The 576,716-nt window shown below is 37.4% G+C and overlaps 4 protein-coding genes, 1 long non-coding RNA gene and 1 other non-coding gene across 13 annotated transcripts; 2 read left to right on the top strand and 4 right to left on the bottom strand.

Annotated features, from left to right (window-relative positions):
* The first annotated feature begins 34,990 nt into the window (after positions 1–34,990).
* On the top strand, positions 34,991–137,216 carry SEC24D (SEC24 homolog D, COPII coat complex component). Of its 3 annotated transcripts, none has more exons than XM_027600611.1 (23): positions 34,991–35,236; positions 37,412–37,570; positions 46,516–46,645; positions 52,154–52,302; positions 53,738–54,013; positions 54,298–54,425; positions 58,679–58,790; positions 64,292–64,419; positions 89,971–90,109; positions 93,381–93,496; positions 101,365–101,489; positions 106,433–106,624; positions 107,451–107,544; positions 115,369–115,485; positions 116,289–116,459; positions 117,489–117,585; positions 117,716–117,861; positions 118,860–118,998; positions 119,812–119,930; positions 124,828–125,007; positions 127,815–128,006; positions 130,538–130,627; positions 135,897–137,216. In XM_027600611.1, the coding sequence occupies exons 2-23, from the start codon at positions 37,453–37,455 to the stop codon at positions 136,035–136,037; spliced, it is 3,099 nt and encodes a 1,032-aa protein (XP_027456412.1). In that variant the 5' UTR covers positions 34,991–35,236; positions 37,412–37,452; the 3' UTR covers positions 136,038–137,216. The 3 variants fall into 3 exon arrangements, with proteins under 3 accessions (XP_027456412.1, XP_027456410.1, XP_027456411.1); XM_027600609.1 differs by having other exon boundaries at positions 54,295–54,425; positions 135,897–137,214; XM_027600610.2 differs by lacking the exon at positions 34,991–35,236 and adding an exon at positions 35,420–35,998 and having other exon boundaries at positions 54,295–54,425; positions 135,897–137,214.
* A 5,757-nt stretch (positions 137,217–142,973) lies between these two features.
* Positions 142,974–173,997, bottom strand: METTL14 (methyltransferase like 14). Of its 3 annotated transcripts, XM_027600613.2 has the most exons (12): positions 173,764–173,994; positions 170,853–170,896; positions 170,258–170,346; positions 169,323–169,410; positions 166,289–166,369; positions 165,834–165,921; positions 161,687–161,777; positions 160,330–160,471; positions 154,943–155,035; positions 152,661–152,777; positions 151,358–151,568; positions 142,974–148,614 (listed from the first exon to the last, which is right to left on the bottom strand). In XM_027600613.2, the coding sequence occupies exons 4-12, from the start codon at positions 169,335–169,337 to the stop codon at positions 148,310–148,312; spliced, it is 1,143 nt and encodes a 380-aa protein (XP_027456414.1). In that variant the 5' UTR covers positions 169,338–169,410; positions 170,258–170,346; positions 170,853–170,896; positions 173,764–173,994; the 3' UTR covers positions 142,974–148,309. The 3 variants fall into 3 exon arrangements, with proteins under 3 accessions (XP_027456414.1, XP_027456413.1, XP_035582320.1); XM_027600612.2 differs by lacking the exon at positions 170,853–170,896 and having other exon boundaries at positions 173,764–173,993; XM_035726427.1 differs by lacking the exons at positions 142,974–148,614; positions 170,853–170,896 and adding an exon at positions 151,067–151,229 and having other exon boundaries at positions 173,764–173,997.
* A 66,474-nt stretch (positions 173,998–240,471) lies between these two features.
* Positions 240,472–311,688, top strand: PRSS12 (serine protease 12). Of its 3 annotated transcripts, XM_027599335.2 has the most exons (13): positions 240,514–241,345; positions 255,564–255,702; positions 258,367–258,545; positions 263,324–263,474; positions 273,480–273,658; positions 275,442–275,583; positions 278,827–279,023; positions 284,060–284,201; positions 292,142–292,347; positions 294,973–295,051; positions 295,745–295,867; positions 309,303–309,583; positions 311,345–311,688. In XM_027599335.2, exons 1-13 carry the CDS (start codon positions 240,688–240,690, stop codon positions 311,650–311,652), a joined length of 2,784 nt encoding a protein of 927 aa, XP_027455136.1. In that variant the 5' UTR covers positions 240,514–240,687; the 3' UTR covers positions 311,653–311,688. The 3 variants fall into 3 exon arrangements, with proteins under 3 accessions (XP_027455139.1, XP_027455137.1, XP_027455136.1); XM_027599338.2 differs by lacking the exons at positions 309,303–309,583; positions 311,345–311,688 and adding an exon at positions 302,654–302,755 and having other exon boundaries at positions 240,472–241,345; XM_027599336.2 differs by lacking the exon at positions 309,303–309,583 and having other exon boundaries at positions 240,476–241,345; positions 311,345–311,554.
* A 2,122-nt stretch (positions 311,689–313,810) lies between these two features.
* On the bottom strand, positions 313,811–314,846 carry LOC113924952. The gene is made up of 3 exons (XR_003520861.1): positions 314,476–314,846; positions 314,184–314,227; positions 313,811–313,952 (listed from the first exon to the last, which is right to left on the bottom strand). It is a non-coding gene; the product is annotated as an uncharacterized LOC113924952 (long non-coding RNA).
* On the bottom strand, positions 314,295–314,425 carry LOC113926123. Its single transcript, XR_003521198.1, has one exon. It is a non-coding gene; the product is annotated as a small nucleolar RNA SNORA24 (small nucleolar RNA).
* Positions 314,847–341,065: 26,219 nt separating the features above from the next.
* Positions 341,066–518,641, bottom strand: NDST3 (N-deacetylase and N-sulfotransferase 3). Of its 2 annotated transcripts, XM_027597405.1 has the most exons (15): positions 518,398–518,641; positions 504,816–505,957; positions 464,136–464,223; positions 456,015–456,169; positions 434,073–434,258; positions 428,544–428,672; positions 372,208–372,390; positions 369,806–369,902; positions 365,433–365,556; positions 362,510–362,684; positions 359,103–359,273; positions 357,646–357,755; positions 347,771–347,873; positions 345,938–345,991; positions 341,066–343,805 (listed from the first exon to the last, which is right to left on the bottom strand). In XM_027597405.1, the coding sequence occupies exons 2-15, from the start codon at positions 505,836–505,838 to the stop codon at positions 343,686–343,688; spliced, it is 2,718 nt and encodes a 905-aa protein (XP_027453206.1). In that variant the 5' UTR covers positions 505,839–505,957; positions 518,398–518,641; the 3' UTR covers positions 341,066–343,685. The 2 variants fall into 2 exon arrangements, with proteins under 2 accessions (XP_027453206.1, XP_027453207.1); XM_027597406.1 differs by lacking the exon at positions 345,938–345,991.
* Positions 518,642–576,716: the final 58,075 nt, after the last annotated feature.

The raw sequence follows: 576,716 nt of genomic DNA, 5'->3' as shown, positions 1-576,716 counted from the left end.
TCGCATGCTTGCTATCCGTCCTGGCTTTAAAAATCCTGCCTTAATGTATTCATTCATGTAACCAATGTTCATTATTTATTTCAGTCACTGTTTTAGGCATGAGGGACATGGAAATTAACAAGTCAGACAAAGCCTATGCCCTCTAGAAGCTCATATTCCAGTAGGCAGGGCAGACAATGAAGACAACCCTATGTTTTGTCAGATGGTGGCAAGTGCTATGAAGAACAATGAAGTTTCAGGCATGGGGTAGGGGTAGGCTGGCTACCTCAGGGGACAGCTTCTTTTCAGGAGGAGGTAATATTTGAACAGAGACCTATTCCATGTAGTTGAAGCGCTGGTGGTTACCATTGTTGCTTTAAATAGTAAAATCAGGGGTGCCTGGGTGGCTCAGTCTGTTAAGTGTCTACCTTCAGCTCAGGTCACGATCCCAGGGTCCTGGGGATTGAGCCCTGCATCGGGCTCCCTGCTCAGCGGGAAGCCTGCTTCTCCCTCCCCTCTGCCCGCTGCTTCCCCTGCTTGTGTGCGTGCTCTCTCTGTGTCAGATAAATAAATAAAATCTTTAAAAAAATCATAAAATCATAAAAATATTTTGACCAAACTAGACACTGTAAGTGTATCCTTTTCAGAGGCAACACAGGTAATGGGAAGAGGCAGGGGCTTGATGTGAATTGAACCCCCCCCCATTTTGCTGCTATTTTCTGCACAGCCTTGGGTGCATCATTATTTCTTTTCTTTTCTTTTTTTTTTTCAGATTTTATTTATTTATTTGACAGAGAGATACACAGCGAGAGAGGGAACACAAGCAGGGGAGTGGGAGAGGGAGAAGCAAGCTTCCCACTGAACAGGGAGCCCAATGCGGGGCTCGATCCCAGGACCCTGGGATCATGACCTGAGCTGAAGGCAGACACTTAACAGTCTGAGCTGAACAACTGAGCCACCCAGGTGCCCCATCATTTGTCTTTTCTGAAGCTCCGTATTCTCTTTTGAAGTTGCTCTAACCAATAAGTGAAATGTTTTTAAACACCTATTTTTTAAACAAGTACCTGGCATATAATAACTGCTTCATAAATCTTCCCTTTAAACTTCTCCCTTTGCTATCTAAGAGGGATCTTCCTGGATGGGAACACAGGCATTGGTGGAAATGTTTTGGAGGGAAATATCTTTTTGTTGCAGGTCAGTGCAACAGGCTTCCCACAGAAGTGAGGAATTTCCTAGAAAACTGCTAATCACCTGCAAGGCAGCCAGCAATAATGGAGCAAAGAGAATATAAAATGGTCACTCCTAGCATCTGAGGAGCATATGTTCAGCTGATCGGAATTCATTAGTCTTCATACCTCTTTGGAATTAGACAGGCCTGGGTTTATGTCCTGGCTCTGCCCCCCACCCTCACCCCACTAGCTGGTTACTGTGGCTCCTAGGTGTCAGTTTCCTTATGTGTGGAAAAGAAAAGGCTATTGTAAAGAATTGATGAGGTAAATTGATGCCCAGCACTGTGCTGGAATGTAGGAGGCACTTGGGCTTTTTTTGTTGTTATTGTAATTAGTAGTGATTTATTAATTTTTTGACTCAGGACACTTTCCCGATTCACTGCCTTTCAGGTTTCTCAGAAGACCATGAAGTAGTGGAAATATTATTACACCCTTCAACAGAACTGTGAAATGAGCCCCTGAGAGAGCAACTGGTTTCATCCATGACTGGGATTCCGTTGCAGTTCTCCTAATTCCCTAGCATCTCAAATAGTATATATTTGCTGATGGGTTGACTATACGATCTTCCACTGTGCATCACATCCAGATTTAATGAAATTGCTAAACCAGATAGGGACTTGGGAGATTCTTTTTCTGCTCTGCAAGCAAGGGAACCCCTTGGCCTCCCAACAGGGTCAAGGAATCAATTTTTATGTGTTCAAAATTTTAAGTTTTCTGAAGGCAATAGTAGCTCCTCAGCAAATACACATGGAATGAAATTGCACAGAATCACATTGAATGCAATGGAAACACTGTAAATGTAGTCAAACTAACATATTAAATTTGGTTTGAATTTTAATTCCAGGTTTCAACTTTTGTGAACCAACAAGTAGAGTAACAAAGAATAATGTTACAGGATTTCTTCTTCTTTAGTGCCCACGGTTCTTGGTCACACTGCTTCGAAGAATGCAGAGGTAGACCGGACAGAGTGGTGGGCAGCAAAGCAAGGTTTACTGAGAGATAGCACAGTGATAGTACAAAGTTCCCAAAGAAGAAGGAGACCCGAGAGGGTTGTCACTGGAGTTTCTAAGTCTAGGGGTTTGTATGGGCTTGTTGACAGGCTGTTTTAATCTGATTAACCCGCCCTGCACCTGTCATCCAACCAGGTTTTTGTCATCCATCTATCATGTAGGGAAGGGTGAAGGGCTCCTTCCAGGATGGTGTAAAATCCTTCTAAGGGTGGTTTCCTCTTAGGGTGGGGGCCCCTTGTCCCTGCATGGCTTTCCTCCACCTGTCCTTCATCAGTAATACTTTTTCCATCATGATAGTATTCTCTTTGAAATCCTGAAGGGGATATACCCATTAAGCTCCACCTAGTCAGTGTCATTTTCTAAACTCTCTGGAGAGAGGGAAAACTGGCAGTCAGATCAAGTAAATTGCCTTAGGTCACACTGGAATCAGTAAGAGAGCAAACCAAACTCCAGAGCCCTCCTCCCACATCAGTGGTACACAGAAAAAAGTTCCATGGAAGTCACTTAGGTCATTGCCCTGACAACACATTCTGGGGATTTTCCTGAATTTTGTTTTTTAGCGCTTTGCCCCATCTGGCCTTAAATATTTCTAAAAACAGCATTTCCTTCCATTTTAATTCTTTTCAACCTGGGTAATTATTCCAGCATCCAAGAGCTCTGACTTTCAGGAGAAGTTTGTCATTTGAAATAAAACTTCCAGGTCTCTTTTTATATTTCTAGTTCTATTCTTCCTATTACTATCTTTTTCTTCCTTTTTAGTGCTGATATCAGTAATGATTAGGATTATTGGGAATAGGATCATTATATATGAAAAATTCCTTCTCTGCAAGAATTTTAAATGTCTTTAAAAAATCTTTCTTTCTATCTTTAAATCAAAAGTAGCTTTTAGGGGCACCAGGGTAGCTCAGTCAGTTAAGCGTCCAACTCTTGGTTTCAGCTCAGGTCATGATCTCATGGGTCATGAGATCAAGCCCCATGCTGGGCTCCACATTCAGTGGGGAGTCTGCTGTTGAAGATTCTCTCCCTCTGCTCCTCCCCCGATTTGCGTGTACACAGACGCACTCTCTCTCTCCCTTTCCCGCTCTCTAAAATAAATAAATAAATCTTTACAATGTGTTGAAGAACTTAAAACCTAAGCTTAATACCTTCAATTTAGGGTGTAAAAAAATTTTGTTTTTTTTAAAGATTATTTATTTATTTATTTATTTGAGAGAGAGAGAGAGAGAATTAGAGGGAAGAGGGTCAGGGAGCCCGATGCGGGACTCGATCCAGGGACTCCAGGATCATGACCTGAGCTGAAGGCAGTCGCTTAGCCAACTGAGCCACCCAGGTGCCCCGCAAAAATTTTTTAAAGGAGTTTTTAAAATCAAAACTTTAAAGCCATGTTTGAGAAAATCATCTGCCAAATATTTACAGAATTTCAAGAAAATGTAAGTTTTTTGAAAGGCACACATAAACATGCATAAACATTTGCATAGATTAAAAATTTTTTAAATTATGTTATCATTATAGGAAAATTTAATGCACACAATAAGATACGTCAAACATTCTTTCTGATGTATCTCATTTATGAATGCATTTTGAAAATCCAAGAGTCTCCCAAATTTAGATAATCAATTTGAAAAGCTGTAAAATCCAGAGCAAGTATATTGTACTTTTGGAGGAATAAAGTTTTTAAACAAGTGCAGGCAGTTAAAAAAATATATATGTGAAGTCTAACAAAACACTTGCACAGATACTCCAAGTAACATTATGTCTCTTACACCAAAATTTTTCACTAAGTAGTTTTTTTGAAGTCAGAGGGAGAACAGGAGTGGGTTAGGTCATTGCAACTTTTATTCCTATGACGTGCACATTCAAAGTTAAACATAACAGAGGCTGACTTGCAGGGAAATTTTCAGTCCAAAATTAAGATAATGATCATTAAAACTGATTTCACTTTATTCTTTCCAAATCCATCTTATCCTGCTTTAGCAATAAATGAAATCCAGATGTTGGAATGATGCAAGATACTTTGTTTTAAGCCCTGTAAAACAGAGGCATGCTTTCTAATTAGTATAACCATTCATTTCAAAAACAAACCCTTTAGTTTCTTTACAAAATTGTTTTGGCTAAGGAAACCCTGGGATATAAACCATTAAGAGTTACCAATAGCCTTCAAGAGATGAGTAAATAAATCATAGATACTACCCAGGTACAACCCAAAGTCATAAAATAACACTGTCTCAGAGTTTTAAGTCACTTTTGTTCAAAGACTGATAAGATTTATAGTATGGTAAACGTGCTTTTGTCATAGAATTAATGGAATGACAAATACACAGATGTTAATATTCAAGATGCAAAATGAATTCAGGATAACATCTGACTAACAATACTCATCATTAAAGTTTAGTAGAACAAATCATTAATAAGAATTATAAGGTTTTAAAGTGGAAGCCTACAGGGAACAACTGTCCATACAACAACACTAATATTATTTTGGTCCAAGGACAACTAAGCTAGTAAATCGTTTCTTTTCTTTGGCTTATGGGTCTACTTGTGAGCTACTTACCTCTACTTCATTTGTCTGTGAAAGATGAGAAAAACCTAACTGTTTCAAATGCTATCTGCTCTTGAGGGAAACTACGTGGAAGGCATCCTTATCAAATAATTACCAAATATATCAAATATAAATTATTATATTCTTCAGATGAATTTCAAGGAAAACATGTACCATGAATTATATAAATATGCATGTGGAACTGTTCTATTAACAGAAAGATGAAGTAAATGACCACCTTTAATAAATTTACTGTTTTTAAAGTATCTCTAGGGGTGCCTGGGTGGCTCAGTCGGTTAAGTGGCCGACTCTTGGTTTTGGCTCAGGTCAGGATCTTGGGGTCCTGGGATCAAGCCCCAGGTCATGCTCTGCGTTCAGTGGGGAGTCTGCTTGAGGATTTCTCTCTCTCCCTCTGCCCCTCCCCCGCTTACTTTCTCTCTCTAAAAAATAAATAAGCCTTTTAAAAAAATCTGTAAGGATGACTGATTTATACTGAAGCATTTACTTTGCCTATTCTCCTTGTAACACAGTTAAAGGGGCGGTCTATGACTGAAAAAAATAAAACAATAGATACAATCAGGAATCTGCTCTCTACTCTTAAACCGTTCGGCTCATTTGGTTCAGTGGCGGACTCTTGATTGATCTCAGGGTTGTGAGGTCAAGCCCCACCTCAGGCCCTGTGCTGAGCATGGAGTCCGCTTAAGACTCTCTCTCCCTCTCCCTCTGCCCCTCCCCCGCAACCAACCATGCCATTTTACCTAATAACACATAATAATGTAGACAATCTTTTGTTGCCTTTGGACATTTAAAACAAAGTGATTGAATTCAACATATATTTTTTGATAAATTGAAGAAAATTCATATATGCAGTCATTCAGCTATAATATATTAGATACTAGAGATACAAACTCTTGGTTCCTACCTTCATGGTATCCAAGATCTAGAGCAGGGTTTGGCAAACTGTGAAGTGAGGGCCTTAGTTCTCTGGGGCAACTACTCTGCAGTCTTAGTGCAGAAGCAGCCAATCTGGAAATGATAGTGTGACTATGTTGTAATAAAACTTTACTTCCAAAACAGGCAAGAGCAGATTTGGCCTGTTGAAGCTTGCTGATCAGTGGTTAGGATAAGGGAAAATAATATAATTAACAAAATAATAATATTAAAAGATAGTTCCTTGAAACTGTGTTTCTGAATATTAGGTGGTATCTTTCAACAGAACAAAATGGCCACAGAGACTAGTAGAAAAGCCAAAAACATTTTTTAAAACATCTATTTAAACACATCAAAAGTGGATGCCTGGGTGGCTCAGTTGGTGAGCTTCGACTCTTGATTTCGGCTCAGGTCATGATCTCAGGATCCTGAGACTGAGTCCACATCAGACTCAGTGTTGAGGGCAGAGTTTGCTGGAGATGATCTCCTTCTCCCTCTGCCCCTCCCGCAACATGTGTGCATGTGCACGCACGCACGCACGTTCTTTCTCTTTGTATCTCTCTCAAAATTAATTAATTAATTAAAAAAACACACACACATATCAGAAGTGCCGACCCAACCAGGATTAGGAGGTACCAAGATTCCAGAAAAGGACAAGAAGCTGAAAATATAGATTTTGCCAAGGGGGCCCTGCAACTAGAAACCAACGAATCAGCAGATGTTGATCTTTTGGAGCAGTGCAGTGGTTCTCAGGGGGTAATCTGCCTCCCAGGGACATCTGACAATGGCGGAAGACATTTTTTTGATTATCATGATGTTGGGGAGGGGATGGTTTGCTTTGGGCATTTAGTGTGTAGCAGCCATGGATGCAGCTAAAAACCTTACAAAGCACAGGACAACCCCCACTCCCAATGAAACTTACCTGACTCCAAATGTCAATAATACCTAATTTGAAAAACCCTGGGTTATAGAAACAGAACTGGAGGCTTAGAATCTTACATACACACTCGACCCAAGGGTATATAATTCTTAATCCTGATTTGGGTTAGAGATTTTCTAGAAATCACTGTGTTAGATTCTTACTGTCTCAGATCTGGAATATTCCCGCCCCTGTTAAATCCCACACATGAAGTGTTCTGAACCATCTTCATTCTCCCAGGTCTCAATCCCACTACAGCTACATTCATTCTCAGCAAAACACCTTATCACTTACCTTAATAATTCAGTTAAAATCATCCTTCTTTTCCACATAATATTTTTTCTATAACTGCAGTCATTTTTTTCCATCTTTAATAAAGTACTCTTTTTTTAGGTTATTCTACCTCCTTCATTTTGTAGCTATTGGAAAAGGAGTCAATATACACTGTGTCCACTTTATTATAATCTAGTGCGTGTTTCAGTGACTCCACACAAGACTTTTTAGCCAAATTTCAATTGTGAAACCAATGGTCTTCCTTCCGCCACAATACTGAACACTGCTAAAAACCTCTTATCTCCTTCTCTGACATTTACCAACCTGATTCTCCTTTTATAATCCTTTTTCCTCCTTTCACCACCCCACCCACTAAATACGCCCCTCAAGATTCCGTGTTCAGTACTTCGGTTATCATACTGTGCCTCTGGGCTTCAAACTCACCCTTCCACATTCTGTGGTGTGTCCTTTGAGCTTGAGCTAGGACTCTCAAACTGCATGTCGGCTTTGCCTGCGGCTACTTTTTAAGTCTGCCAATAGGGGGCGGTGGAGGGAGCGTGAAACGCCAGAGAAGGGAGAAGCTGCTTGTTCCTACCTGATTGTTTCCTGTTCCGAGCAGTTAGTTCCAATAGCAGCCTTTGATTCCATTTTGTAGCTATTCCAACACTTGCAAAACTAGTCTTATGACTCCCCATAGAGACACCAGCACCACACAAGCAGCAAGCCCCCCTCAGAAGTCTGGGCTGGACCCTCGAAGTCCCACCTTCAAACTTTCATGTTTTAATAATTCCAGTTTCTTCCCTTTGTTCCCTTAGACCTATCTGGCAGGCAGGGCAGAGTTGCTTCTTGCAGTTGCTACCTCCATAAAGCCCTGGTGTTCCTACTTGTCTTTTCAATTAATCATAGAGCCAGTAATCCACAGAATAGACATTATTATAGCCATCATCATCTTGTTTATTCATCAGGATAGTAATGTAACTTGCTTTTATTTTAGAACACTTTGAGTTTACTTTTCCCCTAACTGACCTGAAGGATATATGAAATTTTGATGTTCGTTGAAATTGATACTTTGGCCTCTAAGTCTTAACTCACAGCCAAGTTCACCCTTTCATTGAGCCTCCAGACCAGGCCTCTGTGACTTGTAATGGGATGAGGGTGGTGATAGTGTAGGCAGAGGATGGACCTAAAACTGGAAATTTGAAACACTGAATTGGGCGGAAGGGATGTTTTCTTGGTGACTTATATATAAACCTTGACAAGAGCACCTTTGGGCTAAACTAACACATCTGTAACACATGCCTCAGGATGTATCAGGCATTAGGCGTTAATGAAACTGAAGAGCCACTCATTCAGGCTTATTTATTGTATCATCCCCAAGACACCCAGGAATCATGACTCTTCAAGGAAAGGTGTAGATGAGGTAACATCATAGGAGAGCATACTGTAGGTTGACTTGTGAGGCCACTGAGAAGGGAGTTAAGACAGGAAGGTCCTGAAACGTTTACCCCAAAAGTAACTCGGACATATATCTATCATTTGGTGTCTGCAGGTCTATGTAGCTGGGAATACAGGCCTTTATAGAGAAAAGGACCTTTGGGCCTGGAAACAGGAAATATATGATATTTGCCACCAAAAATAACCGAGCAGAACAGGAATCCTGAGAGTTTCTAGGCCTTCCCATATCAGGAAATTGTGAGGAGACAATATGCATTAAAATATTATAAGGGTGGGGCAGGGCTTATATGGGAAACTCTCTGCACCTTCCTTGCGTGAAATGGTTCTAAAAAAAAATAAAGTTGTTTTAAAAAATGTAAGTTTTCTTAATCATTGTGATTTTTAGTCTGATCATTTTTATCACGACTCTGTCCTACAGTGAGTAACAGTAAAATTCTTAAATGAGAAGTGTCTCCTGTGCTTGTTTCTAGGGAACTAGGAGCTGAAGAGATAATATCCTCCTCATTATAGAGCCAGCTAACACTAGAGAAGATGGTAACAATATTAAAGAGAATGATTGATAAAGCTGAAGCCCTTGGACCTGTATAGCAGGGAAGAAATGAACACAAGAAAAATCAGCCTAGCATCAAGAACTGACCTTGAGAAATGAATGGTCTGGAACCCCTGTGGTTTTCAATTATACTGATGTATAAACTCAGAAGAAAGCAAGAGAAATGCAATCCAAACAAGAAATGACCACCACTTCTTGATTCCTACAGTCTAATTGCATTACTCTACTCCCAAATTTACAGTCAAGGTATAAGTCAAGGTAGCCAAAGACCCCCTCAAAAAACTGTCTTTGTAATAAATAAAAATACTCTAAGTGTATCTTAGTTATGATATAATGATTAATATTATTCAAATAAATGGTCCTAGAAAAATCTATATGACTGGTAGTGTAAAAGCATTCTACTCAACTGGAAATTAATGCAAGCTTAAACTTTACACTGAATTTTCAGAAATTTTTAAACTAATTTTCATGTTACGTTGATCTGTGAAGAAATTTAAAATTTTAGTAATTTCACAGATTACTTAAAACATTTGATTTTTCAAAAAAATATAAAGTATCCTGCTTTGATAAACCATATGCTCTGTGTAGTTTTTTATTGGCAAATCCAGAATTTTTTCCATCAAAGGCTTTCTATTGACAAATGCAATCCAATCTACTATTTATTGTATTTTGGCTGGCCTTTGGGGTTATCATTTCCTTATTTATTATACACTATGCACACCTATCATAGTTCATCCTGCACTCTGCTTAATATGGTTACCATTTGATGAAGTTTCCTGGGGAATTGGGTTGCTCTATCTGGCTGCTACTTATGCCCTCTTATGAATAATTCCTTGAAATGAAATATTTTCTCACATTCGGTGTTTCTTTTGCACTGCTTTGTTAAATTACCCCAGTGCCTTTAATGCAGAAGCTCAAAGAAGAAATGCTTATCTATATTTTGTTCCATTAATGTTTGAAAAAGAATGAAGACAAGTTCTATAAAGATTGCCACAAGTTTAATACAACATAATCATATATATAGCTTAATTATACATTTATTATTTTGAAGCCAACAAAACACTATTTTTATGTAAATATATAAATATACTATATATATATTTGAAATACTTAAATGATCTAGAGTGATTTCTATGCATCTCAGTATAAACTGTGGCTTAATATGAAGCTTTGCTAGAGAGGAGGCCTTGATTATCCTGTGGTAGGTTTTCTAAGCCTCCTTAATAAATCCATAGGCATCTCAGAATCAGATCTATACTAACTCCAAAGGACAAAAAGATACAGGTTACTAATTTTCAAAAACTACTTATGGAGAGCCATCAATGTGTTTGACCCTATTAGATGGTCCAATAAACAGAGAAATCATTTCACAGGACGTTTTTTTGAGTGCCTACTGTGTACCTTGCACAAAGTGCTAGGTGCTGGGGATAAGGGTGAGTAAAACAGGGCCCCTACCCACAAACAACTCACTAGTCAGCTGGGGAACTAGGTAGAAATGCAAATCACAATATACAATATGACATGTGCTACATTAGAGGTTTACTCTGTTATGGTATCTCACAAGAAAATAAAATAATTTTGCTGGTGATGAAAGGGTGCTTATGGGACACTGCCAAGAGAAAAACTGAGCTGGAATTTTGTAGACACAAAGAGATGGGAAGGGAGGGGGAGTGGAGAGAAAGAGAGCAAGTGGAAGAGAAGTAGACGGTAAGGAGGTAGGCGAGGAGGGAAGCAGAGAGCAAGAAAGAAAAAGAGAGGGAGGAAGGCTGAAGGATTCTGCTGGCAGAGAGAAATCCTAACAAGGATATGGAGACACAAGTGGGCATGAACGTTTAGGACTCGCCTGGGGGTGCAGACAGAGAATAAAGGCTGGAACAGTGAGCAGTGTCCCAGGTGCTAGAGGGTAGGTTGAAAGAGTTGATTGGGATCAGATTAAAAGGTCCTTGGTGCCCCGGTAGACTTTGGACTTTATCTTAAAGCAACGAAGAGCTAACAAACGTTTCTAAACAAATAAATAAGAAATTGAGGGATTTTTTTTTTGGTGGTTATTGTGTTTTGTTTCTGTTTTGTTATGTCTTGAATGGTGCTATTTAGATGCATGTTTTAGAAAGTTACTTTGGGAGTAGTATGGGAGGTAGAGTATGTTCTATAGTGACTCTGCTACTAATAGAATTGAGTCAGGGCGCCTGGGTGGCTCAGTTGGTTAAAAGACTGCCTTCGGCTCAGGTCATGATCCTGGAGTCCCTGGACCGAGTCCCGCATCGGGCTCCCTGCTTGGCGGGGAGTCTGCTTCTCCCTCTGACCCTCCCCCGTCTCATGTGCTCTCTCTCTCTCTCTCTCTCAAATAAATAAAATCTTAAAAAAAAAAAGAATTGAGTCAGATATTGAAAAGTAACTGCCCAGAGAGGAGAGGATTTAAACTACCATCAGTGACAATAGAAATGGAAATAATTATCAGCTATTGCCTCGAGAGGTGAGGTAGTGTGGTGGCAGACTTTAGAACAAGCAGCTTAAATTGGATTCCTTGATGGCATAAACTTTTGCTAGTTCCTTAAGTTCTCTATGACTCAGTTTCTTTATCTGTAAAAGAATAATAAAAATAGTATCTACCTCATAAGGTTGTTAGGAGTATTAAATGAGTTAACATATTTAAAGTACTTAGAATAAATAGTACCTGACACGTAGTGATTGTCATATGTGTTCATGATTATTAATATCATCTATTCAGAGGAGAAATAAATCTCATACTTTTGGAATGGAGGAAGAAGAGAGCATTTAATTTGAAATGTAAGGTAAGAAAAATGCCCCAAAGGCAAAGACTATAAGAATTCAGAGGGTATTCTAGGTGGAGGGAATGGCTAGAGCAGAGGCTCAGAAAGGATATATCTTCAGTTTCCAGCAAAAGATTCAGAGGGTCATGTTTCAGTGGAAAAAAAATTATTTTTTATCTGAGGGCCTAAAAGCAAGCAAGAACCAACCTTGTCCTTAACTCAACAGTTTCCCTACATATTAATAAAAGACCACTAAATGGGGCGCCTGGGTGGCTCAGTTCTTTAAGCATCTGCCTTTGGCTCAGGTCATGATCTCTAGGTCTTGGAATTGAGCTCCACATCTGGCTTCCTGCTCAGTGGGGAGTCTGCTGCTCCCTCCCCCTCTGCCCCTGACCCCCATTCATGTGCTCAGGCTCTCTCTCAAATAAAATCTTTAACAAAATATAAATAAAAATAAATAAATAAATAACCACTAAAATTTATCACCCATCTGTGACGCCTTTGAGAGATAAAAGAGTAAAAATGATAAAAATCAAGTAAATTCATATTTATCTTAATATATTTTTAATACTTGAAGTATTTATGTATTGACCAAAAAAGTGTTTATTCATAAAATTATTTTCAGGTGCGCCTGGGTGGCTCAGTTGTTGAGCATCTGCCTTCGGCTCAGGTCATGATCCCGGGGTCCTGGGAGAGAGTCCCACATCAGGCTCCCTGCTCTGAGGGAAGCCTGCTTCTCCCTCTCCCACTCCCCCTGCTTGTGTTCCCTCTCTTCACTGTCTCTCTCTCTCTCTGTCAAATAAATAAAATAAAATCTTTAAAAAATAATTATTTTCAAATATGTTTTCCTAGAAAAAAACAATATGTATCTATACATTAAAGGAAATTATAAAATTTTTATAATGGTTATCTGAACATTTAAAAATCGGTTAAGCACAATTATAACAAAAGAAAATTATAGATTAATATCTCCATGGGCATAGATGTAAATGTCCTGCATAAGATATGAGCAAATTTAATACAGGACATATACATCAAGACCAAGTGAAGTTTATTCCACAAATGCAAGACTGTTTAACATTTAAAATTCAATCAATGTGGGCGCCTGGGTGGCTCAGTCGTTAAGCGTCTGCCTTCGGCTCAGGTCATGATCCCAGGGTCCTGGGATCGAGCCCCACATCGGGCTCCCTGCTCGGCGGGGAGCCTGCTTCTCCCTCTCCCACTCCCCCTGCTTGTGCTCTCTCTCTCGCTGTCTCTGTCAAATAAATAAATAAAATCTTTAAAAAAAATTTAAAATTCAATCAATGTAACTCACTGAAAAAGAAAATATAGTTATCTCAATAGATGTAGGTATGATCAAGAAAAAAAAATCTCTCAACAAACTACAGTTGACCTTTGAACAATGCAGAGGTTAGGGGACCCAACCTCCAGTGCATTCAAAAATCCTCATATAACCTTGACTCCCCATAAACTTAACTACTAATAGCCTACTGTTAACCAGAAGCCTTACCCAAAAACATAGTTAACACGTATTTTGTATATGTATTATATACTGTATTCTTACAATAAAGCAAGGTAGAGAAAAGAAAATGTTAAGAAAATAAGAAAGAGAAAATACATTTATAGTACTGTACTGTAGTAATAAAAGAATCTGTGTATAAATGGATTCGTGCAGTTCAAACCCATGTTGTTAAAAGATCAACTGTAGGAAGAGAACTACTTTTTTTTAAGATTTTATTTATTTATTTGAGAGACCACAAGCAGGGGGGAATGGCAGATAGAGGGAGAAGCAGGCTCCTCAGGGAGCCTGAGCAGGGACCCCCATTCAGGGCTCAATCCCAGGACTCCAGGATCATGACCTTCAAGTTGAAGGCAGAAGCTTAACTGACTGAGCCACCCAGGCACCTCAAAAATCTATATCTTTTGACTCCCCCCAAAATTAACTGCTAATAGCCTACTATTGACCAGAAGCCTTACTGATAACATAAATTGTCAATTAACACATATTTTGTATGTTGTTTGCATTACATACCATATTCTTACAATAAAAGTAAGCTAGAGAAAAGAAAATGTTATTAAGAAAATCATGAGGAAGAGAAAATACATTCACAGTGCTGTACTGTATTTATTGAGAAAAATCTGTATATAAGTGGACCCATGCAGTTCAAAACCCTGTTCAAGCCCTCAACTTTGTTTTTAGTAACTACAAATTGCTAAGCACTTCAAAAGCTGAACTTCTGGGGACTCTATTTATTGATTACTTTGTTTTCATATTTCCAAGTAATTTTGAACACTTACAAGTGAGTTCAATATTATTGTATTGCACTTTGGTTTACAAAGAACTTCTTTAAGGGTTCAAACATTTCTAAACTTTGATGAGTGGCGAAGAGAGAAAGCACCTACTTCTACACTGAATCTGAATTATTTTTTATTTCAACATCAAGCTTGTAAAATATATATGTATATATAGTTCAGTTACTCTAATTGCATGTATGTATAAAATATTTATAAAATTTGGCAACTCTAGCTTCCATTTCAGTTATTAGAGCATCATAGCCCTTTTAAGATGCATTTATGAATTTTGTAGGTACGACAACCAATACAACAGGCACATTTATTCAATGTATATTTCTTAATTTAGTGGAACATGATTTTTACCATGTTTTTACAAGGTTCTCATCACAACTTGAATTCATTTTATTACTGTATAAAGCAAATAATTTTATCTCAATGTTGAACTTTCAAAATAAATTTATGATGGCTTTAACAATAGTGTCAGATGTTTTATCTTGACAAAATGAACTCCATCTAGTTTTAATTTTTTTCCCCATGATTGGTATGGGGATAAAAGGCAACCATTTTTAACTGGCTGGTGTTCTATTTGTAGCATCTGATATGTTATAAGATTCTCATCATTTAAACATCTGTGAAGTGATTCTGTTAAAGGAACCAATAAAATAATAGTTCTTGTTTCACTTTTGTAGGGTCATAAGAAAACTTGGAATCTAAAATGAAGTCCTTTGACCCAAATGGAAAGTTTTACTTTACAGAGTGACATGTAAATAGCTTTCTGCAGCTGTTAGTTAAATCATGATCTCCAGGCACAACCATCTTAAAATAACAGTAACTTCTGAAGTGGATATTTTTTGGTTTTCAGGTGGGCAGCCATTATGGTCCTCCTGTTGGATGGGGAATTTTAACATTTTTGCAAATTACCCCATCATTAGCTTTCCTGAGAAACAGAAACTCAATACTTAGTTTTTCATGAAATAGTCTGGGCTTTTAGCTCATTACTGCCAAAAGAGTTTATTGTGATTAAAAAAAAAAAAAGCATTGATAACAAAATAAAACAAAAGTTTGAAGATTTATACATAGGATACTGTGGGAGCAAGAGTATTCAATCATTACAGTACTTCTACATTATGGTAACCAGCTTCTATTTCCTGCACGTATCTCATAGACACCTAATCTGTAATTATCACATTTCCTAAAGATCCTTCTGATTAGCAGTCTGGAAGTCTGTTACATCTTGAAACCTGTAGCATGGGCCATGGCATAATTGGCTAGAACGCCAAATAGACTGCAGGGACAACTGTGTTGAATACTTCTTCCTCCACCCCCAAGACTAGAAGGATTTAACTGTTCTAAACCACCTGAGTCCAAGTGCATATCATTTTATCAATTAAGACTCTGCATACTGTCCTGAACAGCTATTCTTATTTTGCATTTTAAAAGATTCTGGAATAGAAAGATAAGATTACCTTTCATTGTTTTTATATGTGTTAAGGTGAGACTTCTTTTTCCTGCGTACTACTCTCACACTTCTACATGAAACTATAGTAAAAATTGCAAGTACAAAATAAAGGCCCATCATATTGATCCTCACTTATTATAATACAATACTTAATACTACTTGTTTAAATCAGGAAAAAAATTTAAATGGGGATTGCCTCAGGCAAACTGGGACATACAGAAACTATACAGCGGTTTAAAGTCATGGTGAAAATAAATTCAATTCAAAGCCACAGGTAATTGTTGAGGACCTACTAACCCCAAGAACCTTTGCTATGAGCTGAAAGGAAATACAAATAGGAATTAAGCCAATTCCTTCCTCTTACCTTTAGAAAGGACATATATACAAAGGATTTACATTCAGAGTAAAATGGTATGACATTTTCTGGAAAATTAAGGAAGTGAGACTCCTACATTGAAGAAAATAACTGATGGTATTTGTTTCTAATGATAAAACTTGAGCTTTTAAGTAAAAATGAGAATTGGAAGCTTGACAGTTTCCCAATTTTCCCAATATTTAAGGGTTTTCTGATGAGATTGATGGTGATTATGAAATATGTCAACATTTCAAAGACCTGCATAATTCAGTGAATCATTATTTTCTAAATGACAAACGTGTGAGTAATGTTACAAAATCATGCATGGCCATTCAAATTGCAAAACAGACCAATGGATTTTAATATAACATATTGATATGGTTTCCAATTCCACATTACAACTAACCTTAATACACAACACTTTGCTAAGTTTGGGTATAGTATACAAAAAAATGAAGTATTCAGAGTTTTCTGAAAAGACTATCACAACATGCCCTTCTTTTTCCAACCACGTATCTGTGTAAGGCTGAATTTTCTTCCTGTGCTTTAACCAAAATAGCTAATCACAATAGACTGAGCACAAAAGAGGTTATGATAATCCAGCTGTCTTCTCTTAAATCAGGCATTAAAGAGGTTTGCAAAAATGTGAGACAATGTCACTTTTCTCATAAATTGTTCTATTTTAGAAATTTGTTTTCATTACAGTGTTATTTACATTGACATGTATTATTTCCATTTTTAAGGGAGTTAATAAATAAAGATTGCCTTCAATAATACAATTGAATTCAATTTCATAACACTAGGGCTTTTGAGAAAACAAGGGAAAGATTATAGCAGTAATGATCAGGAAAGTTTTTCACAAAAGACCTGGTATTCCAGTTAGACTCTGAGAAGTGGCTTGGATTTTAATAGGAAGTACTTTTAAAAGAATGAAAAGTCACAAGTAAAGGCATAGAAACAGAAGAGCACCTGATAGTCTCAGGTAATAACGAGTGATGAGTTCAGTTTGCTAAAATACAAGGAAGACACCATTCCGTCCTGCTTTTCTTCTTACCCCTACACCCATTGCTTTTGTCTCTTTTTTGTCCTTTCTTCCTTCGCACTCCATAAATATTGATGCTTCCAATGGTCTTATCCTTGGATATCTCTTCTCATTCTATCTAATTGTCCCTCACAAATTGCACCCATCTCCAAGACTGCAACTTCACTTCTTGGCTTCAGATCCCAGATATTCGTCTCGTCTTTCCTCCCAAGCTCCAGAGCTCTACGTTCTGGACATCTGAAAGGCAACCAAACTCATGTGAAATAGATGTCTTCCTTGAAACCACTGTCTCTCCTACATCCCTTTCTTGGCATGTTCCATTGAGGAGTAGCTCAGGTCAAAACAGCAGAACCCCCCCCCACTCTGCGCTCTCAACTTCCTCCCCCATATTCATTCAGTTCCAGCCCACTGTTTCACCTTTTTCTTTTTATACTACTGCCCACTATTTTTCTTCCCCCTTTTTATATTAAGATATAATTAACACAACATTATATTAATTCAGGTGTACAACATGGTGATTTGATATTTGCATATATTGTGAAATGACCACCACAATAAATCTAGTTAACATCCGTCAGCACACATAATGACGAATCTTTTTAGTGGTAAAACTTTTAAGATCTACTCTCTTAGCAACTTTCAAATACAGTATTGTTAACTATAGTCACCATGCTGTATAGTACACTTGTGACTTACTTATTTTATAACTAGAAGTTTGCACCTTTTGACTATTTTCTTAGTTCTGTCTGTAGTCTTAACAATCTTTCATTCCATCCTCCATATTGCTGCCGAAGTCAGTAGTAAAAAAGCAACACATATAATATAATCATGTTGTTTCCCTGTTTTGAAACCCTTTTGTGGCCCCTTCCAGGAACTCTTAGCATCTTAGTGGAACATAAAATGCCAACCATTATCTGGCCCTTGATTACTTTTCCATCCTTAATGCTTGGCAAGGACCCTCCTCAACCCATAAGATATTCCTTGCTTCTGCCATATCAAAGAGCTTGCAGTTCTCCAGATGTTTCCAGGTTGTTTTACTTTGCCATGTACTTGTTCAGGTACTTTCTCTTCCAGGAATTCCTTTCCCTGCTCCATCAACAAAGATTACCAAGTCACCTTTTATGATTGTTCTCATGATTTCTTTTAAGAATCGTTCTCTTTACATTGGGTTAAATAATATAATTTATTCTCTCTTTTAATAATAACATTTTAAAAGTGATTGTTAGAATTTAAAATGTTTTTGAAACTATTCTTAATTGATTTACCCTCTCCACAGCAAAAAAATACCACTGTAGGAAGCACTTTGCACAAGCTCATGTTGTTTTAAATAAGAAGCAGAAAAAATTTCAATATTTAGTGGAAAGAAGCCAATAGGTTTTTCTTCTAACATTCCAACCTATAAACTGGCAAACAAAGAGCTAAGATTTATAAAACATATGCTCAATATCCAAATGTATATTGTGTCCCTTAAAAACTTGTTTCACAAATGATTTTATATTGCTGGAATTCCTTGAATATTCAAATTTTATTTTGGTGGATTTGACATTCTTTTATATCTCAGAAGATATTTTGTTTTGAGAGGTTTTTTTTTTCTCAAGCAGAGCTAAATTTCTAGTCTTTCATATTAACACAGCTATTCATTCACAGTTCACTTTAAAAAGGATTAAAATTCTTAAGCAGAAACATCATAGCTGTATTTGCCATCCCCTGAATTCAAGTGATATCAGAGGTACAGATAAGCCTGCCAGAGACTTGCTTTATCACTGGGCTCAAGTCCCCAAAATCAGTGAGCCCTTGTAGCTTTCTGTGAAAAACACAAAAACCTGAAAAGGTGTTTTATGAAGTCAATTTAAAAAAAATGAAACATGCTTAGTTTTATACAGTATCTTCAGTTAAACTGTTCACCTACATCTAACATTGCGTATGAACTCCTAATAATCTGAACCTTTGAACTTCATTAAGACATTTCCAATTCTACCACTAAAAAATAATCTAATAGGAAGATTTTTGTCAAAAGAAACTGATAATAAGTGATACCAGCAAGGATCTTGTTATATCCTCATTGTGCTTTGCTTTTTTGGTCTTGAAGGCAGAATGATGACACAATACTCTTAATAAGATGCCTAGGGACTATGTCAATTTAAAAATTGCCTAAACACAGAGCTGGAAATAACCTGTTTAAGATTTTAAAAAACAAAATTCAACTGAGTAAATGTTAAAGATCTTATTGGCTTTATTCAGCGATTTATGAGTCAGACAGCGTCCAATCTAGCAGATAGAAAGGAGCTCCAAAGAGCTGAACAAAATGAAAGACTTTATAGGCAGAAAAGAACAGAAACAAGAAAGTTATACTAGGCCAAAAGTGGATTGGTTATTGCAAGATTATTTTCCTTTAGGGGATGGTAGTGATGTATCAAGTAGATTACCTAACTAATGCTGATCAGTTAACTTCTGGCTGACTGGTTGAAAATTCTGTTTTTGGGAACCCTAAAACTGAATTATGTGTTTGGAGACATGGAGGTTAGCATGAGCGACTCCATTTTGAGCCTGTTGTCTTGTTTTTAATAAAACAAATTTGGATGGAAATATATATATATATATATATATATATATAAAATTTACTGAGGAGATGCAGAATGTACACAGCTTTTATACTTAATTATGTCAAGAAGACATTACCCCAGTTATAGAAATGACAGGTCTCACATTTACCTACCAATATAGACTTCAGGGTCTATCACATTCATTTTAAGAGCAGAAATAATCATCAAAAAGGCAGGGGGAAGCATCACTTATTTGCTATTCAGGTGATTCACTGACATGAGATTTTTCATAGGTTTATAATGTTGACGATGCTTTTCAGTGCCTTGTAAGCACCATCTGCATGAAAGTAGGGTGGTGGGTTTTTTTAAAAGGACGTAAAGAGGGGGGCAAGAAATAAGTAATGGAGTCAAGACAGCTAGGAACTAGAAAAGAATAAAAGAGATGTGAAAACCACCTGAGAAATCAGCCAGCATTTGTGGAAAGAATATAGGATTATAGAAGTTTGGGTCCCAAATGCTGAGAATGAGAAAAATCAAAATTTAATGAAGCAAAAGTTTTATGACAGAGTGATGAGATCTCTGGCAAATCAGATTTTTCCCCATTTATTTTTCTGTTTAAAAGATTCTGTTTCATAGAAGCCGTGTTGTCAGTTTAGTAGGGATGGGAGAGCAAATGGCAATGGTAATACTGTAGTTCCCCTTATCCACAGAGGACACGTTCCAAGACCCCCAGATGATGCCTGAAACCACAGAGAGTACTGAACCCTGTAGAAACTATGGGTTTTTTTTTCCTATACATACCTACCTACAATAAAGTTTAATTTATAAATTAAGCACAGCAAGAGATTAACAATAAATCATAATAAAATAGAACAATTATGACAATATATTGTAATATAAGTTGTGTGAATGTGGTTCCTCTCTCTCTCACAATATCTTACTGAACTATACTCACCCTTCTCCTATGATGTGAGATGATAAAATGCCTACGTGATGAGATGAAGTGAAGTGAACGACACAGACACTGTGATGTAGCGTTAGGCTGCTACTGTCTGACCATAGGTCAGCAGGAGGATCGTCTGCTTTGGGACTGCGGGTAACTGAAACCGTGGAAAGCTAAATGTAGATAAGGGGGAAACAGTGTACTTTTAAACAGGACAGAAAGCTCTTAGCTTCAGAAATAAAAGGGAGGAGGCTGTCCCATCTCTCTGAGAGAGTAGATGCAAGACCATCCTGAAGAAATTTTGGTTTTCTACCTTCTGCTCCCCATTTAGAGACACATCATGCCTGCTTTATGTACAGATGACATCTTAAAGCTGAAATTTGGAAGTAGAAGAATTGGCTTTTATAGTTAAAGCATCGTGCTACAAAAGCGGATTTACACCTTCTTTTGGATGGCTGGGAAACTGTCAATGCAAGCCATGGAAAGAAGGCATAGCGCCTAGAAAGACGGAGGCTAAGAGCCAAATTCCAGGAAATCAAGGACTGTGTACAGTGTTGGGTTAAAGTGAGCCATAAATGGAAGAATTTCCTCTCCCTTCCCTTCCCTCCCTCCACTCTCCGATTTGTGTGTGGAGGTGGGGATGGGGAGCATGTATCTGCGTGCACACATACATCTTAATGTACATATATTTTAGGAACTGATTCCTTTTTTAAAAAGTTTGTTTCAAAGTATCCTCTTGAAATGTAGTTATAATTCAGTTCGCTTTAACTCTTAAAATAGGCTTTATAATGAAAGTATAGCAAATGTGGAGAGAGTTTGCAATCATGGAAAAGGCACTGGAGGTCAAAAGGTCTGGGTTCCAGTCCCGACTTTCCCAAATCCCTGTGACTGTTACCTTGACTATCTGAATCTCAGGTTGCACATCTGGGGAAGGAAAGGATTGGACTCGAATGATCTCTAAGGCTTCCTCCAACTCTGACATTTGATTATTCTGTGAAGTCTGGGTTAAGCAGAGAGGCATCCTTTGTATAGCATGTTAACATCTGGTAGAGGCATCCCCAAAGGGTAAGAGCAGGAAGGGACAAAACGAACTTCTGAAATATTGAAATTGTCCCCTCAACAAATGAGTAGCTAGCTTGCTTTGTAACAAAGCGGGAAAAAAAGGATCACATTAATAGCCACACGTGGTTTTTTACAAGCGAACAGGGCTAAAGGTAGCAAAGCCAAAGAACACATACCTAAGGTCACCAAAAGACAAATACCAACATGTATACGACGCTGCCTTATTAAATCTTTCAGGTGAAATAGATAATGCAAATAAACTTTAGATATCAAATAATGCAATTATAACATAGTAATAAACCTAGTGAGACGCAAACAATAGAACTGTATTTTGATAGATCTGCTTGTGTATATTTACTTGGCTTGATCACTTACTGGCAATGTGCACTTGGGGAAGTTAATCATGTGTTTATTGTGGAAAACTTGGAAAATGTCAAAGAATTTTTAAAAAGCTTTAATGCATGGAATTCTGGAAAATGTAATTTTAGCTTTCCAACCTTTGTAGTAAAGGAAAATAAGCCAGAACAGGTGCATCTATATTTGCCATGTTTATCATCTTTACCTAAAACATCATCCTAAACACATATGCTAAAGATATTTCCTTTAAGAGCACAAATAGACAGAAACATTCCTCATCAGGTTTATTAATCAATATTGTTTTGGAATTTCTACTAAATGCAATAAAAAAAGTTAAATGATTATTTATAACATCACTGGAATAGAAAAAAATGTAGGGCTGATGATTCAGTTGTACATCTAAAAAAACCCCAACTTGCAGTTTTAAAGTAATAAAATAAAAAACAAATAATTTGATAATTAGATCAGTTACTCAGATAAATATATATTTAAAAATCTATAACTTTTTCTTTACTGGCAATAAACAGACCTTCAAATGGAAAAAAGCAAACACACATAAAAACAGTAAAGAATTAAGTTAAAAAGGAAAAATATAGAATCTAAATGTTAAAAAAACAAAACCCCAAAAATCTATACTAACTTACCGAAGGGCCCAAAAGCAAAGCAAATAACAGAACATGTTCTGGGTTGGGAATCTTAATATCACAAAAATATCAAGCCTCTAGAAAAAGTATAAATTCAATAAAAAAATTTAACAGCTTTATTGAGGTATAATTAAATACAGTAAACTATACATATTTAAATATGCAATTTGAGATACATACACATGATCATACACCTATAAAACTATTAGCACAATCAAAATAATTAACATATCCATCACTCTCAGAAGTATCCTCTCGCCCCTTTGTAATCCTGCCCCCTCACCGCTTTCTCCCCCCTCCCCATTTCCAGGCACTTACCGATCTACTTTGTTACTGTAGATTAGTTTGCATTTTCTCAATATTTATGTAAATGGAAACTTATGTGTTCTCCTTTTTGTTTGGCTTCTCTCACTCAATGTAATTATTTTGAGATTCATCCATGCCATCCATATGGCATGGATACACCATAATTTATTTGTCTTTTCACCTGTTCATAGCAATTTGGGTTAATTTCAGTTTTGAGTTTTTACAAACAAAGCTGTTGGGAGCATCTGTGTATAAGAGTTTGTATGGACATGTTTTTGTTCTTGGAACTTAAAAGTCACCAGAAGAAAACAAGAAAAATCTTGATGATTTTAAAGTTTTGGGGTTTTCGTTTAGGTCTATGTTCTCTCTTGAATTAATTCCTTTGTATGATATGAGGTAAGAGGTAGGAATTGAAGTTCATTTTTAAAGATTTTTTATTTATTTGTCAGAGAGAGAGAGAGAGAGCACAAGCAGGGGAGTGGCAGGCAGAGGGAGAGGCAGGCTCCCCGCTGAGCAAGAAGCCTGATGCTGGACTCCATCCCAGGACCCTGGGATCACGACTTGAACCGAAGGTAGACGTCAACCAACTGAGCCACCCAGGCACACCTAAAGTTCTTTTTTTGCTTGTGGATATCAAATTGTTCCAGCACCATTTGTTGAAAAGACAAGAAAAGTCAGTCCTCTTTTGCACATGTGTTGAAAATCAATTGACCGTATATTTTTAAATTTATTTCTGAAATCCCCAATCTGTTTCCTTAATATTTTTGTCGATTTTGATGTTAATACCATAATGATCTGATTATTGTAGCTTTGCAATGTCTTAAAATCGGTAGTATAAGGCTCTCAACTTTGTTCTTTTTCAAAGTTGTTTTGGCTAATACAGATTTTTTTGTATTTTCATGTTTATTTTTGAATAGCTAGTCCTTATCTCAAAAAAACTTGCTGGTATCTTGACTGGAGTTGCATGGAATTTATAAATCAGTTTGGAAAGAATTGAAAATACTAAGCCTTCAAATTTATCAATACAGTATATCTCATTCATTTAAATTAAGAAATTTTGAAACTTTTATAGTTTCTCTCTGCAATGTTTTGAGCTTTTCTGGGTATAGGACTTTTCCATATTTTGATTCTAATGTAAATGGCATTGCTTTATTAAAATTTATTACAATTTCAATTTCTAATTGTTGCTGCTATATAGAAATACCATTGATTTTCAAATATTGGTCATGTATTCTTTTTTTTAAGATTTTATTTATTTGACAGATAGAGACATAGTGAGAGAGGGAACACAAGCAGGGGGAGCAAGAGAGGGAGAAGCAGACTTCCAGTGGAGCAGGGAGTCCGATGCGGGGCTGGATCCCAGGACCCTTGGACCATGACCTGAGCCGAAGGCAGATGCTTAAGGACTGAGCCACCCAGGCGCCCCTTTAACCTGGTAAAATTTGTATATTATTTGTTCTAACAGCTTTTTTAATGGAATCCATTGAATTTTTTACATAAACTATTATGTTGTGTGCAAATAAAAGTTTTTATTTCTTCCTTCCAAACAAGATGAATTTTTTCCCCTTTGCCTTATTGCCCTGGCTAGAACCTCTAGTACAATGTTGAATAGAGGCAATACAAGCAAACATTCTTGTATTGTTTCTCATCTTTGGAGAAAGTAATTCAATTTTTCATCATTAAATATGTTGTTAGCTGCAGGCTTTTTGAAAATGTCTATTATTAGGGTGTAGAAGCTCATTTTTATTCCTAGTTCACTGAGAATTTTAATCAGTATGGATTTTGTCACAGGCCTTTTTCTGTGTTTGCTCAGATAATTATATATATATTTTAAATCTCTTTATATGGTGAAGTACATTGATTTTTGAATGCTAAACAAGTCTGGCATTCCTGGAATAAACCCCACTTGGTCAAGATATATTATCCTTTTTACACATTTTTTCCATTTGATTTGCTAAATTTTTGTTAATCTTTGTATCTATACTTAGAGCAATATTCATTTGTATATTTTTCCCTTTTAATGACTTTATCTGGTTTTGGTATCAGGTAATGCTAGCATTGTAGAATTTTTGGGGAATTATTCCATCTTCTTCAATTTTTTTGAATAATTTTTATAGATTTGGGTTTTTTTCTTCCTTAAATATTTGGTAGAATTTACTAATGGGGACATCTGAGCCTAGAATATATCTGTCAGAAAGTTTTAAATTACAATTTCAATTTACTAGATGTAGGACTATTCAAGTTATTCACTTGTTCTTTAGTCAACTTTGCTATTCAAGTTGTAAAATTCATTGGCATAAAGTCATTCTTAATATTCTCTCATTTTTTTTTTTTTAATATTGGTAGCATTTGTAATGATTTACCTCTCGTTCCTGGTGTGGTAATTTGTGTTCTCTCTCTCCCCCATTCCCTCTCCCCCTCCATCTCCCTCTCCTTCCTGATCTGCCTGGCTAGAGGATTATCAATTTTATTGTCTCAAAGAACTATCTTTGGATTTTCACTGGTTTTATCTATTATTTTTCTGTTATCTCTCTGACTGGTTTCCCTACTCTGATCTTTATTATTTTCTTTTTGCAGTTTACTTTGGGTCTCATTTGTCCTTTTTTTCTAGTACCTTATGATGTAAAACTGGTATCACTAATGCAACGATCTTTCTTCTTTTCTAATGCAGCATTTTAGTGCTATGGATTTTTCCCCCTAAATAACGCTTTTGTTACATCCCACAAAGTTTGACGTGCCACATTTTCATTTAGCTGGAAATAATTTTTAATTTCCCTTTTGATTTCTTACTGACCCATGGGTATGTAGATATATAATATTTAGTTTCCAAATATCTGGGATTGTCCCAGATTGTAATTGGTTTCTAATTTAATTCAATTAAGTTCAGAGAATAAAGTTTGTATGACATAAATCATTTTAAATTTATTTGGATTTGTTTCGTGGCCCAAAGAATCTATCTTCATAAATTAACTCTTAATGGATCATAGACACAAATGAAAAACCTAAAATTATAAGACTTCTAGAATAAAACATAGGAGATGTCTTGGCAATCTTGACTTAGACAAATATTTCTTAGATACAATGTTAAAAGCTTGATTTATGAAAGAAAAATTAGTAAATTGAATGTTATCAACATTAAGAACTTCTCTTCAAAAGACACAAAGAATGAAAAGTCAAGTCACGGTCTGAGCAAAAATATTTGCAAATAGCATATCTGACAAAGGACTTGTGAAGAAATATGTGAAGAAATCCCCAAAATTCAATAATAAGAAATAAAACAACCCAATAAAGATGGGCAAAATATTTGAACAGACACTTTATCAAATAGAATGTACAGATAGATGACAAATAAACACATGAAAAGATGCTTGACAACCTTAACCATTGAGGAAATGCAAATTAAAACTACCTAGAAAGACTACTATGCAACTACGAGAATTTCTAAAACCAAAAACACTCACCATACCAAGTGCTGGAGAGGATATGGAGAAACTATAATTCTCATTCACTGTTGGTGAACGTGAAATGGTACACCATTTTGGAAAAGAATCTGGCAGTGTCTTAAAAAATTAAATATACATCAACCATGTGACCCAACTATTCCACTCCTAGGTATTTGTCTGAAACAAATGAAAGGTTATGTCCATACAAAGCTGTGTACATAAATGGTTATATCAGCTTTATTTGTAAAAGCCTCAAACTGGATAATCCAAAGTCCATCAGCTGATGATGGATAAACAAATTGTGATATATCCATTCAATGGCTATACTACTCAACAATAAAGAGGAGTGAACTACCAGTGCACACACACAAAATAGATGAATCTCAAAATAATTAAGAAAGCCAACCCCCTCCCCCAAATATAGTGCATACAATATGATTCTACTTATATAAAATTCTAGAAAATGCAAACAAATCTTTGACAGAAGGCAGATCAGTGGTTTCTCGGGGGTGGAAGGGTAGGGAGAGGAAGGAAGAAGTGATTACAAAGGAGCACAAGGAAGCTTTTAGGGGTGGTAGATTTGTCATTTTAATTATGATGATTTCACGGGTGAATAGATGTCAAAAACATCAAACTGAACACTTGAAGTATGTGCAGCTTGTTGTGTGTCAATTATATGTCAATAAAGATGTTAAAAATTCTTACAGGCGCTACAACTAAAGTTCAATGCTGGCAACATGAATTTAATATTTATTATTTTATAAGTCATCCTTTAGATGTTTCAATTCCAGAGAACATATTAATTAAATTAAAACTTTATTCTCTGAAAAATGGCATTTTTATATGAAAACATTCATTAAAATTGGTTTTCTGACATGAAATAAAAGACCCAAAATATTAAAAAATTATAAATTTGTTTTCATCACTAATATTCACATAATATATCTAAAATTATAACCAGTTAAAAAATGAACCATTAAATGAATTATTTCAACTTAGAACAATTCTTTCATTTCCTGCCTACTTTACTCTGAATTGAAGCCTAAACCTTTATTTAATCTAAACTAAGATACATGCATTTTATTTCATCTTGAAATACTCTTCAAATAGTGACATTTTAATCAAATATTAATATTAATTTTTAATAAAAATACAAGTGCACTTTAAAAGCCAAGAAGTCAAAAAAATACGAAAAAATGCAAAGCAAATCTAATTTGCTGCCTTCAGAAAACAACTTTTGCTTTTGCTTTACTGAAATGATATTGTCTGAGAACACCTTTTATGCATCCACTCAGCTGGCTCTGCTTTGACATCACACTAAAATGTTGGTGTACCTAGGGCTGCATTCTTTACCGACTATTCAATTCTTTCCTGAACTCCAGATGTGTGTATCTAGTCATTTAAATGTGAAATAAAACTAGATATTCCATGAACCTAAACTAGATTTGTTAAATGTTACAGGCAGGACTTCTTATTCAAGATGATTATTCCCACATTTGGTATTTCCAGACCAGACTTCTCTGACCTCAGGTTGAAATATTCCATTTCATACCTATTATTAACAATTGATATCTCATATATACCTCAAATATAACTTGTTCCAACCTGAACCCAATTCCCCACCCTCATAGCTCCTCACATAGTAAAGTGTATTATTGCTCAAACGAGTTGCCTATAATCTCAGTAAAGTATACTATTGCTCAAACGAGTTGCCTATAAATCCTTAGCAGATAGCAAGAAGTTCCAAAGAAAGATTATAGGTAATTACTATGTTCTTTTATGATGTCTTTTAAACATAATGAACAAATTTATAATGACATCATATTAGTTCTTTGACAAAGACATTCATTCCACATCTTTAACCATTTAAAATCAATTCACTTTTCCCAATTTCTGAGGCAATTCACAACCCCCATATCGCTTTATTTTTAGTAGTTAGAACACAGATTGAACCTACAGTTGTACCAGATGAGAAAACTCTCAACGTATAAACAAGTCTTGAAAACCTTAGTCTTTTTTTTTTTAAATTTTATTTATTTATTTGACAGAGAGAGAGACAGCGAGAGAAGAAACACAAGCAGGGGGAGGGGGAGAGGGAGAATCAGGCTTCCCACCCAGCAGGGAGTCCCATGTGGGGCTCAATCCCAGGACCCCGGGATCATGACCTGAGCCGAAGGCAGCCGCTTCACAACTGAGCCACCCAGGCGCCCTTGAAAACCTTAGTCTTAAAAGAAGGTGTTTTCTTAGGAGCCAATATCACTTGTTAGTGAAATAAACATGTAAGTTGTTGGTTCATTCCTGGCGGAGTACACAGAGGACAAGGAGAAACCAAAGAAAGAGTGGCCACTCCAAATTGGGAGGTGGTGGTTTTAATAAGTAAGGGAACTTACTTACAAGGCTTGTCTTCAGCAGCCGCTAGATGGGTAATCTCTGCACTGGCGGACAGAATCTTAAAAGGTTATATAGAGGCCTTAATGGGGTTTAGTCACATATCCCAACCAGATAGCTCAACAACAGACTCTCTCAAGGCTGCATCCTTGAAAATTGATCCCATGGTGGTAATGGTGGGCAGAACATATATGCAAGGATGGGGGTGGGGATGGGGAGCTTCCCATTGCCCGGGATCCAGCCCCGAGGTTGACTGGCAGTCATGTCCTCTGGATGACCTTCTCTAACATAATTATATACATATATATACAAATCTTAGAAGCCTGTGATTACAATATGAAGTTACACTTTAAAAAATAACCCAAATTATTATGGGACAAGCCGCCGGTTAGTACTTGGATGGGAGACCCGTTCACTAAATTCAGTCCCCATTCAGGGTGATGCAGATGTTCCTGAAGTCCCTGAGGGTGGTGATATTCCATGCGCTTCTGAACTCAGTCTTCAGATTCTTCCACTCTGACTGGGTCTTGCCACCAGGCTCAGTCATTTATGACTCTTCCACTCTTCAGATCTAAGGTGAGAAAGGACCCTGCCCTCCTCACCTCTAAACAAGTGCTCTTGGCTCGTGTTTGTGGAGATGGGACTCAGAGGTGCTTGTGGGAGGCTGAAGGGGCTCCAGAGGAAACAGACTCCCACTCTCACTGTTGCCATCAACACAGAACCTTTGTGAGGTCAGGATGAGCTCTCCAGACTTAAGCCCAGATCATTCAGCATATTTGTAGGCTTCTCTGTGTCTCTAAGTTTAGAAACAACTCTTAGATCTAAGAGGAAGGAGAAAGTCCAAAAAGTCACCTTAGTTCTTGGGCAGTGAAACACTATTCATTTTGGTGAACAATAGAAACATTGGCTCCTTTCAAAAGAAAATTCCACCCTTACCCATCAGGGTATGTTTTTAATGCTGTCGGGAAATGCCTAACAGCTGAGGGATGTCACCCACTTACATTTCTTGGAGCAGATAATCATGGAGGGAGAGCTATCTGAGTGACATACTTCCAGGTCCCGCAGAGCCCTACCCTAACTACCCCAGGAAATTCTACAATCACTAATTACCCCACATAATGTAACCCACCGCCCACTTGGCAGTCCCATCCTCCTTACCCTGCTCCACTTTTACTTTGTTCCATAGCACTTTATATCATTAAGTGTTCATGATCACAATGAGAAAAATGTAATATCCCAAATTTACAAGTAAGCCAAGATTAGTAAGCTTAGAATGTGCACTCATTGCAGAATTCCCTGGGGTTTCATCCTTAGACTTTATCTCCTTAATTCCATTGTCACAGATAATGCTGTTCATAATGATAATTATGATGATGGTACCATAACAACATTATTGAGCTTTTATTATGTGCCAAACACTGTACCAAGTACTTTACCTGCATTATTTCATTTAATACCCACAAACTTTTTGTGATTAGTGTTATAATTACTGCCATTTTTATTGTAATTACTGCCATTTTTATTGTAATTACTGCCATTTTTATGGGTGAGGATAACTGAAGGTTAGAGAGGGAACACACAGCTTGTTAAGTGGCAGAAACAGAAATTGTGGCAGAAACAGAAATTGTGACTTGGTCTGACTGCAAAGCCCTATCTCTGTCTGCCAGACTGATTTTCGGGGCAAAAAAAAAATTCATTGATTCATTCCTTTGCTTAAAAGTTTTCATTGCCTCTCCAGTGCCTCTGAGGGACGCCAGGAGCTAGCTTAGCTGCTTGCCTGACCTTATTCCTGTCCTCACTCCTCTAGAACCCCACCTTTGAGCTGTACTGGACCACCTCACATCTGAATGCCCCAGGTTCCTTGTCTTTCCTCTTCCATTCCTGCCATTCCTGCTACCCCCTCGCTCCTTTTTTTGCCTAACTTATTCTTGTCCTCAGGGACTCAGTTCAGATGCCCCCTCTACCAGGGATATCTCTCTCACTTTTCAAGTCTGGGTCAAATGTCTCTTCTCAGATTTTCCCATGGCAACCTGGTCTTCTCATTAAATGCTAATCCACTGTACTGTACTTGTAGGTTACACCAGACCAAGTGTTGGGAGGCTTTTGGGAGGGCCAGGTAGTATGTGTCTGAGGTTTTTTGAGCCTTGTGGCCAATGTCACAACTACTCAACTGTGCCGCTGTAGAGCAGAAGCTACCACAGAGAGTATGATAATGAAAAGCATGGCTGTGTTCCAATAAAACTTTATTTATGGACATTGAAATTTGAATTTCATAGAATATTTGTGTCATGAAATATTATTCTTCTTTTGATTTTCAAACATCTAAAAATATAGAAACCATTCTCAGCTTGCAGGCTGTACAAAAACAAGCAGGTGGGCCAGATTTTGCAGTTTGCCCGTCCCTGTACTGTTCCATGAACTCTTAATAGCCAGAGAAGTGTCTCATCCAACTTTATGTCCACAGTGCCTAGTACAGCACCCAGCTTATAGTGAGTGCTTAATAAATACCTGTTAAATAAATAAAATTCACATAGCTAGTAGTGAGTGATAGTGTCAGGATTCAAAACTGAGTCAATTTGACCTGGTGTGTGACGTCACACTGCCCAATCTGTGGCCAAAACCATAAGTGATGTACTATAGTCAGAGCAAAATATTCAAGATATTAAAAAAAAAAAGTAATTCTAGCTAGGAGGAAATGCTGGATCATATGGTAACTCTATAACTTCTAAAAATTTCTTCTGGAATCAGCTTTGATAAGTTACATTCTCACCAGAGATTTCAATTTCAATTATTTTGTTGTTGTCTTTTTTGGGGGGTGATATTGCCTATTTTATTTTAAAAATAAAATCTCATACAGAGTGGCAATATTGCCTAATTGCTAAGAGCATAGCCTTTGGAGCCAGACTATTGTTTTTGTTGTTGTTGTTGTTGTTGTTTGATACTATATTGTTTATTTGAAGTTCCCAAGAAAAATAAAAACATCTATTTAAACAAAAATTTGTATATGAATGTTCATGGCAACAGTATTCATAACAGCCTAAAAGGGGAAGCAAACTAACTGCCCATCAACTGATGAATGGATAATGAAATCCATATCCATACAGTGGAATGTTATTTGGCAATAAGAAGTACTGATACATACTACATCATGGGTGAACCTTGAAAACATCATGCTAAGTGAAAGGATAATCACAAAGGATTACATATTGTATGATTCCATTTATATGAAGTGTCCAGAATACAAAATCTATACAGATAAAAAGTAGACCAGTGCTTGCCTAGGGCTGTGGAATGGGAGAGTATGGGAGAAAGGGGAGTGACTACTAATGGGCAGAATTTATTGGGGAGTGATGGAAATATTCTAAAATTTATTGTGATGATGGCTACACAACTCTGTATACATACTAAAAACCACTGGACCGTATACTTTAAATGGATGAATTGTTAATTATATCTCAATAAAGCTGTTATTAAAAAAAGAGAAAAAAGTAATTCCAGAAACACCTTGTTGTAGGGTCTTCTTGAACACTTGAACTGTATTGTTACTGTTACTGGTTGCTACTCAACCTAGTGTACCATGTACCCTTTTCTCCACCACCATTTAATTTGGCCTTATTTACTGTGCTTTCAGATATTTAACATAGTCCAAGTCTTGACTATTTCAACTTTTTAAATATAAACCCTCTTTGAACTGTAGCTTTTGAACCAAACTTAAGTTACATAAATGCTTAGAGGGGTTCCTTGGTGGCTTAGTTGGTTTGGTGTCCAATTCTTGGTTTTGGCTCAGGTCTTGATCTCAGGGTCATCGGATAGAGCCCAGCATCGGGCTTCATGCTCAGTGGGAGTCTCCTTGAGATTCTCTCTTTCTCCCCTTTCCTCTGCCCCCCAACCATGCTCTCTCTCTCTCAAATAAATAAATCTTAAAAAAAAATAAAAAATAAATGCTTAGAGCATCATAGTTCTCTTCTTCCAAAGCATACATATCAGAAAGAACCCTGAGTATTGTCTGGAAGTTCATTCTCATTCTATATAGTCTTGTGCAGTTGATTCTCTTCTTTCTTTTACTTTCAAAGTTAGAATAGAGGGATGTCTGGCTGGCTCAGTCAGTGGAGCATGCAACTCCTAATCTTAGGGTTGTGAGTTTGAGCTCCACATTGGGCATAGAGATTACTTAAAAAAATAAAAAATAATAAAAATAAAGTTAGAACAGAAAGACCCTGAAGAACACAGAACCCCAGCACATGGACATTCCCTGCAACCTCACCTTTCAATTAGGATATAATTACCAGGGTGACCATGTTAATTATACATGGAACATCAGAGGATGACATCAGGAGGCAGTGGGGTAGGTCGGACCAAGGAAGACTGGGAATCCAGGCTAACCTTCCTATCTGGTGAAGTTCAGCAATCCTACCACAAGAATAAGGTCAGAAATTAGTCACTAAAGAGGTGGTTACTTAAGGTCACAAGAAGGGAAGCAGGACAAACTAGAAGTCTATTTCATAAGAAAAAGAAATTTGTGATTACTAACTCCAAACATTGGTGGAGCTGTATGGTCTATTAATATTGTATTTATTTGAAAGCTTAAATATAAGGCAGATATAGGCGAGAAAGGCAAAACCATTTAATAGAGTAATATTAAGAGGAAGAAGAATGAGGTAAAAAATGCTTTGAAATTAAAATCAGAAGGCATGTCTTCCAACTAAAAGACTAGTAAGTTATTTTCATTTTTTGAAATTTGGCTTTTTAATCTATAAAATTGAATTCAGTCCTCACTGAATATTGAGTTATCCATATTTCTAATCCCTTCCAACTTCAAATATTTAGGAATTCAACACTGTCTTAGAACTAAAATCACAAATTATCCTGGTCCCCCTGAACAGAGAGGTAAGAATTTACAAACTCAAACTTAGTGGTTTTATAGAGACAACAAGCCAACTAACTCATTACATAATGTTCCTATCTTCAAGTGACTACTCTCTCCTACATTGTGACATAACTGTGATATGACAACTTTTTTTTTATTGCTCTTACAAGCTGTGCTGCTTCTACACAGACCAAAGCTTCCTAAACTCCATCAAACATTTTCATTATATTGAGAACACAAGAAACAAATTTAAAAATAAATTTTTCATTGTGGATTCTCAAATCTGACCAGGGTTGAAGCTGGATGTAGGCAGGGTGTCACACCTTAAAATTGTCAAAAAGGAGAAGGAGGAAAGGGACCATTAGTGTCTTCACCATGCTGGAATAACTTAAAATGCCTGCAAAACTAATGTAGAATTTCAGCAGTAGCATCATCCCCGTGCAAGTTTTTGCCCAGGGATTTTGTCAGTAAAGGGATTTGTCAAGTATTTTTATCTTCTTGTACCCCAGAAGAAAGTATATATATATATGTATGTATGTATTTTTAAAGATTTTATTTTTTTATTTGACAGAGAGACAGCGAGAGAGGGAACACAAGCAGGGAGGGGTGGGAGAGGGAGAAGCAGGCTTCCCGCTGAGCAGGGAGCCTGGTGGGGAACTCGATTCCAGGACCCTGGGACCATGACCTGAGCGGAAGGCAGATGCTTAACTGACTGAGCCACCCAGGAGGCTCAGAAGAAAGTATATTTTGAAAACAAAACACTGATCTGGTTTGCTTTTGTAAGTTTGAGCAAAAGTGGTAGCGATATTAAACCTAGGGTTGGTTGAAGGCCTTTCTATCCAGGCATGGGGCATTGTGAGAAACAAGCCAGATGGTCCTAGTTTTTAAGGCGAGATAGAGAAGAGAAGTCAAGTTCCAGGTGTTACATATGTTGCCTTTCTCAGCTGCTTCTCACAATACAGTGAGCTAAACATTGGGTCTCTATACATGTATCGATCCCTGTTTGGGGTAGGTTCAGTCAATCTGTAGGCATTCCTAGAAGGAATACCCAGAAGTCTAGCAATTTCAGCTTCAATGATGACATACCTCACCATACTTTTCAGTTGGGACATCTTTTCCTTCCTGTTTTACACGTTGCCAGGCTGCCTTGGGCGTTCCTTCCTCTGTAGAGCATTGCACGAATACGTCATCAAATTGTTCGTGTACACGTGCCAGATTCGCCTTTAAGTGCCAGATTCGCCTTTAAATTCTAATCTCTTAGGGGTCTTGAATCGTGTACCTTCCTGTATCCGCAAGCAATACCTGGACTATCACAGTTACTCAAGTAATATGTAATGAATGAATAGCTAAAGCCGCAACCTGTTGAATGAAAGAATGAATGAACCCTCAGTAAGCAAGCACTCCCGCCTTCCTACGGGGATCCACTGTGAAAACGTTGCTCTGATTTATCAACAGCGTTAAAATTTTGACCTGTTGTAGTGAAACATACAAACAAAACAGACAGGAAGAGGCGAATGGGGGGGGGGAAGGAAGGACCGGCGGCCAATACGCTCGCCGCACTCCGGGCCCGGCCCCGCCCCCCCCGCCCCGCCCCGCCCCGCCCGGTCGGGCCTGTGCGCGTGCGCCGGAGGGAGCGCGGCAGCTGGTCTGAGCCCCGGCGCTGGGGGCGCGCAGCCGGGAGAGTGTTTGACGTGGCAGTTCCCAGCCCCGCTGCAACTCTGTGCGCGAGACCAGCCTGTGGGGATACAGGGCCGGGGGAAAGGCGCCGCGGGAGCAGCGGCCGCAGCGGGAGCTGGGTCACCGGGGGCACCCGGCGCTAGAAGCAGAGCGCAGGCTCTCGGAAGTCCAGCGGCGTGCGGGAGCAGGACCAGGACCAGGTAATGCCTCACCCTGCCTGGCTACGCTCTGGCGGGACAGCCCCTTCCCAGGCACAGCCGGAGTGGGGTGCGGTGCCCGGCCTAGGATAGTTGGCGAGAGGCTGAATGCTCACCTGTGGCAGGGCAGCGGAGGAGACCTCATACTTTGCTCCTTTAGCCTTTTCGTGCAGTTTAATAATGGGGGTGGGGTGGGTGGGCGTGGGCAGTTTTTACCGCCCCCGCCCCCATCTTTTTGTCTTGGGATGCTGGGACTGCGTGGTTAGGGTCCTCAGTGGCCACAATATTCCAGTGGCACGGCCAGCGGTTTTCTTGTCTCGGTATCAACTTAATTTCCTCTTTGGAGGAAGGCAATATTGGAAATAGAGTAAAAATGGCAACTGTATCTTCAAGCTTCGGGACATCCTATCCGATAGCGAAACCCAATTTGTCCAGATCCGAACTTGGTCCAGGGTGGGAAGCACACCTTGGCTCTCGTTGTCCAGTGACAGTGGCCTGGGGCTTGTTCTGTGATTGAAGCTCCCCAGATTTTGATCCTAGGCCTGCTCTTGCCAAGTGGCTGTGTGCCATGTCGCCGCTTGAAGCTGAGTCAGGTTTCTGTAACTTGGTGCTGTGTGAGGAAGTTTGACGTGGCAAACTGGGCTGCGTGAGGAAGCAAATTCCTGTCAGGACCAGTTCAGAGGGACCCGACTGCTTGCTTCCTGCTGTTTGGAGTGAACATCCCTGCCTTTCCTCTCCGTCACTCAGCAACAGGCTGCTACGTAGGTGTGTGCTCCTGCTGACTTCCTAAATGTGCTTGGTTGGATGAGCTTGACCAAAGCTCAGGCTGCCACGTCTCTCTCTGCTAAAGTGGGAGGAGGGTAAAAGTGTTGTCAGGAACAAAGTGGACCAGCAGGCTTTTGCCTCTCTCTCCTCTCATTATTTCTCTCCTTCCAAGGAGAAGAAAATGATCTTATAATATTTTCTTTAATTTGGGGAACTTAAAGTTTAATAGGAAAATGAAACCAAATGAAGAATGAGATTTCCTGAATATAGATCTATTTCAAGTCTTAGCAGGTATCATCGAACTTTTACCTTAAAAAGTAGCATTATAAAACAACAAAAGGAGAAATATTCCTATGCCACATGAAAAAACTGGAGAGAAATTGTAGGATCAGTGTTTTATGTTTGCAAAGACTTTAGAAGCTTCATTTTGTAAGAGGGAACTGAGGCCCAGAGAGGTTCTTCACCTTATTCCATGTCACACAGCAGAGTAATGGTAGATTTGTAGTGAAAACCTGCTTCCTTTACCAGGATTCAGAGCTTTTTTTTTATTATAAAAATTCTTTGAGAATAGTTCTATGAAATGTGTCTTATTTTGTGAAACCTGGAAAAACGATAAATTTAAAACAAATCGATGTTTAGCTTCTGAGTAGAATCAAGATGGGTATGTTGTATTGTGAGGTGTGTGTGTGTGTGCCTGAACCTATATGAAATTGCTTTTTTCCCCTTAGTTCCTTAAATATATGTGTATATGTTCTTAGAGGTGTGATACTTAAATTAGAAAGAGAGTCTGTCATCTTTGAATGAGAAACCACTGATAACTCTCAAATCTTTGCAGGCTGCAACCTGGCTTAGTCATTTTATGACTCATAAAATAAGTCCATTACCAACTTCTTTATCTTCTGCTATATTTGTTGGACTATTGATTTCTCTTTATCCTAGCTGCCTGATTAAAATTACTAATTAGGATAGCACTGAAATGACAAAAGTCCTAAAACATCTGATTGCAGACTGCTGGCAGTTCTGCTGGTCAGTCAATTGAATGACTTGTGATTATTGCCATTGGCATGCTTTTTGCTGAAACGGGGCCATGGAAACCAAAGGCACAAAAATAGTGGATACACTATGAGAGACTGTCTGGGAAATGGTTCATTTGTCCAATGAAAAAGTGATTGGCAGTTGTTATGCAGATTTTGTGCCTGAGAATTTGCCTATAGAAGTGAGTTACTGAGTTCCATAGAGCTATGATTAGAGCCTTTTTAGAAGATAATATGATATGTTGTATGATATGAAGACGTCTCACACACCTGATATTATCCTCAAACCATTATAAATATTTATTAGCACTGTTCATATTTTGAATAACATTAAGTGACTCAAACTCTCTTGTTGACATTTTTTTTCTTTCTGTTGCAGAGTCCTTTTGTGGAGCTATCCCTTGGAATGATATTTTCATAATGAGTCAACAAGGATATGTGGCTACACCCCCCTATTCTCAGTCCCAGCCTGGAATAGGCCTTTCTCCACCCCATTATGGACACTATGGGGACCCATCTCATGCAGGTTCTCCACCAGGTAAAGTGCATTATTTTGACTTGCATGTGATTATTGATTCTCAGGCTCAGAGACATAAGATATTCTGAAAGAGCAGCTTTGGAAGTGTTGAATGGTCGTTATATGATGCTGTGGTTTGAGAGTATAGGCTTACTTGGAAAAGTCTCTTATAGAAGAAGCCTACGTCTCAGTTTGGTTGTTGCTTGGAATACAACTAGTTTGGTTTTTGGGGGTGCCTGGGTGGCCCAGTCGTTGGGCGTCTGCCTTCAGCTCAGGTCATGATCCCAGGGTCCTGGGATCGAGTCCCACATCGGGCTCCCTGCTCCGCAGGAAGCCTGCTTCTCCCTCTCCCGCTCCCCCCTGCTTGTGTTCCCTCTCTTGCTGTGTCTCTCTCTGTCAAATAAATAAAATCTTAAAAAAAAAAAAAAAAAAAAAACTAGTTTGGTTTTTAAACATGGATTAAAAAAAAGAAGCTTCCTGAGTGTGTGTTTTGTTTTTTTTTTAACTGTTAGACTTGTTCTTGCCACTACTCAGTAGTGTGAGGTTATTTAAACGTGTAATAAAAAACCAAATTAAATGTATATAAATATATATACTGTATATTATATGTATATAGTATATATTTTGGCAATCATATTAAAAAATCAGGTTTGAAATTGGAAAAATACAATTAGATTCATATACCAAAGATTACTCCATGATAATAACAAGAAAAACATGACCTTGCCTTGAAATCACTATTGAACATATTGTTTGCTCTAAAATACAGTATTTATAAGGGAATCTTGGCTTTTGGGGCAGAGATGGGAGAAAAAGGAGCAATAGAGTGTGGGACTACCATTGCTCTGATGGCTGTTGGCACTCTGAGGCCACCTTCCTTTATCAAGGGGCTGCTCTGAGGGACCAAGTTTCAGGGTTGAAGTGAGGCTAATAATAGCTTGTTTCAGGTCTAATGGTTCCAAATCTCCTAAAAATATTTGTGTAAGACAGTTCTTGGGAATTCTGAGAGAATGCTGAGAAATTCAACTCAAATCATTGGTGGAGATTGGCTGTGTATAAATCAGTATCTCTTGGGGCTATTGAGGACTGACTGAGATGTGTAGGATCTGGGCTCTGCTGGATAACACGTATGGAGTGCAAAGTCACTGAGGGGTGAGGAAAGCCCTGTAGGGAGGCCGGATTGTAGCAACCACACACAGTTTGTTGCAGAAGATGCTCGAAGACTGGGAATTTCCTGTGGAAAGTCACCCTTGTGATTTAGTGTGCCCCTAATTTTCAAAAACCTTCAGATGAAGCATCCTCCTTTTGTCCAGAACCAGTCTTCCCCACAATACGTAAAGATCTGGATCCTGGAGGAACCATCTTTTTCTAGTTTCTGTCTGGTGGTTCATTCCCCCTCTGCATTTGTACATGATGAAAATTGTACATTGTTCTTTTTGAATGCTTCCCATGGATCAAAAACTGGTCCTGAAAGCTTTATGTGCATTATCTTATTTAATCTTCACACAATGCTGTGCAGTAGATTATTAGCTCTATTTTGCAGCTAAGAAAACTGACTGGCTGGTGTATTGTGACTTATTCAAGGTCCCAGGAATCATACCCAAGTCCCTCAAGAAAACAAACAAAAAACTCTAAAATACACCAAAGTAGAACCTTCAGTATTCTTCACTCTTCCTCTCTTCACAGCCACTTTCTTAAGCAAGTACTCACTTCCCTCAGTGACTCTCCATCCTTGCCTCTCAGTCCCTCTATGGCTCAGTGTAGTCTCTGCTCCATGGCTTGGGCCCCATCCACCCTTCCCCCACCAAGGTCATCAGTGGCCCTATTACCAGATGTAGTAGACAGTGTCCTGTCATCTTTTGAATTTGACACTGTTTATGGCTCTTGTTTGTACAAAATTCTTTTCTCCTTTGGTTCCAGTGACACTGTCTTTTGTTATTTTTCTTGATGGCTTTCTGGACATCTTTTTTCTAAGGAGCCCCCTATCCCTTCTCAGTGACCCTAGGTATTGCTGTTTCTCCTTCTTTGTTCTATAGTCACCCCTCTTCTCCTCTCTGATTTTTTTCCCTAGGCTGTAACATTTCATATGACGTACTAGTCTCTCAGATCTATTTCTCTAGTCCATATGTCTCTCCTAAGCTCCAGACCCATATTTTCAATTACCCACCTGTTTACATGGGCACATTAAACTCATCATGTCCAAAATAATTCAGAATTTTTTTTATGAAACCTGTTTTTCCTGGCATTCCATATCTCACCCAGCGTCATCATCATTCACTCAGTTATCCAAATTAGAAACTTTCACTATTAAAAACAATCTCTTCCTTTTACCTTCTTCAATCCAGCTGTCCTCCCAAATTCTTTTGGGATGATTGTAAACCTCATTCCTACCTACTTCCTCCTCTCTATTCTCTTGTCACTCTTCTTGTTCAAGCCATTCATCTTTCACCTGGGTAACTAAAATGATCTCTTACCCATTCTCTCTCTCTCCAGTACTGCCTTTCTCCAACCATCCAGTTCTGTGCCGGAAGGATTTTTATAGCATGCAAATCTAATTTTTGACTCTTTTTGCTTAAAATCTTTTATGACTTCCCATAGCCACCGATTGTATTTTAAGCTCCTTAGACCTTCATTAATTTACCCATTTTCGTTTTTTCAGCTTGTCTGCCACATTACCATACCTGTTACAGCAGTGGTACTTAGCCATCAGTCGTCTGGAGGCTGGTTTGTGCTCTGATTTGCAGTCCACACTACTAGAAGGCCAATCCATGCCTTTATATTGTCCTCCTGGTAGGGTTTACCTCCACACCCCTCCTTTAGATTCACTTCAAGTGTTGTGCCTGTAGGCCTTTCTGACCACTGTTCTTTCTCAAGCCTATCTATAAATGCTTTCTTCCTTTTGTGTTCTCCTAACACCTGTGCAGGCCTCATTTACTACACTGTATTATAACAGATGTGCCTGGAGCAGAGAAGATACTCATTAAATGAGTGTGTGAATGACAAGCTGCTTCATTCATCAGCAACACTCTGGTATTTACCAATATTAAAACAACAACAAAGAAACTGTCTCTGTTGGATTAAATCCTTCACACTTTAATTTAAACCTCTTTCTCCTTATTTAATTCTCAGAGGGATACCAGGCTACCACACTCTGTAAATATACCTTTCTGTAAAATACAGTGTTTTTGTTTATTTAAGGCTGTTTCTATGTTACCCTAGCCTTCATTTTTCTGTATTGAGTGACCCTAGGTCTCCTAATCTTATGTGCCTTCTTTTCTAGTCTTTTGATGATCCTTTTGTTGGTTTTGTGATGGACCTAGGCAACCTGGTTGTGATTCCTTGAAGTATCTATTCTTACATAGATCTGGGCAGTGCTGACTCTTGTTTTGTGTTTCTCACAGACCATACCTCCATTTGTGCCCATCACGGGATGCTAGTGCTATGTAGTAACAAATTTAACAGATTTATTGAGTGAGCAAAGTACTTGTGGCAATATAACAGTGAATAAAATAAGCCTCATCTCAGCCCATGTAATACTTACCTACCTAGTGGAATATGCATTAAGTAAATTGACAGTGACAATACAGGGGGTAGTACCAAGATAAAGGAGGTGGAGGGTGCCATGGTAGCACATGGCAGGGGCACATAACCAAGACCTATGGATCAAGGGAATCTTCCTGGAAGAAATGACCTGGAAGATGAGTAAAAGTTGGCCAAGTAGGGAGGCAGTTCGCTGGGGTCGGGGGGTGGCACTTTTGAGCCACCTGCAAGAGGCTCAGCTTGGCTGACATGTATAATGTCGGCCGTGAGAGGTATGCCTGAAGGGAAAGTGGGGTCGTCCTAAGACTTTATTTAGGCTTTATTTTAACTGAAGCATTTTAAACTGGGAAGGGTAATGATCCCATGTATATTTTAGAAAGAGTTACACTCCACATTAGAAAGTGTAGAGAAAGGCATCAGCCCTGGACACACTGCTTTCTGGAACAGGGTGTCTCATCCTCAGCACTGGTGACATTTGGGGCCAGTTAATTCTTCATTGTGGGAGGCTGTGCTGTGTAGTGTAGGATGTTTAATAGTGTTCTTGGCCTCTACACAGTGGATACCAGTACAACCTATCCTATACCCACCTGGCCCCTGCCCCCTATCCCCAGGCTTTGGCAACCAAAAGTCTTAGACCTTGCCAAATGTCCCTTCAGGGGCGAGATCACCCCTGATTGAGGACCACTGGTCTGGAAGCTAAGAGGCAAGAACTGTTGATGTCCTGAACTAGGGTAGGGCTGTGGAAGTGGTGAGGCTCATAATAGCAAGCTTATATAGGTACACCACCAGGCACAGTGCCTTAGGAACAGTGGTCGTTATGATTATGTCCATATAATAGGGAACTTGTCTTTATTTTATTTTATTTTAGTATGGTAAGTGTATTATCCCCATCACCTATTTCACCCGTCTTCCCACCCACCTCCCCTCTGGTAACCATCAGTTTGTTCTCTGTAGTGATGAGTGTGTTTCTTGGTTGCCTCTCTCTCTTTTCTCCCCCTTTGCTCGTTTGTTTTCTTTCTTAAATTCCACCTATGAAAAGATCAGATGGCATTTGTCTTTCCCTGACTGAGTTATTTTGCTGGAGTTAATACCTTCTCAAACTACTCCAAAAGAATAGAAGAGGAAGGAAAACTTCCAAATTCATTCTATAAGGCCACCATTACCCCGATACCAAAGCCAGATAAAGACACCACAAAAAAGAGAACTATAGGCCAATATTTCTCATGAATATAGTTGGAAAAATCCTTAACAAAATATTAGCAAACTGAATCCAACAATACATTAAAAAAGTCATACATCCATGATCAAGTAGGATTTATTCCTGGGATGCAAGGGTGGTTCAGTATTCATGCAAGAGTGGTTCAGTATTTGCAGAACAATCAACATGATACATCACATCAACAGAAGGAAGGATAAAAACCATATGATCATTTCAGTAGATACAGAAAAAGCATTTGACAAAGTACAACATCCATTCATGATAAAAACTCTCTGCAAAGTAGGTCTAGAGGGAACATACCTCAACATAATGAAGGCCTTATATGAAAAACCCACAGCTAACATCATACTCAATGGTGAAAAACTGAGAGCTTTTCCCCTAAGGTCAGAAACAAGACAAAGATGTCCATTCTCACCACTTTTATTCTAGTACTGGAAGTTCTAGCCACAGTAATTAGACAACATAAAGCAACAAAAGACATCTTTGTTTATTTTAGATAAACTTTTTTTTTTTCACAAATGGTTTTTAATTTTGATTTTAGTTTGTCAGATCGAGGGCCAAATCCAAGGTATGCTTTTCTGTGATGTTGTTTTAGGCAGGGTTTTTTTGTTGATCATAGAAGCCACTGTAGCAGAAAGCAATTTGTTAAAGGGTATCAAGAAGCCAAGAGAGTATTAGAGAAAGCGAGAACCAAGCTTGGGATTCCGTGGTCCATAGAAATGCACACCCCACATAGGACTCTTCCTTTAGTAGCCAGTGCCTTTCTTTTTTTTTTTTTAAGATTTTATTTATTTTTCAACAGAGGGAGAGACAGCGAGAGAGGGAACACAGCAGGGGGAGTGGGAGAGGGAGAAGCAGGCTTCCCGCAGAGCAGGGAGCCCGATGTGGGACTCGATCCCAGGACCCTGGGATCATGACCTGAGCGGAAGGCAGACGCTTAACGACTGAGCCACCCAGGCGCCCAGCCAGTGCCTTTCTACCCCAGAACCATCATCTCTGCCCCCTATCCAGGGTCTCCCAGAGGGGTGTTGTTTTGCTGAATTTAGAGAACATGGCAACCCCATTTGTAAGAGAATTTATGCAATGGAGATTCCATCTTTCCAGCTCAGAACCATACAGGAAGGTAAGCCAGAAAGAAAATGGAATTGGTATTGAGTAAGCTCGCCTATAATATCTGCTGCTGTGTTAAAGACCAGTTTGTGATTTTAGAGTTTTTTCTTTTGGCATAAGCATAGTTCTTTCTCATGGTCTGGTTTTCCTTTCCTATTAAAATTCTCATACTGTTCTATAAAGAACCTGCTTTCTTTTTATCTCTGATCATTTTTGAAAATACCTATAATGTGGCCAGGACAAGACTATGACTTTGCAGATAACAGTGATACCGATTTCTCTTTGCCCTGAGGATAGAGTCCAAATGGCATACAGGACTTTGCAGCCTGACCCAACCAACTAGGACAACCTCTGTTCCAGCCCCTTTTCCTCACAATCTCTCTGTACGGCCCCTTCTACCAGTCCCTGAGCATGTCCTGCTCTCTCTTATCTTTGCACAGGTTTTCCCTTCTGCCTGAAATCCTCTATCCTGTCTCTATACTAAGAAAACTCCTGCTTGTCTTGAAAGATTCAGCTCCAGCAGTCCTTCCTCTTTGAACTTTTTCTTGATTCCTCTAGGAAGAGTCGGCTTGTCCCCTCTGCTTATTATGACACGAATGACAAGGCACTGTCATTGTTTGTTTACATGGTTGTGAGTTCCGTAAGAGCTCGCAAAGGCACATTGAATGTACCTTGAACAAGAATGAGTTTGAAACATTGCCATAGAGCTGATTTTCAAAAATAAAAGGGAAAGAACATTTTCCTGAAATTGGTGTCTAACAGTTCTGCTTGAATATATGTAAGCTGTTTTTTTTTTTTCAATTTTGTTTTTGGAAACAGAGAAATTTATGAACACGTGAATCCCATGGATACACCAGACATGAGTAATTCCGAAAACTGTTTTTTGCTTCTCTGGACATATAAATGAGGGTTGTTGATGAAATTGGTATTTACTTACTTATCTAGGAAATTAGAATATCTTTGGTTTCTTGTAGTATGTGTTAATTATTATTTTTGCACTGGTGTTGTGGATTTTCTACTTTTGTCCAAACTAATGTTTCAAAAATGAAAATACAAGTGTGCATATAATTATGGTATGTATGTTCTGTTAGAATATAAATCCTTGAAAAAAGAAGGGCAGGGGATATGGTCAGAGAAGAAGCCAAGATTTGTTGATTCATTGCCTTATATATCAGGCATTCTGGATGCTCTCATACCTATTGCCTTATTCAGTTCTCAGAACAGTTCTCAGAGATAGGGGACATTACTGCTATGACACAGTTTAAAAGTTGAGGTTTCAAAACATAGAGTATCCTTGTCAGGGTCACAGCTGTGAAATGGTAGGGAAGTAATTCAAGCCCAAGTCTGTGTGACTGCAAGTCTCATGTTTTTCTAATTTTGCTGGCTTTGGAGTTTAGAACGTCATATAAAAATGTAGTGTTATAAGAAAAATATTTGTTGTTTTTCTTCTTAGTATATGAAAAAATTCTAAATAAGACTGTGACTGTAAAGTTAATATAAAATTTTTCTTAAGTTTGAGGAATCCTGTTTTAAGAAAAGAAACCTTTAGGGGCACCTGGGAGGCTCAGCTGGTTAAGCGTCTGCCTTCGGCTCAGGTCATGATCCCAGGTCCTGGAATCGAGCCCTGCATCGGGCTCCCGAGGAGTCTGCTTCTCCTTATTCCTCTTCCTCTGCCTCTCCCCACGCTCCTGCTCTCTCTCTCTGTGTGTCTCTCTCTGTCTCAAATGAATGAATAAATAAAAAATTCTTTAAAAAAAAAAAACAAGCCTTTGTGAAAGTTTCAATATTATTCATGAATACAGCCATTTCCCTGGTTATATTACATTCTGTATTACCCAAACATCTGAAAGCATGTTCTCAAAAGTATGATGATGATGATGATGATAGTATAAGAAACTCTTATTTGACAACTGCAAGGTCATCCAGTCAATTCTCTTGTTATTTGAGAGAATAAACTCTCTAGAGGAAGATAAAAGAAGAAAGGAGGTGTTGGGTATGAAATATCGTTATGAGGTCAAGTGGAGGAGAGCACGCAAGGCATCTAGGAGGTCACTGATGATGGTGCCATAGAGGAGGGTGGGGTCAAAAGTAAGTTGAATGAACTGGAACAAAACAAGCAGATTGTAAGTAGAGAGAGCAAATAGAAGACATAGTTTGGGGTTTGTTTGTTTTTCTTTTTTTTCTTTTAAAAGACTAGAAAGGCTGTCACAGTCATCTAGTCCAAGCCCTTCCTTTTGCAGCAAGGGGAAGGAAATTGAGATACTTGAATATAACCTTCTTGCCTGCCTAGCACCATACATCTATCTGCTAGTAAATGGCCTGGTGGGGCCTTGAACTCCTCTGGCCCATGTTCAGTGATTTTTCTTCTGTACCACAATTTCTCTAGAAGAGAAAAATGTCTGCAAACAGTTCTAAAGAGAGAGCTTTAAAGATCTTTTGAGAAGGAACTTCTTGTAAATGAAAACAGTTATTTCCAGGAGCATCTACTAATCACGTGATCCCACATTTTATATGAGTGATTGTGATGACTTGAGGAGTCCTTCGATTGTTTATCACCCAACTATTTGGAATCCTGGAAGAATGATTAACTCTGAAGGCTTGCTTTGCATTTATTGGAAAAACAGATGCTACTTTCCATTTTCCTCATGCTATAACTCAAAGCATTTTCAGAGGTCTTTTTTTTTTCCATAGTTACAGTTGGGATCTTTATGATGCCTCATACTGGTTTTTTCCAGAGTTATTTTCTGATATCCAGAATGGCATTTTTCATTGTGTATTCTAGCATTCTTCGTGTGATAGTATGTTCTATCAAGGTGCTTCTACCAAATGCAAGTTTATTATTTCTTCTGTTTTGGTTTCTGTTTAGTATTGAAATGATCTTTCCTTTTCTGTTCTCCTATCATTATGGTGGTCAGATAACTATGCCAGAGCCTGGCATTGACAGGTCCGTGATGGTTAAGGCAAGTTTGAAGGAGAACTTGTCTGAACCCATTTTTTCCCTTCCTCCTCCTCCTAGTTTTCATTTTTAACCTAATGGCACGGCATCCTCTCTCTTTGCACATTCATAGTCTTCTAAATTCATGCCCTTCTGTTGCAGGTATGATGAAACCAGCAGGGCCTTTGGGGGCTCCTTCCCCTGGGGGGATGTTGCCTCAGGGCCCTTCACCTCCTGGACCCCATCAGTTTGGCCAGAATGGAGCTCATGCCCAAGGGCATCCTCCCCAAAGGTGAGCTAGGTAGATTCCAACCCACATTTGTATATTCTACTACAATTATCTCACAAGTGCCTTCTAAACTTGCATGTTATTGATTGAAAGTTTGACCTCTTGATACTGCCCATGCCCTTGAAAGGACTTGGTAGACAGACCTAGGAAACAAGACATTTAGAAAAGTTGGGAGGAATAAAGACAATACTAGTACATATTAAAAAAATATATAAAAAATTACTTGTGTCAATACCACACATTTTAATTTTAGATTATATTCATCTTGTTTTAGAGTTCTGTATTAATCTCTGATTCCTTCTGATGTCTATGCCCTGTATGCCCCAATAAATTTTCAATCATCTATCCTCTTGAATCCTTTGTAGAACTGAGCTCAGTGCCAGTAGGTGCTTAATAAATATTTTAAAAATTAAATCAGATGGTGGCCAGTGGTAAAAACTGGATTTGATGTGGAAGGTACACAGATGCCAATGAGGGATTTTTGAAAGGTAGGTCAAAAGTAAAAACAGCACAGGAAATAAATCCTGTTTGTGTTTATAATAAATTAAGGAAGGGAAAAGTTGGAGGAAGGCCTGAAGAAGCCAGGGTATGAGATATATAAGATGTGTAGAGCTCTGTACCCCACTGGGAACTATCCCATGGAAAGGGAGCCAACATCACACCTTCCCTGATGGAAGTCCCATTATTGATTGTCCAGTGAGCTGCTGCTATTGAGAATCCCAGTGCCAAAGCTGTTTGTAGTGTTTACTTTGGAATTTCTCCAAGGAGTACCTGGAGGCTTCATTTCCTAGGTTCCTTTTCCAGGTTGTTAGGCTGTAGGGTTGGGTGAGGGGAGGAGTAACCCCTCAGTGTGAATCTGGACCTGCTGCTGCTGAAGCCATTCAGTTATCCTTTCAAGGGGCCTGTGAATAGTCCTTGTTAGTGGGAAAACTCTCTGGTCTTTTAAATATCATCAAGTTAATGCTCTTACAGGACATTTGTGAAGTTGACACTTCCTGGCTCTTGTTTGTCAGGATAACATTTACCATTGACATGGTTGCTGTGAGATACAGAGTGAAAGAAACAGGATGAGTAAGTCTAAGTAATCTGGTTTACATGTGGTTGTGGTTTGAACAAAGAGCACAAAGTCAAAGGGCATGACTCGGGACCTGACCCTACGACCCCTACCTAGTCTCATTCGCATGGTGGTGGGGCACAAGGATTAGAGTAGAAAGACTGAGAACCAAGATGCCTCTTCCAGCTCAAAAATTCGTCATGTGATGAAATTCCTGGGGCCTCGAGGCCTCCTCATTTTGCTCACTTGTAAAATGAGGAAATAGAACTGTCAGTCCAGAGCACAGGGGAGAAGATCTGGAAAAGTTTATTGTGTGAACTGCCAAGCATTTTAGATTTTTTTTTTTTTTTTTTTTAAAGAAGAGATGCAAGAATTAAACAGCTAGTTTGAACTTAAGAAAGCTTTTGGTCACTGGTGTTAGCCTAGATTGTGTTGATCTTTTTGCTTCTTTACATTTGTTTCCCTTGAATTAGGTTCCTTAGAAATAAGTAAACTGTGGACTTTACCATCAGATAGACTTTGGCTGTTTGGTTGTGAGCTCAGCACAAAGTCTGGCACCGTGAGGAGTATAGACTGTAGAGTCAGGATGGGTTTACTACTCTTGGCTCAGGCAGCTATTACTTCACTTCTGTGTTCCTTAGTTCCCTTATCACAATTTAAACTATAATGATGTGGTTGTAAGGATTTTGATGGTTAATGCATGCCAAGAATCTTGCATAATGCATAATGCCCATGAAAGACTCAATATGTGTTAGCAGTTGTCAGTACCATTTTCAGGGCATGTAGAATGTCTACTCTCCGTAGCCTGTCCTTCCTACTGGTTCAGTCCAGCTACTCATAACAGCTCAACCTAGAAATCTGCTTTTATTCTGATTCCCAGGGAAACCCTGACAGATTTTTCCCCATCTCCCCCATTATTCACTTGCTTCAACTTGAACTGTGAATCAAAGGTTGGAAATGAATTTAAAAATGAAAAAGTCAGGGAAAAGTCTAGTATTCATGCTCAGCATCCACGGTTACCACGCTACTTTGCCCTCATGGCAAAGGGCACAGTGATTGTGGAGGTGAATCACACAATCTGATGACAAGGGGTTGTCAGAGAGCATAGGTGGCTCATGACATTTCTTTGATGATGATAGCACTTCATCGGTGCTGTTTATACTTAGAGAACCCATCAAAAAATCTCTTAATTTTTACAATATCTAAACTGTCGAATGAAAACAAGATATAATAGTCATTATGTTGATTAAAATTTAAAAATTTATCCTTTTTATTTTTAAATATTGCTCCTTCACAGCAATGTTTTATAAAATTTAAGAATTATACCTAGTCATTTGTCTTCTTGATCTTGGCTGAGGCAGAATAAATGTCTTAAACTTGTAAATAGTACTAAAGTTATTTACAAAGTGTTATTGCTGGGTGGGATTAATCTAGTAAATAAAATCTGTAACTGTAAGTTATATAAATTATCTATTTTGATCAAGAAATTATGAATTGGAGGGGAAGAGGGTAGGAAGAGATTCATCTTCCCAAATTGAAGCTGATGGGGTGAAATCTGACTAAGGACTTGGTTGCAAAGAAAAAGAGTGAGCAAGAAAAATAAGAGAAATAGTTGTTTTCTCTTTAATTTTTTTCTTTCTTTTTTTTTGGTGGAAAGCAGTGATAATGGGCAGAGGTTTTATTTTCTCTACTTCATGGACTGAGTATTTAAAATCCAGATTTTACTTCAGTCCTATCTTGACAAATTTGGTAGCATATCTCCACATTCTAGCAATTTTCAGCATACAGCTCACTACTTGAGCAATTTGTTAAAAACTTAAAAATAAGAAATATTTGAGATTGAGCAGACCACAGACAACTGAGTCAACTCTCCAGAGGTTTAGGACTAAACTGAAGCTAAGTTTTTATGTTTTATTAATCCCCTGGTAGTAATTCTTCATTGACTGTTGTTTATTATGGTGGATCTGCTCTTTTCTGACATTGAATGAAACAGCAAATTAAAATATAGAATTGAATATTTTCTCTGCCCAGAAACATGTTAAGTGAAGGAATCTACCTGAGAAATATTTAAATCATATGGTTCTTAATTTTAACCATTATATTTATAGCACAGAAAGGGATCGTTCCATTCTATCTGCTCATTTTCTCATTTGAAAGCTGAGCGCTATAGAGATTTAAGTGGCTTGCCCGCAGTCACACACCCGGGTCTCCAGTTGAGACCCGGATTCATACCTAAACTCTGATACCTACATGCTGTGTAACCTTGGATTAACTAATTTAGTAAAGTAATGAAATTGAAAAATATTAAATCACTTTGCATGTTTAAAATGTTCTGTTAATCTCTTTTATCTAAATGAAAGTTTTTGTTACCCCTTTACTACTACTTTATTCTTAAATTAATAAAATTGCTTTTAAAATTCAAATCTAAGATTTGCAACATTTAAGTTGGTTAGGGAAAAAAAAAATTTAATTATGAATTTCTAAAGCCTAACTCCCAGGACATATATTAAGCAATGAAGGATAAGTAGGCATTTATGGGTCAAAAAGTAATGGCCTAATGGTTGTGTATTCTCTTCTCTCATTCTATATTTTAAATAATTAACCTTTTGTTAAGTTTAAAAAAAATACTGGAGGCTGCTTGTGTCATAACTTCCATTTGAAACATACTTCATCCTATTTGTAGTTTGTAATAAATTATTCATATAATTTTATATTTTACAAGTTATTAACATTTGTGAAATATCTGTAAATATGTTTTAGAGATATTTTTTTTCTTAAACAATTGAATAATCTCTTCTTCCCCCAATTTAACTGCTGGTTCCCAGTTTCTGCTTATTAGATCCAAACCCTGTAACAATACCTCATGCTGCACCCACTAATATATTTTTATAGAGTATGTACATTCTGTCTGTGTGCGATTATTGCATGTATCTATCTCTTGTGACTTTTTTAAAAAGGCAGAAGTATCATTTCTTGAAAAAAGAAATGATGTTTTTATGAAACAGTGAATTTACAAAATATATCATTGACAATTCTTGAAATCATTTCTAGGTGACCAACAATATTTTAAATGTGTCAATTAAGACTTGTTATATTTTGCCTTGCCTTTCTTATTCCTAGTGTCATTAATAAATTAGAGATATAAACAAAACTTCAATTGTGAAAAGTTAACTTTTATATTTTCTCTCTTTATTCAGTTTTGTTCCAAAAATTATTTAAATCAAAAGATGTTTAGTGTAACTGTGTTGGTCTTGTTTCAGTTTTTTGACAGGAGAGGAAATCAACAGCTTTGCTAAGCAGTATTGTTTGGGTTAAAATGTTATTCATTCTAACTTTATAACCCTTTATAACCAAGTATCTGCTATAGGGTAGCTTTTGATAGAAAAAGCGTTTGATCATTCATCCATTTAACTCAAAGTGTGGGATATCATCATTCTGAAATATGCTTAAATACCATACAGCATAATGGTTTGAAGGTTAATTTTAAGTTTTGTTTACAGTAATCATTCAATTTAAGATACATGGAGAAAAATGACAAGAGAAAATTAGTGTGATGTTTTGGAAAGTGTACTCGCTTAAGACCTGGGAAGAGGCTAGTCCTGGTTTTATCACACATAAGTTGTGGGACTTCAAGCAAGCCACTGGCCTCTCTCAGGCTCTGCTCCTAGCCTCTCAGGTGGAGTGAAAGATGGAAGGCAGGAGCGTGTGCCACTAGGGACATAGTTTCCAGTTTGTGGAGAAATTGAATTCAGAGTATACCATTTTGGGAAATTTCATTTTTATTAGTAAGAGGTCACAGTGTAACTTGAAGGGAAAGCTTTAACTTCTTTCTGTAGATTAATTACAATAAGAACAGTTTCTATTCTATTCTACTGTGGCCACTGTTTCATTCAAAATAAGGAAAAATAAATATACAGTAAGTTCAAACTAAATTAAAGGTAAAGCATGATGAAATTTTTAGATGACAAGGAATGAACGATTTCAAAACTTTTTACTGAGTTGTTCACTTTCAAGTACTGTTTTGCAGGGCACTGAAATTATAGTGCAGGTAATTTTTTTTTTTTTAAAGCTGGGTAGGAAAAAGGAGAATGATCATAAAGATACAATGACAAAGCATTTTATTTTTCTTGGTTCTGTTCTATTAATCATTAACCCGGGTATATATAAGGCTGTGGTGGACTCAGCTTCCCAACTTGATTTCTAAAGCTGGTTCTATGTTTACATTAGGAATTTTTTGCTAAGTATCTTGACATGTTGAGCTTGTGAGCATAGTAATGAGATGATGCTACATGATTCATTTTGAACTCTCATTAAATTAAAGACTTAGGATAAAACATCAGTTATTTCCCTGGTGTCCATTAGATGGGCTTACTTAATTTAACAAGTTATTAACGTTTGTTGTATATCATTTGCATATGAAACTATGATATTGTTTAACATCTCTTTTTCTCTCTTAGATTTCCAGGTCCTCCACCTGTCAACAGTGCGGCATCCTCCTATGCACCATACTCACCATCTACACAATCATCTTATTCAAGTCCTGCATCCACTTCATCCGTCACCCAACTGGGCAATCAGCTCAATGCTATGCACATTAACAGCTATGGTAACAGTTTCATCATTAGTGTTCACTGACCACCTATTTCATGAGTATTTTTATTGAAGGTGGTTTTTTCCATTTTTAAAATAGACATAACTCAAAAAAAAAAGTAGGCATAACTCTGGCATATATTGAAGTGTTTTTTAGACATTTTGATATAAATCATCTGTATTATGTATGGCTGTAATTATTTTTTTCTGCCATTTATTTCAAGATAATTGAAAGACCCTCAGCATACCTAACATTCAATATTAGAATAAAAAAACAAAAAAATGCTGACTTCACAAATCAGCATTAGAACAGTGAAATTATTTTGAGAAATGTGAGGATAGTTTTAACTTTCTGTTGTTTATAATGGGGCCCTAAAATAAAAAAATATAGTACTTATTGTTTCACAGTGCTTTGATTCTGTATTTACATCATGAAAAGAATGGAAGCTCAGATGTTTGAGGCAGAAGAGAGAATAATAGGAGAGAGAACAGTTACAGTACTGAGATTTGTGTCAATAGAAATGCTGTATATTCTAAGGGCCAAAGGAATCTTCACCGTAACAACAGCCATTTAGCTTGAGGAAGAATGTTTCCATTACTTTAAGTAGTTTTTTGGAAGTATCCGTAAAACAAACAAACAAACAAACAAACCCTCTGACTATTTCCTGTCTTTTACTGATTTCAAGATGGGTAAGTCTCCAATGAAGCAAATTTCACATAATCAGAGATAGAAAGAATAGTCTGGTTTTACAACTATTTCCCATATGATTAGAAAACATGTTAGTGGCCTGTCTCCCTTGTTATTTCTACTTAGTTCTGAGATCTATTTGATCAAGTCAAGCACAGGCCACAAAATAATTTATTGAAAGTGTAAGTTACCTGAATAATGCTTGTTACATAACATTTTCCTCTATATGGTTTTCTAGATTTTGTATCACATGCAATTTCTTAACTAGTGACATGTATCATGTAAAGTTAATGCAACCTGAGTTGAAATTTATCCTATTAATTTTCTTTTTCTTTTTTTTAAAGATTTTTATTTATTTATTGAGAGAAAGAGAATAATAGAGAGTATGAGAGGGGGGAGAGTCAGAGGGAGAAGCAGACTCCCTGCTGAGCAGGGAGCCCCATGTGGGACTTGATCTCGGGACTCCAGGATCATGACCTGAGCCAAAGGCAGTTGCTTAACCAAATGAGCCACCCAGGCGCCCTATCCTATTAATTTTCTCACCAAATTTATAAATATTGCTTTTACCCTTTAAAAATTCTCCAGTTTTATAAAATGCCCCACATAGCATTTGTATAACTTTCTGAATGAAGGTTCATCTTGGGGTGCAAAAAAAAAAAAATGTAAGGAAGCCTTCTTGTTTTATATCAGGAAAAGAAGTGTCCCTGTGTGTACTTTGTTGAGAAATGCAATGTTTAGTGGTCTGGTCTTCTTTCTCTCACAGGTTTGGGCATGGCTCCCCCTGGCCAGGGACCTCCCGGCCCTCCATCAGCACCTTCATTCCAGGGTCTTCCTCGACCTCCGCAGCCATCCATTATGCAGCCTGGATCTCAGGTTCTCCCACCACCACCCACTGCACTAAATGGCCATGGTGCCTCGCCCTTGCCTCCATCAACACATAGGCAGGACGGGTTCCCTGGGCCTGCTCCTCTGAATGTCCAGTACCAGCCCCCGCCTCTTCCAGGACAGATGCTGGGCACTGGATATTCGCCACAGCAGGGTAAGGCAGGCAGGGCTCAGGGGAAGGTCTTGGGTTACCTAGGAAATAGCTTTGTTCTATGTTACTAGGCATCTATCACTTACTCTTAAGGAAAGCTAGTTTTAGAATAGTGTGGCAAGTGCAAAGAAAAAGGGAATCATAGATATTCACACTTAACTCTCTGCCTTATATAATAAGATGAAAAAATGCAGTATACTTGACTAAACAGCATAATATTGTCAGTGAGCCCTACATTTAGGACTTTGGGTTCTAATCATTTCTTTTTAAAATTTTTTTCCAAGCAGCCAACTATGGTCCCCAGATGGCAGGTGGGCAGCTCTCCTACCCAGGAGGCTTCCCTGGAGGTCCTGCACAGATGGCTGGTCCACCACAGCTCCAGAAGAGGCTGGATCCTGACTCGATCCCCAGCCCAGTAAGTGTTCTCTCACTCCCATCCTCTCCCTCACAAAGGACCATTCTTCATTCACTATCTCAGAACTCTTCAGTTTATTAGCATTTATCCTCTCCTTTATTGTTGAAGCACAATACCCATCACATAGAGGCTTCCTTCTTTCTGTGTATGGGGGTAGGGAGGCTAGGTTATGGCATATTAGGGGTCTCCATGACAGAAAGCCTATGTAGATTTTCTTTGGTATCACATAAACTTGGCAGTACTATTGATGTTTATATTAGCCTATACTAGCAGTATTTATTGATTATTTGAAGTACGTAGTAAGAGGATATAAACATGCTAGTTTAGATAATAAATAAAGGATGCTTTTCAATAGGGGAAGATACCCACTGAAAGTGAAAGCACAAAGTATTTTACATTTTGCCTATTAACAAAATTGTTTTATGTAAAATTAGAGGTATAACTTAATTCTTCATTCAAGTGATTTTCTTTGGAAAAATGCTCTTTAGTAATTCTATCAGTCAGCTCTTATTCGGTTATTCTGCATAACGCACAATTCCCAATTTGCTTACAACCATGAAGATTTATCTGTCACTTAGATTACATGTTTTGGCTTTAGGTGCTGCTGTATGTGCCCTTATCATTCCAGAAGCCAGTGTGAAAGGGCATCCTGTATTTGGGAATGTTGTTATCATGAGAAAGGGAGAAAAGAGAACTGGCCAAAAGGTGCAATAGCTCTTAAAGTTTTCACTCAGATGTGGTACATGTCACAACCACTCACATGCCCTCAACCAAAGCAAGTCATGACAAAGCCCTGGGTCAGTCAGGCAGGGATATAAACTTCTGCTTCAGAAGAAGCTGCAAGTCTGTAGCAATGAGCAGAGAGATGTAGTCCTTTTGGAATAATAATGAAATTGATACAGTTAACCTAGGTCTTTGAAGTGGTTCTATTACCATGAGTAGAAAAAGTTAGAGATAGCCCAAAGAGCTACTGTATTAGCTAACTTTGGCTGTGTAACAAACCACTACCAAATTTAGTAATTTATAGCGACTGTTTATTAATCCCTATGAGTCAGTGGGTCCTCTGGGCAGTTCTGCTAATCTGGGCCAGGCTCAATGGATTTGGTTTGGGCTTGCTTGTACATCTGGGGTCAGCTGGAGGTATGGCTGGAGCCTGAATGGTCTAGGATGATATATTAATTCTCTGGCTGCTGTGCCAAATTACCACAAACTGGGTGACTTAAGATAGTAGGGGTTTATTCTGCTATGTTTTGGGAGGCCAGAAGTCTGAAATCAATGTGTTGGCAGGACTATGCTCCCTTGAAAGGCTCTATAGGGGAATCCATTACTTGTCTCCTCCATCTTTGTGGGGCTAGTCCAACATTCTTAAGGTAGTTGTTTATTTCAGAGATGGTTTATAAAGGATAAAGGATATAAATTAATTCTGCAAAACTTCTTTATATATTCGAGAATACTTATCCTGATTTCCCACCTCATTTGTGTTATTTGCTTTTCCTTCACTGTTCCCACCCACCATGGGTACAGGTTGATCTGAAGCGGAGAAGGTAGAAAGACCAAAGTAGAAGGTTGGATGCACTATGAACAAAAGAATAATGAATTCTTCCCTCAGGTTCTGACTCCTCTTGGGACCAACGTGGCCTGATTGGAGGAGAGAGGCACTCCTTGGCTTGTGGCTACATGACTCTACTTTCTGCTTGGGTCATCATATTGCTTCTTCCTCTTCCCTGAGTCTTCTCCTCTGGGCATCCATCTCAAAACTCCTTCTGTCTCTCTATTATGATGTTACACATGATTCCATTCAGGCCCCACCCAGATAATCCAGGCTGAGTGCCTTCTTTCAAGACTTTTAATTTAATCAGTTCTCTTACTGTGTAAGGTAATAGTCACAGATTGCAAGGATTAGAACATGGAAATATCTTTGGTGTGTGTGTGTGGGGGGGGTACCATCAAGCCACTACAGATGGTGTCATTCATGTGTCTTGTATTTGGTATCCATAGTCTTACCATAGATCATGTCATTACCAAATATAGGACACTTCAGAATCTCAGTTGAAAGCATCTCATTTTCCAACCACAGCCTCCTATCTTTTTAGCTCATTCCTTTTAGGACTCAAACTTGAATAATGATTCACCCACCAGGACTTATAACTTAACACTTTTATCTCTTACATTGCCTTCATCTTCTCACTTCTATTACGCAGCTTAGATTATTTGATCCATGATAATAAATCTGTTCCTTACATCCTCTACTCTCAATTCCTTTGCCCCCTCCCTCCACTGAATTCACCTAGAAAAATCCCATTTGTTGTTAAACCAACTCCACCTGCTCCATGCCTGTACCCCAGATGCCACCTGTGACTTGATTTTATTTTATGATTCCATAATACTCTGTTCATAGCAGACAAGTGTAAAAGTAACTCTAGTGGCAGATCTTCTGAAGGAAAAAGAAATCTATATGTTTTGAGGTAGCTTTGGCATTATCAAGAGTCACTATCATCAAATCAAAATCCTGTATGTACCGAGTCATAGTCAAAATCTCTATTGAAATTTCTGTGTATTGTTAAATCTCCAAGCCTGTTTTTGAGAATATGTGTTTGAGGTAAATTTTAAAAACTTAAAACCTATAATATATTTTTAAAAATTACTAGAAGTGTTTTAATATTTCTTACTCCCTTTATAGTATTCCAGCCAAGATGTGAATTAGTTTAGAAATATAATTACCACATACAACATTGTTTCTTTGGAGGCTCTGCTTTGTAAGTTGCAAACAACTAATTTAAAAATAAATTTTTAGTAAATATAGTCTGTTTGAAGACAAGAAACTTGTTCAATATGCAGCTTATTATGGCTTTTAATGTGGTTTCGTATTTGACACTTCATTGGTTGAAATGATTACTCTAAATGTTGATTATATAAAAAGTTCTCCAAATTTGAAGGAACCAGATTAACCTTAGGGTAAAAATATAGGATATAATAGTAATGTTTCAATTTTTCTGTTTGCTTCTTGTCTCTGTCCATGGTAGCTTTTGGCTTCATCTGCATCTTACAGTAGTTATATTTGGAACATATTCTGTATCTTTAATAAGAATTCAAATCCTATGAAATTAGAGAAACAGAAATGTGTGGATTTAAAGGCAGGTTAAATCTCTCTCTGATATGCCATAAAAGCAATGATATCAGTGCCCGCTAGGCCTGGATTTGATGAGATGGGAAGGCAAAATGGAGAAGGTAACATTTCAGAGTTTGGGGGAAGATAATTTTCATATTAATAGTTTCTTCAGGAATATAAAAAAGTACATATCCTCCAAAGCTATGTGGTGTATTCTGGGCACTTGCTCATTTCTCTCTCTTTTGTTTTGTTTTTTTGTTTTTTTGTTTTTTTTCTCTTTTTACTTTCTTCTTCTTCTTCTTCTTTTTTTTTTTTTTTTACCCCCTTGTCTCTTGTCTCTTTTATTTGATGACAAAAGAAGTGAGAGCAGGGAGGAGATAAAGAGGAAGAGGAAGATAATAGATTGCCTTCTTGTTTTCTTCTTAACTCCATACTACTAGATTTTGCTTATTTTTTTCATCCCTGGACAACTACAACAGAAAGACAAATTTTTATCTTTATATTATTCACTAATAAATATTTTAGTAGAGAAATACACGGTATTTCCAAATTAGATGACAAAACTTAGGGACTTTTTCCCTTCTGATTTCTATACCATAGGCAGCTTCCAGGTGGGAACACTGTATTGTTTGTTTTTTTTACTGTCTCATGGAGCAAGGGTGAGGTGGAAGAACTTGTAAGGCAACTTGAGGCTCAAGAGAGATTTAAAGAGAAAAGTTAAGGTGTTTTAAGTTATACTGTAAATCATTTCTTCTGAATTTAATGATTTTTAGCTTTGTATATTTTCCGTTAAGTATAAAAGGTATTTTCTTTAAAAGCTATTTTCAATTTCTTTTTCTACCAGAATCTTCTCTTTTTTTTTTTTATTTAATGCTTATCTATGTCCCAATAAACAAACTGAATAAAAATGAAGTTCTCTGAAGGGTCAGAGCTCAGAGTATTACAGAACAGAATTTAGCAACTGCTGCTCTAAAATTGTGAAAGTTTTAAAAGTAGGCCCTCAGTGAGAATTTGGTCTGAAATGAACTAAAAGGATTTAGAAAATGCCTATTTGTGTGTGTGTGAATAATGAAAGGGAGGGAGAGACAGGGATGTTTGGAAGAGTCTTAACTTACTTTAACTTGTTCTTGATATCTTATATCAGATTCAGGTGATCGAGAATGACAGAGCCACCAGAGGAGGACAAGTTTATGCCACCAATACCAGAGGCCAGGTCCCTCCCCTGGTCACTACAGATTGTGTGATACAAGACCAAGGTATTTCTTGTCAATAATATTTTTCATTGAAGTTTTAAAAGTTTTCACCATTTTTTAAAAACAAATAACACTGGCACCCTTCAGTAATGCTATCATTGACGGGGAACCTCTTGATAGGTGATAATGGGTACTAATTTTCCATCGATCACTCAAGCACTGTGAATGTATTATCAACTGAATTCTATTTTCTGCTTGTAGAAGTCTAGAGAGTGGTGAGATAGAGTTCAATATACTAGTTTAAGAAAATTATTTTAGTTTATAGGGTTAAATTAGTACATGCCCTACTTTGGTTTACTTTAGTTACTACATTAGGAACCTGGCCAAGATAGCATGAGTAGAGCAGTAGGGGATTGAACACTTGAGAAATCAGCCTACTTGGTTCTAGCCCCAATGATGTATATATATTTTTTCAGCAACATCTTTAATGTGTGGGTTCTGTTTTTCCAGTTTTGAACTGGGATGAGGAAAGGCTGAGCTCTCTTTCTACTAGCTATCCAATGTGTGCTGCCAGTTTAATATATCTGTCCTTGCACAGGTTTGCTCTTTCTGGGAATATATCATTATTCTCTTCCTTATGGCAAGTTAAATCACAGCCTGATGGAATCATTATTATTTAATTCCTGAACTTTTTGATCATCCTACACTGAAACTCTGTACCCATTAAACAGTAACTCCCTATTCCTCCACTCCCCAAAGCCTCTGTATCCTGTATTCTATTTTCTGTCTCTTGCCTATTCTAGGTACCTTGTGTGAGTGGAATCATACAAAGTTTGTCTTTTTGTGTCTGGCTTATTTCACTTGGCATAATATTTTCAAGGTTCATCTGTGGTATAGAATGTATCAGAATTTCATTCTTTTTTAAGGCTGAATAACACACACACACACACACACACACATTGTTTTTATGCATTCGTCTGTTGAAGGGCATTTTGCTATTAGTAGCCTTAGCAGCCAGGTGGTTGCTGTGAACATTGGTGTACATGTATTTGTTTGAGTCCCTGCTTTCAGTTCTTTTGGGTATATCCCTAGAAGTGGGATTACTGGATCAGAGGGCAGATGTAAGGAAAGAGTACAAGGAAGACTCAGGAAGAGAAGGAAGGACCAGTGAGGTGGCAAGGTCCAGATCATCATCATTTCTCCTGCAGTCCAGCCCTTGGCAGGGAGAGAGAGCTGCCTGCCATGGAGCCCCCCTCAAATTGGCCCAGTCACACCCCTTGGCTGTGAAGCCCCTTTGTCTGGCCTGGCTGATCAGCTGATACTTACTAGTGAATGTTTTAGGATGTAGCCCAAATCTCAGACATGTGCAGAAATTCACAGAACATAAGTAGAACATGGAGGCAGAGGGAACCTTGGCCTTCATTTGCTCAGCTCTCCCAGTTTACAGAAGTGAGGGCGCCTAAGGCCCAAGGAGCTTAAGTGACTTGCCCAAAACTACACAGCTAGTTAGGAGTGGCTCCAATAAAGAAAAACACCTACTTAAAAAAATACTGTTTTCTTTGCCTACAAAAATTACATATATTGTTTTTTTGGCTACAGGATCTAATTTAGGACCCAACTCGTCCCTTGATTCTGTACTTCTCCCTATCCTACAAGACCCTGTTCAAGCACCACGTACTTTGTGTAGTCATCTCTGACCAACGTGGCTGACTCATTGCCTCCCTGGGCTACTTCTTAATGAACTTGCTCCTCTGTGCCATGCCATTTTACAGTTACCTGTTTTTATCATCACTCTCTCCTACCAGGCTTTGAAGCCAGAGGCTTCACTTGTCTCTGTCCCAAAGCCTCTAGCAGGAGCTTAGCTTCATAAATGTTTGTCGAATGACTAATTTATTGAATGTTTTCCAGTCAGATTATCCCATAATGCTCTTTATTAAGCATCGCCAAGAGTTTTGAATCTTAATTACTGAGATTGTTAAATTATCTACTGTAGCCATATCTTTCATGCCCCACTTTTGCATACCTATTTATAAAAACAAATTCTCAGTGCCTTTTTTTTTTTTTTTAAGATTTTATTTATTTGAGAGAGAGAGCGTGAGCACGAGTTGGGGGAGGGAGAGGGACAAGCAGATTCCACACTGAGCGTGGAGCCCAACCTGGGGCTTGATCTCAGGACCTGAGCTGAAATCAAGAGTCAGACGCTTAAGCAGTTGAGCCACCAGGTGCCCCAAATGAATTCTCAATGGCTTTTTAAAAATTCTATCTTTGTGTGCATTATCTTCCTGAAACCAAAGTTTGTTTAGTCACTTTTATGAGCTCATTCATATGCATATTTCACTGTCAAGAACTAAAAACCCTTTAAAGAATAAATACTCAATTTCAATATATTGTTAGTAATTTTGGCTGGTAAAAATTGAGTACAATGAAAAATTAAAATACTTTTTAAAATATTCAAAAATTCTTATTTCACAGTCTGTGTAAAATTCTTATTTCATACTCTTGTGTGATGTAATGAGGAAGATCTTGTCTAAGTTTTTTTTGTCTAAGTTATGTGAAATGTGTAAAAATAATAGGGGTTCAAGCATATTTACATTTATTACCTAATATTTTTCTTTTATTTCTGCTGCCAAAACTCTTGTTTTACCCTATGTTAGTGTTTACCTGGACTCTAACAGTAATGACCAGTCTACCTGTGTCTAATGTTTTCCTGCTCCCAGAAGCTATCTGGGTAGTTTAGTTTTTTCAAGTATTTATGTGATTATATTGCCCTTGCTTAAAAAAAAAAAAAAAATGTCCCATCATTGCCCATGGGCAAAAGGATTGATCTTAACCACCCGTCCTTCATAACCTGGACCCAACTTACCTGGGATATAGTAAAGAATTATGATAGGTTCTAATACCACTTCTGTCATTTACTAATCCCTTAACCTTTGGCAAGTCACTTAACCTCCTGATATCTCAGTTTTCTCCTCCGTAAAATGGGGTCCTAAGGGTATCGATCTCATAAGGCAGTTGTGAGACTAAAATGAAAACACTTGTAGTGGTCTTAGAACGATACCTAATACACTGGCAATTACTGTCATAATTATGAATCCAGTTTTGGGCTTTGCTACAGAGGCTGTGAGAGACTATGGCAGAAACATGGTACCAACAACTGGATTCAGCCTGCAGTCATGTTAATTTGTCGTGCACAATATTTTGTTTTGTTTCTATTTGAAGTAGTGGCCATTATGTAAAATTGGAATATCTTATGTAAAAATCCAGATTTCTAGCTGGTCCTAAAAAGTAAAATCTGGCAATAATAGGTTAAATCTGAACAGAAGAAACTCAGCTTTCTTAGGTTCAACTTCCCACTCATTCCGGGCCCACCGGTGCAGCAGAACCTGGCCAGAGAAAGGCTCCCGGCCGCGCTGCACTGCCCGCCCTGTAAACTCAGGACTGTACTTCCCCTCGTCCTCTCACTTGTCCACTGTCCTAAGTAACTGTTTCACATTCCTTCCTGAAACCTGCAATACCTCCTCTCCCAACCTTTCTTTAAGCTGTGCATATGTCCTCCTTTCTGAGAAAATTGAGCAGTCAGAAGACAGCTTCCTCGGACTGTTGCCATCATATCAGCCCTGCCCTAATGTGCACCTTTGCTCTGCCTTTCTGCTTTTGGCCATAACTGAATGCTCTGTGCTCCAGTCGGAAGCTAGCCCCTCCTGTGCACTAGTGTAGTATGTTGCTACAGTAAGTCTCCCCTCTTTCTCGTGTGTCGGCAGTATCTCTTTTTACACTCTCCTATCTTCAACAATAAAAATGTTTTTTTGACCTGTTTTCCTCACCAGCTACCCTTCTTTTCTTTGCTCCCCTGTGCAACAAAACTTGAAAGGATTATTGCCAATTCCTGCCCTTACTCACTGTAGGCAGGCTTCCCACCCCAGGCCCTATTCTGCCAAAACTGTCTTCGGGTTTCTAGCAACCTCCGTGTTGTTAAATCCAGCGTGTTTTTTTTTTTTTTTAAGTTTTTATCTAAAGTCCAGTTAACAATACACTGTTATATTAGTTTCAGTTATACAATGTAGTGATTCAACACTTCCATACAACACCCAGTGCTCATCACAGCAAGTGCGCTCCTTAATCCCCATCACCTATTTCACCTCCCCTCTGGTAACCATCAGTTTGTTCTCTATAGTTAAAAGTCTGTTTCTTGGTTTGCCTCTCTCTCTTTTTTTCCCTTTGCTCATTTGTTTTGTTTCTTAAATCCCACATTTGACTGAAATCATATGGTATTTGTCTTTGACTGATTAACTTATTTTGCTTAGCATAATGCTCTCTCGCTCCATCCATGTCATTGCAAATGGCACATAAATCCATTGGTCTTGCTGATCTAGCAGTACCACCTGGCGCAGATGATCATGCTTTTCCTTGATGTACTTTCTTCACCTCCAGGACACCAGATGCTCCTTGTTTTTATCCTTCTTAGTCCTTTAACTGGTTTCTCCTTTTCCCCTGACTTCTTTATGTTAGAGGACCAGGGCTTAGTTCTTGGTCATCCTCTCTGGCTACAATGATTTCATTGGTAGTTTCAAGGTAGTTCATGGCTTTAGTTTGTTCTTTATAGAAAACTCCCAAATGTGTATCTTCAACCCAGTGCCCAGACTCACATATCTAGTTGTTTACTCAGTTTCACTGTTGGATTGCTTAATAGAGTTCCCAAAGTGGACATGTCCAAAGCCAGAGTCCTGATCTCTGCCCACATTCCTATTAACACACCCCTTCCCTTCCTGCAGCTTTTCTCTTATCAGTTGGTGGCAACCTCATGCTTCTGGTCCCTCAGGCCAAAAACTTTGGAGCCATTCCCAATTTCTCTTCCTTTCCCACCTCCCATCTTCACACCTCGTATATCCCTCCCATAACAATCCGTGTACTTCCAAAATATGTCCAGAATATGGCCACTTGTCAATAACTCTACTCAGGCTGGTTCCTGCCACCACCATATCTCCTCTGGTTCCTGCATAACCTTTGTAACTTCTCTGAACTCCTCACCAGCTGCTGTGCCCAGTTATGTGCTCCATTCCAGCCACACAGGCCTCCTGTGACTCCTCCAGCAGGCCAGACATGCGCTGCCCCTAGGCACCTACCTGGGTCAATGCCTTGCTTCCTGGGAGTCTGCTTAAATGTAACCTTTTAAATAAGGCCTACTCTTTAACTGTTTAAAGTTGCAGTCCGCCTCCCACTACCCCTTTACCAGATAGATTTTTCATAGCATTTACATCTTCTAATGACCCATGTAATTTACTCATTTATTGGGTTTAATAGTTATTAATAACAATAGTTATTGTCTGTATCTTCTGTCAGAATATAAGCTCTACAAGGAAGCAATTAGGACAGTGTCTTAGTAGACGTTCAGTAAATACAAATATAAACATAGATTGTTGCATTGCATAATACTCTTTTAGAAATCATGAAGAAAGTTATACAAATAAGGCAATGTATTATCTAGAATTATAAATATTTAAATATTATAGGGCAGATTTTTTTTTTCTCAGCAAATTTCAAGTGTGTTCCTTTGAACATTTCAGGCAATGCTAGTCCTCGATACATTCGTTGCACAACATACTGTTTCCCATGCACGTCAGATATGGCCAAGCAAGCTCAGATTCCATTAGCTGCTGTCATCAAACCCTTTGCCACAATTCCTTCAAATGAGGTAAGAATGATAAAAACAGCAATTCAAGGGGTGCCTGGCTGGTTCATTCGGTGGAACATGTGACTTGATCTCGGGGTTGTGAGTTCAAACCCCACGTTGGTTGTAGCGATTACTTAAAATCTTAAAAAAAAAAAATAGCAACTCAATAATTTAGCAATTCCAAAATTCTTCTTTCATCATTGTTTTCTTATACATTATTCTGTATTATAAACAGAAAACTGGAGAATATTTATATAATGCAGAAACATCCAATCATTCAATTCACTAGGAAGACCAAAATCTGACAAGCTATGTTGTTTGACAACCTGTATAACAAACACTGAAGGACAGGGTCACTTTTGGTTCTGCTGTAACAATGTGCATATTCAGGAAATAGAGAATGTCATGTAGTGACAAACTAAGACTTCTCATGTGACCTTTATGCCTAGTTATTGGCCCCAACATCTAGGTGAAGGAAGCTAACAGAGCCTAAGGTCCGTGGTCTTACTATAGCTGCTTTAATAGTCACGGGGCCAACGTGCTCATGAACTCTTAAAGTCAGTATGATTCATTTGGATAAAAGATAAGAAGTGGTATTTATTTAAAATTTCTGATATTGGGATGGTGTTAATGGATGTTGTGATTGAGACATCCCCCCCAACAAGGCTGCCATTCCTTCTTTTCATGCCCTGAATGGTGGATACACACATACTCACAGAGATACAAGGTACTATAGAGCTAGTCAAATAGGTGAGGAAAAGCTTTAATTCTGACTGGAGCTTTGACCATAATCCCATTGCAGTAGTCTAGTAAGCTATACTGAACACTGGATTCCTTTTGCTCTACCCAGATTCTCTTCCCAGTTTAAACCTCAGCTTGGCTGTAATGACTCTGAGGTTGGCTGATCTAATGAACACCTAACAGCACCCGAGCAAAAGGCAGAGCATCTGCACAAGAGAACAGATTTGTCCCATTTCGTGGGCTGGCCATGCCAGCTGATATGGGTGGTAGAGTGGCCTGGGGAAGGGGACGAGGGCTTTGCTTTACATCACCTCAGGGAAGGAGGAAACAGAAGAGACAGTGTGCATGTTGACAGTGGCTTTCATACCCTTTAAGATATCCACTCATTCTATAAGGAGAATGGTGGCAGAATGCTGCCTTCTCTTTGTGGGTAGAGTGAACTGGGGTAGAGTGGGGCATAGAAGAGGCTGTTCCTAGAAGCCAATCTTACATGCAATATGGTCTCATATTTGTAAGTCAAGAAGTACATTCAGTATTTACTTATTTTAAGTATGGTCTCTTATATGATGGTCCCAGAAATTTAATATTAATGTCCATAAAATCCTCTTTAGAATCACTATGCTTAATAAGGATAAGGTAGACCAATGTGTAATGACAGATCCATGCTGAATATAATGTGTATGTGTGTTTTAAATAATAGCTAGAAGTAATTTTTTGCTATTTTCAACACTTTATTATGAAAATTTTCAAGCGTACAGAAAATTTAAAAGAATTTTATGGTGAACACCTAGATTCTACCATTAACATTTAACTATACTTGTTTTTATCACCTATTGATTCATCTGTCCATCAATCCATCCTTTTTTATGCATTTCAGAGTAAATTGTGGACATTAATTAGTACACTGCCCACTAAATACTCCAGCATGCATATCATTAATGAGAGTTCAGAATTTTCTTACAGATTATTTTTCCTTTTGAGGCAAAATTGATTTACAGTAAAAGGCACGTATCTTAAGTAACCACTCACTGAATTTTGACAAATGGATACACCTGAGCAACCCTAACCTCTCTCAAGATGAAAAACATTACTGTCATCCTTAGAAGTATTTCATCCTCCCACCCCTTCTAACAACCTTCTTTCCCTGGCAACCATTGTTCTGATTTTTTTTTTCCCCACCATAGATTTGTTTTGCTTATTGTAGGTCCTCATATAAATAGACTTCCAGAGTATGCACTCTTCTGTGTAAGGTTTCTGTCATCAGCATAATGTTTTAGAGTGCCATCAACATGCTATTGCATGTATTAGTAGTTTGCTCCTTTTTTATTGCTGAATGGTATTTGATTGTATGGACATACTAGTTTGTTTATGTAGTCTTTTACTGATGGATATCTGGGCTCTTTCCAGTTTTTGGCTCTTGTGAATAAAGCTTCCATAAATATGCTTGTACAAGTCTTTCTGTGGACATATATTCGTTTCTCTTGGATTAATACCTGTGAGTAGTTTGCTGGCTCACGAAGTACATGTTTCTTTTTAGTTTTGTAAGAAATTGCCAGACCATTTTCTTAAGTGGTTGTATCACTTTATAGTCCTTCTAACATTGTATTAGAGTGCCATTGCTCATTATCTTCTCTGTTTGGTGTCTTTTTTTTTTTTTAAGATTTTATTTATTTGAGAGAGCGTGCATGAGCAGTGGGAAGTGCAGAGGGAGAAGCTGAGCGGGCGGCCTGGGACTCCTGAGACTCTGGGATCATGACCTGAGCCAAAGGCAGATGCTTAACCAACTGAGCCATCCAGGCGCCCCTAATTTTAGATGTACTGATGGCTCTGGAGTAGTATCCATGAGCTGTGTTTTTATTTCAATTTTCATACTTCGAACAAAATTTAAACAAGTACCAGTGAATAACATCACACTTACATACATACCACCCATCATTAATAAATGATAACATATTGTCATATTTGCTTAAAAAATTTTTATGAGAGTTAAAACTTCATAGCTACATATGATATTTCCTTTATCAGGCCATTCCTTCCCCACCCCCCTTTTAGGGGCAGACACTGTAATGAATTTGGTATGCATCCTCCCTATATGCGACTTTATATATTGACTTCATGCTCGTGAATCCATAGTAATATGTAGTAATGTTCTGCTTTTTAATGACTCAATTAATTTTAAATAAGTAAAATATAAACTTAGATGCAAGGGGTATAAAATGAAAAAAGACCCTTCCTACCCTTCTACCGTCCCCCTTACAGACAATCTTTTTTTTTTTTTTTTAACGATTTATTTATTTATTTGTTAGTGCGAGAGAGCACAAGCAGGGGGAGCGGCAGGCAGAGGGACAAGCCGGCTCTTTGCCTAGCAAGGAGCCCGATGTGGGACTCGATCCCAGGACCCTGGGATCATGACCTGAGTTAAAGGCAGACACTTAACCGACTGACCCACTCAGGCGTCTCCCGCTTACAGACAATTTTTACCTATTCTTTGTGGTTCCTTCTAGAAATGAAAAATGCATATACCAGCATATAAGTATACATCCTTAAAAAAAATAAATATATAAATGATAGTATAGTATACACACTATTCTGCACCTTTCTTTTTCCAGTTAACATGTCTGGCACTCCTACCATGTCACTACCTACAGAACTGCCTTATTCTTTCCAACAGCTGTGTGGCATGATATATGAGTAAGACAAGCACTGTTGTTACTGTATGTATCAATTTTAAGATGTGTAAGATTCCAGAGATGTGAAAATTTAAAATATGAATCCTAAAATTGAGGGAAATATAGTAAGATGAGTGTGCCTGAGAGAATGGTATAGCAAACCCTTGACACATCTCCGAGGGGGTGGGATTGCTGCAGATGTGCACTCTCTACTCTCCGGCACTCATTCCTATGCTATCTGAATCATTTTATAGTAACTTGTTACTTTCATAATGAGAAGGTAACACTTTTACCTTGAAAGAAAGCCAGGCAACAACTTTACTCTCTATCAATATGAGGATACATGGGATTTCTGCCTCCAGGCAGTGTTAGCTTGAGTGCACCTTGTTCACAACAATGAATTTGCATAGTTTTCAGTTGCACACTAGCAGAAACCTCTCCTCCCTGCTCCAACGCATGAGACAACTGCCCGGGGTCAACCACCCATGGAACAGAACAAAACTCAGCAGTTATTCATACCCAAAATCAGAATCTGTAACCACCTTTTTGTTTATCACCATTTAGTATTAACAATGAAATTATTCAATAACGTGTTCCTGAAAATAAAACTTAGTATTGAGAAGTGTCTTTCAAATGTTAGTTCAAGCCAACCACCCCCTCCCTCCATGCATGTACACATTTCATACACAGATTAAATGTGTATGCTTTCTATTTAACAAAGTTGTTTGATCTAACCAAATACTAACTCCCTACCACCATGAAGTTTTTTTTTTTCCTTTGGTGAAAACTTATGCTGCATTTTAGTTTTTGTGCTTCCCAAAGTACTAAATGGATGAGTTTAGAGTGGTGGTTTATTTTTGGAATCTGACTTAGGGAGAAGCTCTACTTGAGAAAATAACATTCTCTATTCTTTTCATGTTGCTAGAGACTCTGCACACTGACCAGGTAAATGTATTTTGACAGTGCTATTTTTTTTTTCTATTGCAGCTCTCTCTATAGAAGAAGCTCTTCCTTTTGCCTTAGACCAAGAACAGAATTACCCTGAATATAATATACTTATATATTTTATTCTTTCTCTATGTATATATATGTTTTCATTTGTCATATATATATATATATATATATATATGAAGAGAGAGAGGTATAATTGACAAATGAAATTGTATGATATTTAATGAATATATTATATTTAGGAAGGATTACTGTCTCTTACATAGCAGTGTCTCCTGAGTTGAATGAAGACATTCTGTTTAAAGAAGAACATTTACTTTTATTTGTTGAAATAGGCTTACAAGTAAAAAATAAGAAATATGAAAGGGATGCTAAAACATCAGGAAGAAGTTCCTAAAGTTCATGCTTTCAAAAACCTCGTCTTCCTCTTTGGGGATTAACTAGGCCTAAATGAGGTGAGCCACAACCACTGGAGAACCATCACTGCTATGCTGTGCTGATGAGCTGGGATGAGGCAGGATTTGGGCCTCCTTGGCAGACTCTCATCTTGTGGCTTCCATGACACCTCCCTGGTGTATTTGTTTCTACTCCTATGTTTTTTTCCTGGTTTATAATGTTGGGGTTCACCAAGGCATGGACTTGGGATCTTTTCTTCTCTCTTTAGGCTCCCTTTCCTTCCAAAGACTAAATATCATCTGTAACACCTGCTTCTGTTACTGATGAGAATAATAGTAGGCAGGGAGCACTTAATGAGCACAGTTATGAGGGTTTTTTAAATGTATATTCATTTATTTAATCTTCACATCAATCTGTTATCCCACTTTAGATATAAGGAAACTGAAGCACAGACTTAGGTAACTCATTAAGGCCAATGGCTGCTAAGTAACAGAGCTAGGATTCTAGCCCAGGCAGTGTGACACGCGGGTCCTTAACTCGAAATCACTGTACTGTTACTCTCTCCCTCAATCATCCCTACATATCCACATACCCAAATGCCTTCCTGAAATCTCTCCTTGGGTACCTCATAGAAACCTCAGACTTACTATGTTTAGTGGTAAATTTCTGATCTCTACACCCTAAACCAGTTTGCTGTTCCAAATATCCATAAGTGGTGCTATCATATAAATTGCTCGAGCCAGAAATAAAAAATAAACAATTATAGTTAATAATAGAAAATGAAAGATTTCACATGCTGATTTTTGATATTTAGAACATCTAATTAAGGAAATAAATTTTAAAGAATCTTTCTTAAAGGTAAATGGGTTTTATGAATATTGTTATTCTCCATATGAATAGCATTTGAATTTATTTTCTTCTATAATAAATGACTTGCTTATTTTTAAGTATAGTAAAATTTTAAGATTTTATTCCTTATCTGACTAATATTGCCATCATTGCTGCAATTTAAAAAGATATCCCTAAAGATATCTTGATTTGGAATCTATCAAAAAGATTTAAAAAAGGATTTAATACAGTTGGTTTTTTTTAGTTGGTTCTGTTTGACAGAACCTTTTAAAGCATGCCATTGTGTTAGCAACGGCCTATGAAAATAAACCCAATCCAAGCAGTTATGATTAGAGAATGTTCCTGTGAGCATTTGCTTTGGAGATGTATGCTATTTCCAAGGGCATATATATATCATCATTGTTTAAGATTTGATGTTCCTTACTATAAATTTTAATTTTTTGTATGTGTTTCAAGTGAAACCCATTGCCACATTCAATGAAATTAACTATAAGGTATTTATTCAGGAAAAGTAATTGGTTATCTTGTAAGCTCTTCTCTTTAGTAACTTGTGATTTTATTTTTGATGCTGTATTTTAAGAATGAAGGTAGAGTATAAATTTCCAGTGCAAAAGGATTAAAGATTATACTTAATTTTTTATTTTCTTCAAAATAGAAAATCTTTACATTTTGGACAAGTGCATACATCTAGTTATATTTGACATTAAGTTATTTCACCTATAAACCAGATGGCAGAAGCTTTCACTGCCTCTGTGCCTAGATTCAGAAATACCTTTTTATATTTTTTTAGATTATAAATAGATATAATAGTCAAAGTAATTTCCTTTCTTGTTGAATTAATGTAGTGCAGATAAATTTTTATCCAAGCCTTTAAATTTCACTTGATTTGTAATCCCCTAATTACTCTGTGCTAGGAACTGAGGTGAACTTTATGGGTATGGGGGAAAAATAAGATCAGTTACTTATGTCCATGACTTCCAGAAAATTTGCCAGTGCCCAGCTAATTTTTTGGGCAGTATGGAAAAAATTCTGATGGGTTTGTTCTGTGGAGTTTAGGTTCACGGAAGTTTTACCTTACTTATGACTTATAGAAGAAGTTTGTCCTATTATTAAACACTGCTTAAATTCTTTTTTCTTAATGATTATTTATATTCTGATAGATTCAGTAGATGTGAAGAAGCCATTGGAAAGAAAAAGGAATGGATGTCAAAGAACTGACAAAGGGGATTAAGAAAAAAAGAAAAGACTGTCAGAGGTTAAACCCAACATGAACACATTACACCAGGGGTGGACCTCGTATATATCACCTGTGGTTTAATGCATCAGAGGAAAAAAATGGTCTCACTCTAGTATTATGTCTGTATGTTATTTTTTAGGAAGATAGCAGCTTGTGAAGTAGGTGTTATCCGGGTTTTATAGATGTAGAAGCTATACAGGTTCTGAGGCTATTAAGTCACAGAGCTAAGAGCAATGCTGTTGGAACTTGAGATTTCAAATTCCAAGTTCTTTGGCTACATCTGCCTATAAATGATCTTGTTGAGGTTTTATTTAATTAAACACATAAAATAGCTTTTTCTTGCTGACACTGGTTTTAGCAATGGGCTTCTTGCTCCTGTAAGCTCGTGAATTATCTTGAAATGTCTGTCTTAACCTCTTTTCTCGAAGTCTTGTGACTTTAAGCTACTGCTTAGTACTCCTTGAAGGCAAAGACCATCCAAATCCGGCAGTAAGCTGGGCATGCAGTAAAGGTCCTAGATGAAGAAATGCACTCTCCGGGTTGGAGAGAGGTTTAAAAGACAAAGATAAACCAAACTACAGAATGGTGGTTGATTTCTAAATATTTAGGCCTCTAAATTAATATTTTTAGTGCAGTAAATCTTTTCTTTAAAGATTGTATTTATTTGAGAGAGCGAGTGAGCATGAGCAGCGAGAGAGGGGGTGGTCAGAGGGAGAGAGACCCTGGGATCATGACCTGAGCCTAAGGCAGATGCTTAACCACCTGAGCCACCCAGGTGCCTCTAGCACAGTAGGTCTTAATTATTAAGTTTCTTGTTGATAAATATGTCACTTAATGAAGTAAGGTTTTATCTTACTTTGGCTATTCTATTTTATTTTGTACTTTTGAATGACTACAGATTTCCCTTATAACCTCATTCACCTCTCTAACAAAACTCCGTGCGTAAAGAAAAAAATCATTTGAGAGATTGTAGATGTATTCTAGCACATAGTAATGAATAAACATATTAATGAGGGGTTATATTTCATCATAAAGAGCAGAACAGTGAAACAAGTAGGAAGAAATTTTGATCATAATAACAATATTTCAGGAACCAATAAAAATTGACTATTTTCTCCAAAGTACAGTAGATAGTAACCAAATGGTGGAACACTGGGTTGGGAGCCAGGAAATGACTTTAGGTTTCTGCTGTGCCTTGTATTGTGACCTTGGGCCTTTATTCCCAAGAGGGAGAAGTCTGGCTCTGATGTCCTATAGATCTAGAAGGCTGCTAGTGTCTACCCTTCTTTTCCACTCTATTGTGCGTTCAGCGTGGATTACCATGAATATATCACACATCCTATATGTTATTAGAAATTCCTGTGAACAGATTGCACAACCCAACCCAAAGTAGTTTTGTCTATATTACATTTTTAATAAAAGAAATCTGGAGTGTATTATTCACTTAAAAAGCCCATGAAGATTGTGAGACTATGCATTTTTTACATAGAGCCCAAATTTAGCTAGCTTTAGTGAAAAACATGCCCTGAAATGAAATTGATTATGACATAATATTGTGTCCTTTAAAAAACTTTTAAGAAAACTTAAATTATTCTGAAATGAAAGCTTCAAGAGCCTGAATCTATTTTTAATATGTGCATTATAATCTGAGGTTGTCTGCTGTAATGCATTATTTTAGAAGGTATTAACATAAAAACTTGGAAAAATAAAATACATGTACTTAAATAGAAATGGAATTATGAATATAACATTTAAAATACTTTAATATATAAAGTTACTCTAGAAACTGAATCTTATCCCTTAATGATTTTGGTCACTGTTTATATAGTGCTATGAAAAAGTTTGGCAGCTGAAGAACAGAATGTTGTCCCTTTTTAGAATGGTGTTATAGCAGACATAGAGAGAGAGTTACATTTGTCAGGGCAAAGGTTATTAGAATTCTATTTTAAGTTACAGTGTAGAAGATAAATGCACCAAGCTTATTTTCTCAATCACCAAATTACTCATGGAAATCTTTTTTACTAACTGGAGAATACCTTTTGGAGAAATAAGAATAAAGAAGAAAACATTCTGCCTTGACTTAATTTTCAGTGACTGTGAGTTTTATGACTTTCCATGCCTGCTGATTGAGTGTGTGGCATCCATAACATAGGAGCCAAGACCAGTCTCACTGGACGTGGAACACTGGGCATTCGTGAGGGGCCACCCTGGAGAGGAAATATTTTAGAGCCTCTTGCTATCATTTTCATCAATTCTAAGGCCCACATTTTCTCACATTTTAATATGTCTAAAACAGGCATATCTCTTATTAACAATGACTTCTTAGCATTGTGTCCTGTTCAGTTGAAAGCTTTTGTATCTCTTACAATTGAGGAGATTTTAGAATCAGTGAAATACACTATTTATGCCTTGCTTCATGGTTCTAACTCTACTCAAATTTTATGGATATTTAGATAATACAAGGGCTTAAAATTTATGCAATTGATAGTGAGCAAATATGAGAGAATAAAATATTTTAAAGTTTTATATTTGAAAGCTCACTACGCATTCCACTGATTAAAAGCAAAAAAAACCAAAAAACAAAATCCTCTTTTGAGAAGAAAGGAGGGAAGGAGAGTAGGAAAGAAGGGAGAGGGAAAAAACATTATGCAAACCTTTCGTGTCTGAAAATGACACCCAAGTTTCTCTGAAGCACAAGTGATTTTTTTTTTTTAAGATTTTATTTATTTATTTATTCATGAGAGACGGGGGGCGGGGAGAGAGAGAGAGAGAGAGAGAGAGAGAGAGAGAGAGAGAGAAGCAGAGGGAGAAGCAGGCTCCCAAGGAGCGGGGAGCCTGATGCGGGACTCGATCCCAGGACCCTGGGATCATGACCTGAGCTGAAGGCAGACGCTTAACCATCTGAGCCGCCCAGGCGCCCAAGCACAAGTGATTTTTGAAGTGATTCTTTGTCAGGAGTTTGAAGTGATTCTTTGTCAGGAGTTGAGCATAATTATGAGTAAAGTAAGCAAGAATTTTGGAGTCACATGAAATTAGGTGTACAGATTAACTCTAGCACTTCTGGTAGTGTGACTTTGAAAGTACTTAACTTTTAGGGCCTCATTTCTCTCATAAATAAAATTATGATAACTCTACTTACCTGATAGTTGCCTAAAAATAATAAGCTGGTGTAAGGAATGATAGTTACTCTTGTTATCATCTTTATCATTATTATTATGATTATTTGCTATACAGTATTAAATTCATCCATGGAAAATTTTAACTCAGCAATCATGATTTGGGGAGTGTACTGTATACAAAGAGGAGAAATATGAACTACAGTAATTTAAGTTTACTTGAAATGTATACATTTAAGAGGGATGTTATCATATACCTTCAGTGATTCTAGCTACACATCTTAAGAAGGAGGAAATTGATATAGACTCCACATTTATATTCATATGTAAGTGGAAAGAATTAGTTGCTCATTTACATTTTTTTAAATTTTTTTGAAGATTTTATTTATTCATGAGAGACAGAGAGGCAGAGGCAGAGGGAGAAGCAAGCTCCCTGTGGAGCAGGGAGCCCGATGCAGGACTCGATCCCAGGACCCTGGGATCATGACTTGAGCCATAGGCAGACGCTTAACCAACTGAGCCACCCAGGCGTCCTCATTTACATTTTTAAAAAGAAATGTTGCACGGTATCTGTTTTTTGATAGTATATCATAATTTTCTATATTTATTATTAGTGATAAGAACTCACCATTGCATAAACATTTATATAGCTTTTGATTTTTCATAAGCTTCTTCATGGACATTTGCTGGAATAATTTCCCCTTAATCTCTCCCACACTATCCTGTCTTTTTAGGCTAATTAATTTCTATTCAACTTTTAGATTTCAGTTCAAAGTCACCTCCTCAGGAGAGCCTTCCTGGATATCCCACATTTATATTCCTTGTAGCTCCCCTCCATACCATGTGTCACAGTTTGCAGTTTTGTATTTGTGTATTTGATGGATGTCTTTCTCCCACTAGGTTCCGTGAGGGTAGGGACCGCATCTGATTTTTCCTCACTGTTGCACTTCCAAGACCTAAAACAGTCCCTGGAACATTTTTGCACTAAATAAATAAATAAATAAATAAATAAATTTATTTTAAAGATTTATTTATTTGACAGAAGGACACAGTGAGAGAGGGAACACAAGCAGGGAGAGTGGGAGAGGGAGAAGGAGGCTCTCTGCGGAGCAGGGAGCCTGATGTGGGGCTTGATCCCAGGACCCTGGGATCATGACCTGAACCGAAGGCAGACGCCCAACAACTGAGCCACCTAGGCGCCCCCTAAATAAATATTTAATACGGTATTTTCATTACTCAGTATCATTTATATATGGAAGTAAATTAGAATTTTGGAGCCAAGGAATTTGATTGAGGTTTCAGAATAGAGATCGATATGCTTAAACATTTATTGAGCATCTGCTTTGTATGTATATGTTGTATTTGTAACTGAATGAGTTACAAAGTGAATAAAAGTGGAACTGACTCTCCAGGAACCAAGCTAAAGCTAGGATTTGCATTTTGGAGTCATCTCTATCTAGCCATCTGACATTTGCTTGCATCTCCATGTTCTATATCAAAGAAAGTATTTTCTTTCCTACACATGTGTTCTTATGAAAAATCACCATTTGGATACTCACTGGAAATTATTCTTGCTTTTAGTATTGCTGGCAGACAAAAACACCTGTGCTGACTAGGATAACAGTTGCCTAAAGAATTTCCTGGACGGTGAAATTCTTCCTAAGTTTAGCTTAGGTTTCAGTTTTATCCCCTCCCCCCAAATGTTTGTTTCTTTCAATATTATCTCACTGTAAATGTGAAGATATGTACTCTGTGTGTGTGTATATATTTATGAGAGAGTGGGAAAGAGGGGGGATATATGAGACCTGTAAAGAAAAGATTAAAATCTTTGAAATGTTATTCATTGTTTGGGAAAATAAGAGCTCATTGACTTTCAGGAAAAATATTTCTGCAAAATACAGGTAAAACAGAAGAGCCAAAATTGTAAAATCTGGTGTGTATAGCTATCATGGAACTCATCCACCAGAAATCACTTTTCTTAATCCGAAACTGAACTACTGAGGTAAATTGAAGTATTTTAACATGGGGATGAGATCTTAGTTTCTTTTGGTTTACTATGTTCCATACTCCCTTTCTGCTACAGTTTTAAAAGTTTTGAAAAACTCTTATCTAAATACTCCAAACATATAATTTTGTCTACATTTCTCCTCTTTTTTTTTACACTTCTCCTTTCTTAAAGAAAAATTATAGAAAATGTGTATTAGCTCATATTCATCAATTTTTATTATTTGATAAATTAAGCAGTCATGTTTCCTCTCCTTGCAGCTTATTAATGGTATATAATACGTATATAGATGTATTTATTTCTCCAGATGCTTTTGAATTGGTCACACTCATTTTTAAGTGAAAAATCTTTTCTCAACTTTTTTTTTAACCCTATTTTCAAGTCTTTCCTCCAAATGGCTTTTGGCTATTTGCCCAAATCAAGTTAACTCACAAAGGATGATTTGCCGTATACGTGGAAGTGGTCTAGCCAGTATATGTGGCTGTCCACCAGGGATGGTAACTAAGCAATATTTACATTGACAGCAGATTGGACTGCATAAATGACAATTTATTTATTCTAACTTATTCCAACAAGGATTTAATTCAACAGATATTTTTTGTTCACCCAATATGTGCCACTTAGTGTTCTTGGTGCTTGATCTATGTCAGTGAACAAAACAGATAAAGATCTCTGTCTACCCTCATGGAGCTTACATTTTAATGGAGAGAGACAAGACAATGGACCTCATACTGAGCAAATGATGTAATATGTGGAGGAAGGAAAAAACAGAGCAGGGTTAGGGAGTTGAAGACTGTTTGGGGTGGGGGGGTAAGTGGCAGGTTTCAGATTAAGTAGGGTAGTCCAGTAAACCTGATTGAGAAGGTGTCATTTAAATGAAAGCTTGACTCTTTTTTTTTTTTTTTTAACTTTTTGAGGAACCTCCATACTGTTTTCCAGAGTGGCTCCACCAGTTTGCATTCCCACCAACAGTGCAAAAGGGTTCCCCTTTTTCCACATCCTCACCAACATCTGTTGTTTTCATGTTGTTGATTTTAGCCATTCTGACTGGTGTGAGGTGGTATCTCATTGTAGTTTTGATTTGTATTTCCCTGATGATGAGTGATGTTGAACATCTTTTCATGTGTCTGTTGGCCATCTGGATGTCTTCTTTAGAAATGAAAAACTTTTGAGGAACCGCCATACTTTTTTCCAGAATGGCTTCACCAGTTTGCGTTCCCACCAGTGGCAGCCTTTCTCCGCAGCCTTGCCAACATCTGTTTTTCCTGTGTTGTTAATTTTAGCCATTCTGATAGGTATGAGGTGGTATCTCCTTGTAGCTTTGATTTGTATTTCCCTGATGATGAGTGATGTTGAGCATCTTTTCATGTGTCTGTTATCCATCTGGATGTCTTTGAAAAAGTGTCTATTCATATCTTCTGCCCATTTCTTAACTGGATTACTTGTTTTTTTGGGTGTTGAGTTCGATAAAGTTATTTATAGATTTTGGATATAAACCCTTTATCTGATATATCATTTGCAAATACCCTCTCCCATTCCATCAGCTGCCTTTTTGTTTTGTTGATTGTTTCCTTCTCTGTGCAGAAGCTTTTACCTTGGTGAGGTCCCAATAGTTCATTTTTGCTTTTGTTTCCCATGCCTTGGGAGACGTGTCTAGTAAGTTGCTGTGGTCGAGGTCAAAGGGGTTGCTGCCTGTGTTCTCCTCTAGGATTTTGATGGTTTTTTCCTGTCTTACATTTAGGTCTTTTATCCATTTTGAATTTATTTTTGTGTATGGTGTAAGAAAGTGGTCCAGTTTCATTCTTCTGCATGTCACCATCTAGTTTTCCCAACACCATTTGTTGAAACTTTTTTCCCATTGGATAGTCTTTCCTGCTGTGTCAAAGAAAAGTTAAAAATAAAACTACCCTACGACCCAGCAATTGCACTACTAGGTATTTATCCAAAGGATACAAAAATGCTGATTCGAAGGGGCACATGTGCTATCAATAATAGCCAAATTATGGAAGGAGCCCAAATGTCCATTGACTGATGAATGGGTAAAGAAGATGAGGTATATATGTACAATGGAATATTACATGGGCAATCAAAAAGAATTAAATCTTGCCATTTGCAACAACGTGGATGGAACCAGAGTGTATTATGCTAAGTGAAATATGTCAGTCAGAGAAAGACGAATATATGATTTCACTCATATGTGGAATTTAAGAAACAAAACAGATGAATATAGGGGAAAGGAAAGAAAGATAAAATGAGATAAAAACAGAGAAGGAGGCAAACCATAAGAGGCTCCTAACTACAAAAACAGACACATAGATCAATGGAACAGAATAGAGAGCCCAGAAATGGACCCTCAACTCTATGGTCAACTCATCTTCAACAAAGCAGGAAAGAATGTCCAATGGAAAAAAGACAGTCTCTTCAACGAATGGTGTTGTGAAAATTGGACAGCCATATGCAAAAGAATGAAACTGGACCATTTCCTTACACCACACACAAAAATAGACTCAAAATGGTTGAAAGACCTCAGTGTGAGACAGAAGTTCATCAGAATCCGAAAGGAGAACACAGGCAGCAACTTCTTCGACCTCATCCGCAGCAACTTCTTCCTAGAAACATTGCCAAAGGCAAGGGAAGCAAGGGCAAAAATGAACTATTGGGACTTCATCAAGATAAAAAACTAATCGCTATGCAAAAGAAACAGTCAACAAAATCAAAAGACAACCGACAGAATGGGAGAAGATATTTCCAAATAACATATCAGATAAAGGGCTAGTATCCAAAATCTATAAAGAACTTCTTAAACTCAACGCCCAAAGAACAAATGATCCAATCAAGAAATGGGCAGAAGACATGAACAGACATTTTTCCAAAGAAGACATCCAAATGGCCAACAGACACATGAAAAAGTGCTCCACATCGCTTGGCATCAGGGAAATCCAAATCAAAACGTCAATGAGATACCACCTCACACCAGTCAGAATGGCTAAAATTAACAAGTCAGGAAATGACAGATGTTGGCGGGGATACGGAGAAAGGGGAACCCTCCTACACTGTTGGTGGGAATGCAAGCTGGTGCAGCCACTCTGGAAAACAGTATGGAGGTTCCTCAAACAGTTGAAAATAGAGCTACCATATGATGCAGCAATTGCACTACTGGGTATTTACCCCAAAGATACAAATGTAGGGATCCGAAGGGGTACGTGCACCCCGATGTTTATAGCAGCAATGTCCACAATAGCCAAACTGGAAAGAGCCAAGATGTCCATCGACAGATGAATGGATAAAGAAGAATGGTGTATATATACACAATGGAATATTATGCAGCCATCCAAAGGAATGAAATCTTGCCATTTGCTACGATGTGGTTGGAACTGGAGGGTATTATGCTGAGCGAAATAAGTCAATCAGAGAAAGACATGTATCATATGACCTCACTTATATGAGGAATTCTTAATCTCAGGAAACAAACTGAGGGTTGCTGGAGTGGTGGGGGGTGGGAGGGATGGGGTGGCTGCATGATAGACATTGGGGAGGGTATGTGCTATGGTGAGTGCTGTGAATTATGTAACACTGTTGAATCACAGACCTGTACCTCTGAAACAAATAATACATTATATGTTAAAAAAAAAAAAGAAGAAGAAGAAGATAGCAGGAAGGGAAGAATGAAGGGGGGGAAATCGGAGGGGGAGATGAACCATGAGAGACTATGGACTCTGAGAAACAAACTGAGGGTTCTAGAGGGGAGTGGGATGGGGGGATGGGTTAGCCTGGTGATGGAAAAAAAAAAGGTAAGAAAGAAAAAATAAGAGGCTCTTAACTATAGAGAACAAACTGAGGGTTACTGGAGGGAAGTGGGTGGGTAGATGGGTTAAATGGGTGATGGGCATTAAGGAGGGCACTTGTTAGGATGAGCACTGGGTGTTATATGTATGTGATGAATCACTAAATTCTACTCCTGAAACCAATACCACACTATAAGTTAACTAACTTGAATTTAAAGAAAAATAAATAAATAAAGACTTGACTCATGCATAGAGGAAAATGTTTTGAAGGTGTTTTCATGGCCATATAAAGAAGTGAGATAAATGGAGAGAAGACTCTGGTTAATTTATAATTCTGCCAGAGAGACAAAGGGAGTGTGCCCCTAGGCTTATTATTTTTAACAAGTGTAGTATTTTACAACTTTCCTTTGAGGAACAGAAAACTGCCAATTATTTTGGTATAAAAGAAACAATTCATAGGGTTTTTAAGTCTAAAATGTATTTTCACCCTCTGTGCATTCTTTTTTTTTTTTTTTAAGATTTTATTTATTTATTTGACAGAGAGAGACACAGTGAGAGAGGGAACACAAGCAGGCGGAGTGGGAGAGGGAGAAGCAGGCTTCCTGTAGAGCAGGGAGCCCAGTGCGGGGCTCGGTTCCAGGACCCTGGGATCATGACCCGAGCTGAAGGCAGACACTTAACGACTGAGCCACCCAGGCGCTCCATCCTCTGTGCATTCTTATAGCAAATATGTCTTCTGCAAGTGGCCTATAATTAGACAAAAAAATATAATTCTCCCTTAGGGGTAAAAGATAAACTATAATAGGTCAAGGTTTAAAAGAAATGTGGGAAAATATCTCTCAACTATAGAATTTCTAAATATCATAGCCTCTTGAGAAGGAGTGTCTTACTCAAAAGTTTCCAATATCTGTTCCAGCCAAAAAAGTGATGCTAATCTTTGCAAATATACCTGTAACTTGAAAGACTGCATCAGCATACCTAATCTAAACTGACCTATTTTTGCTTTAGAACCATTACCTACCATTTATAATCTAGTCATGAACTAGGACTGCCATTTAGGAAAACTGATATTATGATGGGCTCTTCTCCGATAATTATTTTCTCTTTCGAAACTCTGGATGCCCTCTTAACAGAAGCAGCCCTTCCTTAGACTTTAGCATATGGTCCGACTTGACCTTTCCACTAAAAAGCCCTCCTGGCATTGGAGGCCCTGGGTAGAAGGGTTACAACTGTGTTTGCTTTAAGATACTTTTGGCTATTGCAGGAAAAGAGTCTCCTATTTGTGCATATTTTGGGATGAACTTAGCATATTAGGGTTTATCATATCCAGATGTAATCTGTTGTGATAGAAGAACTGGCACATATCCTCAAGTTTAAACATGACTTCCTTCATTTTTATTTTGATGTTTTTCAGACTTATTTCAAACCAGTTTTTCTCTTCTTCTGTCTCTCCCTCCTTATCAGTCATTAAACAAATATTTTTTGAGAATTTACTCTATAATTAAGGCCCTGGGATCCGTGGTGAATCCAAAGCTTACATATAGTAATAAGGAGTGATTTTTTTTTTTTTTTTAAGTTAGAAATTTACTTTGGGATGTCTGGGTGGCTCAGTTGGTTAAGTGTCCAACTCTTGATTTTGGTTCAAGTCAAGATCTCAGGATCTTAAGATTGGGCCCCTCATTGGGCCCTGTGCCGGGCGTGGAGCCTGCTTGGAATTCTGTCTCCCCCTCCCACTTTCCCCCCCCCCTTAAAAAATATACTTTAAAAATTAGAACTAAAATATTCAAACATCTTTTGAGTTTATTTTTTAGAGTTTTATGAATTTAATAAAATATAGGAGATGATGAAATAAACTCTAGAAATCTCTCATGTTAATTGTAAAACATGTAGAATTCACTAATTTATAAGCAGGCTTCAAAACCTATGCCAAATGTACTGTTTTTCTAAAGACATCATTTATTTAGTGAATGGTGAAATCTCTTAACTATCTTCTGTCAGAATTGTTACCATGTAGTATAACAACTGACTTGAGGTGTGTGTGTTGTGCGTGTATGTGTGTGTGTATGCACGCACATGCATGCACATGTATGTCTTAAACACGGCCATTTGGGACGTACCTGGCTTTGAAGGCTCTCCACAGAATCAGTCCAGCTTTCCTCTTTATCTCCCTTCATCTCAGCTGATTTAGGCTACTTGCCTACTAGCTACCAACATACCCCAGCTTTTCCTCCTGTGTTACACTATTCTTATTGATTAGAATTGTCTTTCTTTGTCGGTCAGTGAAAATATAACTCCTTATAATTGCTCATCTCTTCCTTGAAAGAAGCTTTTATTGACCACCCCACCCCCGCTAACCATAAGGGATTTCTTCTTTTATTAGTGCCTTTTGCTTAAGCACCTATCATGAGCTGCCGAGAAATTATGGTAGTGTATTTGTGAGTACCTGATAGATATTTTGTTTGTTCATTCAAAAACTGTTAACTGCTCTCTCTCAGACGTTGTGCTCTAGGAAATACAACAATAAACACGTTAGACTTGTGAGTCATGGATTTGAGAATTTACTAGTAATACCGAAAAGTAGAGCAGTATGATGAGTGCTGTCAGGCACAAGATGATACAGGAACATATAGCTGAAATGTCTAAGCCAGTCCTCAGGGGCCAGTTTGAGACTTGGTTCCAGTTTAGACAAGGTCTCTGCCAAGTCAGGAGGAAAAAGGGATACCCTTTCCCTTGTAATAGGAAAGGGAGAGAAAGGAAAATATTAAGTAGATACTGGCAAATTAGTGGAGGAAAGTCAAGGGAATTCCTCTCTGCTTCTGTTTTCTTTTTGAAGAAGAAGGCAAAATGAGCTGCTAAGGGAGGTGGAAAGAGAGCTTATTTGGAGGTTGAGAAGGTAGAAAGTAGCTCCTATAGAGAGAGAGGAAGAGAAATGACAGGAGACATTTAATAGTTACCAGGGAGCACTGAGGGCTTGGTTCAAATCATAGACCACGAGTAATGATGCCTTTCTTTGAAACTGTAGGCTTTTCTTAATCTTTTTTTTTTTTAAGATTTATTTATTTATTTTGAGAGAGTGAGAATGAGAGAGAGAGAAGGAGTACATGAGAGCGGGGAGGGTTAGAGGGAGAAGCAGGCTCCTTGCCGAGCAGGGAGCCTGATGCGGGACTCGATCCTGGGACTCCAGGATCATGACCTGAGCCGAAGGCAGTCGCTTAACCAACTGAGCCACCCAGGCGCCCCGAAACTGTAGGCTTTTCTATAGGAGCAATCTGCAAAGCCGTTTCTGTATCTGTAACACAGAGAAGGCAAATAGGTGGAGTAAATGAATGAGAATTCAAGCTGCATCTCTGCAATTTATTGGACAAGTCACTTTTCATCACTGACCTTCCATTCTTTCTGAACCCACCGATGGTAATGCCCACTCTCAAAGATGTTAGTATCTCAACATCAAATTGATATTTTTTATACATTTGAAAGCATTTTAAACTACAGATAATACTAGATAATAGTTATGATCTTACCTATAGGTTTGAATCAGTAAAATTTTTCAGAATTTTCCATACTGGATGCACAAAACAATACAAACCTCTGCCCCCCCCTTGGAAAGGACCCATATCCAATGATCTTCAAATCCGATGTAAGCTCTAAGATAGCTGTAAGAATAAATAGGCTAACAGTGATGTTGAAGAGAAAAAAGCTGAAAATAATCTTTGAGGTGCACTCTAACAAGAGGATACTTTTCTGAAAATATGAAAACACAAAGTTTTAGATTTACAAAGGCCAACTAAAAACATCCTTAGGAAGTATAAGTATATGCTTAGAATTATTACAGTGCATTGGATGTTTTTATTATCAGGCTCTGTTTCTTTTCAGAAAATGCATAACATTTTTAAAAGGCATTCAGAATATATTCTTTCATGCTGTGTTTGTTATTTTAAAAAGTCAAACACAGCACTACTACTGTTTAGAAAATGTGTGTACAGTAAGTAGCCTATTGCCCTGTTCCTTTCTTTCCATGTAGGCTGACCGAATGTCATATATGGCAAGACTAAAGATAGAAAACACATACAAGCTGCTGCTTATTCCTCTTTCCTATGGAAATGTCTTTAATGAGTGCACTTGATACAGACTCCCTTTTCATTCTAGCTTCTGGGCATAATCCTCTGGAATCTAACCCTGCTTGCCTTCCATCGTGCCTAATAGTCTGAATGTTTAACATTTTTAAAGGGTAGTTGTTCATCACAGGTTCTGGATTATCTTTTCACATACCATTTCCATGCTTCTACTTACATCCCCCCAATTAATCCAAGTTATCAACTGACCTCTTCTTGATAATAGAACCAAAAAATGGGCAGTACTTCAATCCCAAGAAGTAGCTGCATGCCAAAATACATTTAACAGTATGAAACTGTTGTTGCTAAAGATACCTATTTATTAGTGATTTACTGAGGACTATAATTGATGTTGAATGTGGCCCTTTATTAAAAGCTGGAAGACTGTTTTACATTTCCACAGGTCATCTTACTTTAAAACTTTTGACCTGATTTAGGACCCACATAAGCAAAAATTTCTCTCCCTTATCAGTAACTATGTAGCTGAGGTATTTCCTTCAGGCACTAAGTGAAGTAGACTGTTGGTCATGTTGGGACAACCGTATAGTCCAGGAGACTGATTACTTTCTTTGACCCTTCTATTGAAGGACATAAAGGGAGAAAACAGGGAAGAGAAGTCTATTTTAAAAAGGAAAATATGTACTTTTTCAAAATTAGTGAAAAAGTATTAAAAGACGGGAAAAGTAGGTAGTTACAGAATTTGTGTGCATGTATTAGAACTTCTAGAACTCTTACTTAGAACTTTGGTGCTGAAAAATAAGGAGGCAGGTAGTGGGGCAATGTGAGACAGTTTTCGTCCAGCAATATCTTGGATATGGGCAAGTGTAACCTTCCTAAGTTAAGGTGTGCCCGAACTCTCGGATTTAGCCCCTCTCTCCTGTTCCTCCCTGCATCCACACTCCTGACTGTTCCAACAGGAAGGTAGATGTTTGCTTTAGAAAATACGTTCTTGGGGAGCCTGGGTAGCACATTTGGTTAAGTGTCCGACTCTTGGTTTCGGCTCAGGTCGTAATCTCATGGTCATGAGATCGAGCCTCACACGTTGGCCGAGTTGGCTGTGCTCAGGAGGAATCTGCCTGGGATTCTCTCTCTCCCTCCCCCCGCCCCCGCACTCAGGTGTGTGCACTCTCCCTCTCTCTCTCTCTCTCTCTCTCTAAAATAAATAAATAAAAATCTAAAAAAAAAACAAAAAAGAATTTCTCCATCCCAGTGTACTGCTGCTGAGCACCATGTTGCAAACTTCACTAACTTTGCTTTGTTATTTTGGCCTTTAATGCGCATGTGACAAGTAGGAAGTGGACACTGGCCATGGGGGCATTTGCTTCCTCGGGCCACTCTCTTTCCAGGTCATCTTTAGGTTGCCCGCTGTACTTTGGGGCTACTTATTTTCCCACATATAGTCAAGGAAAAGTCGGTAAGGGGGTTAGAAACTCATTAGAATAAGTTTTTCTTAGCTATTATCTTCAGTAATTTTGACAAATTCTGTAATTTCCATATAATTTATGCTTAAGGTAGCCTGTATTTCATGTTTAATTTTGTTTCATCCAGGATATTTTAAACCATTATTTAATTTTTTTTCAAGTGAAGTATAGGTTTCTTAATTTTGTGACAGTAATAGCTGATATAAGTTTAGTTAAATGTTATTAGAGTTACATAAATGAATGTGTCATAATTATCTTGAGTATTACCTACTGGGTAGATTATATAGTTTTAATTTTTAGTTGCACAGTGCCATCTACTGGATCTGTGCTACAGAAAACCCTCATATTTTCTTTAGTTGTCCTGGTTTGGTTATAATCAGCTTTTAATATTGAGGTGCTTTCTGGTATTCATCTTTCATCTAAAAGAGAGACTAGCAAGACCTGTGTATTTAGACTTTTCTTAGCTATATAGATCCAAAACGAAGCATATAGGCTACAAATCTTAACAGTTTTTCACTTGGGATCTTTCTACATTGTACTTCATTTTCTTTGAGTATCTGTTTTTGCTTTCAGGATACAATCTGAATCGTTTAACATTGCCTTTTCAGCTAAAGAGAACTTTTATTAATGATTATTTCATAACTATTCTTTCTATTCCTACCTTACTCTTTTAATTGCATATTTGCATGCCTGTTTATTTAATGTCTTTTCTATCCTGACAGATTGAATGCCCCACCAAGGCACATACTATACTCAGCACCTACTGTACAAATAAATGTTAAAGTTCCCTGGGAGAATGGCAAGAATAGTTGGGAAACTGATAATATATTAATATAAGAAAATTTTAAAAATTGTAGTCATAGTACCAAGGAGTTATCGATTGATACATCTTGTTGTCTACTCCTTTTACTTGGAAAAATAACCCAAAAGTTGTGTTTTTTTTTTCTAAATCACTTACATCATTTTAACACTGAACCTCATTTCTCAGTGAGTTATATTCTTTCTTGTGGCCCAGTGTGGAGCATGGTATCATACATGCACAAAAAAGAGAGACATTTTATTCAATTAAAGCGTCTTAATTAAAATTAGTACAGTAAAGGACAAGCATAGCCCTGGTAATCCAAAACTGCAAGCAAAAGATTCAACTATTCCTCTTCCTTCCTCAGTTTCCGCATCACTTCCATGTTGTATAAACTCATGCCACACAGGACCAGTGCTAAGAATAGCCAGATGAGGTTTTTAGAGCCAGTCTCTCCATCCTTTCACTTTTTCCATATACGAGAAGAACAGAAAAGAAAGAGCAGACAGGAATATACTAAAAGCCAAAAGATTAAAGCACGTTTATAAACAAAATTATAGAATCTGAAAATGTTAGTGATATAATGTCCTTGGTGAAGAAAAAAAAACCTTAGAGATTTTTTGGGAGAAGTAATTTGATTTTTTTTTTTAAAAGCTGTATACACTAAAGTTGAACTCAGAAGAAGAGTAAGATTAGCTATTTATGAGCTCATGCACACTACTGTAGATCAGATAAGCAGACATCTGGAGAGAGCAAAGAAAATCTCTGATAGTTTGATAGTTTTCAACATGACCTGAGAGAGATGAAATAAGGCAGTGTAATTTAGGAACCCTTGTCCTGTTGCCCCAAAAGAAAATGTAAACAGTTAAAAAGCTTTTAACATTCTTTACTGTCACCTCAATTGTCTGAAGACCTTGCTTACCTATCCATCATCCAGTTTCCAAAAGACTGAAAATAGAAAAAATGTAAGTGTATTTAACAGCCTAGATTCAGTCACTACTCGACTCCAGTTTATTACTAGACATTCATTTTTGGTTCTGCAAGTTTGAATCTGCCAGGACTTGAATGCTCAGGTGTTAGTTGCTGACAGTTTCACAGTAATTTTAGGTTGGGCCTGCCTTTGGGTAAATCATATCAGTAAAAATAAGGCTAATTTTCCTCGTATTACCTCTGCTTTGTTTGGCAAATAATGGCATCATATTTCTAAAGTCTCTCAGGGAATTGATTATAGTCTTTGAACTCTCAAAATAAAAGGATGAGACAAGTAAAGTTGGCTGGAGTGTAGGCAAATTGCAGACTTTCTTCCTGGTTTATTTCTTCAAAGTATCTTCTGATCTCAGAGGTAAAGCTGAACAGCAACAAAGGCATGACTGATAATTGGTTTTGATCCAGAAAAAGCCATCTTATTATTACAGTTTTGTTACCTTTCACTTCTTACTCTAATTCTCCATTCACTATCCTGAGAATTTCTGGTTGGGACCTGCATCTTTTTGTTTACTTCCCTTTTGTCCCTTCAGATTAGTTATTATTATGACCAGCTAAAGAGGACAGACACTTGTCATTTTTTGCCTCTCAAACACAGAGTTTGTATTAAAAAGTATTGTATGTGTCCATATTTGAATATGTATACATTTAAGTCAGATTCCTGGGGAGGGTTTTTAAAATCTTCTGTGGCTCTCGGCTTTGACCGTTAGATTATATCCTTTAGATTATATAAATTTCCTGGAAGGTAGATATCCTCCCTTCTAGATCATTTTAACAGTGGCAGTTTACAGTAACAAGTTAGCTAATCAAAATGTTTATATAAACAAATGCCTGTAGAAACTCAAGCCTATCTTAAACTTATCAAACTGTAACCCTGCCGTTAGGTACACTCTCTCCTGAGCTCAGTGATTTTGAGAGAAGAAAGGTGGTTCTGTATCATTAACGATAGCAACAGTTACCTTTTACCCAATAATTTTGTGCCAGGCACAGTGCTCAGTACCACACATGGATCCCTCATTTAATCCCTGTCCCAGTCCTACCAATGGGGCACCAGAGCTATGCCCATGTTAGGGATCAGAAGAGATCCTGTATGAGAAGTCCAATCTGTTTTCTGCCTTCCTTGAGGCAAGAGGAGGGGGAGAGGGCAGTGCAGAGGCCGTGGGGACTAGTCCTGAATTTTTTTTCTTTTTAAGACCCTCTCCCGATTCTTTTATGTATTATACTAAACCTGTTTTTTGTTTTTAAGATCTTATTTATTTATTTGACAGAGAGAGCACAAGCAGGAGGAGCGGCAGGCTGAGGGAGGGGGAGAAGCAGGCTCCCCACTGAGCAGGGAGCCCAAGATAGGACTCAGTCCCAGCGTCCAGGGATCATGACCTGATTCAAAGGCAGATGCTTAACTGACTGAGCCACCCAGGCTCCCCTATACCAAACCTGCTGTTGTTGTTGTTTTTTCTGTTACGAGATCTCACAGCTCATTTCTGAAGCCTCAGCAGTGGATTGGTTTTCGCATTGAACATCTGGACAGGGACAAACAGTAAATCTCAGTTTTCTAAGTTGAGTAGAAAATGGCCTTCTGACCCTGTCTCATCCTCCACCTTCCTCCTCTTCAGGTCTCCATTAAAAAGCAGTCTGCTTTATTTACATCCTTTTTTTTTTTTAAGTAAAACTTTGTTACCATGCCAAACCCTGTAATTCTCAAGCTTTTCTAGAAATGTTATCTTTAAGGGAGATTTATAAAAGCAAGAAGAATCTTTGTGGTTTTATTCTGAAAGCCAAAAGAGTTGAGAAACAAGGCAGACTCTAATGCTGAGCTTTTTCACTTTCAAGCTGTAAAATGGTTTCTATTCATGCTTATGAGGAAGAAGCAATTGAAATATTTATTTTTTAAGTCCTGGCAAAACATGACCAGCGACTTTGAGAGTACATTTTGTCATGGGATAAAGAAACAGAAAAGGCAGAATCAGGGTCCTTGCCTTAAAGTGAACATTATTGTATATTTCTTCAGAGAGTTTCATTTTTGAAGAAACATTTTGTATTCTTTGATGGAACTATCTAAACTAACTAGAGCTCTATCCAAACTAGAGCTTTTGAAATCAGACCCAATTCACGTTCTTTATTTATAATCAATGAACAAACTTAGCAAAATCTGTGATTTAAGGTATCCAGGACATTTTTAACATATGCTTTATTAAATATTATTGCCATCATTATATTTTCTCTCTGCCTTCACACACATACAGATAAATACATATACATATATATGCATATATACATATGTCCTTATTAATGAGATAAACATTCAAATTAATTTTTGTTTGGGTATTTCTTTGAATTCAGAAGGTATCAAGAGAGACATCTTTACTCTCCTGGTGAACACCAAGAGTTAAGAGTTCCTTAATGAATGCCACTGGAAGACTTTTCAAATTAAAATTATTCCATAGTATTTCTGAAGTACCTTGAAATCCTATACCCATCTACCTCTTCATTTTACTTGCTTCTTATAGATTCCCCTTTATTTGGTAAATCATGGAGAGAATGGACCAGTCAGATGCAACAGGTGCAAAGCCTACATGTGCCCATTTATGCAGTTCATTGAAGGAGGAAGGAGGTATCAGTGTGGATTTTGCAACTGTGTGAACGATGGTAAGTGGTGCCAATACATGCTCGTAGTAAAAGCTCTTTATTAGTTGAAATATGTTTTACTTCTTAGCTTAGGGGAAAAAATATATGTTAAAGCTCTTAGTTATACCTGAGCTTTCCCTAAATACTGATGAGCTCACATTCAAGAATAACTCAGAGCAATAGCAAAAGCAAAACAAAACAAAACCTCAGTTTTGTCATCTGTAAACATGAGAGGTAAAATTTTGTTTTGCCTCCAACGGAGCCTTTGTGGAAGGGGATTGAGAAATAAAACTACTTACCTACTTTGGAGTTTTATAAGAAACACAGCAGCTTCGATGTGGGAAGTTGTAGGAGCAACTTCATGCATTTATATGAGGCTGAGAGGGGCGTGGAGGTCCCAAACGGAGAAAGTTCTGGTTGGTTTCCTTCCACAGATATTATAAAGAAGAACTTTTATTTTATCTGTGTTTATAGATGGTAGGTTGGAGACTTAATCTTTCCTTATTCCTCCAAGTTATTCCTGAATGTGAGCTGATCAGTATTTAGGAAAAGCTCTGATTTAACTGAGGGCTTTAACACATGTATAGATTGTTTTCCCCCTCAGGGATGAATGTTGGATTGCTTAAGAAGGAAAAAAACATTATTCTGAAGGGCTTTTGTAGATTCTTTATATTTTCACTGTCATTCCAGTATGAATTGACTGATGTTGAAGAAAACTGCAAACTTGCTAAAAGCAACTTACATTCATTATATTCATAACAAGTCTGTGTTTTTAAGTTTTTGGTGCTCAATAAAGTGCATAGTCAGCCTGAAACATTCCCACATTCATTTACATTTCTAGACCCTTTGTAGAACCATGTGATGATTATGAGAGCATGAACTTTCTACGTGTTTTCCTCTTTCCTTATCTTCATAGACATGCTTCTCTGCAGGTCATTAAATCTGAAGAATGTCACGGCTTTCTGCCTCTGTCATTGCATTCATGGCGGCTCAACTCTGTGAGTGTTCTCTGGTGGGAGAGCGCCTTGTTGCCCCAGCTCCTTATTACAGTCCCTGGTTTTGTTCAACTCAGAGTGCCAGAGACTGAGTCTTTCTCACAAAAACTTTGGTCAGTTCTTAAAAATGCCTTGCTATGGAGTGGAATCATTGGTTTCTATCCTCCTCTCAAAAAACTGTGGTCCTCTTGCAATGTCTCTCTCCTTGCTCCAACTGCGGCATCCACTCATTGCAAATTGGATATCCCTGTGAGACCAGATTTCTGTTGGTTCTCCACCCTTACTTCTCTTTCTAAGGAAGATTTTATTCCTTGTTTCATCCTGGATGAAATCTGCAACCAAATCATTGGCTACTTCAGGAGCCCTGTGACAATTCATTTCCCTGTACTTTAGTTTTGTGGGGAAGAGTCATGAGAAGGCAGAGACCTCTCCTGCAGCATTTGGATAAATGTCTCCACCGAGGTCACCAGCTCCTCAGTGTCTTTAGCCAGACCCTCACCTTTCTTAGGAAGGTAATCAGAAATTTATGTAGCTTTTAGATCCAGGATTTTCAGTTTGGTGTGACACCCTGGCGTCACACCCAGAGTATCAGCTCAGAGCCCAGCCACTTCCTGGTAGAAAAAAAAAAAAAAAAAAGAATTCTTGTATCTCTACATAATAAATTCCCTTCCCTTGGGTATTCACTCCTAGGAGGCTGCCGTGTTCATTTTCCAATAGCGTTATTCATACTAGGCTCAAATATTTGTTGCTAAAAGGAGCCAGACTCCTATAGATTTACACTGACACCTGCATTCTTCATTTAGGTTTAAAGAAGACAGAGGTTTATTGAAGTTAGAAAGAACCCAGCAAGCTTGGTCACATGGTTTCACTCTATTTCCCTTCAGAGTGTCCAGAGATTGCACAGTGGGAAGCATGTGAGGCCAAAAGGCATGCAGGAAGACAAGTGTCATTTGGCAGTGCATAATTTACAATGTGACTTGAATTTTTTTTATAAACATGACAGATAATATTAAATGCTAATGAATATGAAATTAAAGGAAAAAATTTCGCATGTTACATGTAGATATGTGAATGAAAATGAATTATAGTTTATACTATGTAGAAATTACCATACCTAATCCTAAATAGCCAATGTAACATCATCTCCCTCAACTAAAAGTAACAAAATTGCAGGTTTAGACGTTTAGACCCTCATAGTCTACTTATCTCTGCTGAGACTGTCAGTTTCCCACTTCCATAATCTTTACAGGACTTTGAATTTTCCAAATTCAGAGATCCATATGTACGTATGAGTGTTATAAAACTTGTTTTAAAAGAAATGGCCATGTTATGGTAAGAAAATAGAAAAATCAGTTCTTGGTGATTATTTTTAAGTTCCAACCTACGAAAACAGTCTTGTTGTAATTCACGTTGGTTCACAACTAAAAATAAAGAATACTGAGTTGTTGGTTTTAAAAGAGAATGCATTACTTCTGTAGTCTTATAAATGAAAATGTTGCTCTTTATGAAATGCTGAAAACCAGAGCATTGCTGGTTATTCTAAATACTTCTTCCTTTGTCAGTGGTTTAATAGCCAGCCCTATTAATCTCAAGGCAACAGGAGTTTGTTTTCACAGAGATACCAGGCCATATTTGTCCAAGTGTTCAGTGTGTGACTCATAAGTGTTCCTGTGCTGTTGGATGACTTCCAGGTCGTTGCCAGAACTAACCTCCTTAGACATTTGAATCAAATTAAGAGTTCTCAGCTGAGATCTTAGTGGTATAGTCTTTCCCTAATGCAGCAATCCTCTCTGCTCTGAAGTCCAGACATTAAAAGATTACCATGCAGACTTTCCATGGCTGAAGACATCTCTTAATTAAAGGATAACAAATACTGTAGTTAATAGTATGAGTCCAAATAACCAAGGTATATTTCCGTTAGGTATATTGAAAATTTAAATAGTTAGAAAAGTCAGAATTCCTTTTAAAGGAGGTAACTAAATAGGGAGAATTAAATTTTCTCTGTGACAATTTAAAAACACCAGTATTTTTATCCCTTTTCTTCACAGTGGTCTAAATGATAAATGTTATGTGTCATCGGTAACTTGCAGAAGAGTCGAGAGGATTTTTTAGAAAACCTTTGTACTTTCCACACATGCTTTTTACATAGTGGATATTTAGAATATACTGCATTCTAGCTTTAAAACACTTTTTCCCCCTCAAGTACTTCTTTTCCTCCCGTAATAAATTTTAAGAACTTATTAAGTTGTCTGTGTTATGAAAACAAAAGGTTTCCTTTCTTATTTTGATTTTATTAGTTCCACCATTCTATTTCCAACATCTGGACCACATCGGGAGAAGGCTGGACCACTATGAGAAGCCAGAGTTATCTCTAGGATCTTATGAATATGTTGCTACTTTGGATTACTGCAGAGTAAGTGTTCCCAGGACTTCAAGTGTTTATACATTGATGTCAAACTCAAGTGAATAACTTTCATATGTAAAGAACTGAATCTTGGTTCACAAACGAAGCATTTTGGTGGTGCTATGGGGATGTAGAAATGCCTCAGACACAGATCAGGTTTCTAGGCTGTTAACATAATTAAATTGCCAAACTACTCAGAGCAGTGATTATTTTTAAAAACTAAAAAGTGGTGCCAGAAATAGAAAACAATAATTTCATTTTTATGTCCCTATCAGATAAAATATTCTGAGTTCTTAAAGCAACAGTACCATAGAGTGCCTCAACCTTATTTGTTTTGTCAGAGGTCTCAGTCTCAGAAGGTTTTCCCTTCCAAGGCAGATGCTCAGCCGATATGGTCAATAGGACTGGAACAGGTTTCTCTACCTCCTTTCTGCACACCCGTCGTCACCACAATGATTTAAGACTCTTAGGATCTCCCTTGGACTATGTGAGAGCCTGGGATTCTGGCCTCCGGTTTCCTTGCTTTTAAATGTAAGCGTGAGACTCCTCCCCGTTTCCTTAATCTAAAAAATTAAATTAAAAAACGTAGCCTTCCTTATGAGATCATTAACTGTTGGCCTCCATACTGTCACCTTGGCCATCTCTTCAGCTGTACAAAACACTCACCACAGACTCTGAACTCATCACCCCTTCTTACAACTCTATGCTTTTAGGTAAGATTGTTTTGACCAGACTATCTTTGCATCCTCCTGTTACATTTATATACCCCACCTAGCAAACTCCTACTCATTCTGTAATACCTGCCTGAAATTTTATCGTATGTGAGTGTACGCATGTGTACACATGAACCACTTTCTTTGACTTGATCGTAGTGGTTATTTACTAAATCTCCTGGGTTTCCCCCCACCCCATAGAATTTGGTCTGTATATTGGTTTTAGCAGGTATCCCCATGAAATTTAAATCTTCTTAAATACTTTCCCTCTTCATAGATTTCAGTATTCTTGGTGACAGGAATCTTGGCCTGGCTGTCTTTTGGGCCTCCACTGCAGTGTCTAGTACAAGGAAGACAGTTAATCAGTGTATGTGGGGTGGGTGAATGAATGAATGAATGAATGAATGAATTGGCAGGTCTGTTACTATTCCCAGGACTGGCTATTTCCCTTTTCCAATGTCATAGTGAGAGTGACCATCATTTTGGGTAACTCGCAGGGCTTTAAAATTCTTCGGTGATTTGGAAACATTTTCTTGGGTATCAGTTCAGATTTCAGCTTCTCTCTGAAGTACCATATGTAGACCTGAAGAAACAGAGCCATTCTGACTAATTTTCTTACTTCCCCTTCCAAATGTGAATGCCTACTGATGCCCAGTGCTCCGTAAACAGCCTCCACGCACAGAATTCTATCACCGATGTTTGCAAGGGGACCAGTCCACATTATTGAGTATAAATTACAAAGAACGTTTTTCCTGAATAGAAGTTTTTTCACTTGATTGGATTTAATTTTTTTTCAGTTAATATAACTTTTGTGTTTATCTTAGTGTTTTGTATGATTTCTTTTACCACATTACATAGAACTAGTTATTAAAAGTTAATGCTTTATTAATTCAAAATGTAACATCTGAACATATTTTGAGAAACATAACATTTTTTGGTATTAATGCTTTATATCAGACAAAAAAAAATCCTAAAGTACCAACTACTTTTAGGCAGTTTATTTGTTCTTTATAGTTCTTGGCTGAAGGTGAATGATTAAGTAGACCATAAATAAAGCCATTATAAAAACTAGTGATGGAAAATTTATTGATTGATCTTTGCAACCATAGTATAAATATAACTATGCTCTCAGTTTCTAGTTCTCTTGCCAGAAAGGCTATATTATCTTGATTTTATGCTTTTTTAATAGAAACTCAGGCAGAGAGTCAAATCTATTTCTGGGAACAAAAGTTTCAGTATCTTCAAACTCTGTTATCTGGAAATGTTCCAGATGTCTAATTGATGGGAAATTTCGCCCAGCAGGCAAGGAACTAAACTAAAAAAAATGTACATTTTAAAGAATTTTTTGTAAGCTTAATCTACCTTTTATTATTCCAAGTAAAATTTAAAATTTAAAGAGTTTAAGTATCTTCAAATTTAATTATAATTCAAAATGTAAATAAAGTATAATAATGAGTCACCTTAGGGATTTGGACAATGAAAAAGAGCTTATTTAATTTGTACCTGTATTTTTTAACACCACACAAATTTAGAAATACAAAATTATATTTTCTCCTATTCATTTTAGTTTATCTTGATACCAATTTTATATAATAAGTTAACATTGATATTTACTATATGTGATGCTCTATGCTAAGTACTTTTTATGTGTTGTATCATTTAGTTCTCAAGTGAACCCATGTGGTGAGTACCACCATTACATGGGGAAACTGAGGCCTAGAGAGCCTAAGTGCCACCCTCAAATCACACACACGTAGAAAGTGCTAGAGCTAGACTGAAAACTGTGTTGGCATGACCATAGAACCCCTATTCTTTATCAATATACTGTGGATTTGTAGGCATTTAGAAAATCACCATGGGATTCCCCTGGGAAAAAAAATATCCAACTCTGTCATATAACTGAGTTTTTCACTTAAGAGTTTACAGAATAGGGCGCCTGGGTGGCTCAGTTGGTTAAGCGACTGCCTTCGGCTCAGGTCATGATCCTGGAGTCCCGGGATCGAGTCCTGCATCAGGCTCCCTGCTCAGCGGGGAGTCTGCTTCTCCCTCTGACCCTCCCCCGTCTCATGTGCTCTCTCTCTCTCTCATTCTCTCTCTCAAATAAATAAATAAAATCTTAAAAAAAAAGAGTTTACAGAATATATCTACACACAAAGTATACCTAAAATGTAAAACCCCATTCCGAGCCAGCCTTTCTTTTTTCTTTTTTTTTTTTTTTTTCATCTCTCCACTTAATTTTAATTCACTGTGACATTTAATGGATACCTAACATGCCCAAGACACTTGGTTATGTGCTGTGAGGGATACCAAAGCTAACAAGATAATGAACTGGTTTCTAGGTACTTCCTATGTCTAGACCTGATAAGTATATTGTTATGATATAAACCCAAGTATGATAAATGCCATATGAGTCCAATAATCCTAGTGCCATAAGAAAACGGACAAGCGATGACGTATGATTTGGAGGATCAGGGAAGGCTTCAAAGAGTAAGTGACTTTTGAGCTGGTTACACCATGAGCAGAGTTTGGACATGTGGGAAGGGAAGGGAAAAAACCGTGAGCAGAAGCAGAGGATTTGCAGCTTCGCTTTCTTCAGGGACTAGGCAGGTGTTGTAGATGAGTGAAGTGGAGTTAGTATGGGAACTAGGATAATTGGAGAGGATGTTCCCTTTCCCCCAAAACACATTCATATTCAAATATTTTTTTAAAAAAACACTATGCCAAACAAAATACTATTCTGGCCAAATTCTTGGCCCAGGCCTACTAAACTGACTTCTGGATAGGAAATGTTTTGAAAATGGCAAACACTTAAATTAGTTGAAGGAATGTGTATTGGGGAATAATGGGAAGTAAAGCTGGAAAATTGTTTTGAGATACAGACTAACCACTGGGTTTGGTGTCATACCTTTGATCTCCTGTTTTCTTTTTATACCTGTTTGTTAATGAGTATTATGGGGAGTTGAAAATGCCAGGCCATTGAGGAATTTATGTTAATTCAGTAGGTGATGAGGACCATTAAAGGTAGAGAGGGAGTTGTTGCCTTAGTCCATTTACCCATCCATTTACTCATTTATTCACTCAGCAGTATGGAGCATTCTTTTGTGCCAAACTCTGTGCTTGACTTTGAGGACTCTCAATAAACATTCTGTCTTCAGAGGCATTATTAGCGTTGTGATCTGTATTGTGTCTTTGGACAGTTTATTCTGACAGCAGTCTGTGTAATGAGAGGAAAGAGATTGGAGGCAGGGGGATATTAGAAGTTAATGCAGTAGTCCAAGCAAGAGAAACTCAAGGGAATATAGCAGTTCTTCAAAAATTTAGAAATAGAATGACTGGGTATATACCCAAAATAATTGAAAGCAGAGTCTCAAAGAGGTATTTGCATACTCATGTTCATAGCAGCATTATTCACAATAGCCAAAAGGTGGATGGAACCCAAGAGTCCATTCATGGATGAATGGATGAACAAAATATGGTATGTACATACGTGGAATATTATTCAGCCTTAAAAGGAAGGAAATTTAGACACATGTTAAACATGGATGAACTTATGCTAAGTGAAATAAGCCAGTCACATAAAAGACAAATACTATGATTTTACTTTTCTGAGGTACCTAGAATTGTCACATTCATGGAGGTAAGAATGTAGAAATGTTGAATGGTGGTTGCCAGGGTCTGGAGAGAGGGGAATGGTTAAGTCATTGTTTAATGGTCACAGAGTTTCAGTCTTACAAGATAAAGAGTTCTGGAGGTGGATGGTGGTGATGGTTTCAGAACAGTGTGAATGTACTTAATACCACTGAACTATGCACTTAAAAATGGTTAAGGTGTTAAATTTTATGTATATTTTACCACAGTTAGAAATAATTTTGGAGGGCGCCTGGGTGGCTCAGTTGTTAAACGTCTGCCTTCGGCTCAGGTCATGATCCCAGGATCCTGGGATCGAGTCCCGCATCGGGCTCCCTGCTCTGCGGGAGACCTGCTTCTCTCTCTCCCACTCCCCCTGCTTGTGTTCCCTCTCTCTGGCTGTGTCTCTCTCTGTCAGATAAATAAATAAAATCTTAAAAAAAAATAATAATAATTTTGGAAATTAGGGTCTAAATTTGGGTACTGGAACCAGAAGGGCTTCACAATTAACTGGTCGTGGATGGTTTAGAAAGGTGGACAATTCCATGGAAAAAATGAGATTTGAAATTCAGATTGTTTTTGAGGATCATGCTTTCTCTAAGTTCCTTACGGAGAAGCCAGTACAGTGGGATAAATCTTGTCTTACCTGCTAAAATTTTGAGTGAAGATCTTGGCAGGCCCTTTATATGGAAGTGTGCTATAGTTAAATAGAATGCTGGTCTGGAGCTCAGAAAAGAGACCATGCTGAGAAAGAATTTGTGGAGTCACCTATAAAGAGGTGCTGGTTAAAATTGCGTAACTAAGATCTCTGTGATGGAGCATGTGGTAAGAGAAGAGAAGAGGGTGTCCTTTGGAGAAAGAAGAAAATGAAAAACAGAAGCAGCAGTCAGAAAAGTGGGAGAGGAGGGACACCTGGGTGGCGCAGTCGTTAAGCGTCTGCCTTCGGCTCAGGTCATGATCCCAGGGTCCTGGGATCAAGCCCCGCATCGGGCTCCCTGCTCAGCGGGAAGCCTGACTCTCCCCCTGCTTGTGTTCCCTCTCTCTGGCTGTGTCTCTCTCTGTCAAATAAATAAATAAAATCTTAAAAAAAAAAAAAGTGGGAGAGGAAATGACACCACAGTGCCTTGACAGCTAAAAAAGTGAAGGTGGTCTGCCATGCCTAAAATTGGAGAAACAAAAGAGATTTAGGATGAGAGCTGGATTTTACTTAATCCAGCTTAAAGTCCCTCATTTGCAGTCAGGAGGTCTGTGACCCTTAACAGAGTGGTTTTGGTAAGTTGTCATGGAAAACCAGGTTTTTCATACCTGTTAGGCGTGGCTAGACAAAGCAAGCTGGGTTGAAAAAGTGGAGTGATTAATTCAGGCAGCCAGGGATGAAGTCATTAGAATTTTCTAGGTATGAGATGGCAAACTTCTGGATGGTTAAGAGTAGGGACCAGATAAAACATGTGAAGGGATCATTTTGAAAGGATAATCAATGGGACTCAGTGATGGAAAGAAAAGGAATAGTCAGATCTAATTTCATATTTTTAAGCCTTTGAGTTGGTGTGTAGTGATGTTTTTGATAGAGATGTTGGAAGAGAATGTCATTTAGAGGAATGAGAAATTAGTTTCCGATGCATAGAAAACTAGTTACAGTGAAGCATTCCATGGAGATGTGCGTGTTGGATTTATGGAAACTATTCACTGGGGGAACTGGTAATGAACTTGAGAGAGGACACAAGAATTGGTAAGGCACATTTGGGTCGGTTACAAAGAGGCTTTGGCTTAATTAATGGAAATGATTGTTGTTTTTATTTGATATAAATCAATGTAAGTCTATATTATAAATTAGATTAGGTGGGAATCAGGAATGATTTGCAAAAAAAAAAATGCTCAGATAGACAGCAGTGGAGTTCTTTCTTTTCTTTGTTGGTCTGATTTTGAATGTGACAAAGCAATGAAGCATTTATGTTGATGATTTTTAAGTCCTGCAGTTTTCTTATTTCAAATGACAGACTTTATTAGAAGAGTGTTATACCTAGCCTTCTAGTGGATATAGAGTTAATTAGTAAGGTAATTTGGAGATATTATCATGTAATTTTATAATTATAATAAAATACAATTTTATTTTACTTTTTAAAGATTTTATTTATTTATTCATGAGAGACAGAGAGAGAGAGAGAGAGAGAGAGGCAGAGGGAGAAGCAGGCTCCCAAGGAGCAGGGAGCCCGATGCAGGACTCAATCCCAGGACTCTGGGATCATGACCTGAGCCGAAGGCAGACGCTTAACCATCTGAGCCACCCAGGTGCCCTAAAATACAATTTTATTTTAGAACATTTTGTCATTTATCATAAAGTTAAAAATTGAATTAACTTGAACTCTTGTTTTAGTTTGAGTCACTAAGTTTGCCTGTGGTTCTGTTTTCTAAATATTTTGTAAGACCCAACTGAAGAATCACTTCCTAAGAGCTCTTTGAACCCCAGCCAGTAAAGGGACCAACAGATACAAAACATTTATATAACAGCTGCTTTATGTTATAGTGATTGTTTTAAACAGATAGAGAAAAGGCCCAATATTCCATTTTTAACCATAAATATGTAAGGTATAGGTAAGTATTTGACAATATAGTACAATTTTAAGATACACAATTATATTTTATTATTTTTTAAAGATTTATTTATTTAAGAGAGATCACGAATGGGGGAGGGGCAGAGGGACAAGCAGACTCCCTGCTGAGCGGGGAGCCTGACCTGGGGCTTGATCCTAGGACCCTGAGAACATGACCTGAGCCCAAGTCAGTTGCTTAACCAACTGAGCCACCCGGGCACCACTACAATTATACATATATATTTTTAAAGATTTTATTTATTTATTAATGAGAGACAGAGAGAGAGAGGCAGAGGGAGAAGCAGGCTCCCAAGGAGCAGGGAGCCCGATGCGGGACTCGATCCCAGGACCCTGGGATCATGACCTGAGCTGAAGGCAGACGCTTAACCATCTGAGCCACCCAGGCGCCCCTTACAATTATATTTTAATATATAATTTCATATCTTTAAAACTGAAAGAGCTTATAAAGGAAAAGATTTGAAAATAGTATTATCTATAAGTTAATGATGTTTTACTAGTTTCAAGACAAATGCTAATTATTGTATGTACTCTTTGGGGGCTCAATTTGTCAAGGTACCAGACACATTTCTTCTCATAAGGCAGAGGGTTATAAGCAAGGCTGGCCACCAGACTGTACTCACCCTTGGGTAATTGTAGTGATAAGGTCTTTGGAATGCTATAAAAGTGAAGCTTTTCTGCTAGATATCATAATCCTGTCTAACTCAATAGTGTGCCGCAGGTCATACCCTGGAAAACAAACAGCTTTTATCTTTTTTATAGCATCAGAGACTGTGTTCTAGAAAATGATTTAATTCCACAGATGTTATATCCTAAAATATTAAATGAAAAGTTTGATGATCTTCAGGAGTTTCTGAGTGTTTTAATTTGATTATGCAGTATATATACTTTATAATTACATTTGTGTGATCTGTTTGCTTTCCTGTAGAAGAATAAGCCTCCCAATCCACCAGCCTTTATCTTCATGATTGATGTTTCATATAGTAACATCAAGAACGGACTTGTGAAGCTCATATGTGAAGAACTGAAGACTGTGCTGGAAAAACTTCCAAAGTAAGGGAACTCCCATTATTTTTAGAATTTGCACAATATTATGGAATTAGCTTATTGGCCAGAAAACAAGTGCTGAATGACCCATGGATATCTTTTGCTGATGAGGACATTGGGCAAATATTTATAAATCAAACAGCACTATTTTTTTGAGTCCTTAAAAAGTCCAGAGTTATCTTTTGTACAAAGCAAAAGAAACAAACTGATAAAAATTAATGCTATGGTAAACAATATTCAAAAGACATTATAAATTATAAGGAGATTCCCAACAGTGTGATGGGAAAGACTTTGGAAGTCTGTTATTCATTTTCAAAGTGGTTGATTTTCCAGTGGAAACCAGTAGCTGTGGGTTGTAGTAGAGTTCTAAGGGATGCCAGGAAAAACGGAATTGTTGTCTTACCGCAGAGATGGTAGCTTTTTAGCCAAATTTCCTTTGCCCTTTTACACCGTCAAACCCCTTTGCCACTTTACTGCTGCCTCCAGGTCCTAGCACAAGGTAGATCACTTTCCTTGGCACTGCAGGGGACAATGCACAAAAGGAAAGGTGGAAAGGTATTTCAGCAAACATGGCTGTTTTTTATAGTGTGCAAACTAGTTGGTTAGGGTGGGAGGTACCATCTAGTAAGAAGATCCTTTATGAGAGGAAACATGGTTAAGAAAAAGGCTAAGGAATATTGTCTGAAACCTAGTGTCTGCGCCAGGTTCAGCATCTTCCACCCCTCCCTATATCCTGAACATAAGCAGTCTCTGTTCTGGAAAGGGATGCGTTGAGGGATGGGTTGTCTATGGTCCTTAGGGCTTCCTGAGTCCTTGGTGCCCATTCCTCTATATTCGTTCTGTATGTGGCTGCTGTGTTGGTGCATGTGAGCCTCAAAGAGTGAACTCTGGACCTCCCAGGAGTAGCTTTGTTTGTATCTATGAAGCTCAAGTCATAATATTCCCAAGGATGGTTTGGAAAAGCCTTGGGGATGTTTAAAAAATACTGAGGTGATTTCAAACTGAATTCTAAAATGAAGAATGAACTGGGAGCAAATTGAAGATGGGGCGTAGGAAAGGCATGTGATGCCTGCTGACTGTGATTATAGCTTCTGTTACCTCATTCTTAGCGATACTTGAGAAGTGTGGACTACCTGCTGAATATCATATATCTTTTTTTTCAGTATTTTATTTATTTGTCAGAAAGAGAGTGCGTGAGCATGAGCAGGGGGAGGGGCAGAGGGAGAAGCCGACTCCACGCTGAGCAAAGAGCCCAATGTGGGACTCGATCCCAGGACCCTGGGATCACGACCTGAGCCGAAGACAGACACTTAACCGACTGAGCCACCCAGGCATCCCTGAATATCATATATCTTATAGACTTCTCTCACAGGGCTGTTTTAATTCTAAATCTGAACTCAGACTGTGAATAATATGAAAGAAAACTACTCTAATTTCTGGAAATGATGTCTGTCTCTTTACCTTCACTCAAACTGGTTAGATTAGGCTATCCTCTTCTCTTAGTTACCTCACTAACCCCTTGCTCCTTTCCAACACAGTGTGATATGAAGTGTATGGCCTGTTAATATAAGTCATGAAACTACCCTCCTTCCTTAGATGTTATCATGACTTTAATATCTCATTGAAGCAGATTGTGACTTTAGCAAAAGATAGGAGAAAAAAAATAAAAGGATACTGCTAGTTATTCCCTGCTACTATTTAAATATCTCTCTTCAAAATTTTAATTGAAGCCAAAATGCCTTTTCTTCCTTTATCTTTTAAAACAAATCCGGTTGCTTTTTTTTCTTCCCCGAAGTTTGTTTTGGGCTCTGTATGTGTATAACTTTATATATATATATATATATATATACATATATATATATATATATATTTAAGATTTTATTTATTTATCTGACAGAGAGACAGTGAGAGAGGGAACACAAGCAGGGGGAGTGGGAGAGGGAGAAGCAGGCCTCCCAACTGAGCAAGGAGCCCGATGGGGGGCTCGATCCCAGGACCCTGGGATCATGACCTGAGCCGAAGGCAGACGCTTAATGACTGAGCCACCCAGGCGCCCCTATAACTTTATATTTTTTATGGTAAGATTGCCATCAGTCTGATTTACTTTCCTTGAACCAGGTAATATGCCAAATAGCCTTTTTAAAGCACAGTATATGTCTTGATTAATGTCTAAGGTATGTTCATCTCTTAGCAAATCTTTTGAAAAGTAAAGGCCCCATTCTTTACTATTTAACTTTGAATTTACATCTTTGATTTTGCCAGATGCCATTTCTGTCTGATTTCTCTGGAATAGGAAAGAAAAGATTTGAAATATTTCCTCTGTTGTTCAGATCAAGCAGTTGGGTTTTTTTGGTTGTTTTTGTTTTTGTTTTTTTTCTGGTTGTTTTTAATGCTGCTGTAGTTAACATGTTCAAAATGCTTGATTTTTGAATATTCTGATTCATCTAGTTACTAACATCTTCAGTATTGCTCTGTCAGATTCATTCCATTAAAATAACAGGGACACGTGTTGAAGGAAGTGGTAATTGAAAAGCAAAAGAAGAAACACGTATTGTTCCGTGTGATATCCCTTATGTAACTTTATTAAATTTATATAGAATTAATATGGAGAGGCTGAGATTTCATTTTCTTCTGGATATGATTTAACAAGGCAGTTTTACTGTTGAACAAGAAAATTTTAAGATAGTTCTTTGTTTCTCAAATTTTAAAAAAGTATATATTTCCATGAAAACATATACTAATATTTTGCAATAATGTGAGATGTTCTGCTAGAAGTTTTTTAAAATGTTAATTTAGATTTTAAGTGAACCCTGTGAAGCTCAGGATATGCCTTTCCCATCACTTGAAAATGTCCAAATCCAATGGGAAATAGCAATCTATATTCTTCTCTGTAATTTTTCTTCTGTGTCTTTTGCCTTAATTGACTCTAAATTGACTATTAAAAGAGAATAAATGCCCTCAGGATTTGCCGGACATTTATCACCTTATGTAATAAAAGGCTTACTCGGAAATGGGAGCTTAGCCAGTGGTATGCTGGTAAACTGGATCTCAAATAAATAAAGCCTTAATTGTAGTGTTTGCTCATTCCTGTGGTGTAAAATACTTCCAGCCAGGCCGATTTTAAACTAGCAAGGTGACATCACTAAACAGGAGTTCAGAAGAGATGCATATGATCAGTTTATCATTTGGGCTCTAACTTGCCCTCCTAAATACAGCATTTCACCATCACGATAATCATCCTGAACATACCTCTAACTCCCCATGTTATACTAGACCCTGTCAGGAGCAGAGAGCATAAACTTTGGGTTTATTGGTTTATAGTCAAGGATTCATGATACATTAACTAAAAGGCATTATATACTAAGAGCCCAGTGTGAATGATTTGTAGAAATTTAGAAGAGGAAGTAACTTCTGGTTGGTAGCATCAGGGGAGCTTTGACAGAGGAAGAGTATCTGTGCTTGGTCTTAAAGAGTAAAATTCTAATAAATGGCAGGGGGAGGAAGAACATGGGTACAGTCTAGTATAATGGTTAGTTGCATGAAATCATATAGTTTAGGATATTGAGGGGGGTGAGTGGATATATAAGTCAGTGTATGTGCAGTTACAAAGGGTAAGGATACCATTTCTGAAAATTTTGCAGGAGTCCAGAATATAAACATTTACCAAGTGCGTTTGGAAGGGATTATGAGGACCTATTTAAACTGCCCACCCATTTATGAAGGCCACGGTGAAGAATAAATACCCTCAATTAGCAAAGGAAGTAAAGAAGAGATAGAGTTTAAAGTCAGTAGTTTGTCAGCCTGTACCCTGCTGAAACATCAAAGAAATTGGGAAGTCTGCAATGGCATCAACAATTTGAACTTAAGATCCTTTCATCTATATATTTTATTTTCCTTTCTCTCTTACTCAAGTAACTCATTATGCTATGTGCAAAGTTTAGACACTGAGCATACTAGGTACTTTTTTAAAAAAGTGGTCCTCTAGCAAAATAAGTTTTATTGATATCTAAGGATCAAAGAAAATAGCATATATCTTTTGTGGCTGTCATGTAACCATTGAGCAAGGTTATATCCACCAATGAAAATTAATAAGAGCTTCAGTAGTATTTTAGGAGGGAGGAGGGAGAGGAAGGGAGACAGAGAGAAACTTGGGTAAATATTAACTGGAGCTTAGACCATTCAACTCTGAGTATACTTCATAGAGACTTGAATAAGAATATTTATGCCTTACACTCCTTTCAGAAGATTAAGGCCTTATTTTGAGATTTTTCAAAAAAATTTGCTTTTGTTATGGTTTTAGAACTTTTATTACTTTTATTGTCTTGCCATGACATCACAAATGGCTACCTAATAAGGATTACATCATCAATTTATATATGTGATTTATTTTATATATTTATATAGTATATGGCTCTCAAAATCTCTCAGTTTCTGTTGAGATTCTCTAGAATCTGTAAGAAAAGAATCACACAGAAGGAGCAAGTCCTTTCTTGATAAAAATAGCTATCCTATTTGTAATCTGAGTGTGCCTTTCTCTTACTTCAGATGTTCCATTTGTTCTTCTGACCTTCTGGTGACTTCTGAGAGATCTCTGTTTATGAAGAATGTAATATGCATAGCATGTTTATGAAAGAAAAAGTACACCTTGTAATTGCTGTGGATTGAGAATACATATATTAAAGAAAGGAATATATTAAAGAAATATATTTTCATATGTTTGACTTTTCTTTACCTAGAATTTTGACAATTTTTTTCTTTATCAACTTATTTTTTGTAATATCCCCATCCCCTACTGTGACTCAGTATTGTTTACACTGGTAAACAATAATTAAGAGCAAAACTTTAAACATCTCTTCCATATATTTTATAGAAGGTGTACTTAGTAAATTTCTGATAGAAACCTTTCATAAATATATGAAAGAAATTTAAACACTATGTTTTTCTCACAGGGAAGAACAAGAAGAAACTTCTGCAATCCGAGTTGGTTTTATTACATATAACAAAGTGCTGCATTTCTTTAATGTAAAGAGTAACTTGGCCCAGCCTCAGATGATGGTGGTGACCGATGTGGGAGAAGTCTTTGTTCCTTTATTGGACGGTTTCCTTGTCAACTATCAAGAATCTCAATCAGTGATTCACAAGTAAATATTAAGTGTTTTATAATTTAGATACAAATCAGGTATCTGTTTTTAATTGTTTTGATTCAAATACACATTATTTTGTCATTAGCAAGGGGGTTTTAACACATGGATTATAAAACTCCATCATTTATGTTCTATTTTAAATGTACACCAATATCTAAAAATAGGAGTTTTGTTTTGTTTTGTTTTTTAGAGAGAGAGAAACAGCAGTGGGGAAGGGGCAGAGGGAGAGAGAGATAATCTTAAACAGGCTCCATGCCCAGGCTGGAGCCCGATGTGGGGCTTGATCTCATGACCCTGAGATCGTAACCTGAGCCGAAATCAAGAGTCAAGACACAACCAACTAAGCCACCCAGGCGCCCCAAGGAGGAGTTTTTTTTTTAATACTCACACTCAACCAGATCAGTCCCCTCTCTTTGCTGGAGAGAGAAATTTCCTGTGTATGAATGAGTGTATTCAGTGATGATGGTAATAACTGAAGATACAGCCACTGTTCCAAGAATTTGTGGTTTAAGAAGTCAAAAATGTAAATGGTATGCTTTTGTAAATGTTCCAAACAAATTATAAATTTTGGTTCCAAGACATGTCAGGATATCATTCCCTAAGGAATGACCTATGAAAGTCACCCATAGGTGTTTAGTGTGAAATAAATACCATATGTGTGGATATTATTCCCTAAGGAATGACCTATGAAAGTCACCCATAGGTGTTTAGTGTGAAATAAATACCATATGTGTTTAGGCTTGAAATGCTAGTGATTTATTTCTTGAAGTTTATTACAAATAAGTTAAACATTTAAAACCTTTTACTCATTCATTTCTTATAGTTTATTGGACCAGATTCCAGAGATGTTTGCAGACTCTAATGAAAATGAGACTGTCTTTGCTCCTGTCATCCAGGCTGGCATGGAAGCACTAAAGGTGAGAAGTCTTTTTGAATTGCAAGTAAATAAGTTTTTAAAACACACACACACACACACACACACACACACACACACACTGGAAGTTTTATCTACGAAAGAAAATACGGCCTTCTTTAAAACGTAGTTTGCTGGAGGCCGTTCCTAACTTCCCTACAAATCTTAGGAGGAAGTGGCCCAAACCATGGATTGCTCCCAGCGTTTACATTCCAGAACTATTAGCATCTGAGCAACTGATTTTGTCAGGATTTCCAGTTTAGCTCCTCCCTTTGGCTTTTATATGAACCTTAAATGATCTATTTTAAAATTACTTCAACAATATCAGAACCAGACACGAAGGGAAAAATCCCCATATCACCCTCTCCTTCCTTGGGGTTTTCAAACATGCAAGGGCAAGGCCCCTGTGACAGTTGGTGACAGATGTGAATGCCACGCAGGGCCTTGCTGAATGCCCACAGCAAATGCAAGGTTGGCCGTGGCTTCAGTTGGAAAGCTGAGCCCTAATGACTCTGGTCATTTTCATAGTAATAAAGACAGTAATCTGAAGAAGGCAAAATGATTGAAAAGTACTGACTGTTGGGGGACCTGGGTGGCTCAGTCGTTAAGCGTCTGCCTTCGGCTTAGGTCACGATCCCAGGGTCCTGGGATCGAGCCCCACATCAGGCTCCCTGCTGAGCGGGAAGCCTGCTTCTCCCTCTCCCTCTCCTGCTCCCCCTGCTTGTGTTCCCTCTCTCACTGTCTCTCTCTCTCTCTGTCAAATAAATAAATAAAATCTTTAAAAAAAAAGAAAAAGAAAAGTACTGACGGTTGATCATTATTTACCTTAGCACAAGCGTCAAACCACTTTGATCTGCACAGCTAGTGCCTAAAAAGTTGATTTTCAAATTTTATTATTAAAGTTAAATTGAAAATAACTTTTAAAATAAAATGGCTAATAACAACAATAACAGTAGCAATAATAACAAACAGCAAGAATAATGCTAAAGAACTGAGTTTATGAAATATTCCCAGAAATTCTGTGTCTAAACATTGTAGTTTTGTTTTGTTTTAAGATTTTATTTATTTATTTTACAGAGAGCATGAGCAGGGGCAGAGGGAGAAGTAGACTCCCCTGCTGAGGAGGGAGCCCAGTGTGGGGCCTGATCCCAGAACCCTGAGACCATGACCTGAGCCGAAGGCAAATGCTGAACTGACTGAGCCACCCAGGCGCCTCTGTAGTTTTTGGTTTTAGTACAATGATTCTTGCTTGGGTTTTCTGATCTTCAGAGTATTTACTCATTGAATAAAAAATTGCTGATGTCCCTTAAAAATCTTCAGGATACATGTCAATTTAACATAAAATTAAAAATAAATTTTACATCATAAAGTGACTTGGCCAAGTTAGGGTCCGTCTAGTGGAAACCAGTACTAATCATTTTGGGCTATAGAAAGACACGGGAATTCCCATTTTATTCCACATTACGGAAAATGAGTATTTTCCATTTCAATTTGAAAGAGTTTTGTTGTTGTTCTCTCTTCCAGTAAAGTGTCTAGAAATGCTGTGTAAATTTCCTGATATATGATCATCATACATGAACCTATGAGTCTTTCTACTCTGAGAAATTAGTACTGGGAATAGAATTGTATTCATGTGCTCTTGCCTGGGAGGAAAGATGAGTGGATATTCATAAGGCAGCACATCATCAGTTAAGACAGTAGAGTGGAGGGCATGGCTTTTAGATCACTCAAGTCAGCATCCCAGCCCAACCCCATACTTCATTTCTGAAAGGGAGCAATGCTGTCTTGTAATGATGGGCTCACACTGGCAGTCCATGAGAGGTCTAGAGGCTATGTAGCAGCTTTGAAAGACAAAAGAGATAAAGCAGATTTGACCACATGCATTCCATGTGTCCAAAATGTGGTGTTACCTAGGATACATTACTGGGAAACCACTGTGTTGGTAATAACTGTAATGTTCTTTGACGTTACTCATGCACTAACAACTGGAGCACTCAGCATTCTCAGTGCTCACTTACCAGAGGCCAGTTCATTTCATCCAGTGTATTTTTGCATCTTTTATGTGTTATTTTTTGTTACATTTACAATTTTATTGTTAGAGTAATTAATGCACTCTTTTACACTGAAGTTTAAAAATGAGAGCCAGGGTGCCTGGGTGGCTCAGATGGTCAAGTGTCTGCCTTCGGCTCAGGTCATGATCCCAGGGTCCTGGGATCGAGTCCCACATCAGGCTCCCCACTCAGCGGGGAGACTGCCCCTCTCTCTCTCTCTCTCTCTCTCTCTCTCTCTTTCTCTCTCGTTCTCTTATGAATAAATAAATAAAATCTTTAAAAAAATAATAATAATAGAACCAATATCTAAATAGAACAACTCAGAATAACTTCACAAATATCAATGTTAATACGTAGTAGTAGTATTCTTACAAAGTAAAAGAACTGTTGAGGTACCTGGCTGGCTTGGTTGGTGGAATGTGTGACCCTTGATCTCAGGGTTTTGAGTTTGAGCCCCAAGTAGAGTGTGGAGATTCCTTAAAAATAAAACCTTTAAAAAAAAAAAGCAAAAGAACTACCTTTTTAAAAGGTAAAGAACTGTCTTTTTAAAAAGATAGGGAACTGCGTTTGTCAAGTGACACTGCTGGACTTAGGTTGGTGGCAGTTGCTGTCATGTACCTGCCGGCACCTGCCCTCACGCAGAGGTAGGATAGCACTCCACGTTGTGGGAGGAGAAGCAGGGCAGGCCCTCCTCAATTAATGAGTCACGGGGTCACGTGTGAAACGGTGCCTGCTTTTTAAAAATGCAGATTTCTGGGCCCTCTCCCAGAGATGCTGATTCATCAGCTCCCCAATTTATGCTACTGATCACCCATATTTGGGAACCACCAGCAAAAGGAATTATTACTGTGCCTTACGTTATGTTAACTCACCAGAAAATGGTGTACCTGACCCATACGACTTTGTATGTTACTTTTGTACTAGGAATGCTTTCACTTACCCATGATTTAACATCTTGCCCTAAGCTTTTCATTAGTGGTTAAATTAAGAGAAAACACTATGAAGAAAGTTTCTTTCTTGTGTGCAACATTAAATGAAGACATTATTGCATACTAATCAATTTCTTACCTGTGGAAAGATTCACTAGCTAGTTCCCTAGAGTCAGTTTTTACAAGCATTATAACTCCTAATGTTCCTTCTAGCCTTAACTACCAAGAAAGACACCAATAATACTTAGGGTAGATTTTCTAATTTAATTATTTCCTTTCCATGACCTTCTTGCTGATTTCTAGTTCTTTACATTTACCTTGGTGATTCTTTTGTATGTGTATCTTTAACTGTCTATTTCTTCAAAACTTTTTTATAAGTAGGTAGTTGATATTAAAAAAAAACAAAACAAAATAATGAGACATTTCTCCTTCATCTGCCAGGAAGATTCTGGGTGGTTATAATTTATTGTATAAGAGCAGACACTGCTCTAGTACAGTTGGAGCTTGTCTGCAGTTTATGCTTTCTGCCTTAGAGCAACTTGGTTAGGTTTGGATGAAGAAAACAATTTTTCCAAAGAGGATAAAAGTGTGTGTGTGTGTGTGTGTGTGTGTATGATTGTTCTCTGCCTCTGACAGTGAGAGTATCTCCTCATCTCTTCAGGCCCTCTGTGGCTAAAAAGCAGTCAGGCTTAAATGCGGGTAACTTACATACAAGGGCCCTACAATGCTTGTCTGAAGTCATTATTAGGCGAAGAGCTAACATTTTTGAGCATTTATAGGGCATATCTAAATATTAAGGAGACCACACCATTCATTCACTTGTTCTTTCAATCAAGAAAGATTTACTGAATGTTTGTTAGGCAGTGTGAGGATTACGGTTTCTAGTTCTAAATTGCTTATAGTATGGTGGAAAAAATGTAACTCTGTAGGACAAGACATGATATTTATTGCTTGTATTCCCCAAAAGAGGGGGAGGGAAGGAGAGCAAAGAGTAACTTGGGAAGCCCAGGACTGTGGCTGGTCAGCTGAAGTGCTCAGGGGATTATGCACAAGAGGCCAGAGATGAGAGTCTCATCCTCTGTTGACAGGGAGTAGAAACTGAAAGAACATCGAAGTGCAGTGTTTTTTGTGTGTCCAAGTGAAGACATTTTAGAATTGGACTCCCCCATTTGAATTATAGCCTTATTCTCTATCAGCTAGATGCCAAGTAAAATCTATATATAATTAGTGGTAATAAACTTCTTGAAGCATAGAGAGTTGACAAAAACTAACAAACAACACGTGCTAATTTGTCACAAAGATAAGGAGGGAAGGTTTAGAAAGTTCTTATACATACTTTCTCAAAAGTCCCTGAACTATTCAACTGCAGGCTTCGATACACTTTTTTTTTTTCGGTTGTACATGCATCTGTGACCACGGCATCTTGTTCTCTTAGTGCCTTTTTTTCCACATAGTCTTTCAAAATCTGCATCTCTTCTGAAAATCTGACACTCATAATTCAACTACATGTGAACTTCTGGTATTGTCTTTGAACTTGGCCAAACAGTAGTTTTCTGAGTTAGCTATTACTTCCACCAGAAAACTAAATAAATAGAATTAGGCAACAAATTGGAAGAAGTGGCCTTTACTGGTTATGCTTCAAATATATCACGGGTTGGGGAAATTTATCTTTGAGTTATCTTAATGTATTTCTACATTTGATTTCAAGGTGATGCATCACAACATTCCTTCCATTCTTTCTAAAATTTAAGGAGCACCTATAGAGTGAAAGCACTAGCTAGACCCAGTAGGGCTTGGAGAAACACACTAAAGAAAAATCAAGGTCCTTCCTTTTTCATGAGCCTGTGACCTGTAGAAGACAGTAGTATACATAAAGTTGTGATTTGGTGTCATTAAGTCTTATCTGCAAAGTAGAATGGGGACAGGGAGGTAGAGGCAACCAACTCCGTCGAGAGTGATATTAACATGTCTCTCAGAGGAATGGACATTGGAGTTAAATTTTAAACAGTGGGTTCTCCAGGCCAGCCTATCTCAACCTGTTTTCCATCATAATAAGAATGACATATGTCATTGTCATTTATCAATTCTATATGGTACATTAATGTGGGCACAATCAGATCTTGGTAAAAACATAACAGATTTATAGGGATTTAAAGCATAGAATGCCCTAGGAGCTTTTTATTTTATTGGTTCTTACAGAAGATTTTATAAGTATATGATTAATGAAATTATAAATCTAAAATTAAGCCATTTTAATTGGCTGATGAATTAGAAACAAATATGGCTATTTTATTTTTCTCAATAGTGAACTTTATTTTTCTAATGGGTCTTGATTTTTTCCTTTCAAGTTTTGCTCCATGGGTAATATTAACAAGGCAATTGTGTATGTTTGATTATGATTAACACCATGTACTGGTTCATTGAATTCTCTCAACAATATTTTAATGTAGCTACTATTTTTCCTGTGTCACATATTAGGTAACTAAGGCTTAGAGAAGTTAAGTAATTTGCCCAGTATCACTCAGCTAATAAATGGTTGGGACTCTTGTCCATGCTGATAGGAACTAGGACCCATGCTCTTAAGTACTGTGGTATACAATTACAGTACTTGTATGAGCAGAGAATATCTAGATGGATGGAAGTGAATGACTATCTAGATGGATTGATAGTGAATTCCTTAGGGGAACTGGGTGGGCCAGGCAAGGAAAGCTGGGGAGAAGATGGGCTTTTAAAAAAGGTTTCATACCTTTTCTGCTACTTGAATTAAAAAAACAAAGTACTTTTATAACAATGAAAGTGATAGAAATAAAATTAGTCCTAGAATTTAAAATTTTTTAACATGTCCTTATCAGTATTACTATAAATTTTACTCAGATTTAGTCATAGGAATGAATGTGTCTTAATTGGCCAAAGTGTTGATAGTGTCTTCATGTACACGTAGGGTCACTGCCTATGCTTCTTCACTCATCCTTGCCTTCTTTCTTACTTATGCTGTATCAATAATTTTCAGTAGAAGGCCAGTGCAGCAATAAAATCCCTGCCCACTGCTGACCATAGCAAAGACAAGACGGCACACCGGTTATGCACCCCCTCCCCATGTGTCAGCTGTGACCTACTCCACAAAACAGGTTGAATGCCACTTAGTGAGACACATTCGGACAAGGCTGAACTTAAATTCTCTCCATTTGTTTTTTAGGGAAGTTCTTCACAAACCCATGTACCTTAGTAGTAGCAGCAAATAACTTACAACACCTCTTAACAGCTGACCCAGGAACACTAGAGTGTGCCACTAACCCCAGGTCTTTGCGGACAACAGCTCCAGGCCAAGAAAAGGGAGAAATGGATTCCAGGTTAAAGGAACAAAATGTGCAAAGATACGGAGTTGTGTAAAGCACGTGGTGTATTCCAGGAAAGCAAAGCTTGTATGGTGGAGACTTCTAATGCACAGGATGGCAGGGGTTAGGAAATGTGGATCTCCAGCTGAACTGCGGGGGGCCTCGAAGGGCCAGAGGTTCACTGGCTGTGTGACCTGGGGCAAATTGGATGAGCCTCAGTTTTCCTAGCCTTAAAATGCAGACAACGTTATCTTCTGCACATGGTTGTATTAAATGAGAGATGTGTCCAAAGGGCCTGGCACAGAGCTGCACACAGTGGTTGTTGGCAGCAACTCATCTCGCTGTTTTTTACCCTCCCTGCTCCCACACAGATAAAAGAATATGGACTTTATCATGTAGTAGAAAGTCTCCAGGATTCTTTTTTTTCCCCCCGTTATAATAGCCATCTTTATTTGTAAAAATCCAGATATAAAATGTATTCTTTCGGTCTTTCCAAGTTTTCCTTTTTACAAAAACAAAAAGGCACATAAAAACCCTCCCCGCGGTCATTCCCATAGACGGTGTTTGTCAGGCAGCCCTCCCCTCTCCCCCCGCCAAGGAGAAACGCCCCATACATGATCAGAACAGTTACCTTTATTGTAGAGGGTGCCCTGGCAGCAATATGCCAGGATCGTTTGGAGAAAGGCAAGATTGGAGGGGTCATTATATTGAATCATTTAATTTCAGTAAATTTTGCTTAGTAGATCACTTCTTAGGTCCTTAAATAAGATTTTAAATATTTTTAATGCTGAATCGACTTTTGTGGAGCCTAAATCATCTTTTTATTGCTTCCCAGGGACGACAGTTATATAATCTTGATCACGTATTTTTCCTTTTGTCATCCTGCCTGATAGCTGGTTTCTTGTGTCTGTTGTTGCCACAACACTGCTACATTCTTGTGCATTCTTCCTTGAAATACCACTTTAGGTATAATCTATGCTCACTAACGGTTTCAAAGAGGAGCTTCTGTTGCACCCTGATCCTGGGACTTTTGTTTACTTTTGCATCATGGGATTCACTTGGTCCTGAAAGAGTGTTCTGTAGGCTAAACAAGAATGTATTTTCCCTCTAATACATCCTCTTACTAGTTTTTCAAAGCATCATGGTATAGGGAACTACATTCAAATATTGGCTGTTTCATTCACAACTTGTGTGACTTTGGGCAAATCACTATCCTATCTAAGCCTCAGTTTCCCAGTCTATAAAATGGAGAGAATAGTACTTGCCCAAGGACACAAAAGTTATTAAGAGGATTAAATTATATATAGTATATATATTTATAAATTATATATAATATAAATTATATATATGTATATAGATATTACATGTAAATATATATATAATTTAATCCTCTCAATAACATATATATAGTGTTTGGCTCATATAAAATACCTATATTTTAATTTATTTTCTGATTCCCTTAAAGTAGAATTTCCCCACCCAAGACATTTTCTATATATTTTTTTTCTTTTAGGCAGCAGACTGTCCTGGGAAGCTGTTCATCTTCCATTCCTCCTTGCCTACTGCAGAAGCACCAGGGAAGCTTAAAAACAGAGATGACAAAAAGCTGATTAATACAGACAAAGAGAAGGTATTTGTAAACAATGGCCCTTTGAAGTGTCCCTTTGTCAGTTTTTAAAGGGGAGTAAAGAAAGAGTGAAGGTGTCCTTTGTGTAAGAAAGGGAGAGAAGCTAAATGTAATGCATAAATCCAGGACGTTGTATATTATAGTAATATTTTGAATTGCAAATAATTTAAGAAATTTTATATTCCTAGAAAAGCTGATTTCTGAAATATTCCTAAATCAAAATGAGGCCTCAAACTTTTTTCATTGTATAATCTGTGTAAGAGACTAGGTGATAAGACTGTTACAGAAATGGGGGAAATGGGAGGAGATGCAGGAAGAAGATATAGTAGAGGGAGAATGTAGACGGCACCATATAACAACACTCCTGAGACAGGAAGTAGAGGTACCTGATGCTCAAAATGTGCTTTGCTCAAACCCTCTGACAGTATAGCCGTTGCTGGGGTGACAAGTCAGTGGGAAGGTTAAGACTATGGGGTAGGCACCAGCTACTGGCCACATGACACCAGACAGGTTGCCCCACGTAGCTCTGTAAAGGTAAAGAGAGCAACATCAGTTTCATTAGCGTTGTTGGAGGATCAGGTAACATTGCTGGCATACGGACATTTCACACAGCACGAGCCTGGCACACCCTGCGTGCTCAGGAAACGGCTGCCGCACTGATCATGACCATAATTCATTCCTTCAGCCCAGTTCACTTAACTGGAAACAATTTTTCCCTTATTTTAAAAGAAGTCAACAGAAATTAAAAATTGAAACCAAAAACATTTTGTGGTTTTCTTTTTCCCGTTGTGCCTCTTTTTCTTCAGATACTTTTCCAGCCCCAGACAAATGTCTACGACTCACTGGCCAAGGAGTGTGTGGCTCACGGCTGCTGTGTGACCCTCTTCCTCTTTCCCAGCCAGTATGTGGATGTGGCCTCTTTGGGTCTCGTGCCTCAGCTCACCGGAGGAACCCTTTACAAATACAACAATTTCCAGGTAAAAGCCAGCAACTTGTTCACCTCAGGTTTTCTACTGCCATTTGACTTTAGGTGCTTAAATCATGGGTTAAGAAAGCTATGCCCCCTTGTGGGCAGCTGAAATGTAAATGCTGTAACCCATGGAGAAGATTATGTGATTAAGCAATTCCTTTCCTACTCCCTAAGTGTTTGGCAACAGATTGAGCTCATTTAGCCTCAGAGGTGAATTTCAATGTAAGTTTGCATGATGGGGAAAAATATATTCTATATAAAATTTTAGTATTTTAAATATATTTAAGATACTGGTTTTCAAAGTGACTATGTATTTGTTTTAAATTGTTATGATTTGGGGGGGTCCATTCATGATACCCCTCCCTTCCAAGCCTGAATTAAGAGACAGAGTCATGAGAGAGTAAAAATGTGAGCACCGTACAGATTTAGGTCTGTAGGCAAGTGGGCCTGCTAATGCTTTACCTTTCAGTGTAACAAACTTATATACCCAGGCACAGGGTGGGCACAGTTATAAGCTTCTCTTATGGACAACTGTACCTTCAAAACTTACCATATCGAGGGGCAAGAAATGTGTGCCTCCTACAGGCAGGCTGTCTCCCCAGAAAGAGGATCCGGAATAGACTAAGCTATGCTTACCCAGTTCCTTTACTCAGACTCACTACTCAGATAAGTCACCTGCTCTCACCTGAGAAGAAGGGGTCAGGGGAGTGCCTCTGACTTATGTACCTACACATGAAAACATGGAGTGGGAATGAGTGTTCCCCCAACATAAATGACAAATGTTAATCATCATCTGTTTTTATTTAGCATCAGTAAAATTATTTTTAATCACCTAGCTACATATTTATATTGTAAAATAGTTAAGGGATTTGGTAAGACCAAAGATTGCAAGTGAAGTAAAATTGAAAAAGCTTTAAGAGTCCTTTCTAAGATACCTGGATAAAGTGGGTTTTAATCAAGATTTTTTAAACTGAGAATTGTTATTTTAAGTATTTTACTGCCATCTGGTGGGCATTGATCCTACTTTATTTTTCAGATGCACATGGATAGCCAACAATTTTTGAATGATCTCAGAAATGATATTGAAAAGAAAATAGGATTCGATGCTATTATGAGGGTTCGTACCAGCACAGGTAATTTTCAATTATACTATTTTCAAGTCTCTGTTGTGTAATTGTTTCCTCTTCAAATTAATAACAGGCCAGCAGAGAAAATAGTAATAAATTAAATAGGAACAAAATTTCCCTTCTTCCTCATCATTAGGTTTCAGAGCCACTGATTTCTTTGGTGGAATTTTTATGAACAACACCACTGATGTAGAAATGGCAGCCATTGATTGTGACAAGGCAGTGACTGTGGAGTTCAAGCATGATGACAAACTTGGCGAAGACAGTGGAGCCTTAATCCAGGTGATTTAAAATGTATTCCCATCTTTGGTATTTTAGTTTGTTACTGACTGGTCAGTGGGGAGACTAAAATACCATCAACTGAGTTAGTCTCTCTGTAAAGAAATTCAACTCTATTTCTCCCCAAGGCAAAAGTCTTTAGGCACTCTGTAGTGTATTCTCTGCACCCTGATTTACGTATGCTATTTGTAAGAAGTCACAATTGTATGTCATTGCCCAAGAGCCCAGCAAACTGTGGTCAGTGTTGTAGGCATTAGCAAACTGCCAACAACGTTCACTTCTTTTAGGCTTTAGCACCCATTCATTCATTTGTTGCATTCCTACCAAATGTCAGACACCATGTTAAGTGCATTATTATGTTACATGCAAATATAAATAGAATTTGGTTTTTGTAGTAAATAAATTTAAGCAGAAGCCATGGAGATCTTGAATTAAAACAAGAACAATTATATCTAATGGTCATAGTTTTCAGATACTAGCATCACCTTTAAAGAATGGAGAGGGGTCGGCATTAAGTTGAGGAAGAACTCTAACTAATATTTATTTTTTGATCACAGATATTTGAAGAAGTATATACTTGTTTGCATTCTTGAAATGCATATATCAGCAGCATACGACTTAAGTACATCATCAAAGTTAGTTGCATGTTTTCAAGGGAAGTGAGGCTTGAATAGGGCTATGGTCATGAACATGAAAGTCTTATTTCTGCACCTGAATCCCTGGTAATGAAATCTGAGATATCTGAAAGTAGACTAGTGGTAGATGCAAACAGATACTCAAGTGTGGAAGCCCGGTTAAAATTTAAGTTTAAACCAGTGAAGTGCTACATAGAGACCCAGTGTATGAATTGTCATTATACCTCCCTTAATTGTTATTGTTCAATGTGGAAGAATTTAGAGGTCTCTTGAGCTGTACACACTGTTCTAAGTGTAAATAAGATCAGGCTAGCCTGGGTGGACATGTTGACCAGAAAACACACATCCTTGATCTTGCCTCTGCAGTGTGCTGTGCTTTACACAACCATTGGAGGTCAGAGAAGACTTCGGATTCACAATCTTAGCTTGAACTGCAGCTCCCAATTGGCTGATCTCTATAAGAGCTGTGAGACAGATGCCCTTATCAACTTCTTCGCCAAGTCAGGTAACACTCTGCTAATCCTGTGGTGCAGTGTATCTTGCCTAATAATTCAGTCAAGACTTGTTGGTTAATTGAATTAGTAACTGACAACTACTGTGGTAGCGCATTTTGGTGGGCACATTCAGAACTTATAAAAGCAGAGTGCCAGGGAGAATACTCAGCATTTCTAATTCCAGATTAATAATGAGATAACTCAGTTCAGGCCCACACTATACAGTTTTATTCAGCGTTTCCTTCGGGGGCTGGGGGTGGGTTCTGAGTTGAAATTTAGGAAGGTAATACTTAGACTGTTATTATGGTATGCAAGTATGCCCTCCAGCACCTGGGGATAATGGACTGTCCCTAATGTTGGGCTGAACTTGCCTATCCATACCATGATTATTACGAAATGGGAGGGGCCTGAGTTGAAATTTTCTTTGGTTCCTTCTCCCCTCCACAACCCCTATTTGAGATTCTACACTAATGTTTCGAGGAAACAGCAATTCAGCCCATAGGCATTCAGGACATCAGAAGATGGCAAATTGGTCTTTCTTTTCTCTGTGTGTAGAGTTCTGTTTATAATATTCTGTGGAAAAATCTGGACCAATTACCTACCTTTTATTAGAGGTAGGCCATTGTTCTCCATTGGGTATATCCTTATTCTTGGAGAACGTTAACAACTGACTTAACATTTTAACACTGTTACTCCTTGCGTTGTGGTCTGAAGATAATAGCAATTTGTTTATTATTATTATTATTATTATTATTATTATCATTTGAAGGGATTGATTTCTGAGCCAAGGCTTTAATGCCCTTTTCATTGTTTTGTGCAATTAGCATTTAAAGCAGTTCTACACCAGCCCTTGAAGGTCATCCGGGAAATTCTGGTTAATCAGACTGCCCATATGTTGGCATGTTACCGAAAGAATTGTGCAAGTCCATCTGCAGCAAGCCAGGTGAGCCACCTATTGTACTTAGATCCTAAAGTGTTACAAGTGATACTAAATGTACGTTCTTTCAGCATTTGGCTATTGAAAGTTTATGATGTTCCAGGCACTTAGATGCTGTGCTTAATAAACTATACAACCAAGAAGATTGAGAATGCGTTTGTGGAGGCTATGGTCTTTTTACAGCCAACATTAAAAAACTTAGTGGCTTTACAAGATTCATGAACCAAAAACTGTGTGTGCATATTGGGTTGACAGTCAATACATTATGTATAAATAACAGAATGTTATATGTAAGAAATGTCATAATATAAATGGGATTCTCTTTTGCTTATAAAGATGACTATATGGTTAAGAAATGTGTGTGCTTAAATATCTTTTTAGGCATGTTAACAATTGTAGTTGATATGAGCAAATGGCAAGAATGAATTCTTTATATCTTATAAACATAAATATAATTTCTAAATATTGGAATTCTTTATATTTAAAAGTTAATAATAAGTATAAAGGGTTTTGAAGGAAATGTCTTTGGGTGTCATCTACTAACTTGAAAATTTTAGAAGATCCTTTAAATAAATCTCGTTTAGACTCTTTCGGGTAAAAGAAAAAGAACCTCATGTTCACATTTATTTTTGTATCTGTTCTCTTGTTCACATTTTTCCCTATGTCAGTGAAAGCTAAATGGTACTTTTCATAATTTTATGTTGAATATCTGAATATAGAATTTGGATTGAAAGAGAAGACAGCAACAGATGGGAAAACTTTCTGCTTAACTCACTGTCAAAAGTAGTGGGTGCTGATAGGATGTCTGAAACCCCACTCAAAAATAAGCCTTGGGCGCCTGGGTGGCCCAGTCAGTTAAGCGTCTGCCTTTCGGCTCATGTCATGATCTCAGGGTCCTGGGATTGAGCCGCATGTCGGGCTCCCTGCTAAGCAGGGAAATTGCTTCTCCCTCTCCCCTAACCCTATCCCCTGCTTGTGCACTTGCTCACGCATGCTCGCTTGCTCTCTCTCTCAAATAAATAAATCTTAAAAAAAAAAAAAAAGCCTTTAGCAGCAGAGATAATGTAGATAAAATCCGGGGTGGGGGGCAAATTTCATAATCTGGGTAAAGAAGGAAAATGAAATGCAGTTATTAGCTTGGACTTTTCACAAAAATTCCTTTCTGTGCTGTTCTAAGTGATTAGCCACCCATTCTTCTATCTCCGGTGTTGACAATCACATAAGCAGCTCTTGAATCTCTATGTTAAGTGTCAGTTCTCTTTATTAGCTAGAAGATGTGACATTTCAGTAACTAAATTCCAATATCAGTACAATTTCCACAGTGTACTTGTTTAATTTATACAAAGCCCACCAGGTGCACCTGGAACGAGTCTAATAACGAGCATTTTACACCCCAGTTTTACTGTTTGTTTTACAGCTCTGGAAACATTATTCTGTCTCTGGAGTATTTCATACTGCAGAAGGATTAGTTGAAGGAGAACAGGTACACTTAGTGTCCTCTCAGAAAGTTTATTCTCTAACGTTAAAGCAATTGGATTCAAAGACCTTAAGTTAAAAACAAATCTGTTGCCTATTTAAGGAAAGAAATCAAATCTGTCTGTTCCTTCTGGTTTAAAAGTTACAAGCTTTGTCTCTACTACTAGATCATCTGGTTATGCAGTTTAATTACTTCTGGAGGAAAAACATGATGATACCATATTTTCTCTGAAAAAGTTGATAGAGATTATTCCTGTTCTTATGATGAGATGTTACTTTCTGTGAACACATTTTCAAATTACATTTCAACCAATGATGCACTTTAAGAAATGAGATAATTTAGATATTTTAGGATTATCCAGCATGGAGTGGGGAAAATGTAGGGATTATTAGACTTAGTGACAGTAGTATATTAAAATATGCCATTACTTAGAAACATGAAATGGCTGGACTTGGGGTTCTCTTCAGAGAAAGTAACTTTAGATGTGTTGCCCTCCCATATTTCACTTGTGAGAAACAATATCTAAAATTCCTAAAGGAATTCCACTCTTTTACTGTAGAGCCCAAAGTTTCCTTGATCTAAGCAGGACTATGAAGCAGCTGTATACTTGGATTATTTGACACTGGACCTCAGAAGATCTGCTTTTACTGAACTTCCAGAGCCAGGAGTAGCTTGAGGCAAGAGAAGCACTTAGGGTATAAAATTTAAGGAGGCACTTTCTCTGGAGGTCATATTTTGATGCTGGGTTAAGACCTAAAACTACAAACAAGAGTAAAGCAATGTTTTCAGTTTACATATGCAAGATAGATTCTTTTTATTAAATCTAATAACTCAATCTTCCGAACTTAAATATATTACATCGTATGGGAGTACAGTGACTTCAAAAGGCAAGTCAAATGCACTTAACTGCAAATAGTTTTTTTTTTTTTAATTCATTACCATTCTGTCATTTCAAAACTCAGAGAAGAATTCTCTAAATTCAATCAAACTGAACTCGTGAATTTCTACACCTTCCACACTTGTACCTTTTTTTCCCCAAGAATGATTGTTATTCATGGAGGAGATCCAGGGAGGTGGGGAAAGGGTTTATAGGGTCCATCTGTTCCCACATTTTCTTCCCCACCTCAGAAACGTTGGCAAAGAATGTCTCCTTCGTTTCTTTCACCCTAACTCCATTTTTCTTCTTCTTCATCAGTTTTCCTCCTTATTTACCTCCTCTGTTTTCTTCTGTCTGCCCCCTTTCATTCAGTCTCTTCTGATCAGACTTTTAGTTCTATGGGGTCACTGTAGGTCAGGAGTCTCACCCCTTGGTGGCATTTAGGACAACAGATTTCTAAATTGTCTTAATGTAACCTGATTAATGAGAAGCAGCCAGTGAAATTACAAGATAATATTTGAAAAACTGTGTGTACATGCTTCTATATGAGAATCTAAGAATATTCTTAATCCATAATACATAAATCGCCTAACTGGTAACTGGCCCAGAAACAGCATTAAGGCCACATGGCTCTGGAATTGGATTATAATCTGGTTCCTACATCTTTTTTCTTTTTTTTTTTTTAAGATTTTATTTATTTGACAGAGACACAGCTAGAGAGGGAACACAAGCAGGGGGAGTGGGAGAGGGAGAAGCATGCTTCCCGCCGAGCAGGGAGCCTGATGCGGGGCTAGATCCCAGGACCCTGGGATCATGACCTGACCTGAAGGCAGACGCTTAACGACTGAGCCACCCAGGAGCCCAAGTTCCTACATCTTTTGATCATATTTTTCCTTGGTTGAAAAAATGATACAGTAGCATATGTTGTCAAATAAAAACCCTTTTTTTTTCTTTTTTCTTTTTTAAAGGTTTTATTTATTAGAGAGAGAGAGACAGCGAGAGAGGTAACACAAGCAGGGGGAGTGGGAGAGGGAGAAGCGGGCCTCCCGCGGAGCAGGGAGCCCGATGCAGGGCTCGATCCCAGGACCCTGGGATCATGACCTGAGACGAAGGCAGTCGCTTAACCAACTGAGCCACCCAGGTGCCCCCAAATAAAAACCTTTTATGCTAGAGAAAAAAAGAAGAATATTCTGCTCTGATGAGGAAACATGCATTTAACTGTCTTTGATTCTCTGAAAAGAGATTAGAAGGAGAGGGGAAACAGACCACAAAGTAGAATTGTCCTGAAATATGTTTGCCTGAACCAGTTAGAAAACTGTCTTACACATTCTTTACTTAGTAGATCATGAGAAGAAACTTACAATGTGAAAAGATTTAAATGGAGGAATAAATCCTAATGGAGCCTTGGGGGAAATTTCCTTTTCAGGGTGGATTCTGATAAGGATCTATTCATTTCATCATTAAGAGAGAACGCTAAGAAAGCAGTCATGAATGTATAGACCAGATATCTAGAGGTGCTGCCTTGTGTTGTTATTGGGCAGCATCATATTACAGTATGTAGAGTAGTTAGAGTGAGGTCACTTAAGCCGAAGTAGGGATGGAGAGGAAAGTACAGGTGGATCAGAAAGACAGAATTTAAATAATTAATTTATTAATAGAAGGTAAAGAAAAAATGAAATTGGGTTCATCTGGTAGTTCTAATATCTCAAATAGGAAATATAAGAGGAAGAACATGTTTATGGAATTGTAGGAGTTTAATTTTGCCTGTTACCATTCGGTAGTGACACACCTAAATCCATGAAGCATTTCCTATTTTAGTTTATATCTATAGTGTTGCAACCTCCTTGTTATGTTTTATGTATTTATATATCTGCCATCTCTGATGGACTTTGGCATCTTGTGACATCGACTGTCCCTTATTCCTCTATCGTTGACAATTTGCATAAAACCCATGACACGGTGGCATTCAGTGTGTTTGATGAGCTTATGACTAATCGTGTGAGTTTAAGATGCATGAAGTGCATAAAGGAAGAGATGTCTAATGGGCACCTGAAAAAAACACTGTTCTTGAACTCAAGAGGTAGAGGTTCATAACACAGATTAAGAAATAATTTATTTAATTGTATTTAATAAACGTGTGTGATACTTACCATGTGCTAGATACCATTATAAGTGCTTCACCAATTAATAATCATTTAATCCTCCTAACAATCCCATGGTCATGCAGGAGATGGGCTGTTCCAGTTTTAGATGAGAAAACCTAGGAAAAGAGAGAATGATTTGCCCAGGGTCACACACCTGTTAAGAGGCAGAGCCAGGATTGCATTCTGTCAAAGCACCTAGAGAAAACTAACTGCTGTTGTTTAGATACCTCGTGTGTTTAAGCACATTTCTGTGCTCTATGTGCTTATATGTGTTATCATTTAATCCTCACAATTACCTCAAAAACAAATGTTTTTGTCTTACAAAATTCTTTTGTCTGAGGTAAAGCTCAGGGGTTCTTTCTCATAAACGCCAAGCATATGAAACAAATGCCTTTCTTTTTTCAGCTTATTTTACCAGATTCCATGAAAGTATTACCAGTGTACATGAATTGTTTGTTAAAAAACTGTGTACTGCTTAGCAGACCAGAGATCTCAACAGATGAGCGGGCGTACCAGAGACAGCTGGTCATGACTATGGGTGTGGCCGACTCTCAGCTTTTCTTCTACCCACAGCTTCTGCCAATAGTAAGTACAAGGCAGTGGTGCATTTCCTAGAGGAGTCTGGAAGGGAATCATATTTTGTCCTTTTCCATATGTTCTATCTGGAACATTTTGTTCTTAGGAAATTTAAAGTCACAAATGCCTTCAGAATATGTCATGTGGGACTGAGAGCAGAGGCTTTTTAAGCAAGTATTATGCATCAGCATCTGTTCAGTGTGGAGATGGTGATGGTGGGGATTTGAGGTGTTCCTATTCCAGTGAATTGCTCAGATAATTGCTTTTCTTTCCTCATGCCCAAATTGGCAGATTGAAAAGTTAGTAAACAAGTTGGAGCAAGCCAACCTTCAGTTGTTCAAGAAATCTACCTTGTAGCATTAAAGGCAACTGATATATGTGTATATGGGATCTTATGTGCGCACATGTATTTGTTTCTGTACAATGTATGAATGTCTAAAAGTCACCACATTTAATTAGTATGGCTATGATTAGCCTTGACCAAATACAATTAAGGATTTATAAATCAGATATATTTGAGGCCACCTACACTGTACAAGGGACCAAATTCATTTGCCCTTGGAGAATTTACTTTGCATGTATTCCATTTATTTGAAGTCAATCCTTGATGTTTTGTATGCCTCTGTGCTCTGCAACTAAGCTCTTTTTCCCTGAGACCTAGCAAGTTCAAATTACAATTGAGGGATAAAAGAGGGGAAGGCTGGTGGCTAATTTCTAATTCCTGTAATGAGGGTCATACTTGGGCTCTCAGTAACAGTACAACCAGTATTAGAAAGAGTTAAATTAGGTTGGAAATTAAAAGATATTAATTCTTTCAATCAATATGAACACTAGAATTCTTACAAAATGGTTCGTTTTCAGATAAAAATGGATTAGCAACAATCAACATGCCAGACAAACTAGAACTCTAAGGGATAAGAGCATCTCCACTCCACTAAAATCCTCTTGCCAAGGTCACCAGTGGCCGGCATGACTCGAAATCCAAAGCGCAGTTCTTAGTCCTTCTCTTACTGTTAACAGCATCTGACAGTTTATTGTTCCCTCTAGGAACACCTTCTTCACTTGACTTCTTCTCGTTTCTCTGCTTCTCTGGCCACTTCTCCTGCCACCTCTGCCTGCTGTCAAGAGTACTCTGAGGGGGCTCAGTCCTTGGGAAGCTTCTCTTGTCTATCTGCACTCAACCCTGTGGGGGGCTCATCTGTCCTTTCAGTGCCATTTGTATACTGATTCCCATGTTTGTATCTCCAGCCAGACCTCTGTCCTGAACTCTAGTGTGTCTATCCTGTAGCCTACTGAGCATATCTTGGTGGGTGTGTAATGGGCACCTTAAACCAAGCCCTGAGCTCCTCTCTATACCTGCTCTCCTGCAATCTTCTCCATCCCCATTTACCTCTACTCTCTCTTGCCAGTTCTTCAGGTCCAAGCTTGCAGTCACCCTTGACTGCTTTAGTTCCCTTATCCATCACTTCTCATCCACCAGCGAACATGCCGGTTCTTCTTTCCGAGAATATCTAGGTTCTGACCACTTTCTCTCCTCCTCATCTATCACCACTCAGGTTCGAGCATAATCATCTCTCCCGTGGACTGCAGCAGTACCCTTCTAACAAGCCTTGAGGCTTGCACCTTTGCCTCTCCGGTCTGTGTTCGGCATAGAAGTTAGAGTGATCCTGTTAAAATAATTATGAGCTCATGTCCCTCCAATACTCAGAACACTCTAGGATTTCCCATTTCAGGAAACACCAAATTTCCTACTGCCTTGGCCCAGTGCCATCTGTACTAACCTCCTCTCCTTCCTGTCTGACCTCGTCTTCGTTACTGTCCACTTCCTCACTCTACTCCAGCCAACGTAGCCTCCTTGCTGATCCTGAAGCATCTGAGACAGACTCTTTTACCTTAGGATCTTTGAACCGACTATTCCTTCCATCCTGAATGCTCTTCCCCAGATATCCCCAGGGCCCCGTCGCTCATCCTTCAGGCCTACCTAAGGTTACCTTCCCAGCAAGCCTTCTTGGACTACCCTAGTTAAAACTGTACCACCAGCACTGACATGCCCTATCCCACTTTCCTGCTTTTCTTCATAGCACTTAACACCATTTAAAATTCAGTGTTTTTTTTTATTATGTTAATCACCATACATTACATCATTAGTTTTTGATGTAGTGTTCCATGATTCATTGTTTGCGTATAACACCCAGTGCTCCATGCAGAACGTGCCCTCTTTAATACCCATCACCAGGCTAACCCATCCCCCTCCCTCCTCCCCTCTAGAACCCTCAGTTTGTTTCTCAGAGTCCACAGTCTCTCATGGTTCATCTCTCCCTCTGATTTCCCCCCCTTCATTTTCCCCTTCCTACTATCTTCTTCTTCTCTTTTTTAAACAAATAATGTATTATTTGTTTCAGAGGTACAGATCTGTGATTCAACAGTCTTACACAATTCACAGCGCTCACCATAGCACATACCCTCCCCAATGTCTATCACCCAGCCACCCCATCCCTCCCACCCCCCACCACTCCAGCAACCCTCAGTTTGTTTCCTGAGATTAAGAATTCCTCCTATCAGTGAGGTTATATGATAAAATTCAATGTATTTTACTTCTTTTATTTGTTGCCTCTTATTCCTTCCAAAAAATGATTAGTGTTCAAGGTAGCTTGAACAGTTACTGTCTAATGACTAGAATAATGCCTGGCACATAGTAGGCATTCATTAAATATGCACTGGGAGGAAAGGAGGGAGGTGAAAGGAAAAGGGGGAGAGAGGAAGAAAGGAAGGGAAGGATGGCAGACTTACTAACTCTCCTGCCTTTGCCTGCACAGCACACATTAGATGTCAAAAGTACAACCCTACCTGCTGCTATTCGTTGCTCTGAGTCCCGTCTTTCAGAAGAAGGAATATTCTTATTGGCTAACGGTCTCAACATGTTCTTATGGTTAGGAGTTAGTAGCCCACCAGAACTGATCCAAGGAATATTTAATGTGCCATCTTTTGCACATGTCAACACAGATATGGTGAGTATTTTTTTGTTGCTGTTTTTGTGGTAATGTACAAATTCTTAAATGTTTTGTGTTCATGTGCAACCACATATTACAAAGTAGAAAAAACAGTAAGACATATAGTTCTTTTATAAGAAAGAGAATTTAATGCTTTAATGAATAACAATTAGCTGGTGTAAAGTTATTTGTATAAAGTATTCTCAAACAACCCAAATATATGACTTTAAATAGAGATTGCCCAACACTTCCAGATCATTTACTATGTGTTCATCACTGTGCTCTAAATACTTTAAATACATAATCCCATTTAATTTTCATAACAAATGGGTGAGATGGATATTGCTATCAACACTTCCTAGACGAACTGATTGAGGTTTGGAGACAAGTTCTTTCAGGTAGTCAGTAGCAGAGATGGAAAGTGAATTCAGTTCTTGTACTCTGTACTCTTCCTGGTGCTGAATTACATATTCAGAAGAATGCAGAAATCTTTCCTACGTGTTCAGCTACAGTCTAAGACTATGTCAGACTAATGAGTTGCAAAATAATGATCTTATGAAAACAGGTTATATACCTCTTTGTTATAAATAAGTTATATACTCTCATTACAAAAGAGGTTGTGGATTTGATGTAAAATGAATACAAATGACTTTATTTTTAAAGTTCCTTAGGAAAAACCAGCAATTGTCATTTGTTTGAGAATCAACATTTATTGCAGATCTTATTTATAGATCATCTTTGCATGAGCATCATTGCTAATGATGGTTATTGTCTTACTCTGCTTGGTGGTGGATTTCTTCTGAATTCACATGTAGAACTCAGCAGATAGTTGGTTCACTGAGGCCTCACTGGTTTGATGGTAAGATGAATTAAGTCTAGTTAAGTCCCCAATTTCTGTTATGGAGGTAGATACATAATTTCTTAGAAGAAGGGACAGGATCAAAGTTGCAGGCTAGGGCTAGGTAGGTGGTCAGTTTAGAGAGCTGAATACCCATTACGAATGTCAAAAAAATAGTTTTAAAGGAATTAAAGGTATCCACACCCCATTAAGAAACTAGTTTTAGGGTGAAGATTTAGAAAGAGTAAGATGTTTGCATGTGGTTAAAATTAAGGAATGATTAGAAATGCAATTTTTAAAAAATAAAAAAACTAAGATTCAATAGGCAAAGAGCTATGAATCTGAAGAATGTTTATATAAAATCTAAGGGAGCTTCCTCATCTGTCACAATGTCTTATTGGAGTAAATGTTAAATGCATACTTGCTGAATCGAATGTTACATAGGAGATCGCTGAAGCCCGTCTACCACAAAGCTGCAGATTGGTAGGTTTGTGCTTTTATCGTGCGCCTCCTCTCAACCTTCTTCAAAAAATAAAACAGAAAAAAAACAAATGTCACTTTCATTAGAGATGGCACTTTGAATCATATATGTGAAGTGTACTTACATTATTTGTTACAGAAAAAGATCTACCTTAATGTCAAAAAAAAATACACATAGGGGATGGAATGTGAATATCTTATAAATGAATTTTCTGCCTTTTTTTTTCAAGACTCCTGTGAAAAATATTGGCCATGATATTTTCCTGAGACTTGTAACTTTGTGGTAAAATGTTCTACCTCGCCTTTGCAATGGCTAAGTCACAGATGATGTATTAACCCGCTTTTTTTTTTTTTTTTTTTTTTGAGAAATAAGCATTAGCATTTTACTCTGTCTTATTGGAAGAAATGAAGTCTAGGTCCTTCATGTCCCCTGGAGGCCACGTGCAGCTGGATGGTTATCTTTTTTAAACCATTAGCCAGATTTCAGGGACATCTCAGGGGCCACATCCCCTTGAGAAATCAGCATTTGATGGTTTGTCTTAATTTTGGAACAAGGGTATTTGGATGGCACTTTCTAAACATGGTAATGATTCACGGTCCTGCAACACATCCACCGAAGGAATGAAGTACATCCTTTTCTCCTGTGACAAAGCCTTGCAACAGCCATCTTACAAAGGGATTAAACATCATGGCGAATGATCCAAAGATACTCTTTGCATAAAACATATACCTGTTGTGTCATTTCAGTGGTGTATCTGTATCAAATTCTAGAGAAGGATGTTTATTTTCAATAGAGAGTTGATTGGTGGAAACGTATGCCAATAAGAATGAATAATTTTTAGTGCATTTTTTTCACATTTTTGGTTTTTACATAAACAAACTAAGCCAATAATCAAATATATGGCGTAGAAGGATTTTTTTTTTTAACTTTAACATTCTAATAATCTCATTGCTGCTTCTATCTAAATGTTATTGATTACACTGAAACTTAAACTTTGGTTTTCTTTTTTTTTTTTTTAAAGATTTTTATTTATTTATTTGTCAGAGAGAGAGAGAGAGGGCACAAGCAGGGGGAGCAGTAGAGGGAGAGGGAGAAGCAGGCTCCTCACTGAGCAAGGAGCCCGAGGCGGGACTCGATCCCAGGACCCCAGGATCATGACCTGAGCCGAAGGCAGACGCTTAACGACTGAGCCACCCAGGTGTCCCTAAACTTTGGTTTTCTTAAATTTAGACATTACTGCCTGAGGTTGGAAACCCATACTCTCAAACGCTCAGAATGATAACGAGCATCATCCAGCAAAAGAGGCCATATTCAATGAAGGTAAGAATGAGATTTTATTTTTTCCTTTCTTCAAATATTTATTTAAATTTCATTACAGACTTTTTAAATGCATGGCCTATATTTTTATAACATGGTCTTTGGTAGAAAATTCACACTAACCTCTAATATATCTACCTACTCAACAGATGCAAACGTAAAAAAAAAAATAAGTAAATAGGTATCACCACAGGTTGACCATGGTTATTTTAGTAATTATTAACTTAGTAATCAAAGAGAACTTCTTCATGGCTTAGTAGCAATTGATATCATTGACAGACTATGAAATGACTGCCGTCAGTGCTTAAAATTACTTAGTTATAGAACTATGATTCAGAAATTCGGAACATTTTTAAAATTTTATTTTTACAACTTTAGATTTGTGATCTCTGAGAAGTTTGCTATTCTAGCCCTTCTAAGCCTTTCAAGCGTTCAAGTTTCAGTAAAAGAATATAAAATGTCTATAACTCAGGAAAATGATGCCTTGTTACTAAGTCCCCACTACTCCCCTGTCTTCCTTCTGAAGCTCAATATTAGAGTCTCCTGGAGTTTGAAATGTACAGATGATGATGACGGTTTCTTACGGTGCTGCTCCCTGCAGAGGTGTAGGACACTCACCTGGAGACAGGCCTCTACAACAGTCAGGCTATCACAGGCCATTTTTCCCTGAAACATAAATGTGATATTAATCTAAGTCAACATCCTTAACTGTGAGAGATAGTCATGCATGCACACATCCACTTGAGGCAGAGCTGAGATAAACTGCACTAATGAAAAGCTTTATAATCTCTAGGATGATGGGGTGAACACAGAACATTTCTACAACTGTTCTCATACCACACAGCATCTACTTGGGTTCAGTTTTAGGGCAAGACCTAGAGAGGGCAGAGAAGGCTCACACTAAATACATTCTTTGTAGGACACTCTCTGAATGCCTTGGAGGCATGTAATGAAATCTAAGGTCTCGTGAAACAAAAATTGGAAACCACCGGTATTGAGTGCCCAGCAAGGATGATCCATCTACCTTCATCCCAGCTGCAGCAGCGGCATCCCCACCACTGCCCCATATGCAGAGAAGAGGCTAAACATGGAGATCATCCTTGTGCTCAGGAGCCTCTCCTTCTAGGAAAAATAAAACCTGTTTCTCCTCTGCTTTCTCCCACCTGCTCTAATAGTGCATGTTAGCTTTAATAAGTCATGTTAGCTTTAATTATAAAAATATCTGGGATAAGCTCCGAATATATGTGAATAAGAGATAAGCAGTTGCATGCTAAATAATTTTGGCTTGAATATTTAAATCAAAGTTTCTTATGTGCCACTTACAAATGTATCTGTTGTTTCTAAGACTTCTTTGGCCTTTTCAAGGTACTATCTGTATAACAAATTTGAAAACCTAAAATCTACAGATGTTAGAGCTGAAAGGCCTATAGAAGACACCTGGTCCAGCCGCTGCCTTTCGGCTCCCTCCAGCACCATCTAACAGATATGAAATGAGGCTCAGAGGACCTCACCCCCTCGGCTTCTGTCTCACAGCTAGATCAGCGCAGATACAGGCCTAGCCCCGGCTGCTTCGTCCAGGGCACGTAGCGTTATACTTTTGGCTCTCACATTTGAAAATGGACCACACAAAGGAGATAAAAACACATTATAGAATCTTTAAATCTCTTTTAAAGAGTCAAGATTGAAGAGGAGAACAAAAACTGGAATGGAAGGGTCAAGAACAGCAAAATCAAATCCAGAAGGCACTGCTGCTTTCTAGGTTATGCTAATTAGCTTTCCAGGCAATCGACCCTTTTAGACCTCGTCATTGTCTGCATGGTCTTACATTTGTGGGGGAACAAAAAAAAAAAAAAAAAAAAGATTTCTATCACGGGATATCTGGGAAGATTACCGAAATCAGATGTCTCACTGATAAATTCTAGTCCTGCCCTGCTCCAAGTTCTCTGTGTTCCAAGTGTTTGCCATTCCCTTCTTCCTCATGTGTTTTGTAGATTACTCCCCGTCCCATTGGCTCCTTCCCAGTTTATAAGCCATTCAAATCTACCTTCACTGAAGCTCCTGATTCTCCAAGATTCTGCTTCCCTTTTATTTCATTGTACAAATTTGTATTAAATACTAGCAATGTAGCAGGTATTTTATCACCATACTTCTTGAAAAAGCCATCTGTTAAACTGCTTATATTCCCTTATTCCCATGTCTCCAGCTATCTGAAAGTGGCCAAACAGCTAAAGAAATTGATTCTCAATCCATTTACCACAATTATAAAATTGAATATTACCTCTTTCCTCAAATTTTTTCTTCTGTCAGCTTTCAAAACGTCATAGTCTCATGATGCTTCTTTCTCAACTGACCTTCTTCTTTGGATTCTTTTCGTTTATCTGCCCCTTAAGAAGAGTTGGTGTTCCCCTAAGTTGTGTCTGCGGCTGTCTTCTCATTCAGCTCATTCTTTGGGGCGATCCTACTCACTCTCATTATTTCTATTTCTTATGAGGCAGGCAATGAGAAATGAGAATGGCTTTTGAAGTGATTGAGTCTTTAAAGCACCTCGTACTGTGGCCTAGAGAACAGAAACTGGGACTACTCGAGATAGTGCGTTCTTCCATGAAGAGGGTACATAGGAGGCTGGGAGGGATACCAGCGATGATCATTTCAGTATTCTCTTCCCACTCTACAAGGCTATGTCCCTCCTACAGAAATGGAAAGGGAGGGGGCTGATGAAATATGGGTTCCCCAGTCCATCCCAGTATTGTTTCCTCTTAGCTGTGTGGTCTGCTCCTTGAGAAGACTTACCAGCGTGTCAAGACAGCTAAGACGGCTTGCCACCCCTTCATGAATCTGCTTCCTGAGACTTTCCACCATACTTTCTGTGTCACTCTGGGACTAGTAGTGGGTGGTTCAACGTTGTCTGTAGAGACTCAAATGGTAGAGCCAAGATCTTTTATTTATTTATTTATTTATTTATTTATTTATTTATTTATTTGAGAGACAGAAACAGCCTGAGCAGGGGAGGGGCACAAGAGGGAGAAGCAGACTTCTTGCTGAGCAGGGAGCCTGACGTGGGGCTCAATCCCAGAACCCCAAGATCATGACCTGAGTCGAAGTCAGATATTTAAGCGACTGAGCCACCTAGGTGCCCTGGGTCAGGATATTTGTTATTTTACCTTAAAGCTAAGTTTCTGCCTAGGCTGAAATTCATTTCCTATTCTACTTCCCACCTCAGATCATAGCCAGACACCCTTCATCAAAGGAAGTTTTACAGTGAACACCATAGGAAAATAAATAACCCAGGTGAATGGCAGCAACAGCATATGCCCCTCACATGTATAGTATGAACTTCCGCCCATTAATTTCCATAGAGAATTTAAATTCTAAAGAAATCGGAGCCTCAAATCCTTCCCTTCACAATGTCTCATTCTGCCCAGTCTCAGCCTGGGCTGTTTCACTGAGGCCACACCCACATTGCTCTTGCCCATCACGGACAATAGCAGAGTCCTAGTGGCAGGTGGGAGAAGGTAGATACAACACCAGTAAAAAGAAAATGGCCTTGGCTTCAGGCTTAAGGAGTCTTAATCTCCTTTGGAGCAGTTTCCATTGAAGGTTAGTTGTGCTTCTCCATGTTGGGGTGGAGGCGTGCCTGTCCACATGGCTGTTCCAGTGCTGCGTCCCTGTGCCTGGCAGTGACACCTGAAAGCCAAGACATCACACCTGTCCGTATCCACATAGATTCACTGAGCTGTAGCGGTGGTGGCAGCAGCTGTTGTATTTTTATCAGGTCAGGGGTGGTTTAAAACTTATCAGTGTAGGGACACAGACCAAGTCAAAATAACATAAAGGAAAGAAAGCAAGTTGTGTTGACAGAATTATTCTACTTGATAACTAAAGCGAAAGTAGGGAGGGCCAGGCCCTCCTAGCCAAAATAGAATGTACCTTCCTCACCGCAGCTGGTAACTGCAGACCTTTCTGGTGGTTTCACCAGGTGAGGAGATGCCATGAAGCAGGCAGAGAGACATTGTTTTGTATGTGTGCATCTAATTAACTCCACTCATAGCTCAATAGACAACAGATTCTGAACATTCAGATCATCATCTCTGACTTCCTGAAAACAGGAGTAAGGAAGGACCAGGAGGGGCTCCAAGTGTTCATGCCAAGACTGTCCCCTTCTGGGCTTCTTTCCCTTGCACCTCTTCCCCTAGAGCAGCATTGTCCAATAATGCAAACTACATATGTAATTCTGCATTTCCTAGTAGCCATGTCAAAAATGTAGAAAACTCATCTTAGTAATAAATTATTAACCCAGTATATCCAAAATATCATTTCCACATGGATAAGCAGTTAGGGAGTTTTGTACTTTCTTTTTAAGTCTTAGAAATTCATTGTGTTTTTTACACTTACAGTACAACCCAATTCAGACTAGCCATGTTTCAAGTATTCGATAATCACATGTCGATGGTGGCTACAGTACTGGACAGCATGACCCTAGATCATTGTTATGAGCAGGGAACAAGAATCCCCTGTGCAATCCACCTCTGTAGCACCTCCCAATTGTGTTTCTTTCTTTTCTTTTTAGTAGATTCCATGCCCAACATGGGGCTTGAACTCACGACACTTGAGACCAAGGGTCACATGCTCTACCCATGTAGCACCTCTCAGATCTCTTCCCTTTCCACCTTCACTGCCCTGGAATTCAGATCCCGATCGTCTCTCCACCTAGATGCCTCCAGCTGCTTCCTATCGAGTTTCTTTCATCTCATAGTGCCTTCTATATGCTACCAGTTAACTCATTTTGTTCTGCGGCACTTTCACTGGATCCCAATTCCTACAAAAGCTCAGACTCATTTAGGTAGTTTGTCCCTAACCGTCCGCTGATTTTAAGACTGTTAATTCACATGCCAGCCATGTCCATTTTTTGTACATGGTACGTGGCACCCCATTATGGAATGTTCTCTAACCCCACCCCCATCCTTAAGGAAATCCTACCTTATCCTTTAAGGCTCAAGTGATCGTTATTACCATTGTGAAGCCTTTGCCAAAGTGCTTTGCTTATATTTCATTGTTGTCAGTTATAGTGGTATGTCTTGGGTTTCTATTGTCTTGGGTTTCTGTGGTTTTGGGGTCAGTGCCTCCCTCCACTCTGGATAATAGGCACTTTCCCATCATCGTCCAAGGCCTCACACACAGTGGACATTATATAATTTTGATGAAATATAAGCATACAAAATTGAGCCACATTCAGAGAACGTTTATAACCACCTGCCTTGTTATTTTTTCCTAGCTGACCATAGTAAAGCAGCGGGAGCAGCCAGAAATGGTTTTCCGACAGTTCCTGGTAGAAGACAAGGGACTTTATGGAGGATCATCTTATGTGGATTTCCTTTGTTGCGTTCACAAAGAGATCTGCCAGCTGCTTAATTAATTGAATCTTCTCTATTGTTGATGTTGCATTTCTAAGGAGATAATCTCCTTCTTGGTGCCTAATTCTCCAGATGATACCAGGCTAGTTTTGATTTCTTGCTCATTTTCAAAATAGCTTTCCAGGACGACATTTAGGACTTCAGCTTTGGTGCTCAGGTATAAAGTCAATGAAGGTACAACTGTACTTTTTAAAGGGAACAGTCTATTTCTGATTGCACAATTTTTAACTGTTAAAAGTGAGACAGTTTGCATTTCATGAAAGGCATAGTTTACAGAACTGTAAACATTCTCAATTTTCTTTCTTTGTGCTAGACATATAAATTATTTTTCAAAATGTATAGATTTGGGGTAAAAAGTTGTCTTGGCTCTCCCATTTGCAGTGAGGAAAAAAAAACAATTTTTACATTATACCTAATTTTTTTAAACCATGTAACAGCCATTGAACATGTTTTTCAACTTAAGGTCTGCATAGCAGACTTCTAATAACCTTGGAATCTATTTGGTAGAACAATTTGTGTTCTACGTTGGTTTTTTTTTTTTTATGATTATATGTTGTGTATGTTAAAACTGTTTTCCAGTTGTTGTTTTGTCTATAAAACTGTCTTTATCTATATTCTTAATGGTTCTCTGTACAATTTTGAGGGTTTCTACCTGTATATAATGGATATTAACCAGTATCAATAAATCACTTCATATGCTCTTACTCAACAGTTAGAAATTTTTTAGGTATTTTGAGATTTTAAAAAGAAGTAAGGGTGTAGTACTCAGTGTCTTGGAAAAAAGTTGTTTAAATGGTTCACTAAGAACAAATTGGGAAAACTGAAATTTTTTTTTTGAGGATTGGGAAGTATTAGGTGAATAAATCAATCTAGGAAATATCAGAGACAATATACTTGAGAAATGCATTTTTTAAACATTCTCTAATATGCCCTTGTGGGTAGAATAATAGAAATGGGCTATATGAGACCATTATTATTAATGAGTATACATAAACCTAGAAGGGTGGTTTTCAGTGGTCTGACACAGGCATCTGTCCTGTATCTGCCCTGTTCAACTTTGATATCAGTGATATGAATAAATAATGAGTTAAGTATATTGAGTACATATAGTGTCCCAAGAACTGCAGTATGTATTTTGCAAACATTTACTCCTCATGATAACCCCAATTTTATTATCAGCCCCATTCACAGATGAAGAGATAGACTTGAAGTGATTAAATCAGGACCTGTCTATGATTACATGGCTAGTAAGGTTTATTTATAAATTAGTAGATGTCATGAAATTGAGTAGAATAACAAATACACTAACAAGATTAAAATCTCTTCCCATGTTAGCCAACTGGCATGATGTTTCGGATCGACTTGGATGAGTTTAACAAGAAGAAATGTATGATCCTGAACTTGTGTCCAAAAAAATGCACATGCAAATGTTCCTTGGAAACAATGGTACTTAAAAAAGAACTGAGGGAGTTTGTCAGCGTGAATCTACAGTGTCAATGTAATCAAGTTACTCTCTTGCAAGGGTAGCCTGTCGGCTGAGTGTAGCGATGGCCCTACTCTACTCTGAGGTGAGACCCACCTAGATGAGTGTTCAGTTCTAGGCACCATGCTCTGTGTGAACTAGAAGCCCAGAGCACATTGCTTTACTCACTTGGAGATAGTCTAAGGATTGTTTTATATGTTCCCTAGAGTATAAAACCAGAACCAATACACAGAAGTAACAAGGTGCTGCTCAATTGAAAGAACAACCTTCTAAGTAATTAAGCGCTCAAAGAATGTGCTGTTCTATGAGGCAGTATGTTCTAACTTAAATATTGCACATCTTCTATGTGCCAGGTGCCGTGCCCTTTACTGGAGAGACAGACAACAGTGAACAATACAAACAAAACCCCTGCCATCTTTACAATTACAGTAGTTTTCATAAATGCTGTGCCATGCTATAGCATTTTATTTTTCATATATGTATATATTTATATATATATTTATGCATTATATATATATTTATATGTAATATATAAATAAAATCAGGGATATGTGACCTAGTCTAGCTAGGGGAGAAGGTCTAGTCCATAAAGATTTCCCATTAGTTATATTGAAGCTGGGACCTGAAAGAATTAGTAGACATTAGCCAGGTAATTGAGAGGATTGGTAAATGTTCCAGCAGAGGGAAATATATGCTTGAAGGCTCAGAGTGCAACAGAGCATGTACCACCCTTTCAGTAAACTTGAAGAACTTAAACTTAGCTGGAACTTCCTAGGGAGAGACAAAGTGGCAAAAGATAAAGCTGGAGGAATAGGAAGAGTGAGTCCTGGTCAAGGGAGAGTTTGGATTTAATCCTAAAGGTAAAGTCAAGACATTCAAACTGATTTCAGTAAGAGTGACAGGATATTCTTTACGGAGATTACTTGGCAGTTGTAAGGTGGTAGAACTAGAAGCAGAGAGACCATTTAGGAGGTTCAACAGTCCACTTGAGTATATGGTGGCCTGCACTTGAAATAACGGGTTTTGACAGAAGGGGATAAGGAGGAGTTAAAAAGTTAGTGAAGGAGAAAAAGTGTCTGAAAATGATTTCTGCTTTGGGCAGCTGGGTAGACAGTGAGACCGTTCCCTCGAAAAGGAAATGCCAGAGTAGAGGCTGATTGTGTGTACGTGTCATCTCCGTGTGGTGTGTACAAGAGGTAGTAGTTTACATTTATTTGTGCTGAGGAGGCTTGAGAACTATGCAAGTGAGATAAAAATATGGGCTCAGGAGAGGCCTCTAGGCTGGAAATTTACAAGTCCTCTACATACAGAGAAAAAGAAATAGCAAAGAAATAGCACAAATAGATGAAAAAAAACAAAACAAAAACCCAGGGCAATTCTGTAGTGAGAGGGCGGCAAATCCCTGAGACAGACAATGAAGTGGAAACCTGAGGAGACTGGGGAGAAGGGCCAGAGAGGTTAAGAAGGAAAACCCGGTAAGAGGACATCACAAAACCAACGTAAGAGGGACGCACGGAGAGTGGGCAGCCAAGTTACAGTCTTCCCAAAGGGAAGTTAAAGACTAAAAGGTATGTTGGAATTAGTAAAAACGTCATGGGTGAGTTTGGTGAGAACAGTTTTACAGGGTCAGTGAACTTGAATGCTAGATTGGAGTATGTTGAGCAATGGGAGTCAGAGGGGAGGCAACTCAAGAAGGGGATGAGAGAGTCGCAGAAAGACAGGATTTCTTATTTTAAGACAGGAATTTAACATTTGAATGCCGGTGGAAGGAAGCCAGTGTTATGTTGGAAAAATAATTAGTAGTGGTACCGTTTCGTCAACCCCCCAAAAATGTTGAAGACTGAAGACCGAGAAAAAATATTTGTAAGACTCTTGGAAGACCGAAGGTAATATAATGCAGAGTACAAACGGAGATTAGCTTTTAATGGGAAGAGAAACCCAGTATATAATGGAAATGCTCCAATGAATCCTGCCTGAAAGGACTACTTGCCAAAAATGGTGAGTGCTATTCCATGGTGTTCGGGTACATCCCCTCCCCCAAACCTTGAGAAGCAGTAGAGCATAATGGGCTCAGGAACCATTGACATGGGTTTCTACACCAGCTCCACCTGAAATGGAACTTCAGGGCAAGTTAGAAACCTTTCTGTGCCTTGGTTTCTTACTCATTTGTCTCAAGATTAGGTTAATAAGTGTAAAGGGCTTAGAACAGTCCCTGACAGTGCTATTTACCTGTTCATTGCTGTTGTTAGTATCTTTTTATTAAACCTGCTAAAGATCATGAAAACTAGGAGTCAGACGAATCTGACTCCTAACTGTATTTGCTCTTATGCCATGAGTATCTTAACTGATAGCCTCAAAATCAAGCTATCTTTAAATGCTATAGAAATGTCCAATTAAAAGATGGTTTCAGAGATTAAAATTTAGCAATATGAGAAAACTGTAGCCTAAGCTGCTTTAAAATATTAAAAACCAAAACTTCAGTAAAATATAAGCCAAAGACAAGAATTTATATTTTGTATTTGGAGGAATCATTATGAAAAAATAAGAGTTTACTCACTCAAAAGAAGGCACATCTTTGAGGAAGTTACTAAATGGCATTACCTTCATTACTGCAAGTCTAACCTAATGACAGGAGACGGAGGACAATTAGGAGCGGTATGTTAATATTTTTTTAATGTTCAGTCAGATGGGAACACGTTTATTAAGAAAATAAGAGTTTGGATCAAATTTTTAGCTCGTGTTTTGGAATATGCAAAGGTATATGAAATTGAACTTCAGCTCCACTAGGAGGCATTATACACTAAAGTGTCTGAAACCTTTCAGAAAGGTTGGTCAACAATCTTTCAGAAAAGGCAATTTTTTGGGGAGAATTGACTTTGTAAAAATTTTAATTGCTGGAAACACAGGTGTAATCCTGACTAAATTGGATAAAGAAAAAAATCTCAGTGGAAAAAGGCAATAAAAATCCCTTAGTCATCATCTCTTATGGGTATTTCTTGGCTTTTTCTTGAGACACGGATAAGAAGCTTATTCGTGCCCTAAGCAGCCACTATGAACAGTTCTGTTTGTGAGAAAATTTTATGTAGCACATTGTTTTCCTGAATTTTTTCCTTTTGGTGCCAGCTTGTTCTCTCTTTTGAGGCCGTGGGTGAAGTCTTCCTTCACTTGATAGCAGTTTTCAGAGTTTAAAGCTACCACATATTCCTATTGTGTCCCTTCCAGGCCAAACCCTCCCAATTCCCAAAGCATGTCCTTGTAAACAGGATTTCCAGAGCCATTGTTATCCAAAATTAATACATGAAAATCCGGGGGGTTTTGTAAGATTTTATTTATTTGAGAGCGAGAGAGAGAACACGAGCAGGGGAAGGGGCAGAGGGAGAAGCAGACTCCCCGCTGAGCAGGGAGCCCGATGTGGGGCTCCATCCCAGGACCCTGAAATCATGACCTGAGCCGAAGGCAGACACTTAATGGACTGAGCCACCTAGGTGCCCCCATGAAAATCCAGTTTGTTTGTTTTTAAGATTTTATTTATTTGAGAGAGAGAGAGAGAAAGAAGGAACAGGCAGGATGGAGGGGCAGAGGGAGAAGGAGACTCCCCTCTGAGCAGGGAGCCCAACATGGGAATTGATCCCAGGACCCTGAGATCGTGACCTGAGCCGAAGGCAGACACTTGACGACTGAGCCACCCAGGCGCCCCTGAAAATCCAGTTTTAACTCACATAAAGCAAAAGCAAAATGACTAGTTAAGGAAATAATCATCACAAAATAGTGACTACAGGTGGTATCAAGAGTACATGAGTTGTGCAAAATCAGGGTGTACTTTTTTTGATAACATTAAAAAATTGTTACCTGTCATCTAAAACTCTTTTGCAATAAGGATTTTTCAATTTTAAGATATTTTATATAAGACCAGTTTCTTAAGTCCCTATTTTTCAAACAGAGGTATTTCTCGAGTCCATGAAAAACTTTCTTTAAATATATATTATTCATGTTTGAAAAATACTGTTTTAGGATATACCATGGGGTTTAGATTAATGTTACCCAATTGTTTTAAGGGCCCAATATTGCCTCTTTGAAAAAAAGGTATTACATTATGATTTAGCAGGTATGAGTTTACAGCAATAACCTCTAGTGTGCAAAAAAAAAAGTCACGTTTTAAAAATCAACCTAATTGAATGTGAATGTCTGTTTCACAGGATGGGCAGGGAAGCTCTGCCATCTTTGGCTCACGCTGATGACTAGCATCAAGGCCCACCCACAGTCTCCTGAGTTCCAGGGCTTCTCTGCTTCCACGTGCTAGTAGGAGATGAATATCCTGGGATGGACACTTTCCTAGCCATTCAGCTATTTTCGAGTGAGGCCGTCTCCTCGGGGCAGTGTTAGTGGTCAGCAGCAGTGTCCCAAAACTCCCGAGTGCCCTGAGTGCCCCCCGAGCCAGTCCTCAACTACCCTGTCCTCTCCCAAGCAACCTATTCTTGGGTCCACTATGACTTATAGGACGGGTGTAGTCTTGTTACTTAAGCTGTCATTAACAAGACGATATAGATGTAGTTAAAATGTTTTCCTTACTTTATGGGTTACATTTGGTAGAAAGAAATTTTATAACCTGAGGAAAGAATCAGGTGTCTTTAAAGTCAGATGAGAGAAAATTCATTCTATAAATCTGCTTATCAGTGGTAAGGCAGTGGAAATTACTTTGTTGCTTCAACCTCAAAAACAATGTTCTCTTGAGAGGAAAAAAAAAAAATCCTTATAGAGAAACACAGTCCTCTTATGTAGCCAAGAAAGCACCAGCAGGAGGGAAAGGAAGTGGAAAGAGAAGGATATTAAAAATCCTCTGGTCATTACTTCCAATTACTAAGAAAGCAAAGGAGTAAGGGACTATTTATTAGGCACCTACTATGTGCCATACATTAGAAGCTGAGAAAGCACACTGCTGCCTTTTTATAAATGACAAAGACTGATTTCTGAGCGCACAAGCAGCAGGGCTGTAAGGACTAACTGAGTAGACAAAGGCAGGCACCTCTGGTGATTCTGCACTGGATTTGGGACAAGGGAAAGCAATCAGAAGTGGGAATATTCCCCAAAGAGGTTCTAATGCCATCTTGATCCAGTATCTTGTTGGCCTCATCTCACGGAGGGGATGGGATTTAAGATTCAGGAAATTAATTGGCTGATTAACTTACATTTGTCCTTATATTTGCTTAAGTTTTGCTTTGGAATTGTTTTTATAGACATTCTTAATTATGATGATCCTGTGGTCCCCCCTTATCTGTGGTTTTGCTTTCCATGGTTTCAGTTACTTGAGGTCAGTCATGGTCCCGAAGCAGATGATCCTCCTCTGACACACTGTCAGGTCAGTAGTAGCCTAACATTACATCACAATACCTATTGTCACTCACCCCACTTCATGTCATCACACAGGCATTTTAACATCTCACATCATCACGAGAAGGGTGAGTACAGTTAAGATATTTTGAGAACCACCACATTCACGTAACTTTTATTACAGTATATTGTTATAATTGTTCTATTATTGTTGTTCATTTCTTAGTATGCCTAATTTATAAACTGAACTTTATCACAGGTATGTATGTTTAGGAAAAAACTTAGTATATATAGGGTTTGGTACTATCCCTGGTTTCAGGCATCCACTAAAGTCTTGGGACGTATGCCCCATGGATAAGGGGGTACTACTATATGCTTAAAAAATTTTTTTCAATAAGACGTAAGAGCAGAAAGGTAAGCTATGATCTGGAGCTCCTATTTACCATGCATATAAGCCTACATTTTTGGACAAGGCCAAATAATCCATCCACCTGTGTAATTTTTATGAATTATGACCAATATTATTACATTAAAAGCCTCTCCTTTACTAAATATTAAAGTATGTGTCTACCCAGTTGTCTTGAGAAGCATAAACCCATAAAATGACAGCAAATTCCATAAGACATTTAGGCAATTACCTTAGAAACTTAACCAGCATAAACTACTAAACTGGCTATCTCTGAACAAAACTGATTTTTTGTCCTCTGCTTTAAGAAGACAAAACACTGAGAAACAAACTGAGGGTTCTAGAGCAAAGGGGGGTGGGGGGATGGGTTAGCCTGGTGATGGGTATTAAAGAGGGCACATTCTGCATGGAGCACTGGGTGTTATATGCAAACAATGAATCGTGGAACACTACATCAAAAACTAATGATGTAATGTATGGTGATTAACATAATAAAATAAAAAAAGACAAAACAGAATAATGCAGTTACTCTTTTATGATCTTAACAAGTGTAACTGTAAACTAAAAACTTGTACAGGTATGGGATTCTATAAAAGGTGTGTTTTGTGACAACACAGGCCTAGACCTCTACATTTTCTCCCACTGGACAAACAAATGGCTTGCAGTCACGTCACTGTATGCCACTTTAAAGTATTAGTCCACATCTGCAATCTTCTATGAATGTTCCAAAGGACACTGACTATATCACATGCTTCCAAAGCTGGTGGCTTCTTGTTCCAATTGAGTAACGTTTTTCCCCCTTCTTTTAATAGATCTAGTCACTGGTGGTTAGAGACAAGAATTTAAAATATGCATGCAGGCTTTAGCTAGCCAAACTAATTTTAACAAAAGGAAATGTAGCAAAGGACACAAATTTAATTGCCAGCATCTAAGAATCTGGGAGATTTCACACGGGTAGCTCAGACTTACCGTCTTCCCTGTGTGGTGACAACGAGGTGGAGCGGAGTAGTGATGTCCACCTTACCCCGGGGGTGAGCTCTCCTGTCCCCCTACCTTTCTCTCTAGTCTCCATGGGCCTGTGATCAAGTCAGTGGCTGTTTATTAAAGTGCTCTGTGCTGCTCTGCTTTTCTTAGGGCTTGAAAAAACCCATCAAACTGGGAAAACAGATGAGATAAATGAAAGTAAATATTCCCATGTTTAATATGCAACCGAAGAATGTCAAAAAAGATAAATACTCCACTATAAAACAGACTCATGGCTTGCTTCACCAATTTATATTATATGCTTGATTCCTGTATGCGTTTTATATTGTTGACCTCTAGATTCTCCATTATTTAGAATTGGAAAACACCTACGTTATCCAATTTCACTATTTATTAGCACCCTCCAGACATAAAGACAAGAAGTGTAACACATACACAAACTGATCATTTCAACATTTTGTCTAATACTGGAAAGCGGGTTTGCTGGAAAAGAATTATCTAGATTAAATGGGGTAGTTTTCTCTGTGCACTACAGCTTGCGTGTTTGTATCTGAGGAAATGACAGAGACCTTGCAAGCAGGAACAATGTGGCTTTTCCAGAAAGGGGAGTCTTCTCCATGGCTGGGAAGTCCTAGATTTACAACTTTAGAACTGATTGACTACATATACTTGAGACCCAAGCTAAACTATCACCAAATATCAAAGACAGAGTAATGCTAAAAAGTCCTACATGGACCCCAAGAACATAGGATCGTTCTAAGAAAGGCCCTTCTTATAAGCAAAAGTTTGTTTTTAACAGCTCACAAAAATGTAAGACACTTTTAGATCAAAAACTACTATTTAGAATGAGTCCCATGGGGTCAAGGGAATAAAGATTAAACAAATGAGAAAAAATCTGGAACTAAACTTCAAAGACCAAATCTTATGTAGTTAAATTCAGGATGAAAGCAGTACAGGTTTTAAAATAAGCTGCTGAAACTAATCAGAAAGTTGTAATTTAGCAAATTAAAACGACTAGGAAGTATTCTGGAAGACATAAAAAGGAATCATTCCTAGAAACAGCCATGACACAGGATCTCAGCTATGGATAGCACACTAACATGCAGGCCCCTTGCCATTAAAACTCCATCAACTTAAAATCAGACTATGGTATGACACTTACTCAGCTTTAGGACAGAGACAGACACGTAGTTTCAGTTTCCAGATTTACGGGCTAAGGACTCACAGGTGGCTCGTTGACTGACCTGAGCATCAGAAGAGTCTATGCTGCTGCTGCAATGCTGACCCATTCCAACTTTGGACTTGTGACCTGGCCGCCATAACCAGACTCTCCTCCACGCTTGATCTCCACTCCCAGTTTGACACCTCTCACACTGTGCCATTTCCTGGTGACCATTCTACTCTTGGACTGACATCTCCATAATCCCTTGGTCTAATCTGGTTCAGTAGTGTTTGGGTATGATATGCCCCACCACAAAATCTGTTCTAGATGACATCATCAACTCCTCCACAGAAGAACTGTAGTACTTTAGGCCTCCTAATCTCCATCCTTTGAAGGGAACTAGGTAACAGGGAGAGAACTATTACCAATGAAAATAAACATCAACTTTGGACTGGAATACTTGGGATTGTAATTATGTATACTAGATATGCTGATCTTAGAACTTTTAAACTGAAAAATGTAAGGTTATTTCACAATTATTAGCTTCTATCCCCAATAAGGAATCTGTTAAGTGAAACAACTATAAATTAACTTATTTGGGGTAATTCCTAGATAATTTTTTGAAAATGTAAGACAAGTAAATAAATATAAGGATGATCACAAGCCAGAAGAGGTCAGATTAGTGAGTTTTCACTGGAAACGTTTCCTCAATGAATAAAGATTCTGTCATAAAAATGATACCCTAACCTTTACTGAAAGTGAAGGGTAGCTGGGGCGCCTGGGTGGCTCAGTCGTTAAGCATCTGCCTTTGGCTCAGGTCATGATCCCAGGGTCCTGGGATCGAGCCCCATGTCTGGCTCCCTGCTCGGTGGGAAGCCTGCTTCTCCCTCTCCCACTCCCCCTGCTTGTGTTCCTGCTCTCGCTATCTCTCTGTCAAATAAATAAAATCTTTAAAAAAAAGAAAGTGAAGGGTAGCAAAACTAGTGAGTCAATGCCATCCTGTGCTATAAAAATTCCACATTACATTGTCAAAGAGATAATTCTAGGCCTTGCATTTTCCCCACCCCCCCCTTTCTTATTTGCTCTATTATAAATATGGTGGGCATATTTAACTTTCAACCTACAAAGAAACCATTCGTAACTCCCTGTAAGATGACATTATGATAAGCATCTCACAGGTAACTAGGTCAGGTAAGCACAAAGAATGTTGCCTTCCCTTGGCTAGGCCCAGGGTGTGGACTACACTAGACAGTCTCCTTTATAGGACGGGGTCACTTCTAACTGGTATTTCTAAAGACCCACACTGGGCAATTAGAACATCTATCTTTATTCTCATGTCAACTTTGACAAATACAGTTCTATCTCTAGATACTTTATAATTACTGAAGTTGAAAATACAGGATCATTTCAGTAAAAATTCTAACCAGCTGTGATTCGTATCTACAGATCTACATCAAGAAAGGCATTAGTCAAATGCTATTTGTACTACAAAGTACCAACAGATTGAGCAACCCTATCTCTACAATTCAGCCCTTATCTTTAAACTGAGTCTTTAGTGCGTACAATATAACCTTACTTTAGGTATAACAGAAGCCAATGAAAAGCTGAGAATGGCTACTAAAATGCATCACAGACCAAAACAAAAGTCTGATCTTAAGTCAGTCCTTTTCATTTGGTAACAAAGGCAATTCCACTTACAGAAAACAGACTCCCACATTTCAAAGGTTTAAAGTTTCATTAGAAAAATTGTACACAAAATAAAAAATATATTTTTCAAGAATAATGGTATTTCATTCATTAAATTCATTTAAAACATGAGTTATAGTAGAGAAAGAGAAATGACAGCAGAAAGTTTTATACAACCAATCTATCTGCAAAACCACGCTCTTAAAAACACACCATACGGTTTTAATAAAAGGCAACTGCAGTTCCATTTTTCTAAGCTGTCTTAGTTGAGGGTTTTCTGTAATTGGTTTTTATACTGTTTTCTCCATAACAAGTTTAAAGATGTCATTTCCTCATCACCAAATACTTTATTCTCCAAAACACCTGATAACCAGGTCTCTGTTGCATTTCTTTTACTTTCCTAAGGAATATAAAGCTGCTTTGAAAGTCAATCCAAGTTCAAGTCTATATCAAAGTTCTAGCACTTGGATATCTGTCCTCCTTTGCTTCCTAAGAAATGTGATTCAGTCATCTGCAGCTATGCAACTGAAATTATGATGAGCTTTTTCTCTTTTTAAGTCTGCCTACTAAATTCTACCTCTTCCTCTGCGCACCGCTGGGAGCGCCAACCTCCCCTATCAGATTTAGATTTGGGAGGAGGTGATTTTGTTCGAATTCTCTCAATTTCTCAGTAGTAGTCAAATTATATCTGAGTATAAGATTTTTTAAAAAGAAAAAAAAGTCTCTTTTTATTGTTTCATCAAGAAAATGTTAAAACTTTGACAGAAGTTAACCATCTGTCCCAACTCCATTCTATCAAGGCTCCCAAAGAGCCTTCCATTTGCTATGACAGCAGTGGCAGGATGCCTATTATCAACTGCTCTTGGCACTAGTATGACACTACAGATTGGGACTTTTTCACTGTTCACTTAAACTATTTCTAAAAAGCAAAAGCCTCTGTAATTAGTTGGAATCTACCAGAATAAATTAGTCTCTGAAAGGAAGGTATTTGTTTCATTGTCAAGTTACATGCACATGACCAAAGGCAGGATGATCTGTTTTTCTGGGATAAAACTACCCAATGTGTGTAACAACTATGAGGGAGATTAGCTAAGATATTCCTGCAGCTTCGAGAAATTAAAGCAAAGTGCAAGCTGGAATTGAGTAGTAAACAAAGTCCCCCAATTGGAGTTCAAACTACAGGGAAGAAGGTATAGGGGCATTAACAGGTCAGTGTCTTAAAAAGTTACCGAGGTGGAAAGCCGCCTCTGTGTGCGCCTCCACGGCCACCCCTAAAGCCACCTCTTTCGCCTCGGAAGTTAGAGCGATTCCTTTCTCGGCCCCGGCCCGCTGAAGTTCCACCTCTTCCTCCGCCCCTGGGAGCTCCGCCTCCCCGATCAGACTTGGATTTGGGAGGGGGTGATTTTGGTCGAAGTCTCTCAATTTCTTCTGTACATCCAGTCAAGTAGGAATTAGGAGCACTAAAGTAGGATGCATATGTTTCTGCGTTATAGTTGCTATTTGTAAGAGTTGGTCCAACTGTAAGCCAGCCTGAAATAGAGGGAAAGATTATCTTTTTCTTCCCCATTTCTCTTACTGATCCTTTAGGAGCTACTTCAAATCTCTAATGCATTTTTAAAGCTGCCCCTACCAAAATAAATAAATAAATAAAATTAAAAAATAAAGATGCCCCTATCACTCATCCAATATTTATCTTTTTTACAGAACACATGGCATTTAATCATGGTTATACAGATTTCATATGTATAGATCTTATTTCACCTGCATGACTGTAACTTTTGTAAAATATCTTCCTCATTGTCTCCATCCACGTTTCACATTCTGTGAGAGTAGCACTTAGAAAAAAAAAAAAAATTACAGACTACACTGAGTTTGGGCTCAGTGAAAATTTAATACATTTTATTAACCTTCCTACTTGTGGAAATGATATCACTGTTTTCTGATTAAAATCCTGGAATCAACTTTTGCCTCTGCTCTTCCCAACAACATTAACCCAGCTGACAGGTGCTAGAAATTGAACCAGTACCATGTTGCTCCTATTCATTCCCATTTTTCCATGTCTACTGTCACCCTCAAACGTGAGCCTTTATTTTCCTACTAGGCCAGCCCCCTACACATGTCACAGACACACATACATATTGTAAAGCTCTCCCAGCCTCTCCTCCCTCTGAAAGTGGAAAGCCTAAAACAAACTTTAAAATACGTCACTTCTTTGCCTAACCTTCTAGGGCTCTCCACAAAGCACAGATTCGTATATATGGTATCTAATGTCTTTTAGGATGAAACTTGAACTAACTTTCCAATCACATTTTTCATTAATGTTTTTCATGACAACTTCATTTGAGTAAAAAAATGAATCACTATAGTAACTGTTTCCATATAAATCTCCACCTCTGAAAATAAAAACAAATACATCATAATGTAAAAAAAACCCAAAAACTGACAAAACCCCACCTCTGTGCCCATTCTATCCATCCTTTCAACCTGTTGAAAATTACATCCTTCAACATACAAATCAAATATACATCTTAAATGAAATAAAAATAATTTCTCAGAATTTCCATCACATGTTGTACCTCTATAGGTACAAAGGTAATTTTGTCAGCTACATTGCTAAACAGCTTATAATGAGGATGATTTCTGATTAATTATATCTGGAATGGGAAAAACTACAAATTAACTGTAAATGCCCAATAAAGACTGAGTTTTCAATTATTCACTTTTCTGTTTTTTACATAATATCATGAAATCTGAGACCATGAGTTTCTACAAGTGAAATATTTTCAAGTTACTCTGCTCACCAAAGCATAGAGAAGTAGCTGATGGGCAGGGAGAGAGAAGAGGGGTGGATTATGTTATATACACAAGTTAAGGCAACTTTAAGAATTACTTTTTTTTGAAGGAAAATCAGTTTCTTCTAAATTCTTAGGTACTTTTATGGCTAATTATTCTATTATAAATTCTTTAACTTTTCTTATGTTTTATAAAATGTAGGTTGTTTAAAACAAGATTCTGGCTCTTTTCACCTTTAAACCGGATTTTTAACATGCTAAGGCAAAGAGACTGACTTTATATATCAAGAATAAAGCAATGCTACTTTTACATCTTCTGAGAAAGCAATAAAAGAAACAGAATATACTGACATTTCAATGACACTCTGTACATGAAAGCTGTGCCCTCTAAGAAAAAATCTTTGTCCATAAGAGTCTAATTATTTTTCAAAGTAGTAAATTCACATTATATTGTTTTTGTAAAAAGTTAAAATTCTGAAAAGACAACACCAGTATACATGTAAGTAAACAAGCTAGGTATTTTAGTTTCTAATAAAGCCAAAATCTGTATTTCACAAATGTATGGTTATTTTCTGCAGAATTATTTAATCATTCACTTACGCATTTCTTCAACACATTATTTACTGAGTGATCTGAATGCTGGGTAGGAAGAAGTGAGTAAGACAATCTTTGCCTTCCATGAGACTGCATGCTGGAGAAACTGACTAAAACATATGCCCAGGGCGCCTGGGTGGCTCAGTTGGTTAAGCGACTGCCTTCGGCTCAGGTCATGATCCTGGAGTCCCGGGATCGAGTCCCGCATCGGGCTCCCTGCTCAGCAGGGAGTCTGCTTCTCCCTCTGACCCTCTTCCCTCTCGTGCTCTCTCTCATTCTCTCTCTCAAATAAATAAATAAAATCTTTAAAAAAAAAAATAAAAAATAAAACATATGCCCAAATGAACCTGCAATTCATTTAATGATAAGTGTTATAAAGAAAAAGAAAACGGAGTAAGGGGAAAGAGAGTGTTGGAAGAAGGAAGGAGGGGAGTGGAACAGGAAGGTGGCCAGTTTATTTATTTATTTATTTTTAAAGATTTTATTTATGTATTTGACAGAGAGACACATCGAGAGCAGGAACACAAGCAGGGGGAGCGGGAGAGGGAGAAGCAGGCTTCCCACGGAGCAGGGAGCCCGATGCGGGGCTCGATCCGAGGACACTGAGATCATGACCTGAGCTGAAGGCAGATGCTTAATGACTGAGCCACCCAGGCGCCCAGGAAGGTGGCCAGTTTAGACAGAGTTGTGAGGAAAGGTCTGTCAGGTATTTGAATGAAAGTAGAGGACCATGAAGAGACAAGAATGAGCTTGGCATATCTGAAGTACAGCAAGAGGAATCAAACACATCATAAGAATTTTATTTTACACAGCAGTGTGTACTATTTCTTGACACCTATATCCCCAGGGGAGATAAACCTTTTCAATGATTTTTTTTAAGGTCCTACCTGGCCGAATTGTACTATCTCTTCCAAATAGATGAAGCCGTCTTCTACCAAGGCAAAAATGTTCAATTATATGAAAAATTTCAACAGGCTTTTCTATATTGCCAATTTCAGGTTCTTCCGTGATAATCAAGTCAATGTCAACATTAGCATGAATGAAGTCCCCATCTGTGCTACGCTTAACAGTTCCTTTGATCCCCATGAGGCAGTGTTCCTAGGTAACAGTAAGAGCAGACCAATTAATCTCTTCATCAGCAATTATATTTCCTAACATTTTACATTTCTGATGTCCCCAATTCCAAAACAAACGTCATTTCTCCAAATCTTTAGAAAATAGTTCTATGGGCAAAAACACAATAGGAAAGAAAACCTGGATCTCTGGATGTGGGAAGACTGCCAGGGAAGCTAGACAAGACAGTATTAAATTCGGGGCCATGACGTTTTAGAACTGTGACAATGACCAGAGTCTTTTCCTCTGCAACCAGTTACGGAAACTTGGAATCTTAAAATGATGTTATACTGGGCTTCGTATATGATCCAAGACCAAAACGATATACAAGATGTAAGGCTTTTTATATGGAGAGGGGACTTTAATCATGTATACAGACGTCTAATTACTCAACCTAAAAAAATGGGAAAATCAAACAATTTTTTGTTTTTTTGACCTTCTCTAATTAACCTAAATGGCAGGCGTATGAGTTAAATAAATTTAATCTCTCAGCTGACTCCATGAACCATTGTAAGGGTAACGTAGGTTCCCTTCAAAAGAATTTTCCAGTCTCGGAAAGATTTAATAAGAAAGACTCTCCCACTAATCGCTCCCTAAAGAGTGAAAGACTGGAGGACAAACTTTTAAAGCCTGATAGTAACAGAGCAGTTACATGGAGCAGAGTAGGAACCTTGTGTAGGTTCTTAGGATTCTTATGTAGGAAAAAGAAAAGGAAATAAATACGCCTCTAAGCCAACCAGCTGTGAGAGTGTTGCTGCCATCTCTTTTTTTCTGGACCCAGAGAAAAGGAAAAAATCTGGAGGGGTCAGAGGTACCAAAAGTCCATACTGACTTAGAATTACAGCAGTTTAGAACACACAAGAATACATATTACCTTCTCTAGCACAGTGAATGTTGATCTAACATAGTACATAAAATATTTTAAAATTAAACTGGATGTACTACTATAACGTTCAATGCCCTTTGTACAAATCTAAGAGAAGAACCTTTCTACCAAAATTAAACAGTATACAGTCATTTGGAAAAGCTTGAGGGAAAATAATGAAAATAAAGAAAACAAAACAATAAAGGCAATACCTTTGTTCTCTGGAAGACAGCTTTTGGATCTAAAGTCTTAGTCTTTCCAGGATTGTTTTTATTGGTTTTAATCCAACAAATATCTTCACATCTTCTGTAACCCCATTTGCGTAAACACTAGAAATGAAAGAAGTAAAAAAAGAAATCCTTAGCTAAAAGAAATAAACAATACTTAAAATAACCAACCAGCATTAAAAAACTTTACCTAGAGGTTTGAGACACTAAATTCCAAGATGTCACAGTAATTTTTAGTTCAGAAATAGAAAAAAAGAAATACCAGTCTTTAAATAGACAGCCATTATACAGAATGCACAGATACATTCTGGATATTAACATAATCTATAAAGTTAAATATCAAAACAAAGAATTACATTAATACTCCAATTCTTCAATACTACCTTCCACTGTCATCAATAGAAAGTGGGTTTTAAATCATAAAACACTCAACCCCTCTTTAATCATAAAATTCAACAGATAATTTGATTCTTAGCACCTTGATTTTCTATCCTCTGACAAAGCTAAAAACTATTGAAAGTGTTCTAATTGATAGCTTCTTTTCAAATGAGAGTCTTATGTTATTTTTATATATTTACTACTGACAACTTCAAAAAATTCAAAGCCTTAAATGTTATGTAGATCTCATTACTGGATGAAACTGTACTTTCCATCTCTATACAATCTAGAAAATAGAGATCTGACCCATAGTGTCCTAGAACCTGTTATAGAAGAACATGTAACAAACGCTTGCTAATACATTGCTTAGAGTGGCATATTGAGGGCCTACTACCCAATGTAGGTGCTGACTAGCTGGTGGGAATAAAAACATAAGATATGTCCTCCCCCCACCCGCAATGATCCAAGAGGAAAGCAGGGGGAAAATAACTAAATTGTGCAGTACCATATTGTTGGTACTGTTCATTTCAGGAATGCTCTTACTGTGTAAAGTGAGAAACACCTCAAAATGAAACTTGGATTTTTATTTTAAAATCTCAAAAATCAAGATCAGTATCTGTTCCTGTTGGCAATTATTTGTTTTGCACTGGATATTCATTATACATCACGAGGGTCTAAATCCCCATGCCTTAATCAATTTAACAAAAAGCTCATGAGTATTTCTCATGCTGAATTATTTTCGCAATCACTTTTGGCCCAAATCTGCTTTCACCAATATGACAGACTGCTACATAAACAAATACAATAAAACCTCCTAATCATTTTCAACCTAATTTGGGAGGTGGAGGGCAAGTCCAAAGCCAGATATTAGAGCTATAAAAGGTAAATACCAACATACCTATAAAAACATATAGTATGTTTCTATTTTCTTAGCTTTTCCAGAGCATCTTGGAGAGGTGCCAGCAAAAAATAGATACCCAATTGGAATACAGTTATAGTCTTACCTTGGAGTTCATAAATGACACAAGCAAGGATGTATCCAACAGTCTCAAACTTGTTATTTATATAAAGAATACAAAGTAATTGCAGAATTTCAGGATTTTAGCACAAATTTATCTCAATATAATCCTACTTAAATTCTTTACCTGTCAAATGGACACTTCCTAAAATTACCAGGATTAAATGAGATCATCTGCTGTATAACAATATGTCCTAAAAATGGAAGGTGTCATCTAATAACAAGTGAAGAAACTGAAACCCACCAGAGTAAAAATCTCTACCCAAAGTTCACTGCTAGACAGCAGAACTGAGACCAAAAGTGAATGAAGCTTTCTATTACTTAGCCACATGCTCCCATGATTCTTGGATAAAAAAGCATACGCTATTTTGTTTCCATTTAGAAATCCAAAATATTGCAATAAAAAATAAAGTTCTGAAATACAGGAAATATAAGATGCTTAAAATAAATACAGGTGTTACGTAACTTCTTTCTCACTCTCATTCTATCATTCAAACCATGTGTTCCAAATGCTGTGTTATTTTTCCAATTTGTTTTGGTTTCTATTTGGAATTCAGCAGTTAATATTATTCAGAGGAGTACTTTTTAGCTACTCATAATGAGCAGTAAATGACACTAAGCAGCCTGTTTTTGAGCTGTGGTTTCAAATATCTAAACTGTTATCCTGAAGTTGTAACAAATCATATTTGGACTTACTGAACCTCAGTGCTAGTTAACTAAGGAGTACTGCCTTTCATGCATTCTTTTCTGAACGTGTTTTTTCCTTCTATTTTAGCAACTCAAGAAACAAAGGACGGAATAACATCTATCTTCACACTTTTTATATTTTTTCTTATGAATTTAAAAATCCAATTAAAAAAAACCATCTTACCACTCTTCCAAGGTCCAATCCCTCCCCGGAACCACACCAGAGAAAGATAAATGATCGAGGTGCTGCAATCTCATCAATTTCTAACTTCATAATCTGTAGGAAACCAAAACAATACTGCATAAAAGTATTTTGTTTCCCAGTCAACCTAAATCCAAAAGAACAACCATTGAGATTTATCAGGACTTTCAGTAGATGTGTTCTTTAAATGTACTAATTTTCATTAGAAAATACATTTTATCCTTACAACTTATTCTGTTTTCTTATTCTATATTACGAAAATAAACACACATGCACACACATATACATACACTTGATTTTATACAGAAAAAGGTTATAGGGACCAGAGTCATAGAATAATGGAATTTTATAAGATGTAGCCTGAGAACAGCCCTTTATGATTTACAGAAAAAGAAACTCAAATAGAAGAGGTTGAATTACCCCAAAATTAGGGGCAAAATTAAAATGAAATATAACAAATGTTTGGGGAAGATCTGGTTTCCAGTAACTACAAAAGTTCTATATAAAATAAATCAATATGCACATCTCATTATAATGACCACTTTAAGTCTGAAATGCCAAAAAAAATAGTCTAATTTTTCCAAGGAAGACACACAGATGGCCAACAGCCACATGAAAAGATGCTCAACATCACTCATCATCAGGGAAATACAAATCAAAACTACTCAGTTTGTTTCTCAGAGTCCATAGTCTCTCATGTTCATCTCCCCCTCTGATTTCCCCCCCTTCATTTTTCCCTTCCTACTTTTTTTTTTTAACATATAATGTATTATTTGTTTCAGAGGTACAGATCTGTGATTCAACAGTCTTACACAATTCACAGCGCTCACCATAGCACATACCCTCCGCAATGTCTATCACCCAGCCACCCCATCCCTCCCACCCTCCTCCACTCCAGCAACCCTCAGTTTGTTTCCTGAGATTAAGAATTCCTCGTATCAGTGAGGTCATATGATACATGTCTTTCTCTGATTGACTTATTTTGCTTAGCATAATACCCTCTAGTTCCATCCACGTCGTTGCAAATGGCAAGATTTTGGGTGTTCTGATGGCTGCATAATATTCCATTGAGGGGAGAGGGGTGGGAGGATGGCTTAGCCTGGTGATGGGTATTAAAGAAGGCATGTATTGAATGGAGCACTGGGTGTTATATGCAAACAATGAATCATGGAATACTACATCAAAAACTAATGATGTAATGTATGGTGATTAACATAATAAAATAAAATAAAAAAAAACTATGAGATATCACCTCATACCTGTCAGAATGGCTAAAACTAACAACACAAGAAACAACAGGTGTTGGCAAGGATGCGGAGAAAGGGGAACCCTTATTCACTGTTGGTGGGAGTGCAAACAGCTACTCTGGGAAACAGTCTGGAGGTTCCTCAAAAAGTTAAAAATAGAACTACCCTATGATCCAGCAATTGCACTACCGGGTATTTACCCAAAGGACACAAAAAAACTTATTTGAAGGGGCACATGCACCCCGATGTTTATAGCAGCACTGTCAGCAATAGCCGAACTATGGAAAGAGCCCAGATGTCCATCAACTGATGAATAAAGAAGATGTGATATATATTTACAATGGAATACCACACAGCCATAAAAAAAGAATGAAATCTTGCCATTTGCAATGGCATGGATGGACCGAGAGAATATTATGATAACAAAATAAGTCAGTCCAAGAAAGACAAATACGATTTTACTCATATGTGGAAGTTAGAAAACAAAACAAATGAACATGGGGGGGAAAAAAAGAGAGAGGCAAACCATAAAATAGACTTTAAGTATAGAGAACTGAGGGTTGATGAAGGAGGTGGGTGGGGGATGAGCTAAATGGGTGATGGGCATTAAGGAGGGCACTGGTTGTGATGAGCACTGGGTGTTGTATTAAGTGATGAATCACTAAATTCTACCCCTGAAACTAATACTACATTTTATGTTCACTAACTGGAATTTCAATAAAAACTTGAAACAAACAAAAAATTAATCTATAATTTGTTTCCCTTGTATGTGTTGTTCCCTTATATGTGTGTGTTTCCCTTGTGTTGTCACATTAAAAAAAAAAAAGTTGTTCAATAATTAAATCTGTAAATTTCCACAGAGCCACATAAAAAACTGTAAAACTAACCATTTTATATATTCTTTTTATTCTAGTTTTCTGCAACAGTTAAGTTTCAGAGACCATGGTTTAAGCAAATATTTGTGTTTCATTTATTTAAAAAATCTTTAATAACAGATCCATTTAAGTTATAACCATATCATCTCTAACTTAATCTAAATAGAAAAACATTTGACAGTAATAATGGAAATAAGCTATAATATGTCTAAGCCTAGTGAGTTTTATATTCTGACTTTTCTAAATCTTGAAATCTCATCTAATATTCTCCTAGGAATATAAATAAGTAAATATGTAACACACACACATACTCCTACATGTTTATACATGAAACAGAAAAAAGTTAAGTGATGACACACATTGGTGAAGAACATTAAGCAAATTATTCTCTTGACATTGCGGTTCTAAATGCTAAGTGTTGGTATTTTAAATAATATCCTTTACCAAAATGTGTTGACCACCACTGACTCTCTAATGTGAAAGAGAATACTTGTGAAATCCACTTTTCTTATTTACATTTTCTATATTAGTTTAACTACTGGCACTTTCTTTAGGATATTACCACATAAAGGTTAAGAACTTAGGGCTTTGGGCCAGACAAAACATTTCAATATGCCAGCCAGAGTTCAGTGAAATTCAAGTGAAATCAAGAATATGCATATAAAATGGGAGTTCCTTTATTTCACAAACTCTATTAGTCTGTCACATATAATTGAAGCTCTTGTGCCTTCACTGACCAAACCTTAGAGACTGGCCAGAGAAAATAAAGTTCAGCCTAGTTATAGCTGACCCATGAACAATGCAGGGGTTAGTGGTACCAACCCATATCCCGCAAAGAAAATGCGAGTGTAACTTCTGACTCCCTAAAACTTAACTACTTATAACCTACTATTGACTGGAAGCCCTACTGATAGCATAAACAGTCAATTAACACATATTTTGTATGTTATATGTATTTTATAGTCTATGCTTAAAGTAAGTTAGAGAAAAGAAAATGTTACTGAGAAAATCATAAAGAGAAAATACATTTAAGCTACTGTTCTGTAAAAAATCCATGTAGAAGTGAAATCGTGCAGTTCAAATCCACATTGTTCACGGATCAACTACACTAATCAAAGACATAATGAGATTTTTTTCAATTTTCTTTTTTTTTTTACTAAAGTCACAAAGACTGTTTTTATAATATTAATCAATTTTGATGAAGATATGGCTAAATAGATATTTCTCAAACACTACTGGAAGGAACATAAATTTGTGCAACCTCTCCGGAAAATTTCCCAGCAATAAATACCAAGAGTATTAAGTCATTTATGTCTTTAGAATACTATACACTGTTACCTTTCTGAATTTCAATAAGCACAAATTACATTTATCATCAGAGGATGGGAAAAACTTTTTCAAAGTGGTAAGATCCATAAAAATGTAAATAAAAAATGTCAGAGGGATTGAAGATGAAAGGAAAAGCTTCAAGGAGGAAAAACTAAAGGTATATCTTGAAGATTAAATAATATTAATAAGAGTAACTATCATTAACACAGAAGAGGACATGCAAGGATTCAGCACCATCTCCTATGAAACAACCATCTTACAATGTCAGTCCTTTCCTTTCCCAACCTCCCCTTCTGTGCTCAACACTCCTGCCTACTCTCTCTTTGAAATTCCCTATTCCCTTGGCCCCTATGTCGTTCATACTCTTGGTTTTCCTTACTCATCTTTGACCCATTCCTTTGACCTCTTTTATATATGCCTCTTAAATGTAAAAGTTTCCTGAGGCTTTACTGTCAACCCACATGTTATCTTAAGACCCTATCTCAGGACAAATTCATCTATTCTCATAGGTTTGATGTGCTAATCTTCTGAAACTGTATTTTGAGACACAGATCTGTCTGTCCTTCAAATGACATATTCCTATTACAACCTCCACACAGCTGTCTTACATACACCTCAAAATCAATATGTTCATATGATCTAATCCCTCCAATCCAGCTCTTCTTAAACTCACTCTTTCTCAACTGGTGAAAACTCAACCCACTTATCCCAAGACTCAAACCTTTGAGTCATCCTTAACTCTCCCCCCTCATCCCAATCACTAGAGCTCACCACAGTATCTACTACACATTACTGAATTTATCACCTTTCTATTCTTACTACCATCACCCTATTCAAGGTCCCTTCATCCCCTAACTAGGCTACTACAACAGTCTTCTAACTGCTCTCCCCTTTCCAGACTCTTCCTCTAGTCCATACTCCACACACTAATCTGACCATTTAACTAAACTGGTTAAAGCCCTTCAAAGACTCCTTAATGTCTTCAGGATGAGAGCTTAAGCTTCTAAGAAGACATCATCTCAAGAAAGGCCCAATCTATGTTCTAACATCAACCTACAAACCAGATATTCTTTGCCTCCATCCCTTCTGCTCTTACTGTTCTTTCCATTTGGAATCACCATCCCATCCTTTTCTTTATTTGGCCAATTCCAACTAGTCTATTTATCCTGTTAAAATGTCACCTCCTTTTTGTTCATCTACCCCATCCTCCAAGGCTTGGTCAGTTTTTCTCAGATCATCTTACACAGTCCTGTATCATGGAACTAACAAAATAATAATGCAATTATCTGTTTAGGTCAATATTTATCCCATTAAACTAGGTGCTCCTTAAGCCAGAGTACCAGGTCTTATTCATCTGTGAATCTCCAGTACCTACCACATTGCTTTAGCCCAGAGTGGTACTCAATAAGTATTTGTTATTTTTGTTATTGATCGGTAAAAACAGATAACTTTATGTAACTGACTGAAGTTATCAGCTTGCCTAATTTTATTTAGGAAAATGTAATTTTATCACAATTATACTGAAATTATGTATCTTTTTTATCCATTATACTGTAAGTTCCTTGAAAAGAAATCATGTTTTTTTATATCTATATCTATTATACTCTAATGTTTACTAAAACTAAGCAAATGCAGAGTTATCAATCATTCTGGCTTTAGACTTTTCTAGCTATACATTCAAGAACTCTAAAACTGGAACCGTGAGTCTTCTACAGAGTACTTACTACTTGCTCAACTTCCGCCCCAAAAAGAAGAATCAGACCAAAGATAGTGTAATATTTGTCAGTGTACCCTGGATCTTCCATCACATTATATACTATATATTTACGATTCCTAAAAAGGTAGGAATATTTATAATCTTCTCATCAAATAAATATTCATTTGAAAAATAATTACAATGTAGAAAGTTTCATCATACATCATCCCAAGTCCAGCATTTCTCATTAGCAGTGATGCCAGTTTCTCTGTAATATTCTTCTAAAGGGGGTTCCAGAAGAATCACATCAAATTTAGGTGTCAGTTCTCTGATGTCAAAGGCTTCTATATCTGCTTGTAAGTACCTATTTGATTAAGGCATAAAAAGTGACTAAGAGATTTTCAAATACCTTACAGATGATAATGAAAGGAATTTCTTAAATATTACTAAACGCTATTTACAAAGTAATCATAAACTAATTAGTAAATACTTTTTTATGCAGGAGTATCTTTCTTCAGTATAGACACTAAACCATCTACCAATACTCTTCTCTAGAAGATGGATATAATCACACTACAAACTAAAATCATATTCCCCTATGTACATCGAGAATGTACTTCTCTCATTTTGACACTGAAAATCCATACTAGTATGTAAGTCTCTGAGCCCCATTTCATCCTAATCTGAACATTAGTTTTTTCTTAATTGTTAAGTTAGAAAAACTATTTGTTAGCTTTAAAATCCTCCCTCTAAAAAATTGTTTCTAAAGATGGGTGTAATTTTCTTTTATCAATTTGTTTGTTAGTAAAACTTTATATTAATAGCCTTTCCTGGCTACCTAGTATAAATTATGACTAGCCTTTATTGAAAGGTTTTTTTACACATAGTATGAAAGTAATTTAAATATAAAATACTTTAACAGTTTTTTAAATTGGATGAATATTAGAATCTGCTAATATTTTTCTCCACACACTCGGACTTCTTTGTGATTCTTCTAATCACTAACAGTATACATTTTAGCAAATTGTTAAATGTATAAAATGTTCAAAGTAAGCTAATGTGAATTAAGTAGATTCTCCAATTTCAAAGACTTTTTACACATTTTTGAAGAAAACATTATTGTGTTTAGCAAAGGTTAAAATGAATTTTCATAATCCAGTATGTTAAGAATAGTATCCCTGAATGCTGAGTTATAATTAATTTTTATTTTCTTCTTTTCCTTCACCTAAGTTTTCTAAATTTCCTTCAATAAATACACTGCTTTTTGAGAGGAAAAGTCATTTAAAAACACTTTAAGAAACTCAAGAATACAACAAACATGAATGATTTTCTAAGAAAAAAAATTAAAGACACTTTAAGGAAATTGTTTAGAAAACTGAAAAAATAAAATGAAATGAGAGCCTACTAGTGTACTCAGCACTGGAATGTCAAACGAATCTATTTTACAATACAAAAGAAAACAGTCTATTAACATTAAATAGGTGCTGAATTTTTTTTCAAACAGAAAGGCTATCGGATAAAAAGACTGCTATTTTAAGCTTGAGTTGGGAATAAAAAGTAACTGAAAAAACACACTTACATAGGAGGAGTGTTAGATTTAGCTATTAACTCATCTTTCAGCCTGATGAGTTCCCTCAGTTTAGGGTATTCTTCAAATCTGTCAGCCAAACCTGAGGACAAAAAATAGTAAATAATAAATTTCAATACAACTGAAGTTGATATCAGTGAATTCAAAGGTGATGAGCCCCCTCAGGAAAACAAAACAATACACAATTAACACTTTATTCTCGTGTCCTTTTAAAAAGTTAATTTTGAATATTTTAAGGTATTTTATATATACATTTCATATCTAATGACCCTAAATCCCACATGCAGGCAAAAACCCAGATGTTCCAGTCCAAATCAATAAACCATTTAATCTCTCATATTTAAGTTAAATTTGCTCACAGCATTAAGTTAAGCCATTCTGTTCTGAGGGAAAGAAAAGAACAACTGCCTTCTTCTACCATGTTATCCCCCCTTTCTATTAGCTAAAAGAATTCTTTCTCCTTAAGAAGCTAGTGATTATTGAGGTTTGTACTTAGCTTCTTAAATAGTTATCAAAAGCAGAGAAAATGAGTATTTCTATTCTTTCTTATGATTACATATAGAAAGAAACAAAGAATAGTTAGAGATGAGAGAAACACTGCTGATGATCTTAAATTAACTGGCTATGGCTCATGGACACAATCCTGTAACAAATCTAGTAAAGAAGATAATGAGTCCCTAATAGTAGACTACCTCTCATTTCCAAGACAAGTTGTCTTCTCTATGAGTATTTCTTGTATCAATACTTATAATTTTAAAGATTTCATATCTCCACATTATTATAAACCAAATCTCCATATATATTTTCAGGCTTAAGAACTTAAAAAACATATATAAGTCCTACAAAGGGTACTTAAAAACAGGAGACTCACTGTTCCCATGTTCTCAAAAATGTTTTAGATCTTTGAGCTCAGAAGAGATTTTAGGCAATGAATTATGGCACACTACAACAAGAACTAATGATGTTATGTATGGTGATTAACATAACAATAAAAATTTTAAAAAACTGGGTAAAAAAAAAAGAAGAGATTTTAGGTAAAGCAGCATAATGCCTGTTAAACAACTGTAGGGATAAGTAAGGATTTGAATGTCAAAGATTCCTAAAAGCTTTTATTTGGTTCCCCCCCACCCCAAGAAACATATTCCTAACAATATAAATCATATAAGCATCTTAATTTAAAAGCCAAAAGTACAGAGTAATAACTTTAATATCAAAGAGTAAAAGTGAAAGATTTTGTAAAGCCTCTTCAATCAGTGCTTATAAAACCAATTGCAAATAAAACAAGTTTAAAGACTTTACTATATAGTCAGGTTTTAATCACAGTAGAATTGGCTCTCACTCTTCTATAAAACAGAAAGTGCAAGTTTTTCTCAATCCGTAAGTTTCCTAAGTACTTTATCTTGGCTGTGGGGAAATAAGTATCTTAAGGGCAGAAAGGTGGATAATGAAATTCAGTTATACAACTATCATAAAAAACAGCTTTACTAAAGTATAACTGATATATAAAAAACACGTATTTAATGTACACAATTTGATGAATTTAGACATAGGCATGCACCTGTGAAATCCTCACAGCCAAGGCAACAGACATATCCATCACCTCTAAAAGTTTTCTTGTGTTCCTCTGGGTGTGCGTGTGTATGTGAGTGTGTGTGTGTGTGTGTGTGTGTGTGTGCACACACGCATGTACATGTGTGATAACGCTTAAGATGAGCTCTACCCTTAACAAATTTTTAAAGTTTTATTGACTATAGTCAACAGCATTGCTGTATAGCACTATGCTATACGGTAAATCTCTAGAACTAATTCATCTTGCATAACTGAAACTTTATATCAATTCAATAACACTCCCTATTTTCCCCTTCCTCCAACCCCTGATAACCACTGTTCTCTGATTCCGTGAGTTTGACTATGTTAGGTACTTCATAAAAGTGTAAGTATTAATCATATTACATATACTCTTTTAGGTACCTAAGTATTTGCATATTTGTTCCATGGCTGGCTTATTTCACTTAGCATTATCTTAACATTTATGCTACAGCTAAATTTTGCTCATGAAAACACTAAAATCAGTTTCTACTTCAAGAGTAACACTGCTTGCAAGCAACACAGAAAAAATAAATCAGATGACAACAAAATTAAAATTTTTTCTGTGTTGTAAATTATACCATCAAAAGGTAAAAAGACAACCCACAGAATGGGAGAAAATACTTCCAAATCATATGTCTGATAAGAGACTTGGACTGAGAATATAAGTCTTACAATGTAATAATAAAAAGGCAAATAACCACTTAAAAAATACACAAAGAGTTTGGATATTTCTCCAAAGTAAGTACTTAAATAGCCAACAAACATATGTAAAGATGCCTAATATCATTAATCACTAGGAAAATCCAAGTCAAAGACACAGCGAAATTATCACTTCATACCAACCAGGATGGCTATAATTAATAAGACAGATAATATTAAGTGTCAAGCATGGGAAGAAACTGGAACCCTCATACACTGTTGGGAAGAATGTCAAATGGTACAGCTGCTTTGAAAAACAATTGTGCAGTTCCTCCAAAAGTTAAACAGAGAATTAACACATGACCCAACAATTCCACTCTTAGATATATGCCTAGGAGAAATGAAAGCATATGTTCACACAAGAATTTTACATGAATATTGATGCAGCACTGTTTATAACAGCCAAAAAGTAGAAACAACCCAAATGGATGGATCAACAAAATATGGTACAGACATACAATGGAATATTATTTGGCAGTCAAAATAGATGAAGTACTGGCTCATGCCACAACAGCAACGACCCTTGAAAACATTGTGCCAAGTGAAAAGAAGCCAGTCACAAAATACCACATATTGTACAATTCCATTTATATGAAATGTCTAGAATACGCAAATTGTTAAGAGATAGAAAGTCAATTAATGGTTACTTAAGGTTGGGGGCAGATGAGGAGGAGGCAATGGGAACTGACTAGTAATGGGTACTGAGTTTCTTTAGGGGAGATGAAAATTACATTGTGGTGATGAATGCACAAACTGGATTGACTAAAAACAAAACAAAACAGAATTATACCCTTTAAATGGGTGAATTATATGGTAGATGAATTACCTCAATAAAGCTGTTTTTAAAAATGCAGGGGTAATGCCTTTGAGGGACTTATTAGTAGCCTGGACAGGGGCTGAGGGAAGAACCTCTGAGCTCAAGGATATCTTAATAGCAACCTCAAAAACTGAAAAGCAAAGAGAACAAAATCTGAAAAAACAATAAAAAGTTAGGAAATCCAAGAACAATGGGACAACTACAAAAGATGTAACATGTGTAACAGAAATGCCAGAAGAACAAGAGAGAGGAAGAGAAGAAATATTTGAAATAATAATGACTGAGAACTTCTCCAAATTAATGTCAGACAACAAACCAGATCCAGGAAGCTCAGAGAATATCAAACAGTATAATACCAAAAAACCCCTAAACTTACGGCATATCATTTTCAAACTACAGAACGTTAAAGATAAAGAAAAAAATCCTAAAGAAATCAGAGGGAAAAAACCACCATGCCTACAGAAGAACAAAGATAGGAATTATATCCAATTTCTCAGAAATATGCAAGCAATAAAAGACTGGAGTTAAATATTTAAAATGTGTTGAAAAAACAAAACACCAGCCAAGAATTCTATACTCTGTGAAATTATTCTTCAAAACTAAAAGAGAAATAAAGACTTTCTTAGAAAAATAAAAATTGAGGAAATTTGTTGCCAACAGACCCACCTTGCAAGAAATGTTAAATTCTTTAAAGATAAGTAAAAAAATAATACAGGTGAGGAAATCAAGCCTACAAATGAAAGGAAAAGCATCAAAGAGGAAATAAATGAAGGTAAAATAAAAATGCAGGGATAGTCACAGAACCAAACTGAAGGAGGAAGGAAGGAAGGGAGTGAGTAACCCTGCTGGAAGGAAAAGGAGGGTACACTGGAAGTATGCAGAATGAAAACAGGAAGCCAGGAGAAATAATTTTGGAATTAGAAAAGCCAAGCCAGGAAAAATAATTTTGTTAGAAATAATCCACAAAATGGATAAATTACATGCATGTAATCAAGAGTTAGCAATAGCATATTCCCAACAAATCTAACATACCTACGTCCCTGATGAAATTTTGAGGTCTATGTCCAGTGTCTACAAAATGTTGGCAGTAATCATTATGGGGATTTAAACTCTGCGTTCCCTAAAGAAAAAGTCAAAATTAAATTAAGAGCATTTACTCTAATGGCAGATACACTAACTCTGTACTTTACTTTTTGTTATGAGGCCATACAAAATAGAAGTTGATACGTAGATTAAAAAAAATTAGGAATATTTAAAAACACAACTAAAATGACAGTATTACTCTTTAGTAGCTACAGACATTGATACAGCATTATCTCATCCTAAATAGCCAAGTATCAAAAGACTATTTCAAGAATAATTTTAAATGATTTTTATTTTATAATAATTATTCCTCAATAACTGAAAAAATGTTGAAAATAAGTATTTAAAATTTTTTCATGCATAGAGCTGAAATGTGAAGGGTTATGATATGAAAATTTATTTACCTTAAGAAAAGTACTAGAATCTTTATAAATCTCTTCTTCATAAGGCAAATTCTCTTCTTCCTGTTGCATTTCTAATTCATCCTTGGAAAAGGAAGATTAAGTAGACATTTTATGTATAGACGGAATATTTTATGTACTTATGATATCTTGAGTATTAAGACTCAATATAAATATTTTGTTTTTTAAAAATTTTATTTATTTATTTATTTATTTATTTATTTATTTGATAGAGAGAGAGAGAGAGAGCACAAGCAGGGGGAGCGGCAGACAGGGGGAGAGGGAGAAGCAGGCTCCCTGATGAGCAGGGAGCCTGATGTGGGGCTCAATCCTAGGACCCCGGGATCATGACCTGAGCCAAAGGCAGACACTTAACCGACTGAGCCACCCAGGTGCCCCAAGACTCAATATAAATATTTCATTTCCTTAAGACATAATTTTTCAAATTATCATTAAAGTCAAACACTGAAGTCTTTGCATTCTTATCATTATCTAGTTATTTTTACAATAAATAAAAATTTCCTTTTCATTCTCATCAATACCTGTCTCTAACTACTGATTTTGTTGACTGAATTGTCTAATACTATTTATCTCATACTATAGATATTAGAATTTAGCTCAAATCATGAAAGACATGGCCACCAATGGGGCAATTTTATTTCTATTAAAAACCATATGAAACTACTATTTTTACAGATCAAAAATGTTAAAATATCAGGAACTGTATATGGTTAAATATACATATTTATATGATAATAAGTAAATAAAGTAAAATGATAATAAAATAATCACTTATATTTAAGTTGCATACTAGCATATACCAAAATGCAATGCACAAAACAGTATTTATGAGATTAGGAAACCATCACTGAACTTCCTAGAAACTTACTGAAACTATGCATTCTCTTCTCTATTAAATATAATTGTACAACAATTAACTTGAAAGAAATGGAGATAGGTTTTTCGTCTATAATACTTCCTTTTCAACTAAATATTGCAATTGTAAGTTTAGAAGTTGTGTTTTTTCCTTCGGCCTCTTTCAGAAACGGTTCTACATTATTGTCTAGCCCATGGGTTCTCAAAATATCTTAACTGTACTACCCTACCAATAAACATGGAATAACGCAACTCAAAAAAGACTCAAAATTTGATCCCATTATCCAAAGTTTCTGATACATCTACCTCCTTAGTCTTACTTAAGAATATTATTGTCCAGTGCTTACTAGGCATTATGCTTTATATCCATCACCTCTTACATTAAAATGAGGAAACTGAAAGATCTTAATTGAACTGATTAAGGACTACTTCATTTTATTGTGCTTCAATTTATGCATGCGGCAGATATTGCATGTTTTACAAACTGAAGGTTTGTGGCAACCTTGCATCGAGCAAGTCTATTGGGACCATTTTTCTGACAGCATTTGCTCACTTTTTGTCTCTGTGTCATATTCTGGTAATTCTTAACAAAATTTCTAATTTCTTCATTACCATATTTGTTACGATGATCAGCAATCTGTGATCAGTGATCTCTGATGTTACTATTATAATCGTTTTGGGGCACACTGAACCGTGTCCATACAAGATGGCGAACTTTATCAATTAATGTTGTGTTTTGATTGTTCCACCAACTGGTGGTTCCCCTGTCTCTCTCTCTCTCCTTGGACCTCTCTATTTCCTGAGACACAATATTGAAATTAGGTCAATTAGTAACCCCACAAGTCCTCTAAGTATTCAAGTAAAAGGAAGAATTGCACATTTCTCACTTCAAATCAAAAGCTAAAAATTATTAAGCTTAATTAGGAAAGCATGTGGAATCTGAGACAGGCCAAAACCTAGGCCCTTTGTGCCAAACAGCTTAATTGTGAATGCAAAGGAAAAGTTCTTGAAGGAAATTAAAATTGTTACTTCAGTAAACACACAGATGATAAGAAAGTAAAACAGCCTTATTTCTGATATGGAAAAAGCTTACTGGTCTGGACAGAAGATCAAACCAGCCACAACATTCCCTTCAGCCAAAGCCTAATCTAGAGCAAGGCCCTCACTCTCTTCAATTCTATGAGGCCTGAGAGAGGTGAGGAAGCTGCAGAAGAAACGTCTGAGGCTAATAAGGATCAGTTCATGAGGTTTAAATAGCAGAAGAAACGTCTGAAGCTAATAAGGATCAGTTCATGAGGTTTATTCACTAAGAACATAAAAGTGTAAGGTGACGCAGCAAGCGCTGATGTGGAAGCTGCAGCAACACAGAGGAAAGACCCTCCACCAGCAAAGATTAAAACTTGCTAAAAAGCTCAAATGAAGGCTAGCATTTTTTAGCAAAAGTTTTTTTTTAAAGATTTTATTTACTTATTTGTGAGAGAGAGAGAAAGCGAGCACAAGCAGGGGGAGCGACACGCAGAGGGAAAAGAGGGCTCCCCACCGAGCAAGGAGCCTGATATGGGACTTGATCCTGGGATCATGACTTGAGGTGAAGGCAGATGCTTAACCAACTGAGCCACGCAGGCATCCCAGCAATAAAGTATTTTTAAATTAAGGTATATAACTTGTTTTATTAGACATTAATGCTACTGCATTTAATAAATATAAGATAGTATAGACATAACTTTTATGTGCCCTGGGAGACCAAAAATTTCATCTGACTTGCATTATTGCAATATTCACTTCATTGTGGTGGTCTGGAACCAAACCTGCAATATCTTCAAGGTGTGCCTGTATACATATGCTACTGACAATTATTGTAGAAGGTTTAAAATTGAGCTTTTCATCAAATTTATTTTCCTGGATAAGAATCTATTATTGTAGGGTGCCTGGATGGCTCAGTGTCTGCCTTCAGCTTGGGTCATGATCCCAGGGTCCTGGGATTGAGCTCTACGTTGGGCTCCCTGCTCAGCAGGGAGTCTGCACTCTCCCTCTATGTGCTTTTCTCTCTCTCAATAAATAAATAAAATCTTAAAAATAAAAATAAATTTTAAAAAAAGAATCTATTATTGTAAGGATTTATATTTTTCTTGACCAGAAAATTGCCCTGTCCTCTACTTGCCTTATATTCTTCCATTTTGTCTTCATCTGTCTCTCCTTCGTCCTGATACTTACGTTTTGCATTTGGAGCAGATGTATCGTAGGAAGCCCTGAAAATTAAAACTGAAGTGTTACACACAGATATAGAAAGATGTATAAATGGCAGCTATTAATAATATTAAATAACAGTTTACAGAAACAGAACAAGGCACATTTTTTCTGATTAAGTAGTATCTATTCATCCAGTTTATAAAATAAAAAAAAATCACAAAACCTGATTGGTAATTGTGTATTTTACTTTTATGAGAAAGCAACCAAATCAGAAACTAAGCTTTTATAATGGATGTATGGCAAAAAGAAACTTCTACATTATATATCATTCTAATCTGTCTTAAGCAAAATTGATATTCAAATTAATAACCAGAATACTGAAAAATTCTAAGTGCTTTATGAACTAAAAAATGAATACCACTTTCAGGGCAAAGTATGTTTTCTCTCATAAGGATTTGTAAATAAAATTATTTATGGTATATAAGCTAATTCTTAGTCTAACATTCCATTTTCTAACTACTTCATGAATGAGAACTTACTATATTCAGAAAGTATTTCATAATTCATCAATACTAAAAACCAGTATTTCTGAAATCTTTATTTTGATGCTTGTCGTAACAACACACTTCATACCTAGGATTGTTTGTTTATCAAAACAATAACCAGGGGCGCCTGGGTGGCTCAGTCGGTTAAGCATCTGCCTTCGGCCCATGTCGGGTTCCCTTCTCAGCAGGGAGTCTGCTTGTCCCTTTCCCTCTGCCCCCCCCCACTTGTGTTTACCCTCTCTTTCTCTCTCTCTCTCCCCCTTTCTCTCAAATAAATTAAATTTTTAAAAAAACAAACAATAACCCTTTCACAATATTAACATGTCACTAAAAAAAAAAAAAAAACAATTATTCAACTGACCTGCAAGTTTCTCTTGTTTCAGCAATTTCTCTCTGCTCATCTTTGCTATTTAACACGGCACCAATGCTGTCAGCACTTTCTGCTCCCAACTGAGAAAAGACAAAAACCAAAAATTAGATCATAATGTACTGGATAGCCTTTCCAGCCAGTGTAGCAACATTTAACATATCAGGTATTAAAAGAAAGAAAACAAAAAAATCCCCAGAGAAACCAAAAAGCCCTAACTACCTCAGCAGGCAAATGGATTAATTACCTTGCAGGAAAAACTAGAAATACCTTGTAACAAAACCATGTTAATTAGGAACAAATCTGAGAGCTAGCGAGCATTTTATACTTCGTTATATTTTGAAATTAAGGCAATTTCAGCCAATCCTCTACTTTTTAAGTAAATAATAAAACACAATTTAGTAACAGTAGCAGTAACAAAAAAAGCAGCTAACATATAGTGTATATAGGGTGGTAGGCATTAACACTTTGCGTCCATCAGCTCATATATTATATCTTATGTATCCCGTGCTGTAGTATCTATCCAGTTTTATTCAAGCCAAGTCTTTATACAATGATTTATAGACACAATACTGAATTTTAACAATACCTAAAAAATGGTAATGCAAATTCCGTTTGGCAGTTGGGGAAATTCTGCAAAATACAACAAAAAACTAGTTGAGATAAGCTGGCTACACAGAGTGGGATCAGTTCATGGAAATCTTAAAAGCCAAATGAACAATTGCAGAATGTAATTTATAGGCTATGAGGAACAATTTAATATTTTTAAGTACAAGAAGCGCACGAGGAAATCTGCCTTAAATAGTCCCTTTAGCTCAGGAAAGGGAATATACTAAAATATCAGAGCAAGTCCCTAGCCTTGATCTTAAACAATTACCACTGCCTTGGAGTGCCTGGGTGACTCAGTCGTTAAGAGTCTGCCTTCGGCTCGGGTCATGGTCCCAGGGTCCTGGGATCAAGCCCCGCATCGGGCTCCCTGCTCAGCGGGAGGCCTGCCTCTCCCTCTCCCACTCCCCCTGCTTGTGTTCCCTCTCTGTCAAATAAATAAATAAAATCTTTAAAAAAAATAAACAATTACCACTGCCTTTTTTGTTTGCCTACTTCATGACTCCCCAAAGGTTTCTCCAATGATAAATCTCTTACACTATATCAAATGTTCCTGATATTTTAACTCTTCCAAATATTTTCTTGGAACTTCCAATTATTTTATTTTACACTTCAATTCTTTTACCTTTACTTTTGTTTTCTTCTCCCCAAGTTACATGTAAGCTCCCTAAGGAGATGAACTCTGTCTTCTTGGTATCTGTATGTTCAGCAGCTTGCATAATGCCTGACACAAGAGTAGATGCTCAATATTTGAATGAACCAATTAGATATCCTACATTAGAATACAATGTATTACAATAGAAGTGCTTTAAGTCAAAATTCTCACAAAACTGTGGAATGACTGGAATAAGTAAATCATAGATTTTCCATTACAGAAGCACTAAATATATTATTTTAATAATTAGGACAATTTGGTATCATTCAAAAGCATATACGATTTTTTTTTGGAATAAAGCTACAGCTAAGTAAAAAGCAGGTGTAAGTTGCTGATGTTTATATTCTGTATAACAATAAGTAATATAAGTAGTGTACTCAACAGTAAGGACAACAAAAGCCAGGTGGAAGAAGATCCTTAGCCAGAGAGATCAAGATCTCTCTGATAGCTTTCATTACAATGTTCTGACCTGAGCTGTGCTACAGTGGATGGACAGAAATCAGAAAGGAAGGAGGACAATTTTTTAAAAATCGTAAAGTATAAATTGCACAAATCACATTCGGGGAAGTAATCTGTGTTGTTCATATGGAGAAAAGCAATTGAAAGAAAGGCTGAAATTAGTTGGTAAAGTGGAGGTCTGTCATTGATTATATCAGACATCCTTACCTAAGAGGTATAGTTCCTAACCAACTAGAAGACTAGGGAGCAGCTAGTCTACTGGAAAGAGCATGCAAAGCCTAAAACTGAACCTTGCAAACTTACAAACTTTGTGGACTTCAGCATGTAGCTTAAATTCTTTTGAGCCCTACTTTCTGCATCTGTAAGATGCAAATAGCATCTGACTTGTATGACTGAAGATAATGTATATAAAAAGCTTAGCAGTCTTGATTCATTGAAGGTACTTAATAAACAGGACCCATTATTAAGTTTTATGCATTATGCAAGCTTTTTTAGGGTAAAGACTATGTATACTTTTTATACATAGTTGAATTGCCAGTGGCTACTAGGCCCCCTGGTATATAGTAAGACACAAAAATAACTATTTATGAATGCATTTTAAGTCAAAGAATTCAAAACTCAAAAATAAGAACCTTACTTGGTGGTAACAAAGCTACTGAGTATTTTGAAGACAACTTGATAAAAGGTGGGAAGAAGAAGGCTTGGAAAAGATACCTGATTTGTCCCAGATCCTAATGCCAGAGGGACAGAACAGATCTGATTCCAAAGTCCCACATTTTTAACACTATACCACAAACCTTTCCATCAGATCATAAGAGTGTAGGTTTCAAATTTTCATTTACTAAAACCAAGATTCATTACTGAAAAAATAACAGTAAGATGCCTCATTAAAACCTCTTAGTATTTTCTCCATCACTTTTACTGATATGAATGGTAGGATGTGAAACACAAACTCTCAGTAGAGGTTTACACCTGCATTTTCTGTATGTGTACTCTCCTGATCAAGTGTTAACTTACACACGAGAAGCAGTGAAGATAAGCTTTGGAGACACAAACTGGGTTCAATTTTCTGGCCTAGCGGTGAGTGACACGGGCCAAAAACTACTTAACCTCTCCAGACTGTTTCATTATTCAGTAAGTGAAGTTAATGATACCTATTTGAAGGGTTTGCTGTGACTGATACAGAGTAAGAATTCACATGTTAGCGGTGGGTGATGACGAAGATACTGTACTCTGCACAGCGGACTGCAAACACACAAGATGCACAAACTAAAATTTACACTCAGGCTACTTCTAATGCAGTCTTTAGACATGATCCCAAAGAAAACACTATAAACCTATTTCACAAGGAAGCCACAATATCAAGAATTACGTGTTAAGAGAGGCAAGACAAAGAAGACCATTTAAATAGTTTAGAGAAACAAGGGATAACAAGTCACTCTTCCTTGTGTGAACTACGGTAATTTATTTACAAAGACCAAAGCTTTGTATCCCCATAATTGAGCCCTGCGCCAGACACTTGGCGCGCATTCCATAATGGTTGCTGAAGACCAGTCGTGGCGTTCGGTTTAGCAACACAACGACCGCGGCACAGTATGGAGAATATGAGGCTTACTGCGGGAGTTAAGAACAAGAAAGGCAGGCAGGCCTAGGGAACAGGGTCGCGGAACCAGGAAAGTACGCACCGCAGTGGGTAGGCAAAGACAAAGAAGAAAGGGGGGGTGGGGGGGGAGAAGGGAACCGCGCACGCGCATTCTCGATTCCTCCCTGGGCCGCGGACCTGCTGCGCAAGGAGCTGTCGCCGTAACTTCTGGCGCTCCCGGATCTCCTGCAAGCGGCTGTCCATGTCCCAACTCCTGCTTCCCACTGCCCCCAAAACCTGACAATTAGCGGATGAAAAACCACCCGATTTTTCTTCTGAGTCTGTGGAATACAAGATTCACCGGAATCTTCAAGCACCGGGTATCCCTCAGCCTTTCCTCAATAGGTTTCCGGCGTGGCCAGTATCGGCCCCACCGAGCCCGGAAGTCCCACCTCCTTCTGGACGCCCGCGATTTGACGCTACCTGGAAGGGACCCAATGAGGGATGTTGTGGCGGCGGCGCGGTCTTTGAAGCCCTTTTGCCGCCAGGAACGGCGTCTGTCAAAACCGCTCCAGGGCGGACTCACTTCCTGTCCTCTCGCTTGCCCTCCCTGGGGTCATCAGCCTTCTTTGGTGTATCAGCGTTGTATACGAGGTGTGGACCGTTTCGTAGATTCCCTTTTCCATTAGTTCCCCAGTTGCCAGTACTGACGGTTTAAAAATTGCCAGAATAGCAGTTAGCAGTTTTTTACTGAAAGCACAAACTCGGACCCGAGTGTCACGTTTGAACCCTGGACTGCCCTTTACGAGATGAGTAGTCTTGGCTAATCACCTCCGTGAGCCCCGGGTTTCTCATTTGTAAAATGGGTTATAAAAGTGCCTACGTCACAGAACTGTGAAGATTGAAAGAATAAACAGAGCCTGGCCCATAGTGTCATGGAGGTGTTGATTAAGATTTTTATTACTTGAGTTTCCCTTCAGACAGGGAACAAACCATTGCATTTGCCTGTGCTCCACACTCACAAGCCCTTGAGAAGTTTCCTATTTTACCAAAATGCCACATGGATATGGCAAATGGAAAAGTATATGGATTCTTCCCTTTAGGGAAGTGGGTGGGTGATAGTAAAATGTGGTCTTGGTTCACGTCCTAGACGACAGAGACTAGGGCCACTTTTTGTGTTTATACATTTGTGCCTATACATTTGCCTTAGCTGGAAATAACCCTGGGATATAGAAACAGCCTACTGAAATGAGGGAGGGTGCGGGTGAGCCGGGCACAGCCGTGATTCTCCTCTCTTCATAGAAAGGCAGTAAAGACCGGTCTTAAGTTACTGCTATTATTATCCACCACATTTGTTGTCTTATTCCAAATTCAAAGTAGCAGAAGTAGACGAAGACATCATGTTGCCTCAAGTTTAATTGGAAATTGTGGCAAGTACTTACCAACATTAGTAACAAGTCTTTATTCTTGAAACTTAATAAATCCTCCAGATCAAAACCAGGTGACTCAGACTAGGCCAAAAGTGGGCAGGGATAGATTCTACTAATTATCATGTATTTCTCAAGAACTAGCTCTGAAAGGCAATTTCAAAGGAGTTCTAAATATCCCTTGAGTAATGACAGCACTATTTCAAAGTATGTTAACTTTCAAGGGGCCAATACGTTAAAAGACAATACTAACTTGTACAAATGAATTACAGTGTTTCTTTAAAAATCAGTTGCATCTCCTGCCAATCATGGAAGTTGAGTACTGATTTGAACTATTTATCAGGATAGGAATAGGCATTTGTTCATTCAAATATTTAGTCAACTGTTTAAATGACAGTTACTGTGATAGACCCTAGAGTTTATCAAGTCTGTCAAAGAATAGAAACCAAATAAGTCAGGGGTTTTTTTGTTTTTGTTTTTTTGTAGTTTACTTTTTTTTCCCCCTGGTAAAGCATGGTGTAGTTTATTTGCCTGTAGTCTTTGAGCCACACACTCGCCTAAACTCTGCTCTGATGATAGTTGGCCTGAGAGTCTACAGACTACATTTCTCAGCCTTCCTTGTCAAATGGCTTTCTGTATGATTCTCCCAAGAAGAAACACAGGCAGAAAATCATAAGGTGGAACATTGGAAGGCTGTTGTTCTTTTCTCTCACTTTCTGCATCTGGTATCCAGGAAGACATCTGTGCCCTTTAAAAGTCCCAGAGCCAATTGCAGCAGCCCCTGCAGTGGTCCCCTGTCTTCCCTTTTCCCATCCTCCTGTAGCATCCTCAGCAGTGAGTTTGCACTCAGACTTTAATACCACCCCCACCCTCTGTTCTACCAGCTCTAGGCCTGGTAGCCACTTCCAGCAATTAGGAATTTCTAATTTAATCTCACCTTCCCCTTTTGCTCTTCTAGCCTTCAACACTTATGTCAACATTTCCCCATAGCAAATGCTGTTTAGAATTTTTTTTTAATGATTTCTCTTTTCTTGCTGGGCACCCAAACTAATAAAGATGCAAATGTGTTCTACTTTATGGTATTTGCAAAACCATTGGGTTCCAGTAGAAGGTTGTAGTTTTTACAAAGGAAGTGTTATAACTCTGAAATCTGTCTCCCAACCAATGAATTATAAAACACCAGACCCCATCAACTCACCTGTAGAGTATTGCACATGCCTGTCAGTAACATCTGTTCATCATGGCAATTGTAAGGGTCACCAGGGAGTGTGTGTTGTGGGGAAAGGAGGAAGAAGAAATTTGGAAAGTCTCCACATATAATTCATACTCTTTGAAAAAAATTTCACTTCTAGGTACTGATTTTAAGGAAGTAATGATAAATCCATGTAACATTTATATATCTCCTCCTAAGCTCCTTGAGAATGACTTCAAAATCTATATATCCAACTGCCTATTGTATATCTTACTAGAATGTCCCTCACAATCTCAAACTTAACAAGGATATAACCTAAATTCATCATCCACCCCTGTCCTCTCAAATATATATATATCCCACTCCCCTGGAGTTTCCTATTTCAGAGAATAAGATCAATATCCACCCGTTTTCCTAAATAAGAAGCACTTTGTCCCTCCTTCACCCTCCATATCTACTCGGACTGTAGCTCTGTCCCTGACCCCAACCCTAACACAAACACACATACTAGTCTTCATTTCTGCAACCAAGGTCTAAGTATGATGTGCATCCTGGTTCATAAACTAATTGCCCTACCATTTTCCAGTTTATCAAATTCTTCCTGGAGATTTTTGGAAAATTATAATTTTATCATTTCCAACTCTCCTCAATGTCTATAGGGCAGGACTGTCCAGTAGAACTTTCTATAATAATGGAAATGTGCTCCTTCACTAACCAATATAGTTGCCACTAGCCATATGTATTCACTGCGTATTTGAAACCTGACTGGTGTACCCGAGAAACTGAATTTTTATTTGATTTTAGTTAATTAAATTTAATTAATCATATTTGGCTAGTGGCTACTCTATTGGACGGCACAGGTTTATGTTCAAGGGGATAAAAATCTACACCACTTAGCATTATATGCTGAGCAATACTCTGCCACCCTGCCCAGCTTCATTCTGTTCTCCTTTATAAACCCACTCATCCAGGCATATTAATGTTTTTGTCTTTTTTCTCCAAACATGCCTTCTTTCTTGTACGTTTTATGAATTTATAATTGAGTAAAAAAAAGTCTCAGATAAAGAGTCTCCAAAATGACTTTTTAAAAAATACAACATTTGGTTAGTAGAACTTTTTAGGAAACCACTAAAGGTAAAATGAATGTCAGAATCCGCTGATAACTTCTGCTTTCTTCCAGTGCCTTGTAAAGAACACACTCAATAGATGTTTATTGGTGAACCTGTTGATGAGAGCTAACTCTCTCTAACTTATCTGAGCTTTGTTGGAAAGATTGGTTGTGAGTAGCTGTGTTGGGGAGAAATAGGAGACTGCCAGTTAGTATTCTGCATCTACATCATTGTTAGGAATTCATTTATGGTTATTAGGTGCAGAAAGTTTCTAAGTCTATTTTTTTGTGTGTGTGTGTGTGCTCAGTTGCTAAGATCTGGTGTAGCTGTGGCACAAGAGAATATTTAATAAGCCTTGTGTGTCAAATACGTGGACTACATAAGAAACAAGGATGAAGATTGTTTATATCACTTGTCAATAGATTTTTTAAAGGGTATTGTGATTACATTAAAATATCTTAAAGCATTGGTTTCCTAGAATATAAAGTAAGAAGAGATATATTTCAGAGACTATATGTCATTATCAAATGGAAATGCATAGAAAATTGAGTACATTTGATTTATTTGGGGAATTTGCACAAAATCCCTTTTGTCTTTTCAAAATGACCAAAACTGAGAGGAAAGTGAGAAAAGGCAAGGTGAAAATAGTGAAATAATAGAGACTACATAATGTCAATACATTTCACTGAATAGATTAAGAAAACTATTTAAATGTTGGTTAATATAATGCTAATTTGCTGTATTCTTACAGAAAATCAGTCCTGCTAGAGAGCACAGAATGGGATGGATGAATCCCATAGGATGTGGTAAGTATAGATAATGAGAAAGCAAGTAGATTGTGAGACATAGGCAGAGTTCATAAGATTTGCTAAAAATAGATACTAAGTAACCTGAAAGATGTAAAGCTAGATAGACTAGGTGAAATATATGATAGAACAAGCAAGAGTGTTGTTTATAGATGGAAAGGGATGGAAAGACCAAACCATGATCATGCCACCTCTAGGCTGACAACCATGTTGTTGTCGGATCATTGAACACAATGGTCCAGAAAGATGTCTTGAGACATCTTCAGTCTCTCATTTAAGTAGCAATGGGACAGGACCTGTGGGCAGAAGGAGTTACACTTTTGCTCTATAAAGCTGGTGGTTATATGCTTAGTGTTCAAGGGGGAGGGGATGTGCAGGGCATATTAGATCATATGTGTCTTCTTCGAATTTCTACTTATAAAATTACTTTCCCAAGATTTCCCTAGGGCTTATCATTCAGTTCAATATTAAATATTGTCAAGATGTACAGGCAGTCATGAGACCCTTTAAGAAGGTAGCAACCAGCATGTATTTGATCCTTATTGAAACTGTGCAGGCTGTAGGGCAGCCTTCTGGGCCAAAGGTGGAATTTTTCTGCTTCTATCCCTCATCAGTGTCACCCTTACGTGGGCCACCCATGGCCATATTCTGGACCCAAATGTACTCTACCTAAGAATTGCTGATAATATCTATAGCTGTTGGCTGTTGTCTAATTGGCAAACTAAACCTATGGCCAAGAATATTTGCCACTGCTTCTCTTTAACAGAGTAAGTACCTATCATTGGCCCCAGGTACCTTCTCTCTGTTGACCTCCCTGCCTAAATGTCAGTCTGTCCCCAGGTCATCAGTGAGGAAGACTAATGCAGCAGACACACACAGAGTGAGAAAGGGAGTGCACACATATGAACATTGCATAACTTGGGATTCATGGAGTGTGTTCCTTCCCATTTGTCCCATATCCTAAGTGTGGTAATTTACCCCATCTCTTTCTTTTTGCTATAAAGGGATGTGTGATTTGAGAATCTCTGGTCTGTGAGCCTTCTATTCCATGACCCCTGGGATAGCTTGGCTTGTAGTGTACTTGGAGGCTACCATTGCATCAAAGTAATTTCCCATGACATCTAGAGGAAACTTAGAAAGATAACAACATGGAGTTGTAGAGCATAAGCTAAAGTGGTGGAAGAAGGGGAAAGGAAGGCAGTCACAAATTGTATCCATCATATACTAAAAGACAAAAATAGGCAAGTAAAGGGCAAACCAAAAGATAATATGTGGGAAAGATTTCTTTTTCCTGAATTGATTAATGGAAAAGAGAAGACAAGAAAAAGGAAAGACTCAAGATTTTGACAGCATTGTATATAGACCATTGATAACCAGTTATACTTTATTTATCAATGTGACTAAAATAACTGTGTCAGAAGTAAATACAACAAAGTTCAAATGAAGGGAAATAAACTTTCAACAGGTGGACTAATTCCATAAATTATTATTGTTATTTTTTTTAAGTAGGCTCTGAGCCCAATGTGGGACTTGAACTCTTGACCCTGAGATCAAGACCTGGGCTGAGATCAAGAGTCAGATGCTTAACTGACTGAGCCACTTGGCTACCCCAGAAACTCTTTTTAATTCACTCTACATAGTATTGCAGTAGTTTTTTTTTAATGCTTGTTACATTTGAAAGCATTTAAGCTATCGAAAAGAAGAGTCTTTAAAAATACTTATAATTAGGAGGAAATGCATATATTGCACTACTTTCTATAAAAGATTTTATTATGTCTGCATAATTTCTGAAATAGTTCCTGTAAATCAATTCCTATTTAAAAACACTAAAATTACAACTATTTTAAAGATCTGTGAGATAGAGGACTTGCTAAGTAAAACATCGCTTTGAAATGAAAGTAATTTATTCCTAATTTATCTCTTTTATAATTCATTTTCTTTAACAAGTCACTGTGTCTGTATGTATTACAGAAAATGTTGAGTTAAAAACTTGTCTAAGTGAAATATATATAAGAGCGTGTAGGATTTTCTCTAAGAAAATTACCATAAAATTACTTACATAGATGAAATTGTTTCTGAAGCAAACACTTCATGGAGCTTATTCTGTGGTTTTTAAAAGAATATGAAATTTTGGGATGTAGCTTATTCAAACTAATAGCCTCAATGCCTTATGCTGTTTTTTAATATTTTACAACTTAATTCTTACTTTGAAGTTGAATATTCTCTCCCTCCAAAATTGAAATGTTAAAAACAATTAGAAAAAGAAAGTGCATTCTGTGATGAATCAAAAATAAAACCCACATTTATTTTTTTTTAAGATTTTATTTATTTATTTGACAGAGAGAGACACAGCAAAAGAGGGAACACAAGCAGGGGGAGTGGGAGAGAGAGAAGCAAGCTTCCCACAGAGCAGGGAGCCTGATGCTGGGCTCGATGCGGGGCTCGATGCAGGGCTTGATCCCAGGACCCCGGGATCATGACCCAAGCCGAAGGCAGACACTTACGTGAGCCACCCAGGCGCCCCTAAAACCCACATTTAAAGAGAAGCTGATGGTATAATATCATCAAGTCCTGATTATTTTTTAATGATCTACTTGGGATTTTAAGTATATCATTTTATAACCAAAAAAATAAAAGGTAGAAGATCTGTTCTCAGAATTTACAAAGTACTACTGAACATTATACAATTTTTAAAAAGTTATTATTATAAAGAAAGGCACTATTGTAGAAATTTGAATAAGAAAAATACTAAAAATTATTTTTGTAACTTTATGCCAAACTACCATAAAGACAGATTTAGTTGTATACATTCTTTAAAGCATGTGACATATTTTGGTTGCCAATTCAAATATTGTAATTTTACAATATTTGGAATTAAATTTCTGAATTCCATTTTTTTTTTTTGAGAGAGAGAGAGAGAGAGAGCACACAAGCAGGAGGGAGGGGCAGAGAAGGGAGGGAGAAGCAGACTCCCCACCAAGCTTGGAGCCTGATACAGGGCTCGATCCCAGGACCCTGAGATCATGACCTGAGCCGAAGGCAGATGCTTAACTGACTGAGCCACTCAGGTGCCCCTAAATTTCTGAATTCCAAAGAATTAAGTTTCAAATGAATATGAAAAGGCAATCCTAATAAAGATATTAAAAGCAAATTATGGCTAACATGCTAAATCTGTTTCATATTATAAATGAGTGCATCCAAAAGAAATCACTGGAGTTGCACTTTATTCTCCATTCCCAGCATTCTCCTCTGGGCATTTGTGTCAGATGACTTAGGAATGTGCAGAATTCATAGTTCCTGGCCAGTCATTGGTTATTCAGAATTCTCTCTGATTTGAATTAGCTCTGTTGTTTCTTTTCTCCCATCATTTATGGGTCATATGTACAATAAATCGAAGTATGTTGATCCTAATGAAATTTAGCAGAGAAAAACAGCTTTGGCCATTGGCCACACAAATTTGAAAATCTTTACTCAGGGGAAAAAAATGGACACTTTCTCATCCTGGATAGGAGCTAAATTCTAACTTAAATTTCCAACTGTAATAATTTTGCTATTCTAAAGGCTCGATCTTGCATATGATAAAACATTTCTCTCAAGCCAAAATGTGCAGTTTCACATTTGCAGTACTATATTCCTGCTCAGTAAGTAAAATAATTCAGAAAAACTGGAAATCATATTATGAAGAAGCAACTGTGCCACATCTATAGCTAAGTCTAGATTGGTTTTTGCTGAAAACAGATATTCATAGTAGAGGGAAAATTACATAATTCTGCACACATGTGTATATACATATATGCACATATGTATATATGCAATAGTATAATTTGGAAAAATTTGCTTAAAATATATAGGAAGATTACTTTATATTTAGAATACTGAATAAACAGGACTTGTAGTGTACATTCATCAGACAAATTAATTATTTTTTCCATTACCCTTTCTGTGAGGCTGCTTCTTCCTCAGCCCTGGATGAAAATTTAAGCAGTCTTCATGTTTTTTCTGGTCATTCTTAGATATCAGCAAGAGTTATGTGTTTAAACTTCAGTCTCAGTTTAACCATCACAATATAAGGTCAAAATTTAAATCTAGCTTTTGAGTTTAAGGCTTGTCTCCTTGCCCATCTCCAGGTGAGTTGCAGGCCCGAAGCTTCCAGTCCAGGAGGTAGAGAAAGGAGAGTACAGTCTGATGCTTCTTTCTTTCTCCACAAGGATGCTCCAGCTCCATCTTGTTTAGGCCTGCAGTCTGTCCCAAGGTTGGAGTGTGGGGACAGAGGGGATTTAATAGAAGTGTCTTACAAGAAAATTTATGACTAAACTAGTACTGTCTTCATGATCTAGCTTTGGCACTTTCTGGACTTGGTAGATGTTTAAAATGGACTCTTTCTCATGAGCATTTTCATGGGTTTTTCCACTCTCCATGTGGGTTCCAATACAAGATGCCTCTCATCCTGCTGGTCCTTGGCTTTATTTACTTACTTAGCTTCTTTCTGCAGAGGACTGTTCACCTGTCTTGGTCATGCTTTTGGGAATAACCTAAAAAGACCCCGTGCTGGCTTTCTTAAGTGAGTGGTCCACATTTGGTTCATGGGAAAACCATGTTGTTTGCCCCCAAGAGACTCTGGGAGCAGTATTTTACTGCCGGAATTCAGGAAAAGCAGAAATCCTGTTACACAACCACATTACCCCTCCTTATCTCTGCCCCCTAAGCAATTAGCCAGCCGTTCTCTAATGTTTTGGATTTCAATTGAAAGAAACACTTCCATGTCCCCCAGACCTTAAGTTCTCCCAGTGGTCTTCTTAAAGTCTCTTCTTTTTTAGGGTGAAGAGGGACTACTGTCTATTTTTCTTCCTTGAGGGGAAGGCTGCTATCACAATATAACAACAATGATTACTGAAAACTTTCTCCTCCAGTCTCTACTTCTCAATCATTTGAGACTATTAAAGTTGTTCAGAGCCTTACAGCCAATTACCCTCAACTTTTTTGTACAAGTCCTTACAGGGTGGTTATGATCTTCACTTTGTAATGTTGAATTTACTCTTTTGGGGTCTTAGCCAAAACTTCACAAGTCCTGTTTTACATTAACTGAAAGATGTCCTTTTATATATGTAAATTAAATTTTTTATATATAGTAAACATTTTATTTTGAGATAATTATAGATTCTTATGCAGTTGTAGGAAATAATGCAGAGAGATCCAGTGATCCTTTATCCATTTCCCCCCAGTGGTAACATTTTGCAAAACTACAATACAACATCACAACCAGGGTATTGACATTGATAGAGCATTTCCATCACCACGGGGTCCCTCTTTATATTTTTATATATTTATATTAATTTATATTATCATAATTATTAAATTAATTAATTTGCCCCCACTTAAAGGTAATCTACCAGAGCAGGGCCCTTGCCTATCTGTCACATCTCAAACACCTAGCACATGGGGTCACTCAAGTAATACTGATTAAATGTTGAACACTTCCATTTCTTTTTCAAAAACCGTATTTCCTTTTGAGTTTTCAACTGCTGGTAAATTCAAAATGTCCTCAAAGGGGACTATTTACAATATTGCTAATTACTTAGGGGAACAAAGAAGAGTGAGTTCTGATTTCTGATCAATCCAACTCATAGTATGTCCTTTATTCAAGTTGCATGAAGTGCACAGACATAATGTAGAACCAAACGAATCTCAAATATATCTTGATTCTAACTACAAGAGAGGATACCAGTATTGTGTTGTCACAAGCTCCAAAAACTGGAAATTCCTATCCTTTGGCTTTACCAGTAATTCTGTGATTTACCCTAGGCAAGTCTGAACAGGTCTTTACAGCTTAGTTTCTTGTTCTGTTAAAATAGTATAACACAGGCTGACCTCATCAAGATGCTATGTTAAACAGTTTCTATTTATTACAAGTACTGTGTGATTTTTGTGTCTATATTAGTGTGGAGCACACATTTATTATATGATGGTATCAAAAGACTTAATGCCATGAAGGATGCCATATTCTTGAAGATACTAGAAGGATTATACTGCATATGACAAATTAATTTTGGGAATTGTGTCAAAGACAAATTTGGAATTTAGCTAGACTGAAAAAATTGTCTCAAAAAGTTTTTATTGTGTTTTTAGAATAAGACTCTTAGAAATCTCAGAATAGCCTCAAAACCTTAGTAGAAAATCAATGAACTATACCTTATAAACTTTAAACTTATAAAGTTTATGTGTGTATATGAATATATAAATAGAACTTTGCAGACACATTCCTTATTTGAAATGAAAAAACTTTCTGATATTATTAGTACTCATTTACTTGAGATCCTGTGGAACTCAACAAAATAGTAGAACTGGGAGAAGAATTGTCAACTTATATATGATGTAACTCTGATTCTGAAAGGATGATACTATTAATCTTTCTCAAAGAAATTGGAACTTGAAATGTATAGTTTCATAAGGTGCATTGTATGGAATTTTTGAAAGGACTTTAAAATATCAAAAGATCCTTATACTTACCTTAAATAAATGTAATTTATTTTATGAAATAGTTATAAAAATATAAAAATAAAAATATAAAATTTAAAAAGATATTTAAAATTCCCAAACTGTGAAAATGACTAGCTCTGTGACTTGGATCAAGTCATCTAACCATTTTGTATCACAGATTCCTCAATTACAATTCAAAGGCAATGAAATAATTAAGTAGTTCTCAAACATTTTGGTGGAGGACCCCTTTACACTCTTAAAACTGGGGACCTCAAAGAGCTCAATTTATGTTTGTGAGGATTATACCAATCATTATTTTAACAAGATCAGAAAAATTTAAGACATCTATTCATCAAAAATAACCCATTTTATTGTTAGCATAAATAATATATTTTATGAAAAATAACTATATTTTCCAAAACAAAAACATTTTTTTGGAAAGAGTGGCATTGTTTACATTTTTTTAATCTGCTTAATGTCTGGCTTAAAGGTTGGCTGGATTCTCATATTTTTTCTGTATTCATTTTGCTGTGACAATGTTTGTTTTGGTTGAATTATATGAAGAAAATCTGGCCTCATGCAGATACTTGGAAAGGGATTTGAGCCTATAAAACTTTAATGTTCTTTTCAGATAATTATAGATGTTCTTCTTTATATTACATAGAAACTTGACATGTTGTAGTTTCTTAAATCTTAGCTGCTATGTGAAATCCAAAACCATAGTAATGAATTTTTCACATTAAAGAAAATGGGGAGTGGCTTAAAACAACTAAGATAGATTGTGTCACCTTCAGTATTCCCCTGCAGTGTGATGTGATAAGGATTTTTTCCTTTATCTTTATTTAGCTACTTTTTATCAATGAATATTCTTTTATTTTTTAAAAAATATTGTATGGTCACTAACATAACATAGTAAAATAAAATTTTAAAAAATATATTTATATTTGGGGCACCTGGGTGGCTCAGTTGGTTAAGTGTCCAACTCTTGATTTTTGGCTCAGGTCATGATCTCAGCATCATGAGATCAAGCCCCAAGTCAAGCTCCATGCTCAGAAGGGAGTCCGCTTGAGATTCTCTCTCTCCTTCTCCCTCTGTCCCTCCCCAGCATACACGCGCGCATGTGGTCTCTCTCTCTCTCTCTCCCTCTCTCTTTCTCTCAAATGAATAAATCTTTAAAAACAGTTTTTGCAAGACTAGAAAAATAATAAGATAATCTCTGTGTAGGGGCACCTGGGTGGCTCAGTCGGTTAAGCATCTGCCTTCGGCTTGGGTCATGCTCCCAGGGTCCCGGGATCGAGCCCCACATCGGGCTCCCTGCTCAGCGGGGAGCCTGCTTCTCCCTCTCCCTCTGCCTGCCGCTCTGCCTACTTGTGCTCTCTCTCTATCTCTGTTAAATAAATAAATAAACATCTTAAAAAAAAAAAAGATCTCTGTAGATAGTTGGATAGATAGATATCACAGTAAAATGATGAATACCTAATATAATTAATTTAGTCTGAAATTCTGTAAGTATCTCCAAACTGAAAGACATAAGTAGATTGGTGGAGGAGGGGAGAAGGGAGAGCGATGATAGTGGTTAGATGCAGTCACGGTAATAGTAATAATAGAATAATGCTCTGATTCAATTCTACCAGCAAAATTATGGGAACCTAGCTTCTAAATCTTTCTTTCAAGATCAAGAAGTACCCGAGATGTCTTGTAGATCTGTTAACCATCTAAGTCTTCTTAGCCTCCTTTTAGTAGCCTCCCTCCTCTGCTGACAATAATGGACTCCTAGGTCCTATATCACCAGACCTCTGATCATCTGTTCTTCCCTGAATTAAAGACACACCTTGCTCCTCATCTGTCTGTGCCATTAGGACAGACATACTCCTCAAAATGGCTTGTATTCCATTCTCCATTTTATTTTGAGAGTTTCTTTTCAATCTGACACTCTGACACTCAGAATGTCAATCTGACATTCAATCTAACTTAAAAGGTTAAAGATTGGATCTTGTTCTCCGATGATTTAGGGACCTTACATTTGAGCTGGGGAACAGCTATCAAAAGTAGCTAGATCTTCCAATTAATTTTACAGTTCTTCATGGAAATAGACCCAGCAAGTAAGTTCACCTACTTCTATAATAAAGGTAAATGGTGAATGCATAACAGGTACATGCTTTGGACCTCATTCTGGGAAACTTCCTACTCAGATTTTTGGTTTGCCTTGCTCTCTCTCTTGATTTTATTCTTTTTTCAGCATCAGATACTCCTGTACCCGCTTTCTGTCATTTTCTCTTATCCAATTATTGCCTGCTCAATCATGAGCAAATACATTTGATCTATGCTCCAAAGATTTAAATACTTCCCAATGTCTCAGAATCATCTGAGGATATTTACAAAAGTTTTATTCTAAGGCTGTATATACCTGTTTTGAAATACAAAAGCTATGTGTATGTCTATCAGAGAGGAGAAGGGAGTGAAAGGAAGGAATGACAGGGAAGGAAGGAAGGCAGAGAACGATAGCCTACAGATGAAGAGGGCTAAGCATCAGGAATAGAGGTTTGGTTGGAGGAAGAGTTGCCCTTTTCTCTCTCCCACATTGTTCTGGCCCATCATTTCCCATCCCATTGCCTCTGCAGGGCAGAAAAACAATGGCATCAGCTCAGTGCCTTCCGGGTAATGCCATGGTAGCATATAACAACAAATGCAGGCAAGAAGGCTATGCTCTGAGCATTCATTCTTCCCCTCCATTCCCTTCACCCCAGTTCTTTGGCCAGATAATTAAAGCTGAAGGAAACAGCTGGCAGGCAAGAGTAGTGCCCAGGACCTTGATGCAAGGAGGTAATGGAGTACTATTTTCAAAGGATTTCAGCAAAAAAAAACTGTAACATAGATTTTTACATCTAGATAAACTACATTCACGTGTGAGAGCTTGGCAGTACCAAGGTACAAAAAGTTCATTACTCTAAAACCTTTTTTGAAAGTACTCTTGGGAGAAGTATTTAATCAAGAGAGAAACCCTAGAAAAAAACAACAAAATATTTTTTTTTAAAAAGGTGAGCAATTAATTAAGCATTGACTCAAGGAAAAGAACAGGAAAGAAAAATATATGTATATCAATTCTGAAGAAAAATGCTAGATGACACCAATGTGGCCAGGTGAAGGGCTGAGGCAGAACAGAAAGAAATAGGCAGATGCTAATTAAGGTCCTTATCTTACTTGGGACAAGACATATTTATTGGTAAGCTTAATTAATTGGTGGAGAAAATTGAGTCTAACCATATGGGTTTTAGGAAGAGATAAAAGACAAAAATAACACGTAACTTTCAAATCAGCAGAAGATAATTTGTATTATCCTATGGGAAGTAGAAAAGGAAGAAAAGAGTATGGCAATTACAAAACTCTAAATAAGGTGTGTCAGAAAAGATTCCAAATACTACAATAATTTCAATTAATAATAGTGGATAAATTCACAGCTTATAAGACAGGAATTTTCAGATTGGATTAAAAAAGACAACAATTTCTGAAATATATTTCCTAAAAAGAGATTTTTTTTTTTTTTTCCTCAGAGAGATACATGGGTAAGCTTTGTATCCCCACTGGAGTATGTAGCACTACTCTGTACCTTTACTGAGCATCCAGAACCTACACCCTGATTTCACCATATCTGTTGTCAAGACTGTTGCTAAAGCTTTCTAGAAACCTCAGTATGGAGGCTGAGCTCTATATCAGAAAAAATCTCTTCAGATCTCCCACTCCTAGTAGCATCTCAATTGGTATATATAAGGCCCTCAAACTCTGGGAAATAATGATTTACGTGGGGTAAAATGCCTCAAGGTCTGTTGAACATATCAGTAAAACTACTGGGACTGCCTGATAAACAAGAGACAATGTTATGAATAGGAGATTAACAAACTGATGACAAATTGGCACTGAGAAGGAATTTAAATAGAATAATTGTCACACTAGGTTTGCCTGTGGCTGTCAAAGCCAAAACTGCTAAAAGGGGAGCTAAAAACCTCTCCCATCTCATTACTGACTAATCTGGCCATTCAGATGTTATCTAGCCAGTTCCAGTTTTCAGTATGATCAAGGATCCATCTCACCAGCAACAAGCTCACTATGCAGCATTTCATAATTCTTCCCTATCAGTGCTGCAAACTTCAAGGAAGCCACATGCACTGGAGCCAAGGTATAACAGAATCGAAAGAATGTCATCAAGAGGAATAAGGAAAGATGCTACCAATATGGGGCATGAAGTGTTTTCCTCTGAACATCCTAGGGAATAATGAAGCCCCGGAGCTGCTGAAGAATATCATTAGAAAGACTGTGTACACGGATAGCATTGCTGACATAGATGAAAGTACCTCTAATTTTTCCCATGTTGGACATATGACTTGGATTTCAAATCTCCTATTAACTCTAGTTGATATACGACATCTCACTAGCTATCTGACCTGCTTAAGTTTTTCATTAAGAATGGCTCAGTGGTGTAGTGGTGCTGTCCGTTTAACATCCTTTTGATGAAGGTGACTGGGAAACTTGAAAGAAGTTCCCCAGGGTATCGTTTCCCAGGTGGTGGGAGTTGATCTCCCAGTGACCAACCCTAAACAAGTTTCCAAAACTGTGATTGCCATCACCTTCTGCTCACAGTGAATCAGACCAGTAACTGAGTCATTTAGGTGTGTTATTTGGTTCAGTCCAAAAGGTGGATTCTATTGGTTTCCCATTATTCTGTGGATACTGAGTTATCATTGTCAGTACGGACAAAATGAGATGCTTTCTGTTCCAATCTTAGTGGTTGGCCAAGTACAGCTAGACAACAAAGAAACCAAAAATTCCCTAGACAAAGCTTTATGAGCTGAGTAAGACCTATGCTCCTGTTCTAAAAGCAGACAGCCCAAGGCACTATTAACTACCTCTTTTGCCCCTTTACCTTTTCATATTCTCAATGATTCATTAGAACTGGTAAATAAGAATCTGAGCTTGTATCTGGAACATGCTGGAAGAGCATAGATTGTGTGACTAGCTCAAAATCATTATGTAATCTCACCTTTCTCTATGAAGCTATACACTTACTATGTAGACCTTAAGGTGTTTGTAAGTAACACCCGCTGTGGCTTTATGTGTGTGGGGGGGGATTCAGTAACCTACCTCAAATATGTTTATAAAAGCCATATGTTAAAGGACAGAAAAAGGTGTATCAGGCATATATGAACCAGTCCCCTTTAAAAAAATCCATGATAGCAAAGTAGAATTTAAAGTTAAAAATAATTTTTAAATAATAACATACCAATAAACTATAATGATATGAACATATTAGCCACAAACAATATACCTTTGAAATATATATGGAAGCAGAAAGAACTATGGGAGAAATCAATGATAAGTCAATTGAAACTGGAGGTTTTGAGTCATCCTTCTAAAAACTAATAGAACAAGCCAACAAAAAATCAGAATTATATAAAATTATAACATGTTTAATAAATTGAAATGAAGATACAGAATCTTACACTCAACAGAGAATTCATATTACCGTTGACCCATGAACAACACAGGTTTGAACTGTGCAGGTCCACTTATAAGTGGATTTTTTTCAAAAAACTTTTACAGTGCTATAAATATATTTTCTTTTCCTTATGATTTTCTTAGTAACATTTTCTTGTCTGTAGCTTACTTTTACTGTAAGAATACAATATATACATGTTTATCAACTGTTTCAGTAAGGCTTCTGGTCAACAGTAGGCTATAGTTAAGTTTTCAGGAGTCAGAATTTATATACTTTTTTTTTAAGTTTACTTATTTTTTTTTTTAGTAATCTCTCTATACCCAATGTGGGACTTGAACTCATGACCCCAAGGTCAAGAGTCACATGCTCTTCTAACTGGCGCCCCTACATACAGATTTTTGACTGTATGTATTAGTATTTCTAACCCCTGCATTCTTCAAGAGTCAACTGTATTTTCAAACACATATGGAATATCCACAAAAATTAACGAAGAATTAAGTCATAAAGAAAGCTCCATATATTTCAAAGAATCCATGTAATGTAAATTATGTTCTTTCATCATTTAACAATTTAATTAAGAATAAGCACTTAAAAAAAAGTGGCCGGAAAAAAAATCCCGAAACTCTAGAAACTAAAAATAACTAACAACCCTAAGAAGAGGAAAAATTTTAAGGGAAATTAAGAAATTCTTTAAGATGAATGACTGACTTTAAATACATATATCAGAAAACAAGAGGGGCACCTGGGTGGCTCAGTCAGTTAAGCGGCTATCTTAGGCTCAGGTCATGATCTCGGGTCCTGGGATCGGATGGAACCCCGTGTTGGGCTCCTTGCTCAGCAGGGAGCCTGCTTCTTCCTCTCCCTCTACCCCTCCCCCCCCCACTCATGTTCTCTCTCTCTTAAATAAGGAAAATCTTTAAAAAAAAAAGAAAACAAGAAAGATTGAGAAAAATAAAGCATCATTAAACCCAGAGAGCTAGAAAATGAAACAGTAGAATAAGCATATACAAGACAGAAGGGAAAAGATAATACAAATAAGGAAAAATCAATAGGAAAGAAAGAAATTAATAGGGATGATTAACAATCAAAACCTTACTTCTTTAAAGAGATGAAAGAAGTAAATAATGGGGTGCCTGGCTGGCTCAGTCAGCAGAGCATGTGACTCTTGATCCTGGGGTTATGAATTCAAGTCCCATGTTGGGGGTAGAGTTTACTCAAAAAAAAAATTTACAAAAGAAAAAAAAAAGAGTAAAATATCTGACAAAGCTGATCAACCAAATAAAAAAGACTATAAATTAAAATTTAACCCTCAAAAAGAGACTCAACTACAGAAATAATAGAGATTTTAGGAATAAAAACTATGAACTGTATAGTAATAATATTCAAAATCTAAATGAGGGGTGTGTGGCTGGCTCAGTTGTTGGAGCATGTGATCTCAAGGTTGTGAGTTCAAGCCCCACGTTGGGTGTAGAGATTACTTAAAATTAAATCTTAAAAAAAATTCTAAATGAAAAAAATTAATTTCCAGGAAAAATTTGCCTGAGAAGAAATAGAAAACTTGGATCACCCATTAACCATGAAAGAGATTTCTGATCATTCATCAGGCCTCCAGTCTAAGTACAATTTGTTGTAGTTAAGGTTCTTAATTTCAGTTAAGCAAATCTACTTTATCTAGTATAATCTGGAAAGGGTTTATTGAGGAATATATAAAAAGCACAGAATTATTGGAAAGACTAAAGTAACAGACTCTCGGTGACCTTGCAAGAATGATCTTGAAAACCCAGCAGAACTCAGTAACCAAAACAACCATGGCCCCTATTATGATCAGGAATTTGCTGCCAGCACTGGGGCTTTAGTCTTAACACCGCTGCTAAGATGATCTATACCATAAAAGTGAATGTTCTGTACCCTGTTTGCACATGACTCGATATTGAATCAGAATTTCCCACAAGTGAATCTTACTGACAGAACCTAAAGCACATTTAGAAATCCTAAAAATGCCAGGGAATCTGAAACATGTAGATTTTACCTTCAGTTTCTGGATGTCACAGAGGGGTTAGAATGAGTTTGAAAAATTAATCCACAGGCTCAGATAGTTTTAAAGTTAGAGTTCTTCAAAACTTTCTTTAAAAAAAAAAGATTTTATTTATTTATTCATGAGAGACAGAAACAGAGAGAGAGGCAGAGGCAGAGGGAGAAGCAGGCTCCCCGCGGAGATGGGAGCTCAATGCAGGACTCGATTGCAGGGCCCTGGGATCATGACCTGAGCCGAAGGCGATGCTTAAACGACTGAGCCACCCAGGCGTCCCAGAACTTTCAAGGTAAAGATAATTCCAGCTGATATAAAATGTTCCAGAAAAAAGAAAATGCAACTCATTCTAAATCTTGATTAAAATTAATTAATTATAATTTTCAGACCAACACTGGATTAGGACAATACAAGAAATTTATTAGCCCATTTCACTTATGCATAAAATGTGAAATCCTGAATAAATATTAGATGAGTCCAATGATGTTTTAATAAACAAAACTTGGTAATATAAGTTTTATTCCAGAAATGTAAGAAGGGTCATCACCCGAAAAGATATCTATGATTTAGCACATTAATTCCCTAAAGGGGAAAAAATTACCTCAACATATGCAGAAAGGACATTTGATAAAGTTTAACATCTACTTATGACATTTTTAAGGTATTAGAAAAATTAGGCATAAAAGATAATTTCTTTAATTTGATAAAAGCTTTTAGCAAAAGCCTACTGGAAATGTACTGGGGAAAAAAGTGACACATTATCTTTATGATTAGGAACAGGAAAGAGGCTTGTTATCACAGATGCCATTCAATTTAGTTAGGGGTCCTTTATAAAATAAGAAAAAATAGGTCTAAACATTGAATGGAATTTGCAGATTATTAGATCTTCTTTGAGACAACCCCATTGAATCAATAGATAATCTATTAGAACTAATAGGGGAGGGGTGCCTGGGTCGCTCAATCCAATAAGAGTCCAACTCTTGGTTCCCATGCTGGTCCTCTGGTTGTAGTCTCAGGGTCCTAGGATCCAGCCCTGTGTCTGGCTCTGCCCTCAGCAAGGAGTTTGCTTGAGGATTCTCCCTCTCGCTCCCCTTCCCCGTGCTCCTGCTCTCTCTCTCTCTAAAAAATAAATCTTTATTAAAAAAAAAAAGAACTAATAGGGGAGTTCAGAAATATTGTGGCGATGCAAGATCAATAATGGGCAACAGCAACAATAAAAATAATAGTGAATACTAAGTACTATATGAGAAACTTTATAAAGATTTTATAAATATTCATTTCAGTTGCATGTAAGTGTCCAAATGTTCTTCAATGTCAGCAGCAACCACCTAGAAATTAGTATGGAAAACGTGGTTTCACTCACAGTAGCAGCAAGAACTGCCAAGTACATAGGATATAACCCAATGTACCTTTGCAAAGAATTTTTCAGATTGTATTAAATGACATAAAACAAGATCTAGGCAAAAAGAGAAAAGTACCAAGTTCAAGGATGGGAAAAATTAACAGTAAAAATACCATTTTTCATAAATCTATAAATTCAGTGGAGTTTTAGTGAAAACTTCAGCACTGTTTTTGAAGAACTAGACAGACAGTTTTAAAAATGTGCATGGAGGGGTACCTGGGTGGCTTAGTTGTTAAGCGTCTGCCTTTAGCTCAGGTCATGATCCCAGGGTCCTGGGATCGAGCACCTCATCGGGCTCCCTGCTCCGTGGGAAGCCTGCTTCTCCCTCTCCCACTCCCCCTGCTTGTGTTCCTTCTCTCGCTGTCTCTCTCTGTCGAAATAAAGAAATAAAATCTTTAAAAAGAAAAATGTGCATGGAAGAATAATGTACCAAAGAGAGGGAATTTATCTTACTGGATATATTAAGACATTTTTATAAAACCACAGCAATAAAAACAGTATGCTACTGGTGTAGAAACAGATAAAAAATTCATGCAACAATAATAAAAGAAAAAATAACAATGAACAAAGCCCATGTTATATATGAGCAGGTAGAGTGTAGTAGAAATTAGCATCACAAATCACAGAGGAAAAGAGGGATTATTTAGTATATGGTTCAGTATAGAGGGAAAGTAAATTTATATTCTTATGTCACTCCAAATACAAAATAAAGCTGAAATGGATTAAAAACCTAACTATAGAAGGCAACATATAAAGTTAATGAAATATATGAGGCTATCTTTGTGAACGTGGGGTGGGAAAGGATGTTTAAACAAGATTTAAAAAAAACAAAATTTAAGGGTAGGTGGTGGAGATCAATGGATGTGAACATACTCAAATTAAGTACCTCTATACAAAAAATTCATGATATGTAGATAGATTTAACAGACTGGTGGCAGATTAGAAGATATTTTCAAAATGTAAAGCTGAAAAGTGATTAACATATAGAAAATACTAGGAGTTATTAAAATCTATAAGGAGACAACAAAAATTGGACAAGGGAAAAAATAGAAAATTCATGAAAGACGAATAGCCAATATATATGTGAAGAGATGCTTAATTTTGCTTGAAATCAGGGAAATTCAAATTAAGTCAACATAGAATTAGTAAAAATTAAAAAGTCAGCTAATATCAAGTGCTGGCTAGAAGGAGCAGAAATGAGAAACCTCATGTACATTGGTGAGAGAATAAACCCTTAATTTTAGTGAAATTAATTATCTGTATATCCTATATATGTGTCATTCCCACACCTAGATTTATACTATGTACAAGTAGTTAAGGGGGTATTTATGAGGATAAAATCAGAGCATTATTTGTATTAGTGAGAAGTCACAGGAAGCCTTGCTATCTGTCCCTAGAGAAATGGATAATCAGAATGTATTGTGTGTACATGCAATGGGATACAATACAGCAATTAAAAGTAACCAATTTTATATATAGCAAAGTGGATAGATCTTAGAAATACAGAATGAATTCTATTAGGAAACATAATTTATGTACATTCAAAGCACACACAGAAAACCATCTATCATTTCTCATGGCTATATTTTCAGATGCCAAAGGACATATACTGAATACGCTAGTGTGAACATCTTTGATGGGAAGGACAATGATAATGAGAATGCGTGAGACAAAGGGGAAATACTAAAACAAAATGAGAGGGACATTGCATGGGCTTATAATGATAGTACAATATGAAATCTGTGTATTTGAGAGCCATGTGACTCATGGATAATTAGCATGTTTGTCCTAATTTGGAGGAGGAATAATTAATGTTCCTAGCAAAAGGATGCACATGTTTTAAAACAGATTCTGGAGGATTTGAATGGCTTTATGTAGAAGACAGATGGATATTTGGTTAATATAAATTCTTGCTTTAAATATATTCCTCCAGCAGAAGTGTTAGAAATTAATCTGAAATTTGCCTCCAGTAATCAGTCCAAGAAGGGAGTGGAAATTTGAAAATATGGTTATTTACTTTTCAAAGAGAATTGCTCTGTAAATCTGGAAAATACAAAGGTATTCTCTCAAAAGTGTGCCTCTTGTTAATTTTCATATAATCTATCAGGCAGTAGTTTAAAATGCATCAGTTTGTTTTGTTCTTACAGTATGACCTCATTGCACATACCCTCTGACTAAGCCTTTTATTCATCAATAAAATTTTCCCCATCATTAATTCTTGTGTGAACAATATACTACAAATTATAGCTTGTAGATGCTGCTCTGTCATGCTTAACATACTGCATTATTCAATAGTTTTGGTGTTCTTGGTATTAATCTTAGGCTCTTTAATAATGTCTCCTAGGTATTATGTCATTCCTGTCCATACTGTACTTTATAAATCATAGCAATGTGAACTTCATAATCAAATGAAGATTGAATTCTATGGTCTGTAATATTCAAAGGGCATTACTTTTCAACAGCCCAATCTCATTTAGAAGTTTTCATGGAAGTTTCTCTTGGTTTAAAAAGAAAGTGTTCAATATGATCACCTTTTTCTATGACCCATTAATATTTTAGGAATAATATGATTTTCAATATTAATATTTTAAACAAGATCCTTTAATCATAGTTAAATAGGTCTACTAAAATGTCTTAGAGTTTGTCAAAAATGTTTCTAGAAATGTTATATATATATCTTTTTTTTTAAGATTATTTTTTTATTTATTTGACAGAGAGAGGGAACACAAGGGTGGGAGAGGGAGAAGCAGGCTCCCTGCTGAGCAGGGAACTTGATGCGATGCAGGGCTCGATCCCAGGACCCTGGGATCATGACCTGAGCCGAAGGCAGACGCTTAACGACTGAGCCACCCAGACGCCCCTATATGTATGTTTCTTATTGTTTCTGAATTTTGTGATTTCTTTACTCAATGTTCATGTTCTTTTTTAGCTCATGGAAAAAGTGGGTCAGTATACAAGTGTTTTGAGAATATTAATGTTCTTCTTTCCAACATTTTTCATGTCCTGGCAATATTAAATGTGGTAATATTGTAAGGCACCCAGGGAAAACACTGTGAAAATGCTGTAGCCAAAGCAGCTACACCTTGTAGGTGCTGGCCCAGCACTCTGCAGCTGTAGGGGTGCTACCTCCTACACACTTTTGACAGCTAAATGTCCTCCAGCAATCCAACTGGGAAGCTCTGAATTAATGCTTGGGAATTTTTTGAAAGACAGAACTTTTCTAGCCTCTAGAGTAAGACTGGTTCTAGAACACAGTGCGATCTTCTCTTTTATAAAGGATACAGAAGGAATAAAAGATGGTAAAGTAGGGGCCACCTGGGTGGCTCAGTCAGTTAAGCAACTGACTCTTGATTTTGGCTCAGGTCATGATCTCAGGGTCGTGGGAGGGAGCCCTGAGTCAGGCTCTGTGCTGGATGTGAAACTAGCTTGAGATTCTCTCTCACTCTCTCTGAGCCTCCCCCCCCCCACTTGCGTGTGTGCTCTCTTTCTCTCTAAAAAAATTTTTTTTTAAAAAGTTGTTAAAGGACTATGGCCCTTCAAAGAGTAGGGATGACTCAGGGAAGATCTCCGGAGACTTTCACCTGATTTACCAGTAATAGCAGCAGCAGCGTGTGTGATTTATATTTGGAATCATGGAATTTGGCCCATCTGGATAATATAAGGTCAGTCAGTTGATTGCAACCTTAATTCTATCTGCAACCTTAATTCCCATTTGCCATGTAACGTGTACCAGCAGGTTCCAGACATTAGGATGTGGACATATTTGAGGGGGCCTTGTTGTGCATAGCATATGCATATGCATATGCCTTGCCCATTCTGACCAATCAGACCTAGCTAGGGGGCCAGGTCATATGGTAGCAGCAGAATAATTGAGGTGAAAGAAACCACTTAGAAGGATGTCACAGACACAGCAAGCATGCTGAGTCTTGCTTATCCAGTAAACCTAGTAATTAATTGCCTTGTGATTTTTAAAAATAACACTAAACTGAAAGATGCATGAATATATTAATATGATTATCTCTTGTGATAGGACTATGAATTATTTAAATTTTCTTCTTCATGTTGTATTAAGTTACACTCACTCGATAAGCGGATTTTGCTTTTATAATAAAAATAATTAATTTTTCAGAATTTCCAAAGAATCTTCATAGACTGTGAAAGTTACAAACAGAAAAGAAATAAGTGAAATGCATATAAAGTTCATATAAATGACAAAGGCTAAACATGCATAATGACCACAGCCTCAGCATAAGTTAGCTGATGAATACACTAACAACACTTAACTCTGGATCACATTTTAAAATATGGTAAATTAACAAGTCATCCTATTACACTTGGCACAAATTATTAGTAGCATTCCATTTCTTTTCCGAATTTCTAGTACAGGTAAATGTATCATAAAGAGACATCAAAATAGGTTTTAAAAAATAGACCAAGAAAATAAGAATTACTTTCTTCTGATAAAGAAATTTGATGAAAAGAATGGCTTAGAATATATTCAGATGACAGGGATAAACTCAGCAAATATCAAGCTTCCTTTTGTTCTCTCTCTGTACCAGGTTGAGTAGGGAGCCAGGCAGAGCTTCTCAAGATTCCCCATTCTGATTCTGCCTGCGGGCTGGGGTCACTGAAAGCCCCCACTTGCAAGTCCTGAGCTACTCCTAACCAAGCAAGAAATATACCTCACTGGCTGGTGAGACTTGGATTAGTTCTTCTGATGATTGGTCCAGTATTTGGCATGCCTGGCACCTGGACAATTGGTTTTCTGCCTCAGTTTTTCCTGTTTAGCTCTCCTTTTCCAACCATATCTAGAGTTCTAACCAGAACCTCAACCTGTCATAGATGGGCTGCATCAACAACACTATGCCAGCACCAGCCTTAGAACACTGATTCAGATATGTCCTGGACAGCTGAAGCCGTGCAGTCGAGGGTATGATTTTCTAGAACCACCATGCCTTTCCTCAGTATAGCTATAGGTTTGTTGTTGTTGTTGTCGTTGTTTTTTCCATTATAAAAGCCATATAATTACATTATGGAACCTTAGAAAATTTAGGAAATAATGACATATTATATACAATACCACTACCCCAATTCAATCTTCTTAAGGAGTGTGGTATAATTATTCCTATAAAGTTTTGTATGTGTAGTTGTTTTTATAAGCATGTAGAGCAAAATTTCCAATTTCAGAGTAAACTGTGCTTATAACAGAACTCAGACATGTCAGGACACATCTCTAGGTCCTGCAGAAGCTGCCAGGAAGATAATCATACAATGGGACTCTCAGGTGGGATTCCCTCCAGCCCCACTGACCCACAGGTGAGTTCTAGGGAGCGAGGACGTGGATATATATGAAAAACCCTTCTCACCAACCAGCCAAAAACCAACCAACCAACCAACCAACCAACCAGCAGATAAAAACCCGATTTCATTACTGTTTTAGGCCTAGGTATCAGAGTGATTCTCACAACTTCAGCAGTGAATGCAGTGGGACCCCTACATTTGGCTTGGGGACAGCCTCCTAGGGCAGTAACACAGAGAAGAAAGAACAATAGAGGGCATGAAATGATCAGTGTGATGATTACGTTCTCTCTTTTTTTTTTTTGTCATGAAATAGAAGCATTTTTATTTTTTTATTTAATTTAGTTTTATTGGGACGCCTGGGTGGCTCAGTCATTAAGCGTCTGCCTTCGGCTCAGGTCATGATCCCAGGGTCCTGGGATCGAGCCCCGCATTGGGCTCCCTGCTCACCGGGGAGCCTGCTTCCCCCTCTCCCACTCCCCCTGCTCCTGTTCCCTCTCTCTCTGTGTCTCTCTCTGTCGAATAAATAAAAATCTTTAAAAAAAAAATTTAGTTTTATTTACATTCAATTAACATATAGTGTATTATTAGTTTCAGAGGTAGGTGATGATAAGTTCTTGAGCACACACAAGATGACCACTGGGAATGTGCAGAAGTGTTTAGGGGTTTCTGAAAAGGGAATGACAGTCCCAGTCCCCACATTCAGGAACACAGGAATATTGTGAACCTGTCATTCTACCTCCAGACTGGAATGGCTTGAAGCAATCTAGGTCCGTTTTGGAGGCTCATGAGGGGAACATAATATCCTAGTGCTTTCTTATGTGCTCCAAAAATAACCACCCCCCCTAGAATTAATAAATTTGAGACAGTGGTGGTGACATGATTAGAAGACTGTACTGCAAGCTTCTGGAAGCCTGGGACTATGCCTGCCTCATTTTCTATCCCCAACATTTAACATAGTGCTGCATACAGGAGGTGCTCAGTAAACACATGCTAAATAAATGCAAAATGAAGCCTGGAACATGCTGTCACATGTAGATCATTCAGAAGGCATTGCTGATTTGGGGAAATCAATAAATTCTCTGTGACAAGGCTGAAACTAAAGAGATCCTGGATTGCTTTAAGCTGTCTTCTGAGGGTGGGAAATGATCAAAAGCTTGCAAATCATTTGTGTCCAGTACAAACAATCTGTATAATTGCGATAGAATGCTGTAGTGAGAGGCACCTGGATGGCTCAGTTGGTTGGGCATCTGATTCTGGATTTTGGCTCTGGTCCTGGTCTTGGGGTCGTGGTGTAGAGCCCCCATAGGGCTCTGAGCCCAGCTCAGAGTCTGCTTGTCCCTTTCCCTCCCCCTGCTTAAGTTCTCTCTCTCTCTCTCTAAGATAAATAAATAAAATCTTTTAAAAAAAAATGCTGTGGTGAGGGTGGCAATTTTGGAAAGGTGGGTAGTGATTTGCTCTGAGAACATTAAAAGGAGGGGGCTCTTTGGGACAATTAGAAACTTGAGAAACAGAAATAGGTCGGAATTGGGTATACACCCATGAGGTTATATAAATCAGGGAACTAAATTCAAACCCGAAAGTTTAGTGGCTTTAATATAATAAAAATACTTTCTGCTAAGGAATGTAAATTCATACACGCTGTTTCAAGAGTAATTTGGTAATATGCTAATAACCAACAATGTGCCAAGATTTAAATGAATTCACTCCTTTGCTTCTCTCATGGTCCTGAATTAGGTACTAATTTTAACTTCATCATACAGATGGGGACTGTTGAGATGAAGTAACTCATCCAAGAACATACAGCCAGTGAATAGCAGGGGAGTCTTTAAATACAGGTAGCTTAGCTTTCAAATACAGAAAGCCAAGCTTTCAACCCCTACACCGATCTGTCTCTGTGTGTAGTAAGCAGTAAGAGCTCTCTGATGAAATTGGGCCTATTCAGGGTAGTATGGCTATAGAGAGAAGGTCCTCTGAATTATATTTGTGTTTTTAGGAATTTATTCTAAAGACAAATAATCAAATATATTTCTAAAAAGATTTTTATTTTTTTTTAAAGAGTTTATTTACTTGAGAGAGAGTGTGAGAGGGAGAGAGAGAGCACCTTGGGAGAGGGAGAAGCAGACTCTCTGCTAAGTGGAAAGCCTGACGGGGGGCTCAATCCCAGGACTCCAAGATCATGACCTGAGCCAAAGGCAGACCCTTAACCGACTGAGCCACCCAGGTGCCCCTAAAAGGATTTTTATTACAATCTGGATTATATTGTGAAAAATTGTAAGCATCCAGAGTGAGGCAGCAAATTATAGATTCCAAGGGTCCTGGAGTCAGTTCTAGGTCAGCTCCTGTCTTTGTCACCTCACATGGGATATTAATACTGGCCCACTCCAAACTTCTGTAAAATTGGAATAGGAATGTGCCTACATGACAGGAATTTAAAATAGTGAAATGCTGCTTTCTGGATGGCTAAAGATGTGACTTTCTACACAAAAACTAAAATTCTTTGAAAACCTCCAAATTTATGATAATGTAATTATACAAATAAAGCAATGACACAACTGATCAGTCTTCTTTGAAATGACAGTTTGGGAAACTTTGAGGGAAGTTGTAAAGAGTGAAAATCCTAATAATCTGTAGCAGATCTGATGAAACGATGGATGTCCAGTCTCTTTCTAAAGTCTATCTGCATTTGACGTAGATCAACAGTCTATGACGGTGGAGGTTCTACTGTTTGTGTCCACAAAGACAAGGTCTGCTGTTGTCCCACTTTAGTTCAGTGATGCAAAGGCACCAAGCATGCTTCTTTTTTGGTTTGGTTCTAGAAATCATTCTGTTTGGTTCTACACCATTTTAATGCTGGTGTTATTGTTAAAGTTCCACCACCAGTGGCATGAAAGGAAATCTACAGCCTTGAGGCAGCAATATTTTAGATGTAAGAGTGGCTTTTGATCCCACCTCTCTTGCACTAGTCCACCAAGTGAAACATTTAGTCCTCTGTGTCCTGGTGGAACAAAATGAAGGACAGTGCTGTAAAAATTTTATCTTTAATGTAACTAATTTTTACTATTGTATTGCCTTTCTTTTCAGTGTAGAAAGATAATAAAGAATTACAGAGGAACCTCTATTTCTATTTCAGTGTTCTGAAAAAAGCAATCTATTGAGTCTTTGACATATTTCAGAAACCACCCACATGAATTAAAAAAAAAAGTTTGCTGCTTCTTAAGGCTCATTTAAAAAAATTTCAAAATACAAAGAAATCTATGACAGTCATTTTATGATTCCTAAAATTTGGGGGGACTTATTTAAGGGGGGAATGACAGAAAAAATTGCGTTGCCAAACAGAAACATGAGCCTAGATGAGATGGTCCTGATGACCTGTTATACTGGCAGCTGCACATAGGCACAGGCACTGCATTCTGGAAACTACTGCTCCTATTTTGAATTTTTGGACAATATTTAAGTGAGAGTTTTCCTCCATAATCTTCTTTCTGAGATAGAGGCAAACCCTTTTTGATTCCACTCCAGATTTCCCTGGGGTAGCCCAGGGCCACTGGTTGCTGCCTGCAGGTTGCTGGTGGCAGGTGTGGGAGACACATTGCACAAAGCAGAGTACAAGGTGTGTTGGGTACATAGGCAGCAAGAGACATACAAATGCTCAATTTACAGTTGTGAATGTTTGTACATCTGAGTTTTATTATCCAGGGAGTACTGCTTCTTAGAAAAAAAGTACTGCTATTAAGATCTAGTCAGGAAAATAGGGCCCATACCAGGTAAGTTCACTAGAGGGAACTTAATATAGGAATCTTTTGGGGCTTGAGCTCAGATCATGATCCCCATATCCTGTGGGGCTCTCTGTTCAGTGGGGAGCCTGCTTCTTCCTCTGCCCCTCCCCCGCTCATGCTCTCTCTCTCTCTCTCTCTCTCTCTCTCTCTGGCTCTCTCTCAAATAAATAAAAATTTAAAAAAATAAAATAGGAATCTGTTTCAAAGGTCCTGAAATCTGGGGCCACCACCAGTTCCTGTCCATAGTGTCTTTATCATCAAGCTGTTTCTTTTAAGGAAGAATGAAGTAAACAGATAGTTTGCAGTTGCTTCTTTCTTAAGCATATTATTTCCCACCTACATTCTTTAGGATATGTGTCCAACAAAGTTATTCTAAAACCCTTTTTTTACTTACTTTTCCATTATGCAAGGCGTATTTTTTTAAGAAAAGCCTTTAAAGTAATAAAATCAACAATGCACATTTTAGAAATTAAAAAAACATTTTAGAAAATTAAAAAATATAAAGAAAAAACTTTAAAATACCACTTATTTTACCACCTAGAGATGATACTTCCAAATTTTTAGTTGAAAAGCTTATAGAAAAACCTGTATAGGATCATACAGTCTTGTCACTGCTTTTTTGTTTTTGTTTTTGTTTTTGTTTTTGTTTTGCCTTTGAACATATTTTGTTTTCTTCCTAGTTCATTAAGTATTCCTCAGAAACTGTCCTTTGGTGGCTTCAGTGTATTCCAAGTCTAAATTTCTTTTCCATTTACCTACTATTAGACATTGAGTTTATGCCAACTCTGCTATCTCAAATAAAGCTATAATGTAAAAGTCTTATAAATAAGCTTTTTTTCTGCTTCTTTGATTATTTCCAAACTTAAGCACAGAATAACCTCCTATTTGTCTCCTCTTAATTAGGTTGGTGAGAGGGGAAAAAAATCAGTTCTAATCACAACTTAATATGAGTAGTGCTAAATGACATGACTTCTTAAAAATAAAGGAAAATTCGAACTTTAAAATAGTTGTTTGAAATGAATGAAATCTTGCCATTTGCAATGCCGTAGATGACGTAGATGGAGCATTATGCTAAGTGCATTAAGTCAGAGAAAGACAAATACCATATGATTTCACTCATGTGTGGAATTTAAGAAACAAACAAATGAATAAACAAAGAAGAAAAGACAAATAACAACAACAACAACCAGACTCTTAAATACAGACAACAAACCATAAGGGAGGTGTGTGGGAGGATGGGTGAAATAAAGGGAATTAAGAGTACACTTATCTCGATGAGCACTAAAAAATGAATAGAATTGTTAAATCACTATATTGTATACCTGAAACTAATATAACACTGTATTAATTATACTTGAATTAAAAATAATAAGTAAAATATACACACTCATATATAAATGAAAAAAAATTCACAAACCTGTATTTAGCTAAACTACATGCTGTTTTCTTTGTATTTCATTAAGAAACCCTTAATGAATTATAACCCCCAAAATACAATTATTTTATAATATCAAAATACAATCTCTAAAGACCTTGAAAAGGCCCCGTAGGCCCTTCAGTATTCTCTTAATTTTCTGTTTTCATCTCAGTGAACCGAGTTTTCTTGAATATCATCCTTCAAGAAAAAAAAATCTGATTCTTTTGTATAGATTTTCCACTTTATTTAATACAGTGTCAGAAACAATATTATATTCTATTATTTCTTCAATTTTAATAAATTGCATTTCAGCTAAATAATAAACTTGGATATATATCCTTATACTTATTATTATTTCTGTGGGAAACTGTTCAAAGATCTAAATGCATATTTACAAATGGACGTTTAGCAACACAATTTGCTTATAAGTAAAGGACTTCCAATATCTAAAAAAGTAAACTATACTTATTTAACCTCATATGTCATAATTCATGTACGACCAGAAAACATTGTGCTTCGATATATAATTCATAGTCAGGTCAGACATAAATACTATCTTTCTAAGAGATGTGTGTGTGTATGTACATTAAATATTAGCGCAGATTCTTTGACGGACCTGAGCACTTAACCTGGAATTATTGGCATGACCTTAAAATTATGTTGATCTCCAAAAGGAGATTATAAGTCATAACAATGAAGATTGTGAGCAAAGTATATAAAATAACGTTGTCATCTCTGTTGTTACTGTCTCTTAATTTTTCATAACATTTATCACTGTCTGGCTTACAAATATTTATATGTTTTTATATTTATTGCATGCCATCCTTCACTGGACTTTAAACACCATGAGAATGGGACATTTCGTTTTTTTTTTAATTTTTTATTGTTATGTTAATCACCATACATTACATCATTAGTTCTTGATGTAGTGTCCCATGATTCATTGTTTGTGCATAACACCCAGTGCTCCACGCAGAATGTGCCCTCTTTAATACCCATCACCAGGCTAACCCATCCCCCAACCCTCCTCCCCTCTAGAACCCTCAGTTTGTTTTTCAGAGTCCATCGTCTCTCCTGGTTTGTCTCCCCCTCCGACTTACTCCCCCTCATTCTTCCCTTCCTGCTATCTTCTTCTTTTTCTTTTTCTTTTCTTAATATATGTTGCATTATTTGTTTCAGAAGTACAGATCTGTGATTCAACAGTCTTGCACAATTCACAGCGCTCACCATAGCACATACCCTCCCCAATGTCTATCACCCAGCCACCCCATCCCTCCCACCCCCCACCACTCCAGCAACCCTCAGTTTGTTTCCTGAGATTAAGAATTCCTCATATCAGTGAGGTCATAAGAATGGGACATTTCTTTCATTCTCTGCTTTATTTACTACTTAGTACATAGCAGATGCTCAATAAATGTCTTACTTGAATAAATAAAAATTGAATAAACAGTGAAGAGTCTTTGTTTTTAGGTTTGATATAACAGAAATGACATATAGTAAGATATTGAAAATTCTGCAAATCCAACTTTTAAAAAACTTGCAAGTGTCATATTTTTGATAGCCCTTTAAAATTGAATGTGCCAAATCTTTGGCTAAATCTGTACAAGAAAGAAATGTGAATCTCAAAGCCTCATATGACATATCTTTTTTCCCCCTAAGTAAATTATAGAGTTTTGCCTTAAAAATACGATAGAGAGGGGCGCCCCGCTGGTTCAGTCATTAGAGTATGCGACTCTTGATGTTGGGGTCATAAGTTTAAGGCCCATGTTGGGCATAGAGCTTACTTAAAAAAAAATATGACAGGGACATAACTCGTTAAACCAAGCAGAATTGTAATGGTTTTAGAACGCGGTTTCCCTGACTTTCGTGGAAAGTCACAAATATGTTTTTCATTTAATACAGACTTCATTTGCTATATTCTTAATAAATAAGTTAAAACTCCAACACCATAAAAAATTACCCTGGTAAATGAGTAATTATGTAATTTAAATCTTCTGAAATTGAGGATTCTCAACAATTCAAGGATAAACTCTTTAGCTTTTTTTTGGAGAGGCAAAGCTAAAAAGAAATAATAAGATAGCCAGGGTCAAACCTAGTCTGGCTTTATTTCCCAACAACCGTTAGGCATAGGAATGCATTGGTCACAGTACTTAACAGAAGTTTCCGAAGTTAAATGAGAGAGTGGAATTAGAATAGAATTTAAACAAATGCTTATTGAAATCCATAACTGTATTCATTGTTGGTAACTGGACCTCCAAAGCAGAATAATGAGTTTAAATACACAGCAACCGGAATCACTTTTCATTTTAATTTACAAGAGGAACTACAAATTAGATTGGAAATAATAGAAAAAGAATCATCAACATCAGTCTTACAACCAAAGCCTTTGCTTTTATGCATCCTTGAGAGGTGAACCAGTTAATACACCAGTGCCCATTTCCATTACATCTCTTTTCTCTCTCTCTTTTGCACTCTAGCTTTCCCTTTCTAGATCCCTTCTCACCTCTCCCAACACAGCCACATCACATACTCATGCACACACATGGGTGTGTCTTTCGCATAAAGCTATTGTCTTCAGTTTCTTCTTGGCAGGTTATTTTTACTAAAGGACCTAGGCACAATTATTTCATTAGAACAATTGCAATAGTTGCTCATTACCACAGAAAGGCATATGAATAAAAAAGTAATTCTTTTTTCTTGTTACAAAATGCCTACCTTGTATAGACAGCAATTGCTTTTGCCATTTTCTGCAGGTATGATGCCATTCATGTTACTGAAGGAGTAGAAAGAATTTTTCTGTTCAGTCTGGCCTCTGGAATCACATGGAAAGTTATTTATATCAAAGGCCAGAAAAACCACCAAGAACTTTTTATTCAATGATCCTAGTGCTAACAAATCTATCCTAAAAAATATTTCCAAATATGGAAAAGTATGGATGCAAGTATTGCTGCAAATAACAAAATAAATATTAGCAAAATTAAGCAAATAGAGGACAATTTATTTTATTTTATTATTATTATTTTTATTTTTTAAATTTATTTGAGAGAGAGAGAGAGTGAGTGGGGGGGAGGAGCAGAGGGAGAGGGACAAGCAGACTGTGCTGAGCACAGAGTCTGACACAGGGCTTGATCCCGGGACCCCGAGATCATGACTTAAGCTGAAACTGAGAGACGGATGCTTAACCGACTGAGCCACCTGGTGCCCCTTTTTTATTTTTTTATTTTTTAAGAGAATTTATTTTAAAAGTAACAGTTAAGTCACAAAATTAATGAGACATTTGTAAAATTGTCTCAGGAATGGGCAGAAGCTAACAAACAGCTCTAGGGCAGGTGATCCAAGCTATAAGAATTTCTAGAATCTCTTGTCAGTGGGCGACTGCTAGAATTAGCCAGTTCCGATTACTTTTCCTGTCTTGGTTTCAGTGGACTTAAGATTCAGAATCCAAGGTGGGGGAGGTTGGTGGGAGCATCTCATGGGCCTTGTGTACTAGAGAAACCAACACCCCAAAATATAGTGGGTTGAGAATTAAAAGAAATCTATTCTCTCTCATTCAAAGCAGATTAGCAGTCCGTTCCACATCAGTCAAGGATTCCAGTTCCTCTTGTTTTACTGTTCCACCATCCCCTAGGAAGTATTGATGTTACCCACAGGATGATAGCTGGGTCACACCCTGGCATCCAAGCCTGCAGAAAGGTGGAGAGAGAGGCTAGGGAATAAGCAACTTCCTTTTTTAAAAGATATGACCCAGAAATTATATATAATACTTCTGTTCACTTCCCGTTTACTGGAAGTTAGCCACAAATACATGGAGCTGGAGGTGAGGTTAGGAAATGTGGTCTCTTGTGCCACACTAAAACTTGGAAATACTCTCTTACTAAAAGAAGGAAGAAGAGAATGGATGCGGGGTACCAGCGTACAGACTAGGATGAGGCAAATAATTTGCCCTAGGTGCAAAATGAAAGAGACACTCACTCTTGGGAATGTGCAGATGCGGGTGCTCCTTACATTTTGTACCCCAAGTGCCTCATTGCCTAGTTCTGGTCCTGCTGGGGACAATTAGTAGTATCTGTCACAACTAGTTAGATTATGTGGGAGCACAGGACACCTTAATTTACAGTCCTACAAGAGTACACACATTGGGTAAGAAATATTTACCTTAAAAGAAAGTAGAATATTATTGGTGAAAGTAGAATGAATATACATATGGTGGCTGACTGAAAAAAACAATGTTCTTTACAAACATGAAGATGGCTGTAATATATTGATCAATCCCCACAGCTTTTCATACCCCTGTAGACTCACCCTTTGCCATGTGAATTTGCACCTCCCTCTGGTGAGAGGTGGAGTCTGTTTTAACCTCTCTTTGAATCAGAGTTATATTTATGATAAGCTTTTTATTTAAAGATTTTTCATTTATTCATTTGAGAGAGAGAGCACAAGTGGAGGGAGGAAGCAGAGGGAGAGGGAGAAGCAGACTCCCCTCTGAGCAGGGAGCCCGATGCGAGGCTCGATCCCAAGATCATGACTCCAGTGGAAGGCAGGCGCTCAACCAGCTAAGCCACCCAGGCGCCCCTGTGAGAAGCTTTAAACAAAGAATGCAAGGAAAGTGAGGTTGTGCTAGCCAGTTCTGAGCCTAGGTCTGAAGAGCATTTGCATGCTTCTTTGCTGACTGTTGGAACCCTGTCTAGGTGCCACGTAAACAACTGGGCTAGACTGCGACAAAGTGAATGACCACAAGGACCAGAGGCAAGATTGCTCATGAGATACGAGAGAGATCAGCAAACCTGTCTGCCCAACCTTCTGCTGAGTATAGACTCATGAATATGCCCAGCTAAGATCAGTTGAATCTGGCCCAGGCCAGAATGACCCAGCAGATCAACAGTTGTGGTTGTTTTAACCAATAAAGTTTGGCATGATTTATTAGGCAGCAATAGTTAATCGATACAAAGTCATTCATTGCTATATCATTTATCATAACAAGAAAGCAGAAACAATCTGAGTAGTGATAATAAGTTGTTTAAATAAATTACCCTATATTTCCTTGGAGGAATATTTTATAACCCTGAAGCTGTTCTCATGAAGTTAGCCTATAATCATGCTGACCATTACTGAGGCATCACATGACCTCAGATTCCCTTATCATGAGTTTTTATGAATTCTCAGGGTAGATTTCATTCTTCCTGAGCTGGCAGGGTGGCTTTTCCTAATTTATCCTTTTATTGAAATGAAGCCTCATCTTTGGACAGGAATTGCAATACCTACCTAAAATCTTGTCTTATGATCCCACTTACGTGTTAATGAGGGGGGCAGATTCGGAGGGGGAGACGAACCATGAGAGACTATGGACTCTGAGAAACAAACTGAGGGTTCCAGAGGGGAGGGGGGTGGGGGGATGGGTTAGCCTGGTGATGGGTATTAAAGAGGGCACGTATCGAATGGAGCACTGGGTGTTATATGCAAACAATGAATCATGGAACACTACATCAAAAACTAATGATGTAATGTATGGTGATTAACATAACATAATAAAATTTAAAAAAAAAAAGTAAAAAACCCAAAAAAACTCAAGGCACTTCATTACTAAGTCCAGCAAAACTTTCAGAACAGTGGTTTCAAAAAGTCAGGTGTTTACGCCTCTGGTTTGCAATTTCTTCAATTTTTGATCCTTGGAGATTTTTTTTTTCTTCTGAGCTCATCTATGTATTAAAAAGGGCATTTGTTATATTTTATCCAGGATGTCTCAATGTTTTGTAATATGAAATATGGTTATAGTGTGACACGCTACCAGATACAGAAGCTTCCCTTCATAATATTTACTCATTGGCTGGACGATGACACATTAGGCTCTGCAGTAGGTGGGAGATAAAGTTCTCTCTGCCCTTTAAGAGCTTGTAATACAAATGCCTGGCCTTCCTTTTCTAGCCTGGTCTACTAAATCCCTCCATCCTAAGGGCACGCTAGACTATTCACTGCTCCAAACAGGCCATGCATAAGATTGTGATACTTTTCATGCTGAACCCTCTGCCTATGATGTCTTTTCTCTTTTCTAACTTATCTTACACATATTTTATTTATCCAGTTTCTTGAGTGTGTACAATGTACCAGTCACTGAGTAGGGTTCCAGAGATTTAAAGATAAAATAAAACCTCTTTTGATAAATTTACAGCTATTCAAGCTCCAGTAATGCTACATTTCTACCTAACTTTCCTTAACTTCCCAGCCAGGATTTAAATATTTCCTCTCTACATTTTCACAGTATATTTTTATGTCTTTATTTTGCACTTAACTCATTCTGTATTCCATTGTTATTTGTTTTACGTAGAACAATATCGGAAAAAGCTTTCTTGCTTTAACAGGTCGTATGAATCCCCATATAAGACGTTACCCACTGATGGCTGAATGCGTTATAAACTTCATCGGAGAGGACATCTCCCAGACCTGGGCGTCCCCTGAGATTCAGTTTTGAGCATGTGTTGATGATTCTAAATTGCTCTGCATAAGAAAAGCATGGTAATTAGGATTTAGAAACTGTATGGGGCAAGGGGACAAAAGGGGTTGATGTTTAGACTGATTTTGAGGAGGTTAGGAAACAAATGTTTAATAAACGGAAGCCAAGTATGTCTGTTTTGTGCCCCTACCTCCTCCAACCAAACTAGAGTGAAAGCTCCATGAAGGTAGAGACCCACTTGGATTCCTCTTTGTGTCTCTCCTGCACCTACTACCGTGTCTTCTCCACAGGACCTTCTCAATAATTATTTCTTGCTCTCAAACATGAAGATGAACCAGAGAATCATATCAGACAACTAGGGTCAGAATTAGACAAATTTCAGGGTCTTATAGATAATTCAGTCTAACTCCTCATTTTACACATGAGGAAATGAAAAGTGAGTAAATAACATGCACAAATTTATCAAGCTTGTTAATAACAACAAATAATTTAAAAAATTTGGCCAGTGTCTCTTTTTTAAAAAAGTGTTTATAGCCTTTAAAAAAAAATTGGTGGGGTGCCTGGCTGGCTTAGTTGGTGGACTATATGACTCTTGATCTCAGGGTCATGAGTTGGAGCCCCATGTTGAGCATAGAGACTACTTAAGAAAAATTTTAAAAGTTTTAAAAATTTTGTAAGTACAGGGCGCCCCTGGGTGGCTCAGTCAGTTAAGCGTCTGCCTTCGGCTCAGGTCATGATCCTGGAGTCCTGGGATCGAGTCCCACATTGGGATCCCTGCTTAGTTTGCTTCTCCCTCTGCCCCTTACCCCACTCTTATGCTCTCTCTCACTCTCTCAGATAAAAAAATAAAATCTTTTTAAAAAATTTGGTAAATACATATAACATAAAACTTACTATCTTAACCATTTTTAAGTGTACAGTTCTGTGGCATTATGTACATTCACATTGTTGTGCACCCAATCTCTAAAACTCTTTTCATCTTGCAGAATTAAAACTCTATACCCATCAAACAACAGTTCCCTATTCACCTCTCCCCATATAGCCTCTGACAACCATCATTTTACTTTCTGTCACTATGAATTTGACCACTATAGGTACCTCAGATAAGTGGAATCATACATTATTTGTCTTTTTGTGACTGGCTTATTTCATTCACTTAGCATAAGGTCCTTGGGGTTCATCACTGTTGTAGCAGGTGTCATTATTTTATTTTTCCATTTTAGGGCTGAGTAATATTCCATTGTATGTATATATCACATTTTGTTTATTCATTCATTCATCGATGGACACTTGGGTTACTTCCACCTGTTGGCTATTGTGACTAATACTGCTTTGATCATGGGTGTACAAATATCTATTCAAGACCCTGTCTTCCATTATATTGGGCATATATCCAGAAGTGGAATTGCTGGATCATACGGTAATTCTATTTTTAAGTTTTGAAGAAATCACCACACTGTTTTCTATAGCAGCTACACCATTTAACCCCAGCTATGCACAAGGGTTCCAGTTTTTCCACATCCTCATCAGCACTTGTATTTTTTGTTTTTCTGATAGTGACCATCCTAATGGGCATGAAATGTTATCTCATTATGGTTTTGATTTGTATTTCTTTTGTGATTAGTGACATTGTGTATCTTTTCATGTGATTGTTGGCCATTTGTCTATCTTCTTTGAAAAATATCTATTCTAGTAGAATACCCTTTTAAAATTATTTTTCTGGGGCGCCTGGGTGGCTCAGTTGTTAAGCGTCTGCCTTCAGCTCAGGACATGATCCCAGGGTCCTGGGATCGAGTCCCACATCAGGCTCCCTGCTCGGCGGGAAGCCTGCTTCTTTCTCTCCCACTCGCCCTGCTTGTGTTCCTGCTCTCGCTGTGTCTCTCTGTCAAATAAATAAATAAAATCTTTAAAAAATAAAAAAATAATAAAAATAAAAATTTTTTTCTGTTGAGTGTTAGGAATTCTCTAGATATTCTTGCTACTAATCTTTCACCAGGTGATGTGGTTTCCAAATATTTTCCCCCATTCTTTGGGTTGCTTTTTTACTCTGTTGTCCTTTGATGCACAAAAGATTTGATTTTGATGAAGTTTGATTTGTCTATTTTTTCTATTGTTGCCTATGTTTTTGGTGTCATATCCAAGAAATTACTGCCAAATCTAATGTCATCAAACTTTCCCCCTAAGTTTTCTTCTAAGAATTTATAGTTTTAGCTCTCATGTTTAGGTCTTTGATCCACTTTGAATTAATTTTTGTATATAGTGTTAAGTAAGTGTCCAGTTTCATTCTTTTGCATGTGGATGTCCAGTTTTCCCAATACCATGTGTTGAAGAGACTATGCTGTCCCCACTGCATGGTCTTGGCGTCCTTGTTGAAAATCATTTGAACATATATATGAGGGTTTATATCCAGGATTTTCATTCTGTTTTTATCACTGTAGCATTGTAGTAAATTTTGTAATCAGGAAGTGTGAGTCTTCCAACTTTGTTCATATCTGTCAAAATTGTTTTGACTATTTGGAGTCCTTTGAGATTCCATATAATTTAGAGGATTTTTATATTTCTGCAAAGAATGTCCTTGGGATTTTGATAGAGATTGCATTGAATCTGTACATCAGTTTGGGTAATATAACGTCTTAACAATATTAAGTCCTCCAATCCATGGAAATGGGATGTCTTTCCATTTATGTCTTCTTTAATTTCTTTCAGCCGTGTTTTGTAGCTTTCTTTATACAGGTCTTTCACCCCTGTGGTTAATTTTTAAATATTCTTTTTAAAAAAATTTTTAAGTAATCTCTACACACAATGTGGGTTCGAACTCAACAACCCTGAGATCAATAGTTACACACTCCACCAACTGAGTCAGCCAGGTGCCCCTTAAGTACTCTTTTTGATGTATTGTAAATGGAATTGTTTTCTTTTTCAATTGTTCATTGTTAATAGAAATGCAACAAATTTTTGCATGTTGATTTTGTATCCTACTATTTTGTTGAATTCATAATTATTAGTTCTAATGGGTTTTGTGTGGAATCTGTAGGGTTATCTACATATAAGATCCTGTCATCGGCAAATAGATAATTTTACTTTTTCCAATTTGGATGACTTTTATTTCTTTTTCTTGCTTAATTGCTCTTACTAGAACTTACAGTACCATGTTGAATAGAAGTGGTAAAAGTGAGCATCCTTGTCTTGTTCCCGCTCTTAGAGGAAAAGCTTTCAGTCTTTCACCAATGAGTATAGTGATAATTGGAGGTTTTTAATATATGGCTTTATGCTGAGGTAGTTTCCTTCTACTTCTAGTTCAGTGGGTGTTTTTATCATGAAAGAGTATTGAATTTTGTCAAATGTTTTTTCCTGCATCAATTGAGATGATCATGTGGTCTTTTTCCTTCATTCTGTTAATGTGATATGTTACATTGATTGATTTCCATATGTTGAATCAACCTTGCCTCCTAGGAATAAATCCCTCTTGGTCATTAGGTATATAGTCCTTTTCATATGCTGCTGAATTATGTTTGCTTATATTTTGTTGAGGATTTTTGCATCAATATTCCTAAGGGATGTATGTCTATAGTTTCTTGTAATGCTTTGGCTTTAGTATCAGGGCAACGCTGGCCTCATGGAAGGAGTTAGGAAGTGTTTCCTTTACTTCAATTTTTTTGAAGTTTGAGAAGATTGCTGTTATTTCGTCTTTAATGTTTGGTAGAATTCACCAGTGAAGTCATCAGGTCCAAGGCTTTTCTTTGTCAGGATGTTTTGATTACTAATTCAATCTGCTTACTTACTTTGGGTCTCTTCCGATTTTCTATTTCTATGTGTTTCAGTCTTTGTAAGTTTTATGTTTCTAGGAATTTGTCCATTTTCAATAGGTTATCCAATTTATTGGCATACAATTGTTTATAGTACTCTCAGAATCCTTTTTATTTCTGCAGAATTGGTTGTAATGTTCCCATTTTTATTTCTGATTTTAGCATGTGAGTCTTGATCTTCAGCTAGATCGACAAAAAAAAAAAAAAAAAGAGAAGATTCATATTGTCAATTTTGTTCTTTTCAAAGAACCAACTTTTGGTTTTGCTGGTTTTCTCTATTGTTTCTCTATTCTCTGTTTTAATTAATCTTTAGCATTTACTTCTTTCACTGTTTCTTCAGTGGACCAACCTTATCCCAAGTTTAAATCCTTTGCACTAGCTTTTCCTTTGGCTTGGGATACTCTTCATCCAGTATTTCCTGGCTAGCCCTCTCTTGTTTTTAGGATTCAATTTCCTGGAAACCTTTATCAGCCACTCAAACTATGTAGCCTCTAGCTATTTTGTAATGCATCCTTTATTCTTCACAGCCCTTTTCACTCTGTGAGATTTTTTGTTTGACTCTTCCCCACCACCACACATGCACATGCAAACACACTACCCACGCATGCACACTTGTTAGAATATAAGCTCCATAAGAGCAAGAACCCTCTTTGTCTTGTCTAACCACTGGCATTCCCACTGCCTAGAACAGTCTCTGACCCAATAATAAAATATGCTCAATAAATATCATTGACTGTCTAAGATATTGCAAAGGCTAGTGTTTTAAAAAGGAATGATTGAATGAAAAATTAATTGGGGCGCCTGGGTGACTAGGTAGGTTAAGTGTCCAACTCTTGATTTCAGCTCAGGTCATGATATCAGGGTCCTGGGATTGAGCCCTGTGTCAGGCTCCATGCTCAGCACAGTGTCTGCTTAGGAGTCTCTCTCTCTCCGCCCCTCCCCCTGCTTGCTCTCTCTCTCTCTCTCTCTCTCTCTCTAAAATAAATAAATCTTAAAAAAAAAAAGAGGCGATGGGTGCCTGGGTGGGTCAGTTGGTTGAGCGACTGCCTTCGGCTCAGGTCATGATCCCGGAGTCCTGGGATGGAGTCCCGCATCGGGTTCCCTGCTCAGCGGGGGGTCTGCTTCTCCCTCTGACCCTCTTCCCTTTCATGCTATCTCTCATTCTCTCTCTCTCAAATAAATAAATAAAATCTTAAAAAAAAAAGAAGGGTACCTGGATGGCTTAGTCGGTTAAGCGTCTGCCTTTGGTTCAGGTCATGATCCCAGGGCCCTGGGATCGAGCCCTGCGTCAGACTCCTGCTCAGTGGGGAGCCCACTTCTCCCTCCCCTCTGCCTGCCACTCCCCCTGCTTGTGTTCTCTCTCTGTGTGTCTAATAAACAATTAAAAAAGAAAGGAAAAAGAAAAATGTGTTTATCTTCCTCCTGGAAGAATAAAGAGATTATTCTTTATAGATTAAGATCTATATAGATAAGATCATCTTAATAAAGAGATGAGGAATGGCATAAAATAGTAAATTTTAAGAAAGCCATAACCAGTTATTACCTAATATACTTTATTAACATATTTGGTTTGACTAGTTAAATATTTATATGTGCTATCTTTATAATATATTAGCATCTACTTATTATTCCATTATTTTTGAGACTAATGGATTTTTGGTATACAAATATACACTGTTCATATCATGGAGTCAGTATGTGGCACTAAAATGAGCAACAAACTGAGCGTCTTGATTTTCTAGCCTCATCGTCACTACAATGTAATTGGATAGCTTTGGAAAGAATCACTTAACTTATTTGCACCTCAGTTTCTTCATTTGTATGATGAGGGGATTACACTAGATAGGTTAACACAATTCCTTCCAGTAATCAAATCTATAATTCCATAATTTAGAGCCCAATTTTACTTTAGATGTTTTTAATTATTAGATATTCATAATACATTTTTCTACACTTAAAATGACAAATTCTTTAATTCACTTGTAATACTGTACCTCCAAATTTGAGCATGCAGTTTCCTTTACAGATTTCCACTGAGCTGAGATCAAGAGTCAGACACTTAAACAACTGAGCCACCCAGGCACCCCAAGATTCCCACTTTATAATGGAGCTTCCAGAACCGAACGACATGGAGTTTTTCCTACCCTAGGCAAGTTGAATATGTGACTCATTAAATGTTTACTTAATTTGTAATGCATTGGCTTAGGAGGAAGGAATGATAATATATCAATGGCCAATTACAAAGAAAAAATAAATAAAGCTAGATCTAGTAGAGTAAAAGGAAATTATTTTCAAAGGTAAATAATGTGGGGGGCACCTGGGTGGCTCAGTCAGTTGGGCATCTGCCTTCAGCTCAGGTCATGATCCTGGGGTCCCGGGACAGAGCCCCATGTCGGGCTCTCACCAGAAGGGAGCCTGCTTCTCCCTCACCCTCTGTCAAATAAATAAATAAAATCTTAAAAAAAAAAGTAAATAATTTGGTAAATTTAAAACTGTTATATTCAGTTAGGAGCAAACCAAATGTCTAAAGCCATAAATCAGCCTCATTGTGTTGAATATTGTCAATAATCCTGCTGCTGCTCATAGTTTGGATGTAATTGATTACATTCCAAAAATATATAACACTTTAAATCAAGAAGTTTCAAATTAAAATAACAACAAATATCATAAATTAAAATACATAATAGCTTGAGGAGAAGATATTTGCAGACCCTATGATATTTATAAAATAAATTTTATCTAAATTGGTAATTGCATTTTTTTTTAAATTTTTCTTTCTTTTTTTTTTTTAAAGATTTTATTTGACAGAGGAAGACACAGCAAGAGACGGAACACAAGCAGTGGGAGTTGGGGAGGGAGAAGCAGCTTCCCACGGAGCAGGGAGCCCGATGCGGGGCTCGATCCCAGGACCCTGGGATCATGACCTGAGCCGAAGGCAGACAGACGTTTAACCGACTGAGCCACATTTAAACGACATGGATCCACATATAAAAAGTAACATCAAAAGGTCAATGTTGATTTCTTTTCATAAACTTGTGGGATCTTGAATGTAAACTGTCACATTAGAGGAAATAGGTCTTAGAAGATAATTTTATGTTCTCAGCTTCTGACCCATCTCTGGACAGTCACATCTCTTTTGAGATATACACATATACACACACAAACACACACACACAAGTAAAAATATTTTGGATCTATTTCGTTAGTTAGTTTTTTTATTTTAGAGAGAGAGAGTGCCCAGGCAAGTGAGTGGGGGAGGGAGGGGGGAGAATCTCCAGCAGACTCCCCACTGAGCGCAGAGCCTGGCTGCGGGCTCCATCCCATGACCCTGAGATCATGACCTGAGCTGAAACCAAGAATCAGTTGCTTAACCCACTGAACCGCCCAGGCACCCCTAGATGTATTAAGAGTGAAAATTTTAAGAAATGTTTTAGGAAATTGTTACTGGGCTAACAATACACATTCATATCTTCAGAGATTCAGAGTGGGAAGAAGACTAGGTATAAAGACCCAGTAGGCAATTTTGCTCATTAAGAAAACTGTGGATTCTGACTCTCTGAGGTAAAAAGTTTTGATTTATTTCACTTAAGTTGCCTTTTAGGGACACTTGTGTGATTGTAAAATATCTTTTGTGGATGCAATTAATCTGTTTGATTTGTTATCATTTCCTTATAGAAATGATGTTAACATAATGCGGACCTCTGAAGAGGTATTAGATATCTCAGTACTGGTCAACCATTTCACACCTTTCACATTATCTTTTTTCTCTTATCTGTAGTTAGGCCATTTAATTCATTTAAAATCCCCATTGAAACCCTAGCACATCATCAACTGTGAAACATTTGTGGGAAGACTTGCTCTGTACAATGCATTTTGCATGTTCTAGTGAAAGGGCTGAGCAGAAGGGATTTGTTAGACATAATTTACATCTATTGCATAGTCAAACCTTAATTATTTAGTGGCTGATTGTCCTGTTTGGGAATTATACAAGCATTCTGTTTCTACTCTGTCTCACTTTTGCTGGCTGTTCAGCCATTTCACTAATCATCATCATGTCTGCCGAGAGTGGTTTGGGGATAGTAAAGCAGAGGATCACATTGTCCCTCATTTTGCTATTTCTTGAAAGACTTAATAAAATCTTTAATGAGTAAGAGGATTGAAGCTTGTGTGTAAATCAGTGGACCTTAATGTTTTCATTATCGATGTTATTCTCTGTCTCCCAAGGACAATTAAAAGTTCCTTTTCTCCCTTCCTTCCTTCCTTCCTTCCTTCCTTCCTTCCTTCCTTCCTTCCTTTCTTCCTTCCTTCCTCTCTCTCTTTCTCTCTTTCTTTCTTAAGGTCCCTATGTATGTTCCAAAAATTGTAAGATAAGAATAAGAAAATGTGTTTTAGGGACTCCTGGGTGGCTTAGTTGGTTGAGCATTTGCCTTCAGCTCAGGTCATGATCCCCGGCTTCTGGGATCAAGTCCCATATTGGGCTCCTTGCTCAGCAGGGAGCCTGCTTCTCCCTCTGTCTGCTCCCCTGCCCCTGCTTGCATTCTCTGTCTCTGACAAATAAATAAATAAATTAATTAATTAAAAAGCAAAACATGTGTTTTAGTCCATTCAGGTTGCTATAATGAAATACTATAGACTGGGTGGCTTATGGACAGCAGAAATTTATTGCTCACAGTTCTAGAAGCTAGAAAGTCTGAGATGAAGCTGACAGCATGGTCAGGTGAGGCCTCTCTTCTGGGTTGCAGACTTCTTTGTATCCTCACTTGGAAGAAGTGGGTAGGGAGTCCTGTGGGGTCTCTTTTATAAGGGTACTAATCCCATTCATAAGTGCTCCACCCTTACAACCTCATCAACTCCCAAAGGCCCCACCTACTAACACCATTACCATTGGGAGTTAGGAATTCAGTATATGAATTTTGGGAGGACACAGACTTTCAGACCTTAGCAACATGGTTATGCACATTTAAAAGACATTTTTTCAGTATGGAAGTTCCTCAAAAAGTTGAAAATAGAGCTACCGTACGACCCAACAATTGCACTACTGGGTATTTACCCCAAAGATACAAATGTAGTGACCTGAAGGGGTACGTGCACCCCAATGTTTATAGTAGCAATGTCCACAATAGCCAAACTATGGAAAGAGCCCAGATGTCCATCAACAGATGAATGGATAAAGAAGAGGTGGTATATATATACAATGGAATATTATGCAGCCATCAAAAAATTGAAATCTTGCCATTTGCAACGACATGGTTGGAACTGGAGTGTATTATGCTGAGCGAAATAAGTCAATCAGAGAAAGACATGTATCATATGCTCTCACTGATGCGAGGAATTCTTAATGTCAGGAAACAAACTGAGGGTTGCTGGAGTGGTGGGGGTGGGAGGGATGGGGTGGCTGGGTGATAGACATTGGGGAGGGTATGTGCTATGGTGAGCGCTGTGAATTGTGTAAGACTATTGAATCACAGACCTCTGAAACAAATAATACATTATATGTTAATAAAAAGAAAGATAGTAGGAAGGGAAAAATGAAGGGGGGGAAATCAGAGGGGGAGACGAACCATGAGAGACTATGGACTCTGAGAAACAAACTGAGGGTGCTAGAGGGGAGGGGGTGGGGGATGGGTTAGCCTGGTGGTGGGTATTAAAGAGGGCACGTACTGAATGGAGCACTGGGTGTTATATGCAAACAATGAATCATGGAACACTACATCAAAAACTAATGATGTCATGTATGGTTATTAACATAACATAATAAAATAAAATTAAAAAATATTAGAACAAATAAACAAAAAAATAAATAAAAGACATTTTTTAATTGAAGTATAGTTGCTATACAATATTAGTTTCACATGTACAAAGTGATTTGAGAGTTCCATACATTACATAATACTTACCAGAATAAGTGTAGTCAACATCTGTCACTGTGCAATATATTAGAATATTATTGACTATCCCTGTGCTGTACTTTTCATGCCCATGACTTATTTATTTTATAACTGGAAGTTTGCACCACTTAATCCCTTTCACCTATTTTGGCTCCCACCTCTTTCCCCTCTGGCAACCATCAGTTTGTTCTAGTATTTATGAGTCTGTTTCTGTTTTTGTTTGTTTGGTTGGTTGGTTTTGTTTTTAGATTCCACATATAAGTGAAATCAATGGTATTTGTCTTTCTCTGATTGCCTTATTTCATTTAGCATTATGCCCTCTAGATCCATCATGTTGTTGTAAATAGCAAGATTTCATTCTTTTTTAAAGCTGAGTAGCATATACTTTGTATATATATATACATATATGTATATATATACACATACATAACATATATATAACATATACTTTGTGTGTGTATATATATATATATATATATATATATATATATCCCATTTTCTTTATCCATTTATCTATCTAGGGACACTTGGTTGCTTCCATATCTTGGCTATTGTAAATAATGCTACAATAAACATAGGGATGCACATATTTTTTCAAATTAGTGTTTTCAGGGGCACCTGGGTGGCTCAGTCGCTAAGCATCTGCCTTTGGCTCAGGTCATGATCCCAGGGTCCTGGGATCGAGCCCTGCATCAGGCTCCCTGCTCTGCAGGAAGCCTGCTTCTCCCTCTCCCACTCCCCCTGCTTATGTTCCCTCTCTTGCTGTGTCTCTCTCTGTCAAAAAAAATAAAATCTTTAAAAAAAATTAGTGTTTTCATATTCTCTGGGTAAATACCCAGTAGTGGAATTACTAGATCATATGATATTTCTATTTTTTAATTTTTGAGGAATCTCCATACTGTTTTCCACAGTGGCTGTATTAATTTTCCTTCCCACCAACAGTGCACGAGGGTTCCTTTCTTTCCACTTCCTGGCCAACAGTTGTTATTTCTTTTCTTTTTGAACTAGCCATTCTGACAGATGTGAAGTGATATCTCACTGCAGTTTTGATTTGTATTTCCTTAAAGCTTAGTGATGTTAAGCTTCTTTTCATGTGTGTCTGCCTCCTGTATGTTGCACATTTAAAATTTTTTTCTTTTTCTTTTTTTCATTCTCCCCTGCCCCCCGCACATTTAAAATTTTAACAGGTATTGCTCTACTGTCCTACAAAAAATTTCTACCAATTGATACTCCCCATAAATGGTGTATGAGAGTGACTTTCCTCTCTTTAATGTTTTCATTATCTATGTTTAGCATCTTTCTAATGATCTTTTTTCTCTTCTTTGTATTTAGACCATTCAAGTCATTTAGAATGCCCATTGAAACTGCAGCACAGGGACACATGAGTGGCTCATTTAAGAGTCTGCCTTCGGCTCAAGTCACGATCCCAGGGTCATGGGACTGAATCCCACATAGGGCTCCCTGCTCAGCAGGGAGTCTGCTTCTCCCTCTGCCCCTCCCTGCTCATGCATGTGTGCTATCTCTCTCTTTCTAAAATAAATAAATAAATAAATAAATAAATAAATAAATAAATAAAATCCCCCAAATTTCTCTACTATAGATTCTATCCCTCTAAATGGAAATGTCTTTGGGCATTTATACATCTGAAAGACAAATCACCCAAGAGACTTAACAATTAAACACAATTTCACCTATCATGTTGGGGGAAAAAAATACAGTGTTGTTTGTTTCATAATATCATGCAAAATGGATTGCATAGAGGAAGTCTTTCACAAATTTTTCACAGTAGAGAATGTGTTGCAGTTTCTTTTTTAAAAATTTAAAAGATTTTATTTATTTATTTATTTAAGTAATCTCTATCCCCAATGTGGGGCTCAAACTCACAACCTTGAGATCAAGAGTTGTATACTCTACTGACTGAGCCAGACAGGTACCCTTTGGTTATACTTCTTCAACCCTTAAATTACAGAGATACATGTTTTGACATTCTAAATATTTGTGTATTTTTTTAACTTAGTATTTTGAAATGGAATTACTGGAAATTTATCTTAAAAGTTCAGAAATGTACACAAAACTCCCATATACCCTTAATTTTTAAGCATTTCTTTATTGTCTGGCATATCAAAGTATTTCAGGCTTATGCTTTACTGATCCAGACCTGGAAATAGTTTTCTAAGGAGCCTGGTTCCTTTTGTAGGAGAATGGAATTTAAAAACCAGATCTGGGTACTGTGTTTCCTGTGTTTTTAAATGAATATAATGAGGCAGCATTAAGATAGAGATGAGTGCATGAATTTCTAAGTGAAAGCATGAGATTCCAATTTTGACCAGCCAGGTTACTAATGTGTAACATAGGGGCATTATTCTCTCTGAGATTTTGTGTCCTCATCTTTAAAAAAAATAGTTAACACAAAAACAGTAATGATAACAAAGAAGAGAAGGATAATGATATATAGCTCTTGTAATCTGATAGGTACTGTTCTAAGTTCTTTAGTTATATAAATTTTATATATAAACTAAATTTTAAATATATATATATTTAATCTTCAGAAATATATTGTCATACCCAGTTTACACATGAAATTAATGAGGGTGATAATAAAATATCAGTATTCAAGTTTATAAGAATCAAATAAAATTATGTGAAAGTCCTATGTAACAAACACTATATGTGTATATGAATTGGTATGTATGTATTTATATATGTATACATATAATCACTCAATTGTTTACTGACTCAATCAATAAACATCTATTAGGTATCCCCTAAGTATCATATGCTGTTTATGCTAAGTACAATATAAAACAATGTATATAAAAGTATTAAGTTTAACAACATTAAATACACATATTTTTATGTTTATAACCCCAAAGAAAATTTCTCTAAAAGTATACTTTACAATAGAAATACAATGTGAGTCACATATATAACTTTAAATTTCTTAGTAGCCATAGGAAAATTGTTTTTTAAAAGTGAAATTAGGGATGCCTGGGTGGCTCAGTCAGGTTAAGTGTCTGCCTTCGGCTCAGGTCATGATCCCAGGGTCCTGGGATTGAGTCCCGCATTGGGCTCCTTGCTCAGCAGTGAGCCTGCTTCTCCCTCTGCCTGCCACTCCACCTGCTTGTTCTCTCTCTCCCTCTGACAGATACATAAAATCTTTAAAAAAAAATTTAAAAAATAAAAGTGAAATTAATTTTAATTGTATATTTTATTTTATCCAATATATCCAAATTATTAACAAAAATATCATTCTTTCATGTAAATGTAAAGCAATTATTAATGATATATTTTATAATCTTTTTTCATTTAAATCTTCAAAATTCATTGTGTATTTTATACTTAGCACATCTCAAAACACACTACATTTCAAGGGCACAATAGCCACAGGTATACCTAGGGGCATCTATGTTGAACCTCTCAGGTCTAGAATAAAATACAAATAAAAGAAACTGTTGGGGAGACATGGGAGGGAGAGAGATTTACCTTTTACTACATATTCTTTTTTGCTTTTTAAAGATTTATTTATTTATTTTTAGAGAGAGAGCGGGAAGGGGGAAGAGGGGGCAGAGGAAGAGGGAGAGAATCTCAAGCAGACTTCCTGCTGAGGATGGAGCCCAATGCAGGGCTCGATCCCACGACCCTGAGATCATGACCTGAGCCAATATCAAGAGTCAGTTGCTTAACCAACAGAACCACCCAGGCGCCCCTTACTATATATTCTTTTGTACTTTTGTTTTTTGTACTCCATGTACTTGTTACCTATTCAAAGAAATTTGCAAAAATTAATAAATTAGAAGCATCGTGTTTTTATCTCTGTGGGTGTATGCATCCTTCTATGTCAATGGTTTGCAACTGGTGGCGGTTTTGCCCCCCAGGGAACATTTGGCAATGTCTGGAGATATTTTGGATGGAGTGGGTAGTAACTACTGGCATCTAGTGGGTAAATGTCAGGGATACTGCTCTATATCTACAACGTACAGATAGCACAGCACCTCCCACCCCCCACCCCCCAGCCCCCAATTGTCTGGCCCAAAATGTCAATAGAGCTGAGGTTGAGAAACTCTGTTCTTTGTATATTTTCCAAAAAGTAAAAATTTCAGTGTCTACTAGTTACTAGGCATTGTCAAGGCCATGGACCTGCAAAGAGGGATCACACACCCAGAGCTCCTGAACCCCAGTGACTCACAGTTTAATGAGGGAGTGATGTAGAAGCGAACAACTGCAGGACTGTAATAAATTCTAGAATAGAGTACAAACGAGGCATTAAGCAAGAACTAAAATATCTATAAACATATTCATTAACTAGAAAGCCACTTGTTTGCAACATCAATTTGAATTGAATAATTGAAACTAAAACATGAATTATTTCCCACCAAATCCTCTAGGTTGAGAACGCAGCACTTTATTCAAAGGCTTTAATGTTCCTGTGTACCAACATAATGTCAATAAAAGATATCTGAAGGGAGCCCTGAATTTGGTTATAACAAGTGTTACTCTATTTCTGTGCTGAGTAACACATTTTGGAACTTTAAATGGACTCAGTGATATATTTTAAAAAAGAATGTAAGTCATGACGAATGTTGCTGTCTGAAAGAGATAGCTATAAGAACAACAGTCCAAGGATTATCATGTTTTGCATATCTTCTCCCACGAATGCCTCCATTTTTCCAAGAAGCTCAAAAGTTCAACCGTATTTCATCACCAAAGAAATCAGACAAAGCTCAGACTCTGAAATCCATTGGCTTTGTTTAGCTTTTTTTTTAAACCTAGTGCTTTATACTTTTGCTTTGGTTTAGTTTTTTACTGGTGAGCTCACAGAGTCCTGCACACATCTGTTTGAAAGAGAAAAGTCTGTGCCCTTCTCACTGCCTATAAGCTGCCTGCATTCAGGATGAGGCAGCACAGGGTCTCGGTGAAGTGCAAGTGCCTTGGAATCTGATAAGGCCTGGCTTTGAGTTCCAGTTTCACCTCGCAAGGTCTAGCACGTTATTTAACCTCACCAAACCTCAGTATCCTCATGCAAAATGTCTGTCTTGAAAGGGTTGCTGGGTTGATTAAATGAGATAATATATATTCAATGCATTTATCATTGCCAGGAATTAATCAAGTGGTGGGGACTGTTATTGAATGGCACAAAACATAAAAAACATAAAAAAAACTTTTAAGTTATCAGTCAAAATACTGCTGTTAGGGACTCCTAGCTGGCTCAGTCAGTAGAGCATGTCTCTCTTGATCCTGGGGTTCTAAGTTCAAGCCCCATGTTGAGTGTAGAGATCACTTGAAAATAAAATCTTTTTTTTTTTTTAATAGTGCTATTAGGATAGTGCTTGTGTGATTTTTCCACTAGACTTTATTTATTAATGTATTTTATCATCAGTATTTTCCTAAAAACCAAGGGATTTCCTATCTTTTTGTTTGACACCATTCTTAATTAGATGGAGAAACTTGAGTTTTGGCACTCTGGGTTTTATTTGTTCACATTTGTGTTCATTATTCATTTCCTACTACCTCTGACCACTGTGCTGTTAGAATACAGTACTAGCTCTTATCTTTTGATGTTTGCGGTCTATGCTTCTTCTCAGCTAAATTCACATTGTCTATTTAAGACCAACTGTTTTTTGAAATTTCCCTTGTGCCCTCATTATCACACTGACTAAGCCGCACTAGATAGTAACCTAAATCTCTTTAGTAATGAGCCCATCCTCAACAGCTTGAAGAAATACACTGCTCTGTAAATACAGAGCTCATTTATAGACAGAGACAAAAGGCTCTTCTTGATTATAATTTCAGCAGACCAAGTGATTGTAATGTCACTCTGGTAAAAATGCAGTTACAGGGGCGCCTGGGTGGCTCAGTTGGCTAAGCGACTGCCTTCGGCTCAGGTCATGATCCTCGAGTCCCGGGATCGAGTCCCACATCAGGCTCCCTGCCCAGCGGGGAGTCTGCTTCTCCCTCTGACCCTCCCCCCTCTCATGCTCTCTCTCTCTCTCATTCTCTCTCTCAAAATAAATAAATAAATAAAATCTTAAAAAAAAAGAAAAGAAAGAAAAACAAAACAAAAAAAAATGCAGTTACATTTTTCATGCTTTCTAGAAAAGCTGAGATAAAATCTCACAGTCACAGCACACATATTTTATAATTTAAATCTCCAAGTGGTTTTGCTTCATTCAAAAAAGCTGAAATGTAAATTTCATTTTAAGTTTATGTGAAAAGTTATATTGTAATAAATCATTTTCATAGATACTCTTATATTTTTCATGCCTCCCTAAAAAAGACAATAGTTTTCTTATTATTTTAATATGTTGTTGATATTTTATACTACCCTGTTTTAATGATAGCAAAAAAAAATGAAGACCAGATTAAAGAAGGTAAATGACAAAGGATATAGGTAATTTCATTGTTTTTTGTTATTATGATCAATATTAGTAATGTTAATATTAATAGAGTAGAGCATAAATAAAAGGCAAACGATTTCTCTAACAGCCTAATGACCTGAGACAGATAATTAAGGTTCCAATCCATCAAGAGGGAGGAGAGAAAGCTGGTAGGTTTTCCATAGCAAGGGGGGGCCTGGCTCCTGTCTTTCCCTTAGCGCCACAGAGGAAGATGAGAGACAGACCTACTGCTTCTTTCATCTTTATCTCTCCCGTTTTTCTTTTTATTTCATCTCAGAGCTGGCATGCCCAATATACAAGTAACAGATTTCAGAAGAGGGATTTTTATACATGAAGGGCATATATGTGAAAGGAGAAAATACAAACAGTGCAGAGGGAGAACGGTTTCTGGCTGAGTAGGCTGTGTAGAAAAAATATCACTGAAATGGGTGTGGGAAGAGACAAAGGGCGTTCAGGGTGGAAAATGGCTGAAGAAATGAGGGGAGAACAGTTGGGAATATAGATGCTTAGAAATCACCGTAAAAATCAAAACCATCAAATGGATGATTTTATTTTTTCCCCAGAGGACATGTTCAAGTCGATTCTTTATTAAGTTGTGGAAATCTGTGAAATTTGTTGGCCACATACCCAGAAGAATTTGAGCTACGCAACAAGCTGCTCATCAAAAGCATCTGTCTCAACCTGTTACTCGCCTTCACCCCTTACCTGGTCTAGAATTTTAACCTCCTTTCTCATTCCTCTGGGTGACACACCAAAGCGGATGGTTATCTTAAAAAGCCACAATTAAGACTGTTGGAGATGGAGTAGAGGCCCTGAGGGTTCTTTTAGTCTAGCACAAAGGAATTTATCAAATTAACCACTTGAGAACACTAAGAGCTCAATATTGTCCATCAGAAAATGTTTGAGATTAGGGAATTGCAGGAAGAGAAAAGCTTACAGCCCAACCGTTGTACTCCTGAGGCTACCTTCTAAGTAGCAGGAAAGCACCAGACCTAGCAAAGCAGGCCTGGGATTCAGAGGGTACCCAAAGTGAAAAATTTGGAAAAGCAAGAAGTACAGAGTTTTAAAGAGACTGATCTATTTTACATAGGGCTTGCCTTGGTTTGATGCCCATTGATAGCCAAGACTAGAGCGGGCCTGGATGGAGTTCTTCCTGTCTTGAGCAGGTTGGTATGAAAAGTTAGAGATGAGAAGTGCCTGGCTGGCTCAGTCGGTTGAGTATCCAACCCTTGATTTTGGCTCAGGTCATGATCTCATGAGATCCAGCCCCATGTTGGGCTCCCCGGTCAGTGGGGAGTCTGCTTGAGATTCTCCCCCTCCGCCCCTCCTCCACGTGTGTGTGTGTGCATGTGCTCTTTCTTTCTCTCTCAAATACACAAATAAATCTTAAAAAAAGAAAAGAAAGATTAGAAACTAGGGGCTCCTGGCTGGCTCAGTTGCTCAGTTGGTAAAGCATGCAACTCTTGATCTCAGGGTTGTGAGCTCAAGCCCTACCTTGGGTATAGACATAACTAAAGGAAAAAAAAAGCTAGAGATTTTACTGCTCTTCTTCTTAAGAGTCATTATCCATAATAGGCCAGAAGCTGGGGGCACTCTTGAGAGTCCTGAACTAAGTTTTGGGGCAAATGCCTTAAGGAATTTCATACTCGCCGAATAGTCTCTGAGAACTGATTGGGATCATAATTTATTGGTTCCAGCCCAAAATCAAGGGGATCATTTGAGCCAGAGTTGACCAGCAACTAAAACTTAGGGTGGTGAGGAATTCTAATAGGTAGTCTAGTACTTTTAAAAAATGAAAGCCACTGTTTCAATCAATGTTGTGGGTTAGAGTCCTCTGGAAGGATATTTATAGGGGGGAAAATGGACTTTGATTAATTGGTAAGATTTAGATAGGTGGAGAAGAGGGTGAAGACAGTCATTCATTCATTCATTCATTTATTTCCTCAAGAAATATTTGTGAAATATCTATGGGCCTGTGCCAAACACCAGGGATTCTGTAAAGAACAAGAGTGACAAGATCCCTGTCCTAATGGAGTGTGGAGTCAGACATCACACACAGTAAAAGACAAAGATTATTTCAGATGGTGGTAAGTGCTACGAAGGAAAAAAAGTCCAATGGGATAGAGAATGACTTGGGTGAGGGGTTGATGATGAGTGTTTTAGGTAAAGAATGGAGAAACCCATCTAGGGAGGTGATGGTTGATTAAGATCTAAGAAACGAAGAGCTGGCCCTGTGAAGGGGCATTCTGAGAAGGGGGAGCAGCAAATATAAGAGACCTGAAATGGGAACGAACTGGATGCATTTGAGGGACAAAATCAACAAACACAGCAATAACAATAAAAACACAGAATAGCCAATGAAAGTAAACAAAAGACAAAGTGTCTAAGACAAAGTCATCACATAGAAACAGTTTCTTTTAATTGCAAAGAGAATTTATTTGTTTTTTAAAGAGTTATTTATTTGAGAGGGAGAGAGAGAGAACAGACATGCATGAACAGGTGCACTTAGGGGGAGGGGCAGAGGGAGAGAGAATCCTCAAGCGGACTTCCTGCTGAGCTCAGACCCAAAGCAGGGCTTAATTCCAGGACCCTGAGATCATGACCTGAGCCGAAATCAAGAGCCGGCTGCTTAACCGACTGAGCCACCCAGGGGCTCCTTAACTGCAAGAATTTAAAGGGAAGATTAAAGTAGAGGACAACTGTGACCTGGAGAAGGTTCAGAAAAGGCCTGAGTCCCTTGTACGCACATCGTTCTATGCTGATATGAAGAAAAGAGGGCCACTGGGGTATAGAGCCCTTATAATAGTGACAACAAGAGCTAAAACCCAGGTGACACCCAATGTCAGCAAGCTTTGGTTTAGAAATTTGTGCCCCAGAAAAAAAGGCAAAACCCTCAGTGCTACTGTTGCCAGTAGGTCCGGAAGCCAGGGGTCAACCCAAACTATAATGTAGTTGGTACTTGAAATCCAGAGGAAAATGGAGAGGATGACCACTGATTTCTTCAGTAAAACAAACAAAAACCAAAAACACTACATGACATAAAATTTGATAGCCTAAGTGTTTTATATTTTTATTTATTTATTTTTTAAAGATTTTATTTATGGGCGCCTGGGTGGCTCAGATGGTTAAGCGTCCGCCTTCGGCTCAGGTCATGATCCCAGGGTCCTGGGATCGAGTCCCGCATCGGGCTCCCTGCTCCTTGGGAGCCTGCTTCTCCCTCTGCTTCTCTCTCTCTCTCTCCCTCTGTCTCTCATGAATAAAAAAATAAAATCTTTAAAAAATAAAAAAAATAAAGATTTTATTTATTTGTGAGAGAGAGAGAGAAAGGGAGAATGAGCAGGGGTGGGGCTGAAGGAGGAGAAGCCGGTTCCCCGCTGAGCAGGGAGCCCCATGATGCACTCCTCCCAGGACCCCAGGATCATGACCTGAGCCAAAGGCAGACACTTAACCGACTGAGCCACCCAGGCGTCCCCAATATATTTTTAATAAAATTAAAAAAATGTAAAATTCTTGTGTGTGACCCCAAAAAAGCACCAATGCATAATTTAGTCCTTAGAGGTAATATTTTATTTGTTTTGTGTTTCAAAGGGTTTGCAACATTTTTAATTTGGTCCAAATTCCTTTGTCTACCAATTTAAAGGACTAAGTTCACTGCTTTCCCAAAGAAGCTAAGATTTGAATTAAGTACACATTATTTACTAGACTTCAGGACTCCAAAAACACACTGGGTGAGATTTTTTTTAAGGCTAGCATGTTCTCATGGGGCTACAACAACTTTTCCTTAACAGTTCTATTTTAGTCTAGATTATGAAACTGTTTCTTAACGCATGCTTTGGTAGGGAAAAAAAAAACCATTAGCCATCTAATAATATTGAGCGAACATTGAGCTAATACAAAGGGGAAAAATAGGGCATGAAACATACCATTTGTAGAGTGCCAATGAAGTAGTCAACACAGGGGCATCTGGGTGGCTCAGTCAGCTAAGTGTCTGCCTTCGTCTCAGGTCATGATCTGGGGTGGAGGGTCGTGAGATCAAGCCCATTGTCGTGCTCCCTGCTCAGTGGGGAGCCTGCTTCTTCCTTTGCCCCTCCCCCCAGCTCCTGCTCTCACTTGCTCTTTCTCTCTCTCAAATAAATAAAAAATCTTAAAAAAAATAAACAATGAAGTAGTCAACACAGCACTTTTTACATCTCTGCACAGTATCACTCTGAGGTGGCTTTGTCACCCATGGATGCAACTCAAAGAGGAGCTAGCAAAGATCTGAGCTCTCACATGGCTGGTAGAATTTGACCTAATGACCATTGGTCATCAGTCTGTGTTCTGTCCACCAGACATTATAGTATCCCCTTATTTAGATGGGACAGTGACAGTACAAAGAATAAGTTTAATTACTAATGTTAAGAAAAATTTAGTAAATTCAACTTACCAGTGGTCACATTAATTGTTTAACACTCCCTTCTTCTGATGGAAAAGTTAACTACTTGAAACCTGCCAAGGATCTAGGTTACTTTTCAGAGAGTCTGTGATGGAGGAGGCCCTGGGAAAGGAGGGGGAATAAAATAGTTTGCCTCTGACTATAGCCTGCAGGGAAGCGTTGGAAGCATTATCCACCCAGGATTGAGCAAAGGGAATTTCTTCTCATTCCTTTGGCCTGTTAATACTCAGGAATTCATGCAAAAGCCTAGGGTGAGCATCTTAAAATGTTTAGAAACAATCTTTGTTTTTCCTCTCTTAAAAAAAAAAGCACAGATATATAGTAGCTCTCTCAGGTAACATTTATGTTAATGGATCAGTATTTTCTGTTGGAAGAAGATTGTTATGCTCACTCTTAAGCCTCAATGAGTTGAGACCAGTGAGCCTAGTGTTTATCCAGCTCCTAGGCAGGCCAAGCTTGTTACTGAACCTGCAGTTTCATAAACCACGTCCAGAACTTACATCTCCTGCCCCTTTCTCAAAAGACAGCCTAGTGACCCAGTGTGTGCCATATTCAATTAAAAGTGGTAAAGAAAAGCCAATATTCTTTTCATCTTCCCTCACCACAACTTTAGATTTCTTATTCTGTACTTTTTAAATAATAATAATAATAATAGCCATCATTTATCCAGAACTGACTATACGCCAGGTACTATGCTGTTATTGTGTTATTTTATTTAATCATCAAACAAGGTTCACCTCTGAGATAGGTATTAGAATTATCCTCATTTTATAGATGAGTAAACTGAGCTAAAAGTTACAAGTAAGCAGTTTGCCTGATGTCACTTAAGTAGCAAGAAGCAGAGTTGGGGTTTGAACAGCTTAATCCTTAATAATTACATTGCATAATATGACATAATAAATACAGAATTTCTTTGAAAATGTTTCTGTTATTGGCCAGAAGTTTTCAAAATTATTTTCAATAATAGCAATTTATGAACTAAACCCTGTTCAATTTCTCTTTAATTAATACTCGTTTGATGCCCCCCTCAAACAAACAAACAAACCGGGTACCAATTAGTGTTTTACAAAAATCATCCCACTTAATTCTCATAACAATATTAGGATGCTTAGAGAGGTTATGTAATTTACGCAAATGGTCAAATTGATAGCAAGCTGCTGAGATGAATTTGAACAATGTTACTGTTCAGGTTTTTTGTTGCTGTTGTTGTTGGTTTTCAGTATTTAAACGTTTTAAACTCTTCAAAAGATCTGTTTCTTACAGGTTTCTTCCTTCTGCTTTAATCGTTATATGCCCTGTTGAGCTAGTTAAGTTCCAAAGGTTAATGTCATCCAAAGTTATTTTTGATTCTTTGAAATAATTTACTTAAAATATTTCTGAAGACAAGCATTCCACAAGACATATGCATTGCATTAACAGCCATTCTTTCACAGAACAAAACCTTCTAGTTAATTTTTATTTTAGGCTCATAGATGGAATACAACATCTTCCATAAAGTTGTCTTTGCTTTAGACTCAGCTGTGATCACCACTGTAAGTGATGCCATGTGCCAACTATTGTTTTCCTTGTTGACGGATGGGCCAAGTTCATCTTTCTAATTACCGTTTGATAGCAAAGAACATTGAGTCATATGTAGAGACTTTTTACAGTGGGTTGAGGTTTTTAAGACTTCTAAAAATAAAAGCAAGTCTAGAGTAACATATTTTTAATGCCCTGAGTTTGTTTTATTACATAACTTAGCTATAAATACTGCCAATGAGTCTCTGTTTCAAAACTGTATCTGTCTTTCAGTACCAAAATGAGGGCATATGTCCTTCACAATGTAACTGTTTTATGAAAGGGGAGGAAAAAAAAGAAATTCTTTCTGATTTCAGTTCTACCAGCAAATTTTGTTTCTCATTGATATAGCAGTATTATGCATAAATATAAGCCTTTTGATACTTTGGGGTTTTTGTTCAGATGACAGTGTGTAGAAAGCAACAGAAATATATGTAACTTAATTTCTTGAACAAGAAACTTTGTTGTATTACAAAATGCTGGCATTTGTTTGTTTTATAGATAGTGAATATAATTTAACTGAAAAGGGTTGTAGTCTTCTCATCAAATTAAACCATGGTTATTTTTTTTTTTTAAGATTCTATTTATTTATTTATTTATCTGATGGAGAGAGAGAGAGAGAGCACAAGCAGGGGGAGAGGTAGAAGCAGACTCCCCTCTGAGCAGAGAGCCCAATGTGAGACTCGATTCCAGGACCCCTGGGATCATGACCTGAGCCAAAGGCAGATGCTTAACTGACTGAGCCACCCAGGTACCCCTAAGCCATGGCTGTTTTTGTTTTACTTTATGCTTCTTTGTATGTATTCTAATTAGCAGTATTCTAATACGGACAGCCTTACAAGTGACAGTTTTAAGAGGCATCTTCCTTATCCAAATCACTGCTCCCCTGGACTCAGTTCAGGGCATGTCTGAAATCCCATAATTCCTTTGTCCATTCCATGCATTCTTTTGTCCCGTTAAAATGTTAATAACACCAGACTGGTTGATACATTAAGTCTTATCAGGGAGCTGGTACACTTGGGAGTCTTTTACTAGGAATCAGGATACCTGAATTCACTGATAAAATCGTTTATTTTCTTGCAACCAGCCAAAGAATAAGAATGAGTCTACTCATAAAGTAGAGTGGGAGATGCAATTGGTGGGAAATTCAGACACGTTTGTTTAGAGTTGACCCTGTGTTTTATGTAAAACGATTGTTTAATTGATAATACATTCCCTAAGATAGTATTTGGAAAATACATAGAGCCACCCTACAAATACAGTATCTGTCTAAATTTTCTGTTATAGAGCAATTTTGCAGAACATAACTATGGTAGCCTGCCTTAGAGATTGTCCCCAATGACCCCCATCTCCTGGAATTCACACTCTTATGTAGTCTCCTCCTCCACTATACCAGGGCTGGTTTACTACGTGAGCGATAGAATATGTGTCACTTCTGAGATTAGATTTTAAAGTCTTTACAGCTCCTGTCTGGGTCATTTTCTGGCTTTCTTCGATCACTGGCACTGGTGGAAGCCAATGCCATGTTGTGAGTGGCCCTATGGAGAAGTTCATATGATGGGGATCTGAGGCCTCCAGCCAACAGCTCCATGAGTGAGCTTGGAAGCAGATTCTAGCCCCATCAAGCCTTCAGACGACTACAGTCCTATCCACATCCTGACTGCAGCTTCACAAGAGACCTTGAGCCAGAACCACCTCGCTTACCCAACCTCAGATTCCTGATTTTCAGGAACTCTGTGAGATAATCAGTGCTTGTTGTTTTTAAGCTGCTGAATTGGGGGCCAAAACATTTATTACCTTGCTAGAAAAAATTACCTATTCATTAGTCACCAGAATCTGTAAGCTGAAATGCCTGTGAAACATCATAGTTTAGCACGAAATTCTTGCCAGATAAAAAAGTATAAACTAAACATGATAAACTTACATGCTTAGAAAGTCCAGGCAGGTGGTGGCCATGATGAACTGAAAGCTGTTCCCTAGGTCTAAGGATGGAAACAGCTATAGATGTGTGTTGCCATGTGGGTATTTGGGTTGTGATGTTGCCAGATCTTTTCATTTTTCAAAGTGTAGTATATATCGGTCAGTATCTTCCCAAGCACACATTACACTCCAGGTAATTAGTCCAAGCTAATCATAGTAAGTCTATCCTTTCTGCCAGTGAAATGGTTCAGGAATGGGCACGTGACCCAATAACGACAAAGTCAGTGTGAGGAGAAATCTCTGAGGAAGTTTCTGGGAAAGATTCTTAGGCACAGAAAGAACAGTCTTTTCTTTTTCTATCTAGTTGTAATGCCTTGCTATTTGCTGAGAGCCTAAGATGAAGCTAGCACTAAAATGACCAAGCAGAGAGAAAAGGGCCTGGGACTTCAATGGCATAGCTAGGACTGAAGCAATCAACCTTGGAGAAATTGGCATTTCCTATCGTATGGAGTCATAAAGTCTGTTAAAGTACCTTATTTTAAGGCAATTGGAGTTGAGGTGTCTTTTACTTGTAGCCAAAAACATTCTAACAGATACACAAGGGAACCTGGTAATCCATAATTTTGTGGATAAACTACTGATTTTTAAAATGCATGAAAATCAACTTTAAAATGGTTCTGTATCAAATAAAATATATCTGGATGGCACGTCCATCCTCCTGACTGCTAGTTTGTGATCCCTTTTGTAGTCACCATACTACCACATTGTAAAAAAAAATTTTAATGCTCATTTACATTTTATTTAAAGGTCTCATATGTTCAATTACTGTTATTAGCGGCTATTTTGGTTGCTAGAAGAAGCAGAAAAGTCCCGATAATTGTCTTCACATACTCAAATGATAGTCATTTGCTCAGTGTCCAGCACTTAACATAGTATTTCTAATTCTTACAACTTTGTTAAGTAGAACAGTTCTCTCTATATTATGGACAGGCGAACTATATTTAGAGAGGTTAGTAGTGATTGATGGATGACTAGGGAGCCAGGATCCCTATATCCTACCTCTACCCCTACCCACATGCCATACATCGCCCCCTCCCCCATTCTCAGGCAGTGAGTTCCCCAGAGGACATTTGTGCATTGAGGACAAGCCCAGACAAAATGCAGGCTTTTTACAATTAGCCGGGGTTTGACTCCAAACCCCAAAGTAGTTTCCTTGTAGCTAGGCCAAACAGCTAACCAGCTTCTGTCTCTCCCTTTCAACTTCAACCTATGATCAAGTCTCATCTTTATGGTTTGTAAGATTCCAATGATGAAGTGAGGAAAAACACTAAGCGTAAGGAAGGAAAATAGGGCATTGATTGTTTATGTGGTTACAGACTTATCTCACAAGATAATAGGACTGTAGTAATGTAGACTAATTACTCTTTTTGGATCTGCCCACTCAGCAAATTGGTCTTGAAGGTCCATAGATAGAAGTGGGGGAGAGTCTTTAGTGCCCCTTGGAGGCCAAGAAACAAAACACTTAACTGGGATTTGAACCCAGGTCTGCTGGATTCTAAATTGATTAAATCAATAGGAGGACAGAACCAGAATCACAGTTAGGTAAAGTAGGTTTCTGGCTCAGTAGAAGAAGAGATTTTTCCAACAATTTGGACTTTCTAGAGATGGAGAATGCTGGCTCCCAAGTAGAAATTTGCTCCATCAATAGTTTCCAAGAAAACCTGGAAGTCCACTTGTCAGGAAGTTTTGGGACAGACTCCTGCACTTGACAGATAATTGGAGCTCTAACTCCTTTTCAGCACTAGGTTCTGTGATCCTCAGAGCACTGGCAAGAAGTTCTAGTGTTGCTTTTCTTCCAGTCTGTTTATTTTTTTCATCTGTGGACACAGCCCACTTGCAACTGAGGGATTTGAAAACCACGCATTATACTTCTGCAAACTCCTCAGGAAAAGTGTTTTAACTCAAAATACTTAGTGTTTCATTGGTTTTTGGGGAGCAGACTTGTTGAGGGGTAGAGGAAGAGAACACATCAGAGAGGACAAACACTCAAGTGAGTAGAGCTAGAGCAGCTTTGTGATTGTCGTTGTTCCAAGAGGAGAATTACTGAGGTGCAGTAAGAGGCACCAGCTGGGTGGGAAGGGAGCTCTGAACACATTTCCTGCTTTTTCAGGCAGGTTTTCATGGGGTGACTTCGTTTGAGTGGTTAAGAATTCAAAGGCACTTACTGAGAATATTCTACCATTCCATAGTTGGCATTTATTGAGTCTTATGTTCAACAGTTTACATGCATTATTTCAATTACTCCACGCAGAGATTTATCATGCACACCATTATCTCTTTTGTCAAGCCACTGGCTTAGGGAAGCAAGGGAACTCATCTAAGATCCCATACGAAGAACTAGAGCCAGACTGAGCATTGCTTTGATTCCAAGGCTGAAGGAACTATTTTTTTAGATATATATAAAATGTGTTATATATGTTCCTCATCTATTAGCATGTATTATTTGAGTAATACTGAAAGTGCATCTGTACAATTAGTTTCCATATAGGGATTACACCAAGATTAGGTAAATTTTTAAAAATAAAAATTTGGGGGTGCCTGGCTGGATCAGTTGGTAGAGCATGTGACTCTTAATCTCTGGGTCGTTAGTTTGAGCCCCATGTTGGGGGTAAAGATTACTTAAAAATAAAATCTTTAAAAAATATAAAAATTTTAAAAAAGTATTTTGTTCTGTTTTATAAAATTCAATTTTAAACGATAAAAAATGGAGCTCAAATGACTTAAGCAGAACTTTTCTTTTGCTCTTGAACACTACGTATAAGGTCAACAGTCCATATGTACGGTATGGTTATGTGTTGTTAAATGTAGGGCTGCTGTTGTAGTCATGGGTCCTCAGACATCTTCATGGCTGACGGCTGGCAGAGAAGAGTGTGACCAACATGGGCAGAGGTATAAACTTTACCTCCTATGCCAGAGACTTTCTGCTGACAGCACGTATCTGCCTTTGAATCACTGTATCATTCATTTAGGAATTCATCCCATGTATTCTGGACCTTTTCCTTTATTTTCTTAAACTTTTAGCTAAATATTATTCTTTTGTTGTATTCCCCTGCTCTAGCAGCCTGATCATGCCTTATCATTTCAAATCTCCCATGGTGCCCACAAAGGCTTTCATAGGATTTGATTTTTTTTCCCCTTTTATGTGAAGGAGCAGTGCTCAGTGTTCTTTTAGCAAATTGTTTGCACTTGGAATGGTACAAGTCAATGCTGATTTTATGCCATATGTTCAAAAACTCTTTGCTTCTCCAAATACAGGCAGTACCCAAATTGCAAATGGAACTTTTCCAAAAGTTACTTTGTATACTGGTTTTTGGAATTCTGTAAAAATAATATGTATTTTGGTTGTATTTCCAAACAGGACAACACAAGACCTCTTCAACCCATCATGGATGTGAAGTAAAATCATCTCCTAAACAACCATAAAACCAAATGTTTATATATACATAAAACATAGTTGTCTTGGGAAATGCAGATATGCAGATATGTATGTACCCCACCCCTACCCCCAAGACTGCCCCCCCCTGCTGTGATATGAACCCTCAGAGGCCCCTCTTCGCTTTTCTAGGTTTTAGGCCATGAGGCTGTGGGTAGTTAAGCTCTTGGGACTGAAATCAGTGAGGTTGCACGATGGAATCCAGAGGTCTCAGAGCTGACAAGGGGTATTATGGGGACCTCCTGGGGCCTTCTAATTGTTGTGGTGGGGAAATGCCTGCAAGGTGTCAAATACTTGTTTCTTTCAGTTCTTTTCCCTGCTCCTTTGTTGCTGCTGAAAGGATTGCAAGGCAGAAAAAAAATCAGCAGTGGGGTTTTTGCAGTTGTAACAAGATGGAATTGCCTCCCCCTTTCCTGTGGCTTTGATATCTATGATAGAGGGTGATGAGAATCTGAGGAGGGATCTGCGGCTAGTGGCTAGGTAGTGCCTAATCCAGGCAGAAGGAGAGAATTTCTCCCTGCAGACACCCCTCCTCCCGGCAAAACACACACTGTGATGTGGTGGTGGGAGAAAGAAATGCATTTCAGGGATTGGATCTGGATTGGATATCCTAAATGTCTGCATGTTGGCAGCAGCAAGGAGGCATGAAAGAAGAGAGGGAAGGAAAATATTAGCAGAGGAGGGAAGTGATATGTAAAGGACAGGTCTGTTTAGGTCATACTTTGCTTGTAAAAGAGAGGACAAAACCCAAATTGTGTCCCCTAAATTCATAGTCCAATTACATAAATGCCATTTTATTTCCTAGGAAAGATGTTTTAAAACCTACATGATTAAATCCAGATGTGGAATTTTCTGTGGGTAACTCCACTTTGTCTGTGTCGGCTTTATAATCTGTTGAATGTAAGTAGACCTTGGATTTCCTCTCTTCTCTCTCATGATTTCCCTCTCTTCAAGATACATAGATGCGTGCGAACTAGGTTTGCTGGCAGACCCCTACCAGGTGTGAGGACGGTTGGTGGAGTGAGCCATGCAGGGGAGGGAGGGCAGCAGGATCTGAGCAAGGCAGCCAGAATCCCAAGGCAGAAGGTGGAGGAACAGGTGGACAACTCCTATTAGAACTGTCACCTATTATATCAAGAATCTGTGATTGGTGAACTCTAAAATAAGTAAATCAACCTCTCTTCCACAAGTACCCTTTTAATTATGCTTTTGGAACCAGAAAAATATTAGTAAAAAAAAAAACTCAAAATGGTGCATACAAGCATCTTGAATAAAAACATCTTGAATAAAGATTTGATAAACACACCTTGGGATTCCTAATATTTTTTTGCCCAATTCATTCTGAAATAAAATCAAATATTTAATTAAATAGGGGAGTGGGGAAAATCAATAAAATGATTCACGGAAGTTAAACTAAAATGGATTATTTGAGCTAGGTTAGAGACTTAAATCAGTTTCTAATTGAAACCTAGGTTTTAACAATAAATGTTTAAGTTATGCTCAGGTTTTCTTCGGGATACATTAAATTATGGGACAGTAGTCCTCTCTCACACTTAAAAATGATTACCATAAAGTAAATATTACCATCTCTTTGGCCTTCCTTTTCCTTGTTTAACTTCAGTGGCATGGTCAGGAACCACAGAAAGGAGAAATCCTATAATATCCAACCCCAGTGATTTTTAAAAAATTCGAAGCCAACTTTTTGGGGGATGCGGAGTGGAGCTGTTGAAAGGTTCTACTAAGGCAAGGTCAGGCCAACGGGGCGGCTTCAGAATTACCAGCAGTGAGTCCACTTTGGAGAAGCAAATGTGTAGGCTTAACTCAAGTCCGTTGCCCTGCAAAAACGAGGCAGGTGTTAGAGGGATGGACTTTTTGGATAGGATGGAGACCCGGACGGATGAAGTCTTCTCTGGTTAGAAAGGAAATTTGATATTAAGAGGGCCTCACTGAATCCCAGTAATAACCAGACAACTGGTGTTGTCCAGTTCACCCGGTGGAAAGTGGGAGGCAGGAAGTAGAAAGGCTCAAGCTCCTTTCCCTGGGTCAGTTCAGGAATTTAATTTCAGCAAATGTTTATTGGAGCCTAATAAGTGTTGGGCACAGTGTTAAGCTCTGGGATATAAAACTAAATGAAACGTGGTCTTGTCCTTGAGGAGCTCACAACTTCAGTAAAATGGCTTCAACATTCCTCATGTGCTTTGTTAACTCTTATCCTGGGACTTGTCAGGGGAGAGTTGTAACTAATCCATCCACGCTTCTGAAGTTTTCAAAACCAAAAAAAACGAGACACGGCACAGGGGTGGAGGAGAGATGGCTGCAGGAACTGGTGCCAACCTTGGGAGCCGCCAGACTCGGGCCTCTGATGGTGTAGCTTCTGGCAAGGAGCAGCCAAGACCTTCCCCCGCACTGGCACCCTCGCGCTTGGCTGGGGCACAGGGAGGCTGCGGCGGTGCCAGCAGCTGGTTTGGCCTTGACGGTGACAGCCGGGAGCCGGCTAGGATGCCGAGCCGAGGTCCGGCTCCGGGACGAGACTGCGCGCCCCGCGCCCGCAGCCAGGGGGCAGAGTTCCCGGGCTCGTGCCACCGCTGGCTACCTGGGGCTCAGTCCCCACCACTCCCCGCCGAGTCCGCGCCTTCTCTTTGCGAGTCCTCTCCACCATCCGGGGCTCGGAGGAGCTCAAGATTTCACCGCCGGCGACCGCTTCCGAGGGGCAGGAGCGGAGGCGCAGCACGCGACCCGAGGCGGGAGGCGAGATGGGGAGGCGAGGGCGGTCCGCGCGCGGGGGCGCGGGAGGGGACTCGAGTGGGGGATTCGAGGGACGCTGCAGCCCCGCCCCCGCCCCCTCCTCTCCTCCTCTTCAGAACCGGAGGAGCCGGAGAGCTTGGACCAAACCCTGCTGCTCTGGCACCATGACGCTCGCCCGCTTCGTGGTGGCTCTGGTTTTAGGGGCGCTCCCCGAAGTGATCGGCTTTGATCTAGTCGTCAGTAATCCCCTCCACCACCGCTATCGCCATTCGCTCCCTCGAGGTCCCCGGCACCCTTATTACCTTCCCACCCAGCAGCGGCAACAGAGGACGCCTGCGCCGCCCCCTCTCCCGCGCGTCCCGCGCCCGGCGCCCGCGCTGCATGCCCAGCGCCTGCACGCCCTCCACGCCGGGCGCACGCCGGGGCCGCACCACCGGGACTGCCCCGCCGGCGAGCCCTGGGTCAACGTGACGGACTTCGGCGCCCCTTGTCTGCGCTGGGCAGAGGTGCCACCTTTTCTCGAGCGGTCGCCCCCGGCGAGTTGGGCTCAGCTGCGAGGGCAGCGCCACAACTTCTGTCGGAGCCCCGACGGCGCGGGCCGACCCTGGTGCTTCTATGGGCACGCCCACGGCAAGGTGGACTGGGGCTACTGCGACTGCAGACACGGTGAGTGGTCCCGGGGCAGCGGCGGCCGCTCGGGACTGGCGGGGAGCCAGCCTGGCTCGCCCAGGGCGTTAGATGTGCCTTGAAGAGAGGGGCTGCGAGTGTGGGCTTTCGGGTTTCCATTGCCGGGTGTGATGGTTGGCTGCCGCCGAGTTACCAGCGAAGTACATTGGTACGGTGACTTTAAGTTAGCGAGGCGTGCTTTGTGTGGGAAAGTTGTGAGGATAGTTTTTGTGCAAGGTGCTGCGCCCTGGGTTCGTGGATATGGCCTCTGGCCACTGCTGTGTGTGTGTGTGTGTGTGTGTGTGTGTGTGTGTGTGTGTGTGTGTGTGTGTGTACATTTTGTGTACACGCGTGCTCTTCGGGTGGATGTGTGTGCATTGGGTGGATTCGTGTTCTTTAGGTCAGTTTGCCTTGAGGGCGTTACCATATTACACGAAAGAGGCAAAGTAAAGGAGGAGATAAAGTTTCTAATTACGTTATGGGAAGAGAATATTAAATCTAATATGACAACCAATAATAACCTTACCCCCTCCCCATAGACCGCGATTTGGAAGAATGTGATACATTTTTTTTGCCTTCAGTCTCACCACTGACCTATGTTTGAAAAAATATGGCAAAATTTCCTGGTCAGAATACAACTTGTCAAAAGGATGTTCACCTTCTGGGGCACAATTTGGTAAATATTATCAGTGAGTGAAGAGAAAAGAAAGGAAAAAGAAATAGTAACTATCTTAGGGAAGAAGCAACTTGATATAGTCAAATGCAGTTTTCAAGGATGCCATTTTTTAGCTGTATATGTTCTTTGTGGGCGATTGGGATTAGTTGGTGACATCAAGAGATAAAGTTGGTAAGATGTTTTGGTTTTATGGTACAATGAAAACATATTAATAGGTTTAATGTAAGTAAATGATCTGCCTTTGAACAGTGCTTCACTTTGAGTAGTTGGGGTTTTGTTTAACACTGGGGCTTCTTCCCCCCCCACACCCCTTCTTTAATAGCTGGGAAGAAAAACTTTTTGTCCTTCAAAGTTTGAATTTTCCTTCAAACATCTTGTTGGCAGCTCTCCATCTAAGCTATGGGGCAGGGGGTTCATGAATTGGGATTCTGAGATATGTTGTACTTTATACCTTTTGGAGGTAATTTGGAGGTTGGCTTTCATAGTGCCATATGCCATTTTTTTCCTACAGACATTTTTATTTATCTGAATTGCATTAGCTTAGAGTTAAAGGAAGGTTAAGATCAATTATCCTTCATCCTGGAGAATGAAGTCATTGCTATACTCGTGTTTCTCAGACAGAATGCCAATGTGGCTATAAAAAAAATTGAGGTGATATCAGGCAAAGAGCTCTAGCACTGTCTCATTATTTACTGTAAGAGATTATCTGTTATAAAATATCATGTTCAGCAAACATTGGAATTTTTTTCACTTTCCTGTTATTGTAATATATTTCTTATTTTTAAATGTATATTTAGGATCTATATATGTAAATATGCTGAGAAAAATGGAATTGAAAGTTAAAACACTATAGTGATAAATTGCTCTCTTTCTGACACATAACACTCCTTTAACTTCATATTGCAAACGAAGAGAGTATTTTCCCCCTTGTGTTGAAGAGAAATTTAAATCTAACAGCAGCACAGACTTTTTGTGATGTTATTATGTTCATAGCTAATTTTCACCAGACAGAATCCCAAACACTGCATAATCGTTGTGTGTGCAGTATTTCCTGGGGTAAAGTGATTGAACACAAGAGAAACAAAAGAAACCACCCAAGATGGGAGATAAAATGCCCCCCCCCAGAACAGGAAAACAATTGGCTGGCTATGTAATAATTAATTACTTCCACAGACCCAGTCTTGATAACCAGAACTTCCCATCCTTTCATTTACTCACGTTCTGATTAGGCATGATCCATTCCTTTGAAATGACTGGCATGTTCTGAGCATACTTATGGCTTTCTGGCCTTGGTCCTACATTTCACTGAGCAGGGTAAACAAAGCTATCATGGAGTAGTGAAAAGTACATGGAATTATGCTTTAGAAAACACTGGTGTCCGTTTTGGCTCTGGCAGTAGCTATGTAGTGTTGGGTAAGACTCTTAACTCCCAGAGCTTTTGTTTCCTTATCTGCAGAAAAGCAGTTTTTGAACAGATTAATTCAAAGAACTTTTCCAGCTCTGAGCATGTACCAAAATAACCTGGCCTGATAATAGCTAGGATTCATTGAACATTCACTCTGTGTTGGATGCTGAGCTAAGCATTTTATATATTAGTTTTCTCATTTAATTCTCATAACAACATTAGGAGGTAGTGTACATTTTCATGTCACAACTCATTTTGCTCTAGTTCTTTAATTATGTAAACGTGGAGAAATATATGTGCTCTCTGATGATCCTATTTTTGTAGCTTAAGGACTAGTCTTAAAAGGGGAAAGGAATTATGTTTGGTCCAATGCACATGATTTCCTGTATCTTAGGATTTAGAAATATCCAGAGTTTTTTTTTTCTTTATAAAAAACAACTAGAACAAAAGGAAAGAAAATTTATAGTAGTGAGATCCCTCCTTTAAGAAATAAACTGGAGGCCAGAGTCACGTATCTAGTTACACTGAGAGAAATGAGGAAGTTGTTGCCTTTAAGGTAGAGACTTGGTCTAAGCCTGGTTGAAGGGGCGCTGAGGTGATCTCAGGTAAGCTAAGGCAAGGTGTGGACACTCCAGTGGCTCAAATGTCTGAGAGTGAGAAAGATGCCTGGGCTCTAATTGTATGAAACCGTGAATTAGTAATAGTCGTTTGGAGGATTGGAATTACCCTAAATCAGCCCAGGGAGTTTGTTCTCATAATGAGCACCTAGGAACTTCTTAAAACGCAGATGCCTAGGCTCTAGCCTTCAGAAGCCCTGATTAAGTAATCCTTAGCTCTGTCTCAGGAATGTGCATTTCTGATGAGCAGCCAAGGTGATGTGGATGCTGAAGACCCTTTGTCAGACTTGGGAAAACCATGGGAGGGCATCAGAACCCATCTAGAATGTATAGTGGTGGGTGATTAGGTAGACTGAGTCCATCATCTGTGACTTAATTCTGCTAGGTGTAGGATCAAGAAGAAGGCCTGCCAATCTATGGTTAACTTTTTGTGTCATTCTAGGAAATGGCACCACTGTTTTTCATTTGACTGGTGTGGGATAATAATAACCTAGTTCACCAGAATATGATTATTAACTGCATGTGAGTTAGGTTATTTTTTATGTTTCTACAGAAATAATTAACACACAAATGATTCCCCCCACCCCGGCCCCCCGGCATACCCTGCAGTAATTTAGAGCTTCCCGCCTAGGAAGGGAAAATCACTTTGCAGTCACTGGTTGGCGTGGCAGATGGGACAACTTGACGCTGTGCTAACTACTCTCCATTACAAGCAGCTGAGCGGAACTCAGCCATAGGTGACTGATGACTGATGGGTAAAACAGGTACAATAAGAGATGATAATGCTCTAATAATGGAGATGTCACCAGAAGGAATGATTCCTAGATCTGACTTTTTGTCATGTCATCATGCTAAGCTATTCATATGCATGTACCCTCTGCAATCTCCTGATTCAAACAGAGGTAGCCGACTTGTGGGACAATTGTTTATAGGCTGTACTCTGAAGTCCATCTGGTGTTTGAAGTGAATGTTAATTAAAAAGTTGGCTGAAAACTGTCCCTTTAAAAAAAAAATGCTGCATCTTGATTCTGTGTAGCAGGTTCTCAGAAACATTAGCAATATCAGATTTGATATATTTCCTGGCTGGATTTTAAATTTTGAGCTCAATCTGCTCTTTAGGATAAGGCAGATATAAAATACTTTGATTTGAGGCATTGTCTGACTCTTTACTAGTCTGAAGACTTGTTTTTAAGAAGAAAATAAGATATCTAGTTACTGTTGCCTTTTTAAAAACGTTTTATTTATTTATTTGAGAGAGAGAGAGAGAGAGGATGAGTGGGAGGGGCAGAGGGAGAGAGGAGAGAGAATCTCAAGCATGTGAGCTAGGAGCCAGATACAGGGCTCGATCTCATGACCCTAACATCACGACCTGAGCCAAAGTCAAGCAAGAGTCCAATGTTTAACTGACTGAGCCACCCAGGTGCCCCTAGATACTGTTGCCTTTTGTGAGTGATTATCTGTGAGTGTAAATAGATATGTGGCCATTGTCTTTGAGTGTGTGTGTGTGTGTGTTTTAAGGTAATCTTTGTAAAAGTGATTTGGTTCATAGGTGTCTGGGTGGCTCACTGAATTAAATGTCTGCCTTCAGCTCAGGTCATGATCTCAAGGTCCTGGGGTTGGAGCCCCACTTTGAGCTCTACCTCCTGTCCTGCTCCTCGCTCAGCAGGGAGTCTGCTTCTCCCCCTCCCTCGGACCCTCCCCCTGCTCCTGCTTTCTCTTTCTCAAATAAATAAATAAAATCTTTAAAAAGAAAAAAAAAGTGATTTGGTTCATAATTGTGGAGGCAAACCTAAATATACAGCAATAAGATACTACGCAGAGGTTCCCTTCATTTGATGGATACTACAGAGCTACTAAAGTGACAATAGTAAAGATTATATATAAAAAATGGAAAAATGCTTATGATAATGTTAAAAGGAAAAGATAGATACCAAGTTTATATACATGATGATTGTGAAAATAAAGATGCCTTTGGAAGAGGAAAAAAATTGTAATTACTTACTTGGGTATGAGTGTGGCTTGGATTAGTTAAGGTGGTTTTGATGGCAAAGACTAGAAAACCCAATTCAAAACAACTGAAGCAATAAGGAGATTTGTTGTTCATACTACAAGAAGTTGGGCTCCAACATGGTACAAATGTTTCTCTGCTATTCTTTTGGCTCCTCTGTTCTCTAAGTGTGGCTTATTCCGGGCTTCCCACTGAGATAGGATAGCCTGCAGAAGAAAGAAAGGGCCCCTCCTCATGTAGGTCACATAGAAAGCAAGGAAACCTTCCTAGAATTTCACCCCCCACCACTTCCTCCTGCATTTCATTGGCCAAGACTGGATCACATGTTCCTCTGGCACTCTCTGGAAAGGAAAAGTCAATTAACACAATTGGGTAGTTTAATCAGGATTAATCTTGGAACAACTAGGGACTCTCCTGCAGGAGGAAGTGAGGTTGTTGTTGAGAAGAACCAGCAGGGTCTGCTAAGACGTATGGTTGGAGTTTATCCTTGCATTTGGGAAACTTAACGTGATGAAAAATAGTAGCAAGTAGGGGCGCCTGGGTGGCTCAGTTGGTTGAGTGGCTGCCTTCGGCTCAGGTCATGATCCCAGGGTCCTGGGATTGAGCCCCGCATCCGACTCCCTGTCAGCGAGAGCCTGCCTCTCCCTCTCCCTCTGCCTAGTTGTGCTCTCTGTCAAATAAATAAAAATAAAAAAATTCTTTAAAAAAATAGTAGTAAGTAACTTAAAAAAATTGTTCTGTGAAATGCTACATTTATTTTTCGGCTGAATGTAGATGAATCACATTTAGCCCCTGATTTGATTGAAAAAGCATGTTTTCTTAGGATGCATTTGCAGGTCTGGCAAATTTATGTCTGAAGTAAATAATTCCGTAATTGTTAAGAATATGGAAGTTAGCTCAGTTGTGAGGTAAACACCTTAATTCTAATTTTGAAGCTTCCCCCATCCCTGAATTAACTCATAAAGCAGGCAGTCCTCTGAAATCTCTTCCTTGAGTCTGCATCTTAAACAGGCATTCAGTTGTGCGCTATGCGAACAATTGATTGAGATTGCCTTCCGGGTGGTTGGCACCCTGTTCAGGAAATGTTTATTTTTGCCTCTTTCGCATCTTACTTTTCCAGGGCAGTCTCCCCTCTCCCCACTCCCCTTTCTTCCTGCAAGTCAGCCCAACAATATTAATAAAAATTTTATTGTATGCAAAGCACTAAAATAATGAGATTTTTCCCCCACTACAAGACACAACCTCAATAGTTTTTATTAAGATCACCAGAGGGACACAAAGGATGGAAAATCCTGGTTCTTATAACAAGGCAAGGATAGATTTCATTAAACATTTTCTGAGTTCACACTAGGAGCAGCAATTACAAAGATGAATAAGAAATCACCTGTGTCCTCTGGTTGAGGACACCCGCTCTCTGAGATGTCAGAAGAATACTAAGCATTTTCATTACCTTTCCTGTGATCCCTACTCTAGGAGACAGATAAGAGGGTTACTATCAGGAGTAGTTTAATTTCATCACTCAGAGCTGAACAATGAAATGTTAATACCCATACCATTTGCTTATGTGTGAATAGTTCAGAGACACACAATTGGTGAAGTTTTCTGCTAGGGTTATATGCCTGTGTTCTTAGTATTCCATCATTACACTATGGAGAGAAGCTTCTTTTGCATAATACTATATAATGTTTTAAATGAAGTAGTAATTAATAAAATTTATAAATTTCTAATAATCTCAATGTAAATGGGTAGAATTGCTTTTAAGTATACTTTCTCAGGGGCGCCTGGGTGGCTCAGATGGTTAAGTGTCTGCCTTCGGCTCAGGTCATGATCCCAGGGTCCTGGGATCAAGCCCCGCATCTTGCTCCCTGCTCATCGGGGAGCCTGCTTCTCCCCCTCCTTTTCCTGCTCCCCCTGCTTGTGCTCTCTCATTCTGTCAAATAAATAAATAAAGTCTTAAAAAAAAAAAGATACTCTCTCATTGTTTAGATACTTTCCCATTTTGACTTATACCAGTTGAGATTTTTTTTTTCTCAGCACTGAAGGTATCTACATGAATAATAAATGAACAACTAATATGAATTATGGATGTGAACTAATGGAGGCAGATATAGTTCAGTTGGAACTCAATCCGAGGGAATGTTTCATATGTTAAAAGATGATCTGATTTCATTTTGACATGGCATGATTTGAATAAAATCTGTTTCACAATGCTAAAGCCGGTTTTGGTTATGGGTAAATATAATCATAGAAAAACATCAAAATTAAACTAGCCTCCTGTACTGTACTTGAAAAATTCAACTAACAACCTCCCAATTCAGTTGTTTTCAGGCAATGTGAATTTTTTCTGTATTTTATAATTAAGATAGGACACGATCATTTAGTGTATTTTCCCAGTGCTGCATTTGGTTTAAGACATAGGATGATGTTTAATTCATTTGTGAAATATGTGTACTAAATTGTCCAACATGTTATGGGCTTTTTCCTTTGGAATAGTTCATACATTGAAATTTCTCTATCCCTTTCAGCTTTAAGTATACTTTTTGTCCGAGATCTGAGCAATAGCTTGATGTCACCAGCATTCATTCTTTCTGGTTCCACCAAAACAATAGCAATGACTAAAATTAATTATTTTGTGCTTCTGTGAAGATCAGTAATAGATGAGAAAGGATTTGTATGATAACAGTAATTTTATTTTACTCATTTATCGAATTGTGATTTTAAAAGATTTAAAAAAATATGTTTTTAATTCTATTCAGAAAACACTACTTCCCTTTTTGCTGGTTTTTCTTTCAAACAAATGACTGCTATTCTGTAAGTACATGCTAGTTAATGAAATAGCCATACCTTTTCATTTGGTTTATTTTGGAATGAGCTGGATTCACAGAACAAAGATAGCTGACTCACCTGATTCCCTTCCTAGTATTTCTTTTAGTCTCCTTGAAGAATGGAGTATGAAAAGGACGGTTTTGCTAGCTGTCCAAGGAAGGGTAATACTATCATGGCTCTATTAGTTTGCTAGGGCTGCTGGAACGAGTACCGCAACTGAGTGGCTTAAACAACAGAAACATACAGGTTCACGATTCTGGAGGCTGAAAGTCCAAGGTCAAGGTGTCAGCAGGGCAGCCCTTCCTCTGAAGACATCAGGGAAGGATCTATTCATGGGATCTCTTAGCTTCTGATAGTTCCATGGCTTGTGGGACGTAACCCCAATCTTCAGATAGTGTTCTCCCTCTGTGTGGGCCTCTGTGTCTAAATTTCTCCTTTTTATAAGAACATAGTCATACTGGATTAGAGCCCACCCTAAGGACTTCATGTTAACTTGGTCATCTGCAAAGACCTTGTTTCCAAATAAGGTCATGTGCATAGGTAGTGGGGGTTAGCACTTCAGCATTTTGGTGGGGGAGGAATAGAATTCATCACATCGTAATAGCCTTACAAACTGACAAACCAATGAGACTTATTTAGGGAATTTTAATCTAGTTAGCAGTTTTCTGGAAGATTTCCTTGTCTCCACTGAGACTGATAAAATGGTTAAAGAGAATCCTTTTTTAATGTCTTTCCATCTTGGGAATTCTTGGGTTTTTTTATTTTTATTTTTTTTTTATTTTAAGTAACCTGTCCACCACACATGGGGTTCAAACTCCTGAGAGTTTGAACTGAGATCAAGAGTCACATGCTGTGCTGACGGAGCCAACCAGGCACCCGGGGAATTCCTGTTTTTTAGCAAAATTGCCCATAAAACAAATTTGAGTAACATGCATCTTTTATGTTCCCCTTCTTTTATAAAACTAGAGGTATGACTACAAAGCAGAAAAATAATAGTAAACTAAAGTGACAAGTTCAACAGTTTTGGCGGGGAATTAAGATAGTAGAATTCTGAGCATTGTTGCACATTGACATATTTTTGCCTTGAGGTAATTGTAATACCAACAGACAGTTGACTTTTTTTGGTGGTCGGGGTGGGGGGTGACAATCTATTTCAAGAACTCTGGAGAGTCCTCTCCGTGACATGATATCACATATAGCTTTTACAGTTCCAGACTTTCTCCTGGAAAGTTTTGTTTTATAATTATTTAATGCCTGTTTTAGTTGACCTAAAACCTCTATTTGAGACTTCAAATTTTAAATTATAATTATTAACACATTTTAAAAATAGAAACATTTAGAATAGAATAGTTTCCATCAGATTGGCACTTGAGAGACTTCAAGACAGTGCAGCCCGTGCAGTCCAGAGACATTAGCTGAGACTGTGAGGAACATTGCAAAGTGCGTGGCTGGAGTAGGAGAGTGTGAGGGAAGGAAGAGGGATCAAATTTTTTTTTTTTAAGATTTTATTTATTTATTTGACAGAGAGAGATGCAGCGAGAGAGGGAACACAAGCAGGGGGAGTGGGAGAGGGAGAAGCAGGCTTCCCACAGAGCAGGGAGCCCGCTGCGGGGCTGGATCCCAGGACCCTGGGATCATGACCTGAGCTGAAGGCAGTCGCTTAACGACTGAGCCACCCAGGTGCCCCGAGGGATCAATTTTTGTTAATAAAAGAGCTTTACTATTACTTTAGCAATATAAATGAGTTTACCAGGCTTTGACCTTTTGTGGAGTGCTTCATTGTTTCATCCTATTCTTTTTTAAAAATTGAGCTAAGGGTATTTCCCTCCCTTCACTTTGTAATTGTGTACCTGTAAATTTGTGCAAATGTATAGTGCTCCTACAAATTTGTACAGCCCATGGGACTCCTCCACTGGAAGGTCAGCCTCCAATGTAGATCACAGGAGAGTTGTCCCTTCTCTCCTGTTTGCAGGGTGTAAAACCTCTTCAGGCTGTCTGACCCTTCTGCCTGGCTATTTATTCCCATAAAATGTTAGGTAGATTAGTTGCAGTATTTCAAATAGAATATTTCACATAGAATGGTAAAAGCCACGTGACATAATGCATAAGGTGCATTATGCAAAGAATATAAATGCATAGACACGAAAAAGACATAAAATGCAAAGACATCGCAGGGTCTTTGCTCGGGTTCAGAAGTGGGACAGTAGCAGGGACAGGAATCTGGGAGATAACTTAGAGACAGAGGAACAGTGGGAAGGGTGGGAAACTAGGAAATAGGTGGTCATGGCAGTTGATTTGGTCCAAATCTTCCTCATCCATAAACTGAGGGAAATGAGTTACAGTTTTTAAGATTTTGACCATCTTGACCGTTCTAAGAAAATAAATGAAGCAAGAGCAAAGTAAAACCAAAAACAAATAAAAACTGCTACGTGTCTTAAATGCAGTGTAAATTGTGTGTTCAAACTTTTATTATTTTGGAGCATGTTATTCTGATATTTTTTAAAGTGCTCTTTCAAATAATTATTTGAAGAATTATGCACTACCTAGAATTATCTCCCATTAAGAACTACTCACTCTGAGTCCAAAGTAGATAATTTCTCAGAATATGTTAGAAATTTTTATGGCCTTATGAGAAGGCCATAAACTAGGTGGGTGTGGAGAGTGGAGCACTACTAGGAAGATGTGTGAGTTGGGGATGTTGGTGATGGAATGGATTCTGACAGAGAATTCATTAGTCATTGATATGCAAATTGACTTTCCAGAATTGTAAATATTTGTATTCATTTGTTAAAGGAAAATTGGATGAGCACTCCACATTTCTTGCCATATAGCAGAAACAGCTAAATGAATCCAGGCTTTCAGAGCATGTTTGGAGAATCTGAGAAATGATGGTGGAGTTGATAATTCACCTGGAAACTATTTCCAGCTCTGTCATTGCCATTATCATGATGCAAGGGTAGTAATTATACTTTATGCAGAGTTTTCTATGCCTTATCTCCAAATGCCTTAATCATTTAGATGATATGCATGCATCATTTCTTCTTGATAGTTTTTTGGTGATCTAGGCAGTATTTTGCATTTTATTATGATTTTTTAACATGCATAAGTAGTGTTTTAGTTTGTTTCATTACTAGAACTTTCTTCCAACCCTTTGACATGAGTAATTTGGAGGAGGGGGATTAATAAAGAGATAATAGATTAATTTATTTTTTTAAAAGATTTTATTTATTTATTTGACAGAGAGAGACACAGCGAGTGAGGGAACACAAGCAGGGGGAGTGGGAGAGGGAGAAGCAGGCTCCCCGCAGAGCAGGAGCCTGATGTGGGGCTCAATCCCAGGACTCTGGGATCACGACCCGAGCCGAGGGCAGACGCCCAATGACTGAGCCACCCAGGCACCCCTAGATTAATTTAAATATCATTTCAAGTAATGTTTGTTTGAGGTGAACAGATTAATTTTTTGAGTTGAAATAAAGTGCTGGCATTTGCGATATTCATGGTATTATGTAGGTTTCTATAGAAGAGATTTTGTGGTTAAAAAATCATTGAAGTTCAGTTAAATTCTTCAGACTTATTTCTTTAAAAATGTTTTTGCAGGGGTGCCAGGGTGGCTTAGTTGGTTGGGCGTCTGCGTTTGGCTCAGATCATGATCCCAGGGTCCTGAGATTGAGCCCCGTGTCAGGCTCCCTGCTCAGTGGAGAGCCTGTTTCTTTCTCTCCCTCTACTGCTCCCCCTGCTTGTGTGCTCTCTCTCTTGCTCTTTCTTTCTCTGTAAAAGAGATAAATAAAGTCTTTTTTAAAAAATGTTTTGCAGTTCACACTTTTCACTGAGCTTCCTCTTGCTTAGTCTAAATTAAAGAGGTTTGGAAAGTATGAATGAGTTTGAGATTTATCTGCTGTGTGAATGATCCATGCCCATGCTCTCTCCTAAATAATCAGGATTTGGCAGTATAATGTTTTGCTTCCATTTATTATTCTTTTCTTTGAATTATATGACACTTTGTGTTTGTCTTGAGACAAACAATATGTGTTTCCTAAATAGTTACATTTTTAAATGATGATGACTTGGAAAATAATAGATGCCTAGGCCAGTGCAAGTGAAATGAATGGGTAATTTGTGAATCTAATATTTTGGAAAATTATTTTAAAGCCAGACTTTGAAATAACTGAAATACGCAATATCTGATGGAATTTTTTGGTAGAACTTAACTTTGTTAACTTCTTTACCTATGAAATGAAGGCCATCATAAGTGACTTTTAACAGTTTTGTGAAATTCTTCAGCTGTCCGAGTTTGCTTTGTCTCTGCTTCAGTGTCCTGCTTGTGGCCTCCCAGTAGCCACTCTGCAAACCTTACTAATAAGAAGGGAAATGTAGGGCCTCAATCTGCCTGCACTTAAGGGATGTTATTCCCCCCCTCCCTCAGGGGTGTTTGCATTTTAATTTTGACTCTTTTCAAGACTGAAAAGAATGACTCAAATCATGGACCCTGGAGTGGCTAAATGAGGATGATATGTAAGGGGAAGCGAATTTCCAGGGGCACTCATTTAAACCAAACAATTCTATTTGGTGGGAATTTTCCCAAGATTGACATTAGGCAATGTCATCAACACCAACACCTTTTTGAAATTATAGATACAATCTTTAGAATTTCATGACTACCGCTTGAGGTTAAAAAGAGAAAAAGCATTTTGCTCTTTCGTGGTGAATAAATCAGCTGGAAGGAATATGTAACACAGTCAGTAACAGCTAATTTATAAGTAGAGCACTGAATTTTGTTTCTGTGCTTCTTATCTCTGACCTCAGGTGAAGTGGAAGGTGATAAATACATGATAAGAATTTTGCATGATATCATCTAATATTTGAGATGTAATATCAGACATGAGTCACACTCTTGCACTTTTCCCCTTTTAAAATACAATTGATGATTACAGATTTGTAATAGAGCTTGAAGTCTGGAATTGTGATGCCACCAGCTTTGCTTTTCTTTTTCAACATTCCTCTGGCTATTCGGGGTCTTTTCTTGTTCCATACAAATGTTAGGATTATTTGTTTCATTTCTTTGAAAAAAGTGGATGGTATTTTGATAGGGATTGCATTAAATGTCTAGATTGCTCTAGGTAGCATTGACATCTTCACAATATTTGTTCTTCCAATCCATGAGCATGGAATGTTTCTCCATTTCTTTGTGTCTTCCTCAATTTCTTTCATGAGTATTTTATAGTTTTCTGAGTACAGATTCTTTGCCTCTTTGGTCAGATTTATTCCTAGGTATCTTATGGTTTTGGGTGCAATTGTAAATGGGATCAACTCCTTAATTTCTCTTTCTTCTGTCTTGTTGTTGGTGTATAGAAATGCCACTGATTTCTGTGCATTGATTTTATATCCTGCCACTTTACTGAATTCCTGTATGAGTTCTAGCAGTTTTGGGGTGGAGCCTTTTGGATTTTCCACATAACAAGTCAGGAAACAACAGATGTTGGCGAGGATGTGGAGAAAGGGGAACCCTCCTACACTGTTGGTGGGAATGCAAGCTGGTGCAGCCACTGTGGAAAACAGTATGGAGGTTCCTCAAAAAGTTGAAAATAGAGCTACCGCACGACCCAGCAATTGCACCAGTGGGTATTTACCCCAAAGATACAAATGTAGGGATCCGAAGGGGTACACGCACCCTGATGTTTATAGCAGCAATGTCCACAGTAGCCAAACTATGGAAAGAGCCAAGATGTCCATCAACAGATGAATGGATAAAGAAGAGGTGGTATATATATATATACAATGGGATATTATGAAGCCATCAAAAAAAAAAAAACAAAAACGAAATCTTGCCACTTACAACGACGTGGATGGAACTGGAGGGTATTATGCTAAGCGAAATAAGTCAATCAAAGAAAGACATGTATCATATGATCTCACTGATATGAGGAATTCTTAATCTCAGGAAACAGAGTTGCTGGAGTGGTGGGGGTGGGAGGGATGGGGTGGCTGGGTGATAGACATTGGGGAGGGTATGTGCTATGGTGAGCGCTGTGAATTGTGTAAGACTGCTGAATCACAGACCCGTACCTCTGAAACAAATAATACATTATATATGTTAAAAAAAAAAAAAAGATAGCAGGAAGGGAAAAATGAAGGGGGGCAATCAGAGGGGGAGACAAACCATGAGAGACTATGGACTCTGAGAAACAAACTGAGGGTTCTAGAGTGGAGGGGGGTCAGGGGGTGGGTTACCCTGGTGATGGGTATTAAAGAGGGCACGTACTGCATGGAGCACTGGGTGTTATACATGAACAATGAATCATGGAACACTACATCAAAAACTAATGATGTAATGTATGGTGAGTAACATAACATAATAAAATAAAATTAAAAAAATAAAATAAAATATAATCGGACTTGCTGTTTGCTTAACTAAAAAAGAAAGCACAATTAGTGTGGACACCGTGATGTTAATGACCAAAATCAAATCAAATCAAATCAAATCAAATCAAATCAAATCAAATCAAATCAAATCAAATCTGCAAAATCCTCATTTAAACAAAGAAGCACATGCTGTCAACATGGAGGTCAAATCATTCTGGCTGGATCTCTCACTGCTTATGTGGAAAAATCATGTCAACTGAGGACAGGCTCAGTATGTTCAAATGGTAATTTCTATTAAAGGGTTTTGGGATTCTTTTCTACTTCAGGGTCAGTGCGGCTTCGAGGTGGCAAACATGAGTTTGAAGGCGCCGTGGAAATATACGCAAATGGAGCTTGGGGCACAGTGTGTGGCAGCCACTGGGATGATTCGGACGCCTCAGTCATTTGTCACCAGCTGCAGCTGGGGTGAGTTCGCCCATCCTTGCCCAAACCAGGCTGCTGATACCGGAGAGTAATGGCGGGCACCCGTCACTGCAATGGAAAGATGTCGCGCATCTTCCTTCCTCTTGTCTCACCTCCCTCATTCTCACTTTTCACAAGAGTTATAAAGAAAGGGCCCCACGGGGAAGGAATGCTGACCAGGAAATAAGCAAATGCCCAGTGGTCTGATGTTAAAAGCGTCCTTTGGTCTTTGTCTTTAAAAAATCCTTTAGTCCTAGGAAGCCGGAACGGGATTCCGAGGATTGTCATTTCTCAGTAGCGTCATTTGCATCTCAGCGGCTACTTGTAGCCCTCCACAACTTCCACCTTTTTGTGCGGGAAGGAGGCGACGTTCATCCCCGCTCTCATCCCGAGAGGGGAAAGGCGTGGTGTCCAGGCCTGGCGCTTCCGTGCTCAGGAGGCCCGGCTAGCAGGCCCGGCGCGGCCCGCGGCTTCCCTGCAGCTCTGAGCACTCTCTGTACACAGTTGGTACTCACTACTTGCCACCAGGCCCGGCGCCTTTATGCCAAGTGCCAGGGGGCTTCCCCGGGAGCGGAAGGCTCCATTTTGGAACAAAAGATTTTGCTTTTGTGGTTGTTCTTATTGTTCTGTTTTTGTCTCGTTTATTTATTTTATTTTTGTAAGTGCACTTGCCAGATGTTTTTCTTGGCCTCTCTCACTAGAGATCTTTAGAAAGCATGGAAACTATCTCGTTATGAACAGGCAGTTCCAAAAGACTGAAAAAGTTTTGCAGTTTACAAATATTTTGGATTAATAATCAGTGAGTGGTAATATCTAATAGGATGATAGAAACGAAAAGGTTGGTCAACTGCAGTCAGATCAGTAAGAACTTTAATTTGTCTGCTTCCTCCTGTCTTCTTGTTAGGAATACTTGTTAATAAGTATTTAATAAAGACAAGCCCTTCTGAAGGCTTAAGTTTTGTTCAGACTTTTGATGCTGTTAGAGCAGCAAATAGGCTTAATGTATTTAATGAATTAACTAATTTTTAAAAGTGAGTGTTGGTGTAAGTCTGGATGAAAGAAGGAATAAGGCTATACAGCCTACAAAGTGTTATGGTGTTTGGGAATGTTAATTACTGATTTGATCAATGAATATTTTGTCTGGCAAAGAGTCATTGGCAGGTGGACAGGACACAGAGAGTGTCGACTTGATGCTTTTTCTTTTGAGGGTCTTAATGTGTAACAAATTTGTAGACTGGTGGCAGTGTCTTCCTTAAAATACGCATTTATATATGCTTTTATTACCCCTGAAAATCAGGGAAGAATACGATTTCCTATGAGACTCTGACATAAAAAACCAAAACACTATAGTGGAGGTGTGAACTGCTAGTCTTTTGGTTGATGAAAGAATATAAACTATGATCCTGCAAACAGAAACTGCTGATAAACTGATCTGATTACTTATATCATCTCTTAGTTGATACTTTTTTTTTTTAAGTAATCTCTACACCCAATGAAACGTGGGGCTCAAATTCCCGACCCAGAGATCAAGAGTCCCGTGCCCTCTGACTGAGCCAGCCAGGCACCCCTCGTTTTTATTTATTTTTATTTTTTAGTAGTCCATTAAAAAAAAGTATTATATAATTAGATCAGAGCAGCTCAGAATTATTGCTATTAAGACATGTTCATATTTTAGATATATCCCAAATGTTTACTGTTTGGTTGATGGTGGAAGCTGTTGTATGGAGACAATTCTAGAGATTACCATGTTAATCAGATAAGCCTTTAATATTTTTAAAACTTAATATCAATTTGTACATATCAGAGGTTACTTATAAAATATGTAGATTAGATGAGTTAAAAGCAGAGCCCATCTGCATGTTACCATTTTATTAATTGGTTCCAAAGTCTTGCTAGCAAATACTGTATATAAGGTTTTAAAAATTTTGTGAATGGATTGCCTCTCTTGATATTATCTTACTTATATGTAGTGGTAATCATTTTGAAAATGCTAGCCTAGGGGCGCCAGGGTAGCTCAGTTGGTTAAGTGTCTGACTTGATCTCAGCTCAGATGATGATCTCAGGGTCCTGAGATTGATCCCTGAGTCAGGCTCCCTGCTCATCGGGGAGTCTGCTTCTCCCTCTGCCCTTCCCCCTGCTTTTCTCTCCCTCTCTCTCTCAAATGAATAAATAAAATCTTAAAAAAAATTTAAAAAAAGAAAGAAAATGCTAGCCTAAAATCTCATCAAGCATCCAGACCACCCTTCCTTTTAGACAGCAGAAGGCAGAGCTTACAGAAAATTGCAGCTTAGAGTAATTTGCAGCTGAGTCCAGACTAGAATCCATGTCTCACTGAGCCACATGACACACTTCTTTCACAAAACCAACAGCTTCTTTTTTAAATCTGTAGTATTTGCCCATATATATTTTTTTCCCTAAAATCAGCCAGAGGTAGGAAAGGCACATGCATACCATTAGTTATTTAAGATTGATTAAAAAGATTGCTGTAGGTAACCAACCCAAGTTCTGATCTGATGTTTTGATTTCCTTGAAACTTATGCAACTCGTTATATTTTTTTTCCTTCCACATCTGTCTTTATTGATTTCTTCCATTTAAAAAAATCTAAATACTTTGACAAAAAATTCACCTATATTCGATAAACCTAACCTCGATCATTGTGTTTCCAGACGAAAAGGAATTGCAAAACAAACCCCGTTTTCTGGACTGGGCCTTGTTCCCATTTATTGGAGCCATGTCCGTTGCCGAGGAGATGAAGAAAACATACTGCTTTGTGAAAAAGACGTCTGGCAGGGTGGGGCATGTCCTCGGAAGATGGCGGCTGCTGTCACATGCAGCTTTTCCCAGGGTAAAAACGTCTCTTTTACTTTTTCAACAAGATTCCAGATGATAAAATTGTCTTCGTCAAATCATTTCCTCAAAGAGTTTAAATACAGATGTTAAGTCTGAATCACCATATTATGTAGTCAAATCGTCTTCAGTAGGAGTGCGTCTAACATTCTGAATTCCATTTAACTTTCAAATGATATCTCTTAACGTGTTTTCTATTTTATCTAATTTCCTTACAGAAATATTGTATATTGTACATGAAACATATATTTTACTAATGGAAGGTCATGATAGATTCAAGATGGAAAATCATCTTGGAACCAAATATAAAACACAGCAACTACGACAAAATATTTTCACTTTATAGGATAGAATATAATCGTGGAACCAGTGTTCTCCTTTGAGTTGTCAGTAGCACATTCCATAATATGGATAACTGCCTCGGATAAAACCTCCTTCCAAGGGGTGCCTGGGTGGCTCAGTCATTAAGCGTCTGCCTTTGGCTCAGGTCATGATCCCAGGCGCCTGGGATCGAGCCCCGCATTGGGCTCCCTGCTCCGCAGAGAGCCTGCTTCTCCCTCTCCCTCTACCTCCTGCTCTGCCTACTTGTGCTCTCTCTCTAGCTCTCTGTCAAATAAATAAATAAAATCTTAAAAAAAAAGCCTCCTTCCCAGCACTATATACTAGCCATGAGATGATGAACGTGGTTCAGTACACATATGTGCAGATGTTTGTATGAACATGTGTGGAGAAGGGAATAGCTGCTTTTCCTGATGGCTGATGGGTTTTCTGGGGACCGTGGCATACTTTAATGTGTGACCAGAACCTGAGACTAGCACACTGTCACAGCATCTCTTCTTGCATTCTCCTTGAAGATGGCAGCACGATCAGATTTCCTAGGTCTTAAAGAGCTAGCAGCTAGCTCAGGGCATTGGTTTCTGTTGGAGTGCAAATATGGGGAGGAATGGAAACTCTCTCACCACAAAACATACAGAGACTCAATTTAGAGTAATTCCTGTGAATTGGCTGGAAGAACCAATTGGAAGATAGGGTGCAGGTATGTGCTTTGAGAACCACAGTCTTTTTTGAGTGGGCCAAAGCTTATGTTAAATCTTAATGTTTTGTAAATTTTTCCTCTTTCTTTCGTCTCCACTTTTGGATAATGCTACTTTGGGCAGTATATGTTTATGCATTGCTGCTTCAAGGATGATGTGAATTGGGCTCAATAACGCATTACTTTTTGTAGACTATTGCTTGTACTTTATGTTCCACCTGATGGATAAAATGTTTGACATTTTCCAAGTACTGAAATAAAATCTTGAAAACAATAATTATTTTTCTTTCAGGATATCTATCTGCTTAAAAAAAAAATCTTTCTGTTCTCTATCATCTATCCACCTGTTTATACTCTGATTGCAAAGATGAATTTAAGGTCATTTATAAGCATATATATATAAATGTGGGAGGTTGAGATAAGATCGAAGTGAGAGAGAAATGTGAGAGAAGTTAGAATGTGAAAGGGGATAGCTCAGATCAGCAAATATTGAGTCTACTTCAAGGCACAGTAATAGACCTTTGATATATTTTTGTAGTTTGGAAAGTACATTTAGTACCTTGTCATTTAGTACTCGTTGCTTTTCCAACACTTAACAAAGTAGGAGATTGTGTAGCAGTATTTGATATAGGAAGTAGTAATTTAAATGAACATGTCTGGGAGTTTTATTTATCCATAAGTTAACTGTGAGTCAGCTACCTCACTGAATTCTCTTTCAAATGATTTTTTGTGTGCTTGTTGGGAGGATGTGGGATGATGATGAAATTTTGTCTTTGAGCTTTTCTATTTTTTCACAATTACTTATATAGCCAGAAAAATCCTACATGTTTTAAAATAAAACATGACACTAAAAAATATAAGGTAGTATGCCATACAGTTCTGGGTTGCAGGTGATTTTAAATTTCCTCTTAAAAAATTTTGTTTTTCGGGGCACCTGGGTGGCCCAGTCAGTTAAGCGTCTGCCTTCAGCTCGGGTCATGATCCCAGGGTCCTGGGGTTGATCCCCACGTCGGGTTCCCTGCTCAGTGGGGAGTCTGCTTCTCTCTCTCCCTCTGCAGCTCCCCCTGCTTGTGCTCTCTCTCTCTCTGTGTCAAGTAAATAAATAAAATCTTTAAATTTTTTTTTTCCTGTTTTCTCCAAGCTTACCACAGTGGTAGGGGGAGGAGAGGCAGGGGTGAATATAATAACTTAAGAAACTAATACATTTTCCCATCTTTTTTTTTTATATTTTCCAGGCTTTTTAAAGGAAAAATAAACATAACATGCAAATTTAAGTTTCTTAGCACCATTCAGCCATCAGTTAATTATAAGAAGCTAATATACAATACTGAGAACACTTACGTTTATTAAGACTATCTTTTTTCTTTTTACAAATTTTAAGTACTAGTGGACTTATGTAAATAAGCTAAATTATGAAGATCAGAATATGAGTATATATAAATATTCACTAATCTGAATCTCTGCTGCAAAATTCAAGTATGATATTTGAATATAAATATGAATATCCCAATGCCATTTACTGACAGCTGCTTACACTGTGGGGGAATTAGAAGCATATTTCATGTGGATAAATAATTAGCATTTGGCAAAAGCTGCAGTTAAATTTCTGAATAGGGGCCCAGCCTGTTCTGAACCTTTTACCATATTACATCCTTTATTCCAGAAAAATTACACTGTCTTACTATTTCCCAAACACATTCAACTCTGTGCTTCTATACATTTGCTCATACTGTTCATTTTGCCTGAACTGCACTTACCCCATCTCTGAGTTCTGCAATCCCATCCAGTCACCTTGACCCTCTTCAGATACCAGCTTCTTCAGAAGAGGTTCCCAGACTACCCCCAATGGTAAGCAAGCTCCCTTGCTTCTGCACCCCTACAGGGTCTTGATGATCTCTTCTCTGTGCTCGTTTTGACCATGTCCTTAGGTAGCAAATCTCTTGAGGATAGGGTCTGTCTAGTGCTCATTTGAATGCCCCTGCAGGTGCCTAGTATCTGTTAAACAGAATCGAGTGAATGAATATTGCTAAGTATTTTTTTCTTGTTTGGGATGTTCTTTCTAGGCTTTAGCTATCAATTATCACTCCAGTCAGTCAACAAATACCTATTACATGCCTTCTGTATGCTGGGTACCTGAGATAAACAGGTGAAAGAGAAAGGCACGTCCTCTGGCCCGAGTTGCAGCTGTTAGGAGGCAGACAATCTATGCGAAAACCAATAAATCAATGACTGTTTTAGATAAAGTAAATACTCAGAAGGCAACGTAGTAGAAAGTACCTTTGGGTGCTGCATTAGCTAAGGAGGCCAGGGCAGACCTCCTAAACAAAGGACAATTCAGAGTTGAGAACTGAATGATGAGAGCGATGCAGCCAGGGGAAGATCTGCGGGAACTCTTTTAAGCAGAAGGAACAGGAAGTGTTCAAACCCTATGTTGGGAACCAACCTTGAGTGTTTTAGGGACAGAAGGAAGAGGGCGTTGTAGGTATAGCCCGGTGAAGGAGGCCAGGGCTAGAGAGGGATGTTTAGGACTCTGACAAGAATCAGATCAGAGCATTGTGGACCGTAATAAGGAATTCACAATGGGAAGCCTTTGGTAGTTCGTAGACTCTTTTTTTTTTTTTTTTTTTTAAGATTTTATTTATTTTTTGACAGAGATAGACACAGCAAGAGAGGCAACACAGGCAGGGGGAGAAGGAGAGGGAGAAGCAGGCCTCTTGCTGAGCAGGGAGCCTGATGCGGGGCTGGATCCCAGGACTCTGGGATCATGACCTGAGCTGAAGGCAGATGCTTAATGACTGAGCCACCCAGGCGCCCCAGTAGTTCGTAGAAAATGAATATGAACCAATTCATATTCAAATGAATTCTCCATCTTGTTTTTTGTAGGTATTGGCATTGATGTTCACTACCTTGTTATAATGAGTTAGATGTTAACTTGGTATCTACAAATACAAAAATATTTCTGTACTGAAGACAAGTATGTTACAGACATAAGTGCCATTCTTAAGAATTACATGTTGGAAATGCTCAAGTTACTGTACATAAAAAAAAATTAACGTCGGGGCGCCTGGGTGGCTCAGTCGTTAAGCGTCTGCCTTCGACTCAGGTCATGGTCCCAGGGTCCTGGGATCGAGCCCCGCATCTGGCTCCCTGCTCAGCGGGAAGCCTGCTTCTCCCTCTCCCACTCCCCCTGCTTGTGTTCCCTCTCTCGCTGTGTCTCTCTCTGTCAAATAAACACATAAAATCTTTAAAAAAAATTAGTGTCATCACTACGATGCCATAAAATTAACTGTGTTTCCAATAAACTATAGTTTTGAGTGTGTGTTTTCTGGTTTCTGAGGTTGTTGGAGGAAAAGTGAATTTAGACTACTTCTTCTTAAGAGCTATTTGTATGAATGTAATTCAATTTGGAGTATTTTTTAAAATAATTTTTATTAAAAAGGGTTTTTTTTTTTTTATTATTCGGCAAACTCTACCCCCAATGTGAGGCTGTAACTACTCACAACCCTGAGATCAAGAGTTGCCTGCCCTACTGACTGAGCCAGACAGGCACCCCCAATTTGGAGTATTTTAATTGGTCAAGAATACCATAATACATATTAGATGTGTCTGTATGTCCGAATCCCTGAAGTGGCTTAATAAATATGACTTAATTACTGAGAATGGCAAATAAATAGAATATATCTAATCTCATCGGTCAATGCAAATGTATAGGTATATTTTGTTTCTAATTTCACACGGCACAGGCCCGGCATTCCCTGTCATACGCCTCGTGGGTGGCAGAAGCGCATGGGAAGGCCGAGTGGAAATCTACCATGCTGGTCAGTGGGGGACTGTCTGTGATGACCAGTGGGATGAAGCGGATGCAGAAGTGATCTGCAGGCAGCTGGGCCTGAGGTTTGTTTTTATTCTCATTTTGTTTAAGTTGTGGAATCCATTCTTTCCATACCCAGAGGTAGGTGCCTGTGTGTTTAAATTGTACATTTCCTCAAACAAATAGAAAAAGTCACCTTGCAATCTTTGTACTAGGCTGTAGGCTCCCTGAAGAGAATTTATATGTACTTATAGATCTAACCTGTTTGTGTCTGAATTCAGTTGATTTTATATGCCTGAGAATCTCAGCCTTTTACTCCTTTTCATTAATCGCATTTACATTACCCCAGGTAATGACCAGCACCATCAGTAGCAGAGACTTACTGAAGTCATCTGCTGAAACTCCTTGTTAGGCTTTAACTGAAGTTCGGCTTCTCTCCCCAAGTATGATCTCAACTTTTGACTTTGCTTTCTTATTTTTTAGGTATGTGCTTAGAACAGAGGATGTTTATTAATGTGCAAAGGAAATAATCCCCACGTAGGATGTGGAAATGAAGCATGTGTAATAAAAACAGCAGTATGAAAATCAACATTTCATGTTGCTTGAATTGTGATTATTCTGGAATAGTATGTTGTAATTTTGGATTTTTAATCCCTTTGCTTAGTGATTCTGAACATTGGTATAAGAAGCCTAAAAGTTTCTCTAGAATTATATTAGGGGATTGGGGCGTCTGGCTGGCTCAGTCGGTTGAGCGTCCAACTCCTCATTTGGCTCAGGTCAAGATCTCAGGGTTGTGAGATGGACACCCTCAACAGGCTCTGTGCTCAGTGTGGAGTCTGATTGAGATTCCCTCTCTAAAATAAGTAAATAAATCTTAACAAAATAAAATAAAATTAGGGGATCTTTTCAAAGTTGATATTTTACTTTAAATTGGTAAATTTCTTCATTTAGTGCTTTGTGGGTAGTGATGGGGAGGCCTCTTTAGATCAAAGCTTTTCTGTTCATGTATCACCTTCTTTACAATTAAGCATAATCCTTGACACTGAAGCATGATTTTTGAACCTTAAACCATTTATACTCATTTGTTTTGCAACTGTTTTTGCAACTGACCCCCCTCTTTTTCAAAACTCTCTACTGAAGCAATTTAAAGTAAAATATTGACATTTTAACATTTGACCTCTAAATACTTCAATACGTATCTCTTAAAAATAAGAACATGGTGCTGCATGGCCAAATTAACATTATCACAACTAATATATTTGATAATCATTTTTTTTTTTAGAGAGAGAGAGTGTGGGTTTGCGAACGGTGGGGGAGGGGCAGAGGGAGAGAAAGAGAATCTTAAGCAGACTTCACACCAGTGTGGAGTCCTATTTGGAGCTGGATCTCGCGACCTTGAGATCATGACCTGAGCTGAAATCAGGTACTTAACTGACTGAGCCACCCAGGCGCCCCATTGGTAATCATTCTTAATATTTTCTAATATCTGATCACATTCAGTTTCCTATAGTGGCCCCCACAATGTTCTTGACAGATGGATTGTCTTAAGCAGAATTTAGTCCAGGATCATGCAGTACATCTGGATGTTGTGTACCTGAAATCTCTTTGAATCTAGAACAGCCTCTTGTTATTCATGACACTGATTTGTGGAAGAGACAGAACAGTTGTTCTGGAGAATGTTCTTTCCTCCTGTATTTGTCTCATTTCTTCCTACTGGTGTCATTTCCTTTACTCCTCTGGCTCTTGTAATTCCTGAAACTGGAGGCTAGATCTGAAGCTTGATTAGATCAAAGCAGGTATTTTGGCCAGGATTCATCACAGGTGATGTGTAACTGGGGTCTTCCCATTGCTGAGGCCAAGCTTGAGCACTGGGTTAAAGGGGCATTGGCCTGATCCTTCCCTGTCAAGTTACATTTCCCCTGTAACTGATTCTGGGACTTAATTGCTGTTTCAGAGTTCATGTGTAGGACGGGACTGGCATGGCAAATCCTGTGTCTCTGGGGCTTATAATTATCAGTGGTGTGAAGTTTACTGGTATGATCATTTTCTTTGGGTGGGTTAGAAATAAGGCCAACCAGTTCTTGTTGAGAAAATTGTTATTAAACATGAATTTTGCGACTACATTTTCAAAATGTTCTGAGGGGATATCAATTTCAATAACAATTTCCCTCAAATTTCCAGGTGTTGCTTTTGGATTCAACACAGCATAAAATTATCATCATGTGCCCTGTACTCAAAACAACCTGGATTTGGTTCCTACTTCTGGAGATGAGAAAAGTTACAGAGTATCTCTTAGATCCCCTCATCTATAACATATTTCTTGACATATAGGGACTGTTGTCTAACAGCACAGTTGGCTGTTAGCACACATAATAAGTATATAATACACATTGGCTATCAAGGTCAGTCAAATTAGGGACTGTTATAGTTGAAAGATGTTATTAACAGTCAAAATAAACTGAGTGTTTGGTGGTAGATTATCCAACATTATTTCTCTATCCAGAAGTTCTATTTAGTTAGCTGTATCTATGAATTTCATATTTTTTGAAACATTCTAGTGTGTGTATATGTATATTTACCATGTTATCAATTTGGTGGTGCTAATTGATTTGCATGTTAGTTACTAAGAAACCTGTCTTTGCCAAAAATATTAACTTTAAGGGCAGAGTAATAGCATATTTAACATTGCTAGCTGCAGTATGGATTACTCTAAATTTAAGCTATAAGGCATTTTTTTATTATTAATATATTTCTGTGGGGAAAAGGCAGGTTTTGTTGCATAGAAAAATGCATAGAAAACTTAGAGTATCGGGGCGCCTGGGTGGCTCAGTCGGTTAGGTGGCTGCCTTCAGCTCAGGTCATGATCCCTGGGTCCTGGGATCGAGTTCCGCGTCAGGCTCCCTGCTCAGCGAGGAGGCTGTTTCTCCCTCTCCCTCTGCTTGTCGCTCCTCCTGCTTGTGCTCTCTCTCTCTGTCAAATAAATAGATAAAATCTTTAAAAAAAAAGAAAATTTAGAGTGTCATAGAGATACACCGTGAATATTGATATTTATAGTTACAGAAGTGATTCTAGAAATTTATGTTGTAATGTAGAATTCTTTCTTGAGAGCCAAAGATTTCTTTCACTTAAATAAACAGTTCTTAAACAAAGACCATGTTGAAAAACAATAGTCTATTACGTAGAAAGGATACAGAGATGGAATCATCAGGAAGATTATATTGATGTTGGACACATGCAAGGGTCAAGTGTTTCCATCTTTCTCGAGCATTAACTTACTGCCATCTTTTGTATGAGGAAATTCATGTTTGGAAAAGCAATTGAAAGGAAAAATATCTCCAGATATACAAGGCAGCAAATTCCTCTATGAACCTATGCAACAACCGATGATTCAGCTTGGTAGACATTTGTTTTTATTGTAAGCACGCTGATGCTCTGAGCTGATAGTGTTTGGTTTTGCCTTTCTTTCATCTGATCTTACAATTATCTCTTAAGTTCGCATTAAAGCAATATTCTGCAACTGTTCCTCCTTTACAATTTGTTTGCTTATTTAGTGGCATGGCACTTTCGGATGAAATAGTTTTTAAGGGCACATATTTGATAACAGTATAATTGTTGCTTGTCTCAATTTATGATTTTTTTCTTAAGCAAATGTCATCTCCATCTTATTTGTTTGTTGAATTCCCAAAGGGAAACTACATCATACCTCCCTGGAGTGGTGGCTACAATTTCTTCGGGAGACGCTGTCTTGTTGGCTTTCATTTTTTAATGGTGTCTATAGAGTTTGGGAGCTGGAAAGCTTCCTACACACAAAAGAAATCACTGTACTTTTGATACTCAAATTTGAGTAGTCCAGAACTTGGAGAAAGATTAGGAACAGGAAAGGAGGCAGCCAGATGTTAGGAAATTGTCTTGAGAATGTGTGTGTACACAGCGAAGTTTCAGGTGAAGACATTTGTTTTTATTTATTTATTTTTATTTATTTGAATTCAATTAGCCAACATATAGAACATCACTAGTTTCAGATGTAGAGTTCAGTGACTCATCAGTTTCATAGAATGCCCAGTGCTCATCACAACACGTGCCCTCCTTAATACCCATCACCCAGTTACCCCATCCCCCCACCTTCCTCCCCTCCCCTTACCCCAACCTCAGTTTGTTTCCTACAGTTAAGAGTCTCTCATGGTTTGTCTCCCTCTCTGATTTCTTCCCATTCCGTTTTTCCCTCCCTTCCCCTATGATCCTGTAGGCTGTTTCTTATATTCCTCATATGAGTGAAACCATATGATATTTGTCTTTCTCTGATTGACTTATTTCACTCAGCATAATACCCTCCAGTTCCACCCATGTCGATGTAAATGGTAAGATTTCATCCTTTCTGATGGCCAAGTAGTATTCCATTGTATATATATAGCACATCTTCTTTATCCATCCATCCATCGATGGACATCTGGGCTTTTTGTACAGTTTGGCTATGGTGGACATTGTTGCTATAAACATCGGGGTGCATGTACCCCTTCGGATCCCTACATTTGTATCTTTGGGGTAAAAACAGTCGTGTAATTGCTGGGTTGTATAGTAGACCTATTTTCAACTTTTGAGGAACCTCCATATTGTTTTCCAGAGTGGCTGCACCAGCTTGCATTCCAGGTGGAGTTTCTTTTGTGCAGTTAAAGTGAAGACATTTCCCATGTCTTTCAGAACTCTTAAAAGCATAGTTTAGAACTATGACATCATATTTTATTGTGTGGATATGCCATAATTTACATAGAAATTTAAAAATTGTGAACACATCTTTCTTAGGTTTTTTTTTGGCTATAAAATTATCATACAAAACCATTTTATGGAGTAGTCAATAAAAATCTGGTACAGATTGCTTTTAAAAAGTACTTCTTTGCTTTTTTATTTTACTGTTCATTAATTTTTTTGTATTTTATAGATTTTACCATAAGGACAACCTGGGGACCTTGTGTAACAGAAGAGGAAATGAGGCCCTCTAAGATTACCCAAAGCCCTAAAGTCATACTGTTAAGTGAGAACCAAAATCCCTTTTTTTTTTTTAAAGTAGGCTCCATGCTGAGCATGGAGCCCAGTGAGGGGCTTGAACTCACAATCCTGAGATCAAGACCTGATCTGAGATCAAGATGAGATCAAGAGTCAGACGCTTAATCGACTGAGCCACCCAGGAGCCCCAAGAACCAGAATCTTGAGATTTATGGTTCCCAGTGTAGAATTTTTTTTCTTTCATGTTATACTATTTGCAAAATATCCAGGTGTTAATAAGAATAAATACAAATATAGAGCTGAAAGAAATAGAGGATTCAAGAGATAAAAGTTCACTGTAGGGAGAAAATGCTGATAGACTGTTTTTGAGGTGCCATAGGTACCCCACTGAAAATGCCCCAGGAGGCTGTAAGATAGCAAAGTGTTTCGGAGTCAGCTCTGTGGCCAGACAAGCTTCACCAGCAGTGATGGTGTAACGCTGGGCAAATTATCTAACTTCTGGGCCTCAGTTTCCTCTTCTGTAAATTGGGGATCATAATATTGGGTTGTAGGGAGGATTAAGTGAGTTAATACACATAAACCTGGTAGACCAGTGCCTGGCCTTTAGTTTGTAAATTTTTAACCTAAATATTGTACAAAAAAATGATACTAATCTTTTAAATCTCTAAAAATGTGTTAGCTAAGAATGCATTCTTACTGTGTTGACTGTTGTAACATTTAGCATCTTATATGTTCAGTGTCCATCAATATTTCTTCTGTGAATAGCCTCATCTTCTCCATGCCCCTATTTTTTTTAATGTTTGTTGTTTTGTCTCATTATAATGTAATTATAATGTTATTATTATTAATTTCTATGAGTTTTTTCTTCTTTGATTGCTGTTACATATTACAAATATTTCTTCCTGCCTGTTGGTTGCCTTTTGACTCTGATTATGGTGTATTTTGCTATACAGTAGTTTAAATTTATATGTGGTTAAATTAAACTTTTTCAGTTTTTCTGACTTCTGGGTTTCTTATCTTACTCAGGAAATCCTCTTTGTCCCAAGGTGGTGTTATTCTTATACTATGTTCTTTATTTTATTCCAACACTTCTTAGCCCTCCCTTCTTCCCATACTCACCCTCCCTTCCTTCCTTCTTTCTCTCTCTCCCTCTCTCCCTCTCCTTTCTTTTTCTTTCTTTCTTTTTCTTTTCTTTCTTTCTTTCTTTCTTTCTTTCTTTCTTTCTTTCTTTCTTTCTTTCTTTCTTTCTTTCTTTCTTTCTTTCTTTCTTTCTTTTTTCTTTCTTTCTTTCTTTTTTCTTTCTTTCTTTCTTTCTTTCTTTCTTTCCTTCCTTCCTTCCTTCCTTCCTTCCTTCTCTTTTTCTTTCTTTCTTTCTTTCTTTCTTTTTCTTTCTTTCTTTCTTTCTTTCTTTCTTTCTTTCTTTCTTTCTTTCTTTCTTTCTTTCTCTCTCTCTCTCTCTCTCTCTCTCTCTCTTTCTTTCTTTCTTTCTCTTTCTTCCTTTCTTCCTTTCAATATTTAGATCTTTAAACCCTCTGGAATTTCCTTTTGTTTCTCTTATGAGTTTGGGATCAAATTTTATCTTCTTCTGTATTCCTTATACCACCTAATCCTGGCTCAGTGAATTGTACCCACTGAAAAGTTCTTCCGTAGGGTCTTTTTCTTTCCTGGCATTTATCCCAGGGCAAAGATCCAAGAAGGCTGTTAATTGGCCTTCCTCCAAAGCTTTCCTTCCTGGCTTCTCCATGACCTGTATCGGTCACCGTGTCTCCCTCTCATCTGTTCTGCAACTTTCAGTGTTCTCTAAATCAGCTTCCATATTTGCTTTCTTGAATCTCTTTCCTTTAGAGCAAGGGTCACCAAACTTTTTCTGTGAAGGGCCAGATAGTAAGTACTTTGGACTTTGCAACTACTCAGCTGTGCCTTTGTGGTGCAAAAGCAGCCACAGACACTAAGTTGGGAATAAGTGAGGCTTTGTTCCAATCAAACCTTATTTCTGGACAGTGAAATTTGAATTTCATAGGATTTTCCCATGTCAAAAATTACATTCTTGATTTGATTTCTTTTCCCTACCATTTATAAAGTGTAAAAGCCCCTCGTAGTGCATGGACCCATATAAAAACAGGTGGTATGCTGAATTTATCCCTTGGGCTGTAGTTCGCTGATCTCTGCTCAGGAGCTGCCAGCAAGGGCTTCTTTGCTCCCATCCTGGATTCTCCCTTTTCACAGAGGTGCAGCAGGTCTCAGGAAGGCAACTCCAAGCACTTCCCTTCTTGTTTGAACCAAACTTAGTAAAATAGCACAGTACAGTTCAGTTATTCAGGCTTCCAAATTCCGGGACTAAGTCACAATCGATACATGACTTGAAAGTTTTATTTCCAGTGGGTATCACACTGTTCCCCTGTTCAGTTTAGTCTGAATGTTGTATGAAAATATTGTCTTCTGGAAGGGGATATTTATTCTACTAGGGGCAACTTAAAACAGGATAATTTATTCACAGCCTTATAGACTACCATTGCAAGACCATTTTGGTATAGAATATATTTTTCTGGGAGCATATATGCTGTCTTTAGAAAAAAAATTGTTTTGGCTATTACAGTTGTTTTTGATAAAATGCCTATGTGCACTAAAACGCTTGAAATTGTTGGCCTCTGAGGATCTGTGTCCCTACCACGGGAATACCAAGTTGAGTGATGTAAGTCATAGCTTAATGATCTTTTGGGCCATCATCTTGTAATCCTTAATAAAAAATAATACAGATTTGTCCGCTGTCTTATAAGCTACAAACTCCCATAAGTATATTCTTTTAAAAATGATTTTAAAATAAATAAATGAATAAAACACATTTACAACCTTAAATCCAGAAAATGTTGAGATTTTTCATTGATTCTCCCTTTCCCACCATTCCCCTGACTTGGGGAGCGGGGAGAACAAAAACTGTGTTGTTTAAACTAAATACCAAATGGTTTTTAGATCAATTGCTTAGCAGTGAAAAATATGCCGTTCATCAGCTGTGAGGGGGAAGCTCTTGAGAGTGCCAGGAGGGTTACTTTGCATCCGTTTAATTCTTACAACCCTGCAAGGGAGTGGTTATCATCCCTATGCGCAAAAGAAACATTTTATGCCTGGAAGGTTTTTGTAACTTCCCCAGGGCAGTTTCACTTGTTAAAGATGGAGCCCAGATTTGAGCCCGAGGGCCAGTTTCCACATCTACTATTCTTCCTCAAAGATTCTGCTTGGAAAGAATAAGCTTTTTGACATGATCAGTAATATATGAATACTTATATATGTCCGTTACACTCTTCTGTGGGGACACAGATACACATTGAAACAACTGGAAACTTCATTTAAAAAATCCTACTATTGAGCATTGATTCCTTCTTTCTGGAAGAGTGGAAATGGCTGTCATGTTTCCTGTCATGTTTCCCCTAGTAAAACAAATTCACTCACAAAATTATTTGATAATATCGTCTGTGTTAGGATATTTTTTTCTTTCACATTTGTCTGATTAGCACTAGATATTAATCCTTAATATTTGTTGGGGCAGACTTCTCAGAGTTCCCTGTATGACAGATATCAGATAGTGATTCAAGTGTGAGGATTCTGAATTTAAAAATTTTAACTCCGACAAAATATCCTGCATAAGCTACTCTTTCTTTTCCTCCCTGCTTCACACCTCCTCCTATAAACATTCCTTTATCCTTCCTCGTGCAAACTCTGAATTTTAAACAGAAAGTGGGTCAGGTGATAATGGAACAAGTATTTGCTTTAATGGTTAAAGGGTTTAACTTTCAAATGTTTTGGGACTTGTTTTAGACGTGTGTTCTCTTAAAAGAAACTTCTATAGTATCTAGTAAAATTAGTCAAACAAGTTCTTCTTTAACCAGGAAGTTGATTATCCAAGACTTGGCCATCGCTCGAGTATTATAATCAGTTAGCAAACTTTTTTTTCCCTTCGATATATTTTGGTTGTAAATTCTCAAGGTAGTTATAAAGTTATGAAAAAAAGGCAACTAAAATAATGGGGAATATTATTGAATATTGAATGGGAAGCATCATTGTAAAACAAACCAAAAATATGAATGCTCTACTCTAAAAATTAAAAGGCTAAAAGAGGTCGACATGGCAATTTCTGAAGTTATTAATTATTTTGACAGTCAATTGTGATCTTCTTCACTGAAATCTGGGGTTCTAGAATGGGGGACCACTTTGACTTGTGGGCAAAGTACATTTAGTACACATACATTTGAGTGGAGAGATGTTTTAGTTAGAAATATGTTTGGCTCTGAGTGGCAGAGAACTGGAAGTAACAGTGGCTTAAATAAGATGACAGTGTATTTGTCTCTCAAGAGACCAGAGGGACCCAGCTCCAGGCTAGTCTAGTGGTTCCACAATCATCAGGGCCCAGGCTTTTTCTTGGTGGTCGTTCTCTCATTCTTAGTATGGCACCTCATGGACTAGTACAGCTTCTCAAGCTCTGGCCATCACCTCTGCCTTGCAGTCAGCAGGCAGGAGGATCTGGGACAAGGATACTTCCTGGAGGTGATACATGACAACACTTCTACCTAAATATCTGTGTTCAAAACTTAGTCATCTCAAATGGGTACAGAGTTTCAGTTCGGGATGATGAAAGAGTTCTGGAGATGGGTGGTGGTGATGGTTGTACAATAATGAGGAGGTCCTTAGTGCCACTGAACTGTACACTTAAAAATGGTTACAATGGTAAATTTTATGTAATGTATATTTTAAAACAAACAAACTTAGTCATCTGGAAGGAGAAGAGGCTGGAAAATGGGGTCTTTACTCAGGATAGCCATTGCCCTCCTAAAAATCCGAGGTTCCGTTACTAACGAAGAAAAGGAGAGTGAGTATTGGGGGGTAACTTGCAGTCTAAAACATTTGTGATGGCCAAAAATAGAAAGAGCAACAAACAAAGGAACAAGAAAGGAGTAGAGCAAGTCACGTATGACCTGTGGTGTGAATTGGTCAGGGGAAGTATGGATTAATCATAGTTATATGTTTCCTGGGGCAAAAGAAATTATGTCAGATGAATTTTTGGTGTCTAATCCAGAATTCTTATCTTTGTTCAGTGGCATTGCCAAGGCATGGAATCAGGCGTATTTTGGGGAAGGCTCTGGGCCAGTAATGTTGGATGAGGTACGCTGCACCGGGAATGAGCTTTCTATTGAGCAATGTCCAAAGAGTTCCTGGGGAGAGCATAACTGTGACCATAAAGAAGATGCTGGAGTGTCCTGTACCCCTCTAACAGGTAGGAGTTTCACCCCATTAATCTACCAACCCTTGCCGGCACCATCTGGGCTTACCTTCGCTTCTCCTCAATTAGGTAATATAACTAAGTGAGCATGCCAGTAAATCTTGCAAATAAAACTAAAAACAAAACAATGCACAAAAAACAAAAACCAAACAACTGACACAAATTGTATATCAACATGGTATGTCCTTGTTCATAAATATTTCTGAATTTTTCACTTTTTTTATAACATGTAAAAATGTTAAAACATATAAATATGTTTTAGAACATATAATTTTTTTGTAATATATAGTGCCCAATAATCAAAATCAGTGTGCAATGATAAATTTCACATTATTAGGTATATACTTAAGTCCATTTATTTATTGACCTGCCTTGACTCTCAGAATGTGTTTATAGCTAGTGAAACTGTATTGATGGGATTGTTGGTTAAAGCACACTAGTAAAGGAACCAAGTTAACTTGGCTGTGGTCAATTCTCTGACTATTCCAATTTGTAGCACGCTTGTCCGGATATGTCTCATATGTTATAAGAAGGGCATGTCTGAGTACAAATGAGTGTGTGTGTATGTACTTATACGTTTTGTGGGAAGAAGAGGGAAAAGGGCAGATGAGAAGTCAGGTCATCACAAACGCATTGTTTCTATGGTAAAAAGAACTTAAAGAAAAAAGTTGGGGGTTTTAATCTCTCCTTAAAAAATCAAAATAAAAACTTCAGAGGGCCCACGAAATGCTGAAGTTATGCCTTTTTATTTACATAGTTCTATACATGATGTTGTTTTTATTTATTAGCAGAATAACACGTTTATATACAAGAGAAATATAAAATTTATGCCAGATTTTAAACCAGAGCACATCATCTTCTTGGGTCTCCATTTCCTCCTCTTTCAAATGAGTAAAGTCTTGTAGTGTTACTGTGATGGTCAAATGAGGTAAAATGTGTACCAGGGTTTTGCAGACTATAAAGTCTTATATTAAGAAGTGATTGTGTTGCTAAGAGACCATTTACTTTCAAGATCCCGGAGAATCATGAAAGTAAGACCTTTACCCAGGATTATTTATATGTTTCATTTGGGGATGTTTGTATTATTTTGCATGGGAAAGGCTTTTAAATCCACTTGTTGGGGGATAAATTTATTGTATATCTGCTTAGAAGCTCTTAACAGGGTTCTATGGGAATTAATTATTCATTGAACTCATAACCTTCAAATTCAGATCTGTATTGTCAATAAAAGAACAAAAGTGAGACATGTACTCTAGCTTTTATAATTTATGAATGCCTAAGTAATAATAAGTGCATTGACATGATAGATCACACTTTAACCAGAATAGCTTTCTCTGTCTTCGTATTTCAGTATTTTTTCATTTGCAGTTAAAATTTTGAACTATTTCCAAATTACTGTTTTCTTATTTTTTAAATGTAAATGACTAGTATTTCTCATACTTACCAAGACTGAAGCTATAAGAAATTTCCCAAATATTTGTTTAATCTGGAGAAATCTAAATAACTACTTTGGAATTATATCAGAATACATTTTTCGACTCGGGAAATAGGAGCACAAATAAGAAGAAAATAATAGTTTGTTAGGACAGATATGTGTTATGTCATACTTCAGAAACAATCCAATGACCTCAGATCATTGAGCACTGTCCCAAAATAAGTTTAACAAAAAGCCTAGAGAGAGACCTGAAGGGGTGATAATTCTAGTGAAGTTAAAATGTTGTTCTCCCTGTTTTCGATCATTGATTTGCTTAGTCCCTGTGTCTCCTTCTTACCACAGATGGGGTCATCAGACTTGGAGGTGGTAAAGGCGGCCATGAGGGCCGCCTGGAGGTGTATCACCGGGGACAGTGGGGGACTGTCTGTGATGATGGCTGGACTGAGCTGAATACATATGTGGTTTGCCGACAGCTGGGATTTAAGTAAGGCCCGTTGATATGAGGCAGCTAAATGCCAAATTATATTTTTAAAATTCTCCTTTTGTAACCCTTACTTGTAATTTCTATAATACTAACAATACATGTTCTCTGTCATCTGTCTACCTCTGTCTACCTACCTACTTATTCACCTCTCTATATATGGAAGAACAAAAAAACCCCAATAAAAAAAATAACATTTTCTATGATGATGAATATCCGTATCTTGTTATTTATCTCATTACCTTTCCTGTCACCACCCTTCTTCTTGAGTAATTGGTTAGAGCCAGGGGATGACTTTTAGGTTTCTTTGTGTCTATTCAAGTAAGACCGTATGCTTTGAATGCTCGTCTTATTCTGACGCATCACTTCTATTAGATGTTAGTTCTGACATCATTGTGTCTAAAATTGCAGGGAAGTCCGGTGTCAAATGCTTTGGTATTACATTATTCCCTTTTTCAGATGTGATGATAATTATCACTTTTACTTGAGAAAAACGGCCTTCTTGTCATGAGATGACCTTTCGAACTCACCCTTGACCTGACTCATAAAAGCTCGTATCACACTTTGGGCCGTGTATTTCGTGTCACACACATACTGCATTCCAGAGTAAAGACCTCAGTTGGTTGAAGGAACCGCAAATGATGCCTTTTAGCTACTATTTGAATGAAGCCCTCATTGAATGCCCATTCTTTCTTGTTTTTTCATATTTCTCAGTCATGCTTGAATTAATTGTCTCAAGCTTGAAAAAATTGGCAAAATTATTCCATGCTTGAGATAGAACTAATTGCAGATATCCACTAAACCTTAAAACTATACTTTCATCCAAACTAGGTATGATCATGTTTAAACGTATTTTTAAATTTGTAAAAGTAGTATAAAATATTAGAGTTTGGAAAATAAAAATTAAGAACTATCCATAATTTTCCCATTCTTATACTATTATCATTATACCTTGTGTGTATAATTTAGTAACAGCTTTAATAGTGAGTATGTACTTTTTCTATCCATATTTCTTACCTTTATATTACTACAGTCATAATTTTTTTTTAAGATTTTATTTATTTATTTGACAGAGAGAGACACACAGTGAGAGAGGGAACACAAGCAGGAGGAGTGGGAGAGGAAGAAGCAGGCTTCCCATGGAGCAGGGGCCCGATGTGGGGCTCGATCCCAGGACCCTGGGATCATGACCTGAGCCCAAGGCAGACGCTTAATGACTGAGCCACCCAGGCGCCCCTATAGTCATAATTTTTAAAGACAACATAATGTCCATTGAATGTTCATACCATAATTTACTTAATATTTAGGTTAGTTTAATTTTTCCTGTTATAAACAATGATATCATGAAGATATAAATACATGTTATTGCCTAATATTTTGGATTTTCGTGGGCAGTGCAGTTATAATTATTGTGTCAAGGGGTGTGACATGCCAGCCAAAGAGATACTAATATTTAATTAATAAGAATTACTTAATAAATGCTATTTCATCTTTCAGTGAATCTGTTAGGCCTGAGAACTGTATTCCGTTTTCACAGATTTAGAAAGATTCATAAATACTATTAGTTACTATATTCATAATTTCCTTATTAATAAAAACAATGGAGTGATAGTTTTTCTCCATATTTTATTGATTTTGTTTCACAAATATATTCAGTTTTTCTTGTATATACAGAGTATCAGAACTTAATGGTTCTAAAAATGTTCTCACTAATATTTGTTAAAAGTTCTAAATGATTGTGTTAGAAGGTAGAATAGGCATGGACCACATTTACTTTTTGCTTTACAGAGGAATTTCTAAAACAGTACCGTTTTGAACTGAGGAAGGGGTGAACTCTGGGTTTCTTTTTACAAATGAAATCCCAAAGTAAAATGACCTCTTGTTATCTGTTATATAGTTGATATGGACAGAGAGTAATCAGATTGATGCATTTTGTAGAAAAATGGTGTAAGTTCAAAGTGGTAGCAATATGAGGTTTAGGATAATTTTTTTCTTGCTAAGATTTGATTAGTCAGCAAAATGGAAATCTTAGAATAATTAAAAGTTGTACTGTTTTAATTTATTAAAATGTTCATTTTCTTAAATAAATGTAATAAATAAGCGCACAGGAAAGTAACTGGGAAAATTCATGCCAGAAAGAAAGATATCTTCATATTCTTTATACAGAAATAATAAAAACATTCAGTGAAGGAAGTGACTGTTATAAAATTTTATGAGTAAGAGTTTAATTACTTAGACTCTTAGAACTGAAAGACACCTTAAATAATTTTTTGCTTAGTGATTTCTGGAGGTTTGGGTTTTACAGAAGAAAAAAACAAAATTGGGGGAAGCATGAATGAAAGTACAGACTGTGACTTAGTTACCAACTTTTTATTTTGCAGATCTTTCCTATTTCCACAATGTATATATTAATTATATTTTTTTGTAGAGCATTGTTACAAATAAAGTCAATTAGAACTCAAATATAATTTATAAAAATTTTAAAAATCAGATTTATGTAACCTTGTGAAAAGCAAAGAGCATCACCATTATTCTGATTTTAGTGGGCTGAAATCCAAGTCTCATCATGGTTTGGGTGTAGTGCTTGAGGACTCACTGAACTAATATACAGTTTTTATTTTGGAAGGGGTGATACCAAAGAGGTCTAGAGAGGCTGATGAAATCAGATGAGCTCAGGTGGCTCTTGAGAGGCCGGTACAAGAAAACTGTTCTAATTTTATGGTTCATGGTGTTATTTCCATTATCAGGAATTCTCTCTGGTTGGTGAGTTAAATTGTAGCCAAAACGCAAGAATGAATGGGGAAAAAGGATTAATTATCCCTTAGGTACCTGTTGAATCAATCGAAAATTGTTAAGATGATCGAAATGTGTGATGGGGTAAACACAGCTCTTAGAACTGTGTCCTTCAGAGTTTTATTTATATTTTTTAGATTTATTTATTTGAAAGAGAGAGAGAACGAGCAGGGGGAGGGGCAGAGGGAGAGGGAGAAGCAGGCTTCCCGCTGAGCAGGGAGCTCAATGCAGGGCTGGATCCCAGGACCCTGAGATCATGACCTGAGTCTAAGGCAGACGCTTAACCCACTGAGCCACCCAGGCGCCCTGGGACTGTGTCCTTCAGATAAGAGAAAGAAGAAACACTTATCCTCTGGAGTCATGATGTTTAATTAGGTTGTTTGTTTTATGATTTGTGGTTCCTTGGAACAAGAGACAGCAGTTCTATGCATGGTGTTCATTTTATTGCCACAGATACGGCAAACAATCCCCTGCAAACCACTTTGAAGAAAGCACAGGGCCCATATGGTTGGATGACGTCAGCTGCTCGGGAAAGGAATCCAGTTTCGTTCAGTGCTCCCGGAGGCAGTGGGGAAGGCATGACTGCAGCCATCGGGAAGATGTTGGTATCACCTGCTACCCTGGTGGCAATGGATACAGACTATCTCTGGGTGAGGATTGGAGTATCCATAATTCAGTAGCCACTGCACCTCTATCCACTGGTCTGGAATGGGAAGCATTTCTTAGCCTTGGCTTTTTTTTTTAGTTAATTTTCTATAATGCTCTAAATAAACTTTTCAGTCTTTCCACCAATGTTATAAAATTTGTCTTCCTCAGGTTATTGTTCTTTACCTAGAAGCCTAAGTTTCTCACTAAAAATCTTTATAATCACATGTATCTGAAAGGTGGAATAAAGACGCTACAGTGTCCATTCCTCCCCTCGTTGGTCACCTGTTCTGATTCTCATTCACCTTGAATTCTAATGACCAGTTTGGGACAGGATTTTCACAAATTGCAACAGAACAATAGCTCTCTCTCTCCTATCCCCCATCATTTATTTCTTCTTTAGTCCCGAGGCCTTGTCAGTCATTGGTCACCAGCCTTTATTGCTCTGTACTAAGCTAGATCTTTCAGGTTTCTCAGTGGGTTCCTAAAAGGATTTATTGGAGTAAATAACCCATTCGTCTTTCTAAGATACCCTGTTACTCTAGAAACCCATCTGTGTCCTTTACTATTCCCCCATTCCAAATTTCGTTAGATTGGTAGTCAGATAAAAGGTAACTAGCTCATCTAACCGTCTGGAAATATTTGTGGGTAAAGGTCCTTTTGTGAGCAGAGAGCAACTACATGTCCTTGACCGACTTAACATCTGACTGTTGTTAACATCTTACATCTTTTGAGGATGGCAGAATAATTATGAATGAAAAATATAGAGGGAGATATTAAAAAGACTTGCCAAGACTACCACAGCTCCATTATATATCTAAACACATAGTTTTTTTGGTGAATAGATGTTAAAATAATCACAAGTGGTCTTTACTTTGCACCCTCAGAGTTGTATCAACCCCTTTTGGATCATCCTGTTTTGAGACTGTGAAGCTTTAATCTTCACATTATAAAATAACAAAACTTGTTGAATCCCACAGTATTAACTGTATTGTATACTTAAATTGATTCCTCATTGTACTCTAACCTGTGAGATCATGGTGACTCACTGCACTAATCTAGCATTGTACCAAGTAGAAATACAACATTTTACTCCACTCCTTACAGGTCATACTTTCAATTTTGCTTTTCATTTGTCCTCCTTTTTTGTTCCTTTCTTCTTCTGGGGAATTTCTGATCCTCCCAGGATTATGTGATGAGTGACTGTATGTGGCTGGGGGAGATAGAACCTGTTTGCTAGACATGACCCTTGGCCCCAGATGGCAGGTGTTTGGATCATGAAGTGATCTGCTCAGGCACACTGCATCAGTACTCCGGGTGATGATCAGTACTCTAAATACTATACAAAATATTATAATCGGAGTTCTCTGAAGGCCTGTGTGGTTAAATGTATGCATATGGTCAGGCAACTGATTTTTCCAGTTCCCTTGCAAATCTTTAATTCTAGGATTCTAGATAATATATTTTAAAAATTTAAAAAGCTGAGGATGATAATTATTAATAAAACGTGATCGTTATTATAAGTGTCTTTGGTCCTAATTTCAGTAATACGTCTATTAACTATTCATTTGTCCGAAGAACGTTATGTCTGAGCCAGATATACTTTTGGAATAGAATCATATTACCACCGATTCATCCAAAGAGATCGTTACTTTCCCACTTATCAAAAAGTGGGATTTTTAAAACAGTGCATATTTAAAGTGCATATTTAAAACAGAAGCTTAGAGAAGGAAATCATGGAATAGTAATATAAAAAACAGCATTTTAAAAACAATTGATTTTTTACTTCTTTGGCACGGTAGTAATGAGCTATTGGACTATTACTGTTTTCAAGTATTTGAAAGGTAACTTGTGGACCTTAACTTTAGATGTGAATTGAAGTCCTCAAAATTAATAATTGTAAAATTATTGTAATTTTACAATATTTTGTAAATATATATACAAATATATACAAATATAAAAAGTGTAAAATAGACACTTTTTATATTTGGGTGTGTGGTAAATGGAAGGCTCAAAAACAATATTCTAATTCAATAAAAGTAATTCTAGTAAGAATGCAGTTAATACCTATGTGAATTGGGGGAAATTTGTGGGATGGTAAGTGTGTGGATTTCACATTTTAATATTGCACTAATTGCTTTTTTTTATCTCTACACCCAACATGGGGCTCGAACTCATGACCCCCAGATCAAGAGTTGCACGCTCTTCCGAAAGAGCCAGCCAGGTGCCCCAATATTGCACCAATTCTAAATTTCAGAGTATTAAATCCTAGAGAGATTTCATTCGCAGGGAGATGGTCTTTTACCCAATTTTACAGTATAAAATTTTGACTTTACCTTAAGCTAAATTTTATCTTCTAGAAAAATATTATTTTCTAGAATAATGTATTAAATCAATGTTACAGGAAAATTAAAATAACACTCTACTGGAGGTCCAAGTTTGAAATATATAATTAAATTATATATAATTTAAGATACTATATACTCATAGTACTATTTAGTTTTCCCAAGCATTTTATATTTAAGATTTTAGAAATAAAACATGTATATTATTGCTACCATAACAAAAAGAACTTAAACAGTAAGGTGGTGTTAATAGAATATCATCCTATATTGTCATCCAATTTTCCCTTCAAGCATTGAAAGTCCAACGATTTTGTAAAATGAAGGGCTAAAACTAGGTTTAGAAATACTGCATGCATTATTTATACAAAGCATGCAACTGAGGCTTTAAAAACACTTTATCGTTTTTATTTTTATGGTATATGAAAAACTGCCCATAAAATGCCTAGAATGGAATGTGGAGCTCTCATTCCATGTGCTCATGTTTTCTTAATTTTGGACCAAACATCCAAAAACGTAAAAATTAAGAACTTTAAGAAAAGAATTTCACCTTTTTTTGGGTTTTTAAGTTTGAGAATCACTTTTCTACATTATTCCTTTTAAAAAAAACTGCAAACTTTCAGATACATTAATAAGAAATGTAAAGTTTCAAGTATACTGTGTTTTGTGCCATGGCTAAAACCCCAAGTTTTTTAGCTAATGTAAGCAGTGCATAGAGTAGGCACTCCATAAACGTCTGTTGATTTTGACTTTGCTTTATTGATTCTACTATGATGCCTGCCCCACAAAGTCAGTATGACAGGGACAGAAATTAAAGAGCCAACAACTTGGGGGATAACAAAGAAGGATGGAAAAGTATAAAAATAGATCAGAAGAATCAAAGTAGGACATGCCCATGTTGCCAGTAGTATTTTCTGTCAGTAAACAAATGCCAATCTAGTAATTTCATATTTTGGTTTAAGCAGAAATGATATTTTGTTCTTTAGCTGCTTATTTCACCTCCTTAGTTCGGCTGATTTCAGCTTGCTTCATGGTCTTCCCTAAATCCTCATCAGTAAATCTCAGGGGCCCTGAAGCTGGAGACCCTTCTAGTAACTATGTAATCTAAAGGGTATTAGTTTTTGCTTAGGCTGCTGTAACAAAGCACTACACAGTGGATGGCTTAACAACAGGTATATGTTGTCTTACATTTCTGGAGTCCAAAACCAAGGAGCCATCAGGTTTGGTTCCTTCTGAGGGCTGCGAGGGAAGGGTCTGTTCTAGGCCTCTCTCCTTGTCTTATTTATTTATTTTTTTAAAGATTTTATTTATTCATTTGACAGAGACACAGCGAGAGAGGGAACACAAGCAGGGGGAGTGGGAGAGGGAGAAGCAGGCTTCCCGCAGAGCAGGGAGCCCGACATGGGGCTCCATCCTAGGACCCTGAGATCATGACCTGAGCCAAAGGCAGATGCTTAACGACTGAGCCACCCAGGCGCCCCTCTCCTTGTCTTATAGATGGCCGGCTTCTCCCTGTGCCTCTTCACATAGTCTTCCCTCTGTGTATCTCAGTGTCCAAATCGTCCCTTTTTATAGGGACATCAGTCATAGTGGATTAGGGCCTACCCTAATGGCCTCACAGTTCAAACCAGGACAGTGTGCAGGGTGCAGTGAGTGCTTTCAGTTAAATAGTACCATATTTATTGGTGTTGATAGAGATATGTGAAATTCTACAAATGACTTCATTTGCATAACTTAGATAAACCTCAATTTGAAAGAGATCAGTTTCTCAACTTTTTAAAAAAAATGACATTTTAAAAAAATTTTATTATTTTTATTTTTTAGCTTCAGCATTTAAAAAAATTGAGGTATAATGAACATATAACATAATATTAGTTTCAGGTGTACAACATGATTCGATACTTGTGTACATTGTGAAATGATCACCACAATAAGTGTGATTAACACCCATCACCTTACATAAATTCACATAGAAAAAATTTTTTCTTGTGTTGAGAACTTTTAAGATCTACTCTCAGCAACTTTTAGATATGAAATATAGTATTATTAACTATATTCACCATACTGTACATAGCATCTCTTTGTAATCTTAGTAATTTTTATGCCTTAAGCCCTTCTTTTGGAGTAAATAGGAAGGCTGAAATGTAAATTGTCCGTGTTAGCTGCCTTCCTTTCTTTTCTTTCCCCTACACATTCAAGTTACCCATGAATGCCAAGCGTATATATATATATGTATTTATGTCTTCCTAAAAATCTCAGCTTTGGAGTATAAATTTCTAGCTATGTTCAAGGATAAATGAGCAGATGTGAAACAAAAACAACTCTAAGGAAATATCTTTTACTATTTGGAAGTTAATGGTAATAAAATAAGACCATTCACAATTTTGCAGTGCTAATCATTCATTCATCATTCATTCATTCATTCATCAAACAGCTACTGCATGTCCTCTGTATGTGAGGCACTGTTCCAAGTGCTGGGAATTCATAGTTGAGCAAGTGAGTACTCTGATCCCAAGGCTTCAAAAGATATCGCAAAAGTGGATACCGTTTTTTATTAATACCTCTTCTCTCTCACTCTCTTGTATTACCCAGCTGATTTTATAGTTGATACAAAAATGAATTGTATTTTATAAAGTCTCTCATACTTTAACATCAGTTTTCTGTTTTGGCTTTTCTAATACTTTCGAATCATGACTTAGGTTTTCCTATCAGACTGATGGATGGAGAAAATAAGAAGGAAGGACGAGTGGAAGTGTTCATCAATGGCCAGTGGGGAACCATTTGTGATGATGGCTGGACTGATAAGGATGCAGCTGTGATCTGTCGTCAGCTTGGCTACAAGTAAGAAAAACCGAATTATTTGGGATGGTTACTTGATGAGCATTTCTGACTTTTTAGGTTTGTTCTAATGAATTATTTCTTACCTAAAAATAATTTCTATTAATCAATTGGAAATATTGGCAGCATGCTGACTTGATTCCAAATTATTAAGAAATACTAAGGAGAGCCTACTTAAATTTTTCTATTTTCCCAAAAGCAATATACACTGTTAGATAAGAAATATAGCTTTTGGGGCACGTGGCTGGCTCAATTGGGAAGCATACAGCTCCTGATCTCAGGGTCCCCAATTCAAGCCCCATGTTGGGCCTAGAGCTTACTCAAAAAAAAAAAAAAAAAAAAAGAGCTTTTATTTAATAGCAAATGGTCTAATAATTCTTGACTATTCATAATACTGCTTGTATCAGGCAAAGGTGGTAACCTTTTCTCTGTGATTTAGGTTTCAACACTGTAGCCTTTTTAAGAGACTCTGGAATTACTGAAATTGGGGTTGGTTCTCCTTATTCACAGTAGTAACACTCTCTAAAGTCGCAGTGATCACTGTATTAGCAAATACTGAGCCATTGCTTCTAGAGATAAGATTGAACAAGGAGATGCTTTGCCTTCTTGTTTTAGCTTTCAAACTTGCAAACAGTTGAACATTTTGGTCTGTTAGTATCTTTTTTTTAAATTTTTCGGCTTAAAAAATATTGATGATTTCACTATTTAAAATGCCAGCGACACACAGTGCTCAAGTGCTATCCAGCATTCCTGAGTGCAAGAAGGCTGTGATGTGCTTTCTGGAGAAAATACAGGTGGTAGATAGGCTTCACTGAGGCACGAGTTACAGTGTGGAAAAACATGGCACTAAACAGACTGGGAAAGGACACTTGTTTCAGTTTGAGAGATGAAATAAATAAGCAGATTGTCTTCTTGTGAGACCTCAACTGGGCAATGCACATTTTTTGAGGCTTTGACATGTCTGCAAATGACTGTGAAAACACTGTGAGTATTGATTTGGCAGCTGCAAATATATGGAACATGTTACAGTTTATAGGTTATGCAATTTAAACGAATGTGCATAAATTGACGAGCTTGTAATAGTTACTAATATTGGTTTGGATTTTAAAATATATCTTTAGGGGCTTCTGGGTAGCTCAGTCGTTAAGCGTCTGCCTTCGGCTCAGGTCATGATCTCAGGGTCCTGGGATCAAGCCCCACATCAGGCTCCCTGCTCTGCGGGAGGCCTGCTTCTCCCTCTGCTTGTGCTCTCTCTGACAAATAAATAAATAAAATCTTTAAAAAAAGTCTCTTAATAAGTAAATCAGTAATTTAATGTTATAACAAATTGGATAATCATCTTCTAGTGCACAATCTGTTAATTTACCATCTAAAAATATTTTACATGAGAATCATTTGGATATTTGTTCAATCTAAACATATTTAAATGTTTTTATAATTTCCCACTAGGGGAAATGGATTTCATATAAGAACATATATATAATTGTAAACAAGTATGTGACTAGAGTAGATGTTTTTCCCTAGGTCTACTTTGAATTGTTAAAAATCTTTAATAAGGCATTTGTTTGTAGAAACCAATCCAGAAAACTTTTAAGCTATCAACAGGTTTGGGTCTTATTAATAGGAGTTCCAGAGATCTGTCCCCCAGTCAGCTATATTATATGTGAGGCTTCATCCTTGGAAATACGGAGAATCAAAGTATCATTAGAAAGCATTTCCACAATTGGAGAAACAAAAATGAAGTAATAAAAACCAGGAAACATGAATGGTAACTAATGTAGATATGCTTAGAGTAAACAGAAAGTAAAAGGCATTATTTAATTATGTATTACATGTTACATAATATCTGACAAAGTCTAGCATAGGAGCATATTATTTTTAGAGGGTTGAGAGAGAATGTGTTGCTATCAGTTACACTTGTTAAGATAGACTAAATAACTGTGATGGAAATTCCCTTCTATTTGAACTTTGTTTGAATCCATTAGCATATGTTTTCAAGATGACATTGTTCTTGAACTGCATATTTATTGTAGTATCCCTTAAAAGAATCTGCAAAACAGTGTGTTCCTACTGAGTTATTAGAGACCTAAAATTAAGTATATCTAGTTTTTATCTTATAAATTGATGCAAAGGATTTAATTTCTGGCATATTTGTGTATGACATTTAAAAATAGAACAGTTATATCACTCTTAATTATAATCCAAAGGAATATCAGTATCATAGTGGCTTGATGCTCTCTGTCATCTATTTAAAAAATACAGGAGAGGCGCCTGGGTGGCTCAGTCGTTAGGCGTCTGCCTTCGGCTCGGGTCATGATCCCAGGGTCCTGGGATGGAGCCCCACATCGGGCTCCCTGCTCCGTGGGAAGCCTGCTTCTCCCTCTCCCACTCCCCATGCTTGTGTTCCCTCTTTTGCTGTGTTTCTCTCTGTCAAATAAATAAATAAAATCTTAAAAAAAAAATACAGGAATGAGCTCTTCTTTGACCTTCAGAAATTTTATACAGTTCCTTTTTCTCCTTGAAATTGTATTTAAAATTTTCCTTCTTCACAGAATCCTAATGTTATTATGCTTTAAAAAAATGTGTGTTATATGGGTATATACATATATATAATATATATATATATACACACACACACTTAAGTAAGTGTGTGTGTATGTGTATGTAGGCGGACACACATGGAGAGAGCAAGAGAGAAATTAATCCTTCTGACAGGTTCCTCTCTGGATTTTATGATTTCTAGTACACAACTGATTAAAGACAACAAAAACAGAAATTTGAGAAATAATTATTAAATATAGGAAATAAAAGCTGACTAAAGCTCCCATTTCTAACTTAGATTGATGGGTTGGGTTTATGGTGCTTGGTTAAAGGAGGCTTCATTGCTATCATATATTTTGAACTGTTCTTTTGTCTGCTTGAGAGTCTTTTAAATCTTGGAGCAATGCATCGTGGTAGGATTTGGGACGAGTGAAAAATACGTCTTTCTTTTGTGTAGTAAGAGAAGGAAAATTTTGAAAGAGAAGTTGATTTTGATTTCAGCAAGACCAGTTTTAGGCAAGAATACACATGTAATTTGAGGATCTGAATACCGATTCCTTTAAAGCCCATATAGCCCTGAGAAAGTCATCCTCTACTTCTAGGAGCACTTAACAGCCGGTTTAAAGACTAACTAATGTACTGGAGTCTATTGAGTCTTTGCTGTGAATTACTGCATGCCTATAGCCCAGTGGGAAGTCTCTTCCCCTTTTTCTAAAGATGACACAGTCCTTAACTGTTAAAAAAAGGTCACAGGAAATTTTTTTAGACTCCACTATATTGTTGAGAGTGTATTTAATCATGCACTTTTATTAGTTTAAATGTTCTCTAATTTCTATCTGTCGATGTATCTAAAATCGTACATTCTTTTAGTGTGTAAATTGATAAATTTCTAAGAAATCATCCTTTGTTTTATTTAATGTGTTCTACCTGTCATCTACTTCAATGGTATTTATCATGCATTTTTGTCTGTTCTTTGTGTAACCTTCTGTTTTTTTATTTGCAAGCAACCCAATTTTCTATTGTCATTCTTTCTCTAGTGGTTGGACATTCAGCATTCTTATTGTTTTACTAGAAGTTGTCTTTAAATTTTTAGCAAACATACTGGCATATTTTCTTACCAATTTCAAAAATTATTATCTGTAAGTTTGCCTTGCTGAAAAATATCAAAACATTTAGCATACTATTTTTTACTTTTTACCTCCACTCATCCTCCCTTCCCAAACTTATGGGAATCACCTGGGATTTTAACTTCAGAGTGTTATTTTTTATTTTCTTCGAATTATGCCTATTTGAATTTCAAATTGCATTACATTGCACATCCATATTATCAGCAATTATTGCTATTTTTAAAAATGATTATTAAAGGGGTGCCTGGGTGGCTCAGTTTGTTAGGCATCTACCTTGGGCTCAGGTCATGATCTCAGGGTCTGGGATCCAGTCCTATGTCAGGCTCCCTGCTCAGTGGGCAGTCTGCTTCTCACTCTCCCTCTGCCTCATCCCTTGCTCATGCTCTTTCTCAAATAAATAAATAAAATCTTTTAAAAAAATGATTACTAAAATAAGCAATCTGTGGCAATTGTACTCAGAAAAAGGAGAGAGAATACAAATAAACATTGGAAGAAAGAAAAAGAATATGAGCACAGATACACAAAAGTTAAAAAAATTGTAAAGAGTACTGTGAATTACTTTTAGCTAATAAATTTGGAAATCTAGATGAAATGGACAGTTATCTGGGAAACCACATTTTCAACAAAAATAAAATTATGAAAATTGATAGAAAACCTTTCAAAAAGATTAATGATCATGGAAGAAATGACTGATTTTTTTGCTCAAGAGTTTTGACCAATCTTCAATTCAGATAAGTCCCAAGTTATATAAATTGTTGCAGAGCGAGAAAAAGATGAAAATCTTTTCATTCATTTAATGAGGCTAATATAAATTGATTTCAAGACTAGACAGTCTAAGTACACACACACACACACACACACACACACACACACACACACACACACACAGAAAACTATACCCCGTCTAATGAAGCTACATACAAAAATTTAAATAAAATATTAGCAAATTTAATTGAATGGTGTATTTAAGCAAATTTAAACAAATGGAAGTCTATTGCAAGAATAAAAGAATGGTTCATAGTGAGGTATTCAATTAATGTATTCCCATATGTCATCTATAAATGAAAATAAATATGATCAGTTAGTAATGGTGTAAAGTTATATTTTAAAAATCATCATTCCTTCCTTATATCTATTAGGAAGCTTGGAATACCTTAGCTTTATATCACAGTCATCAAACAGGAACAAAACAAGAGTGCCTGCTATTACTGCATTGACTCAGTACTGTCTGAAGATCCCACTATCATTAAGCATTGAGCTATCAGTATTGCAATTGAAGTCAGAATTGTTACATGGATAATAAGATATTCCACCTCAATAACACAAGAGAATCAATGGGAAAGACAATAGAACTAGTGTTGATTAATGTAGTCACGTAAATATAAATATGTTTAAAAGGTGATAGCTCCTATACTAGGTAAAAAAGAAAAAGAAAAAAATATCATTTAGATGGTACGAAAACAAACAAACCAAAGAAATGACTAGGAATAATCACAAGAATTGAGACCTATGTGAAAAAAAGTAAATCTTTACTAAAAGTAGAAGAGCTAATAAATAAAACACCACAGTGCTGAATGGGAAGACAAAATAGAAATTAATCTATCCATTAAATGCTGGCATCATAAAAATCTTTTATTTTTCTTGGTGTATTTGGGGGGGTGGGGAGAGAGACTTGATTTTCTGGGTTCATCTGAAATCACATCCGTGTGGTATTGACACAGGAACAGGCAAGAAGTCAATGACACTAATTGCACCAGTGGTTAGCAACCTCGGTTGTACAATTAAAATAACGCTGATAGTTAAAAAAAATATATCACCCATGCCCAGCCCCATTCCTGTGGATTCTACTTTAATTAATGTTAGGTGGGTTCAGGTTTTGCTATATTTTAAAAGCTTCCAAAGGTTTTTAAATGTGTTGCCAAGGTTGGGAACCAAGAAATGGCTTATGTACATGTAATTATGATAAATAATTAAATTAAAAAGCCTTTCAAATCAATAGGAAAGGTTATTAGGACAATGAACTTAGGGACAAAAATCAAGCTAGATCCTTTACTAACACTAAACAGAAAAAATTCCAGACAGAAAAATGATACACAAAATAAAACAGAAAAAACTCTGTTCTTTAAATAATCACATTTTAATTATATGTGTATTTGCTTTCCAAAGACTTGCCTTGTATTTGGCAATATATAGCCAGAACCTAAAAAAAATGTTTATACCTGCTGAACAAAAATTCTGCTTCTGGAAAGAAATCTAAGCTATCCACAAAGACTTGTATTTAAGTGTATATCTATAATTGTAAAAAGTCTTGAATTTTAAAAGTAAATGTGCAGCAGTAGGGAACAAAACGCTAATTTTTCTATGTTACAGTTTTTCTTTTAAGGAGATTTTATTTTGAGAGCAAGCGAGTGAGCACGCGAGCGTGTGTGTGTGGGGCGGTGGGGGCTGGTGCAGAGGCAGAGGGAGAAAGAATCTCAAGCAGACTCCGTGCTGAGTGCAGAGCCTGAGGCGGGGCTCGATCTCAGGACCCTGAGATCGTGAGCTGAAGTCAAGAGTCAGGCACTTACTGGACTGAGCCACCCAGGAACCCCTATGTTAAAGTTTGTTGCAGAACCTCCTGAATAGGAATCATGTAGGGCTTATTAAAAAAATAGATTGCTAAGTCCCGCTGGTGACATACTCAACTCAGAATCAACCCAAGTGGCCTTTTAAGTACTCTGAAATTTGAGATCCACTAATGTGTATAAAGAATTTTTTTTAACCAGTAAAAATTATAGTTAGTATTTTCCCCATAAATATGTACAGGAAGGGAATACGCCCAAATGCTAGCAGTGTGTTGTTGAGTATAAAAAAGTATTTTTATACTTTTATTTTGTAAATTTGATACAATAAGCAATTATTACTTCTATAAATAATAAATAGGTTTCATATTAAAAAAGATTTACTCTAAGAGTACCGTTAAGAGTCATCTGTTTGGGCACAGGGGTCTTCCATGACTATAAAAATTTATAATGGGTTACATCTTATTTTTATTTGCAATTTATTTCAGAGTAGCAGTTACTAGTTAGCTGTACCAGTTTTGAAGTAAATGAGCTGCCAACCATAAGCATGTGAGGCCAGGTCTCATCACTGAAGGGGGTCATTCAAATGAATTTCTCAGAGAATTCATATCAATAAATACTTGGCTAGAGTTCCTGCATAAGTATAAGGAAAGTATAATAACTTTATCTTAGTTAAGTAGAATATATTTTGATGTGAGAAATCTGGTCCAAATTGTCATTTTTAATGAATCAGTTTCTTTTAATTTGAAACCTGTCTTTTGCCTGTTTTTCTCTTGGGTTGTTATGTTTTTTTTAAAAAAAATTAATGAATTTTGAGATTTTTTTTTCTATGATAGTCCCCTCTATTGGATGTATTCACCAACAAATATATTTATAAGTATGTATTACAAATATATGCATCAACCTTTTATCTTTTACCTTTCCTTAGGGTGGTTTTTTAGTGAAGGTAGTGTTCTTAATTCTTATTGAGTTTATTAGTCCTTTAATTTCAAAGTATATCATCTATGTCTTGTTAAATAAGTTTTTCCCTAACTTGAGGTTATAAGGATAATTTCCCTATAATTCAGAATTTAAAACTTTGCCATTTATCAGGAATTGAGTTTTGAATATGACCATTAGTTTGAAATACTTCATTAAAAAAGCTTTTGTATTTGGATATTTAAAAAGAAGTACTGTGTAATTAAAAACAAACAACAACAAAACATTAACATACCAAAATAAGTCTTCCTTCTATTTGTGATCCCAGGTTTTGTCTTTCTTTCTTAAAAATTAGACTTTTTTTACTTCTAACGTAGGCTTTGAAATTTTTAACTCCCTAGGCTATTACTTAACCTCATAATTTTCTTGGCAGTTTTAACCAACTTTAAAAGAGTGTTATGCTCTATACACTTTGAGATGATTTTTTTCCTGCTTAAACTAGAGTTTAAGACTATCATGAATTTCTGACATGCCATTAAATGTAACTTTCTCAGCAGAAGCTAAATGAGAGGCAAACTAACTGATGCAATAAGGAAGCTCTGGGGTAGGAAGGCAGAGAAGGTATAGTTATTACCCCTTTTAAGCTTTTTTTCTGACAGAGTCATGAAGTAAGTATTTTTTAGCACACATAGATGCAAATTTTAATATTTAAGAGTTAATCGAATGAGACTGTCGTGATGTATTCAAATGTATGATCATCTGGTTCTTCACATCCTCAAGAATGCTCTGTTCCCAGGGGCTCTGCCAGAGCAAGAACCATGGCTTATTTTGGGGAAGGAAAAGGACCCATCCACGTGGACAATGTGAAGTGCACAGGAAACGAGAGGTCCCTGGCTGACTGCATCAAACAAGATATTGGGAGACATAACTGTCGCCACAGCGAAGATGCAGGAGTCATTTGTGATTATTTTAGCAAGAAGGCAACAGGTAACAGTAACAAAGGTAAGTCATCTACTAGGGCCTATACAAGTCAAAGAGTAATTTTCCCTTCATTAGTATAAGCAGTACTTTGATGACAAAAATCTCCTTCCATTAGACTCTATATAATCTGCGTTTGTGTTTAGAGGCAGTGATTCCTGACAAACTTGACTGGATGGGGCTTACATGGGCAGCAGAGTTCAGGGGCAGGAGTGGATTTATAGGATTTGGCATCATGCCCTTTTGACATTCTCAGCCGTTTCTGTACCATTCTTTCTCTGGATGTAATAAAACTGTCAAACTTGTTGGTATCCTTGAAGACTTAGAATTGACATTTACCTCATAAAAAGAAAAAAAATGAATTTTTTTAAGGGGGGGAGGGTGGGGAGAGGCAGAGGGAGAGAGAGAATCTCAAGCAGGCTCCATGCTCAGTGTGGAGACCAGTGTCGGGCTCGATCCTAACCACCCTGAGATCATGACCTGAACTGAAATCAAGAGTGAGAGGCTTAACTGACTGCGCCACCCAGGCGCTCCCCAAGAAATGAAAATGTAAAGATGAATCACAGAAAGGAACTTCCACTCTTAATAATATTTTAAACAACCAGGATAAATTTAAAAGTAATTGCAAAAAGAAAATTATCTTTTGTAGAGTTTATTTTCTGAAATTTAAAAACATTAAGGAAAATGAGAAATAATCTTCTAGTATAATACAGTAATAGATGTTTTATACTTAGAAAGGTCCTTGAAACCTGAGAGTAACTTTTATGAAACAACTACTGTTTTAAGTGAATAAAAAAGTAGCTATTTTATAGAAAACTATGGTTACATTTTATGAAAAGAAAAATCACCTCTTTATGTGTGTTGAAAGTTCATAGTTTTGATGCACTGGACTTTCTGAAATTAGGTGTCTATATTTGAACATTCTCATTTGCTAACATCTTTTAGTTGCTAAAGACAATGCAAAAATAAATTGGATGCTGTTAATATGATTCTTCACTGAGGAGCTTCTCAACTTATCAAATCATATTATATATTTAATATTATTAAATAGTATAGTTATAACTTAACTTATTAAATTCCCTTCAATAATTTAAACTACAGTTAAAAATTGAATATATAATTCTTTGTATTATGTCAAATTTCTGAAGCAGTAGAAAAACATAAAAATTCAATAATTATACAATGTTTTTACTATATTCCTAAGTAAATCTACTTTAAAGTATGAAATACCGTATTTATTTCATTATTTATACATTTATTTTTATAAATTCCCGGAGTTGTAGCAACACTTACTTGATACCTTTCCATGGTTCCAATGCTACCATACCTCAAATAAAAGGATTTTGTCTTAGACCAGCTGGATTACTGAATCTGGCTTATTAACCTATTGATTTTGTATTGAGGTTCAAGACCTAGTGACTTCTTTTTGTTTTTCTTTTTTTAAAAGATTTTATTTATATATTTTAGAGAGAGAGCACAAGTGGGGGAGGGAGAGGGACAAGCAGACTTTGCGCTGAGTACGGAGCCCAATTCTGGTCTCCATCTCATGACTGTGGTCATGACCTGAGCCAAAATCAAGAGTCCCCCGCTTAACAAATGTAAGTTTGTTAAGAATGCACCTCCCTAGTGACTTCTATAAGGGGATTCAAACTCAAGCCATTGGTTATTGGTCATTTGATGGGATCCTTTTATAAATGAACTTCATTTTGCTTTCTAATTTTTTTTTTTTGGAACAGTGGATTTTAAGCTTTAAATAGATTTTACATTTTTGCAACCTGGTGCCTTGCCTCAGGATGATGTAAACTTTCAGTTTTGCTTGCTCAATATTAATTGCATCATTCCCTATTGAGCTCCCTTCTACCTGAATATAATGGGAGAATATTAGTGTTGACTAGATTTTCGTGGTCTTGGTGCAATTCCCAGCCTTCTCTTCTTACACAGATAGAAAAACAGTATCTATCAATACTTTATAACATATACTTAACCAAGGAACCAACATACTCCTATAGACATCCTCCTCCTTTCTAAAATTATTTTTGAAATAGTCATACTTTTACTTTCTTTTGTACACCACTTTTTCATATAATTTAATTCTTTTTTTATGCTCTTGATCGAGTCTGTTATCTTAGGAAGTTAGACTGTATTCCCTCTTAGACTGCTTAGTAAACCCTATCCATAAATTAATATGGTATATGAGTAAATGTAAATGTGAATTTAGATCAGAATCCTATTCTGGGAATATGCTTTGCTCCTTTAAGTTACATTTTTGTAGACATGGCTTGGCAATGTTGTGTATGAAAAGCAAGTAATTTAGACCAGTATCGCCTTTGCAGTTCTCTTGCTTTAACATTCCTGGACTCCAAAACAGCCTCTGAAATCAGCAGAGGAGGAGATGTAGGTACATATAGGATGATATACTGGGCAGGGTCCAAGTTGAGTATGGGGAACTTCCTCAAGTTCCTGATCTGCTTGTGAATTCTTGGTTAATTGAGAAGACTTTTAATTTTTATTATAAGAAAAAGTATCCTATAATTTGAGGAGAGAAACATTTTGGAATAAAGAACTAAGCAGCAGGAGAATGTGTCACATATGTCTTTACCCCCCTATGAGCAATATGGTAGTCTGATTAATAACCTCTGTCCGCTTCAGAATCCCTCTCGTCTGTTTGTGGCTTGAGATTACTGCACCGTCGGCAGAAGCGGATCATTGGTGGGAAAAATTCTTTAAGGTAAAGGGTCCTTCAGAGGAGATTTTCCATATTACAGAATTACTTATATACATACAGTGTTACAAATTGGGGTTTTTCTACTATTATGTAAGGGATTTATTTTACTTATTTAATTTTCTAAATTAAATACAGATTACACGGAAGATTTCACATTATTAAATTTAAAATGTTCCTAGATTGCTACCTTCTGATTTACAAGATAGATACGTTGCTGAAAAGTTATGTGGCAGGAACTAATTTAACAGGAGGTCTGAAAAAATGTATATAACTACAAAATTCATTTAATTTAGAATATATTTGTTTTAGACTAGACTCTTAATATAATTTTTTTTTATTTGTTGCATTTACTCATGGAAAATCAGCACTTTATTAAATACTTCTTTAGGCTGCCTAGGTGAGGTAGTGGGGAGAGAAAATATGCTTCAAACCATGAAGTATAAAGAAGACTCTACTTGATTCCATGGATGTCAGAGATAGGTGGGATGCGTACAAATACCTATGAGCAGATCTTCAATGTGACCTGCTCAGAGTTCGAGGAGCACCATTTTCAAAGTAGGAAGGGATTTTTACATCCGAGGGTCCCTTTTATATTGCTTTTCTCCCACCTGCAAGCCTTCCGAGTCATTGTTTTAATGGATGCTTTTCTTTGCTTTTTCTACCTTATATGGACTTAAGTGCTTACTTTCTTCTTAGGGGTGGTTGGCCTTGGCAAGTGTCCCTCCGGCTAAAGTCATCCCATGGAGATGGCAGGCTCCTTTGTGGGGCCACGCTCCTGAGTAGCTGCTGGGTCCTTACAGCAGCACACTGCTTCAAGAGGTACGTGTCCACCTTTCCAGACGAATCAGTTGGGCTCTTACTTGCCAGTTCTTCCGATCCCTTCCTTCTCTGTAGCATACTGGAAACTTGGGGTGACAGAGCCAGGCTACCAGTCTTCCTTATGTATGCCAAGGGCATGGTGGAAGTGGGGGAGGTAACAGAAGGAGCAAAGAGAGCCCTCAGGAAGCTACTGCGTTATTAAAGCAAACTCTAGGGAGCAGAGAAGATGTGTTTGGGGAGGGGAGGCAGCTATATTAGTGCTTCCCTCAAGAACATATCTGAAGAGGGGCGCCTGGGTGGCTCAGTCCATTAAGTGTCTGCCTTTGGCTCAGGTCATGATCTCAGGGTCCTGGGATTGAGCCCCGCATTGGGCTCTCTGCTCAGTGGAGCAGGGATCATGTTTCTCCTTCTCCCCTTGCTTGTGCTCTCTCTGTGTCAAATAAATAAATAAAATCTTTTTTTTTTTTTTAAAAAGAACATATCTTGAGGGTGAAATCATATCCCAGTAGACCTAGAAGAGACCTCAGATTATCTAGTTATAAACACTAAGAATAGGGAGTGCAATTTTTATTGTTTTTGATTTTTTGGGTCTTCTTGGTGTTTTGTGCCTTTTGTGCATTTTAAATTTCTCTATTTGCACCTTCTAGAAAGTCAGGTTGCATCCTGATTATTTCCTCATGTCCCATCTTATCAGTCCGATCGAAGTCTTCCCAGTTCAGAGGGGAGGCCACACAGAGAAAATCAGTGTGCCACAGTCACACTGCTCATGGGAGCAGTGCCTGCACTAGAACCTGGATCTCCTTTCTTCTTGTCCTGTGCTCTTTTGTGGGCCTGGCTCATGGCCATTTCCTCAGCATGAACTTTGGTGTTTTAAAATGTATACCAATCCTTGGCAAAATACTGATAATTAATGAAGCAAGGTGATGAGTACAGGAGTCTCACTATATTATATACTTGAAAATGGTCATAATAAAAAGTCTTACGTAAAATGTGTAACATGTCACTGAGAAATTCTAACAAGCAAAAATTTGTTTTATATTTTTCCTTATGTGATATCATAAGGCTTCACTGTATATTTGTAATTTATCCATATAGATTTTGTTCACTTTAACCACCATGTGAATCTTAACTCCTATTGAAAGAGTACATCACAGCTTATTTATTCCCCTACTAATGGAGAGTTAGGTGGTTTCCATTCTCTGACTATGAAAAAACAATGCGGTAGTACATATCCATTCTATGTCTCATTGGCTACATATATGTGGGAGCATTTAGCTAGAGTATGGTACATTTCAATTTCACTTGGCCCTACTAATTTTCTTTCTAAAGTAATTGTATCCGTTTATATCTTGGCAAAGTGTAAGTCCCTCTTTACTCAAATCCCTACCTCAACTTGATACTATCAATAGTCTTAATTTTTGCCAGCCTTAGACTTTTTGGATTTCTTTTTAATTCCATTTCCCTGATTAGTGTCTTCCTCTTTCATGAATTCTTTGTTTATATCCTTTGCTTATTTTCTGTTGGATTGTCTTTTTGTAATTGATTTAAAAAATTTGTTCTGTGTACATAGTCTATGTTGTTATGTGTTACAAATACCTTTTCTCGATCAGGGGTATGTCCTGTCACTTGTTTAAGATCTTTTTCTTATAAAGATATTTTAATTTTAGTATGTTTAGGTGTGTCAGTTTTTTAAGTTTGATAACAAAATTTTATATTTTATTTAAAAAATATTTTCCTCGCCCTACATGATGAAGAAATTATCTTAGTTTTTCTTTTTTCTTTTTTTTATTTTCTTTTATCTTAGTTTTTCACTAAGAATATTTACAATTTTGCCTGTCATGTTTAGGTTTTTAATCTGTTTACAGTTTTTTGTATGTATGGTATGAGAAAGGAACCTAACTTTATACTTTCATGGATAGTTAGTTTACTATCTTTTTTTTACTCTTTTTACTGAATACTTTCATGGATAGTTAGTTTATCAGCTCTTTTTACTGAACATTATATTCTTTATGCAGTGATTTATCACAACTATGTTGCATGCCAAGTGCAGAGTCTGAGGTGTGGGGCTCGATCCCATGACCTTGGGATCATGACCTGAGCTGAAACCAAGAGTTAGACACTTAACCACTTAACTGACTGAGCCACCCAGGCACCCCAGGGCACCATTTTTAAAGTGTGGTCTTTCTACCACAATATTAGATACATTCAGCTTGTTAAAAATCCAGATTCCTGGGCCTCTACTCCAGATCTACTGAATCTTTGGAGCCAGGCCTCAGAAGTTGGCATTTTTATCAAGCATCTCTGATGATTCTTATGAACACTAATGGTTAAGACCCACATAGGGACGCCTGGGTGGCTCAGTCGGTTATGTATCTGCCTTCAGCTCAGGTCATGATCCCAGGGTCCTGGGATCGAGCCCCGCATCGGGCTCCCTGCTCGGTGGGGAGTCTGCTTCTCCCTCTGCCTTCCGCCCCCACTGTTTGTGCTCTCTCTCTGACAGATAAATGAATAAAATCTTTAAAAAAAACAAAAAGACCCACTTTCCTGGTGGGTAAAATAGAGTTGCCCACAGAGTTAATCAGTCGTGGGCAGCACTGACAGAAAGGTGCAAGACAGCAGTGATGCGCCTTGCTACTCTGTGCTCAAGCTGTTGTCAGAGGCAAAAGCATTGTCACTGTCAGAGAGAACTGTGCTCAGTTCCGGGTGCCGCATCATGAAAAAAATGACGTGGTACACCAGGGAAGGCAAACAGACAGGGGAGGTTCTGTGGAGTTGGATTAGATGTGTTACCTCTTGCTTCAGGTACCACAGATGTTAATGGGAGAAAAGATAATTTTCTTTTTAACATAAAGAGTTATTTTTTATTTCTTTAACACTAGGACCATTCAAAGATGGAATGGGCTGTATGTGGGAGGAAGAGTAAGTTCTGTTATGAAGTGTGTTTAAGCTCAGAGGTTGGATTCATATATTGGTAGAGGTTCTGAAGATGGATAATGTCTAATGTTGAGAGCATAGTGGTGAAACAACATGAGACATATTTGAACAATGGCAGTTATTAGTTAAGATAGTGATCTAGAGTTCTGGTAGTGGACTTACAGTAGAGAATCAGGAAAGGCCTGGAATGCCAGGATAGTGGATTTGTTTCATTCACTAAGTGGTGGGAAACCACTAAAGTTTTTTGAGCCTTGAAATGTGATCTAAGAGTTTTAGGAGATAAGTCATTTGGAGATATACAGGATAAATCTGAGGCGGTAAAGCAAAATTATTAATCCAGGGATCTCTGAATGAGCTTCAAATTATATGAAAAGTCTTTGCATACATGCTTCTGAAATGACTCAAATTGGTCCATGTTACCAAGCGATTAAGACTCACTATGGTTGGAACTAGGGGGACACTGATTACAAGGCTATTATAATAGAGACAGAAGGTAGAAAAGGAGGGAAAGAAGGTAGAACTGCTGTGACTGAAATCAGTAGGACTTGGTACTGTGTAACAAAAGACGTGGATCTGGCGATTGAGACCAAGGTCACAGTTCTCCTCCAATTTTAACTGTTTAATTTGTGGAAATTATGGAAATTATTTAGCCTTTTGGAGCCCCAGTTTTCCCACCCGTAAAATGAAGGCAGTAACATTCCATGGTGAGGAGCAAATGATATGCTAAGCATCTGAAAATATTTTATAAACTGTAAAACTGAAAACAGATATTGGCTATTATTATGTTGGGGTTCAAAAAAAAGGGAATCAGAGATTATTATTATCAAAAGTAGGAAATTCAGGATGATTTTAATCCACTGACTACCGGAGAAGAAGAAGGTAGGAAATTACAGAGAACCTAGAGAAACCTGTCTTAGGGTTTAGAGTTTGGGCAAAATAACTCTGGAGGTTCAGTTTATCCTCCTCTTAAGATACCTTGTCTTTCAGGTCTCTGTTAAAAGTTATAGACTTCAGGGTTCAAGGCTTAAAGTTTTGAAGTAGGGAAATTACCCAAAAATTCTACTTGAGGTTGAAAACTTTAATCTAAATTTTGGGTTCCCTGGAAGGTCTTTTTCTTTTCAGTACACGTTTGGGTTTGTTTGTTTACATGTCATTATTCCTCCCCCGGAATGGTCCTTCTGGATTCCTGCTTATCAGTAACCATCTCACTTCTGTTTATAAACTGAGTGTCTAGTATATTACTTGGCAGGGAGGAGATACTCCTAAATGGTTGTTGCATGATGAAAGTGGGGGCTCAGTTGCCAAATAGTGGATCCATTTAAGAATGTTGGACTCTTTAGAGGATGGTGGTATTTTAAACCTAGATCAACAGATAATTCCTTCCATATGTCATTTCTGAATTTCTTCCCTTTATCTGCTCAGTATCAGATAAAGACAGTTGATTGAAAAGCAGAGGAGCAGATTATGATATGCAGCATTTTGATGTGCTGTAGATATAATGCAAGATTCTTTTAATGTGTGTAGGGAGAGAATTGGTTTGCAAATGTCTTTTAGATCCATCTGACTTGGTCTGTAACCTTTACCAGATTTCATAGACTTCCTGTTTTGCAGTGCCTAAGGAGGCTGCAGCTCACATCTTTATTGCAGTAAGCCTATTAAAAAGCTAAGGTCACTTACTAGTGATTCAGAATAAGCTCCCAATTTTATTTTTTTTCTGGGTTCAGGGACTTTGGGTTAAAATAGCCCTCCTTTAATCATCAGAAACTCTGAAATTTGCAAAAATCAATTTCCTTTGGAATTACAGGGAGACTGCCCTGTAGAAGCAGGATCATCAGGTTCTGAGAGGTTATCTTCCTTATAGATTTCTTGGGAGTCTAATTTATTTTTTATTTTTTTAAAAGCTGTTATTTATTTGAGAGAGAAAAAGAGTGAGTGGGAGGGAGAGAGAGAGAGAATCTGAAGCAGACACCATGCTGAGTGCAGAGCCCAATGCAGGGCTTGATCCCAGGACTGCGAGATCATAACCTGAGCTGAAACCAAGAATTGGATGCTTAACCAACTGAACCACCCAGGTGTCCCTTGGGAGTCCAATTTAAGGTCTACTGGTCGGGGACCTAAATTTCATATTTTGAAATTAGCTCTCACTCCTTTTTTTTATTTATATCTCCACTGCTTTAACTACTGGACTTCTGTATGTGCTCTGTAATGGTTTCTTGTTCATCAGGCCTCCCTTGGTGCCTAATTCTTGCAGTGATGATATAGGCCAGTGTTTTTGAACAGCTATTTGTGAATAAGGCATATGGTGCTGTTACCATCTGTGTTATTTTATACTGTGGGATGACAGCTTTTTATGTTTTTTTGTTTTGCCTTTATAGTCGTTCTTTTATACAATTCTCATGTCAGAATAATCTAAGAATGATGGCCTGGGAGGTTGAGATCAGAATGCAGTTACTTCAGATCCACTATCCTGTCATATTCATTTTATATAGTCTCTTTACATGATAAGGGTATTTTATTGTAAGGCTGACAGAGTTCCATGAAATTCTAACTTGTTTGTAACTTTCACATATGCTGTGTCCCAAACACTTTTTTATGCCAACATAATTAGGGTAACTGAGGTAATTGGTGAATCACCATTTATAGGCCTTCTATCTCATTTTTCACATTTTTCCTAGTGTTAATGCAGTGCAAACTTTGGAATGCAATATCCTGTTGGCATTTTGAAGTGGAAACTTGGAATAAATCAAGGTTTTTTGTAGTCCCTATAAACTTACATAATATAAATTACTTGCTTTTGGTATTTTCTACTCTAAACTGTGAGTATCATGAAATGACCCTCTCTCTATTGTGGTGCAGCAATATAATTGAGAGAAAAATTCATGAATATTACATTAACTCCTTTTAGTTGCTTATTCTGGTAACAAGCATCATTTTGGAAGAAAGAATGAATGCAAAACAAGATTCTCTTCTTTCTGTAATTCTACTGCAAATTTGATTTGATCAAGAATATAGCTTTACCTGATTTTATCTTTTTGATTTTTTGCCTAGAAACACTATAGCAGCTGGAAATTTTCAGAGATTGTTGCTCTGAAAATCAGAAATGTTTAAATCTTTGTAATTAAAAAGATGAGCTACAGAGGTAGTGGAGTCACTTTTTAAAAACACGAAGTGTCAGGTGCTTAGCATATGCTTCATCATAACCTAGTATCTAGTAGAGTTCATTAGGAACATGGTCTTTTAGTGCTGTACATGCCATCAATCATGCTAAAACCATTTCCTGAACACACACAACACACACACACACAAACATACACACATATGACAGTGCAAGGTTCTATGGAGAAGGTCACTTCTCTCTAAGCAACTGTAACCATTTACACAAACAACTTCAATCACTTTTTGAGTTTCATCCAGACAACACAAAAAAACGGATTCTAGTAGTAGCAGATGTGTACAGGTTGATGTAAAAGACTTTCTAAAGACATGAAATCTATGTAGGAAACAGACATAAAGAATAAGACCCTGCAACATGAATTAACTTTTATTTTTATTTATTTATTTATTTTTAAAGATTTTTACTTATTTATTTGACAGAGAGAGACATAGCGAGAGAGGGAACACAAGCAGGGGGGAGTGGGAGAGGGAGAAGCAGGCTTCCCGCCGAGCAGGGAGCCCGATGCGGGGCTTGATCCCAGGAACCTGGGACCATGACCTGAGCCGAAGGCAGACGCTTAACAACTGAGCTACCCAGGCGCCCCAACTTTTATTTTTAATTTCAGTAATTTTTTGTTTTTAAACTCTAAATCTCAGAAAAATGGGGACATTGGATTTTACTAAACTGCTGTGTTTCAGATCCTTTCTTGCTCAAGCTTGTCTGGCAATTTCATCCAATTTTTATTTGAGGAGGAGTTGAAGGCATTTCAGCAAAGCAAACAACTGGATGGTGTGTCAGCCAAACCTAAAATGTTTGTTTTAGAAGCATTTTTGAATATAATAAAGTCTGTCAAAGTAACAGAAGGTCAACTAGAGTTTTTTTGTCGGAAAAGAAAAAAAAGATTCCTTGATATGTTTTCTTAACAAGTCTAGAACTATACTAAATGCTTTCAAAGTCCACAATCATATTGGGAACCTCAGCCAAAGTGTTATCCCTTAAGTATATAATCACACCCACTGAGAGAGGTGACAGTAGAAGACAAATATTTGCTTAGCTAACTAATCCAGTCTTGTGTTGGATGCTCTTCAAATTCCAAGCATGTGATTATTTCTAAGAATAATTGGAGTGAAAGGAGTGTGGGAATCACTGGTTAGGTTTAGCTGGCCCATTTCCTTAAATTAGGACAACTTTAAAAGTGTAGGTACTAATAGATTTATTTTGACAAAAATGATGCTTTTTCTCAGGTAAATATTTTTTGTTTTCAGTTTAATATCAACTGCTAATTGGTGAGCATACTAAATTTGGAGTATATTCAAAACTATTGGCTGAAATCTACTTGATTTGAGAACACAGTATATGCATATAACGTATAGTATGGGTTTTGCATTTTGATACCTTTATGTAATCTCGTATGATGCTCACTTCACCTGGTGAGAGTCCAGACATGCAGGGGTAGGAGTTATCACTATGCCTTTAAGTCTTTGGTGTAGTGCTTTTCAAGCTTGACTGTGAATTTGAATCACCTATGGTCCTACATCAGCCCTATTAATATTCTCAGAGATTGTGTGACCTGGACATTTATATTTTAAAAGTGGTATAGGTGATTCTGGTAAACAGCCAGAATTAACAAGAACATTAGATATTTGAGAGATTTTAAAAAATTGGTGGCTCAGTTGTTGAGTGTCTGACTCTTGATTTCGGCTCAGGTCATGAACTTGGGGTCGTGAGATCCAGCTCTGTGACGGGCTCTGCACTCTTGCACAATCTGCTTAAGATACTCTTATTCTCACGCCCACACGCTCTCTCTCTCATCTGCCCTTCCCCCGAGTGTGTGCACTCTCTTGCTCTCCCTCTCAAAAAGTACTAGAAACTTTAGTGATGGTGTTCTAAGAACTGGTGAGAAGCTCTGATTTAAGTTAGGGATGACAGTGTACATATGTAGATGTGGATGTCTTTGAAAACAAGTTGTTTAACACACATTAAGGCTTCTCTGTGCCAACCACTTTGCCTAGTGCTGAGGATACAAAAGTGAGCATGGCATGGTCCTTACATTTATGGAGCCTTTAACTGGGAGGACCTGACATCTTAACTTCGTCTTAGAAACTGTTATGAATGCAAGGACAGTGCGACAGGGAGTGTCCGAAGACAGGATTGGCCAGTTTTCAGGCAGGGCAGGAAGAGCTTCCTGGGAGGTTTTTGACTTGAGAATTGAGTGATAAAACCAGTTTTTGTCATATGGGATGGGGGGGGTGATGATACTACAAATAGTCTGAATAAAGACAGGTGTATGAGACACCTCTTCAAGCAACTAAAAGGACAGGGGCATGGAGAACAGGCTGGTATCAGGTGGGAAGGCCCATTCTTGGATTAATTTGTGTATCAAGTAAGGCATTTGAACTTTATTGTGTAGATAATGGAGACCCCATGAAGGCTATACAGAAGAGTAGTTATATTGTCAGATAGAAACCTCACTCTAGCTGCAGTGTGAAGAAGGGACTGAAAAAGTTAAAACTCGAAGCAGCAAGACTATCAGACAGACTATTGGAGAAGTCCAGGCATGAGGTGACACATTAAGACAAGATTCCTCAAGACTTTAACACTGGGATATTTTTTTTTTTTTTTAAAGATTTTATTTATTTGAGAGAGAGAATGAGATAGAGAGAGAGAGAGCATGAGACGGGGGAGGGTCAGAGGGAGAAGCAGACTCCCTGCTGAGCAGGGAGCCCGATGTGGGACTCGATCCCGGGACTCCAGGATCATGACCTGAGCTGAAGGCAGTCGCTTAACCAACTGAGCCACCCAGGCGCCCCAACACTGGGATATTTTAAAACACAATTTCCTTGTTGCAGTAATGTCTTGTTGCTTTATTTACTGGCTGAAGACCCAATTTTCAGATAATGTAGAATATATTTATACAGCTAGTTTAGATACAAGGATTATTTTAGCAAAGTATTGCAGCTCTCTTTCAAAGAGTGGAAAATATTGTTGCAATGACTTTTTTTTTCTTTTTAGGTGAACAGTAATGTAATTATCTGAAAGGATACAAAAAGTTCACATATGAAGGGAATGTCTCCTAATTCAGGCTTAAAAATTATAAGCAACGTGGGGCACCTGGGTGGCTCAGTTGTTAAGCGTCTGCCTTCGGTTCAGGTCATGGTCCCAGGGTCCTGGGATCGAGTCCTGCATCGGGCTCCCTGCTACGTGGAAGCCTGCTTCTCCCCTAGCCTGCAGCTCTCCCTGCTTGTGTTCCCTCTCTTGCTGTGTCTCTGTCAAACACAAATGGATAAATCTTTAAAAAAATATATATATAAGCAATGTAAGAGACTGCATTAAAGAGGTAATAAGCGGCACCTGGGTGGCTCAGTCTATTAAGTGGCTGCCTTCAGCTCGGGTCATGGTCCCAGGGTCCTGGGATCGAGCCCCGCATCGGGCTCCCTGCTTTGCGGGAAGCCTGCTTCTCCCTCTCCTGTTCTCCCTGCTTGTGTTCCCTCTCCCGCTGTCTCTCTGTCAAATAAATAAAAATATTAAAAAAAAAGATATAATAACAGGATGCCTAGTTTATCCCAAACTATTTCTCTAGACCAGTGCTGTCTAGCAGAAATACAATGTGAGCCACAAACGTGACTTTAAGTTTTCTAGTAGCCACATTAAAAGATAAAGCCAAACAAGTCGGGGGCACCTGGGTGGCTCAGTTGGTTGAGCGTCTGACTCTTGATTTTGGCTCAGGTCATGATCTTAGGGTTGTGAGATTGAGCCCCAAATCGGGCTCCACGCTCAGTGGGGAGTCTGGTTCAGAGACTCTCCCTCTCCTCCTGCTCATGCGCACTCTCTCTCTCAAATATTTAAATAAAAAAAAAAAACAGGTTGAATTAATTTTAATTATATTTTATTTAGCTTGGTATATCAAAAATATTACTGCAAAATATAAAAATTGGGATACTTATTATCTATGAAGACAATATATTTAGTATTCTTTTTCATGCTAAGTATTCAAAATACATTGTATATTTTATACTTTTAGAACATTTCAGTTCAGACTAACCACATTAGTACTCCAATATCCACATGCAGCTACTGGCTTACAGTACTGGACAGTGGAGCTCCAGATAATTTCTTCAACTCCATTCTAAAGATACATGAAACATTTCAGCAGCACTTTCAAGGATATATTGGCAATTCTTTTTTTTTTCCTTTAAGATTTATTTGAGAGAGAGAGAGCATACGTGGGGAGAGCAAAGCAGGAGGGGCAGAGGGAGGGGGAGAGAGAATCTCAAGCATACTCCACCTTGATCGCAGAGCCCCACTCAGGCCTCAATTTCATGACCTTGAGATCAGGACATGAGCCAAAACCAAGAGTCAGACAGACGCTTAATTGACTGGGCCACCCAGGTGTCCCTTGGCAATTCTTCTCAGAAAGGTGTTAAATCACTTGAGGTTTTACTCTAAAACCTGAGTACATTAATTAGGACTACTGCATTTTTATAATACAGTATCAGTACACAGAAAGTAGAAGTGAGAAGTATTTAAATTTGATTTTTCTCCATGAGTATTACTTTTTACTGTTTCAGGATGTGAAATAATACCAAACTTTATTTAAATTTCGAAATGGAATCCACAAGAGTATATTCTCTGCGAACAGTGTATAAAAAGCCTTCTGAATTTTGAAGATCTGTGATGAGTTAAGGTTGGAAATGGAGAATCAAGGAATCAGAGGAAATTATTAGTATTATAGATCAACAATAGGTGGCTGAATAAGATGAATCATCTTTGTTTCACTGTTCAATTTTTTCAGCTAACATAGTTAAGAAAATTACTTTATATACTGCAAGCCCTATATAGGGGTATCCAGTGTTTGAGCAACTTAGCGCTTCCAGTAATTTTACAGGAGGAAATGGGAGGTTGTATTTAAGTAGGCAGTCACTAGAAAATTCCAAGTTTTGAATACTGACTTCTCTAAATTCACATTCAAGCACAGGTCTTGTATCCAGTCTAATACTTCCAAGTTTTCATAAAAAGAATTAAGGTGAGAGCTGTAACAGTCAGTCAGATGCTAGCACAAAGTAGGTGTGGAGTTGATGAAATCATAGCTGGAATTTTGGCAGATAAAAAGAATGAAGGACTGAGTTTTTGCAAAAGAATGATTGTGGAATCCAAGCCTGGTAAAAAGGTGAGTCATAAGCAGAGTGAGATTGCAATGAAAAAAAAAAATAGTGGGGTCAAAGGATTGAAATTTAATGGGGTTGAAGGAGTGTAGAGCTGTAAAATTGTAAAGACAGGAGGTGGAAAGTAGGAGATGCTTGAAATCAAGACTTCAGAAGTTTGTAGTATTTGGTGAATACCAGGTCTGGGTCTCATGATGGGAGTAGGTGGCTGAAATGGAGACTAGGCTCACTGCAGGTGAGGAAGTTAGGGAATTAAAAGGGCGTTTTGGAAATTAAGTCATTAAGAATGTTTTAAGCAGTGGTAGGGGTTAAGTAAGCGAGGTGCTATATAATCTTAAGTGAGAAAGAGGAAGTAACCAGGAAGTGGGGTGGATCATGTATTCTATGTCAGTAGTTCTCAACTGTGGCCAGTTTGCACCAGAGGGGACACAGGGAAATGTCTGGAGACATTTTTGGTTGCCACAATTGAGGGGTGTATGCATGTGCTTTACTGGCCACCTTGTGAAGAGAGGCCAAGGATGCTTCTAAATATCCTACAATGCACAGAACAGCTTCTCTCTTACAACAAAGATTTATCTGGTTCCATATGTCAATAGTGCTGAGGTTGGGAAACTGCTTTAGGCGGAGGCACCACAATCAAGGTATGTTGGTTGAAAAAACAAGCTGAGAACTATCAATCCAGTAAATATTGTTTCTACTTAAATTGAATAGTTTAAGGGAAAAAGACATTAAAAATATCCATTCATTCATTTACTCAATCAACAAACATAGGCTGCATTTCTACTTAACAGGGCATCGCTATTGTAGGTTTTTAAGATTCATCAGTTAACATAAGATCCCTGTCCTAAGAATTCCTCAAATCAGTGAGATATGATACATGTCTTTCTCTGATTGACTTATTTAGCTCAGCATAATACCCTCTAGTTCCATCCACCTCGTAATCTCAGGAAACAAACTGAGGGTTGCTGGAGTGGTGGGGGGTGGGAGGGATGGGGTGGCTGGGTGATAGACATTGGGGAGGGTATGTGCTATGGTGAGCACTGTGAATTGTGCAAGACTTGAATCACAGATCTATACCTCTGAAACAAATAATGCAATATATGCTAAGAAAAAAAAAAGAAGATAGCAGGAGGGGAAGAATGAAGGGGAGTAAATCGGAGGGGGAGACGAACCATGAGAGACTATGGACTCTGAGAAACAGGGTTCTAGAGGGGAGACGGGTAGGGGAATGGGTTAGCCTGGTGATGGGTATTAAAGAGGGCACGTATCGAATGGAGCACTGGGTGTGATATGCAAACAATGAATCATGGAACACTACATCAAAAACTAATGATGTAATGTATGGTGATTAACATAAAATTTTAAAAAAATCCATGAAAATCTTTATTCTTAATACCTGTGTCTTAGAAGTTTTCTTTATGCATTTTGATAGTTATCTAAATCCTCTAAGATTACATTAGCAATTAAAAAAAAAATCTGGTTTGAAAAAAAAGATCCCTGTCCTTGGATGCCTCTTAAGCAGAGAGAGACAGCTATAAATGTAGATGGTCTGTTAGAAAGTGGTGTTATAGAAGAGAGATTAAGGATATTGGGAGTGCTGGGGAGTGATGGACAAAGGGTAGACTGCAGTTCTAAATCAGGGTCTCACTGGGATGATGTCTGGACAAAGATTTAAGAGATGAGAGAATATGAATATATGTTGCCCAGAAAATATAGTTTTAGTTTGCATTCACTTCACAGGAAAGGGGTAAAGTGGGTTGTGCTAAGGGATACAAAATTAGACCAGCCATGATTTCTGCCCTAAAGGAGCTTCGTGATGAACTAACATCTTGGAAATCCTAGGAAAACGAAGACAGCAAATACAAGACAGTAATTTTGCTCTATACTCTTTGTTCCTGTTTTCATCTTTTGTCATTATCGGAATAACAGGTTAATGATTAGCTGTTATTTTCCACTTGTGCTCCACATTTGCTCCTTCTCAGAAAACAATTACACAGGAACCTGGATTAAGCAGTGAAATGATGAAATGGGTTTGGAGTAAACAACCTAGAGTGGTGGGGTCAGAGAACAGGAAAAGGTAAACTTACAGAAAGGGATAATGTTTAGAAGAAAGGCTTGCAGTATCTCTATTTACCTTCCCTGCTGACAGTTGTTTCCAGCCACTTACTAGCTCTCTGCCTCTCAGGTATGGTAACAGCACAAGGAGCTATGCTGTTCGGGTTGGGGATTATCATACTTTGGTGCCAGAAGAATTTGAAGAAGAAATTGGAGTTCAGCAAATTGTGACTCATCGGGAGTATCGACCTGACAGCAGTGACTATGACATCGCCCTGGTTCGATTAGAAGGACCAGAAGAGCAGTGTGTTAGATTTAGCAGCCATGTTTTGCCCGCCTGTTTGCCACTCCATAGAGAGAGGCCACAGAAAACCGCCTCCAATTGTTACATAACAGGATGGGGAGACACAGGTAATGTAGATAACACGAAGGATAAGTGAGACCTGGGCATGTTCTTGTGTCTGGGACTATCAATACTTTTGGGTGTACAATGGGAATGAAAATCTTAAATGGGTTCAGGCTTAGTTGTTTGGAAATTGTTAAGTGTGTGATGCATGCATGTAATTTGGATTCATATCCTGAGGGTACTGTTGGTTACCATTATTATTAGCACAGATTGACAGAACTCAATTGCCTTATGGGGTAGAGAATCCTGTACTTTCAGTTCCATAGACTAGTAAGGAGACAGAGGAACGGATTTTTCATTTTTAAGACCCTACTCCAACACTTGGGGCCTGGCTCGTTATATTTAAAAAAAATCATTTTTTAAAGATTTTTGTCAGAGAAAAAAAAAAAAAGCAGGAGAAGCAGGAGCCTGATGTGGGCTCGATCCCAGGACCCAGGGATCATGACCTGAGCCGAGGGCAGACGCTTAACCGACTGAGCCACCCACGTGCCGCCCCCCCCACTTTAAAGCTTTTTGTCAGAGTGGCTATATTTTTTAAAAGCTTTCCCAGAGGACTCTGATTTAGCTACACCAGCAAAGGGCCTTGGTGTTTGATGGCCTTGTTTTTTCTGTAATAAAGGCCACTATCAAACTCAATTTTATGGAGAATCTCTAAATATAGAACAGACAAGAGAGCTACTACGAAGTGGAGATCCAACCCACTTTCTCCCCTTCATCCCACCCTCCCAACCCCCAAGCTAGAGCAAGATGTTCATCTTACAGTCTTCTCAGGCAAAACAATTTTCTGGATTGCCTTGCTATAGAAATTAAATCAGTGTACATCAGCTAGTGCTTTGTTCAGGATGGTCCTTGAGAAAGATGTAGGGCTCACCTAGACTGGGTGCTTGATTCACAAATGGCTATTGAATAAGGGATAGGTTGACTGCTCTCCATTAAAAACTATCAACACTGATCATTGTACTCTTGAAAAGAACATCAAATAAGTATTTCTACGTGTGATAATTTCAATGTTTTATTTAGTAAATGTTTGTGTTCATTTCATCACACTGCACAAAATATGGGCTTTATACTTGCATTATTTCATAGCTGCATAAAGGCAGAATATCTGCTATAGATATACTGAAAAGGCATGTAACTGTCCAATCCTGAGATAAACCACAAAGAAAACATTTTCCGGATGATACAATAATCAGATCAGAGTAAATGCCTTCTCTGTACACTATGTGGATCTATGAGGCAAACAGTCTCTGAGAAGGCTTAACTATATCCATTACAACTCATGAGGGAGGGTTCATTTACCTTCCTTTAGACAGAAACAGAAATTAACAGTTAACAGAAATGACAAAGTCAACTTTACACAATGTTTTATTAGGAGTTATTACAATTAATAGGGTACAAGAAAAACAATGGAATTTAGATACAAGAAAAGGCTCATGGAGAATATTATCAATTATACATTTTAGCCACTGAACAATGAGTGGCCTACCAGTATAGAGTACACAAACTTCAAACGCTCAAACTTAGGCCTGTTTGATATATAGTAATGTTTTGCTCCTCCATTCTTACGAAATGCCATGCTTCTACCATGCTATTTAGAGTAGTTCTTGCCATTTTATGTCCTTCTATACCATTTAGTTATCACTCATTTAAACTACACTAGATCACAATAAGGCTTTTATTTTCAAGATTAAAAGTTCATTTAACTGTTAAATGTTTTCTGTAAGGTCTTTAGCTGGCATCTAATTCAGATTATTTGGTCCGACTAGGACGAGCCTATTCAAGAACTCTACAACAAGCAAGCATCCCCCTACTTCCCAAGAGGTTTTGTGAAGAACGTTATAAGGGTCGGTTTACAGGAAGGATGCTCTGTGCTGGGAATCTACATGAACACAAACGTGTTGACAGCTGCCAGGGAGACAGCGGAGGACCGCTCATGTGTGTTCGGGCAGGAGAGAGTTGGGTTGTATATGGGATAACCTCCTGGGGGTATGGCTGTGGAGCCAAGGATTCACCTGGTGTCTATACAAAAGTCTCAGCCTTTGTACCTTGGATAAAAAGTGTCACCAAATTATAATTCTTCATGGAAACCTGAAGAGAAAGTATGTTGGAAAATTTTCAACCTCTACATTAGCACTCAGCCAGAGATGCCAATTTATGGGGATGAGAGCCATGTTTCTGCTTTTGTGTTGTGATTAAATCATGTACACCATTGCTGCTTGAGAAATTTGTGATGTGAACATTCTGTTAGATACCTCAGTGTAGTACTAATTATTCTTGATTAGCATTGTTGAAATTCTTTATTCTCAGCACTCTCCAGAGATTACTGTATATCAATTGTGCAATAAGCCTGTTTTTATTCTTTTGGATTAAGAGTCTATAATTCAATCAATACTCTTTATTACACTTAAGTGATATTGTGTAATTAAGCTCAGATCTTCTTCAAAAGGCTGAGAAATTTCCACATTGACTCTCTATAGCCTTTGACAAGTGAGGAAGTCAAGGCCCAAAAAGTGAAGGAATCCATTATAAACCTAGACTGGAATAGGATCAGTCACAATACATTCCTGAATAAAGCCTTTGTACCATGCACTATGGCAACACATTCTAGTTACCTAGCAAAATTTGGAAAACCTGATAGTAAAGAATGCCTTCAAGTTGTTGGGATATACAACCTAATTTATCCACCTTATTTGTTAACATCCTCTAGCAGTTACTTTCGGCTTGATAAAATTTTTCCTTGGCATCATGCGATTTGCTGTACCATGACTTAAGAGTGCCATCTATTGCAACTTTCTTATAATGACTAAAACGCGTAGATTTCCACTATCCTGTCCCAGCTAATAAAGACACACTATTAAAAAAATGCTTTCTCTGCTTATGTAGTGGGGGAAAAAAGCTCTAAAATATCTTATTTGTTCCAACTGATTTAATTCATACTCCAGCTATGTGCTAGACACTGCATTAAGTGGCTATGCACCTCACTGACAATTTACAAAAGGCTGATAAGATTTTACAGTATCCCTAGCTTTCAAATTGTCGAACAGACCTAGAGGCCAAGGTAAGCCAGTGGGATCTGAACTTCAGAATAGGTGCCCCAGTACTGACAATGTTGTTTTCCCCCTCTACTGCTGTCTAAAGTCAATTTTCTCCTTTGGCTATTTTCCCAACCCAGTAAGGGACAGCTGCTTACTATGGACTCTTTCAGGACATTCTTGATAGCAATGCAAAATCTTTGCCCAAACATAAAAGGCATGCCCCTCAGGCCTTAAGTAGTTTTAAGCAGTTTTTGTATATCCAAGAAAGATTTGCATAAAGACAGGTAAAGAAGTCAGTGTGAACTTTAGGACCAGTTAAGTAAGCCTCTTCAAAGGCTAAATCCACATGAATGGTACTTCGCTACTTTCCCTACTGCATCTACTTGTGTCCTTTTTGTAAATCCTCAGCTTTGCAAAAAAACTGGTGCTAACATAAAGGTGCTTTATAGTTTACTACTTTACAAAACTGCAATGCTTTATCACACATAACATTAAAACTTTTCTAAAAGCTCAAGATTTTTGATAAAGGAAAAACTTTTCAAGCATTTACATCTACAGAGATGAGAGCTACACAGTGCACACCTGCACAAGGGGCTTGAAAAAAATGTGCAATAGAGGAGAAAATTTATCTCTACTGAAACTTCGCACAGGCCACCTTTCTAATTAAACTATAGTGCAGATGCAAGCAACATTTATATTGAATTTTTAATAGACCAGAGGTTGGGACACTTTTAAAACAGCCAACAGGCAGCCTACAGTTTGCTCAAACTTGAATACTTGGTTCATAATATGTCTTTATTATAGCTCTTGTTAAGCGTTAAGTGTGAATTTTAAATGACACAAGTGTTCAGTGCACATTTGTGTGAATAAAGTACATAGTTGTTCATCTTGTATAGTAGCCTTAATCTTTTGTGTGGTAACTGTGCTGTCCCTTATGGGTACCCGCCTTTAATGTTGTTTCCCTCCAAATACTGTAGTACCTTACACCAATAATCATCATTCATACTACTTCCATACTACCTCTTACCAGAAAAAGTAGTCTGTTACTTATTATTTGTCGTAATAAATACCTTTCCACTTCCTTTTTAGAGAACCTGGATTCTCCAAATGAATCAAGCATTTAATTACAGCAAGCAAGGAAGTGCTCACTTATTCTCTACTTAAACGCCAGTTAAGCAAAAACATCAGACCTATATTGAAAACACCACACTGATAGTTTCCAGAACATTATTTGCACTCAATACCCGAGCTATTGAGATTTAAGATCACCTTTTGGCAGTACACCACAGGTTTCTAAACAAACAGGACTTCACCCATATCACCTTAATTTCTTGATTATCTGCAAGAGAAGAAAACCACCTTTATAAAACTCTTATCTGTGTACTCACACCACTGTTGAGATCTTAGCAACTACTTGTTACTTTCTGTTTAGCTGGCTATTAACCTCTTTCAAATTACAAAGTTAACAGCAAGAAGGGGCCAATTCTGGCCTTCCAATTCCTTAGCAGGAAGGGTTTCAGAACTACGAAGGGTTTCACTAACTACGAAATACGAATAAAAAGGAACCTACCACGTCATGTTTTCTATCATCCATCGGACAGTTGGTTCAGCCTCCTGGAAACATTTCAACAATAGTTAGATGTGTGCCCAACAACCCAGCACCCTCCAGGTTTTCCAAAGTGAATGTTACTTGTGCAAGTCAGAATCTGATACCAATTAAATGGTGACAGCTTTGCCAATAAACAAGAATATGCTCTTCCATGGCTAGGAAGGGAGACTGCCACAGCTGACAGGTCCCAAAGATACATGGAGATTCACAATCCCAGAGCAGATGAGCATGCACAACCACAGACACTACTCACCTTCCGGATCTAAATGGGGGAGTTTCAGGATGCGGTGTTACTATTTAACAGTGGCGGAGTAGATTCAAGATGGCTACTTGACACCGACAGCGGGTTTCGCGACCTTTGCCCGAGGGCCCACGACCCGGGCGCGCTCGGCTTCAGGCTCGCCACCCAGGGCTGCACGTGGCCGCCTCGTGACCTCAGGAACACCTAAGGCCCCTCAGGTTTTCCAACCAAGAGGTTTTCAAAGCGGACGTGGACATACCACTACAAGTCTCTTGAAACCCCTGCATTTTAACTAAGCCGGAAAGTTCTGCCCCAATTACCACCTTAGTGCACAAAACGCGACAGCGTACCTTAATCTCAGAGCCTAAAACCCGACGCTTCCCGGATGTAAAAGGCCGCGTCCCTCGGCGCACGCTCTCTTATAGGGCTGGTGACGCTATTCCGGGGAAGCGCCGCGAGGGGCGGGGCCCACGCGATTTTTCCTCCGCTCTGCCCTTCACGGCGCCTCCACGGTTCCACCCCTTCGTGATGGCCCCTCCCACCTCTCAGAGTTTGCTCCACCTCCCCCGCCCATCCAGGGGACGGGGCTGCTCACCAACCCTTTGATTCTGACGCGCGCGCCTCCAGGGGCGGCAGAAAGTTCTCGCGATACTAGGGAATACTGATGCTCGTGGTCTCCGGCCGACTGGGAAGGTGAAGTTTTTGTTTCCTGGTTACTTTAGGGTAGTTAACTTTCGAGGTTGCCATAGTTACTGAAACACCGAGCTATATAGTTCTCCGCTTCTAAACCTTTAGGTAGGTTAATATATATGGAACTAGCTGATTTTTTGTCTATTAGTGAACTATCCGGGACTCCCGTCTTCCGCTGGAATTGCTGTTTCTGAAGCTCAGGTGTCAGTGATCTGCAGTCATTTAAATTTTTTTTTTTCTGGTCTAATCTCTTAGGAGTATTTACACTCATTACTGAAAGCCTCGCCGAAAGATTCTGTAAACACAAGTTTAGAAAAAGCAAAGGACATTAGCCGGAAGAGCGTACGGCCGACCCATTTACGTGTGTTTCTGAACATGGCCCGCGTTGCAGACTGACCCAGTGTCGTTTTTACATATCTGGCCGCAGCTGGGCTCCGCCGACTCCTGAAAACGGGCGCCTAGGTCTTAACCTCCCTGCTGTACCTTCGAGGGTTTAAATAAAGAAATAATAGAGCTACCCCTTGTAAAATGGAATTAAAAATGTTTAGGAATACTTTTAGTCCTAGACATGTGCTTATTAACTGCCATTACATTTATTTTCTATTTTCCCTTGTCCTCTCAGATGAAGCAAAAGGGAGGTTCGAGGCAACGTTTTTACTTAGTAGTGGACCATTTGGGAAGATATGTCGCCGCAGTTGCTGTCAGGAAAAATGGTATCAGGAGGCCTGGTGAATAAAGTGCCACAGTAGAGATCTACAGAATCTTCATGAAATCCCTGCATACTGTTCAGGGGGAAATAATTAGTAAGAGCAAAAATTGCTATTACGGTTAGCGTCGGAATGACAAGTTTATAGGAAATAAATTTTAACTTGAAAGAACTAAAGTTTCTGAGGCTCACCTTCTCTCACCCTTTCTTTTTCTTCATCTTACTCCATCTCACTAATGAACGGAAGATACTATTCAATAACAAAGTTTAAATACCAAATCACAGTGGAGAGTTTTGCCAAATTAGATTTCATTTAGAATCTCTTGCAAAGGCTGTCCTAACAAAATGTCACAGATTGGGTGGCTTCAACAACGGATTTTTCACAATTCTGGAGACAAAACTCTGAGATCAAGGTGTCCACAGGTTTGTTTTTAGACCTTCTGTGGCCTGTAGATGGCCCTCTCATCCCTGTATCTTCACATCCTTTACCCTCTAGCTTCTGTATCCCAATCTCTTCTTAAAAGAACACAGTTATTTTAGATTAGGGCCTTGCTTATGACCTCATTTAACCTTAATTGCCACTTTAAAGATCTTGTCTCCAAATACTGTCTTATTCTGAGGTATGGGCAGTTAGGACTTCAACGTGGGGATGCATATATCTTTTTTGATTTAGTGTTTTTGTTTTCTTCAGATAAATACCCAGAAGTGGAATTGCTGGATCATATGTAATTCTATTTTTAATTTTTTGAGGAACCTTCATACTGAGGTTCCTCCATACTTTTCCAAGCGGCTGGATGAATTTACATTCTCATCAACAGAAAACAGGGTATTTGCTCCACATTCTCGCTAACCCTTGTTATTTCTTGTTTTTGTTTTTTGTTTTTTTAATACTAGCCATTCTGATTGGGGTGAGATGATATCTCATTGTGATTTTGATTTACATTTCCCTGATTATTAGTGATGTTGAGGATCTTTTCATGTGTCTGTTGGCCATCTTTATGTCTTCATTGGAAAAATGTCTAGGGGCTCCTAGGTGGCTCATTTGGTTAAGAGTCTGCCTTCACTCAGGTCATGATTTCAGGGTCCTGGGATTGAGCCCCACGTCGGGCTCCCTGCTGAGCACGGAGTTTGCTTTTCCTCCTCCCTCTGCTCTTCCCCCTGCTTGTGCTCTCTCACTTGCACACGCTCTCTCTCAATTAAAAAAAAAAAAAAGTCTGTTTACATCCCCTGCCCATTTTTTAATTGGGTTGTTTAGTATTTTGCTGTTGAGTTGTATGAGTTGTTTATATATTTTGGATATTAACCCATTATTAGATATATGATTTACAAATAGTTTTTCCCATTCGGTAGGTTGACTTTTCATTTTGTTGAAAATTTCCTTTGCTCTGAAGAAGCTTTTTAGTTTGATGTAGTCCCACTTGCTTATTTTTAGAGTCAGATCCAAGGAATCATCACCAAGATCAATGTCAAGGAGCCTACCGCCTATGTTTTTCCCTAGGAATTTTATGGTTTCAGGCTTACATTCAAGTCTTTAATCCATTTTGAGTTCATTTGTGTGTGGTGTAAGACAATAGTCCAGTTTCATTCTTTTGCATGTGGCTGTCAAGTTTTTGTAGCACTATTTATTGAAGAGACTGTCCTTTCCCATTGTATATTCTTGGCTCCTTTGTTGTAAATTAATTGACCATATATGCATGGATTTATTTTTGGGCTCTCTATTCTGTTCCATTGATCAATGTGTCTGTTTTGTTTATTTTATTTTTTAAAGATTTTATTTATTTGAGAGAGCGAGAATGAGAGAGAGAGAGAGAGAGCACATGAGAGGGGCAGATCTCCTTGAGAAGGTGCCGTTAGGTCAAAAAGACCTGAAGAAGGTGAAGGAATAAAACATGCTGGTACCTGGGAGAAGAATATATATATATATATTTAAGGATTTATTTTATTTATTTATTTTATTTAATTTATTTTTTTATTCTTGATGTAGTGTCCCATGATTCATTGTTTGTGCATAACACCCAGTGCTCCATGCAGAATGTGTCCTCTTTAATACCCATCACCAGGCTAACCCATCCCCCCACCCTCCTCCCCTCTAGAACCCTCAGTTTGTTTTTCAGAGTCCATCATCTCTCATGGTTCATCTCCCTCTCCAACTTACTCCCCTGAGATTAAGAATTCCTCATATCAGTGAGGTCATATGATACATGTCTTTCTCTGATTGATTTATTTCACTCAGCATAACGCCCTCCAGTTCCATCCACGTCGTTGCAAATGGCAAGATCTCATTCCTTTGGATGGCTGCATAATAGTCCATTGTGTATATATACCACCTCTTCTTTATCCATTCATTTGTCAATGGACATCTTGGCTCTTTCCACGGTTTGGCTATTGTGGACATTGCTGCTATAAACATTGGGGTGCACATACCCCTTTGGATCCCTACATTTGTATCTTTGTGGTAAATACCCAGTAGTGCAATTGCTGGATTGTATGGTAGCTCTATTTTCAACTGTTTGAGGAACCTCCATACTGTTTTCCAGAGTGGTTGCACCAGCTTGCATTCCCACCAACAGTGTAGGAGGGTTCCCCTTTCTCCGCATCCCCGCCAACATCTGTCATTTCCTGGCTTGTTAATTTTAGCCATTCTGACTGGTGTGAGGTGGTATCTCATTGAGGTTTTGATTTGGATTTCCCTGATGGCGAGCGATGTGGAGCACTTTTTCATGTGTCTGTTGGCCATTTGGATGTCTTCTTTGGAAAAATGTCTGTTCATGTCTTCTGCCCCCTTCTTGATTGGATTATTTGTTCTTTGGGTGTTGAGTTTGATAAGTTCTTTGTAGATTTTGGATACTAGCCCTTTATCTGATATGTCATTTGCAAATATTTTCTCCCATTCTGTCGGTTGTCTTTTGGTTTTGTGGGCTGTTTCTTTTGCTGTGCAAAAGCTATTTATCTTGATGAAATCCCAGTAGTTCATTTTTGCCCTTGCTTCCGTTGCCTTTGGTGATGTTTCTAGGAAGATGTTGCTGCGGCTGAGGTCGAAGAGGTTGCTACCTGTGTTCTCCTTTAGGATTTTGATGGACTCCTGTCTCACGTTTAGGTCTTTCAATCATTTGGCGTCTATTTTTGTGTGTGGTGTAAGGAAATGGTCCAGTTTCATTCTTCTGCATGTGGCTGTCCAATTTTCCCAACACCATTTGTTGAAGAGACTGTCTTTTTTCCATTGGACATTCTTTCCTGCTTTGTCAAAGATTAGTTGACCATAGAGTTGAGGGTCCATTTCTGGGCTCTCTATTCTGTTCCATTGATCTATGTGTCTGTTTTTGTGCCAGTACCCTACTGTCTTGATGATGACAGCTTTGTAATAGAGCTTGAAGTCCAGAATCGTGATGCCACCAGCTTTGCTTTTCTTTTTCAACATTCCTCTGGCTATCTGGGGTCTTTTCTGGTTCCATACAAATGTTAGGATTATTTGTTCCGTTTCTTTGAAAAAAGTGGATGGTATTTTGACGGGGATTGCATTGAATGTGTAGATTGCTCTAGGTAGCATTGACATCTTCACAATGTTTGTTCTTCCAATCCATGAGCATGGAACGTTTTTCCATTTCTTTGTGTCTTCTTCAATTTCTTTCATGAGTATTTTATAGTTTTCTGAGTGCAGATCCTTTGCCTCTTTGGTTAAATTTATTCCTAGGTATCTTACGGTTTTGGGTGCAATCGTAAATGGGATTGACTCCTTGATTTGTCTCTCTTCTGTCTTGTTGTTGGTGTATAGGAATGCCACTGATTTCTGTGCATTGATTTTATATCCTGCTACTTTACTGAATTCCTGTATGAGTTCTAGCAGTTTTGGGGTGAAGTTTGGGTTTTCCACATACAGTATCATATCATCTGCAAAGAGTGAGAGTTTGACTTCCTCTTTGCTGATTTGGATGCCTTTGATTTCTTTTTGTTGTCTGATTGCTGTGGCTAGGACTTCTAATACTATGTCGAATAGCAGTGGTGATAGTGGACATCCCTGCCGTGTTCCTGACCTTAGGGGAAAAGCTCTCAGCTTTTCCCCATTGAGAATGATATTTGCTGTAGGTTTTTCATAGATGGCTTTTATGATATTGAGGTATGTACCCTCTATCCCTATACTCTGAAGAGTTTTGATCAAGAAAGGATGCTGTACTTTGTCAAATGCTTTTTCTGCATCTATTGAGAGGATCATATGATTCTTGTTCTTTCTTTTGTTAATGTATTGTATCACGTTAATTGATTTGCAGATGTTGAACCAACCTTGCAGCCCAGGGATAAATCCCACTTGGTCGTGGTGAATAATCCTTTTAATGTACTGTTGGGTCCTATTGACTAGTATTTTGGTGAGAATTTTTGCATCCATGTTCATCAAGGATATTGGTCTGTAATTCTCCTTTTTGATGGGGTCTTTGTCTGGTTTTGGGATCAAGGTAATGGTGGCCTCATAAAATGAGTTTGGAAGTTTTCCTTCCATTTCTATTTTTTGGAACAGTTTCAGGACAATAGGTATTAATTCTTCTTTAAATGTCTGATAGAATTCCCCTGGGAAGCCATCTGGCCCTGGGCTTTTATTTGTTAGGAGATTTTTGATGACTGCTTCAATTTCCTTAGTGGTTATAGGTCTGTTCAAGTTTTCTATTTCTTCCTGGTTCAATTTTGGTAGTTGATACATCTCTAGGAATGCACCCATTTCTTCCAGGTTATCTAATTTGCTGGCATAGAGTTGCTCATAATATGTTCTTATAATTGTTTGTATTTCTTTGGTGTTGGTTGTGATCTCTCCTCTTTCATTCATGATTTTGTTGATTTGGGTCATTTCTCTTTTCTTTTTGATAAGTCTGGCCAGGGGTTTATCAATCTTGTTAATTCTTTCAAAGAACCAGCTCCTAGTTTCGTTGATCTGTTCTACTGTTCTTTTGGTTTCTATTTCATTGATTTCTGCTCTGATCTTTATTATTTCTCTTCTCCTGCTGGGTTTAGGCTTTATTTGCTGTTCTTTCTCTAGCTCCTTTAGGTGTAGGGTTAGGTTGTATATTTGAGACCTTTCTTGTTTCTTGAGAAAGGCTTGTATTGCTATATACTTTCCTGTCAGGACTGCCTTTGCTGTATCCCAAAGATTTTGAACAGTTGTGTTTTCATTTTCATTGGTTTCCATGAATTTTTTTAATTCTTTAATTTCCTGGTTGACCCATTCATTCTTTAGTAGGATGCTCTTTATCCTCCATGTATTTGAGTTCTTTCCGACTTTCCTCTTGTGATTGAGTTCTAGTTTCAAAGCATTGTGGTCTGAAAATATGCAGGGAATAATCCCAATCTTTTGGTACCGGTTGAGACCTGATTTGTGACCTAGGATGTGATCAATTCTGGAGAATGTTCCATGGGCACTAGAGAAGAATGTGTATTCCGTTGCTTTGGGATGGAATGTTCTGAATATGTCTGTGAAGTCTATTTGGTCCAGTGTGTCATTCAAAGTCTTTATTTCCTTGTTGATCTTTTGCTTAGATGATCTGTCCATTTCAGTCAGGGGGTTGTTAAAGTCCCCCACTATTATTGTATTGTTGTCATTCTGTTTCTTTGCTTTTGTTATTAATTGCCTTATATAATTGGCTGCTCCCATGTTAGGGGCATAGATATTTACAATTGTTAGATCTTCTTGTTGGATAGACCCTTTAAGTAGGATATAGTGTCCTTCCTCATCTCTTATTACAGTCTTTGTTTTAAAATCTAATTTGTCTGATATAAGGATTGCCACCCCAGCTTTCTTTTGGTGTCCATTAGCATGGTAAATGGTTTTCCACCCCCTCACTTTCAATCTGGGGGTGTCTTTGGGTCTAAAATGAGTCTCTTGCAGACAGCATATTGATGGGTCTTGTTTTTTAATCCAATCTGATAGCCTGCGTCTTTTGATTGGGGCATTTAGCCCATTTATATTCAGGGTAACTATTGAAAGGTATGATTTTAGTGCCATTGTATTGCCTGTAAGGTGACTGTTACTGTGTATTGTCTCTGTTCCTTTCTGATCTATGCTGCTTTTAGGCTCTCTCTTTGCTTAGAGGACCCCTTTCAATATTTCTTGGAGGGCTGGTTTCGTGTTTGCAAATTCCTTTAGTTTTTGTTTGTCCTGGAAGCTTTTTATCTCTCCTTCAATTTTCAATGAGAGCCTAGCTGGATATAGTATTCTTGGATGCATATTTTTCTCGTTTAGTGCTCTGAAGATATCATGCCAGTCCTTTCTGGCCTGCCAGGTCTCTGTGGATAGGTTTGTTGCCAATCTAATATTTCTACCATTGTAGGTTACATATCTCTTCTCCCGAGCTGCTTTCAGGATTTTCTCTTTGTCTCTGAGACTTGTAAGTTTTACTATTAGATGTTGGGGTGTTGACCTATTTTTATTGATTTTGAGAGGGGTTCTCTGTGCCTCCTGGATTTTGATGCCTGTTTCCTTCCTCACAGTAGGGAAGTTCTCTGCTATTATTTGCTCCAATATACCTTCTGCCCCTCTCTCTCTTTCTTCTTCTTCTGGGATCCCAATTATTCTAATGTTGTTTCGTCTTATCGTATTGCTTATCTCTCGAATTCTGCCCTCGTGATCCTGTAGTTGTTTCTCTCTCTTTTTCTCAGCCTCTTTATTTTCTATCATTTGGTCTTCTGTATCGCTGATTCTCTTTTCTGCCTCATTTACCCTAGCAATTAGTGCCCCCATTTTTGATTGCACCTCATTAATAGCCTTTTTGATTTTGACTTGGTTAGATTTTAGTTCTTTTATTTCTCCAGAAAGGGTTTCTCCAATAACTTCCATGCTTTTTTCAAGCGCAGCTAGTATCTTTAAAGTCATGATTCTGAACTCTAGGTCTGACATCGTACTAATGTCCGTATTGAGTAGGTCCCTGGCTGACGGTACTATCTCTTGTTCTTTTTGCTGAGGTGATTTTTTTTGTCTTGTCATTTTGTCCAGAGGAGAATAGATCAATGAGAGAACAAAATGCTAACAGGTTAACAACGTCCCCAGCAAATATACTCTATACAAATCAGAAAAGACCTGAGGGGCGCCTGGGTGGCTCAGTCAGTTAAGCCACTGCCTTCGGCTCAGGTCATGGTCCTGGAGTCCCGGGATCGAGTCCCGCATCGGGCTCCCTGCTCGGCGGGGAGTCTGCTTCTCCCTCTGACCCTCTTCCCTCTCGTGCTCTCTATCTCTCTCATTCTCTCTCTAATAAATAAATAAAATCTTTAAAAAAAAAAAAAAGAAAAGACCTGAAACGAGGGGAAAAGAAAGGGAAAGAAAGAGAAAAGAAAGAAAAAGAAAAAGAAAAAGATAAAAACAAAAACAGAACAATACAAAAAAACCCGAATATGATCAAATATGATCAGGCTAGTGCATAGATCAGTGCCACACACTAGATTTTGGGCGTATTTTGGTCTGTTAGAAAAAAGTGCATCCTAAAATTTTAAAGGAAGAAAGACTTATATATGTACAAAATAAGGGTTGATACAATGAAGGGATGGAAGATGACTGTAAAGATGAAAATTATAAAAGATTTTATAAAAGGAATTGATATGATAAGAAGTTGTTTGAAAAAAGAAGATTTTTAAAAAAAAGGGATAGAATGTGATCAGGCAGGAGACTAGATCAAAGCCATACACTAGTGATTTAGGGTATATTTTGATCTGTTAGAAGAAACTGTATCTCAAAATTTTAAAGAGAGAACAACTTATGTATATATGCCAGAAATAAGGGTATCTACTATGAGGGGATAAAATATGACTCTAAAAATGAAAAATAAAAAATGTTTTTTTAAAAAAAGGGATTGATAAGATGTTGGTTGAAAAAGGGAAAAAGAAAAATTAAAAAAAAAACAGTTTTAAAAAATTAACTTTGAAAAACTAATGAATCATGGTAAAAAAAAGCCACGAATTCTATGTGCAGTGTTCCCCTAGCGCTGGAGTTTTCCCGTTCTCCTTGATCGGTAAACTTGGTCTTGGCTTGCTGGCTGTTCGTGCTGATCTTCTGGGGGAGGGGCCTGTTGCCGTGGTTCCCAAATGTCTTTGCTGAGGTGGAATTACCCCACCCTTGTCGGTCCGGGCTAAGCAAGCTGCTCAGGTTTGCTCTCAGGAGCTTTTGTTCCCTGCAAGCTCTTGGTACAGCTTTGGAGGACCAGAGTGAAAATGGTGGCCTCCCAATCTCCACCTGGAGGAGCTGAGAATTTGGGGTCCCGCTCCTCAGTGCACCCCCAGAGAAAAGCAGTCACTCCCGTCTCCCTGGTCTCCGGCCGCACTCCGTGCTCACCCGGACTGTGACCGAGCATTTCTATCTCTGGCACCCGACCCCGTGTGGAGTCTCCAAACCTGGCAGATCCCTGCGGTGCGCTCCCGCGCCACTCCTCCTGGGGGATGGAGGGGAGTCTCCCCAGATCTGCCACTTGTTGGGTCCCTGCTGGAGGAGCAGTGGCCTGACTGGGCTGCAGATCACAGTTTATGGCAACCCCAAGCTGAGAGCCCGCGCCTCGGCTCCGTCTCTGCAGTCGGCTTCCCTGCTCCAATACCTGGGAGCTCTGCCGCACTCAGGCACCCCCGGTTTTTATGTGACCCTGAGGGTCCTGAGACCACACTGTCCCGCGAGGGTTCCAACCCCCGCTTAGCCACTGGAGCGACGTCCCTCAGCGGAGCCGGCTTCTAAAAGTTCTGATTTTGTGCTCTGTGGCTCTATCACTTGCCAGAAGTGGCCTACGGAGGCCCCCTCCCCCACCGTCTATCCTCCCGAATCGCCTCGGATTCACTTCTCTGCACGTCCTACCTTCCAGTAAGTGGTCGCTTCTCTGTTCAGAGAGTTGTTGCTACTCTCCTCTTCGATCTCCTGTTGAGTTCGTAGGTGTTCAGAGTGGTTTGATCCCTATTCAGCTGAATTCCTGAGACCAGACGAAATCCAGGTCTCCTACTCCTCCGCCATCTTGCTCCGCCCCCCCCCCCGGATTTATTTATTTTAGAGCATGAGTGGGGGAAGGGGCAGAGGGAAAGAGAGAATCTCAAGCAGACTCTGAGCTGAGCATGAAGCCTGATGTGGAGCTCAATCCCACCCATCCTAAGATCACCACTTGAGCCAAAACCAAGATTCGGACACTCAACCAACTGAGCCACAGGTGCCCTGGAAGAAGAATATTCTAAGTATCCTGTGCCTCCTGAGTGGCACCATACCTGCTGTGGTAGACAGCCTGTTATAAGGCTCTCAACGATCGCCACATTGTGTTACTCCCTCTTTTATGTAATTCCCTTCCCTTGAGTGGCAAAGTGATGAGATGTCACTTCTGAGATTATGTTATAAAAGACTGACTTCTTTCTTGCTGCCATTCCTTCCCTTGTCTTTTTGGATTTGAATTGCTTGCTCTGATGAAGCAAGCTGCTATATTGGAGAGGCCTATGTGGCAAGGAACAGGGAGTGGTCTCTGGCCAACATCCAGTAAGGAACCGAGGCTGTCAGACCAATAGCCCCTGAGGAACTGAATCTTGTCAACAACCATGTAAGTGAGATTGGAAGTGGATCTATAACCATTTGAGCTTTGAGATAACTACAGCCCCAGACGTTGATTACAGTGCAGTTCTGTGAGACACTGAAGCAGAGAATCCAGCTAAACCAGATAATGTTGTTTTAAAGTGAGTACATTTAGGAATAGTTTGTTATTCAGCAATTAATAACTCATATACATGGCATGTTCAAGGAACAAAAATGAGACTGACTGGAGTGGGGTAACCAACGAGCAAGTGAAGTTAGAAAGATTATAGGTTTCCTAGGGCCTTATGAGGCATTAAATGATTTTTAGTTTTTGTTTGTTTTTTTGGAGTGAACTTGGTAGCTTTTGGAGAGTTTTGAATAGAGGAGGGACATTTACATGTTAGGATTTACATATTTTTTTCTCAAAGCTCTATTGAGAAGACACAGTGGGATAGGGTTTGAGCAGGGAAACCAGTTAGGCTAGTGCAATGATACAGATGAGAGAATGGTGATGAGGGAGAGTGATCCCAGTAGAGGAAATAAATGATTCAGTTCTGGATATATTTTATAATAGGGTTGACAGAATTTGATGATTGGTATAGATTGTAAGAGAAATGGATATAGAATATGAGAAAAATAGCTCAAAGGTTTTTTTGAATATTTGCTAAGATGGGGATGACTTCAGGAATGGATTTTGGGGAAGTAATACTCAGGAGTACAGTTTTGTACATGTTAAGTTTGAGATATCTTTTAGACATCTAAATAGAATTTTGGAGTAGGGAATTTAATATATGAATGTGGAGATCTGGGGAGAGGTCTGGGCTGGGAGCTGTCAAAGTGTAAAAGGCACTTAAAGCCATGAGATTGGATGCTGATAACACAGGATTAAAGGATAGATAGAAAATAAGATCAAAGACTGAGCCCTTGTGTATTCTAAAATTTATCTACTGGGAAAAGTAGCAGGAATCAGCAAAGGATATTGAGAAGTGAGGTAAGGAGAGCCATTGGAGTGTGGTATCCTGAAAGTCAAGAAGGAAGTTTTTCAAATAAGATAGAGTGATCAACTGTTCATGGTATAAGTAAGATGGAAGTTGAGAAATCACCATTGGATTTAGCAATATGGAGGTCATTTGGGACCTTGTTGAGAACAGCTCCATAGAGAATGGGAAGAGAATTGGAGACCATGGATTTGGGTAACCCATTTGCAGAGTTATGCTAGAAAAGGGAAAAGAAATGGGGCAGTATCTGGAGAGGGATGTGGGATCAAGAGTGGATTATTTTTTTTTCTGGAGTTGTCACAATCCCAGATTTCAAGATATACTACCAAGCTATAGTAATCAGAACAGTATGGTACTAGCACACTAAGAGACATAGATTATTAGGACAGAACAGAGCTCAGAAATAAACTCACACTTTTATGGTCAATTAATCTTAGACAAAGGAGGCAAGGTATACAATGGGAAAAAGACAGTCTTTTCAGTAAATGGTGCTGGGAATACTGGACAACTTTCTTACACCATAAACAAAAATAAATTCAAATCGATTAAAGACCTAAATGTGAGAGCTGAAACCATAAAACTCCTAGAAGAAAACATAGACGGTAATTCTTTTGACCATAGAAACACTTTTCTAAATATGTCTCCTCAGGCAAGGGCAACAAAAGCAAAATTAAAGTATTGGGACTATACCAAAATAAGCTTTTGCACAGTGAAGGAAACCACCAACAAAACAAAAAGGCAACCCACTGAATAGGAAAAGATATTTGCAAATAATATATCTGAATAGGGTAAGTATCCAAAATATGTAAAGAATTTATACAATTCAATGCCAAAAAAAAAAAACGAAACAAACAAACCCAGGTAATCCCATAAAAAATGGGCAGAGGACCTGAATAGACATTTGTCCAAAGAAGACATACAGATGGCCAACAGACACACGAAGAGATACTCAACATCACTAATCATTAAAGTCACAATGATACATCACCTTACACCTGTCAGAATGGCTAAAATAAAAAATGCAAGAAATAACAAGTGTTGGTGAAGTTGTGGAGAAAAAGGAACCCTCGTTGGTGGAAGGCAAATTGGTGCAGCCATTGTGGAAAACAGTATGGAAATTCCTCAAAAAATTAAAAATGGAATTACCATATGATCTAGTAATTCCACTACTGGGCATTAACCTATAGGAAATAAAAACACTAATTCAAAAAGATAATATGCACCCCTGTTTATTGCAGCAGTATTTACAATAGCTAAAATATGAAAAACAACCCAAGGGTTTATCAACAGATGAATGGTTAAAGAAAAGGTGGTATAAATATACAATGGAGTGTTACTCAGCCATAAAAGAATAAAATCTTGCCATTAACAACAACATGGGTGGGTCTGCAGGGTATACTACTAAGTGCAATGAGTCAGACAGAGCAAGACAAAAACCATTTGATTTCAATCATATGTGGAGTTTAAGAAACAAAACAAGTAAACAAAGAAAAAAGACAAACCAAAAAACAGACTCTTAAATAGGGAAGACAAACTGGTGGTTGCCAGAAGGGATGTTGGTGGGGGGATGATGAAATAAATAAAGGGGATTATGAGTACACTTATCTTGATGAGTACTGAGAAATGTATAGAATAGTTTAATCATTATATTGTATACCTGAAACTAATAAAACATTGTATGTTAATTATATTTGAATTTTAAACAAAGAAACTAGTGGATTATTTCTTAAGCATGGGAGAATGCAAAGCATGTTTGTATTCTGATGGGAAAGATCCAGTGGAAATGGACAATTGGTGGTGTAGGAGAGTTTTGGTGAATTTCTTATGCAATTGCTTGTGGGATCTTACGAACAAAGTAGGATTTGGCCTATGATGGTGGTTCAAGCAGTTCATCTACAGAAACAGGAGTATATGGGCATAGATGCTGGTAGGTGAGTAATGTGGTGGTGTGAACTTTTGAATATTCTCTTTTATTAATATCCCCACAGTAATAGAAAGTTAAGGTCATCAACTGAGAAGTTGCGGGGAGGGAGTGTTGGATATTTGAGGAGAGCGGAGAAGGTATGTATGGATAGGAGATAGTGTGAGTAGACTAGGAAATGTAGGATTCCTGGGCCACATTCAGGAGCCACTTGAGTTCTCATAATGAATTTAAGTTCGTTTAAATTAAAATATTAGCGTGATTGTATATTTTCTCCACACCAAGCTTGGCTGCATAGGTGTAGGTATAAAGCTGATGAAGAGTTGGAACTAACTAAGGTTGAGGTTTGCCAAGAAGGTAAACAAGGTGAGCAGTAGGAAGGGGAATGTATGTAGGGAGGGGTCATGTTGATTTGCCATGGAATTTAAGCTAGATAAGGAGCCATGATAACAAATTAAAGTAGTGGGGACACTGAAAATGTGAGTCAGATTAATGAATTTTGAGGTAATGGTGGGTCAAAGGAATTTCGGAGCTTGGGTACTAGAGTAAATGACTCCATGAAACATCTATAATGTATATATTTATTGGGAAGTTTAGCAAGCAACATACTGAGCCCTTTATTGTTTAACATGACCAGTTGTGGAGTTGCCCAGTTGTTCTCTGATCTTAAATTGGCCTTCATCACCTCAAGAGTGATTGCTTAGCTTGATTGTAGAAACGCACATGTCAGTGAGAAGTTCTACATATATTTCATTAAATATCTAAAATCTCAAAAGCCCAACTTGTTCTTTCTTCCTTTCATAGGTGGCTTGTGATCCTTGATCTTTGGTTTAATCTACAATGAGGCCCTTTTGGGGGGGCTTGCATGCATTTATGCAAAAGAAGATGATTTATGTAATAATATAGCAATATAGTACATTAAAATGGAAGGTCTTATTACTGTTTTAGAGTATAAACTATATTTGTAAAATATCTAATGCAAGCTATACTATACATATTAAAGCAATTTGAAAATTTAATAATCACTTGCTAAAATTCTGTTTTTATTTTCTTCTATAATACACTTCATAGATGTTTCATGATGTCAAACAGTTACTTTAGTACTTAGACCCCCATTTTTTTTTCAAAGATTTTATGTGTTTATTAGAGAGGGAGACAGAGAGAGACAGAGGGAGAGAGAGGGAGTGAGTGAGTGCACACAGTAGGGGAAGGGGCAGAGGGAGAGGGAGAGAAAGAATCTCAAGCCGACTCCTAGCTGAGCACAGAACCTGATGCAGGACTTGATCTCACAACCCTGAGATCATGACCTGAGCTGAAATCAAGAGTCAGAGGCTTAACCGACTGAGCCACCCAGGCATCCATCATCCATAGGAATTTTAAATATCTGTTAGTGAAAAGATAAGCTTATGTTTATATAAACTTAATGGAATGAAAATTTTAAGAAGCAACCAATTTTTATAAGGTGCCACTAGGTGGCTCTGTAACCCTATTATTTAGGTCTATGTTTAAAACCCTGGAAGGTTTTAACATAAAACATATTCATTTATTATTGTGCATGAATGTATAAGTGAATGCGTAGATAATAGCATGAAAATGTCATCATATATAATGGTCTACCAAGCTACCCTCTGGACTCCCGCTTTGTATAATATTCAATGTAAATATTGAAGACCTAGGTTCTACTAGAAAGGAACAATTTTCCCCTAGACGTAGATTCTAAGAATATGATTGAAAACCACAGACTTTTTTTTATATTTGAATTTGATGTGTAAGTTTTTAAAAATACTGAATTAATCAGGTAAAGATTTAATTCATTTCCTATTGTCTGAAGTATTTAAGTTGATACGTATTTTATGTGGAGTGTATCAAAGTAGACAATGATTTTGTAGGAGGAATAAAATATTTCTGCCCAATCTACCAGAGAACAAGGATATAATCATATTCATCTTAGCTATAGCAGGACTTGGTTCATGGTACATGCTCGATAAATGTTTGTTGAATGAGGAAGCTGGCATGATAAAAGTGAAAAAAATTTTCTGGGAAATTATACACAATTTTCAAAAGGAAAAATGAATTATAAGTTAGTATTTTAAAGCAAAAATGACAAGTGTTTTTTTTTTTTGGTCCTGGGCACGTCTTACCTCTGTCTTTACCAAAAATTTTAAATTGAGGTTCCCCCTCCATATGGGGATATATTTTAAATCTTATAATGGGAATCATATCACAGAGAAAATTTTATGACAAACTTTGAAACTGATCCTTATAGGTTAATAATTGTAATAGGTCTTCACTGTCTTCACAATCTTGGTATTAGAAGTTTATATTCCTCATTATATAGTGAGGACTATATTAATGAATTTCTATTTGATTCTCAAATGGCAAGACTTGTATAATTCTCTCTGAAAAATTTTAGCTTGAGCTGAATCTAGAAAAATTTTAACATTCCTTTTTTAAAAAGTAAAATAAAATCCTAAAACTATAGAACATTAAAGATGACACAAACAAATGGAAGATATTCCATGCTTGTGGATTGGGAGAACCAATATTATTAAAATATCCATTCTACTGAAAGCAATTTACAGATTTAATACAATCCCTATCAAAATACCAACAGCATTTTTTACAGAACCAGATAATCCTAAAATTTGTATGGAACCACAAAAGACTTCAAATAGCCAAAGCAATCTCGAAAAAGATGAACAAAACTGGAGGTATCACAATCCCAGATTTCAAGATATAGTACAAAGCTGTAGTAATCCAAACAGTATGGTGCTGTCCAAAAAACAGACATAAAGATCAATGGAATAGAATAGAGAGTCCAGGAATAAACCCAGGCTTTTACGGTCAAGTTATCTGTGACAAAGGAGGCATGAATATGCAATGGGAAAAAGACAGGCTTTTTAATAAATCGTATTAGGAAAACTGGACAGCTTCATGCAAAAGAATAAAACTAGACCACTTTCTTACACTATGTGCAAAGATAAACTCAAAATGGATTAAAGACCTAAATGTGAGACCTGAAACCATAAAACTCCTAGAAGAACAGAGTAATTTCTTTGACATTGGCCGTAGAAACACTTTTCTAGACATGTCTCTTCAGACAAGGGCAACCAAAGCAAAATTAAAGTATTGGGACGATACCAAAATAAAATCCTTTTGCACAGTGAAGGAAACCATCAATAAAGCAAAAACGCAACCTACTGAATAGGAAAAGATATTTGCAAATGATCTATCAGAATAGGGGTAAATATCCAAAATATATGAGGAACTTACACAACTCAACACCAAAAAATAATCTCATAAAAAATGGGCAGAGGACCTGAATAGACATTTGTCCAAAGAATACATACAGATGGCCAACAGACACATGAAAAGACGCCCAACATCACTAATCATCAGAGAAATGCAAATTAAGTCACAATGATATATCACTTCATACCTGTCAGAAAGGCTAAAATAAAAAACGCAAAAAATAGCAAGTGTTGGTTAGGATGTGGAGAAAAAGGAACCCTTGTGCACTATTGGGAATGCAAATTGGTGCAGCCATTGTGGAAACAGTATGGAAGTTCCTCAAAAAATTAGAAATGGAATTACCACATGATCTAGTAATTCCATTACTGGGCATTAACCCATAGGAAATAAAAACACTGATTCAAAAAGATGTGTGCACCCCTATGTTTACTGCAGCATTATTTACAATAGCTAAAATGTGAATGAATAGATAAGAGCTGGTGTGTGTGTGTGTATATATATGTGTATATATATGTGTGTATATATATATATATATATATATATATATATATATATATATATGAGTGTTATTCAGCCATAAGAGAATGAAATTTTCCATTATCAACAACATGGGTGACTCTAGAGGGTATAATACTAAGTGCAATGAGTCACACAGAGCAAGAAAAAAACTGTATGATTTCACTCATATGTGGAATTTAAGAAACAAAACAAGTGAAGGAAAAAAGAGACAATAATCCAGACTCTAACTATAGAGAACAAATTGATGGTTGCCAGAGGGGAGGTTGTTGGGAGAATTCTTTTATTTCAATGGGTGAAATAAAAGACTTAAGATGATATATGAGAATACTCAAAGTAATAGACATTTTAGTAGTTTTTTTTTTTTAAAGATTTTATTTATTTATTTGACAGAGAGAGAGAGACAGCAAGAGAAGGAACACAAGCAGGGGGAGTGGGAGAGGGAGAAGCAGGCTTCCCGCCGAGCAGGGAGCCTGATGCAGGGCTTGATTCCAGGACCCTGGGATCATGACCTGAGCCGAAGGCAGACACTTAATGACTGAGCCACCCAGGCGCCCCTTAGTAGTTATTTTTAAATTCTGAATAAATTTATAGAAAACTAAGTAGAATTAGAACCAGAGAAATGACTTTTATATTTCTCTAATTTAAAACCCTTTTATTTGTATAATAATTTATGTAAATGGAAATGGATAGTATGTTTTAGAAATCAGGAATTCTAAAAGAAATCCTTGGAATTCAGTAAATTTGATAAAAGCAGTAGGAATTTTTGAACACTCAGCATTCTTTAGGGCACTGGACAGTAATGATTGAGAAGGTCTAAGGAAAATTATACAACATGAGTAGACAAAAGGGGTTCTGAAAAGAACAATTAGTTGTTATTATTGCCTCAGTAGGTAATAATCAATGATAATGATAATAGCTAATATTTATTGAGTACTTACATACTTATTAACTCATTTCATCTTCACAGCAATTGTATGAGGATATACTATTGTTATTTCCATTTAACAGATGAGTAAATTGAGGTACAGAGAAATATAAGTAATATAAGATTAGATCTGGGATTTGAGTGTTTTGTCACTAGCTCAGAGTTCACGTTCTTAACTGGTATGTTATAAAGGAGGAAGAATGATATTAGGTATAGGATAAATATAAATCTGGGCTCAAATCTTTAACTTTGCTTCTTATGTGACCTTGGGAAAGCTATCTATCTTTTTCAAACCTGTTTATTCATTTGTAAAAGGGAGCTAGCTGTATTTCCCTTTTTAGTATTGTTATTAGAATAATTTACTAGAATAATGTGGCAAATAGTACTATTTAAAAATTAGTTTTGTTTTGTTTTACATTTAAACTTGTTTTGCTAATTTTAATTCTTAGGGATTCATTACTATTTAAAATCTGAATTAGTTTATTGTCATTAAAATTTTTTTTAAAGATTTTATTTATTTGAGAGACAGCACACATGAGCAGGGGAGAGGGGTAGAGGAGAGGGAGAAACAGACTCCCCGCTGAGCAGCCCCCCCCCCCGCCCCGCCGCAACATGCAGGACTCAATCCCAGGACCCTGGCATCATGATCTGAGCCAAAGGCAGACGCTTAACAGACTGAGCCACCCAGGCTCATTTGAGGAAATGTCATTTTGAAGAAAGCCCTAGAATTGTAAATTTTTGCATGATTGGGGAAATATATATCTTTCTTAAACTTATTGGTTTGTATATTTTTTCTAACACTTAAATGTAAGAAAATATGCAATTGTTTAAATTATCATCCTTTGCCTTTCCCAGTTTTTACTGCCAAGTGAATTCATTCAACCAAGTATTTATTGAACACCTATTAAGTGTCAGAGACTAGATACATAAATGTGGGGGTCCACTGATGTAAGAAAACAAATACATCTGCCTTTGAGAAACTTGAGTAGAAGACAACAGATATAATAAAGTTGGTAAATTATATAGTTATGAGATCATAAATATAATGGTAAAAAAATAAAATTAGGATAATGGGAGTCAGAAGTGCAGGGGAGGAGGAAAAAGGATGAAAATTTTATATGTAAGGTTGTCGGTGTTGGCCTTTTCAAAAAGATGACATTTGAGCAAAGACCCAAATAAATTGCAGGAGTTAAGCCATTGTGGACATTTGAGGGAATGTCAGTCCAAAGGCTTTAAAATAGCAAAGAAGTCAGTGCAATTGTTGCATAATGAGAGAGGGAGAAGAAGAACTGAGGTCATAAAGGCAATGGATGTCAGATCATGTAAGTCGTGCTGGGACTGGAAAGACGCTGCTGCAGGATTTATAATAGAAGATTGCTCTGACTTAACTTTGTGAGAAGGTTACTTTTGGATGTTGAGTGACAGTAGATCATTGGGCACAGGGATGGAAGCAGGGAAGATATCCAAGACAAAGATGATGTTATTTCCAAACAGGGTGGTATCAGTGGAGTTGCTGAGAAGTGGTAGGTTTTGGATAGACCTGAAGATAGAGCCAATAGGATTCCAGAGTGAATGTGGGATGTGCTAATCAAGAAAGTGACTATCCTCCTTAGAGATTCCACCAACTCTCCAGGCAATGTTATACTCTCAGGGTGTGTCCACCATGGGATGGAACAGATTACTTTGGAGGAAGATCAAAATCTGCAGATGTGTTCCATCTGTAGATTCAAGCCTACTACATCTCTGTGCATGTCCCTAGCTCTTCTTAACTGAGGCTGCATCTATCAATCTATCAATAGTCAACCCTAGCTGTTGCCTTTTTTTCCATGAATCTCCATTGCTGCTAACTGAACCCGGGATGTAATGCTTATATAGTGGGAATGAATTCCATGATCCACAACCTATGTAGTTTTCTTTTCTTTTCTTTTCTTTTTTTAAAAGATTTTATTTATTTATTTGACAGAGAGAGACAAGCGAGAGAGGGAACATAAGCAGGGGCAGTGGGAGAGGGAGAAGTAGGCTTCCCATGGAGCAGGGAGCCCAATGCAGGGCTCGATCCTAGGACCCTGGGAATCATGACCTGAGCCGGAGGCAGACGCTTAACAACTGAGCCACCCAGGTGCCCCAGAATGTAGTTTTCAATAAGTGTCCCCATTCAAGATATATTTCATCACCGGGGACTTTTAAGTCTATTTTAGGAAAGCCCAGTCAAATTCAGGATTCTTCTCTCCCCTCTCTTCCCAAGGTGGTCATGACAATGGACATGAAGTGAGAGGGTGTCCTCTGGGCCTCAGCTGTCATTTGCCCATTTGTCATTTGTCATTTGGGTGAACCTTCTCAAGTTCCATCTTTGGTAAGTGGCATCTAGCTTCCATGGTCTGGGTTCCTCTCATGCCCTACAGTCATCAGTCTGGGCAGATCATTAGGTGTTCTCCTGGTTCTAGCTGCCCAGTATCTTTGGGTCTAAAAGGCCTGTTAGGGATTTCTGCAGTTTTCATAGAAAATGGGAACTTTTATGTTCCTGTGCCACTGTGGAATCTGTGCCTTCCTAGGTCCTATATGCTTAGAACACCATGTGCTATTTGAACTATTTTACTCCCACACCATTGGTGAGCAGAGCACAGAGAGGAGGTTGCTGCTTTCAGAGTTTTAGATGGAAAGTAGGACACAGCTTTCTCTACTCTTGGATCCTCAGATCGCTCATCCTTTCATTTTCCCAAAACTCACTTTGGTGGCAAGGAGGAAGGACAGGGCGAGAAGAATCTCGTTCTCAGGTGCACTTCTCTCTTTTCCCTTTTCCAGTATTTTTAAATTTCCAGCCAGGCAACTTCCAGTCTGGGATGGAATGGGAGGATGATAGAAGGTGTAATCTGGCTTCCCATCTGTTTTCCTTCTAATCTGTTGTTTATGGTATAAGTCTTGGCTTTTGGTACTTAAATTACTTCCAACTCCTATGCCGGCAGCTCTCACACTTTTTGGTGTGAGGATCCCTTTACATTTTAAAAAATTATTGAGGACTCCAAAGCATTTTTGTTTGTAAGAGTTATATCTATCAATATTTACTGCATTAGGGATTTAAATTGAGGAATTAAAAAGTATTAATTAATTTAAAAGTAACAAGAACAAACCCATAATAAGATCATAGTTTTAATGAAAAATAACTGTTTTCCAAAAGAAAAAAAATAGTGGCGTTGTGTGACATTTTTGCAAATCTCTTTAATGTTTGGCTTAATAGAAGACAGTGGGGTGCTGATATTTATTTTTACATTCAATCTATTTTGATGTGTTGTTTTTGTTGAAGTAGATGAAGAAAATCTGATCCTACACAAATATGTCTTTGGGAAAGGGAACTGTGTATTTATAGACTTTTCAGATTATTGTGGGTATTTTTCTTTGATACTACACTAAAACTTGAGAAGTGACATTTTCTTAAAAGATATTTGTAATGTAGAATTTGAAACCAGCTCAAAAACTTTTCACATTCTGCTACATTTAAAACTATTAGTTTGTCTTGTCCCAAGAATTGAACTTTTACTATTATAATGATGTACCATGTATAATGAGTCTGTAACCTCATGCATAGGTCATTTGGAAGATACTGGTTCACTGAGTCATGTAGATCTTCCAAATGTTAATACATTTCATTATATGATATTAGAAAATAATATTTGTTAATATCACCATCAATCTCATCACAAAAAGTATTTAAATATTAGTCTGCTGTTAGCTTAGTAGCAGATACAAGTTCTACAAACTTTTAATTTTCACTTGAAAGCTCAAATTTTATCATTGGCAATAAATACAGCTAATTGTTTTTCTTGAAGTGACAGGCTCACTTTGTTCATTTTCAAAAAAATCTTTGCCAATTACTGAAGTCTATATAACCATAGTTCTCTGTCAGTCATTTTTTCGAGTAAAGATGATGCTCCACAAATGAAGTAGCTGGTTTTCTTTTAGTTTAGATATATTGAATAAAAATAAGAAAAAAACCAAAATAACTAGTTCAATTTGCAACTCAGTTGCTCAAGTGCTTTTGCCTGAGACAACTATCTACTTCGGTATGTGGCAGAAGTGCTCTAGGCATACTTCACGTTTTATCACAGTGAGTATTAAAAAGACAGGTACTCAAGGTTGAAATTTAATAATATATTAATAATTCTTACTGCTTCATCAAGGGCATTCTTAAGTGCAGCTGACTTTTTTTTTTAATGAGTGTGTGTGTGATGGTGAAGAATATAATGACTACTAGTACAGATTGATGTCATTACCTTGATTTATGTTAAAGCACCAGCAGTTTTATCCATTATTGCTATTGCAAAATTGGGGGAAAAATCAATAAAATGACAGGAATATAATAAATTAGTATTATTATAAAAATATTTTGACCCTGTAGACCCCCTGAAGGGGACTTGGTTTGGCTAGAGGTCCAAGACTATACTTTTGTAACCATTGCACTAATGTACTAAGTAAGGCTATGTATCAAGACAGAGGTCTTACCTATTATTTAATCTGGATAATACCCAGTATCTGATGTGCTGAAGTCAGCTGCTGCTTAGATCTCTTCCTCTGTGATCTTCCCACCAAACTGGCTACTGTTGGTCCTGAATATTTAGACTTTTTTTTTTAAACGATAGATTATTGCTGTTGTGATAAAAATAGTACAGGTACTTGGAAATAAAAATTCAAATATTTCTCCCTTGTCCCACAATCTAGTCCCATTTATTATTATTTTACCTTTTCTGTTCAAGTTGTGTTGATTATCTCCATAATTCTGATTATCTTTTACCTTAATTTCTTTGTGTGTCAACTTTAAGCAATATCTGTTGGCTTCCCACTGAAGGATCAGACATTTAGCTCATTTATATTAGTCTTCTCATTTATACTTTTTTTTTAAGATTTTATTTGCTTATTTGAGAGAGAGAGACAGAGCATGTGAGTGGGGGAAAAGGCAGAGGGAGAGGGAGAAGCAAACTCCCTGCCGAGTGGGGATGTGGGGCTCAATGCCAGGACCCTGGAATCATGACCTGAGCTGAAGGCAGACACTTAACTGACTGGGCCACCCAGGCGCCCCCTTCTCATTTATACTCTTGTTCATCCTCCTAATTTTTGAGCATATATTCATATTTTTATTTTTGTTTCTAAGCTCTTTTTGTTATGTTTGCGGCTTTAAATAATATACTTAAACACAGATTTCTGCTGAACTTACTACAGGCTTCAAGCAAAACAGAATGTTCTCCCAAGAGAAGTGAGGAGTGACAGGTTGAGTTATTTAGGCCCAGTTTCTGCTTGCAGCTTGACCACCTAGATAATTAATGGCTCCTGCCTGGTGGCAGAATACGTGAGAGACAGGGAGAGTCAAAGGTTACAATAACTGATAATAAAGCAAGGAGAAAATGGGTTTACAGTGGTCACGTGTGACTTCTTCCATTAACAGATGGAGAAATTGAGGCCCAAAACGGAAAAGTGACCTATCCAATGATATTTAGTTAAGAATAGATATTGGACTACAGTCTGGATCTCTTCTCATTGCTGCTCTAGTTGTGCTGAGGATGTCCCTGTAATAAGTTGGGGATAGAAAACAATATGGTTTTATCAAGTTGATCCTAGATGGGAATGAAAATTTCTCAATATTATATTTTCATAGCTTTTTGTTATTTTTAAAATTATAGTCTTTAACTTCTTAAAAGTTTGTGAACATATTAATTTGTGAAGTAGACTTTATTTTCTGATAGGTTTTGTGGGCCTTTAAGAGTTGAGTTTGTTTTCATAATTATTAAACTTGTTATGGTGATCTGTGATCACTGATTATGACCTGCTGAAAGTTCAGATGATGGGTAGCATTTTTTTTATCAGTAAAGCAGATTTTAATTAAGGTAAAAATAAAATAAAAAAATAAAAGTTGTGTTTGCTTTGAAGGACATAAATTTCATAAATTATGAAAAGATACATTAGAACCCTAGGAGTATATAACATTTTGCGCTTGCATTTCTGTTTAAAGTGGTTGAAAAAAAATCAGATTCGGAATATTATTTACCAAATAGAGAAAAGAAGACCAATCTTCTCTGGTCCAACTGTATAAATTATGCATAATATTTAAGAGCAAGGTCTGGTTTCCATTTTAGTTATTGATTTGAAATAGAGCATTTTGGCATCAGATATGTAGACAGCAGGCATTTCCTGTATTTAATTTATTCCCTCATAACCAAGAAGCAGCTTGATGTAGACAGTTTTATGTGAGGTTTGTCACAGATCCTGTGTGTGCTTTGGAAATGTTTCACATTTCATTAAGTTTAATTCAGTTTTCTGTATGATAAAATATGGGTAAATACATTCTTCCCAACAATATCTTGGAGACTTTATGCTGTGGGTAATAAATTTGTGAAATTTGCTTTTACTTCCTTGAAAGGGATGGCTAGGCAAATAAAATATTTGCCTAAATCTGGCAAGTAAATGTCTTTCTTAAATACTTATTGACACTAGTCATGATTCCTTTCTCTAAGAGATGCTCCAAAGGAGATGGTGAAAATATAGCAGGTTCCAATTTTAATGATTTACTAGTCTTTGTATTTATAACTTTTGGGCATAGGCGGAGAAATTATAGAAACTCACAGATTAAGATTGATATAGGATTAATGGAAGAAGGTATAAGGGGAGGTTAAAAAATAAATTTTATATAATAAATAAGTGAATAAATTGTGACATTTGTTGAGAGCAGTGAATGGAAAGAGAACTCTTATAGACAATTTACTGAGGACAATAAATGGCAAGAACTAGTAGTAGCACTGGGTGGTGGGGCGTGGCCCCCAAATTCTGTTAGGTACCCTTGGCCACAGGTTAGTGGCACACTCAAAGGAGAGTCTAGGTTTTCTTGGGAATGGAATAAATGTCACACTGTCTTGGCTTGACCAAGACATGGCTTGACCTTATAAATTTAGTCTGCTCTTAGGTAAAGTAAGTGAAGAGAAGGTAGACATTTCTAGCCAACATAAATAATTTCTTAAGGATTATCCACCACAAGTATTCGTTGCTCTTTCCATGCCAACTATTTGGGGATGGTGGTATGTGTGATTGGGGTGGGATGGGCAGGAAGAAGGCAGCAGCTATGTTGTAGGTGGTAACCAAGCAGAGTCAGCTTTGGCAGAATAGAATTCTGATAGAGTGTAATTTGAAATGAGAGAAATCCCTCCATACCAAACGTATGAGCAGTTCAGTGCCTCCGCATTAGAGACTTTGGGTTAAAACGTATCTCTTGGAAATTGCAGTACTGATATCTCTGGAAAATATAATATTTTAAGTCATTATAAGCCACTAATGTTGATGCGGTTGGTTTATTAACCATCACCAGTTGGTCCTGGAGTAGATGGAATATAGGATGACGTATTTAGAGAGAAAATGAGTCGTCCGATGTACTAGAGAACTATGTGTGTGGGAGACAAACCTATGGGGAAATCAAATGGTGCATATAGGTGGGGGTGGCAGGGTGGCATTGCAACATGAGAAAATCTGATTTCTAGAAAAGAAAGAGGCTGGAATAGAGAAAAAAAGTTCGTGAAAGATGTGTATAAAGGGCTGACTCCCCCCACGTCTGTTTGTTTGTTTGTTTTGGCAGAGATTGTTTTGATAGATTTTTAATAAAAGAGAGATTAGCTAACACCTTTTACAGCTCTAAAGAAAGGAGCCCATTGGTGGGAAGCAGAGCAGAGTACTGGGAGTAAGAAATGCTGTAATCATTCAGGTTCTCAAGTTTGTTAAGTAACAGCTAGCTGAGTGTTTCTCTTATTGTCTTACTCTAGGATCCCACAGTGACCCTGGGAGTTGCTTCATATCTATTAGAACTAAGAAAAATTGCTAATATTGATTAGAAGGATCTGTGAAGGGTTATATTATTAAAAATAAAGTTACCTAATTCCTAATTGGAAGATTTCCATGCATCTCTCCATTTTTTAATTATATTAGTGGTATCTGTGTTCTATAGCCACCTCCCACTCTGTCCCAGGCAAATACAAACAAGCAAATACCTACTTATTACCTAAAATCACCAGGCCCAAACTCTTCATTTTCTTATCACAGTTTATTGTTGTACATATGAGGTACCATGCTACTATCAGAATTATATTTAGGTTTTTTATTTTAAAAAACTCAGAGAAAAAAATGTTTCCAGTAATTTTCATTCAATGTGAATGACAAGAATATCATAGCTATAAACATTGAAATAACCATTTCATTTCTTCCTGAGGAAGTTCCAGTTTTAAGCAATGAAAGAGGAATTCTATACAAAGCTAGTTTTAAGTCACATTAGCTCTCATTCTTTTCTCATAAGCATTTATGTTACTTTTAGACTATCTTAATAACCAGCTGGAGTATATAATGTAGAAAGTATATATGTCCTCTAGAATTTGATGTTGCCTCCAAGATACGTTGAATGGTCAAAAATCCTTTCAAAGTTCTGCTACTATAGATAGCATAATGCCTGTCCTGTGAATGAGTAAATTTTGGTATGATTTTTTCCTTTTTCTTTCATTATACAAGCATCCAGTATGTTTTTTAACATTTATCTTAGAGGGTAGGCTGTTCACTTGACTCAGTTTACCTAGACAGAATTATGCCATGAGCAGCTTTGTTTAGAAATTTAAATACACATCTCATCATTAAAACACAAATGTATCAGTTTTTTTTTTCTTTTTTTATCAGTAGAAATGTTGTCAAAATAAAAACATGACACTGTATGTAACTGCTGGGGCTTACTCTCACTATGTGTGCCCCTCTTAAGCCAGTTTTCTTAAATTAGTGGAGATGAAAGACTACATTCATTTTCCTACCATGCTGGGCAAGTGCTGCTTTGAAAAAGGCAGCAGTAAGCATGAAGATTGAGTTCATCATATTTGTCCAACTGACTTTGATTTTGCTTTTACAGTAAGGGTCTTAAAAACTTGTTCTTTCTCCAGTTCTTTTGGTTATTAGCTTGTTTGTTTAAAACGTTGTATCATTTGGGTACATAAAACTTTAAAAAAATTTTAATAATTATAATGTGATTTAAAAAATTTATAGTAATGGAAGGATCTCAAAATTTGTTTTCTAATTAGTGAATGGTTGATAGAGTTTAGTTTCACACATTATAATGACAAAGAAAATATTTGGGCAGTAGCTTTTCCTTGCATATTTTTTTTCCTGATCATACTTTTGATAACATTTTATAATGGCTTATGTAATCATAGCAGGGAATTTACTACTTAATTTTTTTATGTGTACAGTGAATTTAAAAATTAAGTAAATGCAAGCATAGGACAATAAGTATGATTCTTTTTTTTTGAATACTTTATTAATCATATGATCAATTAAGATTTAAGTTAAGGAATCATGTCTGGCTCATCTTTGTACTTCCTCCATTTAATTTGGTAGATAATCCCTATACTTAACTATGTTTTATTGTTTTCCATAAGAGAATATACAAAATATTCTAAAAAAAAAAAATGGGACGCGGCCTTGACTTATTTTCTTCTGCCTTATATTAAAAGTATCATGGGAAATATGAGATTAAAAATCATATATCAATTTGTTTTTTGTTATAAATCTCTACATTACACAATTTCATTTTGAACTATCTGGAAAAATGTAGTTTTTCTATAATTTAAATATGAATAACAACATATCATCTAGAGACACTGTGCTTAGTTTTCATTTAATAGGTCTTGTTCTGGAGAAAATTAAAAAAAAAGTTATTTACTTTTAAAAGTCAGTATGTTTCTGGAGATGACACATACCTCACATTCTATGCGAGTGTTTCTGTAGAACCAGTGAGGACTATTGGAGTAGATTTGTAGCTCACAAAAAGGATATAAATTGTCAATGGAAAATCTTCAGACCCCAACAATTTCTCCCTTTTAGAGGATTTCATGAGTACACTTTACTATTTACCATTTTAGTATACTCAGCGTGTTTCCATATACCTTTTGATGGCTTTACAACATATCTCAGTATAACAATTACATTATGACAGAGAAGTTAGTAATTTTTACATAAATGCACTAGAGTATGTGTATGAAATATCACTTTTTTCTTTGCTATAGCACTTACCTTTTAATTTTGATGCAGATAAACCTCATATATAACTTTTCCACTCTCTGATCTAGCACAAATTGTAATTTACAATTCTTTCTAAATATTCAGTGGATTTATATCTTGGCAAGCATTTTTCATGGGTATTATGCCTTTGGCATTTTATGCTACATTGTGATGTTTATTTTGCTTCTTGTTTTGTAGGACACTTTATAGAATCAAAGAATAAGAAAACATTTTACAGGCAAACAGTGGTCTAAAAATCTACAGAGACGCAATCTTAGTTGATATATAAAAGTGTAAATATTACTATGAAATGGAGCAATTCTGCATTTGCGTCTGATACCTATATTGGTTGCAGTTGACTTCCACATGAGTGCACAGTAGTCTACAATAATCCCACAGGCTCAGATATGGATTAAGAGAAAGGCCATAGGCCTCAAGGCTTGTAACAGGTATGTTTTCTTTTTTTTTCTTTCTTTTTTTTTGTTTTTGTTTTTCTAGTCATCCACATGCCAGCACATGGAAGGAACTTTGTTCTTTTATTCTCATTTGAAGAGGTATATTTTTAAACAGCCTTTTGGTAGCTTCTGGAAGCTTTGGGAAAGGTGAATGTTACATGGCAGATGGGCTCTCAAGAAGTTTTCTCAGTGCTATCTCACTTTCTGCAGCTCCTGTCTCAGCCAGGATGGCAGAGGCTGCCCCAGTCTATGTAGCAGTTTGGACAGTTCCACGTTGTGATCTCGGTAGTAGCTTGACAGAAACGCTCTGCTCTGAGGTGGGACACAAAAGGACATTTCACTTTGTTGATTAAAGTATACTTCATATACTGTGATGATGTTTAAGTATACCATATCTGAGATTTATACTAAGCACCTGGGCTATTTATTTAGCATAACAGAAGCACAGTGACTCTCTTCTTCAAAATAGACGCTCTACCAGCATACACTGTTTTTACTACGGAAAGAGATTTTGTATTAATCATGTGATTTACTTGAAAAAAAAATAACTTGTTTGAGTTGCTAGAAAAATAGCTGTGACAACTGGTTGGGTCTAATATGATGCTCTTATTAAAATCATCCTTGCTTTGGAGAACGTTAGTTGGGAACATCTACAATATAAAATACTCGTTGGTCATCATTAATTTACATTTAGATTTGGAAGGTATGTAATACTTTCTGAAGAGATGTTTTAAGGCATACAAAGGCATACTGCTAAAAACAGTATTGTGGCAGGCTTGAAAATGTAGTAGGTTAACTGGGTTAACGTCTAACCTGCTATATTTGTATGATTTGACCCAAGGAAGGAAAATAATGCCTTGTACACTATCTTGACTTAGAGGGAGGTAGATTCCTCTTCAATAAAGAACAGATTTTAATAATTGAAACTGTCAAAACTGGAAAGGGCTGTGCTGTGAGATGGCATTTAGTGGCATTCATATATAGGTTGGATGACCGTTGTTAGGAATGTTGTAAAGGGGGGATTTCTGCATCTGTACCTTCAGGCTTTGTACTACTCTGAGATTTTTGGCAGAGTCAAACCTTTAAACAATGTTTATTTAATTCCTTGTGCTATTCTTTTAAAATGTCATATCTGGTACTCGATTTTAAACACCATAGAAGAAAGTCTCATTTTGTATTGATAATTTCGATGTAACAGTGACTTTTGTAGGAATCATGATCACTGGAATTCAATAGAATATTTGTGCTATCTTCTAACCATTAATGGGATCAAGGGAGAATCCAAACCATTGTGTGATTTGTGGCTGTCCGTCTCATTTCTGTCTTTGGTCTTCCTCAGTCATTAGCTCTAAAACCACCGACAGGCCGAGCTTGCATTATCAGGCAAAAGAAAACAGTAGAGATAAATATTATTTCCCAGATACTATATCTGGGAGCCTGATAATTCTGTGCCTCCTTTGCTGCCAGCCAGATCTGGAATCTAGGTAAGAGCCTGAGGTCCTTGTCTCTGAGTTTCTGAACTTCCCCATTTTGTTCTCTCTTAATGGCTCACTTTGTACTGTTTTCTCTTTATTACTCAAGTCCTGCTTGGAATAGCAGCAGCCTGGGGCTACCCAGTTCTTGCCTGCTTGCTCTCTAATATTTCCATCTGGTAAGTAATTGTCCAACATCTTAACTAAGTCTAGAATTGAACCTCCTGGGATCCATTTCTACTGTCCATCCCTTTGGTGTCTGAACTGAACCTCCTGATACTGGCCTCAACGTATTGGCCTTTTGGGCGTTATTTTCATACCTGGCTGCCTGTGTCAGTGCACCTCTGTAAACTAACTCTTGTCCTGTGCCCTATTATGTGTATGTGTGTCCCCATAATCATGTCCTCTTACTCAAGTACCCTTTCCTCTTGTTGCTTTGCTCTCTCATTATGGCAAGACAAATGAAATGAGATTTGCAGTGTACGATATGTTCTATTTTAGATTCTAATATGTTCAGGCCAAAAGTTATTGGAACAGAACTTTGTGGTGTGCAGGATTTATTGAACACACATTGTTATCTGACTGTCATTCAGAAGGGGGAGTATTTTAGATGGTAAAATCACAGATAGGATATATGCTAATGTATGTCACGGTAATCTGACTACTTCACACAAATGCATGTAAAATAATGTAATAAGAGGAGATAATAATATATTCTTTTATAATATAAAAATATAAAAAGAGGGAATCATATGATACATTCAATATCAGGTTGTATATTGGCCTTTTATTAAACTAAAGAATCTATTACATGCTTTTGATTTGGAGAGATATTAGATTTAATGGTATTAATTTAGAATTTAGATTAATTTATTCTTATTCTAATAATTTAGATTAATTTATTCTTTTTCCACACTATATTTTCACAAACAAAGTAAAAGTAGAAGCAGGCCAAAAGCTTTCTTAATTTACCTGGGTTAAATGCATTCTGTGATGTTTTGGTGACAGTTGGGTGCTGGCATTTTTCTGTAATAAGGGGAGAAACGAGCCACGTTGTGACAGTACCACCTCCTCTCATCCATTCTCACAGTCGTGTATCCGTTGTCTCTAAGAAGGCTCCTCTACTCTTGCCTTCTCTCTGATCACTATTTGCATAAAAGCAACCACTCTACGCCCTCAGATAAACCCAGTATTTACATGATATTGTGATACAATAAGAAATATATGTATTTGGTTTTCATTTCGGGTTCCTGGCCAAGAGCTCCTAAAATGCTTGCAATTCCCTGAGTGATAGGGGTGAAAGGAGTGTGTTTTGTTATTTATAATAAGTTAAGCCATACCTGAATTTATGCTAATGAGGTGACTCTTGGTGGGACCATAGATAGTGTCAGATGGGGGCTAGTTGCTACAGGAACAAAATGTAAGATTAGAGGTTGAGAACTCTCAGCCTGACCCTCTGACCTCCAAAGAAGGAAAAAGGGACTGGGGATTGAGAAGATGACTAATGGCCAGTGATTTTATCAATCATGCCTACCTAGATGGAACTCCCATAATAACTCTAAATGAAGACTCTGGAGAATGTCAGGGTTTGTAAATGCATCCATGTGCTGGGAGGATGATACACCACAAACTCCACAGAGACAGAAGCTCCTGTGCTTTAGCACCCTTCTGGACCTTGTTCTATGTGCCTCTTCCCCTGGCTATTCATTTGTATCCTTTATGATAATAGAAAGTAAAGTGTTTCCCTGGGTTCTCTGAACTGTTATAGAAAATTTTAAAACCTGAGGAAGGGGTCATGAGACCCCTTGATTTGTAGCCACTTTGGACAGAAGTGAGTAATCTGGGAACTTGTTATTTGCTATTGGAGTCTGAAGGGAGGGCAGTCTTGTGGTAGTAAGCCCTTTACCTGTGGGGTCTATACTAGTTAGTGTCACACTTGAGTTAAATTGTAGGGCACCTCGTTGGTATATGCAGAAATTTGCATGATTGGTTGGTATGAAATGCCACACATTTGGTGTCAGAAGTGTGAGTTAAAAACCCCTTGGAATGTATTACACAGTAACCTTGCTGGAGTATCAATATGGAAGTACTGATATTCTAAAAAATTTTGTTTTTCTTATCTTTCTCTACCACAAAATCTAATATTATGTCTCAGTATGTCTGTGTTTGATAAGAGTAAAATAAAATGCTAAGAAAGATGTTGTATAGTGTCTTTTAAACACTTTAGTTTAATAAATATAGTAAATATAATAGAGAAATAGATTTGACATAAATGAAAATGATATATTTTATATTACTTTCTTGAAATACCATGGAAATTGCCCTTGAGTTTCTATTAATGTGTCAGGATTATTTTTATAGTGCTCTGAAGGTAAATTTTAATAATTATCCAAAGAAAACTATCAAAGAAATATTACTGTGCAGGCCACATTTATTATATAGTGTGACTTAGTGGGGGAAAAAACAGAAATCTTTTGGTCCTGTTTTCAATTTCTAGTTGATGTATTTCCTATCTTGGTTTTATTTTTAGGGCTAAATTTTCTGTGAATGTATCATTCTTTTTGTAATGAGATGTTGCCTTCTTTGTTCTGCTTCAAAATAGAAAGTTCTGTTTTCCTTTATTCTTGTATGACAGGTAATGTATCATTGGAAAAATCCAAATAAGCAACCTGGATACATTTGAAGTCCAAATGTCACTTGTAATTTTTAGAAGGGCTAAATTTTTATTTTAACCACTTTTATAAGAAAATACATATTATTTATTAGTTTGCTTATTTAATTTGTATTTATAAGATTTATACTTACATCAAGATCCATTGGAGGGTATTTTCTTCCTTTGCTCTTTCCAAGGCATTTTGTTTTACCTTCTTCCAATAACTGACACCAGAAACCTTTATGAGAATCAAACCTAAAAAAAAAAAATTAAAAACACAAAACACAAAAAAGTATTTTTCAAGCAATTTATAAGGTATAATGACCAAAACCATGAATTTATTTTTGGATCTTAATCTATAACCAGAGAAACTGGCATATTTTTTGACTAAGTCACTTTGCATAAAGCCTTTTGGCATACTTCTGAATTCTTAGTCCATCTGTCATATTTGTGAGTTTGCCAGACTCCTAATAGAAAAATTGTCAGCAGAAGGTCTCCTATTAATAGAAATTAATAAGCCTACCTCCTTCATCTGGAAGGAAAAAGTTTTATAAATTTCAAGTCTGTTCTTTTCCTTTGTAGGGTTTAAAAATGACAAGTCAGGTTTCATCCATATCTATGGATGTATGTAGTATTTATCCCATACAATTACAGAGTAATAGAAGAGAGAGGGTTTGGTGTGCCATGGAGTGATTAATTTTAGGGTTCTCCAGCTATAATCCACTTACTTTTTTTTCCAGAGCCACTTTCTTATTTTGGTATGAGCTCTGTATTAAAGTCACAGTACCTATAAATATGGATTTTCATGGCATAACTATAATCAAAGTAATAGTAACACATTAAATTTGTATTTTATTTTTTTATCTTTCATGTTGTTTTATTTATTATTTGTTATTTTTTTAAGTTTTAATTTTAATTCCAGTTAGTTAACATACTAAACTTACATTTTAGTTTACCAAAACATTTTTTTTAAAGATATCATTTATTTATTTTAGAGAGAGAAAAAGAGTGGGGGTAGGTCAGAGGGAGAGGGAGAGAATCTGAAGCAGACTCAATGCTGAGCATGGAGCTGGATGTGGGACCAATCTTATGACCTGAGATCATGACCTGAGCTGAAACCAAGAGTCAGACACTCAACTGACTGAGCCACCCAGGTGCCCCAGTTTACCAAAATATTTTATGTAACTCATTCTCCTTTGAACTTTCATTATAACCCCTCAATGATATGGAGTACAGGATTCTTCCCATTTTATGGCACTTAGCATAGTGTTTGGTCTTTCTGAATGTTCACTGAATGTTAGTTGAATAAAAAATGAAAGAGCAGGAAATGTTTGTCAAGGTTTATTTCTCTTGGACTATATATTTTTTTCCGTATGCAGGTCATAACCTAAATCTAGGCCTCCTTACTCTAAGTACAATGCTTTTTCTTCTTCACTGGTCTCTGGTTATGTTTTATATAACCATTCATTATGAATAAATAGTAATTTTCATGCTTGAATATAAAAGCAAAAATAAGAGTCAGCAATGATAATTCTTTTACATTGCTTTTGTAATTTAATAATTCTATTGCTATACTTTCTTCTTCATTAGAAAGAATTATCACTTGGGGCTACTTTTTCCTTTTGTTTTTAAATCCACACTACTCAGAATACTGTTTCTGACTTTTCTTAAAAGCATAGGGTGAGCAGTGAACAACTGGCAACGAAAAATAACACATTTAAGTTAGCCTAAAAATGTGAAATACCTAGGGAAAAATTTGACATGAAATATGTGCAAGATCTGACACTGAAAACTACAAAGCATTGATTGTAAAGAGGAATTGTAGAAGACATAAACAAAGAGGGCTATAGCATGTTCGTAGATCAAAACACTAAGTATTTTGAAAATATCAACTCCAAATTTATCTATGGATTTGGTGTGATTCCAATCAAAACTGCAATGGAATTTGTAGGAATTGAAAAGAGGATTTTAAAATGTATATGGAAATGGGAAGGACCTAGCCAAGCTAAAACAATTTGAAAAAGGAGAAAAAAGTTGGAGATCTTATACTATAGAGTTTTAAGATTTACTGTAATGCTACATAATCAGGTCTGTGTGGTATTTGCACCAATGAATAAATGGAACAAAATAGAGTCCAGAAATAGACCATCACATCTACAATCAACTGATTTTCAAAAGCAGGTGCCAAATAAATTTGATGGGAAAGAACAGTGTTTTAAACAAATTAAACTGGAAAAATTAGATATCTCTATGGAAAATATGAATATTCACACTTACATTGTATTTAACAATTAACCTGAAGTCAATCATAGACCTAGACTTGAGGTAAAACTATAAAAATTTTGAAAGTAAAAAGGAAAAATCACAGAAAAGTTTTGTAATCTTGATTTAGGCAAAGATATTTTAGGATGAATGATAAAAGAAGAATAATGATAATTTTGAATACCTCAAATTTTAAAACCTTTGTTTTTCTAAAATACTTTAGAAAATGAAAAGAGAAGTCATAGAATAAGCAATAGTATTTGTAAAACATAGGACTAATAAAGGACTTGTATTCAGAATATATAACTCAACAAAAAAAGATGACAATACCAATAAAGATTGGGTAAAGATTAGCACAGGTACTTCATCAAAAAACATATGTGAATGACTGGTAAATAAACGAAAATTTGCTCAACATAATTAGTCATTAAGGAAATGCTAATTAAAATCACAAATGAAATACAACTATGCACTCACTAGAATGACAATTTAAAAAGACCAATACCAAGTGTTGGCAAAGATGTGGAACCATTAGAGCTGCCACACCTTGTTGGTAGAAATTAAAAATATTATAGCCATTTTGGAAAGCTTCTTATATATTTAACTATATAGTTAATATTTGACCCACCAACCCCATTTTTAGGTATATATCCGAGAAAAATTAATTTATATGTGCATACAAATATCTATACACAAATGTTTGTAAGTAGCCTTAAATGGAAACAACTCTATGTCTATCAATTAGTGAAAGGATGAACAAATTGTGGTATATCCATAAAATGGAGTACTACTCAATGATAAAAAAGAGCTAATTACTGATAGATGGAACAACAGGGAGGAATGTCAAAAGCACTATGCTAAGTGAAAGAAAGTAGATGAATGGTTGCTGGGGGTCAGGAGTGAGGGGAAAGGATTGACTGCAAAGGAGCATGAAGAGAATTTTTGTGTTAATGGAAATGTTCTGTGTCATCAATCTGTACAGTTAAAATGGGTAGATTTTATTATATATGAATTTTATATCAATAAATTGATTTAAAATTATACTGTGATCGAATGTGTGTGTATATGTATGGATGTGATTTGGAAGGTATATGTAGCTAATCTTGTGGTGTTTATAACATAGTTGTATGAAAAGAATGCAAACCTAGATTTCTGCTTCTATACTGGTTTGGATATTAGAGACACTAAAGAATTATTCACATCTCACTTATGCAAAGCCTATTTCTCATGATTACTGACACAACTGTGTGAAATCAGGACACAACATGATATGTCTTCATGTTATTTATATTCTTGTTTGAATCAGTAAGGCAACTGAATAAAGTACTCACACAGTCAGAAGTATAAGAAAAAAAAGCATTTAAAAGACTATTATTTAAATAATCTGTACATGAAAGCTGGGAAGCTCTAATATGACACACTTTCTTGAAGTCTGCTATTGATATAGTATTTTTCATAAACATTTTGTCCTTAGCAATTTCTACAATTGAATTCTGGCTCATTTCAAGTATTTAAGTGATCAAAATTCAGAATCCAGACCAACTATTATTATTATTTTTTGATAATATACCTAACTATAGATACATCTCTGGAAAATACATATGCCTTATGTTAAAATGAGCAGCCATCTGACAGAATGATGTTTTCTTAAGAGACACTGAACTTCACACATAATATAATTGAGAGTCAGAACAAAAATGGGTTTTTCTTTCATCTCTTAATTGGTTACATCTCATGCAGCAGGCTGTCACACTGGGCTTTATTGAGAAAAAGTATGTGTGTGTATGTGTGGCTGGCAGGTAACCCAGGCATCTGTATGCATAAGGCAATGGCCTAAGTGTGTTGGAGTGGGAAAAAAAAAGGAGAGGAAGGCATAAGGGTGATCATGTTTATTTTCCAGGTGACTTGAGCTAGAGGTGAAGGGATTGATGTTGACCTTATGAGTTTGAAGACATCAGCAATGCAATTTCAGAGTTCAGGTGAAGAAGCTTGACACAAAACAGAGAAAGATCTCCCTACATCTGTTTAGAATATCATCAGTGTTCCTCTTAAGATTAACCTTGGTACCACTGATATCTGCTGGGACAGCAAGAAACCTTTGTGTAGGCACTAGTCATGGCTAGAACCCTCCTTTAAAGGACTTCAGGAAGTGAACCTTTTGGGGGAAATTTTTTGTGTTGTTTACGCCTCTGGTTACCCACCCTTTCCTGGACATAGAGATACTTTGTTTATCATTGTATCCCAGAGTCTTTCACATAATAGTCATCCAAGAGAACTTTGTTGAATTAGAGTAAAACAAGAATGGATTTGTTCTTCTCTCACTCAAAAAAATAAAATCTTAAGGGGGTACCTGGGTGGCTTAGTCTGTTGAGTGTCTGTCTTCAGCTCAGGTTATGATCTTGGGGTCCTGGGATTGAGCACCACATCAGGCTCTGTGCTCAGCGGGGAGTCTGCTTCTCCCTCTCTCTCTGCCCCTCCCCCCACTTGTGCACTCTCTTTCTCTCTCCCAAATATATACAATCTTAAAAAAAAAAAGAATGGATTGGTTCTTAAATTTCTATAGAATATCACCTGGGGATGTCTAGAAATAACTGGAAGAGACTTGTAGTCAGGGACAATTGAAATTCTCCAATGATTCAGAATCCAACTGGTAACATTTGGGCAGGTGAATCCTAGGGAATATTCGGATTATACTTAGTAGTTCAAGTATGTTTAAAACGACTTTAGATTGAAATAACATTTCCATGGGAGAATAGTGAATTGCAAACAATGCAGGTAAATTTCAAAATCAAAACAACCATCATTCAGGTGTTACTAATATGGAACAAACAGAAGTTACCTTTTGTTTGTTTTTGTTTTTTAAATCAGTTTCCTCTCTACAAACATGCTTTTATGATTTAATGAGCCATTTTGCTGATACCCGTTTTATTTGTAACAGTTTTTTAAGGTATAATTTACTTATAACACTCATACAATTAAGTGATTTGTAGTAAGTTTATATAGTTGTATAAGTATCACCATGATCCAGTATTAGAACATTTCCATAATCCCCCAAAATTCCTTAGAGCCCACTGGAAGCAATCCCTGCTGTTACGTCCAGGCCCAGGCTAGCACTGATCTACTTTCAGTCTCTAATTTGTCTTTTCTGGAAATTTCCCCCATTTTTTTTTTTTTTTTTGCTGGGGTGGATATGCCAAATTTTGTTAATCCATTTACCAGGTGATGGATATTTGGGTTAGTTCCAGTTTTTGGCATTCATTTGTTCATTCATTTATAAAAGTTTTTTTTGTCTTTCGAACACATTGATTTCCTCACTTCATAAGAGCATTCTAAAAGTAGTATCACTAGCATACAATCACAATGTTAGAGAACACTGAATAAGCATGAGCCTTAAAAAAACATCACAGGGTAGACAGTGGGATGATAAACTGTTAATTTAAACTTATGAAGTGAGTCCAACAAAGTAGGAATCACATGTGGTTCCCACCATGGAGTTATCAGTTTCTGGCTATTATTAATAATGCTTCTGTGAACAAGTATTTGTTGGATGTAGGTTTTCATTTCTGTTGGGAGTGGAATTATTTGTAAGGTTCTGTTTAATTTTTAAGAGACTGCAAAATTGCTTTTCCAAAGTGGCCATATATTATACATTATCATCAGCAATATATGAGGGTTCCAGTTTCTCCACATTTTTGCTAACATTTGGTATTGTCTTTTGGATTACAGCCATTCTAGTGGTATTTCAGTGTGACTTTAATTTGCATATCACTATGATTGCACATTTATGATGCAAAGTGATTGTGTGTCTGAAGATGGATTCTTTTTATAAGAAAGCCTGAGACAACTTACAAAGTTCATTTTAAAGTTTCAGTCTTTTAAAGAAAGTGCTTCCTATTGGTGTACTATTCATTAGTCATAATTTACAATATTGTTTTTTTCTCTGGTTCTAACATCTTGTGCCAACTTAAAGAGCTGAATAGATTGGCTGCACAGTCCAGTGGACTAATTGAGTTTTAGTCCTGAGTCCTCAATTTATTTGCTGAGTGACTTTTGGCTTAGCTTTTCTGTATCGGTTTTTGTTTTTGTTTTTTTTTTAGCTGAAAAATGGAGCTAATAGTACCTATCACATACAGTGTTGGTATTAAGCAATATACGTAAACATATAAATGTAGAATATATATATTTATATTGATTTTCAAATGTTATAACCACTTTTAAAAACAAATGAATCATAAGAAATTGGAGCAGACTGTCTTTTTCACAACTTACCATTGCTAGGTGCTTCTTTCATGGGTCGTCCAGGGAACCAACAGATTTTAGCTACTATGGCTACTTTTTTTTTGCTACTGACAAAGATTTTAATGTGGCACATTTTTACTCAAACTCATCTACAATGGGATGGGAAAGACTTCCTTGGCAATATAAATTTGGTTGCTAGGGGAAGGGGGATGAGACACAATTGAAGACCTTCTTGAATTCTGAAGCAGCTTTGATTCTTTATGACTTACTAAGCCCCACCCACAGAACAAAACAAAACAAACCCACAATCTTTATTCAGCCCCTGGCCTTCAAATTCTTGTTGTCCATTTATTGAAATTTTCATAGTAAATTCATATTAAAAATTCATATAACTCAATCCAGTTTCATCTGTGTTAACAAAGAGGTTAACTGACTGAGAAGTAAAGATGTCAAGTTCAGGTATTTAACCAGTATTTCTACATATGAAACCTCTTGTCGTGGTCATTGATGGCTACGTGTAATTGTGAGTGCATATATTCATGGAAAAATAAAAAGTTTATATTTTTCATAAATTAGTTTATATAAATTAGCACAATTCCATGCTAAACATGATTTTTACTGCTTTCTCTGAAATGATCAGTCAGCCTAAACACTATGTAACATGTAACATGAAAGCTAAAATAGTGCGAGTATATCAATCCTATTTACAATTTAGGCATGAAGGTTATATTGAACAAGAATTGTAAAATACTAATTTCCTTAATTGCATGAGAAGTTCCCATTTATATTGTTTAAAACTTATACTGCTTAATCACATCATTCTGACCAAGAAAATCAGATTTTTTTTTACATACTAAATGTCATTTAAAATTCATGATGACAGTACTAAGTCATTTTTGAGACATCATAGACTATCCAAGGACTGCATGAAATTTGGAAGTCTTGAATACTTTCTTTAGCAGTTGTGGAAAGGAATAAATAATACTCTAACAATGGAAACTTACTCCCATTTTTCTTGAAAACAGTTTTGAAATTGAAACTGTTTTTATATTTCAGATAATCAGTTTATAGAGTGCTTAAATTGGAGTAGTTTTTCATGCCAAAACTGTATAGTAAAATCTTTGTGTAGACCTAATTTCATTCATTTATTCTTCTCTGTGCAAAAAACCTGGCTTTATGTGGTTAGTTGAGAATTCATATCTGTTTTCAGTTCAGTACATTCTTAGAGGATTTTAATTATTTCTTTTTAAGTACCAAAGAGATAGTCTTCACTATCACTAGCAGAAAAAATATGAAGCAATAAATGACATTCCTGAGAACATACATTCTGTTTGACTCCTGCTCATCCTCAACATGTCCAGAGCACCACAGAAAAAATTTATCAGTACAGTTACTTTAACAAGAGTAACTAAATTATCAGGGCAGGGTTCGGAACTGCAAAGGGCTTGGTGAAGGAGGAGGTACCCCAATTCAGACCTAAGGCAATGACCTGAAATTCCAAATATTCTACAACAGCTCCACTGCTGATGTGTGTAAGGCCAACTGATGACTGACAAGAAAATCTAAAAAGAAACTGAATGGCTGTACATTATTTCTATCAGCAGGGTGAGAGCTTGGGCAGCCCTGCAGGGCGAGAAGCTATGGTTTCAGAGACTACACATATCTTATCTTGCTGCTTCACCCACTGAGCCCCATACCAGGTTAGAGAATCATATAACAGGCAGTTTTAGCCAGATACATCCCAGGTGCAAAGTGATCCACAGTTCTTTGTATATAGAATGTTCTTTGATATCACTTCTCTTAAGTTTACACTCCCTTTTCTCGACTGTGGAGGTGAATAAAAAGCTTGCTGCTGAGCTGGATGCAAAGGGGACAAATAACACAGCATGCAGGTCAAGGACGATTCCATAAAAAAGGAGATTATGTCTTTATAGAATACTTCACTTCTTTTTTCTAAAATACAATGCTTTGCTATATGCTCTATAAAAAAGACCCAAAGATAAACCAACTTGAAATAGAAAACTGTTTAGAAAATAAAAGCTTTCTTTTCTAAGAGATGCTTTAAAAAGATATGAAGTAGAAAGTGGACTTGAATTTCTAACTGCAAACTAAAATCACTCAGGTTTCTTTAAAGTCAAGCTGAAAGTTAAATACCTGAGGCGAGTAGAGTCTGTATTAGTACTTGAACTAAACTCTACAAAGCTCTAATAGTACTCGTAGTGTAAAAACACAGAGGTCAGAAGGCTACTAGTAACAACAAAGTAAATGGCTCTTGGGAAGGATGCTCAAAAGCCAAGTTCCTTTGTCCTCCATACCAAAATGTCTTTCTTACATATATCTCTACATATGATTTGTTCAAGACATAAGTAGTCTTTGATGTTTTTCTGCCAATTTTTGTCATAAGGGATGCTGAAAGGTAAAGGAATCCTGCCTCTGACAACTTGTAACTTGCTATAAGATAAAGCGTACAGTAAAAAAAGAAAATCACTTGATCTATAGAAGTGAGTTTTATAATGAGAAATACAATGGAAGAATTCCATAACACCCCCTTTCAGTTTCTTTAAGGCTCAGCCTATGACCCTAAAATTAAAAAAGACAGTGTTATAGTGGGGGTCAGGTCCATGGCCCATCCAATTTAGTATCTTCCAGTTGCTCTAGGCATGGGAAATAGGAATAAACACAACCTCAGAAATTTGATTGCCAACCATAATAGCGGACAAAGTAAGATGGAGGTCTTATTTAAAATGCTAAATGGAGTCCAAAGTCAGGATTAAGGTAAGGTAAGAGAGGTACGTGGGGTGCAGAATTTCAGGAGGCACTCTCTCTTGGGCATTTGCATGGACCTGACAGCGAGTGCCTCCTTAAATCCTAACGCTTCTCTTGCCTTATCCTCGCCCTGGCCCAGATGGAGTCAGTTACCTAAGCAAATCAGAAAAAAAGTAGCAAAAGGAAACCAAACCAGAGCTGTGATTGCTTTGGCCACCTGAAGAGGAGGTGACAGGGTCAGATAACACAGTGAGTAAAAACGCAGAAGCAAAAAATGGAAGTATGTGTAAGAGCACATCTGTCTCTGCCAATTCAGTCACCTATTGGGTGATTTCTTGCTGCATGACATTGTTTTTGCAAATTGCACAAAAGATGGAGGAGAGAGTTCATAAACCATCTAGTTGGTCACCTCTTTATGCTTCCACCGGGTTCCTCCTATTGTCTGTTAAACAGGCTCAGCACTTACCGACCTAAGTAGCCTCTTATGTGGTTAATTGCTGGTTTTAAGATTTACAATTATTTTGCTTCTCTACTTTCCTTCTAGGGGAAAATATTTCATAGTTAGAAATCAACAGAGGATTTAGGACATTTATTTGCCACACTGTTGAAAGTTTGTTTCCAAGTAGTTAATGTCAAGCTAATCAGAAAATAATCAGTATGTAAGGAACAGCTAACATAACAGCTGTATCTCCAAACTACAATTTTTTAAAAACCAATTCTCTCCTGAAACTTCAATAAGTTAATTAGAATATAAACTTACGTTAAAGCTTCAGAGTAATTATAATGAGGAGAGACTCCTAGAAATTTCTGTACTTCATCCATCACTGTAGCAGGATCCATCCTTAGCTGTTGCCCATCAATAATTAGCAACTAAATTGCCAAAGGGGGAAAAAAAAGACAATGCGCATTGAAAAAAGATGTGTAACTGTATAATAAAAAATTCCTGCATTCTTGAATTTATTCAATGAGAGACATTCTACTGAGGGGATTTGCACACATTGTTGTTAGACTTAACCAGGCCCTTCTAATTAATGGCCTGGAATAAGAAATAAATCACACTAAATCACACACTAATGCACTCATGTTTTTATAATCTGAGAAGTCCCAAAAATATTATGAAAACAAGAAAGCCATTTGAGGGAACCAAAAGAGCTTAAGAAACGTGGCTACAAAATCACAAATGGAAACCAAGCAAACAAGGATTCCATCATTCAAGCTGGGAAGGAGCACTGTAGAAAAGAAGAAAAGTTGGAATAACACCAGGTGTAATGAGGCAGAGGACATGTCATTCTCCATGAGTCCATTCAAAGGAGTAGCACTGTAAAGTTTTAAGAAATAGTTAGATAATCCATTTGGAGAAAAAGGCAAGACTCCTAGAGGACCTGAATGTGGACAGAAGTTCCTCAACTGACGAAGGGGAAGAATTTGCTTGTTACTCTAGGGAAAGAGGCAGGTGGCCAGAAAGAAAATGCCAGAACACCATGATGGAGGACCACAAAGTGACCACAATCTGTTCTTCCTTTTTGCTCATCCCTCTTCTCCAATATTTCTGTTTAGTCTAGATTGGCATTGTTCACTAAAATGTTTTGTGACTATTGGCATGTTCTAAGTTGTGGTGTCTAACAGGTAGCTATTGAGCATTTAAGATGTGACCTGTGTGATTGGGAAACTGACTTTTTAATTTCATTTAATTTTAATACAAATTTAAATAGCCAGATGTGGCAGCAGCTATCACATTGGACAGCGAATCTAGACACACAGGCATGCACCATGTCTGTGTGACTGGACTGCTTTATGCAATCCAAGATAGGAGCTGAGTTTGTAATCTAGGTTGGTGCCTGGCAAAAGAGAGAAGCAAGGAAGGCAAGAAAAACATAGGACTCATGAAAAATTCAGCAAGGTGGTTCAAAGTGAAATAATGACACTTAATTAAGCAAAACAATATTTTTCAGGGATATGAAGCTTTTGAAGCTCTTTACAATCAGGATGGGCATGCACTAGAAAATACAGCAGGGAGAATATTCTGAAATACTTTTAGAAAGAAAATTAAGCAGTTTGTCTACCTCTGCCTAACTAGTATTCTTTGCCACAGTCTTATTTACAACTACAGAGTAAAAGCTAGTAATGTTTTAATGAATAAAAATTTCCTCTATCCTAGAGGCAAAGTCATCAACTTAATGAGATTGTAACATGATGTAAATTCTTATTGCTCAATACCTGAAAAGGAGGGAAATAAACAAGCCATCTCTCGATGTGGCTGGCATACCACCCTGGGACCAAACATCTCTTCTGCAAGGCTCTAAGCTCGGAGGGTGCACGGGGCCCAGCTGAGATCACTTCGTAGAAGCTAAACTTCAGAGCTGCGGGGTCTTCATGTGATCGCTGATGCTATGATGAAAAGGTGGATAATTAAACTAACTTGAACCATAGGCATGAATAATTAATTAAAAACCAATCTCTGTGACAAGTCTTGAAGCTAAAGGAAGGAGCGAGTCACTGCTGGAGAGTTATTTGTTTTGCAACTAATAAAGGATGAAAATGTTTGCTTGGAGCATCAGGATTTAAAGCTATGACACTGATGAAGGTATCTTTTTTGAGAACTTACTTTGGAGAGGCTGAATTCTTATTGATAGGCCTCCTTAACCAACTTTACTGAGTTTTTTTTTCTTAGTGTATGTATTTATTCTGAAAGTAAACTTTTTGAAAGTTGCATTAATGCCCCCTTTGCAGTCCATAAGCAAAACATTTGTTATGTCCATTGAATATCCGTAATACACAAGCACTCTGCTAGTTCTGCTATATAGTTTTGCTCCATCTATTAATGCAGTTTTAGATTAGAAAAGCCCTACTGGCTATTTTAAATGGAGAAACTACTGAAAACTCTGACATGTACATTATCTGAAATCCACAGCTTTTATCACATACCACCTAGCATCTAAAAGCCAAGATTATTTTACCTAATGGTAACCTTCCTTTGTGATTAGTCAGAATCATTTATTGTACAGAAATGCAGAAAGCAGCAATCCAAATAGGAAAGTGTTTCATAATGGCTCAGGCTGAGGCCCATGGCTTTGAGAAAATCACCTTTTCCCTAAATTGACCAATAAATATTCAGGCTTAGTGGTAGGTTTGTGGATGTTTACCACATCTAGTTGAATAGCAAATTTGCTGCAATTGAGATTCAAATTACTATACTACAACCAGTACTAGACTTTGTTAAAGCCTGCATTTTGCCACCATAGAGTGATTTATTTGTAATATTTAGGACATTTTGTTAGATTACAGCCTTGAAATCTCCCTTTATGGTAAATTCTCAATTTTTCAGGGGCTAAGCGGTTGCCAAGTTCCAATTTTCTTTTCTCTTTGAGTCAATTAAGGCTTATTTCTCTTTTCTCTAGACACCTGGTGGAAAAGGTAAAAGACATAAAATCTAATCAGTCAATTTGCAATTTGTTGTAGACTATGATTTAATAGATGGCTGTAGGAGTTTGGCATCAATGCCTAGTGTGGAGTTGTGGATTTCAGCTTTCCAGGATGTCTCACTTCCTATTATGCAGATTATTGTCAACATGCCTATCTAAGATCCCATCTGCTTTATCATGACCTTTTCCTACTCTGTCCCAGGCACAAAACCTTTCCTGACAATTTGTTCTTCCTTTTTGAATCTGGAAAAACTACTTTTGTTAAATAACAAAAGGACCCAGTGCTGAGAAACTTTATTTTCTAATATCCTAGATTGTCATGAATTATCTTTTTGAAATCCTATCAGTGGGAATGGAACACACTACACTTGTCTGGAAGATCAGAGCTATGTGCATTCACTTTAATACAGAGAAACAGGCTTATTTCCAACCCAGGTGCAGAGATTCAGATAAGGAGTTTTTGGTTTTGTTGTTTTGTTTTTGGTTATTACCTTTGTCATTATGTGGTATCCTTCTTTATCTCTGGTTACAGTCTTTGTTTTAAAGTTTATTTTGTCTGATATAAGAAGCATTGCTACCCCAGCTTTCTTTTTGCATGTTAAATGCATTTCCATCCCTTCACTTTCAATCTGTATATGTCTTTAAGTCTGAAGTGAGTCTCTTGCAGGCAGCATATAGATAGATCCATTCAGTCACCGATGTCTTTTGATTGGAGCATTTAGTGCATTTACATTTAAAGTAATTATTGATAGGTGTGTACTTATTGCCATTTTGTTACTTGTTTTGAGATTGTTTTTGTAGTTCTTCTCTGTTCCTTTCTTCTCTTGCTGTCTTCCTTTGTGGTTTGATGGCTTTCTTTCTTGTTATGCTTGGATTCCTTTCTCTTTATTTTTTTTGCATATCTGTTATAGGTTTTTGATTTGTGGTTACCATTAGGCTCATATATAACATCTTATGCATATAGCAGTCTATATTAGGTTGATGGTTGCTTAAGTTTGAGCCCATTTTAAAAACGCTAAATTTTTATTCCCCCCATCATGTTTTATGTATATGATACCACACTCATCATCCTTTTATTTTGTGAATCCCTTGACTGATTTTTGTAGGTATAATTGACTTTACTGCTTTTGTGCTTTAACCTCTATATTCGTTTTATAAGTGATTAACCTACTATCTTAATTGTATGTTTGCATTTACCTGTGAAATTTTTTTCCTTTCATAATTTTCTTACTTTTGATTATGGCCTTTTCTTTCCACCCAAAGAATTCCCTTTAATGTTTTTTGGAAGGCTGATTTAATGGTGATGAACTCCTTTAACTTCTATTTGGGAAACTATCTCTCCTATTCTGAATGATAAACTTGCTGGGCAGATTATTCTTGGTTGTAGGTTTTTTCCTTTCAGTACTTTGAATGTATCATGCAACTCCCTTCTGGCCTACAAGGTTTCTGCTGAAAAATCAGCTGATAGATTTATGGTGTTTTCCTTGTATGTAACTGTTTTCTTTCCTCTTGCTGCTTCAAAAATTCTCCCTCTATCACTACTTTTTGTCATTTTAACTATTATGTGTCTTGGTGTAGACCTCTTTTTAGATGTTATCCTAGCCTAATAACAGGTAAGGGGTTTTTGAATACAGCATTTCACATTTATCTCAACTTTATAGTTTCCAAGGAAAAAGGACCCTTAGTCTATTTTTCAGTCTATTTTTTCAAAATACAGATGTGTAGAAGCACAGATATACATACAAATACATGCTATTTTGTTATATTTTCATTTCATTAATAAATTTTATGAAATTAATGCAAAATTAATAAAAACTTTTTTAAAGATTTTTTTTTATTTATTGAGAGAGAGAGAATGGTAGAGAGAGAGCATGAGAGGGAAGAAGGTCAGAGGGAGAAGCAGACTCCCTGCTGAGCAGGGAGCTCGATGCAGGACTTGATCCCGGGACTCCAGGACCATGACCTGAGCCGAAGGCAGTCGCTTAACCAACTGAGCCACCCAGGCACCCCATAAAATTAATAAAAACTTAAGGAGAAAGTTAGTTTCTCCAGAAACAAAGAAAGCTCTATCCACTTTTATGCAGATATAAAACTAGCAAATCTCTTTTATGGAGACCTGAGTTGATTGCTATTGCCACAAACCATCCTCCTTTCTTCATACTCCCCTTCTTACCTGTTAGATTCTGTCTGTAGTATTCTTACCTGATACCAGGAATATGCTCGATCTGAAGGGTCAATGAGGATGGTGATGATCTTGGCTTTGGGGACCAGAGAAGCTGCTCTTTTAGGAGCTTCCTCTGAGTGGAAGTAATTGGCACTCTTTTCAAACAGAAAGTCAGTGGTGACATTAGATGGGACTGGGAAGAAATCCATATACCTAGAAAAGGAATATTTCTCAAAATAAGACTGGTTTATACTCAACTCTGGTGACTATAGATGTTAAAGGTGTCCCACAAATTCATTTGTTTTCTAAACAAAGGCCTTTTTCTATAAGGCATATGTTCCTTATAGTTAGCAAGGGAAAAGTATACAGGACTCTACTAATGTAATTTGAGAATGCTTCTCTAAATACATTTTCTTTTTGTTTTGCTTTTTCTTTTCTTTTTGTTTTGCTTACTATCAGGAGATAGCAAAAATGTAGACATAGAATGATTGAATTGGAACAATAATCAACCTAACTAACTATATAAAATGCATCTAAATGCAGAAATATTTTACAGAGAAAAATGTGAGTGCTCAAACAGAAGGAAAATTTGATTAAAACAGATGATATGTTCAGTTCAAAGATACTTAAAAAGGACTTAGACAATTTTTTTTTTTTACTTTATCACAAGTGAAATAATTTCCTTTCCACTAATGTGTTGTGCTGTGGTTGCATTCAACTATAAAATGTTAAAGGACAGGACACATCTGGTGTAAACATCACCTATTTGCTTAATTTTTTTCCGTTTAGATCCACTATATTCTTTAGAATATTTATAAAAGTTTAAAAAGTAAGTACATATTTCCAAATGTAAAATCCTATCAAATTTCCCAATATCCTTAAGCGGGCTGAGAATGTAAATCACTAGCAGAGTGAACACAGGAATACCTGAAGCCTTAAGCAGAGAAGTGTAGGACATAATAGATTTTGTATAATGTCCCATCTGTACAAAAGCTGTCAAATATAAACTAATTTAGCATGTGATAATATATATTTCTGAGGCCTTAAGGACAAACTTTTAAAGGAAAAAGAGCCTTTTTGGAGAGCACATGCAAATTTAACTTCTAGGGTTTCTTACATTTGATCATAATGGCTTCTTCATCTTCCACTCCCACCCTCTTCAATTTATAAGTCACCAAAACTTTGGGCTACCAAAACATGGTAGTTCAATAATTATTGAACAAGAGAGCCATTAACATTTATGTGATGACTTCTTGATGCCTTATGTTGTTTTCTTTTAGTCATCTCACATGATCAAGCTTCTGGTAGGATTCCAGTTGTTAACATATTGCAAAGTTTGGCTGGCACAACAAAGTAATGTCTTGAAACTCAGGACGGTAAAGAAATCCTTTTATGTTTTCTGGAAATTGCCTTGGTAATATGTCATTCTGGCATCCTTTTAGGGGGAAACAGATATATAAAAATTTCTGGGAAGTTTGATCTGCTATCTGTTCTTGTATATAATCTATTTGCACAAAGTGCCAAATTTTAAGATATTTCTTAATTTAGATGCTCACCTTGTGTTCCAGGGATGCTAAGGTTATCCCAAGTGTCTAGTGGTATCTTATTTGCTCTAAGCTTGTCTGAGCCATGCTTATTCTGAGAAAGGCTCTGAAAGCCACAAAAGAAGGGCAGAAAGTACTAAATTCTGATAGCTTTTAGTTTCTAAAAATAGTCCTACTTTTCCAGCAGTCCTCTTTATACCTGCAACAGTTTAGGCCTTAAAAATTTCCTCATGCAGTTTTGGATCTTGGACCTATAATGTGTTGATTTTGCCTGGCCCCAGAGGCTCATGGAAAAAGCAGGGTCCAATTCTTGTCCAAGTATTACATTCCTCTCCACTTTTAAGGCAGTTTTTCATCACTCCCTTTAGTCCTGATGTTAATGTAGATTTATTCTACCATATACAGGCATATATATTTGGGTCACTGGTCAAATAGCAGCTGAAGTAGTTGATGCTTTCTTGATTCTCACAGTTGTTATTTAACATGACACAATTAATCAATATCAAGTCCTGTACTGAAGAATTGGCAGTGAAGGATATTACAATTAGAATATATGTAAATCCTAGTAGCTGCTCAAATTATACTCAACACATTTCTTTCCTTTTGGGCCACACACAAGCAACTCTCGAGGGGGTTGATACTTATAAAATTGAGATCATGCAATCCGACAAAAGAAGTTAATATATAACAACTTTTTATGCTAAAATACATGCAAAATGTTTATGTTCATGCTCTAGAATTATTATAATTCCACTTTTATATCACTGTCTGCTTAGAATTTCTACCTTAACAGCAAGACTTATATATATTTTATTATTAATATGTTCATGTGCAATATCTATTCCTACTATATTACTGTATTTTGTGTATACTTGACATTTTAACTTTTAATTTAACTATTTTCCTTAGATGGTTGATATAGTTCCAATTTCAATTCAAAGACCAAAAATTAAATTTTGTATATTGTTGATAGCTTTATTATAGTTTTCATTACTTATAAAATATATACACATTTCTAGTTCTATTTATTTACCTTTTGTGCCAAAGCAAAATAGAAAATTATGTACGTGGACTGTAGCATCACTGTAATGCAAAGTACACAAGAAGAGAAAGTATTTTCTTAAGAGTGGGGAGGAATGAAATTCCTGGGTGTTAATGGTATTTCTCTGACTTTATATCTGTAATTACCATCAAAGATAATTAATGCAAATTGAAAGTACATATGGGCCTCTTGAGGTGACAAGTCCCTTAAACTGAGAAAAGTTTCTTATGAATAATTTCTGTGCTTCTTCATTTTATTCAATCCATTTCCAAGGCACACAGTGGCTACAAACTTATATGTTTATAAATATTAGCACTAATTTTATACTGTGCACAGTACATATACTTTTAGATTTATACTAATAACCCATCTTACCAATCAATCCCCCTGTGGTAGTTATTTCTATTAAAGAACTGTACCTCCTCAAAGGTTTTTGGGCTGGGGGAGTTACTAAAGATGGAAGGATGCATAACCAGGAACAAATACAAAGCAGTGGTTCCTGAAAAGACAATAGAGGTTTAGAAATTAAAGAAATGAAAACAGTTTCCTACTATTAGCATTTCAAAGTCATTAATAAACTAAGTATTGTAATGATCCAAACAGATACCTATTAGTACTCCTTGAATTAAACTGAAGAATCACCAGCATTTTAAAAGAAGCAAATTCTAAAAAACTGGAGATAAGTATAATGTGACAAGAAGAGGCCCGCTAGGGGGACTGTTTGACCGCATCTCTATCACTGATTTGGTTTGTGACTTTGGCTTTTAGCTCCTCTTTGTCTTGGCTTTATCAGTAGAAAATCACCTGCCTTGCTTATTTTATAAGCTTTCTCTGAGTATGACATGTCATATTGTGCCTGAAGGTATTTTGATATTAATAAAGCATTATATAAAGGAAAGATATCATTGTTTCATATAAGATATTACATCACCAAAACCAATACTTGGATTCTCCTCTAATTTGAGACAGAGTTTAAACTTTCAACAAGTTTTTTTAAATTTGAATGTACTTCTAAAAAAGTGATGTCAGAAATCATTTTTTTTTTAAATGGTGTCCTTTCTCAGTGACATAATTTATAAAATCTGCAGTTTTGGATAGAGAATGGCATATCACAGGTGCCCATATAGATTTGTGACTATTGGGAATCAAGGGTGTGATGTCCTTTTCAAAATGAGCAGTGTTATAAACTGTAAAATTAGTATGTTAGAGCCTAAATTATGGGCTAAAGGGTATAGCTTAGATTGCACAAGAAAAAGAAAGGCCATTTGAGTTCAGTTTGCCTAAAATTTAATCAGGTGCATGTAACTGTAACTATGTTTATAAAATCATAATATTTCTGGTCCATGTCTTCAGTATTCCTAAGATTCTAGTTTCTACTTCTCTGCTCTAATGCAATTTACATTATTATACAATCTGATGGAGAGGGACCTGTTAATTATATTCCAGGTCAATAGCTAGCAATGGTCTTCAGACACAGCCTTATAATATTTTTCTCAGTTGGAGAAATCACTGTTCTAATTTTGCTTAGTAATTATGTCATGTTGCCGTCCATTTTAAATTTTGAAAATTCTTATCTCTCTGACAAGCTTTATTTAATGTTGTATTTAAATCTAACATAGCAACCCAACAGAAAAGTTGTTAAAATAACTCTTTCAATAGCAAAATTGTCTAAAACAATGAATTGAAAGAGGCCTTGTTCCTAGATTACTATCTTTGCCAAACAATGAACATTTTATCTGTATACATGGGTAACTAGAGGGAATGAAACATAGTAATTTATGTTATACAAAATAAAAATGTTCTTCACAAGCTTGACCTAAAACAGTGGTTCTCACACTTTAGCATGCCTTAGATTAAACTGGAAGGCTTGTTAAACGAAGAACTGAGCCCTATCCCAGACTTTCTGATTCAGTAAACTTTGAGAATCATGACTTAAAAGAAATGTGGAACAAAATCTAAGACTTATTGGAGGAAAAATGTTCCATACTTGAAATCCAGAGTAGAATAAAGGTTTCTTGAGCATGGTCTTTAGAGTCAGGTAAATTCTAGGATCAGGATTTTATTTCTAACACCGATTGTGTGAATGTGAACAAAAATATCTAACCTGAGGCTTAGTTTTCTTATTTGTGTAGTGGGGGGAAAAATACTTAGCTATCAGGTTTTCAGGAGGGTCAAGTAAGATAACTTATATGAAATACTTAAGTAACTTCATATCTCAATATTAGTAAGGTATTTACTTAATTTTTATATTTATTTATTTACTTGAGAGAGAGAGAGTGCATGTGGTGCACTACTAGAAGAGAAGAGAAGAAACTACTAGAAGTAGTTTCTCAAATCTACTAACATTTCCAAAAGGGAGAGGGAAAGAGAGAATCTTAAGCCTAGCCCTGAGCCCGACACGGGGCTCTACCTCACAGCCCTGCGATCATGACTGAGCCAAAATCATGAGTCAGACACTTAATGGATTGAGCCACCCAGGCGCCCCAAGTATTTTTTAAAATAACAACTTTTATGAGATAAAATTCAGTAATGTGTTAAAAACATTGAAAAGAATAAACTCTTTGTGAGGATAGGAAGTATGACCATTATAATGTGAAAAAAAAAAACAGATTAATTCCTTTCTTAGATCAACTGGAAACATTCTTTTCTGAGTTTTATTTTTAAGAATTGTATTAAATCATGTTGTTTGCTTTTAATAGCATGACCAGCATCAATAAGACAAACTGAAAAAGTAGATATCTAATTGTTTACATAGTCAGTAAAAGGCATAATATAATTTTATCAGTGGTCAAAAAATTGTTAGTTTGTGGTTTCTGAATTCTGTCTTTACCTTGTTCTTGGGTCTGAATAAACTGTCCTGTGTGTGTGTGTGTGTGTTTTAGAATGTGTATAATGTGTGTATGTGTATAAAACAACCATCTAATCATAGACACACCCATTCAAATAACCATCCATAAAGCTTGTTTTATTTTTTGTCAGTTTCAACACTAAAAATATTTGAATATGCAGAAGACTATACATCTATGCAAAACTATTCAGAAAAATGCCTTTGATAAAAACTAAAGTTAAAATGAAGCTTTTTAATTTTTATGAAACTGATCAGAAGATGTTTCTCCATTTAAAAAATCAATTTCATAAAATATTGCTATACATAGTAACATGGATGAATCTCAAAAGCATTATCTTAAGTGAAAGAAGTCAAACACAAAAGATTGCACATTTTATGCTTCCATTTATAAGACAGTCTAAAAAAAGCAAAACTACAGTAGTGGACAGTAGTTTCCTGTGACTGAGGATTGGGAGGGGCATTGGCTGCAAAGGGATGTGGATGGAGAAACTTTTTAGGGAGACAGAAATGTTTTTTTTGTTTGTTTTTGAGACAGAAGTGTCAATGTTGTGGTTATACAACTATGCACAATTGTCAAAATTGATCAAAATTTGTGCTAAAATTGGCAAATTTTATTGCATGTAAATTACACCACTACAAAACAGGAAAAAATTTAGTTTCTATAAAAAGGAGATAAAAAATTTTTCTTCCAAAGGTAAATGTCATATACAATTGTAATGAAACATTTGGAAACCCAGCCGAGTTTAAGATGGCAAGTAATGGTTCTGCCATCTAACCCTGATTTTAAAAATGTCTGCACATCTAGCAGGAAACAAGAGGATGCACTTCCTGCAGGGCTTTCTGAAGTGAATTTGATATGCCAAGCTTCAGAGAGATGTGATCAGTAATGACGGTGGGAGTTCCTGAAGAGACTTCAGTTTCAATGTTTTTCTAGTTGTCTCTTGACTTTAAATAGATACAGACAAATGAAATAAATAAGGATGAGAAAAGGTTTTACCATATTTGTTATTGTTTTCAAATTGATATTGGCAAATGGGACCAAGAGAAAATGAATAGGCTAAACTCTCTGTGTACATTGCATAAAATCTTCCCCAGTTATTTTTGGACAAATGAGGAGAAGGAAGGTATTCCCCTCAGAAAGGCATATTGCTGAAATTGCTGTTTTCTGTGAAGCCAGAATCCAAGAGCCCCAAATAATTTATCGTGCAGGATACAGCATGTATGTCTGGCATTTTAAAGTTTCCACTGGGCTTCATTTTAATACCAATTCTTAAAGAAACAAGAAGTTTATGGGGAAAAAATTGCATGCCAATTTAAGAAGAGGTGCAAGATTTCTCCTGGGTGTGAATAAATACCTTTATTAGCACAAAGTTTTGTTTATGTCTGGAATTCTGCTTGTCAAACATCCTTTCGATTTTTAGAAAATAGTCATCTCTGCAAAAAATAGTTTAGAAATAAACTATATCAGGAAGATGGCAGGAAGAGTTTGTTTTTCTGGAGGGGATTGATTATAAAGAGTTATAGATACTTATATGTGTCTATCTTGACTTTTGATGAAATCCTGTCAGTCACTTTCTCAAGATGTGATTCGTTTTGATTTTAGAAATGTTAACAACAACACCTTTCAATTCAGGTCTTTGGAAAAAAATTAGCATTTGCTACCAGATTGGCTGTTAGATATTCAAACCATATGACACTTATTTTCATCTTTTTCACTTAAAAAATTCCTTGACAAGCATTTAAGTACATTATCAAGCTAAACAGATTATATCAGAGAACAAAATGTGTTATTTATTCATCAGTATTTATAGGAATTTTGAAAACTCATTGTGACTAGAACTTACTATCTAGTCATCGGGAGTTTTACACTGTTTGGTTAATCATAACAAAAAGCTCTCACCAGTTTTCTGGGGTCCTATTACCAAGAATTTTGGTAAGCGATCACAGGTTTTTTCTTTCGACCAAATGTCTCTGTGGCGTTTGTCATCACAAGGATTCTAAATGGGAGAAGAATATAGAGATGTGTTTTTTGTGAGTGTCCATTGTGTGCTAGAGTTTTTCAACTTTTTAAAAAAGATTTATTTATTTATGTTAGAGAGAGGGAAAGAGAGAGTGGATGGGGGAGGGGCAGAGGGAGAAGGAGAGAGAGAGTTTCAAGCAGACTCTCTGCTGAGTGCGGAGCCCAACCTGGGACTTGATCTCATGACCCTGAGATCATGACCTGAGCCGCAATCAAGAGTCAGATGCTCAACCGACTGAACTACCCAGGCACCCTGAGTTTTTCAACTTCTGTCCTTGAAAAGACATTCCAGGAAAAAAAAGCCATGTGGCTTCCTTTAAACGAAGGCCTTGAAGTGGCATCAGTGAAGCTTTTAAGTAATTCCTTTCCATCCTGAAGTTGAGTGTCTGCTGAGGGGTTGGGGGAGAGGAGGCATTTCCACTATGGCTAACAGCCTCACAGCACTGAGGATTTAATATTTTTTTCTGCTTTTGGCAGTTCTATTTCTTAATTGTGTGTGCGTATGTTTGAAAACAGTGAGCTGCAAAATAGTGCTGGGCAGAGGCTGTGTTTCTTGCGAACGTAAAAGAAGGTACACTCACCATTCAATAAGTAACTGAAATATAAGGTGTAAGATTTTTATTCTCAATAACTTTGAGCTATTTTGCTGCGCTTCAAAGAGGTACACATCTGGCCATAATAATACTATTTAAAGAGATAGCAGATCCCTTCAGTAGCCTTCAGAGGTCGGTAAATGTATATGTAAAACTATAACTTTACAGATTATGATGCTAAAAAGCACTAAATTTCAGCAAAAGAGTAAAATGAAGGTGAATTACTACCTTAGGGATCTTCTTTTTATGTATAGTACATGAACTAAAACCACTATGCAAGATGGATCTAGAATATCCTTAATTTCAACTGCGAAGTGCACATTATGTAAAGAATTGAAGTACCCTTTAATACTATTTCAGATATAGCAATCAGGACAGTACTCTATTTCTATTCAATTAATGCTATAGGTGTGTGTGGTTAAATAAACTATTTACAGTAAGCAACAGATTAGTTAAAACTAAAGTGAGGATGTTCTTTTTGGTTGTTGTTCTGGAAAAAAGTTTTCAAACCTGTCACCTGAAATAATAATGACTTCAGTTTAAAAAATACGGTGTTGAGGCACCTAGGTAGCTCAGTCGGTTAACCACCTGCCTTCAGCTCAGGTCATGATCTCAGTGTCCTGGGAGGGAGTCCCATGTCGGGTTCCCTGCTCAGTGGGAGTCTGCTTCTCCCTCTCTCTCTGCCCCTCCCCTCACTCATGCTCTCTCTCTCTCTGTCAAATAAATAAAAACTTAAAAAAAATAAAAAAATAAGGTGTTAAATCAGCAGGAAAATTGCATGTCTTTCAGTGGCTTACATTTGGTGATATTTTGTAGTGGTTAAGAAAAAAAGTAATATGTAGTGATAATTCTACAAGCACCTTTTTCACATTCTAAAATGTGTAGTTATGTCTCTTCTTGAAGTTATCTGTTTGTGGTCAGGTGGTAATTAGCTTACATTCAAAGCCGAATGAGTTGTATATAGTTCAGAGCTTACTGCGACTTCAGTCTGTGAAATTTACTCAGTTCCACTTCTGATGATTGTTATTATTGTACCATCAGCTCTGTTAGTAACTCTCTAGTAGCTCAGTAACTCTCATTTAGAATAGTGATTAAGAGCACAGCCTCTGGAGCCAGAAGGCCTGGAACTTGCCTAGCACACAACCTGTTTACCACTCTTCTACTCTTTTTAGTTGACTGCAATCTGTGAATTGATCCCTCACTCCTGACTGAAAACATTATATCCATTGAACCCCTCGTTGAGCTTTCAGAATTTCATAATTCCTAATGGGCATAGGAACAGAGAATTTAGTTTACTATGATGCAATAATATAAGACTGAAGTTTGGGGCAGCTGGGTGGCTCAGTCTTGTTAAGCATCTGCCTTCGGCTCAGGTCATGGTCCCAGGGTCCTGGGATCGAGCCCCGCATCGGGCTCCCTGCTCCGCGGGAAGCCTGCTTCTCCCTCTCCCACTCCCCCTGCTTGTGTTCCTGCTCTCGCTATGTGTCTCTCTTTCAAATAAAGAAATAAAATCTTAAAAAAAATAAAAACTCCAATTCAGGAAATAGTTTCTCAAATCTACTAACATTTCCAAAATGTATAATTTTTTCCCTCCAAATGCCTTCACTTTTCAGATTTGGATTATCTCATAGAACTTCAAGATATGTTTATGGGATTAATTAGTTATAGCAATTATTGAAGCAATATTACCTGCCATAGAGGGTCTTTTTGATCAGGAAAGAGCTCAAAATACTTGTGAGCCAGCTGTGCTGGAGGCAGAGTCTGAAGTCGCAAGTTGGTCCAGCTCTGCACGAAGTTGGCCAGATTAACAAATGTATATAGTCCCAGGCGGTCATTCCCATAGTTGGACAAATGCGTCATGAAAATGCTGATCTGAAAAAGGCAAATGGACTTCAGTGTAAACACAAGTTATTTTAACCCTAGGGGGCAGTGCAATCATAGCAATGCTAGTTTTTCTTCAGTAGTCTTTGCCCAGGGTTTCAGTTCATGCCATGTTTCTGAATTGTGGACACATCCCAAATACTCTGATTATATTAATGCATATTAGAGGATCTGTTATTAATAAGACTTGGTGAACACTTTTTTTCTGATATTTTAATATATTTCATAACAAAAAAAACCCCACAAGTCCAACTGCTATATATCCATGTTGGTGCAATTAGTTTGATGCTGAATAAGATCCTAGATGCTCACACATAATGGCTTCATGACATCAGTGACCTGTTCATAATTTGTGGCAGCAGAATCTCAGGAGATTGGAATTTTATAATTTCAATCTACTTAATTTGGCTTATAATATAATATTTCAAGTTAAAGAATATAAATGATTAGTGTATCACCATTATCAGCATGAACTGAATATCCTCTGATTTGTATTTATTAGAGGCCGTTTGTACCATCAGCTCTGTTAGTAACTCTCTAGTAGCTCAGTAACTCTCATTTAGAATAGTGATTAAGAACACAGCCTCTGGAGCCAGATGGCCTGGAACTTGCCTAGCACACAAACTGTTGACCATTCTTTTACTCTTTTTGGTCGACTGCAATCTGTGAATTGGGACTAAATTTTTGCTAAAATAGGTATTAACTATTTTCCATCAATAACACTCTCAAACCCATTTCCATAGTCATTGGGTCTATTATTTCTAATATCAGATACCTCCTTTAAGACAAATTTTCAGTGTTTAGCTAGATAAAATCAACTCTTCCTATGAAAGCAACTGACCTAGATTGAATTCATGCATTGAAAACAAAATCACAGCATTTTCTCCATAATAAAGTAAATTTAAATTCTGCAGGTTTGATTAAATTGGTCTGGAATGTAGAATGGGCTTTTTAGAAGCTATTGCTTCAAGTGAATGCAAATAGTTTTTGTTGGTGAAGTGTTGACAAATGGAAATAATTCTGCATGAGATTTTCAATGGCAAAGAAACCACTGTCACATTTATGCTGCTATAAAAAAGATCATAAAAATAATTCATGTGATAATAGTACTTTCCTAAAATATATAATGTCGTGTGAATGAATAGTAATAATAGTTATTATAATCATCATCATAATGAATATAATAGGTTCATTCATTAGAGACTGAAAGAAATATTCAAGGAAATTTATTGAGGTAAAGTAGCAGAGAAGAGAGAATGGTTATATTAAGATTTGATACAATGAATCAGAAAAAAATCTAATTACAACTATGAATAAGAAGAAACAGTGATATCTTTTATTCTATAGAATAAGTCCTGTTGGCTTTTATATGAAAAGCTTCAACTGTGATCAAGAATATTTAATTGTATTTCTATTCACTCTGCCTGAACATATATTAAATCCTAGAACTTTCACAAAAAAAATACTTTGAGGGTGACTTTAAACAGCTACCAGCAGACTGATGCAGTCATGGAATTGATAAACAAGACTTGTACCATATTGGGTATTTCTGAAAAATGAGACTTCTAAAATTTAACCTCTGGTTATTTTTGTAGTAGCTTCGATTCTATGACTTTTGTTTCCCTTTCTTTTCTCCTCCAAAATTTATCAAAAAATCACCTATTGAGAGACTCAAGACAATCATGTTACATTTGAAAGTTCTTTTCTAATGTCTGTTAGAGGCAGTCTTTCATCATTTGTTTTATATGCCACATTTTTCAGTGCAACTCAACAACAACAGCAAAATACTTCAAGTTGCTTATTACATGAAAATATTTTAATACAATGTAACATATATGTTAATCCACTTAGGCACTAGTTTATATTTCTTGCTTTATTTGTGAAAGATTTATTAATACCTCTATGTGTCTGTATTTCACTTGAATAGCATCTGCATTGGGCATAAAATGGGAAATGTGGAGATACTGTGTGACTTTGTGATACTAATACATTTGAACTCCCTTTGAGTTTACTTTTCAACCCAGAAAACATTTTACTCTGTGACATTTAAAGCAGAGTGTCACTGTTTTACCCGTATGAGTATAGAAAGTAAAAAAATGCTACTCTGTCTGCTAAAGACAGAGGCAATCCAGAATGAGTTGTGAGCTAGTTAATGACATTGCTTTTGCTGAAAGTTAACCTGATCGGCAAGAATTAAGGTAATACTTAGAAGGTGTTGAATTTAATCCTGTAAGATAAAAGCTACTTAGCCACCAGCCATGGAACCTTCCCCAGGTTTTCAACTCTTTTTTTGTATATCTACTTAAACATAATTCAAAGTGCACCATAAACAAAAGGACTGCTTCAAAGTGATGGCTTTGTAGTGTGTGTTACCTCAAGACATTTTCAGACTCTGGACTCAAGCCTGAGATTTGTTTTGTTTTTCTAAGAAATTCAAAGCCATGAAGGGGATATAATTGTTCAGGACATAAAATAATTTCTTTTTAAATTTGTGTGTGTGTGTGTGTGTGTGTGTGTGTGTGTGTATCACAATATTCTCTCTACACAATGAATATTCTATATCTCTAGCTGAACATGTAAACTCTCCAAGTTTTATTAATTTTTAGTTAGGAAGGTATGCACAACAAACAACCGGACTAGTGAGAACAGACATATAATGACAAAGTTTTGGTAAAATAATTAGTTTGCTTTTCAGACAGTATTTCTTTCTTACTCCTGTTATGACCTATGACAACTGTAATGTCACTTTATTTCTTGGCAACAGTTTCTGCCTGAATAGAAAGAAACAAGGAAGCTTGAAAGAGTTACCAGTTCAAGGAAAATAGATACTAGTCTTTCCCTAGAGAGGATGCCTTTATAATTTTAAGAGTGCTTCAGAACTAAGGATTTGTTTGTTTGTTTGCCTTTTTAAAAAGGATAAATGTGTCAAAATAAATTATCTTTATCATACATGTAGAATCTAATAAGAAAGAAAATGTCAAAGAAGTTACAATTGCATTTCTACAAGTTTTTGCTACATGCATACTCTAAGTAATTAGTTGTTACCAAAAGGACTAATTAGCTGCTTAAAACTCAAATCATTGGAAACTCTGCCAAAGATATAAATTTTATCTAACGGTTGAAAACAATTCTTTCTAGCCTAATAGATACAGACATGTATAGCAACATACTCACTATGATTATTTTTCTGTAAAAAGTAAAAGCTAAATGCCAAATATCATATACACTGGTATTTACGGGAGAGGAAACAGATTATCATTTGTAAAAGTGTGGCTAAGAGAAAGATGTGGGCACTCACTTTATCTCACTTTCTAGCCTCAACCATGTGAATCTAGTAAGTTCCAGGTATTGGAGATGCATGAATCGCTACCAACAAGAATAAGGAACAAAATATGGGTCCTGGTGCAAAAGCAGTTGACAGTGCAGTAATCTGTTTCTTTTGAGGTCAAGGGGAGGGGAGAGTAAATAGGGGTGTAAAAAAGTGTGTTACTTCTACTAATTATTTTAAACTATGCCATTTATGACCAAATCCACAAACATTTTTTTTAGCCTGCTGCCAGATGCTCTGCCTGGTTCTGGGTACGAAAATATAAATATATGATGCTCATTCTTGTAAGTATTTTTTGTGGAAAAATGCAGAATTCAAAAGGCACATAAGAATTTACAGTGAAAAATGTCAGCCTCCCACTCCTGTCCTTCAGCCAAGCAGTTTTGTTTGGGTATCCTTCCAGGTGAGCAAATATTCAAAAGCCTGAACATATATAACAGATCCCCTAGGAAGTTTATAAGAGTTCAGATCACCAGACCTTACACTCAGTGATTCTGATTTGCTAGGTCTGGAAGGTGCCCTGGTACCTGCATTTTAGAAAATCATTCCAGGTGTCTTGATGCAGGTACCACTGAAATACAGTTTGAGGAAAACTGGCCAGAACCATTGTTCATTCTCATAGAAAAGATTCCATTTGCCAAAAGCCATTGGCTTTTCTGTAGTGGTCCTTTTGAATACATTTTAAAAACAAACATGTCCTGTTAAGTCCGTAAGTGTATTTTGATGTCCTAGACTTAGAGCTATCCCTAGCTCAAACAACTTGGTAAGTGCCCTTGGCCATGCCTTTTGAGGGCTTCTGTACTGCTGACATACGTGTGTAGATGCACAGAAAATTGCTAAAAAAGAAAGAGCTCTGGTCCATATAGACATGTGCAATTGGTTCCTAATTCCCCTTCAATCCTGTTTATTATTATTATTATTATTATTACTATTATTATTATTATTACTATTATTTTTTAACCAAAGCAAAATTCTTCTCCATTTCCACATGTACCTCTCAGATGCATATTACCTTATAACTTCTCCATTTAAAAGACTGCCTTGCCTACTCATTTTTACTTTATTTCATGGCATTTAAAAATATGTGGCAGAGGACAAGCATACTGTAATTCTTTGGGGGAAAATAAGGAAAACAGTTTATTTTTATGGGGTAGTGATCAAACTTTGGAAATCTCATTTTTATTATCACGAAAAATATATGAGTCCCACCACTGTCAAGATTGTACTCCATTACATAAGCACATCTCCTTCTGGAAAATAGGTAAAAAAAAATCTTGATTAAAAGGCTATTCTAATGATGCTCTGGGCCTGAGCCTCCTATTCTGTAATTTCCCAGTTTGAACCCACAAATAGTTCCTCATTGCCTTCTGAATTAAATAAAATTCAGGATGTCATCCTTAGTGACGACATGGTCCTAGGTGACCTTTTTAATCTTCCCTTGCATCCTCTTTTTGTTCCTCATGCACCAGTCTTCTTACTCCTCCCGGGTCTCCCTGGTCTTGCTGACCTCCACAGGCACTTTCTTCTCTCTGTACTCTTCTCCCTAATTCAATTCTCTATATCCAGCCTGTTATAACTATCTCTTCAGATCTCTCCAAGCAAATTCAATCTTTTAACAATATGAGCTCCAGGGGCGCCTGGGTGGCTCAGTCGTTAAGCATCTGCCTTCAGCTTAGGTCATGATCCCAGGGTCCTGGGATCGAGCCTCACATCGGGCTCCCTGCTCCGTGGGAAGCCTGCTTCTCCCTCTCCCACTCCCCCTGCTTGTGTTCCCTCTCTCGTGCTGTCTCTGTCAAATAAATAAATAAAATCTTTAAAAAACAAAAAACAAAAAACAATGTGAGCTCTAGAGCACTACTGTTAGGTCTTTCCAACATTTTCTTACTCTGGTTTGTATTATGCTTTAAAAAAAATTATTGTTTTATTTGTATCTAGATTGTTAACTTCCTTGGGGCTGCCACAGCACCTTTTCAACATTATTCTCTGCACTGCTTGTGATATATAGTATGTGCCTTGAGTTGGCACCAATCATCTCATTTGGAAAGTGGGGAAAATCTAGGGTTAGTTATTTTTTCAGTGCCATTCATTCTGATAATTCCTTAGCACCATTCAAATTGTGGGCCTCCACAATGATTGATTCTCATCTCTTCTAAATTTATCCGCATTTGCCTGTATTCTTCTCCCCGAACTCTGCCCAACCTTCACTTACTCTACCACCCTCTTGCTTCTGTTTCCTGTGAAACTTCCTTTGTAAATAAACTATATCTTTTAGGCCTTCGACTGTGGCCTGCATGGGTGGTTAAGACAAACCACAGAGACTCTTAATGCTAGGAAACAAACTGAGCGTTGCTGGAGGGGAGGTGGGTGGGGGATAGGGTAACTGGGTGACAGGCATTAAGGAGGGCACTTGAAGGAATGAACACTGGGTGTTGTATGTAAGTGATGAATCACTAAATTCTTCCTCTGAAACTAATAATACACTATATGTTAACTAAATTGAATTTAAATAAAAAATGTGCAAAACAATAAATAAAAATGCCAAATTTTTATTTTAAAAAAAGTAGGTCCTGCCACCTACTGGTTCTTTGATTTCAGCAAGTCATTTAGATTTACTCATCTAAAAGAAAAAAAGGTATAAAATCATAACTGTTATTGTGTTGAGTGCAATAAAACAAAACATTTAAAGAACCGCTTGACACACAGTAATTACTTAGTAAATTATAGCTATTTATTGTTGTTATTGTTGATATATTATTAGTATTTTGGAGGAATACCATTTCTCATTTATAGCTTCCTTCCAGCAGTTCATCAACCTTATCTATACCTCTAGGATCTTAATTCTTTCATTTTTTTCTGCATCTGTTAATGTCCATCTGATCACTTCCTCTAGCAGGCAAGATTCTGTGGTCAACAATTTGAACTCCTCTCCTACTATCACCTTCAGATATCCCAAATCATCTTTCTGCTTTCAGTTTTCTACAAATCTGAGACTTCATATCAGTTTTTCATTCAATTCTTTCAGTTTCTACATCCCACGTATGGATTGTTCAGCACACTAGAGAAAAAAACACATAATGGGAACTTTTCAGGTCACATAAGCACATGGTCCCCAATCTCAGTGACACCTCCAATCTATTGGCTATTCTTATTCATGATCTTCAGTTCACTCCAGCAGCTATTTCAATCTTTTCTCCTGCTCTTGAGGCCTTCTGTTTCATCTCCATTCTCCTTAATCTCCCTAGTTAACCATCCCATGATCAGCAGGGAGTAATGGTCATCAGGCAAGAACTCTTTCAACTTCCTACTGTTCTTTATAGACATTTGTCTCCCCCCCCCCAGTTTTATTGAGAAATAACTGACATACATTACTGTGTAAGTTTGAGGAGGACAGCATGATGGCTTGATTACATATATTGTGAAATATAGGTTCAGCCAACATCCATTTTTTTCTTATAGATACAATAAAAAGAAAAGAAAGAGGAAAAGAATGAATGGAAAAATTTTTTCTTGTGATGAGAAACTGAGGATTTACTCTCTTAACAAATTTTTTTTAATACATCATCCAGCAGTGTTAGCTCTAGTCATCACGATGTACATTACATGCTTAACACTTATTTGTTTTATAACTGGAAGTCTGTACTTCTTGACCACCTTTCTCTAGTTCCTGCTCTCACCGCCTCCCCCTCCCCCCCCCCCGCCGCCAACTCCCTGCTTCTGGTTACTCTAGTAACTACAAGTCTAATCTTTTTTTTTTTCCTCTGAGTTTGTTTTTGTTTTTAGATTCCACATATAAGTGAGATCATACAGCATTTATCTTTGTCTGACTTAATTCACTTAACCTAATGCTTTCAACATCCATCCATGTTGTCACAAGTAGTAGGATTTCCCCCTTTTCTATGGCTGAATAATATTCCAGTGTGTTTTTGTGTATCACAACTTCTTTATCCATTCATCCATCAGTGTACACTTAGGTTGTTTCCTTGCCTTGGCTATTGTAAATAATTCTGCCCTGAACATGGGGGTACAGATACCTTTTCGAGTCAGTGTTTCATATATTCCCAGAAGTGGAGTTGCTAGACCATATGGTAGTTCTGTTTTTAATTTTTTGAGGATTCTTCATACTGTTTTCCATAGTGGTTGTACCAATTTGCAATCCCACCAACAGTGCACTGGGTTCCCTTTTCTCAACATCTATGCCCACATTTCCTATTGCTTATTCTTTTGATGATGGCCATTCTAACAGGCATGAGGTGATATCTCTTTGTGGGTTTGATTCGCATTTACCTTATGACTACCGATGCTGGCATCCTTTCATGTACCCATTAGCTTTTCACATAGCTTCTTTGGAAAAATGTCAATTCAGACCCTCTGCCCATTTTAAATTATTTTTGTTTGTTGTTTGTTTTTATTTTCTATTGAGTTGTATGAGTTCTTTATATATTTTGAATATTAACTCATTAGACATATAATTTGCAATTTTTTTTTCCCATTCTGTAGGTTGTCTTTTCCCTTTTTGGTGTTTTCTTTTGCTGTGCAGAAGCTTTTTAGTTTGATGTAGTCCAACTAGTTTATTTTTGATTTTGTTGCTTGTGCTTTAGGTGTCATATCCAAAAAATCATTACCACGACCGATGTCAAGGAACTTTGTTCTTATGTTTTCTTCCATGAGTTTCATGGTTTTAGGTCTTAGATTTAAGTCTTAAACCATTTCAGGTTAATGTTTATGAATGGTATAAGAAATAGATCCACTTTCATTCTTTTACATGTGAATATTCAGTTGTCCCAACATCATTTTTTTAAGAGATTGTCTTTTCTCCATTGAGTATTCTTGGCTCCCTTGTCAAATATTAGTTGACTGGAAATGCTTGAGTTTATTTTGGGCTCTCTATTCTATTGCTCTCTTTGTCTGTCTTTATGCCAGTACCCTACTGTTTTGATTACCGTAGCTTTTTTAGTATAACTTGAAATCAGGAAGTGTGATACCTCCTGCTTTGTTCTTCTTTCTCAGGATTTCTTTGGCTATTTAGGGGCTTTGTTCCCAATAAGTTTTAGAGGTATTTTCTACTTCTGTAGAAAATGCCATTGAAATCTTGATAGGGATTGCATTGAATCTGTAGATGGCTTTCAGTAGTATTGACACTTTAACAATATTAATTCTTGCAATCCATGAACATATGATATCTTTCTATTTATTTGTGTCTTCTTTGATTTCTTTCACGAATGTCTTGGAGTTTTCAGCATAGAGAAATTTCACCTCATTAGGTAAGTTTATTTTTAAGTATTTTATTCTTTCTTTGTCTCTGACTTTTGACAATTTAACTGTAATGTGTTTTGATGTGTCCCTATACAGGTTTAACCTATTTGGGATCTTTTGGACCTCATAGATTTGGATATCCATTCCTCCTCCAGGTTTGGGAAGTTTTCAGCCATTATTGCTTTAAATATATTTTCTGTTCTTTTCTCTTTCTCTTCTTTTTCTGGAATTCTCATAATAAATACTGTTTCTTTTCATTTTGCCCTATAATTCCCATAGGTTTTCTTCATTCTTTTTCATTCTTTTTTCTTTTGCTTCTCTGGGTAATTTCCAATGTCCTATACTCCAGGTTGCTAATTCTTTCTTCTGTAAGGTTGAGTCTACTTTTGAAACTCCATTAAGTTCTTCAGTCCAGTTATTGTATCTTTCAACTCTAAGATTTCTCTCTCTCTCTCTTTTGATGGTTGCTATTTTCTTGTCAAGCTTCTCATTTTACCATGTACTGTTTTCCTAATTTCCTTTAGTTGTCTATCTGTGTTTTCTTATAGTTCACTAAGTTCCTTCAAAGGATTATTCTGAATTCTTTTTGCTGACAGTTCATTGGGTCAGTTATTGGAGCTTTATTAGTTTTTTTTGGGGGGGGTCATATTTACCTGATTTTTCATGATCCTTGATTCCTTGTATTGTATCTGTACATTTTCATCATGGGACTCCTCTTCCAGACTTAACTAGTTTGCCCTGGCAGAGACAGTTCTTCACTAGCCAGCTCAGTTTGGGTTCCTGGGTATGTTTGCTGGTAATGCCTTTGGGCAAGTGGGGCCTGCTATAGTGTATTTATGGGTGATGCAACTGTTGAAGTTCTGAGGACAGGGATGGGGGGTTGTGCCACTAGTTGAGAACAGTTGGATTGTCCTGCTGGCTTATTTCTATACCCAAGAAAGGCTGTAGGATGGACTCTGCAGTTGCCCGAATCCTCTGGTCATGTTCACTAGATGGTTGGGACCGAGTTACTACATTCAGTAGGGGATAGGGCTGTGAATTAGCTTTTCTGCCCTGGCAGGGCAGCAGGCCAGGGCCCAGGGGGCCCCAGTCAGGCCTGAGTGTGCATGGAATTCCCTGGTCTGCAGAAACGACCAGTTTTGCTCTGTAGACCAGGCAAACCACAGGCTGTGCTCTCTGTTCCATTCCACTGTATGTAGGGCTGTTAAATGGGCTGTGCGACTTCCTGTGTGCTCTGGTTAGGTTCTCTGGTCAGACAGGCTGAAAGCTTTATTCAGTAATGAGTGGAGCTATGAATTCCATTCCCAGAATGGGAGCAATGGAATAAGCAGCTCTAAAACTGGTAAAGGTCTTTGTTGTCATAAGTTCCCTGGCTGAATAGGGCCACTGGCTTTGCTCTGTAAACCATTGGGCTCTCTCTGCTCTTCCCTTGGCTTGAGTGCCCCTGGGCCTCAGGGATTTCAGGTATTTTTGCCAGTCCTTCTGGTCAGATGGGGCTGGAAGATACTCTCCTCAGTGTGTTGGGCTATGTCTCAGCCCCTTGCCTGGGTTAAAGCCACTTGCCTGGGCCACTCCAGCTATTCTCAATTTGCTCAACAGGTGTCTATTTGGGAGGGGCCAGGAGACACCCTCAACTGTGGCTATGAATTAATCCCCCTGCCTGTGCATAGCATGGGACGTCTCCATGTCTGGTACTGGCTTTGCTCTGAGGGTGACTGACTGCTCTCTTACCTCTTGGCTCAATTGCCACTGGCCACATAGCTTCCAGGGGTTGTCACCAGCCTTCTGGTCAGATGGGGCTGTAAGGCACTCTTCACAGCAGGTGAGGTTGTGACTCAGAACTTTGCCTGGGTATGGGCAAAGCAGGCTCTAGGGCTGGTAAAACTCCTCATTTGAAGATCTGAATCAGGCAGATCTTTATCCTGCCAAATTCCCTGGTCAGAGTGTACCCCCAGCTTGGTTCTGCATATAAGCAAAGCAGCTGGTTGGGATTACTACTTGGGTGCTGTAGGTATGAATTTGGTCTGCCAAAATCTTGTGCTGGTTGTTCCAAGTTCCTCCCCACTTCTCCAGCACAGCCAGATTCCCAGATTCCCAGTGGCTGGGCCCTGTAGATTCTCCTGCAATCCCCACGGTATGAAATCAGAGTAGGGCCTCCCACAATGTGGCCCGCAATGCTTGGGGAAATTGGTTGTCCTCTCTGGGTTCTCTTTTCCCACTAGGGGAACTGAAGGGTCAGGGAAGACATCCCTGTGTGGTGATATGCTATCCTGGGGGAGGGGCAATGTGGTCAACATGTAGTCACTTCTCTTATCCTTCTAATGCAGTCTGTCGTGGTCTCTAAGGTGCAAGGCTGTGCTTCAGCCTCAATGCCATGTTCTAGGATTCTCTCAGTGGTGTCTTGTTCTTGAATAGATGTTAGTTGTTCTTGTGAAAGTGAGTGAAGTCAGGAATAACCTATGTTGCCATCATGCTCAGGCAGAGGTGTTTTATTTTGCATTCAAGACTAATATATCTCCCAGTGCTTTCTACCCCATCTACTTTCAACTCCCAAGAGATCTCATTTTATGACTTATTCTTCTGTTTTTCTCTCTTTTTAGTTCTCTCTACTGGTCCCTCCCTAATACCTGAAAACATGCCTCAATTCCCTCTCAGCTTAGGCTCTCACTTCAGTGCTTATGTTTTCTAGCTGCTGTCCATCCCAGCCATATTCTTCAGAGGAGCATTGTCTAGGTGCTGTCTTTACTCATCAGTTTTGTCTTCCAATCTGGGTTTTGTCCCCACTACTCCACTGAAAATGCCCTGTCAAAGGTGAGCGATGGCCTCAAATTACATAGTCCTATGGATATTTGGTAGTCTTTATCAGTCTGAGGCATTTGGCAGTGCTCCATTTGACCACACTTAAGTTTTTCTCCTTTCTAGGCTTTTTTGGGGACTGTTTTCTCCTATTTCTCCTTCACCTATTTCTTTTCCCTGATTCCTCTTTCTCCATGTTCCCCTTGAATATCTGGTGTTTCTTAGGGTTTTATTCTTTGCTATCCCTATGTGGAAGCACCATAATGATTTTTCTGATCTCTACTATCATTCATATATTCGTCCTAAATTTTAAACACAAACATCTATGTTTCTAGTTAACATTATACCTGAATATCCCATAGCCATCTCATTTTTAACATGGCTAACTTGAATTTATTATATGTTCACGGTAAAGTGTAAGTAGGTTCTAGGAGAGCAGAGACCTCATTTATTTCATCATTGCTAGATCCCTGGCACCTAACCACCTAGAAAGTAACTAGCACTTGGCAGGCGCTCTATAAATGAATGTTTGAATGAATGAATCTTTACATCAAGAGCTGGTATTCTTTTTGTATCCCCTGTTTTGTCTGAGGTCATTACTCATCATATTCATCAAGCCAAAAAGCTTAGAGGATTCCAGATACTTACAGCTCCATTTCTTATTTAGGTTATCTGGTATTGTCAATATAGTATTTTTTATAAGGCCATCTCTTCCTCTCGATCCCTGTTTGTACTTGCCTAGTTCAACTCCTCTTTGCATTTTTTTTCTGGGCTCTTTAAAAGCCTTCTAACTGATCTTCCTCCTTTCACTGTTGTTGTCTTCTAATCTATCCTCTAAAGCAGTGCTGTCCAATAGATATATAATGTGAACCACATAAATAATTTAAGATTTTTAGTAGTTGTATTACAAAAATTAAAACAACTGAAATTGTAATAATATATTTAATTTAAGCTGGTATATCCAAAATATTATCATTTCAGCATGTAATCAACATAAAAAGTTTTAAAGAGATTTTGGCATTTTTTTGGTACCAAGTCTTCAAAACCTGGTATGTTATTTTTATGCTTGTAGTACATCTCATTGTGGGCTAGCCACATTTCAGGTGTTAATAGTCACCTGTGGTTTGTGGCTACCATACTGTACAGTGCAGATCTAGAGTCTGTGCCCTTAATGCTTCCAGAGTCCATCATGATTTAGCCCCTGCCTTCTTCTCTATCTTCATATCTTTCTGCTTGCCTTCTTTTTCTTTCCATTCCAACAAATGTGTCCATGCATTTGTAGATGTTTCTTCTCCCTACCTGGAATACCCTCTTGTCTCTTTTCAATCCGTGACATTCCCGGTTTTAGGTGACCACTCCTTCTTTTGTATTTCTAATGTTTCTTATGCTGTCTTACAACAACTAAGTTGTCTTTACTCCTTTATGTTACTCTTGCTAAACTGTGAGCTCACCAAGAGCAGGGACCATGTTATAATCTTTGTATCTACACTTATATGCATGTTTCATTAAAGAAATGTTTGTTGAACTTAATTTAATTGCATAATAGACTACCAACAAGTGTTTGTGGAATCGAATTGAAGTCCACCTCAGTATGGATAGTTTTTTTGCCATTAGAAATTACATGTTTAATGTAAGAAATTAGAAAATTAAAAAAATAACAGGAAGAAGCCAAAATTGCTGCAAGTGCACCACCCACCCAGAGGGTATTCTATGTATGTATGTATGTATATACACACACACATATATTTGCAAAATTTGCATGTACTTATTAAAATACAGTATAACTTGGTACATAGTGTTTGTTACTTAGCAATATATCTTTAGCAGCTTACTACATCATTAAAAATGTTTCTGAAATATGTATATTTGTAATGGCTATATAGTAATCTATCTTATTAATCATTGCAATTTACTTTCTACTATTGGCCTTTTGGGTTGTTTGTGACTTTCATTATTATAAAAAGCATTGGATTAGCTATCATAGTTGATATGTCTTGGTTTGTATCTTTGACTACATTCCTAGGAAAGTTTTTATGTGGGTGAAATTACTGAGTCAAACAATGTATATTTTAAAAGCTGGTATCTTGAGTTACTTGACTTAGATTCAGCATTGTGGCCCAATTCCCTGGGCTTTATTCCTATTCACCAGGGACATGAACAGGAACAAAACAGGAAAGGGGAAGCAGTCCAGTGCAGTTCATGAATGGTGACAATTTATGGTTGAGCTCTGAGGACTACTGCCTTCTTCATGTCAAATCACTGCTCATTTTGTAAGATTCTCACTTCCTGGGAAGCATTATTCAGACATTGGATTAGTTTTGACTATTTAGCTTTGAAATGATAATGAGATACGGGTGGGGGTGGGATAGGGGTGAGGAAGAGAAACCAATTATGAATGAGGAGTATTAAGGGAGGTGGAAAATGGTCTTTCATCAGACTGTGGAGGGAGAAAATAGTACTTTTAAACAGCGCCAGTTAGGGCGCCTGGGTGGCTCAGTTGGTTAAGCGACTGCCTTCGGCTCAGGTCATGATCCTGGAGTCCCGGGATCGAGTCCCACATCGGGCTCCCTGCTCAGCGGGGAGTCTGCTTCTCCCTCTGACCCTCTTCCTTCTCATGCTCTCTATCTCTCATTCTCTCTCTCTCAAATAAATAAATAAAATCTTTAAAAAAAATAAACAGCACCAGTTAAATTACTTGTAAGGATTCAGTGAGATAATACATGTGAAGGGCTTAATACAGCGTCTGACAACATAGTGAGCATAGAAATATGTTACCTGAAAAAGATGCAGGAAATAATTTTACTGGGTAAAATATGATATTTAGATTGTCTTTAAATTCTTGTCCCCAAGTTTAAACTGTTAAAATTATTAGGTCTATTTTGAAGAATATGTGAGTATATTTTGGTGTTCATTTTGGTTCTTGCCTCACATGTAGGAAAAAGAAATCAGCATTCAGCGCATGTTTAATTTTTTAATTTTTTTTTAAAGGAAAGGTGGACTTTGAAGCTGTAGGATTATTCTGCTGTAAATGGTCATTGTATACCCTCAGTGCGATGTTATATGATATTATCAGATATTATACTGAGTATAATAATGTATTTTGTCTCCTTTAGCATCAGAGTCTAGTTGTCTCTATCTGTTCTATTTATAAAAAAGCAATGAATATATTTCACTTTATGGCATATTTCTTCTTCAGGTCATGAAAACAAATATAATATCTACATTCTTAGAAATCACTGTGTAACTCATACACATTAAACATTTAGGATTCATGGGATATAACCACTAAAGTAACTTATTACTTTTTTTGCACACTCCCTTTAATAACTATTCCGTGTAGGTGGTTTTCTCCTTATCTCTGGATGCAGGCTAGAGCAGGCCGCATGGCCTCCTTGGTTTCTTAGGTGACGGAAAGTTCTCCTGTAGCTTTAAGTTGCTAACAGAGTCTTGATTTAGTAGTTTAAATCTCCTGGTCCAGAAAACAATCAAAACTCCAAACTAGTTGCAATATTAAATCTTCTCTCTCCCAGCTGTGACCCAGTGCAGGCGAGAATCTGCAAGAGAGGCTGGGAGAGATGCGGATTGATTCTTCTCCAGTGAGTGATTTTATTCTTCGTCTCTTGCTTACTGAGGTTTCTGATCCCTTAGTGTTGGGACATGGACATGAAGGAAGGAAAATGATGCAGGGAATATTACTTGACTTATCGTGTCATAAGATGGCCTGTTTAAAGCCAGTTGCAATCTTTGGAGACACTCCTTCTAGGCCCCACCAATGCAATTTCCTTTACGAGGCTAGTGCATTCCCCCGTCCTTTTGAGCAGGACCCCTTTTAAATGGATTCTGGGGTAACATTCCTACTAAGAATTCCACAGCTGGACCTAGGATTTAGGGGCCTTTGACCTGATTTGGAAAAGAGGGTGCCTATTTCCCAGACGTAGCCCGTCTTCTTCTGATGCAGACCCTTTTAGCCAACTCTCTCTCATGCTTTAGTTTTACCAGTCATGAGGCAGACACCAGCTTAATATGTCCCTCTTGTGCAGGGGACACATACCAGGCTCTCTGATGGTTCCAGTGACCCTCATGCCAGAGCTGAGATGAGCAGCAGGGCAATCATTCACCTCTCTGCTCTCGCATGGGTAGAAGGTAGTGGGGATTGTGCTCACTGCACAGCATAGCTCTTTCTAAATATCTTCCTCACAGACCCTCCTTAATTTTGAGAAACTTGACCATTTTATCCTGGATGTGGGTGAGACATCTGACATTTTTGCATGGTGGTCCTGCTCACAGCTCATTTTGGTGCCTGATATCTTTCATATTTTTGTGCTATTAACAACTGTTTTATGTTAAAAATTACTTTCATTAGTTTTTCACCATGTCCAGTGGGAGAAAAAAGATGTCACTTTCATTTCTAAGGCTTAAATTCATTGAGTACTGTTTTTCTACCTGACATGTAGCTTAGTCATCATTTACAAACCCAAGGGAAGCTCAATGGCAAAACAATTTGGTACAGGGCTCTTAATATTTTGAATGTGGGATCTGATAGGTTTTAAAGGAAATCTGGAAGGGTAAATCAATTGCTCTCAATTAGGGACAGGTTTCAAAGGTACACTGTTGAGGTCAATGTAATTTAAAGCAATTTAGCTTGGACCATTTGTCTTTCTTTATCACATTTATGTCTCTCACTTAATTTTTCTGGCTATACGTTCAGAACTGCAAGTTCAGCCCTTTTATTATAAGCTAATGATTGATGATCAAGTAACATTTCTGTTAGGTCCCAGAAGAAGTAATTCTCTTGGCTTAATTCATTGTTATTACTTTAGCAGCCGAACAAATGTTTGCATGTCACAAGAGTGTCTCCAACTCTCAGACCACCAATTTTTGATTAATTTTGCATTATGTGCCTTGATGTGCTGTTCTGATATTGTTTCTACATTACTCTGAAAGACCCTGTTACTGTTATTTAGAGCCCAGACAACAGTTGTTCTTGTTCTATTAGACTCAGAAAGTGACAGGATAATGAATACAGTTATAGCTTATGATAGATTTAAAATTGACTAATTAAGAGAAAACCTGATTTAAGCAGCAGTGTTGCACAAAGGTAATATTCAATTTTGCAATGAAAACATTTTTTTTTTTCTGGTAGAAAACATTGTTTCTTTGTTTTAAGGCACTGCCTCCATAGCATAATGAAGATATATAGAGAAAATGAAATTAAACCTCCCTAAAGATGTTTAATTTAACTGAGAAAACCTTATAGAATTAAAAAAAAAATCTTTCAAGTAATGGACCCACATTAAAATCTGATTTGAGCTCATATGTGAATGAATTAAATTTAGGTGATCCAAAATCAGCTTCATCATCAGGGGGTTTTAATTAATTGTATTTGCTCATGAGCTGAATTTATTTTCGTTGGGTTGGCGGGGTGGGGTGGGGGCTGGGAAACAGTCCCTAGATATTAACAAAGTCACTCAGGTATCTATACCTTCAATGAGAGGAAAAACTGTAGAGCCTGACTGGGCCTGTACAAGTCATACCTTACTGTTTTGACTGAAAAAAGATATTTTAGGAAATAAAATTTGGCACAGATAATATAATCGAAGTAGTTCTTTCAGGGCTTTGAAGGGATAAGAAGACTGACCCAGATACAAGAGCCAGCTAAGGTACTGGATAAAACTGAATTACATGCTGGGCGCCTGGGTGGCTCAGTCGATTGAGCATCTGACTCATGATTTCAGCTCAGATCATGATCTCAGGGTGGTGAGATCGAGCCCCACGTTGGGCTCTGTGCTCCGTGGGGAGCCTGCTTGAGATTCTCTCTCCCTCTGCCCCTCCCTCTGCTTGCAGGTGCTTAGGCTCTCTTTCAGAAAAGGAAAAAAAAAGTTAATTAAAGGCAAGATACCTAGAAGGGCATTGCCAAAGAGATGGGGGGAAATACAAAGGATTCCAAGCCCTTATGAGTCAGCACAGCTAGAGGCCACCTATTGCCAAAGCTCCTGGCAACTGGAAGGGCTAGTTCAGTGTTTTGGTGAGAACACTACCATGATAAAGGTTTCTCATTCTAGAGAGAAAAGGTGAAAAGGCCACAAAAGACTGCAACTAAACCAGATATCTATGTCAAAACCTTTTTTGTAGTAGGAGCCGAGCATTTGATCTATAATTTGTTATTCTCTCATTAAGCTTAAGTCCTTTAAAATAACTCATTTAAGGGCGCCTGGGTGGCTCAGTCGGTTGAGCGTCTCCTTCAGCTCGGGTGGTGATCCCAAGGATCTGGGATGGAGCCCCACGGCGGGCTCTCTGCTCAGCAGGGAACCTGCTTCTCCCTCTGCCTCTGCCCCTTCCTCCTCACTCATCCTCTCGCTCTCTCAAATGAATAAATAAAATCTTTTAAAAAATAAAATAACTCATTTATAGATAAACCAACCTATAAGTAATACTGTTACATAATGAGGAATTACATTTTCTAAAAGCAAATTTTCTTAGGAACTAGGTAAACTAGTTTGTTAAAAAGAACTAGAGTTGGGCCCCTGAGTGTCTCAGTTGTTAAGCGTCTGCCTTCGGCTCAGGTCATGGTCCCGGGGTCCTGGGATCGACCCCACATTGGGCTACCCCTGCTCTGCAGGGAGCCTGCTTCTCCCTCTCCTGCTCCCCCTGCTTGTGTTCCCTCTCTCACTGTGTCTCTCTCTGTCAAATAAATAAAATCTTTAAAAAAAATAAAAAGAACTAGAGTTTATAAATGTTTCCTTACCAAAACTGGCAACCCTTTCACATAGCAGCAGCTACCCAGAACTGAACCTAACAGATACAAGGAGACTTGACGAGGTTTTGAAATCTGAAGTAGATTTAGTCTTCTGCTAAAGGTCAACATTTTCATAGTGACTAAGGGGAATTCTAAAAATATTTGCTGGGATATTATTATTATTATTATATTATTATAATTACAGTAAGGCAAGCCTTGGACACTTTAGAATTTTGAAAGAACTGCGAAGGGTTTTTTTTTCTAATTTTTTAAGTTTTATTCATTTGAGAGAGAGAGAGAGACAGATAGTGATAGAGATAGTGAGAGAGAGCACAAGCAGGGGGAGCGGGAGAGGGAGAAGCAGGCTTCCTGCCGAGCAGGGAGCCCGATGCAGGGCTTGATCCCAGGACCCTGGGACCATGACCTGGGCCGAAGGCAGACGCTTAACTGACTGAGTCACTCAGGTACTCCGAACTGCAAAGGTTTTTATAAATGGTCTCATTAATACCAATGTCTAGGGAATAGTGCCTGCTGAATAAAAAAATTTGCCTTATTAGGGAATAAAGGGGGAGATGAGGGGAGGACAGGATTCTTCTGTCCCTTCCAGCTATGAAGTCAATTTTCTGTACTTTTCTATATACCTCTTCTATTTAAGTTTTTTTAAACATTTTATTTATTTATTTGAGAGAGCGAGAGAGACTGCGAGCCGGGAGGGGCAGAGGAGGAGGGAGAAAGAATCTAAAGCAGACTCTGCACTGAGTGCAGAGCCCAATGCAGGGCTCAATCCCACAACTGCGAGATTATGATATGAGCTGAAACCAAGAGTCAGATGCTTAACCAACTGAGCCACCCAGGTGCCCCCCTCTCTATTTAATTTTTACTTAGAACTCTACTATGACGCTCACTTGTGTTACTTGGGTGAGGCAATAAACCTCCGGATGTTTAGGTGCCTCATCGGTAAAGTTGAGATAATAATTATATTCCCCAAAGCCTCAGGCTGTAACACATGATTTCTTAAATTCTCTTTCTGCCTAATGCACACAAACCTATGGTTCTCTACTTCATGCTATGTTATAACATGGTGCAATACTATTAAGTACTAGGCTTTCCACAAATTTCTATTTTTGTATGTCTATTCTTTCTTTATAAAATTTGTCCCTCACTACAAACTTTTGGTAAGTTCTCTCTCCAATCCTATAGCTACCACTGTGACCTTAGACCTCATTACTTTAAAAATTTATTTCGGTCTGACATGGGACTTAGCAACTTTGTCTAAGCTTTTGTTACCCTTCCTTCCTGAGGCAAGGGAAACAAAAGCAAAAATAAACTATTGGGACTACATCAAATAAAAAGCTTCTACACAGCAAAGGAAACCGTCAACAAAACTTAAAGACAAACTACTGAGCGGGAGAAGATATCTCTGATAAAGGGTTAGTATCCAAAATATGTTGAACATCCAGATGGCCAATAAACACATGAAAAGATGCCCAATATCACTTACCATCAGGGAAATGCAAATCAAAACTACAATGAGATATTACCTCACACCTGTCAGAATGGCTAAACTCAAAAACACAAGAAACAAGTGTTGGCAAGGATGTGGAGAAATAGGAAGCCTCTTGCACTGTTAGTGGGGATGCAAACTGGGGTAGCCGCTCTGGAAAACAGTATAGACGTTCCTGAAAAAGTTAAAAATGGCACTACTCTATGATCCAGCAATTGCACTACTGGATATTTACCCCCCAAATATAAAAACACTAATTTGAAGGTATACATGCACCTCTATGTTTATTGCAGCATTATTTACAATAGCCAATTTATGAAAGTAGCCCAAGTATCCACTGATGGGTGAGTGGATAAAGTAGAAGTGGTATATCTATACAAAGGAATATTATTCAGCCATAAAAAGAATGAAATCTTGCCATTTGCAGCAATATGAATGGAGCTAGAGAAGATAATGCTAAGTGAAATAAGTCAGTCAGAGAAAGACTAGTGCCATATAATTTCACTCATATGAGCAAAGGAAAAAGAGAGAGAGAGAGAGAGAGACTCTTAACTAGACCAGAAGGGAGGTGGCGGGAGGATGGGTAAAATAGGTGATGGGGATTACGAGTACACTTATGATGAGCACTGGGTGTTGTATGGAGGTGCTGAATCACTATATTGTACACCTGAAACTAATATAACACTATGTTAACCATGCTGGAATTAAAATTAAAAGCTTAATAAAAAAACGTATTTTGGATAGGTAATATTGCATCATATAAGAGTCTAAATGTGCGAGAAGGTACACAGTGAAACATATTCTCACTTCTGTCCTTCAGCCCCTCAGTTCTTTTACTGAGAAGCCACTAGTGCCATTGGTATGTGTGTGTTCTTCCAGAAATATTCTATGTATATAAAAGCAAGTATATATATATATATGTATATATTCCTCCTCCTCTTTGTAATACTGATGGGCATATGTGCCTTTGTAATTGATACATATGTATATTGATACATGTGCCTTTGTAATATTGGTAAGTATAGCCAAGTTGCCTTTCACAGAGATTGTAGCAATGTACATTCCTCCTAGCAATGTGTAAGAGTTAGGCCTCGTTACTTTTTGCCTGAACCATTCTAATAAATTCCTAAATGATCTCCTCACTTTTGTTTCTCCCAACTTTCTTATATCCCAAATGTAACATGAGAGAAATCCTCCTAAAGCAACACTCCTTTGCTTAGAAAATACTAACTCATTTTCCACTAAATTAAACTCCTTCACTTGGCACTCGGACTGCTTAACAAAATAGGCCCATATTCTTTCTTGAGTTTTAGCTTCTGCCACAAATACTCACCAAGGAGTAAGTGGAACTACCCCTTACTCCTCAGATGCTCATGTGTTAGGCCTGGTATCCATTTCCTCTGTAAAGTATGCTTCTCCACCTGTGTGTCTTTCAGGCTAAATTCTATCTACCTTTCAAGGACCATCTTAAATATTACCTACTTAAAGGTCAGAATAGGTCAGCCCTTAGACTTATGTTCTTTATTCTGCTAATAGTGTCCACTTAGAATAAACAAATACTTCTATAATCATTGACTTTTGGTGTAGATGTAATTCAAACCCTTTTAGTTTTGTAGCTGCCTAGTTCATAGATGACAGGTAGGAACAGGTCAGAAGCGAGACAGGTGCAGGGTTTTTAGTGTGAGTGTTGTAGAGTGTGGTAGCAAGGTACATGTACATATTAAATGTTCAATATGTGGCAGGTACTATAACTTGTAATCTCATCACTCGTAAGAAGAATCCCTGTGAAGGTGGATATTATGATCTTCATTTTACAGTCAGGCAAGCCATATCGCTAGTAAACACCTGACTAAGGATCTAAACCCAGGTCTATCTGGATGCAAAGCCTGGACTCTCATATTACGCTGCGCTGACATATCTGGCAGAGAATGGAGGCAGGAAATGGCTAATATCTTGTATCTTTGAAGATGGAGGAAAAAAAACTACAAAAAAGCTGATATATGAACATTAGCATCACTGACTAGAACTATCTAATGTAGAGGCAAGTGCCCTACAGTCTGAATGTCAGTGTATTAAAGCACAATGAGATAAGTAAATCATGTGCAGAATAGTCTGAATTAGAAGGCAGGGAAAGGTTTATTATATCTAGCAAGACTTCCATTCTATTCTTTTAAATAACATGTAAATGGGTCAACTGTATTCAGAAAATGAACTCACTTATAATGTCTGTCATGCTGTAAATAGAGGGTAAATTAGGGGTGTGTGTGTATGCTCTTGAGTATTTATCTCTCTTTGTCTTTGAGTTTGTTTTTATGTCTTGAAGTCCATCTCCATAAATAAAATTCTACCTTCTTTACAAATGGACTGATACCACTATAAAGTGGGAAGTAAGGTGTGCTCAACTCTAGAAAAACGTTAAGCACAAAGAAAATAGAAACAATGGTAACATCAACAATATTATTATTAAATTAAAAAGAAATTGAACAAAATTAAGAAGGTATTTCTAGAATTAACAGTATTGGAGTTAACAGTAAGTGAAGTTAAAAGCTACTTTAATATAATAAATAAGCCAATCAATTGTACACAGGTACACAGTGAGTGAATGCTCAAAAACCAATAGGTTTGCTTACTCTAATTTCAGATTAAACATACAGACAACTGTACCATGTAAGAATTATTTCCACTAATTCTTTCTCTTTTTTCCAAACCTAACAAACCCATTGCTTTTAAGCTCTAAATGTTATACAAAAAGTACTTATAAGAAGGGACAATGTCTTAAGATTTTTTGTATCTATAAATTAATATATCTATATATTTGCACATATATACACATGCGTGCACATATATAAACACGTATATTATAAAATTACAGATAATTTAAAAAATATATGGTATATAATAAGATTATTTACCATTTTGATTTAATCTTGTGCTTATTGGCTTTAATTTACAGGGATTTGTCATCATTTCAAATCTTACATATTATGCTAAGTTTGGTACAGTTGATTTATTTTCCTGTAAGGCAAACTAAATTTGGTAAGTTTTTCTATGTTTATAAGATAATTAAAATGAATAGAGATTATTAAAAATGTTTTAGTTTGCATATACATATGGCATGAAGTAAAATACTTTCTAGAATATTAAATAATGATAACATCTCATTTCTTTGAAATCCAATAGGCATTTAAAAATATACTTTGCCATATGTATGTATTATATTTCAATTACATTTTAATGTTTTTTGGAGGTATAGTTAAACAGCTATTTCCCATTTCATGTTTCTATAGAATTTTTCTTAAGAGTATTTATTAAGAAATATAAGAAACCAACAGGATATTTTATACAGAATTTGGTGATTCATATTTACTGTCCTTGAAATAAAAAAATCTTATTCATTTGTGCCTCACTTCATTTTGCAAATTGAGTAAGAATGCAAGAAAACAAATAATTGATAGAGAACAGACACTTCATGGAAAATTTAAAGACCTCGAGATGGTTTATAACCATTCAGCTTTCACGGTCAAAGGGCACAAGTGAGAATGCAGACCACAAACACAGACATACACATGCGTAGAGAAGGTAAGTATAATTTATTTCTTTGGAATGTAAAATAAAAGTACACTTACACTAATCAGTTATGCACACTTGATATTGTGTATTATTACACAGTGTATTATTACATAGTGTATTAAGAGGGGTGTGTGTGTGTGTGTGTGTGTGTGTGTGTGTGTTTGTGTGTGTGTGTGTGTGTGGTAGTCTGAAGATCAAGGGAAGAGTTGCAGTTTCAGTCCAAAGACAGTGTGCAGGCAGTATTTCCTCTTCTTTGCAGGGATATCAGTCTTTCTCTATTCAGGGTTTTAAATGATTAGATGAAACCAACCCATATCATGAAGGGTAATCAGCTTTACTGGAAGTCTACTGATTTAAATGTTATCTAAAAATAAATCTTCTTAGAAACACCTAGAATACTGTTTGACCAAATGTCTGGATACTGTGGCCTACCATAGAATTTATAAAATTAACCATTACAGAGAAGATGAATACTATTTTTTAAAAAGTTTCATTTTGGGGGCGCCTGGGTGGCTCAGTTGGTTAAGCGTCTGCTTTCGGCTCAGCTCATGATCCCAGGGTCCTGGGATGGAGCCCCATATCATGTTCCCTGCTCAGCGGGGAGTCTGCTTCTCCTTTTCCCTCTGCCCCCCCTCCCCCCAACTCGTTTTCTCTCTCTCTAATAAATAAAATCTTAAAAAAAAAATAAAAAGTTTCACTTTGTTTTTCAGTACCATGTGTAACAAAATAATTCACTAAATTATTTTGTGTCATGTGCATTCTCCTTACACCTAGTTTTTTGAGAAGATTTTATTAGGAAAGAAGAGGGAGAGAGATGTGAGACTCTGCAAAACTAAGAACAGGACCGAGGTTTTGTGAGTGAGGGGGGTGCCTTAGCCACACCTTTGACTACTCTGGGTAAGTGGCAGTACCTCCCATGGGAGGGAATGCCTCTGTGGTACATCTACATAGGCTGGGGTTTAGGCCTCTGGATTTCCAAACTCAGTCCAGATTCCTTCATCTGACAAAAAAAGAAGTCACGGATCTGCTGGCCTTCACAAAGCCATGCAGGCTTAGCCAATGAATAATTAAGAGGCTGTGAAAATGCAATTATTTTAGTTTGATTTTCAACTGAGGCCCAAAGATGATAGCTGTTAAGTCCTAAATTCCAGAGGGAGATCCCGAACCACCTGTCTTTCAAGGGAAGTGGTAAAAAACCTTTGGCCATTCACCCACTTGAAGACTGTTGTAAACTAAAGAATTGGGCTGGCGTTTGTGCCTGGTTCCCAGGAGGAAAGTTCAAAACCCTTGCCATTTCCCAAATGATGAGAGTTCTTTCTTATTTATGGTGGGTCCTAATACTTTATGTCGTCGTCAATGAGATGACTCAGGATAGGGATAGGCTAAGCTAGAAAAACCAACAATGTAATTAGAAGCTGGAGCTTTAAGCTGCAGATATCGGCTGAACTCTAAAGGAGGAGAAAGAAAGGAAGGGCTGGATATTGAGTTCAGTCATGTGGCCAGTGATTTATGAAATGCCAATAAAATCTCTGGACACCAAAAAACAAAAACAAAAACCTCTGGACACCAGAGTTCAGTGGAACTCCTTGGTTGGTGAATACATTGATGTTCCAGGAGGCTGATGTGCCCTGATTCCACAGGAGCAGGCATAGAAGCTCTGTTATTTCCCAGAACTTACCTACGTGTATCCTTTGTAATAAAACTGTAATCATAATTGTAGTACATTCCTGAGTTCTGTGGGTCATGCTAGCAAAATGTTGAACACGAGGGGATAGTGGAAACACCTGAAATTTGTAGACAGTTGGTCAGAAGTACAGGTGGGGATCCCCCAACCACTTGTGGCTGATATCTGAAGTAAAGGCAGTTTTGTTGGGAACCATGCCCTTAAACCTATGGAGTCTGATATTATGCTAGGTGGTTTCCACTATCCCCTGTGCTTTTGATTTGCATTTCCCTGATGATTAGTGATGTTAAGCATCTTTTCATGTGCCTGTTGGCCATCTGGATGTCTTCTTTGGAAAAATGCCTATTCAGGTTCTCTGCCTATTTTTTTAATAAAATTATTTTTGCGGGTGCTGAGTTGTATGAATTCTTTATATATTTTAGGCATTAACTCCTTATTGAACATAACATTTGCAAATATCGTCTCCTGTTCATATATTTTAGGCATTAACTCCTTATTGAACATAACATTTGCAAATATCGTCACCTGAACAGGAGACGATATTTGCAAATGTTATGTTCAATATGAAATAAAATGAAATAAAAAGTTTCATTTTATTGATGGTTTCCTTTGCTGTGCAAAAGTTTTTTAGTTTGATGTAGTCCCAATTGTTTATTTTTGCTTTTGTTTCCCTTGCCTGGGGAAACATATCCAGAAAAATATTGCTAAGATTGATGTAAAAGAGATTACTTATTATTTTTTTTAAAGCAGTTTTATGGTTTCAGGTCTTACATTTAGGCCTTTAATGCATTTTGAGTTTATTTTTGTGTATGGTATAAGAAAGTGGTTCAGTTTCACTCTTTTGCATGTAGCTGTCCAGTTTTCTCATTACCATTTGTTGAAGAAACTGTCTTTTCCCAATTGCATATTCTTGCTTCCTTTGTTGTAGGTTAATTAACCATATAAAGCATGGGTTTATTTCTGGGCTCTCTATTTTGTTCTACTCATCTTTGTATCTGTTTTTGTGCCAGTACCATAGTGTTTTGATTACTACAGCTTTGTAGTGTATCTTGAAATCTGGGATTCTGATACCTCTAGCTTTGTTCTTTCTAAAGATTGCTTTGACTATTTGGGGACTTTTGTGGTTCTATACAAATTTAGTATCATCTGTTCTAGTTCTATGAAAAATGTTGGTATTTTGACAGGGATTGCATTAAATCTGTAGATTGATTTTGTGAAACATGGACATTTTAACAATATTAATTCTTCCAATCCATAAACATGGTATATCTTTCCATTTATTTGTGTTGTCTTTGATTTCTTTCATCAGTGTCTTATAGTTTTCAGAGAATAGGTCTTTTGCCTCTTTGGTTAAATTTATTTCTAAGTATTTAATTCTTTTTGGTGCACTTGTAAAGAGGATTGTTTTCTCAATTTCCCTTTCTGTTATTTTGTTATTAGTGTGTAGAAACACAACAGATTTCTATATATTGATTTTGTATCCAGAAACTTCACTGAATTCATTTATTAGTTCTAATAATTTTTTTTGTGGAACCTTTAGGATTTTCTATATATAGTATCATGTCCTCTGTAAATAGTAACAGTTTTATATCTTACTTGCCAATTTAGATGACTCTTATTTCTTTTTCTTGTCTCATTGCTATGACTAGGGCTTCCACTAGTATATTGAATAAAACTGGTGGGGGTGGACATCCTTTTCCTGTTCCTGATATTAGGATGTTAGCTGTGAGTTTGCCATATATGGCCTTTATTATGCTGAAGTACATTCTCTCTATACTAACTTTATTGGGAGCTTTTATCATGAATGAATGGTAAATTTTGTCAAATGCTTTCTCTGCATCTATTGAGAAGATCATATGATTTTTATCCTTCATTTCGTTAATGTGGTGTATCACATTGATTTGCCGATATTGAACCATCCTTGAATCTCTGGAATAAATCCCACTTGATCATGGTGAATAATCCTTTTAATGTATTTTTGGAAGTGGTTTACTAATATTTTGTTGAGGATTTTTCCATCTATGTTCATCAGGGAAATGGGTCTGTAATTTTCTATTTTTGTAGTGTCTTTGCTTGGTTTTGATATCATGGTAATACTGGCTAATTGAATGAATTTGGAAGCATTCCTTCCTCTTTTATTTTTTGGAATAATTTGAGAAAGACTGATCTTAACTCTTCTTTAAACGTTTGGTAGAATTCACCTGTGAAGGTATCTGATCCTAGACTTTTGTTTGCTAGGAGTTTGTTGATTACTGATTCAATTTCATTCCTAGTAATTGGTCTGTTCAGATTTTCTCTTTCTTCCTAATTTAGTCTTGGAAGGTTTGTCTACTGTCCACCATAATAAAGATAATGTCTCTTTCTAGGGCAAAAGTCAGACAAGCTTATTGCTCACTATATGAAATTTGGGTTCCCTAAACTTGGGGTTCCTCTCATATAATCCATCCCACTGTGTGCAGATGTCATCTGGACTTTTTCCTTCCCTTGTGAGATTTGGAGCTTGGAGAACTAGCACAAATGCTGATTGATATTCTGGCTACTGCTGTTGCTATGAATAATAAAAGCTTTTTTTCCAGCATCCATAAATTGTAGCAGGCTAACTTGTTAGCTTGCAAGTAGGGTAAAATCATAGATAATATTAAAATCACCTCACATCCATTAGGATGACTACTATTAAAAAACAACAACAACAACAACCTAGAAAATAACAAGTGTTGGTGAGGTTGTAGGAAAATTGAAAATTTTGTGCACTGTTGGTAAGAATGGAAAATGGTGTAATTGTTATTGAAAACAGGGGTTCCTCAAATAATTGAAAATAGAGTTGCCATATGATTCAGCAATTACCCTTCTGGATATATATACTCAAAAGAATTGGAAGGAGTTTCAAAGAGATAATTGTATACCCATGTTCAGAGCAACATTATTCACAATGGCCAAAAGGTGGAGGCAATCTGTCTATCAGATGAATGGATAAACAAAATGTGGTATGGAGTATTATTTAGCCTTAAAAAGGAAGGAAATTTTGACACATATTACAACATCAATAAGCCTTGAGGACATTATGTTAAATGCAATAAGCCAGTCACAAAAAGACAAACACTGAATGATTCCACTTATATGAGGTATCTAGAGTAGTCAAATTTATAGAGACAGAAGGTAAATTATGGTTGTGAAGGGGTTACACGGGGCAAGGTGAATAGAGAACTGTTGTTTAATGGGTAAAGAGTTTCAAGTTTGGCAAGATGAAAGGAGTTCTTTAGATGAGTTACACAACAATGTGAAGGTACTTAACACTACTTACCTATACACTTAAAAATGGTTAAAATGGTAAATTTTATAAAGTTATGTATATTTTACCACAATAAAAATATTAATATAAACCATCTAGATTCATCCTTGTTATATAGATAAGTCATGTATATAATACAATTATTATTATTATTTTTAAAGATTTTATTTATTTATTTAACAGAGAGAGACACAGTGAGAGAAGGAACACAAGCAGGGCGAGTGGGAGAGGGAGAAGCAGGCTTCCCGCCGAGCAGGGAGCCCGATGTGGGGCTCGATCCCAGGACCCTTGGATCATGACCTGAGCAAAAGGCAGACGCTTAATGACTGAGCCACCAGGCGCCCTTATAATATGATTATTAATGAGGTGGCTGGGACTAATGCCTTTTAGATGTAAGTTAAATCTACAGGACATTGTGTAAGAAATTAAAATAGATTTTACAGTGGCTGAGTTATTCATTCATCTTTAACCATCCAACTTTGTCATTATCCTCCAGTACTAGATTTCTACTTCAGTAAAGCCTACTGGTTTATTTTAAACACCTGAGGACTATTCTTTCTATAGGCGGTTGCTTTCTCAATTTCTTCACCTAATTGAATCATGCATACTCAGGGAGACTCATTCAAATTCTCCATTTTGTCGTTGGGATTTCACAAAATTCATATGAATTCTTTCCTTAAAAAAATCCTAGCAGCACTCTGTGTTGTAGCCTTGATACACTTTATAATCTTGATCCAGGATTACTCCTACTCTGAATATCCATCATGATTTGAAACCTAGAACTTACCTGGTACCTCAAGAGCTAAACCTCAGTTATTTTCTTTTGTTGTGAAAATACATCTTGTTTTCATGGTCCCTACCAGTTGTAGTGAAATATCCCATAGAGTAATGATGTTCTTCTGTAATCTTTGACTAAATTAGAAAATAGGCTGACATAAATTGAGGGTATTGAGACTGAAATAAGAGAATGTTGTAAATGTTCTTAAAATGGAAAATGAGAAAAGCAATGAATCTTTAGGAGATTCCATCAAGGATAAGAAAAAGCTGAGTAGAAGGAGCTTTTGCCTTTGATTCACTGATTAATTTTTCAGAAATCCTTCTTGTTATACAGTATAGGTGATTCTGAGTAATCTGCATGCTATTTTGGTGAGCGAGAGGCAAATGGTGAAATCCTTCCTAATCTGTCTGTATCCTGGGAATCCAGTCCCTACTTCATAGGATTCTTCAATGTTTACTTCCAAGCACCTTCACATACATAATCTTGATCTTCACCCTGTTAGACTGATATTTACCCCTTTTTATAATAGTTAAGAAATTTGATATTTGGACTACTTAAAGCAAGTGCTTGTGACTTCCCTCTGCTGCCTAACCCAGGCAGGCCTCCTTACTGGCTCTGTCACCCAACCTTCTCAATACCATCTCTCTGGGTTTCCTCTTCCTGTCCTCCTCCTCCCTCACTTCCCCACAATTTAGGGACTTCACTGTTTTCAATTTTTTTTCACTTTTCACATTTAATTTAAACCCACCTTCTTGAAGACCTCCATTACTAAGTTCACAATGATTTTTTTTCCCTTCCCAAACTGCAAATTGGTAGTGAATAATTCAATTCCTAATTACATATTATTTTGATTATTTTCCATTTTTTTCAGATGTTTATTTCATACCTCCTAAGGTAAAATGTAAATTTTTTAAGGTAAGGTTTTATGACTCATAAAACTTTCTAGTTCTATCTATTTTTTGTAGTGGGTATCTCATATTAGAAGCTTAATAAGTATTCTTAAAGTAACTTCTCAATTAGTTTTTTTGAGAGACTTCCACTCTATAGAAAATGATTTGACTGCCTATTTTCTTAATTTTCACAAAAAGGGTACATAACTAGTACCAATGTAAATATGTAGGAGAAAGTGAGGCTCATCACATGCAATGGATTCACTAGGACATTAGGGCTTAATTGTCACAGACTGAGAAGGATAGTTTGATGAACTGACCATCATCAGCACCAAAATGAAAGGTTAGAAAATAAATGACCTTTGCCATAATCATTATCTTTTCATAATAATATGCAACTTTCTATTTGTACAAAATGTTCTTAATGCTTCTTATAAGGAATTATGTGAAGTAATTCAAGAAGAAACACTTAAAAGAATTTATACTAAGAGGCAAAGAATCTGTACTCAGAAAACTATAAAATACTCATGAAAGAAATTGAGGAAGACAAAGAAATGGAAAAACCTTCCATGCTCATGGATTGGAAGAACAAATATTTTGAAAATGTCTATGCTACCTAGACCAATCTACACAGTTAATGCAATCCCTATCAAAATACCATCCACTTTTTTCAAAGAAATGGAACAAATAATCCTAACATTTGTATGGAACCAGAAAAGACCCCAAATAGCCAGAGGAATGTTGAAAAAGAAAAGCAAAGCTGGCGGCCTCATGATTCTGGACTTCAAGCTCTATTACAAAGCTGTCATCATCAAGACAGTAGGGTACTGGCACAAAAACAGACACATAGATCAATGGAACAGAATAGACAGCCCAGAAATGGACCCTCAACTCTATGGTCAACTAATCTTCGACAAAGCAGGAAAGAATGTCCAAAGGAAAAAAGACAGTCTCTTCAACAAATGGTGTTGGGAAAATTGGACAGCCACATGCAGAAGAATGAAACTGGACCATTTCCTTACACCACACACAAAAATAGACTCCCAATGGTTGAAAGACCTCAATGTGAGACAGGAGTCCATCAGAATCCTAAAGGAGCACAGAAGCAGCAACCCCTTCGACCTCGGCCGCTGCAACTTCTTCCTAGAAACATTGCCAAAGGCAAGGGAAGCAAGGGCAAAAATGAACTATTGGGACTTCATCAAGATAAAAAGCTTTTGCACAGCAAAAGAAACAGTTAACAAAACCAAAAGGCAACCAACAGAATGGGAGAAGATATTTGCAAATGACATACCAGAAAAAGGGCTAGTATCCAAAATCTATAAAGAACTTATCGAATCTGGGCACCTGGGTGGCTCAGATGCTTAAGCGTCTGCCTTCGGCTCAGGTCATGATCCCAGAGTCCTGGGATCGAGTCCTGCATTGGGCCTCTGCTCCTTGGGAGCCTGCTTCTCCCTCTGCCTCTCTCTCTCTCTCTCTGTCTTTCATGAATAAATAAATAAAATCTTTAAAAAAAAAAAGAACTTATCGAACTGAACACCCAAAGAACAAATGATCCAATCAAGCAAGAAATGGGCAGAAGACACGAGCAGACATTTTTCCAAAGAGGACATCCAAATGGCCAACAGACACATGAAAAAGTGTTCAACATCGCTCAGCATCAGGGAAATCGAAATCAAAACCTCAATGAGATACCACCTCACACCAGTCAGAATGGCTAAAATTAACAAGTCAGGAAACGACCGATGTTAGCAGGGATGCAGAGAAAGGGGAACCCTCCTACACTGTTGGTGGGAATGCAAGCTGGTGCAGCCAGTCTGGAAAACAGTATGGAGATTCCTCAAAAAGTTGAAAATAGAGCTACCGTAATGACCCAGCAATTGCACTACTGGGTATTTACCCTAAAGATACAAATGTAGTGATCTGAAGGGGTATGTGCACCCCGATGTTTATAGCAGCGATGTCCACAATAGACAAACTGTGGAAAGAGCCAAGATGTCCATTGACAGATGAATGGATAAAGAAGATACAGTATATATATCCAATGGAATATTATGCAGCCACCAAAAGGAATGGAATCTTGCCATTTTCAATGATGTGGATGGAACTGGAGGGTATTATGCTGAGCGAAATAAGTCAATCAGAGAAAGACATGTGTCATATGTTCTCACTGATATGAGGAATTCTTAATCTCAGGAAACAAACTGAGGGTTGCTGGAGTGGTGGGGGGTGGGAGGGATGGGGTGGCTGGGTGATAGACATTGGGGAGGGTATGTGCTATGGTGAGCGCTGTGAATTGTGTAAGACTGTTGAATCACAGACCTGTACCTCTGAAACAAATAATACATTATATGTTACAAAAAAAAAGAAGATAGGGGCACCTGGGTGGCTCAGTCATTAAGTGTCTGTCTTTGGCTCAGGTCATGATCTCGGGCTCCTGAGATTGAGCCCTGCATCGGGCTCCCTGCTCAGCAGGGAGTCTGCTTCTCCCTCTCCCACTCCCCCTGCTTGTGTTCCCTCTCTCACTGTGTCTCTCTCTGTCAAATAAATAAATAAAATCTTTAAAAAAAAAAGATAGTAGGAAGGGAGAAATGAAGGGGGGGAAATCGGAGGGGGAGATGAACCATGAGAGACTATGGACTCCAGAAACAAACTGAGGGTTCTAGAGGAGAAGGGGGTGGGGGAATGGGTTAGCCTGGTGATGGGTATTAGGGAGGGCACGTACTGAATGGAGCACTGTGTGTTGTACGCAAGCAGTGGATCATGGAACACTACATCAAAAACTGTGATGTAATGTATGGTGATTAACACAACAATAAAATTAAAAAAAGAATGTATACTGTTAAATGTATCAATGCAGTATGACAAAATATGCAGAGAACCAGTTTTCTCACAGGTTTCTTTTTTCAAATCTTAAATTCAATAATGACCAGAAGTGGCAATGTTTCAGAAGTATACCATAAAAAAATTGCCAGAAGTCTTAACCTTTTATATGACACATTTTTTACTAGAGCTAATAAAATATAATGACATATTTGCAGTTCTGCCTCACTTTAACTGGGGGTAAGAATGTGTAATATATTGGCCAAAAAGGAATGGAGGTAAACACAAACCAGCTGATCAGCCTTTGACCACCTGAGATTTAGCCACAGAGAAAATGACACACAGATGATTGCAAACATAGGAAAACAGTTCTGCACTGACAATATACATTTACATGAGTCTCTTCCCCAGAGGCTTTCTAAATTCACAGTGGAAATGCTGTTTTAACAGTTGTCAAGCACCTTTTCCACAAAAGTCCAGCCCGAGAGAGAAGTGTGGTTTGTCTGTACATCTTTAGGAACAGGCAGAGGCAAACTACACAATTCCTGTTGTTATCAGTTGCCACAGGGATATGGTTCAGCTTCCCCCTGTGTGAAGGAGGGCCCATAGCTTGTACCTCTCAGTGTGCAAGGTTAAAGAGGGTGGGTATAATTTTTATCTATCTATCCTTCTGTGATAATATGGAAAGAGAAAAGATACTATCCCTAAGCTTTGGCTGGTAAAGAAAAGAACATCAAAGGGACAGAAACTTTTACACCAGAGAAGGTAATAAATGTAAGCAGTACTTGGTGATGGATGACTAATAACTTTTATATATGATAGTAATATGATATTTGAGAAAAGAATGGAGGCAAATGGAACTAAGAGCAAGAGGAGCCTTAAATTACTGAAAGAATGAATCAGTGAAAACTAAGCAAGTTCAAAGTGAGAAAAAGAAGAAATTGGAAGAAAAAATAAGTTATGGTTTTATGGTTAAAGGGAGTTTAGTTGGATGTTGGCGAGGATGCAGAGAAAGGGGAACCCTCCTACACTGTTGTTGGGAATGCAAACTGGTACAGCCAGTCTGAAAAACAGTATGGAGATTCCTCAAAAAGTTGAAAATAGAGCTATTGTATGACCCAGCAATTGCACTACTGGGTATTTACCCCAAAGATACAAGTGTAGTGATCTGAAGGGGTATGTGCACCCCAATGTTTATAGCGGCAATGTCCACAATAGCCAGACTATGGAAAGAGCCCAGATGTCCATCAACAGATGAATGGATAAAGAAGAGGTGGTATATATATACATATATATATATATACATATATATAATGGAATATTCCTCAGCCATCATAAAGAATGAAATCTTGCCATTTGCAATGATGTGGATGGAGCTAAAGGGTATTATGCTAAGTGAAATAAGTCAGTCAGAAAAAGGCAAATACCATGGGGTTTTAGTCATATGTGGGATTTAAGAAACAAAACAGATGAACATAGGGAAAGGGAAGGAAAAATAAAATGAGCTGAAAATTGAGAGGGAGACCAACCATAAGCGATGCTGAACTCTAGGAAACAAACTGAGGGTTGCTGGAGGGGAAATGGGTGGGGGGATGGGCTAACTGGGTGATGGGCATTAGGGAGGACACTTTATGGAACGAGCCCTGGGTGTTATATGCAACTGATGAATCACTAAATTCTACCTCTGAAACTAATAAAAAATATTGTATGCTATGCCCCTGAAACTAATAACCCACTATGTGTTAACTAAATTGAATTTAAATAAAAATTAAAATGTTAAAAAAAGAGTTTAGTTGTAAATACTGGCATGCATAGGCTCTTAGATAAAAAAGACAGATTCTGATGGAAAATATTTTGAGTCCTTTCTATGAGGCAAGAAAACAATCAGTGAAATCAAGGCTAAATGTAGGAGCACTGAATTGATGAAGTAAGCAAAAGGGTTTATAGTCAAGTCCGAGAGAGTGCTGCTGGCAAAATATGGGTATTATTATAGGTAGTATGAAGTCCTCTGTAGACTGTGATGAATGATCAGGGTTCTGGTCATGAATCTCAGCTGTTAATTTTATGAGGGTCATGGAACAGTGAAAAGAAAAGATGGCTTTTATCATAGCAAGCTGGTTCAGAGCAAAAGAAATACAAAATTATAGGGGAAAACGGGGAGGCAGTCACAGAAAGGGATTCTTACAAAAGCTATTGAAGATGAACTCAAGGATACTTGCACCTGGGTGAGTGACTCTGGAGGGAATTCTTTTGAAGCTCAGGGAGATAAGGAGAAGTAAAAAATTGGAATCAAAATTGTGCCAAACATTTTGTGAATGCTCATGAGTCTTCCTGAAGTGGTGGGAGCACTTAAATACAAAAATTACATCCAATAGAATTGTTTAAGTTCGCGGCATGCTATCGAAATATTCCATCTCCTTTCACTTGGAAATATAAAGGCTTAGCAGCATGCTGCGCAGCACTGTTGAGGTCTTTGTACGATGATGGTTAGTTCACTGTCCAGTCAGCCATTCAGAATTATGAATATATATTTTAAAAATTTGGAAGAAAATGGTACATTACTTTTATATAGTTTGTCAGATCTGATTTCTCTTGTAAATATAAGTAGGGATCGTTTGTAAAATAACAGAGTAGAATTTCCTGTGCAGACAGATGCTTTTTATATTTATAAAGCTTGAGTTCCTTTTTTTCTTTTTAATGCCCTGGGAAACGGGAAGCTGATAGGATTTTTCATATCAAGTTTAGTTTAACATATGGCAGAAAGCTTGTGAGACTATCTCCAAACTTTGCAGTTAACAGTTTCCAGCCTACACAGGAAGCGAAGCTGTGCTTCTGACGCATTCCCATTATATGGGAAGACCGCAGAGAACAGCCTCAAGTTAAACCACAAAAATGATGTTTATACAAAGCGCAGCATTCAGTTGAAACCACAGTAGCACGGAAAGCTTCAGTTGGTGCTTCAATTCCATGTTTAAGTTGTCTAGCAAAATATTTCAAGGCATAGGGATAACCAAGTACCTATTAAGTCTATTCTTCAGCTTTTAGTTAGCTAGATAAGCAAAAAAGTTCTGATTCTGGATATTGCCTATTTTGAGGGGCCTCGGTTTGTGTTTGTAAGTCTTCTACTAGATTCTTATGTATAGCTAAACCAAACAAGCAAGCACCTCATCTATCCAGAACCCTTGGAAGAGAGGGCTAGGATGACCTCTGTGCAAAATAAATTTTAGATGTTACATTCCTCCTGTGTTACAGGGTATATGGAAAATAAAGAATTGCTTTAATAATATATATATTATAATACATATGGAAATACATATACTTCATATGATAATTACCTCAGCACTGCATAGAATTTTATGTCTTGTCACATAATAGTTCCATTGCTACCATATGGCTATGCTTCTTGAGTTCTTGGGTAATTTTTAAAAAGTTTTCATTTAAATTCCAGTTAGTTAACATACAGTGTAATATTAGTTTCAGGTATGCAATATAGTGATTCAACACTTCCATACAACAGCTGGTGCTCACGTGTGCTCCTTAATCCCCATCACCTATTTCCCCCTTCCCCTCACTCTGTCCCAACGCTGGTAACCATCAGTGTGTTCTCTATAGCTAAGAGTCTGTTTCTTGGTTTGCCTTTCTCTACTTTTTTTCCTTTGCTCATTTGTTTTGTTTCTTAAGTTCCACATATGAGTGAAATCATATGGTATTTGTCTTTCTCTGACTGATTTATTCCCTTAGCACAACACTCTACAGCTCCATCCACATTATGGCAGATGGCAAGATTTCATTCTTTTTGATGGCTGAGTAATATTTCTTGGGTGCTTTTTAATAAATGTTTTGTTGGGGTAGGGGGTCGACTCTTGTCAGCTTTCATTTCCCAGTGTTACTGCCCTAGCCCATTCTTTCTCTCCTTTCTCTCATATAGCTCTTAGATGAGGAACCAGATTAAGAAGTATGGCTTAATTCTGTCAAAAAATGAGGCCATTCAAGGCTATGAGTGTGGGCCATGGATATGCTATCAACAAAGTACAATGACACTGGAAAGAATGAGGGCCATTCTCTTACTATTTGTTTCCCTTTAGTCAAATTATGGAATCTCTTTGAAGCCCAGTTTCCTCATCTGTAAAATGCCTCATAGAATTGCTTTTCAGGTCAAATAAGATTATATGTGTGTATATATGTGTATATATATATATATATATATAGACATACATATATATATATATATAGACATACATATATATATATATATATATATATATAACCTCACAGAGTAATTGCTAAAATTAAATAAGGTCATGTATAAAAAGCATGGACCACATGACCTAGTACAAAGTAGGCTCTCTTTGTCTCCTTCCCTCCCTTGTCAAGGGCCCTTTCTTGCTCACTTCCCTGTTCTCGCTGTAGTTGTTAAAGGAAAAAAGTAGAATTACAGTTAATTGAAATATTATTATCCTATGGAATTTTAGAAAGTGTTAATTTCAAAGTCCAAATAAAAGGATACTTTAGATACTCAAAAAGTATTGTTGAACTGAATCTCTTAAATACTTTGTCTTAAAATAATTTGTATAAATATTAATAATGTTATGTAAGTATTAACTCATAATTAGACTGGTTTGATAATTTTTTGATAATAAGAACTCTTGTGTTAGCATTTTTTACAAGTAAGTTCTAGGCCCAATATGGGACTTGAACTTGTGACCGCAAGGTCAACAGCTGCATACTCCACCAGCTGAGCCAGCCAGGAACCCCTTATGTTAGCACTTTAAAAATCAGTGTTTCAGCGAATATCATTCTCAATGGGGAAAAACTGAGAGCTTTCCCCCTAAGGTCAGGAACATGGCAGGGATGTGCACTATCACCACTGCTATTTAACAGAGTACTAGAAGTCCTAGCCTCAGCAATCCGACAACAAAAAGAAATCAAAGGCATTCAAATCGGCAAAGAAGAATCACTCTTTGCAGATGATATGATTCTTTATGTGGAAAATCCAAAAGATTCCAACCCCAAAACTGCTAGAACTCATGCAGGAATTCAGTAAAGTGGCAGGATATAAAATCAATGCACAGAAATCAGTGGCATTCCTATACACCAACAACAAGACAGAAGAAAGAGAAATTAAGGAGTTGATCCCATTTACAATTGCACCCAAAACCATAAGATACCTAGGAATAAATCTAACCAAAGAGGCAAAGAATCTGTACTCAGAAAACTATAAAATACTCATGAAAGAAATTGAGGAAGACACAAAGAAATGGAAAAACCTTCTATGCTCATGGATTGGAAGGACAAATATTGTGAAGATGTCTATGCTACCTAGACCAATCTACACAGTTAATGCAATCCCTATCAAAATACCATCCACTTTTTTCAAAGAAATGGAACAAATAATCCTAACATTTGTATGGAACCAGAAAAGACCCCAAATAGCCAGAGGAATGTTGAAAAAGAAAAGCAAAGCTGGCGGCATCACGATTCTGGACTTCAAGCTCTATTACAAAGCTGTCATCATCAAGACAGTAGGGTACTGGCACAAAAACAGACACATAGATCAATGGAACAGAATAGACAGCCCAGAAATGGACCCTCAACTCTATGGTCAACTAATCTTCGACAAAGCAGGAAAGAATGTCCAGTGGAAAAAAGGCAGTCTCTTCAACAAATGGTGTTGGGAAAATTGGACAGCCACATGCAGAAGAATGAAACTGGACCATTTCCTTACACCACACACACAAATAGACTCAAAATGGATGAAAGACCTCAATGTGAGACAGGAGTTCATCAAAATCCTAGAGGAGAACACAGGCAGCAACCCCTTCGACCTCAGCTGCTGCCACTTCTTCCTAGAAACATTGCCAAAGGCAAGGGAAGCAGGGCAAAAATGAACTATTGGGACTTCATCAAGATAAAAAGCTTTTGCACAGCAAAGGAAACAGTCCACAAAACCAAAAGACAACTGACAGAATGGGAGAAGATATTTGCAAATGGGCTAGTATCCAAAATCTATAAAGAACTTATCAAACTCAACACCCAAAGAACAAATCATCCAATCAAGAAATGGACAGAAGATATGAACAGACATTTCTGCAAAGAAGACATCCAAATGGCCAATAGACACATGAAAAATTGCTCAACATCACTTGGCATCAGGGAAATACAAATCAAAACCTCGACGAGATACCACCTCACACCAGTCAGAATGGCAAAAATCAACAAGTTAGGAACGACAGATGTTGGCGAGGATGCGGAGAAAGGGGAACCCTCCTACAATGTTGGTGGGAATGCAAGCTGGTGCAGCCACTCTGGAAAACAGTATGGAGGTTCCTCAAAAAGTTGAAAATAGAGCTACCGTATGACCCAGCAATTACACTACTGGGTATTTACCCCAAAGATACAAATGTAGTGATCCGAATGGGCACCTGCACCCCAATGTTTATAGCAGCAATCTCCACAATAGCCAAACTATGGAAAGAGCCCAGATGTCCATCAACAGATTCATGGATAAAGAAGAGGTAGTGTATATATATATATATACAATGGAATATTATGCAGCCATCAGAAAATTGAAATCTTGCCATTTGCAAGGACGTGGATGGAACTAGAGGGTATTAAAGTGAAATAAGTCAATCAGGGAAAGACATTTATCATATGATCTCACTGGTATGTGGAATTTGAGAAACAAGACAGGATCATAGGGGAATGGAGGGAAAAATGAAATAAGACAAAAGCAGAGAGGGAGACAAACCATGAGACTCTTAATCTCAGGAAACAAACTGAGGGTTGCTGTAGTAGAGGTGGGTGGAAGGGATGGGGTGGCTGGGTGATAGACTTCGGGGAGGGTATGTTTTATGGCGAGCACTGTGAATTGTGTAAGACTGATGAATCACAGACCTGTACCCCTGAAACAAATAATACATTATATGCTAATAAAAAAAATCAGTGCTTTACCTCTCTTGTAAAGAAGCAGCGATGGAAACTCATTAAAGAAAAATTGTAAAATATAGAAAAGCAGAAAAAAATACCTATTTCTCAACATTCAAAGATGCATTTCTTTTCAGTATTAGTGTTTAAACAGTTTGATACTTTATGTATAATATTGCATCCTATTTATATAAAATAAATCTACTTTTCATGTTATTGCTAAATTATTCACAGGCATAAATTTTTAAATTTGTATAATAAGTGGACATAATTTATTTAAACATTTCCCTTTAGTTGGACCTAATTTGTTTACATTTTATCTTCCCATTACAATGTCTTTTTCTGTATTTAGTACTCTTTCCTTAGGACAGATTCCTAGAAGCGGAATTATAGTATTAAGAATATAAAGATTTTTTAAGGCTTTTGCCAAGTTGGAAAATGGCAATCTCAGATCATAATTTTAATACAGAGGACACCTAGCTAAGCCTTCCTGGCATTTAACTGTCCTGTTTCCTCCAAACGAATGTCTCAGCCTTCTGCTTCACTATCCATGGAGAATCTCACTGGGGTTTGCTCACTTTACTCATGACAGTGCAGTGAGTATTCAGATGGCCTGATAATAATTTTTGAACCTTAATTTATAATGTCTATTAAATATCTAATTTCTAACAAAAAGAGCACATGGAAGCACAGTGTAAACTCTGCAGAACCAGGGTGAGCATGTCCTTTCTTTGTTGTCTTAGAACCGCACTGCTCATTGGCCCCATAGCTGGTTGTGAGCTCAGGACATGATGAATTTACCAACCAGCCCTACTTAACACAATGTTCACTAGTTTGGAAGGAAAGATGTGGCAATCCCACTCGTCTTAGAAACCAGAAGGCCCAGTTATCTATGTGACTAGCACCTCCCCTGAAGGCTGTATCACATGACCTTCAGAAAGAATCACAATTCAGCTGAGTCCCAAGGCCAAACAGTAGGAGCAAATATATCCAAATGCAAATATGGCTCCAGTGAGGGCCTCTATCCAAGACAGGAAATTACTAACGTCTGCAACAGGCAGCCCCGTGCTCTAGGGCCACAGACAAGTGAAGTCTGACAGAACACTGAGCATTAGCCAAAGGCAAGAAAGCCAGTAGGTTAAATCCTGTAAAATACAATCTTGTTAAGATCTACTTAGTTATTACAGGGCACGCTTAGGCAATCTAAACCTCAAATATAATACAATACAATGTGCCCTGGTGGTAAGATTCAAACTGTATATCTTGTCCTGAGGGGAATACCAACTTGGAGAAATCCCAACTAGAATATAACTGGGAACCTTCTTAAATTTTCCTTGTTGGCCCAGATTTTCCTTTTCTAGGCCGAATTCTCCAGCCTCTGTGGGGTAGTGAGAAAGGATCTGGCTTTGACGGAGTTCATCTAGGGCTGAAGTTCCTACAATCAAGAAAGGAGTGAATGGGCAGGGAATTGAGGTTTCACATCAAATCAGAAGATCTCCAAGAATTGTACACAAGGATTTATGCATGAGAGGTATACGAGGCATCAGTTAAAATGGGATATTGTTTGTTTTTTTTTTTTTAAGATTTTATTTATTTATTTGACAGAGAGAGGCACAGCGAGAGGGGGAACACAAGCAGGGGGAGTGGGAGGGAGAGAAGCAGGCCTCCGGCAGAGCAGGGATATTGTAAACAATGTATTGTTTCTAAATTGTGCAAGCACACCTGTGGGGCTTTTGTACTTGCTGTTCCCTCTGAGGTTGAAATCCAGGAGGTAAGGGCTGGGGATCACGGAGTCCTGGAGGTCTTGGTAAGGAGTCTGGCTTCTACTCTGAATAGGGAGGTTTAGAGGATGTGGGGAGAGAAATAATGTAATCTGACTTATATTTTATTTCCCTCTCAATTATTTGAGAAGCATATGTTAAATAGAGAAAAGCAAACTATTAAGATGATGAACATGTGTATAACCTTCTCCTATTCTCCAATACCTTACATTTCACTATCTCGGCTTCATATTTTGTTTCTTTCTCTCTTTAAATATCTTTTATTTTGCTAAATCATTTGAAAATAAGTTACAGATCTCAAGACACTATTGACAAATCCTTTTAGCATGCATCATCTAAGAACGTGTATATTATAAAATCAAATAGCATTATCATACACAGGAAAACATTATTAATTCAATATCATCTGTTGTATAGTCCATATTTACATTTCCCCATTTGTTCCATAATTGTGGCAAATTATAATATCCGAAGATAGCCACCACAATTTCTCTCTCTTCTAGAACTTTGTCACTCCCCTGTAAAGAGGTGGAATCTAATTCTCCCTTTGAATGTGGGTAGGCTTTTGTGACGCAGAAATGATGCTGGGACTTCTGAATCCAAAGCAGTTCTCCTTCTGCTTTGCTTGCTGTGACACTGGATGGAGCCCCAAAGCCCTGTGATTGGCCTGAGGCCATCCTGATGTGAGGAATCGCTCAGAAGCCTGTGGGTACAGATCACATAAAAAGCCCTGGGACTGATGCCCTGCCAGCTCCCTGCTGCTGCAGTGGTCTAGTGTCCTAGTTCCAGTTCTCATCTTACTGCACCCTCAAGAGACACCCGAGGCCAGAGTCACCCAGTCTAGCCCTTCCTGAATTCTGACCTACTAAAACCATAAGAGATGATAGAAGGATTAATTTTTTTTAAGACATTGTGTTTTGGGTTATTATGTTACCCAGTAATAACACCTAGAAAAATGACTTTTATTTAAAAAAAAATTCACGATCCAGTGAAGACTTAAGCAATCTACAGATTTAATACCATCTCTATCAAAATACCAACATTTTTCACAGAACTAGAACAAATCATCCTAAAATTTGCATGGAGCCACAGAAGACTCTGAAGAGCCAAAGGAATCTTGAAAAAGAAAAACAAAGCTGGAGGTATCACAATTCCAGATTTCAAGCTGCAAAGTTGTAGAAATCAAAACAGTATGGTGCTGGCACAAAAATGGACATATATCTCAGTAGAACAGTAGAGAAAACCCAGAAACAAACCCACAATCATATGGTCAATTAATCTATGACAAAAGAGGAAAGCATATGCAATGTGGAAAAGACAGCCTCTTCAAAAATGGTGTTGGGAAAACTGGACAGCTACATGTAAAAGAATGAAGCTGGACTACTCTCTTTCACCATACACAAAAATAAACTCAAGATGGATTAAAGACCTAAATGTGTGATGTGAAACCATAAAAATCCTGGAAGAGAGCACAGACAGTAACCTCTTTGACATTGGCCACAGCAACATTTTTCTAGATATGTCTTCTGAAGCAAGGGAAACAAAACCAAAAATGAACTGTTGGGACTATGTCAAAATAAACAGCTTCTGCACAACAAAGGAAACCATTAACAAAACTAAAAGACAAACTCCTGAACAGAAGAAGATATTTGCAAATGGTATCTCTGATAAAGGGTTAGTATCCAAAATATATAAAGAACTTATGCAAATTACCACCCAAAAAATAAATAATTCAATTAAAAAATGGGTAGAAGACATGAATAGATACTTCTCCAAAGAAGATATCCAGATGGCCAACACTTATGTAAAGATGTTCAACATCGTTAATCATCAAGGAAATGCAGATTAAAACTACTATGAGATATCACCTTATACTTATTAGAATGGCTAAAGTTGAAAAGTCAAGAAATAACAAGCATTGGTGAGGATGTGGAGTAAAAGGAACCCTTGTACGCTGTTGGTAGGAATGTAAATTGGTGCAGCCACTGTGGAAACCGGTATGGAGGTTCCTCAAAAAATTAAAAATAGAAGTACCATATGATTCCATAGTTCCACTATTAGATATTTACCCAAAGAAAGTGAAAACACTAATTTGGAAAGATATATGCACCCCTATGTTTACTGCCACATTATTTACAATAGCCAAGATATGGAAGCAACCTAAATGTCCATCAATAGATGAATGGATAAGGAAGATGTTGTATATAAATGCAACGGAATATTACACAGCCATAAAAAAGGATGAGATTGTGCCATTTGAGACAGCATGGGTGGTCCTAGAACATTTTATACTAAGTGAAGTAAGTCAGACTGAGAAAAACAAATACCATATGATTCTACTCATATGTGGAATCTAAAAAAAGAAAATGAATAAAGAAAAAGCAGAATTAGATCTGTAAATCAGAGAACAAACTGATGGTTGCCAGAGTGGGGGAGGGTTGGGTTGGGCACAATAGGTGAAGGGGAGTGAGAGATACAGGCTTCTAGATATGGAATGAATAAGTGACAGGAATAAAAGGCACAGCCTAAGAAATATAGTCAATGATTCTGTAATAGCAGTGTATCAGGATAGATGGTAGCTACAGTTGTGGTGAACATAGCATAAAGTCAAATAAACTTGTCAAATCTCTAAATTGCACACTGAAAATAATGTAACATTGTTTTTCAGCTGTATTCAAAAAAGAAAGTATTGTCAAGAATACAAAAAGGTATTTTTTAAAGTTTTTTTTAAACTATGGTAACAAGTAACATGAATTCTACCCTGTTAGCAAATCTTAAATGTACATTACAGTATCGTTAACTACATACACACTGCTGTAGAGCAGATCTCTAGAACTTTTTCATCTTGCATGACTGGAGCTCTATACCCACTGAACAGCAACTCCCCATTTCCTCCTCCCTAATCCCTGGCAACCACCACTATGCTTTGTTTCCAGGAGTTTGGCTACTTTATTTTATTTTAAAGATTTTATTTGTTTATTTGAGAGACAGAGAGGGTAAGAGAGAGAGCCTGAGACGGGAGAGGGCCAGAGGGAGAAGCAGACTCCCTGCTGAGCTGGGAGCCTGATGTGGGACTCGATTCCAGGACTCCAGGATCATGACCTGAGCTGAAGGCAGTCGCTTAACCAACTGAGCCACCCAGGCGCCCCTCCTTTCTTTTTAAAGATGGATAATAATATTCCATTGTACACGTATACCACATTTTCTTTATTCATGCATCTGTCAATAGACATTTAAGTTATTTCTACTTCTTGGCCATTGTGAATAATGCTGCCCTGAACATAGGAGAGCAAATATCTCTTCAAGATCCTATTTTCAATTCTTTTGGACAAATACCCAGAAACTGGATTGCTGGATCATAGGCTAGTTCTATTTTTAATTTTTGAGGAAATACTATACTGTTTTCCATAGCAGCTGCACCATTTTAAATTCTTGCATTAGGGACCACTTTGCACAACCACTAGGATGTATGAGAACACCTGTTTTTCCACAACCTTGTTAACATAATTTATCAATATTTTGAATTTTGGTCAATATGGTAGATAAGAAATAATATCTCAATATATTTAACCTTGCATTTTTCTTCCCATGAATGAAACTGAGCATCTTTTCATAAATGACTTTCAAAAAGAATCTGTCTAGATGCTATGTTGGAGACCATTCTGCCCAGTAACGCAAACTCTCTTGAGTCAATTCTGTGATTCTGTGATTAGGTACTTTACTGGCAACCAGATTTCTGTTCAGGTTCAAAGGATAGTACATATGTAGGCATTGTAAATTAATCCAGTGTCATTTATTGAAAACTCTTTGCCCCAAATTTTGCAGTATATTGTGGTTATAAAACAGAATAAGACATAATGTCTTATATCAAGGAATGCACAGACTTTTGGATGAGAAAGATAACTGATTATAGGGCTGTCGGCAAGTTATGTTAGGGTTATGCCTGGGTGGTATGCGAATACAGAGAAGAAACTGGAGAGTGGTGGGAAGTCTTCTATAAAAAGATGATATATGAACTCAGATTTGCTGGAAAGAATCAACTTGAACCCAGTAGTGTTCTTTAAGGCACAGAATGAGACAATAGGTCCTATTTAGGGAAACTGGGTGGAGTGAAAGATGTATATATGATTTTTGAAAGAAGGGGAAACTATCAAAGGATTAAACAAGGAATAACATAATATTCATTTCTTTAACTTAATACCAATTTTTTAAAAATTTCTTAATATCCATTCCAATGACTTGAGAATTTATCATATATCTGTTTTTCTTAACTGTGGAAATCAAAAGGACTTAACCATACTTTCTTGTAGTATTTTAAATCTCACAGTGGCAAGTGATTATATAACACCATAGTTAGTCATGAAGTACATTACTGATAGAAAAATAGGGCTGATATGGAGGATAGCAAATAAATGAAATAAAATAATTTGGCTTTACAAGTTTAAAAGTCTTATCAATTTATAAGTAACATCAACAAGATAAAAAGTGATTCTTTTATTATTATTTTTTTCTTTGTAGTTCTTGAAACGTACATTCAACATTTTCCCTTGACTATAAGTGCTTATTAAAGCTTTTTACAAAAACACTTTTTTTGTCTTAGATTTTTTTAATTGTATAAATTTCAGGTGTTTAGCTTTATAATTCGATATCTGCACACACTACAAAGTTATTACCACCACAAATCTAGTTACCATCCATCACCTTACAGTTGACCCCCTTTGCCCATTTCACCCACACCTGAACCTCCTTTTCCTCTGGTAACCACTAGTCTGTTCTCTGTATCTATGAATATATTTTTATTTTTTATTTTTTTGTTTATTCATTTATTTTTCTTAAATTCCACATTTGAGTGAAATCACATGGTATTCGTTTTTCTCTGACTTATTTTGCTTAGCATAATATCCTCAAAATCCATCCATGTTGTCGCAAATGGCAAGATTTCATTCTTTTTTATGGCCAAGTAGTATTCTATTATATAAATGTACCACATCTCTTTTATCCATTCATCTGTTGCTGGACACTTAGGTTGTTTTGATATCTTAGCTATTGGATACAATGCAATGAACAAAGGGTGCATATGTCTTTTCAAACTAGTGTTTTTGTATTCTTGAGATAAATACCCAGAAGTAGAATAGCTGGGTCATATGGTAGTGTTATTCTTAATCTTTACAGGAATCTCCATACTGGTTTTCCATACTGGCTGCATCAATTTATAATCTCACCAACAGTGCATAGGGCTCCCTTTTCTCTACATCCTTTCTAACATGTGTTATTTCTTGTCCATTTGATGACAGATATTCTAACAGGGGCTAGGTGATATCTTACTGTGGTTTTGATTTGCATTTCTCTAATATTGGTAGCATCTTTCCATGTGCCTGTTGGCCTGTGCCTGTATGTCTTCTTTGGAGAAATGTCTTAGTCCCTGAGGAGAGTCCCTGCTGTCCTGCCTTTCCAGTGGATGCTTTAAGGTTTGTAAATGGGTCTCCTTTATCTATCATCTATGTGCTTTACAAATTGGGTGTTTGGGGCTGTTTCTGGGTCAAGTAAGTTTGCTCACAAGCCTTTTAAGAGCAGGTTTTCCATTCTCCATAGTTTTGTAATTTTCTTGAACGTAATTCCCATTGATTTTCAAAGCCTGTTTTTGGGGGGCTTGTTTCTCCTGTGCAGGATCTAAGGGTTGGAATGCCTGATGTGGAGCTTTGGAGCTTTGATCTGTCACTCCTCAGGGAAAAAGTTCTGCACCTTTCATATCCCTCTTGATTGTGACTTGCTGTGGCTGGTGTGTGTTTGTATTCCCTCAAGAATCCATGTCTCTGCTTCTGTTTACCCTCTTGATGCTACTCTTTTATCCTCTGTTGTTGAGGCTCTGTTCATTCTATTTTTCGATCCCTTTCAGAAGGAATTATTCTATATGTAGTTGCAGATTTGTCATGTCCATGGGAGGAGATGAGTTCAGGATCTTGCTATGCCAACATCTTGAACTCAGCTCCCCAAAGCACTTGTTTGTTTGTTTGTTTTTTACTCAGCAGGGAGATGGGTTCCTTTTTCCTAGAAAATGGCTGGAAATTTTAAACCATTCACACATTTTTTTCGGTACCAGGTAACTGAGTCACATTGAGAGTAATGTGCATCACATTAAGGCCAATTTAACCAAGAATGCAGAAGCAGCATATTGGTAGAACCACTGAACTCAGAGTCAAGAAAATCAGATTCTTGATGTAGCGTTCAGTGATTCATTAGCTGCGTATAAACCCAGCTACATCAAAAACTAATGATGTACTATACAGTGGCTAACTGAACATAATAAAAAATAAAAGTTAAAAAAATGCATATTTAATAGTAAGTAAAAAAAATAAAACCTCCTAAATATATATATATATTTATATATATAAAATGCCCATGCTACTGGAAAAAAGAAGAAAATCAAGTTTTTCAACAGAATACTACAGGAATGATCTTAAGCCTAAAATTAGTGATTGAATAGATAAACTTTGTGGCTCTTTTCAGCTTTAATTATCCACTGTTCCATGTCAGGCTAATTCATCACTTGTGAAAACCTACCACCATTAAGGGTCAGTTAAAAATTTCCCAGATCATGAATCTCATTTACTTGCAAGTAGAGAATCTTCTAGAATGTAGTTTTATTAAAACCAGTCTTGTTATTATTCGTATTTGGATATACCATGAGTCAAGTGATGCTCCTAAGACATAACTATTCATGCATTAAGTCAATCATTTAAAAAAAATTAGTGACCTCTTATTATATTCGAGAGACTGATCTAGACACAGTAGGAGCACAAAAATGAAACACACATATAGATCATTCCTGCAAGAATGTTTCCTTATATAGAAAAAAAGATATAAACTCAAATAATCATGTGGTGAGGTAGGTGTTAGGTGACATATGAGACTTACAGATAGAGAACAAGTAGAACTGAGTAAATATTAATGCTATCCCTGATAGGTCATAAATAATATAACATAAATAATGTTTTTAACAGCTGAATGTATTCTACTCTGGGGAAACATAATTTGCTTTACCAGTACCCTATACCCCTTTTTTGGTCAATTAAGTTCATTTATTTATGAAAATTTTTTTTTCTTAGTGGAAGCAAAAAACAAGCAGCACTAGGAGAGAAGGAATATATAGTCTGTAGTAGAAGAGACATTCAGACAAAGGAGAAGCATTTGTGTGTTCATATTAAAGTATGAAGGCAAGATCAAGATTAGTAATTCTAATTTTTATGGACCCTAGAATTGCCTTAGACTCAGAAGAACACTTCAGGTCCCATGGGCCCTGATTGTTCAGCTTTCTGCAGACAGCACACCCATTACTTGAGGTAACCTGAGTGAGTCTCTCATCCTCATAACCAGAGGAATTCAACAAAAACAAGTCTCTGTAAAGAAGAGCCCATTACATATAATAGTGCGTAATTCAGTCCCAGCCAACTCATGAAATAGGTTCTACTCATGCTTTTGATTTGAGAACTATCTTACCAGCACCCAGATTTCCTTTCCTTTTAGATTCATTGTCTTTTTTTTTTTTTTTTTTGTATCAGGTCATTAGAAAAGTCCATTTCTCTTTCTTAATATATGTTAAATACAAATTAGGTACAAGGCCTCACATTTAAACATGGGAATGGTTTTGGAGATGAAGGACATATTCTCTACCACAAGTAAACAGACTCATAGCAAACCCACAATTACAGTGTAAGGTAATAAGAACTTTGAGAGAGTCTGCAGAGGATGCTATGGGAACACAAGGCAGGGCCAGAGTAGAGGAAATTTCCTAAGGAAGGTGATCTCTAAGCTAAGCTTTAAAAGATAAACAGTAGTTACCTCTACTTTAAACTCCAGTTCAAGTTAGGGTTCTCTGGTCCCTAAGAAAAACATTTATTCTCATTGCTTTTTAAAAACTACTGCAGATTTGAGTTCATTTTCAATTCTGATACCTTGATCTTAGGTCCATGATTTCTGTAGCAGCTTTTGGTAATCTTTGATCAACATTATTTCTCCATTTTCTTCCTTTGTAGTATTTCCCAAATCTGGCTGACCATAAGAATCAACTAAAGCTCATGATAAGTAGTCAGGTCCCCCAAACTGTTTCCTGGAGATTCTGATGCATTAAAGTTTGGATTTTTTTTTAAATCAAGTGTCTCAGGTAATACTCATTATTAGGCATGTTCAGGAATCATTTTTCTACTATCCAAATTTGTTATTATTATCATTTATTTAATTTTTAATAATGGGTTTTCGGTTACCCTTACAATTTTTTGCAAGATTAGTGAATAAGAAAGGAAAGAAACAAAATTTTCCATTAGGAAAAAAAGTTGCTCCCTTTTAGATGAGTTTTATAGATAAGGACACATAAACCTAAATTATAGTTTTAAATATATTTTTCAATGTGGGTTAATTTTTGTATATACAGCTATCTTGTGTGAATTTTGTTTTACTTTCATTGTAATCCATTCAAATGTGTTATTCCCAGTTTAAGATACTCATTCTTTTTGCATCCATGCTTATGATTTTTCTTTAATTAGAGGAACACAATGTAGATTTAGCTTTTTTTAGGGATTTGGGTAGGAGGGTATAGAGGGTATAGTGGATGGATGCTATGTCAAATTGAGAAACACAGAGACAAAAAGTACTTAATAAAATATGGGCATATAGGGATTATCTGCTGTTTGTATGGGATGTATAATAGTTTGATGAAGGAAGTATAATTTTGCTATGCTGTCAGGGTTTTGCTCCATATGCATTCCAAGCAAGTGTGGTAAGAGCATGAATCTCATGACTCTTTTGGTTTAATAAGTGAAGCAAGCACTGACTTTATTATCAGGTATGTTAAAGGGAGGCCAAGTGTCCCACAGACATCAATTGTTAATGACTCAATACCTAGCATCTGTTTATTGAATAAGAGCATAAGCAAAGACTCAGAACAATTTGTAATTAGAAATAAGAACACTGGAGCAGGAAGGTGATATCTTTTTTCAGAGCCATACAAGGTAATATGGCTCCCACAAGAACAATCATATCTAATCCAGAACTATCCCATTTGTCACACTAGTTAGGTATTTTTGTATCTTCTTAAGATAGGTGGAACTGGAATTTCACGTTACAATGGACAGTATACTCTTACTAGTTCCTTTTGTATAACTCCATCTGTCATAGATTTATAGGCTTCTCTTTGTTGAGGGCAGTGTAGTCATTGTCAATGAATTTTTTTTGTCATCTTCCTAAGTTTCAGTTTTTAATATCCTTCTACATAGTATCTTATAGGTATGTAAAGTAAGTAGACTCATTTTTGAAGGGTATACGAAGGTACTTGTAGCACTGTGAATTGATCAGGAATATTTGTGTCTGGGTATATTATATGTTTGTGTAGAAATTTTGTGCTTGTGTGTCTGTAGATAACAGTGACTCCAGGATAATTCCAGTGGCTCTCTCCTCTGGTATATCTGTAAAGTCACTCTCATTACCCTCCTGAATCACTCAAAAAACACTTCAGGATCTATTACTTGGCCCGATGGGCTCCAAAACCTGATTCAGTACACAGAGAGCTCCCATTTCTTAGTGGCAAAATGAAATTAGCAAAGACCATTAAATTAACAAATAAGAACAGAGAGCCATTTATTAGTTTAAAATGGGAAATTGTAAATTATGGAGGAACTGAAATACTAGAATATGTACAATTAGAGGGGATCTTCTCCTGGTAGGCAGGTTACATGGGAAGTATTCACCAATTGAAAGATCTATAAAATTGCACTGCAAATTACTGTTCTAGTGAGTATAAGTTCTTATGATCAACATATTCTTTTCCTATAGGAAAGTGAACTATAATCAAGAAATCATGGGGTGAGTATAGAAACAGACACACACAAAAAAGAAAAGAATTCTTAATTTCTTCGTGGTCCTAGGGTCAGATAGCCTGGTGGGCCCACCTCCCAACTGTACCTAAACTTCAAAGTCAATATATTAACCAAAATCTCTGTATCCAACCCACATCAGAGGGGTCTAGGCCTGTGATATTGGAAATATCATATGGAGAAGGCTGAGGTTTTCTCTCTTTTAGACAGTGCTAATATATTTTTATCTGCATTAAATTTATTTGATTGGCATTTTTTTCTTTAGTAATAAAAAATACTTTGGTAACAGTAGAACATTTCAAACTAGAGCGTTATTCTAGTTAGCTTTGCTGTCATCTATTCTAATTGAACTCTGAGAGGTACTCTGTTGCAGCTACCTCTCACCCCGATACTGGTAAAACTTACTGTAGCACCTTGATATTATGTTGACATATGGGCAGGAAACTTTTAAAATACATTACTTGAAGTCCTGTTTATATTTACATTTTCAACTCAAGTGTATTTGAATATATTTAAGAGATATAGGTATGTTTCCAATACACATATACCTTTTTGTATGTTGGAAAACTCATTCAGCATTCTCAGAAAATGGCACTTCTAATCAAGGACTGGGGTATTACTTAAGCTTATAATGGCTACCATTCAAATTCACTGTAATTAAATTTCATATCTTTCCTGCAGCTAATATCTACTTTGATTCCATCAAGGTTTTTCTCATTCTCATTCTGACCTAAAAAAGAGAGCCATCTGCCAAATTAGTAGCATGCCTCACTGCACCTGGACCTCTCTTAATTTTAACACAAGCTTTACCCAAACATGTAATTTTGGGATGGAGAATTCATGGGAAACAGGTCACTCCTCCTCACTCTTCTCCCAAGGCAGCATCACGAACTAATGATAGCAGTTTTCCCTTGGGTGAGACTTGGGCTGAGTCTTAGAAGTGGACTTCTCAACCAGAAATCTCCAGGTGACTACAGTTGCTTTTTGGCGTGGCAGATGAAATTAATTTGGATTCCTTCCCTATCTTATGATATCTGACAAGGATCTGTCAATTTTGAATTTCAGCATTTATCTGAAAGTAATTGTCTACTGAAAGTTTTCTGAATCAGGAAAGCACAAGTTTACTGGAAAAGTTTTTTTCTCCCCTTTATTCCCTGTGGATCTTCTCATCAAGACAAACAAAATTGCCAAATATTATCTGTAAAGGCCTGAAAAGTAGCAAGATTTGCTAAACATTTAAAGCATTTGCTCAGCTTATTTAGCTCAAATTTGTATCCATGACTCATAGAAGCTTTACTACAAGATTTTTATTTAATTAAGAAAATAATCTGGGGGGGGTTGCCTGGGTGGCTTAGTTGGTTAAGCATCTGCCTTCGGCTCAGGTCATGATCCCAGGGTCCTGGGATCGAGCCCCTCATTGGGCTCCCTTCTCAGCGGAGAGTCTGTTTCTCCCTCTCCCTCTGCCCCTCCCCCCTGCTTGTGTGCGTGCACACTCTGTCAAATAAAATAGAATAATTATTAAAAAAGAAAATAATTTGGTTTTGAAATAGTGAAAAACATTTCTTATAAATCTATTGTATATGAATGATCTAATATTGAATTTCTTCCATGTTAAATGAAACTAATATCTAGGAAGTTCTGAAATTATAATACCACTTAGGAATTTCTTAAGCACCAAAGCAACTACTGGTTAAAAGAATCAAATAGGGGGCACCTCGGTGGCTCAGTCAGTTAAGTGGCCGACTCTTGATTTTGGCTCAGGTCATGATGTCAGGGTTGTGAGATCAAGCCTCGAGTTGGGCTCTGTGCTGGGCGTGGAGTCTGCTTAAGATTCTCTCCCTCTCTCCCTTTGCCCTCCAGCCCCCCGGCCCCGGCTCACGCACACTCTCTCTCTAAGAAAAAAAAAGAATCAAATAGATGATTACCTGTTCATAGTCCTATTGCTCTACAATGAAAGGAAATATAAAACATCAGAATTTTATACTTTGCAGACTAAAGGGTCTTAAAATTATTGGTGAAAATGTTAACATATTAAGAATATTTTAACTTAGTCTTTAGTTCATAGTCAAGTATTGGTTTAACTCTTTTACCTGTGTATTACTGGCTGAATTGACAAAAGAGAGAGAGAAGAAGAAAGCCATAAGAGATGATTCCAAAGATGCTTCCATTTGTAAAGAATAGGTATGTTAGAAAAATCAGATTATTTCTGATGTATAAATCAGAATTATTTATATTTTTGGGGTATGAAGACTGATAAACTTCCAAAAGGCAAAATGGCATACTACCTGAAATCATCTCAATTTTTCGATACACATGCTGATTTTTCCCAAAGATGAGTTACCCTAACTTCTAATATCATTTTGTAGAAGTCGAGAAATAAATATAGTCATTAAATACAAGAAGATGAAAAATACCTGTAATTTTATTTGTAAGACCTGTAAAATTAGGATCCAGAGTGGGGCTTTTCAAATTTATTCTCTTTATTTCTATCTTCTTCAACTTTCATGCTAATAGACTTTTTTTCATATTTGGAAAATTACAACTTTTTCATCTTGAATATTGCTAATGCCAGGGGCAAACCCATACATCTGATAAATAAACCTAATTTTATTTTTTGTTAGTGATATTCAGAAGGGAAATAAAAATCCCTTCTTTTCCTTATGCACCTTACTTCAATTAGTTCGTCTTTGTCTACACAACTTTATAATACTCGCCTCAGGCAGATATCTGTGCAAAAGGTTCATTGTGGAGCTGGCACACAAGTATTAAGAAGTGATGGAAGAAGAGCAGAAGCCAATTAAACAGGCTGATCTGCCCAGCCTGAGACCTAGCAAGACAAGATCTCACATAAATGTATCCAAAATGACAATATTTGCTTATCTAATTTCTCTTCCATTTTGCTTATATCTTTACTTTAAATAGGAAGGGGAAAAAAAGAATAATAGTGTCAGTGGTCACCTAAATGAGAAAACTAGTCCACAGTGGGAATAGGAGAGTTTTACAGGTGAAAAATCTTGTTCTCTGGAAAAATGTCTATTCGTGTCTTCTGCCCATTTTTAATTGGATTATTCATTTTTTGGGTGTTGAATTTTATAAATTCTTTATATAAAGAAGACAAAGATGGCTAACAGACACATGAAGAGATGCTCATCATCACTTATCAGGGAAAATACAAAACAAAACTACATGATGAGCTATCACCTCACACCTGTCAGAATGGCTACAATCAACAAAACAAGAAACAACAGGTGTTGGTGAGGATGTGGAGAATGGAGAACCCACTTGCACTGTTGATGGGATGCAAACAGAGTGGGTACAGCCACCCTGGAAAACAGTATGGAGATTCCTTAAAAAATTAAAAATAAAACTACCCTATGATCCAGCAATTATACTACTAGGTATTTGCCCAAAGAATATAAAAATACTAATTCAAAGGGATACATGCACCACAATGTTTATGGCAGCATTTTCTACAATAGCCAAATTATGGAAAGAGCCCAAATGTCCATTGACTGATGAATGGATAAAGAAGAGGTGGTAGACAATAGCCAAACTATGGAAAGAGCCAAGATGTCCATCGACAGATGAATGGATAAAGAAGATATGGTATATATATATATATATATATATATATATATATATATATATATATCCAATGGAATATTATGCAGCCATCAAAAGGAATGAAATCTTGCCATTTGCAATGACATGGATGGAACTGGAGGGTATTATGCTGAGTGAAATAAGTCAATCAGAGAAAGACATGTATCATATGTTCTCACTGATATGAGGAATTCTTAATCTCAGGAAACAAACTGAGGGTTGCTGGAGTGGTGGGGGGTGGGAGGGATGGGGTGGCTGGGTGATAGACATTGGGGAGGGTATGTGCTATGGTGAGCGCTGTGAATTGTGTAAGACTGTTGAATCACAGACCTGTACCTCTGAAACAAATAATACATTAGATGTTAAAAAAAAAAAGAAGATAGTAGGAAGGGTAAAATGAAGGGGGGGGGAATCGGAGGAGGAGACAAACAATGAGAGATTATGGACTCTGAGAAACAGACTGAGGGTTCTAGAGGGGAGGGGGTGTGGGGATGGGTTAGCTTGGTGGTGGGTATTAAAGAGGGCATGTATTGAATGGAGCACTGGGTGTTATACGCAAACAATGAGTCATGGAACACTACATCCAAAACTAATGATGTAATGTATGGTGATTAACATAACATAATAAAATTTAAAAAAAAGGAAAGGTGGTAGATATATATAATGGAATACTACTCAGCCATAAAAAGAATGAAGTCTTGCCATTTGCAATGATGTAGATGGAGCTAAAGAGTATTATACTAAGTGAAATAAGTCAGTCAGAGAAAGACAAATACCATATGATTTCACTCATATGTGGAATTTAAGAAACAAAACAGATGAACAAATGAAAACAAAAGAGAGAGAGGCAACCCAAGAAACAGACTCTTAACTATAGAGAACAAACTGATGGTTACCGGAGGGGAGGTGGGCATCGTTGATGAGCATCAGGTGTTGAGGGGAAGTGCTGAATCACTATATTGTACATCTGAAACTAACAGTATGCTCTATGTTAACTGGAATTCAGATAAAAACTTCAAAAAGATCTTGTTCTCATAAAAACAAGAAATCTCTGAATTCTGAACACTTTTCAATGCAAAGGAGGTTCTGGAGCACTTTCTTGGCTTTCCATAAGTTCCTCATGTCGCTGCTCCTTGTAGAATGAGTTTGCCCTCATCTCCAGATGTGGTTCCATTGAATTTTTTTCTGTTTTGGAGCTAAAACTTCATATTGAATTGGCTGACACTACCCAAACTCTGGCCTTTTTGTCAGGGTAATTTTCAGCCACCCTGTCATTTTTCATCATTTTTTTCTTTTGGAGAATAACTCAAAGTACTTACTGGATTGAGAACCACAGTGAAGAAAAGTTCACCTCCTTGGATACTCTTGTCCAGCTCTTTAGGACCTCCTGGATATTCTTTGTAGAAAATTGTGTGAGTGAAAAGCCCACAGGTTTGTCTTGGAAGAACCTGAAGGAAGAATAAACAAGTAAGGAAAAAGTTCTTTCAACCATTAATTTGTTGAAACTTGGGTTTTTTTTTTTTTTCCCATGGAAGCTGATGCATAAGCTGGTGTCATTATTCAACTCTTAACTAAGACCCAGAAAATCCTTCACACTCTGGGAAAGCAAGAATGACATCAGTAAAGAAAGAATACTGAAGAAAGTTGAAGAAATATTTTAAAACTAAGATAGACTTTGAATTATTTTAGCCACTTATCTATTTTAAATCTCCAAATCAGTACTGCTGCTATGAAGCCTAGTATGTTCCAGCATCTTAAGAAATAAAAAAAAGTGAAAATGAGACTTTAAAAATATTGGAATTGTCTACCCTGTAATCTAGTAGGCAAAAATTTTAAGGATGATACTTTCTGCCAAATTCTACACATGCACTAGAAAATGAAGTCAATTATTGACTTAATGTGATTCTTAAGAAATGACGGTATTATGCTGAGTGAAATAAGTCAATCAGAGAAACACAATTATCATATGGTTTCACTCATATGTGGAATATAAGAAACAGAGGACTGCGGGGAAAGGGAGGGAAAACAGAATGGGAAGTCATCTGAGAGGGAGAGAAACCACGAGAGACTCTTAACTACAGGAAACAAACTGAGGGTTGCTGGAGGGGAGGTGGATGGGGGCATGGCGGGATGGGGTAACTAGGTGATGGGCATTAAGAAGGGCACGGGATGTGATGAGCACGGGGTGTTATATGCAACTGATAAATTAGCTCTACATCTGAGACTAATGATGTACTATAAATTGGCTAATTGAGGGGCACGTGGGTTCCTCAGATGGTTAAGCGTCTGCCTTCGGCTTGGGTCATGGTCCCAGGGTCCCAGGGAGCCTGCTTCTCCCTCTCCCTCTCCCTCTCCCCCTGCTTGTCCTCACTCTGTCTCTCTCTCTCTCAAATGAATAAATAAAATATTAAAAAAATAAATTGGCTAATTGAATTTAAATTAAAAAAAAGAATGAGATTTTAAATTCGAACAAATATTTGAGACACAAACCATAGTGTCTTCTCCAGTATGGAAGGACTACTGCCCCAAATTTTAAGTCTGAAGCCTGCCAGTTCCAAAAGTTAAAAAGAGATTATGGCTTTTGATTATTAATTTTTATAAACTGTCATAAACAAAATGATAAAACATCATTTAGGAAAAAAACTTATTTTCATCCTTTGTATATGAAAGCCATTATTTGTTTCACTTATACACATTCATGATAAGGGTATGTTTTTCAAATTCTTACAGGTAAAATAACAGTGCAATTATAAAAGAAAGTGTGAATTAGTGCTGTGCAGGATGGTACAATCTTTAGCTAAATCTTATATGACTTCATAATGACCTGTGTTTCTCACTGTATACTTAAAGTAGTAGACAATTAATGAATATACTTTGGAGAGCTACAAGCTTACAGAATCTTAAATATACAAGTCTTCTGCTTATTGTCCTCAGTAAATTGATCTTCATTTTTTTCTGTCTTTATTCTTAGAGCACATTTGGCTCAGTAAGTGCTTTCAAAATATTACCTATGTAGGACTTTTCATGCTTTGCAACCTTCTGCAAATATACTAGTTCTTTTTCTTTAGTTTTTGTATCATAATAAATTTCAATCTAGTTTCTTACAAAAAGCACAATTCTTAGCTCAATCAGTATATCATACATTGCTGTGTAAATTGAAACTTTATATATCCTATTTGTTTTTGTAAATTGGTCAAATATCCTTGGGAGCTCCTCTATCTTGGTGAAATAGTTAAAAGAACTTCAATTTATTGCCAAGTATTAGCTCTGGTGATGTTTATGTTTAAAAGTACTACACATTCTGCAAAATCAATGGCAAACAAGAACCCAGTGCAAAGATATTCTAACTGAATTAAACATATTCCCTAGCAATTCATGAAAATATCACTTTCCTGGAAATCAAAGCTTTATACAGCATTTACTCATTTTTTTTTAAACAACTACATAAGTCCATGTGGGAGAACACAAAGATATATTCTTTCTACTCTCGAAGAATTTAAGGTATATCAGAATAAAGAGAAACGCCCCAAAGCTAAATAATGAAATGCCCACGTGATCAAATGCTAGGTTAGTTTTACATTTTAAAAGTGCATAATTCTGAATCACTTTTGGGATTCAGTTTGAATATCTTGCTTGAAAAACTATGGAAACATAAAGAGCTGTCTTTGAGACTTAATTGCCTTGCTGATCCTATGCAAAATGGAGAGAGAAAAGAAATTTGAGTTTTGTCTATTTCTCAAATTATTTGAGTTTGAACACTGAGAAGAGGAAGTGCAAGGGCTTTACCCTGCAACTCTGGGAAGGATTGCACTGCTGAGAGGATAAGAGATACCACGAGCCCTAGGATGATCAACGGGCCGCCACGGGAGCCTGAGGGGATACTTAGAATGTGACAGGGTCATATTCCATTGTCTTGCTCACTGAGCTCAATGCTACAGACACTGAACATTTTCCTTGAAATAGCTCTCTTGTGTTAGAGAAGGAATGAGAGAGGGTTTGTTTGTTTGTTTGTTTGTTTTGGTACTTTGCTATGGACTGCCCTGTAGAATTGGTTCTGGGAGTGTAACACTATCAAATTCAAACTTTGAGACATTGAGGAGACTATGGAAACCTTGCTGACAGTAACTGGGAGACGGTTAAGAAAGCCTAACCAACAAAAATCTTGACCAATGGGACCTGAAGCCAATATCCTGTACCTAAGACCTAAACCTGGAGCCGCTGTCAACAAATGCTTCTAGAAGCCACCAGTAAAGACCACCTAGGAGGCTGGCAGCATGACTAATGGGAATCTTTATCAATGGACACCTCCATTAGAAACAGAAAGTAGATAATCAGGATCTGTAGTCTAATTGCTTAGAGGGCTCTGGCTTTCTCCGGAAAGTCACATTTAGCAACCAGGGGTTAGGTCAGAGAGTCCTGGTTTTTCCTTAATTTCTTACTGAATGAACACCGAATTTGTGTAGCAGACAAAGCACTAGGACTGGAAACCCAGAGATTCTAGTTAGGGCACAAACACCTTGAAATATAGTAGGCTTTTATATTCTTAGTGGAGTTATAAGATAATCTGTTACAGGAATTCACAGGACAGTGGGCCTGAGTTAGCTGCTCAGCTGTTATACACCAAGGTGCTTTACATTAAATTACAGGATATGGGCTTGATATTGAGGAATAAAGGGAAGAAGAGTAGGTAGAGAGTGGTCAGAAAGTCTTTCAAGGTAGAAAAAATGACAAAGACATGGACACAGCAATGCTGTTTTAGAACTTTTGGGCTGGAGTGAGTCTGTATTAGTTACAGGAAAACAGAAGATAGAAAGGTAGATTTAATCTAAACTGTTTTCAGATACCTGAAGAGCAAGTTAAGGGGTGTGGAGATAATTGGAAGTATCAAGGTTAGGAAGGCCCAGATGAAGGCAGTGTTTTAAAAAGAATGAAAGGTTGGCACTGTATAGTGCCAGCTATAGTTTTAAGCTATAAACAAAGTAGGAACCAGCAGCACAGTTCACACATGAAGTCAAGGCAGTGAATTAGGCTGTGGGAAACTAAGGGAAATAAAAATGTATTGTAAAGGAGTTACTGATGGAATGTAGAGACTGGAAGTTGGAGGGCAGTGGCCAGCATGATGTTGGAATTGCAGAACTGAATTAGGAATAGCAGGATCAACAATAGCTGGCTTGAAGAGAAGTAATGAGTTTCATTTAAGGCCTTTGGAATTTGATTTGTGAATATTAAAAAAAAAAGTTTCCTTCGTCTCATAAAACAAAATGTGGGTGTGATTTTTTATTTTCATTCTCTTCCTCGGAGGGCATATTGGCTCTTGTGGTCTTAATTTGCACCTCTAGTTGGATGACTCCAAGCCATGTTCTCTCTCTTTTATTGCATAATCAACTGCCTGCTGAGCACTTCCCACTTGGACATTCTCATCCAAGAGCCCACAAAGCAAATATAGAGGGTTTCCATGGATTGCTACAAAACTGGAGCCATAGGGACACTTCCATCAAAACAGGAAATCTGTGAGAGCCTTTATTACCTGTAAGATTCGTGCATTTATAATACAGGTAAACTATGTTTTCAGGAGAAACGAAAAATGAACATATCCCATGGGACACAGCCAAGCAAATTTTCTGGCAGTCCAGCCAGAAACAGAAACAAAAGAGGACAACATTTAATAAAGTCCTTAGAGACTTACACTCACTATTCTACTAAGACAGCATATGATTTAGAAATGGCAGGAAAGTATTGAATACTCTTGAATTATAACCCAGGTCTCCTAAACTCTCTCTGGTCAAAAGGCTTGCAGCTTGAGGCATAGCGAGTTTATTTTCAGTAAAGAAGAAGGGCAGACTGGGCTGAAATAGAGCCATTATGTCCCCATCTAGCATTTACAACAGTTTTTATTGAGGAAAAAGTCAAGATGCAAGTTGATCCAAATTAAATGTCATTATCCATTCTGTAATTTTTGCAGACATTAGAAAACTGTGAAAAGAAGTCAGTTATGCCTAATTCTAGAGAGTAGGCATCTGGTCAAACGTAGTCTGACAGAGAGTTCCAGTGCCTCACCACACAGTGTTCTGTGTGGTATTTCTTCCCAGGATGAGTCTAAATCAGGAAGCCACTTCCTAACTTCATCAGCACTCTTTGGATTTTCTAGTTTGGGAAAAAAGTAGGATTTAGTTCCTTTGGGAGGTCACACAAAGTATTAGGTAATAACATATCTTGACGGTATGCATGTGTCACCAGTGTAAAAAATAAAAAAACAAAAACACAAAATAGGGAAGCTTTAGAAAGAATTTGACAAGGGATGTAAATGACTTAATTAACATCATCTGTTACATTCGTACTCTATATTATGATCTGTTAGTGATTATGCAGGACTTCATGTATAGTTTCTTGTTGTAAGTAGTCAAGTTTTTTGTTTGTTTGCTTGGTCTGACATGGTAAAGAGAAGAACAGTTTGACTTGTAAAAGAGCAGCATGGTTAATATAGAGAGAGTTGGTTTTCATTTTACATACTAAGTAACTTTTTGAAGAGATAATGGCTTCTGTAAATTATCTGCAAGTCAGATATATTATTTCCTTAGTATTTTAACATCAGTTCCTGGTTAATAGAAGTAGTGTCAGTAAAAAAAATAAAAAAATAAATAAAGCATTTTATATTCAAAGAATTGTAAAGAAGTGACTTTAATTAAAACATCCTTTGCTTAGATATGATAAATATACTTCCTGCAGCAGGAAGCTTTTCCTATAGTTAAGTGCTCAACATTTTGCTCTTCTCTTTTGTTCTTTCTTCAAATGACGAATGTAAATCTGGAAGAATTAGTTGTACCCTATGCATACCGGAGGAAGCTCACCATGATGTTTTTGTGAATGAAGCCCCTCCGATATCTAGCTGGTTTCAGATGTGGATATTCTTCAGTGCTGGTGATTCTAATATTCCAAACCTTCTTCCAGGCCTCATAAAGTTGAACGTGTACAGGGTAGACACCCGAATGGTGAGGGGCCACTGCGTAGCCCATGTCGGTAGGGATGCCATGCTCCTAAGACCAAGCAAATGTTAATTAGAATGTGGGAACATTTATCTTGATCCTATTTTTACCCCAGGATTCTCAAATGTACTATAAATGAATTTGTTTAAATCCATCATTACTTAATTGTATTGTAAAATTAAGGTGACAAATATTATGACCTCTGGTGTCATGAAGCCTGGTAATCATTCCACCAGTCTTGATGTTAATACATTTGTGTTTAAGAGGGGGTGGAACAGGACTAATGATTTTAATGAATAACTTGAAAGAGTCTGCATTTAGTGCATCTTGTCATAGCCACCCATTCTTCTATTCTCACAATTTTAATAAATTAAATGACAAGCACTTGCAACAAACAACGCTCAGCACTCCCCACAAAAATAAGACCAACATTTATTAGAGGGATAGAACGCATTCCAAGTTCCCTAGACCTGCTAACAGGATTTTATTTTGCCTGTTGCCCAGGTTCTACCAAACTTGCCACATTTCTGCTGGTCCCTCAGCATGTGGGCCAGTAATAGACTATTTTCCCTGCCTTGGAGGAAGCACACACCTGCAATGAGAAAATGTATTAAATCTTACAGAGCAATTTTCTTCGAAGTTGAAGTCCTGGTTATAGTAAAAGCAGAAGGTACTGAAAAAGCCAAATAATCTGGAAATTTAGTTGGTTTGAAGGCAAGATTTTATATGTAAAATGAGTCCAGTTAAAAAAATAGTTTTAAAATCACACATACAACACATATGTACATGCCACATATCTTCTATTCAGTTGGCCCTGACCAGGTCAGAAAATTCCAAAAATAAATTTATTGTCATTGTTCTTCTTCATTTGAGTTGGTCCCTTAATACACAGAGGAATCTTTTGGCATAGAAGGAAATTGCATAGGTGTAAAAGATGAAACACGTCTTTTATAAAAAGAATACCCATGGCTTCAGCAGTAGAAGTGTAGTTTTTCTCCTGAAAAATAGTTTATTTTTCTGTCTGTATTTTCAATGGCTTTATAGTCTTCAAAAGTTCCACCCAAATAGGCCTCCTTTGAATTAGTCATGGCTTTTCTTCGTGCCAAAGAACAATTTCACATACAGAGAACCATAGTATCAGGCCACTAAATATATTGAATTGTAGAAGTACGCTCCAAATGGATATGGAAAAAGAAGCTAGCTTTGTTTGGTTAGTTTGTATGGTTAGCTTTTTTTTTTTTTCCCAACTTATAGAATAACAGGAGGTGAAGGAAGTACATGAAGCCTGTGAAAGAAAGAAAATGGGTTGCCAATGGTTTGTTATTCCTTAAGTATCTGTCTGACTCCTTCACTCAGCATAAAAGACCCTCAACATTTGGTCCCAAGCCTGTCTACACAGCCTTATCTCCTACCAGCATTCATCCACCCCACCCCCAATTTCTGATGATTCCCTTCAAGTCTTTGCTGTACACTGTGTGCGCTGTCCCCCTTAAGTGGAATGCCCCTTGCCCCTTATCTTGTAAATTCTCTTCATCATTTAAGAGTGCGTTCAGTCAGATGTACTGGAATTGCTGAAAAGGGGAGCTGCCGCATTTGTGCGGTGAGAAAGAGAATGAGTGGTATTAGAGTGGGGTGGCCTATGCCTGTGTTTCTGAAGGGTGACAGAGAAAGTTTCGTGTTCTTCATTGTATTTGCATCTTTGTAGAAATGGCCATATTAGAATTGCTATTATATCATTTAGAATTTTGCTAAAAACTGAGTTGAAATATCTCACTGCATTTCTTTTACTGGTTTTTCGAAACTCAAACTAAAGCAAATTTTTTCAACTAAAAATAATTCACCAATCCATACTTTGTGTTAGAAAAGGTCAGTGAAGTGCTCATCTAAATTGGTTTAAACATAGGGGTGCAGTGATCATGGACCAGATGAAAGAAAATGAATTTTAATCATTGAAATTTAAAGAACAAAAAATTAACAGTTATAGGTTAACAGTTTCTTAAGACGCAAGGATGAAATTCACAATGATAGGAACTGTATTATTAAATCAAATATCTCCAGATCTGTAAGAAATTATGCTGAACTCAAGGTGGTTTTCAATGCCCATAAGTGGTTGGCTCTGTGTGCAGGAGGCCCATGTAAGAAAAGGATGGTCCTGCACAGCAGGGACACTTTCCTTCTTTTGGAATATTCCCAAATATTTGGGGACCAATGTATGCACAATTTTGTTTTTATTTCCAGCTTTTGACACGGAAGAAATACTGAGGCTTCTTCATCTCCTCTTTTGTGTGCTGGTGCTGTGTCACAGTGGTAGGAAACTCCACTTCTGGAGTCAGATATATCTGGCCATTTCACTCTCCCGTTTTCTACCTGTGTGGCCTTTGGCAAATTATTTATTTTTTAATTTATTTTTATTTTTAAGATTTTATTTATTTGACAGAGAGAGACACAGCGATCGATTTATTTATTTATTTATTTATTTATTTTTAAAGATTTTATTTATTTATTTGACCCGAGAGAGACAGCGAGAGAGGGAACACAAGCAGGGGGAGTGGGAGAGGGAGAAGCAGGCTTCCCGCGGAGCAGGGAGCCCGACGCGGGGCTCGATCCCAGGACCCTGGGATCATAACCTGAGCCGAAGGCAGACACCTAATGACTGAGCCACCCAGGCATCCCTGGCAAATGATTTATGACCTCTAAGCCTCATGTCCTGTTCTCTAAAATGCTAGTCATAGAGTACTTGTCTTGAAGGGGTTCAGAGTAAATTAAATAATATTACACAGGGAGAGCATTTAGTGCATGATACACATTTAATGTATGTTGCTAATTGTTGTCATTACTGCCCTGCCTCCATTATTTTTTTTTAATAAGCTATGATCCTACTACTCAACTATAATGTGGATATTATGAAACCACTGGGCCATCTTTTTATCAGTAAAAGAGCTATTAGACCCTCTTTTCTGCTTTCACTGTAGATTTTGGGATTCTCTCATGTGAGGATTCTGTGACATCTATCTTAAATTCTCTTCCTGTGCCTGCTTCCCTCCTGATCTGTCCAAATAGTCTCAACCAGCGCCATGTGGCTCCAGCCTATAAATCATTGAGAGTTAGTTAGTAGGAAATCTTTTAAAAGAGCTTTAGTTAAAGGCAACATAAAATGGCCCCCAAATTTGCATTCAATACCAGAAAGAACACTGGAAATGTTCTTGCACAGAAAAGTTTGGGCCAAGATGTAGGTAGTGTGTTTGGGAAGGCAGATGATCAGGTTTTAGAGGGTTTAGCCACAATGCTTAATTCTTGACTGATTATTCTCTTCCAAATCTTTTAATTTGAAATTAAGCACATATTATTTTGTTATCTGGGGCCAAAAGTCTAAAGTACTAGACATGTTAGTTTAAAAAGTTAATTCTCCTTCTTCATTAATTCTTGAAAGTAGCATCTTAGTTCCAGGAACCCGTAATCCATATCAAGATTTTCCTAGTGGAGGACATGGACCAAAAAGGCTGGGAATATGGCTATGTTATTATAAAATGTAAGTCAGATACTTAGAACAAAGTGGGATTAATGAGTCTCACAACTGAACTCTTCATTCCCACCTCTCAACTCTACCAGATTTGCTCTTCCTCCAGGGTTCCTCCATGTCATTAAATGACACTATCAGCCATCAGCCAACTCGTGGCTATGTAGGAAAAGTTAGATTTTTGTTCTTGACACCTCTTTCCTCATTCTGTCCTGAATCCAGGCTATTCTCATGGCCTATCAGTGCTATCTCCAGTATGTATCTTAAATCTATCCACTTTTCTCCAGTTCGGTCATCACCATTACCTGGCCTCATCTACCATTTTATTCCATGGGCTTGTAGCACAGGCTCCTAACTCGTCTACCCATTTCCTCTCCTGCTACATCCATCCATTTTCTACATAGCAGCCAAAGTAATATTTAAAAGACAAATATGATCCTATAACTTTCTGTTTAAAATCTATCCTTGATTTCTCCTTGCATTTATGATAAAATACAAAATTCTTAGGATAGTTCCAAGCCTTGCATGATATGACCCTTGCTTCTCTCTCTAGTCTCATTTTACACTGTCCTCCACCCTTCACTGTATTTCAGTCACGTTAATCTTTTCCTGAAATCCACCAAGTGCTTTCCTACCTTAGCATCCTCCTATATATTGTTTTCTCAGACTGGAATGTCCCTACTCCAACTCTTCCCATGGATAAATGTGATAACTCTTTTTGATAATTTATTTTGTCATATCTACAAAGAAGACTTTACCGACAAGTTCTGATCTAAATTAAGTCTGTACTAAGACTTCTCTTATAGCCTTCATTTCTTTTTCATAGTACACGGCACGATTTGCAAGTGAATATTGTTCTGTATAATTATTTCTTAATGTCTGTCTTCCTCACTAAACAATAGACTCTGCAATTCTGGGTTCTGTTTCATCCACTGCTATAAGCCCAGTATCTTGCCAATAGCAAACACTCAATAAATATTAGTGAGTAAGTTTGTGAACTGATTCTGACCACCTCCCTCTTATGCTAACTTTCTCACTGATCTCAGTTAAACTCTCAGTTCACCCACAGACATATGGGTAACTCACAGGGAAATTTAATACTTATATAAGTAATATTTGAAAACACTTTTGAGGCTGTAATTAAAAATTATTATTCAGGTGCAAGACAGGCATATTTATTTATTATTATGAACTTATATATTTAAATTATATATAGAATAAAAATGATACGATTTTCATAAATTATGCATTTAAATACTTCCAAATAGATGTGAAGATAATACATTTTTATCAAGCAAAAAGTGATGCTATATTCTTTAGAAAAATTCCCCAAAAAAACTAAAAGAAAAAAAGAGAAAAAAATTGGTATTCAGGTATTTGAGCAACACTGAAGAATCATTGTTTATTAGAATCTTTGATAATATTTACTTAAATTCTTGCTAGTATAAGAATGGTTTTTACCTTTTTAAATTTGAGTATAGTTTACACATGATGTTACATCACTTGCAGGTGTACAACTTAGTGATTTGACAAGTTTATACATTATGGTATGTTCACCACAAGTGTAGCTACTATCTGTCCCATTACATCACTATTATAATATCATTGACCCTATTTCTTATGCTCTGCTTTATATTTCTGACTTAATCCTTCCATAACTGCAGGTCTGTATCTCCCACTCTCCATCACCCATTTTTCCCCAACCCCCTTTGGCAACCATCAGTTTATTCTCTGTATTTAAAGTTCTGATTCTGCTCTTTGTTTGTTTATTCTCTGTCTTTTTTAAGATTCTATTTATCAGTGGAATCATATGGTATTTGTCTCTCTCAGTCTGACTTATCTTGCTGAGCATAATAGAATAGTACTTTTTAAATTTTTTAAAATATTTTTCTCTGTTTCAATCTTTATAAATAGAACCTTTTAAATTTCCATTCATGACTTAGACTTGTTGCCCATTTCCGTATTTCTCAGATTTAGCAAGTTTAAAAACCAATATAATTAGAAAACCCCAGAATGATAGGTAACCAAATAGACATTCTATACTCTATAGTGGAAAAAAAATCTAAGACTTCATTACAACATAGTTTGGAAAAACTTGTGTTTCTCTGCAGTTCGTTTTGGTTAGAATGTCCCACTTCCTCAGTGTACAGACTTTCATTCTTTGGTTAACTCTACCATAGTACTGAAAATTTGCATTTACAATTTACATGGGTTCATGATAAAGTTTCTGTATGTTTACATTTGGTAGTATGTTTTAGAGCTGTTTCTAGAAAAAAAATTGTTTTGCTTTGCTTTTTAAAGTAGCTTCCTTAAAAGCTATTGCTTTTCACATAGAAAAGAATAAATTTTCCCAGATGATAGGAGCATATTTTGAAAAATAAAATTAGAACCTTTTAACCTAAAAGACATATGAGTGCATGAATATACATGTGCACACACACAATATATATGAAGAAAATGATTTATGAAACTAGGCCCTTAAATTTGAGGAGCATTTTAATGTTTCTAAAGACAATTTGTTTTCCTAAAGTGAAACTAATGGGCCACACAGGAATATGAGCTGATGGGAGCCCATGGGGCCTCTAGTATCTGGAGGAGTCCTGTAGCAGTTGCCGTGACTGGGGGAAAGAAAGAAACGGCAGTGAAGGTAGCCCAACATATGCCGAATTATCATCCCAATGAAGCTGACTTTCTTCTTCACTTAGAACAAAACCAGGCAAGTCAGGATTTATCTTTAGGTTAGGGAATTAAGGTTTGGAACTGAATGCTAACATTGTCAATATTAAAATATGTTCCTGTGACAAATGATGATATCTCTGGTATGGTTTGAAATAAAAGATCCTGAGAGAAGTAATTACCTTAGTATAAAAATCTGGTTTTTATTGTTTTTTTCAGTTGTGCAAGTAGTCACTAATATTCGGATTTAAAATTCTGTGCTTCTTTGATATAATCTGTGTGGCTTTAGAAGTGGTTTTATATTCAGGTGCTAAATATAAATGCAGCGTCTTTAATCCATGATCAAATCTTAAGCTAACATGTGTAATTTTCCACCTATAAATTTAAGGAAGTAATAACCTCCTAAAATGTGATTGACACATTTACACAAATTTGGTTAATATTTATAGGTTTTTGGCCAGTAGATTTATTTCTCTTTTTTTTTTTAACATGGTAATATTTAATTCATCATATAAATTTGTTTGCTGGTTGGTATGTGAAAAGTTTGCTGTGATGATCATGTTGTTTTTAATATATTTGGTTTAAGAGTTTAAATTCATCCTCTGTTGGAAGCTATTGCATAATAAAGAGTTTGGCTGGTTTTCATCATCCCCGGTTCCTGGAAGATAAGCCTGAAATCCTCAGATATTCTTGAGTGATAGGAATGTCTTTGTTATTGATGGTGGGCCCCTGATACCATAACTGAGTCATGCTAACAAGATGACTCAGAATGTGGTTTGGCCATGCCAGAAAGGCGACCCATGTAACTAGAGAGGTGGGGCTTTGAGCCGGGTGATATTGGCCTAACTTCCAGGTAGGGGAGGAGAATTGGAGATTGAGTTCAATCCCATGACCAGTGATTCAATCAATCATGCCTATGAAATGAAACCCCAATAAAAACTCTGGACACCAAGACCTAGGTGAGCTTCCCTGGTTGGTGATTTTCTTATGGGTCCAGAAACCCCAGGAAGGTGATATTCTTTGTCTCACAGTTTGGATCTAAAAGAAGCATGCCTACAGTAACAGAAGTCTTTGGATTAAAGTGTTAAAGGTGTTAATAATGAAATTTTGTGAAATAGAATGACATTATAGTAACTCATAGAACAGAAGTATGACCTTACTACTCTGAAGTTACTCAGCTCTGGAAAAGAATATATAGTGTTTCATTAACTACACAGTGAGAAAATAATCTTATTCTTCCCATATCTAAAGATACCCAAATCCATGACAATGGGATGGTTGGTGTCTACCAAGAGTCTCAAGGATAGGGAGAGCATGGTATCATGGAGAAAGCACAGATGTAGGAGTCCTGGGCTCAATTTCAGGGCCACCCTTCATTTGTTGTGGGCCTTTGGCAGGTCTCACTAAGCCTCACTTCCTTTGCTTGCCAAGTAGAGGTAACAAAATTATTTATAAAGAGTTGTAGAGAATGGCAACATTATTGGTCATTATTGGTCAATTACTATGTAATTTCCTTTCATTTTATTAACATTATTCTGTTTCTGTTTGAAACAACAAAAGGACAAGGAAAAATGGTAAATTAAGAATCCTTCCACATCACCTCTAGCCTTCAAAAAACTCTTCAGAATTCTTTTTTTTTTTAAGATTTCATTTATTGATTTGACAGAGAGAGAGAGAGAGAGAGAGAGCAAGCAGGGGGGAGTGGCAGACGGAGAGGGAGAAGCAGGCTCCCCAGTGAGCAAGGAGCCTCATGTGGGGCTCGATCCGAGGACCCCAGGATACTGACCTGAGCCGAAGGCAGATGCTTAACTGACTGAGCCACCCAGGTGCCCCCAGAATTCTTATTTAAGAGCAGACATTCCTAAAAGAAGACACACTATCACTATCAATCTTATCTAGAAAAAGTTTTACAAAAAAGTATGTATTTTTTTTCTGGAAAAAGTAATTGATATTATGTATAAAATGGGAGGTAAAAATACTCCTGGCAAACCATAAATTTGATAAGGCTGTACTAACAATATCAGTAAAAACCCTCCTTGACACCATATATTCCCCTTCAAGTACTACCCCAAGTTAACAGCTTAGTTATTTGAAAAGCTTAAATGAAATTTAATACACCAAATGCGTTAAGAAATTCCAGTAACAAAAGTTAAGCTAATAATTCAGTGCCAATAATGAAATTTAACCTTCATTTTCACTGGTAACCTCTAAGAAGGAATTACCTGGGAGAGAGTGACAGATTTTCTTCTAGTCTTCCCTAATAATTACATAATTTATTTCGAGTAAGTTTCTATTTAACAGAGCATAATGTTTTCCTCTCTTTGAGTTCCCTTCAGAATTTTTGAAGTGTTGTCATATATCATTGTTGAGTTTTTCATAAGTAAACACACCACTAAAGGGTGTACTTTTGTAAGAATACTCAAAGGAATGATGTAAACACTTGTACCTTGCATAGGCTAGGCTCATTTTTTTTTTTTTTTTGAATTGCTGGAATTTCTTCAAGTAAACACATAAAGGAGTTTGTAGAAATATCAGAAATGAATTTATGAAGATTTTTTTTAATGCTGTAGCAAAATAACCAAAAATAAAATTATCTGGAGAGACAATAGAGGAATTGGAGGGTTTAGTTTAATCCAGCTTTCTGAGTGTGAAGCAATGAACTTTATGTGGACCTTGGGGGTCCTTGAGAGGTAATAAAGCTATAAACAATTCAGGGACAGGCTCAAATTCCCAAGGTACTTGGCAAGCACATTTAATCTTTCCGAAAATGCACAGGTTTGATTACAGTACGACTCTTTAAGTCTGCATCGTACCCATTTTAATTGAAGTTTAATATTCCAGAAAGAAGAGAGAAGTTGATATTGCTCTTTGTTATAACTACTGCATGCCCTGTGGTATTTAAAATAGCCACCAGGACAGTTAACACTTGTGGTGCTGGCTGCACAAACACAAGAAATCACATAAATTATATAAGCAGCTATTTAAAAGAAAAACATGGTGAAAAGTAATTCTGATTATAAGGTTTTGGTGACAGCAGCAGCCATGCCATTGATACTGACATTGACTGTTGTTACCAAGACCTTATAATCGGAGTGTTATTACTTCTCTAGACAGTTATTTTACACAAATTCAGAATATTAAAATCTGACTTTTTGGGCTTTAGAGCTTGATAGGCCTGGGGTCAAATCCTTTCTCAGCTTTTCCTGGCTGTGTGATTTAAGGAAAATTATTTAAGTGCTCTGAGCCTCACTTTCTGCACTTTCAATATGGGGCTGATCAGCCTCCCAAGTGGTTGTGAGGATATTAACTGAGGACACATGAAAAGCACTAAGCACAGTGTCTGGTAATTACCTGGAGGGTCAAATTTCTCTTCCTACATTTCATGTGGAGAGTCTAGAAGCTTTCTAACTGAAAGGCAAGGTTCTGTTTCACGTAGGCGAATAGAATAATAGAATTTCAAGTTTCTCGGTGCTCCCTGATCTGGGCATAAATTAAAGGGAAAGAATGGAGAATTAAGGAGGTTAGTTTGGATGTTGCTGCAATGATCCAGGTGCAGGGTGAAAAATGTGGAAGTGGAGTGGGGATAGAAAGTTTTGAAATGGAGCAGGATATGGTGCAAAGAAATAGCTCATAGAAATTGCTGAATGACTGTGGACATGGAGTGGGAGATATGAAAACACCAAAGCAGGTCCAAGGTTAGCATTTGAGTGGACTTTACTGTCATCTCTTCTCTTGCCATCACTTCCATCCCTGCCATGTTTATAATCACCTCTCAGAAAACAAATGCCTCTTCCATTTTAACTAAATGTATAAGACGCCCAAAAAGGAAGGAGCAGTGAAAATTTAGTAGCAGCATGCGTGGATCTGGAAATAAACATTTCCCCAGCTCCATCCCCACATCTGACTCCAGCCCACCACTAAGAATTTCTTGGAGAATTCATAAGGCTTTGAGTTCATTTTGTGTCCAAATAAATTTGGGCACTGAGGGACTATTTTCATGTAGGACATGTACTAAATTTATTTTTCCTTTTACAAAACCAGTTTAAATCACCCTATATGCGCTGGAGATGCAATGTAGAATTTTTTTTATTTTTTTATTTTTTTAGAGAAAAAGAAAGGAAAGGAATCGAAGAACAGTTTTCCACATTCTCCAGCTTGTTAGGGAGCATGAAGTCTTCCTATAGAATAGAGAAAGGTAATCCGGAAAGGCATTTACAAAGAAAAGGCATTACAATTCAAAGTTCCCGAGGTAATCGAAACCACTTTCAAAAGTGTAATGATGTGGGGCACCTGGGTGGCTCAGTCGTTAAGCGTCTGCCTTCGGCTCAGGTCATGATCCCAGGGTTCTGGGATCGAGCCCCGCATCGGGCTCCCCGCTTGGCGGGAAGCCTGCTTCTCCCTCTCCCACTCCCCCTGCTTGTGTTCCTGCTCTCACTCTCTCTCTCTCTCTCTCTCTCTCTCTGTCAAATAAATAAATAAAATCTAAAAAAAAAAAAAAAATGCAACAGTCTTCCTTTAAAAAAAAGTGTAATGATGTATCTAAATGAGGAAAAATGCTGTGCCACTGTAGGAATGGGCAGGGGCCGGTGTCCTCATGTAGGTGAAATTCAGAGTTTTTAAGGAAAAGCAGCAGTTCATACTTGCATACTTTAAATAAGTATGCACAGATAGAAAATTGGGAAGCCCCAACCTTGATGTTATTTTTGACCTGTTACTACCTTTTGCTTCCTCATCATCCATCCAATAAGAAGCCCTACTGATTCTATTTCAGAAATAGTTTTCACATTGCTCTCCTTTATAATCTTACTTCTGTTGGTTTAAAGTCAGTCTTTATTTCTTCTTCCTTAATTACTTTCATAGTAATCCAATTTGTCTACTTACCTCCAGTCTCTCAGCTCCTCTCCATCCTCAACACTCCCACTCTAATGTTCTGTGATTCTACAGTCTATGTGGAAGTGACAGAACTCTGGGAAGGAGATGACAGCGTCATCTTGGAGTTCAAAGTGCTTAAAACGTGTAATTCTGAAAGTAATTAGATATGAAATTTCAACTTAGGAAAGCAGATTCTAAAACATTCTGATGAAAAAGGTGAAGTAATTGCTAGGAGTATAGCTAAAGAGGGATAGGGGATTCAAAAAAATATAGTTCTTGGGGCACCTGGGTGGCTCAGTTGGTTAAGCGACTGCCTTCGGCTCAGGTCATGATCCTGGAGTCCTGGGATCGAGTACCGCATCGGGCTCCCTGCTCAGCGGGAAGTCTGCTTCTCCCTCTCCCGCTCCCCCCTCTTGTGCTCTCTCTCTCTCTCTCACTGTCTCTCTCAAATGAATAAATAAAATCTTTAAAAAAATATAGTTCTTCCCAGAGAATTATAATTATTCAAAACAAGGAAGAAAACATCTATTTAACATAGTGATTAAGAGTCAGAAACCTCTGAATTCAAGTGCCGGATCTGTGGCTTAGCTGTGTGGTTTGGAGCAATTACTAAACCTCTTCAAATATCAACTTTGTTTTCTATAAAATGGAGATGACATCAGAAGGGTTGTGATGAGGATTAAATTTTTTTTTAAGATTTTTTATTTATTCATTTGAGAGAGAGTGAGAGAGCGAGCGAGAGAGAGAGAGAGAACACCAGCAGGGGCAGGATTAAATATGATTAATAAGAGAAAAAATAAGATTATTAATTAAGAGTTCCAGCCACATATTGAAGAGTCAATATTATTAGCTATTGTATAAAGAAACTACTTACAGGGCCCTCACATACACCAGGGTTTAAAACAGGTACATGGGATGAAAGGAAGTGCACAAAACCAAGGATGAAAAAATTAACAAAACAAAATAAACAAAAAAGGTAAAAAAAAATATGTGAAGGAGGCTAAAGTTCAAAGTGAGTTTATTTTCCATAAATTGCTAATTAAAAACAATTCTAATCAGCAAAAGATACACAAGGAATATCATTCCATGTTCACAGTTGGAGAGGGGGAGGCTGAAATACTTTGATGATCAGGGTAGAGAGCAGAAATGTCCAGTATCTCTTCTGATTCTACTTTCCGTATCAAAGAGAACAGCTTTTCAAAATATATATGATGGTATAAACATAAACTTAGATGAAAGACATGATGAACTAAACTGTAAAGTATTATATACTAAAGTATTTCAATATTCTCCAGGTTCAGAAGAGCACACTTTAAGGTAATTAAACAAAAGTATAGATTTTTAATTAACTTAAGACATGCTATTCTGAGCCTGTTCAACTTGACCAATAACTTGATGAAGATGCTCAAGTCATACTGACAAAATATACTTGTAAGATATATGTATGACACAAAGCTAGGAAAGATGTAATGCCTGTTAAATAACAGAATCAATCTTTACAAGTGTGTTGATAGACTGAAACACTGAACACATAACAAATATGAAATGTTAAAGGGACAGTTTTAATCTCAATGCTAGCATTTAGTTAACAAAATCTATTGGCCAAAAACAAATACCCGAAGGCTTACTAAATAGCTCATGGACAGACACAGATGTAATATGATGGTTTAAAAAATGTGATCTTTGTCTACATAAATAGGAATAAAGTGTACATGAAGAGAAAAATGTTTTACTGTTTTCTGTTCTAATAATGGTCAGCTTGGGGCAACACATATTGGGAAGCAGATTGACGAGTTAAAGGTTGTACAATTATGGCAACTGGGATGATGAGGGGATCTGAAAACCTGTGGAATGCTTCAAGATACATAACTTAGACAGAAGCATATGTAACGGTATTAATCATGCCTTTTTATTTTCTATATTTCTGATGCTTTGACATCTGAGACCTTGCTGACCCTGCAAAGACTGCCTCTCCCAGGGCTATCCAATTCCTAGAGATAATTAAACACCTACCCAAGAGCATGTTCTTCGAGTTCAAACCAACCAGTTCAGGCTCCCTCCTCTCAACCACTTCCTTCTTAAGCTGAGCTGCTCCTCCTTGCCTGCCCTAATCACCTCCGGGCCAGGAGTAACACAATTAGGAAGAGTCCCTTTACAACAGTGATTGCTGAAATTATCATCCAACCAGCCAATCCTAAACCTGTTTACCCTGCTTTGTCTTGCCTCTCCTGTAGAAACCACAGTAAAGGCTCATTCCCCTTACTCTGTTTCTTGATTGACTCTAGTGCTATCCCATGGGGCCTTGGATGGTGTGGTGTGCTCTCTCCTCTTTGGGAACTGTGAATATCAAGCTATCTTTTCAATGGCAGTCTTCTCTTGAGCTGATGATCTCACCATACCCAAATAATAATAAAACCTACATTTTTAAACAATAATGATAAAATCTTAAGATCCAGAAGAATATTTATTTATATTTTCATCTACCAAACGTTGAGCACTTACTAGGTGTCAATCACCATTCTTTGTACACAACTACCTAGATTAGAAGAACAACTCTACTTGAATGTGTAGGATTCCCTCTTCTATAGCTTACCTTCTGAGTACACTCATTCAAGTTCCTTGTAAATCATACAACTGATTATATTCAGGGGGTAATATTCAAAATATTTACCAGCCAGCATTCTCTGCAACTGATCACTCAGAACTGTTGCCTGCCATAGAGCTGGAGAGGGATGCTAGCGACTTGGAGCCAGGCCCCTTTAGTTGCTGAGCAGTTGGCAGGTTTGGGACATCCTAGAGGAGGGTGTGAGGTTAGTGGGGGGTAAGGGTAGTAGCACTGACACATTTCAACATTGGAATCAACTGGCATGACCATATTAGAACTTTTACGTTGAATATTAGTCCTGATAATATATCCCTTGTTCTCCTCTTCTGTCTCTTGTCCTTACCAAGTTCTTTTTTATGAAGTAAATTATAGACTTCACCTTATTGGTCATCATGCCCTGAGAAATGACTAGTGTCTTTCTTAAACTGTGCTACTTGGATAACTCCAGAAGTGGTTTACCAGCTCAGGGTAGACTTCTACATCCTGATTTGAACTCTGTTCCTATTCGGACCACTAGAATTGTGCTTTGTTTTCAATATCAATAAAATAAAAACCTTATGTGTCTTTTTGTAGAGTGCTTCACTGAAGTGAAAATGATGGAATTCATTCATTTTCTAGCTGGCAAGCAAACTAATTAAAAGATTATCATATATTCTTTAAGTCAGCAAGTCTTTCAATATATTTTAAATTACATTTTGATACTATTATCTTTATTTCCATATTAGAAAAGTTAATGTGCTCACTAATCTAAAAAGTTGCTCACTTGACAATAGGCATTTCAGCTAATGTGAATTAGCAGTTCTGCTGAACTTGGAAAAGAAGGGGGGGCAAAGGACACCATTTGACGGAATAATGATAATGCAGTAAAAAAGTACAATCCTCAGCAAGATTTTATGTTTTCAGGATCAGAAACATTGTTCTACTACTACTAATTTTAATACTATTGTTTATAACAGTGTTAAGTATTATCTGATATTGGCAATGAGTTCTATGGTGAAAATTTCTACTGATTATTGTATCATTAAAATTAACCCACCATAACTTACCAAAAATGTTAGATCTAATTCTTCAATTGAGAGTATATGTCTTGATGATTTTTTGAGGCTTAAAAGCAATAAGTTATTTACTTATTGAATGAAATTTTGTCCAGTTTTAAAAGCTATACAATAGATATTTCAAACTGTGTTGTAGGTTATTAACAAATGTTACGATTAATCCTTGCCTCAGATATAGTACCTTTCAAAAAACCCACACTTGTGAACATTTCATTTTAATACCTGAATTAGCTCATATTTGATAACTAAAAATATTTTCTTATCAGCCTCTAAAGCTGTATTTCCTGCTGGCTGTAACCATCAAATGCAAGTTTGCTTAAAGGATTTACTTGACCTTCCATAATAAGCTATTAGAGCTTTCAAAGCTAAATTAAAATGGACATCAAATTCCCTTGTGAGACAGAAGTGTCCACATTGTGCAAAAGGATAATAGATCAGATGCATTTGCTAAAACTCAATAAAAATAACAGGAGTTTGGCTATATAGGTGGTGATAGAGAATGCTCAAACAAAAGAGTTTTACGTCATAGTCTCAGATTCTCTTAGTTGGAAAAATGAATGTTTTCTAATTCAATCACTCATTTGAATGTTGAATTTCATCCCTGAGCTCCCAATCCTGTTTGAATACCCAGTTGCTCCCAGAGCAACACATTGCTTCTTTGTATGTTCTTTCAGTTCCCTGGGAGAAACATTCCTGCTCATGTTAAAATTCAGAGCCTCCAAGCTGCTGGAGAAAAGCAGGATGTTACCTAATTTAGACATGCGCTATTATTAGCACAGGTTAAGCTTTTGCTTTTTTCATCCAGTGAGTTGAGAGTTGAGGCAAAATTTCCTCCAGAATAGTTTCCATTGAATTAAAGTAGCCTCTCTATCCGTGACAAAAGATACTCATTCATGTGGAAAGGTCCTCAGATTTAGTTGTTTGTCTCCTTTCCCAACATTTTAGAAACTGCGGATCTTAGGGAACCTCAGGGAAAAGTTGCCTTAGGAGACCCACCTCTAGTTCTCAATTTCTCTTATGTTATCAGAATTACCAAATATTCCTTTGGATTACCAGGCAGAAGGGAAATCTAGATTTACTCCTTTGAATTGGGTTGACAGACTAGTGAGAAAGCCTGGGGGTATGGGGTGTGTTAGAATTCATACAGTTTTAGAAGACCTGGATTTCTGGGCTTCATTCTACCCCTAGTGAGCTTTATAATCCTGAGTGAGTCACTGTACTTCTCTGATTTTCAGTTTCCTTATCTATAAAGTGAGAATAAATATACCTATAATTCAAGGTTGTTAGAATTAAAGGAAATAATACAGAATATATAAAAAACTAAAACCCTTTCCTCCTTATCGCTTTACATTTAACAGCAAGGCAGCTTTGTAACCCTAATGCCTTTAATGGGAAGTAAAAGAGTTAACATTTGTTTAGAAGATGTATAGAATTCACATGAACCAAATGTCATCACAATAGAGAATAAGCTTTTAACCTTGAGGATTTTTGTTGCTCTTACCTGTCACTCTAAGCACCTGAGGAGCCTAGGCAAAAATTGAAGATGGCAATTTTCTGATGCTGAATATATTATGATGATAAAAACAACAGCTGCTATCTACTGTTTGTTAGGTTCTAATCATTGCTCACAATCGCTTTACATGCATATTCTTTCACGTGGTTATGGCTGGGAGGGACTGGTCCTGGATTTAGTAATTTTTCTTGTCTGTCCTTTCCTGACAAAAAGAAATCCATGGGTCCTATATTTGATTAACATTAAAGAACACATTTGGCCTTATTTCTGAAGACCCTCTGTGACTGTTCTCTATGCCTTGAGGACCATAATTTGGGTTGTCAACCTGTAGTTAGGAATGACATTTCAAAGAAAATGTCCTTTGCCTGGCACTTGAGTGAGGAGTGAGAATGGCCAAATTTCAGTTTGGGTAGATAGACAACTGCCTGTCTGGAGTCCTCCCATGTGTTTGAATTATTCTTTCAATTCATGATGCTTTTTAGTTGAGAATTCTAAAAAGCTGTGTGAAATTCCTGCGGATGTCTGTTCTTACTATGTATACTTTAAGTATTTACATTTGTTTTAAGTATATAGTATTCATTGATTCATTCATTCAAGTAATAATAGAATACCTATTATCTAGATACTTTGTTAGTGGCAGAGGAATATAGATAGCAATGAATGTCATGTCGTTCATCAAATCTGCCTTGATAAGCTGTTTTCTTTTGAAAAGCAACCAAAAACAACAACAAACAACAAAAACCTCCCTGCTTACTTCCCAGTTTTTAATTTTTTATTAGGACTTTCTTTCACTCTATTTATGGATTTTCTTCTTTCACAAATTCCTTTCTCTCTCCACAGATTAAAGAAGAAAATACAAAGTAATTTTCTTCTTCACATCCTTTCTTGCTGATTAATGTTGCTTATGTTAGCTAGTCTTAGACTTCTAAGATGACAAAATTAATGTTTGCTGTGTTGAGATAGAGTTTTTAGTGCTCTCCATTAAAAATTGAGACAATGTTTACACACTCTTACATGCTGTTTACCATTTCTGTTTATAATCCGTGAGGGGAAAAGGAGGCTCTTCATCTCACAAGAGTTTGAAAATTCTATCAGAACATTTTCACAATATTGGTATGGAGGACTATTCTCATCTTCTTGACAAAATGTCAATGCATGGCCATGGTGCACTTGAAAGTGCATATCTGTTTTAGGCAGTCACTGAAGTTCAAAGACAAGTATGGGCTCCTAATGCTATCCGTAAAGTGTTTGGTCTTCCATATCCTCAAGAAAAAAATATATTTTATAAATTCTAACCTTTTCTTGTACACATTTAAGTAAGGTATCATGGGGATTGATTACCCAAACATCTTGGCTCTGGCAGTTTATATAGAATATGACTCCATGATAAGTGAGTCCAGTACTCTGAAATGCTGAGTAACCAAAAAGCTAAGTTATATGGCCAGGTGGCTGGCCTAGGGAGACATAACCCTTACTCTTGTTACCACAGATTGACAACCACAATCTCTTATGCCATTTTAGGGTGAAATATGTTAAGGACAGGTATGTGATAAATAGAAGTATAATGTGGAAGAACATATAATACAGGGAACTATAATGTTTAAGGACTATAATGTTGAGAAAGGCATCTGTGTAGGGAAACCTCGAAGTTGAACTGTTATATTTCAAATCAATCATTTCTAGTTATGGGGTCAGGACCTTAAATCTCTGGTAAAACATTTTCTGTTTGTCAAGGGAGCAATTATATTTTAGAGTTTTTCAAAATCATACTTAAATTAACCAGTGTTGTGTTTTTTAATTCATTTTGCACACTGGGCTAAGTCTACAATTAGTAGGATTTTCTTAGAAACATGATTTGTTGGTATTAGAATTATTCACAAATAACTTATGAACACTGTAATATCAGCCTTATGGTTTGCAAATAAGAAAAAAGGCTATAATAAATAAAATATATTACATTTCAAGTCCTTTTTGAGTGGTATTTCTGTTGCCTTGATCATTTATGCTACAAATACTTATTGAGTACCTTCATGATATAGAAACTGCCATACTGTGATGAACAGAATATAGTTCCTGCCCCAAGGCACTCCCTGCCCAGGGTGGGAGAATGCTGGGTAAATAGACAACTGCCTGTCTGGAGTCCTCCCATGTGTTTGTGTACCCATTAGTATTATTCATAGAAACATAAATGCTGGAGCGCCTGGGTGGCTCAGCTGTTAAGTGTCTGCCTTCGGCTCAGGTCATGATCCCAGGGTCCTGGGATCGAGCCCCGAATCGGGCTCCCTGCTTGGCGGGAAGCCTGTTTCTCCCTCTCCCACTCCCCCTGCTTATGTTCCTGCTCTTGCTATCTCTCTCTCTCTCTGTCAAATAAATAAATAAATAAATAAAATCTTAAAAAAAAAAAGAAACAATGCTGTATTGGCTTGTGAATCACCATATAACATCCCTGCTGATTACAAGCACATTTTCTTGAATATTGTAATTACTAGGACTTTTACTGTAAATTTCCCTGTCAGGAATCAGAAACCCTTCAGTATAAAACAGCGTATCAGTCACATGAATGTTTCATCACTATAACATATGTGTTTGCAATGTGTTTAAATGGTTTTCTTCTCATTTCTATTACCTTCCTGGCTCGAGTCTTCATTACCTTGTCCCCACATTGTGGTCTCTTACCTGGTCTTTTCCCTCATCCTCATCGCACTCCAGTTCTTACTGACGTGTAAATCTTATCCTTATTTTAGGTGTTCCTAAAATCCTATTTCCATAAGTACATTTTCCTGGCCACTCCCTGTGACACTTATTTCTCTGAACTGTGGGGTTTTATATCTGTACAGTTTAGCACCAGGTCATTTTGTTGGAGGATGTTTTATGTGCATATTTTGCCTTCCTGGTATAGCAAGAAGCTCCTTCCAGAGAGGAAGTCATGTCTTATGAGCTCTGACTAAACTGTCATCTAGGTAAGTCTAGTGAATGTCTTGTGAAGTTTTCTTTTTTAAATTCTTTATTTAAATTCAATTTAGTTAACATGTACTATAATATTACTTTCAGGGATAGAGTTTAGTGATTCATCAGTTGCATACAACACCCAGTGCTCATGAGATCAAGTATCCTCCTTAATGCCCATCACCCAATCACCCCTTCCCCCACCCACCTCCCTGCCAGCAACTCTCAGTTTGTCTCCTAGAGTTCAGCATCTCTTATGGTTTGCCCTCCTTTCTATTTCCATCTTATTTTATTTTCCCTTCCTTTCCCCTCTGTTCATCTGTTTTGTTTCTTAAATTCTACATATGAGTGAAATCATATGGTATTTGTCTTTCTCTGACTTATTTCACTTAGCATAATACACTGTAGCTCCATCCATGTCATTGGAAATGGCAAGATTTCATTCTTTTTGATGGCTGAGTAATATTCCATTATATATATATATATATATATATATATATATATATCTTCTTTATTCATTCATCTATCGATGGACATCTGGGCTCTTTCCATATTTTGGCTATTGTGGACATTGCTGCTATCACCTTCTACCTCCCTCCCCTGTACCTCATCTTCTGGGACCCCTATTACCCAGATATTATTTCGCTTTATGGGATCAGTGAGTTCTCTAAGTCTCCCTTCATGATCCAGCAGTTTTCTTTCTTCTTTTCAGCTTCCTTATTTTCCATCATTTTATCTTCTATATCATTGACTCACTCTTCTGCCTCATTCATCTTTGTTTTTATATCCTCCATTTGGGACTGCAGCTCAGTAACAGCATGTTTAATTTCGGCCTGACTACATTTTAGTTCTTTTATTTCTACAGTAAGGGATTCTCTAGTGTCTTCTATGCTTTTCTCAAGCCCAGCTAGTATCTTTATAATCATTGTTTTAAACTCTAGTTCAGACATCTTACTTATATCCATATTGATTGAATCCCTTGCAGTGAGTACTACCTCCTGTTCTTTCTTTTGGGGGTGAATTTCTCTAGCTTGTCATTTTGTCTAGAAAAGAATAAAAGAAGAAAGAGAAAAAACAATAATAACAACAACAGATAAAAAACAAACCAGAAAAAAACAAAAACAAAACAAAACAAGAAAAAAACAAGAAACAAAACAAAGCAAAGAACTAGACTGGGTGTGTTTTGGTCTGCTTGTTAAAAGAAATGAGATCCCAAAATATGAAAGAAAGAAAGCTTATATATGTACAAAAATAAAATAAAATACAATGAAAGGAAACAAAAATAATATACATATATACCATATATATAAAAATAAAAATTATGAAAGAATAAAAAATTAATTGAAAAACTAAGACTAACTGAAAAAATAATACGGAAAGACTAAAGAATAATAAATAATAATAAAAAAATGCTATATACTGTTTTCCCCAAGAGCTGAAGCTTTGCAGCCCTCTATGATCAGTAAGCTTGGTATGAGCCAATTGTTCCTGCTGGTCTTCTGGGGGAGGGGCCTTTTGCACAGATTCTCAGGTGCACTTGCCCTCTTGCACATGTGCCTCTCTTGCTAGGAGGCTGGGCTGTAAGCAACTGCGGATTCCACTGTGGCGCTGTTTCGTTCCCTGAAGGCTTTCAGCACTGATGGGTGGGATGAATAGGGCTGTGCCCTGCTCTCTAGCCCGGGAGCTGAAAATTCGTGCCCCCCGCTCTTCAGTGAGCCCTCAAAGAAAAGCAGTCAATCACTCTTGTCTCCCTGGTTTCTGAACTCTGTGTTCACCCAGCCTGTGACCAAGCGTTTTTATCTCAGGCACATGACTGAATTTCAAAACTCTAAATTTTAAGGACTCCTGCAGTGTGGACCTGCACTGTTCCTCCCCAGGGAGGGAGAGGGTCTTGCCACGCTTCTGCCTTTTGCTGGACCACTGTCAGGAAAGCGGTCACACGACTGTGCAGCGGTTTGCAGTTTATGGCAACACCAAGCAGAGGGCTGGCACCTAGACTCACTGTTCTCAGCTGCTTCCCCACTCCTGTGCCTGGGAACTCTGCTGCACCCAGGCACCCCCGTTCTTCTTGTGACCCCAGGGATCCTGAGACCATGCTGTCACACCTGGGATTCCACGCCGCGTTACCTCCTGAGCACCTTTAAGCCCAGGATATCCCTCACTGTAGCAGACTTCTAAAAGTTTCAATTTTGTGTTCCGCTGCTTACAATACCTTGTGGTAGCCTCCTTAAGCAGGCTCCTTCCCCTCTGCCATATCCTCAGATATATCACCCCAGATTCGAGTCTCTGCACCTCCTGCCTTCCATAGAGTGGTCGCCTTTCTACTCATAGAATTGCAGCATTTCTTTTCTCAGATCTCTGATTGATTTTGCAGGTGTTAAGAATGATTTGATAATGACCTAGCTGTATTCGAGGGACCAGGCAAAGTTAGGGTCTCCTACTTCTCCACCATCCTAACTCCATCCCTGTGAATTTTTTTCTTAAATTAGACCCTCAAAGCATTAGGCATAGTACTGAGCATGCAATACAAATTCAAAAGTCACATCCTGAAAGGCTGCAATACCAAGTTGTTCTAGTGCCAGTGTACACTTGCTCAATGTAATATTCAAAGTGAGTTACTTACTAAGGCAAATTTTTTGTTGAGAATCATCTGCTCCACCAAAGATGACTCATTATGGAAGAGGTGGGGTTGCATATGGCTCCACATATGAGGAAACCACCAAAACTCATCCACAGACCCCAGAAGATGGTCATCCCCTTCATCTTCCTCTTCCGTTCCTTCAGGGGAAAAAGGTTGTTAATTCCAGTTACAATGATTGTCTGCCCATCCATCCATCCATCCATCCATCCATCCATCCAACCATCCATCATCTATCCAATTATGTACTCGCATATATGTATTTAGAAGACACAATTTATACTTTCTTTGATACATAGAAGGCTTTGAACATGAAGTATAGCAAAGAAAAACCCATTACTCGGGAAACAACCAGAGACTGTGACAAAACTCTTTTAAAAGTTTTTCAACATGAGACATGGGTATAAAATTACTGCAAAACGGAAATATGCAACCATTCCCAAGGACATTAGAACTCTTTTAGTGTCTTTGTATAACCTGTAGTTTAGAGAGAATGGGGAGATAAGCAGAAAATGGAATCAAGGGAATGTGAATAAAGAAATGAGTGGCAGATCTCCAGCAGCAGGTCATTCTGATATGGGTTGTGACACCACAGTCACAATAAAATAATTCCATAATTTATTTGGGTTCATCATTAGCTCTGAGAAGAAGTTACTCCATATTTAGTGAAAACTAAGGCATAAACAAGGAGGAACAAAGGAAATGTAGGAATTGTTATTTGGAAAATTAGAGAAAACTGAAGGGAAGAAAGGAGAAAGGATGAAAGAGGCTGAGAAGTGGTAAAGTCATAGTAAAACAAGACGAGCAGCTCCTTGGTGGTACACTGTTTCTCATGCTTGTTCTTTCTCTCACGTTCCTGGAAGCAGATTTTCCATCGAGAAACTCTTACTTCCTTGAGAGTCAGCCCTGTTGTCATTCTTCTTATTTTTCCTATTTGGGCATGTTTTATTTCCTCCATTTTCCCTGACCTGCAGTTTAGTTGAGTGTGGGAAATTCCTCAATTTTCTTAACTTGAGGGGGGATAGGACTGTCTTGGCTTCTTTACTAAAGCATGAAATGAGAGCAGTAGAGGGTGCCTCACTACTATCCTGTCATATCATAAGATGTTATTAATCATCACAAAGTTAGGCAACCACACTTAAATTTCAGCCACAACACTGAATCTAACAAGCTCCTAGAATATAGAATAGTAGGTTCTTCAAATGATGTTCCCTCTGTGTGGAGAAAATGTTCTCTCATATTTTCAAAAATTTCATTTTTCTGGGGACTCAGTCAGTTAAGCATCTGCCTTTGGCTCGGGTCATGATCCCAGGGTCCTGGGATCGAGTCCCACATCGGGCTCCTTGCTCGGCGGGGAGCCTGCTTCTCCCTTGCGCCTGCCGCTCCCCCTGTTTGTGCTCTCTCTCTGAAAAATAAATAAATAAAATCTTGAAAAAATTTCATTTTTCTGATATGACTGGTTTCAATAGCGCCCTATAGGCTAACGATGGAGGGCAGACTGCTCCCCTCACCCAGCCAATTAAGCCCAGTGCCTGTTACTAGTGCTCTTCTTTTCATTTTCCCAAGAGAAGGAAGGCAGAGCCCACTGGCAGGAAAAGAATCAGATTCCTATGGTTTACTGGGCAGTGAAAGTGACTTACCAAAGATAAAAGCATAGAGTAAGGCAGCATAATGTAGAATGAGTGGAATCACATAATTCTTCAAAAGGACAGATTTTAATTTCACTTTTATATGGTTAAATACTCTGCTGATATGAAGAAACTTTTTTCTTTATATATAAAGGGCACCTTTAAATTTAATCTGTTTTAGTTCCTTAATATTTTCCTCTTCATCACACATTCATGTTACCATAATATTGTGGAACAAGGAGAGCCTTTAGAGTTAGAAGTTTTTAGCTTATTTGTAGCTCCCGACACACTTGAATTGTGTGATTGTGGGCAAGTCCCATAACCCGTTTAATGTCTGTATTTATGTAGGTAAAAGATGGATAGCAATACCTATTTTATTCTTTTGGGGAGGAAGTGGCACTATAATCCTGGCACATATTAGGTAATCTAAAATGCCTTTTTCCTTTCTTTTTATGTTTCCTACTCTTGTTCTCCTTGCTTCTTTTGTGGGTCTCCTTGAGTTTTATTTTTTTCCATGATAATACTGCATGACGGTGTGGTGGAAGGTCTCACCTGGGTGTTATGTGGCAGATGGGACACTGTGTTCAAGAACTGACCACACCATCTTATTAACTGACTGGTTTGATTAGTGAGTCACCAGCAAAAGCCTTCTTGGGGCTTCTGAGTGATTATTTTACAGTTCAGGGAAAACTTCTAGAGAGGGAAGCAAAGGAATAGGAATATATGGATTCAGGATTTAGAATCTCTGATGACCCCAATCATTGCAGGGTCTTGGGTCCTGCTACCTTTTAGGTGATAAATATGGTGGCCATGGTGAAGAAACATTTGTTACATTGACTGGTGATGCTTACATATATGGTTTTTTTGACATAAGGATGATTTAATCTAGTTTCCCCACAATTAAACTTCTCTACTTACATCCAAGAGGCTCTCCTCTTTCTTAACATTTTGTATATCCTGAGGATACCATATTAGTTAAGATTACCATCAGTTACTTATTGCAGTTTTACTTTGCTTTGAAAAGAGGCATAAGTCTCTTGGGGTTTCCCAGTAATCAGCGCATTCCCACCTTCCACTCCTCTGGATAAACTGAATGTGGGTAGAGATGAGATTTCCTAGATTATGAAAAGTCAACCCTCTAGTCCTTTAAATCTCTGTCCTCTGCCCCCTATAACTTCTATCTTTCCCTGCATCTTCTCATTCCTCTTTTGTTCATTTTTCTTGTTGGACTTTACCCAAAGTTTCTATATCAGGACAGTGGAAAGGTAGCTTTGAAAGGATAGCTCAGGCATTTGTTTTCCTTTCCTGAATATCATGGTAAAATCTGCTATTAAAATATTCATATATTTGAATCCCACAGGAATTAGACAAATGATGTTTGCCCTCTTTATATAGATTCATAGTAGGCATAAATGTGTACCTTTTCCTTTTTCTTTATAACTCTTTCTGATCTGATTTCATTTGATCCTACTTTGGGGAGGTTTTCCATCAGAATTAATTATATTGAGAACAAGTGTCTATTGCTTATTACTTTAAACATAATGATAAAAAGCAGTTGAAACATAGCTGTGGTTGGCCGTGGGTACTTGCCACCCTTTTGTCTCCTGACTTTGTTAGAACTGGAGGAAGGGAGAACTAGAAGTCAAATTCCTCAATTTTAAGTTGTTACAAAACTACACTGAGATTTTATAAAGTTATTGCAAATTATTTTATTAGGTATCTACTTAAATAACTTATGTCTCTACAGTATTTTATCTTCTGTTTTTCCTACCATAATATTGAAAATCATCATTGACTGACATTCTGCCTTTTGTCAAGCATTGTGTTAACTATTTTATAAGCATCATCTCATTTAACTCTCACTAAAACCCTATGAGATAAGGACCACTGCTAACTCTATTTTTCAAATGAGGAAACTGATATTTGGAAAGGTGAAATAATTTGTCCCGTGTCACTAACAAGGTTGGAACAGAACCTCGTTTCTTACTGGGAATTTTTATTTTGAGTTGTGGGAGGTGCTCAAGTAAGGAAAGAGGAGGAATCTTTCAGAAACAACAAGGAAACACAGCAACTGGCTAGAGTCATTGTTTAGCATTCAGAATTGGACAAAAAGTTGAGTTGCCAGGAGTATTTTCTTATATTTCTATTATGTTTGGGAAAGAAAGCTTTTAATTATTCTTAGTATTTACAGTGTTTTTCTTTCACAACACAACATGGTCAAATTTTATTCTCCAACCTATAAATTCTAACCCAGATTAAACAACTGCAAATTCAGGGCCCTTAACTATCATTAACTGACCAAATTTGGAATTTAGAAATAAGATCATCATTTACTAATTCTATATAACATTGCTCTTCACACTGTTAATTAATTCTGTGATTTAGTTAGAATTTACCAATACTGTTGGTTCTCCATGATTTGGGGAAATATACATACCTAAGGAACCTATAGATAAGAGGAAGGAACCCTTTGCCGTTCAGCTTCCTTTATCAAGGATTGCCAATTAAGCAATAAAAATCCAATTTAGCTAACGCATAGGACTTGGGCTCTCCCTGACCTAAAGTTAAGACTATTTTTGACACTTAACTAGCTATATGACCTTGGGCTCCTCTCAGTTTCTACATTCTTTTTTTTTTAAGATTTTATTTTTTATTTGACAGAGAGGTAGAGAGAGAGCAGAAGCAGGGGGAGCGGCAGGCAGAGGGAGAGGGAGAAGTAGGCTCAATAAGCAGGGAGCCTGATGTGGGGCTCGATCCCAGAACCCTGGAATCATGACCTGAGCCAAAGGCAGACACTTAATGACTGAGCTGCCGAGGCACTCCAGTTTCTACATTCTTATCTAGAAAACAAGGTAACATATTCTTTAACTCCTAGGCTTCATTGAAAAGGTGCATGAAAAGTGCTTAGCTAAGTTCCTACAATAAGGTGTTGCTCACTAAAAGGGAACTATGAATTTATTTCCTTCATCTCTTTATGTTTCAAAAATGCACAAACCCTTCAAAAACTAAAATATATCAAACAAGATGGAACCCTCTCTGGAAAGAAAGTCTTACTATTATGATAGTGCTATTTTTCTCCTCCCCTTCAAGATTGAATAAAATAGAATTTTTAATAGGAAAAGGAATTACTCATTTAGAAAGGAAGACAATGCAATTCAATTAAACTTTACAATTTCTCACTTTGAAAGATTCAGAGTATTAAATCTTACATCTGTTCCCACTAAAAAAATGATTGTATTAGCTTTAGATAACCCTAGCTAAGTTTTTGTAGAAGCTTTCATATCATACGCAGATAAGATCCCTTCAAGCCTTGGCTTTGTTCTGTGTTCTTTCCTTGGCTTAGGTAGTGGACATTCTTACTGTTAGCTGTGGGAAGTGCCCAAGTAAGGAAAGAGGACAAATCTTTCAGAAACAAAAAGGAAGGAGAGCAATGGGCTAGAGTCACTCTTTAGCATTTAGCATTGGGCAAAAAATAAGTTGCCAGAAGTGTTTTCTCCTATTTCTATTATGTCTGGGAAAGAATGTTTCTAATTATTCTTTTTTTTATAAAATATTTTATTTACTTATTTGACAGAGAGAGACATAGCAAGAGAGGGAACACAAGCAGCGGGAGAGGGAAAGGGAGAAGCAGGCTTCCCGCAGAGCAGGGAGCCCGATGTGGGGCTCGATTCCAGGACCCTGGGATCATGACCTGAGCCGAAGGCAGATGCCTAATGACTGAGCCACCCGGGCGCCCCTCTAATTATTCTTCATATTTAGAGTGATTTTCTTTCATAATGCAACATGGTCAAATTTTATTCTCTGGCCTTGTTTCATAAAATATGAAGAGTTAAAATAAAAGTGATTTTATTTTCACTCAGTCATTTGTTCATTAATTCATTTTCAATAGCCACTGTCCTAGTTGCTGGTGTTACAATAGTGAAGTCTTCATGGAGTGTTCATTTTAGTAAGGGAAGAGAGCCAACAGATAAATAATTTAAAGATAAAGTGCATTCAACACCCATTCATGACAAAACTCTTAGTCATCTAGGAATGGAAGGGAGCTTCCTTAAGCTAATAAAGAGGGTCTGGGGCACCTGGATGGCTTAGATGGTTAAGCGTCTGCCTTTGGCTCAGGTCATGATCTCTGGCTCAGTGGGAAGTCTGCTCTCCCTCTCACTCTGCCTCCCCCTGCCCATGTGTGCTCTCACTCTCAAATGAATAAATAAAAGTCTTAAAAAAAAAGAGTGTCTACAAAATAGTCTATTGAAAGAATTCCCCTTGAGAATAGGAAAAAATCTACTGAAAGATTTCCACTGAGGTCCAGAATAAGACACGAGTGTCACCATGACTACTTTAATTTTGTACTGGAGATCTAAGCTAGTGTAATAGGGAAGGAAAAAAAATTGTAAGGCTCAGAAAGGAGGAAGGACAATTTTTAATTATCCAAAAATTACATGATGTATTGGTAGGAAATCCAAAAATAGTCTACAAACTATAGAAATAATAAGTGAACATAGCAAGATTGCTATATACAAGATCAGTACACAAAATCAATTGTATTTTTACATACCACCAACAAAGAAATGGAAAATGAAATAAAAACAAGACACTATCTGCTATTGCATCAAAAAACTGCACCAAAGAATAAATCTGAAACCAGTAAAGTTTTATGAAGTGTAATTAAAAATGACCTAAATGTGCTCAATGATTGGATGGCTCAATATTTAGGATGGCCTCTCTCCCTCAAATTAATAGATTTAATGCAATCTTAATCAAAATACTAGCATGTTTCTTTGTGGATACTGGTAAGCTGAAATTTATATGAAAATGCAAAGGGCCAAGAATTTCCAAGGCAATCTTGAAGAAGATGAGCAAAATTGGAGAACTTACACTAGCAGATATTAATATTAATTATAAAGTTACAGTAAATAAGATAGTGTGATGTAGACAAATAGATCTAATGAACAGGAGAGTCTAGAGTTGACATACATGGTTATATATGTCAACGATGATACTAGGGTGCAGTGGGAAAAGGAAGGTCATTTCAGTACTTGATGCCAATTAGATATTTTTATAGCAAAAAGAAGATATCTTGACCTGTATCTCACACATACACAAAAATCCATTCCAGATGGATTTCAGATTTATAAGTTTTAAAGAATGTAGGAACATATTTTTTAGGATCTTATAGTATTCAAAGATGTCTTTAAAAAGACACAAAACGGTGACCACTAAAGGAACAAAAAGTTGAACTGGACTACATGAAGTATTTTTGGTCATCAAAAAACACCATTAGGAGTATGAAAATACAACCCACACAATAGGAGAAAGTATTTGCAACACATATAGCTGACAAAAGGCTCATTAAAAATATATAAAGAAAAAAAAAGAATATATAAAGAATTTCTACAAATCGATAAGTAAAAGCATACAACCCTATAGGAAAAAAAAATCTCAGATAGTTCACAAAAGAAGATATCCAAATAGCCAATAAACACATGAAATAAGCTCAATTTCACTGCTCATAAGAGAAATGTACATTAAAACCATAACATATCTTTACATGCTCACCAGAAAGGCTAAAATTAAAAAGACAAATAATACGAAATGTTAGTGAGAATGTGGAAGAACAGGAAAACTCATATAATGTTGGGAATGTAAATTGATACAACCATTTTTGAAAAACTGGCATTTTCCTACTAAAGTTGGCCATAAGTGTGCTATATAACTAAAAATTCTAGTTTTAGTTGACAGTCAACAGAAAAGAATAGTTATGTCGTATGAAGGACAGGTACAAAAATGTTCTTAACGTGATTATTCAAAAAAAGCTAAAGACTAGGAAAAAACCCAACCATCTACATTGGAAAGGAATGGAATAAAGAAATTTTGGTATATTTAAACAATGGAATGCTATAAAGTAGTGAAAATGAAAGAATTACAACTATATATATATATAACTATATATACAACTATATGTAACTATAATATCTGTAAAAACGGAGTAATGTTGAACAAAACATGTGGCTATAGAAGAGTCCATACTGTATGATTCCTTTTATACACATCTCAAAGCCATGCAAACTAGTTTGTGATATTAGAAGTCAGGATAGTTGATTTTTTTGAGGGAGGCTAGTGACCATGAGGAAGCACAAAGTGGGTTGCAGGGGGGATTTGGTACCCTTCTTTCTCTTGATCTGCATGCTGGCTTGTGAAAATTCACTGAGCACTACACTTATTACTTACGCACTTTTATCTATGTAAATTATAGTTCAGTAGAAAAGGAAGGCCATTAGGCCATTATAACATGGTGAGTAAACTTTCAAACCATCAACATTTTGTAAAGGTTAAAAAATGATATATTAATTAAGTGGAATTGAGTAATATGAAGAAAATAAAAATGGAGAGAGACATGGAATGTGAGAAGGTATGAAGAGAAGGGGTCACAATTTTTGAGTAGTCAGAGAGGCCTTATGAGAATAATTAACCTTTTTCTTACCTGTATGGTAAAATTTTCCTGAAAATCCCAGGTTGAACGTAAAATTTGTGATTTGTGCACGCAAAAGGTTCTGAGTGTCAAGCAGGGCCTGAAATACACAGTTGGAGTATTGTGTTAGAGAATGGCATTGAGAAGTTTTAAAAGATATCTTCCTTTTGCATTCAAGGGGTAAAACTAGTGTCTAGGTAAGGGGTAAAAATGATGGAAAGTAGTGTCTTTACCACTCTACAACTAGAGAGATGCTTTGAAGATTCCGCAAACATATACATATATTTATCCTTTAGCTTGCAATAAATCAGCAAAAAGTGTCAGCTAGAAAAAGGAAGTTGCATGAAAAGTTTATTCTGCATATATTAAAGGAATTATTAACTAGTACATAAAATATATCTCCTTTCACTTTTCAGGGACATAGATCACCAACTGTCAAAAGAAGGACACTCTTTAAGTGAAACTATGCAAGAATATATGTTGAAAGAATCATTATTATTTCTCAGATATGTCTTTGGTCCTCAAAATCCAAGACTTCAATCTTTGAATCTTAGATTCCCACAAGATAGTGACTGTTCTTCAAAAGAGGATATCACGATAAAGTAAATCTCTAATTTGGCCTTTCATTAAAAAACAAACAAACAAAAACCTCTACTCTGACAGTAAAACTCTTTTAAAACAGGGTTTTAGATGTTACATCTTATAAAGTATTTACCATGCTATGAATTTTTAATGGACTTCCTTTTTTCCTTCTCCTTCTTTTCTTTCTCATTTAAATTCCTATTTTTCTATTCCTTCTGTCCCTGCCATCCTCCCTACACAGACTATGGTAGTTGAGTACCCACTTCAACTAGGCAGAAAGTAACACTAAATGTTAGATTTGTAAAGCATCTTAGTTAACACTTCTTTTACACACAGGGAAACTGAGGAGAGATGACTTGCTCATTTTCACAGATAAAATTAGATTAAGTAGATTAAGGTAAATCGTGGATTAAGGATACAGATTCCTAGATTCCATATTAGATACTCTTTCCCCCCCTTTCCATAGTATAGCTGGGCCCACAACAAAATCTTTTTTTTTAGCAGCAAAGCTGACACCCAGAAGCCCTGCCCCATAATGTTCAAGGTTTCAATCTTTTTTGGGGGATATAAATAGATATCCTTTTATTCAGAGATTACCCCATGATTGTATGCCTTATCTGTGCCTATAAGTGATTCTCTTTATTGTGTAAAAACAGAGGAAGAGGACTTTTGAATCTCAGATTTAAATTCATCTGACCAATGACAAGTTTTTGAAAATTAGGTATCTAAATTTTTTTCTCTGACTACTCTGTTTACTTGAACAACTTCCTTTGATTGCACAACTGAACTGGGAAATATGTGGGTCCTGAGGGTGCTCAAAGATGGAAGACAGGTCTGTTTGTGGATTTCCATGCCTAAGTATCAAAGCAAAAGGGTTAATGATGGCAATGTCATTGGATGGCAATTAGATTCTGTCATCATAAGGCCTTGGCATGGGCTGGGCAGGGGAAGGAGAATTTGGTCAGCTCAGCAGTGACAAAGTAAATAGTGGGACCCAGAATCCTGTTGTGTGAAGGGGTGGGGAGTGGTGCCACCTGGATGTAAGGTGTGAGCCTTTCTCTTTTTGTCCTTATGGAAGGAACATAAGGTATGGAATAGGAAGGTATGGATTGAAGTGCCAGCTCTGGGACTTACAGCGAAGGCATTTAAGACTTGGGAGTCAGATTGCCTCAGCTAGAATTCTAGATCTGCCCCTATTCAGTATTGGGCATGTTATTAAAATTTTCAAACCTCAGACGCATCACATGTAAAGTAGGGATAATAATAATAATCTCAGAGCACTATTGTGAGGATGACATACTTCTATGCTCTTGGCACCGTGACTGGCACATAATAGGTGCTCAACAATTATTAGTTGCTGCTCCTCTATTATTGCTTCGGTTACTATCACTACTATTTACATGGTTGTTGTTATTGTGAGTGATGTTAGACAATTCATAGTCTCTGAACTTTTCCCTTCATTTGCTAGAGTGGAGACAATTATCTAACTCCTAGAGTTGTGATGAGGATTATAAAAGAGGTAATATATGCAGGAGGGCTTAAAAAGCATTTTTTAAAAAGTGGCATAAAATATTAGGTGTTGATATAATTATCAGCAATCATAATATACATATGTATATATATTTTAAAAGATTTATTTACTTGAGAGAGAGAGAGCATGAACTGGGGGAGGGGGGAGAGAGAGAGCGAGTGCGAGTACGCTCCTGCACATTGGCGGGGAGGAGAAGAGGGAGAGAATCTCAAGCAGACTCCCCACTGAGTACAGAACCAGAAGCTGGGCTGATCGCATGACCCTGAGACCATGACCTGAGCCAAAATCAAGAGTCAGATGCTTAACTTACTGAGCCACCCAGGCGCTCCTATATATATATATATATGTATATATATATATATATATATATATAATATATTACTGACAATTATATCTTCTGTCTCATTTACTTAAAGTCGTTTTTCTCATTTTATTGACCTACAGTCTCCTTCTTCTTTTTCACTTCTCCCCAGTTGAACATGCTAGCTGGGTCTTCCTTCCCTTTTGATCTTATCTTCTTCTTTATCCATCTTACTCACTTCATGTATTCATTCTACTCACTTTATTCAATGGTTAAAATATGGATTTGAAATCCATTTTAAAATAATTTCTTGTGTGTTCGATGCTTTAAAGTTGGAAGTTTTTCTTTTTGTCTCTTCGAAAATAAAATCCCCAACTAAACTTGAACTTGAACTTTGCTTTGTGACTCTTGATTGCCTTTTAAAACTTAAAATACTTGATAAGAAAAAAACAAACAAGCCTATCTTGTTCTGAGGTCTTAGAAGCTAAATAATGTACCTGTGAACTAACCTCTAAATCAACTAGAATACATTGATTCAAATTATTGAACAAGACCTGATTATGCAGGTTTGAGTTGGCATTTTACACATTTATTTGACATTGTAGAAACAAACACTGAAGCACATAAAAGATAGACTGAAACAGATGGTAGATACTAACATTATGCCTATATATGGTGAGGAGGGAAATTTATTTCTAAATGATATTTTATATACTTAAGATAAACAGTAATATTTCTTATCTTTTATATATTTTTTTGTGAACCAGATTTTGGGGGTATCTATGAGAACAATGTTATGTATTCATCCATTACTTCCCTCTCTTCAAAATATGCTTTTGTGCTAGAAGCTAGAGCACTCAGTGGTATTCTTAGATGATACCCTTTTCATTAAACTCTTCATTGCTAGAATGATTTTATTCAACATTAGTCTATTTAAAACTGAGATAGTCTATTATTACTATGAATAAAATATTACAAAACTGATATAAATGATACTTTGCTTTATTCTTTATGTGCAACATGCTAAAAGTGGTGTGCTAATATCTAAAAATCTAAGCATAATAAGCCAAATCAATGTTCTAATACCAAATTCAGAAAACCACAGGCATTTTGGGTAAGCAAACCCTCTATGATGTGCAGAGTACTTTGGTCATGGAGAAGGTAAAGAATCACAGCCACCTGCAGAGGTACCATTTAGTGGTCTCCTCCAGGCCAAGAACCCTAAGAACATAGATTTCTACTGTCAGGAATGGTCTGATTATTGAAAAATGGTACTTTTATTTTTAACTATTCCAAAACTTTTTATATATATAGCAAGGTAATTTATAATTCCATGCATTAGTAATTATTTTTAAAATAACATGTTACTTTTTCTAATTAAAAACTCAAAATCACTAATAAATCCACCTCTCAAGATAAGTTAATAATTATGATGGAATTCTTTCTCCCTTTTACCAATAACTACCCAATTATATGTAGATCTATATAGGTATAGGTAAGTGAAATTAGAGCCATCAAGTAAAAATTAGAACTATGCCAATTATTGCTAAAAATATAGTTTCAAATTTTGCCTTGTCATCCATCTATCATCTATCTATCTATCTATCTATCTATCTATCTATCTATCTATCTATCTACCTATCATCTATCTATCCATCTTTTAAAGATTTTATTTGCTTATTTGAGAAAATGAGAGAGGGAGAGACAAGCAGGGGCAGCAGCAGAGGGAGAGGGAGAACCAGACTCCCCGCCGAGCAGGGAGCCTGACGCAGGGCTCGATTCCAGAACCCCGAGATCATGACCTGAGCTGAAGGCAGCTGCTTAACCGACTCAGCCACCCAGGCGCCTCACCTTTGTCATTTAATAGTATATTAGGAAGCTTTCTCCTGTCACATTAACCTTCCAAAACCAAATTTGTTAATGAGTGCAGAATACCGCATCAGATTGGTGCCCTATAATTTATTTAACCGTTTCATCTTACTCCTGTACATTTAGGTTGTTTACATTTTTTGCAGAATATAAATACTGCTCTCTGTGTCAATACATATTTATATAACAATGTGGTAGCCATTTCTGCAGGAGATAGGAGGATAAGAATAATTCTGCTTATTCTTTGGCAAACAAAACAATTTTTCAGCAAATTTGAAAATGCTATGAAAGTATTAAAAGAGAACATAACATCCAGTTAAAATTATAAGAAATTGAACTATGAATATAGTTTAACATGAAAATTTGACTATTTCCAAAATGATTTTTTCAAATTTTGAATATGTATATGCTATCGTGCTTAGTTTTTTGAGGGTTCATTCTACAAAGCTAAAAGCACTTGCAGGCATTAAAAAATCCAGTTGAAGGCCAAGAAGATCTAATTTAAAGAAACTGAGCTCTGAGAACTGAGCAAAATGGGAGCTTTTATATATTTTTGGACTTTCTCCAACTTTCATTAACAGAATGAATATATCAATTAAAGTAAATTGAAGACAAAATTTAAAAATAACTGCAAAAAATGGAGATTCACATTAGTATTCATTACATGTGTGACATTCTTTGAGGGAACGTTTACTAACTTTGTGTTTCTTATCTGTGTTTCCCAGATGATATTTTGACCTGTTTTATCTTTTATAAGGTAACTAAAGGAGTTGTGAGCCAAATTAAAGCTGGGGAAGAAATTTTAGTGCTGGGTGTGGTTTTCTAGCAATAGGCAAAAATAGTGTTTTAGCACAGAATTTTTAGAGTCAGCATTTTCTTAATCAGCTGAATACTAGTTATAAATATACAAATATATCTGTATCTCCTAAAGTAAATGAAAACAACTGGGCAGCTAATTGCAGGATCTTGTGTCTCTCTCCACAGAAATGTGCACGCTCTGGCATCACAGGCATTTAATGTAAAAGATCATTATTCCCACTTCGGACACAGGAGACATGATTTACATAGTTTAAAGTGACTTCCCCCTAGTCACAAAGCTGGTTAATTGCTGAGGAAGTGATTCAAGCAAGGATTTTGGATTTTAAAGCTCACCGGTTCTGTTGTCCACAGAAACACAAGAATACTAACGTTGAACACTGATACCACTGCCATACGAAGCCGCTGGTGACAAAATCCACTAGAAAGGGGTAAGTGGTGGCTTTTCGCATCACTTTCACTAACTGGTTGTCACTCCTAGTTTCCAAAACCCAAAGGTATGAGGGCGATGGGAAGACTAGGTTGGTCAGTGAAGAGCCAGCCCAACCAGGAATGTTTACCCCCTGGTGTCCATAGTAAAGAGCAGTCCCTCTGTCCGCTGGGTGGGGAGCTGGGCTGCAGGGTGCTGAAGGGCTGGAAGTGCCATAGGGCTGGCACCTTGGTGTCCTCCTCACAGGTGCAGAACTAGGAAGGCTCTCTACAGAAGACCTGTTCCCAGACCAGGAAGACACAAAAACTTGCTGAAAACAGTTAACTGGGCGTAATATTAGAGTGAAGGCATCTTGCATAATTAGAAGGAAGACAGCTTTAGAGGAAAACAATGAACAATAAGGCCGGGGCCAACTCTACTGTTTGACCTGCCTACCCAAGGACACTGGGGTGGGAAATAAGAAGGAAATGCAGGCAATTGGGTCAGCCAGTGGAATACATCAGATTTGGCTACTTTTTGTAACAGTATTTAAACTCTCTGGACAAGAAACCTATAGATCTAGAACTGTACTACCTGACAATAACATTCCTGCTGGTAAAACAATCACTCAGTGTTTAGTTGCCTAAATTGAAAGTCTACACACAAAAAGGAGGAAACTATGTTCATCCTGCTACTTAAAATATAAATACCAAAGGTTGGAGTGTGTTTTCCATGATTTACATGAGCCCTATCACATTTGGGAAAATGGATAGGGAACATTCACCTGGGAATTTGCTAATTATAGTGAAGTGTTTCAGAGATTATCTTGCTTATTGTTGACATTACCTTAAGCCATGGCCACCATATACTGAACGCTCAGACCTTGAGTGGCCTCACTAACATGGCCTGATGAATGAACAGCAGATGTGGAATCAGAGTGACTTAGGAGTCTGACTCTGCCATCTGACTACTGCCTAAGCCTGGCCAAGTTATTGATTCTCTTCCAAATCAGTTTCCTCCTCTGGGAAATAATGATAACAATATACTGCTTGTGGATTTGGTATAAAGACCAAATGAGAAAATGGGTATATGGCCCCAAAACCTTTCCTAGCACATAGAAGTGGAGTTTTAGCTCTATGAATGGAATCATTTGTCCCTTTCTCAGAACCTTAGAAACTCCTTATCATCCTATCACAAAATTCTTTCTATTTTTCCCTGTGACCCATCTAGAGTAAAATCAGGCATATGCCTAAAATTTCAAATGGTATTTTCAAATTGGAACTTAGTACTTTTCAGCGTTGTCTAATCAGCACTGAGGATTTTAAGGAAACGAGGAAGATGGTATAAGCAGCTGTCTCATAGTAACTTTTACAGGGCTTTATAGTCCTTTCTAAGTGACCTTAGTGAATTCTTCATTCTCCAACTCGGTGTTCACATATTTTATCGTTTGTATTGTGGTAACAGAGTAAGGACAAAGGTTTGTGGGAAAGCAAGGAGAAAATGGTTATATAGTAATCTTAAATTATTTCTGTTACATATTTAAACTGGTCCAGAGCATACCTTATACATGACCTCTAAATTATACAGATGAGAGATGGTTTTGCTAGAACATTTGTTGACATGAAATTGGCAAATGATGATATGTGAGCAGGAAAATAGGGAACAATTAAGTAAGTCCTATTGTAAGTATTCACTTGAAATTGTTATGAATACTCTGGTTAGCTTATGGTTGATATACTTAAATAGTCAAAATATTAATGTACTTTTAAAAAAAGAAACATATGGGGCGCCTGGGTGGCTCAGTCAGTTAAGTGGCTGCCTTTGGCTCAGGTCATGATCCCAGGGTCCTGGGATCGAGCCCCGCATCGGGCTCCCTGCTCAGCAGAGAGCCTGCTTCTCCCTTTCCCTCTGCCTGCTGCTCTGCCTACTTGTGCTCTCTACCTCTCTGTCAAATAAATAAATAAAAAATATCTTTAAAAAAAAAGAAACATAAAAGTAGTTTATAGTTTCTTACAATATAGTATCTTTAGGAGACTATAAGTTATATCTCACTCATTCAATTATACAGAAAAAATTTTATGTATTGTAATAAACATAATTTTAACACCTTAATAATTTAAAATACTTGCTTTTAGCAGCAGAGCAGAGAAGGAAGCAGAGGTGTAGGATTCCATATAAGGGGACTGGGGCATCTCAACCCACATACTATTATTTCAGAGTAAATTAGATTTCCCCTAATGGCTGCAGAGGTATGTTGGAAACCCCTTAAGTAGCATATCTGTTTTTCTTTTTTTTAAATTAAGTTTTTAATTTTAATTCCAGTATAGTTAATTTATAGTGTTATATTAGTTTCAGGTGTACAATATAGTGATTCAACACTTCCACACATCACTCGGTGCTAATTATGACAAGTTCACTCTTTAATCCCTATCACCTATTTAATCCATCTCTCACCAACCTCCCCTCCAGTAACCATCAGTTTATTCTTTAAGGTTAAGAGTCTGTTTCTTGGTTTGCCTCTCTCTCTTTTTTTTTCCCCTTTGTTCATCTGTTTTGTTTCTTAAATTCCCCATATAAGTGAAATCATATCGTATTTGTCTTTCTCTGACCAACTTATTTCATTTAGCACAATACTCTCTAGCTCCATCCATGTCATTACAAATGGCAAGATTTCATTCTTTTTTATGGCTGAGTAATATTCCAGTGTGTGTGTGTGTGTGTGTGTGTGTGTGTGTGTGTGTGTGTGTACACACACACATATATATATATATACACATACGTACCACATCTTTATCCAGTCATCAGTTGATGGACACGGGCTGCTTTCATAATTTGGCTATTGTAAATATTGCTGCTATAAACATAGCAGGGTCCATGTATGCATCCCTTTGAACTAGTGTTTTCGTGATTTTGGGGTAAATACCCAGTAGTGCAATTGATGGATGGAAGGGTAGTTTAACTTTTAACTTTTTAAGGAACCTCCATACTGTTTTCCACAGTGGCTCCACCAGCTTGCATTTCCACTAACAGTACAAGAAGGTTACTCTTTCTCCACATCCTCACCAACACCTGTTGTTTCTTTTGTTTTTGATTTTAGCCATTCTGACAAGTGTGAGGTAGTATCATTGTAGTTTTGATTTGCATTTCCCTGATGATGAGTGATGTTGAGCATCTTTTCATGTGTCTCTTGGCCATCTGGATGTCTTTTTTAGAGAAATGTCTCTCCATATCTTCTGCCTATTTTTGATTGGATTGTTTTTTTGGGTATTGGGTTGTATCAGTTCTTTGCATCTATGTTCATCAGGGATATTGGCCTGTAGTTATTTGTATCTGTGGTGTAGGTTGTAATTTCTCTTCTCTAATTTATGATTTTATTTATTTGGGTCCTTTCTCTGTTCTTGATAAGTCTGGGTAGAGGTTTATCAATTTTATTAATTTTTTCAAAGAACCAGCTCCTGGTTTCATTGATCTGTTCTGTTCTGTTGTGTTTTTTTTTTTTTTTTAATTTCTATGTCATTTATTTCTGCCCTAATCTTTATTTTTTTCCTTCCTCTTGCTGGCTTTAGGCTTTGTTTGTTGTTCTTTTTCTATCTCCTTTTGGTGTATGGTTAGGTTGGTTGTTTATTTGAGATTTTTCTTGCTTCTTGAGGTAGGCCTCTATTTCCCTCTTATGACTACTTTTGTTGCACCTCAAAGGCTTTGGACTACTGTGTTTTCATTTTTTTTCATTTTCATTTGTTTCCATGTACTTTTTGATTTCTTTGATTTCTTGGTTGACCTATTCATTAATTAGTAGTTCTTGCTTCAGTGGGGGATAAATGGGGCTCAGACAGACGCCTGGAGGCTTCAGGTAATAAGGGCAAGTTTGGGTCAATGAAGAACCTCTTAGTGTGGCTTTAGATCAGATTATGGATCCTTTTTGGAATGGACTGAAATGCTTTATGACTTTTTTTTCCCCCTTTTTGATGAAAGCTGGAGTAAAGACACAGGTGTATACTTTGCCTCGCAACTTTAGTCTGCTGGAACCTAACTGTAAATGCAGAAATAAGAAAAATGCCTATGAAATCAGAACAGCTACCGAGAAGCAAGTATTAAAATTATGAACATTCTTTAAGAAAGGGTTTCATGCTCTCATTTGGAATCACTTTTTTTTTTTTTAAGATTTTAATTAATTAATTTATTTATTTGACACACAGAGAGAGAGAGAGACAGCGAGAGAGGGAACACAAGCAGGGGGAGTGGGAGAGGGAAAAGCAGGCTCCCGGCTGAGCAGGGAGCCCAATGCGGGGCTCAATCCCAGGATTCTGGGATCATGACTTGAGCCAAAGGCAGACGCTTAATGACTGAGCCACCCGGGTGCCCCGGGAATCACTTTATTTTACATATAGGTCTACAAGCTTTGTGATCTGGTTTCCAAAAATATAGCAGGTTAGATAAGTTAGCCTACAGAAACTGACCACAAGAAAACATGCTAAAAAAATTAATCAAATAATTAGGTGGAAAAAGTGTAAATCAACACAAAAACTAAGTATATAAATATATTAGGGAGGAGGCAAATGGCTGAATGCACCTCCGTAGGCTGTGAAGCTTCACTGCACAATAATCCACTCACTGATGTTCAGTAAAAATGAATATGATAAAGTTGAAAAAGTAAAAGTTGTGCCATTGAGTTAATCAACTCATTAATTAAGTATACATTCATTGAGTACCTACTATGTGTCAGGCCCTTTGTTAGTTGCTAGGATAATCAAATCCCACCCATCACTCAGTGACAAGATGTTTCAAGAAGAAAATGAGATATCTGAGAAAAGTTTTTTGTTCTCTAAAGTGGTAAACAATGTTTAAAAATATTAATATAGTTTAAGAGGCACCTGGGTGGCTCAGTCATTAAGCGTCTGCCTTCAGCTCAGGTCATGATCCCAGGGTCCTGGGATCCAGCCCCGCATCGGGCTCCCTGCTCAGCAGGAAGCCTGCTTCTCCCTCTCCCAACCCTGCTTGTGTTCTATCTCTCACTGTGTGTCTCTGTCAAATAAATAAATAAAATCTTAAAAAAAAATAAAAATATTAATATAGTTTACAATAAGTTTTCTGGAAGATGGTTTATAGTCAAATGCCATTACTGAATGACTTAGAGATGAGTCAAATAATTTTAGGCATCAACTCATTCTTCTCACTCAGGCCCAGCCCAAAGATCTTATTGTTAGGGAAACGCTCCAGAATTTTTCTTGCTTCTGGGTCTTTGCTCTTGGTGCTATACCTCTCTTTTCCAAATCATTATATATTTTTTAAAATTTGCATTTATTTTATGTCTCTCCTCCAATATTGCCTTATCAGAGAGGCTTTTCCAGACCATTCTTATAAACTTGGCAACAACACACGTCTACCTCCTGAGGCCCAGACTTTCCCATCTTCTTTGCCATACATTACTTTCTCCACAGCATCTGTCAGTACCTAATATTTTATATTGCTTACTTGTTTATTTATTTTTAAAAGATTGTATTTATTTGAGAGTGAGCGAGCGAGCCAGCGAGAGCGAGCACAAGCAGGGGGAGAAGCAGACTCCCTGCTGAGCAAGGAGCCCAATAAAGGGCTCGATCCCAGGACTCCAGGATCATGACCTGAGCCAAAGGTAAGATGCTTAACTGATTGAGCCACCCAGGTGCCCCCTGTATAGTTGTTTATTGTTGTCTACTCCCACTGAACACAAGAAATATGAGAGCAGGGACTTTGCCTGCCTCATTCACTGAAGATTGCCCAGGGTCTGGCCCTCGTAAAATTTGTTGAATGACTAAACAAATGAATCTATGCTTCTGAATTGAAATTTTAGGTAGTTGAGCCTGAAGCTGAAGTACCGTTCTGGAACTAAAAAAGTAACCAAAATTGAGAAAAATGAGTTCTTTAGATCAGTCCAGCTTCTCTGGAACAGCAGTAAAAGCAAAAAGGATGGTGACTCTAACATGGAAAGAGAGAAAAGGCCAGCCAATTTGAAGAGACCAGAAATAGAAATGGCCTAACATCTGACAAAGACTTCAAGCCAAGTCAAGCTACCAGAATAATTCACTATGACTTTATGACAACATTCTAATTGGGAGGCTATTAAGAAAGATAATAATGTGGTTTCTGGAGGGAAGGTTCCAGGGCTTGAATCCCAGCTCCAAGACACTGAGTAACTTTCATCTTGGCAAATGCCTTTCCTGAGCCTCAGTTCTCTTATTCTGAAAAAAATGGGTGACAGTGCCTACCTCATAGGGTTATAAGTTCTGGATGATGTTGTTTGTGTAAAGCTTAGTGCCTTGAATATGATAATCACAATAAAATTTTAATACCTTATCCTAATTCTAAAGACTATATATAACATTAAAAGTGATAAACATCAGACATGAGTGGTTTAAAAAAAGGAAAAAAAAAGTGATAGGAATATAAAATGGAGTCAACTATAGTACAAATATAAAAAATGAACAATTAATATGTTGGGCACTGATATTAGTTCTGTTTTGGCTGTAGTGCAGTGGGCACGGTGGGGGAAGCATATTACTACAACTGGAAAAGGGGAAAGACCTCAGGAGTTCTTCCATGGAGATTGTCCTCTATTCCCTCAGGGGATGAAAGACATATTTGGCAACCAGAGCCTGACTAGAGAGTCCTCTGCTTGGGATGGAACTAAGAATGCACAATAAATTATGATAATCACAGGGTAGAATCACAGAATGTTAGAGGTGGAAGATAGTTTAGAGATTGCCAAACCTGGTATTTCTCAAATTGTTGCACTAAAGCATCTGTCTTTGAACAGGAGGATAAACATATAACTGCCTATCCCTCATATTCCTGAGACTTTGCTCTATACATTGACATGGTTCCTATAAAGAAAAAGATTTCCCTGGAGTATATGCTTAACTGAAAAATTCTGGGAGATTTTTCAATAATTTACCTTGGTTTTAACAGAATAGTTTTAATTGTTCACCACTTAAATTATAAAAGCAAACCAAAGCAAAATAAGAAAAAATCATTTTTTTTTGTTAAATTTGCAAAATATAATTCTACTCATGTATATTATTTTAATTTCATCTCTTCTTAGCTGATCTAATCAGACCTTCTTGTAAAACTCTTGTACCTCATAAAACTCTAGAATTTTGGCCTGGAATTATTCTCCACTAAAGAAGCTTCTTTTAGTACTGGGACTAGGTCACAGACATTTGAAAATTACTTAAGTCTGACTAATTTACCTAGAGGGAAGTATTTTCTTCCTTTCCTGACTTCTTTTTCCTTTTGAGTGAAAAAATTATGAAAAGTTATATGTTTTAAACAAATAATGTCAAAATCCCAGTCAGAAATAGTGCTTGCAGATTTTAACATCAGGTCTTATAATATTTATTTGTTAATGAGATAAATAGCAGCTTGTTTGTATTGCTCTGCCAGTTTGCATGATTTCAAGCTTCTCTTGCAAATAGAAAGTTCATTTGTCTATTTTAATTAATTAAAGGTCAAAGAATCCACAGCCAATTAATGCAGAGTTAAAAAGCCCATGACAGCTGACTTCATATTTATCCCCATGGGATTTAATAAGATGATGCAGTCCATTCCATTTTAGAATGCACCTTTCAGTGGTTTATAAATGCCTCAAAAACTGATTTCTCAAAGCAGAACTACACTTTAAATTAGATTTGCTCTCAAACTTTTGCTCACTGTTTAAAATATCTGACATTCAGCTCTTTGTGAAATGTGGAATCAAATGCAGGATAGCTCAGTGCCCTACCAGGTTCTTTCAGCAGGGCTGTGTTAGCTATATAGGTGAAGGAGAAGGTAGTTTAGGTGGCTTCTTATTCCTAATGGTGAAGTAAGGGGTCCTGTGAGACAGTGCCATGAGGATCAGATGGTCCTTTGTCCTAGCTGCTCCATGGGTCGGGTATATAGTTGTTTTATGAATTTGTGTTTGTGGCAGGTGGTCTCTTTCCACTGGTGCTCTAGCCCGGTGCGCTTTTTCTTTTTGGGCGTGTTCTTTGAGCTACAACAGGGGTAGCCTTTATGTCCATGATGGACTTAGCTTCACATGTCCCTTCGTTTTTGGCTAGACTTTTTCCCTTAGTTATCACTGCTTCTACATTTTTCTCAAAGTTTATGTCTTACTCTTTATTGCTCAGGATCAACAATGAGCCCCTAGTTACATGAAACCCTTTTTATTTTTAGGGGCGCCTGGGTGGCTCAGATGGTTGGGCGTCTGCCTTCGGCTCAGGTCATGATCCCAGGGTCCTGGGATCGAGTCCCGCATCGGGCTCCCTGCTCCTTGGGAGCCTGCTTCTCCCTCTGCCATTCTCTCTCTCTCTCTCTCTCTCTGTCTCTCATGAATAAATAAATAAAATCTTTAAAAAAAAAATAATGCTTTAAAAAAAAAAAGAAACCCTTTTTATTTTTAAATATATCACGTTATAAAATACTCTGTCATATGCCTCCTGTTTGGAAAGAAGGTGGAAATATTCACCAGATGCTGATGTGTAATTGGCACGTGGGTTTCACATGTACACAGGCAAAGAACAGAATAGAAACATCAGTGCTTTAGTCTTTGAAATCATTAAACAGAATATTGAAGATCACGTTTGCTAACACTGTGACTTCAGACCATTCCCAGTATCTCTTCTAATAATAAATCCTAGGCTTGATTTAAATTTTGAATTATAATTGGTAAGTTGACTCTAAAAACAGGGAAAAGATGCTGTTATTTATTTGGATTGTTTTTCTCCCCCCAGCTTTATTGAGGTTATTTTATCCGATTTAGGTCACCGAACAGTTGTTTGTTCTCAGTGACCCAGTTCAGATGCAAATCAATGACCTAGATGGGAGTCCTCTTACTACTCCAGGAGGCCAGGGCAACCTCTACTCAGTTCCCTAATGGGAAGTTTTTTCCTTTACAAATATAACTTCACATAAAACTAAAATTAAAGTATAATCAGAGATAGAACTGCCTGGGTCCCATAGGTTCTACAACACTGTCTGCACATCACTAAAAAATATCACATATATCCCATTACTAAGGAAGAAAGGACTTACACACCAAAGTATTTGACATATTTCTGCACGATTGATTAAAAACTTTGAAAAAGTTTAAAAAATGTTCTTTTCCCATAAATGGGAAAAATTCCAATATTATAAATTCCAAATAAGAGCTGCACTTGTTATTCCCTGAACCTATGGCAATCACCTGCCTCAGTCGAATAGACCGACAGTGCCCTACCCTTCTGCTTTGTCTCATGTGCCGTCTAATACTATCACAACAGAGGTGACTGGCTATCAGGGAGCCCGCACAACCAGGACATAGAGGCTGTGACTTCATACCTAAGCTTCTCAACTAAGACACAACTGAAGTGTCAAGGATGTTACCACCCACTCTGTTCTTTATTACTCTGTTTGAAAATATGCACAGTGGGTTTTAAAAGTGGGTTTTGGAAAGTTAATTTGAATGCAAACATTTCCGAGATTAATAAAGTTACACAAAATTGACCAAAACCAAATTGCAATTTCTTTGTTTTAGAAGCTTGTTACGATGGACTGTGTAAAATTAACATTCCAAGAGACACTGTAAAGGCGTTGAGGAGACTGAAGAGTTGAAATGTTCTTCCTTCAGGCAGCCCGGCGCTGTGAGCTGGCACCCTGTGCAGCCAGTCAGGCCCTGGCCGCTCCTCATTTGGAGTTTGCTGAGAAGAACAATGCATGCGCATTTAAGATACTTTTGAATTTCACATTTATTTGTATGCTGTGTTAGCTTGCTTGTTATTCTCAATTAAATACCCTAAGGTCAACATGGGGAAGATCTCATATTCTATTTTGACCATGGTTTTGGTAACTGCTGATAACCTTAAACATCTACTTTCACCAAATTCTGAATAGTGATTAGTTTGATAAAGAATGGCTTAAAATGTTATTCTCAATTCCCGCATTGCCATTATTTTGATTCTCAATCTTTTTTAAACCAGATACTACTGGGGCTTACGTAGATGTCTATCATTTCTGTTATTTGACTGGTACTTTCACAGAAAACCCAAGTGGTGACTAAGGTTTTGGCCAACTGTTCTGCTTATTTTCAATTTCACTCTGAACAAGGGTGGGAACTGAAACCAAAGAAAGAAAAAAAATTATGTAACATTATAATTCTCTACTATCCCTAGTATGGTGAGTTTCCCAGTACCTGAAAACATCCCATATTCCAGTGTGTCTAACAACATCCCACAGATTCTACTTGGGGAACCCTAGCCTAGTAGAGAACTGATAGGGTCAGCCTGCCTTGCATTAAAATCCATGTTCAGAACTTGGAATTGTCTCTTGGGGGGAAGTGTAATAAGTCTGTATTTGGCCTTAAGTACGCATATTTTGTGTGTTGTCCTTTGTAACATAGAGAGAAAGCCTAGTATGGAAACTGGAAAAGAATCCTTAAAAAGTCATCTTTCTCAGAAAAACAATAACTTATGCCTTTCAGAGACACACCCCCTTATTTCCACCTCCCCACGCCCCCCCAATAATACAGGCCAAGTATGAACACTGGAGAAGCTCTGGGTTGGCAGCCAAAGTTCCAATTCTATTAGATGGCACTGAAACCCTAGGATAGACTGGAACCGATTAGGGTTATTCATGGCTGAGAGAAATCCTCCCTCTCTGAGATATTATGACAAGGTGACGGTTCCATGAATCTGTGACTATATGGGTGGGAGACTGGTGGTAAGAAAGGAAGGGAATATGGAATACAAAAGACCTTCTAGGATTCTCTTTATCAGGTAGAAAGAATTATGACTTTCTCAGCCTTCCCAGTGATCTGGCACAATATCAGCCAACTCAGGGGTCCCAAGGTATCCCTGAAGAAAGGCAAGAGCTACAGCGGATCTAGCAGAAATGGTGAGCTGGCCCTCCAAGCATGTACAAGTGTCTTAATGGAGCACTACATTTTGTGCTACCAAGGGAATGATGAGGATACTAGAAAGCTGTAATTCTGATTTTGAGATAAAAATAATGTAACTTTATATTTGTATTATTGCTTATAATTCACAAAAAGCTTCCACATATCATCTCACCTGATCCTTACAACAATTCAAGAGAGACAAGGCATAAACTATTAATGCTACTCTACATTTAAGGAAACCGAAGCTTAGATAGGTTAAGTAACTTGCTTAAATCCACACAGTAAATAAGAGGCAGAATAGGGGATTTAAACCCATATCTCCATATGGTCTGAGCTATCTTGTCTAGAAACAAGAAAACTAAAAATATCTTGACTAATATACTTTCCAAGTATAATATCTGATATAGACAAGTCTTTCAATCCTTTTTTTTTAGAATATAAAACAACTTTCTTGCCACAAACCATGCCTTTTACATCTTTCCACACTAATATTTTGGTATTGGTGTAGAAAGATAATGTGTCTTATTCATTTTATGTTTATTTCATAATCACTTTCTCCCCCCATATATGAAATCTTGTGTGTATATGTATATATATATATGTGTGTGTGTATGTGTTACATATATATGTAATCTTTCTGGGTATGAATTAACCTTTCATTTTTCTGTTAAAAAAAGTATTTAACGCATTTATAATGGATTTAGTATTACTAGGCCAAGAAATTTAGGCCAAACTGATGAAACTATAGCACTTATAAGTTCACTCATTTACAGTAGAGAGTATAGATTAAGGCTTAATATCCTCAGAGTTAAGGTCTTAAAAGTGCTCTATTGTGATTCTCCACAAGCAAGAATGACTTTCACGTTGACACTAAATGTGATTTTCTGTCCTTAGGCCAAGCAGGTTGGCAGATTGCTTTTATGTAATTCCTGTGAAGCTGGCAGGAGGTGACTCATATACATAAATGCCTCTTTCAATCAGGAAGAAGGTGTCAGAGGGCGAGTGGGTGGTGTCTGGATGACTAAGTTTTAAGATGTTAGGGGTACTGAAAAAAACAGTTAAAATGAGGGTTTCTCGGGAGATGCACACATGAGAGTCTCAGGATCATGTCAATGAAATCAAAGGAAAACTTTGAAAAGATCCTACTACAGTATTTGAATCTTAGTGCTTATTTCCTAACACTATGCAAAGAGAAATTCCCAAAACTTATATGTAAGTTAAAAACAGCCCAGAGTTTAAACAAGTTCTAGGAATGGGACTTGATTGCATGGTGATAAACTGGAATATTAAGTACATTGTATGAAAGGGACAGAGGAGTTACGGGTATGAGAAAATTATGAGGAAGTCACAGAATCTTTTAGAAATCGACACAGTGGAAGAGTGAAGTATGGACCTGAGAAAATAAAGTGCCTATCACATTTAAGTAAAACAATGACACTTTCCTACAAATGGTAGGTATGGAACAGAATAAAAATCTCTATTGAAATCCTTGAATCGATTTCAGATAAACGCAAAGTAACAGTAAGGCCAAGCTTCTAGGTGGTAGTTCATAATAGTCAATGTTCTCTGTAAATGCCCAGTGGAACAGTTAAAGGCCAATATGGTAATTGAATTCCTAGGGAAAACTGACTAGGTTGACAAAGTGAAATTCTTCATTTCATGGCTTTGTGTTCTGGTCTTCTTATGAAACTTTTCTTATATATCTGTTCTTTTTTTTCCCCTTAAAAATTTTAAAGGGGTCAGAGCAAAAAAACAAAAACAAAAAACAAGGAGTGGAGCATATATGAAATTGTTAATAATAACGAAGAGTGATCAACATGAGCAAGGAGCCTGGACTCAACAATGTTATCAACGAAAGATTGCAACACTTTTTTACTCACTATTACTCTGCATACTAATGTTGGTCTGTTGGCTTTCCCTATACTATAATATCAATTTATTATTTTCAGAGACTCCATGCTTACTTTCAATTATAGCACCAGAACAATTTCTATCAGTACTTTTTTTTTCTGTTCATATCAATATAAACACTATATATGAATTCTAAGTGTCTCCAGGAAGTTCTGGGACTGTTGTTTGAACTCTTCTACTATTAGGCTTTTTTTTTTTTTTTTTTGAGTTTTCTTGATGTGATGAGTTTCTGAGAGAGCTAGTAGCATTATTTCAGAATCCTTTTGATATGGTCTGCTCCTGCCAAGAAACTTTTCAGAAAATATAGAATCTTAATTCTGCAGCAAATCTAAGCAAACTTCATTCCAGTGTTCAGAAGCAATCCTTATTTCCCCCAGACTGATTTTCATATGAGTTGCTTTAAAGAATATATAATCAATTTTCTGTGCAGAGTTGATAAGAAAGAAAATTCCTATGGAATTTTATGGAATTCTAAGTAAAAAAAGGCATGTTTTCACCTTTGTTTGTTTTAGTGTAGCATTAAGAGTGTATCTTCTAAAGTTAAAAGTGAGTTTGTATGATTTATCTGAATAAGTGTTTTGTTACTATCGTAGGCTTACTATAATTACTTTTATAATTTGTTAAATGAAATGGCTCTTGAAAAAGCCAACATACCACACAAGTGTTCATACTTGCATTTCTCGAAGATGTCATACTGTCAGTAAGGTTCCTGAGAGATTTGAAAGCCACCAAAACTCGGAATCATATTCAAAAAGAGTGAGAAAAACATCTTGATTGAGCCTACAGATCTGGCAATAGACTTTGGTACAAACAGTGGCATTTGGGACACAAGTATACCTCACACCTAACATATTGTGTATACCATTGTCCCAAAGGACAGACAATTGAGAGAAGTTAAGATTGAATGGTTCAAAATTTAAAAGGCAGAGTCAGATAGGGTTGGGCTTCTACGTTTCCATTTGCAAGCTGTACAACCTTGGGTAATGTTTGAGTCTCTCAGTCTACTCTTATAAAATGCCACCTTCTTTATGCAAATGCTATGAAGAATGACTGAAAATAGTACATGGAAGCACTGGATTAAATAATCAACTTAAAACACACAATAAGTCTTTAAAAATGTTACTTCCTTTACCTTTATCTTTACCTTTTCCTAATGAATGCTTCTAGAGCAACAAAAAGCAAATCGGCACCCCCCAAGGTACTTTTGAAATTGGGTCCAACAGTGTCGGTTTAGTAAAGTGGGTGTTTTAAGTACCTCTCATCAAAGTGTACTTAGAGCTAGTGCTAATTAAAGCTAACATTTATTGAGCAATGGGCATTTAATGTTCACTAGACTCTGGGCTAAGGATGGACACAAGCTCATTTAACCCATTGAACAACTCTCTGTAGTTTTTTTAAAGATTTATTTATTTGAGAGAGAGAATGAGAGAGAGAGAGAGAGAGGGAGAGAGAGCATAAGCCAGGGAAGGGGCAGAGGGAGAGAAACCCAAGCGGACCCTCTGCTGAGTGCAGAGCCTGAGGCTGGGCTCAATCTCATGACACTGAGATCATGACCTGAGCCGAAATTAAGAGTCAGACACTCAACTGACTAAGCCACCCACCAGCCCCAAAGATTTATTTATTTGAGAGAGAAAGAGTGAGAGTGCTGGATGGGTGTAAGTGGGGGGAGGGGCAGAGGGAGAGAATCTTCAAGCAGACTCCCCGCTGAGCGCGGAGCCCTACCAGGGCTTGATCTCACAACCCATGAGGATCATGACCCAAGAGATCACAAGCTGAGTGGAAACCAAGAGTCAGTCACTTAACCAACTGAGCCACCCAGGAGCCCCAACAACTTCTTGTTGTATTATCTCAATCGATGCAACTACTTACTGAATTAGGGCTATCATTTAATTTGTTTTACAGATGTGGAAACTGAGGCACACAGAGGTTAAATAAATTGATCAGAAATTAAAAACTGAATTTTAATTAATTAATTTTTAAAAAGACTATTTGAGAGAGAGCAAAAGCGATCACAGAGGCAGAGGGAGAAGCAGACTTGCCGCTGGAGCAGAGAGCATGATGCGGGACTTGATCCCAGGACCCTGAGATCATGACCGGAGCTGAAGGCAGATGCTCAACTGACTGAGCCACCCAGGTGTCCCCCAAAACTGAATTTTAATTTAGTTTAAAAAAAGGAATACGGGGTTTCCTTTGCAAGAGGACTATGATTTTGGGATTACATGTTCATAGCACTAAATCCGTATTACCTTTCAAAACTTATGTTGAAAGCATTAATAAGCTATAACACAATTCCATGAAGAAAAGCTGTGGTGGTATTGAAAAACAATTCTCCACAGTACTCTCGAATTCCTGCACGTCTTGTGAGAGGAAGCACTGACTGCCTTTGCTATCAGTCTTTTCAAGAATGTTTGTAGAGTAAATAACCTCGTAAGAGACAGTCCTCTTCAGAGCAAAGGGCAAGTTTGCTTACTTTCCAGTATAAAAAAGACTGTCTACCTCCGGGGCAAAGGTCATGCAAGCTTATCACCCATGATAAAAGGTTCATTTCCTTAGATTAGGGTTCCTCTTTGTTATGCAACACACTGCATGTGCAGGTATCAATCATCTGGAACTCATCCCCTCACCCTTCAAGAACTGGCACGCAGAGAACCAGCTCAAATGTGGATACTCTGGCCACTGCTATTGCTGGTGAGTAATAAACTGACTTTTGTCAGCATCCAGGAAACTGTGGCAGCCTGACCTGTTAGCTTGCAAGTGGGGGTGAAATCTCAGACCCTTCAGAGTTCTTAACACTTGGCAAAAAGAACATTGTCAACATGCATGGACAGCAAAAGATCCAGTTTATTTAAGGTATTATCTAAAGCAACTGCAAAAGGATACAGGTGGGAAAAATAATCATTCCCAAAGGCTGTACTTTATCATGGACCAGAGAAGCTTTGGGATAGAAATTTGTGTGTGTACATGGAAAAAAAAAAGTAGAGGGCATATTGCTTGAAACCATGGAAAACTCATAAATATACATGGCTGTAAACAGCTTTCTAAAGACAGGTACGCTGTGCAGCACATGATTTATATGTTTGCTTCTGGTTTGCAAATGAGCATTGGTACTAGATTCACAAAAGCTGTTAAATTCTTCAGAGGCTGAACACTGCAGGAAATGGTTTCCTGTCTATACTCTTACAAAGCCAATAAGCTGGCTTGTGACTTTATGCAACTATTATATTTGGCTAATTGGGTGGAGAAAGAAGGGTTAATTTACTGTGAGGTATAATTCACTGTTAATAAACTGTAACAAGCATCAGTAAGTAAAGAAATGGTAGCTTAATTGGGGATACAGCAAAGAGGCATTTTCTTCCTTCAAATGTACTTAATTAACACAGTTCATCCTCTGGGGGGCAGGAAATAATGAGACCATAACAGCCCTTGCCTCTGGATTTTGCTAAGTCTGTATAAGAGCAACAAATTACTTCACATGTAGCAAATCCCTCCTGTTACACGTGAAAGATCTTGTCATACATACATTTTAATTTAGAAATAAGTAAATCTATTTGTGAAAAACTAAGCAGCACATTTTTATAACTCAATTTACTTTTATATTGATGGATAACACAATCTACTACTTGCATTGCACATATTATTTAAAAATAAACTGAATTTTATATGCACAAAATTGTGATGTGTACTGAGAATAATGGATGCATAAGTGTAAAAATCTTCCATAAGATGCAGTATAACTTAGAGGAGATAAAAGGGAACCGACATGTAAATATCCAATGACTGCCAAGCACAACTTCATTTAGACTTCCTCAAACTTCATGAGGTAGATATTATCATCATCCCATTTTAAAGATGAGAAGACTGAGGTTCAGCTGGGTTAAGCAACTTGTTCAGGTCTCACAACCTGTGTGGACCTGAGCGTTGAGTACATGTTTGCTCAAGTCCAAAGCCTCGTTTTCTTTTCACTTTACATCTATTCCCTGTGTAATGAAGATAGGTTCTAGGAAGATATATTCATTTATTATCCTGGATTCATATTATTCATCATAACGTCTTTAAATAATTAATCCAACAGATATTTATTGAGGGAGCCTATGTGTGTTACTCTGTGGTAGGGACAGTGAAGGACATTTAAAAATGCCACATAATCTTACTATGAGGAGTCTATAATCTGATGGAAAAGCATATATGTGAAATGTAAAATGGAGGGCAGTTTGTGATCCAGAACTTCAAATGAGACTTTCATGAATTAATTTAGGAAGAGGACATTCCCTAAAAATAAAGAATGAGATAAAGAATTCATTTGGAGTCTCAGCCATTTCTGTGACATCTAAATATATCTCAGCCACGACCTTAGTGATGAAGTGCCCCAGGGCTGGTCGTCTTTTATTCTCTTCTCTACTGTCTCTTCTTAGGTGATTTCATCCAGTGCTAGGGCTTTAAATACCATCAATATGCTAATGATCTTTCAATTTATATCTTTCCACCTGACTTCTCCCTGAACTCTAGGCTTGCATACCCAACTGCTTGCCCATCTCCACTTGGACACCTAAAAGGCATCATACACTTAACAGGTCTAAAAGAGAACTCCTGATTTTTTTTCCCCCCTTAATAATAAGTAACACGGTGAGACAGGCACTGTACTAAGTACTTTACGTGTGTTTAATCATTGAATCCTTAGGGCACACCCATGAGGTAGCTGCTATGACAGTTCTAATTTTACATACAAGGAAACTGAGGCACAGAGGCTAAGTCACTTGGCCAAGGCCATTTAGTGATGAAGATGGGATGTCATTTCAGTCTATGTCCACAGTGCATGCTGTCACAACCGCTGCAGGACACTCCTTTCCGTGTCCCCCCACTGACAGGCCAAATCTGGAGAGTTATCGTTGGTTCTACTCTTTCTTGAAGTTCCTCACACACTATCCATTAGCAAGATCTCTCAATGATATCTCCAAAATATATCTCAAACCTGCTATCTTTTCACCATCTTTCTGACCACCATCATCCCTTACCTGGTCTATGATGGCCACCTAGCTGGGTTCTCACCTCCCAATTTTTTCTACAGTTCCCTCTCCATATGATAAGTAGTATGATTTTTTTAACCTAAATCAGACCTTATCACTACCTTGCCAAAGATCTCCAATGGCTAGTCCCTGAAATTAGATAAAATCTAAACTCCTCTCCATCCACGGCCTACCGGACCCCTGTGCCGTCTCTCCCTGCCTGCCTTTCTGAACTAATCTTACCTTGGGCTCCTTCACATCCACTGTGTTCCACTCACACTGGCCCCCCTTTTCTCTCTCTTAACCACACTAAGCTGTTCCATAAGGTCCCTTTGCGTGGACCTCTCTCACCCCAGATCTTTGTATTCATGGTAGGCTGATCTCTTCTTTCAAGTGTCACCTCCAGTGTTATATCAGAGAGGATTTCCCTACCCAGCGTCTCCCAAGTCAGGACTCCCCTCTGCCTACCCGCAGCACCTTCCACCACTCTTGTGATCTCACTGAACACACTTCATTATTTTTTCCATAGCTCTCTTATCTCTACCTGAGATTATTTTATTTGTTCATTCATTTTATGTATACTGTCTGTTTCTTCTCATCAGAGGGAAGATGTATGCTAGCAGTGAACTTGTCTGTCTGGGCCACCACTATATCACCAGCTCCTGCCAGAAAGCCTGGCACAAAATAGACACCTATTAATATTTTTTGAGTGGATGAGCAAAAAATGGTCTCACTTTCTTCTAGCTGATCTTATACCTCTACATTATTTAGAAGAACTAATTTAACTCACGTTAGAATTCTTTCCAAAGTTCTGCTCAAATATTCTCTCCCAGCGCATGGTATGTTTATAATATTAACTGCATAAATTCACTGAGGACATCCTGGAATTAGGTATTTGGCAGACACAGTAATTCTTACAGGTGACATACATGCTATGAAGTTGGTATTATTCTCCTTTTACAAATATGGAAACTGATGGTGAGAGAGGTTAAGAAGATTGCCCAGAGTTACTCCACTAGAGAGGGCAGAGCTGAGATTTGGACTCAGGTTGATCTGTCTGACTTTAGCTCCCATGTTCTTTTCAGCAGATATATTATGTTCAGCTGTGCAACTGGCAAGGAAAAGTAAATAATCAGAAAGATGAAATGACAGACAGCTTTCCAGTCTGTATAAATGTGAAAGCCAGGAGGAGAATGATTGAGGTCTACAAATGGTTGAGGTTAGAACAGAATGGTCATATATTATGTAAGAGCGAGGGGCTGGGAAATTTATTTCAAATTAAAAGTAAGCTTATGGGATGTATTACAATAGCATATGGTGGAGAATAATTACATAAATATTTTTTAAAATATTTTTTATTTATTTATTTGACAGAGAGAGACACAGCGAGAGAGGGAACACAAGCAGGGGGAGTGGGAGAGGGAGAAGCAGGCTTCCGTCAAGCAGGGAGCCCGATGCGGGGCTCAATCCCAGGACCCTGGGATCATGACCTGAGCCAAAGGCAGACGCTTAATGACTGAGACACCCAGGCGCCCCTCTTTTAAATATTTTAATAAGATTTTTTATAGATGCGTCATAAGTTATTCAGGGAAACCAGAGTGTCTTGGAATATCCTTCACCTGAGATGCTAAAGTTAGAGAGCTCAACCACATCTTCTCACCACATGCCCTTCCTCAGTGCTGTCAGGCAAAGCATACCAGGTGGGCCGATGATGGAATTCTAAGTCTCAGAAAACGGTGTTCTGCTCACCCTGTTTCATTGTACAGTTACTCTGTTCAGATCAGTTGGTGCTGGGCTTCCCTTAGTAATGTTTTTTAAAGACATTCATAGTTTGAAGTGGAAGAAACCTTAGAAATGATTAAATCCAACTCTCTCATCTCAGAAAAAGAAATTAAACCCAGAAATAGTAATTTATAATTTGAAAAGTGCTTCTACATTCAGAGGTTCCCTGCATTCTCAGAATGGCTCTCTGGCCAAGGTGGTGCGTTCTTTCCACTTCTGTCTTCACACGGGGGAATAAGGCCCTGAGTGGTTACGTGTGAATGAGCCGGTCACTGCAGGAACAGTGTGTGGGGTACTGTGACTTGATACCTTCTGAAAAAGGCTGCATAAGCATTCTCTCTCTATGATACTGAGGTTCTTTTAATTTATTTTTTAAATTTTTATTTTTTTAAGGTAAACTCTATGCTCAGTATGGGGCTCGAACTCATGATCGTGAGATCAGGAATCTCTTGTTCTACCGACTGAGCCAGCCCCAAGGTTCTTTTAATTATGATAATTTTCATGAGGTTTTCTGGGAATATCAATACAGACAGGCTATATATCAACTTAGAAACATACTGTTCTATTTATGGAAAGTGAAATAAAAGGGAAACTGTTAACTGACTAGAGAGACTATAAGTGTAAGGAAACTAAATCTGCACTTTAGCTACACGAATGAATGAAAATTTCTGATATGTTAGTTAAATTGTGGGCAATAAAGTGCAGAGACCATCACCTCCAACTGGCACATGTCTTTTTCTTTGTGAAAAAATAATATTGCATAGATCAATAATGACAGGTAACAACATCCCAATGGAAAAATGGACAAAGGGCAATTCTCAAAAGAGAAATAGAAATGGGCCATAAACATATGTGATCATCTTAACCCTCTGCCACAGTTATATAAATTTAAAAATTAATGCAATAAAAATTCTTATTCATCAGATTTTCAAACGTTAAAGAATGAGTAAATCCACTGTGTGGTGGGACTTAAGGGAGTTTTTTTTTCTTTTCTTCCTTCTTTGTAGTTTTCTACATTATTTGATTATTTATTACAAAGTGCATATAAAAACAAAGTGCGTGTATTATTTTACATATTTGAAAACAATGAAAATTTATTTTTATTTTGGACAAAACAAACAAACCTAGCACACATTAATTGGAGTTTCTTAAAGACAAATGTTTAGAGCTTCCTAACATAAAATTTTTCTTCATTCAAAAAATATTCCCCTTGTTAACAATTTTTAAGTCATCTGATGGGATAAGTCTATCCCGCCTATAATTCAAGGCAAACCTTTGTGATTTCTCTGATATTACATTATAAGCACATTCTCCCTCCCTCCCTCCCTCTCACTGTCTCTGGTCCTTCTTTCCTCCCTACTCTACCCCTTCCCCCAAGAAATACCACTTCTCTATCCTAGTTCTTAAACCTCTGGAGTCTTTCTTCTGACTGACTGGATATTCAGGTTCCTGAAAGATCACAGAAGCATGCACCATGCAAAATTATCCATTGTCTTCTTACTAGCTTGAACTAGGCCATCCATTTGTTGGAATCATTTCTTCAAATCCTCTGCTTCTTGTGCCTTCATGTAGAATCTACTCTATCTCCACAAGAAGTTTCACCCATGTACATGTTTGCTAAACTATTGTCATACAGTCTTGCTACATGGTATGGCTAAAAAGTAAGTGAAAATAAGAATTCTTCCAGTCACAAATCAGTTTTCCAGTCTTAAAATCAGTCACAAAAATGATTAATTCTAATTCTATTATGATCTCTTTCCATTATATATCTGCTCACATATGTACAATTAAATATTTTCATACAAAATCATTTTCTCTACAGAGAAAGATAATGGGACCCATGTCTTTGTATTTTGCAATAATACTGAATAGTTTATTTAAATCAGTATTTCCCCACACGTGAATATTTATCAACTGCATTAGAATCACCTACGTGAGCATATTAAACATAGACATTCCTGGACCCTCCCTAGATCTACCAAGTCAAAATCTGCAAGTGTAGGATTGAGAAATTAGCATTTTTAAACAAGCATTTTTAAATGATTATTTTGCCTCTTCTGTGATTTGGAAACTCATAAAAATAGTTTCATCTTGATAAATGATTAAACACATCTAAGCATCTCTGAATGAAAGACTGTTTAAGATGAAACTAGTGGCAAATTCTTGGACTGTTTCTTTAAAAAAATACTATTATCACCCTGATTTTTATTAATTTACAAATTACAAGTTGATTCATCACTGATGACTTTAAATACATCTGTGTTTTAGGCTCATCAACAATAAAAATATAAACTGTTGAATATGGAGCTGAGTATGACACAGATGATGATATGTGAGTGACTTGAAGGGTTAGCTTAAGTTTGATAATGATTTTGCTCCTTAGAGACATTCAGTTAAAATAGAGAACCAGTCTGAAAACTGTTGCTGGCTTAAAAATAAAGATGTGCAGTTAATTATCTTCCTAGGCTCTCCTTGTTCTTAGGGATGTTGCATTGACATTATGTCAATTATTTAAGTACAGAGCATTGAACACTGGGCCTCTGCCTCGGCTCTGAATTATCCCAAAGGGATGATGAATAGCCTCCTGTCACTGGCATCCATTAGAGACTGATCCCATTTAGGGAACCAGAACTTTTGAGTAAAATGAACAACTGGGTCTTCTCTGAGAATGACAACTGAATACTAACTAGTTCTTATGAAGTTATAAGTGACAATGATTTTGGAGACTTAGTACTAGCAAGAAAGTTCCAACAAGAATGAAAAATATGGATTTCCTTTTTCATTGTTCATTTGTCCCTCCATCAGATCAATGACAATGCCCCTGTATCAGATAAGAAATAATAAAGAACCAAGTGGAAACAATAAAGCTTTTTGCAGCAAAAAAAAAAAAAAAAAAAAAGAATAAAGATTGGGAAAGTGTTTTCTCCCTTTACTCCCTTTAAATGCTTATTACATATCTATAGCAGATTAGCAAATTATGCAAAAAATCTTTTGAATATTAACCTAAACTATTTTTGTCAAAGCAAATACATTAGAGTTAAAATTTTCATTATAATACCTTCTTGCTTTTGAAAATATTGTAAGATAATTGTTAAAATGTTACACAAAGTTTCTTAAAGGTATTTTTCAGTATGTCAGAAATCCAAGTCGGCCAGGACACAGCTATTAACTATTTTGATGACAGCAACTCTAACCTTTGAAAAGCTTATTGTCAAAACCACTCAGTTCAATTACTGGAAAGTATCAAGGAAGTTGCCTTTCTAATGTGAACTCAAATACCTTGTCTGTTAGGATTCTTAAGGAATGGCTGTGTTATATGTGTTGTTTTGGTGTAGTAGATTATTTCATTCAAGATAAAGATAGTAAAGAACCCCCATTTTTTTTGATAGATGATTGTTCAATGCCTCAACCAGCTGGTTTAATTTCTACACACAACGTTTCTTCCTTTTCTCTTTTTCTTTTCTCGGAAAGCTGATCCTACTCAGTATATATAGTTCAGAGGAAAAAAAAATAGATACAGTGAGTTACGTAAAAATAAATCTGTAAATCTAAATGGGGAAACAAGAAGCAATGCTGTACAAATCCAAACACCAGAGAATCAAAGCAGGATAGCAAGAGTGAGAACGGATAAACAGATGGAATAAAACTCCACTGTTTTTGCATTAGGGTAATTAGGGTAGGGGATTCCGAAGAGGGAAAGACTGATAAAATAAAACAAGGGTACTGAATCTGAGGTGGATCAGGAACACAGGGTAAGATAAAATGGAAAGAGGGGGAAAAAAAAACCATAATGAAACTGGTGACTAGTGCTTAAGTAACTGTGTGGTAGTTCTAATGAACTGGCTTTTACATTTGGTTTTTAATTCATCTAATAGTGGATGCACTTCTAGAAAAATGACATTAGAAACTACTGAAGTAGTAAATTGATGATAGTCACATATCTGCTCCTACTGAGCAATCTTTGGAGAGCTAACTTTCTTAAACTACCGAAGTGAAGAAAATTTTACTAGCTTGCCCATGTTAACTTTTAGAGTGTAAGGGATACGATGAGTTTAAGAGCACAATAATTTAATTGTCCTCAATTAATTACTATTGGTTCAGTGAGCTAATTCATTATTTAATTATATATCTGTCACGAATGTTTCATTTTCCAGTGAGAACAGTAGTCAAATCTCTTGGGGGAATGAGTAGCTGGAAGAAGTACTGGCATGATTAGGGGCGCCCGGATGGCTCAGGCAGCTAAATGTCTGACTTCGGTTCAAGTCATGATCTCAGGGTCCGGGGACTGATCCCACCGTCCAACTTCCTGCTCAGCAGAGGGTCTGCTTTTCCCTCTCCCTCTGCCCCTCCCCAAGCTTGTGTTTTCTCTTTCTCTCTCTCTCTCAAATAAATCTTAAAAAAAAAAAAAAAATTACTGGCATGTACATGAAGAGCAGAGCTTGTGATAGGCAGAAAAAAGCCTACTCCTCACCCTCAACCCCCCAAGATGTTCAAGTCCTAATCCCTGGATCCTGTGATTATGTTACTTTTTAAGGCAAGTAGGATTTTGCAGATGTGATTAAGTTAAGGATCTTGAGATGAGGATTATCCAGGTGGGCCAATCTAATCACATACGTCCTTGAAAGTGGAAAACCTTCCCAGTTTTAGCCAGAGGGAGACGTGGCTATGAAAGAAAGGCACAGAGCACTGCTTACTTTAAAGATGAAGGGAGGGAACATAAGCCAAGGAATGTGGGTGGACTGTAGAAGATGGAAAAGATGAAGCAATGGGTTCTTTCTTAGAGCTTCCAGAAAGGGACACCACCCTGCCAACACTTTATACTTAGCCCATTGAAACCCATGTTAGACCTCTGGCTGCCAGAACTGTAAAATAATAAATTTGGGTTGTTTTATGTCCCTAAGTTGGTGGTAATTTGTTATAGCAGCAATAGAAAATAAATATATAGCTATTTTAGTAATTGGTGCAATTAATAATTATAACTAATAATCATTGAGTTATTAATATGAAAATGAAAAACCACTTAATCTTTTAAGGTAAAATTCCAATATGCACCAAATGAGTAAATTTTAATACTTTTAAAATTTTAGTCGACTTAGAAGCTTTATAAAACAAGTTGACTATTTCCTTTGTCTATAAACAGTCCATAAATTATGTCAAGTGTATGTCATAATTTATTTTATATCAACGTTATGATTTTAAGATCTATTTTGTATCTCAGGTTACAGTTTTATTATGCATAAGTGGCCTATAAAAGTTAAGAATAAAAAAAGTGCTTTAGCTATTCATTCATGCTCCCCAGAGACTAAGAGATAATATACCAGAATTTTCTGCATTTTTTGTACACTTTAAAAAATGTTAAAATGCCTGTATAAAGCACATTAAAACATTATAGGGACTGTGAAATCTGAGCATATACAGAAAGAAAAAAGTTAAATTATCTAAATTATGGGCAATTTCTGTTCCTTAATTAAACCAGCACCAAAAGTGTCTCTCACTATGCCACTTTAATTCACTACAAACTGCTAAGCTGATTAACCAGAACTGTAGGCAAAATGCCTACTGTTACCTCAAATCTTAAAGTAAAATCTACCTTGTCCATATCATTGCAGTTATAAAATCCAAGGCATTCCAAGAGGTGGTTGATACTAAGTTTTGTTCCACATTTATAATTAAATCCATGGCAAAGCTTCAGATATGACCCATTAAGTTCTAATAGACTGTATCTTGGATGCAATTTGCTATAAAATAGAATTTGGTAGGGAGGATTTGATATGGACACCATAGTACTGTGTTCAGGTATAACTGCGAAGCAACATGAGGTGGAAAAGCTCAGCTTTGGCAGCCAGGTAGGCCTGCATTTTGTATTCTGGGATGGGCACGTGCTAGCTGTAAGATCTTAGGCAAGTCAGTCTTAGTATATAAATCTCAGTTTCTTTATTTAAAGTGATGGTACTTATAGTCATTGTTTTATAGGATTTTTGTGAGTGTGAAATGACAATGAATGTAAAATAGTTAAAACAATATATGAACTCAATAAGTATTACCTGTTTGGGGAGTAAATACCCTCAAACATATCATTATAAAATAACTACATCTTCTATGGGCCTAACACTATAAGCCATCATCACAGAAATACAAATGAAGATCCCTTTATATTTTGAATTACTTCCTAGAATTATGGAATGTTAAAAAAATAAAAACTCTAACTCAACTCTCAATCCAGAGAAGCATAAAACCCAGGAAGTGGCAAGCAGGAAAATTTTCTCCTTTGTTTTTTACTTCTTTTATAAAATAAATGTGTTTCATTATTCATCAGTGTACCCCTTGAAATCCCTATCACAGCACTTTGACAGAATAGATGTTAGTAATTTTCTAAACTGAATTGGATTATCTCTAGAATCTAAGTCTTTACTCAGAGTTTTGGTCTTCTAACCTCCTGCTAATGTGTGGAGCTTGCCATTGCCTGGATGAGCTCTAGTACCATCTATAATGGTTCTGCTCTTTGTCATGCTTGGAAAGGAGATTCACTGTTTTGGGACTTTAACAATGTAACTAGTCACCAAATATTCTGTTAATACATTCATATGGTGTTCCCCAATAGCGTTTTCTCCTTTAAATGATTTAGAACTCATTGTTTTAGAATGGCATTGTGTCACAAATAACTCCTTAATATTAATGGAAATACATCTATCTCACAATTTAACAAATTTAAAAAAATGTATTAAGTGTAGGTTGATAATGTTTAGGAAATAGTTTTTTTCCCTTTGCCTAAATTATTATCTTATTTCCCTATGTTTAATTATTGCCAAAAACTATTTCCAGAAAATTATTTCCTTAAAATTACTATTGGTATAATTGCTAACACACTATGACTATTTGAGTTTGATAAGAATATTCAGGGTGATGTATATTCCTGTAAGAATAAAAGGTTTGACACATTATGATACATTATGATAATGATACATTATGTCAAATTTAGAAATACGTATTCCATCAAACTAAAAGAGAAACATTTCATGTATATTTATTAGAACAGTCCCAAATTGCCTAACTTTTTGACAATTCTAAGATAATTAGAGACCAGTGGATTCTGACATATTCCACTCCCACAAGCATTCAGGTGACTTCTAGGGATCCCTAATCTTCCTGCTATGAGCCACAACGGTTATACGTGAGGGAACTGTTAACTAAGCATTGTAAACTCAACAAAACTATCTTTCAAAGATGAGGCTGAGTAAAGGCATTTACACTCCATAAAAAGAATCTGGGAGAGTTTACCATAAATAGACTCTCATTAAAAGACCTTCTAAAGGATGTGCTTCAGGACGAATGAGATTCATTCATTCAATAAATATATACTGAGCCAGGCACACTTCTAGGTCCTGGGGATACCTCAGTGAACAGAACAGAGGAGAAAGTCTTGCCCTCATGGAGCTGACATTTTAGTAGCCAAGGTTACAAAGCAACATAAATAAGTAAATATATATGGTATGTCCAGTAGTATGCTGTTAAATCTTTACCAACTGGCTCTTTGGGAAGGCCGGGGGTGGGGTGAGGGGAAGCCTGCATTTGTGCATTTGCCAATTTCTGTGGTGTAAATGCTACCTCCAGTCCAAATTCCAAACTGCTGGCTATGTCCTGAGGGAAGAGACTTACACAATTGTCCCACTGAGCCTGTGTGAGCTGCTTTGAGCACAGCAGTGAGGATCCTAAGTGCTAGGGAGAAAAATGAGCTGGAAAAGATGGGGAGATTTAGGGCTTGCAATTTGAAAGAGAATGGTCAGAGGAAACTTCACTGAGAAGGTACAATTTGAGTAAAGAACGGAAGGAAGTGAGAAAGAGAGCCATGCACCAATTTTGGAGAAAACCATTTTAGGCAGAGAGAACAGCAAGTGCAAACTCTGAAGCAGGAGCTGGGAACGGCAAGGAGGCCAAAGAGGCTCCTGCAGAGTGAGAGGCTCAGCAGTTAAAGGCAGGGTGAACAAGATTTTAAGAATTGAGGCTTAGGGTAAGATTGGAAGTCCCAGGAGCGTTCTGAGCTGAGGAAGGACAGGATCTAAATTATATACGGCCTCAGTCTGGCTTCTCTGCTGAGAAGGAGTAAGCCAAGCTAATAAAACTCTGATGGTAGTCAAAATAATAATGTCTAAGATCTGGGATTCAACAACAACAACAACAACAGAGTTAACATCCAAAATAGGAAGGGCTTATCAGCCAGAGGAGAGTGGGCATGATGGGAAATAAAGTACTTCGTACTTTTTGACTGAGGTGTGAAGATATTGATTAATATTAGCTAAACATATGTTTAGCACATATGTTTAAATTTCTGGAGAAACTCCTAGAAGAATAGAAATAAAGTATATACATTTCAAACCAGGAGTGGGTAGGAAAAAGAAGGAAACTGACAATAAAGGCAATAAAAAACAAAGCAAAAAAAGAAGAACCTGAACAAGTGGGACTAATATAAAGCACAAAATAAGATAGCTGAAATTAATCCATACACATTGATAATCAAATTAAGTGTAGATTGATCTTGTTAACTAAAAGACAAATATTGGCAAAGTAGATAAAAAGAAAATTAATTTACAAGTTGTTTTTTAAACTAATTTATAATGTCAAGACATGGAGAGAAGATAGAACAAATATAAAAATGAGATCATGTGGGGCGCCTGGGTGGCTCAGTAGTTAAGCTTCTGCCTCCGGCTCAGGTCATGATCCCAGGGTCCTGGGATTGAGCCCCGCATCGGGCTCCCTGCTCCATGGGAAGCCTGCTTCTCCCTCTCCCTCTCCCCCTGCTTGTGTTCCCTCTCTCACTGTGTCTCTCTCTGTCAAATAAATAAATAAAATCTTTAAAAAAAAATAAAAAATAAATAAAAAAATAAAAATGAGATAATGTGTAATTTTTAAATAGTAACCCCCCAGAAGCTCGTTAGGTATGTTAGCATTAAGGTAACCCCAGAATGATAAAATTTTCAATTAATATATAAATATATAAGTAAATATAAATGTGTATATATGTATATATATCCTTAAATAACATAGCTTTAAAGTATAGAAGGTGATAATTGACAGCAAAGCAAGGAAATATTTACAATCCACTATCAGATTTGAAGAATTAAACACACCTCCTTTGATAACATCAAGTAGTATATCCCATCTCTCCCCTTGCCTCCACAAAAAGATCAAAACAGTAAGAACATAGAAGATTTGAACAACATAGTTAACAAAATTGAGCTAATAGATATACTTTAACTGGAGAATATCTGTTTTTGTCAAGTACACAAGGAATAGTATATCCAGTCATAAAGTGATCCTAGCAAATTTAAAGTATTAGTTTCAAGCAGACATATGCTTCTAGACAAATTGCGATTAAAATGAATATCAGCAAATAGAAGATAAGAAACAGCAGAGAAAATGGAAAGGAATTAGAGAAATATAAGAGTGGGGGGGTTGGTGCTGTGTAGGTTTGACATCCATTCAGCACATTATAAATAGTGAACTATCTGGAGAAATTTTTGTTTCCTTTCTCTTTTTACTTGTGACAGAATAATTGATAGCAGGTAACTTCCTCCCCTAGACATTTGGTATGTTAAGTTCTTTTTCAACGATTTTATGAAGCTTCTGGCTTTACTTTAGCTGGGGTAGTGAATATTCTGATGAGAGAGTGAAGGCAGGCAGCATAGAGATCACCTTTACACTCCAATTACAGCCTCCAGGGATTGGCCCCTCGCTAGACTGAGAAGTCAGCCAAGTCTGTCTTTTGAGCCTGATACCACTTACTTCTCAGACCTTTGTGGCTCTTCCTGCTTCTATTTTCAGTTCTTTCTTTTCCCTAGGCACTCTGGGATCTTTAGTTAGTGAGGAAAATAATGATGAAGTCACTGATGACATTGTATTAAAGATTTAAGAACTGCCCTCTCCTGAGGCCACTTTTAAAAATGTAGGTATTTTTAAGGGGTAATATACAACAGCCAAATTAAGAAACAGTGACCTGTTGGAAACTTGCGGGAAAGCCTTGGGATAGTGTTGAGATGGCGGCGGTTGCTGAGTTGCTCCCCTCGAATCACACTGTGGGCACCTCTAGTGGGCTAATAATATGTGGCTGGGCTGCTTCCTCATTTCCTATGGATGTTAGAAAGCCTGGCAAAAAGACAATGCGCGCCAGTCTTAGAAGGAGGAGGGAGAAACATAGGAGGAAGAGAGGGATGCGTAGCTCTTCTATGTGTTGACAGCATAGCTGCAGGAGTGCCGTAAAACTTTGAAAGACCCCCTGTCTTAGGGGTGATATGTTATAGGAAAGGGTCTAAGTCTAGAGATATAATGGATCTTAGGCCTAGAGTGAATTCATTCTTCTAAGGGAGAATGTGAACTGTTAGTATTCATTTGGTCATGGTGTGCTTTCAGGGATAGCTTTAAAAATGATTTAATGGCAGAAACATCTATTCATAAACAACTTTCCCTCTCCAAAACGCTCTCTGTACACTTAATCTCAGGAAGTCCGAGGACAGGTCCTAGAACACTAGGAACTTGAATATCACAAAACTAGTCCATGGTGAATTTGAGACAAGTCTTGTCCACACGGTTCAATAAAACACACACACACCCCTTTTTCTGATTTCAATATGACTGAAATTAGTATTGACACTTTTGAAGAACATATTAATTGTCTAAACTGTATATTCTTTGGTTCTCTAAGGGCTATGGCTTGTAGCTTATAAATTCTGCAGCTAAAAAGGACAACACCTTAGCTCTGTATTTTTTTTCTTCCTCATGAAGAGTCATATATTTTGTGCCATGTTAGCTTCTTAGTCGCTTTGATGCTCCTTAAAAAAAGTGCTCATGTTATTCAACAGTTAAATAAGTAAAAACTGATATTGCATTGCTAATTCTGATTTTCCAGTTAAATAAGGAAACACTTTTTTTCTTCTACATAAGGAAAAAAATAAAACTTTTGCAGTGATTAGTACAATTAAAATTTATGTGCTATGCACCATCCTTCTAGTATTGCAAGAAACGTTCTATGTTGCCTTCAATTTTCTCACATTCTTTTCAATTTTCCTAATACTTTAAATAGGGAAAATATAGTATTGTTCATAAGTGGTAATAATTAAATAAAAGAACTTGATTAAAAATATTTCTATTAATTAGATACTTTTAATTACCACATCCACGACCTTCTCTTAGATCACATGCTCTTTAACCTCTCTTCCTAGGAAAAAAGATAAGGTAAGGTTACTAACTAGGTTAACTAACCCTAGTTAGTTAGGAAGACTTATTGCTCCAGTTTGCCTGGGACTTTAAGTTTTAGCACCAAATGCTCTCAGTCCAGGGAAACCAGGATGGTTGGTCACCCTAACTCCTGTTCGCCCTCCAGCTAATTTCTCTTCTTTCCTTCACATCAAAATTTTTCCATTGAGTATCCTACACTCTTCTCCTCCATGTCTTAACTCTCTCATTTACTCCTGAACTTATTGCAACTATGCCTCTGCCTCAAGGCATGCCTCTGGCCCCATTCCCCTGGAGTTTGCAAGCATCTCCAATGACCTTCACCTTTTACCAAAGGAGACTTCTAGTCCTTACCTCCGTGGACCCAGCTGCTGGATTTTATACTGCAGATCACACCCTCCCCGACATTCTTCATTCCCAAGGCTTATATAGTAGTCCCTCTCATTCACAGGGGAAACGTTCCAAAACCAACAGTGGATGCCTGAGCTTGCAGATCATACCAAACCCTACATATGTTTTTTCGTATACATACATCCCTGTTATAAAATTTAACTTCTAAATCAGGCACAGGAAAAGGTTAACAACAATAATAAAATAGAATCATTATAATGATATACTGGAATAAAAGTTATGTGAATGTGGTCTCTCTCTCTCAGAACATCTGATTGTCCTGAACTCAGCCTTGTGATGATGAGAGAGGACAAAATGCCTACTGATGAGATGAAGTGAGGGGAATGGCCGAGGTGCTGTGACAAGAGTGTTAGGCTACGGGTGCCTGGGTGGCTCAGTCTTTAAGTGTCTGCCTTCGGCTCAGGTCATGATCCCAGGGTCCTGGGATCGAGTCGCACATCGGGCTTCCTGCTCAGCAGGAAGCCTGCTTCTCCCTCTCCCACTCCCCCTGCTTGTGTTCCCTCTCTCGCTGTGTCTCTCTGTGTCAAATAAATAAATAAAATCTTTAAAAAAAAATGGAGTGTTAGGTACTATTGACCTCGTGACCGTGTGTCAGGACGATCATGGCTTCCTGACCATGATTGACGGCTGGTATCTGAAACTATGGAAAACAAAACCACAGGTAAGGGGGGACTACTGTCTAACAGCATCACTTCTTAGTCTTTGACCCTGTTCTTTTTGACTCTTATTAATGAGATCATCTCTCTCCAGTTGTTTTCTGAAAGATGATTTTCCTCAAGATTCTATCCTATACTCAGTCTTTTTCCCTTATCATTCTCTAAGCCCTTTCCCTGGCTGATCTCACATACTTTCATGCCTTGAACCATTCCCTCGACAGAATAGTAACTTTAAAAACCATGCTTGCTATCCAGACTTCTCTTGTGAGCCAACTACCTGTTAAAACATCTGTACCTGTATGTTTCAGCTGCACTTCAATAATTTAACATTTTTAATATGGCCTCTAATTACCTTCACTACGATCCTACTGTTCTCTGGTTTTTGTTTGTTTGTTTTGTTTTTAAAGATTTATTTATTTATTTGAGAGAGAGAGCATAAGTGGGAGGGGCAGAGGAAGAGGGAGAGAGAATCTCAAGCAGACTCCACACTGAGCTTGGGCACCTGATGTGGGGCTCGATCTCACGACCCTGAGATCACCAACTGAGACAAAACTAAGAGTTGCATGCTTAACCCACTGGGCCACCCAGGTGCCCCCTCTTTCCTCTTTCTTTGTTGTTGGAATAATCAACTATTATTCACCTTGCCAAACATCTTAATCTTATCCTTGATTATATTCTCCTTCATCTCCGCTGACCCAGTTAGTAAGTTGTTCGATTTTACCTCCAAGATAGTTCTTAAATTGGTCCTTCCTTCTCCATTCTTTATCATTCCCTAGTTTCAAGAAATTTTCTTTTATCTGAAATGTCACTGCTCTAGCCTCTGAAATCATCTTATTGTTCTAGCCTTGCCTTCAAAATCTGTCCTGCTTAATAGGAATTAATAGTTTCAGGTACACAGCACACAGTACAATGTTTCCCAGGGCAGTACTTATGTAAAACCATGCAGACAGCTTTACTATTGCATTCACCACACAGCAAATGATCTACCTATTTATCAGCACCCCCCACCAAGACAGTAAACTCAGTAAGAGAGGAGCCATGCTTTATTTACCTTTTTATGCTTGGTGCCTGCCTCTGTGCCTGGAATGTGATATGGCCAAGAAGTTACTGAGCAGGTAGATAGTTGCTCAGCACAATCATCAACTATGCTTTCTGGGCTTCCGTTACTATACTTTTCCCCACCCTCTCTTCTAAAGGGATGAGGCTATGGCTTATGATTCTATCTACATATTGCCAAAAATACCTCACGTGTAGTACATGCTTAATAACTAGCTATGGAATGAGAGAAGGAAGGAAGGAAGGAAGGAAGGAAGGAAGGAAGGAAGGACAGAAGGAAAGAAAGAAAGAAAGAAAGAAGAAAGAAAGAAAGAAAGAAAGGAAGAAAGAAAGAAAGAAAGAAAAAGAGAGAAAGAAGAGAAAGAAAGAAAGAAAGAAAGAGAAAGAAAGAAAAAGAGAGAAAGAAAGAAAGAAAAAGAAAGAAAGAAAAAGAAAGAAGGGGAGGAAGGGAGAAAGAAGGGGAGGAAGGGAGACAAAGAGGGAGAGAGAGAGAGAGAGAGAGGGAGGGAGGGAGGGAGGGAGGAAGGAAGAGAGAAAAAAAATGTTTAGACTCTCAGGGCAACTGCATACAGTGAATTAGTGTTTTAGAAACAATCACAGATACAATGTAGAAGTAGTTTAAAAGCCCAAATAATTCCAAAATATACTTTCTTTTAAGCCTTCGGATTTGTTAGAAAATATATTCCCATCTAAATGAGCAATTCTCTAAATATTTTATATGCTGAATTCTTATTAAATGTGCTCAATTGTAATGTGTTTAATTTTTTATACCACTTAAAAATGGTTTAACCTTAAGAGCACTGAAGGCATTTTGTATTTTGTATAATTTTAGAGGATATAGTAGGGTTTGCATATAAAACTTAGATTTATCTAGCACATTTTTAAATGGTATAACAACATATTTTGCTAGTTTTAAAGAATTATAGTTTAGAAATCAAACCTTAAAAACATATTTTATTATAATATTTTGAAATGAAAAAATTGGAAGAAAATTATATACTGTTTGTAATTTGCAAGTGCATAATGTTTAAGCTACCAACTTGGTTTTAACTTAGCTACAAATTTCAAGTATATTTCATAAGACTTAATGAAAACTTAAGCAGAACTTCTATGTTAATTATTTTTATTGAGTTAAAATGAAGAGTCTAAAATACTGTGTTTTTTTTTTCTTTCTTTCCAGTTTTTACACTCTCTTATGATAACATTTAATGGTCCTTCTGGTATTCTTAGCTCATTAACTAGTGTGATGAACATTACTATTATTTGCCAGATGCTTAGTCTCTATAGAAAAGAATGGGGTTTTCAAGATTTTTTTCTGTCTGATTTAGTCCTTTGTATTTCATTGAAAGGTCAAAGCTGTACAGAATAAAAAATATGTATCAAAATCTCTCCTTTCACTTTTATGAGAAATCAATTTGTAGTATAAGAAAGATAGAATCCTATAGTATTTTGAATGGGAAAGTAAGATAAATGTAGATCATTTTAATTTTAAATTTCCTTAATATTAAACAACCAGTTGTTTATGTAAAACAATTCATTCACAATAATCAACTATCTTCAAGTAACTGTTTTCTATTTAAGGGCAACAGTTTTATACAATGAGAAATCTAATACCATTTAAATGCAACATGATGGGCTTCATATATGTACCAGAGGTGTTCAGTGAATTCTGAAACATAATTTAAATCCTTACGTTTGTGTATGAATAAGTATGCTTATATATTCATAGCTTTCCATATTTAGCAGTGATTTTAAGAGTTCCAAAAAAATAGAAGAGAAAATGAATTGCACATTTGACTTCCAAAAATATCTGAACTTGCTACTTATGAGATCTTTAATTCTTGAAAATTTGTGGGAGTATTTATTTTCATTAAAACAAATTCACTTTGATTTCATATTTAAATGAACTAAAGTCTTAGATTAGTAATAGTTTTCTAAGGTAGATAGTTTCTAGAAAGTTAATTAAACAAGATGGTTTCTACTCTGTAGCTGTATATACACATAGGAAAGCATTTCAGGATCCTGCCACACTCGGTCCTTTAGTGCAGTCTTCATTTTTCTTGATTCAGAGGGCTATAGCCCTATATCTCAAATATAGCTGAGAGTAGCCAACTCATCCCAGTTTGCCTCAGACTTTCTGATAAAATGAAGATCCCATGTCCTAGGAAATCCCTTAGCCCCAGACAAACCAGGACAGCTGGTAAACCCACTGGAAGACAACCTAAACTTTGAAACTTTGAGATAAAAAGGGCCTTACCTTAACATCATTGGTGTTCATTCTTGTTCCCTCCTTTCCCACAAAAATATCATCAATATCCACAAGAATGTACCTGTCCAAGGACAGTGTCAGCCTCTTTCCTGACAAGAAGGAAACCGCGTCTATGAAGATGAGCTTATGCAACCAAAAGTTCAAGTTGTTGCCAAAAAAAACTCTTTGAATTCCATCATGAAGCCCCAAGTCGTGTATGACAGTTGCATAAAAAGCACCTTTAGAGATGGGAGGAGAAAGGTTCTCTGGGGTCTTTACTTTGGCAAATATTACTGGTTGGTAGGCTGAGTGATTAATCTGGAAAACTGTCCAGTCAGTTCCAGGTAAAGAACCTTTTTCAAGCTTGGAAGATTTGGTCACATGAAGCAATGGAGAATGAGGATTAATACAACAATCTTTTACCGCAAGGTTTCCATATATGGAGAAAGGGAAACCTTTCAACTGAAAGCTCTGTAGACTCTTCTCGCTAGTTTTGTGGAATCCAATGACACCCACACCATATTCCACACAGTATTTATCTAAAAGGCTTCGGTTCCAAGAGTCCATGTTTATATACTTTAATATATTCTCATAAATAACGAGAATATATTTGCCTTTAGTTTTTTCTATAAGTGCTGGGAGATCCCCCTTTCCAGGAGCAATTTCAATGTGATACTGGAACCTACTGGATTCTAGAATCATAATTATGTCTTGACCAAGTGATGAGTATTGGCTCTCCACAAACACCAGGACTGTGGGGTCTGTCCTCGAGGCATCAGAAAGCTTCATTGTCTTGACTTCCATAAGCCTGTATGGTAGGTGTTGGAAATCCGCACAGTCCACTTCAGACATCATCTCGGAGGGTTCATTTTCCTGTTTGTAGCCACTGTACAGGTAGTATGCAGAAATAATAATGCTCACCATACAAAATGTGGTGAGCAGAATAACCGTCCTTTGAAAGTGTCTGTGAAGCTTCATGATAAAACTCATGTTGCATATACTTCCCTCAGACTGTTCCAATTGAAGCACCATAAAAAAGGAAGAAGAAAAGAAAAGATGGTGTTCAGCTACTTTTCCAGTCTCCGTCAATAGTTTATGTCACCATTGCAGCGCATTTGTTGCACTGGATCAGGACTCACAGAAAATACAGTCTGAAAAGTAGAATAAAATAGAACAGACTATCAAACGTTCATTCTGCGGCATTAAGACGAACAAGTTTTTTCCTGCTGATTGACATGAGTAGCAACCTGTTAGGCAGATGAACGGGTGTATGGTCTGTCAGAAAGCCTCTTTTTCCTCCTGCCAGGTCTGGATGAGGACGTGGGAGGGAAAGAAATGGGGAAAAGGGCTCCATATAACAGAGGCTCTCTATCCTTCATGTAGAAAATACATTGGGCTAACCAGAAATTTCCTTTTATTCACCAAGCTTTGCATCAAACTCTGTAGATATCGTATACCTAAGACCACAGAGAGGTCACCTGAGCCATGTACTGCCCTATCATGTAATGCATACACGATGCATATGTGTTTAACTACATATACCGAACATTCATAAAAGTCTGGACATGTTTCATTAGGTGCTATAGTTAAGACACTAGTTTCTGCTGTGTGGAAAAGAGCACAGTAATGACATGAAAAAAGTACTATAAAAGTGTTTTTTTTTTTAAGAAAAACAATGAAAATACTTCATGAAACACCTTTTCATGGTATAGTTTCAAATCCCTTTCAAGACTTACTAATCTTAGAAAAATTTAGTAGCTTTTGAAAGACAATAAGAAAGAAACCTGAGTGCTTCTTAGAGCAGAAGTTTATTAGAGTCTTACGGTCCTGGCACTTTTCAAGGAAATATGGAATATAAAAGAATTAAGGAAGGTCTTGTTATTGTCCACAAGGCAGGCTGAAAGGGTTGACTGAATCTCTACCTTTTATTAACTGTGTCACTTTGGCCCCAGTACCTTTTAAGTAAAACGATGAGGTTAGAATAAACAATCACCAAGAACATTCTGGCTCTAAAATTCTGTGATATTCACCTATGAAATAAGGAATGAACAATATTTTGAATAAGATATGTTTATCTTTATGAATAATACATTCTGGCATATAACTGCAGGATATTTACAGACTAGGATTCTTATAAATAGGATATTTATCCTGTAAATTGTCTATTGTAATTATTCGTTCAAATATTTAGGGCATCTATATCATTGATTCAAGTATTTATGGGGTAACTATCTTTCTATTTAAAATATAAATGGTCAACAGAGTGAATTTCCTTAAGGGGTCCAAAACTATAAAGTAGAAACAGTGACTAGCATCACAATAATAGATGGTTGTTGAGTAGAGACAAATGCCTCTAATGAGATGAGAGAAGTGACCATGGCAAGTAGGGAAGCCTGCAATACTCCAGGGGGATGTAGAATCTGGGCAGAGCCCTGAAGGTGAGGGTGATGTGAGTAGGCATGTGAGATGAAGGGAATTTATAGAGGCAGGGGTGAGCACAATATTGGGCAAGGAACACTCTGATGAAGAATGGAAGGCAAGGGGATGAAGTCTCTCCAAAAATACATTGTAAAAAGTATGGGTACCTTAGATTATGGAGAGATTTGATAGCATACAAGTTCACGGTTGAGAAAACCCATTGGGAGCCATTCTACTTTTCTGCTTTGGGGAATAGCATGGTAAGGGTGAGATTTTTCAGGAAAATGAACTAACCAATAACGTGAAGGATATCCTAGAGCATTGTTTGAGAGTCAAGGCTGGCAAGCCGAGGCAGGCTCATTTCTCACAATCCAGTCATAAAAACCGTTAGTGATCATAGGTCAGGGAGAATGTGGGAAGGGGCAAGTCTGAGGGACACTGCAAAGAAAGGAGGAAGAGAACTTGGGTCTGGTATGGGGGGGTCTGTGGTACACCACCACTCTGCCAAATAAAACGGCATCAAGTGACCTAGCGTGCTTGAAAATCAATCTAATATAAAGGATAACATTCTACTCTTTTAAACATTCAAGCCTAGATGTAGGTGCAATTTAAGCAAATCAAAATTACCAGGACAATGCAGAGTTTTCACTGTAATTGTAGTTATTTCATTTTGAAAAGTAATTGCACTTTAAAAGTTATGTACATGTTTATGAATAATATAATAGTCTGGAGCATAATAGCAGGATATAAAATCTCCTATCTTTCTATGCCTCTGTTTCAATTTTAGCTGTGAAGTGTTTTTGACTGGCTACAAAATGTATTACCACATTTTGCATTTCAGATAGCAGTGTTTCATCGTTTGTTCTTATTGTCAGAAGTGAAAGGCATGTAACTCATACTAATCTTATCTGTGATGAGGCAAAGTGGTGAGGAGTACTTGCTCTCACTATTTAGGATGGATATTAGGAAACTATTAAAGCTACCTTCTCTAATACCTGGTATAAAATACTGAAAGACCTCTCTTTTCTATTAAACTCTTCAAGTTTCCTCTTGAAGCCAAGGGAATTCCAGTGTAGGTCTCCGAGGGTAGGATTTGGTCTAAGATATTTAAGTGGACGGACACATTAAGATTCTCTAAGTTTTCTTTAAACTTTTTTTGACAGCACACTTTGCTGTGGCCAAATTTGGTCCCTGGTATAGACTCTCAAAAGTTACTGTTCCTACGGCAACCTCATCTACCACCAACTACTTCCCATTCGCTGTATGTCTGTTGGCTCTGAAAATCTCAGAATGCAGTGAACTGTTGCTGTCCCTCCTTCCATGTGGGATGCCACTAGAGCAGCTTTTCCTGAGCCCTTCACTGGTGGGGATCACTAGGAAGACAGGTACATGTGGAAAATTAAGCTCCTCCGCACAGTTCCCCTGTGAAACCTTCTCAGATAGAGCTGACCTTCCAAACGGGGTAAGACCAGCAGTGACACACAACCACTGTAGAAATGATTATCTTCTTTGTAATTCTTGACACTATTATAATTAAAATTTTGTTTATTGTCCGTCTGTCAGTCTCTCTTATCCAACTGTAAAACACTCTAAGAAGGTAGAGATAAGGCCTCTATCATTGAGCCCCTAGTGCCAGGCACAGAGTAAGCACCCAATAACTGTGGAATTAGTCAAATAAAATGGCATATTAACCTTACAGGCTAATTTGACACTTCTACTTTTTTCTAATGTCATAACTTATTTTTCAGGTCATATATTACTATTAATATGATTATAATTACCTATACATTAGCTGGATTTAATATCTCTGTTTTACCTAATACTAAGAAAATATAATCATGCCATCCTAACATAGGATAAAAGAAGCCACTATGGTAGATATTAAATCTTCACCCGCCCAAAGATTCCTATCAAATAATCCTTCTGCCATTAGTCATTAGGTATTTGTTGAACACCCAGTTTGGGTTTAGGGCTGTATTAGGTGCAGGGGACACCACAGAGGTAATATTAAGAGTGATTCTTGTCTTCAGAAGCAAGGTCTCTGTTGGGGGAAATGACTTGTGAAACAATAGCCAACACCATATGGTTGGTTCATGCTGTACAGACTATATTTGTTACAAGTTTCAAAACCAAGATTAATGATTAATTAAAGATTAATGAAATTTAGGAAAGCAGTTTCTAAGAGGCGTAGTGCTTGAGGGGGACATGACATGATGGGCAAGATTTGGATATGAGGGCGGGATGAAGATGTTAGGCAAAAATACCTGGCAAGGGTGGTGCCTGGCTGGCTCAGTCGGGAGAGCATGTGACTTGATCTTGGGGTTGTGAGTTCAAGCCCCACGCTGGGGGGAGAGCTTACTTAAAATACTTGGCAAGGTTGAAGAAATGAAATGGTTACAATATGTTTATCTGAGAGTGAGACCAAACTAATATGATACTATGTGTTGGGTTGAAAATGGAAATCATATGTCATTCAAGGAGTCCTGCAGATTAATGAATGTCCTTGGAAGTGACTGTGAAGCACAAAGTGTGGACTTGGAAACAGACAGCATTAGATGAATCTGAACAGAAGAGAGACAATAAAAATCACATTTACAGGTGCTTAGTGTAGCAGTGGCACCCAGAATGGGCACACAGCAGTCATATGAACAGAGACAGTAGATGCTACATTGTACAGAGTGAAGAAGGAGGTGGAGTCGGGACAGTCCCACTTAAGGGGCTGCTGCACAATCCAGGTGGGGAGTGGTGTGAGGCCAGACCAAGGTGGTTATCAGGGGGAATAAAAATTAAGAGAGACAGGAGAAAAACAAAAAGGAAACGATTACTGATAAATTATGCTTGGGGACAGAAGAATAAAAGTGCCGGTATTAGAAATGCACAAGCTTAGAGTGGAAATTGGCTTGAGCTAATGATGTTCACCTAAGGTTCAGACAGGTGACTAAATGATGGCAAAATCACAATGTTCTCTAAAATAGTTGGATGTTGACAAATAAAAAAAGACAAGGAAACATTTGAAATCAATGGGTCATAGGCAAATCTGGATAGGCTACACAAATTCAATTCCTCAGGAAAGCCTTTTCTGACCAATTTACTCCTCCCCCTTTAGACCAGAGCCCCAGATGATGTAATCTAATTATAATTACATTTTATTTCAGGCTTTTATCACAACTCTTACTAAATGTTATTAGCAACATTATTTGTTTAATGTCTCTCTTTCTGTTAGACTGAAATTTCCAAGGGTATAGGGTGTATGTCATTCCCAGTAATCTTTCAAACAAGAAACAGGATAAAAACATTTTTAAAGGCTAACAAGAGCAACAGGCAAAAACACTTCAGTATAGTGATTATTGTATTCTTTTTTTTTAAGATTTTATTTATTTTGAGAGAGAGAGAGCACAAGCAGAGGGAGCGGCAGGCAGAGGGAGAAGCAGGCTCCCCGCCGAGCAGGGAGCCCGATGAGGGGCTCGATCCCAGGACCCTGGGATCATGGTCTGAGCCGAAGGCAGACGCCCAACTGACTGAGCCACCCAGGCGCCCGATGATTGTATTCTTGAAGTGCTCTCACAAAAATACATTGAAAATTATAGACTTTTGCAGGGTCTGAAGAATTCTCTGAATGACTAAAGAATAGGCACACTAGCCTGCATGTCAGAGAGTTTCCAGGGACACGACTGTCTTTACTGCAAGCAGGGAGTTGACAGCCGTGCTTGCATTTGGAGAGCTCTGATGAGGAATATGCTGAATGACCAAGGAAGTGTAAGTTAAATTAGAAAATCAATAAATCATTTAGGCAGGCATTTTGGAAGAGTCGGAGTAGATACAGGAAAGTTGCAAGGTTGGGCTGGTTATGAACATCACCACTTCATCAGGATTTCCTATAAGGCACACTGAAGGAAATAACATCATATGGGAAGGTAGAGTAACAACAACAGCAACACAGCTAAATTAGTGAACACTTACTACACGCCAATGTGGTGGTGGTAGCTTTTAAAGGTGGCCCTTTAAAAGCTAAGTAACTTGCCCAGGATGCCACCGCTCATAATGGTTGGATCGAGATGGGAACTTGACTGCCTGCAGTGAAGATACCATACACCCAAGAAAGCAACCACAACACTTTTCATGCTAGGAACATGTAGGAAATGGATAGCAGGTAGCTATTATCTTTAGATGCTGCAGTTTCTGCATATGAACATGGGGATACTTGTGGTACCTATTAATAGGGTTTTAATGAGGATTATGAGATAAATATAAAAAGCTCTTAGAAAGTGTCTGGCACATAGAATGAATATACCAAATGTTACCTGTGATGATGATGAGGAGGAGGATGGTGATGATGATGAAGATGATGATGATGATGATATAACTAACATAGGAAATAGGAAATATCCTGAAGGTGGCCAATAAAAATTCACTAAGGGCTTTAAAGGGACAGCTACAAGCATTCCAGTGTAAGCAGAGTTGTGGGAAGAGCAGGAAGTCCACCTTTGATGCAGGAAGCTAAAGTCAGAGCAGTGGAAGAGACTCAATTAGAGGCATAACCCAGCATCATGTCCACACTTGAACTTCTCATTCCTTCCCATTACCCCAGATGAGCTCACATACTCACTGGCTTTTGCTACCATCTATGCTCCAATAAATTACAAATGTTCACTTGTTAGTTCAACTTCCTCTGAGCTCTAGGATTGCAAATTTGAACTATCAACTTGCTGTAGTAACAACAACAACTCACAGAAACTGTATTCTTATTATATGCCAGCCACTGTTTAGCTCCACTGGATTCATGTTACAAGGGAACTCAACCTGTCTAAATTGGACTGTGTGATCTACTCTCTAAAACCATCTTCATCTTCCCATGACCATGTAGTAGCTCATCCCTGACACCTTCTTTTCCCCTTACCTCTGCTTGTCTAAATAAACCCAAGTCCTCTCATTTCCATGTCCCAAAACTCACCTCACCTCTTCAATATACTGCTCGTTCCTAGGCAACGTCCCTCTCACTTGAACTACTGCAACAACTAGCCTCCTCATAAACACTCCGGGCTCCTTTTATACTTTTCTCAGTCCAGCATCAAAGTGCAAATTGGATTGTTTCTTCCCAGCAGAAAATTTATCAATGGCTGCTTATTTCACTTACTGATTAAAATGCAAACTCCTATACATGCCCTACAGACGCTGTGAGGAACGCTTCCCACTCTTACATCTCAGGCCGATTCACTGGTGTGCTCCCCTCCAAATTCCAGGTAAAGGGGTCCTCTTTCAGTTCCCCCAAAGCAACCACCTCTTCTCTGACTCAGAGTCTTCTCACATGCTGTCCTCTTTGGAAGGACTTCCAAACTTCCTCTGGAAGTTTTCTCCTGTGTCTTCATCTGGCTTCATCGTCTGAGTCCTACGGCTTTAAGCATAAATGATGCTGCCTCACAAAATCTCCTTGATTCCCCAGATCTGTCGGGTCTCCCTCTTTACACACTCTCACATCACCACCTACTTTACCTCCGCAGCACATTCCATAAGTGTAATTAGCCATGTGGCTTTTTGTGTAGTATTTCTCCAGAGACTGGAAGCATCTGTAAGTACCTGTCCTGTTCACCTCTATCTTCTAATACCAATCCATTGCTTGCAGTAAGAATATCCTGCCGAATACTTGCTAAATGAGTGAGAAGAGAGCCTGTACTAAATTTTACAACTATCAGCTGCCTTCACAAACGAGGGCAGTGATTAAGTCAACCATCTTCTGTGAATGGATACCTCCACCAGTCACACTGGCCTCAAATAGTCAGGGTGATAATATAAACACTGTGAATGTCAGTGACCACCTTGACCACAGCCACAAGTCAGGCACATCCAGAAGGTACCTCTCATTGAATCTTACTCAAATACCTATTTTTCCCATTCTGATATTTTTTTTCAGAATTTGGCATGGCTAGAGTTGCTTTGTAATGCATGTGTTTTTAAAAAGGAAAATATCTGTTTTCCACCAAGGAAGCATTAGCCATTATTTAATTATATACCATTAACAAAAGGCAGAGGGAGAAATTATATTTTGGAATCCTAAGCCATTCCGTATACATAGAAAAGAACTGAATATATACAAACATACATTTTGCAAAGTATTGTGATCTCTGCAAGGCGAAGCACATACTTGTCACTGGAACCTATCTTTTCTCTTCCACTATCTTCCACCCGCCATCATCCCCAAGTAAAAATCAATTTCTAAATGCAATAGAATCACGTTGAAGTTGGCAGTACAAGAAATGTTGAAAAAAAAGATTGCCATCTGGAAAATGAGTATTAATAACTAAAGAACTTCAGGTTCTAACATAAATGAAAGATATTTAAAAGATCTTGACAACATTCCCCTTTCACAAAATTAACTGTATTTTATAGTGTTGAAAAATGCATTGGGAGGCTTCAAATACATTACATGAATTTGCTAGAAGTAATTTAGTAGTATTAAAAATTGACAAAGAACATGGTCTTCTCTGGGAAGAAAGGTGTGAAACTGTGTCATGTTAATTGAACCCTGCTGTGGTAGGCAAGTCAGATGCTGATTTGCATGGAGTAAGACCAAGAATACACTCTGTCCCTAGAACTGTGGTTTTTCTTTGGGATGGATGGGCAAATAGCTGCACTTGGGGGCACTGGTTTTGATACATTAAATGGAAAATGCCTTTCTATTGCAACTTTCCCTCCTTCTTTGTATTTAGAAATTATCAAGGAAACAATCTTTTTTTTTTTCCACTTCTCTCAATGTTATGCCAGCCAGTGGGGCAAGACAAGAAAACTACCCCACGACTGCTCGCTGTTTGTTCTGCCTGTATGACTTAAAGGAGAAAATGACTCCCAAATCCCCTTAAATTGAGCTACAGTGTATGCATCACTGTATGCCTAATAGCAGGTCATTACGACTACTGCCAGTGAAGCTTTCAGGATCTAATATAACCTTTGTCGTTTTTATGCTTCTTCAGAGTCATGGGAACAAAAGTATTAAACTAATCTCTCCTTGTTTGCCTAGACCATACGATGTAAAGTCACAGATAAGTTTTTGGCTGTGTTTTAGGGGAGGGTACATGAACCAGAGAAGCAGAAGCAGCCGATCTGCAGAGAGGATAATGTAAAAAGAGCAGAAAGGAGCAATGAAGAAATACGATAGGGAGTCCTAGGAAGTCTGAGGTCTTGTTCTATTCATCTCTATCCTATGGATGCATGAACAAAGAAGTCAGACAAATTCTTCCTCTGTTACCTTAGGCATCTTTTTGAGCAAGTGACACTCAACCCAAATGGGCTATCAGGGGAGAGGAAAGAAATCACCTAAACTGGACTATATATACTTCCTTAGGGAAGGCACCACATGTAATGGTCTTGGGCACTGGCTTAAGCCTGACACAATAGGTGCTGAGTAAATATCTCTTGAATGAATAAATGATCGTTTCATATGTAGGAGTACATAAGGGTAGAAGTGGTGGAAATAACTGCAGTGGTACATGAATTGCCTCTATTATATCAAGAGGCGTATCAAGCACAAATGCTTGAAAACCTATAGAGAGACAATGTAATCTGGTGGTTCAGGGCATGTGCACTGGAACCAGACTCAAACTGAATCCCATCTTTACCACTTGCAGGTATATGATCTCAGAAAGCTAAGTAACCTCTCAGTGCCTCAATTTCCTCATTTGTGAAAAGGAAATAATTAGAGCATCTACCTCAGATAATCTTTTAGAAGATTATGTTGAGCTAAAAATTAATATATATATTAGTGCTTAGAACAGTGCCTGGACAAAGTAACCATTCTATGACGGTTAACTGTTGTTTTAAAAACTTTCGTATCTATTACTAAATATCTAGACAACCGTACTAATCAACTTTTGCATTATTCTTTAATTTTTTTCATGTCTATTTGTCCTTTCAGAACAATTTCTACAGTGTTGAACAACAAAGAAGATAGAAAGGATCTCTGAGATCGTCATTTTCCAGGTAAGGGACCAAGGCCCAGAGCTAGCAAGGGAGTTGTCCAAGAGTATGTCTCTCATGGCAGAACGAGGCCTAGAGTTCATATCTAGCTTCATGTTATTCTCAAACATCGTAACCAAAGAAAAGAATTAAAAATGAAAGTGTATGTAAAATGGATAACCCTTCACTGAGATGCTTAAATGTTTAGTATGGGACTTTTAACACTTGATTTTTAAGCTCATGTTTGGTAATAGTAATCAAGAGTTACAGCCCTCAGTAATTTGTAGGAGTTTTTGTGAGATAATTTGTTATACACATTAATTGTAGAAAAGCCTGAATTTTTCTCTAGTTATACAACTTACAGAAAATTGATGAAGAGTGTTTAGAGTAACATGAAGGTCACTGTGATATCCCAGAACCCAAGGATAGTTTTTATTAAAAACAAACACAAAAAACCCAATTGGTTTTCCACAACCAATTATTGGGTACTCCAAGAAAAAATTCAGTTATAAAACAATTTCGAGCATTGTTCAGGCTAATTATCATTATAATGTAAGCTGTTACTTTTGTGGTCTGGCAGCATCCTCTAAACTGGACGGGTGTTTATAGAGTTCATGCATGTCAGTGGGGATGCTTATCTTCAATAGCCTCGCCTCAGGAAAAGCAAACTTCCACGGTTTTTCCCTATCGTCTAAACTGTTAAGCAATTATAAATCCAAGACATTCATTTAGTTGAGAATAGTGTTTTTATCACCAGTTCTATTTCTCTGTTTTTATAGTGCATACAAATCACAAAGTATTTAAATATAGTTTTCTTTGAATATATTTTATACCTTAACAAATACATATTTAAGTTTAAAAATAGGCACTAATCACTAAACAACAATTGAGACTCAATCAGGTTTCAAGGAAGTCATACAAGATTCCCTGAATTGAAAGAAAAAATTGTAATTTCTTTATGGTTTTAAAATTCTGAAACAGCAAGTTGATCACTGAATATTTAGATTTTAGGTTATAATAACTTCTTCAGTATTGAACTGAGTATGTGTGAATATATATTCTATATGGTCCAGAAAAATGAAACTCAATGCCTGGTTATCTCTTCTACTCTATTTTTTTTTTCCAACAAACCTTTCAGTTATACCACAAATTACTCTAATACTTGCTATAATCTTCAGAAATAATACTTTCCTCAAGAAAATGTACTGAAAGAGAAGGTATACCATAACTCAACTGAACTAAACTATAACAAATCTCTCTAGAAAAAGTTTTATCTAAAACATTTTAGTAACCTAAGAATCTTTCATTCTAAAAACTATGAAGAAATTAACTCATGTGACCAGTTTAGTAGTAATATTTCCTTATACAAAGAGAGAAGCCTCTGTTTTACCATTAGGACCATAAAGAAAAACAATAAAAATATGAGAGAAGGTAGATACTGTGTGAACTGGAGAAAGAAAGAAAGAGCTTCTGTTAGGGCAAACCTCTTGATATGTTCAGTACTATTTTTCAAAAGAGTCTCTTTCAAATTTATTTTTGAAATCTCCTTCTCAAATACAGTATTAATAGGAAGCTATAGTTGAAGAAAAAGGGAAAAATGCCCTTCAGCCGGCTATCAGATGTTTGAGGGTTTGTCCTCCATATCATTCTGCTCTGTGGTAAATAGCATTGTTCAATAGTTGATCATATGATATTTTCTAAGGACAAAGAAAAAGTGGGTTGGAGATCAGTTTCACATGTATCTGAATATTTGATTTCTATTTTAATCTAATATGAAGATGTAGCTGTTTATATTACTTAGGAGTGATTTCCTTAAAACTCTTCCCAGATTACATATGTTGCTGTACTTCAATGTGTTTATAAAGAATATAAATTAAATTTCAACTTTAAATGAGTTTGAAGCTTAAATAGTTTCCAGATATTAGAAGAACTAGTTGGAAGATGATCTAGGTAAACCTTTTAAACAATGTTCACTTGGTTCTTTTGAGGAAAAAAAAGTAGACATATTAAATGGAAGACACATGGATTTTCTTTTAAAGCTTCTATATTCAATACATAGCCTGATTATTTCTTTCCAGTTGCATGTAATTTTATTAACTGTGCAATTTTAAACAATGTTTATGAGATGAATTGCATCAAATAGATTTGTTGAGGATCATTACTGTATAGATAGACAGGTAGTTATAGTTTATATCTCTAATGTTGCTTATATATTTCTAGTCCATCAAGCAATACACATGTGTTCTGTTTAACAAATCTGCTGCAGAATAATTACAACTTGTTGGTGGAGATCTAAGCAGTTATAAGGGATCATCTCCTTAATACTTCAATTTTACTTAAGAGAAGCTTTAAAATTACCCAAGAATGATATTTCTGTGTCTCACTTAATTTAATTAAAATGCTCTATTTCTTCTACAAGAATCAAATGAGGCACTTGTTCAATCCTGAAATTTTTAGATTAATTGAAAACAAAGTTGTTATCTCTTACTAGAAGCCCTTCTTACATTTATGAGTGAGCATTAATGGATAGTGTAAATAAACAAATGCACTTACCTGGAATTAAAGTTGAAAGCGCCGACAAGGCTTCAGAAAGTTTCAACAGATAGAAAAGAAACTGAAAGCAGCATCCACTACCACCGGCTTAGGCTTTTTGGCTTCACAAGTGGTAGCATTTCCAGTTATGGCCCAGTACCCTTGTGTTATGTAACATCTTATTAATATTAGCCATCAAACTGCTACCAAGCTGGTGAGGCACTAGAGGGCAAGAGTGTCACATGCAAGACCCGTCGCCAAGGGACAGGCTTTGGTACCACTTCGGGAAGACAGATGCTAACTAAGCTGATAAATAACACGATGCCTGAACGCAACAGCGAACTTGTAATGTTCCTCAAAGAATATTTTAAATGTCAATTTTCTGACGAGCTGCAGAGTTAACAGGTTAATAAGTATGCATAAGCAAATAACCACACCATGCAAAAGTTTCGGGATTATATTTATAAACCTACAGTCATCCGGGAGGCTATTTTTTTTTCATTGTCTAAATAAACTTATTTAAAACATAAGAGCAAAGGCTAATTAAATAATAACTAGTGACAGTTTCAGGACCCCTTCAAACCGCGAGAAACTTGTCCCGATCGAGAGTGCCACCTCGGGAGTCCGCATTCCGAGTCTCCGGGGTCGGGTTCCTGGGCGAGGACCGGCCCCGTCCGTCATCCACGGTGATTACCTCGGGCTGCAGCCGTCCGCGGGATCCTCCTTCCCCTTCCCGGGGTGCTCGGCCTCAGCGACTCCCCGGGGGCAGCCCCGAGGTCCGGGCGCCGTTTGGAGGGGACTCGGTGCCGGGAGCCGGGCGGGGGCGACGCGGACGACCCTTTCCTCGCCCTCCCGGGGACCCCGCGGACGCCGCCGGTGGGCGACTGGGGCTGGTCCGGAGCGCGGGCGGCGCAGGGCTGGCAGAGGCTGCGGGGCGAGCGCGGCGGGCGCGCCGGGGACTCGTGCGCTCGCTCCGACGCGCACCGCGTCCCCGGGACCCGCCCGGCCGCGCCGCCGCCGCCGCCTCCCCGCTCCCGGCCCGCGCGCGCGCCCGCCCGGGGAAGGGGTGGGGACGGGGGCGGGAGCCGGCGGCTGGAGGCGCGTCCATCCGCCTGGCTCGCGCCAGCCCCGGCCTCGGCGTGGTGACCCCGGGTGTCCGGTCCCGGCCGGCGCCTTACGACGGCCGCTGCTGGGAGAGGGTGGAGGCCGCCAAGGATGAGATTGGTCGCGCCGCCTAGGAAGTGGGTGCATCATCCCCTTTGGTCTTGCTCCTGCTGGTGGTGACACAACCTGGCAGGTTGTAAACCAGAGTTGCCTCTGTTTGCCAGCTTTCTGCAAGGCCATGTGTTCCAGTTCCTGAAGACAAGCGGAAGACCAACAATTGAGGCGACATTTTGGATACAAGGTGTGAGGTTGCACTCCTTCGAAACTTCAGTTTGATTAGAAGCCTCAATCGAATGATTTTTTTTAATTATTTTGATCCACTAACATAGCATATGTGAGAGTTTAGTAAGTGGGGGAGGTGGGGTCTTCTAATGATAACTTGTAGTGGCATCTGTGGTCTTTTGTCCCAGCTACTCACACCTGTTTATGGAAGCAGTACGCCTGTTTATTTTGGAGGCTCCAACCACACTGCCTCACCCTTTAGCCCATTTGCTTCAGGTCAACAGCTACTCTGACTCACTGGGTGACCCAAGACTCAGGTCTCACCTTGTGTCCTTCTGGTGGCTGGGATTAGTTTACAGAGAAGTGTGTGACAAAGCCTGGCCAATCAGAGACAAAAAGGCACCGTTCTAGGACTTTTTGGCCACCCCCTCCTACCCGCACTTAGGGAAGCGGACTCTCTTCTATGGGACTTTGCAGAATGACGTGTGAGCTTGGAAATTCTTGTGTCAGCCTATGAAGTTTGAGAATGAAGCTAATACTCAGGGAGGCATGCCTGGGAGTTGGAGAAAAGTTAAACCCAGATGGGGATGTTTGAGTTCGAAATCCAGCTGTGGCTGAAACAAGATCTTAACCTTGTTTTTCAGTTTTCAAATATGAAGCAGTATTTTGCTTTGAAGCATCTTGAGTGGAAATTTTTGTCCATGGGAATTGAAAGACCCAAATAAATGATACAGGAATTAAACATTTTGGCCATTTATTAACTTTATGAGGGCATTTGGATATTGTAGAGCAAGACCTTTGATTAGATCCCAATGCCCTGAAAGAGTTAGTTTGGAATTTTAAAAAGCTGGGGAAGTTGTATATCCTTCTTGATCTACATGATAGGTTACAGAAGTGTCTGAATCTATTACTCCTTCTGAAAGCCTACAAAAATCTCAAGATGGTAAAATTCTTTGACCAAGTGACATGTACTAGATTGGTTTATTTATTTTTTAATTGGTGCCCCTCCCTTTTTGCCTTTCAGGAATTTTAAGAACCTTGATTTATTTTTTTACACTCTTTTCAAGAGAGCCTGCTCTGTTATCCATATGATATGTCATCCATATCATACATTCATCATTTCAATCATCAAAAAAAAAAGATTAATGAATCCATACATTCTGAATGTTTCAAGATCTGTAGTTTAGTTCAGAAATGGCATTCACTTCTTTCTTCTTCTATTTTCCCTGTACAAAAACAAAAACAAAATAGAAAACCTTTTTTACAGAATAAGATCCTTAGTATTTTTATGACTATGTTTTGGCATTTTCTTTAGCTAGATGTGACAGAGGCACAGTCGAGTTTCCTGATGCTTTGGGAAGAACTGCTACCTTCCTGGGTGACTGCTACTTCCAGCCATCCATCTGAAAGTACAGATACTTTAGGGTTATGCCATCTTTCCCTATGAGATAGTTAAATCTCATAGCCCTATTTCAGAAATTCCCATCTAGGCACATGAGAAATTTAGGCTGGTATAATAGCAGATCGATAGGTCGCCTATAATGCCTTTCTCTTGACTTGCCCAGCAGATAGGTAAGGATGAGACAGAGAGCTTGTCCACCATTGCTCCCTCTAGCCTTTCCTTCCCATCTTCTTTCTCTAACCCAGGAACATTAAGACCAGGGAACAATTTTTTCCTCCAGATTGGTATTCCGATTTAGTGTAACACGAGTTATAGACAACCGAGAACCTGTGACAGTGGTTGAGGCAGAGGTGAAGATAACAGTCTGGTCCAGGGCCTCACATTTGTGAAGCATCTCAAGTTAAATCATGTGCAAATGAGCTGATACGGTATTTTTTAACACAACAAATGTGCTAGTTTTTACTTTAAGGATATATTCCAGTTTTTGTAACCACCTTTAGCTTATCTATCACTACTATTTACGTACATACTGGGGACCTAAAAAATGGAAGTTCAGGCTTCTGGCAACCTCTGAGAAGCCTTGAGACAATATGAAATATTCTTGTCAGATGCACAGCTTCAAATGCAAAAGAGAGAGTCTGTAAATTAAATATCTAAAGAAACCATTAAGAAGAGAAAAAGAACAAATCTATGCACTTTTGTAAATTGAAATAATTATTGTATTTAGTGACTCTGAAATAAGAATCACAGTGATGTAGAGATTTAACAATTTTTAATAGGTTAAAAATTATTTGTATATTTTGATAGGTCTTTGGCCTTCATCTAAAGGCTTCTGTGTGGAGGGTGATGGTTATAAAAGAATTTTAGGAAAAGTCATTTGTATTTGTAGAACTGTTTTCTATTTTTCAATGCCTAAATTAAAGCAGTATATTATTCTAATTAGTTTTTAAAAATGCAGGTGTTTATAAAGAACACATCAGTACTTCTGGCCTGAAATAGCTAGTAAGTGTATTACTTTTCTTGAAAAATACTCAGCTTGGATTTATAGTTGTAGTAATTAGTGACACTGTTAAGCTGAAGGTAATAGAGTGAAGATTTCAAAGAAAACATGTTTCTAGCTGGGAACTGCTAACTCAGCTCAAGGAAGCGTACCCAGTTCTATTGTCTTAAAGAGATGTTAAAGCGAAAATAGATCAAAATCCGAAATCTCAGCAAAATGATTGGTTAGGAGGCAGCAAAGTGGAATCAGGTGTCGGGCTTCTTGGAAGTCACAGAAAGATCCACTTTACCTGCTTCCGAGTCTCCTTGCAAACATTGCCTGTGAAAAGTATATAAGGTTGAATTAGTGGTATGAAGATTTCATTTTATAAAACACCATAGACTAGGTTAGAGCTGTGGTTCTCAAACTTTGGTGTACATCAGTATCCTCTGGAGGGCTTACTAAAGCACAGGTTTTTAGGCCCCATTTGCAGAGGTTCTGATTTAGTAGAGGTGGGTGGGGCCTGAGAATTTGCATTTTTAACGAGTTCGAAGGTGATGCACATGCTACTTACCTGAGAGCACACTTTATGACCCCCAGGTTTAGAACATTATTGAGAGCACCGATTGTCTTTATGTGGTCTATAAGAATGAACATTTATTATTATTATAATTATTAAAGATTTATTTACTTTAGAGAGAGAGTGTGTGCAAGTGGGGGGGAGGAGCAGAGGGACAGTGGGAGAGAGAATCTTCAAGCAGACTCCCACTAAGCATAGAGCCTGATGTAGGATTTGATCCCAGGACCCTGAGATCATGACCTGAGCTGAAGTCAAGAGTCGGGTGCTTAACTGACTGAGCCACCCGGGCACCGCTGAAAATTTATTATTATATAAATTATTTGGTTTTCAAAAACAGTATCTGTTTTTATGTTAATCATAATAAATATACAATAAAGTCAGTTTTTTAATTGGTTCTCCATACAATCAATTGAGTAAACTATCAAATAAAAAAAATTTTTTTTAAAGTAAAAGGTAGCAAAATTTGGAAACAGGCAAATGGCTGCTACAATCTTACCTCCTTGAGGGCTGCCTCCCTCACTGGTTCATTTTTGTGTTTTTCATTGCCCCAGGTCTCACAACAGTGGTCATTTAAAATCCACTAAGGAAGAGAAACAAATTATTTTCTCAGTCTAGTAGGTAGTGTTTTACACTGTCTCTGAAAAAGGAAATTATTTTATTTTATTCGGTCATTAAATGTTTTTTATTCCTGAGCCAAAGAGTACCTCTACTCATTATTTTCTATCAATTCTGTTTAATTTCAAATGCTTTGTCCTCAAAAAATAGTTTTTTCTCTTTGTGCAACTAGGTTAAGTTCATACGTGCTAGTCATAATGTCTGTAGCATTAATTACAAGCCTAGGGTGATGACTGTTTGGCAGTGTAAACATATTCATATCTATAGGTTTAGCATACACTGTTGAAATAACTTGTTTTGTTCCATCTTAATGGGGAAATACAAGTAATCATCAGATTGTAGAACATGCTTTGGAGTCTTCGAAGCTATTCTTAATACTCAGGCAGGACCAAACATCATTAAGGTGTTTCTTTGAACTCGCCTGCAACATTAAAACATCATTTTGTTGTTTTGCCTCATGCCATGTAGTACCAGACAGACTCATTGTGAGAGTAAAGTGGGTGATTCTCCTCTCAAATTGTGTGATAACAGGCTTCATAAAGAACTCAGAATATATTCCCTTCCATCTTGGTATGATGTTTCTCCATTATATCTGATCCTTGGATTTCAAGAGATTGAAGAAAATAATAGATATTCAAGGAGTAAGAATTGTATGAATTAATTTTATTTTGTTCCTCTGAAAGTAAGTCTTTGAAATAGTGATATGAGAAGTTGTTAGAGAAAAGAGAAATAGAGAAAATTGAGATGCCCTGTACATTATAGATTGACAAATCCAATATTCTTAGGCTTGAGGCTTTTTGACTGACTTCTCCACCAAACATTTGAATTAGAGAACTGTGAATATAAAAAAATGAAAATTTAATTGGTAAAGGGAAAATTTATGCAAACAGTTTTTCTCCCTCAGACATGAACAAGTGCCCTCAGTAGTACAGAAGAAATGGAAATGGAAATTTTCATTTTAATGCTCACCTAGCATTAAATTTAAGCGTTGCTCGGCATCTTTGGCATTCTGAGAGAAAAGGTAGTAGATGCTGTCATTCAGTTTTCTTAAAATCAAACTTGAAAAACACATAGATGAGTGAAATTACAGGAACCTACTGATTAAGTGCAAAGTATTTTTCTCCAAAGTCTCATTTTAATTGTTGGGATTCATGATCATTTTATTTTTCCTCTATGGGATACAGTGCAGCCCTCTGGCAAAGATAAATAAGTATTGCTTGGACAAATGAATCCAAATCTTAAAATGTTATTTTTCTTAAGCAGTTTATGTAAAGTATATTTAAGAATTAACCTTTGAAAGATTCCATTAGTAGTTGTGCCTGTACTTTTATATGTAAATTATACATTTAGAACTTAAAACATGATAGCTTTGTATATACGCAAAAAAAATATTTTTAACTTGGTTAAAGGGCTTGGGGTGGTAACAAATATTTTTCATTCAAGCTTCACTACTCTAGGAGCAACAGTTTTCTGGCTGTTAAGAATCTTAACTGTAACACAATATAGAAAGCTATTGTTTTTCAGTATAGGATAGAATTTAAACCAAACAAAGCCAGGAAAACCATATCAATTTAATTTATGTTACTTTACAAATAATAAACTATATATTATCATTCCTTCATGTCAGACTTGGTCATTTTATATATGTATCTGTCTGTGCCTATTTTACAAATCCTTTACCTGAGAACTTACATGTTGACAAATAGTAATAATAGAACCTCTGCACAATAATAGCAACAGAGATGCCAATGAAACAGAAAACATGATGGGCACTTGCCACACCTTGGGGCTTTGTGTATGCAGTGTTATGTAATCTGTGTAAGAGCTCAACAAAGTATCATAATTGTGTAGAAGTAGAAAACCGGGCTTAGGAAGCAATGTTCCAAAATCTATCCACTGATGGTGGGTGACCTTTGAAGTAGGTTAGGTGTAGGGTGAGGAGGAGAGAGAAAAAAATTGATGATAGGTAGAAATTTAATTCCAAAACTCATGCTCATTTCATTATATTGCAATGCTTTCCCAATGCATTAGATATGCTTAGACCACCAACAAATATGTATAGGCTGTCTAGGCACATATATATAATGCGCTGCAGAAATATAGTAGTGAGCTAGACCCTGACCTCCTGATTTTCACATTATTATTACACAGCTATTATTTCACAATTTAATTACATTACTTATAATTGTCACTTACTACTGTAAGTCCGCAATGAAACATACTGGGTAATGTGAGTGAATATCCAGCAAACTGACCTAGTCTGGGGAGGAGTGAGGGCGTGTAAAGGGTCAGAGAAACTTACCTATGGGACTAATTTTTAGTGACTCATGACACTTGACCCAATTTCTTTCTTCAGTTCTCCAGAAAACAAAACAAAACAAAACAAAACAAAACAAAACAAAAAACAAAAACCACAGCCACAGCCATAGAGGGTCTAGGGTGCTGGAGAGTGAAGGGTGGAGAGTATATGTGAATGATTTAATTTTAATAGCCTGGCAATAACCTGTTTAGAAAGGTCTCAATGTTTGCAACCACCACATTTCTGAAGGATTGGATTCACTTTGTAACTAATAATTTTCTTAACCTAACAAATTCTCTTTGTAGGGGTGCCTGGGTGCCTCAGTTGTTAAGCGGCTGCCTTCGGCTCGGGTCATGGTCCCAGGGTCCTGGGATCGAGCCCCACATCGAGCCCCGCATCGGGCTCCCTGCTCAGCGGGAGGCCTGCTTCTCCCTCTCCCACTCCCCCTGCTTGTGTTCCCTCTCACTGTCTCTCTCTCTGTCAAATAAATAAGATCTTAAAAAAAAAAAAAATCTCTTTGTAGTCACTTACTCAAACGTTAAAGCTCTTTCAGTGGGACAGGACCCTTTAGTAAACTACCGTCCCTCTGCCTACTAATCTATGCCAGATGCTGTCATGTTCCTTATTTCACTGGATTGCTGCAGAAGTTCTGATTGGAAGGTCTCTGATTGGAAGACAGTCTGCTAGTTGTCTCCCAAAATTCACTCTCTCCTTCTTCCACAATGATCACATTGGTGTTAAGACATATGGCAATCTGGGGGAAAAAAGGGCTGCATCTTCCAGCTAGATGTGGCTCAACTTTAGCTAATGGGGTACAAGAGGGAAGATTGTGTGATTATTTCTGGGAACCTTCCTGTAGTAGACAGACATGAGAGAAGCCCTTGTTATTTTTGTCTCCTGGTGTTCAGGAGACATCTCCCTGTATCCTCTCCCTCCCTGTGAGGGCGGGCAGGATCAGTGATTTGTCGCAAACCAATAAAATATGGCAAAGGTGGCAGGATGTCATTCTCGTGTTTAGGTTATATTACATAAGACTCCATCTTGCTAGCAGACTAACTCTAGAGGCTCTCCTTTCTGGCTTGATGAAATAACTGGCCACACTGCAGGTGCTCATGTGTCAAGGAACTGCAAAAGTCCTTGAGAAACTGTGGGAGGTCTCTAGAAACTGAACCGCCTTTAGGAACTGTCCTCCAGTAGCTGAAGTCAGCCTTCAGCCAACAGCCAGAAAGAAGCCAGGGTCCTCTGTCCTACAACCACAGGACATGAATTCTGCTAATGGCCTGAGTTGGCTTAGAAATGGATTCTTCCCCACTTAGACCCCAGATGAGAATGCAATCCAGCCAATATCTTGATTGCAGCACTGTGTAATCTTAAGCAAAGGAACTAGCAAGGCTGTGTCTGTATTCCTGACCCAAGGAAACTGTAAGATAATAAATACCTGTGTTTAAGGTGCTAAGTTTGTGGTAATTTGTCATATGGAATAGATAACTAATACACTCCTTCCGAGGCTGCCGACACAAACTCTTTGCCCTCTTTTCCTTTTCATGTCCTTCCCCATTGTATTGCCTAAAACTCAGCTACAACTTTACTGGGCCAAGAGGTTGAGGGCCACACTTTTGGGATGGTGGAGCCTTGAACTAGACAAGATTTAGGTTCCTTGGGGGAGGAGGGAGAGTTATGTGAGCGTAACCATTTATCTTGTGTGGGCCATTATTTCGTCTTTTCTACTTTTCTATCTTTTAATGCTGAAGTATTCCAAATAATTCAGTAAGTATTATTAACTGGAATTTGTTTCATTTTACTATTTACTACTATAAGAATTCATGTTTAATTATACAGAAGAAGAACTATCATTCATTACTTTACACACGGAGACCCCGACCATTAGTATCTGGTGTGTTTCTCTTTAGTATTTTAGTAACTTTTTGTAAAAGAAGACCTCTACAGCAAATACTTGTGACATTTAAATGTCATGACTCCTCTGTCATTAAGATTAAAGTGTACTGAAATTACTTTAAAACGTCTGTTTGCAACGTAAAAAAATCCAATCAAACAAGCATGTGGCATAAAAGAGAAAATATCCCATCCACTTTTTTCATTAAATTTAAGCTTTTTTTTTTTGAAAAAAAAAAAGTCAACTTAGGCCATCTATTTTTTGTGTTCAGAAATGTCACCTCAATAACTAAACATATAAGTTGGATTCCCAGTCCTTGGCTGTTGATACAGAAGTTTATTTTGGGTACCTAAAATATCTAGATTTTTTTTCATTCACTGATGAGTCTCAGATCACTGCTTAACTTCAGGCATATATAAGTTGTGCTTTTGCTAATCTTTTCACAAGCTTTATATAGTTCCCTCTTCCACACCTTTACTCAGCTCTCCAGCTGTACTGGGTTACCTGCTCGGCACTTCACCTAAATGGGCCCTTCCTCTACAGTTCAGTTGAATGCTCAGCTTCTTTATAGAATCTCTCTTAGATCAGGTTAGACATCTATGATTTCTCCGTCCCCCAACCCAGATCATTCCCACTCCACACTAATCAGATGGCATTAAGAACCTGCTACTTTCTTACAATAATACTTTCTTTTTGCCACTTCTGTTTTGCTGGTCTGCATAAAATAGAGATTTAGTAGCATTTTTGTTGGACAGTTAGCTGATAAATATGGTCCAAATTCTATTAATAGCTATACTTTCCACTTATTAAATAAGTAAGATCATTTTTTTTAAAGATCTTTCTCTTTCTTTCTTTCTTTCTTTCTTTCTTTCTTTCTTTCTTTCTTTCTTTCTTTCTTTCTTTCTTTTCTTCCTTCTTTCCTTCCTTCCTTCCTTCCTTCCTTCCTTCCTTCCTTCCTTCCTTCCTTCCTTCCTTCCTTCCTTCCTTCCTTTCCTTCTAGAAAGAGCATGAGCAGGGGGAGGGGCAGAGGGAGAGGGAGAGAGAGAATCTCAAGCAGACTCCGTGTTGAGTTTAGAGCCTATATGGGGCTCCATCCCACGACCCTGAGATCATGTCCTGAGCCGAAATCAAGAGTTGGACATGCAACCAACTGAGCCACCCAGGTACCCCATGTAGGATCATTTTCAATGAAAGGCCTATGAACTTACTTCATATACGGGAAAGATTTAAGAACAGTATATAAAATGAGGAAACATAAGCCTGAATTTTGGAATTTTATAACAACCTTACCTTCTGAACCGAAGTCATGTTAAGAAGGTATGGCTTTAAAAAAAAAAAAGAAGAAGAAGGTATGGCTTGGCTCTGGTCATTGTGTTTCATGTACCTTGTCCTTGATGTGAGCAAATCTATCCATGTAATCTTGCTGTATTTCCTTTGGAAATGAGGAAAACTGAGTAAAATGATGTGAGGAGTACAACATGACATTTAAAAAAATGATAATTTATCAAGACTCTCCAATTCAAGGTGAAAGTGTCAATTAACACTCAGAGGCTTTCATGTTCAAGAGTACTTCATGGAAAATAGGTAACCAAATTGAGGCGCTCCTCTTCTGAAATGCTCCCAGGATGTTTAGCAGTGCTTTCATACTATACAGGAGCACTGATGGCAAAATCCCATGACGCACACGTCAGTGTATTGTTGACCGTTGAACAACATGGGTTTGAACAGTACAGGCCCATATATACACAGATTTTTTACAATACAGTACTGTAAATGTGTTTTCCCTTCCTTATGATTTTCTTAATAACATCCTCTTTTTTTCTAGCTTACTTTATTGTAAGAATACAATATATAATATGTACGGCATGCAGAATATTTATTGATCAGCTATTTATGTTATCAGTAAACCTTCAGGTCAGTAGTAGGCTACTAGTTAAGTTTTGGGGGAGTCAGAATTTATACACAGATTTTCAACTGTTCAGGGGTTCAGTGCCCTTCTGCCCCTGTATTGCTCTAATTTCCTAATTAGAAAAATCAAATATAAATATGATTATAAAATGTGACTTATGGTTTGCAAAATCTTTTGTAATCAATTTCATTAAATTCTTAGATGAGTCACTATATTATCTACAAGTGAAGCAGAAGTTCAAGGTATAGGCTTTAAGAGGTTCAAGTTAGTGATAGAATGAAGCCTTAAACTCTGATTCTTTAACTCCTTTAAATTAAACTTCTCTCATTCTTGTGAAAAAGAAATTTTATTTGTGGTGATCAGTGTTTTAAATCCATGCCAGGTAATTAAGTTAAAGAATAGAAAGCACTTGGGCGCCTGGGTGGCTCAGTTGGTTAAGCAACTGCCTTCGGCTCAGGTCATGATCCTGGAATCCTGGGATCAAGTCCCACATCGGGCTCCCTGCTCAGCAGGGAGTCTGCTTCTCCCTCTGACCCTCCCCTCTCTCATGCGCTCTCTCTCTCTCAAATAAATAAATAAAATCTTAAAAAAAAAGAATAGAAAGCACTTTGTGATTTAAATTTCAAGAAGCTGATAATTACCCTAAATTGAACAACTATTTTCTCTCTCACTTTCTGGGGAAAAAAAGAAATTTTCTACAATGTTTTTACATTTGGCACAATTTTTTTTTATTTATTTTATTTTTTAATTTTTTTAAAGATTTTTATTTATTTATTGAGAGAGAGAGAATGGTAGAGAGAGAGCATGAGAGGGAGGAAGGTCAGAGGGAGAAGCAGACTCCCTGCTGAGCAGGGAGCCTGATGCGGGACTTGATCCCGGGACTCCAGGATCATGACCTGAGCCGAAGGCAGTCGCTTAAACAACTGAGCCACGGAGGCACCCCATTTGGCACAATTTTAGATATAATTGCTTTTCTGTTTGATCAGGGTAGAAAGGGTAGAGGATATTGCCTCTAGGAAGTTAAAGTAGAAAGCTGGTGAAAGGTGGAAAAATTTATCTTTTCCTTTTCCTTGGCAAGTTGCTTCATACATTTGATGAACAAGTCCAGATTTTATTTTGTTGCAGTTTTAAGCTTCTGTGTAAGGTAAAATAGTCCAGTGATTTGTCATTTTAAGAAGAATTTTCAATTTCCAATTTCAGAGAGATGCAGCCCTTTTTTTTTTTTTTTTTAAGCCAGACCACATTTAACGATGGTAAATCAAGTGCTGCCACTCATGTGTTCCCAGGAAGTTATTTTTCAAGGTGATGGTGTCCTTATAAATCTAACCACCCAATCAGTGGTTTTGTTCCGACCAAAGGGTCATGTTTTGAGTTCCCATCTGTATCTTTGACCAGAAAACACCTATCAGATCTTAGTCATCCCTCCCTGCAGCCAGAACCACAATAATATGGAAATAGCCAAAGTGATCTCTGTGTAGCATATTAGGTGGAGCCAAGTACTCCCAGGAAGAAAGGATGACATTTCTAATACTAATTTCTGTAAATCAAGGTCAAAACTCAATGGACACTTTGGATTTATAATTCCAAATATTTGCACACCCTTTAAAAGTGGAATTTAAAAATTCCATAAAAGTCAAAGATGTGGTATAGCAGAAACAATATTTAACTTGGAGTCAAGGGCCCTGAGTTCTGCCCATTTATTCAAGTGTTTCTCAAACAGACTCTCTGAATCAGGTTCATTGGGAATATTTGCTAAAATGCAGATTCCCCCAAATTCCACCCACATCTATTGAATTACAATCTTTGATGGCGACATATTGGGAAGCTGCATTTTTATCAACCACCTGAAGTGATTCTTATGTACTCTAAAGTTCAAGATCCTCTATTCTTATTTCTGTTTTCTAAATTTTCCTTATCGTTGAAATGAAACCATAAAATATTTCAGAATTTTAAGTTTCATGTATTCCCTAACACTTTGGATTCCTTTTGTCCTTAGACACCATATTTTTGGGCATGGAAGTTATTTTGTTTAAAATAGTATCATCTGTATAAATAAAAAAATATATATAATCTGTAAGTACAGTTAATGATTCTCCTTAATACCGTAGCCATCTTTTATTTGTGAAATTTTTTATCTAAAATTTCAGAATTTAGTGCTGTGTGCTTTCACTTTCTCTTGATTTTAGCACACAAAGAAAAATATTTCTTCCCACAAAAAATATAATATTAATGTTATGTTATGCCCTTAGAAGAAGTTATATGTGGGAGATGCTCACACTTTAATGACCACCCTACCAACAAATCCTGTAATGATTCCACAGTCAGGTTTTATTTCAGCAAGATTTTGGTACTGAAGAAAAGCACTGAAAATAAAACTGGAATGATTGAAGGGCTTTGAGGAGGGATGAAGAGAATAATAAAGTGAAATTATTGAGTGAGGTACTAAAATCAGAGATGATGAATTTTTACTCCTCTGTAAGTAACACAAGCTTCATAAGGACAGCAGATTCTTATAAAATTCCACTGAGTAGCATTTTAGCTTTTTTTTAAAAAAAATTACTGCTCCTTATTAACATTTTTTTAAGCCTCCCATGGTATCCTGACTGAATTGCAGGAGGAAAACACACAATTCCTTTCTAAAAATAAGGAAACTATGGTGTGAAAGAATTTATTTTTTTAATGCAGAGGAATAAAGGGGCATATAGACCTGAATCCAAGTATGTTCTCCATAGTTATCTAAGGATAACATATGAGGCCTGGGGCTGATCACACAGTGTTTTTCTGTTCCCATGCCCCAAATATCTTCATATGTCATATGATAAAAGTTTTACACTGAAGAGACCATATTAAAATTTTTCATCAAAGATAATATTAATGGGAAAAGAGTAAAAACAGGACATTTAGTCTGATGGCTTTAGCAGAAGCAGGAAGAAAGAATATAATTACTTTTGTTTGGGGAATAACGCGATAGATACATAGATTCGCCATTTGTAAAAAAGCACTGGCTGAACATTAATCTTCCTTTTCCCTCTATCATTATGATACTCTCACAGCCTGGACTCCTGACCTTGGGTTAGATTTGAGATTTTTAGCTTTAGTTATTGGCTGCCATTTCAGGAGGAAATTATTTTTCTTTTTTTCAAGTTTTTGTTTAAATTCCAGTTAGTTAGCATATAGTGTAATATTTGTTTCAGGAATAGAATTCAGTTTTCTTATTTCCTAAAATGCATAGTTAAAATAATAACGAACTCAAATGAAGACTATATATATACATGTATATATATTTCATTATTTATACATATATTTCATATTTCAGGGTGTGTTTACCACTGCTTAAATATTCGCTTGTTAACAACCAGTTGAAAAAAATCACAGCTCGAGTTGTCATAGTGTCAGATGTCAGAAGCATTCTTTTTTGAAAGTAGATAAACAAATAATTACAAAATATTTGTAAGAGTGCATAACATAGCAAAAATCAGCAGATTTCAGGTAACTTCTCCAAGCGCCCTTTTAAAAGAGCTCATCAATCTGTGTGACCTCTTTATTAGATACGTAATATTGTTCATCATGTGGCTTCTGCGATGTATTTTCTTCTAATCTTTCTCATAATAGCTTTAAAACAGATAACCAAGGAATTCTCTAGCCAAAAGACGAAATATGGCAAGAACTTGGGGATAGACACTTAAAGTACAGTTTCAAGTAAATTATTAGTTATTAGAAAATAATTAATGTACAATCTACTGATTGTATATGTTATCTGCAGGGTAAGACTGTTTTTCTCCTCCAAAAATGATTGATTAAATTTGTCTCTACTGTTACATTACCTTATAAAAGATATTACTTATGGTACATTTAGAACAGCTAGAATTTGAAACACTTTTGCTTCATGTTTCCAAAGCCATATTGTTTACTAGTGTGAGGTCTTTTTTGAGCGTGAAATTTCTAATTATGTCATGTGTAATTTTTCTAATTCCAATAGCCATTTGGAACTTGTTCCTGATTATAGGTTAGTGAAGGTGAAATTCTATACCTTTAGCAAAGGAATATAACCTTTCTTTGTCTAACAGCTGTGATATTTCTTCTCTTTGACATCAGCAGTGGTCAAAGTACTCCTATCAGGCCACATATTGTACAAAGGGAACAAACACAAGATGATTTATGCACACTTGAGTGTGTCCTATACCTTATTAAGTGAAGATGAATTACTGTATTATGCAGGGGCACATTCTCCCCCTCCCCACCCCCCTTCATTCTTTGTAGATTTCAAGGGTTTGGTTTTATGTCTATTGAAAATGTGTTTTAATGTATTACCACTGTTTTTCCACTTTCTGATGTCTGCTATATGATTGATCATTGTGGTGTTCCTTTAGGAAATCTGGGTTGGATTCCATTTTGGATGGAACCCAGCATATACAAGGTTTAGATTTCTCTTTGTATTACTTGTTCATATGTAATTTCTGCTGAAAGATTTCCAATTGTGTATGTCATATTCAAGATTTTGAAATATATGACTTAGGTCTCTATTTTCCTTTTGCCTGTGTGTCATTTTATGAGGTCACTAATGAACATTCTATTAAGGCACTTTGGTTAAAGCACTTTAGCACAAAGAATGGCTTTTAGGGATCAATAATTATGGTGAATAAAGTAATGCATTAATTCAGAAAGGAATCATTTGTCATTAACTTCATAAATGCACACTATCTTTTGGTTTAATGGACAAGCTTGCTCCAATCTGTCACTCTACAGAGTATTAACCATTTATAGTCTGATTGCTGTTTTATCAGAAGGTCCCAAGACAAAGAATTAAGAGATTTTAAGAAACCAGAGAAAGGGCATGTGATCTCACCCTTAAGCTTCAGGGAAATATTTTGCATAAAATCTGTTCCCTGATGCTTTTAAGTTTAGGATTGTGAAGGTCCTTTGATTTGTTGTTGTTTGATTCTGCCAATGTGCTGAAAGGTCAAATGTGAAAGACAATTAAGTCACTTGGATACTGAAAGGCTCGTTGTTCCAAAACTTAAGTGGTGTACATTCCATTGATAAAAAGTGCATAGTTGTTCATATTTGTGTAAAAAGAAAATTTTCAGATAAGACTGTATTGCAGTGTTTTACAATTACAGCTGTATATGTAGCAATATAATTGCCAATCTATTTAGGAGCCAAAGATTTAATTTTACTTAAGAAATCTTTTAATCTGTTTCTATAATTAAATGGTCAGAAAGCAGTCTGATGTAAACAGAAGAAGCCCTCTAAAATTTTTGCAGATCAATGAGCAGGATTTTCTTTTCACAATAGTTCTTGTTCCTTGTGTAGCAGAAAGAGGAGATTCAATTACTAAACTTGTTATCCAGATCCTATCTCATTTTAATAATGAAGTCACCAAAGATTTGAGGCATTGACCAACTTGCTGAATTTTACAGGAATAAATGATAGTACAAGTATTTTGATTTGGAAAGAAAATCTAAAAGCCACAAAAATGAGAGGAAGTTTTCGATTAAATAATCCCCAAATCCAAAATAATAATACAAATTTTGTCTCCAGTTGCTTAGAAAAATCTATCTACTGCTTTCATATATTCTGGAAAATTATCAGTTCTTAAGTGTTCGCAACAGATAAGAGATTGCCTTCTTTATGTAATTATGTGTATGTTCTAAAATGAATAAATAACATTAAATCAAAATTTTCGATTTCAAGTAAGTTTTTTTATCATGTTATGTTAATCACCATACATTACATCATTAGTTTTTGATGTAGTGTTCCATGATTCATTGTTTGCGTATAACACCCAGTGCTCCATTCAGTACGTGCCCTTTTTAATACCCATCACCAGGCTAACCCATCCCCCCACCCCCGTCCCCTCTAGAACCCTCAGTTTGTTTCTCAGAGTCCATAGTCTCTCATGGGTCGTCTCCCCCTCCTATTTCCCACCCTTTATTTATCCCTTCCTGCTATCTTTTTCTTTCTTTCTTCCTTTTTTTTTTTTAACATACAATGTATTATTTGTTTCAGAAGTACAGGTCTGTGATTCAACAGTCTTACACAATTCACAGCGCTCATCATAGCACATACCCTCCCCAATAGTAAGCTTTTTACTGCAGAAATATTTCTTTAGGCATTAAAATATTTTCTATTTATTTTGATTGATATTAATATTTACTAATAAGTATTGATTTATAATTTCCTTGAACCTATATATTATTTGGGGATAATATATTTAAAACTTTGTCTTTCATTCAGGAATATACCTGCGTTTAGTTTAGTCTTTTAAAAAAAAAATCTCAAAAAGGTTTTTATGTTTTCTTCACGTAGATCCTTCAGATGAAGCTTATATATTTTTGCTATTCTGAATGGGGTTCCTTTTTTTTTTTTTTTAGATTTGTATATTTATTTTAGAGAGAGCACGGAGGGGAGGGGCAAGAGAGAGGCAGTGAGAATCTTTATTTATTTATTTATTTGAGAGAGAGAGAGAGAGAGAGAGAGAGAGAGAGAGAGAGCACGGGAGGGAAGAGGGTCAGAGGGAGAAGCAGACTCCCCACTGAGCGGGGAGCCCGATGCGGGACTCGATCCCGGGACTCCAGGATCATGACCTGAGCCGAAGGCAGTCGCTTAACCAACTGAGCCACCCAGGCGCCCGAGGCAGTGAGAATCTTAAGCTGAGCCCAACTCAGGCTTGCTCTCATGACCCTGAGTTGAGAACCTGAACCGAAACCAAGAGTCTCACGTTCAGACGACTGTGCCACCCAGGTGCCCCATGAACAGGGGTATTTTAAAATGGTTTGCTACTGATTACTGTAATCTAATAATCCAAATATTTGGATTATTTCTGCTTTTCCTTCATGTGCAATTGGAGTTAGATGCTTCTAAATCTGATGTGGTTTTGGAATATAGGTGAGGTCTGGAGCCAACCACCAAGAAAGAATTCTTGAGACGTCTTTGGTGCAAAGTAGTGGTTTTATTAAAGCACGGAGACAGGACCCGTGGGCAGAAAGAGCTGCTGCACAGGGGTTGTGAGGGGTGGCTGGTTATATACTTGGGAGTTGGGGGAGGTAAGGAAAAGGGAGGTTTCAAAAGGATTTTCATATGTTAAGACTCACAGGATGAGGTCTTGCCACAGTCAAGTTAAGGTTGTTTACCCCTCTAGCAAGGCATTAACCTTAAGATAGTTGGGAGATTGCTCAAGGAATGTCACACATATCCCACCCAGGAGTGGGGGTGGGGAGGTTGCAGGGTGTCAGTTTGTGCTTTGTCTTCAGCTAGCCTTCTATTCCTTTGGTTCAATGAAACTATATAGAATTATCCCCTTGATTTCAGGTGCCTAGGTGGTGCAGTTGGTTAAGCCTCTGACTCTTGTTTTCAGCTCAGGTCATCTTCACAGGGCCCTGATCTCAGGGTGGTGAGATAGAGCCCCACATTCAACTCTGTGCTCAGCACAGAGAATGCTTAAGACTCTCTCTCTCTCCCTCATCTCTCTCTCTCTCTCTCTCTCTCTCAAATAAATAAATCCTTAAAAATTTAAAAAAAGAATATCCCCCTGATTTCAACAAAATATATTTGCCTAATTTTGAGTAGCAGTAATTTATGAGAGGAGTGTGTTTGCCACCAAAAGGATTAGTCACACTAGAGACTATTTGTGGATGTTTCAGAACTTTCTGTGTATTTTTATTTGGCTACTTTCTTGCATTTTTTCATTAAATCTGTTTTGTAGTTGGTCCCCTGAGCTTTTCTAGGCCATCAGTCATATAATATAAAAAATACAATTTTGATCTTTTTCTCCAATTGAAATATATATTCATTGTTTCCTTTTTTAGTTTATTTTTGGCCCTATATCAAATTTCAAGATAAGATTTTAGTGTTGATAGGTGACAACCTTGACTTGCTGGCAGTATGAATGGGAATGCCTTTGTTATTTGGCATTGGGTAATTTTTTAATAAGTTGTATTTATTACATTATGGATGGTTCATTTTATTCCCCGATTAACTTACTTTGTTTTTAATCAGAAGCCTTTTTACCATCGTGGATAGTACTGTATTTTCAAATTTGATCTATTAATGTAATTATTATATAAATAACTCTTATTTATTAGAATAATCATCCCTCCTTTGCTTTCGTGTTCCCTTCCTTCCTTTTCTCCCTCCTTCCTTCTTCAGGAAACATGCATTATGTGCTTGTCATGGATTCTTCTTCTTTTTTTTAAATTTAAATTTTAGTTAACATACAGTGAAAAATTGGTTTCTGTAGTACAATTCAGTGATTCAACACTTACATACAACACCCAGTGCCATCACAGATGCTCTCCTTAATACCCATCACCCATCTAGCCCAAACCCCACCCACCTCCCCTCCATCAGCGCTCAGTTTGTTTTTTATCATTAAGAGTCCGTTATGGTTTGTTTCCCTCCCTCCTTTTTTTCTTTTCCCCCTTCCCATATGTTCATCTGTTTTCTTTCTTAAATATGGATTATTCTTTTAATGTAAAATTTAAAACCTTATGAATGATGTTAGTTGATGGAATGGAACTTTCACTGGATAATATTTTCTTTGGAATATTCTTCAAAAAGGTATGTGAAATACTTATTAACTTTTTTTTTAAGATTTCATTTATTTGTCAGAGAGAGAGAGAGCACAAGCAGGGGGAGCTGCAGGCAGAGGGAGAAGCAGACTCCCCGCTGAGCAGAGCCTGATGCGGGACTTGATCCCAGGACCCTGGGATCGTGATCTGAGCCGAAAGCAGCTGCTTAACTGACTGAGCCACCCAAGCGCCCCCTTATTAACTTTTTGAGAAACTATGTTCTGTAGTACAAATAGGAACTAGCTTTGTGGTACCTGGAACTCTCCCCAAATGCAGTTAAGCCATATTTCACAAGACACATGGAAGTCTACACAAACAAAAATAAAGCAATTTCTACAAAGTACATGTTAGTGTGGAAACCAACCTCATTTTCCACAATATAAAGACATTTAATATAAATATACTTTAAAGCACTATTTTAAAGAAAAATAATGGGAAAAAATTTAGATAACTGATATTAACACTTGGGTAGGCTTTTTTCCAACTTTAGAACTCTATTTCGTGGCAATTATCCTAAGCATGTCTCTATTATTTATTTATTATTTATCATCTATTATTTTAGTTAAGGCAAACTACACAGAAAAATCCACAAATAGTCTTTAGTGTGACTAATCCTTTTGGTGGGAAACACACTTCTCTCATATATTACTGCTAGTCAAAATTAGACAAACAGGTTTTGTTGAAGTCAAGAGGAAATTCTACATAGTTTCAATGAATCAAATTAATAACCATCTAACTGCAATAGCACATGAAGGAAAAACAGAAAGAAGGGGTTTTGCTGGTGGCAAATAAAAACATCTTGTCTTTGGTAGTTAGAATTAAGACTATTTTGTGTTTCGCTGCAATTGAATAGTTGAAGTTGCATTAAAATATCCTAAGTTGTTTGCCAGTTATTGTGAACACTTGTCAATTAAAAAAAAAATGTTTATTCAAGACAGCCATGATAAGAAACTATAAATGCATCTTATTTCTATGATTGAAGTTTACAGAACTATTTCAGAACTAAATGAAAACATCATGAGCAAAGAGTTCTTTGAAAATTGAGTATATTTATAATATTAGAATGCCTTGTTATAGGTTTTACCTGTAGGAAAATAATTCCATGTGGATAGGTGATTCATGACAAGTTATGTTGACAGCAGTGCATGTTGGGATAAACTGAGGAAGGTTGCTTCTCATCTTTTTTTTCAGTATTCCTATAGTGTTAGGACTCATGAAGTTATCTCACTTCTTTTTATTTGGGAAAAGAAAAATTGACTACCTAACCATTTGATCCAGTATATTTTTGAATCCCATGGTAGATTTTTTGGCATTATTAATATTCAAAGAAATGCAAATAAACAACAATGAGGCAATTTTAACGTCTTTTAAATTAGTATAAACATTAAAACTGATAATAGCTTAATGCTGGCAAATTCCCAATGAGGCTGATACATTAAATGTGAATTCACATACCTCTTGAAAACAATTTGGCAATATATGTCATAAGCCATAGAAAAGGTTATACTTTTTGACTCTGTAATTCTACTCTTGAGATTTTATCCTGAAGAAAGTCTTCAAAAGAAGAAAAAAGAGCTATGGGCATTAAGAAGCTTATTACAGCAAAGATTATAGTGAAAAATGGAGAATAAATTTAACAGTAAAAATGTGGAATAATTAAGTAAATCAAGATGTAGGCAGTTGATGTCATATTATGGTGCTGTTGGGTAAAAATTATGATAATGGTTCAACATGGAAAAGTGTTTGTGATATCAGGCTAGCTGGCAAAAAAGTAAAAAGCAAAATTTTGTGTGCTTGCACCTATAAACCCAAGTCCATATGGATATACACTGGAGAGAAAAGCTAAAAAGTGGAAATAACTGGCTTTAGACATGTAAATTATAGATTTTTTTCTTCTAAATTGTATTTTAATGTTTAAAATATATGTATTGCATTTTAGTGGCTAATTAGCTAATAGTTATTGATGATTTACTAAAATATTCATGAAAAACTGATTCCTTCCTGCAGTTCATAGTTTAAGCCCCATCCATTTCCTATTTAATAGTATGAATTCAAAGCACTATCTGAAACATATGCAGCATTTGATGGTTTCAGTGAATCTGCTGTGGAGATGAGTGTGATCTAGCACATCACTTAGGTTGTTTAGCTGATAAAATGTGTTCTACATATTTCATCTATTTATGTAAAAATAATTTACATAATTCCAAAACACATCTGTATTTGCTTACGACAGTAGCATATGTATAATCACAGTGGTGGTTAAACTTTAGAGTTTAGGGCAAGGGTATATTATTTGATAAAGAAAAGATATACAATGAAAATAAAATATTTAAGGAATTAAATAAATACACACGCATGCACATGCATATCTAATTATATGTTATCCTTTTCTCAATGGATATTCAGGGTACTTAGACATTTTGGGAGCTTAGCAGTCATGTAGATCAGGGGTTGTAAATCCAGATCCCGTGGGGCCAGGCTAGGAGCGTAAAAAGAGTTTGATCTGCAGTGTGTGACCTGACCAAAGAGGGCAGCAGTGGCTCAGGTGTTGCTGTTTGCTTTGGGAGTATAGGCAGAGGGTTCAAAAGAAGCCAGACAGATACCTAGAGTTTTATGTAAAAACTCTTTCTGGCATTGAAATTAATTCATATTAAGGAAATGAAAACACAACGAGTCAAACAAAATACACTTATTTGCGTGTCATGTCCAGCTTAGAGCAGCCAGTTTGTGGTTCTAGTATAAATCATTTTATTAATTTACTCTATTTTAGAGATAAAGCATGAAACTCAAAGAAGTAAAATGACTTGTTTAAGATTACAGCAAATTAGCCACAGATCTGCCTCTAGAAACAAGTTTCCTGAGCTTTGGCTCTTTGTTTCATTCTGGCAAAACTGTTTTTTGTTTTTTTTTTTTTTTTGGTCTACTAAGGAAGAATTCTTTAAATACCTTTAAATGTCCTTATGGAAAGATATAAAAGTATTTATAACTACAGAATACGGGGAATATTTTATTTGTATAGAACAATTAATACTGTGCTTCTAAAACTACTTTTGCACAAATTTTCTAAAGAGTAAATGATTCCTCTTAAAAGGGGGCATCATAAAGAAAAGTAGGAACTTAGTCATCTTTCCCCAAGTGATTGGCTTTTGAGACATTATTTTAAATGGAACTGTTGTGCTGCCTAGCTCATGTATCAAATCTCCAAGAAGGAGGGCCTCAGAATATTGAGCTCTGGATCTGCTTACCATTTCAGAATAATGAATGACTTGTAATATATTTTTAAAATGTTTTATTTATTCATGAGAGTCAGAGAGAGAGAGAGAGACAGAGGCAGAGGGAGAAGCAGGCTCCCTGCCTAGCAGGGAGCCCAATGTGGGACTTGATCCCAGGACCCTGGGATCATGACCTGAGCCAAAGGCAGACGCTTAACCATCTGAGCCACCCAGGTGCCCCAAATGACTTGCAATATTATTTACATTTTCGCATTCCCTATGTATAGTAAGTCACATTCTCTAGTCCAAGACTGTACTTGCATTGTCATGTTTTTTCAGTCATTAACCCTAGCACCCCCACTTATGTAAAGCAACTCAATGGCATTCTATTTACAAGAATTTTTTACATACACTAAACAATAGTTATTTTAAAAAATATTTTGGCAGAATGAACTACCTTATTCTGAGTCTCCCTTCTTTTGTCTTCGTTTTCAATCTCCTTCAATCTAGTCCATCTTCAGTGAGTCTTTCTAAGCTTTAAAAAAAAAATAAAACAAAAAAATAAAACATTGCTTTGATTAGGTCATTCCTCTGCTCAGAAACTCTCAGGTTTGTCACCAGAGGTGAATGTCTAAACCGATGGTTCCCAAGCGAGGAGCACCCAGCATACTGCAGCCCATTCACAGAGATACCACAAGATTTTTGTATAAAAATTGAGGAAAGTGCAGTGGACATCTTCCAGGCACCGTCAAAACTACTATCTCAGGGTAGTTCACAGCTTTAGTATTTGATTATGCTACAGTTCCTTTTGATGATGACACCTTATCTTTTCATAGACGAGTTTTCAGTAATTGCTGTGACAAAAACCATGAAATGAAATGGGACATGAAATGAGAGTGGTGGCATCCAGTCTGATATTTCGACTCTTGAGAAATAGTGTGGTGCCCATCAGGTAACATACATCCCATTGGCAAATAATTATGGTTGCTTATGAATGAAATAATATGCATTTCTTTTCTTTAAATGTATGTATATTTATTTTTCAAATGATTACTGACTTGTTAGGACATAAATACTTATTAAGTTGTTTGAGCCTAATTACTTAATAGATGGAAATCTTAAGAATTTCTTTTGGTCTAGAGGTGCCATGAAAAATTACTGAGATAGAAAGGGTGCCATGAATCTAGAAGACTTGGGAATCTCTGGCTAAACTTTTAGCCTTGCTTTCAATATTTAAATATTGCCCCAATTCTTTTTAATTTATATTAGACCATTTCCTTATTTTAATTCTCTATTATCTCTAGAATGGTGCATCCATTATCTCTTGATCATGGTATATCCAGTTAGTACTTTGCATACTTACTTCCCAACCTGCATTTTTGTCCATACACTTTCCACATATGGCAGTATAATTTGTTGAGATATTAATTTGTGTTTTGTTATCTCTTTTCCCCCTCCCTTGTCCAAACAGGTTCTCTGACATTTGTCGATCTGTGAATAAGGGATTGGGGGTTTCTTCTAATCAGAAAATAGAAGCTGTTGATGGACAAACTGGTTTCCTGATTTTATTTTATTCAGAAGGCCAAAATTCTCCAGAGATTTATGTTTGGGATTGGAGGAGAGCGAGAAGGGGACTGTGTTGAGGGTAGGGAGAAAAGAGAAAAGGAGAATGCATTGCTTCTCTAGGGCTACTGCAACAAATTAACACAAACTTGGTGGGTTGAAACCACAGAAATTTATTCTACTACAGTTCTTGATACCAGAAGTCCAAACTTAATGTGTCAGCAGGGTTGGTTCCTTCAGGAGGCTCTGAAGGAGAATCTGATCCCATGCCTCTGTCTTAGCTTCTGGTGGTTGCTACAATCCTTGGTGTTCCTTGGCTTGTAGACACATCACTCCAGTCTTTGCTTCCATCATCCCATGGTATTCTTCTGTCTGTCTCTGTGTCCTCTCCTCTTCTTATAAAAGCGTTTGCATTGGATTTAGAATCCACCCTAAACCCAGGATGACTTCATCTTGAGATCTTTAACTAATTACATCTACAAAGACCCCATTTCCAATAAAGTCACATTCCAAGGGTCTGGGTAGACATGTATTTTGGGGGGACACTATTCAACCCCTTACAGAGAATCATACCAAGACTGAGAATGGAAGAAGATTGACAAGTAAAGAATATGGTGGATCTATACTTCCTCTTTGGCAGTGCCGGCATGGGTGGAGAGTGGGAAAGGGGAATGAAGGGGTTCCTATTTCACCAAGTTGGAGAAAACTTAGGTATCAGGGCTGTGGCATAAACCAAAATTCTCCTGCCCAAACTTGGCACAGAAACAGTAGTCCCCTGAACCAAGGGACCACATAAGCTTGGACCATATTTGATTTGAATAAAGTAATTTCGCAATTTTTGCACATCCAAGTGCGTAAAACATAGTGTTATTACAACCACACTTATCCCCCCCGTCCTCCAAGACTGAGCTCAGATTCCTTTTCTCTCTAACCAAACTCAGGCTAAAGTTATTCCTCTCTTCTTTGTAGTTATTGTCACTTTCTTTTGGTAATTAATTTTGTGTTGCCTCATATCCTTTCTCCTTTCTGAAAGTATTTGCATTTTAAGCAGGTGAAACTATTTGTCATCTCACATCTTTATCTTGTTTCCCTGCTATAGTGGATCTTAGCTCCTTTAAAGAAGGGACTCTGTTTCATAAATCTTGGTAGCCATCACAGTTCTTATCATCAGACACTCAATGCATAGGGACTTAATTTTATTTATTGCTTGTACCTTTTGTTCCTGGTATTCATACCTCTCCCTGTTTATTCCTTAATATACTTTAAATATATATTTAAAAGCTTGGTAGTCTCTGGTATTTTTCCAATGCAAACAAATTATTTGCGTTTTTATAAAAGCATGTTCAGCTGGCAATATTCCTTATGATTTCAACCAACTCATCCCCTGATAAATGACAAGTGAAAAAAGTAGGTTTTGTTTTCTAAGTCCCTTGGCATTTCAGGTGCACCAGGATTGCTTCCTTTTTTTGAGCAGCACTGCTAGCCAACCTTGGCAGTTTCTGAATTTACAATCTAGTTTGCTTTATCAGCAGTATATGGCAGTGAGCTCTAAGTGAGAAATAAATTACAATCTGATATACAAACAAATCCTCTGGGGCTCGGTAGGTGTTCCTATGGGGATGCTCTGCTCTACTGATTTCTTTTCCTTGTTGTGTAACTTATATTGGAACTGGAAATAATTCAAAACTTAGGGAAAATTAATCTCAAAATATTTCAGTCATCTTCAAAGAAAACTCAATTAGTCTTCCACATCTAAGACAAAAGAGCATGTTCATTTTCTTCTGTTTGACTGGAAACAGCGACAGACTTAACACAAAGGGAGAACTCCTGATATCAGTGAAACTTTTCTTCAGTTCCAAAACATTCTACGCCCAGAGTGGATTTGAATAGTTCCCAGGAAATCTATAAGTCATGTTCTCTAGGCAGACCATCAGATTTCAGATCTGGCATTATCTTTGACTTGACATGTATATTTCTTATTTAAACCTGTCAAGAAACTTAAGAGTTGGTAATATCCTTTTTAGTTACCCAATTGTGTTTATTTAACTGCACTTACTCTAAATGACTATTATTAGAGTATTTTTAATCAACTTATAAAGAAAATAAATATCTTAGATTTTCTTACCAATTTGCATTCTTTTGTTATGTTTTATTTTGTTTCAGGTTCTTATTTAAATTCTAGTTGGTTAACATGTAGTGTAATATTGATTTTAGGAGTAGAATTTAGTGATCCATCACTTACATACAACACCTAGTGCTCATCACAACAGGTGCTCTCCTTACCCATACCCATTTAGCCCATCTCCCCACCAACCTCCCTTCCAGCAACCCTCAGTTTGGTGTCTGTAGTTAAGAAGCTCTTATGGTTTACCACCCTCTCTCTCTCTTTTTTTCTCCCCTTCCCCTATGTTCATCTGTTTTGTTTCTTAAGTTCCACATCGGAGTGAAATCATATGGTGTTTGTCTTTCTCTGACTGACTTATTTCGCTTACACTCTAGTTCCATCCATGTTGTTACAAGTGGTAAGATTTCATTCTTTTTGATGGCTGAGTAATATTGCACTATATGTATTGGTGTGTAACATATCATATTGGAACTGGAATACCATATGTGATAATATATGTGTGTGTGTGTGTGTGTATATATCACCAGCATTTTTCACAGAGCTGGAAAAAACAACCCTAAAACTTGTATGGAACAACAAAAGACCCTGAATAGCCAAAGCAATCCTGAAAAAGAAAATCAAAGCTGGAGGCATCACGATTCTGGACTTTAAGTTATATTACAAAGCTGTAGTCATGAAGACAGTATGGTACTGGCACAAAAACAGACACATAGATCAATGGAAGAGAATAGAAAACCCAGAAATAGACCCACAACTCTATGGTCAACTAATCTTTGACAAAGCAGGAAAGAATGTCCAATGGAAAAAACACAGTCTCTTCAACAAATGGTGTTGGGAAAATTGGATAGCAACATGCAAAAGAATGAAACTGGACCACTTTCTTACCCTATACACAAAAATAAATTTAAAATGGATGAAAGACCTAAATGTGAGAGAGGAATCCATCAAAATCCTGGAGGAGAACACAGGCAGTGACCTCTTTGCCAAATTATACATTCTTAATTGCTGCAAAAAGGAATAAGTATTTCCCCCTCCTAAGCATAATATAAAAAGTCATTTCTCCCTTAAATTGGGAAAGTGAATCTATTTCTGTACAATTTACTGATTTCTTTTTTTTTTTAAATGTAACAACCTCCCTTAATTTCTGCTCCTGGTAGTGCAATCTATACAACTCAATCTTTTAGCCTCTAACTCTAGGATCAGCAGTGCTTCAGTTTTGAATTTGTGACCAACAATGAATATTTGGTAATTTTACATGAAACTTATTTTCTTTTTAGAAGTTGGAAAATCCAAAATTGTATGGTCCAGATTCCCCCAAAACATCAATCTGACAGAAATTATCCCTTTAGGTGGTTTCTGAACTACATTATGTATTTAGTCCAGGACTCCAGGGTCCTTTCTGCATTGGTCTACAGAAGGTAAGAAGACCTGTCTTCTTTTTTTTTTTTTAAAGATTTTATTTATTTATTTGACAGAGAGAGACACAGTGAGAGAGGGAACACAAGCAGGGGGAGTGGGAGAGGGAGAAGCAAGCTTCCCGCGGAGCAGGGAGCCCGATGCGGGGCTTGATCCCAGGACCCTGGGATCATGACCTGAGCCGAAGGCAGACGCTTAATGACTGAGCCACCCAGGCGCCCTGTAGACCTGTCTTGTTTCTAAGAACAGCTATGCCTTGAGGACTCTGGTTTTAGTAAGTGGTTTCTGTCTTAGAAATCTTAATTATGTCTGGTTAATTAGTTTAGTCCTTTAGTTTGTTTGTATTCCCATAGAACTCCATTTTGGCTGCTGAGCTCACTATGTCCACTTGAGGCTCTCTGATGCCCTGTGTGGTCTCTGTATATGGCCTTTTTTAGACTTCCCTACCCCCACCCCAGCTGCACTCAGCCTCATAATGACTGTTTTAGAATAGTTTTGATTTTGTGACCATAACTTCATTCTGGAACTCAGTTAAACTTACAGAAGGAATGAGGGAAATAGAACCCAAAGAAAGGCAACAAGTGAGGGCACAGAGTAGTAGGCTCTGAGAGCAGATTCTCCACATTGATAAAGGTCTGATGGGTGTGGAGGAGACCCACATTAGAACCATGGCGATCTTGTCAGTGTTGGCATTGCCGGTTTCCCGTGGCTTCGACAGCTTCCATGGGGCCATCTCTCACTTGCCTAAAGACTCCATATTTTCCATCCAGCTAGCCAGAAGGACCGATGAAACTCTAAAACCATTTACATTGGGTCCAAACATTTGCCTTAGACAAGGTACTAGGACTGGTGTGCTTCCAAAAGGAGCTCTCAGCAGCATCTTTCTCCAGGCAGATGGCTTTCCATCAGTGTCATCGTTGCTCGTGGATGAAAACAGAGTAGTCATTCTGTGAATATAGAAGTCCTGTCACACAGCCCTTTCCCTCTGATTCTCAAAGACCAAACATTTTCTGCCACTTTTAGAACTTTGTTGAAAAGAGCTTGGGAAAAACAAAACAAAACAAAACAAAACAAAAATCATTTTCAATCATTATATTGAATTATACAACAGTAAGTTGGTCCTAATGGGAATCAACTCAGCATTTACATGGTGGCAGCTCTAAGAAATAACATGTGCAAAGTGCCTTGACCCACCCCTTCTTTGGATTTCCACCTAAGTCTGTTATCTTCTTTTGGATATTGTACTTCCTTCTGGCTGGAATCTTACCACCTAAGGATGATTCATGATCCTTAGCCCTGCTCATTCCTCAGTGGGGGAGGTGGTCTCTAGGGTCAGACCTCCCTCATCTACTGTGAACTACTGTGTTGTGCACTTAGCTGGGTCAAGGGATTTAACAAACTTTACTTCCCTAGATCTTGTGTTCTGGTTTAGAATTCGAAGAGATGGAGTACATGATCCAATGACATTGACTATGGAAAAATGACAATTATTTGGAGAATGAATAGATTTATGTAAAGATTTGGAAATGGAGACATACAAGAGGACTCTCTTTTTTGTGTATGAAGTAAAAAGTGTCAGACTTTGTTTCAAATGATCACCTTTGTAATTAAATATGTAGTTTAGTATCATTACAAATGATTAACTCTGAAGCTGTAATAGGATTTCTTATGTTCACTCAGTGAGTTTTGCTAAATGTTCATATTGGCATGTCCTGGACCAGGGCCCATTCCTACTCCCTTATTAGAAGACCAGTTTTTCATTAGTGAAGAAGTATTCTCTGTGCATAAAATACTGAAAAGTTTTAATACAAAGAAGTGATAATGGAGTAATGGGAGTGTTGATATTTTTGGCCTTTATCGTCTCATTCTTTTTCCTCCTCCTACATAAGATTTAGAGCTTGCACAAATTGAATAAAATCAAGGCCATCACTGAAAATCTCACGTAAAAATCCTAGTATCTGTCTTCTCTTGCAAAAAGTGGAAGCAGAAGCAATGTGTGGTCCACAGTCCCAGGCTGTTAACACTCTCCCTTTAGGGCAGAGTGTGTGCTCTCTCTTGTCCTGAGCATCACAGCCCTGGAACCTTCTGTTGTCTCAATTGTTCTTACATCTAGCCTGCTTCGCTTACATGTCACCTTCCAAGCCCCTGGAGACATTTGGGAACCAACTTCTTTTCATCATGTTAGCCTCCTATTCTCTCAGAAAAGGCCTGATGGTGCATTTTACTTCTATAATACAGGCATTGCACAAAACAACAGCATCCTTAATATAGCATAATATTCAGAACCTTCAACCTTTGATAATCTCCTGGGAAGAGGAATCAGAAGCCCATGGACCAGATTTTTCCTTGTTATTTCCATGCTCTAATGACTAGTACAATCATTGCAGTGACTGACCACCCAGCACATGGCCCCTCTTCTAATTGGGCACTGGCCTCCCTGACTACTTGCATTGACTTGAATCCTGACTTTCTTTTTTTCTTAACACAACTGAGAAAACCTGAGGTTTTCAAACATCTTACTCAATAGTGAGAAAGAACAAAGAAAAATAGATGCAGCATAGATGAAATCTAAACTTTCTTGAGTACAAGATAGAGCTTGTTCCTTGGAGATAACAGGCCCCATCACATTTGATGTGAAGTGATATTTGCGGCTCCTGTTTTCTGAGCGCTTACCATCTGCCGGTTACTATATTGGAGTGAACTTTATTTATTTATTTTCATTAAATCTTTAGAAAATTTCTGTAAAGTAATGGTATTTTTCTCCCATCTGCCAACCAAGAAACTGAAGTTAAAAGTCAAAGTAGCTAGCAATACGTCACATAGCTTATTAATCAAAAGGCTGGGCTTTTAACCCCAGATCTTATTCTGAAGCAGGTACTTTTGTTATTTTGCGATACTGAGAAAAATATTAGCTTAAGCCTTTCCCTCCTTTGCTACAGGCCCATTTCCTTCAGACTGTCAACCTCTTCTTTAACATCTGTTCCCCACATGCCAGCTGGTATGTTGAAATCCAGAATGAATGATGTTTCACTCTTCTACAAGAGTCTTTCCAGTTGTGTTTCTAGATTAAGATGCGTCCTTTTCGACTGCTCTGTGGGTGAACTTCCAGCCCCACCTGCAGGAGATTGGCCTCGTATATCCCTAATAATCTTACAAGCGCAGTGTTGGCCTTCACATTGTGATAATGTCATTTATGCTGAAATATGTGGGAAATGTTTCTTCACAAGATCCAAAGTGGGAGAGGGAAAATCTGTCCATCCCATGTGAGAAAGCTGGGTGGGCTGTAAGGGAATGTGACTGTGTCACAGGAGGGATAAGCCTTAGTTGCTGAGTGTTCTCTGTCAGGGTAGGTGGGGAATGTGGAGATGGGGTGAATAGGAAAAACATATTTCCTCTGGAGAGGGTCTTGGGGCTTCTAAGTTTCTAGATCTGAGAAGGATATGACACAGTATGAGAAGCACTGTGTCCTAGCAGCGGGAAGGCATATTTTAATTCTGTGTTTTCTGGGGTTCTCATTCATTCAGATGTGTGGGTGTGATAGTTTATGTTCCCCCAAAGTTCATATGCTGAAACACTAATGCCCAATATAATGGTATCAGGAGGTGGAACTTTTGATTAGGGTTCTTATAAAAGAGACCCCACAGAGATCCCTTGTCCTTCCAGCAGGTAAGAACACACTGAAAAGGCACTGACTGTTAACCAGGAAAAGAACCCTCATTCAACCATGCAAGACCCCTAATCTTGGACTTCCCAGCTTCTAGAACTGTGAGAAATAAATTTCTGTTGTCTACAACCTACCCAGCCTATGGCATTTTTGTTTTAGCAGACCTAACGGACTAAGACAGTTAGTTAAGAGAAACAGTCATGCTGTTATCCTAGTGGAACATGGAGCTATGCTTTATCATCCAGGGGATGGGTATGGAGAAAAAATAATGTCAGCAACACACAGACCAAGTTGTGGCTGAAGATTCCCTAATAACACAATTCTGACCTGAATGTGACTTTTATGGTTGGATTTTTCACACCCCTGCCTCTCTTTCCAGTAGAGGGTGTATCCTGGGCTCTTTAAGCAGAGAATCAATGAGAAAATGGGGAATATGCTTAGAGATGAATAGCAAAACCCTGTGCTGGGGGCCCACAGGAATATTGGGGTGATACAGCATTAATTACATGGACTACTTTGGTGGACACTGTGATGTGCCCCCCAGATTTCCACTTCAGGATTGAAAGATTACTCCCCCCAGTTGCTAGGAGTGCTGTAAGCAGAAAGACCTCAGCTGTCATCCTTCTACAGAATATGCTTCTGCTGAGAAACAACTCACCCAGGGTCATACTTCATTTCTGGGGTGACCTGTATGCAATGACTAATCTATATGGGATATAAAATTTTGGCTTTATCTCCTTAACTCAGGACAAGTCTGAAGCTTTACATTCCAGCTTTGCAACTTTCCAGAGTTGGCTGAGGCCTCCATTGAGATCGCATCAATAGTCAACATCTCCTTATGCCCATTTCTGATTTTTCCTCCTCCTTCCATAGAAATTGAGCCTAAGATTACTTCCAAATAACTATGTTGCACACTAAGCTCTGTCTCAGCATTTTCTTCCTGGGGAACCTGATGTGTGACAGCCATTGGTAGGGTGTAGAGCAGGAGCTTCTCCATTCAGAGCTGGATGATCTAGTGACCCATGTGGATTATTCTAGCAAGGAATGGTCTATTAGCTACAGAGCTGGAGGGGACTTGAGGACAATACTGCCTGAAATTATTAGAGTGGCAGGAGTTTTGTAATATTGTTGTAAAAACCCTTTTCTCATTTATTTTCTCTCTGTAAGCTTCTGAGGATTTTGAAAATACATGGTTAATTTATATCTTGGTTTATTTAGAGGCCAGTGGAGACACAGGGATTTCTCTGTAGAAGTCTACAGTAGATTTCCTCTGATACAATGAATTTTTTTCTGATTACTCAGTCGATGCTGATTTTTTTTTCTAATTCTGCACCACTTAATCTGTACTTCATTATTTGCCCCTTATCTCTGGGCTTCTGCTCTGCTGTTCTACTGTGGAGTTTTGTCTTCCCAATAATGTATGCATTTTCTGAGGATTGCAATTGTATTGTTTAGGTTTATATCCATCACAACACATAGCTCAGAACTGGTCACAGAGGAGACATTAATAAATACTTTCTGATTGAGCTCAGATTAAGTTCACATTAATGGATTGAACAATGTAGGTAAGGAATTCAAAAAAAACTATATCATGTTGGGAGCAGAACTGAGCTATTATGGCAATATGTTGGGGAAATGGCCTTGGACCATTTCAAAAATTTATTTCCCAGTTTCTATTACTTTCTTTCTCCTCACCTTTGTCCCTTTTACAAATATTTTTTTTATGAATTCTGTGCAATGTCAAAGATTTTTTAAAATTTATTTATTTATTTTTGGGGGGGCAGAGGGAGAGAGAGAGAAAGAGAGGGAGAGAGAATCTTAAGCAGGCTCCACTCTCAGCAAGGAGCCCAATGCTGGGCTCGATCCCATGACTCTGAGATCATGATCTGAGCTAAAGTCAAGAGTCAGATGCTCAACTGACTGAGACACCCAGGCGCCCCTTAAAGATTTTTTTAAACACACACACACACACACACACACTCACACAGATCTCCTATATGACCACAACAGAGATAAATATTATATTCTTCCAGAGATTTTTATATTCATGGCTCTGCAAGTTTATATCTTGTACCTGAAACAATTTTGGGCATAGTTGCCCTCATTCATTTTCACTAAGACTGGCGAAAAAATAGTATATCATCATGTTATATTGTATTTCTTTTGTTACTGATGAAATTAAAATTATTTATCTTGTGTTATTGATATTCCCTCCCACTTACTGAGACCCTAACAAGACCCAGATAATGTGCTAGATATCCCACACCTGTTAACTCATTCAATAAATATCACATTATAAGATTTTTTATTATTATCTCTATTTTATTAAAACTGAGGATTTAAGTATCATGACAAAGTTTATAGGGGTAGTCGGGGACAGACTTTATCTGCCTGCATCCATCACCTCTTGGGATTCTAGGCCCTAGAACACATGTTTACCACCTGGGAGGAGGAAGTGAGGGCAGGTCTGACAAACAGTCTAAAGAATTAAAAAACAACAAAAACAGATGGAGAATTTGGGCAAAGGTACAGTGCAGGGAAGGAAAAAGGAATGGTCCCAGTTGAGTATATGGTGAGAGTATATTCTTTTTTTCATTGGCCTATTATATCTTTTCTCTTGCTAGATATGTTCTTGCCTTATGTAGATCATGTTCCTTTATGTTCATTCATTGGGAGATTTCTTTCTTCCTCCTATGCTATGATCTGGTGATACAGAAATAAAAGGTGCTATACATTTTTTTCCCCTAAACAACTGAAAAATCCTGCTCCACCTATTGTTACCTTAATGAGTCTTGTAAAAATGGAAGTTCTCTTAGGAGTGAACTTCACCATTTTCCTTCTTTTAACATTTCAAGAGATTGAGCCAGAGAATGTGAAGGACCAAGATCCTGGGACTGGTTGTGGGGGCTGAGGCTGGCGTCTGGGCCTCCTGGTTGGTGGTCCTGTCTTCTCTCTGTTACATTCTTCCTTCTTTATACACATAGATACCATCCAGAGACTGGCTGTAGGGAAGTCATTAGATTAAAATTAAAATGACCATGATGAATAAAAAGACTCGAATTCAATTATTAAGGAATAACTTGGTGTTTGAGCATGCAGGAGACCTTTAGAGTTAAAGGTTGTGCCTTCTTCATGGCACAAGTGGAAAAACTTGTTAGATGGGGAAATAGACCTGTTATTCAGGGCGGCAGAAACAAAAGATTTAAATGGTCCTTAAAAATATTGCTTTCCCAAACTCACAGAAAACATTTGTCAAGCAGCTATTACTCTTACTTCAGAAAACTACAGTTAGTAAAGAAAAAAAAAAAGCAAATAATTTGCATATTAGAAAGATTATAAATCAATGGGTAGCAAATAAATACCATGTAGAACAGATTTATCTTTTGGCTTCTCCCTCATTCCTTTCCCATATCCAATTAACACCCTGATTTTCCTGGGAAGGATACAAATTTCTCTTATTCTAAGTACTAGCTTTCAAACTTTTTCACTGTAGTTCAAAGAAAAAAAATTACATTGCTACTCACCCAACACATATACATTTATATAAAACTAAGCAAGTTTCAAAAAAATATTACTAGTAGTAATACACTCTGATATTTCTATTTCTATCCTATCTATGTTAGTCATTCTTTAAAAAAATGTCTTACAGTCCTTTGTATTGAGTATATAGCCCACAAATGAGATATTATCTACCATTTGAAAAATACTCATCTAATTCAGTATGGTTTGAGTGTGGTTAAATTGACCTCGGGAGTGGCCAAATTACTAGCAATAGAGATCCACTGAGGGATAGGTAAATAACCGAGGCAGAGCAAGTGAGGGGAAGGAAACTTTTGCTGGGATATGAGGATGTGAATTTGATAAACCCACAGGCATTTTAGAAGCACACAGACAAGCACTGTAGGCCAGTCACTGTGTGGAACCTGATGCTGGTACTTTCTCTACAGAAGCAGAATGGAGACTTGGAAAGAAACAGATCCTGGGTGCTATTGTTGGAGTTACTGTATCAGATCACTTTATCAGTCATATTTCTGGGCAGTTCAGTTTATGTAAGCCAGTAAATTCCCTAGATTGTTAGGCAATCTCACAGGACGAAAATTAATATCTGTAAATTTTTCTTTATAAAAGGACTGATTTTTCAGGATCTAAATTGTGGTTGGCAATTACTCATGGGAAGTGGGATTAAATGATCTATTTCAATTCATTGCTTGCCTCAGTGAATTCTGGGTCAAAATAATCTCTGAGACATTGACAGTGGACCCTTTTGAAGCTTAGGACACTGGGAAGTTATAAAGGAGGATACGTGGCTTTGTGCAAATGAATGAAGTAACTACATTGTATTCCAAGCTTGGTGGAACAAAGTTTAGACACGTGTACATAATTTTCACTTCTACCAACACAGAACAGTGTAATTGAATTTGGTGATTTAGGTCTTGAAGTGAAAATTACACGTTCTGCATGGAGCACTGGGTGTTACACGCAAACAATGAATCATGGAACACTACATCAAAAATAATGATGTAATGTATGGTGATTAACCTAACAATAAAATAAAAGAAAAAGAATTACATTTGAAATCTGAATGTCATATAGGAATGAGGATGTTGAGGTACTGGATCCAATACTTACTAGTTCATAATCTTTGGTTAATTTTGGTCTTTAATTGGGGCACCTGGGTGGCTCAGTTGTTAAACGTCTGCCTTTGGCTCAGGTCATGATCCCGGGGTCCTGGGATCGACCCCACATCGGGCTCCCTGCTCCGCGGGAAGCCTGCTTCTCCCTCTCCCACTCCCCCTGCTTGTGTTCCCTCTCTCGCTGTGTCTCTCGCTGTCAAATAAATAAATAAATAAAATCTTTAAAAATTTTTGGTCTTTAATAAACCAACCAGATATATCTATCTATAAAGATAGTGTGCTTATCTTCTAGAGACTTTCTGGGAAAGCAGCACAAGATATGGAAGCCATGCTTGAAGTTATAAGTCTTGGTTTTGCTACTTACTGTCTTCACAATGCTTAGGGGCTCCTCATGTTGCCGTATAGGAAATGAGGATCATACCAGTACCTGTTCTACTGATTTTGTTGACGTCGTTATGGCAATTAGATAGAAAATGCACGTAAAAATGCTTTGAAAACCATAAAAGTACTGTATAAATATAAGAAGTTATTTACCTACGTATAAAGAAACCAGCCCTGCTTTTCACAAATGCCCTGTCAGTATTAAAAAAATAAATAAATAAACTACTTATTAGTTAAAGAGGACCAGCAATTAAAAGGTCTGAATTTTACAAGTTCAATATCCTTGATTCTATCTGATAATAGGAGTTTGTTTTGTTATCTTTGTTTTTAGGTAACTTTGTAATTAATCTCGGCAATTAATTGCTGAAAGTGTGAGAGTTAAATCTCCTTAAAGTGTTGCTATAAGTACAGTAGTTTTTATCTATTGTTCTGTTCTATTCAAAGTGTAATCAAGTCACATTGGTCAATCCTACTGATGTTTAGAAATAGAAAAAGATCACTAGTTGTTGAGGTCGCTAATCCAATCTCCTCACTTTGAAGATCAGAAAACTAATGTTAGGGCAGTCAAGTGAGTTGTCTAAAACTACAGAAGTAGTGTTTGAGACACAGAGAGTGGTAGAACGGATATGTAGGTATTTTTGTTCCCAGTCTGGTATTTTTCTCAGTGATCCACCTTGATTCTCAAGGGGAAAACAATGTCCTAGCTACAAGGGCTTTAATTCTTGAGTTCCTCAAACCTAAATGCATATATTGTTTCTACTGTCAGAGAGGTAGCTGAATAGTAGTATGAAGTACTGTCATAGAAGGTATGGAACACTTCTTCTGTGTACATCAGTTCTAACAGAGCTTGTGATTGTGGGGCTAGGGAGAAAAGTTTTATTAGAAAACTACTGATCATCAAGGCACTTTCAATCTCAGAATAGAATAAAACAAATTTTTTAAATGATGGTATCATTCATTTTCTTTTCTTTACTCCAAAATTTAGTATGATGATTGTAACTAAACTTTCCAATGGTAGGAATTGAAGACTGACAATGAGGGATTGTTTAGAAGGCCAAAAAAGTCAGTTAGGCCTTCTGGTCCCCTCCTGTATCCTAAGCAGGTAGAAACTTGTCCCTCAGTGATTTGGGCAGGAATCTGGAAGTTTCTGGTTTGGGAAAATTAAACCAAGAGACTCCAGGCTAGGGACAGTAGGCATAGCAGAATATAAACATACCAAAAAGAGAAGATTATGTAAACCCCCCATACTGAATGGTGAGACCACCTGGACCTCTTGTATATTTTGGACTTGTGTCTCTTGGCACAACATTGCTGGTAGTTTAAAGTTACTCAACCCATTCTTCCCTTAAGACATTATATAGCTCCTCAGGAAAAGATATATAGTTGCTGACATCTGGGGATAGCTAAACAAATTGGCTGCCTTCCACTAAACAAAATGCACCCATGCATGCAGAACTTCCAATCTGGCCATTATTATCTCTTCAATATTTTGAGATTAAATAAATAAAAAATAAACATTTGAGAGATGGCTCCAGCATGAAATACTGAAACCCAACCCAAGTCAATAGAAAATGAACTCTGAGAAAACAGACAATTCAGGGAGTAGAAGAAAATGTCAAAGGAGGCGCTTCAATACTTAGTCATAAAAAATTAAAGAAAAGCCAGAGCGATAATCAGGGCATGCCAACATATTAAAATATGTAACTAACCTAAAACGCCTATTCTGAAAGTCTAGAAAGATAGAATCAAAGAAATCTTTGAGAAAATAACCAAAAATACAAAGAGATCTAAAATTGTAGGAAAAAGATCAGAAATTTAGAGAACGAATTTCAAGACATTCAATAAAAAGTTATTAGGGCTACCAGAAAAAGAAATCAGGAAAAAAGGGGAGAGAAATCTATTTGAAAAAATATTCAAGGGCTGAAAAACATTTATTTTCACACTCAAAGTGTTCACCAATCATATCATGCCATCTCATCACACAATTTCATAGATTTGTCAATATCACTATTAATTTAACCAAAGTTTATTGCATGTCCACTGTGTACCAGGTCCTCTACTAAGTCCAGGGGATAAAATGGAAGCCACATCATTGGGAGCCTGCCCTCATAGAGCTTACCTTCTGGTGAGACAGAGAGACAGGAACAAATCATCCCACCAAAAAATGTAAAACTGTGATTATAACACATGATAGGAAGAAGTGCATGGTACCAAGAAAGACTATTCTGGGGGCTTTGACCTAATAGATTAGGATGAGTTACAGTATGAAGGAAAAGTAGGCATTATCCAACCAAAGTGGGCAGAGGAAAGTACATTGCAAAGGTCCAGTGAGATAAGGAAGCATGGTGAGTACAAAGGACTGGAAGAAATTCAATGTGGATGAATTGGGGAAAACAAGTGGGGAACGTGGAGTGAAATGAGGCTGGAGATAAGAGGCCAGTGGGGTGCTGACTAGGCAAAACTTTGTAGGTCATGTTAGAGGTTTGCCTTTTTCCTGTGAGTGCATAACTGAAACTCACTGAAATGTTTTAAGCTGGCCTGGAGACAGAGTCAAATGTGTGTTATTGTAAAGATCACCTGCGTGCAGTGTGGAGAATGGACTGGAGGAAGGTCAGGGAGAGATGCTGCTACAGTGCTGGTAGCGGGCTTCCAGGCTGCTGTGCAAAGGTGGTGGTAGCTTAGACAAGTGTGATAATGATGACGATAAAGAAAAGTGCAAGTTCTTAAGAAACACTTAGTGGGTTAAATTGGCAGAACTTTGTGATATTATATCAAGGGTTGATTGCATATTCTAGGAAACATGTTGGCTGGTCTGACCAAAAAATACAAAGACAGGGAAATATAAATTAAGAGCATTAGAAATGTCAAAGCAAATACATCTACATAGCAAAAGTATAAGAAGCAAACAAGGTTTTGGCCTAGAATGGGTGCAGGGGAGAGGGGGCCATGTAAATAGACTGATTTGAAAGACATGAAGGAGGTAAAATCAATGTCCCCAGTAATGGAGAGACAGGTACAAGGTTTCTTTTTCTCTCTAGGTCATGCAAGACTCTTCTGATGACTCACAAGTAATTTCCTGGCAGAAGAAAGTCAAAAGAGTATTTGGGAAAAGTAGAACAAAATAAATCCATATAAAAGCCTCCCTGTTGCTCTTGAATCCATTGTGCCCTATCAAGCAATTTTTTAGGGGGTAACTAGAGTAACCCCATTAAAATGAAAATTTTATTATGATAGTCCTAGCTTATCATTTCTTAATAACTTTCCCATGCTCTTGAGATAAAGTTCAAAATCCTTAGCATATGCTGTGAAATCATAAACGACAGCCCCTGAGAAAAACCCTGAATGCCTCCTTCATAGCGCTTACCATAGTTTGGTATTAGATATTCCTTGTATAACATTTCTCCTTGCTTTGAGTGTTCCCCATTTGTGATGATTTTGTCATTGGTTTCACATCTACATATGCATACATCTCACAAACATTGCTACTATTTTATTTTAGACAGTTGATTATTTTTAAAATAGATTTTTAAATCAGATAAAAATGGCTTTATATAAATATATACCCTCATTGTTAACCATTTCTGTAGCGCCTTATTTCTTTATATATATATAAAAATTTTAACGTGGTATCGAACTCATTGCCTAAGGAACTTCCTTTAACATTTCTTGTGGTGCACGTCTTCTGGTAATGCATGTTATTCACCTTTGCCTGTCTGAAAAAGTCTTTATTTTGCTTTTGTTTTTGTGAGATATTTTTGCTGGGTTAGGATTTCTCTTTTGAAATTAGTAGTTTTTTTTTTTTTTCTTTCAGTACTTCACTGTTGACTGGTTTTACATTATTGATGACAAGAAGTCTGTTGAATACTTTGTAGGTAATGTTTCTTTATCATTTGGTTACCTTCGTGATTTTCTTTTTATCTTTGTTTTTCAGTAGTTTAACTATGATGTGTCTCCTTTTTAAAAATTTATCCTATTTCGGTTCTCTGAGCTTCTTAGATCTATGGTTTGTTGTCATCTTTCATTAATTTTTGAAAATTCCTAGCCATTATCTTTTCCAATATTCCTGCTGCCCTATTCTCCCTATTTTCTCCTTCTAGTAGCTCATGGTATGGTGTATATTAGACCACCTACTCCAGTCATACTGTGCCAATGGTGATGTAGTTTATGTTGCTTCTCTCTCCTTGGAAGTGCAATGGAATACGAATTTTTTCCCCTCTCTTGACTTCTGAAAGCTATTTTGTGTTGAGGCGGAGTCTATAGTGGCACAAGTCCATCTTAAGGAAACACTATTAACCACAAGATAAAACCCGAAGTCTTTCTGTAATAGTATATTAAAAAATAAAGAAACAAGTTTATGTAACAATAAAACGAGTCAGATAACAGTTTAGGGATCTTCAAAAAATGAATTTTTTAATCTTGGAACTATGTGAAATTATTGGATAGTTCTGTGTTCCAGAATTGTCTAGACTATGCATCTACCAATTTTAAATTTCTATGTAATGTTAAGAAGCCTCTGCAAATAAGAATTTTCCAACTCTGCTCCTCAGTATGCATAGAAAGTCTTTTAGAATTTAATTCATAAAGTAAAGAATGTTCGACTATCTCTCCAGCCTTTTTTTTCTTTCTTTTCTCTTTAAAACAACAGCAATAACAGTGACCATTTATTGAGGACTTATTCAGTGTCAGGACTCTCTGGATGGTTTATTTGCATTAACTCATTTATTCTTCACAGCAGTGTTGGGAGGCAGGTGATACTTAATCCCTTTATAGGTGAGGAAATTGTCTGGGACTTGTCTAATGTCCTATAACTGAGGAGCAGCATTCTGATTCAAGCCTGGTCAGTCTGACTCTGGAGTACCAAGCACAACAATAAAGTCTTTTATTCTTCAATAATTTTGTGAAGGTTTTAGTTTTTCTCAACAAACAAAAGCAAGGGCACCATGGGAATTCAAACTTAAATGCTGTTTTCTTAGTGCCTTCTTATAAAAGTAGTAAACAAAATGTATTTTCCCTAAACTCTGATTTTTCATCTTAATGATACTTTATGCTTTACATTTTACTTCAAAACTTTCTTAGAACTGAGAGTCTCTTCTACGTATACTGGTAGTAATATTAATGTGTATTACTAAATGTTGTTTGAGACAAATAGAAGAAATGATTATTCTCACTGGATATTAAAGGGCATTAAGGAATAAATATCAAATTATTTTTGGTGTGATAATTATTTTGGTGTACTGAAGCTATGTTTAAAAGATTTCTAATCTTTAAGAATTCATACTGAAATATTTAAAGAGGAAATGATATCATTCAGGGATTTGCTTCAATATAAAATCGTTACGGGGTGCCTGGGTGGCTCAGTTGGTTAAACATGATCTCAGGGTCCTGGGATCGGGTCCCGTGGCTGGCTCCCAGTTCAGCAGGGGGAGTCTGCTTCTCTCTCTCCTTCTGATCCTTTTCCCTGCTTATGCTCTCTCTCTGTCTCCAATAAATAAATAAATAAATAAATGAATAAATAAATAAATAAAATCTTTAAAAAAATTATCCCACTACTGAATCTTTAAGAAAAAAATTGGTACAAGTGGTGGAGGAAGGTACAGATAAATATGGTTGCCATGAGTTGATAATTATGAAGCAGGGTGAGGGGAACATGGAGGTCATTATTTTATCTATTTAAAATTTTCCATAACAAGATAATAATGATGATGATAATAATAATAAATAGTTACATCAGAGTACATCATTATAATATAATTATTATAGTTTAGTAGTTTAGTTCTACGACCTGTAATAAGCTTATCTTCCTAATATGTTGTAGACATAGACAATACAAGGATGGCCAATGCAATTATATGCTAGTAGGAGGGAAAGTAATAATAAATGATGTTTTAAGACAATAGTGGTTATGATTTTAAAAAGTGATAGGCTGTTAAAGAATTGGCACAAATGCAGACAAAGTGCATTAGCTCTCAGAAATCCTGTAAGGAACTGGTTAGAAGAATGATGAAAAAGGAAGATGTTCACTAAATTTTTAAGTAAGAAAAAGCACTTTAAGATTTTGTAATTAAAAATTAATTTTAATCAAAAGCATTTAAAGGCTACACACCAAAATGAGAAACTTAGTTATCTTTGGATGATGAGAATATAAGTTTTTTAAAAAATATATTTTTATTATTTATTTATTTATTTATTTAAAGATTTTATTTATTTATTTGACAGAGAGAGAGAGCACAAGCAGGGGGAGTGGCAGGCAGAGGCAGAGGGAGAAGCAGGCTCCCCGTAGAGCAGGGGGAGCCCGATGTGGGACTCGATCCCAGGACCCCAGGATCATGACCTGAGCTGAAGGCAGTTGCTTAACCAACTGAGCCACCCAGGTGCCCTATTTTTAGTTTTTAAATAATATACATTTAACCTGTATTATTTTTATAATAAAATTTTACATATATAAATATCAATGTAATTTTATTTACAGTGAGTTTTTTAGTAATATGTTTATGCTATAAAGAAAAAAAGCAGAATAAATTCATGTTGAAGGAATCATACATTCTTTATTCTATAGGGAAAGGAAAAAAGCCACCAGAAGTGGCCAGAAAATTTTTAAGCAAATTTTATAATTTTATTGGCATGGCTAATATGGTAGTATTAGGTCTAGCACACACATTGGAATTTTATTGCGTTAAACTTGCAAATCCTACTAGCTAAAAGAGCCTACAAAAGGAAACATTGCTCCATCTCAAATTAGAATGCTATACATAATCAAGTCAAATTAAGAAAGAGAAAAAATAGCAGTTATTTGTTTTGTTGAAATTTTATAATCTTTAAGAAAGAAGAATGAATCTGAAGTATGTAATATAAAGACTGTCAGAATGAATGTATCAGTGTCATAAGCATGTTGATTTATTAGTGCTACAAATGTGTCTGAAGGCAATTTTAAAAAATAGTAAATAACATGAAATAAATGATGGTCTTTATAAAAAAGTGAAAATTGTATTATTATACCTCTTTCATCTATATTTGTAATACCCTTCCATTTGTCAAAAATACTTTTTCTAGTATATTTGTATATTTGAATATGAAGTAGTTAGTATGCTTGGGACGGCATTCCTAAATTATCCAAAATTATCACTGTTAACTGGTTATTTCTGTTTGAGTTCTGTCATCTTCCTTTCATTTTTAGAAACATATTTTCATTATTTCTTTAAATATTACCTTCCCTTTCTCCCCCTTCTCTTTCTGATATTGCTAATGTCTGGTGATGGTACTTCTGTTTTGATTATCTTAACCTTTAGTTAATTAAATAATATAGAGTTTCTCTTCCTTTCTTAGTTCCTCTTTCCTTCTAGGAGAATTTATTACTCTCATCATACAACTCAATCATTCTGCAGTTCTGTCAATTTCACTATTAAGCCTACTCTTGTGTGCTTCACTTAAATTTAAATTATTTTAATATTCTATTTTTTTAAAGATACTGGAATAGAAATTTAGAAAGTATCACCACATTTTACTTTTCTAAATAAAAGAAACCATATTATAGTGTTTTAGATATGAATGTTAACTATAAAAGTATCTCGTTCTATTATTTCATGAAGTGTTTTTAGACCAGCAAGACAGGTGTTCTTGCCAAAAAGCATATTTTTATCCCTTTTGTTAAAGGTTTTCAGTTTGCATAATATTCTGTTGCTTGAGTGACATTGTTTTTTTCCATAAAAGAACAATATAGAAAGTGTTTTAATATTGTGTTGGAATTTACAGTCATTCCACTTACCAAGTAATTTAAATGAAAGAGTCAGCTTTCCAAATATATATATATATATTTATTTATTTGAGAGAGAGAGAGAGAGAGAGAGAGAGAAAGAGAATGAGTGCATGAGCAAGGTGAGGGTCAGAGGGAGAAGCAGACTCCCTGCTGAGTAGGGACCCTGCCCCAACACGGGACTCAACCCCAGGACTCCAGCCAGGATCATGACCTGAGCTGAAGGCAGACACTTAACTGATTGAGCTACCCAGGAGCCCCTCAGCTTTCCAAATATATTTAAAAAGACAGTGATGTTGTTTTCAACCTTTTGCAACTCATTTTTTTTTGTAATTAAAAAAAATTAACCTCAATTACTTGGCACTATATGTAACAAAAAAATTTGCAAGATACTTGTTGCCAAGTTGTGTTATGCCACAAAGTGAACAGTTTGTTTCAGCCTTTGAGAAAGATCAGCATTTTTTAATCTCTAAAGATAAGGAGGAAAATGATAGCATTCTATGAATTTGCTACCCACTAATGATAACGCTACAACGCATTTGTTAAGACGATTTCTTACTAAAACAGAACCTTAAATTTTCTTAAGTATTTGCAGGGTTGCTTCTTTTTTTAACTTCCTACGTTATATATGAATTAGAAAATAATATTTATTAAACATTCACTCAAAAAATATTTTGGAGTGAATACTATAGATAAGGCATTGTTCTGCACACTGGGGATAAAACTGTGAACAAATAGGCAAAATTTCCTACCCCTCATGGAGTCTACATTCTGGTGGAGTGAGGCAGAAAGATACAAATGAGTGAAATAGATCATGTATCATTTGGTCACTCAATTAGTCTGTTAGGGCTATTATAACAAAACACCATGGACTAGGTAACTAATAAATGACAGAAACCTAGTGCTCCCAGTTTTGGAAGTTGGAAAGTCCAAGATCAAGGTACTTGCCTCCTGTGCAAGGCTCCTTCCTGGTTCATAGCCAGCACATCCTTGCTGTATCCTCGCATTGTGGAAAGGGCTAAGGATCACTTTGGGGTCTCCTTCATAATGCATTAATCCCATTCATGAGGGCTCCACCCTTATGACCTAAGCATTTCCCAGAGGCCCCCCCTTCTAATACTGTTATATAGGACTTTAGGATTTTGACATATGAATTTTGAAGAGACACAAACATTAGGGTCATAGCAGTCACAAATGTTATGGAGAAAAAAGGAAAAAAAGAAAGAGAGTGACAGAATAGGGTCTGGGGACTGAGGAGCTGCAGTTTAAATAAAGATTAGGAGAAACTAAACTGGTATTACACGAGGATCCCCAAACAACTGTAACATTTAGTTAATCAGTTCCCATTGTTGTGTATCATGTAGAAAACCCAAATTTATATATGGCCATTCTTTTATTGAATCAGCTATGACAATTACTACTACAAATAAAAAGTGTGTCCTGTGAAGTGCTTAGAGTAGATCTTGTCATTGTGAATTGATAAAAAAAAAAAAAAGAATGTTCTAATGGTTTTTTCATAAGCAAAAGGGTGTTTTATACTTTAACAGCCTAAAGCTGTGAAAGAGCCCAGTGGTGGTTCAGTTAGGTTCCACTGTGGATAAAAAAGCCCTGACAGGGGTACCCGGGGGGCTCAGTAGGTTAAGCGTTCGATTCTTGATTTCGGCTCAGGTCATGATCTCAGGGTCCTGGCCTGGAGCCCTGCATTGGGATCCCTGCTCAGCGGGAAGTCTACTTGTCTCCCTCTCCCTCTGCCCCTCCCCCTGCTTGCTCTCTCTGTCTCTCTCTCAAATAAATAAATCTTTAAAAAAAAAATAAAGGCCTGACAAATAGTGGCTTAAACTAATGTGTATATCTTATCAATATAAATGAAGAAAGGAGATTGGTGATCTAGTTCTAGAGTGGCAACCCAATAGTACTATGGACCCAGCTCCTTCTCTCTCTCTCTCTCTCTTTTTCCTTTTGTGTATGTAGCTTCTTTCCTAAAGTCATCTCATGGTAAGTGTAGGGTCAACTCAGTGGGTGTGGGGTGCTGACGGGTGCAGCTGACTCAACTGGCTGGAGGGACTCAAACCATGCACATTACAAAGAAAAGACTGGCCCTTGACTGGCTCCTGGGAGATACTAACTTCTGGACCTTTGGAATATCCTGCCTGATAAGAGTGTCCCTGCAACCTTGGGCAATGCCAGATAGCTTATGGTAACGGTGTGATTTATTCCCTCCTGGGGCCCTGGACCACACAGTTTGAGTTCTGTTGGGGCTGGAGACTGAGTACCTGAAGTTAGCTGCCTGTGTGTTCCACCACTATCTGACTGACTTCTAGTAAAAACTTTAGACACGCAAGTAAGCGTTTCTGGTTGGCAACACTTGATACTTGTCATACCTCAGGAGGAGAATGAAATGCTGTCTCTTGATACTCTGCTGGGAGAGGACACCTGGAAACTCATGTCTGGTTTCTGCGGGACTTCTCTTCTGGGTTTGATCTTTTCCTTTTACTGTTTCTATTCTGAATCTTTCTGATGCAAGAGCCATACCATGAGTATCCCAGCTTTTCTGGGTCTTGTGAGTCTTGCTGGTGAATCACTGAACTTGAGAGTGGCTTAGGGTCCCTGACACAGTAGGTGATTGCTGTTACATCTTCGTTATACATGGTAGGAAAGAGCCCATGACTTTCCCAATAAGGTTACTTATTGAAAGTTGAACACAATACTTTTTATGTATTATTGGCTAAAATCTGGTCACATTAGCTGTAATTCTATGGTTTGACAGCAGCATGCTCATCTAAAAATTGGATCCTTTTCACTAAAGTAAAAGGGGAGAGTAGATTTAAGAAGCAACAATAGTCTTTTCCACACATAGGATTAAGTCTGACTTATGGGAAAAATATACCTTTAATCTATTTGGATGTTTGCCTATTTTTTAAACTTTTACTTTGGGGCGCCTGGGTGGCTCAGTCAGTTGGGTGTCTGCCTTCGGCTCGGGTCATGGTCTCAGGGTCCTGGGATCGAGCCCTACATCCAGCTCCCTGCTCCGCGGGGAGTTTGCTTCTCCCTCTCCCTCTGCCCCTCCTTCTGCTCATGCTCTTTCTCTCTCTCTCAAGTAAATTTAAAAAATCTTAAAAAAAAATAAACTTTTAAAGAAGGCACGTATTGAATGGAGCACAGGGTGTTATACGCAAACAATGAATCATGGAACGTTACATCAAAAATTAGCGATGTATGGTGATTAACATAACATAATAAAATAAAATTAACAAAATAAAAAAATAAACTTTTACGTTTTCTATTTAGTATCATATAGTTTTAATTTAATTTAATTTAATTGACTTGTTCATTGCTTTTAAAATCTTCATCGAGGGGCACCTGGGTGACTCAGTTGGTTGAGTATCTGACTCTTGATTTCAGCTCAGGTCATGATCTCAGGGTCATAAGATCGAGCCCCAGGTGGGGCTCTGCATTGGGCATGGAGCCTGCTTAAGATTCTCTCTCTCTCTCTCCTTCTGCCCCTCCCCTCGCTCTCCCTCTCTAAAAATAATAAATAAATAAAAATAAAAAAATCTTCATTGAAATCAATTTAGTGTTTTTTTTAAAGATTTTTTATTTATTTGAGAGAGAGCATGCACGAGAAGGGGGAGGGTCTGAGGGAAAAGCAGGCTCCCTGCTGAGCAGGGAGCCCAGTGCAGGACCCGATCCTGGGACTCCGGGATCATGATCTGAGCTGAAGGCAGTCACTTAACCAACTGAGCCACCCAGGCGCCCAATTTAGTGTTTTAATATAGATTTTTCTGTCTTCCTTACGTATTTTCTTATTTAATATATGCATGCTGTAAGCTTTATGCAGGCCCCTGTGCTAAATTAATGAGGCACTGCTAATGCAAGTAACTATACTTGATGAAGACAGAATGTTTGGCAAGAATTTTAGCTGTTTTTTTAGGACCACAGTGAAACCTTAGTTTTGCATTCATCTACATACCTCCCTCCCTCTCTATCTTCTTATCAACTAATGGAGCTGACTTTATGGCCACATTTCTCACCAATTCAGGACTGTCCTCTTAAGTTTTCCTTAGAGCTAATGCATTCTTTCTCTGGCCTTAATGTAGGTCCTGTGGTGCCTCATCTCTGTACTCTCCCTTACAGCACTCTGGATATGCTCCCTCTCTTCTTCCTCTCCCCTTTTTGAATCTATTTCCCTGTTTCCACCACCGTGGTATTTCCACCACCATGGTTAGCCATGATACTGGTCCTCTTTCACAGCCCCTGAAACGGAAGAGGTCCAAATCATTCTAGGGATAGGGGTGGCCATGGTCTTTATCCTGTGACACCTCTCTGCCCCCGCTCCCGCCCCGAGCACCCCCCCCCCCAGTCTTCACTGAGACGTGCCTGCACTGGGGTGAGCACTTGACCAGTCCCTAGGTTTACCCATGAGAACTCTGCCCAAACAAGGATTGGCTGGGAAAATTAGGTTGTTTCTCTTGTGAATTTCAACTGGAAATATGGATCAGATTGGGTAGTTGAAACAAGTTGAAAAAAAAAAAACATTCAGAGAAAGTGGTGGGACAGGAAAGCCATTAGAAAATAAGCTAAAAGGGATGAGTGTTATTGTTGATAGTTTGTGAAAGGAGAAAACATGAAGACCAAGCTGAATATCATGCAAGCCGAGAAACAGTGAACTCTTGCCTCCCAGGTAAGAAGAAAACTCCATGTGTTCCCTAGAACTCCGTCTGAGCCCCCGCTTCTGTTTTCAGTCTCTGTGACACTCTCTGCTCCAAGATTCCCATGAGATTCCTGCAGTCCTCCTGTGAACAGTTATCCTGACAATAAACCTCTCATTACTTGAAGTAATCCCGCATGGGCCCAACTCGCATCATTTTACCAATTTTAGAGGATTCTCTTTCTTTTTTCCTCCAATGACTATTCTGAGTTTTGAACTCTAATTCTCCCTTTCTTCTGTTCTTCACAACCTCCTTCTCACATGCTATCGATCTTCACAATTCTGTTCTGGGGAGAGTTCCCTTGTACTCTCAGCATGGGCATAAACTCTTTTTAGAATGTCTCTACGAGGACTGACAATTTATATTTAGGTATCAAAGCAAACCCTCAGTGACTGCTGTTAAACATTTAAACCAACCCCTACCTTCCGTCAGCCCTCCTTTACCTCACATTTTTGTTGTAAGACACACTACCCCAAACGGAGAGTATTCCCCCATACTTCACAGTCTCCTGGAGGAGGAAGACTGGTTCTCTCTCCCCCTCTATCTCTCTGTATAAACAGATAAGTTGATATAACTTCTACGCAACTATAGCTGTCATGTGGTTTATAAGCAAGCTCTTGGGAATTGCTGGAATGATTCACTGTACTAAATGATATGCAGAGCACATTAATAAAATGTGTGTGTCAGGGGATTTACATTTTCCTTTCTAAAAACTTTTATGGTGACGTTGTCCCTTAGCCAGTGGTTTTTAAAAATTCTTAAGCAGTGGAACCATTTTTCCAAATGTGAATCCAATATAAAACATGCAGAGTGGAGCTGTTCTGTTGGAAACAAGAATCGAAAGCCCAGAGACTCCCTGTATCAATGCCTTATCCTGCCAAATCCCTGTTGGCTGCTCCTTGAAGTACCTTATTAGAGCCCCACAGCTCTCGGCAGCACAGTTTGAAAATACGTGCCTGAATTTGAGACCCATAAACAAAGGCTATGTGTTATTAACTGGTGGAGGTGAATAGTTGGCCACTGTCCAGGGTCAAACTTCCCAATAGTCCTGGGGAGCCCTGAGTCAGACTCTCACACCCTCAAAGGAAGGTATTTCCCCCTTGTCAAGCCCCTACTTTCTCCCATCATTTTTTGTATCTGATAAGACCATTCTCACAGCTTAATGAGTGATTCTGGCTAGCCTTTCATTTGCTTCTTGAGGAAGTATAGTAACTTGTTCCAAAGCATATGTGTGCTTTCCCCCGCAGCATACAGGACAATACTTAGCTAATTTCCCCACATTCCTGTACCCTTAGAGCTATGATATGTGTCCCATGAGCAGTGGCACTGAGCCTTTGGTTTCTGGGATGTCAGATGCAATAAGTGAAGCACTAAGATGGCTCAGGATGGTTGGTGTCCCACCTCTGCAGACTGCCTGGATTTCAGTGAACCATCATCGAGTCTCTGATTTACATGAAAACAAAGCGCTAGGATCAGTACAGGTAGGAGATACCCTGAAAGAAATCTCATCTCTGAGGGATTGCCTCAGCATTTATAGCTTTGTGGGCCAGATCGAGAGCCATGTCCTCACAAGCCTGCAATACTCTGGGGTCTGACCTCTCTTGGTATGATGCTCTGCTTTTCTTTCCTGCTCACATATACTTTCCTCTTTCTTTTTTGTTATTTAAGCACGGTAGAAATATCTCTTTCACAATTTGAAAGAGTGACATGTGGAGTTCTGTGTCTGAGTTCCCAACCCAACTTTCACATCCTGATCCTCTCCTGCTCTATCTTTGTGGGAGGTGATAGTGTAGCAGCACCAGTCACTTGGAGCAGCTGGTGAGGAATCCTCTGACTATGAGTGGCAGTATGTGAGTTCTCCCTTCTTGGGACACTTGGGAGAACAGATAGGACTTCTTTGTGCGATTGCTGAAACGTCCAGGAGATATTAGGAGACATATCAGGGGATAAGGTTGTATCACTGATAAGTTAGTCTTGTCAGAAGAGGGACTTGGAGTGATGATGTGGACTGAGATAGTTTGCTGTGGAAGCAGGATGGAGTTATATAAGGATTGAATTTATACACACACACACACACACATACATATATATAATCTCACTGAACACAGAAATACTTAGCTCATGGTGATCACCTGCACAATGAATAGTGGTAATTTTGGTTATTATTATTATTATAGTCAACGTTTTTGTTTGTTTGTTTAACATCAGCCTGCATCTGGGTTGACTATAGATTGACAATATGTCATTAGATCTTTGTGAGGACTAGTGAGTCTTTTATTCCACAGACACATCACCAGGATAGTTTCCCTAGTACATATCATTATGCCTGTTATCATAATAAGTTTTCAAAAAATTTTTGTGGAATGACTGAGTTCCTAACTTTGGCATATTGTTTCCCAAGTGTATATTCTGGCATGTTGATGACTCCATGTACATCTAGCACCATGAATGGAAAAGGAAAACAAAACAGCTTACTCTACTTAGTATCACTTTAACTAAATTTTGGATTTGCTTATATCCCAAGTTGTGATGCCAACTTTCATTTTTTTAGACTCTGCACTTGTAGAGAGGACTTCATACTGCTATAGGAGGCATTTAGAGGGGAGTTACAGATGTTTCCAGTCTGTGTTTATTAAGCATTGACAGCCACTTAAGGATGGCTCTTGGCAAATGCAAAGTTGCTGGAACACAAAGGTTGCACCATATGCAAAGCATTGTGCCTCTATCTGCACTTTCTTTGCTTTCTAACGGTTTGGAGCCAATAGCTTAGAACACAGTGGCTGTTAAAACTAGGTTTACACTTCAATGGAAGGGGAAATTTTATCAGATGATAAAGTTTTATAGTTCCTGTTTATGGTGCGGTTGGCAAAGGAATAATTAAAGTCTACAGCATGTTCTTTTCTCTCAATCTTTTTTCTTTTGACCCAAGGCCACTTCAATGCCCAACTAAATCAGTCAGCTATGGGGGCAACAAGTTTTCTTTGTGTGTTACAGACATTCTTGCACTTTCTTGGGAAAGTTACAGAATATTTCCACAGAAGATCTACCTTTCCTTGATGCTAAGGTTTATCAGGGCCCCGCGGCCTGTGTTTGAATGGAAGCAGTGAGCCCTTACGGGTTGGAGAACAATCAGAAAAACCATATCCTGTTGAGTTTTATCTTGTGGTTAGAGTGTTGGAGGAGGAGACAGGTGTATAAGTAACTGTTTTGCAAACTGCACTAGGAAAGGGGACATACTCCTTTCTTTAGTCATTTCAAATGCATCCTGAGCAGACATCCCTAATATAATTGTAATGCTTAAATTTTTGGCACACTTTCAGTTTTATAACATCGTTTGCCAGCTTTATATTTTGCTTCAGGTGTTCAGTTCAAAAATAGCATAACTTATAAGTACATTCTGTTTTTAAAAATTACGAAGCCAAGTTCTATGAATACTGATAAAATTATGAGGAAGGATAGGAGTTGCCAAAGAACAGCTTAATATAGCAACATCCACAACACAAGCTTTGATCATGAAATGATCCCCACTTATGTATAAACTTAGTTAAGGATACTTAAATTGGGAACCTAGAAATATTAGATATCTTTCTTTAAAATGAATCAAGGATTTTTAACAAATTCTTTTTAAAGAAATCAAATGATATTATAATGGTTTGAAAATAGGGATTGAATGGCGTTAGGATTCTAATTTTCATTTTCATGCTGCCACTAACCTTATTAGCTAAACAAATTTTGGTTCTATTTATGTGATCCCAAAAGCTATGTGTGGAGTGAGATAATGTTTTGCATGTTTCTCTCTTCTCAGGGAGAGAGAGAGAGAGAGAGAGAGAGAGAGAGACATCACTGGCTAATCTACAATCACTTGTTGAGAATCAGTTATGTGTCTTGGACTGGGATACGAGGGGAAATAAAAGAAATGGGATAGGCAGTCCTATTGTCAGATAGAAATTCAAAGGGAAAAGATATTAAGTGATTTTGACCGGTGACTTTTAATAAATGCCACTTGGTGGTGGCTGCTAGTCGTTTCTCGGCTCCGTCAGTCTCCATCAGTGCCACCTGGCCCTCCCCAAACAAACATACCAGCCTCAAATAAAGCCAGGCTCAGACATAACTCTGAGACACATTACCCCTCACCCTCATGCCAGCCTTCCTGTGCCTCAAACCATAAGCTCCACCAGGAAGTTTGGAATTTTCGCTGATGTTGCATTTTTTTCATGACTGAAACTGTTGCCATTTTTGTGCTTTATGCTTCCTCACAAAAGTATCTTTGTGGGAGTTCTGTAGTCTCAGAGTGATAAACCTTTTCCCATACCTAGAGAAGTGGCCCCAAATAAGTGTTTTTGTTGACCCCAAAACTGGTTGTGTGAATGCTCTAAGTGCTTTGCCTAATTCTATGCTGGTAAATGACCTCTTAATGTAAGAGTAGGAAAGAGATGGCATTTGCAAACACAGAGACTCACTCTTCTCCCACCACCCTTCAGGACAAGAGAGTAACAACTGTAAATTGTCACATATTCCTGATCAAGATGCATTTCTTTAACAAGGGGTCTTGAAATGTAAAGGTGATGCACATTTATCGTTATTTGCGAAAGAGATGGCCGCATTCAGAAAAACAAAGACCTTCATCTGAAAGGCTAAATATTATTTCAGATGAGGAGAAAAATGTAAAAAATTTTTAAAGCCATAAAATGTTGCTTAAAAAGTATAAAAATTTTAATCTTAGAACCATACTTAAAGCCAAAAGGCAAATAGCAAACAAGCGGAAAATATTTGGAAATATATGAGGAAGACCTAATTACAAAAGATATAAAAAGCTCCTACATATTTACTAAGGGCAATTAAAATATGAGTAAATGACCATATTTTTGAAAACATGATCAGATTTTATAGGGAAAAGAATAAAAATGATTTTTAAGAAAAAAAAAGCTTTCAACTTTACAACTGATAGATATGCAAGCTAATATTAAATTAAAAAACACTTTTCCCATGTTAAATTGACAATATTTTTAGTATCAAAATTGGTAAAAACTGTTGGCAGGTTTATTCTCTCTTTTATTGATAGGAGTATGAACTGGTTAAAGGTCTTTAGTGAGATATTAGGCAATATCTACTAAAATTTAAAATGTGTACACTCTTTTATTCAGACATTCTACTTTGTAAATTGATTCCTACAGTTTATATGTACAATTTGCGTGCACAATTGTGTGTACAGTTCTAACTTCATTAACTGAAGAATTTTTGATACAGCCAAATATTGGAAATCACCTAAATGCCCACATAGATCACAGGTTAAGTAACTTATAGAACACTGTCAAGAGGAGTGAGAAGCAGCCATTGAAAAATAACAAAACAGCTCTGTACATACTGTATAGAATGATCTTTAAAATCTGTGGTAAAATGAAAAATAGACACAGAACAAGATGCATAATATGTATATAATTTGTGTACTCTTTAAAAAATAACACACACACACACATACATGTTAGTATAAGAATATAACTAAAGGGTACAGTAGATACTTCACATTTAATACATCTGGAGCATGGAAGGGAAAAAGAGAAGACAGGAAAATTTATTTTTTCTTTATATCTTTTTCATGCTCCCAGAACAAATGGGGTTGTATGAATTAGTATTTACCAACCTTTGAGTGCTTCATCGTTTATAACACCACCATTATGTAATTTAGAAATCATATTAACACAGAGAGATAGTGTCATGTCTATTTTACAGATGATGAATGAAGGGTTAACAAAATTTATATAAGTTGCACAAGGTTAAAAATTTTGTTAGAATTAAAATCAGGAAGTGACTCCTAAAGGCTTGGAATAGGCATAGCTGTCCTTCAGGGCTAGGTCCAATGTTAGTAAAATTCTGTTTTTTAGCTATTGCCACCCCTCTTAAAATTCCTTTACATAGCTTTCCTAACCAATGGCACATGTTTAACTATGGTGTTTCCAAAGGATGAGCCTACCACTTAATATCTGGAGGCTCTCTCTCTCTGTCTCTGTCTCTGTCTCTCTCTGTCTCTCTCTCTCTCACACACACACACACACACACACACTGCTGAATTTATTGCTTACTTAAGTAAGGGAGAGTTATGCTGGTTAGATATAATCCTCTCTGAGGATAATATCGAACTAATTGTATAAAGGACTTTTGGAAAATATCAGATCAAGGAGTTGGTGAAGTTTTAGAAATGGGTTGGTGTCAGCTATTAGAAACATGGTTACTTGGGTACAACTGTAGTTGATAGACTGGCTTTAGAAGCTTGCTCACTGAGGTAAGGCTGACTTTCAAAAGAGAAGGATTGTCACTGATTAATTGGCTTTCAGAAGTGTGTTCACTGAGGCAAATTATCATTAGTTGATTATATTGACTTTTTTTAAGATTTTATTTATTTGAGACAGAGAGAGAGAGAGAGAGCACATGAGAGGGGGGAGGGTCAGAGGGAGAAGCAGACTCCCTGCCGAGCAGGGAGCCCGATGCGGGACTCGATCCAGGGACTCCAGGATCATGACCTGAGCTGAAGGCAGTCGCCCAACCAACTGAGCCACGACTTAAAACCAATTCTGTTGTCATAACTACAACATAACTAGCCTTTTCTTAGGTGTATGGAAACTTCTAAAAATTTTATCCTCCATGATTATAGGTATTTCTAATTCTGGGTGGCCTACCTAGCTTATCTTCTCATTTCAAACAACTTATTTCCAGTGCTATACAAGTGTGTCTCCTGGGGCAGTTAATATGTAATATCCATAGTTTGTTGCTCAAGTTTACCCTTCTTTATTTTCTTCTCTCACATAAAAAAAATGTGTGAAAGAAGCAACAGTATTTTGGAGGTAATATTCTTTTTTTTTAAGATTTATTCATTTATTTGGGGGGGAGGGGCAGAGGGAGAGGGAGAGAAATCCTCAAGCAGACTCCCCCGCCAGGTAGGAAACCCCATGCAGGGCTTGATCCAAGGACCCTGAGACATGACCCGAGCTGAAATGAGTTGATGCTTAACCGACTGAGCCACCCAGGTGCCCCTGCAGGCAATATTCTAAAATTATGACATCAGCGTAGTCTTTGGCAGCCAGAATCCTTGCTGAACCTAGAGAGAATTCAGATTTCCTTGGCTCTACCTGAGGAATTTGTAATTATGGGCAATTAGAAGTTAATTACATGTCAGCCTGATTATTTTGGCTGAGAGGTGAAAGGAGAGTTTGGTGTACAGGATCCCTGAGGAAGGACAGAAAACAGCAATGAAGGAGTCATAAAGAGTCAAGTCCTCTCCCAAGCTCCTTACACGTCTTCCTGAGCACCTGTAGAAGAGGCAGAGGATGAGGCACTATTTTAATGAAAACCATTTTCATATATGATGAGAAGTAGCACAATAGTTTGCCTTAGATCATTCGGACAGCAAAAAATGGATAAACGAAGAAGCAGGGCAGTCTCATCAGTGTCTTTCTGATTCTTGGAGATTGGTGTTTTTGGGACTCTTGGGAGACAGCATCCTTGTTGACTTCTCACAGGGGGCACCATTCAGAATTGCAGCATTGGGGCACCTTCCACCAGGTGGGAGAGCAAAAGTTACTGCCAGCTGGAAACCTGGGCAAGAGAGGAAGGCAGGGGAGATATTACAAGGTACTGTGGCTTAGAGGAAAGTTAGCAAGCACATGTGGCCTTTCCCTGTGGAGGCCTCTGAAACCCTAGGGAGCACAGTTTCGAGAAGTCTGGAGACTGTGGGTAAACGGGGACAAGACAGATTATTTGTATGATTGTCCTTGTTTAATTGTACAATTGTTAAAATGACTCCCATCTGCATTAATAGGTTTTAGTACTAGGGACACTGAGTTTATATTTATGTAATTCTGATTAAAAACCAGTGTTGATCCTGTTCTTATTTTGACTTTTTGTTGCTTCAAGACTCATGAGAATGTATCTCTGTTTCTAGTCACAGTAAATTTATTCATTCATTCGTTTAGTCATTTATTCATTCAGGTTTTTAGACAACAAATATTTAATATGTGCTCACTATGAGGAAAAGACAGTTCCTATACTCATAGTGGTGTTTGCGACCCAGTTAGGAGTTAATCGCCTTGACAATTACAATATTTTTACGTGTACAGTGGGGTTATTTGCACAATAAAAAACTTGTACAGAGTAATAGGAGCTTAAATCAGCTGGGCGGGGTCAGACCTGATTTTGGCTCATTAGGGTTGTGGGATGGAGCCCCTTTGGGCTCTGCTCCTGTGGGGAGTCTGCTTGAGATTTCTCTCCCTCTCCTTCTGCCCCTCCCTCTGCTCACTCACACCCACTCTCTCTCTCTCTCAAAATAAATAAAATAAATCTTTTTAAAAAAAGAAGATTTGTTGGCATCCCAGGCAGAAGTGCCTGCAAATGCCTAAGAGAGTTGTCAGGGAACCACAGGTGATTTTAAATTACTTGAGCACGTCGGGTAGAAGGAGGAGTGAAAGATGCAGTTAGATGGATGTTAGGGACATGTGATGAAATGATCCTTTATGCCAGAGTACAAAGTTTATTATGGGAAATAATTGAAAAAGGAGTAACAGGATTAGATTTGTATTAATGTAAATCACATCGATGACTTTTTTTAATATTATATGTATAAGTAATTGCACATGGGTATACATCTACATTCTTTATTGTAGTTGTCCATTTCTCTACTTTTTCATGCATTCTCGCTACTTTTCTTATCTTTCTTTTTTCTTAATAGCCAGTTCAATTTCACATGAAACTGTCTCAAAACTCTTCAGAAGTAGGAGAAGAAAATCCTTGAGATGGGTCCTAGGAGGACATGTTAAGATGCCCTGAAGTGACAGCCAGTGTCATCTTCCAATCAAGAAGAAGCAGTGCTGTTTAAACTAGACTCACTAAAAATACATCTGGAATCAGCTGCTTGAGAAACATTTGGAAAAGCTATTCTCCACAGAGGAAGGTCCTTCTCTATTGTTCCAACAGAGCATTTGGTTTCTAGGAGATCATCAAAGTCCAGCTGCACAGTTTTGCCTCTGGGCACAGCCTCTCCTCCCCTCATTAGTAATGTAATTCTCTTGGGAATCCCTGCATGAAGGAAGACATCTGTTTTCATTTTTTTCTTCCTAGAGAGAGGAACCGGATCTCTAAACATCACTTAATAGATTAGTATCAGGAGTGTTAGTATAAGCCCAAAGATCAGGGAGAATCAGGGACTCAGAAGACGGGATGCAAAGTGTTTTCCCCACACCTTAGGATGTCTTACTGCTACTGCTTCTCAGTATGAAGGGAATACATTTCTCTTTTTTTTTTTCATTTGCTTTAGCCCCCCTTCCTCTTTCCCTCTCTTTGTTTCTTCTTTCCTCTTTTTTTTTTTTAATGTGAAGAGTTAGCAAACAGATGCAGAAGTATTCTACTTCCTCTGAAAGTAGGAATTTGCATTCTAAATTAGAAAATTATAATTTTGTTTTCTATAACATCTTACAAGTAAAATGTGTCTCAAATGGTCCTATGACTTAGAAGAGACATATAAACCTAAATTTTATATATATATATATACATATATGGTGAGACAAGAGACTAATTCATAAAAAAAAAAGAGATGGTATATTTGCCTTTCAAACACCTTGGTTAATTCAAGTTTTTTTGGTAATTCATTTTGGGTGAAGTATACATTATGAATTATGAACACATTCAGTAATAAGGGACTGATGAATTAGTTTACTATCACAAATCAGTTATTTTCAAAAATATGCATAACTTCAGTTAGGTTAAGATGGTTTGATCTTGTGACTTCTTTCTTCCACAAATTATTTAGTTCTATCAGCATGCCTCGTGAGAGTTTCTCTTGTACTATTTACCAGTCTAACTCTTATATTTCATGAATATACTCCATTGTGCACGTTGCATACATAACATTTAAATATTAAATAAATCTTAATATTTA

The sequence above is a fragment of the Zalophus californianus genome, chromosome 2, assembly GCF_009762305.2.
Source record: "Zalophus californianus isolate mZalCal1 chromosome 2, mZalCal1.pri.v2, whole genome shotgun sequence".
In the NCBI taxonomy this organism is placed as follows: Eukaryota; Metazoa; Chordata; class Mammalia; order Carnivora; family Otariidae; genus Zalophus; species Zalophus californianus.
This window is presented reverse-complemented; position numbering and strand designations above follow the sequence as displayed.

Excerpts from the sequence above, each read along its gene's own strand:
- SEC24D (XM_027600609.1), top strand. The coding sequence starts at position 37,453 with ATGAGTCAACAAGGATATGTGGCTACACCCCCCTATTCTCAGTCCCAG. Across the intron at positions 118,999-119,811 it reads CAACTTCTTCGCCAAGTCAG|CATTTAAAGCAGTTCTACAC; the intron begins GTAACACTCTGC and ends TTGTGCAATTAG. Across the intron at positions 119,931-124,827 it reads GTCCATCTGCAGCAAGCCAG|CTTATTTTACCAGATTCCAT; the intron begins GTGAGCCACCTA and ends TTCTTTTTTCAG.
- METTL14 (XM_027600612.2), bottom strand. The coding sequence starts at position 173,829 with ATGGACAGCCGCTTGCAGGAGATCCGGGAGCGCCAGAAGTTACGGCGA. Across the intron at positions 169,411-170,257 it reads GAAACAAGAGAAACTTGCAG|GGCTTCCTACGATACATCTG; the intron begins GTCAGTTGAATA and ends TTTAATTTTCAG. Across the intron at positions 155,036-160,329 it reads AATGCTGGACTTGGGATGAT|ATTATGAAGTTAGAAATTGA; the intron begins GTATGATGAAAC and ends GGTTTCCTACAG.
- PRSS12 (XM_027599335.2), top strand. The coding sequence starts at position 240,688 with ATGGGGAGGCGAGGGCGGTCCGCGCGCGGGGGCGCGGGAGGGGACTCG. Across the intron at positions 255,703-258,366 it reads TGTCACCAGCTGCAGCTGGG|ACGAAAAGGAATTGCAAAAC; the intron begins GTGAGTTCGCCC and ends TTGTGTTTCCAG. Across the intron at positions 295,868-309,302 it reads GCAGCACACTGCTTCAAGAG|GTATGGTAACAGCACAAGGA; the intron begins GTACGTGTCCAC and ends TCTGCCTCTCAG.
- NDST3 (XM_027597405.1), bottom strand. The coding sequence starts at position 505,838 with ATGGTGCTTCAATTGGAACAGTCTGAGGGAAGTATATGCAACATGAGT. Across the intron at positions 369,903-372,207 it reads AAAAAGACCCTCTATGGCAG|AATCCTTGTGATGACAAACG; the intron begins GTAATATTGCTT and ends TCTCCCATTTAG. Across the intron at positions 357,756-359,102 it reads TTTATTTCCCTCCTTTTCAG|TTGCTAATTATTGATGGGCA; the intron begins GTATTGAGCAAT and ends TTGGCAATTTAG.